The sequence below is a fragment of the Drosophila kikkawai genome, chromosome 3L (genome assembly GCF_030179895.1).
Source record: "Drosophila kikkawai strain 14028-0561.14 chromosome 3L, DkikHiC1v2, whole genome shotgun sequence".
NCBI lineage: Eukaryota > Metazoa > Arthropoda > Insecta > Diptera > Drosophilidae > Drosophila > Drosophila kikkawai.
The window spans coordinates 24,759,069-25,210,054 of NC_091730.1; the positions used below are offsets into that span (position 1 = coordinate 24,759,069).

Here is a 450,986-nt window from a genome sequence, read left to right on the forward strand (position 1 = left end):
TACCACCCTCAAGACCTCCCCGACAGGATCTTGACATAAAATATCAGACAAAACATGAAAATCATTTCAAATTATGTAAACATAACTTAACTTAATACTCCTCCATAACAAAGCATTGTAAACATAGAATTAACTTCCAATTAGGTTTAGTTGCCAAATATCTAGGTAACAGTGCACTAGTCAAATAAAATTTCATTATTTTTTTTCCAAAAAAAAAAAAAAAAAAAAAAAAAAATAAGAGTATCTATTGATTTCAAGACTACTTTGTTTTTGTGGGTACAGAGTACTTTCTTGTTCTCATTCAAAATGTAATAAATCTTCTTGCTGTGTCTCAAACACTTATTGTGTCGTCATCAAGATAATCCCAAATATTGTGACAGTAATATTGACATCAACTGTATTGTAAATTGCATTCCTTTTTGTGCGCCCTAATCCGTCACCCCTTTACGTTTAAATTTAAATTACCTATTTGCCAAACAAGGCGCACTGGAGGATAACAAAACACTTTTAAATGTAGCCCAGGAATTGTCAGATCAAAAAGCAGAATCGGAAAAGAGCCATCTGTCAAAATTCTCGTCAAACCACGCAATCTGTCACTCTTCGCATCGCTCTCGCGTTCGTTTAAAAATATGCGTCGACAAAAAATTGTGAACATGCCTGATACACATAATTATATGTGTCCTAATAAGTGCTATGTGCATATCCCGGTGCACTTGTCAAGTGTTGGCATACCAACTCAGCCAAGCCGGTCATTAAAATATACATTTTTCGATGTTTAAATTAGCCACCCCCGCGGCGGAGAGAGAGGGTTGCGGACTGGCCTGGCCTGCCACTCACAATTACTTAAATTGTTCATGTTAATGTGTTACCTTTGGCCCACATTAAACACAAAACGACCGCACCAAGGGGTGTTGTCATTCGAGGCGGTTAATAGCTCTATTACACCCCCAATTAGTTTAAACAGATACATCTATAAATTATACTTCTGACTTGGGGTGGGTTGAGTTTAAGCCAGGAAGGTAAGAGTATTTGAAAACTTAAATATTTTATTTTTCTAAGATTATCTGTTTGCCCCAAGAAACTGAAACAATATTTTTTATCAATAATTAAGAGGATGCTTTGAAAACTTTGCGTACGTAGCTGGTTTAAAAGCTTTTTACAAGTTTTGAGATGATTAGTTTTTAAATACACTTTCAATGACTTCGAGTGAATTAAAGAGGGAGTACGAGAAATCTTTAAAATACTTTTTTTATTTCTCTTAATAGAGTTTCCAACATTTATAAGGATTTTGATTAATATTAGGTAAGTAGTCACGCTTTGGTTCTTGTAGATATTTTTTTCCATTTTGATTTTGACTTTGCGACAAAAATATTGTAAGATTTTTTTTGTCACACCTAATTAGCATACCAACAATTGTTTGTGTCCCATGTGTCCCATTGGAAGACCCAAATTTTCTTATCATACCTACGAACCCCTTCTGCTAAAGCACTCTATTTTCGATTTGACGGTCGAATCTCTGATGCCGGGATTTGAAATTCCAAAACTAAGAGTAGAAGATAAAGACAATAACCACATACAAAGGTCATCAATGGGAACGGAAACGCATCTTACATAAGCATACATACAGGCATTACATACTCACCTATAATCCTGAAAGAATCGGACCTAAGGAAACCAACTCTCATGGAGTGAGATGACATACCAACAAGGATTCGAGGAGTGCAGTTTGTATGAAAAAACAAATACATGATAATACGGCCGTAAATAAACACGCGGAGTACTTGAGCAAACACAAGTATGCCCACGCAGATGCACTCATGGGCATTAAATTCGCAGCAAGTTAGCAGCTGGCGCCAATTCACAGGCGTCGTGTCGAGTGATTAAGCAATCGCATTGATACTCGGCCCATCCATACTGATTCCAATTCACACAATCCCAATTGTGTTTCGGATTGACAGGTTCATAAACGGCATTGTTCGCGCTGTTTGTATTTGAATTTCATGCCCGAGTACAATTGCTCTTTTCCTGCCCACACATCCAGGAGCTCACAAAAGGCCGGCAAGAGGCTTATTTTCGGGTATATTCGGATGGTTTGCTTTGGTCATGGGAAAGCCAATTGCCGACTAATTTCGGGTGCAGGGTGTGCGGTTCATTATCATCGAGATAATCCCATTAGAAAACGCTGCGGCAAGTGTAAGTTTAATAATAAATGGAATCCTCCGGGGAGGGATATGCATAAATATTATACATGTGTGCTGTGTGCACATGATAAAATGTTCGTGAATAAGAAACTTGACAGGTTTTTATTAGCAATGTTTGCGTTTATTAAAGTACAGTTCTGAATGAAATGAGAAAGACATTTCCGGCTTTGACCATTGATCAACTTTATTTAATTTTCCCATGATGGCACATAGGGAATAATACTACTACTTTAGCAATTGCAATACCAATCCGAAGATCCGTTAAACACAGATAAATTAATTATTTTCAACAAGCAACTTTAAAGGAATTCTTTGTGTATTCTTGTTGTTATATTAAGTCAATCCGATTCTAGAGTAAATCTAATTTCTTTGTATAAACTCGAATACATTTGGGATTCGAATCGAATTTCAAAGCCACTTGACGCAGTGAAAATATTGATTGAATACATAATAAATTCAAAGTTCAAAGCCTAACCTTGCGGGGCAAAGGATCAAAACATTTTGAAGCAAAACTCGTCCTGTGATTCTCGACAGTATAATTTAAAGGTTATTTTCGTTGAGCATAAATATATTTATTTATTAGGATACACAAGTGAGTGCGATTATGCTAACGTCCTTTTTAATGTGCAGATGTTTCTGAAAATACTTACTCGCAATAAATATAAATATGCCGAAAAATAATAATTTCTTAAGTGCAAGGGCATAAATCTGTAAAATTTCCAATACCCATACAGAGTATTCCAAATCACTTTAACTGCTGGTAATCGGGCATAATCTTCAAAAATTTGCATGCACTCTCCACGAAAGAAGGCATTTGAGATCCTTATCGTGCACATTATTCACGTCACGTCTGGAGTATTCGAAGCATAGTAGAAACTGCCCATCAATTTCCTTCCCCGGTGCCGCCCCCTTCCCCCCCTCTTGGCATCGCTGAATATTAGAATGCACGGGGTCCTGCTACTAAATTACCTCGACGATTTGGCCGGCGATGACGGCATGTTGTGGGTGTTGCGTTGTGACCGACTTGCCGGCTGGCTTGTCCCCCGATTGTCCTGGCTCTGGCCCATCAGATCGTTGGGGCAATTATGGTTGGTTGGGAGCCCCGATATGTCGCAGCACGGACATGACTGCCGCCCAGCCAAAGCTCCTTCGTTCATCGTTGCCCATTCCACGGCTCTGGCTCATTTGGGGCGGCTGCAAGCCCCGGTCTCTGGCCTCCGTCTCCGTCTCCGGCCTCCTGTCTCTCCAGGTCGTACATGATCGCCCCGGGGCAGGCTGGGTCTTTGGCTTTAGTGCAGAAGATGGTACGCTGAACAGGCGTTGCGTCTGGCACGGGCTAGTGGCCATAATTCTCGGTACACGACTGCACAAAAGGGCTGCTGCAGCGGTATCAGCATCACCAGCGGCATCAGCAGCCGGGGCAGGCCCCGCCGATAGGATCGGCAAAAATCCCTGCCGCATACCAAGTTTGCTGCACTCTAATGTTGGTGAAATGGATTCACTTCTGGATTCGATCATTTTACAAAATAACTTAGAAATGTATGTTACAACACAAAGGAGTCAAATGAGTGTAAAACCATGGAACAACGAAAATATACCCTGTAAATTAATCAAATTCATATACATTTAAATTTGTAAACTAATGGCGTTGGCCTTGAGTGTTTATGTTATTCGTGAGAAGGAGGTCCTCTAAGCCCATAAAATAAATATATTCTGGATCAGCATAAGTACAAAATGTGACATCATTTGCAATAAAAAAGATTAATATTTTGATTTATGTATAATTAGTCATATGTATGTATTTATATACATAACAATAATACTACAATCTTTATTGTAACTGGAGTGTGAGTGCTCCCTAGATATGATTGCAATTTATAGAAAGTTATTTATGAACAAACAAACAATCATAACTACGAATTATAACAATTGAAACCTACGCTTTATATACTTCCTCAGTCTTAATGTACCTAATTACAGACACTTGTAAAAAATAAATAAAAATAAGTACCAAATTGGACAAAATACCGGTGGTTGTCGTTAGATTTCAGATAGCTTAAAAGATGAAAGACCATCGAAACCATCTCCTTTGCTATTCAAATCCCTGCCTTGTAGACTCTATAATATTACAAATCGCATTGAACAACCAGCGAACGATAATGAGCTGATCATCGACTGCTGTGATATGATAAGTACGACTTCTATCGCCGACTGCGGGATTATTCGTGGCAGAGCCGCTGCGGCCATAACGACACAGGTCGTCAAAAGCTGGGCGGGAATGTGGATGAGGGGCAGGGCAGTGCAAAATCGGAGGCGATGCCGGCTCAAAAGCTCAAGCACTGGAGCGATTGTAGATTTTGTTACGAAGGTTAATATAAAGCGGAGAACAAGGAGAGCAACCCGTGTTAAAACTGAAAGAATGAAAGACATCTGAAGCTCGGCGGTGATATACGAACACCCTTACTTGTCCAGTTCTTTACTTTTTAGAAAATTTCTGTACAACTAGTTTATTTATATGTTATTGAAAAACATTACAATCTAATTAAGTTCTATATTTTGCTGTCACTTTATGAGTCATGAGTTTAATATAAATATATTATTTTGGACTTGATAAATATACATTTTTACCAAACTGTTTATCTTAATCAATGTTGTAAAGTTTGTAAACTATTCACGAAAAAGAATATTTTTAAGGGCATATATAGATCAGTATACCCAGGCATTTGCAGGTTATACGAACTCAGTGCAAAAGTTATGAGCACAAAATGCAAAGTCAAGCAAGCAAAATCCTATAATTAAACAATTATAGCAACTCCCACTTTTGCTCGTGGTCATTCGCTGGCCCTGGACCTGGTCCCTTGCGCTATGTGCGCTACTCCTCCTCTTTGCGATCAGGATGGATTTCGTCCAGTGTAGCACGATGCAGGTAGTGGAGGATGAGGAGGAGTTCGCCACGTTGGAGGGTGGGCAAGGGAGCGGTAGCAAGTACTTCCTTCTGTGCGAGGAATGCTGCGCAAGCCTAGCGACTCTCGGTCTTGGATTCTGGCCTGCGCCCCAAGCTCCACCTCCGTCTGGAAGTCTGGAAGCTGTCGGAGCTTCGATCTTTGGCATTGACATTTGTTAACTGAAGCTAAGGATAGCGGTGCCATAATTATAATGCTCCCAAATAAAATTAAAATTCAAACGCTGAATAGAGTTTGAAAATGATTCATTGTAGTTATACATTAACTTTATTCAATGAACTTTTAATAATAATTCAGTATATAAAAGGGTGTCTATCCTATAGTCTTTCATATTGATTGGCATTTTAAACACACGTACATTATCCTTTCTTTAAGGTCCATATAATTTAAGTATATATAAACTAGGAAAATGTATTTTTTATCCTTTTAATGGAATTATTGATGGCCACAAAACTTAGTTACTGTCTTACCTGCCTGACTTTGGAAAGTCGGGCTGTAGTCATTAATGATATGTAGATGGCGGCAAATACACCCCAGCTTAAACCATGTATTTAGCCTCATATCTTAAGGTAAGGAGAATCTGGACGCGCACGATAAATTATTTGAGACGAGCCGATCTCACCCCCGAATCAGAATCCCAGAGTTCGTCTGGAAGTCTCGGAATCTGGGCAACTCTGGAGAACTCTGGGGACCTCGAGCTGCTCCTGCATGGCTTCACTCGTTTATCTTGCCGACCGTCAGCATAAGAAACCTCCAGTTCCAGTTCTCGACCAAGTCAAAGTCACAGTCCCAGTCTCGATAATTAACACACAAGCGCGGGGCGTGATGAGCAACGGACCTCAGAACCAAACAAATTATTAAAAATGAATTAGTGGAAATATAAATATATGATTTCGAAGTCCCATGGACCGCTGGAACGCACGTGCTCCTAGGCATCCACGTTGGGCCCTGATGATGCCCGTGGCCACGTTGCCCGGAGGTTTCCAATTCCGCTGCAATTGCATTTGGATGTTTTTCAAGCCATTGGTTTTTTTTTATAAATATATAAAAGCCATTAAATACTAATCTATTCTCGATTGCTCTTCTTCAGTCGGGCAACTAATGACGCGCGGCTAACATTTAGGCCACCGCCAGCCCCGTGCAAGGAGGCAGTGCCTCCTCTCTCTTAAGTATGATTAATTAATATTGCAGGTAAGCATGTACCTCCGCATGCATACGTCAGTGCGAGCGGCTCTTGCTAACCGTATTATTATGCACATTAGGTAACCATGTCATTATTTTATTATTATTGTTATTTCGATTTCATACTCATTTAAATATTCATTAATAAAACCAAGCAGCCAAGATTTTTATTAGATATCAAACAAGATGCAATATTTGTTGGAGATGCACACATCAGGCTTGGAGGGTTTAAATCTTGCCTAAAAATATATATATCGTCCTTCTTTTACCAGGGAATACACAAAACTTATAAGTATAAGTATATAAGTAAATATGAAAACTGAACGACGATTTAAGATGAAGAAAATAAAATCATTTATTGCTTTATTTAAAGTAATAAATTTAATACTTATTTATCATTTTATTTAAAGTAATAGAGTTTTTTTCCGATAAAATATGTTTTTAATTGTTTTTTAAATAATATATTCTATACCCAAATACATAATACGTCTTTAAAACCAAACGGTTATTGACAAATGCGACTGGCACATATGTAAACAATACTGTACAGATTGCCTAGGGTGTTTAATTGTTGAATTATGCATTTCAAGCCATATTTACTATAAATGCATACACATGTGTTTTGATAATAAATGCGGAAGTTTTAAACAAAATTAAAATATATAATAAATAAATTAAATCGAAAACATACTGAGATATATGTACATACAAATATTAATTATTTACCTGTAGGCAGTTCAATCTACTGCTGTTTCAAGAAGATTTCTATTTTTATTATTCCGGATATTTAGTTAAACCACAATATGTTTTTTGCACGATTTTAGTATACATATAAATGACTACCTTTTGATTTTAAAGCACGTTATTTTTACCAATTGCTAAGCTTAATATAAAATTTAAATTCATCAACTAAATTTATGTAATATCCATTAATACAAACAATAACGAATAACAAGAAAGGAAGCTAACTTCGGCACGCGGAAGTTTGTATACCCTTGCAGTTTGCAATTGGATCAAGCTATTCTGGATAAAGCTATTCTGTTCAAATTAATAAAAAAATATAGAAAAATATTAATCGTATAAAAAAAATATATATATTATATATTTGAAATATCTAATATAACAAATATTATAAATTTAAATGCAGAAAAACACACACCAAACAAAGTTTCTTTACATTTTACCTATACTATTAGTATAATATTCCGTCCGTTTTTCATAAAATTAAAACCAAAGTTCTAAAATAATAAAAAAGCTCATATCTCAAAGTAGATGAAAATACGATGAAAAACAACTAAGTTTTAATTTTTTTCCATTAATTTCCCGATTGTTCCTATGGCAGCTATATGGTATGATATAGTCGTCCGATTTGCATAAAATTAAAACCGAAATTCTGAAATATTACAAAAATGGCCATATCTCAAAAATAATGAAAATATGTTGAAAAACAGCCAAGCTATAATTTTTTTTTTTAATTATCGAACATTTGTATGGCAGCTATATAATATGATGTTGATGCTGATCAGGAATAGGGTCGGAAAGGTCTCCTTCACTGCGTTGCAAACTTCTGATTGGAATTATATAACCTGCAAGGGAATAAAAATATAGTTTAAATTAAATTAAATGAAATGACAGTCAAGTCCCGATTTAAGTTGATTAAATCAATCCACTAGACCTCAGGCTGACAAAACGATTCTCAAAATTATTACTTCTAAAAAAAACGTAGTGTCCCGTCGGACTGGAAATCCTTTTAAATTTCCGACTTCTTATTTGACGGTTTCTACAATTCAAATAACTCTTGAAAAAGGTTATTCTAACAGTATTTTCCTGATTATTAGTATTAATTCTTAGTAACTTGTTCTCTTAACTTGTGACTTTGAGGCAAAAAGCTATGGACGTAGCCATATTTTAGACCAGCAACTTAGGTCTAAAGCATGTATAGCCTTAGAAAGCTGAATTAAAACTTTAAAAACGTTCATCTATAAATGTCAATGTTAATATTAAATAATTGTTATACGACTTATACATACATCTCAATGCATCTCTTTGCAAAATATAGAACTAGATATAACGAATTTTAGGCGATATCCCTTTAATAAATAGATTTATTTCTGGGCAAAGTTAAAGGTGATATCTTTATATAAACTGAAGGTCTTTGGGAAATAATAGTTCCAAGGAATTATCAACCAAAAAAGTTCAATATTTACCAACTTTAAGAAAATCGCGGTCTAGCATTTTTAGTGGGAGTTTGTTATTTGCGGTGCCTTTGCGACGTCATTCTGTTTTGAAAGCCGAGGAGCACGAAGAGAGCAGATAACTGATAAAGCGTTACACGGCACTATGGGGTTTTTGACCACTTTTTGTGGCATTTAATCATTTTTTAAAAGTTCTTAAATTTAAAAAAAAATAGTGGGATTGTATTAACAAAACATCGAACTGTTATGCCTCATACTCAAAATGTTAATACTTAACAGCATATGTTAGCAACAGAGCTGTAAAGTCAGCTGTTGCATCCGAAAGCGCGTCTGCTAAGTTTGTAATTTTTACGAAGTGATCTTTGAAATTAAACTATTCGTGTAAGACACAATTTGCAAAGGAAAAAACTAATGGACACTGATTTCACAGGTTTTAACTACATGTTAAAGGTATTAATTGTTTAAATTGTGCGTGTTTATACTGACATTATGTCATTTTATAAATGCACCTTAAGCTGAATTTTGAGAAACAAATTTAAACTTTGGGAAGAGTTTTGAAATAGAAGTTCGCATTAGTTTTCAATGCGTCCAAGTGTATGTTGTAGCGTTGTCAATTCTGAGCAAAAAGCAGTTAGTCTTATCGTGCACTTTTCCGCACTTTTGTTGCAATTTGAATTTTTCTCAGATAACCTCACTGTTTTCAGAGCCAATTTGGTAGCTGTTTGTATGGAAAAACACTGATTTCCGGTATTTTGGTTATTTTGGTTCCTAGAGAAAGCGTTGTCCGATTTTGTTCAAAATTGCTATATCGTGTTAAAATAGCAACAAATATAAGCTCCTTAAATTTCATTAATTTATCTTTACTTTTACCCGATCGTTCCTATGGGAGCTATAGGATATAGTTTCCTGATCCGAACGATTTTCATACTATATGTGCCTAGGGACAAATAATGATGATTGGTAAAGTTTCATGTCGATATCTCCAAAACTGACCGAGTTATTAATTAATGCCACAAAAACTGGTCAAAAACCCCATAGTGCACGGCAGAGATGCAAGCACACCTATCCGTCGCTTGAGTGTATCTGTGAGGCACGAGTTAAGAGCGCAACGGTAGCCTAAGAGAGCAGAGAGTGTGGCCTGAGAGAGAGACGGCGCGAGGGCGGAGCAGGACGGAGGGCGAGATAAATAAAAAGCAGCACAGGGGGTGAGTGAAAGATACATACCGCCTCGAACGCGCTGCCTGGGAACTCTGCCAGCATCCCCAACAGCGATATGTACTCGGGCAGCGGCAGCAGCAACAACAAAGAAGGCAGCAGGAGCAGCAGCTGAGTGTGTATTGGGGCTGTTGCCGGTGACACAGGGGACTGTAACTCCCCCTTTTCGGGCCAACTCCCAAGCAAGGTTCTGCACTCTGAAAAAATAGTGAAGGATCTCGGCTTAAGCAATAATCGAATGTAGGCTTTACATCTTAGCGAAATAAGTTCAGAGGAAAATCGGAAAATCACATTACATCGTTGTCTTAATTGTAAAATTTAAAAATGTTGTAAAACAGTAGAGAGAACTAAATAAATTAAGAAAATATTCCCTCATATTCATACTCAATATGTGAATTTGAAGCTATAAACAAAAACATTGCTTAAAGTTTTAGTAAATTTAAAAATTACTTAAAACAATTACCATGGAATGATTTTGTATTTAATATCTACGAGCTTAATATTTACGTTTCCGAGTCTTCTAGCTAACAAATATAAATACATATGTATATTAAAACTTGTGAATAAATAATCCTAGAAGGTGTTAGGAGTTCGTAATGATCCTAAAAGTTAAAGATGACTGCAAATATTGATTTGAAAAATGTAGTATTTGTTAATAATAATTGTATAATTTGTACTAAATCTGAAGTCTTTCAGTTTATTGACAATGTCAAACGGTGTCTTATACTTTTAAAATGGCTCCGTAGTAAGAGTTGCTATTCATAAACATAGTACATTTCTTACTCTTGTAAAAAATGACAATGAAGTATCTACGAATGTAACATACTATATATCGTATCGCTTTGAATCAAAACTGTTATTCCCTGTTTAAGCTCATGTCCTTTTTCCGAGTGCAGTACATAGGCATACACATACACACACAAAATGCCTGCCGGCAATGGACAACGAAATTCGGAGAGTGGGTGGGACAAATATTAAATCTAGCAGCGCATTATGTACTCCCCGTACGCCACATAAATATTTATGTATCTGCATGCCACCCGAGTGTAGACACACATCCCTATGTACGGGCTATGTGTAATTATGCACTTATCACTCTACATGAGCCGTGTCCGTTGCCGACTTTGCAAAGTTCCATTTCCTCGGGAGATATTGTCCGCATATAGAAGAAGTCCGCCCGAATCTCAGATGTACGGTACGCATGTATACGCGTCCAGGGAGTCGCAGTGCGTATGTACAGGTACCTACTCGGTACATATGTCCATGTACAGAAGCCCGGGTGTATGTGGGGTGTGGAGGTGGGAGGTTGGAGATTGAAGTGGAGGCAAAAGGACCCCATATAGTGTGTGTGCGTTGCGAAAGCTGCGCGCTATCTTGGGCGGACTTCGGGGGGTTCGATGGGGCCGGGTCTGGATGGGCTTGGACGGGTGGCACATGACCAACAGAAGCTGCATGCATACACCCCCGGGTAGAACAGTACATAGCCAACGGCTGGGTCTTCGGTCGCACGGAACTGAACTCAGCTGAACGGAACGGAATGTAAGCTGGGCAGGGAAAATCCTTTGGCCGAAAACCACAAAGGAGATACGGAAGTTGGCTCAGACAACGACGACGCAGCTCCTCCAGTGCCGATCCACTGCTGGAACCTCTGGCACAAGTGCGAGTGCAGGAAACCGGAGCGGAAATTCACTGGGCGGATGTCAAGTCCAAGTTCAGGCCGTGTTGCTTAACCGAGTTACCCTATAACTAAATAGCCGTGTTTTGCCATCCAGTTCCGGCGGCATCCGCACGTGATTCCCAAGTACAAGTCCGAGTTGAAGTGGCTTCATCCCCCGCGCGCTGACGACGATTAACATAAATTTGCACTCATTGGCCAACTGCGAAAGCTGTCATCATTCTGGATTTTACAAACAACTTCCGACGGAAGGTCGGTCGGCCAACAGACACTGAGGCCACTGGTGCCAAATTGGAAAATTACTTTAACCAACTTTTCGTCTATTTCCGTAGGAGTTGGATATGTCATTTCTGGCTACCTTGGACGCCAGTGCCTGGCAGGTATTTGTACTTGAATTTCCCAGTGCTCCTTCCCGTATTTACATAATAATGTGATAAAAAGTGAATTTGGCGGGGCAACCAGTGTTAAGACACCTTAGTAACAAATAATATTAAAAGTTCAGTTCCTGCATTCATGATCAATGAACTAAACTAACTGGTGATATTATCAAAGTGTCTAAAAGGAAGTGGTAGCCAAGGTGGTTATAATTCTAAATAAATTTTGATATAACAAAATTAAATGTTTCGCTCTAAAAAGTATTTGCAAGTTCTAGTTTCGCTGCATCGGTGTATCTTAAAAATCAAAAGATATTTATATTTATTGAACTATGTATAGAATGTCACATTTGTTGGCTTATTGTTGCTAGCTTTATATATCAGTTGACATATATATTTACTTTATTCAAACCCTTTAGTCGTCTGATTGAATTTACATCAATCAAGCTTCTACAATAATTATATTGTGATTATAAAAACGTATATCGGAAAGTACAGATATCTGAAGTGGTCAGAAGGTGTAAAATAAGGGTATTTTCTTCAAACTGCAAAGCCCGTCTTGCTTATAAAAAAGGGGATGAATTTGTTAATTTCACTGCCTGGCAAGCCGAAATAATGTTATTACTTGAAATGTAACTTCATGGATCAGGCGGCAGACAATTTAATCATACATGGTAAATTTGACCATAAATACTATGTAAAAGCTTAAACTTTGATGATTTTCTTCTTTGGAGCGTGTAGGCAAAGGCCACGTAAAGCCACCATCCGTCGGTAAATGCATTATTTGTTTAGCCGCAAAGTTGTAAAGCGTAGAGACCTTAAACTGCTTTAAATGAATTTTTATATTGAAAGGAAAGAATTGTGAAAGTTGTATGTTAATGAAGCATACGTTCCATATGTAGTTCTCATCTGACGTGTAGCTTGACATAGCTGCTGAGCTACCACAAGTAGAACCGCGGGCTCAAATTCGCCGGACAGCGGTCGGTCGCTTGTGATCTGATCCTGTTTGTTGTAGTCCTATTTACACTGCGACTTAGTCCCTGTCACCGGCAGTCCGTTCTTGTTTTCGGTGTTTTTCTTGCCATTGCCAGCGGTGGCGGCTGCTCAACTGGCAGCGTTCTGTTTGCGCAGACCTGTCGGCCAAATGAACCGAATAATACATCAAACGCTCTTTAATGGGGGTGACAAATCCCCGGCAGTTGGCGGACCTGATTACTTTATGAGTGCGGTGTGTCGGTCTTGAATAAGCCGCTCGTCCTGGCTGCAAAAATTAATCAAGACCCGGACTCTAACCGCCAAGCATGCAAATATGCAAAGGCAATTGTACTTCCCGATAACAATGTCGGCAATGTCCGTGATAAACATGACACAGATTACTTCAAAATGAAAAGTTTTGATTTAAATATATTGAGATTTTTAAATAAGGCTGTTAATTCCCCAACCCGATGTAATGTCTTTAATGAGAGAAGAAGTAAACGTGACATATATACTTTCATATCCCGTGGTTACCTCACTTTTTTAAAGAAAGGATATAAAAAGGTATAGGTATGCAATGTTAAGGGTTATTGTTTAAGTGAATTAAAAGTCTCAAAATGAGTAAAGATGATTTTGTTGAAAAAAAAAAAATAAAAATAAAAATAGATGTAATAACAGTATAAAACAGTTATTTAGAATTAAACAGCGGGAGAATCTTGATTCCCCCTTACCTGTTTATCTCTGTTTCTCTGATATTTAATGATCAAATCTTAAAACAGATCATTCTAGACTAACATGATTTTTGTGACAGAATTGTATATTGTATAATATGAGCAAGTTTTAGGTTTTTAGTTTAAGGAATCTCAAGCTCCCTTTATGTTGTAAAGGGTTTTTTATTATTAAAAAATGTTGTACAATATTTTTTTAAAATATCCTTAGACCTAACATTAGAATGTACAATATTTGGCCGTGTTGGCCATCATCATTCAATATCTATTTCTGCCCTTTTCCCGTGACCAATGGGATTAACTTGATTCGGTGTTCTTTTTGAAAAGAGCGTATGCTTATCTTTAATTGTCGACCCTTTGGTTTGCATCTCGTGTAAAAATAAGGTCGGCATTCTCATGCTCAGCACCTCATGGCTCAACATCAGAATTTGTATAATCTAGCGGAAGTAATGGTATTACCAGCGCAGACTTGGCCCACAGAGACTCTATTGTAGTTAAATGCCAATTATATGCATAAAGGGATTTTCGAGATAATTACGAAAAAGCGGCCGCGACGTCCTTATCCACGTTATCCAATGTTCTGGGTAGGCTAATAATTCGATATGTTAATACTCCGCTGGCTTGTGGGTTTGCAATCGGCTTCAAGTTGCACGCTGCTTGCGAAAAAGGATCTTTGACGAGCACCGAGCAAGTTCAAAATAAGGGCACGTGTCCATATTTATGCCATTTAATACATGAGGCACCATACAACACTTCGAGGCATATCATCCCATTTGCCCACAAAAATGCACCCCGCCTGCCACTCAGATGCTAATGCACTTGGAAAAAAAGTACGAACGAAAAGCAAATTGGAACTGTTTGATTAGCTAGTAGGTGCAAGTTCAGATGGAAAGATAGAAAGAAGACACATAGATATATAGATAGATGGAAATATAGCATGTAGAAACGACTCATCTTTGTATCTAAAAGATGAGTCGTCTCTACATGCTATGACCCATATCAACTAGAAACACTTCGATCTGAACTTTATGAATATAACGCCTTGATAAATACATTTATATATTTTTGTATTAACCAGTAACTTAATATTTAGTTACTAGTTTAAGCAATCTATTAGTTAAAGCTGGAGCAAGGTAACGCCAAGATTTTAGATATTGTGAATATTTTTCGTATAATTTTCTTGCAGAAATTATTGGCCTAACACATTTTTTTTTTTTAGTGATTCCGGGGATAATCTCCTCTCGATTCAGTACAGGGGTCTGTTTAAGTGAGAAAATGGGACGGAGAGCTACGGAGTACTTCAAGCTAAAAAGTGAAAAGCCAAGTAGTGCGAGTGGCAACGAGCGGCGCTGCGGCGACACGCATATGTTTTTTCTGGGGCCGTGCGGCCGTGTTTGTTGCTTCGCAGGATGCGCACACCTGAGTGCTCCGTAATGAAAATCCACAACCCCGGTATTTCGGATCGAGAGCTGGGAGGCTCAAGTACCGGCGAGAGCTTGTCGGAAAATTATACAGCAAACACACTACAAACAAGGCGGATATACATTACGATGCCTGGCCACGTGACCTGAAAGCCGTCATTTTAATTAAGTTCATAAAAAAACAGAGCCACGGTCCGTGAGCGTCTTTTGTCAGCGAAATTTCAATGTTGCTGCCTCTTTACTCGGTGTTCATAGATGCGAAATTGATAGTCCTAATAGGAGGTATCCAATGTGTACTGTGCAATGCCGAACTTTCAATTTGTAGCCACCATTAGTTAACTTAGAGAGTCGATTTCAGGGATCTAAGGCAGGGTTTCGATTCCAAGTTGGTAAGAAGAGACTGAGGATTTCCACAAAAAAAAAACCCGTAAAGTTATGGTATATTAACAATCTTTTGGTATTTGCTCAGTAGCAAAGTTAGTTTTAGGTTTGAAAGCTTGTTAGATGAGAATCTCTGGCCTCTGGTTCAATTAAGCAAAATTACACTCGCATTCTAAACGTATTTATATAAACATATTTCAATGCAATGTGTGTCGTTCCGAAGGCATTCGTACATACTATACCATACGTGACAGCGTCCTCGCAGCACTGTACTTATCACATGATTTATATTAATGGCGGCATATCATGTTTCACGCGTGCTCGGCGCTGGTTTTGACTGCAGAACAAATTTGTCAGTGGGGGTCGGCACGCGCTTCATTTTCGAATAAAGTCATCGGCAACGACAGGTCGGGCATTGGAGCAATGGAGCAATGGCAATGGCACAACGTTAAAATATTCGAACTGGCTGGGACAGGCTTGGCACCTATTGAGAGCCCGGCCTTTCGCCATAAAACAAAGAAATATGGGCAAGAAGAGCCAGTTGTTTATGATGGAGATGAACAAAACGGCTATAAATCTTAATCCGCAAATGTCAGATTGGCTTACTGAAGTCTAGGGATAAGGAGGTGGCTATTTTTAAAGGATCTACGAGAGCAACCCATTAGGAAGCCAATTTATTTTCGAAACAAAACAATACACAATAAACATATACTTCTTATTAAAAAGGTTAAAGGTTAAATAAACAGATTTAGTAGAATGTATTCTTTAAAAAAGTTCTATACATTGGTATATAGTGAGATAAAAAATGAAAAACATCTGTATACTTTTTTAAACCATACAAAACATTGAGTTTTACGCTATGAAATTTGTTATATCTTCTTAAAAATTCAACAAAAAAAACCAATCTAATGAAATATTTAAACAGATTCTTTGTAATCGTAAATGTGGCATTCCCCTTAAAATATGTTTTTTTTTTCACAAACATAAAGCATTGTTTAGTTTTTCCTTAAAACTCTGCCTCTATAACTTATTGATGAATTTCAATTTACAAGTTGAACATTCGAAAAAAATAGTTTTCGTTTTGTTGTGGTTTATATTCTTTTGCACCCAGGCAAAACACCGAAAGGCAAATTATGTTAATTGTATGAGATTCCGCTACTGTTGCTGAACATCGCGGACGCGTCATTAGCAAACATGCTTAATTATTGTTTCGGTATTGGTTTTAAAACATGTTGAAATATTTCATATCAACACGTCTTTGGGAACCAGTGTACATACGACCAGATTTCGGGGTTTTATTTCCTTTTCGGCCAGCACATTGCTTTAAATTATAAGATAAATTGCCGTCTTAACTGTCTCCTGTCATGAAGGCGCTGGTTAAAAGTGTTTCTTTTTTAATGCAATCTTCGTCGTCTCTCAAAAAGACTACTTTACACTTGGGGAATCACTTAAGAGTGTGCGGAAAAATGAGGCAAATGCGAATCCCTAATTATAGCTCAGGGCGAGCGTCCAACTAGTTATTCTCACACGGGCCAAGAGACTCGGCTCACATGTGCCAGCGACACCTACAACCAGCCAACTGCCAACTGCCAACTACCAAACAGCCGCGGAGAAACGGATACCGTTCCGCGCCATCTCAGCTTCTACGCACTTTTCAGTTTTTCAGCCCATCTTGATTCAGAAACGCATCCGCGGGCACTGCAGATCGCAGTTTAGGTGCGTATAAGTATGTACCGGTGGTACATCGCCACACATATTTGCGGTACGTATGCAAATGATGCATATTTTGAAGGCTTTTCCACGGGGTTTCCTTGGGAAACTTTCCTTTTTTGAAGGACTGAAACATCTCTAAGCGCAAAATATTTATCATAAGCAAGAAATTAGACTAACTTAAGAAATCCAAGGCTTAAACGTATGAGTGGTCTTCCAGTTACTATGATTATTATTATTGTTCCTATAAAGGTTCTCAAGTTTTCTAACTGCCTTGTAACCTTGTAAGCACCTGATCTGATTCTGAAGAAGTAAACAAATTGTTGATGTATGTATACTAGATGTATACTCATCCTAAAAGTACAGATTCGAAAAGTAAAGATTTAATTCCACGTGCTATGTTTTCCAAATACCCAAAAACCTTTTCGTTTTGTTATAGCATAATTATAACGTTTTCGGTGCGTAAAAATAAGCGAAGAATCAACCCCAACTAATCATTATTAAGCGCTTTAATGATTTTATAGTCCAATTTATATTCCTTAACAACCACTCGCATTCGGCCAAATGCTTACATCTCTTATTTGGATGTTTGCTTTTAATTTTCGAGGTCTCGCAACCAGAATCCGAATCCGTCCGCAGTTATTTATCGTAAATTGGATGTGTGCATGTGGCTGGCTGGGACCCAGAAGTTCTTCAGCGCTGATGGAACTTGGGTTCTGCGATTCGCTTGATTTAATAGTGGCAATTTCGCTCGACTCCAACGCACTGATAATTTTCTCACATAGAAATCCGTTTTTATAAGCTAAAAAAAAGGCGCCGCACGCAATTCGGCATTCATGTTTTATTGCCTAATTAACCGGCGCTGACCATTTCACGACCTCTTGTGCGTGACGCGTGAACGGAGTTACGGCCAAGGAATCACTTATGCCGAGGAGCAGGAGCTCCGAGCCTTGGGACTGCTGGCCGCGTTTGTTAGCCACATACCATATGTACGAGGATGGCATTATCACTAGATTACCAGAGCAGGCAGTGCGAAATAGTATTTTAATTATTTCTAGAGAGGGGTTATTAAAATGTTTATGCATGATACAAATATTTATCTTACATATCTCAGCAGCCGAGTCAATCTAGCCATGTCCGTCGCTCTGTCCGTCGCTCTGTCCTTTCTTACGCAAACTAGTCTCTCAGTTTAAAGCTATTTGAATGAAACTTTTGTGGATAGTTTTCTTACAATTTTTACTGCTAAATAAGTTGAAACAGGCTGGATCGGTCGACTATATATCATGATGATATAGTGCTCAGATTTATATAAAATTAGAACTGAAAATCTGAAACAATACAAAATAACAATGTCTCAAAGATGACGAAAATTTGTTGAAGAACAAGAAGATATATTGTTTATTTAAAACATTTTCCGGTCCTTTCTATGGCAGCTATATGATAGCTATATGATAATACATAAACCTTTTCACTCTTCTGGAAATTAGAAACTCTTCTATATTTGGGAACTCCTATATTGATTAATGTAATGCGTTTTTGTTTAATAAATAAATAAAGCAATGGCTTTTTTCGGTAAGATGCAGTCTGCTATCTTCAAGTTATACTTTTCCGCGAGTGTTTGCCAAAGTATGAGATGTTCGCATTTATATGTACGTAATCGCAATCTACGGTGGGTAAACACAGCTGCAAATATATTTCCTTTTGACCTCGAATTTAAATGGTCCGCCCTGGTCGTCCGCTGGCTCTATCGGGTTGCTCGTTCGCCGAATTGCGAAAAAACAGAGCGGATTAAAGGTGCACATGAGCACTGCCGTAGGAAATATGCTGCAAACATCCGCCTGCTGCAACTGCATCTGAAAACACATACTCACTCACGGCACACAGAAAACCTCTGCCGAAGCTGTGGCACACTAAAAACAAAACATTTCTCCTTGTACTTCAATTAAAAAGGGTACAATTTTACAGTTTACACAAGAAGAATTAATGAAATAATTTTTAAAGTGTAAATGTCTTTACATAATTGTAAACTCATTCTAAAATGGATATAATAATTTATCAACATAATTTTTTGTTGCATATAAATATTCTCAATTGATTGGATGTTTTGAATTCTGAAGGGTTTTTAAATGTGTTTGTCTCAGTGCAGGCGAACAAGGGGCAGCGGAACAGCAGCGGGACAGGAGCAGGAGCAGGAACAGGGTTGAGGCAGAGGCGGATCAGGGAGCAGAGAGCTGAGCTGCGACGAGCGCGGCGCACTCGCTCATCTTCCCCGCGGCTATTGGCGTCGTGCAACATTGCAGGAGCCTTTTTCCTGTGCCCTGTGTCTGTGGAAGACCTGGCGAATAAGCGAGCAGGCCTGGCCATGAGCCATGAGCCATGGCCATGTCGCTGATGATTCGTGTATCGCAGCCGCCGCCGTTGCCGCCGCCGCAGCGTTTGGCTTCTCCCGAAATTTGAATCTGCCTGCATCTGAGGACTTAACGAATATGAACGAAAGGGCCCGCGGCCTTTTCAAAATATTACCACACTCGGGCATGGGCTACGTACTACGTACATGCGTTCGGGTTCGAGTTCGAGTTCGGGTGAATGCGGAAAATTATGGCGGAGTAGTTGCAGATACAAACACTCAATCACAAGGGCTCCATTTGCATACGCCGGCCCCTCCGCGTGTGCCTTTAAAAAAAGCCATGAGGCCTAAGCAGTCCTATTAACTATAACCCCTAGGATCCGAGCCTGCGTCTGCTGGCCCCAGACTCAAAGTAGGCATTCGTTTCGCTCAGAGCGATTATTCCATTTAAATAGTTTTGCGCTCGTACCACTGTTAATTAGAACCCTTTCTGGGCAACTAACTCTCAGGGAATTAACTAGGTACCCTATTTTATGCCCAATATAATAAAGCTTTAAGTTTTTAGTTTGAAAGAAATCGATATCGTTAGGAACCTAACTGATGCCTTGGTGTTATCATTTCTTTGAAACTCTTCTAAAATGCTACCAAAATGTGCAGTCTTTTTGAATAAAGTTCATAAATACGAATTTATTAAGTAGTTTATATAAAGGGAAATCAGTTATTTAGTTAGTTATTTTAATTACGAATGAAAAAATAATTATTACACCGCATAATATCCTTTCTAAGGTGCATTCTTTGGCTTTTATGTTTTTGGCCTGCCCTTTTAAACGAAACAGCGCTGGTTTTGTACTAAAACTATCATTGTTTTTTCCCTCTGTGCTGTTGTAATTTAAGCCGCATTATTTTTGGTCCGCTGATCGGTTGCCCAAGTTTTTGGAAAATCACTACTCCGGCGCTGATTGTGATTTGCATGTGGAATGCACTTGTCTGAGGCCGCAAACGCGGACTGAAGAGACCGAAGAGCAGCGGCCCGATAAAGGAGTCGCCACAGATTGGCAGGCCTGGGCCAGACACTGCCATGAAGACAACAGTCGGGCCAACAGTCGGGGCAGTAGTCATGCAAGTCCTGCGGCATTCACGAGTTCTCCCGAGGCGATCGCATTTAAGACGCATCTTAAATGAGGTGCTCGGGCCCGGTACCGGGTACCGGGTACCAAGCTCCAGCTCCAACTCTGGCTTGCAGCTTGCCTGCTCTTAAAGTACTCGGCCCCAGTCTTTAGAGCCAGCTTATGACTGGCTCAAAGAAAGCTGCCATTTTCGGGAGTGCACGTGTATGGGTGGGGATCTGGATGTGGTGCAGTGTAGGTGTGGTGTCGGTAGTTGCAAGTTGGTAGTTGGTAGTTGCACAGAGGTGTACTTGGGCGCTTTTACCATGAGCACACGGACCACTGTGCATCACGATTTATGGCAATGCTGCGGGGAGGATTGGAAATTAATTGGTAATGCGAGCAGTGCATCAGTATCAGTATCGGCTCCGAATCGCAGCAAAAAATGGCGGACCGATCATCGGTCGATCGATCTCTTGTCGTGGCCGCAATCAAAAATCGTGCCGCCGCAATGAAATCGCTGAAATGGAGGTGGGTCATCGAATTCCGCCGCCGCAATTGGATAATGCACCTGATCACCGCTTCCACCACACGAAATTTACGGTTCCTACGAGGTAGCTTCGTGAGCTGCCGTTTTTATATAATGTGTATGTGCAGTCGGCGAGATCACGGATTCATATCTTTATTTTGCCCTCGTACAAATTCGTACCAAATAGCTGAGTTGTTGTTTCAGGGGAACCCCTACCGAAATTCGTTACCCTTTCCAGGGCCGGACTTATCCCCTGGCAACAAAGGGTAGGAGCCCAAGTCCATTTGAGGCACTTAGAAAGCTAATGGCGTAATTCAATTGGGGGATGCAAACATTCAAAGCTCGGGCTCAGCGCAAAAGCAAGTGATTCAATTTTCCACAGCTGCAAAACGAGTTTATTCCCTAGATTAATTGTGTAACCTGACGAAACAAAGCTAGAGACAACTGGAATTGTACTAATTAACTAAAACGTTTAGAAGACTCCGCAAGTACTGCGATTAAAGCATAATATTTTATTAGAAAGTGATATTAAGAGCTAGTTAAGGCTTAACTAAGATAGCTACAAAATTTAGAAAGATTTTGTGATTTCAGATTCATGGGGGAAAATGCAAGTTGGTTTTTCGGCTGGGAATAATATTTTCCAGACATGTGATCTTATATTTGTCTAAAATATGGGTAAGCAGTTGTTCTTATAACTCTATACATTATCTGATTAAAGGATTTTTCTATAATACATCTTTTTGGAGATTTTATATATGTATAGTTTTTATTCTTTTGCGTTTTTCTCTCGCAATCTTTTCATATGAACTGTCAACATAAAGTCTTTAAAATGATTTTACTGATTGCTCAGAAATGTATAGGCTATTTTCGCACTTTATAAGTAACTAAATAACTGGTTAAAATTTTAAGTTTGAAGTCGCTCTTAAAAAATTCCCAAAAAAATACATTGGACATCATAGGGGTCAAACACATTCAGTTTTGGGATGAATAGTAATCAAAGTAATCCATTTTTTAAGTCAGATATAATCCTGAACATGACGCACTTTCATAAGTACTTTCATGTGTTTTAAGTATAACTTTTAAAACGATAATTATGTGAGGAACCGAGTGCAACTTAATAAGTTCTATTAGGGATCGCAAAAAAGAGTTATGAATAATATAACAACTTGTAACAAGTGACATATGTATAACTTTTATGTTGAAATTTGGAAATAAAAGTGGGCGAATAACTGTTATTTTACGATTTAAACTAAAGTTAAATTGCAATAACTTTTAAACTGGCCGGTTTATTAATATAATGACATAATTAATCAACGTTTCAACACCTTTAGTTTTTTTTAAAACTCTTATTTCCGAACCCTGGTCCTAATGGATGATTCTCGAATAATTTTATTCGAAATAATGGAATGGCTTTCAAATACCAAGCTAGGAAAGACTCGACCAGGATGAGTAGAAAAGATTGCAAAGCATTTCTTATGTTTTTTAAAATAGAATTACAATTACTTGGTTTCTACTCATTTTAAATACGGTTTTTAAGAACTACAAGGTACATGAACATTGAGATTTATCAACAACTATCTTTAAAGACAACGAATATATACGAATTAACAACTATTGCCTTAGGCGAGGAATAGAATTGAGTCGTCCTATTTGGTCCAAGCCTCCGATGTACTATTATGATTAAAGGCTGTAGCCATAGTCTCTCAAAACCACTTAATAATCATAATTCGCCTGTATTAATTTAAAGTAATTAGAAAAAACGATGGCTTTAAATTTTTCAGACAATTGTTGTTCATAGAGCTTTTCTATCATACTTACTGCAAATGTTTTCGTTATATTATGTAACATCCCCCGCAAAGGTTTGATGGCTAAGCAAAAGGAAAATCTGTTATTTTCAGTTTGTTTTGATTATGGCGTGCATTGAGAAACACGTTCATGTGTATATATAGGGGAGCGGGAACTGTTTGAGAAATATGTAAATTTCACAAAACCCCTAACTTTGACATGTACTGGGTGGGCTTAGGGGAGGGAGGAGGCCGTACCATACATAGCCAGCTATATCCCCCAGCACATGGGAAGTGCTGCAGAGCAGAAAGAACCCGGAGCACGTACCACTGGCAATCTGGCAATGGATTTAGATGTGGCTGTGGCTGCGAATGCCCAATGCCCGGGTTTTCCCAGTAGCAACGCAGCCACCCTCGGGGCACGTCGCCAACCCCCGTTTGCAACCCCTATCTGCGAGTATCTGTATCTGTATCTGAGCGTGTGCCTGTGCATGTATTCGAGCCCGTATCTTTGGCCGCAGCCGTATCTTTCGTTGTATCTGTATCTTTGGCTGTATGTGCAGAAGCTGCGCTGCCGCTGCCTGGGGTTCGGCCCATTGTCTAGTAGTCCGCTGGCGGGGCGTGGCTTCCGAAATATAAATGGCTGTGCGCCGCGGCTCTCTTTGCGCGCGGGCCTCGCTCTTCGGCATCCTCTCTTCGATGCCCGAGAGCCAAAAACCTGCTTGCACCGAGTATCTGTGTGCGGGCCTCACCCATACAGCGGGCCGGCGAACGGGCATAGGCTTTGGGCACTTTTCCTATGTATTTCGCAGCTGTGTGCGTGAAAACAGCAGCAGCGGCAGCAACAGCAGCAGCAGCGGAGTCGGCAGCAGCAGCATCAGCATCAGCAGCAGCAGCACCATCGCACATCCCCTGAAGGTTTTTGCGTCCAACCAGAAAATCCAACTTCAGTCGAGAACTACGTCTGGTGGCTGCGCAAAGGCGGAATTTCGATTGCGGGTCCCTCACTTAATTAACCGAACCGAAATCGAACCGAGACCGCACCGAAACCGTACCGAAAGCCGTTCCGAACCGATCCGCACCATCGATTACCATCGGGAATTTTAATTTGCATTCCAATTTGAATAACAATAACAATAACAATCTCAATTAATTCGCATCTCTTAAGCGTAGTGTTTAGTGTACATAGCGACGGATACGTAACTCTAACTCAAACACCCATAGTTGCCTTAACCAGTGCCAAAAATAAATCGATTTTCAATAAGAAAACTTAGTGATCGTACCTGTTCTGCATCTCAAAAGCAAACCTATGCTTTCTACCTAATAGATATTGTCACAGCTAATCTGAATCAAAATGCACATTCTACACCGCACCAACGACCACCAGTTCGAGGATCAGAAGTTCATGATGGTAAGAATCGTATCTTTAATCGCTGCGCTGATCCCTGATCCCTGATCCGATCCGATCCGATCCGATCCGTATCTGGTGTGAGCGGTTTTATCGACGGGCCTACAAAGCGCTCTATGGAAATTATCTGTCAGCCGAAATCTGCAAATTAACTGTGGGCAAAGCTGCAGCCACTCAAAATCAGATATTGAACCATCGAGCGCCCATGGGGCAACGCCGCTTGATTGACACTGAAATTTCTTTGGGCACTTTCGGGCACGCAAGCACTTTTGGCCAATTACCCGGCAATCTGGCCCGTGATTCACACACAACTGATTACCATTCTTGGGCATTCTAGCAGCAGAATCAATGACCAATTTATAGTAATGGCTTTTCCTGCGAGTCCGTGTGGCACACTCTTGCTCTGGGAATGACATGTACATAAACTTCAAGCTGATTTATGTACTATATGTTGACTTTCGATATCTATAAAGACAAAACTAGACGTCAACAATGGTTTTGGCTATTCCCATTATCAAAACAAAACAGATAATATAATGTTTTAAAACAATTCATAATTGGGGTATATAACTAAATCTTTTATCAAATCATATAAAAATGAAAATCCTTTACGCAATGATTTGGTTAAATTTACAAGAATCCATTATTACATTAAAAATGTTTTTCGAGTTCCTTTTTTCTACTTCGTAAACTTACTTATTTAAATGAATATAATATTTGTAAAACAAGAGAATGCAGTTTTATTTAATACACAGCGCTTTGATTTCTTGTTAAAACTTAGCTGAAGTGGCCACAGTTTTTAAAAATGTTTAGTTTACTTTAAAAGGTTTTTTTTTGTAGATTGAGAAAACGTAACTTTAAAAAAGGTTTTGTAATATAAACGTTCACTTATTATATCCTTCCATAGAAAAACCAAGTTTGAATTATAATAATACAACCCAAAAATGTATTTTCATATATAATAAAGACGGACTTATTAAAACAAAAGTGCTTTAGTTTTTCGCTTACGAAACACGATTTTTTGACAGTAAACGTTCAATACAAATAACACTTTTAACAATGTCGGTATACATATTCTATAGGCTTACGATTGAAGATAATTCAAATTGAAGATCTCTTATTATCAAAAAACAAAATCGAGAACAATATCATTTTGATTTGAGGAACGTCTCTTCGAGAAAAAGTGAGATCAAATAATTATAGATACAGATACAATATCATTTCGATTTGAAGAACGTCTCTTCGATTCAAAGTGAGATAAAATAATCTCAGGCAAAAAACTGATCTTCTTTTCTGGGTGTACTTACTTGAATTACTTTACAAATAATTCACAATTTTTTAGAGCAATGATTTTAAATTCTCTTTTTATTTAACACTGATTTCATAATTCGGATGGCGCTGTGGGAAAATACATTTGAAAACAAAAAACGATTTGGCTGGACAAAGGGCAGACATGGTTTTTAACTTGAGAAAAAAACAGAAAGGATTGCGGTGGGAGTGATCAAACATCAGGAGAAAAAATTCAAATGCGTTTGTTGAGCAATACCTCTGCGAAAATTCCCGAAATGCGTGGGTACACGCTCCCCCATTTAATTAGCGAAATTATATGGTGTTTCTTTCTTCCAAGAACTTGCCCGGTGCCTGATAAAAAAAATAGGGCAATTTGCGGGGCAAGGGCCAAAGATCAAAACAAAAACAGAGCGAAGAGGTAGACCAAAAGTCATCGCCCACAAAAATCGCAGAGTCCGCTCGGAGTGGACATGCCGGGCATGTTGGCATTAGCTTTGGTTTGGTGGGCCCTGCGAATGCTGCCTAAATCAGGTAAAATCCCACTGGGACACTCGCGTGATGCGTTGCCAAAATAATTTATGAGATTGAAGCGCAACGCATCGTCAATTTGCGTGTGATGCCCAACCGAAAAAAGAATGCTATACGGTCCGATCGGCTGTCCCGAAAATTCCCATAGCACACACGCTGCACAGACCCCGAAATATCAAAAAATATTTAAGCATTGAGATTATTTATTAGCCAAACGACGTTTCATCCGATGTCTGTAAGGGTTCGAGCAAAAATTCTGATTGATGGGCCCCTTATGATTTATTGAAAAATTTGCTTATAATTTAGAATAATTGTTCCAATTTTCCATGTGCCTTTAAAGCGACCTTAAGGTGGGTAACATTGCAGGACGATGGTGCTTAGCATATTGTACGAAAGGGTTGTTCAACTTTCCTAAGCTAAATTATCCTGAATACAGTCTAAATTAAATAAGAAACTCCGTGTGCAGCAAGTTCCCATTTAGAAAGTTCGGACGAGATAATAACAAGTCCTTCGCATCCACTCGAGGGCATTTCCGCTTGGACCGCGCGGATATGTTCTCGGAAGAAACGCGAATTGCATATGCACGCATCAAAATTGATTTCATTTGCAGAGAGGAAATTAAAAAGTCCAAACAAAACTAAATTGATTGGCAAGATAAATGTAAATGTTCATAACGTAGCCAAGATCCGCCAGCAGAATCAAGTGTCGGAACGACGTCGACGCGAACGGCGTGTGTTAGGCTCGTGGCAAACTAAGCCGTGGTAAGGGCCGAATCCCAAGCCAAGGGCCTAAGCCCAGACCCGAAAGCCAAAGCCAAAGCCAAAGCCCAAGCCAAGGCCAGAGCAAAACCGTTTTGGCCGGCATGCGTTGCCTCCCTGAGTGGAATGGAGGATGGAGGCGTCCGGCATCGAGAAGAACTGCAGTTGGGCTGTTTCACCGAGGCTGCTGCATTAAAAGACTGCCTTTTGAAGCCAGATTGCAAGTTGTTTTTGGCCGTGCCGAGCTCAGTTACACAGATAGAAAATGTGGTGGGCTTTTCAGGTTTAAAATCAAGTCTTAACTTATAAAACGGCTAAGCTGCTGCTAGTACCATAGACTTATTTATAATATTGTTGATATTTCTTATGCCTTTTATTTAAACCTTCATCCTAAGTCACTGTATAGTAAATAAGGCTCTTGTTTTTTCTTCTAATTGTACTTTTTTCAGTTTAAGATAATACATATTTAGCAAGGAGGATTTGCCATTTAAACATCCGTGTATCGGATATACTAGAATTGCAGGGAATATTAAAACAATTTTGTAAATTAATAATAATAATTATACAACTTGTAGCTTTAACAAGTTTTAAAAAACGCTAGCACTTGCTTGTTTCATGCCATATTTTTTGTAGTACCTCTGATTGTGTGCAGTGTATCCTGCATGGCTGCCATGAGGTGACTTCACGGGTTCTTCTATTCGTCATTTGTACGCTAGAACAGCGGACGCAGGCTCTCGATTTTGGCCGAGCGGGCTCCGCAAATACCCAGCAGGTTTAATACATTTATGAATGAGTTTTACTACTTCATTAAGGGTCCGCTCCTCGGCGCTTTGTGGGCCAAGGAGCGAGCGAGAAGACGTGAGCGGCAGCTCGAACTCGCATTTAGACTCGGACTCGGACTCGTACTCCTCGGATCGGAGCGCGTGCGCAGCCAGGAGGCGAGGACCAAGGGCCGAGGAGTACCTGGATCGTAATAAGCAAAAATCGATTATCGTCCGCTGAACATTTCCATTGTTGTTATGAATATTATATGCAGAGTTCGCAGCGAAGCTTCCTCTTAAATTCGTTTAATTTATAGCTCTTCCGACAGTTCCAACTTGCAGCTCCAGTAAATGACAGCACCGGACGTCGAACGAATGTGTAATCTAATTGGAAACGAACCAATTTTAGAGCGGCCACTGCCGACCGGGCGGACAGTATGTAAATTTCGCAGCCGGCAAATGGAATCTTTATTTACTGACAATATTATGACAATGGCCCGCATGAACTCGCCTTGTTCTATGGCTGCCGCAGCGTCCTTATGGCATTCGGTGTCTCCATGCCCCCCTCCTCCTCTGCCGGCCCCAAAACACAACCCCTCGCATCCCACCATCATTCAACTTGACAGCGTAATTAAAAACCCGCTTCCACCCGATGAAAGTGAGGAGTTTTATAAAATGTTAGGGCCTACTTGTTTTATATGTCGTATTATAATTGGTGGCACTCAACTCCGGCCAGGTAGTGGCCAAAAAAAAAAAAGAACAACAAAAAACAAAAATGCGAAAATCGGCCAGGCATGTTCCTTTCCTGGGCGGGCACTTCTTCGGTTAGGAGGAATGATTTGGAGCGGCAATTTCAGTAATAGTGGCTGCCGAGAGATCGGGGCAATTCCGGGCCCTGCTACCGTATAAGTATTCAAAATCATTACGTCACCGCCAAGGAATTCGGACGTGATTGCCTTTATGGAAGCCACGTGCTAATTTAATTATTATTTGCAATACCTCTCCATTGAGCGGTTACATTTACTCATTTTTTATATTTCGGAATTCTTTTCAATGTTTTACTCCCATTATTTTCAAGTTAAGTTGTTGTTCACCAAGAACAATAAAGAGTATTTATGTTTATAGCTGTAATAATTGTAAAATCTAAACTACTATTCATGGGGTATTTTTTACCATTTTATATGACTCTCAATTAAAAGACAAAAATATCGAAAGCACTATTTTAACAAGAACGGAACATAAATGCTTTTATACTCTTCAAATTTTAAATAGGATCATTAGGAATTTATCCATTTTTTAACTATCGGGAAATAACTAGAGCATTTTTCCATATGCTTTGATTTTTATCAAATTTTAAAAGATTATTTTATAATAAATAACAAAGATGTTAGTCATCCGACTTGCTTCATATTAAAACCGAAAATCTAAAACAATAAAAAATGGCCATATATCAGAGTAGATGAAAATGTGTTAAAAAACTGCGCGCATGGCTAGATCGACTACGCTGTTGATGCTGATCAAGATTGCATACGCTGCGTTGCGAACTTCTGACTAAAATATCATACCTTTCAAGGGTATAAAAATACACTAATTCTGGGAGAATTGTATTGTTCTTGTATGAGGTAAAATGGTTTCTTTAGATAAAAGCGACCTTTTTAAATAATTATTACAGTGGTTCCCTCGCTGCATGCTTTATTTGTTTCATATTTTTGTGGATGTTAGCTAAATAATTCCCGTGTGGACTTTCATTTGTATATATTTAATCCAATCCCTGTATGTTTTGCAGAACTGGATTTCTTGCTTATGCTTTTGGTTTTGATTGTTCTCAATACTTTTCGGTCACTTCGATAGTACATCCCGAGTCGATATGCAGGAGATAGGCCGTATCGGTGTCCACAATCAGGAGACCTCGAGTACGGAAGTACAGATTATCGCGATCGAGACCGAAATAATCGGCGTAGTCTTGCATTAGTTTTCCAAGCGGCATCTTGTCAAAAATGGTAAACTCAACGCTTTCCCTCTCCGGAGACTCCAACATAATCTTGATTCGATGGCGCATTCTGATCAGGTTGATTCGATTTTAATTATTAATAAAATTCGTTGTCGAAAAGATTGACTGACTCTTCTGCCGAAAAAATTAAGGATGACAGATAGAGAAGAGGCTACTGGCAGAAATATTAACGAGAAAGGAAGCTAATGTCATTTCGCCGATATTTTTTACCCTCGGAGTTTGGAATTGTTAACAATCGATTAATTTTTGCCAGATTTAAGGGAAAACCAAACCAACCATGATATATTTATTAAATTTTTATTAAATTGAAAACATTATTTTAAAATCGTATGAAATTTATATTTCAACTTTCCTTACATTTACCTTTATGTGTTATATTTTAAGTTTTATATTTACAGTTTTACAAGTACAGCTATAAGCTTACAGTTTTTCATTTTACTCAGCATTTTCCGATCACTCCCGTGTCAGTAGTAATATAGTCATCCGATTTGCATAGAACTCTAAAATAATAATAAGTGTCCATATCTCAGAGTAGATTAAGATAGAAGAGAGAAGTTATGTTATGTTTACCCGATTTTTTCTATGGATATATAGAATATGGTAATCTGGTCTGGTCCAATGTGAATTGTATATCTATGAAAATAAAAAAAAAACAACCAAAATAGTTTCATTCAGCCTTAAAACTAACGGAAAAACGGTCATGGCTAGATCGACTCGCCTGCTAATGAGTAGTAATATTTAAACTTTACTTTGATTCCATTATGTGGCTTTGATTTTTGCTTGATCTTGGAACTACTGCAATGTTCTTTTAACATTTTCTGAATTCGCAGTATTTAAAGTCCAAACAGAAATTGAACATATATTTATTACTCTGAAATTTTTAAATATATTTTATAAAACCTCAGAAGTGCTGAAGGTTACAACGTTTTTAAACATTTAAAACTAATTTTCAACAGTGTCATATTATTAGAGACTAACAATAAGTTTCTCTTTTCGCATAAATTAACGTTAAGTCAGTACATCCGACATATCTTGAATAATAATTATTAGTAAATTAGTTATATTAAAAAATATATTAACAGTTTTAATTAAGTATTTCTAAATTTCCCAATTAACTTTAATAATGCCCATATGATACTGTAATGCAGTTTTCATTAATTAGCTACTTCATTAGAACCTTGAAAGAGTCAACTATATGTGTAATTTTGTGTAATTTTGCTTGAATTTTGCTTGGATTATTTTGGTAATACGACTACGGTCACACCGACCGTAAAAGGTAAACAAAAAAACGGCCGCCATTCGCGGCGTATTATTATGAATTTCTGAATTCCTCGTCGAAGTAATATTGCATAAATAAATGCAGAATCCTTTAAATTTATGTTTTTAACCTATAATGCTTAAATTTTTTTAAATTATTACAAAAAAAATAATTTTAATTAATTTTACAGCGCAAGAACCTTGCTACCGCAAAACATATTATTTTTGCTAATTTTCTAATATATTTTCAGTTCAAAAAACGAGCGAAATGATATAAAAATAAAATTCTCATTGTGAGACCATACTGTCAATGAGCTGGCTAATACATTTTTCAATTACAATTTTCTTCATTAAACCCGTATTTTGTTATCGAGTATCTAGTATATAATATGTAGATCTATCGATTATCGCGGCAATGAAGTAGCTAATGCATTATTCTAATGCATTAGAGCGCCATATAGTCGTCTTGCTCGCACTTGTGTAAAACTCTATAGCGCTGTCAAATCTTTAATGAAGTCTCTAATTAATGCGGCAGTGTCATGCCAGTATTACTATTATACCCTTGCAGGGTATTATAATTTCAGTCAGAAGTTTGCAACGCAGTGAAGGAGACGTTTCCGACCCTATAAAGTATATATATTCTTGATCAGCATCAACAGCCGAGTCGATCTAGCCATGTCCGTCTGTCCGTCCGTCTGTCCGTCTGTCCGTTTCTACGCAAACTAGTCCCTCAGTTTTTAAGCTATCTGAATGAAACTTTGCATATAGTCTTCTATATACTCTCACTGCTATATATGTCGGAATGGGCCGGATCGGACGACTATATCATATAGCTGCCATACAAATGTTCGATATATTTGTAGAAAAAAAATTAGAACTTTGCTGTTTTTCAACGTATTTTAATCTACTTTGGTACATGAGCTTTTGGTATTATTTCAGAATTTTGAAAACAATATTATGAAAATCGGACAACTATATCATATAGCTGCCATAGAAGCGATCCGTAGATGTAGAGCAAATGTAAGGCTGGGAATGTAAAACTGTAACTGTCAAACTTCAAACATAATAAGTATAGGTAAAATGTTATAAAACTCTGTTTAGTGTCTGTTTTCGGCATTATAATTTATAATATAAATATGAAATCCAATCTGCAAGGGTATACAAACTTCGGCGTGCCGAAGTTAGCTTCCTTTCTTGTTTTTAAATTACTGGGTTACATCGGGGCAGTGCCGCCATCTATGGGTTATGGTATCTGAAAAACGAAATCTAGATGCCGCTGTTTGACTGTGGTGTGTAAGATGTATGTAAAATAATGCCGACTTATGTAATGAGGATATACCTACATACATACATACATATATAATTATATATATAAATATAATTATCTGTATATATCGCATCAGTTGAAAATACTGACATATTTTACGCTCAGGCCGCGCGCACACTACGAGCTGAAAGCGGAGCTGACGGCTGAGAGCTTATCCGCGGAAAGCTTATCAGCGAGCGGAGCTTTTTGCAGCCGCGCACACTGCGAGCTGAAGCTGATGTTGATTTGTAATTGTTTTTCAAGCAATACATATTTTAATTCTTTAATATTTTTAAAATATCCTTGTTAATGCGATGACATATTTATTTAGATCATCATGGCATTTAAATTTTCGAAATCGGACCACCAAGTTCTCCAGAATATGGTTGACAAAGTACGTTTTTTTAGTGTACTTTGGCACCCTGTATCTCGGAAAGTTGACAATATTTTTATTTCAATAAATATTAAAAAAATTCTTCATACTTTTCTATATAACTGGACAGAAATTTAAATTTCTCTTACTTAAGCGCTAATTAGGGCAATTTTTTAAAGAATAGTCTAAAAAATCAGCTCGCGTCAGCTGCTGAAAAAATCAAACATGTTTGGTTGATCAAACAGAGCGGAGCGGAGCTGACCTTATCAGCTTTCAGCTCCGCTCTCAGTGTGCGCGCTCTCATACAAGTAGTGTGTTTGTTTCAGAGAGCGGATAAGCTGACGGTCAGCTCCGCTTTCAGCTCGTAGTGTGCGCGCGGCCTTATAGCTACTGCTATATTTTATATTAACGACTTATTCAAGTACCGTGTTTATAACTACAATTTAAAGGTATGTTAAATATTGCTAGCTACACACAGGGAAGAAAGTTTGATCCTGCAGAAGCCACACTGCACTATGGGGTTTTTGACCAGTTTTTGTGGCATTAATTAATAACTCGGTCAGGTTTGGAGATATCGACATGAAACTTTACCAATCATCAATTTTTGATCCTAAGCACATATAGTATGAAAATCGTTCGGATCAGGAAACTATATCCTATAGCTCCCATAGGAACGATCGGGTAAAAGTAAAGATAAATAAATGAAATTTAAGGAGCTGATATTTGTTGCTATTTTAATACGATATACCAATTTTGAACAAAATCGGACCACGCATTCTCTAGGAACAAAAATAACCAAAAGACCGGAATTCAGTGTTTTCCCATACAAACAGCCACCAAATTGGCGTTAAAAACAGTGAGGTTATCTAAGAAAAATTCAAATTGCACCAAAAGTGCGGAAAAGTGCATAACAAGACTAACTGATTTTTGCTCAGAATTGACAACGCTACAACATACACTTGGACGCATTAAAAACTAATGCGAACTTCTATTTCAAAACTCTTCCCAAAGTTGAAATTTGTTTCTCAAAATTCAGCTTAAGGTGCATTTATAAAATGACAAAATTTCAGTATAAACACGCACAATTTAAACAATTAATATATTTAACATGTAGTTAAAACCTGTGAAATTAATGTCCATTAGTTTTTTCTTTCACAAATGGTGTCTTACACGAATAGTTTAATTTCAAAGATCACTTCGTTAAATTGGCAAACTTTGCAGACGTGCTTTCGGATGCAACAGCTGACTTTACAGCTCTGTTGCTAACATATGCTGTTAAGTATTAACATTTTGAGTATGAGGCATAACAGTTCGATGTTTTGTTAATACAATCCCACTATTTTTTTTTTAATTTAGAGCACTTTTATAAAATGATTAAATGCCACATAAAGTGGTCAAAAACCCCATAGTGCACTGGATAAAATAACGAGTTCACCGTACTTGTATCGGAAATAGTTTTATAAACATAAGGGTTGGATTTATTTATCTCAGTTTATCTCACTTTGAAAACAGTTAACTTCCCAAATAGGACTATATAGAAAATGATATATTAGGAAACTATAAGTTATATTGGGCCAAATCAAATAAAGTTGCTCCAAATTAAGACCACTTAGCAACTAATAGTAAAACGCTACAACTACACCGTTAAGAACGCTTACAACGCAAAATAAGAATTTTCATAAAAAACAGAGTTTGTTCTGAAATTGAACCCCGTTCGATTTGGTAAAAATTGTTCTTTTCGTTTCACATTTCGTAAAAAATGTATAATTTCTTACAATACAATGTTGTTGATTCGAAGCAAAACTTTTATACAAATTGATATGGAATCTCGAAACAACCCCAAGCTTTATAGGATTTAAAAACTTCAGATGTAATACAGTACTGTACAACCGATGTTGCATGAATAGAAATATATGTACATACATAGCTAACAAATATATACATGAAAAAGCGACTAACTTAGATATTTAAAATATGTTTACACAAAATACTTAAAATATATTTGTGCAACTGTTTCTTTTATACAACATAAAAGTAAATAAAAGGTAGATTCGGTTTCAGCCATGAGTAGTTTGCATCGTCTAATTATTATGAATAAAAATCGTAAATTAATATGGCGATCAGGAATTTCATTTAAGGGTTTTAGGGTTTCATTTAAGGTGGGACTGTCTTTATAAATGTATTCCCTGTGACGAGGTTGTCTTTATATTATGCCATTATTCACATAATGACTATGAATGTCTATGAACATTGTTGGGTTTCCATCTAAATAGTGCATTATATGCTTAAGCATAGCATACATTTAATATATCAGTATTAGAATAATGTTTAGAATAAAATCGTATCCACGTTGTAAAAGTCGAGGGGCTTTGAGGGTAAACGCAATGATAAAAATAACATTTGAGCCCAAACTGTAATAGGCCAGCTTAAAAAGTGAACTCTGATTTCGGAGTCAAAACTCTTTTAATGGCAATTGATTATTTGCAAGTGGATAACATTTCATTAGAATACCAAGTGAAGTGCGCATTTATATGTATTGGCGCGTATGTATGTAAGCTGCGAGCTTGGATTTTATGTATGACCGACGGAACACACTTGAGGTGAAACTATTTCGACCTGCTCAACAGCTTCCAACTGTCTACCTGTGCCTACAAAACCAGATAGTCTCTGCCCGTCAAGACACCATTCGAACCTTTATAATTTATTTATCTTTATCTTGAATTACGCCATGGGAGTATTGACCACCAGAGTAAGTCCGAAAATTTCAGCATATTCATGTCTGGCAATGGCAAACAATGGAGTAAAATTCTGAATTTCATGTGATTGAAAACCAAGAGTTTCCAATCGCACAATTAATAATAGAGAAAAAACCCAAAACAAAATAAATAAATAAATAAAAATAACAGCGGAATAAAGAACGGACCCGGCAACCGCCAACTGGCAAAGGGTCAAAAGCATTACTCAAAAGCCACGCATACCAACAAGGCCTCAGAACCTGAGCGGGCCAAGAGTATTGACGGTATTGAGTGACGGCAAGAGCCGAGAATAAGCGGCATACGAATAACCCACAGCATATGCGCGTTTTAGCGGCTTCCAAAAAACTAAATAACATCCATCCGAGCATAAGTAAACAACCGAAGATGGCACATTCAATTTTTGAAATTCGCAATTGCGGTTAAATAGTATTCTTCAGACTCGCACAGGACTAGGCTAGTTGGGAGCAAGGCTCGAGTGCTCCACTATCACTACCAGAAATACCGTTTTAATTGAACGGCGACGTAATACCAAGATTTGGCTGTGATTAGAGCCAAGCACGAATTCTTAAGCGAGAAATGCGCGAAATCTCCGCGGATGGGAGAAGAAAACCACCGAGAACCCAACCGTCGATAGCCGAATATTCACGCAAAACAAAGGAGAACCGGTTTACCTGTATTCTTAAATATTCTATTTGATGTTGGCAAATGACAAGATAATCCAAAGTAATCAATCAAAATTATTTTAATTTATTAAGCCACAATAAAGTCGTGCCCGATCCGCAATTGCCACGTTCTTGCCCGAGCCGAAGACTCGCCAGAGCGCTCCCTACCAAAACCATGGGCCCTTGTGAACCTGAAAATCAAGATTGGTTTAGGTACATTCCACATACATATGGTTTCAATGTATATTAACTGTAATTGATCCATAACTTGATAGTCAGACCGTCACAGATTCCGGGGAAAGTGTGTTCCACCAGCTTTTTCTTATAGGAATTATGGCTTTCTTAAAAAATAATACAACGATGCAGAAAGGAAGCTTATCCTACATAATTCTGTGGATCGCTATAAACCTATAAACAAGCTGCAATGGGAATTATGTCTGTATTACTGTAAATTGCTCAGAAAAAGGTAGATGATTAATTCTATATTACAATTGTATTTTATACAAGATATTGTAATCAGTTAAACCAACAACATCATAAGACATTTAAGTGGATTAAAAAACATTTTCGAACTTGTTATTGCTTAATTAATAACTACAAAATAGATATAATGCAATATGAATTAAAGCGATGCAAAGGTGAAGAAGCGAGCCAATGAGCTTGGGCATTCATTGACCGCCTTTTTTGGTCAACTCGGAGAGATTCCTTATTTGGACCACAATGAATGCCCGGGCCTTCGCTTCCTCGCTGCTCTTACACAATCGAATAAACATGTTCGATTTGTGAAAACCTCAACGTTTTGTGTCAAATTACTGTCATTCTTTTCCGCAGACACCGGACGCAGTGCGGAATTAAGGAGCAGGTATATGAAATTCAACGCTCTGCCTCCAGTCCTAATGCAGCGCTCTCATCCTAATCGAATGGTTCCGCAGTTAGTGCAAATTTAAGGAATCAATAACCAGTTATGGATACCTAATGTACCCGGCTGGCGCCCCTCCTGGATCGCTCTTATCCCATGCATCTTTCATTGACACTGCATCCTGTGAGTCCTGGGAATTCAAAGGCCGCGCGACTGGGCAGGATGTCAAATGGCTTGTGCGATATCATTCACTAAGCCGAGCTTCCGACCTCATTATGTGTCCTTTATGGCGCCCAGATTTAAATGCGCTTCCCCACAAAAAAGATTTGAAGCCCGGTATCACAATGAGAGCTTCAGATTATAGGTAGCCACATAGTTCCTTAACCAGCCGACCTCTAACGGTAGCGACTGCGGAGCGAAGCCAGCGTCGCTGGCTGAAAAACCTTTTCGCCTTTTTGGCACACTGACGAGAATCTAGTTCTCATTTCGCGTTCGTCTCTCGTCGACTGCTGATGCTGCCGTCGGTCCGGAAAAAGCGCTGTGCGGTTCGGTTCTGTGAACTCCGGTCGACTTACATCACGTGCGAGTGAGCCTTCAGGGGGTTCAAATTCGGAATTTTGGAATACCATATATCCTTACATCGGCCGAGTTTAAAACCCCAATAAATATGTGCGCATAACGTGTTAGTGGAATCGATATGATATCATGACTTTAGCGTATGTGGATATGCCAGCTGTAATTCAGGTTCAGGTATATCTTCACAATAACATAAGTGTAATATTGAATCGCGGTAACCCGCCGAATTTCCAAGCTGCAAGGCCTTGAGAGTCAAATAAGTTATATGTTCTTGATTTAAAATAATAAAGACTCTAATAGAAATCCAAAAATTTTAATAATTTTAAAGGGATAATAAGTTTGGAAATTTTCAATATCCTAATAAAAAGGTTTGGTTTCTATCGGCCCTTTCGTGTTTTGAAACCAAGTCATCTTAAGACACAGCGACGAAGCATCTTTAGCAAGTCTAAGCAATATAGGTACAAGTTTTAAAATTTTCCCTCTTTCAAGTTTGTCATTCATCATCGCGCTCAATACCATTTCAAACAAGTTAAACACTGTGATATTTAAAATTTCTTAGTATACAAAACAACACATTTAACTGTTAAAAGTTGATAAAACTTTTAATTAGATATATATAACAACATATAACATATAACAATACAGTATCATGATATCGGCAATTTCTTCCTTTACGAGGATATTTTGATATTTATAAATTATAATTGCTTCCGACTGAATTCAAGGCTATAGTTTTAGGGGGCTATCAGGCGTGGCTAATTTTTTTAAAATTCGTTGCTTGCAACGTTGTCACCGAATATTGTAAATCCATCTCTTTAGTTTCTTAGATCGAGAGTTTATATAATATTTTTTTGATAATTCTTTTTACGTACAAGCTTTACGTTTTTTGAGACTTTGGTAAGCCAAAAGTTAAGATGATAATAACTGAAATTCATATATTATGAATATAACTAAGGGTTCTTGCCAAGTGAGATAGTTTACTTGTTGTATTGTATTGTAATATTTTAAATGATATTATAAAAATAAATATTACATTGATCCTAGTCGCTTTTTCCATCAGATTGAGATGTAGGGAACTCCAAGAAAAGACACCTTTTAAAGTATATGGGAATAGTTTACCTTTAACTTAAATAGATACCTAATAGAATTGGTAAAATGAAATAAAAACCCCCACCCCATGTCCCATGTCGTAAACTACCTAATTATTTTGATATTGAACTCTTGTAACATACAATTAAACGAAAAAATCCAGAGTGGAATCTCAAGTAAACATTTAAACAAAAATGCTTCTGCTGATTGCCGACGGGCAAGCCAATCTTTTAAATATAAAATCTGAATTTTATGGAAAAACAGATTGTGTTCTAAACAAATTGTGTGTTCTCCGCCAGGAACGCCTAAGTGGACATGGCAGCCTAGGCCTCTCCAGCAGCAGTGCGGCGTACACCACGCACTCCGGCGGACACACGGGACGCAGCGGCCCGGCCACCGGACACAGTGGGCACAGTAGCACCCATGGATCGGCGGCCACCATGCACCACCAATCGCTGCAGTCCGACTTTCAGCCGCCCTACTTTCCGCCGCCCTTCCACCACTCCACGCAAAGTCCGCCCCAGCAACAGGTAAGACTACATCCCGCGAGCCGTTTCGATTATTCGCAAGCGTTATCTAGATATCCGGCTACTTGCAGAACCACGGTGCCCTCGAGTACTTGGGTACGGATCCGTACGGCCAGCCCCTTTCCTCGCTGCACCATGCCCCACTGCACCACTACAATCAGCTGGCGGGGTTGCGGTCCACGCAGGATCAACTGGGGATTCACAGGACCCACAGAGAGGCTGAATTGCAGGGACACGTCGTAAGTAGAGCACAGAAAAAAACTTTTTGCTTGAGGGGATTTAAGCCCTTTAACCAGTAAATACCTTTGTGCAATTCCTCAATGAATGTGTTAGCAGGAAAAAATAACAAGTTAAATTTGTTAAATCAATTCAAGTTGTTGAAGATTATTTAGTGAATTTGAAGTGTTTCTAAATTTGACCAATTTCCTTTTCTTTCCAAGTATTTTTTAGAGTGCAAAATTAAAAACGAAAACGGCCTAATTTTTGTATGTGCAGAACAATTGAAAGCCAAATTACTTTTAATACTAACAAGCAGGCAGTTAGCCCCGGACCCAATCTTTTCATCCGTTTCAGAATTTGCGTCTTCTTCCACATTATTCTTGCATATTTCGCTACATTCTTGGCTTCGGAGGCCATGGAAATTTAGCAGGGGTGGATTGCCCCATTCTGTAAAAGTTGTCGAAGTTATTTTGGAACGAATTCCATTCGAGTGCATTAAAAAACATCCTCCGGAAAATGCTAAAAATGTTCTTGAGATTTTGCCGGAGCGTCTTGCCAAGAACGATGAAATTCTTAGCCCGCCGAAGGGAATCTGGTTCCACATTTATTTTGCTCCGCAAGAAGCAGTGCAGCAAAACGCAACGTTAATGTTATGAAAAGGCGTATTCCCGCAGCCTCGTATCCTTGCAGGCTCTCTGGTGCGCATCTGTCCGCCGAAGGGTCTTTCTCACAGACACGCCACACACAAGCTCCCGCCTATATGTGTGTGTTCCAGCCGGTCTGCATACATTATGCCAAGAAGCTGCGATTGGCCAAGCCATGGTTTCAACCCCTTGGCGAAACCGAAGCGCCGATGTATTAATAATCTCGCAATTATTGGCATCATTTTTACAATACACACAGAAATATTGCTGGGCTACAAAAATTACGTTTTCCGCTCGACTTAAGGCGAATGGACGTGTAGCGTTAAAAATGAAATTGTTTTATTTTTTAATTTTATATTTAGCCTAAAGAGCTTAAACTTAAGATCTGTGTAAGCCATAAGCCATTAAATAATAAACTTACAGTAGCTCTTTTGTCAACTCATAAATTATTGCAACATTTATGCCCTTACAGACCCAACTGTCCCACGGATTTCCGTACACGGATAGAAGAAGTGATTACGGTAGTGCAATATCGGCAGGAGCTGCCCATGGAACCAGACTGGGACATGAGCACGAGTCCTTAGCTTTGCATCAAGCCCTTCAAAACGCTGTCGATGATGTTCAAGCCCCTGCCCTCGACGATAATGTGGCTTTTATGTCCGACTTGCCGCTTATAAAGAGTAAGTTGAACCAAAATTCTTTATTGCATTTATAACATTTTTTATAAGTCCTCAGATTAAGATTAGATACGCATTTTAATGTAAGATGTGTGTTTAAAAAATTTATACAATAATTATTAAATAATCCTCATTAATCCCAAACAAATTATTGGTTTTAGTTTATGAATTTATCATAATCGCTCGTACTTAACTTCTTTTACGTAAAATGAGAGGCGTTTGGTTCCAAAATATAAAAACTACAGTGAGATTTAAATAAAAAGGATCAGGTGTAAACCAATAAATTAAAACACATTTAGGAGTTCAAAACGGAGTTTGATTTTCACGTTTCTAGACATATTAATTGAGAATAATTTAAGGTATTCCGAAATACATATAAAAAGGTCAATTGAAATAGTTTTTTATATTAATATTGCCATACAAATTACACACAATCTGAATGAACTTGCAAGTTGCACTCCACTTCACGTTGTGTTCAAGGCGGAACTATGAACACGCCTAAATAACAATGCAAGGACCAACCCTGCAAAATGCGGCGTTTGTAGGCATTGTGAAATAGAATCTGGTACTTCTAATTGGCAGGATTCGGGTAAAATGATCTCCACGTCCTGCGTTCACACTTTGCTCTGGCTGAACAACAATGGCAATAATAACATATCTTTCTTGGCGTGAACAATATGGGGTACACACTCATGGAGTTTATTTGCGATTATTTACAGGCATGAAAAGCGGGAAGGAGTCCGGGAACCTGGGCTCGGGTTCGCCCAGCGAGGTATTCTGTGCAGTTCCTGGTCGCCTTAGTCTCCTATCGAGCACGTCGAAATACAAGGTCACCATTGCCGAAGTGCAGCGCCGGCTGTCACCACCCGAGTGCTTAAACGCCTCCCTCCTGGGCGGAGTGCTCCGAAGGTGGGTTTGGCTTACTCGCCATCCTTGTCATCGACTTTAGTTGTAAATTCCTGCTTTCAGAGCCAAGAGCAAGAATGGAGGTCGACTGCTGAGGGAGAAGCTGGAGAAGATCGGTTTGAACTTACCGGCTGGAAGGCGAAAAGCGGCTAATGTGACGCTACTTACATCCTTGGTGGAGGGCGAAGCAACGCACTTGGCTAAGGACTTCCATTTCGTGTGTGAGACGGAATTCCCGGCAAGGCAGCTGGCAGAGTACATTGTGCGGCACCAAACGGAGCCACAGGACTCCTACCGACGAAAAGAGCTCATCCTTCACTCCCAGCAGGTAAGGTCTTAAGAAAATAACACACTGCAACTGAGCCGCTACTTGTAAATGTAATGTGACTATACTAATTTTTGTTTCATTGTGATTATCTTGTTAAGGTTTTATTTAAAATTTTTATAGCAAAAATTAAAATTAAATGTATCTGAAATAGAGGGGAAAATTTCACTAGTTTGACTCATTTAAAAGTGGAACAACTTATATATTTTTTTCTGCATAAAATATGACATTTTTCGAAAACAAAACATACAAATTGCTAGGAAGAACACCACTCAAAAAGTATATACCTTTTTTTGCTTTTCTTCACACATTCGGTGAAAATCAATCAATAAATCCATTTATTAAAGTCATAGTCACATTTTTCAAAGAATATTCTTAATTTACAAATTACTACATACTTTTGCAGGGTAAAATGAAAGAAAATTAACTAACAAAATACAAAACTTTTTTCGCAGATTACAAAAGAATTAATGCAGATCTTAAGTCAAGATCGAACGACCCATTTTGGCACAAGATCACAGCACTTGTTGGAGCCTTCGATGCAGCGCCACTTGACACACTTTTCCTTGATTACGCACGGCTTTGGATCACCCGCAATAATGGCCGTTCTCCATGCTTTCCAGGTATTTCACTTGGATTACAGCACACCAAGCTTTGGTAAATAACAATTTCTTATTTCTTTTACTGCAGACATTCTTGAATGAGTCATTGAACTATTTGGAAAAGCTATATCCTTCAAATGGCGGCGGAATGGTGTCGTCATCGTTGGATAAAAGTAAAATCGACAACGAAAAAAAATGATAGGCTATGTTGTATATTGCCACTGAAAAAAGCAAGCCGTAGGTTAAGAGTAAATTTCAATACGACATCAATAACAAATAATACAACTCCTGTAAATTAATTTATTTAGTTAAGTGTAAATTATTGGACATTTTGTATATCTATAACTGTACTTTGAATGTAAAAAATTCAAATATATTAAATACGTATAATTTATTTAACTTAGAAAAATACATCGACTTTTTGTCAAAAGCACGAAGCTTTTTACAACTAATTCAAACAAAGCTCTTTACAAATACAATTATTTGTATGTAGAAACGATTGAAATGCTCTCATTTTTAATTTTTTAAGTAACTTACAATTTAAAGATTTTAAAATTATACAAATGAATAAAATGTGTTTTTAAAACTAACGTCATTGATCTAACTTATTTTTGATTCCACAAGAAGGTAGGTTCCCTCAAACAAAGGTCACGGTTCCGATGTTTTTAAAAATAATTTATTTACAAAATACATATATACGCTTTACAAATAATACGAATAATATTATAACCATTAAGCTTAAACTAATCAAAAATATAATTGAAGCTCTCAAGCACTCGGAGTCCTGGCATTCAGAAAGGTATTCATTGTTCGGAGACAACTTCGTGATCTCCATATCCAAAATCTTTTGGATGACGTCGTTTTCATATTCTGAAAAAAAAAGTTTAAGCAAAAAGTTTGGACTTTATGGATTTTACAATACCTTCATTTTTGCCTGTTACAATGTCGTGAATAGAAGGTTCATTGTCTTCCACTTCCCTCTCCTCTGATGGGACTAACCAGGCAATATCATCACAAATTTTCCTCTGCTGAACTGGGGCTATACTATCATTAGATATTCTTAAAGGTAAAGTTGCTCTGTGTACTTTACTGAACTCCCCTATTCGATTCAGATTTTGCAACAAGCTGGATTTATGCGAGTTTATGGCAAAATCTAAAAACACATTTAGTAACCAGTAGCAAGCCTTTTCGAGGTGCGTCGAATCCAGGCAGTTCGAGTCTCCATACACCGCTATACGTCCTTCGCTATTAGGTGGAGTATTATGTATCATCTTGTCAAAGCTAATGCTTCTGTTACTTTTTCGGAATAACAGACCCCTGTTGATGTATTTTGAATACTCTGTGCTAATTGGTTCGACCCGGTTGACCGTTGTTTGGAACATGCCTAAGATAGGTAGGTATTCCTTTCCCACTTTAGCTGGAGTTTTTGAATTTATAATCTAGAATGAAACATTATTTTTATCGAATGCGGAATAATGAATTAAATTAATATGTACCGAAAGCCCTTGGTCGTTTAGTTTGGTTCCCACCAATATATCCCCGGGGTTATTTGGAAATTGTACAATCGTCGCACCACTGGCATAGTACATCGAGTGGTCTCCCAGTTTGAAGTGTCCCTCGCCGACAAAATCGCCAAAACCAATTCCAAATGGTTTCAGCAAATCGTTCAGGGCCGGGATATTGGCGCCGCCGGTATCAGGCGTCCACCATTGTCTTGTGTTTTCGTCAAAGAATTTAATTTTTTGCATAACCGTTGTATTATACCAATCTCCGAAAATGACGACACTTAGGCCGTTCCTATAAACGTTTTCGTGTATGGCAAGTATTTCGTCGTCTGTGAACTTTTTCTCCGGATCTACAATCAATAAAGCTCCGTAATCAGAGGCATTAAAGCAGGTGAAGGGTTCCCGCAAAACGTCAATATAGTAGCCAACATTTCGTAGATGCGTATACATGTCCTTAAAGTTTGTGTGTATGTGGTCCGCCCTCCAGTCCAAAGGATCCGATTTCACCTTTAGATCATCTCTTGGTATATATCGCGGAGGATACCTCAAGCTATGGTACTGGTCCCACAGAATCCTTTTGCTTCTGGGAGGTGTTTGCGTTACTTTTATGGTCAGCGGCAACTTGACTTCGCTTATGTGAGTTTCGTTTGTCGTATCCTTCCAACTTTCAACAACTAAGGTAATAGCTCCTTTGCAAACACCCTCAAAGTTCTCGCCATCCTTATTAACAGCTTTAAAGGTAAATCAAAAGCGACAACAAATAAGTAAATAGGGTAACAAACAGACAAAGACCTTATAATAACAAGATGAGTAACGGCATTTCATTTTTTTTCACTCAAATTTTTAGTGCTGTAGAGCCGGCTCCAGACTGGCTTGAAATCTTGTTCAAAAGCCAAAAAGAGCGCTTTAGAGCCTCCTCTTGAACACATAGTCTAGATCTGTACGCACGCAGAGCATCATATTTTAAGATTTGCATACCCTTGCAGGGTTTTATAATTCAAATCAGAAGTTTGACGGTTCTGCCCTATGAAGTATATATGTATATTCTTGATCAGCATCAAAAGCCGAGTCGATCTAGCCATGTCTGTCTGTCCGTCTGTCTGTTTCTACGCAAACTAGTCCCTCAGTTTTAAAGCTATCTGAATGAAACTTTGCATATAGTCTTCTATATACTCTCACTGCTATATATGTCGGAACGGGCCGGATCGGATGACTATATCATATAGCTGCCATACAAATGTTCGATAAATTTTGGGAAAAAAAATTATAACTTGGCTGTTTTTTAATATTATTCCAGAATTTTGTCAACAATTTTATGAAAATCGAACTATATCTTTTAGCTGCCATATGAACGATCGGGAAATTAATCGAAATAAATTATTACTTCGTTGTTTTTCAACGTATTTGCATCTACTCTGAGATATGAGCTTTACTTATTATTATAGAATTTTGGTATAATTTTTATGAAAATCGGACAACTATACTATATAGCTCCCATAGAAGCGATCCGTAGATGTAGAGAAAATGTAAAGCTGGGAATGTATAACTGTAACTGTCAAACTGTAAACATAATAAGTATAGGTAAAATGTTATGAAACTCTGTTTAGTGTATGTTTTCGGCATTATAATTTATAATATAAATATGAAAACCAATCTGCAAGGGTATACAAACTTCGGCGTGCCGAAGTTAGCTTCCTTTCTCGTTTCCGAGTTTCGGTTTTTAATGACAACTTTGTTGTTTTTCAACATATTTTCTTCTTTTTTGGGATATTTAAGAATTTCGGTTTTAATGTAATGGAAATCGGACGACTATATCATGTAGCTAGAATAGAAACGATTGGCAGATGTAGAGAAAAATCTAAAGCTATGAATGTAAAACTGTAACTGTAAACCTGTAAAATAAAAATATATAAATATGATAAAATTGAAAACTGCAAGGGTATAGAAACTTCGGCTTTCCGAAGTTAACTTCCTTTCTTGTTATGCTATCAACTTCGTGCTATTGAGATTGAGGAAAGTTTGTTTTTTTCTAAAAATGTTCTTGAATATGGCAATTCAAATGTATGTGCATTACGTATCTTTTTAGTATAAGGTTTTAGGCATTACTCACCAATAAAAACTGCCATCCATCCGGTCCACGGCCAAAGGAATGGAGAAACTTCTGTTGATATCTGAAGAAACTGGCCGTGATGCACTAGGTCTGGAATCCATTTCGGGGTTCCCAAAATCTGACTGGTGACTGAAATTCCATTGAGTATCGTTACGTTTGCAATGGCCATGGAGCTTCCATAATACAACGGCTGAGAACTGTATGGCCACATATAGTTCAAAGTGAAATCAAGGAAGGGAGGCACAAGACTTATCTTTGGCTTATAACTCAGCAAAAGCCGCATGCTTTTCAACAAGTTCAGTTTTCCAGCGCCCTGCTCAAACATGTTGTAGTGTGGAAGCTTTTCGGCGCCTTCAATCAGGACTTGTTTGAGGGATGCTGGGTTAATCAAGTCGATTTTATGGAAAGCACCGCTGATCAACAGGGCTGCTACTCCTGCAACAACTGGAGATGAAACCGAGGTTCCTGAGAGGCGTCTGCAGCCTTTGCGCACATCACTTCCTTCCACCTGACTTCCGTAAGTAACTATATCCAGCCCTAATCGGCCATATCCCCGCGGAAGTTCCCAAGTGGTCATGCCTCTCGAACTGAACTTGGCGATTTTGTCATCAAACTGAATGCCGCCCACGCCAATAACGTCACTTTGGTCCCCTGGATTGTTCAGAGTTCCGTAGAGGGGGCCATCGTTGCCTGCAGCAGATATCATTATGACATTATTGGCCGACAGCTCCAGAACTTTCTCCACAAACGGTGCATCCATAAAGTCCGGTCCGCCTATGCTAAGGTTGAGTATGTTAATTTTTTTGAAAATTGCATAGTTAAAGGCATCCAGAAACCAGGAAGTGTAGGAAACCTAAAGCGTGCGGTTTAAAGTATTCAATTAGTCATGCATATTCGGAAAGAATACCAAAACTACCCACCTGGGAGTTTGTAAACACTTTGAAAATGTAGAGGTCAGCATCAGGGGCAAAGCCAAGGCATTCCCTGGATGAGGCTATGACCCCTGCGACGAAAGTCCCATGACTAACCTTATCATCCAAGGACTTTTCATTAGTCCAATTAGTCCGTTCTTTTACATTTCTAAAATGTGGATGGTTCTTGGTTAAGCCGGTATCAAAAATAGCAACTTTGACTCCTTTGCCTGTGATGCCTAGTTTCCAAAGAACGTTGGCTTTCAGTACTGAGCAAGCTTGGCGAGATCGATCATTATCCGAGTTTCTGTTCCGCAAAACACCCTGAGGCTGGCGGTTTACATTTGTAAAGTTACCATACAGGCCATGAGCCAGAATGCGGCGTACACTTCGCTGGGGAAATACCTTCTTCACTAACGGATGCGATTCAATCCTTTCTATAACTAATTTAATTGATGCTGGATCTTCGTCTAAGGTCCTTAAGATGTCGAAATCACTTGGATACTCCCAAGCCAAATTATGACGTGGTATAATGGTCCAGCCGGTTACCTAAATGACGGAGCGCATTACATTTTTATCAGGATCTCACAAACATAAACCATTTGTACACGTTTGCCAATTATTAATGCTACAATATACTCAGAATAAAAATTCAATTTTCTGAAACGTTGCATTGTAGCAGATATTTAGATATTATTAGAAGGGTATCTTTTAATAACTTCAGCTTGTTCACGCAGGTATAACAATAATAAACATTAGTCAGTCGCTTTTAGGGACATTGCACAGTGGTTCCGTCAGAGGCCAAAAATCAAAAAAACCAATTTGAAAATATTACAATTAAATTTACACAGTTTGTCTCTAAAATGTCCAATCTACCAAGTTGCAAACCGCTTTTCGCTGGAAACCCAACGGTACATTCTAAAAATAGAATCAAAAGCATGAACACGTGTTCATTTCAACAGCGCATCGGAGCTGTGGTGAAATATTTCGAAGCAAAAGCGCACTTTAAATCTGTCTGGTAACTGTTCAAGTCGATAAATTAATATTATTTAAAATGGATTTTGAAGCTCAAGGTATTTATTTTACTTTATGAAATTAATTTATACTAACTTGATATGAAATTAACAAAATCTAACTTGATATGTGAAACCTATTTGTTTGTACCTGTTTTGTGTGTCTTAAATTTGTTTACCTAAAGTTTTAGTTGTGATCCCCCACGATTCCCAGAAAGGATTTTATTTTTTTTAATTTATTAGAGTTTTAAGATGTTAAATTCGTTAAAGTTAGGTGCGGAAAGTTGCGGATGTAGTTGTAATCGTTAATATTCTAACACGACTTCTTATTTTTTTCAAGGTCAAATTATGCCAGCGCCAATAATCCGGGTTGATAAAAAATCGGGAAAAAATGTTAAAAATAAAAACGTCATCTGAGTACCTCGGGGCACGTATCCTTTAGTGAATACAATATATTTTTTTGATATCGGATGTTTTTGTGGACAGTTAGGATAGGATGTACACCGAAAATAAAATTTTTTTGTGGGGGCTCAGGAGATTCGCTATTACTCGTAAGCATGAAAATATTTTTTAATACAAAAATTAAAAAAAAAATTGTTCAAATGTTGTGTTATTATATGGTATTTAATTCATTAAGCTAATTTTAGCCGTTTCGTCACAACATTTTTTTTAAAAGTAGTGAGTGTTGCACCCAATTAACCTTACCCCCCCTTAAGCTGCGTACGATTGTTGCTGAACAAATTAAACACACAATATATAAGTGAATATTTTTTTTTTACTTTTGGGCACTTATATTTCACTAACGTTCTCATTAAGAGAACAAAAACTTAAAAATTAAAGTTAGGTCTTGGAAAAAAAATAATTTAATAAAAATTTTGTATGGGAGCTATACGATATAGAGATCTGATTTTAACCAAAGTTGGTAGGAATATATAAACCTGTACCAAACATATAATCTGTAAAATTGGTTAAGATATTTTGAAAAACAAAAAAGTTTTTCATACTAAATGTTGATTTTTAACAGATTGTTTCTATGGCAGCTATATGATATAGTTGAGCAATATGGCCAATTTTTTGTGGATATACTTAAAACATTTTTCTTGATTTTTGGTGAAAGTTTCATAGCGATAGCACATCTAGAAGTAATTATGGCCGCAGCTCCATACAAGCCGAACCACTGTGCATTGTGAGAAAAGTTATTATTTTTTTTTTAATTTTTTGAATATTTTAAAACTTGCAAAAATAATAAAAACAAGAAAGGAAGCTAACTTCGGCACGCCGAAGTTTGTATACCCTTGCAGATTGGTTTTCATATTTATATCATAAATTATAATGCCGAAAACAGACACTACACAGAGTTTCATAACATTTTACCTATACTTATTATGTTTACAGTTTGACAGTTACAGTTTTACATTCCCAGTTTTACATTTTCTCTACATCTACCGATCGGTTTATATGGCAGCTATATGATATAGTTGTCCGATTTTTATGAAATTTATACCAAAATTCTATAACAATAAAAAAAGCCTATATCTCAGAGTAGATACAAATACGTTGAAAAACAACGAAGCTATAATTTTTTTCCTATTAATTTCCCGATCGTTCCTATGGCAGCTATATCATATAGTCGTCCGATTTTCATAAAATTTTTACCAAAATTCAGAAATAATATAAAATGGCCATATCTAAAAAATGGTGCAAAAATATTGAAAAACAGCAAAGTTATATTTTTTTTCTAAAAATTTATCGGACATTTGTATGGCAGCTATATGATATAGTCGTCCGATCCGGCCCGTTCCGACATATATAGCAGTGAGAGTATATAGAAGACTATATGCAAAGTTTCATTCAGATAGCTTTTAAACTGAGGGACTAGTTTGCGTAGAAACGGACAGGTGGACAGACGGACAGACGGACAGACGGACAGACGGACAGACGGACAGACGGACATGGCTAGATCGACTCGGCTGTTGATGCTGATCAAGAATATATATACTTTATAGGGTCGGAAACGTCTCCTTCACTGCGTTGCAAACTTCTGACTGAAATTATAATACCCTGCAAGGGTATAATAATGAAAAGTTTTATTCAGATAGCTCTGAAACTGCTTAGAATCGGACAGACGGGCGGACCGCTGAAGACGGACGAATAGCGAACGAGTATCGCGAATTCTCAGGAGTATACCCCCTAATGATGTCGTAAAAGGTCCGTAATCGATATATTCCAAAAATGATAGGATTTGCTGCCACGACACCCAGGACAGGTGATTAGCTTTATTATCGTTAATGACTCTGAATCGAAAGTTCCGCGAAACTATCGTTTGCAATGTAATAAACAAACTTTTTGTCTGCTGGGTTCCTCTGATCAAGAATACGTCTGTATGTATGTATGTATTTATACTTTATAGAGTTGTAACTTTTGACTGAAATCATTTGGCAATAATAACTGATTTTGTCCATTTTACTTACATTTAAGCTACTTAGCTTTACTGCGATGTAGGACTCCCTGATCGGTGCAAAGTATTTTGAATGGAAACTAACTATGAACTCATTGGGAACGAGGGCTGTTTCGAAAGCGTAAAGTCCGCAAATTGTACTTATAGTAAATATAATAGTATACACATTCATTTAACTTCTTAAAAGCGGACTAAATGTAGTAAAAATTAGTTTTTGAGGCCACATAAATAAACAAAAAATAAACAGCTGTTTAATGTGAACATGTGCTGCACAAGACGATATACCAAATACATTATATACCAAATCTTAAAATTATACTGAATTCTGAATAAAAAGTCCTTGTTTTTAGCTTTACTTACGTTTGTAGATAATTAAATATAAATAAATAATAAACAAATACTTTTTAGAGACTAATGTCCAGGTGCATTACCTAAAAGCGGAGTTTTCTTTTAAAATTATTTAGTATTTTCTGATAGATCTGCTTGGTTTTTTGCCTTCGTTGATATTCTACCACACTGGAGTTTTGGTCGCCGGCAAAGTTTTTAAGTAAATAGCTAAAGTAAAAGATTAAAATAAGGAAACGAGGGGTAGGTCCACAAGTCCTGGTAGGCTGAATAGATTTTAAGACAACAAAAGGTTTCAGTCCTATTAAGAAACATGATTTGTATGGCCACGAAGGACGAATGGAGGCACCTTTTATACCCTTTGCGAAAGCATCATAAGTTAAGATGTTTGTTATTCTTGGTGTTTTTGCCGGAGCAAAGAGTATGTGTATTGGTTTCATTAGTTACCAGGAGATAATTAACTTCAAATCGGAATACGTTTTGGTTCACTAATTGGTTGGGCAAACTTAGCTAAATTGTAAAGCCAACCTTTAATTACAATAATTTCATCTTATGGACATGAATTTAAAAAAGTATTTTCTTTTCAGAAAGAAGATCCAAGTCCTTAAAATGGAAGAGCTGTGCAACAATTCAGGTCATTCGGCGACCTCCAGTAGTGGAAGTAACTCGTCAATATCGGCCAAAACGGCGTTAAGCGAGTGCTCTGCCGCTTGGATCAACTATTTAAGTGCTTTGAATAATTTATGCACCGCCGGCTCGAAATTGGCCCATTCAATAGCTGTTTTGGAGCAGTGGTCCTTGAGCGAAAAGCCCATGTTCAACAATTATACAACATCTTATTTGACAAATTCCTGGAACGATTTGGCAAGGTAAGAATTCCAGTAATTGCTTCAATATCGACATACAGAAATAAAGTCCCATTGCAGAGCAACAACGGTGGCCACAGGAACAGTAAAGACTCATATGTTGGCTTTGCTGCAGGACTTCGTTACTATATCGACAGTAGATCCATCTGCCAATACGGAGATGGAGCAAAAGCGGTTTAAGGAGCACAACGAGTTGATTGTTTTGGAAAATGCTCAGGCTGTTATCAATATTCAACATCAATTTTGCGCTGCCAGCTATGACGCATTCTCTTCCCTAACATGTTGCTTTGTCTGCCAATCACCAGTGGGGTTCCCCCACGAACAGGACTGCAGTGTAATGAAGCAACGGTAACTATAACTATATTGGTTTTCGTTTAAAAATAGTTTTAATATCGTATTTTTATAGCAATCAGTTCGATCAAAGATCACAAACCCCATCGCCAAATTTATGTGGCGCTAAGGTGGATTCATCCAGGGGAAATTCCCTAACCGATCAACGTCCAATTGCCACTGGAATCTCTGAACCAGGTATAAGGATATATTACGTATTTCCAATATTTATTCGTATTTTCTTTGGCTTGTAGTTGATCAACAACGCGGTCCTTCGCCGCAATTAAACTTTTGCGATGCAAATCCAATGCAAGCCATTTTCGAGCACACTCGCGGCCCCTTGCCCAACCCCGGACAGTTGCTGTCCATGAAGATACCATTTCACCGGAATGTAAAGTCTTCATTAAGCTTTCCACTGTTTCCATTAAACGGCCAGCGCCGTTGGTCAGAAGCAGCTGCCGGGGAGGTCATAGATGGTATTTCTACCGATCCAGAAAGTCAGATGCGAAGGTGGTCAATGCCGTGGGAGGCATCAAAAACCGACAGAAATACTGTAACATGGAACCAAACTAGGATAATGCCAATGAATACTCTAAAGGCTTCGGGCTACAAAATGTCTAGTTCAGAACGATATACTTCGCACAATTCAGGTAATTTCTTAAAGGACCCTTCAGTTGCAATTTTAAAATTCCGTATCAAATTCATTGCAGATGGAAACTGGCCGTTGGCATCAACTAGTCAAGATGGGCTGCTAGAAGCTATTCAATTACTTTCCATCAGACCGACAACCATCACCCAAATAAGTCCTCAGCCCTCGATTCTATCCACTTCTCCGGAAGGAGCCCCACACGATTAAATGCCACCTAATATTAAATTTCTAAATAAATAAAATACATGTGTTGCAGTAACCGAAAGTAAATATATGAAACTTTAGCAGCGTCTTCTTTGGTGTAATAAAACCATTCTGGGTAATCTCTGTTACTTACTTGTGTTTGCCATAAAAGGGGCCAAGGAATCGTAAAAATAGTAAGTTAATCTACTAGTAAAATGATTTATTCGTGCTTTGTAAGTTTGTTATGTATAATGCCATTCATTACAAGTAGGTAGATCTTACACGTTTACTGTAAAGTAAATCTTTCTTTTATGGAAATTATAACACTAATGGGATATTTTCTATGCTTAAGTTTAAGAACACTTATCATTAAAATAAAAGAGTTGTATTTTTATTCTCACGCCCATTATACGATCCAAGTTTTCAGGATGCTTGCGCACTCATAATTACACATATGCATATATTGGGATATACAGACGTATAAACTTACAAAAGAATTATTAATTATTACTACTCCCGGGTTAAGAGATTTATTTTGTATCATACAGTTGTGTCGTTAGTATATTTTCTTCGTTTTCTATGCGTTAATAATGTTATCGTTTGATTATGTTTCTAATGGTATTCTATGAATAATATATCATTTGTAGTATTCTTTATATGATAAATTTTGTATTTTTCATAAAATAAATCCTTTTTACATGAATTTTACGGAGGTTTTCACAAATAAAAGAAAAATAAATATATAACTGACTCTAAAAAAACGATTAAATCTGCTCTTAAAGAAGATAATATGCTTGTATGTGCGTATATACATGAATTTAAATAAAGTTTTTGTAAATATACATTATTTAAATGGTTAATACATTTTGGTTAGGAAAGTTACCCTAATTCTACGAATTTGTAATGGCTATAGTTATATTTTTATTCTCATCGGTATGCCTATAACGTATCTACAATCGTTGAACGATTTGCAATATGTATTTATGTAATTTTATGATTACAGGAGGGTATATACTACGCAATGTATACGTTTAAATTGCTAAGCTTTTATCAGCTGTAAATTGCCATGTCCCTAGCATCGTTTCAAATAGTGTAACTACAAGTGTCCACAATGCAAGATAAAAATCAGTTTACCTACAACAGAAGATGCTTGTGCTTCGGATGAAATAAATAAATTTAATTAACAATTTTACATTTTCGGTGAACTACTGTATGCACGGACTATCTCTTTTGTCTTATAGTATTATGAGAAAAAGGTTCACAAATCGGACAATAAAATAACAGTACCTACGGTGCAACTGTAGAGAATCCGATTACCATATTTTCTATATTCTAGATATCCATTAAAGCGAATGTGTTATTTTATCAACAGTTACTACGCTTATACGATTGAGGATATAAGTATTTTTGTATACCTCGCGATATGTTAAACAATATCCCACAATTATTATTCAAATAAAAATAATACAAAGAAAAATTAAATGTGATTTTTAGTCTCACAACTAAATAAGTAGTCATTATGTTAAATAAAATTTATAAATACGAGGGATATGCATCGTATAAACGTGGTAAAAGTGCCTTACATAATTCAGATATTGATCCGAATAAATTGAAAACTTTAAGAATTCTTGCGGATATATTGTATATGTACATATATGTTTTGTGCAACTTTAAGAACTTACTTTTCCTTAGATTATTTCGAATTCTTTACCACCGGTAATCCTCATGGGATTTTCCTATATTTTATCTACTTTCTGAACCTTAATTAGGAGTATGATTTCTTATCAATATTTAATTTCATTTAGACTGATTTATCTTATCCGTTTTGAAAGTAATTATAATATAATGCGGTACTCAGTTCTTGGATCGGTCTAACTTGGGACTAAGCCTAAGACATTCTGCTCAGAATCTTTACAACAACTTAGAACATTATGAACTATTAATCAATAATTTTAAATTAATTTAATTGGCAAAACCGAATGTCTTTAGTTAAAAATGTAGTTTTGTTAGTATAACGATATAAATAAGAAGTTAAACGAAATAATGTAGAATTATAAAAAAATCAATTAGGAAGAACTAATTTACAAATATTCAAAATCAAATATCAATTATACGTATAAGTATTCTAATGAGATAAGTTTTCTATTGAGATTTCAATACATTAAATACGAATTCTTAACGTACATACATTTAAATTTAATTATTTGCTAAAGTTTTAGTAAGGCACCATTTAAATTATATATGCAAATAGAACCTAGGCGTTATTTTTAAACATTAACGAAAGGATAGAATACTAACATAAATGCGGGTAAAAGTATTCCACAGAGAGTTGGATATATTCTAATATTACTGGAAATTCCCATTTTATATTCCATATCGATGTCGAGGAGTAGATCATGGTTCCGCGTATAAAACTGGTGAATATCGCTGATCTGAAGAGCAAGCAAATACGTTTTACAAAAAAATGCATATATACTAAGCTGTAAGAGTATACCTCGTTCCATCCATATTTGTTTTTGGCCTGAACAATTGCTTCATAGACGGCATTGTGCTCCAAGTTTTTAACGAGATATGACATTAAAAAGTGTGAACCATCTGTCCTTATTGGAGTTGGCTTAATGTGATACTCATGCCATTTTCCAGGATGTTGGTAGGTTTCATTCATCTGAAAAGCGTTATTAAATTATAAATTCGTTAAAAAACACAAATAAATTTTCTTTAATTACCAAAAGACGTCTGTATAAAAGCTTTATCTCCTCCAGCGGAGGTATGGACTCTATTGTCCACGTCAAGTTGTAATGATCTAGAAATCCGCTTAAGGCTGGAGAAATAAAATCAGCTGGACCCGGTCGGCCAGATACCTCAATATACTTTTTTGTTCTCCCCAAAGCATTATCAGCCACGCAGCTATAATTGCCAAAATCTGTTGGCTGGAAGTTTCGAATAATTAGGCTGTACCTATCATCACGCGGATACATTGATCGTCGATCGGTTGGATCCAGGAGAAATGAGTTTTGATACCACAGCATCTAAAAATGAATAAAAATGTGTAGTAAAAAACATAGCAAATACTTTATACACTTAAAGCTAGAGCATTCTATAATTTTGCTAACTTACCTCCGAGTTTACATCGCCATGAACAATGCAAACCAGTTCCACATCGTATCCTTCGGCTGCGTGAACCCACGACTTCTCCACTGTGATTTCAGGTGGAGCTGGAATATATTTTACATTTCATTAGGATTGCAATGGAGGGGCCGACGCTAACTATATATCTTACAAAGAATGGTCAGCTGTATGTCCATGGATACCCGATCTTTAACTCCATTATCAGCTGAACACTGATATGTTCCGGCGTGATGTCGGTCTACATTTTCCAGTATTAGTGTTGAGCTGTCCGACAAGTGAGTTGGTCCGGAAAATACATCCTTCTTGAACCAAAATATTGTGGGCACCGGATTGCCGGAGGCCTTGCACTCCAAGGTAACAGTACTTCCCTTTCGGGCAGTCACTTGACCATTATGTGGAAGAGCCCTCAGCGTAGGCGGAACTAAAGCACACAATAAATCATATTATAAGGTCAAGGGCAGAAACACAATAATCAAATGAATTACCCAAAATTTCTACTGTATGAACTTGGTCGCGATTTTCCTGATCGCCTAGCTGGCATATATAATCCCCAGCATCTTGGGTCTTTACTCCATTTATCTGCAAGTTATAGTCACCAACTATTTTGAAGCGTTGATCCCTTGTTATTTTCAAATGTCCGGCTGTGAGTACGGATGAACCTTTCCGCCACAATAACACAAAGGAGCCGAGGTTCTGTACCTTGCAGGGCAACTCGATGGTCTCCCCGACGATGACCTTGTAGAGGTGACCCCTCGATAAGAATTTTGGCGCTGTAGTGGGGGGGTCATTCTCTGGCAATATGAATGAGCCATCTGGAAAGGGTTAAGAAAGTTCTCTTTTATTAATTGGCCCTTTCATATCTTTTGTCATATCATGAGTCGCTTATTGTATTCATTTCTATATTTTGTGTAGAACGGAAGAAAATAAAGTGAGTTCCTACTGATTATAAATCTATTTTGAATGGAATATAACTTATTTGTGATAATAACGTTCGTTGCTTAAAAAATTAACTAAACTATGAGATAATTCTTCATGTAAGTTGGATTCAAAAACAGGTAATTAAAGTACCTAAAGATTATGGGATTTGCTTTGTTAGGGTTTATGTTTACTTACCTATATAGGTTATTGCAAATGAAAATAAATATAGAACTAATGGCCAATATCCCTTTGTGTAGTTAATCTGAAATGTATAAAGTCATAAATGTTTATATTATATTTATTTAAAAACCTTATTTTTCCCCAACAAGTTTTAAACAAAACTCAAATATTCTGATAACCCCCATGTGATATATTACGCTCTGTGGATGGCAAATAGTTTTAAAATATATTTAACATGTTTACAATAAAATTCCGAATTCTAAGGACTCTGTATCAGTTATTTCAACTTCAGTTATACTAACTGAAGGCTAACAGGTGGGGTGAGGACTTTACCATAGCTCCAAAGGCATTTATGTTAGCTCAAAAAACATGTAGTACACTTAAGGTTAAACAATATAGGAACCAGTAGCATCGGTGATACTAGCAGCAAATAACACAAATGTTATCTATAATATAAACAAAATTATAATATTGGCAATTTCATAAAAGTACATAGTATTAAATTGTAAATTGTAAATTGAGTATTAACTGGTTTTTTGAAACCTTAAAAACCAGCAGCTATAAGACTTTTACAATAAGATGATTATGGGTAGTTTTAACATTAAACCCTTAATCGTTAAATCGTTTTATTATATAGAGTGAGAAATGAAAAACAGTCCGACACACTCAACATATATGTACATTTTATACGATTTATCTTGTAATGTTTGCATCCTTCGCTGAAGTCATATTACCCTTTGCAAGGGTATACACATCCCATGCCTTTAAAGCTTCTACAGTAAATTAAGTTTAGCCTCCCCAATAGGCCATATTAGTCCTTTTTTTCAAACATTTTCTTATCGACGACAATATTTAATGTGCATTATTAATATCATTGACTATACATACAAATACAAATATACCAGGGGATTATTTTTATGTTAGACGCATATACAATATATGTGATATTTAACGAATCAAAAGCCCTTCTAAACAGTCAATAAAAATATTTATTTTACAGATAACTCGCTAGTTAAAAATTACATGAATCGAAATCTTTTCTAAGTGTACAGGAATATATAAGTATGTCTGCATTTAAACGAATACTTATATATATATATCCCCATATATGTACATATGTACAAATATATGTATCTGAACTTTTGCTTATATGGCTCAAATTCAATAATTAACAACATTTTTAATGAGGTAAGTGGACCCCAAGAGGGGTTTCTTATCAGAAAGGACTTCCATTTCACTTTTCACATGTCTTAATACATTTAAAATTGCAGGCACCCATTTTTATTCTTACCATTTTAATGTAATGGTGTATGTACGTATGTATGGCTTGTTCGAATTTCGGGATTCTGTCTATTGAATAAACCAGTTTTTTGTCATTCGTCGACTGTTTAACAAGATCCGATCAACCTTGGCACTGCACTTTATTGTTTGTCACATAAATATCCTTTTTCAAACTTCATTTTCCTTTATAAAATAGTCGCGAATTTAAGACTGCCGAGTATAATTGTATTTATCCTTAAAAGTTATACTAAGGGAGAACCTATCCTAGCGCATGCTCAGACCAGAAATAATTTTGGCCAACAGCTTTAAAGCTTTTCATATAGGATGGGAAAGCTGCGCATAACTTTGCTTTGTTCCGACCAGAAAAGGATATAGGACTTTTTATCAGTTTAAATTTCAGTTATATTAGCTTGAGTAGGTATTTTGATTATGTAATTTTCGTACATTTTTTACTTGCTTACGTTGTTGCTGACTTCCATGGATTGATTTCTGAAACACTATTTGTCTTATTATCCGATTTTATTAAGGAACGGAGAAGATCTAAAACTTACTTAGTGCATAAAGTTAAAAATATATGGGAATTTAGGAGTATATCTCAACGATTGATAAACCGGCAGACCGAATTTGACTAGAAAACCTTGCTCTAAATTTTTAATTAGGCAAACTTTTATATTTATGTATATTTCATATACCACTAAAATGTTTATAGTGCAGATTATTGTTGAATTTTATAGTTTTCGATGACATTAAAGAGAATATGGCAAAAGCCATATTAAAAAATAAAAATATATAGGAATCCTAAGACTGAAGAGACGATTTTCGAAAATTTACTCGTTGTTCCAAATCATCGTAAATTACAGCTTCCTTTGTTAAAAATTATTGTCTTTTTCTCATTTAAAAAAAAAAAAAAAAACAAATTTCAAATTTGTCAAATATATTTTTGCTTCCCGTTGCAAAAAGAAATTATTTAATAACACGCAAGCGTCTAGTTTGTGATATAATTTCCTTTATTAATTTTATTAACTAAAGCTTATAAGAGAAATGAGTCCAAGAAGTCGTACCTATGAGTTTTATTTCTTTTTATTTATGTATTTATTTATTTATGACAAGTTTGAAACATATGTATATATTTATTGCACTTGTCAAAGTAGATTAGAAGTATTTTTCTTAATCTAACATTTTTATAATTTTTTTATTACTTTAATACATTTAATACATTTAAACCATACACTTACCTGCGACCGATTAAGGAAGGATATGCTCCGACACACATCAGGTGGTCAGAGGCAATATCAGGTGCTTGAATATACAGTGGCGAGCAAAACTGAGTGCATGTTTACGAGTCTGACTTTAGGCCATTAATAAAAACCCAACCAACCACACAAGCAAAACAAACAAAAAATTATTATTAATTCATTAATTCATTTTTACTCATTTTAGGAAAGAAACCACAACTTTTCAGATAAATTCAAATACTTAGAATTAATAAACGAAATACTTGATTGCTTGATTGTTGACTCAAGGAATGAAATAAAGACCTTTGCAACAGTGAAATTTTAATTTTTATTTATGTTTTTCTGTTATATAAATTTAACAATGGAAAAATTGTTTCTTTGCATTTAAAAATAAATAATGTTATGGCAAATATATGAAACAAAATCAATAAAAAATTTGTTGTTGGCAAGTGTTGCGATAGTTTGAAGATATTTTCAGCAGTTTGTATGGGAACAGGTGTTTTCGGTTGGAAATATAGGCCACCTATCGCGATATATCGCCGATATTTTCAATAATTCCGTCGTCAAGTTGAAGTCATCCATTTGCTTTCTATTTAGTAGTGCAGGGAATACCCTATATATTTTTATTTGTAGTTGGCCAGCGATACATCGATTCTCCGAAAAACAAAACCGATTTTCCAAAGCAAACGGTTGTATCGATATTGAAATCGATTTTCTCCACATCCCTAGAATGCAATATTTTTATTTACGTGTAATAATTATGAGTGGATGAAAACAAACCCGAAATGATCGTCATAATGTAACAAATCTTACCTTTTACCATTCATAGTTACTCATTTATTTGTATTGCAGTCTGTGGGTCTTGTTATCGCTCGTTCTGGCGGCTGTTATTTCGTTTATCTCGCTGAGACAATTGCTGCTAAGCCGGAAAAAGAAGTTGCACAAATCCTCGGACAATAACATAAATGTTGGCATTTTCCATCCGTACTGCAACGCCGGTGGAGGCGGGGAACGTGTGCTATGGTGCGCTGTGAAAGCTTTGCAGGTGATTTTTAAAATTAAACATAGAACTTGCATCCACATATGTACATAAGGACATACATATGTATGTACATGACATAAAAATATAAGGTGGTTTCATCATATCAATGGTGTCCTTTGGGGTGATATTGGTCTCTCCTCATAGCGCTTGATTAGCTGGGAGCGAGATCAGCAAACTTTGATTGTCGACACCACCTTATAAAATTGCATCATGCCTATGTACGTGTCTTTTAGGGTTCTAATTATATCATAACTGCCATTACTCGATTTTGATTTTAAACTTTAAGCTAAAAATTAAGAATCCTTTTGCATGACAATTGAGGGCATAGAACCTTAATCACCATTTAAATCTGTCTTATTTCTAGGAAAAGTACCCCAACTCCAAAGTAATCATTTACACAGGCGATATAGATGCCTCGCCCAGTTCCATATTACAGAAGGCCAAGAATGTGTTCAATATTTCCGTCGACAGTGACAACGTGAAATTCGTGTTTCTCAAACAACGCCACTGGATAGAGGCCAAGAACTATCCTCACTTTACTTTGCTGGGTCAGAGTATTGGGTCCATGGTGCTGGGCCTGGAAGCACTCTGCAAGTTTCCGCCCGATATTTTCATTGACACCATGGGATACGCCTTCACATTTCCGCTTTTTCGATATCTGGCCCAGGCCAGAGTGGGCTGCTATGTTCATTATCCGGTCATCAGTATGGATATGCTAAAGAGGGTTCAGCAGCGGCAAATGTCGCACAACAATAAAAAGTATGTGGCCAGAAATCCGTTCTTGACATGGACCAAGCTAGCCTACTACCGATTGTTCTCTAAGGTGAGTTGTTATACATTGTGTTCCTCTTTATATCGGTAACGACATTTCGTTTAGATGTATAAATGGGTTGGCTGTTGCGCCGAGACAATCATGGTGAACTCCTCTTGGACCGAAAATCACATACTACAGCTGTGGGATGTGCCATTCAAGACTCATCGGGTGTACCCCCCGTGCGAGGTGGGCCATCTAAAAAAGCTCCAGCACACGGGCAAAAGCGACGAATTCATTATTCTATCTGTCGGACAATTTCGACCGGAAAAAGATCATCCCCTCCAGCTGCAAGCCATATATGAGCTGAGAACTCTTCTTGCCAACGACGAGGCTCTGTGGAGCAGAATAAAATTGGTGATTGCGGGGTCATGCCGAAACGACGAGGACTACGAGCGACTGAAAAATATGCAAGATTTGTCCAAACATCTGTCCCTGGAGAACAACGTTCAATTCAAAGTGAATGTGCCCTACGAAGACCTGCTCAAGTTGTATCAAACCGCGAATATTGGGATACACACGATGTGGAACGAGCACTTCGGTATCGGAATCGTCGAGTGCATGGCAGCTGGGCTTATAATGGTGGCCCACAGGTCGGGCGGTCCCTTGCTGGACATTGTGGAAACCTCTGAGGGGAGTCAGAATGGATTCCTCGCCACTGACGCTGTTGAGTATGCTGATAACATATTAAATATTATTGTTAATAATGCTGAAATGAATGGAATTCGGAGCGCAGCCAGGTACGTACCATAAGCCATTTTGTGTGTTTTTATTAATTGGTTTTTTTTTCAGGGCTTCGGTGGAAAGGTTCTCTGAGCGAGAATTTGAAAAGAACTTCCTGCGAGCTATTTCCGAATTATTTACAAACGCTTAAACCAAACATTTTTATGATAACTAGCATCTGTTGATAGTTTAATAATAAACTTTAAAACCATTGCTAATTAAATTCAATTGTCCTGTTACTTTTCTATTAAGCAGAATTCGCACACGAAATTCTTATCAATGGCACTTTGAAGAAGGGAAAGGTTAATATGTCGAAAAACTGCCCACTTTTCAAAAATATTATGGTGAAACGCCTAAAGTTAGCTTATTGAATTGAATACCATATAATGACATCATTTGAACAATTTTGGTATTAAAAACAGGTCTAGGAGTAATAGGGAATCCCCTTAAAAAGGTGGGTTTTCGGTGTACATCCTAAGTGTCCACCAAAAACATCCGATATCTAAACCCCGATTTTTGACTAAAAACTTACGATAATTTGTTAAATAAAAAATATAAAAATTAAAATGAAAAAATTCCGGACAGATACTCTTGTCTTTGTTTCTTTAGAAATAATTAAAGAATTTATGTTCCAAATTTCAAACTGATTGGTTCAGTAGATTTTAAGTTATCGTGCAAACCTACTCGCAAAATGGCATTTTTGAGGAGAGTGCTTTAAACTTTGTGATGCTCACATTGAACACCAAACAACTTCCGTTCAACTATGCACAACTTCGTCAATTTTGCTATGATCGATGTAAAACTTGGACACAATATTCTTAAGATATTGAGCTTAAAAAAAATTAAATACCTTTACCCCACTTAAAAAAAAAGATGAATCTGGTTATTCACTTAGTCTTAGTTGGTTGCAAACGAAGAGAATAAGTCTTTTGCGTTTTTATGTGATCTAGTGAAGGATTGCTAGGCTTGACTAATACAATCGAACACTTCCGTAGCTTCGTAAATTTTACTATGATCGTTCAGAAACTTTAGCCAAATATTCGTAAGAAACACCTATAACAAGAAATTAAGAAATAAATTCATAAATGAATACCTTAGCCCCCCCCCCAAAGTGTTTAAGGGGGGGGGTAAGGTATTTAATTTTTTTTTTCGTAAATTTTTTTTCATTTTTTATTTTTAAAGTTTAACATCTTAAGAATATTGTGTCCAAGTTTTACATCGATCAGAGTGAAATTGACGAAGTTATGCGGAGTTGAACGAAGGTCGGTTGGTGTTCAATGCATGAGAATCACAAAGTTTAAAGCGCTCTCCTGAAAAATTCAATTTTTCAAATCGGTGTACACGACGATTACAGAAAAACTACTGGACCGATCGATTTGAAATTTGGCACACACATTCTTTAACTAATTCCTCAGGTATTCACGTCGGCCTTTTTGTAATTTTTAATTTTTATATATTTTTAAATTAAGAAATAACGTTTTTTTTTAGTCAAAATCGGGTTTTTGACTTTCAAATTTTCTAAAAAATCACAAAAAAACTAAAAAAAAAAACGCTTCGTGAATACCTCGGGATACTTATCCTTTAACGAATGAGGTATAATTTTTTTAGATCGGATGATCCTGTGGACTGTTAGGATGTACACCGCAAAACTTTTTTTGGAGGCGACTCTGGAGATTCCCTATAACTTCTCTACCTCTAAATATTTTTCAATACAAAATTGATCAAAAATTATTCAAATGTTGTGTTATTATATGGTATTTAATTCATTGTGCTAACTTTAGCCGTTCCGCCACAATAATTTTTTGAAAAGTGGCCTTTTTTGCACCGAATTAACCTTACCCCCCCCCCCCCTTAAGCCAGCAGGAAATGTTCAGATGAGAGCCAAAACAAAGTGAAACGAATTTTCCTGCTCCTCCCTTTGATCCCCGCTAATGTTTGTTAGTAGATAGCAAGGAGGAAAATCGTCAATTCAGTGCGTAAAAACAAAACATATATACATCAGCCTTTGTTGAATATCTTTATATTTTATATAATATTTAGAGCGACGCGTTTCGCATTTGATATCGCTATGCTTTATTAAATATATCGTTAAATAGAGGTTTAACAGATCTTTTTTTTATTTTGCGACTCAACAGAATCCATTGTAATCTCTGAGATTTTGTACCAAATTGTATGTAATTTTTTTAATTTAAACAAATATTTATATTGGCCATAAGAGTTAAGAACAATAAGTTAAAATAAAAGGTAAATTGAAGAGATTAAGTATAACTTTTAGTTTAACAGTGATCCAAGTTGGGTTCTATCTTAATCTTAATTTCAAAACTCGCCTAACCAATGCGAATCGCATAGAGCAACAGGAATATCTCTTGGACGTGCACCTTCCGTCATTCGCCGGCCAGGCTGGCCAGAAGCTCCTCATCAATGCCATCCCCAGACGGCATTCCGGCCGTGCTGCTTAGGTTGAGGAGGCCCTCATTGGCACCGGGCGAAGGATGTGGCACCGGCGGCTTGGCCTCTGGGTCTGGCAGTCCGCTTGAAGCGACAGTTGCACTAGATGTGGAAGCTGTGGCCGTGCTCAGCTGGTCCGAACTGGGCGTACTGCGTCCACTGGGGGGATTTGTCCCGCTTCCTCGTTGTGAAAGTTTCGGTATCTGGAACTTATTGTGCAGACCTTTGATGAACCCCTCCATACTGGCGGCCATCGTGGGGGAAGCGTACTGCAGGATGGTCATCATGTCGGTGTGATGATCAAATCGCGGCGGAGGCTGTGAGGTGGAGCCACCGTGCGCAGCTGGCGAAACTGCTCCTGAAGATCCGCCTATGCCCACCACAGTGCTACTAGATTTGCGCTGGGAATTGCCGCCACCACCACTAACGGTGGCGAGTCCGCCCATGCTGGGACGTCGCCTAGGGGCGTTGTGTTCTTGGAAGGAGTTTGTGCTGTTGCTCTTTGTAAGCGGCACTCCTCCGCCTGCGCTCGAGCCACTCAATTTGGTGCTCAAATTGCCAGAGGAATTCGCCTTCTGGAAGAGATGCTTACTGGAAGAAGAGCTAGATGCGGCTGTAGCTGCTGCTGTGGCCTTTTTCGAGGCGGGTCCACTGTTCACGCCCGGCTTGAGGCCCGTGTGCTGCTTCTTGGTGGATCCAGATGACCCCGATGAGCCCGCCACAGCTCCACTGCTGCTTTTCGATTTTCCCTGCCCGCCGGCTGAAGAACTGGAGATGGAACTAGAACCAGAGCTGGAGCTGGAGCTCTTGCTGCTACCCGTCTTGTTGATGGTTAGCTTAAGGCCCTCTTGGCTGCTGGGCTTCACCATGTACTCCGTGGAAACTCCGGCCAGAGTGTTGCCTCCGGCGGAGTCCAAACTGCAGCCGCTAGTTGTCAAGCAGCTACTAGGAGGCACCGCTCCCGGCTGCTGTTGTGGCATTGCTGCCGTTGCCGCTGCTGCTGTTGTTGCTTGTGTTGTTGCTAGTGTTGCTGTTGCTGCCGCTGTTGGCGCTGCTGCCGCCGCTGCTGGTGCCCCCGGACCCTGACGCGATCCCAGCAGCGATGTTGGAGGAGCCAATTGCCCCGCTGATGCTGCTGCTACTGGCGCTGCTGTTGTTGTTACTGCTGCTGCCTGGGTTGTTGTTGCTAAAGCTGCCGTCGACGTCATCAAACTAACCTGACAAAGTAAGCATGTGGTTGTGTGCGTGTGAGGAATCAAACGAACCAAAACGAAATACAAATTGAAACAATCAAAATGAATCGATCGTACAAACGTAAAATAATACATGAGTTTAAAAAAGTGCCAGGTTTTCAAAACCATTCGAAAGTTGAGCACGTAAAGGGAGTTGCGAGGAAGGAAAAGAAGAAAGAGAAAAGGGAAAAAACAGAGCAAACCCCGTTAGTAGATACTTGTGTATGTTTAAAAAATGTATTGAGATACTGTTCAGAAGACAATAAATTCAGAATATAAAAGATACTACTCTCTAGTAAGTCTAATAATTGACCAAAACAGAAAAAGTTAACAATAATTTTACCAAAGATCTTATAATAACAGTATTTAATTGTCAAATGAAAACAATTTGTATGCCCCGAGTTTAGAGCGTATAAATCTTAAAACCGAATACGTCTTTATGTACAGATCTAGAATCCTGGAGAATACGGGTATCTAAAGGAGAGTAGCTAGTTCTAGAGTTCTGAGGCTTCTGAACTAAACTATAAAAGAGCCAAAAAAAATGTAGGTAGCAAAACAAATTGTATGGCGTTACCCATCTTGTTATATCAGTTGTCTTTTACTTTATTACAATTTAAACTAAAGGTTTCTGATAAGTGGTAACCCCTTATTTCTACAAAAAGCTCTTGGTATCTCACAAATGCATTATAAGATTCCCCCTTAAAAACTGCAACGCTAATACATGCTCAGATTTAGTCTAGACATCTCTAATATATATATGGATGGCTTTGTTTACATTTACTTTCAACAAAATTCGTAATTCATTTGACAAACTTGAGTTATTGCAATGTTTAGAGATTCTTTATAACTTAAAAGTGCCTAGTTTATAGATTTTGTTTAACCTTAAAAGAGCATGAGGGTGACTGAGATTGCCCGAAGCGTACAAAATTTTAGCCTACATTTTAGTAGTATAGAAGATATTGAAATATTTGTTTGAAATTCAAAGGTAAAAAATGTATTTCAATGCAGTTAATTTGAGAGTTCCCGACCAAAATCAACTGGTAACATTCTAGCAAAGATCAAAGCAAAGTTTACCACGGGGGAATAGTTTTCATCTTCATTACGTTTTGGCAAAGATTTTGTTTACAGTTTCGCATTGAATTTGAAATAGTACATTTCGAGCATCATTCTGAGTTCAATGTCTACGTAATATTAGATTTTGAGAAATATATATTATGTTAGGGCTTTTAAATAAACATGCCAAACGGAAAGGAATAAATACATACATACATACGTGCTCAATGCAGGGATAGTAGTGGTAAGCTTGCTTTTTAAGGATGCTAAAGAGAAGCCCCTTTACCATAAACAAAATTTGGATTTAGTCGAAAATAAAACGGATGCGGCTGGATATAATTAAAAATAGGATACAATATATATTTACAAAAATATATAGGAAAATGAGACACAAACAACAAAATAATAATAACAGAGTAACAATTATCGTCTTTAACTACAGCAGAAGTAGTAGGAAATTACAAAATATATAATTATACAACTAAGGTAAATACAGTATTTGCATTAGTTTAAAGTTAGGGTTCTGTTTGATTCTGCTGCATTAGGTTAGAGGGGAAGTTGGCAGAGAATCACTACGTGTTAGGCTTCCAGTGAGATATGCTGGGGGTGGGTTGGTTGGTGTCGTGTGGAGTGGAGTGGAGCACTTATAATGAAAACGGACTTACCGCACCTCCCGCCATACTCTTCCGCAGGGCACTCAGCTCCATCCCGGAAGCTCCTGCTCCAACTCCTGCTCCCACCACCACTGATGCTGATGCTGCCGGTGGTCCACCCGCTCCCGAGGTGGCCGCGTAGCTGCTTAATCCTCCTCCGGCCGCTAAATGAGAAAGACTGGCCACCGAAGTCTTCAGCTGCTGCTGCTGCTGCGAGGATTTCAAGGCGGCCACTGCAGCCGCTACACTGGCTGGGGAAATTCCTCCAGCGGCGACGGAGGAACCACTTGCAGCCATTGTAGATGAAGAGGAATTGGAACCGGATCCAGAAGACGATTTCTCCTTTTTAACGCTTTGTCCGCTGCTTCCGCTCACTACTGATCCAGTCGTGCTGGTTAGTGGAGGAACTGGAGGTGGTGGTGGCGGTGCGCCCACGCTTGCAAAGGATCGCACAAGACCAGGAGCCACACCAGGACCCGAAGAGGAGGGGACTACTCCAGATGGTACGGCTCCCGCAGAGGATGAGGACTTGTCCCCCTTGGGACTCAGGCTTGTTGCCGCAGTGGCCGCACTTTTCAGCGTGGACATGCTCGGCTTGCCGGAGGATCCGTGCTTTGGAGAGTGGGTGCCAAACGGAGACTTTGGACTATTGGAGGCGGTATTGTGCTTTGGACTGCTATAGACGGGCGAGTGCTTCGGGCTTGGACGCCCCGGAGGCACTCCAGCCATTAGACCCTGACCAGCGCCACCTGCCTTTGGGGACGACGAGGGTGACGAAAACTTTCGCACTACTCCACCCGACGTGGAGCAATCACCACCAGCAGCTGGCGAGTTTTGGCGCGAGTAGATCTTCTCCGGAGGTCCCATCGGTGAATCGTCGCGCTTCTTTTTGCGTTTCTTTTCTTTTTGGGTATCGGAGGAGCTGCTGCTTGTAGAGGACGAGGTCGATCCACTTGATCCGCCCCCACTAGACGAGGAGCCACTGGCAATGCTCTCATGTGGTCGCTTAGTTGCCCCACCTGATCCGACCGTAGTGGTGTTACTCTTCTTCGACGACTCCTTAATGGATTCCTTACCTCCCGTGATGGGAGTGATGGTTATGGTCGTGGCTGCCGCACTGGACGAGGAAGCTGCCCCACCGCCAGCGACAGAAGTCTGGGCGTTAAGTGGGATTATCTCAATGCCACCAGTTCGTTGAACCTCGACGCCTGCGACGACTCCACCAGTGCTTGTCGATCCGACAGAACTTGACTTGCCGTCTCCTGAAATGGGAGTAATGCTGACGCAATGCTTCAGATTCGGGGTCTTGTCCTTCCAAATATTCTTGTACTTGTCAGCAATTTCCTGATCGGTTGTTTTTACGGCGGCCGAGGAGCTGGAGGTGCAGCTAACGGAGGCTCCACCAGGTGAAATGCCAGCCTGGGGATCCGTTTCGCGCTTAAGGTTTATCAAACCGGCGATGGCCGCAGCAGCCGAGGTTGAGGCAGCAAAGGAATCGGCCAGGGATCGCGTTTTCGAGTCCATCTTGAGGTTGTTGATGTTGGCGAAACCACCGCCAGGCAGACTACCATCTGGAGGCGGTGCCGTGTCCATGGTGAACTGATTGAAATTACTGGTGCATCCGCCTCCGCCTCCGCCTCCTACTGATCCTCCGCCGCCGCCTCCTCCTCCGATTGCTCCCGCAGCGCCCGCTCCGGGACCAATAACGCCATGCAGTTTGAACTCGTGCTCCTCGTCCCAGCACTTGAGCAGCTTGTAGATAACCATCGGAATGGAAACCACCTTACGGACAGTGCGGGTTAGTTTTTGCGAGAGCTGCTCGTACTCATTACTCAGGCAGTAGACGCTGCATGTGGGCTGACCGTCTTCCAGAAGGAAGTCCACCGTAGCCAACGACTCTTCGTACGGGTGCTGCAGCTCAACGGTGATCTGATTAAAGGAGACGGCAGTCACCTCAAGTATCACAGTGCTGTCCATGTCTACAAGAAAACCCAAACCAAATTAGAAAAGATGGTTTCAAGACAAAGAACCCTGTGTGTACATACCATTATATTGTTTTTGCTGCTCGCGAACACAGCTCGCTAGAAGCGTATAAAACAGTGCCTGCTTCTTCAGGAACGCCACGATCCGCGGCACTTGGGCGGGCTCCGTGAAGGGCAGCGAAGACACAAGCGTGCCCTGAAGTTTACGGTTGTCGGTAAAGAAGTAGCAGTGCGTTTCCTTCGGCAAATTCACATACAGCCCGCGCTGTGTGTTCCTAATCGCCTGCTTGGACGCAGTCTGTACAATTAGATTGAGCACTGTTGTGGGCGCCGTGGGGGGTGTAGCCATCGCATCCAGCCCGGGTAATCCCAATCCCTTCAACGACTCCAGGCACACGGGCATTGGCTTGTTAAGACGTAGCACATATGTAGCCGGCATTAGCAGGGAGTTGTTCTGGTTGAGCTGAGCGTATGTGGGGACCTCTAGGCCCGTTTGTGCATCGCGTACGAACGACACCGTGGGCATAGTCTGCAGTTTGTTTGCAGAAGAACCTTCCAGGTTGACGGTGGCACTCAAGCCGTGACTGCTACGCATCACTTTATCAATGCTGAAGTCCCCACTTGCCAACTTCGGGTCACCCTCCGGCAGGTGAAGGGGCGGGCAAAAGTATGTTAGCTTCATCGGATGCCCTCCCCGTCTAGGCAGCACCAGTCCGACGGAGGAGCTGGTCATCAGGGCATAGCTGTCGCTGGAGTGATTTTGTAACTGCATCTGGTAGAGGCTCTGAATGTCCGTTTCCAAAGCCTGCAACGCAACAAACGCTTTCTTCTTAACCTTCGGCTCGGCGTTCAGCTGGTATATAGAGGAGAGACCCTCTAACTGGACCGTAAAGTCTGCGAAGTCGCCGGACTTCAGGCAAGCCACCAGTTCGCTGGACTGTTGCTCTATCTTGCACTCGTGGTGCACTTTGACGTCTGTCAGACTTCCTGCGGCGTCCAGTAGGATCTCGACGTAAAACATGTCGGTGGAGATGAACAGTAGCTGCTGGTCCTCCATGAATTTTAGGCCCAGCTGCCTTGAGAGGCTCTCCAGCCGTTCGACGAGGCCATGGCGCGATGTCACCTTAATGTAGTGCTGCAGCTTGTCTAGCGCCGCCTGCAGCGTGGCCTTGCATAGCGGATCTAGCGGATAGTGTTTCTCGATGAAGTACATTCGCACAGACTTCTTGATCTCCTCGTACGTCTTGGGCTTGTTCCTATACTTTGCCCGCAACTTCTCCATCATCGTCTCCTGCTGGATTTGTTTGTTTTTCTCCTCGATGCTGGGAATGAGCACGAGGTTCCCAAAGCCTATTAAAAATAATATTAATAATGAAATTCGCACACCTATCATGGTTGTGCTCACCAGTCCCCGAGGATTTGGCATTAGAACCGCTCATCTTGATGGCTTAAAGTGAATTTTCCTTGACTAAGCCAAGCTTTGGGCTTGAAGGCGGCGAGGCCTTCGTAATATATTAATGTATACGTTTTCTTTTCCGTTTAATTCTAATCGAAAAAGAGCCGAAAATTTTTTCAACGCTTAAACAACAAAATGGCTGATATTTTCCGCGAAGTGTGACCGTTTCTTTAATATGCCATAACGTCTCATCGAAAGTTTATAAGTGGTGCGAAAATATCGATTACCGCGGACATCGATTTTTCCGATGTTAAAAGAAATGCATTAATAAATTAAATTAATAAAACAATCAACTATTCAGTGAGTTTAAATTTTAAAATAAAAAAATTATCCAAAATGTATGATAATAAATAGATAGCAATAGAAGATCGAACAGAGCTTTTTAAATTAAAGCCTAGTACTCTGACGAGAAAAAACCGCTGTATAAATTTAGACAGCGGCCAAACTCCATATAAAAAAAACGGTGTCGAAAAAAAAGAAGAAGAACTTTTAGACACGTCGTTTTTTTCGGTACTCTGACGACGAAAATGAAGCCTGCGAAAATTGAATGGCGTTGCCAGATCAAGATAGTAAACAGCTGATATCGCGCTGTCTAAATAATTCATTTGATTTATTTAGACACCCCTAATGGAGGGAAATTTGAAGGAAAAAGGTGGAATTGATAGGGGCTGTCAAGGGGAAGCCCATAATATGGAATTTAAAGCCTAGTACTCTGACGAGAAAAACCCGCTGTCTAAATTAGACAGCGGAATCGCTGTTTATTTCGCTACCGAGCTAGTGTGACCAAAAAAATTAAGGAAATTCCATGAAAATGTACTTTTTATGGCGTTTAAGGATTTTCCTTGGTCACACTGGACAGCTGTTTGTAAACAAATATTCAAAAAAAATATTAAAAATATTAATAAATATGGCATTAAAATGTCCTTTGTGGGTTAAATTCCATATTATGGGCTTCCCCTTGACAGCCCCTATCAATGCCACCTTTTTCCTTCAACTTTCCCTCCATTAGGGGTGTCTAAATAAATCAAATGAATTATTTAGACAGCGCGATATCAGCTGTTTACTATCTTGATCTGGCAACGCCATTCAATTTTCGCAGGCTTCATTTTCGTCGTCAGAGTACCGAAAAAAACGACGTGTCTAAAAGTTCTTCTTCTTTTTTTTTTCGATACCGTTTTTTTTATATGGAGTTTGGCCGCTGTCTAAATTTATACAGCGGTTTTTTCTCGTCAGAGTACTAGGCTTAACCCACAAAGGACATTTTAATGCAATATTTATTAATATTTTTAATATTTTTTTGAATATTTGTTTACAAACAGCTGTCCAGTGTGACCAAAGAAAATCCTTAAACAGGATTTTCCTTAATTTTTTTGGTCACACTAGCTCGGTAGCGAAATAAACAGCGATTCCGCTGTCTAATTTAGACAGCGGGTTTTTCTCGTCAGAGTACTAGGCTTAAAGATCAATAACGGTTGTGATTTAGTGCTGTCGCTAAATCATCGATAGTCTCCGATGCTTCCATCGACGGCTCTCCACCTCTATTGTTTATGCTATTGTTGTTAAGTTAAATAAAATGACGTCCATTGCCGGAGGCCACGGCGAGCCGAACCCGAACAGCTCCTGGCTGAGTGCCCGCGGGTTCTGGCTGGCCTACCTGCTAGGCCTGCTGTTGGTGCACCTGCTCTTCTTATCAGTGCCATTTGTCAGCATTCCATGGGCATGGACGGCCACCAACCTGCTCCACAATGCGACTCATCTGTACTTCCTACACGTCATCAAAGGGGCTCCTTGGCTGAGCACGGAGAACGATCCTAGCCGACGGTGGACGCACTGGGAACAGATTGACGACGGCGTGCAAATGACAACCACCCGCAAGTTCCTCACAGCCGTTCCCATTATTCTGTAAGTGTAAAATATCTATTGTTTTTAAAGTTTATTCCAAACTGCGGATCCGAAGCCCGGAAGCTATTCTTTAGTGTCGAGGAATAATTGTAACTCTTTTGATTTTTTTCAGTTTTCTACTCACGTGCTTGTACACTCGGAACAACACAGAACACTTTATAGCCAACTTCATATCACTGGTGGTGGTTACGCTTCCTAAATTGCCGCAGTTCCATGGAGTGCGATTGTTCAACATCAATAAATACTAGGACCCGTGCCATATATTCGGAATTAGTTTGTTGAATTCCTGCCTTTTCGTGATCAAGGCACTTTTGTACTTGATATATAAACCGTGTAAATATTCCCAAATAAATATATGTACATAAACAATGGTTACATTGAACTACAGTATGAAAGATTTTGAATGGCTTGTACAAAATAATAAACGAAAACACTTTTTAAAAAGGAATAATAAAGGGAATAATAACATTGACGATTGCGCTTTCAACTCACATGTCTTATAAAATACAATGTTATGGCAAATATTAGTAATTTATTTGGTTTTAGGCCAATTTGACGAAAGACGACAGACGATATCTTAGAAACCAATGACAAATTTTTTGTTTAATATTAATATTTTTAAGGGAAAGCGATAGGAATTTATTTACCAATAAATTAAAAAAAAAGAATTGAATGTATTATTGCGCTTTCGAGTTTATCACATCAAAAACTTTCAAAAATTTCTTAATAAACGTCAAAGATTAGTCGTGCCTCGAATATATCCAAAATTATTTGTTTTGTATATTTTGACTTTTGTTTCTACGTTATTTTTATACCCTTGCAGGGTATTATAATTTCAGTCAGAAGTTTGCAACGCAGTGAAGGAGACGTTTCCGACCCTATAAAGTATATATATTCTTGATCAGCATCAACAGCCGAGTCGATCTAGCCATGTCCGTCTGTCCGTCCGTCTGTCCGGGTGTTTTTCAATATTTTTGCATCATGTTTGAGATATAGCCATTTTATATTATTACAGCATTTTGGTACAATTTTTATGAAAATCGGACCACTATATCTTATAGCTGCCATAGGAACGATCAGGAAATTAATAGAAAAAAATTAGAACTTCGTTGTTTTTCAACGTATTTTAATCTACTTTGGTACATGAGCTTTTGGTATTATTTCAGAATTTTGAAAACAATATTATGAAAATCGGACAACTATATCATATAGCTGCCATAGAAGCGATCCGTAGATGTAGAGCAAATGTAAGGCTGGGAATGTAAAACTGTAACTGTCAAACTTCAAACATAATAAGTATAGGTAAAATGTTATAAAACTCTGTTTAGTGTCTGTTTTCGGCATTATTATTTATAATATAAATATCAAAACCAATCTGCAAGGGTATACAAACTTCGGCGTGCCGAAGTTAGCTTCCTTTCTTGTTATAACTTTAACTTTAAAAGTATATCGGAGTAATCTTTTTAAAAAAGGATCTTCAAAGGATTGAGCTGGACGGACCACTGAAAATCACGTTTGCATTTCAAATTCATGTCCAACGTTTTTAGTAAAAACTGAAAAAACAAGAAAGTTAAATTCGGAACGCCGAAGTTTGTATACCCTTGCAGTTTGCAATTGGATCTTTAAGAATCGATCCATTCTGGTCAATTTAATAGAATTAATTAAAGGAAATCTATAAAAGTTGTATATACATAGCATGTAATTTGGGTTTGATAAAATTAAAAAAAAAAAATTAAAATGATATATAAATAAAATCGAAATTCTGAAATAATAAAAAAAGCTCATATCTCAGAGTTGATTAACAACGAAGTAATAATTTTTTCTATTAATTTCCCTATCGATTTCCATAAAATTAAAATCAAAATTCTGAAATAATACAAAATGGACATATCTCAAAAATTATGAAAATATGTTGAAAAACAGCCAAGTAATAATTTTTTTTTCTAAACATTTGTCGATCATTGGTATGGCAGCTATAGTCGTCCGATCCGGCATATATAGCAATGAGAGTATTCAGAAGACTATATGCAAAGTTTCATTCAGATAGCTTTAAAACTGAGGGAACAATTTAAGTAGAAACAGACAGACGGACATGTCTAGATCGAGTGGGCTTTTGATGCTGATCAAGAATATATATACTTTATAGGGTCGGAAACGTCTCCTTCACTGCGTTGCAAACTTCTGACTGAAATTATAATATCCTTCAAGGGTAGAAAAAACGCAGTGCAACAACGAGATCTTTTCTTGTAAAGCCTTGCCAAAAATCCATTCTTACTTATGCGGTCTAGAATTTAGTCATAACCGCCTGTCTTTTTATTTATTTATTCATTTATTTTGCCAAAGGTTTTTTTTTTAAGGCCAAACGTATTGGGTACCAGGTATCTACCAGTTCTAGCAGTCAAGCTGTAATAGGAGTGGTTGAGTGGCACTTCCACCTCTTAGGGAAGATTTGATTCTCTCTTTAAATACATTTGTGTTCCTTTATCATAACAAAGGCAATGCACAGCCATGACCCATTTTCTGACAAAAGATAAATAATTTGGCAAAAATATTTTTCAGACCGATATAAAATACAAGAGCGTTGATAAGAAAACTTACTCAACCTTGAAAATTGACATAAAAGAGCTCTGCTGACTTCATTCGCACCAAAAAACAGAAAATATAGCGTTTTACCATGCCATTTGAGTCGAGCCTCGTTATATATCTGCTACTACTCGCCGGAGGCTTCACTTTCATCCAAGGCGTCGACTTTCCGCAGTGCGAAAATGTGGAGTCCAACACCTTCGTCATGGCCATCGATGATTGTGCCTCTTACATCTATTGCAACGGAGAGGACTCGTTCAGGGACAGTTGTCCGGAGCAGACATATTTTGACGACAGAACCCAGGAGTGTGCCTTCGACGATGCTGGGGTGTGCCTAAGAGGACCAGAGGCGATCGTGACAGAACAAGAGGTAGAGGAGAAGGACCCGACACCTAGTGCGGTTTCACCTGCCCCTTCCGGGGATACCACTATTGGCCCTTTTACGGATTCTCCGGCTGCCGCGCCATCCTCTCCGACCGTTAGTCGTCCGCATTGCGAGTCGGTGGGCGATGCTGTTCATCCGCATCCCCAGCGCTGCGAATACTACTATCGGTGCATCAGCGGTTACCTGACCATAGTGCGGTGTCCTTACAACTACGGATGGGACTTTGCATTGGAGCAGTGCAGACCGAGCACCGAGGCCCGGTGCTTCAGCTCATAGATCTAGATTTAGGACTGGGATATAGGGTTTGGGCTAATCTGGGATATGGGTGGCTTCCAAACTAGGGCGAAGCTAACCCGAATCGAGGCGCGCACAGATGACAATAATAAATAAATATTTGTGGCATTTTAATGAATTGAAATGCGGATTATGAAGGGGCAGGGTGTGCTCTTGCAGCTGGTTCCGTCTCCATCTGGCGATTCCATTTGTATTTGTCAGGCATAATTCAAATCCAACGAGCAGGTACGAATTTATTTTCGGCCAACACTGTCGACCGGCAGCGGCTGCTGTCGCCTCTTCCACATTTTATTGCAAATTAATAATGCACACGAAGCAGCGCAGGTCTCATTGCTCCTTGGTCGTGTCAATTGTGTCTAGAGGCGGCGTGGACGGACGCAGTTCCCGATGATGCCCTGATGATGATTTGCCGCTGGCAAATGTTCTGATTAACTAGCTGCGGAGCAGCCAATTAATTTGGGTAAGAGGCGAGATCGCGAGTGCAAAACCGCCAAGATTTCTCTTCTCTTCAGCGGTTGTTGCCTGCTCATTAATTAAAGAACATGGAAGCGAGAAGCTGAGAGCCGAATTCGAATCCGCTAAACAAATGGCAGCACACCGCAGCAGTAACACCAGCAACGGCAATAGCAACAAGAACAATATTTGGGCCAGCGGCAGAGCAATAGCAACACCAACAGCAGCAACAACAGCAACGACAACCGCAGCATGAGATAGAGGAAAATTGTCAAGAGATGGACATTCGAAAAATAGAAAATCTCCAACTAAAACGAAAGAATTGAAACATTTTCGGATTTTTTCATTTCAGATGCGAGCAGCTAACGGTTAACAAAGGTACGCGCTCGTTCCGTCGCGAAAATCTCAAAAGGGAAAATTCGAAATTTCGACAGGGGAAAATGGCATTAGGAAAACAAATGTGAAAAAAGAATGTGAAGGATGCTTTAAGATAAAATAGATACCGAGTGAATAACGAATTCAATAAAGTTGTGTAATGTCAATCGTAGTTGAAAAGCAATACGCTTTTTAATATGGATAATAACGGCCAGAGTGGGACTGAAATGAACGTGTCGCGAAATAAGTTGGAAATACATAAATATGATTTGATGGTCGGCACGAGTATTCCATTGGCACATAAGAACATAAGAAGGAGATAAACGTCCTCGGTCGTAAGGGTTGGCCGCAGCTCTATTATTAGACTCCCCCAGGGGTGGTGATGTTGGGCCACTGGATTATGCGTGAATCACAGCCACATATAGACCGCTGATCGTGCGAATTCTATAATGATATCCAAATACCTAGATCTCAGGCACCGTTGACACGAAATTTATGTGCGCCACATTTCATGGAACAAATAAAAGTTAAACAACAACACACGCTGGGGCGAAGGCTTAAGAGTGATTTCTTTTCCTCCAAATTATGCTGATCTTCTGAGGAAGCGGGTGACGGAAAGACAAGGCGTATGAGTGATTATGTGTGTAAATATTACGCATCAGCATCAGCAGAGTACGATCTAAATCGAAATGAAACGATTGCGAAGTGCTTTGGAAAAAATAGTCACGGATGACAAAGGCAGGCACTTGGACAACAAATCAAAATAGACAGCCTGGCGAGAGCGTTTAGCATAGATCTTTATTTTTTGGATGGCTATTTAAAACGCCGAAACAACAACAGCAACCAGCGGAGGAGCAAGACGGAGGAGGACGGCGGAGCTGAAAGGCTGAAAAACTAATTTCGGAAAATCAAGTAAAAACTGAGCGAAATACCAAAGAGTTACGGAAAAGAAGGCTGCCTGACTGTCACGACACGTTCTTGTGTGAACGAGCGCCAAAAAGGCCGAGCCGCCACCTCAGCACCTCAGCACCACCCATCCTCCATTCGCCATCCATCTATCCCATCCCATCCCATCCCAGCCCCAGGCATCCATTGTACCCCATCAGGCAACCTACACCATCCATCGTCTCTCAATAGAGAAATGCTTAGATGCGATCTCAGTCCTATGTGCACACATAATGGAATGAAGAAAATTCCGTCCGTCTAAAGCGGCAATAGCAACAATTGCACGCTGGGCTAGCTGAGATGCCTCCGATGCGGACACCAACACGGACACAGACTCGGACTTGTCACTTTGCTGCGATTTGCATCGAGTTGCTTTGCTTTGGTTTGGGTTGGGTTGTTTTTGGGGGGCCTCCAATGGACGGCGGTGCAGCATAGACAGAGAAATCTTTAGCCAGCTTCGTGGTCTGGCATCTTAAAAATAGCCCTCGGACAAAAGTGTGATGATTGTGGCCACTGTCCCCTGCCCGTGCACTATAAAGATCCGAACAATGGAAATTGCCAAATTTATAGTGCACCCAGAAACCCACAGCAATATCGTCAACAGCAACAACTACAATCCCAGGCCAGGCCAGCCAAGGAAAACTTATTTTATTTAAATAAATTTAATTTAATTGCCAGCAAAGAACACAAATAACGCTGGGCGTGTGCGTGTGTTGGTGTGTTTTTATTGTAATTTCGATCCGTCAACTGGGCACAACCGGGCCCCGGTGCCAGCCGAGATGCCCGAACGCGTTGCCTAACTACTGGGCGCTTGTTAACTTGGTCAACGCAGCTCTGATTCTGATAGTAGGCAGCCCAGAGGATTGAGTGCCGGAGCAGCGATAAAAATCTGGGCAATATTCCCATGTGCCTTGGAGGAGCGCGCAGCCTCCCGGTCCCCTCCGCCACCAGAAGAATCAAAATGCCTGGCTGTATGAGTAATAGTCGAGATGCTACGACACAATACGTATACGCGCTGTGGTGCGAGGAAACAGCAGTCAGATAGACAAACCGTCAACGCTCTTCGAGGCACTCTGCTCTGGTCCGTTGAAGAACCGCAAAATAAAACGAATAAGTCGAAAAGAAACGACAAGGAAAGTGTGTGCGACAAAACGCTCAATAAATAAACAAACGAAATGGCAAACAAACAAATTATGAAAAACGAAAACAACGCCGAGTGGCGAGAACAAGGCGACGCGGACAGATTTTGTTTACCTCCCTGACATCCCACCTGACATGAATGAAAATAATATTTGTGGTCTACTAATTAGATTCCCCCTCTGTTGCAGCAGATCCATGTGATCCACCCCAGATGAATTATGGAACATGTAAATAGCACTAATACCAGACAACCGCACCATCAGCACCAGCACGAGCAGTTGCAGCAGCACCAATTCGAGCAGCAGCTGCAGCACAGCGAGAACCAGCAGCAGTTCTGCCTTCGATGGCACAATCACCAGGTGAGATACTCCAACCAAATCCCACATTTATCCCCAATATGCTGCCTTCAATGGGGTGGTGCTCAAAGCAAAAAACGGAATTCTTCTCTTCGTTCACTGCGCTGATCTTTTGCCAGAGAATCATCTAGGGGCTTGGCCTCAGCCATAAAACTGGACTGGACATCGTTCACTGAAGCGAGCGCACCGAGCGAAATGTCGCCCCTTCTATATATATCCCGAGATACGTACAGATTCACACATAGTTTTCCGCATTTTCATATAGTGACAATTTTTGCTTTCGACGTTTACTAAGGCGGCTCAAAGAGTGCACAGAGGCGTAGGGGAGGCGATGGCCGTCCAAAATAGCGGAATAAACCATAGGGAGGGGGGTTCGAGCCTGGGGAGAGTCAAATAAATGGAAAGATTCGTGCAATTGCCAAAATCCAAAGAATTTCCACTGAGAGTAGATCACTAAGTTTGCGAGCAGCTGCATCCAACCACATCCCATCTTCACCAGAGCATCACCCTTCCCAGGGAAAGTGTATTTTTATGATCGGATGACCCACTTACAAGTATTTCTGTCTTCCCTTCTGCTCCCCTGGCTCATCCCTTCCAGACCAGTTTGCTGAGCACTTTGCCGGTGCTGCTGGACCAGTCGCATCTGACGGATGTGACCATCTCGGCAGAGGGCCGCCAGTTGAGAGCACACCGCGTTGTTTTGAGCGCCTGCAGCAGCTTCTTCATGGAGATCTTCCGTGCGCTGGAGGCCAGTAGCCACCCCGTCATCATCATACCGGGCGCCAGTTTTGCAGCCATTGTGGCGCTGCTCACCTTCATGTACTCTGGCGAGGTGAACGTTTACGAGGAGCAGATACCCATGCTGCTGAATCTGGCCGAGACGCTGGGCATCAAGGGACTGGCCGATGTCCAGAACAACAACGTAAGTACTGCCAGAAAGCACAACCGAAAATATAAAGAAAAGCTAGGGAATTATTGTCATTATTTCATTATAAACACAACGACTCGATGCAATTTTGTTTGCTGCAAATGGTATACAACTTTAATTATATTACAATAATTTAAAGCATGGCGTTTCGACTTCCCTTAAATAAGATGCTCATCTGTTTAATATTTACGACAATATCTAAATGTACTTAAAAGGCAAGGTATTATAATATAAGTCCGAAATTTAAATTCCTACCGCATACCTTTATAAAGTAAATATATTTGTAGAATTTAACTGTATTTAACGATATCAGAACTTCAATTTTATTTTGATAAAATAATGGCTAAGGGAACCAAGACGCCCAGCCCACTGTATGGAACGCATATCCACAGAGTGACAGAGCCTACTGCATGGCCTTGTTTTATGCCTTTCAATATCGTTTTTCATTGACGAGTTGCACATAAAAGAGCCCAATAAACATTTCTCCAGAACATTTTCGTCTTGTCCGACATTTTAATCTTATCTGCCTTTGAAATATGTATGTATCTTAAAGTCCTAGTCTTTTACGGGTCGATGGACTATTTTGCTATTTTGCGCTCACTTATTGGATCGTTAGCAGCGGATTTAGGCTTGAGAAAATTTTCTTTAATTCCCGTAGAAATATTGTGTTTTCATTAAGCGTTGTTTTGCGCCTATTTTCAAGATATTCACGTTATTATGTTTCTTCAGCTTGGCAATTTTATATTAAACAGTTTGACACAACACATTGAACTCATTTGCAATTTCATGTACTTTAATTCCTTCGGTGAACTTTGCTACTATTAAAGACGTGACCTATAAATTTAGTTACATCGGCCTTTTTACCGATAATTTAGATACATTTTAATTCTTATTTTTTTATTAATATTAATATTATTTTGTCAAAATAACTTTGCCGAAAAAATTAGATGTCTGCATGCATTCCTACTAGCATAAAGTGAATGCTAACGGTAAGGCTTCATATAATTTGATATACATTGAGCGCATTATTTTATCACCAGTTTTTAAAGATTTTGAGCAGAGCTATGCTAAATAGTCATACCAAGGTTTTTTCAAAATAATGGTGCCGACTAGTGTACTTGTGGTAAATGTATTGGAAAATAGAATGAAAAGTGAAAAACTTTTTACATTTTTAAACGAATACGCATATTATATAAAATAGCTGTTGTGTTACAATTTAAAAAGGGTTTAGATTACATTAAATAGCTGCCAAAGAAGCGATCGATAGATTGTTTGTGTTTCATTTGAACAAACTAGATCGATTTAGAATTCAATCAAATCAATTCAATTGATAACTGCTAACTATACAAACGTTGACTTCCCGAAGCTAGCTTCTCTATATATCCATGGCACTGAGCATTACATTACGATTACATCGTCTCATTCACCAACACTCTTTATAAATGCAAACCTATTAGACTTTATATTATATTATATCAAAGTTTCTAAAATAAAAATACCTCCGACACATATATAGAGTATGTAGCACTTTGTTACTGTGATAAATTGCAAGGTCAATCATAAATAATGTATCGGAATTGATTTTCACACGGACAACTGTCCTTTGTCAGTTCGTTTTTTTGTAAATAACCAACAAATGTCCATAAATTACATTTACATTTCGTTTATAAGAGCGAGTTTAAGAGTGCTCTAGTAAAGTACGAATTTCCTCTATGTATTAAAATACTAATCTTTGATTGGGAATCTCTTTTGCAGCTACCAAAGACAGCGCGAAGTGAATCAGCCTCCTACATGAATCCGTCCAACGAGAAGTCGTCAGAGTTCGAGCGTCCTACTACGCCTTCGCCCACGCCCACACCCACACCATCTCACACGCCCACACCTGCCCTGCCCCTACCCCTGTCCCAGATGCCCAGTCCTGCTCTGACCACCCCTCTGTTGGCCAACAAGCTGGGGTCAGTGGGGTCTGCAGCCATGGGCACGACGCCCCTGGAAAACCTTTTTAAGTCGCTCCAGTTCTACCCCAGCCTTTTGCCTCAGCCACTCAACTTCTCTCAAACGGCACTAAATAAGACCTCGGAGCTACTGGCCAAATACCAGCAGCAGTGCCAGCTTTATCAAAGCGGGGTGCAGGAGGATCTCCAGGAGGCAGACTGCTTCGCAGCCAAGCGACTCAAAGGCGAAAGTCCTCCCAAGGAGTTCAGGCGGCTGGATAAGAGCCTGGCCAAGGCCCCGAAAAGTGCTTCAGCCAACAGCAGTAGCAAGTCCCCACCGGTGTCCGCCATAATGGCCGCCTCGCCAGTTACTCTCGCTCCCTCGGCAATGGCTCACTTCTCCCCCCAGCTGCCGGTGGCCAAATGCTCCTCGGTCAGTTACCCCAGCCCCGTGAGCCAAGGTCAACTGTATAGCAACAAACCGCCGCTGTACAGTGTCGCTGCTACGCCCACGACAGCCCAGCAGGCGGCCCAGATGCACCACCACCAGGTGCCGGCGGTCACGCCCTACATTTCGCCTGAGGACCATGCCAAACTGCAACTACACATTGAGCAATACCAGAGAGAGGCCGCTGCTGCAGTAGCCGCCGCCGGGGGAATGGCCTTAGTCAGTGCGAAGTCGGAACCCAACCTGCTTTCGCTTGGCGCCGATCGCGACAAGCCGCTGCCCCCCGCCGCCATAAAGCCACCGTCCAACTCCAAACTCTACGCCACTTGCTTCATCTGTCACAAGCAACTTAGCAACCAATACAACCTACGCGTGCATCTGGAGACCCATCAGAATGTGAGGTAAGTCGGAACATAAGCAGCTACTTGCTAAAAGTGCTACGCCGAAAAGTATGTTAGGATTCAGGTTATACAAATTAGTCATCTTTAAGGATTATCTACAAATCCATTCAGCATACAATTAGCATTTTCTATGAAGACTTTAAAATCAGATATCACTTAATTGGCTGTTCTCCCTTTAGATACGCGTGTAATGTCTGCTCCCACGTGTCCCGCAGTAAGGATGCCCTGAGGAAACACGTCAGCTACCGGCATCCGGGAGCCCCGTCACCCTGTGAGAACGAGGCTAGGCGAAAGCGAGTCTCCAAGTTGACGGCAACTTCTGCGCAGGCAGCCACCACCATGCCTGTGCCCGTCAGTCATACAGTGACCAGCGGGGAAGTGGGTACAGCGACAACGACAGCGATTGGGTGCCCTGGCCATGAGGGACGAAATCCATACCTCTTCCTGCCCAATCAGTTTCAGATGGCGGCCGCCGCAGCCGCCGTGGCAGTTGCCGACTCCTCGCCACCCACTGGCCAGTCATCATTGGACTTGGTACCCGAGCCGCCGCCAGTCGTTAAGAACGAACGGGAATTGTCGTCCGCCAGTAATGGAGAAGCGACAGGCGTCGAGACCACAGCGGTGGCCACCTGAAGAAAATATTTGCTTCAATATCAACATCAATTTTTCAGTTCACCTCACTTACGCACCTACAAGGAACATCCCCGCCCATGCAGTAGTGTTGTCAAGCTCACAATTGAGTGAAAGAGTTGGACCAACGACCTTATAATGGCAAGAAGCATGAGGCCCATACACAGCGATAGCACAAAGTTGAAAGCACGAGCGTCGAAACGAAAATTTCGACTGCAAAAATATCGTACGGCGTTACTCATCTTGTTATTATAAGGTCCTTGGTCATGCTGTGCCCAACACTGAATCTATTAGCCCCACCGAAACCAACGTCTTAGACCCGGCTGTGATAATTAGCGCAATTCGTTTTCGTTTTCTACACTTACACATGCGAGCGCCTTTCTATCTTAATTTATAATTATACTTTTAGCACAAATTTACGTTTGATTTTGCCGAGCTCCAGCCTGCTTGAACCGACAAACGTCGAGAAGCCGGCGGTCGCATTGTGCTCCTTAAACTGTAGCAACCTCCGAGGCTATCGAACTGCAAGTTACAATTACCTTTCGCTTTCACACGCCCACACATTCTAGTATACTAAGCAAAGTTTTATATAAATATTGTAATTATATACACACCAGAACACGTACACACTTTTGCACACAAAAAGACAGGGTGAAAGCCTACGACACTAAAGTCCCAAGTTAAAAGGAAATAAATGTTTAAGACAGACGTCCTCAGTGTTTAGATGATCGGCGATCGAGAATAAGCAGAGCTATGCAAAACTAGTATATTTCATTTCATAATACAATAATTTATGTACGCTGGCGTACTCTACATATCTTTGTTTCACTTTCGCAGTTCAGATAGTATAAAAAAAGTTGCTCGGGCAGCACACAGACAAAAGGTTGAATATCCATGATATGATTAGCAAACACTTTGGGCTTAAACTTAGAGACATGACAAGAGGTGAGCGAAGGGACAAAATAGACATAAATAGCTAATGTAAACTGTTGCACTTAAATGAAATGAAGCCAGGGGGCGGCCAACTTCTCTCCCTGGATAAGTAAAGCTGCGGCATTTAGATGGTCTCCACGTGCCACACCTTGGTGTTGCAATCTTGGCCAGTTGAGATCACAGTGTTGTTATCCAGCCAGACCAAGCGAGTGATTTGAGACTGCGGATGGGCATCTGAAACGAAGGGAGGGAAGGTGACAGGTCACAGAAGGGCCAACTCTTACGTCCACGGAAACCTACTCTTAATAATGGTGTGCTTAGCAGGGTTGGTCACCGACCAGATGATGATGGTGGTGTCCAACGAACCACTGGCCACCAGCAGGGAGTTCGGCGACCAGGCCACCGTGTTGACGCGAGCACTGTGGAAGCCCCACTCCTTGTTGTGGGCAGGCTAAAAGAGCAGAGACACAGATTTATAGATGCACAATATGAGAAACATCTCTAACAGTACTCACCTTGTACTCATCCACCGAGTAAAGCACCACCTTGCGATGGGCGTCGCAAGCCACCAGATACTTAAGGTCCGGCGAGTAGGACACGTCGGTTACCGCGCCCTGATGGTCCATCTCAGTTTTGGGCTCCAGGACTCCGTTCTTGAGACTGTAGATGTGCAGTTTCTGGTCATCACCGCCCACAGCAATTTCCGAGGTGTCCGCGTTAACGGCAATCGAACTGGCCTCGAACTTGATGGGCAGCGAGAAGATTTTCTTCTGGTCCTGCACGAGGGTCAGCTCCTTGATGCAGGCCAGCGCGATGATGTTCTCGCTGCGCAGAATGGCGAGTCCGCGAGGCTGGCAATTGAGCTTGACGACGTAATCGGTGTATGCGTTACCCTCAACGCTGAACTGACGCAGGCTGTCGTCGATGCCACAGGTATAGACAAAGTCGCCCCAGGCGGCGATGCCGTTGATCTGATTGCCGTGACCAGTTCCTGTGATACGGTCGTTGGTGCCATTGCCAGAGTTCCAATTGGTCACTACGCCGTCATGGCTGCCGGTGTAAATGGTGCTGCGGTCATCGCTCAGGCCCAGTACGGTTATGGGCTTGTTGTGGCCCTTGACTACGCGCAGCGGCTTGCTGGGATCCTCGACGTTTAGGTAAGTGATTACGCCCGAAAGGGAAACAGTGATCAAGTGCTCGCCCTGCCACAGGCACGACACTTGCTGGTCGTCCACGGTGGCTCCCATAACGAACTCACTAATCAGCTCACGCGACTCCACTTGCCACAGCCGGCAGGTCTTGTCGCCAGAGCAGGTCAGTAGCTGGCTGCCGTCCGGCTTCCAAGCCAGGGCGTACACACCACCCTTGTGAGCAGGCGAGCCGAACTCGCCCACCAGCTCGGAACTGGTACCGTCGTACAGGAAGACTTTGCCGTCAAAGCCGGCCGAAGCAAAGAACTTGCCGTCTGGAGAGTAGCGAACCGCTTGGACGAAACGGGAGTGATCCTGCTTAGTCATCTTGAACTTGAACGGCGGTCCCTCGAACACGGCGATCGTGTTGTCTTCGCTGCCTGTTGTTTATCAGCAGGTTAGTAACTCCACAACATCGTTTGGCTATTCAGTGTGCTTACCTGTCACGATGCGGAAGGGCCTAGCTGGCCGGAAGTCCGCCGAGTTGATGGACTTTGATTGGCCACTGATTTCGCCCACTGATGTGCCTGTCTCTGACATGAAGACATGTCCAAATCGCTCGCGACCCTCTCCTACAGCGACAATGCGCTGGTTATCCGGCGACCAGCTGATGTCCTTGATGGGCCCTGCGATTGGCTGGAACTCATTCTTCAGGAGGTGCTCCTTGTTGACCGTGTCCCAGATCCGAATCTTTCCCGAGGCGTCTAGAAAAACGTAAAAGCGAATAATAGTAGTTCCAATTTCCATTCGCAAACATCAGATAAGATAAGAAACCGTTCGATGCTCGTCGGTCTCCCCAAATGGTAATTCTATGCATGGGCTGTGGCGTGACTCACGGTGACCACCGATTCAACACTGTTGTGGCTTCGCATGCTCCGCTGCCTGCACCTTGTGCCGTGCGCCTCCAAGAGTGAAATTGCTGTGCGTAACTTACCGCCAGATGCAATGTAGAAGCCGCTGGGCGAGTATTTGGCCACGTTCACTGCACACGAGTGCTCCGTGTAGACATCGGCGATGGCTGGATTCTGTGGGACGGTCGAGAGACAGAAAAGACAGTGCGAGAGTGCTTTTTAGAATCACTTTTACAATCCGACATACATATGTACATAGGCAGCTGGGACAGAGCAACTTAATGCTCAATCGGCCAGCAATCCGAACATCATAATGAAGTTACGTGGGCGGCAAACAAGAAATATTCCGTGCGCCTGTATGAGTGGTTGATTTTGCCGGTCGGCCGTGGAATGGGTGCTGTATAAAAATAAATATAGAACAGCTGCCGCTAGCTAACAAAAAGAAAACAAAACCGACTCATACTGGCAGACAGGAACGGAAAAGTAGCAGAAAACTGCAGCTGTCCAAAAATAAAACACCATTTGGAAGAGCCTACAGTTTATGGCAGGAGTATTCTGCTGCAATATCAGCTTACCTCGATGTTCCGGATAATCACAGAGTTCCCGTTCGTGTAGAGGAAATTCTTGCCCTTAGGATCGGCGCCCAGCACAATCGGCTGGCCGCGTTGGGTGCGCGGCAGTGTCGCATAAATGTTTTCTGCAATTTAAACCGCGACGAAATGCGATTAGACAACAGATTAAAGAAAAAAAACCTAGATAACACCGGCGAGTTGGCATGGAGTGGGACGGACTGGGCGCGGCCGTTCCCGACTTCTTAAACGGAAACAAAAGAGTGCAAGGGTGGAGCCACCTCCCCGCAGCCCCTTTATCTTGCTGCGGCGTCTGTCCATTTATGGGCATAATCACGACGCTTCCGGCGATGGCTTTCTGCTTTTACCGTTTTCGCTTGTTGACTCATCCCCCTTCTCGTCACGTCAATGCCGGCAACTCTTGAACACCACCAAATTGGGCTATCATTCTCTTGCATGCCAACTCACTGTTTTCGTAGGCTGGTGGTTGGGGCTGAGCCATTGTTGTGTTCCTCTGTGCTGGGCTAGTGGAGTACGAACGATACTATATTGCGAATTTCCGTTTGATTTATAAAACCGACAAGCTATGGCGCAGTGTGACCGAATTGAACAATTGCAATAAGGCCGACCTTCTCGATAACATATACCATCCGGCTCAGAAGTATATACTATAAAAATCATTTTATAATAATTAAATACCTGGGGTATTTTACAAAACTAATGTCTTATAAATAACTAGAGAGATTTTCGCAGCTAGGTTTTATATGCATACGTAATTTAATTTAGTCAAAAATGAGTAGTAGTATTATGGGTATTGCACGCAAATGTATTGTGAATTAGTATATTCATTAGAGATACCGCATAAATTTATCGTTATCGACGCAGCACCCTGTTTATTTCCCTATTGTTTACGTTTTTATCTGCCGGGCGAAATGATGAGTACATCCGCAAAAGTAGAGAATCCCCGCTATGGTCAGCTGATCATTGGCCCACCGGGATCCGGCAAAACAACCTATTGCGCTGAAGCTCTCAAGTTCTACCGTGAGCTTGGGCGACAAGTGGGCGTTGTGAACCTGGACCCGGCCAACGACAACATGGGCTACGAGCCAGTGCTCAGTGTGGTAGAGCTAATTACTGTAGACGAATGCATGGAGCACCTGCAGCTGGGACCCAATGGAGCGCTGATGCACTGCGCCGAGTACCTGGCGGAGCACCTAGAGGACTGGCTGCTACCAGCTCTCCGCAGGCTAGGTGCCACCCACAACTATTTTCTGTTTGATTGCCCGGGCCAGATAGAGCTCTATACGCATCACAGTGCCATGGCTCGGGTGTTCGAAAGACTGGAGCGGGAGCGGTACAGCTTGGTTACCGTTAACCTAATCGACTCTCACTACTGTTCGGAACCGGCAAAGTTCATTGCCACGCTCCTGATGGCACTCAACACGATGCTGCGCATGAGCCTGCCTCACGTTAATGTGCTATCAAAGGCCGATCTGCTGCGGAAGCACGAGACCAAGCTGCACTTCAACGTAGACTTCTACGCGGACGTCCTGGACCTGAAATATCTGCTGGACAAATTGGACGACGACCCTGCCATGCGCAAATACCATAAGCTGAATGAAGCCATTTGCTCTACTGTCGAGGACTATGCGCTGGTCTCCTTCCAGCTGCTGGACGCGTTCAGCACAGACAGCATGCTGCGCCTGCGAAACCACATCGACAAGGCCAACGGCTATGTCTATAAGGCGGGCGAGGAGCAAACGGTCAACTCACTGTTGGCATGCGCAGTGGGAGCGGAGGCAGAGGCGGCACGTCAGCAACAAGATGTTCAGCCTTATGTGGAATAGAAATGCTGGGATACTCGTACATCAAGAATACCTTTGTAAATCTATCCATACAAACCCAGCTGTGATAAAGATTGGAGAATGCCAAGACAAAACAATAAAATGCATACTGTAAATGAGTAAATTATTACTATTTTTTTGCATTATTGTATTTCACGAGGAAGGTCAACTTTCCCATTCATTTACCCTCTACATAAGCTTTGGAACGGCCTGGATCAGTCAACTATATAATACACGCCTGCAGATACTGATTTATCTGCATCCGACACCCGGTTCCAGCTTATCTACAGTGGCTCAGCTTATTTCAACCAGACCTAAAAATTTAAACGCACAATGTCTTAGGTTTAAAGATTATATTTATACACATTCCTTATTTGTATTTTTTATTTTTGTTAAAATTAAAAACGAATAAACAACGACAAAAAATGCCACTGTTTATTTTAACCAGGAACATACATACTTTAAACTTAACGCTTATTGACTTCAAATAATATAGTTAGTATTTGGTATGACCACCTTTATTGTCCACAATCATTTTAAGTCCTTTTGGCTTCGAATCCACCAACTTTAATTGGTTTCTGGGGCTATTTTTATCAACTCTTCGGCCAACGACTCTATCAGGTCCTTTTTGTTGGATATTTTCCGTTTTCGGATGTTTTTATATAAAACTCCCCACAAATTGTCAATGACATTAATTTCGGGTGACTGTACTAGGGACTGTGTAACGTGCGGGCATTTCCAATAAAGCCAAGCTTGACTTATGTTTTGTAATTGTCCTTCTCAAATACCCAGATCTTTCACGCTTTCAAACAAATTATTGCTTCAAAATCTCGAGGTATTGAGTGTTTTCTTTGGTTCAAAAAACTCCAGTTCCCAACACCTGCTGCCGACATACATGTCCAACCATAACGCTTCCCCGCCGTGCCTAATTGTAGCTTTCAAATTCTTAGAGTGCATATTAAAAAAACGTTGGAGGGGATTTTTAGTGTTGGAACATATTCTCGAACGAGTCAATGTTAAATATATTTGGAGAAAGCAAAATACAGAGCTCCACACAGTCGTTCCATGTGTTTTTGTGAAATGTTATGGAGCTTGTCGCCAAATTTTGGGCATTTTGAGGTCGCGTTCGATGTCCTGGTTTTCAAGTACCAAGAGCTCCAGAATTTTTTTCTCCCGTAGTATCCTTATCTCTTTGATATTACTTTTTGCAGCAATGCCATATACTTATGTATATGAAGACCATAGAATAGGCTGGGGGACCTTGCAGCCAAGCGACAGTTTATTGCGAAATGGAATGAGCCGCGACATCCTTAGTTCTGAATGGTAAGCATTTCAAATATTTAAATAAATTAAATATTTTTACTGCTAGAATCAGTGAGTTTAAATCAGGGATCGCATATAAGATTTATGACTTGAAAAATAATATAAAATTTATGTAACAACTTCTTTATTAAAATTTAAAAAAAAGAGTTAAAACGTAATTAAAAAACAAAAATTGGTTATTAAAGTTTATTTTTTTTTTTTAACTCCTACAAAAAAGTTAAGTTTTTCAAAATTTTTTGGTATACAGAAAAAATGGTAGAACGAAAAAATCAAGAATATTTTTCTTGATTTTTTCGATGTGGTGGATTAAAATTTTTAAGTACGATTCGGGGTTAGACGGTCGAGTTAATCCCGTTTCGGGATTAAATGACAAATTAAGCCTAAAAATTCTTGAATCAATCCCATTTCGGGATTAAAATTACCAATTAAGCCTAAAAATTCTTGAATCAATCGCGTTTCGGGATTAAAATGACAAAATGAGCGTAAGAATTCTTGAATTAATCTCATTTTGGGATTATAGAGGCATAATAAGCCAAAACATTCTTGAATTAAGCCTAAATATTCTTAAAAATTTGGTGAGAGCAGCAAATCTATTTTTAGCTCAGAGAGAGATAAAGGGATACACATATTTTTGCTCTTTCCTTGAAACTGTATGTATTCGCGTTCCCGACATTAGCTTTTGATTTGATTCAGTGGCCCAGTTGGTAAGCGGACGGTCTGTGATTTCTGAGACATGGGTTCGAATCCCGACCGAGAACTAGGAAAAGTAAGTTTAAGTCGCTTTTAATAAGATTTATACATTAATATAATTAATTTAATAACCATTTGTAGCTTTATAATTACAGATTTAAATAAAAACTTCTTTCACTTCTCACTAAGAACTTTAGAGGGATTAAATCAAGGATTTTTGGGATTAAAATAGTTAAGAATTTCGGGGACTAAATCGAGAAAACAAATTTTTTTTTTTTTAAATTAAATTTAAATTTAAATTTTTAAATTAAAATTTTTAAATTAAAATTTAAGAATGTTTGAGATTAAATTAAGAAAAATTGGGATTGAAATTTTTAAGGTTAGCGGGATTGAATCAAGAATTTTCGAGATTGAAAAAATTAAGTATGTTCGTTCTTATATTAAGAAAATCCGACCTTAGCTCGAAATCATGCCCACTTGGGATTGATTTTGGCGACTTTATCCCGGATTTTTTTTTCTGTGTACGCAAAATTAAAAAGAGAATAGTAGGCGAATCAGAAACTTCAACTAGAAGAAATGGAAAAAATCACGTTGAGAAGTTTATTTGATCAGAGTATTTTGTAAGGCCACTCAGAAAGCGTGAATAATATTTATCTATTTCGTTAACAAGTTGTCAGTCAAAAGATGTCGGGCAAAGCCAAGGCCGTGGATCAGAGTTTGCCATGGTATTCCTTCATCTCCAACGCCATCAAGGACACGCCGTTAGATGTGACACTCCTGGTCGTCTCGGCTTTCGTCTTCTATAAGGTGGTAAGCCTAACCCGTCGGCGTCGTCAGCGCCGCCATCGTGAACAGCAGCTTATGGGGCCGGGCCCGATCTCCTTGGAGCCAGGTGGCGGTGGGCAGAAGGAGGAGCTCTCTCCACTACGCAGCGACTTTACGGTGGCCGAGCTGCGCGAATACAATGGAACTCGGGAGGATGGTCGTATTCTGGTGGCCATAAACTTTAGTATTTACGATGTGTCCCGATCCAAACACTATTACGGACGCAATGGCGTTTATCCAAACTATGCCGGACGCGATATTTCGCGAAACTTGATCAATTTCTCAGTGGAGACGAATGAGAGCGAAGAGTTTGACGACTTTAGCGACCTTTCAATTAGTCAAATGAGCACTTTGAGGGAATGGGATCAGCAGTTCAGGGAGAAATACCCATTGGTTGGAAAGCTTCTGCGCGAAGGCGAGCTACATACCAACTATGAGGACGAGGATGAGGAGGCGGAGCAAGAAATGCATCGGAATCAATAAATATTATTTCGCTAATAAAATTATTTTTGGTCAAATGTAGTAAATAAACAATATCCATTATCCATATTCTAATTTATGAATAACTAGAAGAACTAGAAGCGAAGGTAAAGTTTATGCCAGTTCACTGGAAAGGACCTATTTCGGTCAAGTGCAAGAAAGAAAGAAAGCTAACTTCGGCACGCCAAAGTTTGTATACCTTTGCAGATTGTACTTAGATCATTAAGAATCGTTCCGTTTTGACATATATACATAGCAGTTGGGATATATAGAAGACTATATGCAAAATTTCATTCATTTTGCGTAAAAACAGACAGACAGACATGGCTAGATCGACTCGGCTGTTGATGCTGATCAAGAATATATATGGGCATTTCCACAGAAAGGTCCAACGCGGCCAAAAAACTAAAACTTCTCTAAAATTTTTTTTTTCCAACATAGTAACATTAGGAAAAGGCCAATTGATTAAATTTGAAGGGGTTTATCATATTCTAAAACAAATTTCGAAATATTCGAATGCATATTCGCGCAGACACGATTTTTCATTATTTTGATGATAAAAATGGGCCTGTTTTCTTTTGATAATTACATCCAAACCGAGGCATTATGCTTTGACTGTTGTTTACTAACATCACTAGAAGAATGCAAAGAGTCGAAATAAAATGGATATATGCTCTTCCAATTTACTTATAATACTAAAAATTACATGCAAAGTATGATGATAAAAAATGTCGCGTGCGACATGTCGCGTTCCAATCTGATTAAAATTAAATAAAAAATGAACTACGCTATATTTCTGCTTGTAAATTAAAGCATATGAAAGTGACATTATTGCATTACCTTTAGAAATTTGTTTCATTAAAATAGTCTCTGCCGTTTCGCTGAAATCAGTGTTTAAACAGCTCGCCGCGAAAGTGACTTCTGTTTTTGTCGCGTGCGAATCCTTCAGTTTTTTTAAATTTTCTTAAAATTGAGCAAACACTCAAAATCAACATTTGCACCAATTATAGTCCTAGGTAAGAGCTATAAGTTAACATTTATAAAAAAAAAAAAGAAATGTACCATACTTTTTTTGATTGAATGCGTACGAATGTCGCGTGCGACATTTTGGAAATGCCCATATGTATAGTATGTTATAGGGTCGGAAAGGTCTCCTTCACTGCGTTGCAAACTTCTGACTGAAATTATAATACCCTGCAAGGGTATACAAATCGTACGAAAAATATAACAAAAATATATGTATACAAATTCATTACATAATAATGGACATCGTGAAAATGTGATACCCAGTAAACTAAAAATGAAAGTGAAAAAATTTAAATGTAAAAACACGGAACTTTTATGATACAGTACTCCGATTTTATAGATTATGTATTTAAAAACTTACCGTAATTTTAGACTCTTACAAAACAGTTATATCTCAAAGACCCAGAGGGCTTTACGACACTATATTTTTATATTATATGAGTACTCTTAGCGAGTCCAGAAAATGTTTGTTGTTTGCAATCTAAAAATCGAAGTAGTCTTTACTAAAAACTTCTCAGGTCGCTGATGACTTTGGAATTTTTAAATTGGTTCGTAGCAACAGCATAAATTTTAGCCCTTTAAAATTAATGGATTTGGTTTTGTAACTTGTATATAAAGTGGAAAATATGCTAAAGATACCAAACCGACGCAAGATGCCCCTGCCATCACAACTACCTCGGATAACCAACATAGAGCGGCCAACTCCAGGAAAGAAACTCAATCCCTTAAAGTTGTCTTCCGTTCAACCGCAGCCCTTAGTAGCAGGACCCAGTCCACACCTACCCGAAATATCTGAATTGAATGAACGCTTATTAGATATTCAGAAGCGAGTCGCTGAGTGGAAGGGCAAACATGTAAAATAGGAATTTAATCCAAATTATGTTCTCCGAAAAGTTTATAGTTCGCGAGATTACTTACCTATGTACATAACTCTACTTAGCTAAGTTACTAACAAATAAAGTTACATTCATGGTAATATAAAAGTTAAGTTCCCATTTTCAGCTAAGAAACTTTATAACATGCTTCCCCTGGATTGAAATCTAGCAGCGGCTTTAAGAAGCATCATTTTCCTAACTAGCTCGCTTAAGGGTCCATTCTGGTTAGTTGGGCCAAAAAAATAGACAATTTTCAGGAATTTTTTGTGGACCAAGGAAAAAACATAGAAAGTTCAAACTTGTCATATATATTTATCATAGTTTAAAGATGATTTAGCATAAATTTCAAAAATTTTATAGCATGTCCTGAAGCAGGACACAGGGCGACGTAAGCCCATGCCCAAAAAAGGAACCCCTCTGGCGACCATTCTGCAGGACGTAAAAATCGATTGAAACAAAAAATTCAAAAATGTTCTTGTTAAGTATGAATGTGGTAATGGAATAGGCTACTTTTATCAAAATTTAATAAAAAATAAGAAAATGGCGGCGCCTCAAAAAATTTTTTTCGTTTTTTTGAAAAATATCTTCACTTTTTTGTTGAAAAAAAATCCAATGTTTAAGCTATCAATATAATTGTAGACTATTCCATGGACACGTTAATTACGCGTATTTAAAAAAAAAAAACATTAAGATTCGGCAAAAACTGACTGAGATATTATGGTCGCCAGCCCGAAAAATGTAGTTTTCCAGAAAACGCGTTTAAAGTTTTATGTTTGCTCTGTAACTGCTTTGAGTCGGCCGGTTCGGAGGCTCATAACATTTAAACTATTACGTATTTCGATTTGCCCTTTTAGTATGATATTCAAGACACTTAAAGCTATCGAAAAGTGCAAAAAAAAAACCAGAATGGAGAACTTTCGAATCACAGGCGAGTTATCCTTTGTAACGGCAAAAATGTCGCTAAAATGACAATGTATAAGAAATTTCGCTTTCTGGATTTGAACTGAAATTCAAGTTCATTGCCAGCCAACGAATGCTTATTATGATTATTTCATTCAAGGGCTTTTCGCTGACCAGATAAATTGAATGGCGACTTATCCAGTGACTGGGGCCATTCAACAAAGTTATGCCCCTCTCGGACTGCTGTAAAGTTATGACATAAGCTACGGGAAGTGGCATTATCACGCAGGAATTACCCTCAGCCTTAACTTGGCACAGTTTTGATATATTCGCGATGCTAATTTAAGCTCGGCAAAGTCGATTCGCGGATTCCAGATAGGCCGTGGATTCGCCTCTAACGTTTGATAAGGTTTTCGGACGGCGTCGACTGAGGGCCTATAAAAGCTGCTCACCCTAGTTGGCAATTTCAGTCGCAGTCATACTTTTAATTTGTGAACATTAAAAAACACTTCGGATTTAAAACTGTTTTTGTGTATATTCGGTCACCAGCTTAGGAATATAAATGTCCTGGAAGTGATGTGTTACCACAAGTGATCCTAGCAGGATACATCAGTATCCTCCTTTGGAAATATAATTTGACAGGAGGACAATATTATTTGCCAAAATGAGGCAGAAAGTGATTTATTTGTGTGTGTGGATAGTGCTGATCTCTCAAGTGTGGTCTGAGGATGGCGACTTTATAATGAACGATGAGGATGACGAGGATCTTAAGTAAGGAAGAAGTTTATCGGTGCAGACATTGCAGTGAAAATAAGTTTAAAATATAATAAAAAGGACACACAAACATTTTACAATTATTTTTAAAAGCTTCCGGAATATTTAATAGCCTTTTTAAATGTCCTGAAATCGGCTCCTCTGATAAATCGTGGCTTTTTATTGATTTTTTTTTTTAAATAATTACTAAATTGAATTTAAATATACGATTCATTTACAATATAGTCGTTTTGAATAAATATTTTGAAGCTACTTTTTGCATCTAAATACTGAAAATAAAACATACATTAAAGATTCTGTGTCGACCGTTTTCGATGCGTTTTAGGAGTTACTTAGGATTTCCCCCTTTTAATTCGAGTAAATGTTTGAAGACTCCAAAGAGTGTAATTATTATTCCGATTATTATAAAAGTTTTATCTAACTGATTACATTGTGCATTAAAAATGCTAATAGTTTTTGAGTGATTAAATTAAGCAATAATAATTCGCAGATATGGCTTGAAATGGAGCATGACCAAGATAGGATGTATTTTTATTCAAATAAATAGTAAACATTTATCTTAAAAGGAAGGTAGAGTCCTTTGACTAAATAAGATTTGTAGCCTAGGTTGTTTCCTTATAATCCTTTTACAAGGATATAAAATAAGGATATATAGGATAAGAATATATATAATAACAGCAAAATCGTACATTTAAATTGAGTTAAGAAATTTTTAGATACTAAATGAAAATCGTTAATAATTTTTGTTTAAGTTTTATTTCCACTAAAATTAAACTTATTTGTTTTTATTTCCTGTGCTTTTATTTTCTCTGAAATTATTTAATATATATGGATTAAATTCATGTTCTATTTTTATTCGGACAGAAAGAAAATTTGTGTCAAACACTCTTTTAGCTAGGGTTACTTTATACAACGATATAAAACAATATCGCCGAAAATTGTACTACATTGTACATAAGAATTGAATTTTAATTTTTTGCGATACAAATTAAAATCGTTTTTATATTATATATGTAACAGTGTTTTTCTTTGAAAATAATAATAGCGGTCCCAGCCTTAATAAATTTGTTAAGAATATGTAAGGTCCTTGTTGAATTAAACCAGCAAAAATTTTCTACGTTTTGGCAAGGAAAGTTAGTAAAAATTTAAAAGGTATTTTTAGTATACATTTGAATTTTTGTCCGTTATACGCTGAATAGAATTTCCGCTTTGGAGTACTTTTTGTGACTAGACTAGAAATTTGTATGTGACTCAGTTAAGAAATATTTGTACTGCAAGCCTGATAATAATACCATCACATTTCCCCATATTTTTGCTCAAATTATTCGCAAAATTAGCCCGCTAGTCCAAGCTGTACCCGACTCCTTCGATAAGGAAAGTGAACGCAAAGAACGCCATATCAGCTTCAACATACAACGTGCCCCCGCAGTTAGGTAATGATCATTCAGAAAAATTCGCGATAATTCGTCAAGCTCAAAACGGATATATAGCTTAAAGAACTTTTTTTTTAAGTGCCCGATATAGTTATGCTGGATCAGTAGGAGGCGCCGGAGGATATGGCGGTGGCATAAAGACATCTTCCGTGGGTGGAGGCTTTGGGTGAGTAAGCATTATAAGAGTTTTCCTTAAATGTAGCTTATAACATTCTTTCGCTGCAGGAGAGGTCTTTTAACGAAAACCCTTGGAGTCTTTGGCATTGGAAAGGGGTGGGTGATAACCATTATTTGAAGTCAGCTGCCAACAACTGAACTTCCATATTATTTAGGAATCAGGGAAACTTTTACGGAAGCGGCGCCAACTACCTGGAAGCCTTCGGCAAGTGCTCTGCCTTGCAGTTGCCGATAAACGTTCAGTCCGAGTGCCAGCATGGTGGAAGGTGTAAGGTCTTCTGTCCTTCTGGCTTCAGCTTCGCTAAGGACGTACTGGTCCTGGAGATGTTCTGCAGTAATGATGGATGGATTATAGGAAACTCGGTGTTCTCTGAAGTTCCGCCCTGCCAGGCCCAGTGCCAGCCGCCCTGTCAAAACAACGGCATTTGCCTCTCGCCCGGAAATTGTCAGTGTCCAGAGAATTACTCCGGAGCGGTGTGCCAGCAGAAGAAGTCGGTTTGTGCCTCCATTCCAAAGGCCCCGAAAAACTCAAAAGTCTCATGCAAGAACAAGTGAGTTCTCTGTCGGATGTGGAAGCAATGTGTAAACCGCACTTTCGTTGCAGTATTTGCCACGTCTCGTGCATGCGAGGGTTCCAGTTTCCAGATGGCAGTGGTATTACCAATATTGAGTGCCGCAACGGACAGTGGGTTCACACCAAGACGGGGCTCGAGAAGACTCCTGACTGTGCTCGTAAGTAGTGCCACCACAACATAAGAATTGTTCTGATTCCGACTTCGTTTTCAGCTACTTGCGAGCCAGCATGCCAGAACGGAGGCCAGTGCATAAGCTTCAATATGTGTCAATGCTCTAAGATGTTCCGCGGGGCCCACTGTCAATATAGTAAGCCAATCTTAAAATATCAGTATTCTACAACCCCCAAAACATTCTTAAAATATCTATCTAAAACATAAAATCTACAGATATTAATAGCTGCAATGTTACCAATACCAACTTTAATGGCAACTACAGATGTGCCTATGAACAGGAGGAGGCTCGCTGCACATTTACTTGTCCCCAAGTGCCGGGATTAAAGGTCCAAGGTCGGCTTGACATAGAGTACAAGTGTAGCTATCAACAGGGAAGGTATCTGCCTGAACCACTACCGAAGTGCATATTCCGTAAGTCTGTTACAGATAAGCGTACCAAATTGGGAAATTGCCTCGACAAATCACAATTGCAGCTCCTGGTTACACCATCCGCTCCAGCACGTCTACGCAGAAGGTGATACAGCAGGCGGGACATGTGTACCATGGCGGGTTGAGTGGCGAAATGGCCTACGAAATCCGAACCGAAAGGGAGAAACTCTTGGCCCTACTGGCGAAGTACAGAGACTTGGAAAGAAGAAGCGTAAGTTTTTGTTCATTTAGATTACTTTAGGTGGCCTCAATTTTAATTAAATAAATTAGGAATGGTGGTCATCGGAGGAAACTGTTGTCACACTGGGAAGTTATTCGCTGTATCAGACCAGCGAGGTAGACGTTGTCATTGACAAGACCCCCCGTCCAGCTCTTTGTACTACTTGGGGGGGTCTTAATATGAAAACATTCGATGGGCTGGTCTTTAAGTAAGTAGAAACTAATCGAAATTGAAGAAAGTATTTATGCATATATCTCCCCCAGAGCACCTTTGTCATGCTCACACACACTAATAACAGACAAAGTTTCGGGAACTTTCGACATTATCCTAAAGGCTTGTCCATATGGCTCCGGTTATGGGTGCGCTCACACCCTCAAGGTACTCTGGCAATCCGTCCTGTACACTTTCGAAAATCTGAGTAAGAGTCTACACTTCCTGTTATCTAAAAGATTAATACCCTAAATATGTAACTTTAAGATGGCACCATGCGACTATCCACTCCAGTAAAGAACCTTCCGATGCCAGTGCAGGTAATGGGTATGAAAGTGATGCCCGTAGCACAGCACGTCCAGATCGATCTGGAGTCCGTGGGACTCAAGGTAGACTGGGACCATCATCAGTACGTGTCGGTGCAGGCTGGTCCCCAGATGTGGGGCAAAGTTGGGGGTCTCTGCGGATCGCTCGACGGTGACACAAGCACTGATTTCGTCTCTAGAACGGGGAAGAAGCTGCAGACAGTCAAGGCCTTTGCCGATGCCTGGCGCGTCGAAGATAAGAGTGACATGTGTCAGGTCGAAAACAGTGCCGAGCTGGAGTTCGGCGTGGACTCGTGCGAACAGAGCAAACTGCAGAAGGCTGTAGTGGTCTGCGAGCGCCTACTGGCCAACGAGAAGTTGGGAGACTGTATCAAGCCCTTTAACTACGACGCCTTGATACGCACCTGCATGTCGGACTACTGCAACTGCGCCAACCGTGAGCATCCTGAAAGCTGCAACTGTGACGCCATCGCCATGTTGGCCAAGGAGTGTGCCTTCAAAGGCATAAAGCTGGAGCATGGATGGCGAAATCTGGAGATTTGTCGTACGTAAAATACCCAATAAATAATTAAGATCCGAGTTACAGCTTAACATTACAGCCATCAGCTGCGGATTTGGACGGGTTTACCATGCCTGCGGGCCAAATGTGGAGCCAACCTGCGAATCGAATGTTTCGGTATCACCCTCCAGGGGCACCTGTAATGAGGGCTGCTTCTGTCCAGAAGGAACGGTACAATATAAGGAGGCGTGCATAACGCGGGAGCTATGTCCGTGCTCTCTTCGCGGGAAGGAGTTTAAGCCAGAGTCCGCGATCAAGAAAAACTGCAACACATGCACCTGCAAAAATGGGCAATGGCGGTGCACAGACGACAAGTGTGGCGCTCGCTGTGGGGCAATCGGAGATCCGCATTATCAGACGTTCGATGGAAAGCGTTTTGATTTCATGGGCAAATGCTCCTACTATCTGCTGAAGACCCAAAACTTGTCGGTCGAAGCGGAGAATGTTGCTTGTTCGGGGGCTGTCTCTGAGGCAATGAACTTTGCCGCCCCTGACGACCCATCTTGCACCAAGTCGGTGACGATTCGATTTATACTGCGCGACGGAACTCCCTCTGTAATCAAGCTGGACCAGGGCCTTTCCACCATTGTCAATGACAAGCCAATTACGATGCTACCAAAGATGTTAGGCTTAGGCGAAGTGCTGATCCGTCGGGCCAGTTCGACCTTTTTAACTGTGGAATTTGCTGATGGGATTCGCGTGTGGTGGGACGGAGTATCGCGTGTATACATCGACGCTCCGCCGAGTTGGCGAGGAGAGACAAAAGGTCTCTGCGGTACATTTAACTCGAATACCCAAGATGACTTTCTAACGCCTGAGGGCGATGTGGAGACAGCAGTGGAGCCTTTTGCCGACAAGTGGCGCACGAAAGACACGTGCCAGTTTAAGGCAGAGACCCATCAAGGACCTCATCCTTGTACCCTCAATCCGGAGAGAAAAGCCCAGGCTGAGAAGCACTGTGACTGGATTCTGCAGGACATCTTCCAAGACTGCCACTTCATGGTCGAACCGGAGCAGTTCTACGAAGATTGCCTGTATGACACCTGTGCCTGTAAGGACGACCTGTCCAAGTGCTTCTGTCCCATTCTCTCGGCCTACGGAACTGAATGCATGCGTCAGGGTGTGAAAACGGGCTGGCGGATGACGGTTAAGGAGTGCTGTAAGTGCTACAAAGAATTCCCCTCCGACGAAATTTACAAAATTGGTCTTTATCTCTAGCTGTAAAATGTCCATTGGGTCAGGTGTTCGATGAGTGCGGCGATGGCTGCGCCCTCACTTGCGATGATCTGCCCAGCAAGGGCACCTGCAATCGGGAGTGCGTCGAGGGCTGTCGCTGCCCCCATGGAGAGTACATCAATGAGGAGGGCGAGTGTGTGCCGAAGCAAAGGTGCCATTGCACCTTCGACGGCATGACATTCCGGCCGGGCTACAAAGAGGTGCGTCCGGGAGAGAAGTTCCTGGACCTTTGCACCTGCTCAGATGGTGTGTGGGATTGCCAGGACGCCGAGCCGGGCGACAAAGATAAGTTTCCACCTTCGTCGGAGTTGCGTTCCAAGTGTGCCAATCAGCCTTTTGCCGAGTTCACCAAATGTGCCCCCAAGGAGCCGAAGACCTGCAAAAACATGGACAAGTACACGGCTGATTCGTCGGACTGCCTTCCGGGATGTGTTTGCATGGAGGGATACGTCTATGACACTTCCCGATCGGCCTGCGTGCTGCCCAGCAATTGCTCGTGCCACCATGCCGGGAAGAGCTACGATGATGGAGAGAAGATCAAGGAGGACTGTAACCTGTGCACGTGCCAGGCTGGCAACTGGAAGTGTTCGGATAATGGCTGCGAGTCCACATGCAGTGTCTGGGGGGATTCCCACTTCACCACCTTCGATAACCACGACTTTGACTTCCAGGGAGCCTGTGATTATGTTTTATCCAAAGGAACTTTCGACAATGGAGATGGCTTCACCATCACTATACAGAATGTACTGTGCGGCACATTAGGCGTAACTTGCTCCAAGTCTTTGGAAATCTCCTTGACTGGCCATGCAGAAGAGTCGCTGCTTCTTAGCGCGGATTCATCATATTACACTGACCCTAACAAGTCAGCCATTAAAAGTGAGTAATCAAAGTTTTAATAGGTTCCAGTCAATGACAACTTCTATTTTCTGTAGAACTCCGTGATAGTGTCAACTCGAAAGGCTTCAACTCTTTTCATATCTACAAGGCCGGCGTCTTCGTGGTTGTGGAAGTGATACCCTTGAAGTTGCAAGTAAAGTGGGACGAGGGAACACGAGTTTACGTCAAACTGGGCAACGAATGGCGCAAGAAGGTCAGTGGCTTGTGCGGCAACTATAACGGCAATGGGCAGGATGACATGCAGACTCCCTCTTTTGGCCTGGAAACGAGCCCCATGCTCTTCGGCCACGCATGGAAACTGCAACCGCATTGCTCAGCTCCAGTGGTGCCTATCGATGCCTGCAAGCAGCATCCGGAGCGCGAGACCTGGGCCCAACTGAAATGCGGAGCCCTGAAGTCGGAGCTGTTTCAGGAGTGCCACACAGAGGTACCACTGGAACGTTACTGGAAGCGGTGCATCTTTGATACGTGTGCTTGTGACCAAGGCGGCGACTGCGAGTGTTTGTGCACCGCCGTGGCCGCTTATGCCGATGCCTGTGCCAAGAAAGGCATCCACATACGCTGGAGATCGCAACATTTCTGTCGTAAGTACAGCGAGAATGCGGATAGGTATATACTTAATGGGATCTCTGAAGCTTTTAAATAACTTTTTGTGCTATGGGAATTGTGAGTTTGCACTGCAGATGCAATTCAATAATATCAAAAGTATTTCCGTATAAACACTCAAATCTCTTAAGTCAGGTTTTACATTTACAAATTGAATTATCTCACCTTAACTTTTTGCAATTCTATTTTAAGAAAAATTTGTATTATTTCATACACAGCCATGCAATGTGATCCGCATTGTTCGGACTATAAGGCCTGTACTCCGGCCTGTGCTGTGGAAACGTGTGAGAACTTCCTTGATCAGGGAATAGCCGAGCGCATGTGCAACCGAGAGAACTGTTTAGAGGGATGTCACATTAAGCCTTGCGAGGACGGATTCATTTACCTCAATGACACGTATCGGGATTGTGTGCCTAAGGCCGACTGCAAGCCAGTCTGTATGGTCAAGGAGGGAAAGACATTCTATGAAGGCGACATCACTTATTCGGATGCGTGTGCCACTTGCCGATGCTCCAAGCGCAAGGAAATCTGCAGCGGCGTCAAATGTGACGTTCCCACGACTCCGGCACATTCGGCTCCCATTATCGAGGGCTCCACGGCGTCCCCTCCCATGGCAACGCAGAATCAAACCAAGTGCGTCAAGGGATGGACTCGCTGGTGCGATAAGGACAAGGACTCCACGCACAAGAGCGTGCGGCTGAACGATGAGGAGAAGGTGCCGCGCTACGATCGTTTGGAGAACGTTTATGGCACTTGCCTGAAGCAGTACATGACCAAGGTTGAGTGCCGAGTTAAAGATACCCACGAGGCTCCAGAACAAATGGACGAGAACGTGATCTGTAATCTGGAGGAGGGCCTTAGGTGCATAGGCAAGTGCCACGACTACGAGCTGCGTGCCTTTTGCCAGTGCGATGAGGAGCCACTGGCAGAACTACCTAAGCCCACCGAGAAGCCACAGCTCGGCCTGACCTGCGATGCCGCCATTGCAGAGTATAAGGATTTCCCCGGGGACTGCCACAAGTTTCTGCATTGTCATCCCAAGGCGGATGGTGGGTGGATCTATGTGGAGAAGACCTGCGGTCCAGATCTGATGTTCAACCCCACCATGTTTATTTGCGATAACATAGCCACCGTCAAGGAGATCAAGCCCAGCTGTGAGACGAAGACAAGACTAGATCCTGAGCCGGAGCCCATTAAACAGTGTCCGGACGGCAAGGTCTGGGCATCCTGTGCAAACCAATGCGAGCACACTTGCCACTACTACGGAAGCATTCTGAAGAAGCGCGGCCTATGCCAGCCCGGCGAGCACTGCAAGCCGGGATGTGTGGATAAGCTGCGACCGGACTGTCACAAGCAGGGCAAGTTTTGGAGAGACGAGGATACTTGTGTGCATGCCGACGAATGCCCTTGCATGGATAAGGCAGAGCACTATGTGCAGCCCCACATGCCCGTTCTCGGAGAGTTTGAGGTTTGCCAGTGCATCGATAATGCTTTTACATGCGTTCCCAACAAGCAAGAATTCGTTCCTGTGGTTCCAAAAGGTTAGTTATTATCGGATTTAAATCAGGATAAGTGTAAGCTAACATTATGAACAACCAAATTATTTTTGTGTAGTGGACTTGAAAGTCATTTGATTCATTATTGGAATATTTCAGAGGGAGAGGAAATATTGCCCGTGGTCCCTATCATCCCTGTTACCCTTACTCCGCCTCTGCACTGCTCCCCGGCACGGTAAAAAATTAAATAATTCATTTAAATGCAGCTACATTAAAACTTATGTGTTTGCAGCCTTATTCCTAAGATCGACTACAATCAGCATTCCGAGCCTGATAGCATATTCAATGCAAGTTCCCAATTGGCTCCCGAGCACGGCCCCAGCATGGCTCGCCTAACTAAAAAGCATGGCAAGGGTAGCTGGTCGCCCAGCATTAATGATCAGATGCAGTATCTGGAACTGAACTTTGGCAAGCCGGAACCCTTCTATGGTATTGTCATGGCTGGAAACCCAGACTTTGACAACTATGTGACCCTTTTCAAGGTAGATTTCGCTGCGGTCGTTGGTTTGAACCTTTTTAGCAAAGTAACTTTTTTTTTCAGATCCTCCACAGTCATGATGGAACTGCCTATCATTATCTGGTGGATGACACAGATAAGCCACAAATGTTCAATGGTCCCTTAGATTCAAGGGCTCCAGTCCAGACACTTTTTAAGATACCAATCGAAGCAAGCTCGATTCGAATTTATCCACTTAAATGGCACGGCTCTATTGCCATGCGCGTGGAGCTGCTGATATGCGGAGACAAGGTGGAGTCCGAGCCAAAATCCATGTTCTCAACTCCCTCACCCATTACTGAGAGGCCAGCTCAGCTTCAAGATCAGGATTGCATCGATCTAATGGGCGTGGCAGAGGGTAAGATGTACGAGGAGCAGGTTCAGTCTAGCAGCTTGTGGCAGCAGGGTCAGCCAGCCAGGAAATCACAGCTGCTGGACCTGTTGAATATATCGACACCGCTGGCTTGGCGTCCCCTGGCTAACAGTCAAAATGAGTTCATCGAATTCGATTTCCTGGAACTGCGAAATATATCTGGCTTTATAACCAAAGGTGGTCCAGATGGTTGGGTTACAGGCTACAAAGTTATGTTCTCTAAGAAGAAGCCCACGTGGAACACAGTGCTCTCATCGAATGGACAACCGCGAATCTTTGAGGCCAACGTAGATGCTGAAACTGAGCGCAGACATCATTTCAAGAAGCCCATTTTGACGCAGTACCTTAAGATTATGCCAGCAAAATGGGAAAGAAACATTAATATGCGCATCGAACCCCTTGGATGCTTTTTGCCATACCGTAAGTCGTTATTTTTTATGATCACTAAGCTATAAATGTATGGCAATCCTTGCGATCTGCTATTAAGATTTGGGGACTTACGATATTTTACAACCTAATAGTATTATAAGTAAGGAGCTTTGGATTGTCAAAAATTGTATATCCTTGAACATTGGAATTCGTTCATAGTAGTCCTTTTAAGAATAATACTTATAAGAAAGTCTGTAAGAAAGGCAGATTGGCCTATACTGTGCAAAGCATTATTTTCTTTTAACCATCCGTATTTTTGCATCTCTAGCTGAAATCCAGCGCGTCGTTCCTGTGGACAAAGCCACGCCTACAAAATGCAATATCTGCGAAGGTGTATCCACCTCCAGTTCGAACTCCGAGTGTCAGTGTGAAGAACCTCTGTTTTGGGATGGCACTAGCTGTGTGCGGCATAATCTCTGCCCCTGTGTAGAGAACTATGTTAGTTACCCTATTGGCACTAAGTTTGAGAACTCAGCCTGCGAGGAGTGCGTCTGCGTGCTCGGCGGGCACAAGAACTGCAGGCCTAAGAATTGCGTGCCCTGTCTGGAGGCCAATCTGCGTCCGGTGATAACCAGTGACTGCAATTGTAAATGCGAGCCGTGTCCCAAGCACCAAAGACTATGCCCTTCCAGTGGGGATTGCATTCCCGAAGTTCTCTGGTGCAATGGCGTTCAGGACTGTGCAGACGATGAGGATTCCAGCTGCAGGGACTCATTCACTGTGGAGCCCGACATCCAACGGGAAAAGAATGAGAGTAAGTATAAAAGTGGAGAAATATATCATATATAGTATTTTTTAATACATCTTTACAACACGTCTTCTTGCTTCAGCTGAAGTCATTACCTGTCCCGTACCCGTCTGCCCGCCTCAGATGAAGATTAAAATTACTGAGAAAAAGCTGAGAAAAATGTCGAAGATGTTTACCTTCTCCAAACAAGTGTCGATTGTGGATGACGGAACTACCATTACGAAGACCAAGTTCATTTCGTCAAAGGAACAAATTCTGGCTATGCCAAGCCAGGAACTGGACTATCACCAGGAGGAGCTGTGTGACGAGTTCACTTGTGTACCCATTCCCAGCAAGCAGGTGGACAAGAATGAAACCATCAGCTGTGCGGAGCCAAAGTGTCCAGAGAAATACGACGTAGAACTGGATATGAGCACTTCCAAGGCAGGAGACTGCCTCAAGTATGCCTGTGTTCTTAGACCCAACAAGGACGATGTCTGCGAGATCAGCGGAAAAAGCTTCACCACCTTTGACGGCACTGTGTTTAAGTACGGACCATGCAGCCACATCCTGGCCAGAGATATTCACAACGGTAGTTGGTCTATATCCGGTAAGCATGCGTAAAGCACTATTTTTTTAGGCCATATCATTTGCATGCTTGTCTTATTTTGGCAGTCCATCAGCAATGCAACGACGAGACTCGCAGGGTCTGTCACAAAGTGATCACCATACAGGATATACAGGCTGGAAATGAGTTGATTCTCCTTCCGCATCTGAAGCTCAAGTTCAATGGATTCGAGTTCACAGTACAGCAGCTAATTAACTCGCCCATCTGCAAGGCCTCCTTCGTGGTTTCTCAGCCGGGCAAAACCCTCCTGGCCGTGTCTACAAAATACGGCTTCTGGGTGCAACTCGATGACATTGGAATCGTTAAAGTGGGCATATCCTCAAAGTTCATAAGAACTGTGGACGGTCTGTGCGGATACTACAATGGGAACCCCAAGGACGACAAGAGATCCCCGGATGGTCAGATAATTGCAAATACCGAGAGGTTCGGGGACAGTTGGTACGACAAGCGAGTGCCCAAGGATCAGTGTGGGGACCTCAAATGTTCCAGAGAGATGCAGGCTAAGGCTTTACAGCTATGTAATATCATACAGTAAGTATAGTTTTCAAATGCATTTACAGTTTACATTAATGTATAAACTGTATAATTTTAAACATACAAGAAAGGAAGCTAACTTCGGCACACCGAAGTTTGTATACCCTTGCAGATTGGTTTTGATGTTTATATTATAGATTTAAATGCTGAAAATACTCACAAAACAGAGTTTCATTAAATTTTACCTATAGTTATTATGTTTACAGTTTGACAGTTACAGTTTTACATTCCCAGCTTTACATTTTCTCCACATTTACAGATCGTTTATATGACAGCTATATGATATAGTTGTCCGATTTTCATAAAATTTTTTCCAAAATTCTGAAATAATAAAAGAAGCTTATATCTAAAAGTAGATAAGAATATGTTGAAAAACAACGAAGTTATAATTTTTTTTCTATTCATTTTCCGATCGTTCCTATGGCAGCTATAAGATATAGTCGTCTGATTTTCATAAAATTTTTACCAAAATTCTGTAATAATATAAAATGGCTATATCTCAAACATGATGCAAAAATATTGAAAAACAGCCAAGTTATAATTTTTTTTCTAAAAATTTATCGAACATTTGTATGGCAGCTATATGATATAGTCGTCCGATCCGGCCCGTTCCGACATATATAGCAGTGAGAGCATATAGAAGACTATATGCAAAGTTTCATTCAGATAGCTTTAAAACTGAGGGACTAGTTTGCGTAGAAACAGACAGACGGACAGACGGACAGACGGACAGACGGACAGACGGACAGACGGACATGGCTAGATCGACTCGGCTGCTGATGCTGATCAAGAATATATATACTTTATAGGGTCGGAAACGTCTCCTTCACTGCGTTGCAAACTTCTGACTGAAATTATAATACCCTGCAAGGGTATAAATATTGATTTGATTTGATCTGTCCCATCCCAGAGCTTTATATTAATTGACTCTATTGCTTCGTTTCTTTCAGCCATCCAACCTTTGCTCGCTGCCACAAGTCAGTCAATTATAAACAGTTCCTTAACAATTACTGTCTCGAAGCTGCTTGCGATTGCATGATGGCCAACAACGGGGATACCGGCGCGTGCAAGTGCAACATTCTAGAGAGTTTTGTAAAGAAGTGCTTGAGCGTTAATCCGTTGCTCCAATTAACTACCTGGAGAGCCGTGGCTCAGTGTGAGATCAATTGTCCAGCTCCCTTAGTGCACACGGACTGCTATAAGCGGCGTTGTGAGCCTTCCTGTGACAACGTCCATGGCGACGACTGTCCCGTGCTTCCAGATGCATGCTTTCCAGGCTGCTACTGTCCAGAAGGAACCGTGAGAAAGGAATCCAAGTGTGTGCCCATATCAGAGTGCAAGGATTGTGTGTGTAATGCCCTGGGTGCTTCCAAGTACATGACCTACGACCGTAAGCCGTTTGGCTTCAATGGAAACTGCACCTACCTGATGTCTCGAGATGTGGTGCTCCCTGGTGTGCATACATTCCAGGTGTATGCTAGCATGGATGACTGCAAGAGGCTGGGCCTGGCAACCCCGGTAAATAATGGTAGCTGTGTTAAGTCCATCCATATTATCAATGGAGACCACGTGATCCACATACAGCGTTCGCCGCAGGACCCTAAGTCCCTGCAAATCCTGGTAGATGGATTTGAAATTAAGAAAATACCGTATAAGGACAGTTGGATAAGCCTTCGTCAGGTGGTTGGCAAGGAGCTGGTACTCTCCCTTGTAGAGTCTCATGTAGAGCTGACTGTCTCTTTCGAGGGTATGATCTTTTCCTTGGGCGTGCCGAGCATCAGATACGGAAGCAAGATGGAGGGACTCTGTGGCGACTGCAATGGAAACGCCTCAAACGACCTGCAGCCCAATCCGGCAAAGAGGAAGGCTGGAGTGGACTTAATTCAGAGCTGGCAAGCGGATGAGCCCAAGCTCGGACTTGTGGAAGGATGCCTTAGCGAGGATGTGCCCAAGGAACAGTGTAAACTTTTGCCCCCGGAGAAGGATCCGTGCCTGCAATTTTACAATCCCGAGCTCTTTGGAAAGTGTCCGCTTGTCGTCGACCCTATTGCCTATGTGTCCTCCTGCCAGCAGGACATCTGCAAGCCCGGCAATACCCAGCAGGCAGTCTGCGTAGCCCTGGCAGCTTATGCCAAGGAATGCAATCAACACGGGATCTGTACTAACTGGAGAAGGCCACAGCTGTGTCCATATGAGTGCCCAATCGATATGGTCTACGAGCCGTGCGGATGCGCCAAAAACTGTGATACAATCAAAGCCATGTCGGATTATGATGCAGTGAGCCTGAAGAACCAGGCTATAATCCATACTGTGAAGAGTGATGATATGTGCCTGAGCTCGGAGCGCTTTGAGGGCTGCTTCTGTCCCGCAGGTCAAGTCATGGATAGCGGCAAGTGTGTGCCCGAAATAGCCTGTACAAAGTGTGACGATGGTTTGCATCTTCCTGGAGATAAATGGCAAAAGGATAAATGTAACGAATGCCAGTGCGACCAGAGCGGAAAGACTTCTTGTGTGGAAAAGAAATGTCAGGTCGAGGAGAACATCTGCGCCGAAAACTATAAGCCTCAAATAATCGTTAGTGAAGAGGAGTGCTGCCCCAGGTATCGATGTGTCCCAGAGCCCAAAGATCCGGCCAAAATATGCCTGGCTCCTCTGATGCCAATCTGTGGCCCCGGACAGTTCAAAAAGCAGAAAAACGATGTTAATGGCTGTCCCCAGTACATATGCGGTGAGGCTGCCTATAAAATTTAATTACTTTTCAGTTAAACCAATTTTAATATATTTTTTAGAGTGTAAACCCAAGGAAGAGTGTGAAACTTTGAAAGCACCGCGGGAGTTGCTCCCGGGCGAGAAGCTTGTAAAGATTGAGGAAGGTTGCTGCCCTAGTCAGAAGATCGTCTGTCAACCGGAGCTGTGTCCTAAGGCACCCATATCCTGTAAAGAACGATTTTATGAGGTCAAGACTACCAAGGACCCAGGGAGTTGCTGCCCCACCCATGCCTGCGGTAAGCGAAAGACACGTATTATGTATTTAAATGAAACTTAAACTGTGTGTGCTTTTAGTGCCTCCAAAGGACCTCTGTATTATTCAGTATGAACTCGACGAGTCCTCAAAATTCACTAAGCAGGTCGGTGAGAGGTGGACCCATGCCAAGGACGTTTGCAAACACGAGTCTTGTACCTACGGTCCAGATGGCAAGTCCCAGGTGGTGAGCACTCTGGAACAGTGTGTAACCGACTGCGCCCAAGGCTTCAGTTATCAGAACACAGACAAAACTAAATGCTGTGGCAAATGTGCCCAAACTGCTTGTGTTTTTGATCATAAACAGTACGAAATTAATTCGCATTGGAAATCAGCCGACAATTGCACATCATACAGCTGCCTGAAAAAGGATGATCTGGTTTTGGTTACAACCTCGCAGGAAATATGCCCGGATGTCAGTGGCTGCCTCTCTCATCTCTTGTACCAAGATGGCTGCTGTCAGCGCTGCAAGCTGGAGCCGATTGTGGCAGATAAATGTGGGTAGACTGCAAACATGGGACTTTTTCTTACTTCCCCTTTTTAATTTGCAGCGACCTGTTTGCCTGTATCCTTGGCGGAATCGCAAACCAAGGAGTTGCTTAAGTTTTCCAAGCCCGGCCACGGAAGTTGTGTCAACGCCGAACCCATTCAGGGCTTCACCGATTGCCAGGGTGCCTGTTCCTCAGGATCCAAGTACAACGCACTTACTGACATTCACGAGAAATTCTGCACGTGCTGCAACATAAAGTCATTCCAGCCGATCTCAGTGAAAATGATTTGTGAGGATGGCCATACGTTTACCCAAAAGGTATGCTGACGGCAGAACTGAATTCCTTCAAAACATAAACGATATTTCCATTGCAGCATGATATGCCCTCCAGCTGCGGATGCTCGCTGTGCTCGGAGTTTTCTGACTCCTTGATAGATGTGAGAATGCAAGCGGAAGGTCAGTCGCCGTTACTCAAGTTACTCGGCAACCACCACCAATACTAGTTCGTCCTTTTTAAGAATGGTCTTTTCATTAGGTTTAAGAATGTGAAGCATTAAAAAAAAATTATTCAAATTATTTTTCTTTCATTCATTGGATATTTCCGGAGCGGATTTTTTATTGTCATTAATAACATATTAGATTTATTAAAAATTATTTTGTGGACAGTTGGATTATAACAATTGGATGGTAATATTTCACATTATTACCAAAAGAGAAAGACATGTTCTTGGGATTCATTTGTGTACTTCTTGGTTCTGCAATTTTCTCAAAATTTGTCGGCCGTACTACTTACGAAGGGTCCTGCCTTCTGATAACCGAATATAGTTATTTTAATAAAGAAAATATTCTTATTGAGCAACATTGGACTTTATTTACAAATAAAACGTAATATTCGTCGTTTTGTATTTGGGAAAAGAGTTTAAATTAAACTATTTCCTATAGAAATAGGTTTACGTGCCATAATTTGATGTTGTTTATACAAGTCCTTGGGATTAATACTTAATTCTTTAAAGTCCTCACTTCTCATGCGTCGTCTATCTGTTTCGAGATATATTTCGCCGATGCAGTGATTGGAATTCGCATTAAGCTCCACATCCGGTTCGTATATGTTTCCGATCAGAGTCTCCCGCGATTTTACAGCAATCCCCCGCCGCTTTTGAGTTCTCATTTTCTGAGTTAAGTTTTTGAGCTTGGCCCGCTGTGTGGCGATTCCGGTGCAGCTCATAATAATACCAAGCAGAACACAAAACTCAACCACAGCCAAAATCAGGCTGGCACCAAGAAAGATACTGTACTGCTTCCGATACCAATCGTTTAGAGGTGGTAGGCATGAGCCACTGTGACGCTCCCTTTCGTATGACTGCCGCTCTATGGATTGACACTGCGATTCATTTGCAGGCTTAGGATCAAGATAAGCCATTGGATTCAGAGTATTTTCCAGTATGCAGCAACTAAGCGGCACCGACCAACTCCTCTGCCCATAACTCTGGAGACGCCACAGCGATGTGTCATAGTCCAAAGAACTCCTCATTCCGCAGCAGCCAAAGTGCACCTGAGCCAAGTCCATGGCATTCGTAAACAGATCCTGCCCTGGTACTCCGTAGTTGCTCTGCAGGGATCTCACCATTTGGCTCTCATCTAGGTTGATACCCAAGCAGTGGGGCCACAGGGTTATGGCTAAGCACATGACCGACTCAGTTATAAGAAGGACCACCACGCAAAAAAAGTACACGCTAAGGATGCAATAAGTGTGGAGACAGCTGGCCCAGAAGCCCACAACAGCTGCCAGCACTGCCACAAATCCCGCGATGGCCACGCCTAGTGCTACATAATGAAGCAGTGGATGGGAGAGCGAGCTAAGCCGATCGCTAGAAGCAGCCAGCATCCTGGATAGCAGAACACGCTTGGTGTCGGAGTAGAGGTAGCAACCTGATAGGACCAACAGTAACCCACATATCTGAAACAAAGATATCAAATTTATAGTTATTCAATTGTAGGTATTAATTTAAGTAACTAATTTACGACCCTATAAGGTATTCTTATTCAGTTTTCATGAATATCTTCACTGTCAATTAATGTAAAATCCGTTAAAAGTTGTTGAAAATTGTAACGCTCGAAATAGAATAATTTTCACAGAACAGTTCCTCTGGCAACAAAAGCCAAATGTACTGTAGTTTAGGTTCAGGGAAACGAAATTTTTCAATATAATAGAGAACAACGCCATAAACGTATTTCTAATTAGCCAACAACTTTAGTTACTCTCATTTTAAAGGTATTGACTTACCAAAAACAATAAATTACATATATTGAGCACGAACTTATAGTTGAAGCACCGTCCCATGCTTATAGTAATGCAGGCGTGGTAATTAAATAAAGCTTCACAAGGTAAGACAAAACGCAGTAATTACACATTTATTCACTAAAAGTTTATAGATTTTAAAGAGCAATAACTTAATAAAAAGGAAATAGTTTAAGCTCGTCTCCATAAGCTGTGTAGCACTACTGAGTACAATATTAACTGAATTATGTGTCGAATCAACGTCCGTTGCAAGTTCAAAGCAGCGAAAGTAAAAGACCACATAGAGTAAACTCTGTACATACGCAAACCTTTCATGCGTCTCGCTTGGCAAAACAAAACAGAAAATGCCCTCTCTTTAAAATTAACTGCGTTTATGCGATACTCAATTCATGGATTCGCGTTATATGTATTTCTGGCAAGTTACACCCTAGAATCCCCCGTTGAGTCTGCATAATTCACAAACCTCTGTCTTAACTAAATAGGGGATGTTTTCAAGTTCTTGTTTGTGAGAGTTTTTGACTCAAATCGTATAAACTTAGTAGCAATGCTCGTTTAGGCAGTGGTCAAAGAGAAAAAGAGTAGCTAAATATATGGGTGTACAAATGAGTGCATGGGTCTCTACATTCGGGGCTCTCATTTGATCTCTGCCTACATCTTCACTCACATGGAACCTTTTTTCAGACAAAAGCAAACACTTGAAAAAATAATTCCCTAGATCAAAGGGTTCTCTATATGAACTTCGTCTCAGGTGAAAGCCAACGCCTAAAAGTTTGCTGGGGAATACAATTTAATAAAATGTTGTTTGCTAACTAACGCTGAACTAACTTCAGGACACCAAAGATTTCAATTGGATCATTAAAATCCGATATATTCCTATTTAATTAAAAAAAAAAAAAATTTAGAAAACAATTATTTATGTATAATAAGAAAGGAAGGTAACTTTGGCTCGACGAAGTTGCAGTTTGCAACTGGATCATCAAAAATCGATTCCTTTTTGGTCAAATGAAAAGAAATCCTAAAAGGAGATATGTATATAGAAAAAATAAAATATACATAGTTAGCATATACAAATTTATTTTTTATTAAATTTCAAAATCATATGTTTTAAATCGTATAAAATAATAATATTTTGGGTCTTATCTTATGAAATAGAAAATATAAATATATTTACATTTACCTATACATGATTTACTAACAGTTTTACAGTAACAGTAACAATTTATCCCTACATCTGCCGATCGTTCCTATGGCGTTCCTGGCAAAACATAATGATTTAATTCAGGACGTCGAATACACCATTTCAAGCCCTTGAGGCGCGTCTTCAGAGCTATATATTATCGAATACAATTTCGTTTGGAAAACATCCCACTTCTTCTGAACCTTTTCTGCAAAGTCCAGGTTTTATCAACTTTTTCCAAATAAAGAACTTTTGGATTAGTACATCGCTCTTAATCGTAAGCTGCTCTTCAAATCGGGCTAATGGTAGATTCTTGTAAAAGTAACTACCGGAGCAGGCCTGTATTTTTTCGCAAAAGCAACTGCATAATTTCGGAATTTAAGTGAACATCTTTCTAAAATGAAAATAAGCAAAGAGTATGACAGAGTTCATTGGACGTTCAAGCTGGTGGCCCCCGTTTTTTTCATTGGTTACCTGGTCGGATTTGTCTTGGTTCTTTGCTGGTATTGGTGGGATTGGAGCTTCAGTCAACGGGATCTTCGCATTCAGCTTAAATTTGTGTGTCCGGTGGTGCTTGTTCTGGCGCTTCTAAACTGGCGGCCCACAAGGTGGGCTGTTAAATGCATACTCAGAATCTATCAAGGTAGCTTACACTTCCCCAACAGATGCATCCTGGCCTTGGCTATACCGTCTCTGTGTAGCTCCCGCGGAAGGGCCTTCCTCGTCAGCCTGGCCTTCATTTTGGTGGCGATCGGACCCGCGGCAAACATTTTGGCCAATCTAAAGGTGCTGCTGCGGAGCCTAGCCTGCGGCCAGCAGCTGCTGCGCCAGGCCCTTGGTCAAATGCTTGACGTGATCATGGAGCCGGTGAACGCCATTCGGCTGGCCGTGGACCTGATGCTTACAGAAGTGAATAAAGTGCTCAATCAAATAATGTCCGTTCTCCTGCGTATGCAGGAGCACCTTATGGTCGTCAGTGAGTAATAATCGAGGAGATTCGTTTCGACCGGCAGGCTTATACAAGGAATTTCATATGCTGAGCTTATTTCAGTTGACACTCTTAAGAACTGCGGTGCCTGGCTAAAGTCCGTCGTGGACCTGTGCAACACTGAGATGGGAACTCCGTGGGAGCGCTGTAAGGCAACAGCACACCAAGCTATGGTCACATGCCAGGATAAAATGGGTGTCTTCAAGGCGCTCTGCCATGCCACGAAGTTGTTTCTTGCCCTGTGCTACCCTGCAAAGCTCATCGATGTCTTTTGCACCGGGTACTGGGATCTTAGCTGGGACCTACTGGACAAAATATTGCAGCGTACTTAATCGACATAATTAAAGCCCATCATCTTTGTCTAATTATTTTTCTTCCATTAGGTTACCGTGAGTTTGTGCGGCACATAGAGCAAATGTTTGACGCCAATATAACCTTCGAGCACAAGTTTTTCTTCGATACTAATTCCTCGAAAAGTCTATCAGACATAGAAGAGGAGATAATGCAGGATATAAACGGGCGACTATCGCCGTTTATCTTCGTTCAAAGCTTTATGGATATTCTCAGTGTTGTAATGTTTTTTACAGTTTTTATTAAGTACGTTGTAACATCCAATTAATTCAGTAGAATTATGTTATCCTTTCTTTATACCAGAGCTATGGTCTTTTACATTCGCTACATGAACAGCCGGCACTTTCACAATGTTTTCATTACCAAAAAATTGCATCTGCTCGACTTGCGCTACCAGAGGCACGGATACAATTCTATGCTGCCCCTTAACCGACTCGAGAAATCCAAATACACGAAGGTTGCGTATGCAAAGTTAAGATGTTACTTTTCGGAAAAAAAAAAGTGTTAGATACCATTAACTATAGTTAACATGAAATCTAAACCTACCCTTGGATAGTATTCTTATTTTAGTAGGAAATTTGCAACGCAGTGAAGTCATATTCTGGTGACCAGTATCGCCAGTAATCAACCTTACTATGTCAGTCTGTCCGCCTAAAAATTATTAGGAAACTTTTCCTCCTTGCTTCTTATTATTTATTTATCTACTCTGGGATATAGACTTCTTTAATGCAATGGGAGCAGTTTGAATGTAATAGAAACTATGCAAAGTAACATAGCTTGTTATTTTTATTTAATTACAGATAAATATCCCAGAAAATTCTACGAAGGAGATATATGTAAACCTACACAAAATATATATATTCTTGATCAAAATCAACAGCCTGTTCGATTTAGTCATGTCCGCTTGTCTGTTTTTTTGAAAACTAGTCTCTCAGTTTTGGAGTTATTGTTAAAACTGCAAGGATATTTAACCATATATTTCCCAAAGTTCGTTTTTTTTTTTCTTTTCTTAGCTTAATATTTTTAAATTAATCAAAATTGATCAGTCGATCAATAGATATGTACGTAGGTCAATTTGTATACTAACCTAGTAGAATTACCAAAGGTTCAGGGTTCTTTTCAATTTTATTGAATTAGATTACTTGCGGTGTTTTTATATGCTGATGATAGTCTCTTTAAATATGTCTCAATTGCTATCTGACAAAAATTATAACAAACATGTGCTCGGTTATAAAAAAATTGCATTATTGAAACATACTTGTAAAATAAGTAGTTTAAGATAAAAGTTAATAGTAATATTTATTTAATTAATGTTTGAATGGAATAACGCAACGATGAGGTCGTTATCATATCAGCATCGTAGCTTTAGCCTGAAAAGAAATTATCGGGTATATAAAACACAGATATTTTTAATGCCGTGGTCTATTTGCAGCTTACTAGTGTGCGCCTGACGATGATGGAGTGGCTTTCAATTATAGAGAACTCTTTCTTCATGATAACCACATGTCTGCAAATTTTTGCCATCTGCTTACTGGACTACAGCCTTTTCTGGTTGCTGGCCATGATGTCCTACTATGGCCACCAAGAGGACGGCCTGGAGGTGCCCGCGTACATTGACCTGGAGATCAGGGGCGGGGGATTCGTGGCCGACGTCATGAGGGGAATAGCAGGTGCTTTCCGACCCCTGACGCAGAAGAACAAGATCGACAGCAACCCATGCCTTCCCCTGCCTATTAAGCCCGACTACTCCCGGTACGTTAAGATATTAATGCTCTGTCTGTTGGCGTGGGTCATCGTACTGGTCGAACCGTATGTCCTGCGCTCCCGCCATTGCATCATGGCACACTTTTACCCAAAAAGAGCAAACGAGAGACTCATGTTTCTATACAGAAAGATTAGCGAGTCAAGAAGTAAGGAAATTAAGTTAAGTGCACTGAACTTGGTTCTAATCTATTCTGTTCAGTTGGCATTTTTAAGTTCGCCCGTCGCAGGGTGCGAAATGAATTTATACACCAGGGTCAAGGTTCGCACTTCAAAGCGGTCACCTGGTTGAGGGAAAAACTTTCTTGGTGAGGTTTAATTTGTATACCAATCAGACCAATATCCTCTCTTACCAATCCCTATTCATTTTCCCAGGTGCTCCAGCTGCTGCTCGAACGCAGACCACTGCACCATATGCGGCGCAACCCTGGCCTCGTAAGTAACTCCCACAGATCGGCGGTCTTAACCAGTACATCCACTTTCAGATCAAATTCCCATTTCTGCGACACACCGGAATGCAAGGGGGTCTATTGTGATGACTGCTTTGAAGAGTCGAAGCATAAATGCTGCCTATGCAAGCCACCTTTGGAATACGGTGATTTCTCCGACTGCTCCGTAGTCGAGTGAGTTAATCTATATATAATATTTATAAGCCCGCGATGATCCCTGATTTTTTTGTAGGGACTCTTCAGAATTTTCAGAAACAGAAACGTACAAAGAGCAAGAATTCAGAAAGATCTGCAAAGTCAACGCAGCCAAAAGTACCGAGCGTACTAAACATAAATAATATTTGAATGTTAACAGATTTATGTTAATTAAATAAACTTAAACTTTTAGAAAAATCTGTTAGAAATTCTATAATTCGATCTATATTTGTGTTGGTAACACCAATGTGTGTTGCCCAACATGTTTCGGGCAATTGTCAAAATTTGTAAACATTTTCTTCTGCTTTACTCCCAATTTAATTTAATTTTTATACTCTTGCAGGGTATTATAATTTCAGTCAGAAGTGTCTTTTTTTATGACAACAAACATAAGTGGAGTAATTTTTTACGAGTATTGAAATAAATCAACTAGTTCCTAATTAATTTCTATAAAAATAATAATTAACATCATTGGGAACTTAAGGAATATTAAATTGGTTTACATTGTCTTTATTTAATAGCCATAAAAAACCATTTTTAAAATATGTTGGATTCTCTAAAATATATATTTATATCCTTTTCATATGCAAAATCAGTGTTAATCAATAACCTTTAAAATTTCTCTCCTTGCGGCTTTATAGTTATGTTATGCACCTGTGAATGAAAAGAAAAATATAATATATTATTTTCGTTAGCTCTTTTTTCAGTAAAATTATTTTGAAAATAGATGTGCATTTGCCAATTAAAGCTACTTTGAACAAACATTATGAAATGCTTTAGAAATATAACATTAAAATGGTATACAATATTCTTCATATATCATTTAGATTTAAGAAACAATAAAACCCACTGAAATTATAATTATCTGATTTGTATATGAAATTCATATCCGATAAGTGATTATAATAAACATTTCAAACATTTTAATAGCACTATTTCCAATCTTGGATCTGTTTTATGTAGTCAATGTAATTTTAACTTCACTTGAGAAACAAACATATTTTGTTTGTTTGTTAATTTAATTAGTTATGCTTATAGACCAATATCCCACCTGAACGTTGCTCGGAGTGCCGATGGTCCACAGAACCGCATCTGCGACGTCGGTACTACTTAGCATGGGCATGTGCGGTTTAACAACACCCTGGATCTCTTGCGGCAATATGTCGGTATCAACCATGCCGGGGCTGATGGTCTGCAATGACAACTGGTTCTGATCCGCGGAGCTATGGAATTTGGGCAATGGACGTTAAACTCACCGACACCCTTACAAGAGTCTTGTGGCGCTGGAACTCTTGGCGATAGATCTCGTTCATGGCGCGGAGAGCGAACTTACTGGCCGGGTAGATGTTAAGAGAAGGCAGCATCGGGCCCAGGTTCGGCACCTGTTGTCCTGCCACGCTGTTTATGATGACCACGTGGCCCTCAGTGCCGCGCTCCCTCATAGAGTTAAATGCCTCTCGAACACAGTACACGGTGCCCATGATGTTTGTCTCAACAGTGGACCGCATAGCTGCACTGTCGGCCTGGCCGCTCAGTTCACCAGTGGCTATAATTCCGGCGTTACTGACCAACGCGTCTACCCCACCCAGGTGACGCCTGATCCAGTCAAAGGCCTCCAACACCTGTTCTTCGTCCTTCACGTCGCATTTAATGGAGTGCAGACGCTTCTTTTCTTGGGCTCTCAGTCCGTCTCGAAGCTGCTCGACGCGTTCCTGTCGCCTCGCCAAGCCGATGACCACCATGCCGGCGGTGAGCAAGGCCCGAGTGCACGCTGCTCCAATCCCTGCACTAGCTCCGCTGACCACAGCGACTTTGTTCTGCCAACGCTCCATTGTACCTGCCGACTGGTGACCAACTGACTGGCCACTTATTTTACAATCGCGGATGGCGGCGCACCGGGAAGGGAAGCCCTAGCAGTCTAATCAGTATTGATTAATTAGAAGTCGGCCACGAACAATGGAAAACTTTAAAAAATTGGAAGCTTTAATACATACTTACATATGTATACATCACTATAACTATACCATTGCTGCACAACACCACCTTATTGGCTTATGATTGCCCTTTTAAAATTATATTCATCTTGATCTTTGGTGCGATAAGTAAAGTTTATAAAGATCAGGGTCTGACCTTTTATTATACCTTGTAGTTGTATCTAAAACAAAACCTTAAGGCTTTTATATTTATACAATTCACATTCGTCCTTTTAAAAAACTTATATATTTAGTCTTTTTTCACACACAACTACTTATGGCTAAAAAATTTTATTAGAACGATGATCAAAAAACCTGAAACAGATTGCTAAATAAAGAATAGGGCAAATTTATTACTGTCTTTTCTGTCCGAGTCCTTACATTTTTTGCAATTGCCTTTTCAGCCCAACGACCAGACAAATGCTAAGTTTGTTCTTTTCCAGTTTAGGCTTTCAGACTTTAAACAAAAGTTACCCTCCAACCCTGTCCCCACAGCCATATTCACAGTTGGCTTGAGTAAACAATAGTGGAAATTTTAAATTGTAAATATTTGCACTCCGTTTTCGGAAGCAGGTACTGGGGGTTGAACGAGGCTGTGATACTTGGAGTGCTACAAGGTAAAAGGGTGCTCTGGGAGACGTAGATGCCACAGCCGGAAGCTAATCTTTTTGTTTCTATGTAAAGTTTCGTTCGCTTGTGCAAATAGCGCTGGATTTGCTGTCGTCCTTGGCCTTCAATCATAAGCGAAAATAACCGAAATGAAATCGGCGGACTTTTTTTTTTATTAATTTTTGAAATTCCTTATTCCTTGCCGTTTAAAATTAGGATACACTAAGTATACCCAGATCGAAATTTATCTTCGTCCGAAAATTAACAAATCCTCTTTTCCTTATGAGCCTATAATCTCCTAACGCGAGGAAATAATTTGTCATTCCATCCCACATAAAATGTAGTAAAGTGTGGAGATAGATGCCTACTATTTAGGAAGCTCTAGGGGTCAGCTTTTTTACTTTTTCTTAGCAGTATCTCTTTTAAAACAAAGATCTTTTTACTAAATTTTTAGTAGTTTATCTTAAACGGTTTCCAAAAATTGATTAGGTACATCAAGATTTTTCTCGTTTAAGGTTTCGCAGAACTTAAACTCGAGTTAAAGGAGACAGAATGGCACTCTTTTAGTTCTTCCTATCTTAGAGTAAGATCCTTCGGTTTGAGTTCCCAGTGGGATGTCTGCAATAAACATATTGAACCAATTTAAAATAACATTTTTATCTTCTTGATCTACATGACTTTTGTGATGCAAACCTAAGGTAAATTTGTATATGCATAATCGTTGGCATTTATTATACACAAAAAATTAATTCATAAAATATATACAAAATATGTAATACTTGATACTTGATTAAAATAAGAAATCTACTTACATTTGCTTTCTATCTCTTTTGCATTTTGTAAGGTGACAGCTGTTGCTTTAAATCATTTTCTCTACAATTTCGGGCCTTGCAAAGGTCTAAAAAAGAAAAAGGTCGAGTGTGTTATATAAATTCTCAAGGATTCGATGAAATTTTAAAGATACATTGAAGAATCTGAACCAGACGAGGACTCCACCCCATGGCGCTGGCGGACGAGAACCACTTGGAGTACGTTAAGCAAGTGGTCCAAGACTGGCGCGAGTCGGTGCGGGAGAGGCGCAATATGGATTTGTATTCAGCCACGTCCAGCCTGGTGGTCTCAGAGAAAAACATGCATTTTACCGATTCTAAACCACGGGGCCGGGGAAATCCAATGGGCACCTCGGAGCGCCGCGAGTCCAGCTTCTACCACCAAACGTTTTCGAAAGGAAACAATCCAGTGGAGATCGAGCGGAGCGAGGGGAACACAGAGTCGGACCGGATTCGGGTCGGCAACGATGTGAATCTCTACCTGCACCAGCCAGTACCTATCAACAACGCTATAAGGGCCTCCTTGCAGCATGACGCCCATGCGACCAGTGACACCAAAGTGACAAGAAAGTAGGCATGGTATAGGAGGCGGAAACGGTGAAATCAGCATATATTCTTGGGATCCTTCTGGATCTTGCCCTTACCCAGTACAATACTAGTAATTCTCTATTCTACCAATGATTTGATCTAATAATAAAACACACTCGACCAAAATTCATTCGATAATGTAGGCAACAGGAAGAAGAAGGCATCTCCAGCCGAATCGATTTATCCATGTGCTCCTTTCCATAAAAAAGATCTCAAAGACTTTGACAGCTAGAGCAACCAATTTGGAGACAAAATTCATATCTGGTGCATTCAAGTCAAGTTCTAAGATTTGGTCCTGCCCATTTATGCAAGCCATAATAATAAATTTGTTATAGAAAAATTTTGTCTATTTAGGTGATGCATTTTCTTCAGCTCCATGTTCCTTTTAGTTTCACCCATATTGGTTAACAAGAGTCTTACAGTCACGGTTTTGCTTTCCTACTGTTATTATACCCTTGCAGGGTATTATAATTTCAGTCAGAAGTTTGCAACGCAGTGAAGGAGACCTTTGCGACCCTATAAAGTATATATATTCTTGATCAGCATCAAGAGCCGAGTCGATCTAGCCATGTCCGTCCGTTCGTCTGTCCGTTTCTACGCAAACTAGTCTCTCAGTTTTAAAGCTATCTGAATGAAACTTTGCATATAGTCTTCTATATACTCTCACTGCTATATATGTCGGAACGGGCCGGATCGGACGACTATATCATATAGCTGCCATACAAATGTTCGATATATTTTAAGAAAAAAAAAAAAAAAAACTTTGCTGTTTTTCAACAATTTTGCACCATTGTTTAGGTATAGCCATTTTATATTATTCTAGAATTTCGGTTAAAATTTTATGACGACTATATGATATAGTTTCATAGGAACGATCGAGAAATAAATAGGAAACAAATTATAGCTTCGTTGTTTTTCAACGTATTTTCATCCACTCTGAGATATACGCTTTTTTTATTATTCTAGAATTTTGGTATAAATTTTATAAAAATCGGACAACTATATCTTATAGCTGACATAAAAGCGATCGGTAAATGTATAGAATATGTAAAGCTGGGAATGTAAAACTGTAACTGTCAAACTGTAAACATAATAAGTATAGGTAAAATGTAATGAAACTCTGTTTTGTGTGTGTTTTCAAAATTTAAATGTATAATATAAATATCAAAACCAATCTGCAAGGGTATAAAAATTTCGGTGTGCCGAAGTTAGCTTCCTTTCTTGATTTTTATTAAAGTGTAATTATATTTTATTATTATACCTGCAAATTAATTTCATATAGGACTATGGTTTTTTGGGATAAAAAGTGCATGCTGTTGAATAAAATATAAGTTGTTGCATATTATATTTTCAGTTTTACATTCACAGCTTTACTTTTTTTGCTACATATTTTAAATATCCTTTCAATGGCAGCTATTTTACGAATTTCTAAAATAATACATAATGGACTGCGACAAAGAAGTTAAAACAAGGAAGGAAGCTATGCAGTATGCAATTGGATCATTAAGAATCGATCCATTTTGGTCAAATGAATACAAATAAATACACTAAGAAGAGATTGATATTCATATAGAATATTTTTAAATCTTATACAAACCCATATTTTAGGTTTGAAATATCTAATATGTATAATGTAAATTATAAATATGCTGAAAAAAACAACTTTCATTACATTTACCTTTATATGTTATATATACAGTTTTACATTCGCCGCTTATAAAAAATATATGTCTTTGTATTGCTGTACGTCCAATATATGTTGTAACAGCATTAATTCTAAATAAAAGGCAATTTGTCTCAATGTGCACAAATCCGCACAATCTGCGTAATTTAATTTTTTTGCAGGTAAATATCTTAGAGTTTTCAAACGCTGAGCTCTACGAAGTATGGCGGACAAATCTAACCAAGAAAAAACAATTAATTATATTTTTTCAAGTAAATTACATAAAAATATAAATGTGTCAAATCATTATACATATATGATTTATAAGGCAAAAACGAATTTTTTTTACATTAATATAAGTCCTAAATGTAACTTATTAGCCTCTTAGCATGCGAATTTGAAGACATTTCTTGTGGGGTTCATAACTATTATATAATAAAAGAAAGCGTTTCAAAATTTATTACTTAGTTTTAAAGTTATTAATTAAAACCATAAAAATGGCAAAATTCCCCATAGTGCAAGGGAAGGGTACAACTTGATAAAACAAGTACTTTAAGTATATTTTTGGGGATAATTGTCAATTAGTAAATTAATTTAAAATCCGTTAAAAATTATAATTAAAAAAAAAACAGCTCAAATTTTAAAATTTTATTTTTTACACTTTTACTACTATTTTGTTTTACGTCTCAGATCTACATACATACATACATATGTGCAAAGTTGATCACTATCGGTGCTCGTTCTCATTATAATACCCTAATGGGAATACAAATAAGAACTTCAATTGTTTTTTAATACCATTTTTATGCTGATAGAATTTCTGTTAAACTCAATAAAAAAACGAACAACTATAGAACCGTAATTATTATATTAAACAGCCCGTCTTATTTGATAGCTTTTTGAACATACCACTTTTTGGATTTCCGTTATGTTTAAAACGATTTAAGAAACGGATATAAATAATATAATAAATTATTTGTAATTTATTTTGGGTAATTCGTCGCAGAATGTTATATCCGAAATCAGAGTTGAAGTTGCAATAGTAATTTTTATCTTAGCTAGTTAAGAGGTGTTTTTGTTTGATATTATATGTAGTTAAGATTAATTAAAATATATACATACATATATGTACAAGACCATTTAATCCATGGCTATAACCAGTCGCGCTCTAGCATGTCCAGTATTTCCGCTTTTCTAGCTTCTGGTTTTGACGGGTATGCATACCCATAACTTTTGTCAACTGCAGCCGTAACTTTCCTCCCCCCCACTTTCCGCTTATAGACCCAGCCATTACCCCAAAGCAACCACAAAATATGCTCTGCGCAGGGAAAATTTCATTTTTCTTCTGGTTCAGTTTACTGCAACTCGACGTCTGAGTTCTTGCGTGGGCAGGGTAAGGAATGAGGAGATAAGTTTTTGCGGCAGAGACTGGTGGCAATTTAACGTGTTGCAGACTCCACAGGCAGCAGCAATGTTAGAAGCGATGCCAGAGCAACGAAATTAAGAATTAGTATTCATGCCCCACAGTGTCATTTCCGCGAATACATGCAGGCTCAGAGACTGAAAAAAAAGTTTTCTTGACTTTCCCCCGGGGATGGGTTGAGTGAGAAGAGCGCCAGCGATTGATATGCACACTATACAAAGAGGTGAGGGCGAAATGGACTGCGTGGAAGCAAGTTTAAACTGTGCGACAAGAATACGTGTTGATGTGTGAGAGGCAAGAGTTTATGGCACAACTTTTCATATAAATCCTTAATTATGACATTATTTTGCATATTATAAAGTTGGCAGTCCCCTTTAAGCCTCCCTTGAAGATGAGGACCAATGCATTGGCTGCGGACTGGCATGCCCTCCACAGAATGTTTGCAACAGAGTCCGGTGCCACAACGAATTTTACATACTACAAATTTGGCTACTCGTGCTGCGAGTGTCAAGCGGACAGAATTAAGCCTCAAATGCTGGATCTGTGAGAGCAGAAGGATGTGGGATGCAGGCGGCGGGAACGCAACTGCCGAGGGGTAACAGGTCGCCAATAGTCAGGCAGTTTGAAATATTTCGTATTTTATGCCTGCTGAATTCCGTTGGCGAAGTGCCAAGTTTGCCGCCAATGCTGCAAAAGCCGTCTGTTCATCAGCACCACCAGCCAGCCAGGCATTATCGTCAGCTGGTGGGCCGAGAGAGCGTCGACCACAGGCGGCCTGGGCAGGGATTTTCGATTTTAGGCTTAACACGGCCCACAGTGGAAAGATGAGCGCAAAATCGCCTATATTTTTATTTATCGGTTAAGAACTTGTGTTTTTATATTAACCTTATCATATTAATATATATTACTTTCGGCCTTTAAGTAGATGTGTTTGAAAATTCAGCTACTTGGTATAATTTCTGATTTTTATCCCGATAGAGTGTTATGATCGATTATACATATGAACATGTACGTGTGATATTTAAAATGTTAAAAGATATATATGTAATAAGAAAATCAGAGCGAAATGTTTTGTTCTTTATTTTTTCAACTAATCAATCAATTTTATAAGCGATCTGTCGGATCACCATAATTATATATGACTTGTTCAGCATATGGCTCTATCTTTGTAATGCATAAATTCATGTATGAATTAACGCAGCTATTAAAAAAAAATATTCCAAATGACGATCTAGATCCATTGTTATCAGACCACGAACACGCATTGAAACACTTATAAATGTCATAAAACCTAATTACCAAAAATCGTAAAAAATGTAAAAAAAAAGCTAAGGATTTAAATTATAGTGCAATCGAATAAGAACCGTGGGAGAAATATAGGTAAAACTATACTATAAACTGGTGGAACCGTGGATGTAATCAAAAATTGTTGTTCATTTTTTTTCGACATATATGTAAATATTTGGTCACTTATTTGATCTAGACACCACAATGTGCCATCGTGCGAAAACTTTGAATCGTTGAACAGCAGGCCTAAGCATTGTCCTTGTCCTGGCTGACATTAAAACTGATGCAAATATGTGCCCTAGGACATCGTCGAGAGTGGCTGCTTTTGTTTAGTTTGCCTCCTCGGGTTCAGCACTTTTTGATCCGCAGCCTAGGCATAAACATTTTTTTGGCTCGACGTCCTAAATCGCCCCCAGACATTTAAATTCCTATGTATGTACATACATCAATATAAAAATATTGACCCAATAAATAATCAGTTAGCAAATAAAATTGCCCTTTTATAAGTTTAAAGTAGCTAAGAACAAAACACAGTTGTTTTTCAAAAAGAAGCGATTTGGGACATTATGAGACATAAAGACACTTGACAAGTTTTTTTTTATAAATGTACATAGCTTTGGCGCCTTCCATATTTCAATTGTTCCTTGCCAAATTTGATTAAGTTTTTGTAGCGAATACTCGAATTTGTACATTTTTAATGAACTAGGAGATACACCAAAAAATCATCGGCTAAAAAAGAGCAATAAATTAGAATGGAGAAAAAACAGGAAATTTATACTAAGTCTTTAATCACATTGCGACGACCCATGTCGCAAAATCAAATACAATTTCTAGTTAGAACTAAGATGACTATTAAGAATAGAAATATAAATGGTAAGGTGGATCTTCATAGTCTGTGGTTCTTAATCCTAGTTCATATAATTAATAACCAACATTTAATACTTCATAGTCGTTTTAAAGCGACATAACTCCGCGCGGAGATATGTCGTTTGTAGTTCGGCGGATATATGTCGCGCGGACTTATGTCGCTATGCCATACCGAAGTATTATACTATTTTAGTCAGAATAAAAACAAACTTTTAATTCAAGTAAATTTATTTATTTGTGCAAGCTAATGTGCAGGTATCATTTATGTCAGTTAACAATCCAGTTATTTATAAAGTAAGAAAAGAATTTTGATTAATTTGCGAATTCCATGTGGCTTTGGGGTGCGTTGATTGCTCCTTTTCAGAGAAAAAAAATAGTCAAACTATTGAATGTGAGTTCGGATATGAACATTAAGAGTATTTTTATGGGAAAATGACTTTAAGCAGTGGGAACACTTGTATGGTCGCTCTCCAGTGTGAGTTCGGATGTGTGTTTTAAGATGACCTTTTTGGGAAAATGATTTTGAGCAGTGGGAACACTTGTACAGTCGCTCTGCAGTGTGAGTTCGTATGTGTGCTTTAAGAGTATTTTTATGGGTAAACGACTTCGAGCAGTGGGATCACTTGTATGCTCGCTCTTCAGTATGACTACGGATATGTACATTAAGAGTACCTCTCTGGGAAAATGACTTTGAGCAGTGGGAACACTTGAATGGTCGCTCTCCAGTGTGATTTCGGTTATGTGCAGTAAAACTACTTTTCTGGGAAAATGACTTTGAGCAGTGGGAACACTTGTATGGTCGCTCTCCAGTGTGATTTCGGTTATGTGCAGTCAAAGTACTTCTCTGGGAAAATGACTTTGAGCAGTGGGAACACTTATGCGGCCCCTCACCCGTGTGAGTTCGGATGTGTCTCTGCAGATTAAGTTGCCCGGGAAACGACTTTGAGCAGTGAGAACACTTGTATGTTTTTTCTACAATACAATTCCTGATGTGTGTATTGAGATTACTTCTCTGGGAAAACGTCTTTGAGCAGTGGGAACACTTGTACAGTCGCTCTGCAGTGTGAGTTCGCATATGTACATTAAAATAGCTTTTATGGGAAAACGACTTTGAACAGTGAGAACACTTGTATGGTCGCTCTTTAGTGTGACTACGGATATGTACATTAAGAGTACCTCTCTGGGAAAATGACTTTGAGCAGTGGGAACACTTGAATGGTCGCTCTCCAGTGTGATTTCGGTTATGTGCAGTCAAAGTACTTCTCTGGGAAAATGACTTTGAGCAGTGGGAACACTTGTATGGTCGCTCTCCAGTGTGAGTTCGGATGTGTTCGTTGAGAGTACTTTTATGGGTAAACGACTTTGAGCAGTGGGAACACTTAAATGGTCGCTCATCAGTGTGACTTCGGTTATGTGCAGTCAAATTACCTTTCTGGGAAAATGACTTTGAGCAATGGGAACACTTGTATGGTCGCTCTCCAGTGTGAATTCGGATGTGCCTTTGCAGATAAATTGGCGCGGAAAATGACTTTGAGCAGTGGGAACACTTATGCGGTTTCTCTCCAACGTGTGCATTAAGAATACTTTTATGGGAAGACGGCTTAAGGAATTTATGCCTTTTCTTTCTCTCGCTGAAGCCAACACCGTGATTTACGTTGACTGGTAGATTTTTAGTATTTTTCATCTGGAGGTAGATCTGGTGGCTCGTCTCTATGGTTTGGCGTATCTCGAAAGCGGCTCGAGCACAGTGCAGGCAAGAGTCGCAGATGTTTTCGGGATAGCAATCTTCTTCAGAAATCTCGTAGGGAGTGCATTGAGTGATCATATCGGCGATGGAGATCCCTAGTCCTGGAGCGTTGTCGAATATGTTGATCATAGCAGGTGATGCTCTCAGGCAAGCGCGACAGATTTCACTAAAATTGAATGCAAAAGTGTGTGTTTTACAAGAATATAGACACTGGTATATTTTGATTAACTTACACTTCCATGATTTGAATAGTGAGATTTTTTTTACTTGTATTGAAAAATTATACGTGGATATTGTCGAGAGAGGCTGTAAATAAAACGAGCGTCTGACGTTGTTGAGTTGATATTTCAAACTAAATTTACTTCTTAAAATCCTAGCTTAGGTATGTAACATGAAAATGGAAATTCCTTATTTCTAGACCCACGGATCGGTATATCTTCAAGCGTTCTAGGTACCTAGCTGAGTTAGGTATGCACACATTTGCTAGAGTGCAGGACATCTGCAACCCAAACGCAATAATTTGGTGTTGTTTTATTGCTTCATATTTGTGTGACCACTCGCAGAAGCTGATATAATCCACCAAGCGTTCTAGGTACCTAGTTGAGTTAGGTATGCGCACATTTGCTAGAGTGCAGGACATCTGCATCCCAAACGCAACAATTTGGTGTTGTTTTATTGCTTCATATTTGTGTGCAAGCTAGAGTCGCAGATGTTTTCGGGATAGCAATCTCCTTTAGAAAGTAATCCCTTCGTAGGGAGTGCATTGAGTGATCATATCGGCGATGGAGATCCCTAGTCATGGAGCGTTGTCGAATATGTTGATCATTACAGGTGACGTTCCCAGGCAAGCGCGACAGATTTGGCTAAAATTGAATGCAAAAAGTAGGTTTTCACAAAGAATTTGGACACTGCACATAGGGCCAGCGAACCGATATATCGACGAAAATTCAAATTTTTCATAGAAAGTAAACCTATTTTAATAATAAAATTTGAAAAGTATATACTTTGACTAAAATGAATCAAAAGATTTTAATTGTTTTGATGCATCCCGGAAATTTTGGCAGCCCTTCAAAGTCAACTCTTTGATTGCGTGCGTACGAAACTCAAAAACGCGAGAAAGATTTTGTTTACTTGCGAGCGCGACAAAATTGTTGTGCTTTATAGGGTCTTCCCACACACCGTCAAAGCGCATCTGGCATCCGTTGAACAAACGGTCCATAAGGTTTTGCCGTTCCGAATTTTCTCAATTGGCCCTGCATCAAAGCGCATCTAAATGTAACGACCGTTTGTTTGGCGATAGTTAGGCGATAGTTTTTCGGTGCAACTCTTAAAATTTGACCAACACTACGAAAGTGTATACACACTTGGCGAGAAACAAATGAGATTTGGAATTTAAAATGTGGCGCCAAAGCTACAAGCATGCCCAAAATAGTTGTTGGCGTTTTTTCTGTATATTCTTGCCCCAATATGTCCCCAATCGTTACTATTTAATATAAACCGCCTACTTCTACCTTATTTTAAAGATTTTGAATGCCTATACCACCTATAGACACTCTTCGGGGAATTTGCTCTTTGTTAGAGAAAAATCATTAGAAAAACTAAAATTCCTTGTCATTTAATTCATTTAAATTTATTGCGGATAAATTCTGACGCAATCTGTGCATTTTGCTGTTGTACAACAGCCAATATAGTTGGTAAATGCTCCATTTCAAATTTGCAACTGCCAATTCGACAGCCTTTGTTTACGTTTTCATGAGCCACAGCTGATCGATCAGCTGTTCGGATGCTAAATGCGCTTTAATGTTATGTGGGAACACGAGTTTCACATTTGTGAAAAATCCCAAACGTTCCTCACAAATGCGCTGTGTGGGAAGACAGTATAAATTTAAATGAATTAAATGACAAGGAATTTTAGTTTTTCTAATGCTTTTTCTCTAACAAAGAGCAAATTCCCCGAAGAGTGTCTCTAGGTGGTATAGGCATCCAAAATATTTAAAATAAGGTAGAGGTAGGCGGTTTATATTAAATAGTAACAATTGGGGACATATTGGGGCAAGAATATACAGAAAAAACGCCAAGAACTATTTTGGGCATGCATGTAGCTTTGGCGCCACGTTTTAAATTCCATATCTCATTTGTTCCTCGCCAATTTGTTTACATTTTCGTGGTGAATGGTCAAATCAAGAAGAAGAATCAGAGTTGCACCGAAAAACTATCGCCTAACTATCGCCAAACAAACCGTGGTTAGATTTTAATGCTGAACTAACGCCGGGCCATTTGGGAAAATTCGGAACGGCAAAACCTTATGGAGCATTTGTTCAACGGATGCTAAAGGCGCTTTAATGCTGTGTGGGAAGACCTTATTAATGTTGTGTGGGAAGACCCTATTAGGGTGGTAAATGGAGTAAACATTTTCTGATCATTTAAAAATTAGCAGATATGCAAATTCGAAGAAGCTCATCATTTTTACATCAAACGAAAGGTATTTCGTTTATTTTTATTTTTTATTTTACTCATGACTCTTTATTTTCGATTCCTGGAATTGACCAAATTGCGGTGTAGTCATTGCAAATGCAGCATAACTGCTCAGGAAAAAATGACATCACTGCAGTGCACTGTGCACTGGTAGCACGACAGCAAAAATGACAGTGGGATAACGCTTTAACATTTCGTTTCATTCCTTTCTGTTTCTAAAAAACGAGATTACTATTTTCTTAGAATGTATTAACCAACACTGTAGATTTGTTAACTTTTTTTTTAACAGAATTTCGCGAATGAAATGGTTACTAATGGTGTATTGGTTTATTATGGTGAAATAGTGTATTATATAGTTGACCGATCCAAACCGATGTAGAGGTTAGAGAAATAGAAAAATGTCCTTCGTTTTATCACAGCGTTGGGCTTGTATGGATACATTTACAAAGGTATTTTCTTATTGTGTTCTGCATTCATGTATTATATTCGTCGTACATATGTGCATACATATGTAAATATGTACATATCCATAAAGAGGAAAGGGAGAAGAGTTACTCTATGCTGCATTGCAGCCTCTGAAATATTTGTCCAAAGCTGAAGGCTAGAAACTTCAGCTCCCAAGTGCAGAAGCCTCTGCGACTTATAACTATCTGCGCGAGTGCTAACGTGCACAGGTGCAGCTCTGGTTGGAATTTCATTATCTTGAAAAGATTCATCGCATCAGGAGAGCAGTTTGATCGATTCGCAAAGACGGCCGGTAGCTAAAGATCGTTACCCTGCTCAGTGATATGATTTCCCCAGGCCCGCTACATGTTATACTACGGTATCTCACAGTTAAAGAGAGGACGCTACCACATACTGCAACTTGAATGATGTACGGCTGGTGCAGATGCGCATCGGACGGTAGAATCTACCCTCCTACGAGTACAAGGTGACCACAAGGTGAGGAACATTTTTATATTTCTTATTGCCGACAACAACAAAGATAGGTATTTTTGTATACATAAACATACATACATTTATCCTACGCTAGGAAATATATTTTATTTTGGCTTAAATATTTAGATATAAATATTAAGATATAAAACCGGAAGTAATTTAATACATGCAACAGCAGATTCGCCAAGAGATGTGCAATTTTCCTAAATTTCATGTCCATAGATAGCTGCTGTATCCTGCATAAAAATCGAAAATGCAAAAATAGCTTATTTGCCCAAGAGCCGTTAAAATGTACAAATGGTTTCGTCTTTGGCTGGATAAGAGTGGGCAATGAAATGAGGTGGGGACAAGTAGGTCTCGGCCAAGTCAAACATGGCCATTTGTTGCAGGTTCAATTTCAGTAGATTGCATACGAAAAGCTGCACAAGGATGAAGAAGTTGTTGTTCATATTTGGACGTGCAGTCGAGCGAAAAAGGAACACAGACCTTCCTTCCCAACCATTCTAGATGGTCGCTCTTTCTTTAGACAAACTTATGTAGAGCTCACATACAAAAATTATAAGGATATGTGCTACGTGTAGTCAATAAATAAAACAGTTGTGCATTTCTCCCTCCAAAATAGGAGAAAGCTCCGGACAGGGGCGGATTCGGCAACGAGACTTATACCAGGATATTATAATTTTCGTAAGAAGTTTCCAACGCAGAGAAGGAGACGGTTCAGACCCTATAAAGTACATTTTTAATTAGCATCAACCGTCGAGTCGATCTAGCCATGTCCGTCTGTCAGTCTTTCCGTTTCTACGCTATCGGCCGACTTCATATATCATATATGTATGTAGGTGCCATTGGAAAATTTATTTTAAAAAATTAGAACTATCCTGTTTTTCAACATATTTTCATCTTTGAAATATGGTAACTTTCTATTATTTCAGAATTTCGACTTTATCATAGAGATTTCATAAGAACTATCAGCAGATGTATAGAAAAATAAAATGCTGTGAATGTAAAACCGTAACTGTAAACTTGAAAACGTATATAATTATGATCTATTTTATTTCTTTTGGGACCCTAATTTATACTAACTCATAAAACTAATGGTTTTGGTACATATGTACATCACCAACCAAGTCCGGCCCTGTTAAAGGCACTCGTTATGGCACAGGAACAGTCCGGGAGCAAACACGTTCGATTTAATACAAATGCGCATGAGTGTGGGAAGGGATCAACGGTGCTGGGGTACACCGGCACTGGGTGGGATTTATGTCGAGCGACGTTTTAAGTCTTCGTCGCCAGCAACAGCTGCTTCACAGACTTAGTCCTATCTGCTGCCTGTTTTTTAATACGGGCACTTCTGCTTATGCAGCTGCAACATATGCGCTTACAAATGCGCTGCAATAAAGTCATTGCGTTAGCTTGACCAGCATTTTTTCAATGACTTTACTTATCAAGTTAAACTTACGTAACGAAAGTTATGGATCGAAGCAGTCATGCATTTGATATCAGAATCTTAATCAATGTGAAATTAATTTAAAGAAAAGGAGCAGGTAATTTGGTAAATATGAGTTAAGAGTTAAGAAACGAACAACTGCTTTTCGACAGATATTCGAGTTTGGTTGACTGTGGCGTTTATACAGTTCTCTATGTTTGGTCCGTTAAATGAAAAAAAAAAGAATAAACTAATCTCAATATGTAAAACAATATAAATATAACAAAACCAATTGGCCATAAAATGGTCAGAATATTAGCAAAATAAAAGCAAGGTCTACATAAAAAAAACGTGTTACACTTTTTCGAATTTTTTTATATAAATCTCTTGTCTCCGTCTATAGTTGTTTTCTCGAATTCAAGCAATTCAAAACAAACCAAGGAATTTGCACGGGACAAATACAGAAGTCACTTTCGCGACTGATTTCAACGAAATGCCAGGAATAATTACACAAATTTTAAATTGTCATACGATAATGTTTTTTGTGCTTTTAATCTCAATCAGTGTTGGTCAATTGGAACACTTCTTAATGTGACTATATTGGAAACAAAGATTTTAGAGAATTTTTTCTGTTTTGGCTGCGGTTGAAATTTTTATAGAAATGACCATATGTTTGTCAAGTCGAGCATAAAAATTCTACATACATATGTACATATATATTATATATTTTATATGTCTGAAATATATATTATATATTTTATATGTCTGAATATATATTATATATTTTATATGTCTAAATCATGGTTCGCCCCAGACTTAAATAATTCATTAATTGATTATGTTGCTTACTAGGTGCAGGAAGTGCTGCTCAGCACAAGTTAAAATGCAAATTTTTTCTTACACATCAAGTTGACAGTTCGATGGAATATATTTTCCTTGAGCTGACAAACATGAGGGACAATAATAACTCCTTGTTGGTTGAATCTATAGACCACATAAAAATACTTACTACTCAAACTTGACCTCTCGTTAAGGTTATGAATATAAAAATACCCGAGGACTTGAATTGCAATATTTTGATAGAACGCCAAAAGAAATGTCATTGATCTATTTACATCTTGTAACTTCTGGCACACCCACACATTTTACAACAACCTGAATACACTTCGGAAAACTTCTATATCTCAAAGTTTAAAGGTGCAATATCCCCTATAGAAAAATGGAGTGCATTCAGGAGCCTGGGAATAGGCAAAGCAGTACCTGAAAAATGTAGGGTATATTGACGGATTTGACCATAACCGACAGTTTTCCGTCATAAACGTACCTGCAGTTGACTTCAATGAGAATTTTGACTAAAAATATTGTTAAGTGTTTGATTTTGTAACATATGTGTAAATCAGTGTGATGTCCTAAGGCTATTTGACAAAATTAAATAAAATGCCATTGGTTTGAATGATAAGAGCCCAAAACTTGTTAAAATATTATTGTCCCAAAATCATGGGACATATTGACTAACTAATGGACAACATTTAAGTTGCACAACCACTTTAATCAAAGTTGCTAAAGATGTGTAAACATTCTGACTGGTTTTCTCGGGTACTAATATAAGATACATGTTCAGTGCGAGTAAAAAATATTGTGAACGAACTAAATGTCACGAGCAACATAAACAGCTATGATTTTGCTTTCTTAATAATAAATTAAAATAATTCAATCCAATTCCTTTTGGATCAGAGGATAATATAAATAAATATATACATATTTATACATAGCATATATCAATTTGTTTTTAATAAAATTAAAAAAAAAACACATTTTTTAAATCGTACCTATAGAAAAACGTATTTTGGATTTAAAATACTAGTCCTTAAAACACCAGATCGCTACTTTTGTATGTCCGAAAGGAGAAGTAGGTACTGTTGACCAAACTAAATAGATTTTCAGCAAAGTTATGCTCTTGAGCTGATTAGCTAAAAAAATACTAATTGCGATCATAGTAAGACAGGCTATGCGGCTAGCAGCCGAGCTATCCATCCATCTTTTTTTTTAAGCAAACTAAATTTTTAGATTTTGCTCTAAATGAAAGAAATAACTTTACCGCTATCAAGATGATTGTGAGAAGCTAAAAAATTAGTAAAAATTTAATGCCTTGGCTTAGAAATGTTTTATACAATTCAGCAGGGGATTTGGAGCCTTGAAGAAGGCGACTGTGGTCTCGCCCCAAGGCGACGGCAAGGGTTGCCCGGCCCTGGGAAGGCCCCGTACTAACACAGCTGGATTTACCTTTACCCCTCAGTTGCGAACCTGAAAGTCAGCGGTCACAAGTCGCGTAACACTCCTGACTTGAGAGACGCCTGTTTAAGACTTGATCTGGGGTCCGTCGACTACCATTTGTCTGCATCCCCGAACTCGATCGGGGACCTGTTTTCAGCCGCCCTCGCTTGGAGAGTATATTTGTACTACTGACGCACAGTAGCGCATTTTTTCACGTTGCGTTGCATCAATCATAACTTTTGAACTAAATAAAAATAATCGAATTATTTAAGCGGCATTTGATATGTAATTATTGTAAAATATATACGTTTCACAATGTGCAACGCTCACCAATTAGGGTATCAATTTGAAAATATCATTTTTTTCCTCTGAAAGCGAATTCTTTAAAACAAAAGTTGCGTCATGTTTTAGCTTTATTTTTGTTGATTTTATTAAATTATTTAAAAATATGTTGAGCACTGAAAAAAATTTTAGTTATAAATTATCTTTTTTTTTGTGGGCTATTTTGACTACATATTACTAAAAATGCATATATTTAGGGAATTTCTAAAAGGTTAAGTATTTCGGGACTATAATCATTTGATTCTATATCTTTCCGTGAAAAAACCAAAACCATGATCTTTGGATATATAGTTCTTGTGTAATGTTACCTGAAAGCCAACCATTTTACCATTTTTTTGTATTTGTAAAGTTTAACTTCGTCCAGTTTTTTTTTTTTTGACTAAAATTAAGGGGGTCTTCTCATTCAAACCCCGTTTTTTGGACCCTTTTTAAAAAAATTCTTATTTGAAAACGCAAACAATAATTGAAAACTTTTTTTATTTATTGTATTAAAAAATGTTCAAAGTAAATAAAAAAATTGTTTTTGCCTCGATACGAGGGTTGTTCTAAGAGTAATGAGACTTCAAACTTGGTTGTGGAAAAAAAGGTGCCGTCCTGGCGGCCACGATTCAGGGTCTCCAGAGCGTCCGAAATGAAAAAAAGGGGTATAATCAGACTAGATGTCATTTTCGGGTGACGGAACAGATTTAAAAAAAAAATTTTGGCGGCCATTCAAAAAAAAAATTTCGATTTCGGGCTTTTTTTGTAGTTTAGTGTAAAAAAAGTAGAAAAAAAAAAAATTAAAAAAAAATCTGTTCCGTCACCCGAGAATGGTGACAATTCTGCGTCGATTCCACTTTGTTTCATGAAAATCGGTTCAGTTGAACTGGAGATATCATGGCCGCCAGTTCGAAAAACGTGGTTTCGAGATAAACGCGTTTGAAGTTTGAAAAAAGCTCATTTTGCGAAGACCTTGCTTCACAAAAAAGGCTGTATCTTCTAAAGTATTTTGAATTTCTAAAAATCCTTTTGGGGACATATACACAACAACCCAAGTTATAAATAAATGCAAAAAAAATTAAAAAAAAGTTGCCCAATAAGAAGACCCCCTTAATGGATTGTTAATGTCCCACTTGCAAACTTCTAGGGTATGCTACACTCGACACGCCAAAGTAAGCGCCAATCTTGTTATAAAATCGTGTTACACTTTGCGGCAGAAGAATAAGAAAACTTCAGATTAAATACTTAATAAGAAAAAAATGCATAGTAGGAATTTGATTTATGATATAATTTATCCATTTAGCATGTTAAACACCGGGAATATTAAATTGTCTTTTTATTTGGCATAAAAGCAAAAAGAAACACTGACAACTCCCACAGCTTGCCAACTGTAAGCCGTTAAAAGCATTTCTTGGAGTACTTGCCAAGTTTTTCATTATTTATTTTAATATCTTTCTTTGCCCATTGGCCTTATTCTTAAAATGTGACATTTTATACTTAGTATGTGTATTTATGAATTTTGGAGCTAACATTATCGTTTAGAAAAGACGAACTTTTGAAAAAATATTTTAAATTAGCATCTGGCTGAAAGGAACCGATAACGGATAAGAAAACTACAAAATTTAGTGACAAGAAAATTTGGTGTAAAGTAGGGAGCTAATTATTATTAATTACATCAATAAAATTGAAGTTCCTGTGTATAATGAACTTTTGCAACATGTAAATTTGTCTTGGCTGTACTAATGGATGTTGCTCAACTTGTTCCCAGAAATATTTGTATTAATTTATCCTTCTGTCATCCGCCCTGATTAATTTCAGGTTTTATACGAGGTATCTCACAGTCGGTCACACACGATTGTACTCTGTTCATATATGGTAATATGGAGCACCAGGGTATTATAACATTCAACAATAGTGAAAAGAAGTAACCATGGTAAATGATGTCGACAGGAACATCAGACGAGCTGAAAATTTGAGCGTATTTTCTCAGCGTTTGTACTCTTTTAAGTAATAGTCAGTCAATAAAGTCAATAAATTTTATTATTATTATTATATAATTATATCTAATTAAAATAGCCAAAATTCGGTCAATTTTTAAATTATGTTCTTTAATAGCGGCTTTCTGTTTCCCTCTCTGTATATATGACACTCGGTCGAAATGTTGCCCAGAAAAGGGACTTCCTTTTGATGACCAAAGGGCCAACTCGCTTCTAAGTGCTGAATTACGATGCATGTTGTGATAAAAGAGCGGTCTGTATAGCATTCCATAATACTGCCTGCTCTGTTGAGCCCATTTCTCTTGTAAGATCGGACGAAGTTTGTACTTAAATCGAAAAACTTCGCTCCGGTGAAGCTCCAGAACTTGAATGCATCGATACAAGAGTAGCCAAGGTACATTGTGCTCCTGTTCAACTCCATGTTGCGTATTCACCACTTCCCCACGCAATGGAAGTGCGCCGTGACATTGATGATACTAGAGCCAGGCAAATCGAAATACCTTGTTGCGTCTTATCGAGGAACGCAGCATATTCTAGACGCTTTTGAAAACCGTAAATACAGCTCTGCTGTCTTCCTAGAAATGAAGAAGCCTTCGATCGAGTGTGGCATGATGGATTGCTTTTAAAGCTAAAAACCCTTCTACCAACTGCCCAGTATCTGCTCTTAATACTGTCTTCCCACACAGCGCATTTGTGAGGAACGTTTGGGATTTTTCACAAATGTGAAACTCGTGTTCCCACACAACATTAAAGCGCATTTAGCATCCGAACAGCTGATCGATCAGCTGTGGCTCATGAAAACGTAAACAAAGGCTGTCGAATTGGCAGTTGCAAATTTGAAATGGAGCATTTACCAACTATTTTGGCTGTTGTACAACAGCAAATAGCACAGATTGCGTCAGAATTTATCCGCAATAAATTTAAATGAATTAAATGACAAGGAATTTTAGTTTTTCTAATGATTTTTCTCTAACAAAGAGCAAATTCTCCGAAGAGTGTCTATAGGTGGTATAGGCATCCAAAATCTTTAAAATAAGGTAGAGGTAGGCGGTTTATATTAAATAGTAACAATTGGGGACATATTGGGTTAGATTTTAATGCTGAACTAACGCCGGCCCATTTGGGAAAATTCGGAACGGCAAAACCTTATGGAGCATTTGTTCAACGGATGCTAAATGCGCTTTAATGCTGTGTGGGAAGACCCTATTAAGTCGCATTTGCCGGGGCAAAAATTCATAATCGAACTAAGAGGGGAAAAGCCAACCATCAGAATAAGTCAAACTGACTCACCTCAAGGTAAAGTTTTGGGTTCCCAGACAAACGGGAACACTCCTGGCAACGTATGCTAATGACACAGCGTTTATTGCAATCCTTCCGTGTCGAAATTAAGCGTCTACACAAAACTTATTGAATCTATATACTGAGTGGACGAACAGGTGGAACATATCTATAAATGCAAATAAGTCTCAACTCTGCAATTTTCCCTGAGGCAATAGGGCCATTATGCCACCACATTTTAAGCGAGCATATTTGTAGTGCTAAAATCAGGCACCGGTGCCGATCTCTGCTCTGTAAAATATTGGTTTCGAAGTCACTGTCATGGCATAGTCTTTGTGGCTAACTAAGAAAAAAGATAAACCATTAACAGCAAGGATTACGGCGCATTTTTAGAGCGATATTTAGAGCTCCGATTACTTCCTCATAAACCACCTTCACCCGACTTGGCTCCTTTGGTATATTATGTCTTTCTAAAATTATAAGACGGTTCATCAATTAAATTTAGATCGTGGTGTTTTTTACAAATTCCAGAAAGGTTTTTTTTTTGGCAAGAAAAAGCGAAAAAGCGATATAATTTAAAATATGAACGGTCCGATGGTCCATCTCAACTTAATTCGTTTCGGTTAATCAAACGTGACGTCATGATCACTGGAGTAGTCTCAACCAACATCGGTTATGTTTCCACCGTTCTTAATTTTATGAGAAACATCACACATTTCCAAAAACATAGTTGCAAAACTAGACTCATAAATGCAATGTTCTCCTTTAGTAAAATTATAAACAGTACCTGTTAAATGGTTTAATTTGGTGATTCAGTTCTCTTCAAGAGTTTCTGGAGGCGACTTTTCTAGTTAATATCAGATCCGACAAATATTAGAAAAAATGCAGACATTACTTACGCACCTTCCAATTTCCCTCTGTGGGGTTTAAGCTATATTTAGTCAAATCGTTTCAGCTGTATATTGAGTTTGTGCAACTAACACTTTTGTTTTTCTATGTATGTACGGTTATACCCGTCCTTAATTTGCTTTGCTTCTTGTTTTTCCTCCTCTGTGAAGTGCACAAAAATTTTGCCTCCGTTGCATCAGCGTTTCGGCCGCGACCGCAAACCCCACACCGCCTATAACCCATCAGCCACTTTCCACTTCTTAGTGGGACTGCTTCATGTCTTTTTTTGTAGCTGCTCAGACGGAGGGTGTGGGTGGCACTCCTGCTTAATGTTGATTCGCTTAGGCCTATGCCCTAGTCTAGGTCTGAGGTCCTAGGGCCACTATACTATATGTGTGAGGTCCGGCGCAGGCGCCAGCAGCACGAGTGACGCTTGACTGTTTCTGTGCGAGTTTGAATAATTCATTTGGCTATTTTCTTATCTTTATATGAGAACGTTCTCAAGTCAGTTTTTGTGGTAGGTTAGTTAGCCGTCGGGGCGAATTCCCCACGACCAACCCCAATCCTAGCCCCACCGCCCTTCCCGGCGAATTCACTTTCCCAATCCAAAGTCCCACCCCATCTGCCCACCTTGACTCTCGTCGCGTGGCCCACTCCGCAGCCGCTGCCCCCGCATTCCTCCCGCGCCCGAGTGGCTTTCGGACCCGAAGTCGTGTTTTGACTGCTCCATTTCCATTCGTTCCGCAGCCTGGCATTGCCAGAGCCTGCATCCTGTCGCTTCAGTTGTGTGGCAGTAGCCGCTTTGTAAACAGTCTCGCCGTTCACCCACCGCGTTCTTCTGGCCGCCTCTTCAGTGCCGAGTTGCCGAGTTTTCGTCATCGTCGCCAGTCGGTTTAAACCCTGCATCACTTGTTTGGCCATACCGAAGCCTGGTGATACATTTATTCCCGAAACTTTGGGAAGAGTCAAAGAAAATTAAAGTCCCCTTTGTGCTTGTGATTTCAGTGAAAGTTGTGCTTCTAAACCCGCCAACGTCTTGTTGATGAAAAGTAAAAGTAATTCCGAAAATGAATTTAATTAGCCCGACCAATGTATAATACGGATTTCAGAAGGCCTTTCATAACATTTTAAGTTATATAGTTTAAAGTTGTTTTTGTTTTACACTAGCTTGATTTTAAAATTTTCAAATTTAGACTAATGAAACACTTTTTTCTATCAATGCCCTTGCCCCGTCCCTTCTCATGCAACCAGTTTCCCCACCTGTTAAGCTGACATTCATCATACGCACTGTGTTCAACAACTTTATATATGTGGTACATAGAAGCTATATATTCTTCGAGTGCTCCCACAGAAATTTTTAAAGTTCTGCCTCCACGGACTGTGCTTTATGTGTGTTGTGTGGCAACTACTAGTTCTCTCGGCAGCTGCAGCCATTCCACTTCTGCGACTTCCGTGCCCAACATCTTAGTTTGTGTGTGACCATCTGTGCAATTGTTGACACCCACAGGACATACACCCATGCACTCACGTGCACAACCGCCTGTGTTCGATACAGCTGGCGTTGTCGGCTTGAAGCGCTCCATTTGTGCAGCCGAATGCTCAAGGCGGCCAGATATTTATGCCCTAACCTGATGGAATACGGATTATTACAGTTTGCACGAAGAAGAAAAAGTTAACACTTGTTGTAGTCCTGGAAAATGTATCAGTGCGTAGACGATGGCCACCGCAAATACTTTTATAACTGGCTTTCCTTTTCCCTTTCTCTTCGTGTGCGGCTATATACCGCGCACCGAGTTCATTGCCCTTTTGCGATTAGAACAGAGTGGGGGCTTATAGGAAGTATAATATATTATTAAGGCTGCGGAAGTACCCGCTAGAATTTGCTTTAAGCTCGACTGCATCTGTTGCTTATTCTCCACCTTAGAGTCCGCCCGGAAAGTAGAGAGAAGCCAAAGCACTTGTTGCAAAAATGCAGTGAAAAAATTAAACCCACTTGGCGAATTACTCTACCCTTTACTCGGAGGCTATACAAGTACTCAACGGATATATTATTTATGAATTATTAACCTACAAATGACCAGGACCTCTAGCCAAGTTCTCTATCGGTTTAAGAAGTCTGTACTAGTCTGATCTAAGCTAGTTCTGGTTTTAACGGCAAAGCTTATGTTGACAAATCCATAATACGAAATAAACACCCACAAACACAGACACTTGGGGGCAGACTTAAAAATCCACGGGCATCGCCTTCTTATTCTCCCCTTTCCTGATGTCCTTTTATTTATCTCGCTTGCTCATTTTTTTGTTTTTGTTTTGCATTTTCAACGAGGCCAAACCGCACACACGCACGCAGCCATGCAAATAACCCCCACACACACACACACGTACTTACATGTATGTACATAGGGAAGAAGACAAGGCGTGACAAGTGCAGGCTTCATCCGAACGTGCCATCTTGCCCTTCCCCCGCATCACGTCCTCCCCCCAGCATGACCAAAGAGAGGAAAAACTTTAACTAGATGCATATATAAATTGCGTTCTATATATTTATGCCTTGACATATACTCAAATGCATCACGACTGCGGAGCATCAGAGGGCGGGAAGTTGGCAAGGCTTTTATTAAGTATGCCTATAATGGTAGGCATGAGCATACATTTGTACTTAATATTTATAGCGAATTGGCGCGACGAAGATGTTAATAAGCAGAAAACGCATAATTGATAAGTTTTGTTAATTCAAATTTAAAACGAAAAGCATAGCCTTTTGTCGGGAGTCTCGACCTTACAATACTCAGCCACAAACTTTTACGTTATTTCAAGGTTTATTTCAACCTGCTGCTGGCACGTTTTATCTGAAAGAAAAATAAGTGTTTACTGGCCGTCGAAAAAAAGAATTGCTCTGTATACAGTACATATGTACATATATACATATCTATATGTTCGTTTTGTCAATGCTAAAATGCTTTAAATTTTAAGGGAAAACATAAAACAAGCACACCCACAGTATCGCGTATTGGGCTCTACTTTATTGCAGTTTCAGCTGGGAATTACACATTCAAATGCCACTAGGTTAGAATACAAATTCCATCCTTAAATTAGGGTTTAGCAGATCGCACAGAGTATCCTATATATATATATATATATATATATATATATATATACATATATATATAAATATATAAACGTTTCGTCTCAAGATTCGACAATTGCCATATCACAGATTGTAATAAAAAAAAAACGTAAATAAGTATTCAAGATACAAAGTACAAAATAATTACAAAATGAATATATCTAATATATATTTATAAGTTTGTTCCAATACTAGAAAACAAATACAAACAGATGATGTAAACTGAAAAAAAAAAATATAATAATTGGTCTTTAAAAGATAACTTATCAAGTAATAATTTTTTTCATTTATTTCGACATTTTTGTATAATACAATTTTTGTAAATACATTTTTTAAGACGGCATTTGAGGACGGCATGAGAGGATGTAGATATACTCATTTTTCTAATAAATAAAAATATAAAATATTTTACCAATACTTATTTCAACTTAAATTGAAACTTTGGCCTACCGCGATAAAGTTTTTGCCCGCAAGTCAAGTCCTGCCATAGGTATATTTCCTTGTCAAATACGCACTCTGTTTTTAATATGTCCCTTTCGGGCTCATCTGAGTGTTTTGATATTTTCTCCCTGGGGCTTTTGCGCCATCTTAACTTGCACTGAGCCCAAAGCATTCTTTTTTAGTTTTACTGCCTCAATTCGTTTTCCTCTCCATAAATAAAAAAAAAAAAATGTAGGTGAAAATATACATAAATAATGGGCACAAGCGCGTCTTTTTTATGAAGTGTTTGAATGTGCGAGTGTCAACCCAGGGCACTGTGATGAGGGAATTGCGAGGGCGCCGTCTGCGAAAATTATAAAACAGACGACGCAGCCATTCTGGTCGAGGAGTGGAGCTCCTGGCAAGACGGGAGACGCTGGCCTCTGAAGGCGGATATTCGCCCCCCGCTCTGTAGGCGTGTGTAAATAGCAAAAACCTAGTCCTTACACAAGCAAAGTCATCATGGAATCTATACGAAGCAGAACTCAGCTAAACAGAATGAAAAGCTGGGAGTGAGAATAGACCTTGAGGGGGGAGGACGAATGATAAAAAATAATAGAATAGAAGCCATGACAAATACGTTTTCTTTGCCGTTTTTGTATTACATGCCCTGAGGTGGTGGGACGTATAAAGTTTGACCTCCAATCAATAAATCACATTAAAAATGAATTTCCGAAAAATGTCAGGGAGAGCGTGACGAATAACTAGCCTAAAAATGATCGTTGGGGCATAGCTTCTTAGGGGATAAGACCTTTAAAGATAAATAAAGATTGCAATATTTTCGGGAATCTTTGACAACCATATTAAAAAAAGAGTTACGAATTAGTTGTTATATTTGTTAATTTTGTTTTTAGTTTATAAAATACATACATAAATCTCTGTTAGAGGGTATAAATACCTACTTAAATTGCTTTCCACTTTAAGCTGCTCACGTTAATTTTTTAACCAAAGTCGTTCTTTGCTTATACTAGTTCAGATGATTAGTCGATAGTTTGAAAGTGCACTTTTCCACATGTTGAATGCTGTAGCATTTATAATATACATATACATACATATGTATGTACAGGGTTGGCCACATTTTACGTTGGTATGTTAACATTGAATATCTTTAAAAATAAACAACCGATTTTCAAATATGAGATATATTTATTTAGTTTGGTTCAGTACAATTTCATCAGACAAATTTTTGAATTTTTGCTGCATTGCCATCACTTTTTCTAGCATCTTAGGTGGTATAGCAATAATTTTTGCACAAATATTTGCCTTATGCTCGTCAATGATTTTAGGCTTGCTCAAAAAGAAGCCCAGAGGCGTCAAATCTGGAGATCTGGGGGCCCATCGATATCGCCTTTTTTGAGTTTTTTGAGTCAACACAACTGAACGACTATTTTCAATGTAAAGCGTCACTATTTAAGCGCGTTCTTATATATATAAATATATATTTCTGGACAAAGTCGCATGGTAGTAGACCACTGACTATTTGGCATATATGGCACATATGTATGTAATACGAATTATGTATGTAAGTGTCTCTCAATGGACACTGTACTCTACTACTCTACTACCATGCGGTTTTGGCTAGGACTCTGATCCTAGTAATGCTCTTAAATTTATACAAAATCTTCAAATCTTAGAATTTTTAAATACGATTATGCACATTTTTCATAATTAAAACTAAGTTAAGTGTAATGTTAAATGGGAAGGTACCAAAATCATGTACTGGGGCATGTCTTGTGACTCCGGAATACTTTGCTTTCAGGGAGGGTAGAAAATTCGGGTATTTTTTGTGTAACCTACACTGCGTGCCTAAAAGTCATAATTATCACACGTTCACATACCATATTCTTGTTTTTGTTGTTCTTCTTTAAACTCTTAACAATAATTTATGTTTCTGCTGCTGCTAATTGTACATTTTGTTGCTCTTGCTGTTTATAATGTAAAATTTATTGTGTTTGTGCATGTTTGTTATCGCCTCGCCGTTTCGCGTCCTCGCGTGGATTTTAACGAAAAATGTGTGGCCACCAAACCTGGATTCTCACTCCCACCTTATCCTCTTTACACATCCCTGTGTATTTATGTTTTACAGCGTCTGCAAAAAATATTATGAAATGTAATAAATGAATAACAAAATACAAAACAAACGCCATCAATTATTCATTAATAAAAGCACAAACAGAAATAACCAAAAATAAAAGCTTGCGGCGCGTCGTTCTTTAAATATTTTATAAATTAATTCATCAAACAGCATAAGCAAAATTGAAAATACAATAAAAAGGCAGGAGTTAATGTAGTGCCTAATTTAATGTGAAATTACAGTGTGCAGACAAAAGATCATTAAATACCAACAACCATAAAAAGCTAATTATTTTTAATAGTGATAGCAGAGTGAATGCTATTGCTGCTACCGTGAAAACAGTTTGCAAAGCAAAGTTATAAAAAAAAACCTTGTCGTTGTTTTGAGTTTTTGGACAGAAATAGCGATAAACGTTATTAGCGTTGTAAATCGGTAAGTTTATCTCTAACAATATTTCGAATTACTTACAAAAATGATTAAAAAATCAGGAAAATAACCTGGGAATACCATGACAGATATAGCAGAAATAGATTTCATCTAAATTTGTGATTTTTGGGACAACATTTATGTTTTCATATACATATGTACGTGTATTTTTATATACATCTTCTAATATCAGTCGAATGTACTTTCAGGGAAGTGAGAAAAGACTGACTGGGTGACTGTGTGAACTTTTTAGGTGCTGTAACACGATTTATATTTTCAAAGCTATCGTTATGTTATCATAAAGTATTTGGGGAAACAACAAATTGAAACCTTCACATGGGTCAACTAGCACAATCAAAAACTACCAATAACTCAATTAACAAATGGATCTTAAGGGAAAACTGTCTACGAGTATCTATGGGCAAAAACGCAACAGCAGTTGTTACATGTAAATGCGGTTCGCCTTGTGACGAGCTTGGAAAAAGTACCGAAAACTCTTGAACATAACTTTTTTCCCTCGGTCTTGGGGTCAAAAACTTTGCAGAACCAAAGAGAGGCGTAGGTGAGGTGAATCAGTATACTGTTTTGCATTTGCACCACATTACTTCAATTGTATTCCTTTTTTTTAGACGTTTCCTGGGGGCAGAACACCCTCTTATTTTTTTCTCTGCTGTTGAATCGACTCTATTTGTTGTTTCTCTACTTTCTATATTACTTTGGCTACATTTATAATTACCAGTTTATGTCAAACTTAAATTTTTCGAAAGCGCAAGCTACTGAAGCAATGCTTGAGGAATTTATTTATTTTACAAGGCTACAAGGCTGACCTTATAGTTATTGCACTAGTCAAAATAAACAAATAAACTTTTCCTTTTAGCCACACATTAGCCAAACATCAAAATAAAGCTCAATTAATTTATTATTAATTTCTCTAAGAACAAATAATTTTATATGTATATTTTGTAAAGCATTATTATTATATCTTTGATTCATAAGGAGACTACTTTTTAGAGCCCTAGAATGGAAAACTTGTAACAATTGTTCGATTAGAACCATTTTATGTAAGATACGATATTGTAAAGCTCTTGTAAATAATTTACATACTACGATTTGTCAAAAGACTAGATTACTTTAGGGACTGAAAGTGAGAATATGTACATTTTTTGGGAATGGTGAACTCCGATTAAAAATCAAGATCAAGTTTAGTAACAAGAGCATTAGTTTAAGATACAGTGACGTTAAAGACCTAAATATAACCAACAATATATTACACCTTTAGATTGAAATATCACAAAAACCGGAACGTTTCATTGAAGGCGGATTTCATACATTATGGGAGTTGTTAGTATTGTAAACCCCTAATTTTTAAGGTTGCGCGCCTTAGTGTGACCAGCTATTGTAGAGCTATCGATAAGAGACCAATCGTAGATTTAAGTTGGATTTTGTAAACTGAAGAGACGGTCACTTTGGATCGTAACAAGATGGAAGAACAACGTGTTTTAGATCGCAGAAAAAGAAATCTTGTTTAATAAAAGCAATCCGTGTGAAATATTATTTGAAAAGAACCTAGGAGTTTACAAATCAGGTGTGGGGTTCGCCCAAAACATTATTTCGTGATGAAATACGCCGACATACTCAACCTGACGATGGAGGAGCTATCTAAATGGTTTTCGGAGAAGCACGTGCCGTTGACCGGGAAGGAGACCATTCACCAGTTGCGGGGAATGGTGAAAACCATAGTTGTAGACCAGGATGATGCCGCCTTGATGGAATCCGGAGAGCTGAACGACGACATTGGCGTGGCGGAGAGCGTTGCGAATAGCGTGGTAGAGCAGAACGGAGAGCGTCGTGGGAAGGGAGTGCGAGCAGGAGGATCGAGGGCCAAATGAGATGGCCGAAATCATGAGGCAGATGGCGCTGTATGCAGCACGAAAGGATCTTGCGGAGCTAAAGGCGAAGGTTGCCGCCTTGGAAGGCAACTCGCTGGACGGCAGGCCCGTTGTTGATGCCAGGGACCTTGAGGCTAGTTTGCGAAATTTTTCTGGAGACGATAACATGTCTGTGCACGTTTGGAATTTCTGATCCGTGTCCGATTCTGTCAAGAGATGCTGTACCTATTGGACCTCGCGAACCTATTGGACCTTGCGAACTTATTGGACCTCGTGAACCTATTGGACCTTGTGAACCGTGTGAAACTTTTATACCTTGTCGATCTATTGAGTCTTGTAAACCATAGGAATGTGTGTATGATCGAGGTCGATCAAATGTCAGGTTGCCCGAATGTAAACCCCTAATTTTTAAGGTTGCGCGCCTTAGTGTGACCAGCTATTGTAGAGCTATCGATAAGAGACCAATCGTAGATTTAAGTTGGATTTTGTAAACTGAAGAGACGGTCACTTTGGATCGTAACAAGATGGAAGAACAACGTGTTTTAGATCGCAGAAAAAGAAATCTTATTTAATAAAAGCAATCCGTGTGAAATATTATTTGAAAAGAACCTAGGAGTTTACAGTATAAAAATAATATAATTTTATTTTCGTTAATATTTTGTTCACGTTACAATATAATTTTTTATGTTTATTATTTATTATTGATTCACACAGACTTAAAAGTGTTCCGTTGTGTAACAGAGTGTCTTTAAATTATTTTTAGCTTGCTAGAAGAAGAATAGGTTTATTTAGGGCCTTAATTATTTTATTTTAAAACTTTAACTTATACAACGCTAATACATTTGCGATAAAAAATTGTTGCTTATTATTTAAAAATGAAAATATTGCTGCAACAACGAGTGTGCTGGAAGATTTAAATGACATATTTGCTTTCTGAGCTATGAGTTGTGATTTAATTTCCATATTCCGTGCATTTATAGAATTTATCACTGGCACATGAAATTGTATTTCTTCCTCCTAAGAAACATGGCGTCTAAAGTTAACTTTCTCTTGCAGGTTAATAGAGTGATATACATACATACATTCTTTTTTTAACTTTGTCTTGTTACTTTATTTTTATGGCAACAATTGTTTTCAACCTCACAATATAATATGAAGTTGCATTTGTGTCCGCTCCCAAAATTTTTGTTAAAAAAAACTAACATCTACATAATTTCTGTGGTTATAACATATGTATGTTGAATTAAAATATATTTTTAGTGTTAACTAATGTTACAATATTTAAGTCAGAAATCATTTATTTAATAATCATTTTCACAACGATTTTAGTAAATTTTAATTCTTGAGTGAATTGAACTATAATTCCCTAAAAAAACTGTAATCGTATAGTTAAATTTTATGATGATAGACATGTATGACTACAACTTTTATTAATCTTGTAGATGTTCTTTATTTAAATTATTTACAGAAGGTAGAAAAACAAAAATTACAGACAATAATCGAAATTACTGACGTACAACAATAAATATATTATAGTTAATTAGTTCCTCCAATTTTACCAAGCATTGTACAAATGACTCTTTATACCTATTAGCCATATGGTACAAGGGTATTACAGCTTGGTGCCATCCGAGTATGTATACATAACAGAAGGAGGCATCTCCAACTTCTCGATCAGCATTACCAGCCGAATAGACTTAGCCATGTCCGTATGTCAATCTGCCTGTCATTGTAAAACAGCATATCTCAGACATTATAAAATCTTGTGCTAAAATTTATTCACGCCCATTTCAAACCTTAAAAATCTTGAAACCAGTAACTAAGCGATTAATTAGACCGGTGAACATTTAAATAAAATGTGATAAAAGCGAATTATTAGACTATAAGTTTATGTGTATTGTATAATAAACTTTTGCAACACCTTTTTATTAATTGAACTCATCAATGGGCATTGCTTAACATGTTTCTAGCAATATGTTCCCGGCAATTGTCAACATTTGTCTTAATTTGTCAACATCTTTATTCAGATCTCTTTAATTAATTTTTTTTTGCCAACAATGCTTTGGATAAGGGGTATTTCATAGTCGGTCTTACTCGACTGTTGCTTTCCTACTTGTTTTTGAAAATAAGTTCGACTCGCTATAAACTACTGATTTTCTTGTTGGTATTGCCATTTTAAGCGAAAATTTAATTGGAATTTGCAATGAATATTTAAACAAACGTGCAACGGCCAGAGTGTGGTAAGAGAACAGTGGTAAGGGAAGCGAAGGCAGAGGGAGGGATGGGCTGCACAAAATGAACAGAAGTGTTGAGCAAAGTGAATGCGTAATGTGGTTTTGCACCCAGAACAGGAAAAAACAACAAAAAAGAAGTAAGGGGCTGTCAGCTGTTTTTCCGAGTATAACTAGTATAACTAAATTTTTTTTTAATATAGTTACTTTATCATAAGGTAAAGGCAAGCACAAATTAGGTACAATTGTTTTTTTTTTAACTTATTTTTCATATTTTTTATTAGAATTGTGAATCGATAATTTACGTTCTCTTACCCAAAAACCGGAATATTATCTTTCGATGGTCTTTTATTCGTTAAACTCAGAAAAAACGATGTGTTGTCGAAATATTACAAGTGCAAAAAATACGTTTGTTTAGGGTATTCTTGAGGTGGTGTAACTTCAATACGATTATATTTTCTAGACGATAGTTACGGCGGGTCTTAAAGTATTATCTTGCCCTTTAAAATCGGTTTTAAATTCTGAATATTTCAAAAACCTGACGTAGGAAATTTTTTGAAACTTTGACGTTTGCATTGAATAATTAAAAATCGTTCCTTTTAGTAAAATAAAGCCTAACAGAATACCAAACTTTTGAAGATCTTCCTGGGCTCTCAATTTAATTGTAAATATCTTTTTAAATTTAATTTTCCTATATGATGTAGTGATAGTGGTCCAACTCATGGTCTACAGAAATTATTCCATGAACATCGCGCTGCTATCAGGCCGTTGAATTTCGTTGTTTAAAATTATTTGGCCAAACATTAATTTGGAAAATAAAATTTAAACTAGCCTAAGTGCTCTCTTCGCCATTGATCGACCTCTCCGAATAAAATGCCATTTTCAGTCGGTTTGCTTTTCCGACTTGCTTATGAGCGTGACAACCACGTACAGCCTGACGTTTCCACCGATTCCGCCGTCTGTCACTTGTGAAATTGGGCGGCTGACATGTTTGCCACTGTTTTTCCTTTTTCATTGCTCATGTTAGAGTAGGTAATTTTTTAATGCATTTAAACGGCTGTCAAGTGGCCCACACACGCCACTTCACCTCTGAATCCGCACTTCAAAGCCGCTCTGCCCCCGCCTTGGTTTTCAGTTTTACAAAGTGACGCGACGCGAGCAGTTGCCCAAAAATATGCAAAACCCGGCGAGCACTTACGACAGGCCCCGGCGTTAGGAAGGTAACATCAGGTCGTGCCATGTATGCAGCCCGAATTTAGACATTCAACGTATAGTTTGTAGCTCAGGTTCCATACACCGAAGTGTGAGGCCAAATGCCAATAAAGAAATAATTTCTACGTCCTGTTGATGGAAAAGGCCGCCGTGACTCTCGAAGCTTTAATTTCTTTAGTTATCGGCACAAAAGTATACTTACTGTGTGTACCCTTCATGGGGAAGATTCACCGGCTAACAAATTTGAGAGAGGATATTAAGCACTCTTGAACTGTTCGAGCCTAGGGTCTACGCTTTGCAGAACATCTAGGCTTCGTTATTATAGAACGTGATTTTTATTGCCCTTTGTTTTCGCCACTCACAACGTCGGCTCGCTTGTCGGAGCAGAGTCAAGTAGAGGACATACGAAATTGAAATAAAGTACAAACATGTTGCCAACTTTTTGCACAGCAGCAGCAACAACAACAACTGTCTGTCATTCAGTCTGTCGGCCTGTGGAATGGTTTAGGCCCATAACAACAGCGGCGGTGACTTGCGGGCGTGGGCTGGGAAGGGGTGAAGAGGCAGGAAAAAGTTTTAACTGATTACGTTTGCTGTTGATAATGTTGAGTGACATTTGGTTTGCGTATTAACTTAAGTGAGCGTCGGCAGCCGCCCCTTGCCCCTCCGGCCACCAGCATGCACATACGTACCTACATATGGACGCCACCCGAAGCACCCCTTCAGGGATCTTTCCGAGCCGACTCGGATTGCCAGGAGGTTTGTGTTTCAATTAAAAAATTAATTTTTTAATGGAGCCCTGCGGCGTGGGTTGCACTGCCCTGAACTGAAGCCGTCCTTAGAAATTAATGTTTACAAATAAAAGCAAACATTAACCAGAAATGGAATAATATTGCAAGTCGCGTATGTGTGACTCCCAGAGCTGTGCGGAGTTTCTTGAACGTTCAACACCCCGATTACTGCTTTCATCTCTGCTACCCTACGCCGTCGTAGTCCTCTTCATTCAAATCTGGTTGCTGATCAGGTAACAAGCAGTTAACTCAGCCATCCCGACATGTTCCAACACACGTAAATGAAAAACGAAAGCACAACTTGGGCGCACCGAAAACTTGCCCTTAACATTAGTCGTGTAATTGTATGCTTGGGCTCTAGAATCGCTCAGGGTGTATTTTTGTCGCGTTGCCAAATTCAAATATCTTTTAAGTCCTTTTGCCAAGCCAATAAACCAGCACTTAACCGCAATTACCCCCCGTTTTCGGCAAACAAGAGCGAGCAAAGAGCAGCGTTTTTTATGCCACTCTCGTGCTAGTAACTTCCTCCCTACCCTCCCTCGGCATGTGCCCTGCAATCAGTCTTCATTTACACTTTGCACCTGGGGCGCTTGGCTGGCTGTTAGTCTCTCAACTCTCGGCTCCCAGTTCAGCCCGGCAACACGAACGGAGTGCCCTGCAGGAGCGGGCAGGTGGGTTGGGTGTAAACCTAAACCGAGGTCCAACAACTTTAAGCTCACATGCAAGCTGTGTGGGCTCTCGAGGAGGAGGGCAGTTTGAGTTGCACAGAAAGAGTTAAAGTCCAACAAAAACAAAATTCTGTGTTGGTCCTAAAATCTGCTACAATCGGTTACTACAAGTTCATGGAGAGTATAAGTTTCACAGGCAGGATCATGCCATTAGGGATTCAAGGAAGATTTCAGCAACTTTTCGCTCTAGATGTTCTGCAATGATGGGTAGCTAGGTGTCTATCAACTGATTTCTGCCTCTGGTTTTTATTATAAAACTGTGTACAGGATTTGTTGTAACAAAGTTGCCCTTTCATGTAACGTGAACGAGAACGAACAGCAACCAGCCCGGGCCAGAGGCCTGGCGGTAATGTGAGGGAGCCAGGAGGCAGGGACCATTCTGATAATAGGTGTAGTCGTATTTCCGTTTCCCCATTCTCCATTCCCAACTACCGCTCTGGCCCCACTCTGAGTGAGTGAGTTTCATGTTTGGTTTGCCGCTTTTGCATTGGCTGTTGTTGTTTTCGAAGCTATTGTATTCACTTGACTTTTATTTCATCATTACAATTGTTGCTGCGGCATTGTTATTGTTAACATTCTGCCCAGACTTTACCCAAGCCCCTTCTCTAACCACCATTCTTGTCCTTAAAAGCAATGTTACATATGTATATAAGTGTGTGTATGTGTGCAAAAGGGGTTTCGGAAAAGGTTGAGACATTTAAAGTTCCACGAGGACGCAGCCGTTAAAGCGGAAATTAAATTGTTAATTGCAGATACGTTTTGGTTTAATGTCGAAAACAGATGTGTATGTTGATCTTCTGATTACCCTTGCAGTATACACGAAATTTCGACCAGAAGTTTGTAACATCTTTTTTTAATTTGATTAAAGAACAGTTTTAAACATATCTCGCAAATAACTGTTGACCGTTTTTTTTTCTTACGCTCTGCTCGCGAGAACAACCGAAAAAAACATATATCCTCGTTCTCTCTCTGAGCATTAAGAGATACGACTGACACTCGCACAGAGAGACTTATTAAAAGACCGATTGACTGAAACAGTCAACTCAAACGGTATTTTCAAAAATTTGTTTTCGTTTTGGAGTATTTAAATAAATTGTAGCACGGTCACTTGCTAAATTCTTTATTTACTTCATATACCACCATACATGAGCAAAAGACTTTTTTAATCGTCAGTTAAGAGCAAACCGTCCGTGAATGATCAAGAACCGAAAAATTTGATCGTCGGTAAAGCGCGATCAAAATTCAATTGGTTGCTCTCGGACTCTTTTCTCAAAATCTAAGAGAGAAACACCTATTTTTCGACCGCACGAATCGGTCAACACTTATTTGTGAGCTATGGTTTTAAGTACTGAGTGGACTACCGTTTCTCCCTAAAAAGCTATTAGACATATTAATAAACAGGACTAAACTTCTTAGCTGTCAGTACATAATACTGACCCACATCACCATTTATCGTGGTTATTATTCTGCTGATCCTGTAACCAGTTTGGATTTTTAGACCCAACAAATGTCTTCTTCGAACGATTACGATTACAGGATCGTTTTTTTTTTCTAAAGTTATTCATTAATTAGTTAAGAAATAATTTATTACAAAAATTTGTGGCTTTCTTCTCTGACTTGTAACGAATTCGGGTTGTATGTTATATTATTTTAGGAATTGGGTATTATTATCGACATAGAACAAGACGATAGTAACGACAAGCCCCGAAAGTGTGCCCACAGAAACTGTGAAGTCGAGCCGCAAAAGTTATAGTATCTTTCGACAGTCTGATTATTCATTAATCGAAAAATACTCTACATTTTGTTTAAAATGAAAATTGAAAGCTTCTAAAATAGGATCTGTTAGAGTCGAGCTCGGGGTTGATAAGTTTTCATAAGGCTAAAAGACTTTTATGTACTGTAACTATTTCTTGGCATTCAAATGTCGGGAGTCCTTCTGACTATTGCTCAATTTTATGACTTAGTTGCATTATGAGATGGTATTAGCAGTGGGTGTGATAAAGGTCGCTCTCTGATCTATTGATCTATTAGAGAATTAAATAATTGACAATATAAGACTGAATGGTTTAACACAACATATGTAGGTTTGGCGCCCCATTTTAAATTCCATATCTCATTTGTTCCTCGCCAAGTGTGTATACACTTTCGTAGTGATGGTCAAATTTTCAGAGTTGCACCGAAAAACTATCGCCTAACTATCGCCAAACAAACCTTGGTTAGATTTTAATGTGTTCTAACGGCGGTCCATTTGGGAAAATTCGGAACGGCAAAACCCTTTGGACAGTTTGTTCAACGGACGGTGAATGTGCTTTGACGGTGTGTGGGAAGACCCTATTAGTGACTGCGAAGTCGCTGAAAATATAGACTGTATGACTGAAAAGCCAGTTAGCTAAAGAGTTCGTTTGAAATAAAGATTTTTATGACAAAATTAAAACCATTAGTCTAAAATAATTAAAGATTATATCAAAGAATTCATAAGGTAAGGTCCATGTCATGCGATTGAGATTATATATAAAAATTAAGTGGCAGACTTTTCAGGTTTTACGGTTGAAAATATCGGAGATACATAGCCTATATTTTCAGTAATTCGGTCATTTAGTCGTAAAGAGAATACCCAGTATATTGGAAAACAACATCGATGTTGTTATCGATAGTCGCGAAATCATCGGTTTTTCCCCACCTCTAATCCACAGGCTGAAAAATTGTGATCATATGTTTTACCCACTCTGAGTGTTGCGGGATTTTAAAACTGTACCAAAGTATATCCAAGTATAATACTAATACAAGTAAAAAAAGCGTCAGTAGTTAAAGTCATGGAAATGTAAGTCAATCTAAATACTGAAGGTCTTAAATCTCTTTGTCAAAACCCACTTTCTGCATTCAATTTTAGTCAAATCTGTCGCGTTTGCCTGGGAACGTCACCTGTAATGATCAACATATTCGACAACGCTCCAGGACTAGGGATCTCCATTGCCGATATGATCACTCAATGCACTCCCTACGAGATTTCTGAAGAAGATTGCTATCCCGAAAACATCTGCGACTCTTGCCTGCACTGTGCTCGAACCGCCTTCGAGATACGCCAAACCATAGAGACGAGCCACCAGATCTACCTCCAGATGAAAAATACTAAAAATCTACCAGTCAACGTAAATCACGGTGTTGGCTTCAGCGAGAGAAAGAAAAAGCATAAATGCCTTAAGTCGTCTTCCCATAAAAGTATTCTTAATGCACACGCTGGAGAGAAACCGTATAAGTGTTATCACTGTTCAAAGTCATTTTCCGCGCCAATTTATCTGCAAAGGCACATCCGAACTCACACTGGAGAGCGACCATACAAGTGTTCCCATTGCTCAAAGTCATTTTCCCAGAAAGGTAATTTGACTGCACATAACCGAAGTCACACTGGAGAGCGACCATTCAAGTGTTCCCACTGCTCAAAGTCGTTTACCCATAAAAGTACTCTCAACGAACACATCCGAACTCACACTGGAGAGCGACCATACAAGTGTTCCCACTGCTCAAAGTCATTTTCCCAGAGAAGTACTTTGACTGCACATAACCGAAATCACACTGGAGAGCGACCATTCAAGTGTTCCCACTGCTCAAAGTCATTTTCCCATAGAGGTACTCTTAATGTGCATATCCGTAGTCACACTAAAGAGCGACCATACAAGTGTTCCCACTGCTCAAAGTCGTTTACCCATAAAAATACTCTTAAAGCACACATACGAACTCACACTGCAGAGCGACTGTAGAAGTGTTCCCACTGCTCAAAGACGTTTCCCAGGCAATCTCATCTGCAGAGACACATCCGAACCCACACGGGTGAGAGGCCGCATAAGTGTTCCCACTGCTCAAAGTCGTTTTCCCAAAAAGGTCATCTTAAAATACACATTCGAACTCACACTGGAGAGGGACCATACAAGTGTTCCCACTGCTCAAAATCATTTTCCCAACAAGGTCATCTTAAATCACACATTCGAACTCACACTGGAGAGCGACCATACAAGTGTTCCCACTGCTCAAAGTCATTTTCCCATAAAAGTTCTCTTAATTTTCATATCCGAACTCACATTCAATAGTTTGATTATTTGTCTTCTCTGAAAAGGACCAATCAACGCACCCCAAGCCACACGGAATACGCAAATCATTCAAAATTCTTTTCTTATTTTATAAATAACTGGATTGTTTCATAAATAACTGGATTTAACATTAATGATACCTGCGCATTAGCTTGCACAAATAAATAAATTTACTTGAATTAAAAGTTTGTTTTTATTCTGACGAAAATAGTATAATACTTTGGTATGCTTTGCTTGCCCCACTCCATTGAGCCCCTTCAAGCGCGACACGAAACACTCTATAATATTTTTTGAATACACGTAGAAACTGGAGAAAACACAAAGGCTGAATACTGGTTATGCTGATATGATACAGGCGCATTAATTATGGCCATATGATACACTAATGCAGTTTTCATTAATTAGCTACTTCATTAGAACCTTGAAAGGGTCCACTATATGTGTCATTTTGCTTGGAATATTTTGGTAATACGACTACGGCCACACCGACCGTAAAAGGTAAACAAAAGAAACGGCCGCCATTCGCGGCGTATTACTATGAATTTCTGAATTCGTCGTCGAAATATTCTTGCATAAATAAATGCAGAATCCTTTAAATTTATGTTTTTAACCTATAATGCTTAAAATTTTTTTAATTATTACCAACATAAAATTTAATTAATTTTACAGCGCAAGAACCTTGCCACCGCAGAACATATTATTTTTCCTTATTTTCCAATATTTTTTTCAGTTCAAAAACCAGCGAAATGATATTAAAATAAAATTCTCATTGTGAGACCATACTGTCAATGAGCTGGCTAATACATTTTCAATTACAATTTTCTTCATTAAACCCGTATTTTGTTATCGAGTATCTAGTATATATTATGTAGATCAATCGATTATCGCGGCAATGAAGTAGCTAATGCATTATTCTAATGCATTAGAGCGCCATATAGTCGTCTTGCTCGCACTTGTGTAAAACGCTATAGCGCTGTCAAATCTTTAATGAAGTCTCTAATTAATGCGGCCTGTGTCATATCAGCATTAGCAGTGGGTGTGATAAAGGTCGCTCTCGTTTGCTGCTCTAAATTGATCTATTAAAGAATTAAAGAAGGCTTGACAATACAATGTCATAGCCGTATAAGCATGTGCGTCATAATGCTTAGTGTGATCAAAGGCTAATGCGAACTTTATACACGGGGGTCTATCATTATTGCTTTATCTCCATATTTAATGTGTACGAGACGATTTTTACCCTGTAACCTTACACTTTCATATCCGTAGGTGTAACATCATTCTCCTTTTCTCTTAGTGCCACTTTTGACCTTTTCTGATTTGTTGTTGGTTATTGTTATAATATGTATGTGACCATGGGATTTGTACAGAATTTTGTTTTTAAATTATTGTAAATGCAATACTAATTTTGAGCTCATTGTAATGGGAGTGATGGACGCCTTGAGCATTTAATCGGGTTATAAGGTTGGTTAAACTATGTAAAAAGCGTAAATTTTATCTTATGTTGGGTAACATGTATATAAATTACTCCATGTAATTTATGATCTTATTTATATATGTATATGGGAGTTGGTATTCAATATATTCCGATTTTAGACATTTTTATCCCGAAACCTTGGAAACTAAAACTTATTTGCGTAAGAACGGCAGACAGTCATAGATACTTTGAGTTTGCGGTTGACGGTGATTAATATACATATATATTGCCTAAGAACATCTGTCTAATACTATAATATCATAAGATAAATAATAAAATGACGCTTGGTTTGTAACGAACGGCCAAACTAGCTAATCACTAATTGAGATTTGCTTAGAGAAAGAAAACCGAATACTGTGATGGGCAGAGTGCAGTTGGGCAAAGGGTTGTCTTGTTGTTACAATAAGTATGTAAGATAAAGTTATTGTAATTGACTTTCCTTTGCTGTCTTACCTCGTAGCTCATAACATGATTGCGGTCCATTGTTGGCCAGAAGGGGAAACCACAACTGTATAGTTAGTTACATCTCCTTAAAGCTCAAACAGTATTTGTGTATAGAAGCGGTTTAATTATTTATGCTTTGTACCATCGCGCCCCAGGAGTCGTCCGTCTGGGTATCGTCTGCTCCTGGATACCATAAAATGACCAAACGGTCGTCTGACCAAAAGCAGCATGAATGTTCTTGCCAAAAAAGGAAATTATTATTTTGTTAATTATTAATTTTGCAGTCTGTCTTGACCAGAATGAACAGTTTAATCGTTACACTTTGATCACCACTGGACTTTTGCGGTGTTGAGTTTAATACTAGTGAGGAAATCATAGTATGAAGGCAGTTTCGTTTTCGGAAAATGTGGGAAGACATAGAAGCTGCAACCCTTACTGCACACAGTTAGCATTGTAGATAGGATGCGAAGAAGAACTAACTCAATTTAAGGAAAAATACATAAATTTCATAACTTCTTCACTCAAAGGTAGTAGAAAATATTGTGGACGATTTTACATTTTCTCTACAAAAAAAGTTCTAAAATCTAGCATATTTACCGTGTTACATAATTTAATATCAATATTCTTGTGTTCAAACTATCCGTGATATTTTATTAATTATTATTTATTCGATTTAGTCAATGCAGATCAGCAACATTAACTGCCTTGGTGTAGCCAATTTTTGCAAGCAAATTTCTCAATTTCTTATATCTATTTTTATATTAAATACTTGTCATTCCTTCTTAATTTGAAGGGTATTAGCTAAACTCATGGTGTAGATCGGTTCGATTTTACATATTTTATTGTAACAAGAAAAGAAAGCTAACTTCGACACGTCGAAGTTTGTGTAGCCTTTAGCAGTTGCAATTGGATTATTGAAAATCGATTCATTTTAATTAAATTATAGAAAAGATATCAGAAGATCTATAAACGGTCTATATTTGTCCATAGAATATTATTATTTGATAATGATAAAATATCAAAAACAATAATAAAATATACAAATCATATAAAAACTGTATTTTAGTTTTTAAATATCTAATTTAATTTATACATTTTAAATTTATATGCTGAACAATCTTTTATTAGATGTACCTAAAGATATTATATGTACAGTTAAACATTCACAGCTTTACACGACATCTACCGATCTTTCCTATATGATAAAGACGTCCGATTTTTGTACAATTTAAACCGAAATTCTAAAATAATACTAACTTGCCATATCTCAAAAGAGATGAAAATTTGTTTTTTCGGTAAATTTAGGGAAAAATTCAAAAGTGTAAATGTAAAACAATAAATATAATATATATACACCCCTGTTCTAGTTTCCACTTCCGGCAAATCTACACGGATTGGGATTTCCAGACCTGTTCTAGTTTTTACTTTTGAAAAATCCTTAAGGACTCGTACTTCCCTCTATTAAACGAAAACGCACTGAAACTTTCCGCCTTTTTTTTAAAATACAATGTGATTTTTTATATTTTATTTCATTTCAAAGCAAACACCCATTTGTTAAGAGCGGCCATCTAAAATATTTGTGAATTTAAGGGAAATTAAAAAAATAAATCCTTGCTTTAACAATTCGCACACACTACTTTGTAGGTTCTTATCATATATGTGTATTTATAATTTATATTATATTATACATATGTGAGTAGATTATTAATGATCCAATTATGAAATACAAGGGTATGCAAACTTCGGCGTGTTGAAGTAAGCTGCCTTTCGTGTTTTTTTCTACAAATATAAATATACGTATGTGTACAATGTTTTACCTTTAATGTGACGTTTAATTCATAATTATGTTTATGATGGCGGCACCCTCCATCCTGCGTATTCTAACAAAACTAATTGCAGTTAGACTTGGCTTTTGTAGAGGAAAATGCTTTAGATTTTAATGCTTTTCCGCTTTTCTAATTAAAAGCTTGTCTACCCCACCCATATCACATTCACCGACTGAAATCATCAAGGTAGTGCTTGTATATTTTCAAGTAAATAGGAAACACCAACGAATTTAATTTATATTCATATACCTACCTGCACCTACAAGTTTCAGGGAACAACAGTTAATAAGCATACATATGCCAGAGACCTCGGCAGGGATACGAGCTAGATATAAACCCAGAACTGAGTAGCAGCGACACTACGAGATTTTTAATTACTCGTGCTCAACTTTCAAACACTGAACGCAGGACTCAAGCAGGACGAGAGCTCATTTTGGAAATTTTCATAATTACTCGCCTCCCGACGACTTGTTAAGTCAAACAGAGAAAGGGAAAATCGGGTGATTGAGAGAGGCAGAGGGACAGAGAAAGTCGGTTGAGTTTCGTGGGCGACTGCGGACAAGGACTCGGTGGGTGGCAACTGATTCACAGCACTCACATGAACGGCGGCCAGAACGGAATAAACTCGTGCACAGGTCCACTCACACAGCCTCACCCAGCAGGGATATTTTCAGGTGTGTGTGTGTGTGTGGCTCCTGTCGAGCACCTGCCTGATATGGTAAGTGACTGGGCTAGAGGGAGGAGTAGCGTAGATGGAGGCGAGCAGCACTGAGAGCAGAGTTCCAGAGTGGCCGTGCACTTGAAACTAAAGGCTAAGTAGGCGCTTTTATTCAAACAGTCCCGCACAGATGCACCCCAACAACTCGGCCTATTTGGGGACTGTATGGGGATGCGAGTGCAGAGGTTGTGCCGTACACATCCGGGAAATGTGAAATGTGAGTCTCAGGCTTGATGGGTCTCTTTATACCTGGCAATGCTCTGGTTAAGTAATTAAAATTATTTAATTTTGCTTATTTGCATGAATTCAACAAATAGAGAAGATGTTGTTTTTCCTTTATTTATAATATATAGGGTGCACCAATAACCACTGGGAAAATTGTTTCGGTAAACCTTATATTTTGACTTATGTATAAATTTATAATAATTTTTATAACGTTTCATTTGTGTATATAACCGTAACAGTTTCGTTACAGGTTTTTTTTTTAAGAAAATTGTAATTGGGACCTTTAATAAATGTTAAAAATTTGGTCACACAAATCAGTAGTTTTTTTTTAGCTGCTTGCATATATTTAAAAAAAAATAATAATAAAATATAATATTTTGAGTACAATTTAGTTTTGCTTATAAGATGCTTATTTGCGTCTCTTCAGCTGTAAGTTATGGCTACATTGTCCGACATTGCCGATCCTACAATTGTTCGATCCACTTTTTTAACTTTGTTACCATCAGTTTTAGCTAAATTTCCAGATAGGAACTCTATTGAAAATAGCAGTAACGTTTATTGGACTTAGATCGTTCTTTAATGGTCACCAATAACTTATAGCTATTTTACTCTAGCTTTTTTACAAATAGTATTTCAAATTACCATTCGATATTGTGTTCTAGTTATTTATTGGTTAAGATACTATTTCCAACCCAGAATATTATAAATATGATCGATGTCTTTTAAAATATAAGAGTGTTTCGCCCGCATCCAAATCAAATATAAACATCTATACAAAGATTAAGTAGAAAAAATTGCATTGTCCTTTAAAGACTTTACTTTTAAAGATTGCATTTTTGATTTTAAGGTTAATAGATTATTAAAATATATATTGAAGCAATCGCTTTTTCAAAGTGCATTTAAGTACATACATATAGCTGTATCTACTTAGCAATATCTCGTTACTTTTTATATAAGAAAGTCCTGCTTAAGCTCATAAGCTTGACAAATAAGTGCAAAAAGGCAAAATGGGGACTTACCGAAATTAATGGTGAAGGCCAAATAAAAAAGCAACCAACGGATCAGCCAAAAGTATGCATACAAATTAATAAAACTGGCCATGTTGAACGTTTTCTTTAAAAAAGACTCAACCCCATCTTGATGTGTTAATTGATTAAACAAGTTTGCCTGTTCTCCACACAGATTTTACGACTTTACTCTTTCGTTACCACCCCATGTAAATGGGGTAAAGCTAAAAGCATGCGAATTGTTTACACGAAATTTCCATTATGTTTACCTAGCCGTGAGATGAAGATATATGTGGGCTGAACAAAGAGCCAAAACAATGGAATTCATTTCTCTCCCTCAATAGGCTGCGTCTAATCAGTAGCGGGTAACGGCAGACTAAAGTACATTTCTCAATTTCCGGCGAACCTTAACCTATAAGAAACTATGTATTGTTTATCGAGGAGGAGTTATAAAAAGTTTAAAGAGTTTCTTAAATAGGTGCATAATCATCATAGTTTCTGCTTTAGCCTCTGACCATTTTAGCCTGACATTCAGCCAACGTTTAGCTCAACCAATTATTCGGGCTTGGGCATGAAGTCAGACTAGAAGGTGTGGTCTGGCAAATGCAAATCCGTCTCCTAGTACACCCAAAGTTTTCTGTTTTGCTCAAGTAACCAAACATGCCCAGCACGGTAATTTATTGTGACCGAACTCGGGGATACCCTACTTAGACATTTTCATCATGTGTCTCTTGCTTAGCCATATAACTTTTTTCAGTCCACGGACTTGGTTTATAAAAACAGCAAGCTGGGGCAGGAAACTCAGCAAGTCAGGAAGTCTGTCGACGTGAACGTCGTCATCGTCATCATCAACATCCTCCCTTCAGTCGCTGAGCCCCCTACGTTTTTGTTACAATGTCCTGGGCTATTTTGGTTGAATGGTCAGAAAAGTTGCAGACAACACAAACACAGCCAAGGCAACCAGAGTGAGCAGTGGAGACGGGAAAGAGAAGGATGGGGCTAGCTGAAAAGCTTTTTGTTTTTGGTTGATGGCAAAAAAGGAGCAGCTGAGCATTGGCCCACGTGTGTGATGTCCTGTTGCCTATTCTCTTGTTGGGGGCAGGAATAGCAATAACGAGCGGAAAATTAGCAAGAAAATAAATCGATATTTACTTGAAGTGCGTTAAGGTCCCTTATTAAAGATTTACTGTGCGAATTTAAGCGGCGTCAGGCACTAGCGCTGTTTTCTCGAATTATCTATCATGTTTGACATGTTGTTTAGTTCCAGTATGAAATCCACGGGAAACTTTTTAGAATATATATGTACATTCATATAACAATTTTTCAAAATTTAAAATGTTTTAATAAAATTATATTATAACTTATATAACTTAAACAAACCCCATTAAAATAATATTTTATTAGTTATGTAGTTTTCTTTTTGGGCCCAAAGAGTTGTATGCAGACAGCTCAAAAACTGGGAGGCTATTTTGAGTAGACTGGATTTTTCTAATAAGAGCCTGTCAAATGTTGGCCGGCTGTAGTCTCCAAAAGTAATGAAGTCCTATTTTAATGCATTCGTGGCCGCAAAATAAGGATTTTTAAATATTTTTAAGTGCTGTCAGCTGTTGTGGCAAAAGTGTTGTGAACACGTGTGGTGTAACAAATCTTTACCCTTCGGATAATATTTTGTGTAGTTGTAAATTAAATTAGAAACAAGAGCATTTTTAAGCTTTTCCTAATATCCGTTCTTATACTTTTAAAACATACTTAGAAACAATTAATGTTCCTAAAACATCAGAAAATGAAGGACAATTAACGTTTGCAATTTTATATAATCGCATTGAATTTTAAAATAAAAAGTTTATGGACTTAAAAGTAAAATCCAAAATGAAAAGTACGGTGGAAAAAATGCTGGAATTAAAATTCAATTAAAAAAAACTTCTTAATATTTTTAAGTCAAACCAAATACATTGTGAATATAAATCTATGCATAATACATTCAAATTGATTAAATTAAAATCTTTAATCCCGTTTTACCGAAATCGGGTGCGAATTCTTTACATTTTTGTAATTAACTTGAAAACGAACAATTGTCCAAATTCGATCTTAGCAGAAATTATAGTGCTAAGCAAGAGTTCAAAGTTTAAAATTTTGTAAAATTAAATTCAAGAAGTTATAATTAGATCCATTTGTATGCATTAGATTAATGGAAAGTTAATAATTAAGCTCCAAACTCAAGCAGGTTGAGTGTTTCTATTATTTTTTCAAGACTGTACTTAGTTTATCAGTATGTCATTACCTTATTTATTCGTTTATTTGGGGTTATGTATATTTTATATATAATATAACTCACTGAAAGCCAACAAATAATACAGATTTTTTTATATTTTTTTACAGATAGTATCGATTTACAAAGTGTTGTATTGCAGTCGTGAATAGCTTTTAAATACTAACTACTTGAGAGAAGAGATCATGTTGGCCTTTCACAACGAGCATATTGCCAGTAAGTATACAAGAAACAAAACCAAAAACAATGTAATGATTTAAAATGAAAATGAAAATTTGCATCTTAACCCAAATATAAAATATAAAATATAATTATGGCGATAAAATATAGTTATTTTATCAAAAAAGAAATTACGAAGTTAGTTGAACTAGCTGAAAAGAATTAGGACCTTAGTTCAGACTTTCAGGACTCTAAAAGGAGGATTTAATTCAGGCAGATACACAAACAACTAGAAACAGATTCTCATTTAAGAAAAGGCAATCTATATCTTGTTATAATTGAATACCCTTTGGATCTTAGGTGGTCAGGTAGTGAATCTTTAAGCTCCCGCTATTGTTTCCATTATTTTATTTAAAGGGAGGCGTTAGGAAATCGTCCAAGACGTCTTATATTTACTATTTTTTTTAATGATTTATACTAAGAAAGGATGAGTTCTTTTTTTATTTGTTAATCTGCCCGTGCGTCGTCTTTGTGACTGCGACCCGTCTCTCTAGGGGGTGGCTGTGGTGCAGAAGAAGTCTGGCGTGATGTCTCCTGGCGGTCTTATTAAGGGCATCTCCAAACATGGGGACTTGGAGTTCTCTGTATATGTCCAGGTACCTGATATACCACTCGGCACCGGTGATACGACGCAGTAATTTGACCTGAAACACCCTGAGACGGTTGGGCTGCGCCTTCGAGGTTATTCCGTATTTCAAGATCAGCGCAAGGATTGCCAGGTAGATTATTCTCTTGTTTAGGAGGCTCAGTTTGCAATATTTTTAACTTTCAGTTTCTTTACATTTGAACCAACTGATTTTTTGAAAACCGTAGTATGGAAAAATTAACAATTGAACAAGTTTAAATGTCAAGTTCAAGCCTATCTAGATAATATTTTTGACTTGTAAAAACGAATTAATTAGTGGCTTTTTGTGTACATAGTAAAATAAATGTGGTGGGAAAACTAACCAGGGAGCCTCAAATCAAATAAATTATTAAGCGAACTGCCGGTAACGTTTTAAGATTGCCCAGTTACCTAACCCTAAACATAAACTCCATCAAGGATAACAATTTCCTGTGTGATGGAAATGGTAGGCAGCGAAGAATAACAGCGGCTCAAAGCTGCACTTAAGATATTTAAACGAAACGAGCACGGCTCCTTTTGTGTATGCAGAGGGCGAGACAGTTTAATGGGCCCTGCTCTCAATAATAGCTAACGGCTGGCGCTCACCATCAGCAGCCCTCGGAGGCGTATTTAGGTTTAAACACATAATAACTTAATACCTGAAGAGGAAGTAAAAACCACACAGTTGACGGGGTTGCTGTTAAGCACGTGTTATTAATTATTTACCTGAAGGCCTTTGCCATTTTAGAAAGTTTAAGCTCTGTGCTGTTAATTCGGCTTTTGTTTCTCACAATTAAAGGTGTATAATTCAGTGAAGGCTAACAAGCCAGCAATTTGGTCAAGGTACTTGTATTATTTATGAGACTTTCGTAATAGGCAAAGGGGAAAAAGTAGCCGTTCTCTTTCAAGAAAGTGTATCTATGTATGTATGTATATCTCTAGTGAGCGCTCATAAGGATACGTGGAAAATCTATAAAGAAGGCCAGCAATAAAATAGTGACATCTATTGATTTTATAAATAATAAAATAAAAATTGTATAAAAAATAAAATAAAAAAAGGAAAACAATGCCTACATTCAAGTTATCGATAAGTTTTTTCTGTATATTCCCTGATTTTTTAGGTACGTTTTCCGTGAATATTTTTGTATGATTATAAAAAGAGCTTTATTTTTTCCATTAACTTTGGTTATTGTTACTGCAAACCGCAAGAAAAGCTAAAATTTGGCCCCGCCAAGGACCAGTTATGAATGGGGCCGGCCAACCACCTCCTGCGGTCAGTGGGTTGGTAAAAATGATTCATTAGCGTTCAACTTGAAAGTTGATATGTTGCAAATAAGACATGAAACCGCACTTTTTCTTTTGAATGTGAAAAGTTTTGAACGGCAACTTGTAATATTGCCTTTGCGGGGCATTACGACAGCCCCACGGGAAACATTTTCACCAGAAAAGTGGTTTATGTGGGTTAATAAATTTTAAAACCTTCAGGAGAAATTCAAGGCATGCATAGGGGTACAGGTATATTTGGAGGTTCCAGCAATGAGTTAGACATACCTACTACGTACATCAAAGGAAAAAGTTTTGTGTCGTAAAATTTAGAATTCAAAAATAATGTTTACTACAAAGTTCATTTCTTTAAACGTAATAATTTTATTTCATGCAAAAATGTGAATTATGTCAGCTGTTAGTGATAAAAGTCTTGTCTGTACTTTTAATCCGGTTTCCTAATGGGCTTATGACATTGTAATGCTGTTTTCATTAATGAGCTACTTCATTAGAACTTTGCAAGAGACAACTATATGTGTAATTTTGCTTCGAATATTTTGGTAACACGACTACGGTCACACCGATCAAAAAAAGTAAACAATAAAAACGACCGCCATTCGCGGCGAATTACTATAAATTTCTGAATTCTACTTCGAAGAATTCACGCATAAATGAATGCGGAAACCTTAAAATTTATGTTTTTACGTGTGTAAAACGATATAGCGCTGTCAAATCTTTAATGAGGTCTCTAATTAATGCGCTAATAGTATAAATAAAATCTATTGAAAGCAATTGTTATACAAAAAAAAATATACATTTTAAAAAATGATATCTCGGAGATAGAAATGTGTTGAAAAAAAAACATGGCTACCACGCCTTAATTACTGAAACTATCGGCAACTGAAAACAGCTGTTCCCATTTGAACTGCTTTTACGATATTTTCAGTCATTTAGTGACTCCGAAGTCGCTGAAAATATCGACTGTATGGCTGAAAAGCCAGTGGGCTAAGGAGTTCGTTTGAATTAAAGATGTTTATGGCAAAATTAAATGACCATTAGTTTAAAATAATTAAAGATTATCAGGCCTGCTCCGGTAATCGTAAAATTTTTTCGATTTCGTTTTGGGCGAAAACGAACCGTTTTCGTTTTTAGCTGCTCCGGTTTTCGGCAAATTTCTGCTATCGGATGTTTCGTTTTCTCATCGTTTTTCACTGCTCAAGCAGCTAACTTGTGTTGTTGGTAATAAGCAAACAACGTAAAGTACTGCCTATTATATTTACAATTGCCCTTTTTCTAAGCCAGAAAAAGGCAAAAAATGGTAGAATTAAGCAAATCCAGGCACCTAAGATGCTGCCACACTTTTCACAGTTTTAATTCCGGTGGTCTCAAATAATTATTTGGTTAATTTGGACTATTTAAGTAGTAAAATTAAATAGCATTAATTATAAACAACTATTTTGGCGGTCCTTTAAAGTTATTAATGTATTCATTTATATTTTATAAGTATTTTTAACTGGCTGTTTCGTTCCACCAACAATATGGCAACCTTGGCGATAACTTTTTGCGGTGAACTTATCGGCCTATCGCCAAAACGAGAAAACTGTTGAACACGGCAAAAATTTTGTTGTCAAATCTGAGGAGGGGTCAGAAATAAATTTTTTATAAAATAACTACCTGCCAGAATGATCTTGTGGTGGTGTGGAATAAACATCAATAGACCACTGAGTAAACTATTTTTTTCCCTTTGTAAATAAGATCTGATTTCATATAAAAAAAGCCATTTACTTTTCATTCCGGCCAGAAAAAGGTGCCCGTTTTTCAAATCGAAAAAATCTTTCGATTTCGACTACCGGAGCACCAAATTCTTGGCGTTTTCGATTACCGGAGCAGGCCTGTATATAAAAAAATTCAAAAGGTAATGTCCATGACATGCGAGTAAGATTTTATATAAAAATTAAGTGGCAGACTTTTCAGGTTTTACGGTTATGTATCGCCGATATTTTCATTAATTCGGTCATTTAGTCGTAAAGAGAATACCCTGTATATTGGAAAACAACATCGATGTTGTTATCGATAGTCGCGAAATCATCGATTTTTCCCCACCTTTAATCCACAGGATGAAAAATTGTGATCATATGTTTTACCCACTCTGAGTTCTGCGGGATTTTTAAACTGTACCACATATATATACAAGTATAATACAAATACAAGTAAAAAAAGCGTCAGTAGTTAAAGTCATGGAAGGGTAAGTCAATCTAAATACTGAAGGTCTTAAATCCTTTTGTCAAAACACACTTTCTGCATTAAATTTTAGTCAAATCTGTCGCGTTTGCCTGGGAACGTCACCTGTAATGATCAACATATTTGACAACGCTCCAGGACTAGGGATCTCCATCGCCGATATGATCACTCAATGCACTCCCTACGAGATTTCTAAAGGAGATTGCTATCCCGAAAATATCTGCGACTCTTGCCTGCACTGTGCTCGAGCCGCCTTCGAGATACGCCAAACCATAGAGACGAGCCACCAGATCTACCTCCAGATGAAAAATACTAAAAATCTACCAGTCAACGTAAATCACGGTGTTGGCTTCAGCGAGAGAAAGAAAAAGCATAAATGCCTTAAGTCGTCTTCCCATAAAAGTATTCTTAATGCACACGCTGGAGACAAACCGTATAAATGTTCTCACTGTTTAAAGTCGTTTTCCCATAAAGGCTATTTTAATGTACATATGCGAACTCACACTGCAGAGCGACTGTACAAGTGTTCCCACTGCTCAAAGACGTTTTCCCAGAGAAGTAATCTCAATACACACATCAGGAATTGTATTGTAGAAAAAACATACAAGTGTTCTCACTGCTCAAAGTCGTTTCCAAGGCAATCTCATCTGCAGAGACACATCCGAACCCACACGGGTGAGAAACCGCATAAGTGTTCCCACTGCTCAAAGTCATTTTCCGCGCCAATTCATCTGCAAAGGCACATCCGAATTCACACTGGAGAGCGACCATACAAGTGTTCCCATTGCTCAAAATCATTTTCCCAGAGAAGTAATTTGACTGCACATAACCGAATTCACACTGGAGAGCGACCATTCAAGTGTTCCCACTGCTCAAAGTCGTTTACCCATAAAAATACTCTGAACGCACACATCCGAATTCACACTGGAGAGCGACCATACAAGTGTTCCCACTGCTCAAAGTCATTTTCCCAGAGAAGTAGTTTGACTGCTCATAACCGAAATCACACTGGTGAGCGATTATTCAAGTGTTCTCACTGCTCAAAGTCGTTTACCGATCAAAAAATTCTTAATGCACACATCCGAACTCACTCTGGAAAGCGACCATACAAGTGTTCCCACTGCTCAAAGCCGTTTACCCATAAAACTACTCTTAACGCACACATCCGAACTCACACCGGAGAGCGACCATATCAGTGTTCCCACTGCTCAAAGTCATTTTCCCAGAGAGGTACTCTTAATGTACATATCCGTAGTCACACTGGAGAGCGACCATACAAGTGTTCCCACTGCTCAAAGTCGTTTTCCTATAAAGGGCCGTTGAATGCACACATCCGAACTCACACTGGAGAGCAACCATACAAATGTTCCCACTGCTCAAAGTCATTTTCCACGGGGTTTATTCTTAAAATACACATCCGATCTCACACCGGAGAGCGACCATTCAAGTGTTCCCACTGCTCAAAGTCATTTTTCCAAAATGGTCATCTTAAAATACACATTCGAACTCACACTGGAGAGCGCCCATACAAGTGTTCCCACTGCTCAAAGTCGTTTAACAATAAAACAGTTCTTAACGCACACATCCGAACTCACACTGGAGAGCGACCATACAAGTGTTCCCACTGCTCAAAGTCATTTTCCCAAAAAGGTCATCTTAAAATACACATTCGAACTCACACTGGAGAGGGTCCATACAAGTGTTCCCACTGCTCAAAATCATTTTCCCAACAAGGTCATCTTAAATCACACATTCGAACTCACACCGGAGAGCGACCATACAAGTGTTCCCAGTGCTCAAAGTCATTTTCCCATAAAAGTTCTCTTAATGTTCATATCCAAACTCACATTCAATAGTTTGATTATTTGTTTTCTCTGAAAAGGACCAATCAACGCACCCCAAGCCACACGGAATACGCAAATCATTCAAAATTCTTTTCTTATTTTATAAATAACTGGATTGTTTTATAAATAACTGGATTTAACATTAATGATACCTGCACATTAGCTTGCACAAATAAATAAATTTACTTGAATTAAAAGTTTGTTTTTAATCTGACGAAAATAGTATTATACTTTGGTATGCTTTGCTTGCCCCACTCCATTGAGCCCCTTCAAGCTCGTCACGAAACATTTGATATTAGATTATTATTATTTAGATATTTGCAAATTCACAGATTGTAAATATTCGATCAATACAGACGCAAATATTTATTGTTTTCCTTTTCTTATATATATGTATATATATATATTTTTTTTTTTTTGTTTTTTTTTTTTAAGTTTACAACTTTTGGTTCGAATACACGTAGAAAATGGAGAAAACACAAAGGCTGCATTCTGGTTATTATGCATGAATTTCCGTGGGTACTACTATTATGATACTAGCGCATTAATTATGGGCCTATGACATTTTAATGCAGTTTTCATTAATTAGCTACTTCACTGTCTCTTTCAAGGTTCTAACTTGAAAGAGACAACTATATGTGTAATTTTGCTTGGATTATTTTGGTAACACGACTACAGTCACACCGATCGAAAAAGGTAAACAATAAAATCGGACGCCATTCCATGTCGAAGTATTCACGCATAAATGAATTCGGAAACCTTTAAATTTATGTTTTTATTTTTCCTAATTTTCTAATATTTTTTCAGTTCAAAAACCAGTGCATTGATATAAAAATAAAATTCTCATTGCGAGGCCATTTGAGTTCCGCGCTCTAATGAGCTGGCTAATACATTTTCAATTACAATTTTCTTCATTAAACCCGTATTTTGTTATTGAGTATCTAGTATATTTTATGTAGATCTATCAATTTTCGCGGCAATGAAGTAGCTAATGCATTATTCTAATGCATAATCGCACTTGTGTAAGACGCTATAGCGTTGTCAAATCTTTAATGAAGTCTCTAATTAATGCGCTAATGTCATAGCCGCATAACTGTGCGGCATAGATCAGATAATATAATATTCTGGAAAGTTCAACCACGTCGGGTATAGGGAGTCTTAATGAATAAAAATTGTATTAATGCTGCGTTCTGGGACAAGAATTAGGAATTGGGAAAATATAGAAGCTTTCAGGCGTTACAAGACATTTCATGTCAGATACAAAAGTGGAAACATGTAAAAATAAAATCTCTTTCAAAATCTAACAACAAACTAGTGCTGGAAAAACATTGCACAGTGGTTGGGCTTGTATGGAGACGCGGCCAAAAATACTTCTAGTTGATTAATCGTTACGAAATTTACACCAAAAATCAAGAAAAATGTTTTAAGTATATCTACAAAAAATTGCCTATATAGCACGTCTACATCATATAGCTGCCATAGAAACAATATGTTAAAAATCAACATTTAGTATGAAAAACTTTTTTGTTTTTCAAAATATCTTAACCAATTTCACAGATTATATGTTTGGTACAAGTTTATGCATTCTTACTAAATTTGGTTAAAATCGGATATCTATATCTTATAGCTCCCATACAAAATTTTAATTAAAACTTTTTTTTCCAAGTCAAAAACTAAATTTTTTTATCTCTTAATGACAAAGTTGGTGAAATATAAGTGCCCAGAATTAAAAAAAAAAATTATAAATTTATATATTGTGTATTTTATTTGTCTAGCAACAAAAGTACACAGCTAAAGGGGTGTAAGGTTAATTCGGTGCAAAACTGCCCACTTTTCAAAAAAATCTTGTGACGAAACGGCTGAATTTAGCTTAATGAATTAAATACCATATAATAACACAACATATAAACCATTTTTTTTTAAATTTGTGTATTAAAAAATATTTACAGGCCTACGACTAATAGCGAATCACTTAAGTCCCACAAAAAAAAAAAGTTTGTTTTCGGTGTACATCCGAACTGTCGACAAAAACATCCGATATCAAAATAATTTATTGCATTCGTTAAAGAATAAGTGCCCCAAGGTACCCAGATGACGTTTTTATTTTTAAAATTCTTTCCCTATTTTTGATCAAAATTATAAATCAACACCCGAATTCTTGCCTAAAAAATTAAGTTAACTTGTTAAAAAAAATATATATTAAAATTAAAAATTTTAAAAAGCTTAACGTGAGTATCTGTGTAGTTAATTTAAAAAGTTATATTCAAAATTTCAAACCGATTGGTTAAGTTGTTTTTAAGTTATCGTGTACACCCATTTTCAAAATGGCATTTTTCAGGAGAGCGAGTTAAACTTTGGGATACTCATACAACGAACACCAAACGACCTCCGTTCAACTACCCATAACTTTGTCAATTTTTTAATAATCGATGTAAAACTTTCACACAATATTTATAAGATATTAAACCTTTATTTAAAAAAAAAAAAAAATACGAGAAAAAAATATTAAAAACCTTACCCTCACCTGTGTTAGTATTTTTAAGATTATAGGCACATAGGCAAATTTCGGCAAAATTTTTTTTCACATTTGTCACCTTAAAAGCTCGACAAACACATTGGCATACATATGAACTGTAGATTTTTGTGGGGTCACAACTATAAATTTACCTAAACATAAAAAATACGTTCAAAATATTGGCAAAAAACATGATTATTTCACATTAATATAATGAAAACAATAATTATTATTAATATATAAAATTGTGTCTCATTTTATAGAAAATACCTTGAACTTCAAAACCCATTACAAAAAATATTAATATAGACACGTAATAAATGACCGGACCACTTCAAAGTTCGGTTTCGTTGTGAAACATTCGCGATGCGCGTAGCTGCGCTTTGCAAATGAACACGTCTTCACATCTTTAATTCTATTTTTAGAAAGTCCTGTTCGATTTTCAAAAAAATCTGGTATGACACAAGGAAGTTTGGACATTTAAGAGACGATTTTTCTACTTTTCGTACATATTTGTTGAAATAATTTTTTTGATTTTTGGCCTATGGGCGCCACCACTGTGCATTGATGTTTGTGAGTACTTTCATAAAAAAACATCGAGTAATAATCGATGTTTGAAAAAGACAATTTTTTTCTACCTCATTTTATTTGATATTATTCAGGGAGTGCTCATCGCTGGAGTGTTTGGACCAATACTCATAAAGCTTGGACTCCAAAGCAATTGCTGCCTGATCGGCTTTCGGGCTCGACAAAAAACCCAGCTTTTTTAATCTTGGATCTTGTATGCCACCTTATTCTGCACCCAACACCACAAATTAGATCTAAAATGGAAAGAAATTCATATAAATACTTAATTAAAAATGTATTTATTTTTTATATAATATTTATATTATTATTATTATTATATTTATTATTATTATATTTATTAAAAATATAAAACACTTCAAAATAGAAACTTAGCAATTCTGGCTTTTTGCTCGGTTTTTAAGTGACAGTAGAAAATAATCGATGTTTGACAAGTCCAACATTGAGTATATCGAATAAACATCGATGTTTGTTCCAGTACTACAACAAACTACAGATAATAAAAATATTTTACACCTAAAGCTTTTTCAACACGAAAGGCAGCAGTAACCTGTAGCTGTTCTATACAACGCAACATATACGTGAGTGTAGGAGCACGGGGGTGATTTTTAATTAATAAACTCATTAGGTACAGGTCTGGTCAACTCTGTGAATTGCTCATTTTAATTACTGGCAGCTGGTATTCACCCCTTACGATCACCATCCCACCGCACTCTCGGCTACCGCCCTTCGTCCTCCGTCCCTTGGAGCTGCACATAATTTCCTGGCATTTCAACAATGTGCCGACAATTTTTATGTTGTTAGGCGACGCTGACGCCGACAGTTGGCAGGTTGTTCGGTTGGTGCTCTTGCACTGTTTCCTATTGTTGTTGCCGCTGGTCGCCTGTCGTTCAACTTTTGACGTGTTGCATGCTGTGGCCTTTTGAGCGGCCAGACAAAAGGCCACCGGAAAAGACAGGGAACAGGGTAGTCCGCCTAAACGTGCGCGCGTTTTGGCTAAAAGTTAAATATAATTGTTGTTGTTGCTGTGGTTAGCTGGGGCTCGGCAGGGACAGACAGTCGTTGAAACGTTATAGGCTGCAGGAGCTGGAGGAGCCGGAGTTGGGGCATGACCACATGTCATAGCTTGGCTTGCACACTCGTATGTGTTGCTAAATCGGGTTAGGCTGGCGAGAGCCCTTCGCCCTTCCGGGAAATAGGTGCTAGTTGAGCAGTTAATGAGGACCAGAGACAGGGTCCCTTGCCGACCTGACAACACCTCAGAGCCACCACTTCCAAACAATAGAAGGCAGGCAGCGGGGAAAATTACACGGATTTATGAAAACGGCCACAAAACTGTGCTAAACACGTTGACGCGTTCTACACGCAAGCCCACACGGTGCATATTTGTGTTTTCCATTCCTAACGCGGCAACCATTTAGTGTGTAATGGAACAAATTATTTTAAACTTAATTAGGTAATATTTTAATGATTTTGTTTTTTCCAGGCTGCGCTTTCCTGACATACTTCAGTCCGGAGAGCTCCGCTACACCTGCGACATCGCCCACGACGGCGGCCCAAACGTCGCTCTATAATGACAAGCAATCGATAACAGGGGTAAGTGCCAGATGCCCTTTACGTAATTCCGCCGTAACGTAGCTAGACTTCAATTTTTTAAAGACTGCACATTGCCTGTGTACAGATTGCATTATAATTTAATACGATACCCCACCAAGTAAATTGTAATGTAAAGATACACGCCACAATTTTATTTATAAACGTTAGTTTTATAAATTTTGTTTGGAAGTACTTTTGTTTTTCTGCCTTGTCAAATGATTTTTAATTCTGTCATTTGTAGTACATTTCAATTTGCATGCCCAGTAACAAATTGGCACAATCCCAATATATTGCCCCCCATTTTGTTGTTTGTAGAACTCGTCGCCACCTACACTGTGTATTGTGTTGGGATTTATCGAATTATTGCCATTAAATAAAACAATTATTTTATTTGCCCTTTGATTTATGTTTGTTACCGGTTTAGTTGTAAATGGAATGGGTAAACATATGTTTTGTCTTGTTTAATATTCTCTTGCCAGTGGGTATGATTGCAATACAGAATTTTTATTTAAAAGTGGAAATTTAGTTTAACATAGTCCATTAGAGCCTTTTATTATTGACGAAAAACTACATATTTTTATTTGTTGCCTTTTCCAAACTTCATAACTTAAATATAATTTTGCGTAAAAACGACAAAAAGAGACTCGACAGAGAATAAAACAAAACACAAATCGGCAAGAAGGAGTTTATTGAATATTCAAAATGTTGTGCTATGCTAGGGAAACGGATAGACCCCGGCACAACCCCTCCGAGATAGATGGATAAATGGCTGGTCCCTTCAATCCCATCCCATCTTCTTGCTCATCTTTTTGTTTTCATCCTTTCTTTGTTTTCCCTAACAAACACTCCGAGGGAAATTTGTGGCTGTTTTTGTGTAGAAATTTATTACATTTTCTTAGCTAGGCCCGACAGGGTTGCAGGAAAGAGTTTTTCTTTTCACTCGAGTTTCGTTCAGAACTTTTACCCTTGTCTAGTCTTTTTCTATCCAAGTGCACTGCCAATGACTTTCTATGTGGCAAAAAGTTGGCTGTTGCTGCATGTGTGCTACTTATTAAAACTTGAGGAAGAGACAGAGGAATTTTACCTTTGTTCTCGGGCTCTGCTCCATTGTTTAGCAGAGGGAGACGATGGAACGGATCCGATTTTCCTGTTGCATAATAAGGAGACGTTTTATTAAATCGGTGCGGGTCATTCCCAAACAAACACTTTGCTGCTCCTTTAATTAAATTATAGAGTGCCTCAATAAGAGAGGCATCCCTTGTATTCAACTTCCATAAGGACTACTTTTACGTAGAAAATTGTGAAATCATCCTGAGGTCTATATGACTTTAAGTTTTTTTTTTGTGAGCCTCTTTTTAAAAGCGAAATGTAAAAGGGAAACCGTATAAAATAAAAATAAAAATGCAAGCTGTGTTTGGTTCTGAAAATGGTTGAAACAGCGCTCTCCTTTCGTGGCACCTGGCAGTTACATTTTATCTGAATCTTATGCGCCGAGTTTTTGTACATATTCAAATTTCCCATGCGAGAAGGCGGCGGCGTGGTCGGGATTTTAGTGACAAAAGTAGTTACTTTTCTGTAGAGAAATATAAAATGTTCTTACCCTAATAGATACATCAAAATATTTATAAGAGCCTTTTTTGTCTTGAATATTTACATATGTTTATTTGTACCATGTAAAGGGAATGAAAAAATTAGGTGTACAGTTAGCAAAGCAGTAAAGAAGGCATACTCGTATATTCTTGATCAGTCGTTGATAGTTGATAGCCGCTTCGATCTAGTCATGTCGTCTTTTTGACGATCTAGTCCCTCCGTTTTATAGCAAACTAAATGAATCTTTTCAATTTGCAAGGGTATACAAACTTCGGCGTGCCGAAGTTAGCTTCCTTTCTTGTTTACATATACAGTTTTACATTTTTCCCAGCATCTACTGATCGTTTATATTACAGTTATATAACATAACGTCGTCCGAAATTCTTAAATAATACAAAATGACCACATCTCAAAGAAGATGAAAATAAGTTGATAAACACCTAAGTTACAATTTTGCCTAAAAATTTTGCGATCGTTGTGGCGGCTATATCATATAGTCCACACCGGCGGACAGGCGGACGGACAAACTGACATGGCTAGATCGTCTTGGCTGTTGTTAATGCTGATCAAGAATATGGGCTCGAAATTTAAACTGCAATGAACCAATAAAAAATGTAAATCGGTAAATTGTCTGTATTTTGAGGTCTCGTTCAGATAGACAAACACATGCTCATCGCTAGATCAAGTCTCCTGGAGATGCTGATAAGAAGATGCATTCTTCTGCCTATTAGATCAAAATGTCTGTTAGCTCTAATTCATATTGTTCGTCTTTGGTACCGGGTATATAAACCAAGAAAAAAATGAGGGAAATAAAGAAAAAAAGGATTTAACCGCAGCCTGCAATTAATCACGTTTGCCCCCTGATGTAGCACAATTCATGAATGAATGGATTTTGTGGCTAGTTGTAGAACTTTGAAAAATGAACGACTTGTAAATATTCTTACAGAGTTAAAAACTGAAAATATATTTGTTAACGGATATCAATTATTTTTTGCGTTCACTATTGAGTACTAATAACATTTTTCAATTCCTTTAGTTAGTCTGTCTGTCGCCGTGAGGAAAAAAATATTTCGAGCTGTTAATTTTTAAAAGGTTTTAAGGAAAGGGTATTGTAGATGCCAATGATATGACTGCCCACCTCTTGGTGTTCTCTCTCTTATTCACCTTAACTTAGTGTTGGCTGCATAAAGAAGCCAAAATTTGTGTTGTTATTCCAGACAAACGCTGACTTAACCGGACCGAACCGCAACTAACTGAGCCAGAAGCCGGGCTATTGCTATCGGCCCTGAAGCCGGTTGGGGCTATACGCTTCAGTTTGGCAATTTATCTGGCCCCATCTGCATTTGTTGACTTTGCGCCGGCGATTGGACCGCAGTGTACACTATTGTCCCGCTTTGCATAAGAGCTAACGAACTAGGTTTTTTCGGCATTCTTGGCCTCTCGGATCCGTCTGGACGTGGCTATGTTCTAGAGAGTGTTCGTGGAATAGGAGCTCTGAGCTCGGTGTTCGCTTCATTGGCATATCAATCAACGGCCAAAAGCGGGAAACGAATTCACTTACTCACACCAATGGATGCCATGGGTAGGTTTGCTGGGCGAGCGAAAGGAAAGCATGTTGGGGCCGCTCAGGATTTTTTCTGCCTCGGCCGGATGCCATTTTAATTAAGTGTTGGCGGATGCCAGTTTCCAAAAAAAAAAAAAAAAAAAGAAACGAGACTAGGACGACAGCCCAGCCCAGCCAAAGGAAGTGAGAGAGTGTGCATGCCTCGTGTTCCGGCCAAGAGGAATTTAAGATAACAAAAAAATATTGCCACATAATATGTTGAAGGGGACAGGAGATTTCTACTGGGTATTTCACGCCCTTCTGCGGCCGACAGTTTTATTATTATTTTGGGAAAATCAGTTAATTAATTAAGATATCCAGAAGTGCCTGATACACGGGACATGTACAAAAAACTATCATCGTTTAAATGAATCCTCATCCTAATTTAGAATCGATAGAATATCTTTCGTTAGTTACCTAAATCCTGTGCGTACCAATATCACAAAAAATGTATTCATTTAAACAAAAGAAACTAAGAATCCAAGGTGCAACAAGAAGGAAAGCACTTCGAAATTTGTGAAATTTGCTCCATATATAAGAATCGATCCATTTCAAATAAAAACAATATATACTTTAAATCTGCTCTTCAGCCGATAGGGTTGATGACAGAAGGGATCTGCCGAAAATATTTCGACTTTATTCTCCTATACTCTCTCCATGTCACATCAGAAAAGGCGAGTGAGGGTCAATAGAGCCCCCCTCATGCATGCAAGATAGCCAAGAATAAGGCTAAGGGCAAAGTTGACCTTAACGACGTCAAAGATAAGACTAGATACCCTACGGAGATCGCAGAATATGAGGGGAGATCGGTCGCAGGATGTAAGCAAGAGCGCACCGAAGAGGGCGAAGGTAGCAAGTTTAGAGCGACAACCTTCAACAGTAAGGCAAAGTCAGGCTATAGCTTTGGTCGACGAGCTCCACGACGACGGTCGCCTTCTGTCAGAGACCACACAGGTTGGCTATTATGCTGACAGGCCCGATCCCCACTAAGGATGAGAAAGAAATTAAGTCGAAACAGCCGAAGTCATTAACCAACGTTGCCTGCCGCAGCTAGAATCACAAGATTATAAGATCCGGTATGGGTTAAGGAAAGCCAAAATTAGGTCGACCCGGATGGGATACACCAACAAGCTGTTGAATGATATCATTGATATCACCGACGACAAGTCTCCCGACACAACCCCTCCAACGTCGGTGTCGAAAACCGTGTAAATTAACCTGAAACACATCGCGCCCGCTTTAAAAAATCTGACGAAACTTTTCAGGAAAAAGGATATCTACATTGGACTAATACAGAAGCATTGAACCAGAGACGAGCAGAGAGAGCACGCATAGAAGAATCATTATAACGCTTTTCTCTGTTATAATCTTAGCACTTCGGATCTAGCAGTGGCCAGATTCGTGGCAGAGGATAAGGACGGAGTAGTCATCGCCTCGGCTTACATGGCCCACAACGAATCGGCAACGCCTGATTCGGTGGTCAAGCAATACAAAAAAATCCTATATTTTAGATTTGAAATAACGTATATCTTAGAGTAGATGAAAATACGTTGAAACACAAGGAAGTAAAAATTTGTATACCCTGCCAGGGAATTATACTTTTAGTCACAAGCTTGCAAGGGAAGGTGACATTTCTGACCCTATAAAGTTAGCTCCCTTTCTGGTTTTTATTTAACAAATTCACTTAATTTTGTAGTCAAAAATCGGGGTTTAGACTTCCAATTTGTATAAAAAAAACGAGGAAAATTATAAAGAAAAAGAACGCTCCGTGAGTACCTTGAGACACTTATCCTTTAAATTATGCATTCTAATATTTTGATATCGGACATTTTTGTGGACAGTTAGGATAGATAGGATAGGATTTTTGTGGGACTCGGCAGATTCGCCATGACTCCTAGACCTCTACATATATTTTAATACAAAAATTAAATAAATATATATATATTTAATTCATTGAGAAGCACATAACAATAAAGTAAATCTAATTAATTATGATCTGCTCTTTTTAAAAGTTTCGCGTTTATAAAAATCATATCTGCGTTAGTTAGGCTTGGAATGATTGGACTTAAATTAAATTTTGTGTACTATCGATATAAAAAAATGGCTAATGGACCCTCTCTCTTTTTTTTAAACTTATTTCCTATTTTGCTCTTTATATATGATTGCTTTTTTCTGTATTGGCACTCCTGCATGATATTTTAAGTGTGAGTCATAATTGAAACACATACCATTAGTTTATTTTACTTAGAATGAATAAATATACGGCAAGGTAAGTGCGATATAAAAACTTGTAACGGAATGTTGAGTGTCTCACAGTCTATAATCAAGTCTTGAATTTTTCATGTGTTTCAGGGAATATAGAGAGATCCACAAGTCAAGCCAAATTGACTTAAACCAATTTCAAGGGCGATCCTAAGTTACTTTTAAGAATCAATGTTGTTATTGATTTCAATATATTGATGTTTTTCTATATTCGATGTTGTTGTTGTTGATGTTGTTTCTACTTCTCTATTGCTACTAATACATATTCATAAGCCTCCTTTATACCGCAAGAACACTTTCGTTAATCATGATTTTGATTTAAACCATATCTATAATCTATCGATGTTGTGCTCCCCTGCTCATTGATGTTGTTGGTTTGGCATTAATAAACATTCCTATTATTTATTGTCTGTGTGGTGGCCTTTGCTGCTCTGGGTCATATTTCATGTTGTGTTCTCTCTTGAAAATCTCATCAATTCTCTTGCAGGTTGCCCACCCTTGCGGCGCTTTAAGCGTGCGGCGCATGCGCTTGCAGCAACATCCGCCCCAGCAACAGCAACATGCGCTGCAGCGGCAATCCTTTGGTTTTCCATACCCACGACTGGGGTTGACCCAGCGCCTGCAGCTGCAACGCCATCAGCAGCAGCAATCACACCCAAATCAGCGTGAATTTGGCAAAACTCAGGCCATTTGCTAACAGCAATTTTATTCCGTTGCCAGCGAAGCAAATGCAATGTCGGCAACGACTTCAGCAACAACATCATCAACAACATCATTAAGAAACTCAACATCAACCAATCGAGGAACATTATCAAGTGCAACAGATCATCTGCTGCAGTCGCAGAAACTGCGAAGGCAACTGAAACAAAGGCCGAGCACAATTAGTCCGAGCAAATTGGTAGGTGACTCTCAGTCCAAACCAAACCTTGTAGCCCAAATCGCCGTAAAAACTCAATATACTTTTATAAGGACGATCTTTGTAAAGCAGAATCGATTAGAGTTAAAATATGTTTGAAAACAAACACTATCCTATTCCCTAGTTAGAAAATCATACCACTCTTTAGAGTGATAGCTTGGCTATCTAGTCAGGTGGATGTCAACCATTTAACTTTTTATATGTATACTATATTTTTTTACGTACAAGTATTCTTTTTGTAATGAATTTCTATTATTTCTACATACTTCATGTTCCCTAAAAGTTGATTTTCTTTTCAAAATATATTCAGGGGTACGGTTAATTCGGTGCAGTACGAGCCACTTCATCCAACACATCCTAATTGTCTACAACGCCATCCGAGTTAAAAAATATAATCTATTAGTAAAAGGATAAATACATATTTCGAGGTGGCGTTTTAATGAAAAAAATGCTTTTTCTGCATTTTATCCAAATTGGAAGTAAAAACTTCTATGATTGGGTATAAAACTTTACTTTGTTAAATAAAAAATATAAAAAAATATAAATTAAAAAAGTCCGACGTGGGTACCTGTAAAATCAGTTGAAAAAGTTATGTGGTGAATTTTGAACCATATTTTAAAGTACGTAAACTTTGTCAATTTTTTAATGATCGATGTGAAACTTGGACACAATATTATTACCCCCCTAACCATTCTTAAACATTTCCCATTTCATAAATCATAATCATAAAACAATATTAAGTGATCTTGAACCTGCCTACTCCTACAATGTTTGTTTTTCTGGAAACCACGTCTGTCAATGTCAGATCATCTATTGGGCTCTAACTTCTACCTCCACCTCATCTTACGGTTGATTAAGATTGATTTCCTTATCTGTAGGAATACCTATTACCGCCACAGAAGTAAAAAAAGGGTTATATTCGGTTTCTAACCTTAATGTTAACGTGCCAGACTGTTCGGAAAAGATAGTCGCCAAGCAAACTTATCGTATAGCATATCTATTTCCTACACTGCAAAATGTATGTGAACATGTAATAATAACATAGTGTGTTATTCATTGCTGTAAGGCGCAACGACATGCTTTGATTCACTAATCCATAAATTAAAAAAAATTACATCATAGTCGGAAATTACTTATTTATTTACAAGAAAGAGAGGGGGTTCGACCATGGATACCCTTGAGGACTGATGTTCTCTTTGCGGCCCTGATCGCAACCATATAAAATGGCTGTAAGTCTCGTCTTCTTCTGCACTTGGCTATCGAGGGCAAGCAGCTCCTTTTCCGACCCGAAATGGGGTCTGGGTTCCTATCACTGTTAGCTTTCACATCTCACAACAAAATGTTCCTAGCCGGACTTTATTTGACCGCGAAAATTGTGACCCAGTAGAACCTGTCATTAATCATCAGTGTCTCTTAATTATACGCACAATGCTGATTATATCACTCAACGCTTTTTAACTAGACCTTATTAAAAAATGTATACAGAATACATCCAACCGATGAGATATGTACATTTCCAGATACCTTGGCTTGTCTTAATAATAACCCAACGGTATCGGCAGGCATTTCCGCTCCCATTGCAGGATGGCAGATATTTCAAAAACATTTAATGCCTTAATACAACACACCCTGAGTGAGGCTCAAAGTGGGTGTTTAGGTGTGTGCTGGTCTCGTCATCATTTCCATCAGGCTGTATAGTTTTTAAAATTTCAAATTTATGCAAATTTATCCCGAGTCTCGACGGCAGACGAGCACACGGCATTTTGCTCATGAATATTTGTGCCGGCGCAAAACACAGGAATGCCCGTACGCTGTCAACCGCCCACTCAGACACGAGTGTACGTACATACATACATACATATATAGGCCCAAGTGAAATTGTGCTTTCCTCCCATTCTGTTTCGATACGGAGGCGCCCCTCTTTCTCTCTCTGCGTCCCTTGACTGGCATGTGTGAGAGGCATACGTCGTCCTTTTTGTATTGCCGTCAATCATCAATCAATTTTTTCAGCAGATGTGCGATTCCCTACCGTTACTTCATCATGCTTATGGACGCGTCGTATTCGAGCCAGAAATATCGAAGGGCGCACTCACCTAGGCGTTCCTTTTGCCTTTGGTAAGGCCATGCCAATTTAGCTGTTCGAAATCCCTCCACACACCTGTGACTCCCAGCGCTTCACCAGTTTTCGATTCGGTGGAGGCATAATTTAGGTTGCTCAGTCGCGTTTAAATGTACATCACGTAAATTCCGAGGAATATGCTTCTGTGCCCTTCTGTCCATCCCTTGGTTCCCAAACTTTTTTGTATGAAAGTGTGTGAGTTTAATACCCAAAACTGGCCGTTAGTAGTTTTGGACTGAGTAGCTTAATAATCTTTAAAGAACTAAATTTTCTTTTGATTCTTTTGGATAACCCTTCCGGATATTATTATCATTTATTATTTTTTTTTTAAAGAAAGCACTTCTTGAAAAACAATCGATTGGACAAATTCCCACATCATTACGAGTTGACAGCACTTGTGGTATAATTCTGACATTCGGAACGAAGATCCCGAGGCGCAAAAAATGCCAGATATGCATAACGCCCAAACCAAAAGGCATTTCTTACTCTTCCCTCCCCAGATTAGACGTAAACATAAACCGAACAACAAATAAATGGTGAAACCATATACACGTATGGAACTGGGAAGGTGGGATTTCTGGCACAAGGCCAACTTGAGGCGTCCGCACACTCTCATACAACGAAATAAACACATCACGAACAGGGCTGGGAATAAACAAGGACTGGAGAGCAAAAAAGTTCTTAAGTATTTTGTATTGTTTTCAATTGTTTGTCGGCAGCTGAGCAATAATATGATATTGATGAGAATGTACACGGAATCCCTAACGTTACATGTGATAAAAACGTCTGAACCCTTTGCACCCAGTCCTTGAAGAGTGAAAGAAAGGTTACGTTACATTTGATGCAAGCTAACAGCAAGACTCTCCGACCCTTTAGGGTCGTCTTAGGGTTCTTAATAAATTTTTGAAATCGTTTTTGTAATTACATACAATTTTAGTCAAGTTGGTTTACATATATTTCATACATATTTAATGCTTTGTCGTATCTTTTAAGTGATTGTTTTTGAAACATACCCCTTGGTCTTTTTTGTTTGTGCTTTAATCTCACGACAATAAAATTTTACAGCATTTCTCAGATACTTTATATTACTTTTATTTTAACGTAGGTTGAAGAAACCGCAAGACTCTCAAGTTTACTCGACTCTAACTTTCGTATCTACCCAAAGTTATTTTGTTTAGAATTTTTTTAATTGCATATTTTCTTTTCCAGTACGAATATTTACCTGTATACAGAATTAATTTAAAGAGCAATTCGCCCAAAGTGTACATAAAGTGGGGAGGGCTGTCGTAAGCTGAGTCATTTATTTATTTATGAGAAACTCACAAGCAAGCACGAGCACACAGACCGGAAGCGTTGTTGAGCCAATCCATTTACGTACCTCTTCTACATTTTCGCCCTCGACTCTAGGTAGTGGTTAATTAATTTTACACCGTTTATCGCTGCGTTTCACGGGCATTCACGTGGCTTAAGCCAAACAAATCAATCACTGTGGGATGTTCGGGTGAAAAGATGGCGCCAGTGGTTGGTGGCCAATTAGCAAAGCATACACAATACAGCCGATTTAGCATGGCGACAAGACGACGCCGTCGGACTCACAGGACATCCACGATAATGTCAGGGCGGTAAGCCGTTAAGACAGATGGATGAAGTGGCAAACATAGCAGACCAGTGCAATGGCGTCGACTGGCAACTGACATTTACAAATCAGCAGTCATTGATTATTGCTCTCGGACACACACACCTTATCGGACCAGAGATAGCCTTGTGGAAATATTTTTAAACAGCACTGGATAAGTCGATCTCTATTGGTCCCTCTTAAATAGTTCTCAATGTATTTACGAACTTGCTTAGGACCTATTTGGTCTTTAGATATTGAGTTAGAAAAAGTAGAAAAAGTAGAAAAAAGTATTTTAGCGTTGACCTTAAAATATATAACGTATATATATAATGTATATATATACACGTCCGATCCAGAGATGTTTGCCCTTTAGATATATACCAAAGAGTAAATATATGTCTACATTATAAATAGACAACATTTATCCGACGCAGGTGGAAAGTCAAATCTTAAATCTCAGTAATAAAGAAATAATCGATTAAATTTTGTTAGAACATTCTTATGTATTCAATTTGTATGTAAACACAAATATATACATATATTTTCGGTTATTTTTCAAAATTTTGAATAAGAGATTGCTCTCTGAAGTTCGAACCACTGTGATTTGGATATTGACAAATATTCAAAGCGGAGGCACAGCACAATTGCCCGAGTAAGATTGCCTGCAGTTTGTGTTAAATCAGCAACAATTGTTTGCATTGGAAGCCGGTCTCGTTCTGTTTCATGATGCCTTCCTTGAGGCTTTGGCGTCGTTGTGGCTCGGCTTCAGCTAAGGATTGGGCCTTGGCCAGCCGCCAGACGAAGAAGATTAAAATTTATATAGCAAACCTATCGGAGCAGATGCTGCAGACTGCAGCACATTGAAACCCTCACAGAATTTTTGGTATTTAGCATGGCCCTCCAGACCGCTTCCCTCAAAAGTAAAAAGAAAAAAAACTGGGTTAAGCATGAAATGTGTTGCGTGGCTGCCAATAAGCTTCCATTCAGCCATTTGTCAGCTTTGACCATCACGACAAAAAGAAAACGGCCATGGCAAAAATAGAGTATTTTCCTTCCTTCCTGTTTCCAAATGGTTGCCGCCAATGGCTTCCAATTGGGTTAAGTGTTTTGGCATTCAATCAATGTTCGTTATTCTAACTTCCCCCTCGGAGCAATCACCACATAATTATAGCGTTTTCCGACTGTTTGTTTTCTACATACATTCAATATATAGGGGCCCCGTCTGGGGCCTCGAATGCATGTGCCAAATCAACAGTTGGCAGGGCAATAGAAGAAGGAAGTGCAAGAGCAGAACGGGCCCGTAATGACTTTATTATCTGCGTCGATAGAAGCTCGCCCATCTACATCCTGCAAACATCCCGTCCCTGCAAAACATGGCCTTTGTGTCCTCCTCTGTGCGTGCGTAATTTAAATCAATGATGGGCTTGGGACCAAGCCATGTTAGCACTGCCAGAGGGCCAGAACAATGAACTCTACAAAAATAGCCAATAATGACAACAAATTAATGAGTCGGACAATTTATGGTTCTCTTCTTCCGTCCGATCGATTAATGCTGCCAGCTTAAATCGGATTCCAGCAGTGCGGATGTTGATGGGCTTTCTTCGTGGGCCTTATGAAAGGCGAATTTCGGAATACCAACTCAAAAAGCTTTCTTTGCACATATAAATAAGATTAGGAATACTAACTTTGTCTCGGAAAATGTCAAGTTAATATATTGCTTTCACATACAAACGAGAACAAAATTAAAAAGTGTGCAATTTTTGTTTCTTTAGATATCGATAAAAATCTATATAAACCTCAAATTATTAAAGGAAACTTTACTTTTTATTAAAATTACACTATTGTTTTCCAAGTTATGGGATTTCCCAATGTTTATTCGCTTTCTGGGAAAAATTATGATTGTTTTACTATTTGTAGTGCATATTAAGAAGTCCAGAAAAATTGGTGATTGAAACAAAGCATTTATTTGTAGTTAAATTACATAATAACTTCGTTTCCGAAAATTATGTAAGTAAGTAATAAAGAAAAATATAACTAAATAAGATCTTAACAACTATTGGAATGTTATTAGATGGGTTCATGAGAGTCACTGCAGTGCCAAGGAGAAAAGTCCCATTCAATGGCTATCAGATGACAAAAAAAACTCTTCAATCCATTTCCATGCTAGTGAAACGGTCTCATAAAGTTATACAAAATGAGTTTAGCCTGAAAAAACATTGGTGAAACAAGGGAAACTCCAACAAATTTTTACTTAAGGCCGTCGAACGTATGGATTGTTAGTCAAACTTAGCCAATCAAGAAGATTACCAAAGAAATTCGTTATATTTTTTGTCACCGAATCTTCCATGACGATTGGTAATAGCAAATCTATCAGTTACGATTTTTCGCAAGGTTCCCTTGCTAAGGTCGACAAATTTACAGATGAGAAAATTAGTTTTACTAGATCGTAAAACTTGGTAATATCCAGAAATAAAATATAAATTTATATGGTAATGATGCCAAAAAAAATGTTCGTTTTCCGAAAGGCTTAGACTTCATTTTTAGTTTGCAAAAATATGATTGGAGATAGTAAAGCTACCATATATGTACCAAGGATACTATGAAAGTTTTATTGAAGTTCCACCAAGATAATGACCCGAAACGCGTCCTTCGAGTAGTTGGGGGATGGCTCCTCAGAGAAAAATTTGGGGTTTCCTTAGGGACCAAGTCAATTCACGACCTAAACCAAGAAAAATTTCTGAGGTGAACTCAATACAGAGATGGAAGGACTTTTTGTCAAATTAAAAATTATTCAACTATTCAAAAATCATGGTACAATATTTCGTTAATATCCTCCTCCTTGCCAAGGACAATGATGAAAGTCCTGCAAAATAATTCTAAATTTTATACCCTTGCAGGGTAATATAATTTCAGTCAGAAGTTTGCAACGCAGTGAAGGAGACGTTTCCGACCCTATAAAGTATATATATTCTTGATCAGCATCAATAGCCGTCTGTCCGTCTGTCTGTCTGTCTGTCTGTCTGTCTGTCTGTTTCTACGCAAACTAGTCCCTCAGTTTTAAATCTATCTGAATGAAACTTTGCATATAGTCTTCTATATACTCTCACTGCTATATATGTCGGAACGGGCCGGATCGGACGACTATATCATATAGCTCCCATTTAAATGATCGATAAATTTTTAGAATAAAATTTTAACTTTGCTGTTTTTCAACATTTTTGCACCATTTTTAAGAAATGGCCATTATATATTATTTCAGAATTTTGATAAAAATTTCATGAAAATCGGACGACTATATCTTATAGCTGCCATAGGAACGATCGGTAAATGTATAAAATATATAAAGCTGGGAATGTAAAACTGTAACTGTCAAACTGTAAACATAATAAGTATAGGTAAAATGTAATGAAATAATATATGCAAGGGTATACAAACTTCGGCGTGCCGAAGTTAGCTTTCTTTCTTGTTTGAAAATGAACCTAATTTAATCGGAGCATAGGGTAAGATATCGCCTCAATTTAAATATTAAAATTCGAACACCTATTATTTTTTTGCAGCCAAATTTATCCATTTTAGGAAATCTTTGATTATTTTTTTTAAATTAAAGGATTTGAAACCGTTAATTTATTTATTTAAAAAACTTTTGTTTGTTGATATTAATGAAGAATTGAGTTAAAAATAAGAAAAATAAAAAAAGTTTATACTTCACCTAATATGACATAATTATTTATTGTTATAATTATCGGCAATTGGGAACTTGGGAAAATGCGCGCCTAAGGCCAATTGATATTTCATGTAGAAAGTCTTGGGTACCCGGTATCCCGCATTCGAGCACGCTAACCCCTAAGTTTTACTAGTTATTTGTAGAGTTTTCAAGTTTTTCTAAATTCAGCTTTTCATTTTAACAAAGCTGTCAGCGTGTTTGCATATTTAATCAAACATTTTTCCTCTTTGTTTTGCCTAACTTCCGACTCTACTCGGGAGGCGGGTCAACTGCAGCTTTCGTGCAGCCGCAGCCTGTACTCCGTTGGTATTTACTACACCAAGGTGGAAGAGTTAAAGGTCGCCTACGAGTGACTAGCATAAATCACTAACGGCAATATGCAACACTATTTATACTGGCGTACTCAAGATACTTGTTACTGCTTTATGACCCCGCAAACATGAAAGCTATTGCAAGTTTCCCAGTGCTTGTTGCAGCTTATCGCGTTAACTCGTACCTGCTCCAAAGTTTTAATAGTAGCTTGAGTTCTTGGAAGTTCAGTTGAGGCCTTTCTAGCCTTGCAAAACTTCCCTGCTTCGATTTTCTGACCCCTCTCATGTACTGTTTTGGGCCAGAGGTGGATACCTGAAATAGTTTTTAGTTGATGGTCTGAAGATGATCACATTTTCACTAAATAAACTTGTATTGAAATTCGATAAGCCTTTATGAAACAAGGAGGCATCGCAGGAAAAGAAGGACTTTCGTTAATCATGAAAGCTAATTAAATATTTATTCAATCCTGCCGGGAAAAAAGAAAACGTTGTCGTCCTGGGCAGCCGACTTCAAAACAAAAAGCTACAGCACACGCAGTCAAGGCAGCAGCAGATGCATCTCGGACTTGTAAATTGCATTTGCAGCCAATTTACACAAATTTAAATTGAATTTACGCTACGCTTGCCCAAAATATCAATGAATGTCGCACACAGAGAAAAAGCAAGGGGGCGGACGGCTTGTCCTTGGCAAGTCCGTAGAATCTAAAGACTACTAGAGATGGCCATTGGCTTGGCACCAAATGTCCGTGTTTTAGAGATGCATTTTATATGCCCGGTTTTTGTAGCAATTTACGTGTGTGCAAAGGAGAAAGAAGCGTTTCCTACTATAAATATAATATAGTTTTTCCAACGGATCAGGTCATGTCTGTCAAGTTTACCCAGGATGTAGCGATTTTTATACCCTTGCAGGGTATTTGGTTTTAATTTTATGAAAATCGGACGACTAATCCGCTGCCAAAGGAACGATTCGGATATTAATAAGAGATATAAGCATTTTCAATTATGAATTGAATTTTTATGAACAGAAAGGATCGGTTCCTAATGATCCTCTTGCTAACTACAAGAGTCTTCATTTCTTGTGTTTTTTTATAATTTTTTATTTCGTTTAAAAATAAAACTATTGAGAAGATTCTGGCATCTTAGTATACTTAGTATACAGAATTCTTGAATCCAATATTTAAATCCTTGTAAACTTATTCTTTAGACTTTAGACTATATAAGAAGAGCCCATCTCTAGTTTCGCAACTCTCAAACGAAAGTCAACTGCATTTTATCAAAATTCAAATTGTATTTTCGTTGCCTGTCGCTGGCTCCTCCATCTGCTTGTTTAGCATGCGTGATAAGCAGACAACAAAAAGTGGCAATGACTTCCGAGCCCACAAACTTGGCAACACACGCAGTCGCAAATGAAGTACTGGCAACTTGGTCGAACAGTTTGTTGCATGCTAGACATATGGTAGGAATAATAAAGGGGAATGGGGACCGTAAAATCGTGGGATAGAAAACTAATGCACTCACCCGTGGCTATCTTCCGCCTTCACTTTGTACGCCAGGTTGTGCCTTAAAATTAAATCCAAGCTGCATAGCAATGTGCTTAGCAGTACAAAAGCTACAAAATTATTTATACATTTTTAAGATATATATTTTTAATGTTTAAAGAACTGATTTATAATAATAATACAAGGACTTTAGCGTTAAGAATAATGTTATGCAAAGGCTATTTAGTAAAAGTCTGAATTATTCGATTTATTCTGTTGAGGGAAATGGATGAGAAGCATTTAAGGACTCCCAATAGAACTCTTAACTGTATCTGGTAGCAACATGATGAAATATCTAAATTAAAAAAGATTTTTTTTCATTGCGGCTCAAACTCAGGTACATTTGCCCTGGCCACTTCTTTTAATGTGGGCCGACGGCTCTCTAACAATGGAGTAGACGTGCAAGCCAAGGATAACTTTTATTTTAATAAAGGAAGCACTAGAGCACTTGCCACCATAAGTGCCTGGGAGCCGTTTAGTCAAGTGAAGAAGGTAACTAAAACCTGAAGCATTTGAGCGGGGAGTTGATGGCCTCTTGGGTCTCTTTAGGTCGGTAAACACACAAGTAAGAAAGTCACTGTTGGGTCCCTCGACATTGAGATACACGATGGGAAGTAACTGAAATGAAAGCTGAGTCATTGTGATGGAGCTTTATACATGTACATATATGATGTAACATATTAATAGACATAAGTCAGCTTCCATCATAAATCTTTCCTTAAAAATATTTAAGCTTTTGTACAGATTGTTGAAATATAAAAAAAAGCTTTTCCCTATAACATTTATAAATATTATTTTTGTATATCTAAAAGGAATCAAAATTGTTTTCAGTCTAATAGATTTATACATTTACTTATAGTACATAAAATTGTTAAAAATATTCTTTAATTGATTGGTACATTTTAAATCGAACTCGACAGGTTGTCAATCAATAAATGAATCTTATTTTAAACCGGATGCATGCTCCTAACGTCTCATGCAGAATGAGAAAAGGAAAAATTGGAGTTGGCTTTTGGATAGCAATTCTTGCTTGTTCCTTTTGCCCTGCGCTCACATTTTTTCACTTTAAAAAATCAGTGAGGCGTGTTCCTGACATTTAAGAAGCCATTCCTCCAGCAATGGAGTTGACATCAGCAAGAATTGCACCATCTGGCTCTTTCCTCCGTTCTTTCGATGTTGAGACAAGTCATGCCAAAATGCAGTTAATTAAAAAATAGTTTCATTCCAAATTTCCATATTTTCAACCGACTGCTTTCTGGCAGCCAATACCAGGCATGTGGCCCTTGCCATTAAGCTGCTGATGAGCCCACAGGATTGCAGGCGACGACATGTGACAACTCATCAGGACACACACGCAAAGGGATATGCGTTAGTCACCTGTGTGTCTGTCCCCCAATGGGGTGGTGTGGGTCGCTCGCTTTGTTTTCCGAATGCTAGAGGATGACGAGTTTCTTGCATTATAAAACTTCTTACGAAGACTGCAGCTCTTTGACTGATTCAATAATTTTTTGTTATCCAAAATGCATTTCCCTACAATTCGTATTATATTATATAAATTTCAAAACTATACATAAAATCTGAGGGTATTACCTTCATATTACTATAAATGTTTGTTTCTGAATGAATAGTATTTTTATATAGATGTCACAATACCTTGAAATAATGTTTTCAAGACATGAAATAAAACAATATAATACTCATTAAGGCAAAACTATTATTTCAAATCCCTGTGAAAACTCCAGTCTTAATCTCAGTGCGTATATATGTACATATGCCCGTGTTCAGGACGAGCACTGGGTGTAAAAAGCCAAAAGGGCAACAGAAAGCCAAGGGAAAACATATTTTTGAAGCTGAAGAATTTTTGGAAAAAAATTGCCTGAACTAAGGGGGAGGTAGATAAATGGAGAAGAGGGAAAAAATGGTCAACAAACGCAATTGCAGAGCCCCCGAAATCCCGTACTCCCCAACAGGCCAGGCCAGGCCGACTGCCGTCGTCTGGCAGTGACGTAAATCTATTTCAGTTGAGGGATTTGTGCATCAAACACACCGGACAGTTTTGCAATGCAGAGCTGCTGTGGGCGGCGCTCTTGCAGCTGCGGACTTGGCCAGTCACAGTTCGTATGTGCATTTCGGGGTCCTATTTTACCAATCCCCAGTGGTGAATTTTTAGTGGGTATAAGCGTATTTCTGTTTTTGATCACACTTTGCTATACCGGATTTTGTATACGGTACCCGTAGAGTCATATATTTCACGGGAAAACTATAAAGTATTTACATTCTCGGCCGGCATCAAGAGTCCTGTCTGCCTAGTCTACAAATAAATTGAGAAGCTAAAAAACCACAGCTTTGTTGCCGGGTATCACATGGTCGGCGCTCGTTTTCTTTATTTTGATTACAATCTCAGCTAAAATGAATTTTGATTTAATCTCTGAATGCACTTGTTAGTCCAATATGCAGATATGTTGGAATTTTAATTTGCTCCGATTGTACAGATGGCAGACGCTTTTGCAATAAAGGGTAACTCTGTTTAGTTTTATTCGAAGGTTGCAAGTTGAAAATCAACAGCTTTCTGTTGTCTATTTTTGAGTTAGTTGCAACAGCCGGGGATTTTCGTAAGTAATTGGTTTTTATTTAGCTGCCCGGGTCCATCCAGATGGTTGAAACCTATTTCAATGCAGATTGAAACAAATGAAAACTTTTAGGCATATCTGAGGGAAATGGCACATAGTTCTTTGGAATTGCTTGCAACCGATAGAATCTTTTGAGAATATGAACGATATTATTTGTTTAAATTATGATATTAATATAAGTAAAGTTATAGCTCTACTATCTATAGTAGAGTTAGGTGGACTGTGAGGGGAACACATGTTGCGTTAATTTAAGGATAAATTCCTTTAAGGCAGCAACTCCAAATGACTCAGATCGACTTTAAACATAGAGGTTCTTAAGACAGATATAAAACATCCTTAAATTATAAATTGCAGCTTAAATATGTTGGCTCGTACGACTTCAAATATACATATGTAAATATAATTCCATTTTATTTATTATCTCCGAAAGAATAAGCCATAGTTTAGGTCATACTAATTCTATTTATGGGTAATCGCCAACACAAACCAACTTTTTCTGAACGTGATTTTCCTAGACGTCTCTACACTATATATAGCCTGGTTTTAACCAAGGCCCTGACTGGCCATGTTATGCGCTCGATTTCAAATGCTTAGCGCGTTGGGGCTTTAATAGAATTGCCAACCAGCTAGTCGGTCCTTCTCATCGTCCTGCTGACCTCTGCTTCGTTAGTCGAGTCATGGGCCCCCTGGTGACTAAAATGGCAAATAGTTGGGCATTTTTTCCTTTGCCTCTTTACATTCACACAATCACACCGAGATAGACGAGGGCGTAAATTGCGTGTCTGACCATAAAATTGCCTGCACTCTTCCTTCCCTTGCCCGCCCTCTGCCCAAAGGACGTTCTATGTCCATTTCGAGACCTGTTTGTAGCATGGAAGTCCTATGGGCATTGCCAGTGATTTCTTCACATTTATTTCATGCATTGCTTTTGATTTTCTTTGTTTTGCTCTGCCAACGTTGCTGTTTTTGTGGTTTAGCAAAACTAATTTATTTTAAGTAAATTTGTAAAAAAAAAAGAAACACAAAATCGGAACGAGCAGGAGAATTTAACTACGTGACCCAAATTTCACCATGCACAACCTCTAAAAAACTAAGCTGCACTAGAGGTTCTGCTTTTCCAACTGGGGTCCTTTTTCATTTTTTCCTTTGTGGTTACCACAATCGCATACAATTTGCTCATTTCAACCGCACCAACAGAGAAGGCACAGGCACAGGGCCGGGAGCGGGACGGGACGGACCCTGTCGGGCACTCACATAAATAGCAATTTGTGTAGTGCGTTTTTGTGGGCGCAGGTAGGCGTGGGCTTACCGTTTTAGCCAAATTGCCGCCGTCCGGGGCAGTTTTCATCACACACAAGCACACCCGCACTTACAGGGAAAAGCCGCTTAAGTTGCAGCCCAAACAGACGCCGGTGAGGCAGGTTGGGGCCCAGGCGGCGAACAGGACGATGACGAACTATAATGGCGACGACGACTGCAAAGTGTACAAAATCGAATATGTAACGAAACCGCAGAACGCCTACGACGGGCTCTGCCAACCTGGGCCTATAGGCAATTTAAATGGATTGAAAAACTGATGTTGCACAGTGGTGTGTCACGGTTACCATGCGGTTTTCCACGAGCATTTACTAATTCATTGCTTAAAAGTTTAAGTTTGGGGTATCTAATTCCCAAATAGGTTGAGTTGAGTACGTCTTATTATCGCAATTAAACAAAAACTAAAAATTATTTTGTTGTTAGTTACATTTTAGATAGAATAAATATAATATTCGAAATAGTTCAGTTTACACCGAGATCGTTCAGCGGTGGTTTGTTTAGTTAGTTTCACTTTCATCATGAAAACTGTTTAGCAAAGCATTCCAGCATTTGCGTTGTTATATAGTAAATTTTAGTATGCTCATTATTTGAGGTCCAAAATCACATAAAATAAAAAGAAAGTGTAATAAACCTAGGCCCACTGTCCGCTAACCACAGTCAGGGTAGCCTGCGTTTTGACGGGTGGTCCTGCTAACAACACCCTCATCAACCAACTGGCGTAAAATAAACCATAGGCCACAATTGATCAAACTCGAGTACCGAAAATTTGCACAAATTAATGCCAGCCCCAAATTGATAGTAAAATATTAGCCCCTTTTTTATTTTTGGTAGCTGTGGCTTTTATTTTTCAGCTCTTCATTCTACTGTAGCCGTAATAAAGTCGGCCGCTCCAACCACAAATAGAATTTTTTGTGTTCTCAGTCGTTTGACGTTACGTGGGTATTAGTTGGTGCTTGTGCCAGTGTGTGCGCACTTGACTGTGCCAGTGTGTGTGCAAATTGCACTCCCTCCGTGGCATCATTACATATTCAAAAAGGCTGCGCACGTAGAGCATTTTTATGAAATTTTACTCGCTTCTAATGTAATCGTTATGCCTGACTCCTCCGTTCGCCGTGGCCGTAGCCGTCGCCGTCGCTACTGGTTATCCCGGTCCTCATCCTGGGACTGTCACTTAAGAACACATAAAGTAAATGTCCTGTGTTTAAGCTAAGGCTGCAGACGCACTAACGAGATATTGGCTGCTGGAGGGAGGAGAATAGGGGTTGCGGAATCCGAGGCTACGCACAATTGGGCGGAATGGCGAAAATGCTCGCTAATGTCAGTTGAAAGGTTGAATTGTAGGACACTGTTAAGTGCGTTGTGCCTTTGGGAACTGTTATACAGGCGAATGAGCTTTTAAACTTGTGCGAAAAGCTTTGGGTCCTTTGAGCTTTCAAGGACATGTTGGGGCTTCATAAAGCTACGGTTAAAAAGTTTTTAAAGTTCCCAATTGTTAACAGTGGCTGTATGTAAGAAAGCTTTCTAAGCTCTGTTCTAGTAGTAGTTGTCATAATATTTTCTATAAAAGTACAACAGCTGAATAAGCTTTTACCCGTTTTCCCAAAAAGCCAGCTTATTCATTAAGATACAACTTTTGAACGTATTTCTATAAGCTTTTGGCTTGTTTTCCACCTTGGATAACAGATGTCCTTTTAATTTAATGTCAGTTATTATGACAATGAATAATCAATAAAAATCTTAAAACCAAAAGCAATAATCATCAGAAATATAGACATTTGTTTATAGCATCCAACACCCTAAGACAGTTACTTGATATCAAATAATCAATTCGAATGTTGGCAATGAATCAAGTTAAGTGCATAAACATTCTAACCGGGCTTTCGGGCTTGACAATCTTAGCTGTTGCGATGGGAAGCAACAGCTACAATAAATAAATATTAAATCCCCACTAATTGAGTGCGATTTTCGAGCATCAATTTCATAAGGCACAACACACACAAAGCACTAACCAAATTGAAAAAAGTTTATTTTTATACTTCTTTCCCATGACAGCTGAGCTGGTGAGGGTGGAAACGAGGTAGGAAATATGAAATAAATACAACAAATAAAAGGGACTACCAGGCACTAAAAAGCTGTTTCTGCCAATCATATTCATAGATATACATTTTTTGCGCAGGCCGTTTTCGGACCCGAGTACAAAAACAGCTATAATAGCACCCTTAAGCGCAGGAACGCATACTCTCTCCGCACAAGAAAAAGGGAATAGCTAAATTCGGATTGAATTGAATTGATACAAAAACCCCAAAAAGCAAATGCTTGATATTTTTCAATATCTGTAGAGTATAACTTTCTATAATTTCATGTCCCTAAGAAAGTGTAACTGGTCTTCGCGTATGGCTTGAATCCTTTTTCTATTTTTGTTTACTTTTTCCCATATTTGCCACCACCCCCCAGCTCGGCTCAGCCCAGGTCTGGCTGCTCTCGTTTCTCGTTTTTTCCAGCATTTTTGCAGCTGCTCTGAACAGAACTCAATAACAAATTATAACGTATTATAGCCATGGCAAACTGTTGCGTTGCTTAGCAATCGTTGAAGAGGGCCCCACAGCCAGCTTCCCCTGCCAACTTATCCCCGGAGAACTTTTTTTGCCGCCAACTATGCTGCCAGCAACAAAGTTGCCATGGGTGATGTGGATGATGATGATGCTGGCCCGGCCCCCAGAACGCCCATTTCTCGTCCCTTTCCCTCTTCCACCCAATTGTGATATTTTTTCTCTTAAGCTGGAGTTGTTGACGAGGTCGTTTTTTGTTGATTGCTTGTACCCCGGGCCACTACTTTGGTTTGAGTTTTTGCTCTAGGAACGAGAAGGGAGACGAGCGGCTGAGATGGGAATATGAAGTACTTCATAATTTTTACCTTTTATTTAGCTTGTTTTTAGTTGTTTACTTCGGGTTTTTTCTTCTCCCTGCCCCCCTCTCCTGATGTCTCATTCCATATCTGCTGATAAAGTTGGGTTTTTAATTATGTGGCACACATTTATAGGTTTCGACCAACTATGGAATGCCGAAACTGCTCGCCAACAACCCATGCAAATTGTTTTAAAAAGCTAAAGTTGATTGCGAGCTACCTGCTAATTGAGTTGAGGTCCGGAACATATACACAGCTGTGAATAAATCGCTGGTTGTGACTAGCAACAGGGAATCTCGGCGGTCGAAGCACCTAATCCTAAGAAGCGCTCGATAAATCTGCTGTCCACTGAGCTGTGAAACGATGCTTGATGCCATCGATGACTGTTTCGCCCTTGCCAACTGCCTCCTTCGATTAAATGATGAATTTATGAGTACAACCTACAACATACATCCTGAATACTAAGGAAAGGGAGTAACCGTACTTTAACTATGCATTTTTTCGTTCGCATTGCCACAAAAAACCAAGTTTTGGGCATCGGCATTGCTTGCCAGGCTCCGCCTTCTGACCTGCACCTGCACCTGCCGCTGGCCTGCTCTACGGGGGCATGCAATACATTTTGCAGCTGCCTTGCAATCCTTCTTTGATGCAACTATGCGTGAAAATCGTAGAAATATGAGAAATATTTGATTTGTTTATGGCACAAGTGGCCTGTACTTTGGATTCCAACTCGGAATCCTGGTCTCCCTTCGATTTGTATTTACAGAGACCCAGGAGTCAGATTTTTACTTAAAATCAATAAGCCAAAGAGCTGGCTGGCTGTGCGCAATTTGGCGTGTAATTTAGCATGTAACGATGATGGCCATAAAGGACGATGACGCGGAGGACGAGGATGATTGTCCTGCCGCTGAGCACTGCCCCTTTCATTGTTGAACATTTATTAGTTTGACTTGCCTTTAGCATTATGCATTTATGCTTCATTGATGCGCGAGTTTAGTACAACTTTTTCGCTAGTTACTCCAGTTGCCTCCGCCCCACTTCCCCCTATTCGGATACCCGTCTGAGCCCGGACTTAAATTGTCAATTTATGGACGTCGTAGTCAGCGAAAGTATTTTCTCATAGTAATTCTATGCTTGGCTGGCTTCTAGACAACTTTTCTTGAGCCAAGGAAAAATTTTAATAAAGTTAACAACTTTATTGAAATCATAAAAAGTTTCCTCCTCTGTCCGCCTTATTTTTTCCTATTATTTTTGATTCATAACTTTCAGATTTCCTCAGTGAGTTTTTATTGCCAGCCTTTTCAACACTTTCGGGTCGCATTTTGAACCATTTTGCCCATTTGATGGGAACATTCTTTTGCTAATTATGTCTGGTGCGTTGTGCATAGACCCAGAAAGTGATCGATGGTGTAGGTCCTGCAAAGAGATGGCATGTTTAGTTGACTGTCTGACCTGACCCTCGATAAAATAGTAATTTATAAAATGCTTAACATTCTTGTGGCTTTGTTTGCCCTGCCAACTAAAATGAGTTTGCTCATGTGGCTTTAGGCAATTCGCTAGCTGACTGAAGTTTTTTAGTGTTGCTGCCTGTTTTACAAGAATTCTTTGTGTTCTATTGACAGCTTCCGTCCTGATCTTCGCTCGACCTACGGACTTTTGAATTCCGCTCCGTCAGACAAAAACTTTCGCCGATGGCATAATTAAAGGAAACCCATCAGCGTCCTTCCCCTCATAATGTGCCAGCTCTGAAATGTGCCACAAAAATGTAAATTCGATCAGACAGGGATAAAATTCCAAACAGAACGGGGAACGTCAAAGTCAGTGACGCTGGGAGAAAGATGGAACTCAGGCTAGCAAGTAACGTTTGAGGAAATTGATTTGATTTGATTTCAGATTTGCCACTCGCCGTATATAGCCAACAGAGAATGCTCGGCTATACATAAGTAATTCGCATTTTCAATCAAATGAACAGAAAGAGGTTTGGCAAGCGGGCAGATAAAATAAATTGCTGCATATTTCTGGGCGCCCTCGGCTCCCTTCTGTTCTGGTCCTAGAAATTTCAGATAAATTGATTCAATTCACAAATATATTCTGCATTCGTATGTTTATGTCAAAAGAAATTAAAGTAATGAATTTTTCGAATCTGTGTGTGCAAGTAAGAAGCAATAGGCTGGACACGACATTTGATGACATTATCTGTCAGCACGTTCATTATATTTCGAGACCTATTGCTGCTGCCACTTTTAATCTTGGTAAAAAAGATATGTATCATACTAAACTCTCAGCTAAGCAACAGAAACCAGAAACCAGATGAGCGAGCCCTTTATCCTTTACTTTTAATATTTACTGATTATGCCTAAAAATAAGTTACCTAGCTAAATTATTAAAAGCAAAAGACACCTGAAGATACCTTTTTTTGTTTCCGTAACGAGCTATACACCCTAGTGAGTTTGCCTGCTTTCTAAAGATTTATTAGCTTAGTCTACCCAAAATTTGCAATGACTTTTGATTTTTAATGCCTTAGTTTATAAGCAAGACTATCCTAAACTTTTCGAATCTGCAATATGGCTATTTATACAAATTGATAGAAATCAACTACCAAACGTGAATATTTAAGGAATATATATACCGTAGTAAAGCAATATGTAAAATATATTCTGTTTTTCCATTAACAGCCGAGTTGATCTAGCTATGTTTGCATCCCGATATCTTTTTTCTTTTATCTATTACATAAACAATAACACATTTTATAAAAGCTCACAAAAAGTATGCAAAATTCGATTTTTAAAGAGTGAGTCACATTTCATTTTGTAATTGATCCCTTCCTTTGAAAATGCCCCACGGGGCATAGCACTAAAGCCGGAACCATAAGTAATATTTCTGGCAAACAAATCTGCATGTCACTTTGGGGTCATGTCATCTCGGCAGGTTGCAGCTTCCTATGCTCAACTCATCTGGCAGTTGCTTTTAGTCATCTTCCTCCCTGCCACAATCTTCATTCCGCTGCCTGCCTTTTTTATTCAAACGCCTTGCAATTTCTTGCTTGCCACACAGTCCACAACCCACAGCCCACACCACCACCGCTCACCATTCCCATCTGCAGCTCCATCTTCATCTGCAGCTTGGCTGTTGCTTTATGCATGACATTTAATCAAGTTGACGACTGCATTTGATGCCACAAATATTTCAAAATGACGCAAGACAGCTAAAGGTAGGTGTGTCGCAGCTTGGGTGTGTGTGTGGAAAGTTGCATATTAAACGCAGACAGGCCACCCAAAGGCTGCCAGCGACTTTTGCCACAGTTAATGCAATTTCCCGTGGCCCGCCTCTTGCAACCCGCCGCCGCCTGCTGTGCGCGATAATTCAAGCGGAAACGGAAGTGCCAACGTCAAAAGCCGCAGGCAGCAGCAGAAATTTAACAAAATGGAAACTATTAAATGCACTGAACTCCAGACCCCGTCCGTCTTTGCCAGTGTCTTTCCTTTTGGCTTGCATACATCATCCGTAAGTGCGGCGAAGGAAGATGTCCGGCTGACCAGCAACTTATTTCGTTCCATCGACCGCATCCAGCGCTGCTTTAGCCAAAATCTCCTCTTCTCCTGGATATGGGAAGCTTATTCAAATGCTTGCTCCTGCATTTAATGACAGCTGTCCTGCGCTCCGCTCTGGCCCGGGCCGAAGGCATGCCACTCGGATAAATTATTTCATATAATAAACTCCCAAGTTGCTTGTGCTGGGAGCGGCGGAGTACCGGGAGATGGGAGGAGAAGAAAGATGACTTAATGAAAAACGCAAATTGTTTGAGTTTGTCTTTCCCCCAGCCCCCACGGCCTCGGCCCCCGGACACCCATACCGCACTCTACCTCAAGCCGCACAATGCAAATTAAAAAATACCTGCTAACAACAAACTGCAGACGAAGGACTATTGCAGGGCCGGAAAAGCAACTGTTAGCTGCGGCTTGTTATTAATATTTATCTTTAGTAATTTTAGGAATTTTTTAATAACAAAAGCCAAGTAAAATGTTCTGCCTTTTGTTTGATACCAGGTATTTTCCCCAGCCCGCTCCTAGGTGCACCTTGATGGACCTTAACGGACTGCAGGTGCTGTTTCCAAAGTCGAAGGGCAAATATTTGCTCAGTTTTGCATTGGGGAAACTTTTACTCCTGCTGAAAACTTATTTTCTTCGGTAAAAAAAAAATTAAATTGCTGCGGCTTCTTAGAGAGAACGAAATCGCCCTGAAAGTTGAAAGTGTGATGGGAGTGAGTTCACTCGCTAAAGCAACTCCTACTAATTGTTTTTATACTTTTTTACATCATTTTCCAATCGGCTGCCTAGCTCTAATTACCCAAGGCAACTGCAAAAACAGTTTATCAATAATTTAGGTTAGCTTGGCTCAGTGAGTTGGCAAGTAATGTGTGTCTGGCCTGGAAAATACACAAAAACCGCAAGAATTTAACGCTGCAATAAGCCCTGGCAGGCCAAATCATCTTCTCGCCACTGAACAAGGAGAAACAGGACCCGATCGCGGAATACCCCTCAAGGCATTGCGTATTCTTTACTATTTCGTTACGGATTTTCCAATTAATCAAAAGAAAAATAGTCCAGCGAAAAACTTATATCTGAGAAATGTCAAGAACAGCAACCGACACCAAAAACATTCAAAAGTTCTGTAAGTAGCATAAAGAAATGCTCAAATTGATCAAATTTGAAAGAATTTAGCATTTTTTTAAACAAACTTGGAAATATTCGAATGCGAATTCGAGCAAACTCAATTTTTCATTATTTTGGTGAAAAACATCATAAAAACTTCTAAAACATAGGCATTATGCTTTGACTTTATCTTTCTAAGATCACTTGAAAAATACAAGAGTAGAAATAAAATTAAATGTTTAGGATTATAAATTAATTAAAAAGAAAAAGCTTAATATCTTAAAGTTAAACTAAAATCATTACTAAGATCAATCTATGCAAAATACATTAAAATTTATCGCATTAATATATTTCATTACGTTTAGCCGAAATCAGTGCTCAAACTGGTTTTTTGAAAGGGAGATTTCCTACGGTTGCTTCCGAAGGCCTTATATTTTTCTAATTATCTTGAAAACGAACAATCGATCTTAGCACCAATTATAGTGCTAATAGCCGTATGACACTGGCGCATTAATTAGAGACTTCATTAAAGATTTGACCGCGCTATAGCGTTTTACGCAAGTGCGAGCAAGACGACTATATGGCTCTCTAATGCATTAGAATAATGCATTTGCCGCGATAATAGCCGTATGACACAGGCGCATTAATTAGAGACTTCATTAAAGATTTGGCAGCGCTATAGCGTTTTACACAAGTGCGAGCAAGACGACTATATGGCGCTCTAATGCATTAGAATAATGAATAAGCTACTTCATTGCCGCGATAATCAATTGATCTACATAAAATATACTAGATACTCGATAACAAAATACGGGTTTAATGAAGAAAATTGTAATTGAAAATGTATTAGCCAGCTCATTGACAGTATGGTCTCACAATGAGAATTTTATTTTTATATAATTTTGCTGGTTTTTTGAACTGAAAAAATATTAGAAAATTAGGAAAAATAATATGTTTTGCGGTGGCAAGGTTCTTGCGGTGTAAAATTGATTAAAAAATTTTTTTTGGTAATAATTAAAAAAATGTTAAGCATTATAGGTAAAAAAACATCAATTTAAAGGATTCTGCATTCATTTATGCGTGAATACTTCGACGTAGAATTAAAAAATTCATAGTAATACTCCGCGAATGGCGGCCGATTTTATTGTTTACCTTAGTCGTGTTACCAAAATAATCCAAGCAAAATTACACATATAGTTGACTTTTTCAAGGTTCTAAACATAGCTAATAAATGAAAACTGCACTACAATGTCATAGGCCCATAATTAATGCGCTAGTATCATAATCTACGTGTATTCGAAACGAAAGTAGTAAACTTTTTCAAAAAAAAAAAAAAAAAAAAAAAAAAAAAACAATATATATACATATATATATATATATATATATACATATATATATATATATATATACATATATATATATATATATATATATATATAAGAAAAGGAAAACAATAAATTTTTGCGTCTGTATTGATCGAATATTTACAATCTGTGAATTTGCAAATATCGCTGCATATCAAAAAATATTATAGCTGGGAGAGTGTTTCGTGTCGAGCTTAAAGGGGCTCAATGGAGTAGGGCAAGCAAAGCATACCAAAGTATTATACTATTTTCGTCAAAATAAAAACAACATTTTTAATTCAAGTAAATTTATTTATTGGTGCAAGCTTATGTGCAGGTATCATTAATGTTAGTTAACAATTCAGTTATTTATAAAATAAAAAAATGAATAAAATAAAAAAAGAATAAAATAAAATAAGAAATAGAATTTGAATAATTTGCGTATTCTGTGTGGCTTGGGGTGCGTTGATTGGTCCTTTTCAGAGAAAAAAAATAGTCAAACTATTGAATGTGAGTTTGGATATGAATATTAAGAGAATTTTTATGGGAAAATGACTTTGAGCAGTGGGAACACTTGTATGGTCGCTCTCCAGTGTGAGTTCGGATGTGTGTTTTAAGATGACCTTTTTGGGAAAATGATTTTGAGCAGTGGGAACACTTGAATGGTCTCTCTCCAATACAATATCTGGTGTGGTTACTGAGATGACCACTCTGTACAAACGACTTTAAGCAGTGGGAACACTGGTATGGTCGCTCTCCGGTGTGAATTCGGATGTGTATTTTAAGCTGATACGTCGTATAAAATGACTTTGAGCAGTGGGAACACTGGTATGGTCGCTCTCCGGTGTGAGTTCGGATGTGTTCTTTAAGAGTATTTTTATGGCTAAACGACTTTGAGCAGTGGGAACACTTGAATGGTCGCTCTCCAGTGTGATTTCGGTTATGTTCAATCAAACCACTTCTCTGGGAAAATGACTTTGAGCAGTGGGAACACTTGTATGGTCGCTCTCCGGTGTGAGTTCGGATGTGTGCTTTAAGAGTAGTTTCATGGGTAAACGACTTTGAGCAGTGGGTACACTTGTATGGTCGCTCTCCAGTGTGAGTTCGGAGGTGTATTTGCAGATGAATTCGCGTGGAAAACGACTTTGAACAGTGGGAACACTTATGCGGCCTCTCACCCGTGTGGGTTCGGATGTGTCTCTGCAGATGAGATTGCCTTGGAAACGACTTTGAGCAGTGAGAACACTTGTATGTTTTTTCTACAATACAATTCCTGATGTGTGTATTGAGATTACTTCTCTGGGAAAACGTCTTTGAGCAGTGGGAACACTTGTACAGTCGCTCTGCAGTGTGAGTTCGCATATGTACATTAAAATAGCCTTTATGGGAAAACGACTTTGAACAGTGAGAACATTTATACGGTTTGTCTCCAGCGTGTGCATTAAGAATACTTTTATGGGAAGACGACTTAAGGCATTTATGCTTTTTCTTTCTCTCGCTGAAGCCAACACCGTGATTTACGTTGACTGGTAGATTTTTAGTATTTTTCATCTGGAGGTAGATCTGGTGGCTCGTCTCTATGGTTTGGCGTATCTCGAAGGCGGCTCGAGCACAGTGCAGGCAAGAGTCGCAGATGTTTTCGGGATAGCAATCTCCTTTATAAATCTCGTAGGGAGTGCATTGAGTGATCATATCGGCGATGGAGATCCCTAGTCCTGGAGCGTTTTCGAATATGTTGATCATTACAGGTGACGTTCCCAGGCAAGCGCGACAGATTTGACTAAAATTGAATGCAGAAAATGTGTTTTGACAAAGGGATTTAAGACCTTCAGTATTTAGATTGACTTACACTTCCATGACTTTAACTACTGACGCTTTTTTTACTTGTATTAGTATTATACTTGGATATATATGTGGTACAGTTTTAAAATGCCGCAGAACTCAGAGTGGGTAAAACATATGATCACAATTTTTCATCCTGTAGATTAGAGGTGGGGAGAAATTGATGATTTCGTGACTATCGATAACAACATCGATGTTGTTTTCCAATATACTGAGTATTCTCTTTACGACTAAATAACCGAATTACTAAAAATATAGGCTATGTATCGCCGATATTTTCAGCCGTAATGCCAGAAATTCTGCCCCTTAATTTTTACATAAAATCTTAGTTGCATGACATGGACCTTACCTTTTGAATTCTTTTATATAATCTTTAATTATTTTAAACTAATGGTCTTTTAATTTTGCCATAAACATCTTTAATTCAAACGAACTCCTTAGCCCACTGGCTTTTCGGTCATACAGTCGATATTTTCAGCGACTTCGGAGTCACTAAATGACTGAAAATATCGTAAAAGCAGTTCAAATGGGAACAGCTGTTTTCAGTTGCCGATAGTTTGAGTAATTCAGGCGTGGTAGCCATGTTTTTTTTTCAACACATTTCTATCTACTCCGGATTTCATTTTTTAAAATGTATATTTTTTGTTGTAATGGAAAGACTATATAAGTATAGAAGAGTATAACAATTGCTTTCAATAGGTTTTATTAATAATATGATGACATTAGCGCATTAATTAGAGACTTCATTAAAGGTTTGACAGCGCTATAGCGTTGTACACAAGTGCGAGCAAGACGACTATATGGTACTCTAATGCATTAGAATAATGCATAGCTACTTCATTACCGGGAAAATCGATAGATCTACATAATATATACTAGACACTCGATAAAAAAAATACGGTTTTAATGAAGAAAATTGAAAAATGTATTAGCCAGTTTATTGGCAGTATGGTCTCACAATGAGAATTTTATTTTTATATCATTTCGCTGGTTTTTGAACTGAAAAAATATGAGAACATTAGGAAAAATAATATGTTTTGCGGTGTCAAGGTTCTTGCGCTGTAAAATTGATTAAAAAATTTTTTTTGGTAATAATTAAAAAAATTTAAGCATTATAGGTAAAAAACATAAATTTAAAGTATTCTGCCTTCATTTATGCGTGAATACTTCGACGTAAAAATTAAAAAAATTCATAGTAATACTCCGCGAATGGCGGCCGATTTTATTGTTTACCTTTTTCGACCGGTGTGACCGTAGTCGTGTTACCAAAATAATCCAAGCAAAATTACACATGTCTCTTTCAATGTTATAATAAAGTAGCTAATTAATGAAAACTGCATTAGAGTGTCATACGACTATAATGAAAGCTAAAAGTTTCAAATTTTGTAAAATAAAAATAGTCTTGGCACATGATTTTTTCAGTTTAAATGCGTTCAACATCAGAGAATTGCCCATATGTAATATATAATATTGATATTATATTTTATATTAATATTTATTCAAAGCAACTTTTTACTCCAATTTAATATATAGATCGATTAAATACACAAACTCAATATACTCTCTTATGAGAAGCGGGTAAAAACAGTTAATTTTAGGATCTTTTGGGTGGGCAGGATGCGGAAGGCACTCATAAACTCAAATATATCACCACTTGCCTGCTTAATGTGCCATGCAGTAAATATTCCGCACGCAGTCTGGAAAATGTGGGGAAAACCGCACGGCGAAAAAATGCATGACTCTACGCTCCTCTCTGGGCAGCGGGATATGCACACATGCATCCGTTAGTGGATGAGCCGGGAGTGGCACGAAAGACTTCACAAAGCGTTGCAATTAACGTGGCTGAGACTCATTCGAGCAGCAACCGCAGTCCAGTCATTGGTATTGGCTTAATTTCCATGGACTCCGACTCTCTGGCCTCGCCTGTTTATCTTGTGTGGTGGGTTTTCGTCTCTGCACAATCGTAAATACGCAACGCAACAGCACTGTGCAAGCCTTCACGTTGCGTATAAGAGATATATGTAGGCAATAATCCATAATAACAATGGTTTCAAGGGTTGCCAAATAGGCATCGTGCCGGGGAGGCGCAGACTGTCCGAGATCTGAGAACAATATGCGGCATTAATTGCGTACACCGAGGAGCTCTTTTACCTTTGTTTCATAAACAAACCACGTAGAAAAGGAGAGCGCTGTAGGACAATTTGCATTATGTTTTTTTTATAAATATGTGTTCTTTTTTAGGTTTTTGCGGTACTCAAATATTTAAATATTTTAAATTATTTAGGATTCTAGCATTATTACCAAACTGCTCAGACCATTTCTATTTTTTCGACAAATTAAGGGGGTCTTCTCATTGGGCAACTTTTTTTTTTCGATTTTTTTTTTGCATTTATTTATAGCTTGGGATGGTGTGTATATGTCCCCAAAAGGATTTTTAGAAATCGAAATACTTTAGAAGATACAGCCTTTTTTGTGAAGCAAGTTCTATGCAAAATGAGCTTTTTTTCAAACTTCAAACGCGTTTATCTCGAAACCACGTTTTTCGAACTGGCGGCCATGGTATCTCCAGTTTAACTAAACCGATTTTCATGAAACGAAGTGGAATCGACGCAGAATTGTCACCATTCTCGGGTGACGGAACAGATTTTTTTAAAATTTTTTAAAATATTTTTTTTTTACACTAAACTACAAAAAAAAGCCCGAAACAGAATTTTTTTTTTGAATAGCCGCCATTTTGTTTAAAAAAATTTTTAAAAAAATCTGTTCCGTCACCCGAAAATGACATCTATTCTGATTATAACCCCGTTTTTATTTTTCATTTCGGACGCTCTGGAGACCCTGAATCGTGGCCGCCAGGACGACACCTTTTTTTTCGACCATCAAGTTTGAAGTCTCATTACTCTTTGAACAACCCTCGTATCGAGGCAAGAACAACTTTTTTAGTTACTTTGAACATTTTTGAATACAATAAATAAAAAAAGTTTTCAATTATTCTTTGCGTTTTCAAATAAGAATTTTTTTAAAAAGGGTCAAAAAAACGGCTTTTGAATGAGAAGACCCCCTTAAGGGAGAGAACTATTTCCGAAAATTATTTGGATACTAAAATCTAACCGCACATCCACAAACTGAACTATGCGGGCAAAAATCTGCAAGTTTCTCTGGCCCAGATTGAAAGCGTTTCGTAAATTATTTGTAGAGAAAAATGTACATATGAGCTACTAATGCCTCCCACTATGAATTTCCAACTTAACTCAACTAGACTCAGTGAGCCAAGCAGGCATTAGTACCAAATGGGGAAAGGACCGACTACAGTAAGTGCAAGCATGCTAAAAAACCCTTAGAACAATACAACGTTTGTTGGAATATTAAACAGCAAGGTATCCACAATAATATGCAAACCCAAGCCAGAGGAAAAGATAGTCAAGTAGAATATTACGTTTATTCAGTTGGTTGCTGTTGTTAAGGAATTGCAGAAATTTTAGGAATACTACCACCGAGTTAAAAAAAAAGTTATATAAGAGAGGAACTATACAATGAATGAATGTATGAATTCCATACGATAGAGTTCTACAAATTTCTTAGTAAGGTTATTGTTAATTCATTAGTTTTTAATACTCTTTCGTAAAAGTAAACTACTCTGCTGGTAAGCAAATATTTTACATTCGTAACTCTTTTGTATAAAAACCAGTTTGGAAATATAAATAATATGTATATATATTTTTATAAACGTTATAAATAACAATTTTGAACTTTTCTTTCACTTATATGATGAAATCATCCGAATTTTTAAGATTAAAGATGCAAAATGCTATTGCGCATCTTGCAAATTAACAAAGGTTATATTTAATCGTATTTATTTACCAATCCTTTTTTATATACAAGTTTTTATAAAAATATAAACTTTAGCTTTTGTTTGCCAAAGTTTTTAAACATAATGACAGAACACCTATCTAAACACCTGAACATTCTTTTGCTTTCGTTACAGGTAAGTGCCGCGCTGTGCCTATTCATTAAGAAGCTGTAATTAGTCGCACAATGGCTGGTCTGCGGTTAAATGGATGTTATTGTTATGGCCCTTTCTTGGGCTAAGTATATGCAAATTAAAAGGCAATTGAAAATTTATGACCCAAAGCCCCGTTAAATTTATAGCCGCAGGAACCTATGGTCCTGTTAACGTTACCGTCCTTGGTTTTGCTCTTTTTAGCGGTGAGTTTAATTAAAATACAATTGAAAATGACTTGAGCACATGCGACTGAGGTGAACAATTAAAAGAAAAGTCGAGAAAGTGCTGGAAAATAAAAGGGAGCAGGAGCCAGCTAAAACATTTCAAAAGAGACTGAATCCTGGTAAGGTATAAATAAAATATTCAATATACAAAAGTATTTATGGACGTGCTCAGTGCCTGAACGTGTGTGTGTTTAGGAAATTAATTACTCGAGTTTCAAGCTAAGAGAAGCGGCTACACCGAAATGAGCGCGAGAGTGATCATTGAAATAGCTTAAAATATTCACGACTATTCCGACAAAACAATAAGAAATACCCAATCGGCGTTCAAGCTTGGCCTTACCAACCAAAATAAAGAAGATGTTAACTTTCATTGCTTGGCCGGCTTGCTGCAGGTAAAGTCAAGCCAAAGCCAAGTAAAGCTATTGCAATTAACTTGTTTTTCAATCTGGAGCCTGCTGTTGTTTCGTCCTCAAGAGCCTCCTCCCTGTCCATGGTTTTCCAGGTGGCTTGGGCTTGCTTCTTACTTCGTGTTTTTGCCATTGTTTACCTACATTGGGAAGGCGGAGAAAGAGCCCGGGAATGGGGAAAATCTACAAAAATAATTGCCACGGCAGGCAGCCATTTGCCATTTGGTGCGCTTTTAAGCTTCACTTAAATGAAATTGTAATGAAATAGAAATGAAAATGAAAATGTATTTCTATGGCTTGATGTTTTGCCCCCCCATTTACGACCCATCCCCTTGTCATCCACTTCCGTAATTGCTGGGGATAAAAGTTGCATTTAGTTTTAATTCAATTAGTTTTGTTGTGTTTTCCATTCTAAGTTTTTTGGTCTTCACCCCAAGCCATGTAATGTACTTTGTCTAAGCTGCGCTGAGGAAGGACTACAATACGAATGCAAACGCTGGTTAAAAAATGTGAAAACCTAATTATAGAAGAAGCCTAAATTATTATAATCAGGTTTTATGTACTACCATAGATGTAGTGAAAGTCAAAGGTTTGAAATTAATTTTAGTTATTTAATCGAAAGGAACCATTATCTAAATAGATATTCAGGCCTGTTCTAGTTTCCACTTCCGCAAGATCTTGTTATAGTTTTCACTTCCGAAAAATCCTTACGGATTCGTATTTCCCTCTGTTACGCATCTGTTAACTTCCCAGCGAAACCGTTTGGTAACTTTCCGTCTAGCCATATGGATTCAGATCCGCAAAACCAGAAATTAATTATTTTAACATACGATCATGTCAAATGTTAATTGTATTTTATTCTTTGAGGTTTTAGGAACATTATTGCATAACTGAATTACCTCAAGCAAAAATATTATTATTTTGTGGTTGCACCTTAAAATTGGTTGGATTCTAACCTTCAACATTATTGCAAATTCGCCGCCCCTGAATCGTATTTGAAAGGGACCATTTGAGGGTTGTCAGCGTTAAAAAAAAAGCGTTAAACGTAAAAGAAACGGGAAAAAATGTCCTTCCTATGACAGCTATGTAAATATAAAACGATTAAATAAATTAAAAACATTTAAGAAAGTAAATAAAATGTTTATATATTACACAGGCATATCTCATATACATATAATATATCATGAAATTAAGAAAGTAAAAATAAATTAAATTAAATTAAATTCATAAATATCGATATAAAATTTTACCCACTGTAATTATGTATATGCCTCGAGGCAGAATTTAAATAATCATTTCTGGATCAGACAACTATATCCTATAGCATACATACAAAAATTGGGAAAAGTTGTAGATACCTGCATACAACTTTAGAACTTAATACTGTCTTCCCACTCAGCGCATCTGTTAATTATCATAAACAGCCGTGTCCATGTCCGTCTTTCTGTCTGTTAATAAGCAAACAAGTGCCAGTTATTTAATTGTTTTTAATATGAACAAAACTTTGAAAATAGGTAGGTAGTACAGAAGTCTTAACGGGCTAGATCAGATGACTTTATCATACAGTTTAGGAACAATTACTCGTTGCAAACTTCTGACTAATGTTAGAATATCTTGAAAGGATATAAACATGAAAATATCCATTTATATATATTTTAATAAAATTATAATAATATATCTACTATATAGAAGTTTTATTTTTATTTTATCCAAATTAAAAGGCTACGAAAATGTAAATATAAAACTGTAAATATAAAATTTCAAATAATCCGATTGCAAATTGCAGGGGTATACAACTTTCAGCATCCCAAAAATAGGTTTCTTTATAGTTATTGGTCTTAATTTACAAATTCTTTTCAGATTTCTGCTTGTTCGCCCCACACACGCGTGGCAGTGCCTTACCAACACAGATGCACATCATTAGCGCGGCCATTGTTTTCGCACAACAATATGCTTATTATCTCCAATTTCCGGGCAAAATGCATAACAAATAAAAACAACAACATGGCCTGCCACGGCATCAGCGGGAACGAGATGGAGAGCGCAGAGGGACAGCAGAGAGCGGAGTGAGAAAAGGAGGCAGGCGGTGGTTTATGGATAGTGGCAGTCGAAACGTAAAGTTTGCATTTCATGGAAAGCGCCTAACTTTCGGTACTTAAGCCTAAGCCTCCCCCAGTGGAAACTATCCAGAACCGAGAACGGGAGTGGCGAGGGGTTTAAGAGCCGGTAGAGCCAACAATAAGCGCGCTAATTGAGGATAATATGTGCGCATGCAATCCTGGTGGATCCTCCTACGCTGACATCCAACCGAGTTGGAAAGGACTCGGATTTTCTATTCCATATCCTCTGCCGCAAGTATGCAGACACAGATTTACAGCGTGTGTATGTGGTAGATTTGGGGCCACCCTAATCCGCCTTAATTAACTGCTAAGCGAAGGAATTCGTTTGATGTCAATGGAGCCACAAAAAAATCTAATTAGTTGGATTTGCTATAAAAATAACAAAAAATAGGAAAATATTTGTTAAGAATGATGTACTCACATCTAAAGGGCTCGCGATAAAGCGTAGTAGAGAGAGAAAATTCTTCCTCTTTGGGGTTCCATTCCAATTTTCCATCATAAGTATGTCCTTTCCTGCAGTCCTTTCCTTACATATACATACATCCCCTTGTCATCATATCTTATATCCGCCGCTCATTGTCACCTCGAATGACAGGCTCAGGCTCAAACAGTTTTACAGCTCATGTGACATTTTAATTGAAGCCCATACGCAAATTGGCTTAAAAAATTTGTCCAGGGTAGGTCCGGTCCAAAAAGAAAAATGTCCTGGCCCGGCCCTGTCCATTAATAGATGCTGCTACGTTTTGTCTTATGTTGTCCCCAACTTTTGTTTTTTTGACGTTTTGGCAGAGTTATCATTGCGGTTAGGACATAAATCAATAATAACCGAGGCCCCCAAAACAAATGAACAGTAAGGTCTAGTACGCGGTAATGCCTTTTTGGCATTACAATTAAAAGCGTCTGTACCAGATTTGGTTTGTCCCATCCTGGAATTCTTCGGTTATATTTGTTATCTGGAGCTATCGGTTTCTTAGGCAAGAAACCGCCCCATAGAACCAAATTTTAGCTAACTAACAGATCAACTTTTTGCAAAGCAAATCACGATTCTCTGTAATATATCTGATAGAGAAGAAAAACAGAGTCCTGCTAAACCCCGAATTGTGCTTAAAATCGCAGGGACATACAGGACTCTCTACTAAACTTAGCTTCTTGTACAGTTGGCTTTCTGAAATCAACTGTCTGTCGAACCGAAAAAGCTAAGACGGAAGGACAGGGCCCTCTCATGTTAACTCTCATACTGATGAGACATTATATAAAATTTTTAAAGTTGTCTGAGAAGTCTTAAGAGTTTCGATCGAGATACCGTCACTTATGTGACGAGGTCCACCTCGTTTCCGTCATTGTATTGAGCAATGATTTTTGGTGGCATTGCTTTATTAACTCGAAAGTAAATCGAGAGCCTCAGCGACTTGTTGAAGTATCAACAAAGCATGCTCAATATTCCCACTTAAACTTCCCTCAAATTAAAGTCGATTAGGCTCCGGAGAGACATTAAGCGAAATATAACAGAGCCGCTGTCAGAGAACCCAACCACCGGCAAAGAAATAATTATTGATATGATTAAGGCAGGCAGTTGGCCAGGGGGAGGAAGAGTTCCGTAAAGTCGAGTCATGGCACTCCAGGCTGCACTTATCGTAAGGTAAATAAGCCACTTCTACCTCAAGTAGAGCCCAGGCCAGACTACTTCCGAAAACGAAGCCTCGGCCTGTGTGCATGGGCTGCTCATGTATTTTTAATATACCACCAACCCAAGTGTCTTGTTCAAGAGCCACTAGAGGAGGGCCAGAGACGGAGAAGCTCGAACATATCCTCTTTTCCCCTTTCAGCCAAATTTTATCGGCCTTAAAGTGTTCGCAGTTCCCCGCCAACGAATCGGAGATGAAACCTTCGGCGCATTGTTCTTCTTCACATTGGCTGCGCCCACGGGACCTATAACCATAAACGCCTCAACTTGTGGGGTCTGTTCGGGGCTCTGTCCTTTTCCGACTTTCAGCTGAGCGAAATTGGTGCATTTAAAGGCTTATTGAATCGGCCTTAAGATCTGGTGAAGGTATTTTGAAGACGTCCTGTGACTGGTTTAGGTAGCCTGGATGGCCGAAAACACTGCAGTCCCAGCCAAATGACATCTCCCACATTTTTATACCCTTGCAGGGTATTATAATTTCAGTCAGAAGTTTGCAACGCAGTGAAGGAGACCTTTCCGACCCTATAAAGTTTATATATTCTTGATCAGCATCAACAGCCGAGTCGATCTAGCCATGTCCGTCTGTCCGTCTGTCCGTCTGTCCGTCTGTCCATCTGTCCGTCTGTCTGTTTCTACGCAAACTAGTCCCTCAGTTTTAAAGCTATCTGAATAAAACTTTGCATATAGTCTTCTATATGCTCTCACTGCTATATATGTCGGAACGGGCCGGATCGGACGACTATATCATATAGCTGCCATACAAATGTTCGATATATTTTTAGAAAAAAAATTATAACTTTGCTGTTTTTCAACATTTTTGCACCATTTTTTAGATATGGCCACTCTATATTATTTAAGAATTTTGGTAAAAATTTTATGAAAATCGGACGACTATATCTTATAGCTGCCATAGGAACGATCGGGAAATTAATCGAAAAAAAATTACAACTTCGTTGTTTTTCAACGTATTTTCATCTACTTTAAGTTATAAGCTTTTTTTATTATTCTAGAATTTTGGTATAAATTTTATAAAAATCGGACAACTATATCATATAGCTGCCATAGAAGCGATCGGCAAATGTATAAAATATGTAAAGCTGGGAATGTAAAACTGTAACTGTCAAACTGTAAACATAATAAGTATAGGTAAAATGTAATGAAACTCTGTTTTGTGAGTGTTTTCAGCATTTAAATCTATAATATAAACATCGAAACCAATCTGCAAGGGTATACAAACTTCGGCGTGCCGAAGTTAGCTTCCTTTCTTGTTTTCTACGTATAATCGTTTTTTTTTTCAATTGCGGCAGGAATAGCAAAATGTTTCAGGGTTTGGCCCGACTCCAAGACCCAAACTTGCCGCGGTTTCAACCCACCTTGACATTTGGCTTTGGCTCCTCAACTCGGCTCGGTAACAATTGCAATAGCTGCAACGACTGCCAGCAACAGCCAACAAAAAATTAAAACCGACGATAATATGGCAGTTGATGAAGGCAATCATCGAGGTAATGATGATGGAGATAATGCAGTTCTCAGCAAAAGCAAGCAACGGCGACGCTGCCAATTGAAAAGTCTGCTCCTGTCTATTTTTCTTCCCTTCTTTCTTACTCTTTTTTATTCTATCCAGCTCTGCTTTGTTGGGGCAAAATCTCAATTATGAAAGAAACGTTTATGCGAAAATTGCTGGTTAATTGCGCTCCGAAAGCACAGCCATCCCCATCTCCCCTCATGGGCCATTAGGAAATTGAAGTGGCCCGAGGAGTTTAGCTCAATTAAATTACTTGTGATTTAAATTTTAATTGTAGACGATGCAAATTGTCCCACGGCTATCACTGTCAGTTTTCTTAATTTTTCTTTTTCGGGGAGCTCTGGCGAAATTTGCATAATAAGCATTGAAAATGTTGGAGCTGCCAATGTGCGAAGGATGCGGGAGGGTGAAATTGTTATCCGAAAATATTTCTTATAGCGACACATGCGGGGAGACAGGTTTCCGCAGCAGTCTGGCTCGGCTAAGGAAAGTCCTTCGATTATGGCAGACTGGCTGATTCCCCGTGTACGGGCTGCCTTCATTTTCCGGCGGACTGAGCAGCTGGGCGGAGCGGGAAGCGCAGCGGAAGGGGCCGTTGGGCGGTGGCAAGGCTGCGCCTGAGTGGAGTTGCCACTGACAACAAGTGGCTGCTGGAAGCAGGAGCAAATTCATTATAATTTATAATAAGCAACAACGATGACAAGGACGACAGCATCGACAAAAAATACACACGAATACGCCAACGCACACATGGGCACACACAGCAGCCGTAACAGGAACGGCAACTACAACAACAGGGATATAACCAATAATGAAGCTCATCATTATCCTGTGCACAAATCCAATTTGATTATGTTAATACACGTGGAAAAGGAAAATGCTTTTGCAATTGCAATTGCCATTGGCGCAGTTCCCCGTCCACCAGCCCCACTCTTTGTAAGCAGACGGAGTTCGCTCAACATGAGGTGCTCTTCAAATTGGCGACTTTGATTGAAGTTAGCCGAGCAACAGCCAATCGAAAAGTGCGTCACTCGATCCCAATGGAAAAATACAATGTTTAAATAAATTCATGAGCCGAAGCCCCTCTGAGAGCAGGACCGCGTTGAGCTGACTCCCAACCCAGCCTCGTGCATCGTAAGTGCCTTCATTTCTGGATTCGGCCTGCGTACCGTTCGGATGCACCGACCGCATTCTAATTAAACGCTCTGACTTTGGGGCCTAGACACATCGCAGGATGTGTGACCAATGTGACAGAGCCTTAAATGTCACGCCTACGCCAGACAGACAAAAGCTGCAGACTGCAGCTGAATGCACTCCCTGCCATTGTGTGCGTGATGGCAAGGCTTATATAACCACGAGGGTCTCCATCGGCCGGGTCCCGGCTACCCAGAGCCTTCTCCGGTCCCTTGCTATTGCGTAAATAAATTATATTTACGCAAATTCGCACTCCGAAAGCGTGGGACGTCGCAACTGGACATGGAAGGGCGGGGCAGCGAGGGGAGCGAGGGCAGAGTGGCACAATGACGACGACTGCGAGTGACATGATAACATTTTGGCCTAAAATTGGCAACTACAAAGAGCCCAGCTCAGACAATGGAATGGTGGGAGTTGCTGGGCCTCCAGGCCCGGCGGAAGTGGCCTTCATTGTTAGCGCCCGTAATTGGGTAGCAACAATTTATGCGACGGCGGGCCTAGAGGCTGGAAATGTGAGGCTCTAACATGAATTACAATTCTGTTTTTCACATGTGACTACAAGTGGGGAGCAGTTCTATCTCTTGCGTGTCATTTATCTCTTTTATTTCACGATTCCATTGCAAATTCATTTAGTTATTTTTAAAGTTTTTTCCCCATAAACTTTTACATAGGGTACACATATTCTTGATCAGCATCACCAGCCGAGTAAACAACAGATTTCAGAGATTGTAAGAACTAAAGCTATTTAAAATGTATATTATATCAAATAATGAAAAAAAGAGATAACAAAATCGGATAAGCATGGAAGTTCTTACACAGTAAAGTTATATTATCCCCGTCCGTCTTCCACTTATACCTTAACACGCCGCATAAAATCAATCGAGTCCCGAACAATGGTTTCTAAATACCTTGAATTTTGAATACATTTTTTAAAGTTAATTTTTATATTTTTTTCTAATTTCCTTAAATGTATGGCAAAGTTTTCTGATTTGCTTCGTTTAGTTTCTTTCGTAAATTAAGGGCGAATTGTATTGTTTTGCGGGACAACTTTTCGTAAAATCACGAATTTTTCCTAAAATGTGGGGCAGCAAGTTTCGCATGTGTGCGCATTTGATTCCCAACTGGTTCAAACATCTCTGGCGTGAGGTGACGGTGGCCGGCTGACGTAGTAAGATCAACTCTCTTTTGCAACACCAAAAGTGTTAGCATTTTGGCCGCTTTTGTTCATAAAATAATATTTGTTTTTTTTTTTAATTCAACGAAAAAAATAATAATTAGTTTTAACAATTATTTGTTCCAACAAAACTAATATTATTAGTGCCCATTAACAAAAGCTCTAGCAACAAAATAAAATTACAATTTCTCTCACTTACCTTCAATTCAAGAAAAATTACCCTAAATTAAAGAAAAATTCAACTTTAGTTTTAGAAGTTTTTCTCATATTTTTCTACATTCAAGAAACATCTTTCTAAATTTAAGAAAGAATTCTCCTTTAATTTTAAGAAAGGTTTTCCCATATTTATTACAAATCGTCCTTAAAACAGGAAAATTGTTCTACATTAAGAAAAATCGCTCTAGATGTGAGAAAGTAATTTCCTAATTTTAGGGAAAATTTTTCTCAACTTAAGGGCGACTTACCTTTGAAATCATTTTTATGGCGAATTTCTTAATCTACGGAAAAAAGTTGCTTTTTTAGGACAATTTTGGGTAACAAATTTTATGAGTGTATGGCAGCTATATTATATAGTCGTCCGATCCTGCTCACTTCGACTTATATACTAGTAAGGGTAGACAGAAGACTATCTGCTGAGGGGCTAGAAACCGACAGATGGACGGACGAACAGGGCTTGTTCGACTTGGCTGCTGATTAAGAATATATAAACTTTATAAGGCTGGGAATGATTCCTTCACTATGTTGAAACTTCTGACTAAAAATCGAATACCCTGCAATGGTACAACAAGAAATTAAAAAATAAACAAATTTCCCACCTTTTATTTTGTGTGACCAAATAAATCTTTAAAGATGTAATCATATTATATTTGTTCTGTTTAGTTACAATAATAGTAGAGATTCAAAAGAAAAAAAAAAACGCCGATGTCTATTGACAGATTCATTTTACAAACATTTCTCAAACTGAAAACCCTCGGATTTAGCAACTGTTTGCGTTGTTTTTGAGTGAATTTTGCTTGTGACACAATTTCATTTAATCGGTTCTTTGGCGCCAAGCTGCAGTTTATAACGGCAGAAGGGAAGCTGCAGGATGCAGGATGCAGGATAGTAAGAGGGCGAAATAGTGGGCAAAGACAGCAATAGGAATAATAATGAATGTCTTCATTATCATAGCCTTTGTTGCTTATTGCTCACGCTTGTGCTTTTGGCTTTGTTTACCGCCTTCGGTGGCCTCGCTGGCAGCTTCGTCCTGTTTGCACTGTCTTCGGAGAGAAGTGGGAGGTAGTGTGTGGTGCGAGGCCGCCGGAGTTCCGGTCAATGTGTGTCTGTTAGAGTCCGCCTCTGTGGCGCCTGCCAAAATGACTGCACTGGCAGAAATTTGTGTAATATCCAGCGCTTAATAATATAGCTGAGAAGCACTCACAACTATTTGAGATCTCCCAAAGCCTTTACCGCCGAATGTCCTGGGCTTGCCCATTTACTGGGAGGCCGCTTGAGCCCCCCGGAGAATGCAGCTAGCTAGAGAAGCTTCCCTCTTTAACCTCAGCTGCGGCCAATGCATTTAATTATAATTCTGCGTGCTCGTGTGCCAGGGCGTGTTGCTTTAGTGGCATTTAATATATGCATGCGATGCATCACAATAACACCAACATCAACTGCAACTGCAACTGAGGTCGGGCTTCCAAAACAACGCGAAAGGCGAAAGCGGATGCAGCGGAAACGGATGTTTGGGTGTTGCACATTGTTGTCCGTGGCAGCGGTGAGACCCGTGAGTGTGTATGTGCGGTGTGTGTGTGTGTGTGTGCGTGCGGGCGCTTAGTTTCCTTCAGCATTGTGGGGAGAATTGCTTACTAGGTGTTAAATTTATGCATTTCGGATGGATGACAATACAACAATGTAAATGGCGGATAGACGAATGCGCAGGGCCACCATATGAGTACGTATATACGTTAACATTGCCATTTAAAGAATTTAATAAGCAGGCAGAAATAGATAGACAGAGAGAGCGTTGGAGATTTCGGTACGTGTGCTTTCAATCATCAAAGAGATAAAAAGCAAAGGACGCCGGCGTCTGCCAAATTGCAAATAAATTGCAGAAATTGAATCAAATACGCATGCAATTGCAAACAAATAGAGCGGCTGCAAAGAAGGGCGGTAGACCGAGGGGAGTGGCACTGGAGGAGATGGGAGCGAGCTAGCTGCTAGACAAACATGCCGAGACTCTCGGCCGTCCTGCCTGCCAGGATATTTGTTGCAAAAAAGCAATTTTATGCTTGCAAAGGCATGAAAAGCCTTTGTTCGTGTCTATTTCACGTTGGTTTGGCGTCTGCGGCGGCGACTCGCATCCTCTGCCCACTCCGTCCTGTTCTGAGTGCTTCTGACTGTTGCATATGTTGCGCATACGCCACGTAGCCGCAGCGAAAAATGAGACAACTCTGGACTTGGAAATACCCAAATTGTTGATTTGGAAGAATTATACAGGATGGAATTTGCCTATTTGCAACGATTTTCGCAAGTCAATGATAATGATATTAAAACATCGCTTGTTCACGATTTTATTTGCCTTACTAAACCGTTCAACACTTTTAACTTTGGTGTTCTTGCAGAAAGAATCCTTTCTGTAAAACCTTTATTTTTGAGCACACCCCGTTTAATACAGGATACTCTCGTAAAAAGGCTGTTCAAGTTAAGTTAGCAGGCGGGAAATGAATTATTTATGAAGTGGTTGCTTGCTTTGGTTGCTCGCCTCCAACAGCCAGAGCTGGTGATACTCCCTGCTGTTGTTGTTCAGCATTCAACACTCAGCACTCGACTCAACTCGACTCGACTCGACTCGCCTCGACTCATTCCCTGGCACTATTGGGCCTTTGTTACAGGAGCGCCCATGCTTTGGGCTGGTGCAGTTTGAAGTGTTTTTTACTTTATCAATTGGTTGCTTTGCACTTATTTGCTATTTGTTCCTGCACACACTCAGACTCATTCTCACGCACACAAACACACGCTGCATTTCCGCTTCCGTTGTGTTAGACGAGCCTCATTCTCCCTCGTCCTCTGCGCTTTATTGGCAACTGTTGCGCTCTTGGGGAAGTTATTTATTTTATTTGCCCTGCCCACAGCCCGCCACTGCCGTCGTTTGCGAAAAATCAAAGAGGAAATTGAATTCGTTGTGAAAATGTATGTCTTCAAATGGAAATGTTGTTTGCCGTTGCTGCCGTCAATTTCCTGGACTTCAGTTGCTCATATTTTTCCTCGGCCCTCAACCTCACGCCCCTGATTAGTTGGATTAGTTCAGGCCTGTCCCCAGCGAAGTCTTGGTTCTGCCAGGACTCCAGGGGATCAAGATAGCAGAGAAGCCCAATGTACAAGTCGCCAACAATTTTTCATGCCAGCGAACAGAGGCATCTCCTCGGCGTCCCCTTTAAGTTGACAGCTTGATGTTGGTATCGTATTGCTGTAAAATGGATGCATGCAAAGCAGCAAGTGCAAGGCCGGGGCACATATCGGGGTCGCCAGACCACCAGGGGGAGTTTAATGGCTTGTGCCTTGTAGAATGTCATGCGATAGTATGTTATCGATAAGCGGCTTTAGGCAGCTGTGAAAGGCTTAAGACGCAAAAGAGTGGCATTCCTTGAAACAGTATAAAGAAGACAGAGCACTATGGGTAAATAGTAGCACATTTTGGCATACAAGTTTTATATTTTTATTCCTGAATTTAATTCTAGATAATTGGGTTTTTTTTAATGCATTATTAAGTTGCCTTCGCAAGAATGAAATTAGTGAATTAGTGAATGAACTAAAGCTTTTGACAAAGGTTTTGTAGATTAAGAGAGACAACTCTCTTCAAATGCTGGGAGGGAAATATAGTAAATTAATATATTATTATATGTAATGGACTATATGTACTTATACTCAGGACATACAAGTATTTGAACACTGGACAAACACTACTTCTGTTTAAAACTAGAGAAACCAAATGTTTCAAAATATCTGGCTGCATACTACTACTGCCTACATGATGCAAATAATATTTTTATAAAAAAGATTTCAATATAAAACATGTAAACACATACATACATATGTAGTTTTATTTTGTAAACATGGCTCCTTTTTTTGTGAAAGCTCTACCTTAGACCTTGATAAAATTACGCTTGTCAACAATTTGTCATGTCATTTCAGTTTTTTTGCAGCTGCCATTTTGTTGAACTTTTTTGAAAACTTAATTAAGCTAAATTAAATTTCATAGCGTTTACGCAACAAAATTACACAACAAAAAAAATTAATCGAGTCGACCAACTCTTGCCATATTAAATTAAATTAACGATGGGCGGAATGGCAGAGTGGGAATATATATTAAATTACTTATTTATCATTTTGCTGCAATTTGTAAAATTCACTCATTAATTTAATTAAAACCAATTAAATGAAATTGTCACTGTCATTTCGGGCATCGATTTTCATCGCTGGCTTTTGCCGAATGCGGTTTTTCGGTTGCCTTTCTGCGCGCCGCTCGCCTCCCTCCCAGTCGCCCCGCTGTTGGTTTGTGTGATTAAACATGAAGCCAAAGGGACGGACCAGCCGGCGGACACACCGTTAGACCGGGACAGACGCCTTGACAATTACATATTTCACATTGTACAAATTGCAGGCGACTGTTGGTCGGTTCGATGGTTGCGGTAATTTAATAACTTTACCGTTTAATGAAGCGACATCAGCGACAAACAAGAGTAAACAGCTGATGTCGAGAGACACTCGTCCCAGGACTGCCGCTGTCAAGGTATTTGGTTCATTATTTATGACGCTGCATTTGCAAAGTATTTAAATAAAATTGAATTAAACATACGAACGTACGACCGGCTGAGGCACAGGCGGCACCATGGCGCGCATTAAGTATACGCCGCGTGCCCCGTGCAGTTCACACTCGATTTAAGTTTATTACGAATGTAAGCGAGTACAAACAATGCCCCGAGTGCAGACTTCGTTTGCATTTTGATTGCAGCGGCAAGCGAGACGTGAAACTTGCTGCATAATTTCACATTTCACATGAAACGGCAAAAATGGGAAACATATCAAGAAGGGGAGCGAGCGAAAAAGGATTTTTTCTTATTATTTCTACAACTCATGCTCAGAAAATAATGCTAAATTAAACTTGGCAATCCACAGTGGTCGGGCCCATAGGCCAAAAATAAAAAAATTGATTTTGAGCTATCCAAGCGAAACCTGGTTTTTCTATCAGCTGATTGTCCAAAGTTTACCATGCAATACGGTCTGCTTGGAATTTCTAACGGGACTTTCTGAAAATAGATAGACAAAAGCGTTTTTGTATTCATGCACTTTTAATTTGTCAGCAGTTGAGTGCACAGACCAAATTTAAAAATTTAAAATATAATATAAAACGCTGTTAAACCAAAAACAATTGGACTGGATATGGTAGATAAAGGTATATACTTTATTTGTACAGAAAAATATATATATAATTTGTGTTGTGTTTCGTGTAAATCTTTGTTAAAAAAGTGCGTCTTTTTAGTTCGTATATGTTGTGTTTACGTAAAGTTTTAAGTATTTTCCCCCCGTTGCCCCCAAATGAAATTTATGTGCCGTCATTAACTGATATTTAAAGATTATAAAAATGTTTACTTCAGCTGCAGCTACCTGCGGCTGCAAATTTGCCATTACAAAACAAATTACCCTACTTTTTTAGCCAATAATCCGGGTTGTAATAGAAAATCGGGAAAAAATTTTAAAAATAAAAACGTCACCTGAGTATCTTGGAGCACTTATCCTTTAGTGAATACAATAAATTTTTTTGATATCTGATGTTTTTGTGGACAGTTAGGATAGGATGTACACCGAAAATAAACTTTTTTGTGGGGACTCGCTATTACTCGTAAGCATGTAAACATTTTTTAATACAAAAATTAAAAAAAAATTGTTCAAATGTTGTGTTATTATATGGTATAATTAATTTTAGCCGTTTCGTCACAACATTTTTTTGAAAAGTAGTGAGTTTTGCATCCAGTTAACCTTACCCCCCCTTAAGCTGTGTACTTTTGTTGCTGGACAAATTAAATACACAATATATAAGTGAATATTTTTTTTTTTACTTTTGGGCACTTATATTTCACATACGTTCTCATTAAGAGATCAAAAATTAAAAAATTAAAGTTAGGTCTTGGAAAAAAATAATTTTTTAATAATGTTGTATGGGAGCCATAAGATATAGAGATCCGATTTTAACCAAATTTAGTAAGAATGCATAAACCTGTACCAAACATATAATCTGTGAAATTGGTTAAGATATCTTGAAAAACAAAAAAGTTTTTCATATTAAGTATTACTTTTTAACAGATTGTTCCTATGGCAGCTATATGATATAGTCGAGCAATATGGACAATTTTTTGTGGATATACTTAAAACATTTTTTTAGATTTTTGGTGAAAGTTTCATAGCGATAGCACATCTAGAAGTATTTATGGCCGCGGCTCCATACAAGCTCGACCACTGTGCAATCGTCTGAAATACATACTATTTTTTGTAATGTTGTTGTAATGCTTGTAATCCAAAGAAGACAACATTTTTAGCCTCCAACAACGTTCTTTCAAAAAGTACTGTGAAATCAAATACTAAGTTATGCGATGCCGAATTCATCCCTTTAACAAATACATTTCATAAAAAGAGGTGTATATTACAACTAATTTATTCGTGCATTGGAAAACACAAGAATGTTTACTACTTTGTTTACTATTATTACCTGCAGCACCATATCCTCATTCAAATTCCTCTACGATTTCAAACCTGCCGACATTGATTTCTATCGAACAGAAAAAAATGGTTGTTGTCCGATGACAAAAAGGTTGAAGTTCATCGATCGAGATATACATACCTCTCTCTATCTCGTACTCTCCCAAAGCGGGGTGAGCGTTTTTCAGTTACGTTTTAACTATAAAAGAAATTAGGAGCAATTCGTCGTAGCTGCCAAAAGAAAAATAATATTTGGTATTTTACAAAATTCCAATTATCAAGAGAGTGTTTGTTTTAGAGCAGAACATGCATGTGAAAAACACTGGAACTAAAAGGAAAATACTGAAATTATAATAAAAGCAGTGCTAATAAATTGAAAACTGTGAAATTAAGTTGAAAATTAAAACTATATTTAACAGTTAGCACCGAATATTTTTAAGAATTACAAAAATTAAAGAAAGCTTAACAAACGAAAAACAATTTATTTTGGCTAAAATGTTGCTGAATCGTCCGCAATACACGTATTGTGTAGCTCCAACGATTGATCTTCTTAAATTATGTTGGTGCTAGCGCCGATTGCAAGTTTCAGCAAATCAAAGTAATTACAATAAAAACAGTTACACTAACTAAAAAAAGACTGGTGATGGTGCCCATGTGACGGAAAGGAAAGAAGTCATTGGACTCTTTTCATTTGCTAAGCAGGGTCTATTTCGATTTCACATATTTAAAAATGAATGTATTCCATAACATAAGCCTAGTGTAAGTCGAAACGTAGGAATGATCGACCGAAATTAATCAACCGCTTTTCCTAATTTTTATTTCCTTAGAACAGTATGCAATAGTGGATTCGCCAAAGTGAACTTTATACGTCCTTAGAAATAAGCTCAATCTACACTTAACATATTTAGAAAGAAGAAAGGATCAGGTCAGGATATGTTCAATATATATCCTCCTTGCACTCATTTTTTCTACTTCTGCTTACTGTAGTGTTTGTTTTTACAGACGAATTTTTAGCTTACGGTACTAGAAAGAACATAACTTAATGTATTAAGATGAATTTAAGTGACTATTTCGTTTCAACACTTTTGTAAGCAGATGAAGATTCTTTGAAAAATTCTTTACAAATAAGAAAAAAATGTATAAACAAGCAATATATGCTTTGCAACCCTTTTTGGACGGCGTTGAAAAGATGGCTTTCCGGCTGGGTCTGTCTCTAAATTATTTTTAATTTAAGCTTTGGGTACCGAGTATCTCACAGTAAAGCTCACACAAATCTAGCTTAAAACTTCAAACTTTCTATTTAAAAATATACATCATCTGAGAGAGCGAGTTTTTAATCTATTACTTTGAGTACTGTTAGAATATTTAACTTAAACAAGAAAGGAAGCTAACTTCGGCACGCCGAAGTTTGTATACCCTTGCAGATTGGTTTCGATGTTTATATTATAGATTTAAATGCTGAAAACACTCACAAAACAGAGATTCATTACATTTTACCTATACTTATTATGTTTACAGTTTGACAGTTACAGTTTTACATTCCCAGCTTTACATATTTTATACATTTACCGATCGCTTCTATGGCAGCTATATGATATAGTTGTCCGATTTTTATGAAATTTATACCAAAATTCTAGAATAATAAAAAAGGCTTATATCTCAGAGTAGATAAAAATTGGTTGAAAAACAACGAAGCTATCGATCGTTCCTATGGCAGCTATATCATATAGTCGTCCGATTTTCATAAAATTTTTACCAAAATTCAAAAATAATATAAAATGGCCATATCTAAAAAATAGTGTAAAAATGTTGAAAAACAGCAAAGTTATAATTTTTTTTCTAAAAATATATCGAACATTTGTATGGCAGCTATATGATATAGTCGTCCGATCCGGCCCGTTCCGACATATATAGCAGTGAGAGCATATAGAAGACTATATGCAAAGTTTCATTCAGATAGCTTTAAAACTGAGGGACTAGTTTGCGTAGAAACAGACAGACGGACAGATGGACAGACGGACAGACGGACAGACGGACAGACGGACAGACAGACAGACGGACATGGCTAGATCGACTCGGCTGTTGATGCTGATCAAGAATATATATACTTTATAGGGTCGGAAACGTCTCCTTCACTGCGTTGCAAACTTCTGACTGAAATTATAATACCCTGCAAGGGTATAAAAATGAGTCCTGATGTTCCTTTAAATATGCGCCACAACTCTTGAATGTCAGAATGTCAAAGCAGGGCGTTGGAGGAAGAGATCTTCAGACCAGTCCGGTTCGCAGAAGGATTATAGGGGAAGGATAGCTTTATTTGTTTGGTTACCCCCCAAGAATGGGTTATGCATGCATTTTTTATTACGCTGACAGAACATAAAAGGAAAATATACATAAAAGTCGGCAAAGGTGTTTAGTGATGCCTTCCGCCCGGCTGCTTGCTTGTGGAGTTCCCTGATCTAAGGAGCGGAGTTCAGTCTGCGCTGGGACAGGCTTCTGACTCCTCGTGGAGCACACTTCGTTTTTAGCATACACACACCCCCATGCTCGCTACGACACTGAAAATGGCCGCATCAGTTGCACACTTCCGCCATCGGAAGTTGTATATGTTATTAGCCGAGCGAGGAGCCAAGTTTGCCCAGTGACAGCTGGACAGACGGAAGCGTCAAGCTCAAATTATGGAATGAGGAGAGGATAACGCGAGTGTGTGTGCCTCGGAGATCAAAAGTACAAGTCCTTGGCTTGACGCTTTTGTCAAGCTTCTGGTGCTGCCTCCCGCCCTGCCTGCTATAAAATTAATATCCGGTGTAAATAAAAAATAAATTTTGGTCCTCCCCGAGCTTGGCTTCCCTTGCTTTTAAACAAGCATCAGCAAACTTCCGTTGGCGGAGATGCTCGGCTCGCACTTTCAGAGTACATTTGTTTGTCTTAAGCCGGAAATTGAAAAAAATGCACAAATTTTGTGTTGTTCTTCGCTGCTTTGCCCGAAAGTTTTCGGCTTCAACTTTGCATTTTTCTCTGGATGAAAACTCTCTGCATCCTTCTGCTGTATATTTATAAAACCACTTTATTGTATTTTTCAATTACCTTTAAAAATTGACAACAAAAGACCCTCGTGGGAGCCGGGGGCGGAGATAGGGCGCCGAGAGTAATAAAAATGAAAGGACGGCGAATGCAAATTACAAGGAATATTTAATTACGAAAAATTCGCATAATTATGTGGACTGGCCAATGTGTCGTGTCTACCTCTGCGAGCTATACGGGCGCATAAATAAAGCGACGTTGCGGCTACTGTCGTTCTTCCTCCTTCCTCCTTGCAGCCTTCTCTGCGCCTGACGTCATCGTCAATAAAAACGAGAAGCTGAACAAATGGCTAAAGGCTGGAGAATACATATGACCCGAAGCGGAAATCAGGAATCGCAGCTTTTTCAGCTCCAGAGTAATTACTGTGTTCCCTAAAATGAGGCCAGACTTAATAGAAACTTTGGCTTTGCACATTTTCCTAAAAATGCATTTTATAAAATAATAATTAATAAGAAGTAAATGAAAGTTAAATATAGCAGAAACGGGTTCCGATCGGAGTTATCCAAAGGGTCGTATGCGTAATATTTTATCAAGTTCGATTGCTGGGCTCGGACTGTTGCGGTCTGGTCTGAGAGCTGAAACTCATTATGATAATTTTGCGGTGCGGATGAAACACTTCGGACTGGCAATTAAAAATCTGCCATTATGCAGACATGTTACAATCTCATTCGCTTGCAGTTTCTTTTCGATTTTTATGCAATTTTAATTTGCGTACACATTGTCATATAGCCAGCACGAGAAGAAGAAGCCGAGAGGAGCAGGTTCAACGAAAAGAGGGAAAATTATTTAAAAATTTAATTAAAGCAGCTACAGGAACCACAACAACGACGAGGGGAACAACAATCACGCTGTTGACGAGACGTAAACAACGTTGATGTTGACGTCGACTCTATTAAAATTTTCGCCTGATCAACAAGACAACGCCGACTTCAGAAAGCCTTGCACCTCCGCGCCCTCCGTTGTTATTGTTACTTGTGGAGTCTGCCAGCGACGCCATTTCGTTGTTTGTTTGCCTCACCTTGTGAGTGTACTCCATTGTGTGCACAGGGCAGGGGACAGCGCGAAGACGGCAAGGGGAGACATTGCAAATAATTATGAAATTCCTGTTGCCTGTGGAGCACTGCAAAGGGATTTGGCCTGTTTACCTTCGCCGTGTGAAGGATAACACCAGACATGACTCAGTCTCTTTTGGTCACCGATAGCCTTGATAAGCTAAGCGTCTCGGCCGAGAGCAGCAGACGGACGGTAACCTTAAAACTGTCCAAATGGGAATAGGAAAACTTGTCAAAAGTGTTGAGCTTACCAAGGCGTTCAGACCCAGTGCCGCAAACCACTTGACAGCAAATTGTTTTCCTTCCTCAGGCTATCGGTGCGCGTAGTTTTCGGCAACATCACAAATGGTGCAACTGCAGGGCAAAGTCCCCTCCGCACTCTCTCATTACCAATCCCCCACCGAAAACAAATTCAAAAGGCGAAGCCCGACAAACAACTTCTGGCCAATAAGTAAGCGAAACTTTTTGCTTATGTTTTGCGCAAACAAATGTGCACGGGAAGTTCTGCTACTTCTTTGCCTAGCAGGTAACAAAAGTTTGCCAAAGGGCAAATTGATTTGCAGAATGGTGGGTCTCCCGAATAGAGGCGTGGGCGCGATTGCGTAAAGGGAAATATTTCCTATATATTTTCATTTTGGCTCTCTTTGACATGGTGGGTGGCCAATTAAAAGCCTGGCATAAGTCCGGCAATCAAAGACTAAGTTTAAATGATGTTGAGCTAGGGAACACACAGTGGAAGTCTTAGAAAAAGACTGAAAACTTCGAAAATTACCTGTAATTGCAAGGTCTAACGAAAGCAATTGGGTTGATAGGAATCCCGAGTCAAGCCTCTAGCACACAGGACACATTTATGTGGGAATTTTTCCGCTTAAGATCAGTGGTGCCCTAAGCTGATATTTTTATTTTACTAAACTCTTCCATGTAAATGTACTTATAACTCAAGGGTACTGTCAGTAGTGAAACGTTCACAGTTATTGAAATTGTCCAATTGTTTCACTTAACCAGGTTCTACTGTTGTTGGAGCCTGGACAGGATTCTTTCTATTTCAATCCATTTAATTAATTTTTAATGTCGCTTTTTTGCAATTTCAATTCAATTTTGAAAACACTGCCGCTCGTCGCGCAGTTTGGTTAGTTGGATTGTTGCGCACCTGGAAATCCATTAAATTGTCGCCTGGGCAAATTGAGAATTACGATGGCTGGGCCGCCCACTTCCCTTGACTTTGGCAAAAAGCTCAAGACAAAAGCCGAAGTGCCATAAAAGCTGCCAAGCTATATAAATGTGGCAACAATGTAAACTGTGTCAACTTGGAGGTGGCGTTGTGGTGCTCTCGAAAGGGTCGGGCAGGCCAAGCCGCAAAAAGGCCAGTGGGGGCAGGTTGAAAAAGGGCGTCGAGATGACTGCGTGAGCCTTGCTTGTATTGGACATTAATATTTGCATATAATTGATAATTTAACGAAGATTATGGAAATAGTTTTTGGAAATTATCTTAAAGTAAACTTGCTAAATAAGAAAATGGTTTAACTTTTAAAGTTGAGTTGATGTGAAATTCATAACAAAATATAACAAAATTTGTTTGACAGTATAATATAAATTTTGTTTGCTATATTATTCCATAGTTAAAGGGTGCAATACCCCACTGTGAGACAGAGTGTGGCCTTGCTATCGCCTCACGCGACCATCCCCCTCGGCGGACGCAAAGTAATTTCTTAACGCCGCCGGAGCAATGCGAGGACGACAATTTTGCAATCGCCATTTTGTTGACTAAGAAATATCGAAGCCATCTTGAAGTGCGAATATGCTGCCACGTCAGGGCACTCGCACACACACACACACACACACAGCCAGACAGGCACACCCACAGAGGATACTCGTCCCGCAAAACAGAAATGTTGGTCTTAGCCCGGTTCATTCCCCCCGTCCCGCCTCCCCGGCCTGCGGTGGCTGCCTGTAGAGTGGCAAGCGAGCGGTCTGCGCACTCCTGCGCCACCGCCCCCTTCCGGCACGTCCTGCCACTGGCATACATTTCCTTGGCTTCCGTCGACTTCCTCTTGGCCCTCGCGCGCCTGTCCTTTTGGTTACAAATTAAACTTCCGTATTTGTTTAGAAATCCATTTGTTAAATTACTTTGCCCAACAAACAAACATATTCAGAGAGCCAGGGCCGACCGGGAAGAGTGGGAGGGGGCGGTGACCAACAGAGAAATTGCCTTTTTGCAAATATGAAAAATGAATTGCATTTGACTGCAGCAGGAGCAGGCTAGGGCCTACACATAAGCCGATTCCTTCAACTGTTGGCTAAACAACAATAATTTATTGCCAGGCCATAATGCCTAAAATGCATTTGATAACTCCATAAAAGCTTTGTCGCTGCCTCTCTCTCTCTCTTCAATCGATGTGTGAAAATTGATTTTTTCCTTTATTATTTGCTGGATGAAAAAGTTATAAAGCATAACTGTAAATAACAAATAGAGAATGGATATAAAAACAAACACAAAATGTTTACACAAATGTTCACTGAACGCGTGTTTAGGCCCCGATAGCAACCCGGATGTAGGGCCACTGGGGAGTTAGCCATGTGGGAGAATGTGTTTCTATCTAGTTCAAAAAGCCATAGGTAGTGCAGTAAAAAAAGGACTTGCTTTATTGTCAAAGAGTTGTTGAAATTTTAAAATGAGCACGACGATATTAAGTCATTGACAAACGGTAAAAAGTAAATATTTAATCGCTATAAAAATAAGTTTAGGAATAACATTGATTCAAAGTGGACAGGGTAGGTTAGGTTTTAGGTATGAGTTTCAAAATCAAGCAAGAGCGTTTGTGGCCGAACAGATCTAGAATGCTTGAGAATATGCTGCTGCTGCAGGTTTAAAAGAGAGGTGCTGGCTTCAGAGACTTTTACACTCTCTCTTTTTAAATAAACTGTCAAGAGAGCTTGAAGCCATCACAAAATAATCGGTGTCCTACGATTTAGCAATATAATAATAGCTCTTTGTCATAACTGTACCATTATAAAGAAGCCATGTGACTTAATTACGTATATAAAAATATTTTTAATTAGCATCAGCATTAGCCTAATTGATTTAAGGTTGGGTTTTGTAAATAAATAAACATATTATGTTTGTCTGAAATGCATTGATTAATATGAAATGTTTGCCCTACGATTGGATCGCGAGCCGTGCATAACTGAAATGGGCTTAAACGGATTTGCACGGCAATCAACGAAAAAGGAAAAACATTTTAAGCTCTGGTTTGGTGGGATGTCTTCAAAGGATCTCTTGCAGTATTGATAGTTCGTCTGACTGGTTAGGAACCGCGTCGTTTGCTTAAGCATATAGTGCACCTGCTACTCCGCCCAGATCCTAGCCGCACCATAGCCCGAGAACCCTTTGATGGCCTTGCCAACGAGCTCAGCTGGCTCGACTCTTTTCTTTTCCATCGCTGTCGTTGTCGCCGCGTGAAAATGGTCCGCTTTGTTTGGTGTTTGTTTGTCGACACTACTCCAAGCACGAGAGGGCTGGCTTCTCCTTTCCCCCCCGTCCCTTTCGACTGCGATGGCATTTCACTTAGGGCAAACACCTTGGCTCAGTCCCCGCTTCTGCCGTTGGCTGTGCGCATTTTTATGCTTTGACATTTTTACGGTCCGCCTTTTTACGGCACTGGCAGCTGACTGACTTCAGACTAACTGCTGCGAAACTGTTCCCGGCCCCGTTGGCGAGGCGGCGGAAGAGGGAGAATCGGACCGATGACTCTGGAGTTGCTCCCCGTTTGCTAATAAAGTCCTTTCAGTGGCCTTTGGATGGGTTTCTTTACTCCTTTGGTCTGGTTTGCATTTCTTGTATTTGACTTTAATGCGCATTCAATAAAACTTAATGCGAATTTTGCCTGCATGCAAATTTTATAGTCGTACAGAGTTCACAATATCAAAAGAAAATAAATAAAAGCGCAATTCCTTCTTTTGGGAAAAGTTCGCTTCCACTAGTATTGGTTTTATATGTTATGTATTATTTGTGAAGACGTATCCAATAAACAATGAAAATAATTACAAACAATAGATAGAACGCTTACTGTCGGTTGAAAATAAATTACAATCAAGGTGACTAATTGGTGCAGTTTTGACTTAAAGACTGCAAGTTCATATTATATATACAATTGTTATAATTATAATACAATTAAAAAATTAAAATGTATTTAAGGCATCCTCCTAAGGTTACTACTAGCTCATTTTTAGAGTGATCACCTTCAAACGGCATCAATCATTCCTTACTTAAGAGTTTTTGTGGTGGAAGTGAAACAAACTGTATAAAGATGCTGCCACACTTGTTTTTTAACATTAATTTGTATTTAAGCAAGACGACCAGGCTTCTCGTTAAAAACAAATACAAATTGGCCAGATATTTAGTAATTAGTCTGCCGAATTGCCATAATCTTAGAATCAGAAGTTCTTTTCAGATGCATATATACAATCTAACCAAAGGTATTATATCCTCACCAAAAATTCATAAAACTAAGCAATGATTTCAAAAATTATATAGAAAATTTGTCTGAAATCAGTACAAATTAATTAATGTTGAAAATGGTAGCTTCCTTAGGGCACTCTTTTCAAATTGTCCAACTGTGAATTTTAAGTAAGAATATAAAACCTTTGGATAACTTCTTGCATATGTATCTAAAGATCACTCTTGATACTTAGATTATGGGAATTCGACTAGACATTTTATAAAACAAATAAATGATTTTAGAAACAGAAAATTAATTTATGTTTATATTTTGGTCTACTTCTCCTTGGAAATAATAGCCTCCTGAGGGTACTCCAAGGTTCGGTTCCCAAGATCCTTATTCATCGTTTTTATTTTATTTCGTTCTCTATCGCGAACAAATTCATTGCAGTTGTAAACTTTTTGTTATTGTCGCTTTTCTTCCCGCCGTTGTTGTTGCTTGACTGTAAATTGCGCTTGTTATCGATAAATCATGCAACCATTATTTATGGTGTTCTCGTATGTGTGAGTGTCTGGATTTGCATCTGTGTGCAGATGCCTGCATATGTGACTGCTGCCTGCTGGCCCTTCGCTCCATCTCCCCTCGGTGTTCCCCATGGTGCTCCTCCGTCCCCACACCGAGTCCAGGCTCTGTCTATGCTTGAAATTATTTTTCAGTTTTCGATTTTTCGCTTTGAAATACCCATTTCATGTATAGCCGTGTGTTTCGTTGCCTTGATTCCACCTCCTATGCCGCCCTCTTCCACTCGCACCCGTGTGTATTTGTTAGTTCTTTTCTTATTTTATGGTTTTTCCTAGCCCTTCCCTCGCCGGAATTTTCCGTATTTTCCGTGCATGCTTTTTAGCATATGCCATTGGCCGTCTGTTGAATATCCCCCATCCCGGCGGTCGCCAATCTCGCAGCTTTTCATTGTGTGTAAGGTTTTTCACTTTGGATTCGCCACCTCCCTGCCCACCGCTGTTGCTGTTTTTTAGCATTTAATACAGTTGAGTGTCTGGCACAAATGTTTGGTAGAAATCGATAAACTGACAAATTGCTTGTTGCCAGTGCCTTCGTGTGTGTGTGCGGGAGTGTGTGGTGAAGAGCCTTGGTCCTTTGGCCACATCGAGTGCAGCTGGAATGCCGAAAGGGGACAAATTGCACAACTGTAATTGTTGTCATATTTAAAATGGAAGGCATTTGTTACATTTCTGTTTCTGTGTGGCTGTGGCTGTGGCTGGACTGAGGGTGCCATCGATGAATGCCCTGCTTTAAACTGCGCAGAGTATTAAAGGCTTCGTCTAGTTTATCTGCTCGACACGCATAATCTTCGAAAAAGCCATCCAGGAATAGTTGAGTAGTTGATTGGCAAACAACAATCGCCTTTATTAAATTGCCGGCCCCTCGAATCCCATAAATTATATGCCATGAACGACTATGAACCATCATTAAAAGAAAATGTTCATTGAATATTGCGAGCTCGTTTTTGTATGCGCTTCGGCTCACAATATTTTCATTAGGCATTATATTGAAATTTATTTAGCAGAATCTGTCTGTCTATATGGGACTCGCATGCATTTTGCAAATTTGGCATTCATTGCAGCCAAAATCACAATGCATTCGACCAACATATTCTTGCTGAAAGCCAATAACGAACCAGTTTTAAGGGGCGGAAGGGTGCGGCGGCAGAATTGCCCGAAATTAATATTTCAATATTAAGCACGCTTCAAAAAAGGGGAAGGCATAAAACAAAATGTGTCCTGCACGTCTACACACCCTTTCAGCATGCATCTACATATGCTCGGCCCTGCGAGTTGTCAATGTTATTGACAGCATTCGATAGCCGCTGGTGCCGAGAACCGGAGACAAATATGATACGTTCGTGAAGGCAACTACTGTCTGCCCCCAGCACCCATCGCCTTTGCCTTTGCCTTTAGTACAGAATTTTAATAAAATGCATGGCTGTCTGCACAGACGAAGGCCGCAAAGGCTTTCACCTGCTGGAAATGCCAATGCCACAGCCAGTATTATTCCTTGACAAATATTTACGCACTTTCTCCCTCTGCAGGCTGCTGTCTAATTAAAGAAAGTCTAGCCTTTCAAACTTTAATCAAAACTTTAATCCAGGCTCCGTGCTCCGCGTGCCACTTTCGCTGGCGGCAGGTTCAATGCTTCTGCTGGGATTTATATGCCAAACATGCCCCAAGTAGATTAATCTATTATCGATAAGTGCAAGCATCGAAAATTTATAGCCGTAAAAAAGAACCAAGCAGCGGCTGCTGGATGCCTGCGGCCTGCGGGAGAAATCCCAAGTCAGGCCAGACTGCACTTAAGTGCTCGAAAATTGTTTTCGATATTATTTGGCAACACACCCCTCGCAGCCCTCCTTTCGGTACTCGAGTGTGTGTGTGTTTGGGCTGGCTTTCAACACATTTGGCCGTTGGCATTTGTCTCCTGTCTGGCCACTGGCCAAGCGCAAAAAACCATTTGTTGCTCGGCGGCTGCTCCTGCTGCTTCTGGTCCTGCCTCTGCTCCTGTCTCAGCTGCAGTGGATTTAATTTATTTGAACGGTCAGGGAGCTATCCTTGAGCAATCCAGGACCAGTCTCGTCCTCCGTCTTGGGCCGTGCCTTAACTGTTATTTATGTTTATATTTTTGACTTTGCACTGCATTAGCTGTGGGGACTCGCTCCGTCATTGTTGTTGCGGTAATTAGGCAGCTTTTCCCAGCTTGTCCTGCCGCTGACTGTAAATCTCGTTCAACAGTTATTGGACAGCCATCTGAGAGCGTGGTAAATGGACGACCGAATAAGGGGATCCCAGATTTTGATGCATTAGCAGCTACAGTGTTTTCGCTGAGAAGCTCGGCTTGAATTAAATAAAAACGCCATCGCCAGGGAGCAGACCCTACAGCTGGGCGGATTAAGATAACACTGCATTTACGGTTGGTACATTTTTATGGTGCGACCATGACTTTATTTAGCCATTTTACGATCTTTTCATTCGGCTCAGCTAGTCTGATATGAGGTGCTGATGGAATGAAACTGGCTGCCTGGATCGCCTTTAAAGCGGTTAAAACCATAAACTCCACTTCGCACCAAACTAGACTCCCTGATTTTGGCTGCTTTGCTTTCTTAGAGTGACTTTAATGCCACTAGCCAATGGTAATTTTACCTCTCCCGGTAGCTGAATTAATTAAGAAATATTTTTAGAGCTTTCAGCCCTCCGGCCACTGCACTCATTGATCTCCTAGCCAAATCAGTGCTTAGTCCTGGCTTAACTTTTTTCCACACTGTACTACTTAATTCGCATATTCCACACAGACAGGGAGCAGGATCCGTAGCGGAAACGGGCGGCAGCACCGAAAACCAGTTGTCGCTGGGTAACCACAAAACTAGACAAGAGTCAATGAAAAAGGCATTGCATAGATATCCGGGCTCTAGAGGGTCAGGCCAGAACTCCTCTCCAGGCTTCGTGGAACGGATTTGGCTGCACTTTCATTGAAGCTGTGAACTTCCCGTCGCCCGAGCCGTATTTTTTTTAGACCGGTATGTTGAAGTGTTAAAGAAAAATGCAGTCGAGTGTGGCGAAAGGACATTACTGGCTTTTAGCGACCGGTGCAGAATGGCGAAGGGAGCGCACATGGGATGGCTGCAAATAAAATGAATGTTGTATGGCAGTCAGCGAGCATATTGAAGTGTTGAGTCCTCCGCTTCCCCACAGCACGTCCCGAATGTAAAGTCCGAGCCGGGTTCACAGAGGACTCGAGGTTCATGGACACGGACAGCAGAACTGAAGGGGAACTGGGCCGATGTCGATGAGTCGATGGCGATGAGCACACGCCCCACTGAAGTAGTAAGTGCCGTTCGCCAGTGGATGACAATAAATTTCCATTTAATCGGATTTATTTGAAAATTTTATTCCTTTTCCCGCTCTCTGTAAGCTGTTCCTTCCACCTTCCATCATAAGGTCCAGTAGCTGCGTTTTTTACATCTCCGCTTGCAGTCGCTTCAAAAATGTTCCACTCATCTTTATTGTTTTTACAGATTTCCTTTCTCATTATCAGAGGCTGTAGAAAAGAGCTGACCAAATATATTGCCTAAGTGTAAGTAAGAGTACAGACCCTTCGGTTTTTTGTCTTCGCTATTATTTTTCACAGTCTGCATAAGTGATTAAAATCAAGGTAATTTTACTTGCAAATTCCAGTGGAAGTTACTTAGATGTTGGTAAAAAAATACCACAAGGTAAGCTAACTGTAAAAAATTGTATACATACGATAAAAAGTTGCTCAAAATCAAACCAGCAGTAACCAGTTAACTGCCCTAAAAATTGTAACCGCTTATCGATACACCGGCCCTGGGAAAGCCTTTTCTCAATTAGTTAATTATAAATCCATTATCTCAAGGATAACGCTGCTTAAGCAATTTGTCATGCATCAAATTTACATTTTAAGGACGGACAAGGGAGCCAAACAACAAAAGAAAATGGATCGGAATATTTTGCAACTTGGAAATTGAACGTCATCTTTCCCCTGCAAGACAAATGTCGAACTGGGCTGCAGCTAGTCCTTGGAGTGGTAGCTCTGTCAGAGCAAGTGTATCAGAGCTCGGTCCCTAAAATATGTCCTGGACTGCTTTCCACTGTGACATGATGGTGATCTAGGCCAACCGACAATGAATTAACACAGCCTTTCAATTTGATTCCTTTTAGTGGTCATCAGCCGCTGATGTGGCTGCATGCCGTGTACTCTTGCTTTTAGTTTAATTAAAATTGTTTGTACTTGGGCGATGTTTGCTGTTTGCATTAATTACCTCGTTGTCCATTCATTTGGCGAATTATGCACATGGCAAGTTTTTAATTAAAATATATAATGTAACATTTGATTGGTCGAGGAAAGTATACGTTCATCGAGCACCCACCCACGCGACCGATCACACAAAACTAAATGAAAACCCATCAAATTGATGGCCTGATGGGCAGACAGACGCACACTGTAATTAAGTCTAATCAGAAATTGCAACAGGCAAAAATCATGCGTATCCAGTGCAGCCAAGTCGAGTTGCTGCTGCGTTAAGCTGAGCTGAGCTCGCCCCAGGGCCAGATCTCTCAGATCTCACACATTTTCCATAACCCCTCACCCCCCGCCACTCCACTCCTCTCCAGGCAGGCCGGGTAACATGAGCTTCATTAGTGTATGCAATAATGGCAAACATTTTTTGCCTGCCAGGCCTGAATGGCTGTGACTCTGACGAGCAGACTATACAGTGTCTGTCAGTGGCCACACATGGCGTATGCGTAACGCGTATGTGCAACGATACACAGAACTGCTGGAAAAGAATAAAATTTCAAGAAAAACCTTAGCATAATAAGTTTACTAACATAATATTGTGTAAATCGTTGATCAAAACTAACTCTTTATTAAATTCTTCTCCAGTTGCACAATAAATACAATGATCAATTTTATTTTATCAGTTTCTAGTTTAATTTTTAACACTTGCCTTCTAATCTTTTTTCTTTTTTAATTAATATAAACACCCTTTATATAATAAATGTAAAATGTAAAGGAATGTATTCTATACTTTTCTCACTTAAAATATAAAAACACTTAAAAATATTATAAACAATATTATACTCCTGTAATTAATATTGAATTTATACGCAATAACAGTATTTTCTTGGCAAAATTTACCTTGAAAATTTCGCTTCGGTTATAGCAGTTACTGTGAAGCAGTCACTGTATGTGACTATGTTTGCCCATCACCAGCGCATGGATTGCATGAGCCTGGACGTGGTCCAGGTCCTGATATTTGATAGCCGAATATGGGAGCTGCGTTGAGTAAGGAGAAGGAACCGGAGAGGTGAGAGGAGGGTGGGCTGTTGCGTGTGCATTGAGTTGCATCCCACACAGCAGCAGATGCAGCGAGGACAGGGCCTTGTGATTTTGAATTTCGTACTTTTCGAAATTTGAATTTGGATATGATTCAGCCTGATGGACAGCAAGAGGGGCATCCGACGGACGATGGGGAGAGCCAAAACCAGTCATGGGATTTTAATTATTTTGTTTGGTTTTCCACGGGTGTGTGCGTTTGGCTGAGCCTGGACGGGTTTGTAATACGCAGTTAATTGATAGCCAGGCCAGAAGCAGGCAGCACGTGTCACAGCAGCAGCAGCAGCAGCAGCGACTTATTATCCGAGACAATAGCCAGATATCGGATGCCGATTTCCTTGCCCAGTCCCAGGATGTTATGCAGCATTCACTGCGTTGGGTGCGAGTCACTTGATATTCACTCTCCTATTTTTGGACTTTGGCTTTTGCCAGCCTTTTGTGCTCCTCTGTCCAGCGATTGGTTGTCTGCTTCCCCATGCAATTGGCACCCTTTTCCGCTCCACTCCGAGCTGCAGCTCAGATCGAACATGTTTTTAATTAAGTTCTGCTACTGACAAAATTACTTCACCTGCTCCCAGCGTGACCCCAGCCGAGCTCCGCGCCTTACCAGCTGACAGACGGCTCCTTTCGGAGACGGTCTTGGGGGCCAAAGCGATCAGTTTTCTGAGAGCTGCCAAAGTCTAATTGCACGGAACGAAACAAACGACTTGGATAAGGACTGCACAAGCAAAGGATGAAGCGGACACGAAACTATTTTACATGCCAAGTGCGTGTGGCTGTGAGCGCTGAAAAGAATGCTACGGCAAACTTGCCAAACCCACTTGGCATGTCCCTGCCAGCAGCAGCAGCAGCAGGGAATCCGCGGCAAAAGTGGAATTGGCAGTGGCTGTGGGAGGAAGAGTTTGGCAACATATCCCTGCTAAGACCCTCAGCCTTCGAGGTCCTCGTTTCGCTGGCGAATTGTTGCATAAAAGTCAAAAATCTTCAACTTGCTGCATCAACTATATAAACGACGAGACTGCGCTGCACAAGTCGTCAATGGCAACGTAGCACTTGAACGAGTGTGGGTGGCCAGCACATACATACGTACACATGCACGTATACTTACACAAAAGTACATACGCACACACGCACAGTGGGAATCATTGCCTTTCTCCATTTCTGCACTCCGCAGCCCTCAATCTTCTGTCGTCGTCTATCATGGCACAAAAAGCGCTCATATTTGCTCAGCCCTCGCATCGCTTGTCCTTTTTTTGTCCTTCGACTTACGTAGCGGTAGCTGCCCCCACTCCCTGCCCGGTTATGGATATGCCTTTGAGCGTTTTAAATTTCATATTGCAACTGCATCGTGTTCTTTGCCCATCGAGCTTTCGCCTTGTGTATTTGCACAGAGCCACTCAGCGAAAAGGAGCGAAGGCGTCTCGAGCTGAAGTTACCCTACAGTGCAGCAGTGCCAATACTCTGGGTGTATTGACGTTACGCATCTTAATGTTATATCGTCTTATTGTAGTTTTAGTAAGAGGGAGGAGGGAAGATCGTGATTCCCTCTCCAGTAACCCCAAAAAATGTTAATATTTGCATATATGCATATATTCTCTAAAAAAAAAAGTAATTTATATAGTTAACTTAAGGCGTGATGCCCTTTAAGACCACAAAGACCTCCGTTCTGGTAGCTACATAGTTAACCAATCTGCAAAATATTTGCAAACTGGCGATACTATCGATTCCATATATTGTCTCAGTACTAGCCTGCTGCAGAAGTACGGACTCCGGAGTTCATGACCATTGGTTCGGTTCCATGGGAAGGGCGTAATCGCTATCGCCTGAAAGGCCATACAGTGCTGGTTCGATCTCCTGTGCGGCCTGTTGTGGGTACATGCAATTATGCTGCCGAACCAAATGAAATCACACTGACCAGGCCCTAGAATCATTTTTCAAAAATCATTCACAGCCAAGTGTGCATTCAAACGTGCACCACTCTCCTCCTGCACGGCACCGCCCTGCCCCGCCCCTATTGCGCAGAGTGCCAATAAAGCGTGTGTGTGGCACTCCCTTGATGTGGACATGGAATATTCAATTTTTCAATATCTCATGCTCCCGATCCAACCAGCACCCTTAGGCAGGCTTTGGCAAAAATCAACTGTATCAGTCGAGCCGACTCACTGCAAGGACACCGAGACTCCGCTCCGGTCCGGATCGGGCGCTCCAGCTCGCTTCGGTTTCGGTTTGCTGCTGTCCTGTCTTGTCCTGTGCATCACAGTGATTAATGTCTGTGGCAAATGCATTAAATTCTGTTAAATGTATTACAATTTTGCCAGTGCTCCCAGCCCCCGTTGCAACTGATTTCGCCCACCCGGCCACCTCCTTTTGGCCCCCGTTTTCACACCAATATCTGCGTCTGGCTGATTGATGGTCGCTTCGTCTGCTCCAGTTGTTGTGTTTGTGGGCGGACCTCTTCCATGTAACTGTTCGTCTGTGGCTTCCCTCTCCTGGAGCTGTTCAGTTTACGCTCCTGCGCCTGGTTATGAATTTCAACATTTTCAATCTTCCTTTCTGAACTCCCAAAGAGGTAACAAAATTGATGTGGCTTGAAAAAGTTGTTTACTTGAAAATCGTTTTAATATCGTAAGTGTTACATGCACTATATTACTATATTATTATTTTATTTATTATTTTCTTTATCAATTTCTACATCAGCTTAATAAGATTATAAAGACAGGCTACGCTAATTTGAGAGGCTGACAAAATTGAAAAAAATTCATGACTCACTGGCATTTCGAGAAGTGGGGATGTCCATACGCAAAATTGCAGGGAAATGTGGCAGAAGTAAGCAGACAATTGAAACATGCTAAAAGACCCAGTAAATCATGGTAAGATACCCCGATTTGGGCGGCCACCCATAGTTGACGAACGGGACAATCACAGAATTAAGTTTTTAGCAATACTTCATAAGTGCATCCAAAATACCATCAAATTTGAGTCTGCCAGTCACCACTTGACGAGTTAAACACATTTTACGAAAATCTGAGAATGTTTCATAGGAAAAAGAACTGCTTAAATCTGAACTAATACAGAGACATAAAGAAGCCAGTTTGCAGTTTGCAAATAAATACGAATTTTGGAACGAATAGTGAAAAAAATGTTATATTTATCTATAAGAAAATGTTTCATTTAGATAATGGCTACAGGTACAATTATAGCCATACAAGGGTTCTCGAGAAATTTCCACGGAGGGTATCTCATGGAGTGGGCTGCCTTTGGGTATACCAGAAAATCACTTTTATGTTTATTAAACTTAAAATGAACATTAGATACATTTATTGTTCAATTTGGACAGTACATTTTGGTGAAGAAATGACATTTCAACAGGAAAATTCGAAATCATGTTCTTGGAATAGCCAGCTCGCAGCCCGGACTTGAATTCGATAGAAAACCATTGGGGTCATTCTTTCTCAAAAAGTTTATGCCAATGGAAAACAAGTTTGAGGTCTTAAAAAATTATAGCTGCAATTCTTATATTTTGTTTAATTTTATTTTTTAATTTAAGGTTATTTAGGTTTTTAAGTAAAGCTTAAGGTTTAGGCATCACGATGTCTTGTGAAATTATACGCATTTTGAATATTCAAATTGATTTTAAATGTTAAAATTAGCCGGATCAATCTTATCCAGAATTATCCGAATCCACTGTACATAAGTCCTCCGTCTTCTGGCTTTGGACTCGAAATGCGGAGGCTTTGCCTTCCGAGCTTTTCGACGAACCAAATCGCAGGCACGGAGTTCAAATGGCAAACAGCATGCAAAACATTCTTCATTTCTGACATCGCACAAGCACAATCTTATTCGGGGGTTAACTCTTTTAGTAGCATACTTACCAGCGCCGCCTTAAGCTTAATGCCAATTCAATTTAAAAATTCGAATCTCGGCGAGCACTCCCTTCCGCCTGGCCCCGCGCCGCACCACAGCTTTTCGGCAAACAAGTTTTGCACACTTGAAATTTTTGTGATTGATGTGCTTTGCTACATTTGCCGCTGTTTGACTTTGATGTCTTTCTCTTCTCCAGCGGCTCTGCCAATTCAACTGCAGCCGCCGTCACTCCGCTCGCAGGACGAGGAATTTATTGCATCGTCGGGCGTGTGGGTCTGTGTGTGTGCATCTTGGAGTTGCCGAAAGTTTTAATTGCTTTTTGCAATTAGAACTATTAGTGAGTGTGGCTGGGTTACAACTGCGTAGCTGCATCAGTTGACTGCACAGCCGCAGAAGAACCCAACTTTTGCCCCCTCCGAGCTCTCCTTCTGTTTTATCTAAGCAATTCATTTAATTGCTTCGCAATTTCCATGCGTGCGAGTGTGTGCTCGGGAGTGTTCAATTCGAATGATTTTTTTTTTTTTTTTTTTTTTTTTAGGCTTTGCTTTTATTTATTGAATCTTCTCATTTATGAGACTAACAATAAGTGTATCAAATCTTACAATACTACCTAACTAGCAGTCATGAGACTGGTACAGAGTAAATGGCCCTGAATAATTATGGCTGGGTTGGATGGTCGTTACGTAGTAGGCGGCTTCTTCTGGAAACTTTTATCAAGTCCCTTGCTAAAGGATTTGGATGGGTGGAGAGTTTTTCCTTGTAGGACGCTTTTTGTTTTTCTATTTCGTTCTTAACTGCAGGAATGCCGAGATCCCTGTGGATGTTTTCGTTGCGAATATACCATGGTGCCCCAGTGATAGTTCTCAGGATTTTTGATTGGGCGCGCTGTATGATGTCTAGATTTGTACTGCACGCGTTCCCCCAGAGCTGGGAGCCATACGTCCATATTGGCTTTAGTGTGGAGTTGTAGAGCAGGACCTTGTAGTCCAGACACAGGGGCGATCGGGAGTTTATGAGCCAGTGGAGGCTGCTGGCTTTTAGTTTTAGATGAAGTTTCTTGCATTCAATATGTCTTCGCCATGTTAGGCGTCTGTCCAGGTGGACGCCCAGGTACGTTACCACGTTGACTTCGGGGATCAGTGTGCTGTTCAGGAAGAGCGGGGGGCATGTTTGTCTGTTGAGGGTGAACGTTATGTGCTTACACTTTTGTTCATTTATTTTAATACGCCAATCAGATAGCCACTTCTCGACTACCTTGAGGTGGTTGGCGAGCTGGGCTGTTGCACGGACTGGGCATCTGGAACGGCTGAGGATCGCAGTGTCATCAGCAAAAGTGGATAATGTTAGCTGGTCGCTTGTGGGGATATCCGCTGTGTATAGAACAAATAGGGTAGGCCCAAGTGCACTTCCTTGTGGGACTCCAGCTTCGATTGAATAGGTGGCGGATGTTGTTGCGTTGCACCTCACTGCGAAGACTCTGTTGTAGAGATACGACTCAAGTAATTTGTGTGTGTATACCGGCAAGAGTGTTTTTATTTTGTGCATGAGGCCGTTGAGCCAGACGCGGTCGAATGCTTGAGAAACGTCGAGAAATATCGCGCTGCAATATTCTCGATGCTCGAAGGCTGTGCGAATTTCTGATGTTATTCTGTTAACTTGCTCGATAGTTCCATGTTTTTCTCTGAAGCCAAATTGATGAGCTGGGATAATGTTGTGAGCTCCCAGATAAGGGATTATGCGCTTTAGTAGGCATTTTTCAAATAATTTGGACAAGCATGAAAGTAGACTTATTGGTCGGTAAGATGACGGAATCGTGTGGTCTTTTCCGGGCTTCGGTATCATTATAATTATAGATTTTTTCCATTTTGTTGGGTAATGGCCGAGACTTATGATCCCATTGAAGATTTTACAGATGACCTCAATAGCACAATTCGGAAGTTCAATTATCATTTTTTGAGTTATTAGGTCAACGCCGGGAGCCTTTTTCGGCTTCAGTTCCCTGATGACCTTCGTTATCTCGTTCGGACGAAATGATGCTGGAGTAGATTCCGTTTCAGTGTGGATTTGCGGTAGATCAAATGGATTTGCAGCAGGGTTCGGCTGGAAAACGCCCTGGAGATGTGAGGCAAAAGTTTCGGCTCTGTCTTTGTCGCTGCGGGCCCAGCAACCAGATGACATTCTTATCGGGGTGATGGTTTCAGCCGGTGAGCTTAAATTTGGGTGAGCTCTCCATAAGGGATGCTTTGTGCTGGTTGGCGAGAGTTTTTCAATATATCTTAATTGTGCTTTTTCGGAATCTTGCTTCAGGGCCCGGCTTAGTTTGCGTGTGGCTTCATTTAGACGTTGCTTTGTGCATGGCGATCTATTGGTTTGCCACGCCCGTCGCAGACGCCTCTTTTCTTGGATAAGCTGTTCAATTTGCTGGTTCGTTTTGAATTTGATCTTTTGCACATCCGTCTGTTGTGGTGTTGAGATTCTGGCTGCAGTCACAAGTACCTCTTCCAGTGCGGAGGTGGAGGAGTCGATGTCGGTTTCAGTATTGAGCTGGGGGGCTAGCTCAATGTGGGAACTCACATACTTTTTGTATTTCATCCAATTGGTTCTGTGCGACGTCAGCCTATAGGGGCGATCCGTAGTTTCTGGGCTTTGAAGGAGGGTTATCAACAGCGGCGAGTGATCTGAAGAAAGGTCTGGAAGGGCCTTGGCGTTTATTAAATTTCGTGGGATGTTTTTTGTCACCGCGAAGTCAATTAGGTCGGGTATCTTTCTGGGGTCTGCTGGCCAATATGTGGGGCTACCAGGGGAAACGTAGTCCAGCTTATTTCTCACATTGATGAGAGCGTTGTACAGTTGTCTTCCCTTGGGGGTCACGAGGCGGGATCCCCAATGCGTATGCTTGGCGTTGTAATCTCCTGCAGCTATAAATCGATCTCCAAGTGAGTTGTAAAAATCCATGAATTGACCTTCAGAGATTGCAAAGCGAGGTGGGCAGTAGACAGCAGCAATGCAAAGGTTGCCGTTACCTGACTGCACTTTTATGGACGTAGCTTGCAGGTAATTTGTTGCAAACCTTTGGTGGAAGTGGTGTTTGATGCGTTCTCTGATAAGGATGCCGGTCCCGCCGTGGGCTTTACCATCTGGATGATCTGTGCGGTAGAAGGTATAACCTCTTATATGAAAGTTGTATCTGCTTGTGAGGTGCGTTTCAACCAGTAGCATGGCGTCGATGTGGTTTTCGTTTAGAAATTGTGTTAGTTCAAGAGTATGCCGTGAGACGCCATTGGCATTCCACGTGGATATACGTAGATTGGACATTGATTATTTTGACTGTTGTGCTACGAGCAGCTGTATCACCATATTCTGATTCTGGACGAGCGTTTGCATGGTCGTTTTCATAAATGACATGAGTTCCATCATGCTTTGTTGCATGGTCACCATCATGGATTCCATGTTGTTTCGTGGCTGCTCTGGGGCCTGCTGAGCATTTACTGAGTTTGAGGGGAGTGGGTTTTGCATACCTGTCCGTAGAGCTTCGGCGTAGGAGATGCCCGTGGGGGCATTTAGCGGACCAAAAGAAGATCTGGCTGCTTTGGCAAAAAATACATCTGGAGTAGTTTTTGAATTAAAATACACATTTTGTGTATTTTGTTGGCGTGTAGCTGTCGCCCTTCGCATGCGACTCTTCAGCTCCTTGTAGACCTCACAGCCTCTGTAGTTAGCTGTATGGTTTCCTCCGCAGTTTCCACATTTTTTCGTGTTGGGGTCTTCTTTGTTCGCAGGGCAGTGTGCGGAGTTGTGGAAGTCTCCACAGACTACGCAGACTGACCGAAGGGTGCAGTATGTCCTTGTATGACCATACTCCTGGCAATTTGTGCATTGCACAGGACCGTTGCGTTTGTGAGGTTCTTCCACGGTGATTCTTCGATGCAGTAGGAACTGCAACTTGTAGATCGGGTGAACTTCATTCTTCTTTAGGGCTTTACTGTCTGGCTCAAGTTCGACTTTGAAAAGAGGTTGCGGCTTTTTGTTTTTGTTGATAATGTTGCTAACATTCTTGGCAAAGAAACCCTTGCCTTTCAGGGCTTCTAGTATCTCGGAGGGGGCGACATCTGGTTCAATTCCTTTCAGCACTACTTGCAGTCCCTTGCTGCTTTTTAGTTGGTAGGTGTAAAAGCTCTTTTTTGCTTCCTGCAGGTAATTAGACACAGCTCGAAAGTGTTCTTCTGTTTTGGTTTGAACTTTGGTTTCGCAGATGTTCCCTTTAATAATTGGAACAACATGAAAGTTTCCGTCCCCGACCACCGCAACAATTTTGTTGACCAGGGCGTTTGAACTTTTCTCCCTTATATATATAGGTGGGGGTTTTGGCTGTTTTTGAGTCTCCTGCTCCAGCTCTGTTTCATTATTCTCACCAGCTGCTAGCGGAGAAAATTTGTTGGTGTTGTTTGGGTCGTAGCTTTTGGTGACACGGTTGATCTTAGGCTTGTTACCAACCGTGTTATGGGGGCTAAGCTTACGCTTAATTTGGATGTAGCGATCCATGCCAGTCTGTATGGCCGGAACCGCTTGTTGCTTATCGGAGCTCACGGTTTTTGTTACCATTGTATTTTGCGCTGCGGCCGTTGGCACCGATTTCGCAATATTGGTATTTGGTTTAGTTGTTGCTGTTGCTTTTGATGCGTTTGCAGAAATTGCAGCTCTGCTTGTTGTTGGTGCGTCTTCCATCGAAGCCGCTGGTGGTGGGGTTTGGCATTGGGAGCTCCAAGATGTAGGAGCTGGAATAAGTAGGGCGGGAGAGCAAGAGCGCGCTCTCGTGCCGTCGGCGGTCAGTAGAGCCGGGTTGGGCTTGGTAGACGTTTTTTCTGCTTCGATATCGCGAGTTGAGAAATAAGAGAAAACACCGTTTCTTTGGTTTACAGAGGTTCTACGCTCATTCTTTTGATCGCCGCTCATTATTTTGAGCTTGTTACGCGTGGCACCATATAAATGAACTTTGCAGCTCAAAAACACGTCTCACGCACTAGTGTCCGTATGTCATACGCACTGTAGGGCTTGGCCTAGCTGACAGTACGTAGTTTAGAGTTCCGAATTTACTTTTTCACCATGAAAAAACACTTCGAGAATAAGCCCCGCGTAGCGGTCGTCCGTAAGCACGTCTGCACTCGATGAAGGTCGAATGCGATATATGAATATACGAATGATTTGAGCAAATATTTTTGTTGGCATTGGCTAACAACATTTTGAAGAGCGCCCGCCCAGCCTTGGCAACTTCGATTCGCTGCCACTGACGCTTTCCCAATTACCAGGGCAGAGTGCGGGGCGGCTGCACGATGATTTAATATTATTTTATTTTCCATTTTTTACACATTTCCCTCGAACCTTTTTGTAATTTTCACACACAAATCATATTGTGCTTGGAGCTGCTGCATTGACATGGCCAAAGCGGGGACTTCCTTTTGTGGCGAATGGAACCCCAACCCCACTCGACTGAGTTCAGTTGTGTTGCGGGCACTTTGACTGCGCCAGTCCATTGCCACAGCAAACGATTTGTTGTTGACTCGTTCCGGGTCCTCTTTTCACGATACCATCCCGTTCTGCCATCTTTTTGCATGTAGCAAAACAAATCAACTTTCCTGTTTGCTGTTGGCCAAAGGAGAGCGCGTTACAGAATCGAACGCTGAGCTACATTGAATGGCAATCACAGCACCAGCCGGGGGGCTGCCATTGAGAGTTCAGAGGGGTGCAGAGACCAAGGCTCAGGGGAACAACATTTATGGGGGATCAGGGACACTTGGTAGTTGGTCTCCCACCTGTAACTATCAAACGTATTAAAAAAAAAAATAAATAACGATACCTTTTTCATAAGCCCCCCCGTTGGACAACGCCACTGCTTTCTTATTTTAGTTGTGCACCCCGCTGGTTCGGCTTCTCCTGCCCCGTTGACCAGAGCCCCTTTGACTGTTTGTATTAAAAAATTAAACTAGATTTCCCTTTAGCTTTGCATGCTTCCCAGCCGCCGCGGGCAGTCGCTTACTTTGTGCCTGACCAGAGCCAGAACCAGAACCCTTCCCATCCGCCTCCCTGGACCGATGTGCCTTGCTCCAGTGCGGCACGGCCATGTCGATTGCAATTCGAAGAAGCAATTTCAATACGCCTCAGAGCTGAAGGCGTTCAAAAGCGCCACAAACGCGGAACGATTTTTTAATTGCTGTGTGCCCAGTGCCCCACCAGCCCCAGCTCAGAGCTGGATCCTGGCCAAGCCAACGGCTCTAAACATGAATCATAACTCCGGCCAGGGGACACGGCCAATGCCAATGACTAATTATGAAATGTTTGATTTCCCCGGGGACGGAAAAGCGCGACGGATATTTCCACACCGCTTTCTACCTGACTGGCTGGCTGACTGGCTGGCTGGCAGGACGATGAATATTCTCAATATTGCGCTTTTTTCCATTTTGTTATGCTGTGATGAATTTTTGGCGCAGGGAGACAATCAACAAGGAAGCGCAGGTGGCACGTGCTTTTCGAAGGGAACCACGACAAGGCAGAGCGAACGGCGAACATAGAGTAGCGAACACAAATTCGTCACATATAGTAAATTTGTGATGAAATGAAATGAAAAATCAAAAACAAATTGCACAGAAATGTAATGAATTTTAAGCATCCCACATGCACATACTAACATGTATGGAAGACGCATCCTGGGCCGGTGTGTGGACGGAGGTGCTTTTGACAACTGTCTACTAAGGCCATGTCACACTATACGGTCATGTCTCTTTGCGGTTGGCCACAGGGTGTCTCTGACGGCGATGACGATGACGCCAGCTCAGGCGCCGCCGCACTGTGGGACGAGCTATGCAAATCCATCGGCGAAATTCGCCCACCTAGGCCGGCTTCTGTGAGAGAGCAATTGTGCACGGTTCGTTCGAGGGGCTGGGCACGGTCGACCACGGAGACTCCTTCGTGTGCTGTGCTCTGTGTCCGTGCCAGGCATGACAAATATTTTGCAAGTCCTCTGCAGCTCTCCCGCTCCTGTCCCTTCCGCCTTTGCAGCTCTCCGTGCCTGTGGTTTAAGTTTAAAATATTTGCGTTGAAATTGCACTTGATTTAATTGTTGTTGCTGATGTTTGTACAGTTGTCGCCTGTTGACTCTGCTCGTCTCGCATCGTATCGGTTACAGCAAACGTCTTGTGCTCCACTCGTGTCTGAATGCTGTGCGGTGGCTTAAACAAAAGTCACTGGCAGAATTCATTGGGAAGCCATTTTGGAAAAATCCAAACAAATCTGTAGTCTTAGAGCCGGATGTGATGCTTTAAGCACGCCAGATCTGGACACAAATCAAAGTGGCAAAGAACCGCAAACAAATGCTGCCTCGAGGCTAAGAGTCTAGTCCCCGAGTCTGGAGCAGAAGAGGACCGGGGTCTGGGGACTTGACCAGCAAATTAGAGCTCAGCATCTGCTGATTTGCTCCGGCTTTGATTGAATTGTTATAGCCACGACCCCTGAGCCGTCTTCCGTCTCTCCGACACGATGACATTTTCCAGTGACTGAATTTTATGTTGATTACAGATTAAGATTGCAACATTTTGCTCTCGATATGTATTTGTCAATAATGCCTTTGAGCACTGCCCCTTGGACCCCACAGCCGTAGAAGGGCTATCCAATTGCGACTCCCCTCCTAGTCGTCACCTTGAGTCCCCGAACCCTGCCCTCGGTGCTGGTATAAAGTGTTAATTTGGTTGAGTGGGTTTTGGTTGCTCGATTTGAATAGGAAGCATAGAACGGAGCAGCACCCTTCCCTTCCCTCGCCAAGCCCAGATACCCATTCTCTGGAGTGACGATAATAATGAGCTGACAGCTCGGCATTAGTTGTATCGGGGCGGGGTGCTCCCATCCTCTGTCTATATTTAAGTAAATGTCTCCGGCTTAGTTACAATGTTGTCAACATTTTACGTTCGTCTGAAAAGGAATCCTGATGTCGATGGCACTGCCTTTGTTGCTCTTGTAGCTCTGGTAATTAATTTTAAAAAGAGCCCCAGGCTAGTCAAACAAAGTGTAACAGGATATTACATTTGATGACTGGGAAAAACGGAAGTGTTAAAGTGTGTCTACAGACGATACAATTGATGGAACATCTTGATAAGAGCATCGGGGGAAATTGGGCGCTTGATGTGAGCTCAAGCAGGTCCGTCGTGCAGGACGCCTTTGTCTCTGTCTTATCCTTGTCGCCGGAGACAGATGCCCACTCATTGACTATTCCGTTCCGACCAAATTATTGAGGCATCGCCAGGTGTTCACAAAAATGAAGTGTCCACGCACAACTTTAAAATTCGATTATGTCAAACACATATCAACCGCTACAAAATAACCGAATGGAAAAACCAAGGGGAATTACAAAACTTTTACATCTCCCTGTATAATTTTTTTCCTTCAGTCGAAGCGGCGAAATTCAGTTTTCATGTACTCAACTGCTAATGACAGTTTTTTAATGATGTTTGGATCCCGCCCAGCTATGGCAAGGGAAAAAGCAACAGCAACAACAATATTCGGAATTAAATGGCTGAAAGTTCTGCCAGCACCAAAAACAACGACTCACATAACAAAACTCCAAATGGACATTTAATAGGATAGACGTCGACGTCGCTGCTGATGCCGCACTCGCGTAATTCTGTTTTATTTAATTTCCGTATTTTTTCTATAAATTATTTCAAACATAAATCTGGTTGAGTGTTTTGTGCCATGCATTTATTCCACGTGTGCCCTGCAAGGCATGAGCAAGGCTTTTCGAGTCCCTATAAACCTTGCTTTGAATATTAAACTGGAGAATATTTACAAGTTTTATGTTTTCCGTTTGGAAAACTATAAGTAATGAATTAGCTATATAAACATTATTAATTATTTAGGCATAAGAGAGGTTGTTGCAACAGAAAGTTACACTTCCGACCTGTGAAGTACGCAGATCTCCACCGCATCCCTATGGAACTGATTCAATTCAAACAGCCTTATCGCCCTGGCTTACGGGTTCTTTCGTCTTTCGCTCAACCATCGACGTTGCCTGGATTGCCCGCTTTTGCAGCGGGACGCAGTCAACCTCAGCGCAACTAAGCTGCGGTCCGCACAGCACTTACCCAAAGCAGACCTCAAAAAGTTTTCGCACCCACACACGGCACCGCTGCCGTGGCCGCTGCCGCGTTCCGACCGACGCTAAAAAGGTGCAAACTGCCAGGGAAGGACAAGCACAGGACCTCGGTGGCGCTGCCGTCGTCGACCGACACTAAGCCTGAGTGCATTTTCTTGTTGTTTGTGTACGCGCGCGTAGTTTTCTGTTTGCCGTGCGTAAAATCCGCAACGTTACGCCATTTTGTGTGTGCTTTCTTTTGTGTACCACCCTGGCAGTCACCCGCACCCCCAGCACACCCATTCCGCTTTCTTTTTATCACGCCTCCAACTACCGTCCTGTAAAATGCAAAAAAGGTGTGAAAAGTGTGGCGAGAGCCAAGCTGAGACACAGGGCCGAGTGAGCCGTAGAGCGGCAGTTTGTCGACTCTGACGGTACTGGGTCCACAAGGGGCGGACTGTGGAAATCAGTCATGGACGAGGGTACGAATCACGAATATCACCGAGCTAGGGATGACTCCGTGCGTGAGCGAGTGACCATACCTCTTGGGAGTCACCTGAAGACTGGACATATCCATCTTCTGCTAAAGACATCACATCACGAAAGAATAAGATGTGTAACGCCTTACAAATTAGAAGAGGTCTCTCTAGGCTCTCTGTAAAACTGGACAGGAGGTACATCTTCATCTCTTTACAGTTTTACGAGTTAAATTATTTCAATTTTTTTAAGCAAGTACTTTTAGATCATTCCTGTCATCGCCCTTACATGGTTTATTATGAAGAGGGGCTTTTCCTTTCCGGTTCTATATTTTCCTCCTGGCTCAAACTCCCAACCTCGGCCCGGCCCGACCTATCTTTCTGGCCGTTTCCCGGCTGGCGCCGTAAAAATAAAAGCCACGTTATTAAGTTGAAAGCACGTGCAACTTGTTGTTGCAAGCGTGGAGGTACTTTCTGCTGCCTGTGACCCGCCCACTGCCATAGCCTTCTGGCAGTTGCTTTTATTGTTATTACTACAATACATTTGCCACTTGCCACTATTTTTGCCTGTTCAACTATGAGCTGCTGTTGCCCGAGCTCTAGCAAGGCTTCGCTTATGTTTTCCTGCTTTGCCTTATTCTCAGTGAATGTATTTCTCACCTTTTTCATTCGCTGTAAGTGTGTGAGGTCGCCTTTTATACCCTTGTAGAGAGTATTGTAGAGTATTTGGTCAGTTCATCCTGTTGCATCTCATAGTCTTTGAGCTATCTGCACGAATCTTTAGAGCAACAAACTCTCGGTTGTGGAAAATTATTCTCAGTTTAATGAGTTTTTCAGGGCAATTCTTCTTTATTAAAGGGAAGTATTTATATGAATTTAGCTGTACCGGCAAGAGTGTACACAATTCGACTTCGCGAAGGGAGCTTTCTTTCCTGTTAATGTTCTTTTGTCTTTTCTTCGTCGCTGACTACTAGTCCCTGGCCAGGGAGTCGTAGTATTTCATGATTTCCATGGCCACGGTATCGCATTTGGCGATCTTAAATCAAAATGGTTGTTGTTCATTCGGTACTGTAAATGTTTATGCCTTAGCTGGAGCCATGCATCCAAGGAAGTGCGCGCACCGGGTGCTATTTGATTCCATACCCACGGTATTCCTGGGTCTATACCTAAAAGGACAACTCAACACTCGTCCAATAATCAAGGCAAATCCAAGGACAGAAGCTAAAAAAGCTGAAACTGGCGCTGAAATTGTTTCGGGCTTAATAGCATTTTAAATAAACTACACAAAGCACTAAAGGCACCCCCCATTTTCTGTGTGTGTTTGCGACCAATGGCGCACTTTTAGCCATTTTAATGGAGCTAAGTAGATTATGGCCCTGTGTAAATGTGCAAATTGAAGAGCCTGGATAGGCTAGACCTCGGAAAAGGACTGGACGCCAGGGGCAGAGCGGAATTCGTGGGCTAATACAAATCTCATAAAAAACTTTTTATGATCCCGAGTAAAATTTGGCGGATCTTACATACACACTATGCCCATAACATTGCTTTACAATCTTTAAACCAACCTATGTATGCATACATCAGAAAATTTCATAAGGGAAAAGTCAATCGATTGAGTTTGAGTTTAGGTAATGACAGGTAGGGAAAATATATCCATTTATCCTTAATAATAAAAACATATTTAAGTCATATTTGTATATAAATCCACCGAACAGAAGGAGCCTCTTATGAGACAACACTAATTCTCATTAGGATATAAAAGTGTTAGTCTACGAATAAGGCATTAAAATGTCTATCTTTCCGAAGTACATTGTGTCCCTTTAACTTAAGCCTCTAATCCTGATCCCGCAACATGTACGTAGTCAGTTATCATATTTATCAATGCCACTTCCGTACAGCTCAGACAGTATAACTGCATAAACAAATGCAAGATGCTGATTAAATTGACAATAGCAGCAGCAACGGGGACAATGATAATGAGCACAACGACAGCGGGGACTGGGCGCCCATTCAACCTCCTTTCGAATGTTGTTGCCATTTGCTGATAGCCATCACTGGCCGGCGACAAAACATGGCCTGGCCAGCCCGGGGGAGAGGCCGGGCCTAGAATGTGTTCTTCCTTAGCTGATGATGATGATGAAGTGATAATAATTAAATTTGCATAATGTTAAGTGATTAAGTTGTTGTCAACCCTGTTCGTCGAATGGTCTGGCGGGATTCGGGACTCGGAAGGCTGAGCTGCAAAGAAATTGCAAAATCGAAAATGCAAAATCGAAGCAGTCTGCTTGAAAGTCGCTGGCCAACAGTTTTCTCGTTCTTGACGCATGCAACCTAACCAGATCCTTGCCGGACGGACTCCCAGTGCGGTCGCTGTGCTGGGCACCGTGGGATTAATTTAATGATGTTTTCTAAACATTTGGGATGCGTTTCCTCGGTTGTTAAGCTAATTGAATGGCGACATTGTCATGCAACAGGCGGCACTCTTGCCACCTTATGGCCCGGTCCAGCTGGATGGGCGGCTGGCACATTATGACTCATCAAATTTTCCCTCGCACGCCCAGCCCGCTTGAGGTCTTCTAATTACAGAGCTTATGTTTAATTGATTTGTGGCAATTTAATTAATTTGAATTTAACTATTTAATGAGGATTACCAGGACCTGTTCCCAGGACACGGCTGCGGCGCACGCATTAGCGGCGCGATGAAAGCCGCATTTTAGTAGCCAGTCAACTAATTAGCTGTTGAATTTTAGATTAAGCCTGGTCAGCCTCTGCCTGAGTCTGTCTGCAAAAAAACGGGCCAGTTTATGGGTTAATTGTCGGCCCTTTGGCATTTCCTAGTCCGCTATTCGGGATTGGTTCGTGAGCAAGATTCGTGGGTTTGCTTTAGATACTATCCTGTATGCGCTGTCAGGTTCCGAAGTCTCACTCCATCTGGCATTAATTTTAATGCATTTTGGTTGTTTGCTCGGGAAAACATTTTTCACATCATCGATTACCAAATTAATTGTTATTTAATATGCAAGTTGCTTTTTATGCGCCATGGCAGTTTTTCTCTTTTTCTGTTGAGTTTTACTAAATGCATTTAAATGAAAAGTGCATTAGGCTGGGCATCGCGCTTTGCCGTGCGGTTAGGTAGTTAAATAGATTGATTAGGGCAAACAGTAATACGTTTAATTAAAATTGAATTACAGTAAGCCCCCTTTTCATCACCATTAAGTCTTTCTGATAATATAAATATTAGGTAAATATTAAAGTGTTCTCTATGTTTACTTAACAAGAGAGGCAGAACTTCTTCAAAACTTTGGTAAGCCTGACTAAATTTATAATTATTACAGTCTGTCCAGGTGTAAAAATATTAAGCTGGCCACAGACCAGGTCTGTTTACATGTCAGTACCTACGTCAGCTATATGTAAGAGCTCAGCCAAAACAAGAGAGCTTCCAGCATCCGCAACATAAGGGAAACATATACTATTCCCCGCCATGACAAAGACAGTCGGGGCCTGAATAAACTTAGATCCGTGCAGGCCCCCCAACACACCTCTACCCAATCAACCCCTTGCCATTTATTTGCTTAAGTATGAAATTTACATTCCATTAAACAAATTATTTTCTCAAACTGCAAGGATACGCAACAGCACACAGTGAGGGCCGAAACGAGTGAGCGGGGGTTGTGTGGGGGGGACATCTAATACTTTTTGCATGGCAATTATTTGTTTACTTCTACCGCTCCCTCCCCAGAGGAATGCTCCAGTGTCTCCCTATTTTTGCTATCCTTTCTCTTCTGTTTTAATAACTTAAGCCAACACGTCGCCAGGCGGCGTCCCCCTTGCCGCTTTTCCCGCCCTTCGCCACCGAGTTTGTTGTTGTCCTTTCTGCGCCATTGAAAACAGCTAGTGCGCTGAGTACGGCGCACCTGTAATGTCAACATGACCACGCCCACTGGGCGCCCACTGCCCCGTGCTGCCCACCTATGTCATGTCTTCGCACGCCTCAACGGTTCAATTGTCTTAATTTCTTGTCTGGCGTTTTGTTTGTTTCCACGTTGCCAGCGCCACATCCACATTCACATTCAAGTCCACATCGCCATCTATATCCCCCATCCCCAGCCACATTCCCATCCACGGACTCGTCCTTCTATGTCATCATCCTTGCGGTTAACGCTGGCATCTGCAGCTGCTTCCTGCACCTCAGCTCATCCTGCTCCAACGGCTAGAGCTCCTCCTTCACTCCGCCACTCCTTCACTCGGTTCGTACGTTTTGTGCTGCGGACAATGCGGCTCCAATTTTGACACATTCAAGCGGCGCCAGTCAGCGGCAGAATCTCCTCTGGCGTAGGACAGTGGCGAAGGATCCCAAAAAATGTGCTCCGAGGCGGCGAAGGGTTACCTCTGCGTACTGCTCGTCTAACTGGCTGACTGAAGTGATCTGTGGCCACTTTTTTGCCGGGGCTACCCACTGTGGGGCTCCTTCTTATGCCGGTGCTGCTGCTGCTGGCCTGGTGGCCATTCATTATTTGTCAATGTCAGTGGGAGTCAGTCCGTCAACTGTCCTCCTCGGTCGCTCAATGTCTCTCTGCGTTCGCTGTTTGCATTTTGTCAAAATGGAAATGAAGAAAATTTGCACGGTCGCTGCATTTGTGGCATTTTTCCTCCTTCGCGACGTTTTAGGTGTTTGCATGTCCTTTTTAATCATTTTTGTTTTCCCAGTCCCAGTCCCAGTCCAGTCCCAGTACCAGTACCAGTCGCAGTCCGTTCGTGTCCCTGCATTTTTTGTGCAGTTTAGCACATTCCTGTCTGTTTTCACTGTCCGCCTCTGCTGCTCCGCCCTCGTCTCCTTGGGTACCCACCATTTGTCTTCCATTTTTATGCGTATTTTAGAATGTCCTGCGAGTCCTGCGCTCGTTTGTTGCGTGCAACCATTTTTGAAATGCGACAACTTTTTGCCAATGTACAACAACCACCCGATGCTGGTGTCTCATCGCTTTGTTGTTGCTACGTGCAGTTCATTTATTATGTTGACACTTTGAAATTAACTAAGGAAATGAAATAAATTGATGTGACTTTATGAAGTGAGCGCGGAAACTGTATTACCTCGGCTGGAGAGAGGGGCTCCACTGCCCAAGACAGACTGCTTAAAGTTTCAACTAAATGCCTGCAGGAAGGAGAGGCAGAGTGTAATTAAGGATTCCGCGGCACAAGCTGGGGAAAGCACCACCAATTGGTCCAGTTTCAAGGGAAGCAACTTCGAGGGAAAATGTTCAGCAGGGATTCTTGGCGAGGCGGCCCCCAATCATATCAATAACTGGAAAAAGTGTCAAGTTCAAAGTCGAAGTTCAAAGAGAATTGATGGCAGAAACTCTCAGCAGGTGAGCCGGTGGGTGGTCGGTGGTGGGTGGTGGTTCGGGATGACAGAAGATCCCCACAGAGGTTCTGCAGAATGCCAAAGCAATTTCCCGTTGCGAGCGCTTCACACGTCTGCCGCTGGCTGGCAGAGCCGAAAAACAGGAAACCGACGGAAAGCACGCGTTACTAATTAAATTCGAACAGGGCGAAGCTCTTGCTGCTTGGGCAAATGTTTGAAATTTAAATTAAGCCAAAGATGTTGAAAGCCCAGCCCCAGGGCGCGAGGGAAGGGAAGGGTGAAAGTGTGAGAGATAGGATTGGTGGGGAGTCGGCAAACACGCACACACACACATGTGGACGACAGGAAAGCCCACGTATGCCTCTGAAGCCCTCCGCCCACGTCTGAGGTTAAGTTTTTGAGCTGACAAAGCAATTGCAATTGCAACGAAGACGGCGACGAGTACAACAACGTCGGATATCCTGGCAACGTACGCGGGTACTCTCCCCAACCACCCAGTAAGTGATTGTGCTGGAAAGGAAGACGGGCTGGGGGAGCAGCCATTAATTCACGACTTGTAATTTCCTCACTTCAGCCGCACCACGCCTGCGTGCTCGGGATGGGAGCGAGATGGAGGTGTCGAGGACAACAATTAAAGGCAGAAGCCAAAACGCAGATCCCCTCCATTCGTGACAGAAAATTTTGCATGTGTCTCCTAATTAAAATTTTGCTCAAGCGACCATTTCAAGTCTATTAATTACCTACACTTTCAGGACGAAGAAAAGGCTCCGTTGAAGGGAGCAAGACAAAAGTGCAGAAGCACCCTTTGACATGCATCGTGAGTCACGACGGTAGGGCGACGGAGCGGCAGGGGGCAAATGCAATCACTCGCCTTCAATTTTCACACCCATTGTCAACAAAAATCTGTGCAATGACTGAGCCGACGAATGCCAACTCCGAACTCTGCGACAGGGCCATCATTAAGCCCGGTGATGAATGTGTGAGTATGTGTGCGGGAGCCAGGAGCGAGGAGCGAGGAGCCAGGAGTTCGGGTGTGGGAAAAGTCAAAACGTCATTGTCCTCGACCCACACACGCATCGTTCTGGGGCTCTCCTCGTGCAATGCATGCAACATTTCAGTCGTCGTCATCGTCACTTGCAGAAGTTGGCAGTAATTTTGAGCTGCACACCCGAGAGGTGCGGCGGAAGTAGGGGCGTCGCTGGCGAGTCCCACACATAGGCCAATGCGTGCAGCCGCAACATTTACGCAGGAGGACAAGAAGCTCAGCCAGTGCACCAAGAGTTCTATCCTTGCACTGCCGGAAAAAGTGAAAAAAAATTCCAACTTTGATAGCCAAAATCAACTTTTTCTTTTCTAATACCCGTTAACCAAAAACTCTTTAATAGCAAGATCTATAAAAATTCTACATTTAGATTGAGGCAAGTTGAAAGCGCAAAACGCTGCAAGCATTTGGGTACTAGGACGTACAGATCTAGAATTTTGAAGATTATTTAAGTCCTCGAGCACATCTTCAGGGTAGTCATAATTTAGAAAGCATTATGTAACTGCTGATTTTCTTCAGTGATTTTCTATGAAGAGGCGGTCAGAGGCCATGCATGGGCCACGGTGTTTTGGTTGCCAGTGGAAAATGTGTCGGTGATTTACAACAATGTCGCCTACACAAATTTTCCAAATGTGTTTTCGCCACGAAAGCAAACCTAGGCCCGGCGCCCACTGGCAGGGCTCCTCGATGCAACCAGTCCTCTTCTTCCCTTCCCTCCCATTGACACGCATGTTGCAGTCTGCCCTGCATCTGTGTGCGGGTCCTGGCACGATCCTAGCTGCAAGCTGCTAGCTCTGAGCTGCCGTTGTTGTCACCCGCAGAGCCTCCGAGGGGAAGGACGAAGGCCTAGACGAAGTGAAAGGGATAGAGGCAGCTGCCGAGTGCGACTTTATTAGCGGAAGTGCTTTATTTAAGCTACAGAGAATTGGGCAGGCCAGGCGCTGCTGCAGGACTAGCAACAGGACTACGACACCTCTCCCCTTTCGCCCACTCCCCGCCAGGAGGATACACACTCGTTTGTAATACGGCCACGTAGCCGGGGAGTGGCAGAGCAGGGGAGTTGTATAGAGCTTCGGCTTGGGGTGGAGACAAAAGCGCATGGCAGGCATTTTACTTGAAGGAAATTGCATTTTCGACATTTTTCACACTTAGAGGAGAGCTGCAGGAGACAAGAGAGCGCCGGCATGGCAAAAAGCACAACAAACAGCTAAACAAGCAGGAGAAGGCTCTTCTAGATACTTTACATGCAGCTGGGGCTCCGGGACAGCGCCAGAGGTGGCAGTGTGACAGGTCTCACGGCTCGGGGAGCGGGCTTCTCAGTGCGGCTCAGCCGGTGGACGCTGACATCCTAACTCACGCGCTCATCTCTAGCTGCGATTCCTTGGCTGCCGCCCTCTTTGTCACACTTTGGCCGAAAGGTGTCAAAGGTGCATTCGTCCTTGTTGCTGTTGTTGTCCCGGGTGCGTGTGTGGCATTTCCGTTCATTTGTTTTACTTTTGCCACACAGTCAGTTCCAGTTCAGCTCTCCCTTTTCGGGCCGCCCTGCGGAAAAAGCGCAATCAAAGCGGAAATGAAATTTGCAGGAAGTCTAAAAAAAGCAACATTTCTCCTTCGCTTTTTGTTGTTTCCCTTTGAATTTTAAACGCGCACAAAAGTAGCGCGGGCTTAGGCAGGGGCTGAGGAAGATGCCTAGCGGGAACGTGAAGGTCCTTTCAAGACTTAACACAATTGCAAAATGGCTTTGTGCTAGGCCAATTTGCGTACAGCCAAGGCAATTGCTTGCTGCAGACTGTCAGCTGCAGTGCGGCGATAACGGACTCAAATGCCGTCGAACGGCAGGGTGCAGCCTGCGCGGTATGTATTGTTACTATGTCACTGCAGTTGCAGTTGCATTAGAATCTAGTGAAGCGTCTTTTGGCCATTTTCAGGCCCTTTGTTGCGGGCCTAATTGAAATTGTCACGTGGGCGATGGCCAGCAATATTTCTTCAAAAGCAGAACTCAACGCAAAAATTGTATGTTCGAAAAGCAACTTGATGTCCTGAGGTGTGCTGTCAGCAGCATGAAAATTGCATTTAGCTTTGTCGGGCCAAACAACAAACAATTTTATAAATCTAAGCAAGCTGACAATTTCGCCCTATTATTTTTCCTTTCCCCTCCCCTTTGTGGTGACTTCACACCAGGGGGAGAACGAGCACAATAAAAAGTTATAATGAAAATGTCACACGCATTAATGACACTCAAGGTGTCATCCCAATGTTTGTTGTAGCAACAATGCATTCTGTCAGAAAAGCGGAAAATACCAGTGGGCGGGGTGGATGTAACCCTGTCTCTGACAATATTGCTGCCAAAAGAAGCTTTCTGTGATGGCCCGCTCTCCCTTTGTCTCTCCTCGGACTGGCCTTCCTTTCTTTCCCCATGTGTTAGCATTAAGCCCAAAAGATAAAAGGATTTCATAAATGCAACATGATGTTGTTGCTGCTGTTGCTGACAACTAAGTTACAGGATGCGCACCTCTCCGCCCCGACTTTTCCCAAACAGATAAATAAACAAACGTTGGGGCTCTGAAAGAGAATGTCCGACCGACTTCAACACGCCTGTCGTCTACCTTCTTGTCTCTAGGTCCTTCTTGAACGCTCCTCTCTAGTGTCATTCAAGCTTCTCTATCTGTCAGTTTGTTTGTCATTTAACTGCATATGAATGCATATGAGGAGTGCAAGGCTCACGCAAATATTATAAGCCAGTCAATTAATTATTTTAATTGTTAATTTGAAAGAAACATATTTTGCTTTAATGAATTAAATAATGCACTTCCTTGAGTGATCAATTTGTTAGAATACGTCTGAACACATTTAGCTCTCGGCTATTACTGAATGCGTACAAGAGTGCGGCTGGCTCTAGAATTTATATTATCCTTTCGGTGTAATTTACTTTGTTCTGCTTTCAAATCTTAAATCTAATAAGAGAAATTTATATAAAATAATAGTTAATTGTGCCATTTTTTTTGTAAGTTGTTTAAGGGAAGGAGAACATTAACTTTAGATAGGTACAAAATACTCACGTGGTTCAGCCGCTCCCAAGCTAGGACTCCTCCTGGTTCCTTCGTCTCTCCTCGATCCTGAGTTTTGTCATTATCGCTGCAAAGAATCTTGAAACTGCATGCGAGTTTCTTTATTCGCCACCATTATCGGCACCAGGTTATCTGTCTCCCAATAGGGTCTTCACTCGCTCGTCAACCTCGTAGCTGTACCAACTGCATCCTCCTCTCTCTACGTGGCCGAATCTGCGCAGATAACTCCTGAAGCAACCGCGCCCGCTAAGGACTTGTGCCAGGAAAATTGACCTGACCGTGCTTCATCTTTGTCCAGACTTCCAGGTTCAGAATCAGGCGGTGTGTCATTTTCTCACGCAATCTTTCAGGTAGACCTTTATTTTAACTTGAGCTACATAAGTATTATTTTTTTTATTTTTGTTTACACATAAGTCAAATTTCTTAAAAGGATAGAGGTCCTATGTAGCTTGACATGTAACTTGTATTCATAAACTTTTATCTCAATTAGCTTAGGAATATTTAAACTATTTTGTACTCATTATAAATATGTTTTTTGGTATCTCAATTTCAGAATGCTTTTTGTCCTTGTACCTTTCATAATGAACTCTTTAAAAATTGATTAAAGAATTAAGATGTTTGTATACTTTAATAATAAATTTTATGTTATCTTAAGTAAAGACATGATCAATGTGGGAATTCATAAGTATGCAAGGGTGTTACCTTTGTCTGACTTTTACCTTATAATTGCTAAACCATTCATGATTTTAATTGCACCAAGTGTCCTTTAGCCATGTTTTTAGTCTTATTGCATCCGTATATACGCATAAAACTTAATTAGCTTTTTCAAAATGATGGATAATAAAGTGGAATACATAAATAACGTATAGTGGGAACATTCATCTGACCGACCAATTACTCTCCCAGCCCGGCCCGCACCATAAGCCCCAGTCAACTCCAGACCCAATTCGCATCCAGCCGGATTCATCCATCAATAGGTGAAAGACTTTTCAATAGCGTACAAAAGGCATTTAGCCGCTGTTTGGCATCGCCCATTGAACCTCGCATTGAATAGGCTTAGCGACGGCTTCACCACCACTGCCACTTCTCCGTTAAAGCCATCTGAATGGCCGTTGGTAGGGCAAAGTCCGAGGAGCCCTTCAGCATTCGATGCACTGCGAGGAAGCTAAGCAGCTCATTCTAAAACTGATTCCAGCTCGGGTAATCGAGGGACGAGGCCTTTCTCCAAGTGCAGGCCTTGCCCCACCCAGTCCCGGATCTGATGAATGGTTGTTATCGTTACCCGCTTTGCCTTATACTTTATGATTAAACTATTGACGCCAACAGTTTGGGTTCGGGTTCGGGTTCGAGCTGGAACTGTCGGTTTATGGATTAACTGGCTGGTTGGGTGACCATTATGTACGGGAGCATTAAAAAAGATGGCGCTCAGCTAATTAAAATGGATACTCCCCCTGCCGACTTGCCTCTGTGTCCAGCGGTTTCTGATTCTGTGAGTTTTTTCCAGTTTCCGCGCAGCGTTTTTTGCAACTGAAGCCCAGCCCAAGCCTTTGCCGTTGGCATTTGAAAAGCAGTTTCGAGCGGGAGATATGCATGCATGCCTTCTCCCCCAGTGTGTGTTATACATTTGTTAATTATTTCGCTTTGATGCGCACAAGAGTATGCAGCAAACGGACGCGAAAAAACTGTCGTTTGAAAGGACACAAAAAAGTTGTTGCTGCTAATCAGAGTTGAAGCTTAATTAGTTTCCTTATCACGTGCACCAGAGTGTGTGACGACGGAGTCGTGGAATTAATCTGCGATTTTCTGTCTTGCATTGCCAAGGAAGCAGCTGCCAGGACTGCAGGCCTGTCTCCTTTCAGACTCCCAAACCGTATATCGGGTCGAGGCCTTCTTGGGGGCAACCATAAAACAATGCGAGCCTTGATTTTGCAAAGCGGAAATTTAATTATGACTTGTTTTATGCGGCCCCCTTATTACCCGCACTTTCGCGCGTGTGTGTGTTTGGGAAATTTGTTTATTCAATAAAAGTGCATTCCTCGCAACGAGCGCTCGACTTTAAAATGTTGTCGCTGTTGGCTGTCAACCGCAGCAAAGAAGGGAAAACTTGACTAAAAGAAAAGTTTTTATGCTCGGACATCAGTGGAAAGCCAGAGAGGCGGAAAGAGAAGGAGGGATGGCATGTCATATGCCACGGGCTTGTCAGATTTTCATGCATTTGTCCTCTTACTCTTCCCACTCCATTTCCCTCGGATCCTCTGATGACGAGTCCTTTGTTTTTATTTTCTGCAGCAGCTGCTCCACTCGGGGGGCGTGGCTCACAAAAAATAAAAACAAAAATTAAAAAGAAGAATGGAGCGGGACGGACAGCATTTTCATAAAAATTGCGGCTGTTAAAATGCTGTGGTCACTCTTCCTTTAAGCTGCCCCCCTCTCGCCTGCCAGCTTACCCTGTCAAATTAATAATTTCGTTTTTATTGTCTTTTCGTGGCCACCCCGGTGCCCCTTCCAAGCCAAGTTGGAGTGAAGTAACGCGTAACTGTTGCTGACGCATATATGCTGGACATTTTTATTTCATTTTATTATCACGTATGTATGCAATATATATTGGCATACCCTTTAATCTGAGGGCTGTACATGTTCTGCAAGAGGTCTTGAATATTTATTGATTTATAAGAAATATTTATTAACTAATAAGACGACGTTATTGTAAAAATTATGTTTAAATGAAATGCTAAATGTTTACTGTTAAATTCATGGTTATATTTCATGTCATTTTATTTTTTATTCTTATCCACAAAAGTTGTAACACTTTTTTAAAATTTTAAACAATTTCCAAAGTCTGAGAATTTCGTAGTTCAATTGAAATAGCTGAATATATCGACAATCGATGCTTAGTGCTTAGTGCTGGAAAAACATCGATATTTGCTTACATCGATGTTTGCTTACATCGATGTTTGTAAGGACTTTCATAAAAAACATCGATTAATAATCGATATTTAAAAGAAATTGTTGATCTAGTATGCCAATTCTGCCTTCTTGCTCTGTTTTTAAGTGACAGTTGAAAATAATCGATGTTTGACAAGTGAACATCGATGTTGGCCGATTTTGTTGAAACATCAATTGTATCGAATAAACATCGATGTTTTTTTCAGCACTACTCGAGCCTCGATTTGTATAGATTTTATAAACTTGGGAGCCCAAATTTGTATAGATTTTATAAACTTGGGAGCCCAAAATTGTTCAAATACATTTTTGGAAATGGAAAATATAGCATTTTGTGCTTGAAATAAGGTTAAAAGGATTTTCAAGTCGGATATATATCCTTATTAATTTTAGTTAAAAGCACAGCAAAAATACAACAGCAAAATACAAGTATCGGGTATCTTAATGTCGAGGCACTTGACTGCAGAGTTCCTTCTTGTTTGGTTTGCCGTTGTTGTAGTTATATTTTTACTTTTGCCTTGGTCACTCATACGGCATGTTGTCAGTGGTGCCGTCGTTGTCATCGCGTTGTTGCTTTTGCTGCCTTGGGTTTTATTGAAAAATAATTACATGTTACAGTCATGTCGTGCGTGGGCCCCGCCGACCGTCCAGTTCTCCGAATGGCTCCACACTTGGCACTGTCTATGTGCACAGCAGATTTTGCTCCCCCGCCGCCGCATCCTTGCCTGTCAAGTGCAGCGAGTGTGCAAGTGCGTGTGTGCGGGAGTGTCCTGTGCTGACAAAGGGCTATCATAAAATAAAACACGTTCATATATAAATATATATATACAGCTGTGTTCACTGAAATAGCAGTGCGACAGAGGAACAACTTCAAAACGTTTTTTTGTACATATTCCTTTTTGCTAGCTGATCTATTGCACATTGTTTTTGTAAAATGGAACATAAAGATAAGAATCGAGAAAAAATTCCGTTAGATTTGCTGTATTTTTAAGTTTTATTGATATTTTTCACATATGCAGCTCGTTTTGGCCGATCACTGAAATAGCAGTTTTTAATTTTCTTTCGCAAAAAGTGCCGAAATTTCTTTCTTTCACATATGCAGCTCGTTTTGGCCGATCACTGAAATAGCAGTTTTTAATTTTCTTTCGCAAAAAGTGCCGAAATTTCTTTTAATTTTGTAAAAAATGAGTTTAATTACGGTCGTTATTATAGTTTATACTATAATACACCTTTACAACGCAAAAAAAATTATTTTAGTGGGCGCAGGACCTCACTGATCCATGAGAGAAAGGTATCAGATATCTTAGCCTAGAAAGAAGGGCAAAACATGTAAAGAGACTCCAAATCTTTCAAATTGTTATTTTGGAATAGTTTATAAATCATAAAATATTAACCGAACCCAAAAAAACCGAGGTACGATTCGCAAAACCACAATTGTACTGGCTCGACGCGTACTTCGCTTCAGCAAAGCTCGTCCTTTTTGCATCCTCTAGGGATATATGAGCGGGAATTGGCATGGGAATAAGACATGGGACCATTCGCCGGGGAATTATTGAATAAATTTTAGATTCGAAGTCCATGGAAAATGTCACTGCTTGGTTAAAGGCATATCAAGGCCAGATCCGAGTTCGCCAATAGCCACTTGAACTGCCACTATTCAAATGGCGTAATATCCTTTGGACAAATGACTCCAAACTGGTTTTATTTGGTGGAATAGGACAAGACAATATGTCCGTCGACCTCCAAATACATAGTACCCCCCAAACCATACGCTGAAGACAGTAAAACACGGTGGCCTAAAAGTCATGGTATGGGTATACTTTTCATACAACGTTATAGGTTCCGTATATATGATCTGCGGGATCAAAGACCATTATGTTTATGTCTAAATATTAAAAACTGTCTTGCAGCCGTATCCTGAGGAAAATATGCCATTAATTTGGACATTTCAGCAGTACAGTGACCCTAATCATACCAGCAAGGTAGCCAAGGAGTGGGTTCTTAATGAAAAAGTGGATGCAATGCCATGGCCTGCACAGTCCCCGGATATTATTCCGATCGAAAACTTATGGGAGACATCAAGGGCTACGTATTAAAGAAGTTTCCGACTCTAAGCCGCAGCTTTGGCAATTTGTGCAGGAGCAATGAGGCCATATTCCCCTCAAGCGTTGCTAAGACTTGGTGGACTCCTTGCCACCCAGGTATGAGGCTATGATAGCTTCTAAAGGCTATTTAACAAAATATTAGATCATAGTCAATCAGAATTTAGGAAGAAATAGGTTTCTTATACGATATTTTTAAATTTATGAAGAATTTTAGTTTTTCACTGCTATTTCAATGATCGGCATAATATAGACCTTTTTTATTGTTATTAGCTATATCTTCTATTAGGTTTATGTTACCTAAATTAAATGATTGTGGTATTGTTAATAATTAAATACACTAAGCCTTTATGAAAAAAAATTTTATGAAAATAGTGTTTGTAATAGTATTTTCCAATCTTAAACGTGCAGGTCGTGGGGCACTGCTATTTCCGTGAACACAGCTGTATATACGTTTCGCAGCAATTTTTCCATTGGCCCACCGCGTGGCACTCGGACCTCATCCTGATGTATTACCATTGTGTCGCTCCCCTTTCCACTTCCGCAGATGTTGAATAGTTTGTAGCAGTTTTTATTTAAGTTTAATTGCTTGTTGTATATTAAGTTATATTGTCAGCAAAAACGTTTCGCCTGTCAAGGTTTTTGGTTTCCAATTTTTTCTTTTCCTGAAAATGGTATTTCAGATTTGTATACCATACCCAGTACGCTTAGGTATACAAGGGTATTATGACTTTGCGACTTGTGTTCAAGTACTAGATAGATATCGATTCTATACTTTTAATTTATTGATTGACTTGTCAATGACTAGTTGTCCTTACAAAAGAGAAGATTAAAGAGTCTTAATGAAGCACAGTTACCAAATACATTCCAACAATTTATTACTTGATCGTAGCTGTCATTTCACTAAGAATTATCTATTTTAATGAATGAATTTAATTAAGATGAAAAAGGTTATTTATTATATTATATACTAAATGTAGAAAATGGTTTAATTCAAATTTTCTTAAATTTTTTATAAAACTATTTTTGATGTCTTTCGAATAATAGTCAAATAGTAGAAAATAAGAAGTGCAAGCATAAATACTTTTACAGTAGAAAGTTTGAAGTGATAATCTTATTATTACATTCACAAATTATTTAACACCTTAAAATCGGTGTGCTAACAATTGAGTTCGATCAAAGCGAACATGTTAAAAATTATAAAATATATTTCTATTACAACTACACTACTTTATTACGTACATATATCTACAAGTAAAAAAATAAAAACGTTCTCCTTTGTAAGTTTTTTAATTAACAACTTAAGGGGGACTTCTCATTGAGCAACTTTTTTTTCGATTTTTTTTTTCATTTATTTATAGCTTGGGATGGTGTGTATATGTCCCCAAAAGGATTTTTAGAAATTCGAATTACTTTAGAAGATACAGCCTTTTTTGTGAAGCAAGGTCTTCGCAAAATGAGCTATTTTCAAACTTCAAACGCGTTTATCTCGAAACCACGTTTTTCGAACGGGTGGCCATGATATCTCCAGTTCAACTGAACCGATTTTCATGAAACAAAGTGGAATCGACGCAGAATTGTCACCATTCTCGGTTGACGGAAGGGATTAATTTTAAAAAATTTTTTACTATTTTTTTATACCCTTGCAGGGTATTATAATTTAAGTCAGAAGTTTGCAACGCAGTGAAGGAGACGTTTCCGACCTTATAAAGTATATATATTCTTGATCAGCATCAACAGCCGAGTCGATCTAGTCCGTCTGTCCGTTTCTACGCAAACTAGTCTCTCAGTTTTAAAGCTATCTGAATGAAACTTTGCATATAGTCTTCTATATCGGACGACTATATCATATAGCTCCCATACAAATGATCGATAAATTTTTAGAAAAAAAATTATAACTTGGCTGTTTATCAACATTTATGCACCATTTTTTAGATATCGCCATTTTATATCTTATACTATATCTTATAGCTGTCATAGAAACGATCGGGAAATTAATATGAAAAAAACTATAACTTCGTTGTTTTTCAACGTTTTTCCATCTACTACTTCGGGATATAAGCTTTTTTTATTATTCTAGAATTTTGGTATAAATTTCATAAAAATCGGACAACTATATCATATAGCTGCCATAGGAGCATAGAGAAAATGGAAATCTGTGAATGTAAAACTTTTACTGTCAAACGGTAAACATAATAAGTATAGATAAAATGTAATGAACTAATATCTGTAAGGGTATACAAACTTCGGCATGCCGAAGTTAGCTTCCTTTCTTGTTTTCATATTCATGCTCCCTGTCGAATCTTCCAATACAAAGCAAAACAAAATAGAAGCAGATAAGTATTGTTACCACCCATTTCCAGAGACAAAAGAGGAGTTTGGGTGACGAGATGGCTAATTAATTTAAATGCGTGAAATTGTAAGGCAATGCCAAGGCTTGGCTAACATCGAGCAAAAGGGATTCACGGGAAAGGATGGAGAGAAAAAGTAGGGCAGGTCAAGTGGGAGGGCACACTTTGCTTGGATTGGCACTGGCACTAGTGGGCTAAGCTGCTTATCAAGTTGAGCATTGAAATTATGGCCGCGAGCTAGACACAAGAGCACAACCCACGGAGTCAGCTCCCAACCAGGATGCCAGAGACTGCAAAACAGAACAGAACACAGCACTTTGTTACGGTGGTGTTTTCGTTGTTGCCACTGTTGTTCTTGTTCTTGTTGTTCTTGTTGCTGCTGCTGGGGCAGCTTGGGACGAGCACAAAGGCATCCTTTTAAATTTCCTGTCATTTGCCGCACAATACGCCAGAGAGCGGCCACGAGGATGACGACAGCGATGAGCAGGACCAGCTCTTTCCACTCTTTCCACCAGCTGCAATTGCCGAGGCTCCAGCTGCTGCATCTTGGTTGGGAGCTGGGGATTTTGGATGGCCAAATCTTGCAGCCAAGCCAAGTCTATTTGTGTACACTTGGATAAGAGGCTGGGAAATATTATTCAAATAAAATATAAATTCTTTTTGAGTTATTTTAAAGACAAGACTAATTCACAAACTAGTACAAATAAAGCTTAGTCTTTGTAGGCTTTTATACAAGTAACAGGTTGTTCTTTCAGTGTGGCGCGAAAAAAAACGATCTGCTCTCGACGCGGCGCGTCGTTTTGCTTGCTTGTTTGCTAGAATTTAGCCGTTGGGAATTTGCATTTTTCATTACGCACAGACTGGGTTTGGGCAAGGGAACGAGAGCGGCAGCAGCTCTGGGATATGGCTGGGCGCCGTATTAACGCCTAGACTCGTTCATGGGGTTAAAAGCTAGTTTCCGCCGGAAGTGGCTGCCACAGCGCATTCCGGGAATCCCGTCCCCTCTCTTTCCCCGCCAGGCCTCGACTTTTGTTGGTGTGTAAATAAATTTCTGTACGAAGTGAAATGAATGTGATTGCCGGAGTGGCGATGCATGCCTCCTCCAACCGCTCCTCCGCCACAGCTGCCGCCTCTCATAGCTGTCGAAAGCAGTTATTATGGCAGCTTATTTGCCGGTTATATGAGCGCTTGGCCATTCCCTGTGTAAGAAAGTACTTCTAAATTAAATGCATTAATAAGTTCTAAAAAGAGTATGCTTTATTCGGGCTTTTATATCCCGCTGATCCTCATGATGCTGTGCGTTTGAAAGGGGCAGAGAGGTCCAATTCAATGTTAATTCTAATCGACTTAACACTTTTCAATTCGTCGCCTCTGCTCAGTCATAATGCATTCCTTTATTTCGGTTCTAGATTTCACCACAGGAAACATTTACTTACATTATAGAATGTTGGTCTGAACGGAACAAAATCTTGAATCTTTGCCTTATTACCCAACACACTTCCATCTGGCCTCGGAAACTAATAACTCGTACCTGGCCTAAAGCGCACATTATTAATCAAAGTCAATGCTGCAATGTAATCCAACCCTCACCGCGTTTTCGCCATAGCAGAGAAGTACTCCCCCCCACTATAAGTTCACCCTGTAACAACGATTTTTGCGCCTAATCAATTTCCCCAAAACGTCACAAGGAGACTGAACAGGAATCCGGGATGTACGGGAACGGAAGGAGGAAGCGCCTCGACGACTGCTCGAGGAAAATTTATTTCATTTGTGTTAGCATTTTGCATTTCATTAGGTTTTCATTAAATAAAATGTTGAATTACACGCATAATTTATTCCCGTACTGACGAACTCTGAGACTCGGAGTTCTCTGATTCTCGGAGCCACTGTTTCCGAAAAGGTACTGTGACTTGCCCATGGGCTTGGACTACTGAAACCGTAATCAGGAAAAATGCCTCTCCCTATGTTCTCTATGTTCATGCTTCGTTCCGAAGTATAACTCAATTTTAGTTAGGGCATTCCTCTGTGCGTTGGAGTTCCTCAGTTCGCAGTTCGCAGTTCCTGTCGTCATGCAGGAGGTCTGCACACGCACACTCCCAAATCGAAACAAATTACAATAAAAATGCCAAAGATGCGTGCTAAAAGATTAAAGCTTGACACGAAATGAAGCGTGGCCAAAATCCCCATAGGGGTGGGTGGATCACTGGGGGTTGACGAGGCTGGGACGGGTGGGTATTATTTCCATATGGCATGCCAACGGTTTCGTTCCCCCCAGTTCTTCTAAATATACTTTTCCTTTGCTGGTTTCTGTTACTTTGTCGTCACAAAAGCAAATATTTATACAGCTTCCTGCAAATCAAAGGTTGCCTCGGCTGCTTCCTTCTCTCCGTTGGCTTCGGCCTGACCCCAAATGATAAATTGCTTTAATTAATGCCGCCATATTGTCTCAGCGCCAAGGAGGAGAGCCGAAATTCGGTCGGCCTGGACTGGTAGCTATTATGCAAGTTCATTGGGCTTAATTTGTGCGTGGGCCACTTTTACTCGGTAGCTGATTTATTTAGTTCCTTCCTTGGCCTCTTGGCTCTGGCATTTTGTTACCTCTTCCTTACCTTTTTTTACGTGGTACTCGTAAAATGCAAGGGTATATAGAATTCGTGGCAATATACATACAGGAACGTTTTCCTAAGTGCTTAAAAATGTCCTTTCGATGAAACATAAATCTAAATTGGTCATATTTTCAGAGATGGAGATTTCAGATCTGAAATTGTTTTGTTTTGGCAGACTATAAAACCTGTTGAGGGTATTATAAAGTCGTTACACTTGACTTTACCGTTCCCTCTTATTTCTTTTTGATTTTGCGTCGCAAATGCAACAGGCGCAACGAGCTCAATTTGCTTGACATATTTGGTCGGCGAACCCGAAACGAAAGCCGGCCTAATTAATTGGCTTAGTTTGAACTTTGGGGCACAAGGAAATTGGAATCAGGGAAAACCTTTAAGTTGCTCTGTGTATTTGTGTCCTTGACTGGACCCGGACTCTTTGGACTCTCTGACCAACTATCAAATGACACTTCCACCACCAGTCATGAGCCAGGCCTAAGGAGTGTTTGTGGATGGACAGGACACGTGACCGAAATGTATAAAAAGGCTAACGTTGATTGCGGTTTTTAGACCATTGAATGGAGGTTAGGAAAACTTACGCAGAAAATGGCGATTGGGAGTGGATACGAAATACAGGTAAAGCCAGGAATTTCGATGTTCGCCAAATGTGATTTGATTGGCGTAGCAAAACACACACATTACGGATGAAACGTAGTATGGATCAGCCAACGAGAGAGCTATCATTGCCTTAAATACCGATGAGTTGAAGGGGAAAACTCTTAGACCATTCCCCAGACCTTACGTATTCCAGGACCCCTATACTAAACACTTTCCCTGACGACCCAAGGCAACATACATTTAATTCGAAATTATGTTCAGCTAATACAATTTAAAATTCCACTGGTGTCCACACAAGGTCCTGGCGCACCGCTGGCCCTCACTTAATGCGCTGAGGGCGAGAGGAAGTAATCTTGAAATGAGCACTCGAGTGGCAGATGGAGTTGCACAAGGGGGACGAGCGGACGAAGTTGCACAAGGAGAACCACAACAAAAACGCTCGCTTTCTTACTCCTCTCATATATATAAAAATAAAATTAATATTAAATTAATTCTGAACATGAAGTGTGTGAGGAAAATTGCAAAAGTCGCAACAACGGCAACGAGAACGGTCAGAAAATTTTCCGATTCCATAAGCGAACTTCAATTTCAATTCAAGTTACGACGTGCCCAGGACAACGAGCAGGGACCAAGCCCAGGACTAAGAAGCCAATTTCATACAAATGGCTGACTATGAAGGTCCTGAACCACGAGGCCAAGGCACGGCGAAGGACAGGTCCGACATTACGACTTAAAGAGATTTATGAACAACTTTTCGTTGCCATGACAAGACTCTGTTGCTGATGCACTTGATTATCTTTGGGTTCTGTCTTCATCAGTCCCTCCACTTCCAGTTGTTAAAAATTAGGCAGTAGGCAAGCACCTAATAGCTGGCAGCCAAATAAAACCGAACAAATGTCAGCTGCATACATATTGCAGGTACTGCTCTAAAGGCGGACGGAATTTAGCCTTCGAAGACCTTCCACGACCTTCCACAGAGAATAAATACCTATCGACCAGAAATTTTCAAAAACTAAAGCAACCGTGGGCCATCTAGGCATGGGTATTTCCATCGGTAAAGAGCACAAAGCCACGTTCTGCACTATGCCGACCACCCTGATGAATCCAAAAGGGAAAAACAACAACAAGCCAAAGTATTTGCAGCTGCTCGTGCTTCTGGTTGCCCAGGGCGATCCATAGCCATGTTCACAAAAAGCCCCACTTCGCCCGCCACCGCCCACTGCATTAAAATCACAAGACAAGTGGATAAGCGTTACCAAAAGAGTTCCCATTCCGCCGGCACCAGGTCCCCTCACAATCCGGCAACTGCTAGCAGCGTCAACAACAAACGTAAAAACCGCAGCGTGGAGGAAGCTTAAGAGCTACCTGATTCTGAATATTCTTCTCCTCCAACTTCAGCCTCTCCGCCTCCCGGCAACGGCGGGTGGGCTCAGATTCTCTACCACCTTTTGGTGGCCTGCTACTGAGTTGGTTACCATGGCAAATTATCTTTTGAGATGGCATAAGTTAACAACAACCACTCTTTGCTTATTTTCAGGGACGAGAGGAGAGGAATGGCAAAATAATGACAAATAAAAGCTAAAAACCTTCCAATATTCCGCATAATTCAGCCAGCCCCTTGACATTTCAAATTCGGACGAAAATTCGTGGATACCCTAACCAGGAAAGATGTTTAAATAGTTTCATTATTTGTCACAAATAAAACATATACTTTGTAACAATAATCAATTTGTGAAGATTATATTACCAAATTTTTTAAATTGAGCTTGAATAATCTTATTCCATTTAATAGGGACTTTCCGTCTCGACTAGTTGTCGTTCTCTTTGGCCCTGCACCATTCACAATTTATATAGTATTTTGCAAAAGTATTTGCATTCTGCAGTTGGAATGACAAAACGCCTTTGTAACATTTAATGCAAACAAATAACAGGAAAATGCTTGGCCCTACCTTCGAATTGCCTTTAAAGTTGTTGCAAAGAATTCCAGGATTTCATGGCATTTGGGCCCCTCAATATACCTTAATATTAAAATATACTAAATACACCTGTCTGCATTGACAGAAGTAAAAGAATCGAAACAAAAAGTATGAAAAAGTTATAGCTTGCTTCTTTTTCCTTATATAATTTATGTGCACGTTTTAAACTTGAATTAACGAAAGTGTATTAAAAAAGCAGAGCTTCAAATAAAGAAAAGTGTATGAAAACATTAGTTATTTATGTTCTTATGAACAAAAAGCAAAAATCATACACATGATATGTAGGCCGTGAGGTAAATGGAAGGAGGAAGAGCGGTAGGAACACGGAACACATAATAAAGAGGAAAGCGTTTCCCCCAGGGCGGCCAAAGATAGCGAATCGAAAGGAAAATACTGCCAAGACAGAAGGGAACAAGAAGTAAAAGCTGCCAAAGCTTTTCAATAATACGTAAAAGTCTTTAAAAATTGAAATTTATTATTCAAACAAGGGATGGGCGGCAATCAGCATAGGAAATGCATTGTTTAATGTTTCCCTGTCTGACAGCTACTGGGAAGGACTTCGTCGTTGGAAGGAAGTGCGTGCCAAAAAATTATTCCAAGGATAATAATAAGATATTAACAACATTTTTGCGTGGCACTTTTACCCTGGTGAATCCTGCTATCATGTTAGAAATTTATAATTTATGATGATGGCACTTAAATTTCCTTGGGGATAATTCCCACTTACATTATCAACTGAATAATAATGCTAGAGTCTGATGATATTTGTAAAGATGTTAGTTATTAAATAAAATATTGATTTTACCTTAATGATATTCCCGTCGACTTCAAAAATAAAAGCTTTACAAATTACTTGGGACTGGAAAATAATAGAGAAACGTTTAATTTTGTATTCCTGGAGTTCACACAGATCAAAAATAATCTTACCATTTAAGTTTGAGTACGAATACGAGTGGGAAATATTAATATTTAATGAGAGTGAAAAAGTTACCATTTTTACGGTCTTTTACTGTTATACAGTACATTTAATCAGATATATAGTTGAAATGAGCCAACAAACAACATTTGTGAAATATTCCAGTCCTCGATGTTTCTCCAGTTCCAAGAGTTGGCCCATAATCGACACTTTTTACCAGGGAATTTAAAACCAGTTGGGAATTGTATACAATGTTACATTCTTGCATTAAACAAGCACTAAGTGATTAATGATTACTCTAAAATAACTAGACCGATTCTTAAGCATTGCAAGCATTTTTACTTACAATTGACTAGAGGATGGGAAATTTGAAATTAAACAATTTTTTATTTATTTATTCTAATTCCGCTTAGAAGATCTGACAACAACCCCTTGGTTTTTCAAGCTCGAATGAGCTTTTGCAACGTTTCACTGCCTTAACTCCCCTGATATTCATTAGATTTTTGCTCAAATGTTGATATAGGATTTAGATAAAATTAAACATTATTTATAGAAGTTAAATTAAGTAAAGTTAAATTAAGATAAAGTATTTATATTTCAAAAACTGAGGAACAAGTTTTTTTTTAGAAACGGATGGACAGAGATTGCTAGGTCGACTCGACTGTTGGTGCTGTTCAAGAATATTTTTTGAATTTGGGGTCAAAAAAAGGACTCTGTCGTAATGGACTAGTACTAAAGATTTGTTATTATTTTTAGTCTAGTCTTTAAAATAGATGGTTAAGCATCATTCAGTAATTGACAATTTTTCAAAAACTCTAAACGAATTACCTGAAATATTTGTAATTTTCGCGTTCTTTTTGAAGATCTGCTGCATCTGAAATATTTATTTTTTAAGCTTCTGGCTGGCCATATATACATACATTTCGACAAAGGCACTTATATTTGTTGCTTTGACCTCGATGGCGTCCTTCTGAGTTGGTATTTTATTGTATTATCATTGTGCATTGTTTTATGTCTGCCTTTATGTGTGTGCCTCGGTATCGGTGAGTTCCTGGCAAGTTATTTCAAGCAAAAGGTAATAAATTTTAAGCAGCTTAACACTGTTGCTCGCTGGCTTGTAAATGCTCGTCGGCTCCGCTCGTCTAGTACAGTTCCATCCGCAAGTCTATGCCCAGCTGAAAGTGAGCACAGTTTGTCTGGAGTGTCTACATTTGAATGACTACGAGTGTGGACGGAAGTTGCACCTGTTTAAGACTCAACTAAAAGTATTTGATGCCATTTAATCCAGTTATTTGCGAGTTTACACAATAAAAACCTTGAAGGGGCAAGGAGGTGGGTGATGGCAATGGAATGTATGACCCAAAGTCTAGTTAATTAATTGTCTTTTATGGGAGTCCTTGGAATTATCCTAAGAGGAGAGTGACTTGGGGAATTTTAAGTGCCTGGGAGTCTAGCACTAATCCCGCCTCCAATATTTTCTGAAACTTGAAATTTTAATTTCCTCGAGCTGTAAATACCGGCAAACATTCGAATACACTTTGCCTTACAAATGTATACTCGCTTTTCGCTTTTTAATAATTTATCGTACATACGGGTGGGCGTGACTGGTCGGGGCGCTTACCCCTAGTTGGATGGCACTTCTGTGTATAAATAAGTAATAAATACGCTTAGTTGCATCAAAAAGTGCCACTAGCCGAAAAATAGTTGGCCAACGAAAAAAGTACACCAGTGCATGATATCAACTGGGTGACGAGTGCGAGGCAGGAGGCACTGAGCGGCATGACAGGTAGAGGGGTTCGGCGCAGCCAAGCGGTAGAAGTGTCGCCTGAACTCGCCGCACACACAAACAGGGCAAAGCATGGACAACTTTTTCAGTTGAGTTTTCATTGGTTACCGGCTTGTGGCTTGAAGGACACAAGAGGATTCCAAGAGAGTGGAGGACGGTCCCGGACGGAGGCCTCATATAATTTTAAAGTGCTTCCGTTTGTGGTGTAAGCCAAAGGGGCTCAGAGTGGACGGGGTGCGGCCAACTTGGAACCAAAACAACAAACAGTGGCCGAGCATTAAAATATGCTAACGAAAATTAAATTTAAGAGTAGCTGCGCAACAGACAGAAATCATTGTGCCATAGCCGAGGGAACATGGTGCACACTAATATGAACTTTTCGGAATGAAGCACATGTGCTGAGATAAGACTAAAAGGAAGTGTGAAGTCTATGCAATCTGAATATAACGGAGAATCCTTCCATATTCTATAGTCTACTCGTTATAACTTTTAGTTATTTAATTCCAAATGTAAGGGTACATATTTCATGTTAAGGGAAAATATCTGCCTGGCCATATCGAATTATCGTGCAACAGATATCGCCATGATGCGTGTCACTCTGTCAGTTGGACTGTCACTCATTCAAAATCGAATAATGTTGATCTAGTATCCCCAGCTCTTGAAGAACAACTTTCAGCCTGTCCTTGGTGCTCTCTGGCGTCCTTTTCGATGTCAATTTGCTTGTCCCTATCCAAGCCCTGACAATCATTTGCTCTCGACCCCACCAGCTGATTTCCATCTAAAGTGTGTGTGAATCCAGGGAATCTGTGCAAAAAATATGTACATTTATATACGTGCGCAAGAGAGACAACGCGACAAGGTGGCAGATGTCAATAAATGCCACAGAAGGGCTCACAGAAAGAGAGTGCAAAAAATAAAACGGAAACGCAGTAACAAATTTACGTTTGACACCCAATTACGGCGTGAAATCAAAAGAAAATTTCTTTGGGGAATATGGGACTGTAGATCATGGCTGACAAAGAGGCGGAGATGTTTCCGGAGGTGCGGTAAATAGGTATGAACAACGCGTTGGAAATCTTGTGTAGTCCAGTGTACTTTAAAATACATTTCCGGGAAGCTCACACATATTATACCGCGTACCCAAAGGATACCAATGAATATAGGACCTTTTATGCAAAAATAACTAGAAAGAGGGTAGGGGATGTTCAGTCTGAACGGAGTTGGCCTGAAAATCTAAAATTGACTTACAAGGTCGAACCTAAGTCGCTTAGTCTGACTCTATTATTTGTTTAATGTTTAATCGATAACAAAACTAAATGCAAAACCAAAGTAATATCAAATTTCACAACATTTACCTATACTTATTAAATTTACAGTTTGACAGTTACAGTTTTGCATTCTCAGCTTGACATTTTCTCTACCGATCGTTTCTATGGCAGCTATATGATATAGTTGTTCCATTTTCATAAAATGTATACCAAAATTCTGAAATAATGAAAATATATCATATCCCAGAGTAGATAAAAATACGTTGAAAAACAATGAAGTTATAATTTTTGTTCTATTAATTTCCCGATCGTTCGTATGGCAGCTATAAGATATAGTCGTTCGATTTTCATACAATTAAAAACGAAATTCTGAAATATTATAAAATGGCCATATCTAAAAATGATGCAAAAATGTGGAAAAACGGCAAAGTTATAATTTTTTTTTTCTAAAAATTTATCGATCATTTGTATGGGAGCTATATGATATAGTCGTTCAATCCGGCCCGTTCAGACATATGTATATAACATTGAGAGTAGTCAAAAGACTTATATTTATATATCTTCAAAGCTGAGGGACTAGTTTGCGTGGAAACAGACAGACGGACGGACAAACGGACATGGCTAGATCGACTCGGCTGTGGATGCTGATGAAGAATATATGTATATACTAAAATTATAATACGCTGCAAGGGTATAACAACAAGGAAGTTAAGGGGGGACATCTGAGTAACTGGCAAAAAAAAGCCCATTTTCTAGAATTTTTTTTTTGCCCAAATGAAAAAGCCAATCGAAAAATTTTAAAGTAGGTTTGATAATGTTAGATGTGAACTACAAAATAATTTTTTTTTTTAATAAATCAAATACAAAATGGCGGCTGTGCAGCATGTCTTCGTAGGCCCTATTTTTTTGAAAGGGGTCCATGACCGAAAACCTAACGTCCTTAATTTTTGATCTAGAACAAAAAATCAAATTTTGTTAGTTTCTGTATCTCAACCGCTATCGACACACGTAGGATTTTTTCGATATTTTGATTTTTAGCAAAATGGTGAGTGATTAAATAAAAAGTTCCATTTTCATAAAAAACAAGAAAGGAAGCTAGCTTCGGCACGCCGAAGTTTGTATACCCTTGCAGATATTATTTCATTACATTTTACCTATACTTATTATGTTTACAGTTTGACAGTTACCGTTTTGCATTCCCAGCTTTACATTTTGTATACATCTACCGACCGGTTTATATGGCAGCTATATGATATAGTAGTCCGATTTTTTTTTAAATTTATACAAAAATTCTAGAATAATAAAACAAGCTCATATCCCGGAGTAGATGAAAATACGTTGAAAAACAACGAATCTATAATTTTTTTTCTATTAATTTTCCGATCGTTCCTATGGCAGCTATATGATATAGTCGTCCGATTTTCATAAAATGTTTACCAAAATTCAGAAATAATATAAAATGGTCATATCTAAAAAATGGTGCAAAAATGTTGAAAAACAGCAAAGTTATAATTTTTTTTCTAAAAATATATCGAACATTTGTATGGCAGCTATATGATATAGTCGTCCGATCCGGCCCGTTCCGACATATATAGCAGTGAGAGTATATAGAAGACTATATGCAAAGTTTCATACAGATAGCTTTAAAACTGAGAGACTAGTTTGCGTAGAAACGGACAGACGGACAGACGGACATGGCTAGATCGACTCGGCTGTTGATGCTGATCAAGAATATATATACTTTATAGGGTCGGAAACGTCTCCTTCACTGCGTTGCAAACTTCTGACTGAAATTATAATACCCTGCAAGGGTATAAAAAACGTCACAAAATTGTTGATAAAAAAAAAGTAAGCAAAAAAAAAAAAAAATCCTACGTGTGTCGATAGCCATAGGTATTTCGGATATACTGTCAAAATTTCAGATCGATCGGTTAAGATTTGTTCGAGTTATGTTTTCGGCCAACTCAAAAAAAGTGGTTTTGAGAAAAACGCGTTTAAAGTTTTAAGATCGTATATATTTACATGAGAGGCATCGCCGCAGAATGGAAAATTTCGACACTTAGACACATTTATAAATAAGTGCAGAGTGTTCACCTTTTACTTATCAACCTTTCCAATGTCACCAAGTCCGTCCTCCTGCCTGTCTTTTTTTGTGGAACCAAGTCTCACAGTTTTAAAGCTTTCTAGATAAAACTTTTAAAGCAATCTTTATAGTTGTCACTGAATCGATTCGATTATGATTAGAAAGATACTACGGTTTAACAAATTTCAATAAAAGCAGAGGTAGGATAATTATTAATTTTAATGAAAATCTAACGCCAGTAATAAAGTTGTCATAGGAACCATCGAAACTTTAGGAAATCGGAAAGGCTCCTATTAGAAGGAATAACTAATTGTCTGCTCTACCTATCATCTGGTAATGAAGCCTTTTCATAGCTACGGTTGCCGTTGCCTGAGCGATATGTGACACATTAATTACTTGGACAAAGAAAAACACTGAGCTAAAGTAATGTCAGCGGAAAAACACTGAGCTAAAGTAATGTCAGCGGATAAAGAGCGAAACGATAATAACTGTGTGGACTAGCAACTAACTTTAATCAAATGTGCTGTGCGAGGTAGAGAACCTGCTTCAAAGGACTTGCAAACAAATTTTTACGCAAATTAAACTTGATTTAATTAGCTACAAAATAATTGCCACAAAGCAAGCCGAGTATGGGGGATGGTCATGGGCAGAGTGATTGCAGAAGGAGCAGACAGACGGGCAGAGAGAAAGGGAAGTGGCCATATTAACATACTCATAAATGGTTAGCTGACCAATGACTTTGCATCAGTATTTCCGCTTTGGTGCAAACGAAAAAGCCACTAACGATGCTAATCACTTCAACTAACTAAAGCGCTTCAGCTGACAGAACATTCAGGGCAGCCTCTGACCAGAAATCAGCCGCACACTGAGAGAAATGAGCACCGAGGAGGGGATTCGGGGCAGCCTTTTCCAGCTCTCTCTATCGGACACAGGTGCTTTCTGCCAGTGCTGCACTACGCAAGAATAACAGTGACAAACATTTTCAGGTGGCTGACAGTCAACAATCGTTCTATCTATCTATCTGTATCTGTATCCGTACATGTTACTGTGCATTCGACTTCGCCCTATCTCCCCGTACCCCGCTCTTCTGCTTGGTTACAATCGTGTGATTTTGATGAATTTGACAGTTTGTGGGCGTTTGCGCTGACAGCTGGCTACATACTGTTGCTATGGCAATTGTGGAAGCTGGTGAGGCCGCTGGGATGGGAATGGGAGGGCGAGGGGCCTGCATCGACAGCTCTGGAAAACCGCAACCGACGACTTCCGTACGCCAGGCTTGTTTGCCCATAGATCGCCATCTACGCAGCCATGTGTCCATGAGAGTGTAGAGATACGAACGCACCACACATATGTACGTGTGTGCTGGGGGAAATTGTTGCTGCATTTGCATTAATTTTGAATTGATTGCTTACATTTTAGGCCCTAATATAATTATAATATCCACACACAGACGCACGTAGAGGACTGCGGTTTTCGGTTGTCATCATTACCCAGCCATTGTTGCTCTGTTGCGATTGCTGTTGTCCTGCACGTTGTGGTCAGCACACAGTTGCACTTCGCCACCAAGGACATGGCAGCGCCAGCGATCCTGGCCCAAAATGAAAGCCGCAATATTCATAAAACAGCACAATAATGTCAGCGCCTCGCAATGGCATTCTGCAGCCGCCCTGATGGGCTCACCAATGAATCACTGACGAAATTAGGTAAAACTCGCTTGGAGTGGAGGGGAACGGGAACGGAAGTGAGGTGGACCGACAAACGGATATTCAATAAAATGGTTTTGTGCATTCAAACAAAGTTTTGTAAACAAGCCCCTAATCAAAAATATTGCAAATATTCTTTAAAAGCTGGTTCACATTTGCAGCATGACCGCATACACAGAAAATATGGAATGAATATGGGGGGCGAGAGATACATATGTGTGTTTGGATGCCCAGGGGAGTTAATAATAACGCGTAAGCAAATAATAAATAAAGCTCTCGTGGCGCAAAAAGTGCAACAAACCGCGAGGCGGGGAAGGAGGGGTCGAGCCCAGAGATACAAGTAAATATTGGCCGAACAAGAAATCAATTAAAAAATAAAAATTGCATTTTCATAAGCTGTCAACTTTGCTTCTTCTCTCCCGGCTATCTCCATGGCACGTGGATACGTGTTTTGGTTGAATATTTTAATTAAATTGTTATTATTTTTCCAGTATCGTTTTTACTGCTGTTCTGCCGTAGTTGTGCGTGCCATTGCAACTGATTTTGTTGTTATGGCTTGGCAAAGATTTATTTATTTATATTGATGGTCGGTCAGTCGCTCCCATTTCGCACATCAATTTGTTCGCACAGCCAAATGTGGAGGACGCGAGTGGGTTGGGCGGCAATGGCAATGCTCAAGGCAATTGAAGCGTACGGATGAAATTACATTTTGCAACCGCTTTTGGCATTCGTTTGGATTCTGATTTATGCCACTGCTGATTTATAAACAACCTGTGTATTATTACGAACCTAAAAACAGTGCAGGGCTTAATTAAGTGAACCGGAGATGAATGTTGCCTTTAATGCAGCTTAAAGATGCAATTTGCAGATAGAACAATGAATCAAGTAACGTCTCATCGAACAGCCAGAACAAGTCCTCTGTTGGGGGACAATTCCGGTATCAAACTTTCGATATCCTTCAAACTAAATCACCTGCATAAAGGACGCTCAATCGCAGACACCGCTCTTTCCTTGAATTCGTGCATTCGCCGCATTCTCAGCTTGGCTCGGTGATAAAGTTTTATGCCCTTTCGAGACTAGACTGCTAGAAATGGGTTCTACTCTGCTATATATGGCTCATATGGGAAGGAATTCTGATTTTCTGTCCGCGAACTTCGTATTCGTGTCTCCCATGGGTATTGAAAGTTTCTAATCCAAATCAATTTGCATCAAGAGCCTCATTTCATTCTATTATTTTGCAGCCAATTCAAGCTTTCCTTACTGTCCTGTAGGACACATCATTTTCAATTCCTTTTTTTTATTACAAGAAGGGAAGCTGACTTGAGTCAACCGAAGTTTTTATACTCTTGAAGATCATAGTTTGAGTCGAAACTGCGGCTAAGTACTTAGGTTCTTATATAAACTATAAGGACATAGTTGTACTAAAGAAAATATATATATAAAAGATGCGTAAACTTGAATTATATCCCAATAACGTAACCAAGACATATTTGAACTTGGAAACAATAAAAATTTTCTTTTTTAATAGACAGCCTTGGCTAAATCGGTTCGTCTGATGTTGGTGAACTATAATGTATATAAATTTCAATTTCAAACTACAATACCCTGTAGTGTTGTATAGTGATTCCTTAAAAAGTATATACCCTAAAATTTCAATTCCTGTGCACCCTTGTTGTTGCAATAAAAGTTTATAACGCGCTTGTTGACAATCCTAATACGACGTTGCCACGGTCCTCTCTAGTCCAGTCTGCCTGTCAGCAATTGTTTCCTGCAATTTTAGAGCTCTTCCCGCACTGCCTTAGTCTGCATTCGTCGAGTGCAGATTTGTTTGGTGTCAAGTTTTCAAAAACTATTTCAAAACTGTAAATGACAAAATGTTAAATGGACTTTCAATGCCAAAACGAAGTTGAACCCGCTCTGGCCCCGTCTCTTTCTTTATATTTCCAGCTCGGAATATCCGGTTACACTTCTACAATAAATCAGCGCCTAGTTGGAAATCCTTTTCACTGGCCCAGCCACCCTCCTTTCTCCCTCCACGCCCTCCCCTTGTTTGTTTGTCTTGTTTATGCCACTTTTCTTGCATTTCTTGCTGCGGCCAGCAGAAAGTTTTGTTAATTGAGTTTGTTGAAAGTTTTATTAAACAGAGCGACAGCCGCATTCAAGTTTTTCAGAATTTAAAGCCACAGAAGTCGACTTAAATTATTCGACCTTCTTCTCCCCACCGACCCACCTTCTAGTTGTGCATTGTTGCATCAGGTAGGCGTATTCTTGGTTGTTTAGAGGGTGTTTATTATTGCATTGGGTTTAAGTTGTTAAGCTGGCCTAGATCTCCGATAGGGAATATTCCATTTATACGAAAACCTGATTTTTAGAGCAAAACTATTTGCTTTTATATATACGTGATCACTTCTCCAGTAATGTAAGATCTGTTGCTAATCAAGAACTTACATATATATTTTACAATTTGTATACGTTTATAATCAAAATTATATAAAACCTGCTGTCGAGTTTCATAGATTGTGGAACAATTTTGTAATAATTCATGTTTATCATCCGATGTTTTCAGAGTGGCTCTGTACAAGGGTCAAAAGTCGATATCAATTTAACTTAATTCATTTTACTTTCAGTATACAAAAGTGTACCGTGAAATATGAATGTTTTAACGCAAGTTGGTAGCTCTAGCTTTAGCTCTAGCCCAATGGTATAGTACCCTTTTTCTCAAGCACAAGCGAATTTTTTATATATTTATAATCTCGATTTTAACGCCTATAAAACAAATATAGGTCTCTTTATACCGGAATGTAAATGCGATTAATGAATTAGTTGTATACCAATTTAGGAAAATCTGTTAGGTAGTCATAATTAAAATCTTTTCCCTCTGGCTCAGGCATATATAAGTACATATAAAACCTCCTGTCAGGCTGTTAATGCTCCAGCCTTTTTTTTTTGTTGTGATGTCCTTTCAACACGACTTGACAAAATTATTAATAAGCTTGCCCAGGACTCGCGGGCGAATAAATGGTCAAACAGAGGAGGAAACGCAATGGGGAAAAAACTTAAGGACGAAGCACCATGCACAATAATGAAGTACAGCTAAAAAAAATCAACTGCGGCTAGAAGATGAAACAGAAGTGGCTCCCACATGAGGCAGGACTTGGCAGGACACCCCGTTCTTCGCTTAGGGACAGCACCAGCAACAACAACAACAACAAACAAACAACATGTCACTAAAGGACACTTGAAAACTACTATTTAATAAATGAGCGCACAGAGGACGAGGACGAGGACGGACGACCATGTGAGACACAGGAGTGCCGGCATGACTGTGCGTGTGTGTGTGCGCCCCAGAGAGCGATGGCGGACGTGCGACAGAGAGGGGCGATTCGTCGACGTCGCTGGGTAAACAAACAGAGTCATTTTGCAATTCATGCATTTCCTGCGGCAACTAATTAAAAGAGTCATTCATCACAGGCACAGGCACAGGCAGCGATGTGATGCGGAGCCCCTCCGCCACGCCCAGCCTCGCCCTCTGCCTCTGTGGTTTGCACCCCTCCTGTGGTGGGCTGGCGGAGGAGGTGCAGGGGGTCAGTTCCTGTATGCTCTGCTGCATGCTTATTACTGTTTGCTACGTGTTTGTGTCCCTTGGCTCCACCTCTGCCTCCGCCTCCACCTTTGGCACCGGCCCCGCTCCCCACAACTTGTTTGGTTTAACGTTTTTATCTTTTGATACACTCAAATATGACACACACACACACAGGTCCGAGCTTACACACACGGATTGCACACTTTGTGAGGCACATAAACCTGGGGAGTGCTGGTGAATTGTTGTTGTACTTTGCCTCTATATTTCTGATGTTTGTTTATCTTTTCAACACATTTATACCATGAGTACATGACGAAGGAGCATGGAGTCTACAAAACATCTCTGAAAAAATTTTACTTTTGAGAGGTAAAATATTCCCCTTTTAAAATTCCGAAAAAATGTCCAATAGCTGAAAAAAGTCAAGATGTTTAACCCTTACCTTGGAATGGAATTATATTATTTATTAAAGAGTTAATAAAGTTTAAATATCATTTCTTTTTTAGGATTAAAATTTAACATATAATTAACAAATACGTTCAATTATTTCATAACTTAAAAACTTTGCTTCAATTTAATGCGAACCTCATTAAAATGTGTGTAGAGCTTCTGACCGAATTTGCACAGTAATACAATTAAGTATTCTAACTTTTTCTTACATTAGGATGTTAGCTTCGCTTTCCGAAATCTTGAATCTTCTCAAGTCTTATAACATCTACTGCAATATTCTCCACTGACAGCTGGCCAGCTTTGTAACCCAAATGCCATTAACATTGGCCTTATTATATTTATGCAAAAATCCGGCGGACATTTCTGGCTAGATGCTTTTTACAAAGTTCGACGCCATTAAATTGAGCCTCTAAACGCTGCCACCCTTCCACGCCTGCCATCCCAGCCCAATAGTTCATGAGCTCAGCTTATGAAAATCCTTTTGTTACACAATTTTACAGTTATTTTAAGACTGGACAGGGAGGGCGGAGAGGGAAGGCTAATTTTGTCGTCTCGGACGTGCCAAAGCAACCGGAGACAGAAAAGGAGAAATACTGACGAAAAGGCTGGGCATAGGGTAAAGCCCAGACAATGTTGGCCTTCCTGTCTTGGCAATTAAAAACAGTTGACATTCTGCAAACTGAAGCGGGACGAAGACGATGGCGAGCAGCAGGAGCAGGAGAAGGAGCAGCTGCCTATAAACTAAGCAACGTGAGTTTGCCTAAAATTATGCTAAGCCGTGCCAGCCATGGCTAAGAAAAGCGCAGCAGCTCCACACCAGTTCTGGGCCCGGACAAGGACAAAGTAGTCAACGATGGCGGCGAGGCGAATGCATCTTCGTCCTGGCTGACTTCCTTCCCGCTTCTGGCGCTGGCCCCGGCCCCGGACTCGACATAAGTACTTAAGGCAACAAAGTAGACTTTTGCATGCGAGCGCATGCCGCTAGCGGGCACTGACAACTTTGTATACTTTTAAGGGGTGGGTGGCGGAGACAGGCTATTGACAGCTTCAAACTGCACACAGCATAAATAATTTTCAATTTTTTCCAAGCAATTTTGCAGAAAAACTTACAAAGTTGTTCGCGCTCCTGTTTTCACTCTGCGCCACCGAAAAGTACGCTTTTTGAGTAAACTTCTGGGCTTTAAATGAGTTGCCTTAGAAGCTGCTTCACGGCACTCTCAAGCTGGCTTCCGTTACTGAAGTATGATATTGGGGCATGGCAGCCTTGTCGAGGGAGGGGAGAGCTCAACAAGTTTTCCCACTCAAGCAGGGATGCCAAACCCTACTCACAACCATTGGCATGCAGAGATGGTTTTGCTGGAGCGGAGCAGGTCTAGGCTCTCGGTGGCTTCAATTGCATTTGGATTTCCTCGGCGTGGACAGGATTCTGCGTGGCGCCGGCACGAAGCTGCTAATGTGTCTTGGGTAATTGACTCGGCACAAGATTCTGCATTGTTGTCACGCCCTCCCTGTCTGTGCTCCGGTTCCCGGGACTGTGCCTGCCATTGTGACTGCCCTGGGAGCTGCGCCTGAGGAGTATGCAAATCAAAGTTGTCGTCAATCCTCGTCCCCATGACGAGGCGACAAAACTAGCGCGCCAACTAGGCAAACACTTCCTGGCCGGAAGCATAAAACAACTCGACAGCGGAAGTTGGCAAAGGCTATGCTTTTCCCACCCCCCCAGTCAGCCTGCCAGCGCTGCTCATGGGCCTGGAGTTTATGATTGGAGGTGGTCTAGAAAGTGGCCCGCTTATTATAATTATTATTTTATGTGCCAGGGTGGGCAGTTGCGTGCAGCACTTGCACGTGAGCTGTTTAGCCAAAAAGTGTTAAAACGCCGTTAAATAATAAGAGCCTCGGCGAAACGGGGATACCCTGGTAGAAAATATGACATATTCTTAAGTGGTAATACGAGTCCAAGGCATCTAAAGAGTTTAACTTTCAATACTTCCAAGTTGCAGTGTATTCTGCGAGTTTTGATGAAATTGTTGCCGGTATAATGCGCAGAGGACATGCATGACGGGGAAGAGGACTCTTCGAGGTGTTTACGAGTCCGGGCAATTAATTTAACTGCAGTCTCAAGTCACGCCAGCTAGAAGCCATAACTAAATTTATGGGCAACAACGGTTTTGTCAATAACTTTTATACGCAAACCAGTTCTGCACCACCTAATCTAGCCCGGCACTTCATTAATCCAAAGCTCGCATTTAATGTCATGCATGTCAGACCCCCAGACAAATGCTCGTCCCACCTCCGTCGCCCACACCCGATGCTGCTCCAGATCCTGCTGCTGCTGTTGCTGCTGCTGCCTGGCTTCACTAATTTATGAGCCACAGCAAAATGCAACTGCCAAGGCAGCATATCAAATTATATGGGCGGCCACAAAAAATGTGTATGTATAGCGAGAAGGAGCTGCGACTGGCTGGGAACCTGGCTGGCCTGGCTGCATAAATTCTGATGAATCACTGCACCTTTTTGCTGCCAGGAGGAATCGGACCCGGTGTCTTGTGCAAAGAGCGGCATCCACCAAAAATGCTTTCACGTAATGCGGCATCTAATAATAAATTTAGCTTGTGCAGCCAACGGACGTGCAACCAAATTTCGCAAAATGCATAATTCAAAGTAATTCGAAACAGGAGGATAGGGACACGCTGCTTCGTCCTGATTTTTCGCCGTAGAACCGCTCGATCGGAGTGGGCGCATATTTTGTATTCGTTATTTTCGTCACATTGTGTTTTCCAAAATTAACATTCGATGTCAGAATCAATTTTAAAGCTCCAAATAATCGATTTTAAGGTTTTTCGATTTAAGGGGTTTCGACTTAGAAGGTCCAACAGTATAGTAATATTCAAATTTTATTATTATATAAAAAGAGTAAAGATCAATTTGGCATTTGATCAAAATCGGGAATACTTCAAACTCCAATTCAAAGTTAAGTACAAATGTGGCAAATTAAACTGTATATATAGTTGTATTATTTATTCAAGTATATGCCGAATCTTTTTCCCTGTATTTCCTGAGAGGTTTGACTGCACCACTCAAGCTACCTTCCCAATCACTGATTTAATTTCCATATGGCTAATTGTTTTACCGTTTGCTTTTTCCTTTCAGGTAAGTCTGGCAATTTATTCGGCATTCGGCAAATTGATTTTCTTAAACACTTTTGCCATTCCCGGGTGAGTTTTTCCCTGGTGTGCTCCATCTCGAGCCCCAATTACGAATATTTACAATGGGATCAGAGTAATGGTCGATGATTGAATGAGGGGAGGTGGTTTGCGGCTTGTGGCACGCTGGCCTTACTTTGATATACTTACTTAATAAAAATTTCCAACAATTCAATATCATTTTTATTTGCGGAGCCATAATATTGAATTTCGCCAATTTCAGTGATATTTTTTCCCGCCGGCCCCCCTCCCGTGCCCCCCCATGTAATCATACAAACATACATATAACTTTTCACTCAATTATACACAACAATAAATATTGAATACAAACATCCACGGCGCACAGTGGGCACTTTATTTAATAATAAACTCCTCTGGAAGCATCCTGGCCCGCTCTCTGTCGACCATTACTCTCGCACAGCCTCGTGCCGTGCCCTGGCATTCTTCGCATTCCCTTAATATGCATTAAAGTGCAATTCATATTTATTTGTGCAAATTTTTCACATGCTCTGGGAACCGCTTGCCAAGTCGCGTTTCGCTTCACTCCATTCCATTTCGTTTCATCTGACTCCTGCTGCTCTCTCCAACCTATCTTTTTCCTTCGCCCGGCGCAAAAGTATGCTACACTCCAGCGGCAGGATGAGCGAGGTTCTCCATAGCGAGTCTTAAATACCCTTTGCGGTATTACTCATTGGCAGTGGAGACTCTCTGTAGGAACGGCACTTGAGATCTATTAGTGAAATTAATATAATGGTGTATATCTTGGAAAGTAATCCCAAAGGTTTAATATAGTTATTGTTTTAAAGAACTGTAAGCTTGGAACTAATGGGTTAGCCTACAGTAAAGATGACATGGCTATATGGAAATTGGACTTTTTAGAGGCTTACAATTGTTTCATTTTATACCGTGTTCTCTCTCCTAAAATATTCTGGCTGATCTATTCATTCCTTACGTTAACCGAAAGTGAGTGGACAAAAATGACAAGTTCCCCGCTTGCTCCATTCGTGGTGGGCTCTGCCGAGCTATGTGCACGCATAAACAATAAATAAGGCTTCATAATTTTCCTTCATTGAACTTTCCGACCCACACCTACGCCCCCTTTCCGCCCGGAGTCATGCTTCTGCCATACGGCCCGCATTGTTGTCATTGGGAGCCCGGACCCGGAGAGCCTGGCAGGGAGGCCGCCGCAGTCCGTTGCCGATCCGTGGGCCGTGCCTTGCACCGAAGTCCATGGTGGCCGTTGAATCCTGTGAACGTGCTTTTGTCGTAATCCTTTGAATTTCGTTGCAATAATTCCACTTGAATGTTTATTTGTGTATACAGCACCACGCCCACACCCTGCCCCGGCGGCGAGGGTGGGGGTGGGTGAGCAGGGGAGGCTTATAAGGTTATTGTTTGCGTCATGGGCGCCAGTTTAAAGCGCACTCTGGCATCGCCTTGGATTCGTAGGCCAGGCCAGCACTTGCCGTGTAATCTTAGCCATTTGTTTGTTCTGGTGGGGCCGGGCCAATCGGGTGCCGAGTATCTGCAAATACGCCAAACGACAGGTGGCCTCCTCTCGGGGAGGAGCAAAGTGCGAGGAATAGAGAACGAAATCCATAAATTTTTTCCATTGCTCTTCGAAATTCGAATCCATAAGCCATTGATGCTTTTTCCATTAGTGACAGCTCGGAATCCCTACACCAGTTATGGTAGTTTGGGCTGATCCCCTGACACTCCTTCTTTGTCCAACTATATATCAGGCTGTGTTATCTCTTCTCCTTCGGCTTCGGCTTCGGCTGCAGCTTCAAAATGTGTAGGTGGGCCGGCTGCTCTTTCCATATTCAATTAGACGGGAATTAATTTTGTAGTGCCTGATAACACCCAAGGCTGTCAACCCGAACAACGCATTCGCCATGCATGTAATTAAAATTGGTTTAAGTACGCCCCGCTGTCCGAGAAGGCCCAAAGCGCCTCTGAGATTAGGCAACTGAAAATGGGAGATTGCAGGGTTCGTAGTATTCGAAAATCGGTGAATAAATAGCAGGCGCCCAGCCATTTAAGCCCCAGCTCCCTGAGCAGTGCTCGATTTTCGATAGCTCCAAAGTAGCTTAGTTATCGAAGGGCCCTGCGTAGGCTCTCTCAGCCTCTCAGTCTGCCAGTCAAATAATCCGAGTCAAGCCCAAGCAAAGCGCATTCCATGAAAGTTGCCTGGGCTGATGTTGGACCAAGCAAATTAACAAAACAAAAGCCGTAGCCCAACAATAGGCACGCAGAACAGGCTGCAGCTTTGCTGGGCTGCAACTCCAACTGCGGCTGTTTTGGCTGCTCTCAGGCCTGTTGGCAGTTGGCGAAACAAGCCAAATCCAAATACAAACAGACAGTCTTGACCAAATACCAAAGCGAAAACGAAGAGCTCACCAATGCTGTGGAGCGGGGCTCGATGCCTGAATTTATGCAGTGTTTGGTTTGTTATTACCGAGCGAAGGTTGCTTTGTCATGGCAGCGGAGCGCAGGGGAAGTGCAGCTGCAACTGCAACAGCCACGGCAACGGCAACGGCATCAGCTCCAGCAGCAGCTCATTTCCTCCTCCATTTCTGGCGACAGCATTCGTTGGGGAATGCAGGGGGACTTCGTCGGAAAAACCCGCATGCGAAAGTTGGCCCACGGCCGGTGTGAAGGCTATGCCAGCTACAGGCTAAACACTGAAAATCGAATTTTCCAATCTCCCAATGTCTATTGGCTTTGCCGCAGCTAATGAATTTCATAAAAGCCCAAGCCCACCCATAGATAAAACTGGAACTCCTAAGCTTATGTATTTATATAACTTAAACGCACACTTTGGACTATAACGGCATTAAGATTGCCCTTAATGATGCTGTTAATCGGTGGCTGAATCATAAGTAAATCTTCCCGAGGATGAGTACCATTTCCTAGGAAAGGACTTCCTCTGCTGGTCTTCGCTTCAAGGGTTCTACACAGAAGCCCTTATCCCCTCTCAAATCGCATCTATTCTTGGGATTTCTATTCTCTCAGTGTTGCAGCTGCAGATTGACTGCCTGTTTGCATCCAATCCCTGCCTGCAATCTCAGTTTGTGGTTAATATTATGCTGCATTTCTCATTTCTCGCAGTTTGTTGTTGGCATGCTTGCTGCTATCGTTGCTGTTGTTGCTGCTGGTTTATTATCGCTGGCATTGCCAGTGCAAACACCTTCGCTTCACCCCACATCCCCACTTCCCATTCCCCGGATCCCCCTGGCATCCCTTGAATTGCATTCAAGGGTTTATCTGTTCGTTGGTTTTTGGTTGCCTCTCCCTGCCCTGCCCTGCCCTGCCCTGCCCTGCCCTGCCCTGTCCTGTCTCTATACCCGATCCAGTTTGTCGGTTCTCTCTGCCCTGCACTGGGCCTTGTCCTCGTTGTTATTGCAATGTTTTTGACAAATAGTCAGGGAAATGCACACGGATGTCTGTTTATTGTGCCGTGCATGCGGTTTACGTTTATCTTCAACTTATGCAGACAGTTCGCCTCAGTTCGGTCCGACGACTGCTTGTACACAGAAATAAAATACAACTAAAACCGGACATCAATTCGGGAAAATTGTATGCTAAAATCGTATTCTGCCTATGAATTGATTTCAATTGGTTTTTTTTATTTATTTAGTAAATCTACAGAAACTCCATACGTTTCCCGAACTTATAGACTATGATAAGTTAGTTAGTTCAAGCCTTGTATTTAATATAAATATAGATGTTATCAAATCAACAATTTATTAAATTTATTTATTTATTTATTTATTATAAGATAAGTACATTAAAAAACATAATAATATAAAATTTGTATATTTTGTCTCTGTGTAGCTGGCTGCATCTCCCGGTGCAGCGTCGGAGGACAGGCTGTGGTCTAAGACATTTTGGGGGCGCATGGCGGTGTGGCAAAGTGGTGTTTGGTCCAGACATATTTTGTTGTGGTTGCCGTTCCTATTCTCTCGCCAGGCCACAAGATCAACTCACTGGTGGAGCTGGTTTGGCTTTCGGCTGCTCCTGCACCTGCCACTGGACTTCCAGCGAACCAAAGGTTTGTTTGATCCTGGCCCTGTGAATGTGCCTGCCCCTGTGCCTGCGCTTATGCAATGGCAATAATAATAATAATCTAATCAAGTCGGCACTTATTGGGAATGGCTAATGAAAGCCCAGCTGAGTGAACGGGTGCACTGGAGCAGGGAATCTTCAACGGTTTTTCTGCTGCCAGTGAAGTAATTAACAAATGTGTGGGAAGCCGTTCAAGCAATCAGCATCTGGCATTAGAACATTGGCAACGGTTCAAGGACTACCTCCAACAGCTCCAAAACGCAATCTCTAGTGGGCTTCTCCTATTTTCTGGGTAAGAATTATTCAAACGGCAGTGAAATCCGTCGGATGGCAGGGCCGAATACGCTTATTAATAAACTTTTAAGAGTTTTGAAAGCCGCTTAGACTGCAGATAAGTCCTAGGCTTTTAAGGCAGCTGGATTCTTCGGAAGGAAGAGCCTCGGCTCCTGCTCGGCTGCCTAAAAGTGTGCAATAAATCATTGATGCCGACTAATTGAGTCGGAAGTGTGCGCAGAGGCAGACTGCAACTAATTGGCAGGTCGAAAGTATGCAGGACGCATCAAAACTAATGCAATTAGCCGAGGAAACCAGAAAGGTGCACGTACTGGTTCTGGAAGTATGCAACAAAAGCCAATTACAGCGGGAACAATGGAGAATTATGCACAGAATTTGACATTAGATTAAACCTCATGACAGGGCCGTAAACAAAGGGATCGAAATTCTTGCCACACGAAAGTATGCTAAAGTAAACTTTCTCTGCCGCTCTGCGGGTGTGCCATTTATGTGTGTATCGGTGTCCGTGGCGGCTGCTGTGTCGTAGTAGTAGATGCCTAACTCAATTATGGCAGGGCAAATGTTTTGGCGCAAAAAGCTCAAAAGCCACAGGAACACGGCCCATAAACAGAACGAGCAACCTGGCCACCCGCCACCCCTCTCCGCTCCCTGTGTGCAGCAGCTGCGCCTAATTGCAGGCAACATCAACAACACAGACTTCCCTTCCATTCCCTTCCCGTTCTCACCCCCTTCCCCGCACACACAAACACGGGAAAACTCATTTATACATGCAATAATTTGGTTTATTATTGGGCTCCTCTCCTCCACCACCGCCCTTTCCCGTTGCGCAACATTTGCCATAACTTTTAATTAAATTAAAATGCACAGCTCAATGCCGTCGATAAAGGAGGCAACGGGGGCAGGAGTACTGTCCCGAACGTTAATAACCAATTCGCTTTGTAGCCACTCGAAATGCTGGCCTGCGTTAACTGCAAACATATTTCTGAATATTTGAGCAAAAGGCCGGCTGGAGTGTGCCTATTAATCAGGTTAGCGCTGCTAAATGGACTGCGGAATGAGCATTCTACCAGCTAGTGTGTCAACCGTAGGACAAATGTAAGGGAAGGGAAAAGATTTCGCTGGTGTCCCAATGCGCTCTGTTGTCACCCCAAGACGTGCCACCAAGGCCATCCGTACTATCTCCAAATCCTGCTTCAGTCCCCTCCGGCCAGCCATATGGTTAGCCAACTTCATAAAAATGCAAACTTATGCTTTTCACAACTTTTTGGTGTGTTTGGGCAACCCTCGCCGCCATGGACATTCACGGATTCCATGTCCGGACTCCGGACACACACGCACTGCCATACACCTGTAATCCAATTAAAGGGAGCGCAGTAGTTGGCTTTTAGCATGCGGGGCACCCCCTCACGGACACCCCACACCGACCTCGTTTATCTGGGCACCTTAAAAGCTTTTACCAATCGACAACTCGCCTTGATTTTCAGCGGCGGACCGGCAGATGGAGCTGGCGCCAGAGCAGGTCCTGGGGATGTCCTGTCGCTGCTCGCGTTTTACGTATACTTAATTTGATTTTTCACACAGGCCCCACGCCGCTCAGCCCCCACTCCTCCCACTCACATACAGTCAGTGGTCATGCTCTGATTTTCCTGTAAAAAGCGCGAGGCGGGCGAGTGAGCGAACGACCAAGAAAAATCTAATTTTTGTGCAATTTAACGAGACATTTACGTTTTTTCATTTGATTATCTCCACAGACAGTTTGGTAACTGGTCGCCCACTGTTGGTGTCACGCCCCTCCCCTTTCTGAAAGAGGGAAAGCGGGAAGTCCCAGGACCGCTTTGACCAAAGCGTTGATTGTAAAGATTTGCTCCAACTTGTACAACTTTCACTCATCGTCGTCCTTCTCTTTCTTTATCAGGAGACATTGGTCTTTGCTCGAAATGAGCTTACCTGGTCATTGTACCTGCACCCGCTTCCTCTTGGCTGCTGGCCCACAGGGCGATTCCGTAGAGCATCCTAAATTCGTTGTGGCCACATGAATGCCGGATTCGATAATGCAGCTGGCTCTTGCATTTTGTAGCATACTTTTGTGGGCTTTCGGAACTGAAACTTTCCGTGTAATTTGTTTTATGTGATTGTCCATTGGCTCCATTTTCGTATTCGCATTAGCCAGGCACTCGGCTCTCGGCCCTCGGCCTGTAAGCCACAAGCGTGTACACATGCCTCCCCTCTCCCAGCCCCAGTATTCCCGCCATTAAACTCACCTACGAGTTCCCAGAAGTATGCAACAAATAGCATATGGACAAGCGAAACAGGATCCAGAAGGGATGGGGATTGGGCTGGGCGAGGGGGAGGGGGAGGGGGAGACGAAAGGACACCGCACCGAAGGCACACACACCTTTTGTGTACGTGATGTCATTATGGCCAAAAGGTAAATTTCAACTGTCAGGGACTCTAAACGACTCTTTCGATCTGCTTGCTACCCCTCGGCGCAGCCGCCACCCTTTGTGGCTGGTTGTGCCACCAAATCGCAACTAACCCCAACGCAAATGCACGTTTAATGTATTTGACATTTTGAAAGTCAAACCGAAAAACAGAGAGCTCTGCATGCAGGCAGCATTTAAACATATTGTTCAAGGGGCGATGGAAACGCCAACGCAAAGACCCCTTTCCTTTCCCGGCCCCGGACATTTGTCATTTGAGCTGACCCGATTTTAGTGGTCCGCCGTCTGTTTTTGCGCCTGTTTAGAGTTTAAATTTTCAGGCCCCCAGTCCCCCTGCGTTGACTGCGGCTGGCGGTGACTCCTTCCTGCCGTATTCGTCCTTGTTGCCGCTGCGAAATTGTAATTTGAATAATGCGTAATTACAAACTGCCCAGTGGAAGTCATTAGAATGGCCAACGCGTGATCTGTGCAGCGAATCGTGTTTGTACACAGTCTTTTTAGTGGTCAGAGGAAGTTATTGAATGCAGTGGGCAACCTGGTTGGGGGCCACTACATACCTCAATTCGAGCCTTCTTATTTGTTTGCCAATGCGTTAATTTGCCCCAATGGCATTGCTCGTTAGTGGACTCCATAAAAAGGAAGAAATGAGAATGGGACAAAACATTTTGTCTTAATTAGAAGCGAGCCAAATGCAAAGAACAATTAATAGGCCTCACAAATTTGACATTCATTGTGACCACTTCAGCCGACCTTATCCTGCCTTTCCCCCTTGACAACCTCCCACCCAGCGATTCCTGACCAAGAAAACATTTGTTTTGTTTATGGCTGCCCCATATAGACCAAGGCTTGAGCTTCCATTTGGCTGCCTCCTCCTCCGCTGCTTTTTTACATGCTGTCATTTATTTGCTTTTATTTATGCATTATTTTTATGGGCCGCGCTTTTTATGGACCAAGTCATTATCCAGGGTTGTTGTTGTGTTTGCTTTGACTAAACAAATATTATGGCCATTAACCAAATTGGTTGAAATGGGTGGGAGGTGGTGTGGGCCGCAGTCTGCTGTCAACCATAAATGTCAGAGACAATTAAAAAGAAGGCAGAACTTCGATCCCGCACATGTCCGTAGTTGTCCGGTAAATGAACTCGTTCCCCGCCTAATTGAGCCCAGAACGGGGCGCAGCGCCTCGGCGGTCGAAAGCAATTAATCAACAATTTTGTCAATTAAAAGGGCGCTGAAAAACATCGAGCCAACGGCGAAGAAAAATCGGTGCAATTATGCAAATTGGTGACACTTTTCCTTCGTTTCTTTTCTAATCCTGAAAACCCTTGCCTCCAACCCAAGGTCTGATCTTGCTTTGTTGTCTCATTAGACGCGTAATTACGCCTCTCTCTCTCTTCTTGAAAAATGCCTGAGATGAGTTGAAATTAAAAATAAATTACAAGGAAATCCGTGGGGTGCCATAATCGAAGAAAAAGTCAAGGGACGCCAAACCAACTTCCAAGAACCTGTCAAAATTAGCGAAATTAATGCGGCAGCGAGGCGAAACTGTCAATCGCATTGTGCAATTAAAGAGGATGGATATGCTTCACTCAAAACGCAACTCAAAACTTAACATATTGCCAACTTTGATATTCTTGCAGGATACCGCAGGTTTACTGTGTACATACATATAATACCTCTTTCTTCAAACAAAATGGCGGCTGATATGTCGCGTCCTTACCAAAGGCAGGGAGACAAAAAGGTTCTTTTATCAAAATTGAAACATTTGCCGCGTCGCTGGAAAGTGTCCTTCGATCATTAAGCGCGACAACCCTAACCCAACCCTCTCTGTGCAGATTGAAATCCAATTAATGCCGCTCAGAGCTTTCAACTGATTTCTTTCGCCCCAGCCTCTTCGCCTTTGCGTAGTCGGTCGGCAGAGCAAACGACTTGGAAAAAGGGAGTCGTCAACACGTCCACCTTGTGCCTGAGAAATCCTTTTTCACCAGCTTTGTTTTTTTAAAATGCAAAACACGCTGCGGCGCGGCCTTAATGCGCAACATTTTTTTTCCGACTGAGGGAAAAGAAGGCTGCCCACGGCAATGTCGGAAGGGAAAACCCATCGCGGGTACGGAAACTGTCAACGCGGTGATTGCGACCGCACATGCAGGAGGCGATGCCAGCAACTTCGGGCTCGCGAAAAGTTCGGTAATGCGATAGTCGCGGCCAATCCAATTGGGGCTTAATTAGAAGGAGTGTCGGCAGGAGGAGAAGTCCAGGCAAATTGGATGGACAGAAGTTGCGGCTCGCGACTGTAAGCTCTCTGCCGTATTGAAAGTTATCGAACCGGAGAAAGTTTCGACGGACGGATGCACGATAGCTATCTGTCATTCGAGTCCAATTACAAAATCCCACCTGCAAATATTTGGCTCCGGCACAAATAACTTTGACCACGCCACTCTAATTACGTATGTATTCAGGGGAAACCACTCCAGGACGCGCGCCACCTTGAACCAAGCCCAACCCCCGTTTACCAAAAATGCTTTGTTGATTTAGTCAGCGCTTATAATACAAATTTATGTGTGTGCTTTATAAATAAACATTCTCTACGCTATATAAACTCAAATATGCTGCCATATTGTCTGCAGCAAAACCCTGGAAAAACCAGTAGGAAAATAATCCACTTGGCAACAAAAATATTGTGCTAAAATAATAAAAACAAAGGAAGCGACCGGCGAGTCAGGAGCAAATAATTAGTGGGTAGGAATGTTTACGTTGTATGCAACTTTACTTAATTATTGACAAATGCATTAGCATAGAACGGTGAAGGGGAAATCCAAATGATGTAATATAATTCCGGGTTGGGTGTATAGCAAGAAGAGCTTTCAATTATTGTAAAATTACCTAAAATGTTTAGCTAAATTAAGCTGCAAATTTAATATATGACTTAATTAGTATGTTTGCTGACTCGCGAGCTACTGCCTTTAGCGTTACACCCTTAAGAACTGAAAATACCATGCTAAATGACTTTAATTAAATTGATGTGCAATTTTTGGAACCCATTTTATTGATTTCAAATGGGGTAGCCAACTCTCATTTGCATACTCTACGATGTGCATTCATAAAAAACGGAATATTTGAATTCTTTTTCCGCTAGCCAAGCGTATTAATAAACAGAAATTAAATGCATTTAGTCCCGAAAAACACATTTCATATTTTGTTTGCAGTTTGTAGAGCATAACTTTTTTGGCTTTTGACTTGTTCAAGTGTGAAAAATGCTTAAAACAAAAATACAGAGCGGCTGCATGCGTGACTTTTTCCCCCACTCCGTTCCCGGGCACTCTGGGTGTATATATTTTCAATTAGATTTTATTGTTTTGGTGCGATTGCAGTTTGAATTGTTTACGATTTCACCGACCTCTTTCGCCCTCTTTTACGTTCTGCCTCTCATAATAGTAATGGCTGTTGTACCCAGTGAAGCTTAAACAAATGCCGCTTAATGAATGCAGTCCAAAGAGAGGCGAACCAAAATAGATTGTGACATACATACATATGTACATATGTAGGAACGACCTGCTTTGATTAAAACTCTTTGGCAACCTTGGCGAAATCCAGTTTGTTTGAGTGCCTGAACATGGCCCCGGGGAAAGCCACACAAAGACAGTGATAGCAGTGTCAATACCGATACTGACACATTTACAAATATGGAGTCCTTCCCCCGCCCAAGTTCAAGAATAATTAGTTTGAGATTTAATTTTAATTACTCCGAGCTGGGCTGAGCCGGGCATGCGGCGAGCACAGTCCTCTGTCGGCGCCCCGGGCCTCTTGACATGGATTGTAATTAATATAAGCGAAAGCCGTTCCGTTCCGCCAGTGTCCGACGTGCATGCGTGTGAGCTGTTTATTTACTTAAGGCCAAGGCTATCTGCTCTCCACTAAAGGTTTCTTGGTTTAGTTTCATTAAATTTCACCGCTCGGCTGGACAAACAAAAAAGTGCCCAAGGCTGGCTTCGATAACTCCTTCTGACCGGACATTTGGCTGTGAAGGGTGGCTAGTCCTGTCCTGGGTGTAACTGCTCCCACATGTCAAATATCTAATAATCGCCTACACCTCTCAGTATTTGCGCTCTGACGTTTCCCCCAACGGGTCCAACTACTCAAATCAACTTATCACAGAACCATTTATCCATCCATCTACGTCCAGAGCCCGGGCATTTCATTAGGAAAACTTTTTCCTGACATCTTCATTCCATTCTGGGACAGCTGTTGGCCGCCCTTTTAGTCCCACTTTTTCTATATGGCCGTAATGAGACCAGGTCCCGGCCTCGTTGATGATGATCAAACATATTTCACATTTCGGCACAAATTTGCTGCAATTTGCACAGACACAACCCGAACCCCCCGACTGTTTGGCCCCGTCTCCGGTTCTCTGATGAATTATTATGCGTTACATAATTTTCGCCAGCTCATGACAGTCTCATGGAGCGGCACGACCCCAATATTCCTCGATTCCTGCTTAAAAAAAGAAAGAAGGAAGCCAATCGAAAAAAGTTTCGCCTTCGCCGGCTTCGCCTTATTTATGCATGCCTAATTTATGAAAATTTGATGTACTTGTAAGCTATTTCGGCGGGATACTTTTATATTTGTTTGCTCATAACCGCAACACATGCTCTGGGGCTGAAGCTGTCGATGTGCCATCATCCCCTGGCTCCACCCAATACCGCCTTTTTTCACGGCCTGACCCAAGCGCGCAGAGAGTCTCAAAAACTTGCGCCTAAATAAATTACTTGTGAAACTTTTCAAATACTCGTAATTCTACATGATGTTGTTGAGGTCGTCAACGCAACAGCGTTCGATGCACAGACGGTCCGCCGCCCCCAAATCGTCCTTCGTCCTTCGTCCTTCGTCCTTCACACTCGCACTCGCACTCCTGCAGCCGGCTCTTGAACCATTCAGCGTTATCGTCAAAGTTTACTAAACCAACATAAATACCATTTACTGCAGAAAGTTGCCAACACCAACCAACCGAAAGCAACAACAGCCAGGGCGGAGGCAACTTTGGTAAAAACTGTGAAAAATGAGTGGCGTTTGTTGGACTATGCAGAAGCTGGGGTATGTCAAACGAGAGTTTATATACTCTCGCCGAAGAATAAAGCCTGTCCGGTTAATTTTCCTCTCCTGCCTTCTTCGTTGCTGCACGTCTCGAAAAACAGGTATCACTAATGGAAAGCACGGGGATGACCTTGTGTTTCACGCGCCACTCTGTTCGGTGTTCCCTTAAATACTCTAACCCCGTAATCGCATTCCTGCGAGGGAACGAAACTTGGATACGCATGCATAATGGGCTGCCTATATTTGGGATGCTTCTCGGGTCTCTCTCTCCACTTTCCTTTACTTTCTTGTCCCGCAAACATACAGCGTTTATTTTATTGACTCTGCACACACACACACACACACCCCCGCAGATATCCTGATTGTGCACGGGTGGTCGTGGGTGTGGGTGTGGGTGAACTTTCTAATAAGTTGCCGCCATTGCCTGCGACGGCAACAAACAACTGTTCATCAATACTTTTGGGCTTGGTAAACACAGGAGCAAACCCGAAAGGAGCGGGCGAGCAAGAACGGTGTGTGTGGGAGATGGAAAAATCGTACTCAAGCGAGTTTGTATTTGAGGATTCTCGAAAAAGTAGCAACAAACTTGTAAATTTTGTGTGTCAAAATGTCTACATAAGTGTCTTTCCCCCTCCGCCTGCCCTGCGCTTCTCTTTCATAGATTTTCATATTTGTTTGTTGGCTACCTTTCAGACCCCTGGCCCCTCGAGCGGGGAGCATTTTATATTTCAGTATCAATATTTCCCATTGTGCTCCGCCGTTCTTGTTGTAAGCCTTGTTTGAGATGCTGCAAACTTTTCCCCCCAAAAAACTTTTCCAGCACGCACCCAAAAATGTGAGTGGACAGATAAGGAAAGTGAGGCGAAAAAGAGCTCTCTGAAGCCGAGATGTGGGTAGAAGAAGCTGGGGATAAGAAAGGGACTTTGATGCTAAATTGAGTGCTCAGAGGGAGCTGAGGAGGTGTGAAAAAAATGTGTTCTTCTTGGAGAAAGTGTACGATTTCCCAACCTGTTTTTATTTTCATTTCACTGAACTAACAAGTAATGTAGGGTGCTGAAGATCAAGAATATTTAATTACTTTTAGTAGCTTAACCTTAATATTAGTGTTTATACTTTGATCTAGAACAATAAGTCATTTTATTTTTAAAATACAAAATACTTAGAGGTTTCAAAAAGCCTTAGGGTTTTTAAAGCCTAAAGAACCCTAAAGTCTAATAAAATGCAATTTGTGGACTAGAATACAATACAAAGTAAGATTTTGTAGCCTTATTTATGACACATTTGTAGGGGTTTCAAAAACCATATTGATTTCTGTAGCACCCCCAGATATATTTACTTATTTTATGATATATATGATCACCATTTTTACTGACCTCGTCTTAGCCCATTGTGCAACCCTTGAGCGCCTAAGATTCAATAAAAACTGAACTGTCACTAGCAGACAGACGTTCGGCAAGCACTTCTTTTGACATTCCTCCTTTAAGTCCTTGCCGCTGTGCCAATAATAACATTAAAACATTTCCTGCATCAATATTGCAGGACGTTCATCAATACATCATTGTTGGGTGCTGAATAAACTCCTATATAGCAACGGAGGAAGGCATGCCAGAGAGATTGATTTACATGGTTTGCCACGCGCGACTCCACCAAAGTCCTTTGACTTTGACATGCAGGAATTTGAGCCTGGATCAGGCAGAACTGGGGCGCATTCTGAGGCACGCTAAGGCGCATAATGAACCTTGGCCCGGGAAAGACCGCCGAAATCTTGGTCGGATTTTAGTTGAATTTGGAACGTCGCCCATTAAATATCAATTTTCGTTTATCGGTGAACGCGATGGCTCCCACTTAGTTTTATTAGACACACCGTGGCTGTAGAGCCACAAAAATTGCCCAGCAATTTCCTTTATTATCCTTCGGCCACCCTCCCTTTCCCGTATGTGCTTGGGTGTGTGCCATCTGCTTACGGCAATGTGTTGCCTAGCCATAGGCGCATTACAACGAATTTTTAAACCATTTCCCTGCCGTGGACTACAGGTGCAAAAAGGATCTTTAAAGAACGGCGTCCGGGGAGCAGGTTGGTTGGGTTTACTTTTATGGCTGCCCAAACAATATAATAATCTGTTTTGCTCCCATCCCTCCCCTGCCCTTATCCCACTTCCTGTCCTAAGAAATCACAATTTTATTGACAACTCAAGTTGTTGCTGATTACATGACTGCGTGTAAAAGTGGGCGTGCATGTGTGTATCTGACAGATTCAGACCTACATACATACATGCGCACCCTTTTAACTTTATTAAATTTGCCAATTTCTTAGACCCCCCAAAGTCTCGAGCTTAAGGTAAACTGCCCAAGAAGCCGACTTTGCCGGCGCAGCCTCCGCAACCGGCTTATTCTATTTTGACCAGTCCGCACAAGCCCGAAGGTCCCTCACTCCACGCAAATCCCTGGAGAATGCGTGCCTCGTGCTCTGATGTCCAATTTTTTTCAACTTTGATGCCCTAACCGAAATTTAGAGTACATGGACTTGCCTCAGACGGGAATAACTCATAGTATTCTTGATTTTATAACAGTTACAAAAAGTTTTGGTCAAACATACAAGCATTTTAACAAAATATTTGTTTGTAGCAGTATCGAATTTTTTAAAAATTAAAAACATAAATTTTAAAAAGTCTGTACTCTTTGATGAGATATTTTTGTATCAAGCAAAAAATTTGAAGAGTATGATACACTTACCCGATTTTCAGCCGTCTACTTTTGTTTTTCCCTTTTCTATATATACCTCAGACATCCGACAGAGAGGATGTGGGGTTGCTTTTGGGCCGAACATTATTAAAAAGGTTTCGCCTGCTGTCATATGTACGTATGTACATCTCAGTCAAACTTCACTCTGTGTTTGATTGATTACCACTTGTCGAATAGTTCACCAGGCGAATGCTGTCTTGAAGAAAGTGTTTTGGAATTTTTCTAACGTGATGACAAAGTCATTTTTCTCCAAAGGGCCGCATCAGTGCATTCAATATGGTAGATGTTGTTTCAAAAAATACCTCAAGGACTGTCAAGGAGCGCTAAGGTGAGCTGCTAATGTGGCAACACTAATCAAGGGCGTTGAACTGAATCCTCCATCAGTTTTTTTTTTCGGTTCTGTCTCTGTTGATACCTGTGTTCCGGATTTGACTTGCCCATTTCCTGGTTTATATTTAGTATTTGTGGGCATTTGGTTATATTGATATTTGGGTCCTTGGGACCGTTGCTAAGGTTTTAAACGGCTTCGGCTGCACAAGGTCCACGAATTACCGGTTATCGTTAACGGAATCGAAAGAATCTCATTTTAGCGCTCTTCACTTTAGAGAGCGGGTGTCCTATTGCTTTTTGGCAAGATCTTTTGCAAATCTTTTTCTCGTGCAACACTTGGAAGCGAACATGAGAGTGGTTCTAGCTGGATTTTCAGAGAGCTTCGCTTTGATCTTTCAATACAATTTTCGATGAAGCTTTCCAAAAAGTTAAATGAGCAACAAATGTCTCCTTTTTTTGGGCTCTCCCAACCAACAACCAAGATTCCTTTCCCCAACTCCTCCATTTGTGTATAATTTCCCGCTTGTCCTGCCAATACCTTTTGCAGTTTCCACACTTCTCTGAGAACCCTACGATTTGGCTGTTTTGTTCATATTTATTTGCGCGTGCTTAGCAGCTATGCAACGTGTTTTGGCTTAATAAAGTCAAAATAACCAAGGCTAAGTGGATAGAAGAAGCCAACATAAATACCCACGCACACACTCGCACGCGTTGCGGTACACAGTTATAAATTTTAGCAATGTTGTTGATGTGATTTAGTTGCACACCTCGCATCCTCGCATCCACATAGCCATAGCCACCTACCAAACACAGCCAGCCCGGCCCCGCCCATTACCCACTGCCCATCGCCTGTAAGATGGCAACAAATATTACAACAGTCGCAGTCTCTCCATCTGTCTGTGTGTGCGGGTAAGTGTTGGTGTGTGTAAATGACTTTATCTGTGTCTGTGTCTCAGTCTGGGCCCGAACAGCGGGCGGCGGGCGCCGGGAGGCGCTCTATGCGTGCAACATGTGCGCTGAATGTTGACGTTAATATTAAGAAAAATAAATAACCAAGCTGTTTGTTATCTAAGTTTATATAAACCGAACACACAGCAGGCGAGGGCGGAGGAGTGGGCGAGTGTGCTTTTGTTTTATTTATAGCAACTACAAGAATTGCGTTTGGGGTCTCCTCTTAAATTACAACAAAAACCATCGCAAACTGGCGCAAGGCGCTTATAAATTTTGGTGGCACGAAGGGCAGCCCCTCCCACCGTTACCACTTCATCCACCCGTCACCCGCACAGTCCCCTTGCGGTTGTCCAGGTGAAAAATATCCTTTGCCGCCCACTCCCTCCTTCCCATCGCCGAAAACAAATGTGATGAAGGAAACTATAATATGAAATGCTGTGGCTGCGTAGACCAAATGAAATGGAAACGGCAATAAATTCAAATGAATGTTAAAATGCTCGAGATGGATAAAGTCCGGCAGCAATGAAAAGGCCTATAAATCGAATTCAGGCGGTGGATAGAGTAGACAGCACACTAATTAAGCGCGGAATGCTAGAATTTAAGGTACCTAAGCTGGCAGCGTCATTAAAACAAAAATTATCTGGTAATAAAGCTACAGTCAAGTTAAAATGTTCTGAAAGAATTACTGCGATCGACTTTAAAAACAAGTTCGTCAACGTTAAAATAAAAACAAAGAATGTTTCGTTTTCGATGCTCGACTATCGTTCTAGGAATAATCAATTGTGTTTATGCGATACGAAATTCATAATTTACGCATACGGGAATGTTGTTGTTAAATTTGCAACTAAACTCTGGTTAAATTAGGTGGCAATGACAGGAGATGTCATAAAATAAAAAAAAAAAAAACTCTTTATGTATAATAGATTTTAAATATACGTACAAAAATTATTTTTATTTAAGTATTTTGTTTGCTAGCAGCGACCTATACCTGATACCTGATAAGGTCTTGTAATGTTCTTTAGGCTAAAAGGTCGGCTTTGATTTGTACAAATTAAGGGGGGTTTAAGGTTAATTCACTGCAAAACGGGCCACTTTTCAAAAAATTATTGTGGCGAAGCGGCTAAAGTTAGCTTAATGAATTAAATACAATATAACAACATTTGAACAGTTTTTGATCAATTTTGTATTGCAAAATATTTAGAGGTAGAGGAGTTATAGGGAATCTCCCGAGTCTCCTTCAAAAAGAGTTGGTTTGTGGTGTATATCCTAACTGTCCACAGAATCATCCGATCTAAAAAAAAATTATACCTCATTCGTTAAAGGATAAGTTTCCCAAGGTTATCACGTGGCGTTTTTATTTTTAAAAATTTTCCCCGATTTTTTATAAAAATTGGAAGTCAAAATCCCGATTTTGGACTAAAAAATTAAGTTAATTTGTTAAATTAAAAACATAATAATATTAAAAATTAAAAAAAGCTCGACGTGGAATTACCTAAAGAAGTTATGTTCCAAATTCCAAACCGATTGGTTCAGAAGATTTTGAGTTATCGTATTAAACTTTGTGATGCTCTGATGCACTGAACACCAACCGACCTTCGTCCAACTCTGCATAACTTCGTCAATTTTCCTATGATCGATGTAAAACTTGGACACAATATTGAGCCTTAAAAATAAAAAATAAAAAACAAGAAAGGAAGCTAACTTCGGCACGCCGAAGTTTGTATAACCTTGCAGATTGGTTTTTATGTTTATTATACCCTTGCAGGGTATTATAATTTCAGTCAGAAGTTTGCAACGCAGTGAAGGAGACGTTTCCGACCCTATAAAGTATATATATTCTTGATCAGCATCAACAGCCGAGTCGATCTAGCCATGTCCGTCTGTCCGTCTGTCCGTCTGTCCATCTGTCCGTCTGTCCGTCTGTCCGTCTGTCCGTCTGTCTGTTTCTACGCAAACTAGTCCCTCAGTTTTAAAGCTATCTGAATGAAACTTTGCATATAGTCTTCTATATGCTCTCACTGCTATATATGTCGGAACGGGCCGGATCGGACGACTATATCATATAGCTGCCATACAAATGTTCGATAAATTTTTAGAAAAAAAATTATAACTTAGCTGTTTTTCAACATATGTGCACTTTTTTTTACATATGACCATTTTATATTATTTCTGAATTTTGGTAAAAATTTTATGAAAATCGGACGACTATATCATATAGCTGCCATAGGAACGATCAGGAAATTAATAGAAAAAAAATTATAACTTCGTTGTTTTTATACCCTTGCAGGGTATTATAATTTCAGTCAGAAGTTTGCAACGCAGTGAAGGAGACGTTTCCGACCCTATAAAGTATATATATTCTTGATCAGCATCAACAGCCGAGTCGATCTAGCCATGTCCGTCTGTCCGTCTGTCCGTCCGTCTGTCCGTCCGTCTGTCCGTCCGTCTGTCCGTCCGTCTGTCCGTCCGTCTGTCCGTCCGTCCGTCTGTCTGTCCGTTTCTACGCAAACTAGTCCCTCAGTTTTAAAGCTATCTGAATGAAACTTTGCATATAGTCTTCTATATACTCTCACTGCTATATATGTCGGAACGGGCCGGATCGGACGACTATATCATATAGCTGCCATACAAATGTTCGATAAATTTTTAGAAAAAAAATGATAACTTGGCTGTTTTTCAACATTTTTGCACCATTAGATATGGCCATTATATATTATTTCTGAATTTTGGTAAAAATTTTATGAAAATCGGACGACTATATCTTACAGCTGCAATAGGAACGATAGGGAAAGTAATAGAAGAAATTATAACTTCGTTGTTTTTCAACGTATGTTTATCTACTCTGATATATAAGCTTTTTTATTATTCTAGAATTTTGGTATAAATTTCATAAAAATCGGGCAACTACATATATCATATAGCTGCCATAGAAGCGATCAGTAAATGTATAAAATATGTAAACCTGGGAATGTAAAACTGTTACTGTCAAACTGTAAACATAATAAGTATAGGTAAAATGTAATGAAACTCTTTTTTGTGAGTTTTCAGCATTTAAATCTATACTATGAACATCAAAACCAATCTGCAAGGGTATACAAACTTCGGCGTGCCGAAGTTAGCTTCATTTCTTGTTTAAACTATTTTTATCTACTCTGAGATATAAGCTTATTTTATTAGTTCCGAATTTTGGTATAAACTTTATGAAAATCGGACAACTATATCATATAGCTGCCATATAAACCGATCGGTAGGTGTAGGGCAAATGTAAAACTGGGAATGTAAAACTGTAACTCTCAAACTCTCAACATAATAAGTATAGGTAAAATGCAATGAAATAATATCTGCAAGGGTATACAAACTTCGGCGTGCCGAAGTTAGCTTCCTTTCTTGTTATATTATAGATTTAAATGCTGAAAACACTTACAAAACAGAGTTTCATTACATTTTACCTATACTTATCATGTTTACAGTTTGACAGATACAGTTTTACATTCCCAGCTTTACATTTTCTCTACATCTACGGATCGCTTCTATGGCAGCTATATGATATAGTTGTACGATTTTCATAATATTGTTAAAAAAATTCTGAAATAATACTAAAAGCTCATGTCTCAAAGTAAATGAAAATACGTTGTTTTTCAACGAAGTTATAATTTTTATACCCTTGCAGGGTATTATAATTTCAGTCAGAAGTTTGCAACGCAGTGAAGGAGACGTTTCCGACCCTATAAAGTATATATATTCTTGATCAGCATCAACAACCAAGTCGATCTAGCCATGTCCGTCTGTCCGTCTGTCCGTCTGTCTGTCTGTCCGTCTGTCTGTCTGTCCGTCTGTCTGTCTGTCTGTTTCTACGCAAACTAGTCCCTCAGTTTTAAAGCTAGCTGAATGAAACTTTGCATATAGTCTTCTATATGCTCTCACTGCTATATATGTCGGAACGGGCCGGATCGGACGACTATATCATATAGCTGCCATACAAATTTTCGATATATTTGTAGAAAAAAAATTAGAACTTTGATGTTTTTCAACATTTTTGCACCATTTTTTAAATATGGCCATTCTATATTATTTTAGAATTTTGGTATAAATTTTATCAAAATCGGACGACTATATGATATAGCTGCCATAGGAACGATCGAGAAATAAATAGGAAAAAAAATTGTAGTTTCGTTGTTTTTCAACGTATGTTTATCTACTCTGAGATATAAGCTTTTTTTATTATTCTAGAATTATGGTATAAATTTCATAAAAATCGGACAACTATATCATATAGCTGCCATATAAACCGATCGGTAGATGTAGAGAAAATGTAAAACTGGGAATGTAAAACTGTAACTGTCAAGTATATGTAAGTATAGGTAAAATGTAATGAAACTCTGTTTTGTGAGTGTTTTCAGCATTTAAATCTATAATATAAACATCGAAACCAATCTGCAAGGGTATACAAACTTCGGCGTGCTAACTTCGGGAAGCTAACTTCTTCCTTTCTTGTTTTCCTATTTATTTCTCGATCGTTCCTATGGCAGCTATATGATGTAGTCGGCCGATTTTCATAAATTTTTTACCAAAATTCAGAAATAATATAAAATGGCAATATCTAAAAAATGGAGCAAAAATTTTGAAAAACAGCAAAGTTATAATTATTTTTCTAAAAATGTATCGAACATTTGTATGGCAGCTATGTATATGATATAGTCGACCGATCCGGCCCGTTCCGACATATATAGCAGTGAGAGTATATAGAAGACTCTATGCAAAGTTTCATTCAGATAGCTTTAAAACTGAGGGACTAGTTTGCGTAGAAACGGACAGACGGACGGACGGACAGACGGACAGACGGACATGGCTAGATCGACTCGGCTGTTGATGCTGATCAAGAATATATATACTTTATAGGGTCGGAAACGTCTCCTTCACTGCGTTGCAAACTTCTGACTGAAATTATAATACCCTGCAAGGGTATAAAAATGTATGAAAAACAAAAAAATTAAATACCTTACCCTCCCCTTAGAGACTCCACTTTGGGCAAAAACAACGAAATGATCTTGCCAACAGACAAGTAGCAGCTGTGGTGACGATCATTTCCCTGGCGCTACCCGAATCGTCATCATCCTAACTATCACTAATTTTCTTGGTACCTTCCGTACAGTTGAAATAGAACCCGTTGGGAATTCTAATTGCGAGAGCAAAGGAAAACACCGAATATCGGGGTTCGTTTTGTTAATTTTGAACCACTTGTTCTGGCATTCAGTCTGTAGGACTGCCAGAGACCAAGCTTAAAAGTTAAATACATATGCTGGCGTATACTTTTTAAGGTAGTGCTTATTTATTTTATTTTATAAAAAACTATAAAAGGTCTGGCATCTCAGTTAATAATAAAACAAAAATTAAAACAAGAAAGGAAGCTATCTTCGGCACGCCAAAGTTTGTATACCCTTGCAGATTGGTTTTGATGTTTATATTATAAATTTAAATGCTGAAAACACTCACAAAACAGAGTTTCATTACATTTTACCTATACTTATTATATTTACAGTTTGACAGTTACAGTTTTACATTCCCAGCTTTACATTTTCTCCACATTTACCGATCGTTTATATGGCAGCTATATGATGTAGTTCTCCGATTTTCATAAAATTTTTACCAAAATTCTGAAATAATAAAAGAAGCTCATTTCTAAAAGTAGATAAGAATATGTTGAAAAACAACGAAGTTATAATTTTTTTCCTATTCATTTTCCGATCGTTCCTATGACAGCTATAAGATATAGTCGTCCGATTTTCATAAAATTTTTACCAAAATTCTGGAATAATTTAAAATGGCTATATCTCAAAAATGATGCAAAAATATTGAAAAACAGCCAAGTTATAATTTTTTTTCTAAAAATTTATCGAACATTTGTATGGGAGCTATATGATACAGTCGTCCGATCCGGCCCGTTCCGACATATATAGCAGTGAGAGTATATAGAAGACTCTATGCAAAGTTTCATTCAGATAGCTTTAAAACTGAGGGACTAGTTTGCGTAGAAACGGACAGACGGACGGACGGACGGACGGACAGACGGACGGACAGACGGACATGGCTAGATCGACTCGGCTGTTGATGCTGATCAAGAATATATATACTTTATAGGGTCGGAAGCGTCTCCTTCACTGCTTTGCAAACTTCTGACTGAAATTAAAATATGATAATGGGGTGTATAAATATGGGGTGTAGTAAATGTATGTTTTCAGGACTTATGTGTTCCATCGAATGAACCTAGTTTTAGTATATTATGTTATGTAATCACTTCCGATTTTACTCAAATCTTCCGAGAACGTTGACAGAAATGTGTTTATAACATATATTATTTATATATTTAAGCTATATAATATGTTTTGATAATTTGTGTGATTGGTTGTGGCTATGCACTCTTCGAGTATCGCGTAAAAATGTTATAATCCTTTTTAAGCAGCCCTTAGAATGGTAATTAAATTATTATCAAGAGTGCGAATTTTTCGCAACAACTGCACGTATAGTTGGGAAATTGAATTTATTTCTTTTTGAACTAATTTGAAATTTTAGGAAATATGAACAACTGTAATATTGGTTATGGATGTGCTTAATGTGCTTATCCGTAGTCAAGTAAAAAAGATATTCTTAGACATGAAATTTAGTCACTTATGACCCCCAATTTCAATAAAGATCGATTTCGATAATGTTACTCTGTACAGTCAATGGTGTGCACACACGCTTACATCCCGTAAAGAAGGTCTAGGATAGTACTTGGGCAGAGTCCTTTCTACGCCGTCTCAATTTCTAATTGGATTGCCCGTACCTGATCCCCGGCCCTTTTCCCCTGGCCAGTGGCACAGTCCCTTCATTAATCTTGCTCACTTCGCCTGGAGAATCGCCCGCCCTGGAGGCGCTAACTATTTGCGCACTCACGCATCCATCCGAGAAGCTATCAGCCATGCACAGGCAGGAGCTAATTTTTCATCATCATCAGACGCTGAGGACGCTGCAGGCCCGGCGATGGCTGATGTGATGCCTGCTGCATGATGCTGCTGCTGATGCTGTGAGCTGGATGCAGTTTCCCCGCAGCCGCCGCCCCTCGATACTTTCATTGCCATGTGCAATTCATCAATATCATTTTATCAATTTTCACCGCTGTCCAACAGCAGCAGCAGAGACCCAAGGACAACGTGCCCATCAACTCAACTGTATATCACATTGCAATTTGTTGTCTATTTGCTGAAGGATATGCAGATTTGAGCCCCAGCCGGCCGCCCCTCGAAAAAAGAGGAACCGCCTCCTGTCGTTCCTCATGTGCGTGGACTTTTTTCCCCCACAGTGCACTGTGTGTGTATTTGCTCTTTCAGCATTCAGCGTTTTGCAACTGTAATTCAATTTTAACAATTTTTCAACTTCGTTCGTTATTGACGTGACGCATCGTCGGACGATGATTTGTTGTCCCTGCAGGGAGACGATCCCAGCCCCACCACCCCCTGGCCATTTGTTGTTTGCACCGCCTTTTTGGTCTGTTCGTGACCTGGCAGGTGAATGGTATGTACGTATGGTATGATATGGCATGGTATATCTGGTATGCCGCTTTCCATAATCAAATATTGAGTTGCAAAATATTGAATTTCGTGTGACAGATTCGCTTAATTACTGCTCGCCAAAACGGATTTCGTGGCTAATTTGATTGGATATTATTTAGAGCGGAGTATTATATGGACTTGCATACGTATGATGTATTTTTGATGGATGAGCGCAGTGGCATTAATGTGTTTGTCCGTCGGTGCGTCTGCATTTAATACGAATCTGACAGCCAAAAAACGGCTGACCCACAACAATTGATCTATAAGTAATTACGCTGCATAACCCCTACATTATTCCCCTCCCCCACTCTAGATTTCTAGGCCATCTCACGGCTCACTTCCCGTTTGGTTCAGCGAACGAATTTCACGCTTCGCTCTTTCCGGGCTACCTTCCGCTGGCTTACAGAATACAACCCACAACAAGATAGAGTAAATAGATATGGCTAGGGAAAATGACAGGCACAACTTTGTTACACGAAGTACTGACCATTTTTGCCTGACGTAGTTGTGATATCCACGCTAAAAGTATCTGCCAGATGCAGCAACCATATGGTGTGTGCGCGCATACATATGTGTCCCGGTTTTCTCTTCTCCGTTTGCATCTGGGGTCAATAGCAGTTCAATTGCTCTGTCCACCCGGCTTCCCGCCCCTCGCTTATTAGAATAATTAGTTGCATGGCCCATTCCCCGCTCCTGCTCCACGTCTCAGCCGTTCTACCTCTTGCCCTGAATGCCAATCATCCGGCGGTGCTCTGGTGTAAACAAAAAACGATCTATTAATAGACCCGAAGCACTTCCAGCTCGTAACATGCCAGTGGCCTGCGCCAGTGCGTGCCATTGTTTGTGTCAGTGGCGTACGCCTTAGAGGTTGGGGGTCAAAAATCTATGGCCACTATTATAAAACACAAAATATAAATGAGTATATTTATTTTTTGGATATGCAAAGATTGGAAATGAACTATAATTCTAGAAAGATGTATCAAAATTTGGGTGTTTCGCAAAAAGATGCTAGCAATTATCCGAATTTTTTGCCCTATTTGATTAATGTATTTCATTAATTTTAGTTTAATTAGACATAGGGAATTAGTTATTTCTACTACTGGTTCTTTTCTACACATTTTCTACTTATTTCTCAATAAACAAATTAATTTTATCAGCGACCCTGAATTACCCTTTAGCTCTACGAACATTTCCTATAAACCCATAAAACTCTTCTTTAAAATACTATTTAAAGTTCCGCGAATAAGTATCACGATTTTCAGTGGTTCATTTTCATTTTTAAACCCCCCGAAAATAAGCTGGATGTGCGCCAGTGGCTCTTACACTTGTAAAATATGAATGTTTCAGTAGTGAGAAATCACTAGCTTTCCCACCAATATATATTTGCAACTTCTGATAAGAAACTCCGAGTAAAGCAACCAAGAGAGGGGAAATGAGGAAAATTTCAACAGGGGCAAATAATAGTCAATGTTGTGAGGGGAAATTTCCCTGAAACCATTAAATCGAAGAGGTCTGCTATTTTGGGGATTGAAGAGAGTATCTATTGTCACAAATCGAGTGCTGCTTTGATGAAGGTTATGCATCCAATTGGTTCTCGTGATCAGCTTGTGAAGCGAATCTACTACTTCTCCTTCAGGGACATTTTAATGTCAGTGAGTTCCCCTCCCGCACCCAATTCGCCGCAACCGAATCCATTCGGTTTGCGGCGAATTCAGTACCATGGCTACAACACATGCGCATTTTCCAAGGCTTTGAAGAGCGGTTTTGTCGGAAGAGAGCGGGCCGACAACAAACAAAAATGAAGGGGAGTCAAAAAGAAATAAAGGGAAACAAACTTTTATTTTTTGACGATTTTCTTTGATTTTTTTTTTTTTTTTTTTTTTTTTTTTTTTTTTTTTGCAAATTCAGCAAAAACATGAAACGACATAAGTATGTCAAAATGCATGAGGAGATAGCACAACGCCGAGGCACGTACTTATATAAGGGCCTAGGAGTACTTTTCGCACACACACACACGCAAGCTCCATATATTCCATATCTGTGGGAGCGTACACACACACGCTGGCTGTAAGGACGAAGGGCAAAGTGAAATGCGAATGTTTGGCTGAGGCTTTGGTTGCCGCCCAGATGATTTGGGGCTGCGGGATCTCGGTGGCCTGGTAGCTAAGGCAACGTCAATCACGGGCCGAGAGAAGCAACAGCAACAGCAACAGCAACAGCCACAGCAGCAGCAGCAACAAAAATCGGGTATGCTGCGATGTGTGTTATGGCCAAGAGCAAAGGCAGGAGCAAAACAAAACACACACTGAGACTGAGACTGAGACAGCGACAGAACGGGAGCACTCGGAGGAGCTGTGTGCGAGCGAGAGCGCAGGCGGGACAAATAATATAAAAATACGGAAATGTTGGGCTAGGGTGGGACTCAGGACTCAGGACTCAGGACACAGGACAGGACACAGGGCACAAACACACATGCTCGGATATATATTTTATTCGGGCAAAAATCCATATAATTCAATGGATTGGCTCCCACAGAGGCGGGGAAAGAGCGAGAGCGGGCGACAAACACAAAATGAACGCAACAAAAAGCAAACGGCAGATTATGCGGCGACGAGGGATGGGCAGGACCTCAGCCAGGACAGCAGCGACGACGACGACGACGGCGGCGCGTCGTGTGGCCAGTCAGACATATTAATGACAAAATGATTATGATGACACTAACTGAGGTCTGTCAATCCAGATAGAGCTGTAAGATGGCCGGGGGAGAGCAGCAGTGAGAGGAGCGCCCGACTCCGCGTGCTATATGTAAAACAAGATTGACAAACAAACCAAATACTTTAAATGATGCTTAAAGTTGACACAGCTGTCGAACAGAAGGACGAATCTGTTCAAGTGAGATTAATGGCAAAGAAATTATACTGGGAGGATTCTTAACGGTTCTGTTCATGATAAAGTAGAGTAGATGCAGAGGAGCAGATAAACATATGCCAAAAAACTATTATTCGGTATTAAAAATGTGTAAAATTCACTACAATTTGCCAACTAAAAATAGTTCATTTTAGTTGTGCTGAGATGTCGTAACGTTACAGAATTCATGAGCAAATCTAAGAATGTTGGATATTGGCTAAGACCTCATTAAAGTTTTTAATGTATCCTTCTGCCATTGATTTATTACTTTTTAACAAGTATGAATTTATAGAAGTGGTAACTTAAATGCAACGAGGACTTTGATAATAATTGCATTCCCTCATATAATTTTAAAAGATGTTACAACAAACAAAAAGGTTTGACTTTTGTGTGTTGGCCTTCTTAAACCATTGCTCAGGGGTTCAAGTGATAATTAGTAGAAGTTTCTGAGAGACAAAAGAAAGTCGAGAAGTTCCAGCATCGATAAAGTAGAAAGTATCTCTAAAAGTGGCTAGATTTAGTTACATTCTGTGCATAGTGAGCGTGTGATGGCAGAAGGCAGTCAGTCAAGGGGCACCACTGCTATGGAAGGATGAAAAGCTTCAGTTAACCGGCGACGTCGGTTATTTTTAAATGTTTCTCCCTTCTTAGGATTTTAACAGGAAAGTCAAAGTTGTGGCGTGGCCTAGGCTGTCACCTGCTTGAAAAACACTTTCCAATTTTTGGTTTGGATCTTAAACGCTCTCCAGTTCGGTTGCTTTTAGCAGAGAATTTGCCGAAGGCTTGGGTAAAAAGAAAACAGGGAAGAAAGGCCCGTAGCCAAGTGCCAGGAACAGCAAAAGAAAACACGCGCTAACCACGTCGCCTCACAGAACTACCTCCCCCCACAATTACCGCCCCCTTGGTGGCCCCAGCCCTCCCCCTTCCCCGACAATGGCAAGACCAAGACCAAGCGCCCCGTTAATTAGATTTTGCGGTTTTTGTGTTGTGCAAACTTCAAAAGCAACAGCAACACACAGATGATGAGGACGCCGCCCCCTACACCCAGCCCCCTTCATGCCCCGCACCACTTAGTCAGTGGCTGCCAAACGCCAAAATGTATGCTTTAACAATTTTTGATACAACATAAAATTGGAATTGAAACGACGCTGAGTGGGGTGGGGTGGGGTGGTGTGGAGTGGGCAGGGGTATTTGGTTGCTGCGGGTCGCAAAACAAAATCGATAAATAAAACTTTTTACAATGCGGCAACACTTTCACGCACTTTGGCCCTCACCCATCCCCCACCCCCCATCCCCATCCTTACCTAACCCATATCCGTCCCTTTCTCGCTCCCGCTTGCGGTGGCATTGAAAAACCGCCTGGAAGTATGCAGCTACAACAAGTTTTTTACGCAATTAGTGTACAATTTCTTAATTTATACCCTGTCGCCAATTTATCAACACAGGACCAGACCGAGGGGGCGGCAGGCGGCAAGCGGAAACCTCCTCTGTGGGACCAAAGTGAAATATTATTATGAGTACGTGTTTGGGTGGTCGTTGGGTCCACTGCTGCGACTGAGCTGGTGACGACGCCCTCAAGTTTCTGCTGTTTCCGTGTCCCCGGAAGGGCTGAAAGGGTTGCTTGCCGGCTCTATTCCGCCTAACCCCTTGACACCGACCACCGCTCAGCCCACCGCCCTCTGCTGGCTTAACATATGCTACTTTGACATAGTTCTTTGGGTCGAGTCGAGCGTTGGTAGTGAAATATGAAATACTATTTATAACTTGATCAGCCCGAGATGGGTCAGATGCAAAGCAGGGGATGACAGCAACTCGGGCAGAGTATCTATCACGCTCGCATCGCCAGTGCTCCGGGGGACGTGGGTCAGGGGTGGATTGGATTGGCATTGGGACTGGGATTGGGCTGGCTGGGATTGATATTGGCCTAGGGTTCGTTCGGGCTGTGCGGCTGTTAATTAAGTTATGATGGCAAGCCACAAACATTGCGATGGCTTCTGGTGCTGCGACAGATATATGTTACATAGGCCCCGTCAGTTTATGAAATTTTCATTAATTTTCGACCGCAGAGAGATTCTGCTGATGCTGCTCCCTCCCACTGTGCCCTCTGACCCCTCGGGCTGACAGCGGAACGAAAACTTGACGACGCAGCAGCACTAGAAGCCGAAACAGCAGCAGTCGTAATGAAATTTCGAGACATGTATGTATGACAGCACCACATTCAGTTTCGGCCAACTTTTGACAGGCATCTGGAAAAGTGCTCCCTCGAATGATGACAAACTGTAGTCCGGCGCACAAAAGCCCTCCTAATTATATGATAATCAGAATCTATCAGCATCGCCTCTTCCTTTTAATTAGGCCGTTCACAGGGTGCCTAATCATCATAACAATACGCCTTGCGTTCCAGTACATTTCGGGGCCACGGGCTTGAGGTGGAGGAGGTGGAGCCGGGATCAGGAGCCAAGGCTGCCCCGTCATGGCCTTCTTCTGACGCTGCTCCGGCCTTAACACTGGCATATAATTTAGATTTATCGCTTGATTTTCGCATAAATATCGACCATGTGGAGGGGCAGCCGGGCCCTCCTGCGCTTTTATGTGCTCGTTGATGCATAAAGGCAATAGCTTTGGAGCAGAGTGCCCGGCCCGGCCTAACGACTTGTTGTTCGTAATACGTATATAGAAGATGTAAAATCGAAATGACATTGAGTCAGTGTAGGAGGTGTGTGGTTGTGCTGGGCGTGGGCGAGGGCGAGCAAGTGTCAGATAATGTCGAACTGCATAAATGGCAGCAGAATCATTGGTGATTTTTCGTTTTATTGAATTTATGGCCGATCCAGGACTTTTAATAATGTCATTCAGCAAGTTCCTGCACATAACTGGCTCAATATATGTTAAAAGCAGTGTCTTCCGCCTTCCGCGAAAAGGCCAAGTCCCCAGATGTGCGGTAAAGAAATATTTTGTTAAGTAAAAATACAATTTCCTTTTTGAAAATGGTGAATACATTAATTTATATTTCTGGTTTTCATTAAATGATATGCTTTAGCATATTATTTGCTTAGCGATAAACTTTTCAAACTCTATATTCTCAAGCGAAGCTGTGGCTAGAGTTTAATAAAATTATATGTTTATAAATTATTATTAATTTCCAATCTTCCCAAAGAAATCCTCGAAGACTTTTGTATATCCTTTTGAGCCTATGTGTGCCTGGCAGGATTGTCACACACAAAGTTGCACATTTGAAATTGATGGATTCGCCGCATATCCCATTGTAACTACTCATAGCTCGCTGGGAAATCATCGAGTTTCGCTCTCGGGATTGCGCCTAGCATTCCATCAACTAGCTTCCTATGCGTGTAAAATTGATTTCATATCATCGTCGCCATCTTGACATTGATTATGTGCCTTAACACTTGACTGCCCCGAAGCGGATTCTTAGCCAGAGGCACAGGAGAGCGTGAAAAAAGAAAAATATCAACAGACCATTTAGCGCTAAATACACAACAAACTCGGTCGCACAAGAGCCTCCTGAGCGGGAAAGCGGAAAAGCGGTGGGACGGTGGGTCTGTGGGGCAGTGGAGCGGGAGGAGCGTCTGTTGCTGTCCGAAAATTAACGCAAAATCAAAGTAAAAATGCGATAAATTGGCGACGACAAGCGCAACGCAGAGAAACAATAACAGCAACGACGGCGGCTGGCGGCCTGCGATGCTGACAACGCTGTGCTGTGCCGCGTTTGAAATGAGCGAAAATCGGTCGAGCATATCAAATTGAAAAACTCCAAGTTTCAGGACAACGCGACGGTTGCGGGGATGCCGCTCCTGCTCTGCGCGGTGGTAGATTTCGGGGGACTGGGGGGACGCTACATGATGCTTTTGCGTATCCTAGTGACACACAAACACAGCGAGAGATGGAAACAGACACCCACGCACAAGGAAGCGAGAGGAAAGCGCGTAGCGAAAATATCAGGGTAAAAGGAAAAGCGCTAGCTACAATAATAACGCTTGAATGCTGAGGGGAAGCGGGCCCATGAGAGAGGGACAGAATGAGGGGGGTTGCGGGTGGCAGAGACAGGGCCAGATGGACAGGCAACTGAGTAGACGACATTCATTGCTGCTTTGGCAGGTTGTTAGGTTTCCGACTCTGTCAAGGGCGGAGATTGTTAGCAGCTTGATTCAATGACTGACTGAACTCAACCGAACTGAGCTCGTCCGAATTGAGCTTACAACTGATGGATTTCGGCATATTAGCTGGCGGATTAACTGTGTAGAGTCGAGAGTTCGGGCTGAGCCATCTATCGGTAGGTTACCAGATCATGGTACATTGATCCCGCCATGCGAAAACCTCCTAGATAATCGAATTCTTAACATCTAGTTCAGGACAAAGTTACCGAAGTAACCTCTTACTTGAGGCATGGATCACATTTTGGTTAATTGACCGAGAAATTTTAACGGTCCCTTAAAACAATGGTAAAGATAAAAGGGAAAGTTGACTTAGGTAGTCAACACAAACATGAACGTTTTTTTTTTTTATTCATAACCCTTATTTGTTCACATGTTAATCTAGGGTCAAATGTTAACTGACCTCTCGTTAAATCCAAACAAAATTTTAGCTAACTGACCGAGAAATGAAAATTGGACTGATCAGGTCCATTTTAACTTGAAAAGAGGTAAAGGGGAAACTCGTAATGAGTGCCTGTCAGAAGCTAACTCTTACATTAAACAGTTTTATCGTTCTGGAACACCTTATCGGTTATCTTTTCGAATCGCAGGTAATTCTACAGTTAGGAGAATATGTATGTATGTATGTTTGTGCATAGCGCAAAACTGTGTCTCGACCATTAAGGCAAAGCCCGGAAATAAAAGCACAACAAGCCGCACCCCAAACTTCGCTGGCATTATTCAATGCCTCGCAGATGTTTTCCCGGTTGCCGTTTTGTTGTTATTTTTGCCGGCTTTGGGGAAAGCGCAAAAAGTGTTCCTCCATCTGCCGCCCGTGCTGTTGTTGTTGCCATTGCTGTTGCCGCTGTAGTTGGCAAAAATTGTTGCGTTTCGCATATTAATTTCTTCCTGTCTTCGTGCGTCGTCATCAACATCAAGCTCATGATGATGAATTTCCCAGCAATTCGGTGAATGGCGTGCGAGTGTGGGTGAGCTACTGTGCGTGTGTGTCTGTACACTCGCTCTTCGGACCGACTCTCTTCGGTCAGTGCGAATCTCTTCGCTGCTCTTATTGGTGTAGCCTTCCAGCCACGTTCTGTGTTTGCCTTTTGGGACCAGCGGCATCGGCAGCAGCAACAACAAGGTGAGTGGGAAAGCCTTAATCACATTGTGAGTCATGTGTTTCATAAATATTCAACAGAAAATTATCATCGCAGTGATGAGCACTTCCAGTCAAAACAGAGCAGAGCGGAGCAGTGCAAAAACAAGAGCGAAACGCACATGTTAGCGGTGCTCAGCCCACCCACCGCAACCCCCTCGCTGCCCGGCCCCCACGCTCTCTCACGCCACCCCCCACACCACCCAGCTCCAGAAGGGCAGCAGCCCGAGCCAGTCAAGCCCGGCACACGCGCTCTCCCACTCAGATGCACTCTGCTCCACTACACAAGACACCTTACATAGCTAGGGCGGAAAACTAACCGCTAGCCGTCTCGCTCGCACCCCCACCCGGAAAACGCGAGTGAGAGGGCGCGAACGAGAGAAAGGCTGCGCGTGCTTCGGCAGCACGAGTCACGAGTTGGTTCGCTCGCTCGGCCGCTGGTCGGGGCTTTTCCCTTTAGGCCTGCTGGGGTTTCCATTTCCAGCCTGCCTGACAGAGCCGCCGCTCGGCGTGATTTGGCCTCCTCTTTCGCCTTCGTTGTTTTGTTGTGCTCCACGGACGAGTCGGGACTACTACGATTGGGTCCTGCGAAGGTGGGATGCTGGAGGGTGGATGGCGTAGATCTCCCATCTTAAATCTCCAATGTGCAATTTCCAAGCTGTTCTCATTGAAACTGCTGATGTTTCGAGGAGCAACAAGCTATTATCGGCAACCCATATGTTCAGTCCAGGATCTTGGCTTCATTAATGCTGCGTACGCATACGCACCGTCGGCTCCTGGCTGCTGGTTCTGGTTCTAGTTCGACGTCAGCTTCGAACACGCACGTTCGACGCGCTCGAGCCACTGCTCGTAACGGGATCCCGAAGGCAGCCGAAAGGCTCGGGCCAAGCACCAGTCCACCCACCCCCACCCCCTACCGACCGCTCGAACATGTGTGCGTGTGTGTTGTTGTTTACCATCACCCGTTCTGTGCCGGCGAGTTGGGCTGTTGCGTTCGTTGTACAGTGGGCATCGGCTACATGTTTCCACATCATAAGTTTCTATGAAGTTTACCATAGAAAGGTGTTCCATAGGTATTTTAAGTGTTTCAAATTGATATCTAACAAATATCTAGAATATAGCAATAAGTAGTTTCAGCGTAATATTCCCAAGTATTCTTTAATAATAAGGAATAAATCTGTAGAGGGAAAAGAAACCCCGGGGAATATTAAATAAAATATACTTGTGGTAATCATTTGTTAAGACATTTTCCATTGTATTATTGTTCGACCAAGTCGAGGTGTATATTTGCTGTTGGCCTCACTGTACGCTGGCTCGAATTGGTCGGATGGGTCCAGGTTCGGTCGTGTTCGTGTTCCTGCTGTTGCTCGGGTGAGCGGGTAAAGAGCGACTCGTAAGAGAGTAAGAGCATTGCGAGGGAGGATTTTCCTCCAGCGAGCCGAAGTACTTTCGGCTTTCCCGAGTCGCGAGCAAATTCTCGTTATTTACGAAATTTTTCGAAAATTTAAGCAGGCAACCCGACTATGCACGACAGCAGTATGATATTGAGTTCTGTGTAGTTAAGTCGGAATATTTCGTATAGTTCTCGTCGACTGTCGTGTGACATTTGTTCTCTAATTCAGAAACGCATATAAAAACACATCGATAATACAAATTACGAATATTCATGAAAACAAACAACAAAAACCAAAAACCATCTAAATATTAAAATTTCAATTCGCTTCAATAATATATTATAAATATAACAACAACTTAATCAAATTAATTCGCCACAAAATCGCAAACATATTTGAAAAATTCGTTGACTCGATTCCATAACACGAACAAGCCGCATATTCGAGTTTTTAACTGTTAAACCTGTAAGCAAGGGCAATTTCTACCAAAACATCCCGAACTTATGCAGCAAAATATTTCCAGTAGATTCCGCAATATCACGCATCCATGTTACCAGCACCTGACTTACCAGAACTCGCTTTCTGTTCAATCTCTTCATCGGCATCATTACCATTAGCTCCAGAAATAGCAGCCTCTACTGCCGCGATAAACAAACCCAAAAATAATTAGAAACAATTCGTAAACAAAAATTCCAAGTAGAAGCAGAACTACGCGTTGAGGGAAACCCAACTGGCGATCAGGTTCTTTTGCTCCCATTGTCTGGGCTTTACTTTTTGGATATATTTCCACGCTTCGCTTTATTCCTGTTGTATTTTTTTCAATTTGCCCAGATAAACAAACAAACGAAAATTGATTCACGCTCGCAGCACACGAAAACATTTTCAATTAAATTTTTGGACTGAAAAGCCAACCGAACGAAAGCAACCCAAAGCAGAGCGGAGCACGGAAAACTGTTTCGGTTTCTCGCACTGAATTTGAATATTTTGAGCATTCCATAATTTCATTTTCATCTCCATGGCATTCCGGCTCTCCAGCACTGGACCGAGCCGAGATCCCATTGAAACATTTTCACCAAAATCTGTTGTGTTTGCTGTATTTTGTATTTGGTTGTGCCAGTGTGAGCTGCCAATATATTTTGCCATGTTAATTGAATATGCATTGCTCCTAATGATTTTGGCCAGCAGAGCATGATTTTCCTTTCTTTGGCCTGGGATTTTATATTTGAGTATACCATATAGTGTGTAGTTGCTAAATTATTTTACGGGCGCTTTGATGTGGCTCGTGTTGAACGAAAATCATTTTCAGAACCATTTCGATTTGCAGTGTTAAATCAGTCGTAAAACATTTCACTAATTAGTTACTTTATTTTGCATTTAAGTTTTGTGATGCTAAACTGGCTATAGGAAAAAGTTATAATGATATTGCTAAGTTTATATGCAATATTGATTTACCAAAAGAGCTGATGCATTGTTTTTTCGAAATTTTATTTCAAGTGTCCAAAAGCAAAAATCGTTTGCGTGTGAAGTGTACACTGTGCTAATTTGTTTTAATATTTTGATGTATTCCCAGGAAGCCTTAAAGAAAAAATATAAAATTCCATTTGTCAGTCGTTCTTCTCGATTAATTCGAATTTTAAATTATTGGCATTCCTCAGAGCAAGTCGATGCTATGATAAATCATTTTCTCTGCCAAAAACAATAGATATGCGAATAAATGTTATCGCAAGAGAGTTTTTATTCATTTCCGCGCTCACCTAATATCCAAGCGATTAAATTCGCAGCGTATCGGCTAGTCTAAAATGTATTTCTGTCCAACTGTACCTGAAAAAGCACTCCCAATTACCAATTACCCATGCTTACAGACAACACGAATAATATTCACAAACACAAATTTTAATTCGATTTTAGAAACGAGCAGCAAGATCACATAGAGAGTGAAAAGAGAGATACATAGATATATAGAGAGTACATGCGTGTGTGCTTAAATACTGGAAAATACAGATAAGATAAATACTATAAGCACTAAACCAGCCGCCGAATATACATTTATAGCAGGCTAACCCCGAAAAGTAACGCAGAAAATCAAATACAGTCAAATCAATAAGTAACAGACAATTCAAGTGAAAATCAGAAACAAATCAGAAACTGTTGAAATAAAAAGTGCTAAAAAATAACGACAACAAAAACTCGAGCAAATAAGCAACAGCCATTTTGAGAGAAAAAGAAAACCAAAAGCGTCCAGGGAATCGGTGCAAATCGTTAACAATTTTTTCTCGCAAAGGCGCCACGTCCAAGAGCAAATCGTTCCATATGGTTCATATTATCGAATTGGTCGGCCAGCCGAAGGTTGAGTTTGCTCAACAAGTTACTGTGAGTATCAAATCGGGGCCCAAATGAATTTCTTCCTTTTGCGGTGGGTGGGTTGCAGTTGGGGAGCGGAATGATAATAAATCTTGTTGTCCGTAGTCACGTAATGACAACTTAATACAAATACATATGCATTCATCGCCGCACACATTGTCACACGCTCACTAACGCACTTTTTATTATGTTGTTGTGGCGCTTTTTTCCTCCAGCTCCTCTTTGTTTTTTCCTTTTTTTTTTTGTGCCCTTGGCTTTGTTCAACATATTTTGACAATTAATCATTCACTGCGTCTGGGTGTCCTTCCCTGTATGTGTATGCGTGTTTGCGGCCACATTTTTTGTGGGAATTTCGAAATCAGAGCGTCTGTGTGTAGGTCAATGTGACTCTCGGCTTCACTGTCTGCGTCGCTCGGCCATTAACGCACCGCCATCTTCACTTATCCGCTTCTGGCCAATGTCCTTGTTACGAGAGCATTGGCTTCGACTTAAAGTGCTCCTCTTCCTTTGGACGGAAAAACTTCTGAACGTCCAAAAAGTAGACTACTTTTCGATGAAAGATTAAACGAAGCAAAGAGAAAAATATATACATATGTGGTGAACTTCTAGAGATCTCGAGATAAACCATTTTAAAGCCACGAAATATTGTACAAAGTATTAGCAAGTGTTACTTAAGACCTTTTCCAATCAGTTTAAACTGGAACGGAGTCGCTTCTTAATTAATCTTAAGGCAAACAATTTCAAAGTCAACGTAAAGCTATCCCTTGTGGTTGTAATTTCGAACATTTTTAAGCGTCAAATTACTAAATATAGCTGTTTTGAAAAGCGAGTTAATAGTTGTAAATACTTTAAATTTTTTGAACTCTGCAACGTTTATTTCAGTTATCTATTTATTCACTTATCTGATTTCAGTAAATTTAGGATTATGAATCATTTTAAAAACTAGCAAAAAGTTTAATCAAAGCAAATAAGTGCTACGATACTAGTAACCATAAATATTCCGATCCAAAGATATTTCAAACGACATATTTAATGGAAAGAAAATTTAAATAATAATTGTTGATTCAAAAATAGTTCAGTATTTTGTGTGGTCCTTATTTCGTTAAAAAATGTATCAATCATAATCAATTGACTCAACTCAACTTCCTTTTTATTGCCTGTTTTACCAATTATCAACTATCAACTACCTGACAAGAATATTTTATACGATTTCTTAAATTTAGACTTTCTAATCTATTTCCAAAACCTTACCAATCTAGTTAAATTTGTTGTAGCCAAGTAATATTTAAAATTGACGCTAATTGGACAACTACTAAACATTAAATCCTTTTAAATTACCAATATAAAATACCTATTTAAGATAATAATGATTCACAAATCCTGTTTCACATGAAGATAATTTGATCGCATCGGTCTGAGACGATCCTGTTTTTTCTCTGGCTTTTTGGAGCGTTGCTTAAATGGTTTACTTTCCTGAAAATTAGCAAACACTGAGCCTTGGGCACCACTGTTCTACAGTCTTGAAAGTAAAGTTGTACGATTAACTCCTCGGACTTACTATTATTTTGTCTTCTCATTGATCTTTAAAATCCTCACAGGAGCTTCAATTTATTATAATTCAGGTTTATCATCATCCCTTGTTTTGGTTATCTCGCTTCCACCTGATATTTCTCAGTGCCATATGGTAGAATCTCGTCCTACATATTGATTTATCTACTTTTTCATTCACTTGCTCTTTAGTCTCTTGATTCTGCCAAATTGTCAACCAGCTTTGTGGAATTTTCGACAAAAAAACTTAAATTCTAATCGGACTTACATATATTTCTGTTGCGTTGAATAACAACGGCTGTCTCACTCCCGCTCCCCTATCTATCTGTTTCACTTTCAGCTGACTGCTTTATCAGTGTGTGTGTAAGTGTGTGTGCCCCACATGCTGTTGTTGATGTTGCTCCAGTTGCTGTTGTTGTCCTCCGCTTGTCACCCTCTTTTCTCTTATTCTCTATTTTTTGATTTTATTACAACGCCAACGCAGAAAAGTCTGTTACTTTGGGATATTGCGTAAATTTCATTGTGTATTTCACATTTATGGTGGTGGCTGTCTAGGATCGGGCATAGATGGGGGTTGCACAGGACGGGCTTTGAGGGGTGTCGTGCGGCAGGGGGCAGGGCGAGGGTGGTGCGTGCTGCGTTGGATGACGTCGCCGGCGTTCTTTGTTGTGCTTTGTGCGTGCGTCCGTCCTCCCGTTCTCTCCTCGTATCCCCCAATCCTTCCCCGCATCCACCCGTTTCCTACTTATATTCTTGTGTCTGCTTTTACATTCATCCTTGGCGCGGGGGATGTTCGCTCTCTCTTCTTATTCTAATGATGACACACGCGTTCTCTGTCGCCCTCCCTGCCGTTTGGCTATCTAGTCCTCTCCTCCGCTCGCCCTATTGTTGTTCAATATTTTGTGCTGTGCCACTTGTTTTGAATTTTTCCACATCCTTTTGTTGCTCTTCAGTTGTTGTTGGCATTACGTGTTAGCTAACTTGCTCGTTAAATGGTTAAGTGGAGCAAAGTCGTTGACACAGTTCTTCTGGGGTCCTTTTCTTTCCTTTCGCGCTTGCCGATTGCATTTCGGGCCATGACTAAGAGACACGAATTGTCTCTGCTAAAGGTTATACCCTTTCACAGGCAGTATCTTGGTTTTAAGACCCCTGATTTCTAGGTAGACCGATTGCAACTCGTAATTGGTTTTAGTGGACGAAAAATAAAAAAACCCCTTTTTTAATAAAGGACATTGACATAAGACTTGGTCGAATGTCTCTGAAATAAAATTAAATTTAAATATAATGAGATTTTGTTTTTAACAGGAAGGCACTTGGGTATTTCCTTATCATATATTTAAAGTCTTAATACGTTTTCCTTCGATTGTTTCCAATTTCATTCCTTTTCAATTGGTTCCAGCCCTTTCCGCTTAGAATTCTTTGTCGCCGTTCAATATTTGCCCTTTAAGCCCCTCTTCTAATCGTCTTCTCCTTTGGCGGAGCTTTCATCCGCACTTGCCACTTGGCACAATCGCACACTTCATTTTCCACTTCATTTCATAATTTCACCCTTGAAACCAATAATCTTGAATGTGGCCCGCAAGCCGCCCAGAGGACACCGAGAGCGTTCGAAGGAGTCCGCTTGTCATCCGCCGGCATAATTTACCTTTTGACGGCCACTCCCCCGCCCACTTACAGCACACCTTGCCCACCTGGGGGCGCATTCAACAGCCCGTCGAGGCGCACACACACGTATGCAACGCTATTAAATTACTTGCCACTGCAAATTACTTGGGAAAACAAAGCGGAAGGAACAAAAAAGCAAAGGGAAACAAGACAGACCGCAGGGCCAGGGCCAGGACGTCTTGACGTATGCAACAATAATAATAACGGGTTGTGGTCGCCGCGCCGCCTTTGTTATGCTTGGCCCGGTATTTTGTAAGCCGTCAAGCATTTACATACCATTAGAGGGCTTACGGGAGTGGGTGACAGGCGTATAAATATTGAAAAGCGCCAACGCACTTTGTTGGCTTGCTGGTAATTGCTTAAGTCGGCAAATTGTCCAGCCTAATAAACATAAATACTTCTCGAAAGGGGAAGGCGAACGGCACAGCGAAAATGTGTTTGCCAATGAAATTTTCTTAAGCCTAATTGATTAGTCATGTCCCAAAAGTACTCTTTGGCAACAGTTATGTATTCAATTTGTGGACAGGTAGATGTGCGAATAATCGAAGGTAGTGAAGTGTCAATTTATGTGTAACGTACAGCTAGGTAAAGTAACAGTTTAAGAACAAAATAGTTTACTTTTGTTTTATTTTGATTATATTGTTTTGATTTTTCCAATTTTTTGTTAAGGGGTTATATAAAGTTGTACCGCGCAAAACAATTAAATTTTGTCGATTTTTTTTTTGACAACATAAAAAATATTTATTAAAAATTTTTTGCCGACGTTGTTTAGTACATCTTTCTGGGTACCTATTAAAATTTTTTCATAAAAAAATATTAAATAATAAAAATGTTATGGCCGAATTCCAAGATCGTCTTTTTTCGATGGTGACTTGCGCTGGACATCATATCCCGAGAACGGTTCATCCGAAATCAAAAATAAAAAAAAATTTCGTTAGTATATTGTATTTTCTAGTCCTTGGACGAAGGATTTGTAAAAATTTTGATTAAAAAAAATGGCGACGATTTAACAAAAATGTCCTTTTTAAGGTATAAAATTTTTCGATTATTTATTATTATTATTATTTATTTTATGCTCTAAAAAAGAAAGTTTAAAAAAAAAATTAAAGTCCTTCGTCCAAGGACTAGCTTTTAATTTAATAAATAAGTGGTCAAAATTGGGTGTTGATCGGATTAATAGTTTTTTAGTCCACCGCAAAGGTTATTTAGAAAAAACAAGATTCTGAGATAATCGCGTTTAAAGTTTCAAGCTTGTTCCGGCCGATGTGCAGGTAGTGCGTATAAATAGCTACAACTTCGGTTCTTTTTAGTAGTACTTCTCGAGACATTTCCCCCAAGATTTTAAGCAGCTTTTTGCCCGTGGTCAGTCAGTGGACGGAAATGCAATTTAACCTTTCGAACAGGGTTTATTCACTTCACTCATTTACTTTCAGAACGTCTCTCTTGAACAACTTCTAATGCTTTCCGATTCCGTTATGCTTGGCTGGGGAATGATTTGCATTTTTTATTATGTATGTCGAAGGGCACGCGACTCGGGCTTGCTCCGGGCTTTAATTTGAGCTTCTCGATTATTATAGGTGACAGTTTTATAGCTTTGTTAACAGGGCGCACAGACTGCACCCCGGCTGTGACTCAGGTTCTGGCCAACAACGCTTTTCCCGCTTCTGTTGTGCTTGGCATGTTCAGCGCTGATTATGCTTTGTTCCTTTGGCGAAAAACTCACCCCCAAGCGCGGGAGCGAGAGTGGAAAACTTATCGCCGCGGGCCAGGGCCAGGGTGAGGGCGTCGGGGCGGGTTCGGGCATTAGAATTACTTGCGTGATTAACGCACACCCTCGAGCGTGTCCGTCCCCCGGCCATCGGGCCAGGTCTTATCTATGGCTGCCTGCCTTAATTGTGGGTCTTCCATTTGACTATCGATCGATTTTCGATTCCATTCAATTCGATCATCGTAATGAGGCAACTTCAAAAGCTGCACAGCTCATTAGGTTTCCTGCGGCGGGCATGGCACATGCACGCTTATGTATTGGCTATATGCCCTCCGACTTTGGACTTTTTCTCAGCTCCGATTTCCTCCTCTTGGTTTGCCTTTGCCGCGGCTTCTGCACGTTTCTCTTTGTTTTGTTTATGGCTTCTCAAAATAGCTGAATCTAAATGTAAACAAAAGCGCAAAAATACCGAAAAATGAAAATGGGCAAAGCGAAGGAAAATCTTACAGCTCGCAGTGGCAGCAGCTGTGTGCGTCATGTGAACAAATTTTCCAGATGCTTTTCCCGGGCCACCCCGCCCCCCTCTCTCTCTCTCTCATGTACTTTGCATACTTTTTAATGCCTTCGCCAAAGTGCAAAACCGCATGAAGAGGCCTTTAGCTTTCGACTTTTCGCTCTCTTTTCGCTGGGAGAACAATAAATTGTATTTCTGTTTATTATTTATGTTCCGCAGCAGAATGTTTATGGTCTCCCTCGTACATACAGACTCTTATATAGGCCATTTTGCTTTTGTTTTTCGTATTTGCCTGATGCGCTAATTATTTTCACTCTCAAAATCCTTAACCTTATCGATATTTCTCTCTGAGTGGCCAGTTCCTCTGGCAGTATGGGCTTGTTTTCCACACGGCAAATAAATCAACGGAAAACTCCAAGAGAGGAAGCAGAGTGTGTATATTATGCAAAGGGAAACCGGCAAACAAAACCGCTAATTGTCGATAAACAACCAATAAAATACAAATTTCCCAAAAACATCTATCAAAAATAATATAAATAATAACAATACCGCACAACCACACAGGCGCGCACACCAGCACTCAAGGACGATAAATAAAAATGGCAATAGGAAACTTGGAATGGGTCTCGAGTGGGTGAAAGGCAGCGGCGACTGAAGGAGAAGAAATGTATGGAAAATAGTGTTTGACAGCTCATAAAAAATAATGTCGTATTCATTAAGGGTGGCAGGCAACCTGTGCGCAAGGGGCCGTCGATGTGGCCGGGAGTTGCCAAAAGCGAGTTCCACTTTATTTACGACAGGAAGTGGGCCAGAACAGCAACAGCCACTTGGAACGCACGCATGCAATGTTCCATGGGAGTGCTGGTGGTGGTGGTGGTGGTGGGATCGGAGGAGTAGGAGCACGAGGGTGACAGTCCAAGACCCAAACGAAATATTTCGTTGGTATTTAAGGAGTTGCCTGAATTGAAGTATTCTTGTAATATTCATCCCGCAGATGTGATCATACCAATCGCTTTCTCATTTTCCTTATGTTTTAAGTTTATTAAAAGCTTTTTTATTGTAAAGCATCCATAAAGCTCAAACAAGATGTCATTTTATTTATCTTTAAAAAAGGATTAACTTTTATAGGTAATAGTTTCGACCTTTCCTTTTTAATTTATTTACTTTAATCGTTTTATCTCAGGAGGTTTAGAAAGGAAAGTGCCTTAATATTTAAGGGAGTAACGCCTTGTGACATTGACAATGTCAAGGATTGAAGTAATGAGTGAATGATTGAATGACACACTGGCAGAATGACAGTCCTCCTTTCCCAGCGACTGTGCAGGTGTAGTAATTTTGTTGTTGCCGCTCCTGTATTTTGTATTTGTATTCAGCGTTTGTTGTTGAAGGTTTGCGTGCCGAAAGTTTCGAAAGTTGTTCAAGTAAACACGGGACAGCGTGTTGCTGGAGGCAGGAGGAGGGGAGTTTGTTGGTTGAAACATGCAAATGTTACAAGGTGTTATGCTTTATGTACATTTAATTGAGACTTATTAGGTAGTGAAGTGTACAATAGTTAAATGCGGTTGCCGTCGTTGTCGGAGCTGCTTGTTTGGCTTGTTGATAGTGTCGTTAGTGGTGCGAATAGGGTGCTTTTCCCCCAATGCCGCTTCGGAATCGATCATTTTAACTGCGCCGTTGTATTAAAGGTGCTTTCTTTATTGAGTGAGGGTTTTGTTTGGGGAAATAACCATCCAGATAGAAAGGACAGGTATCATCGCAGTCTAGTCAACCATAACATACAGAAATCACTAATCGAAATATTCTCCCTCTTGCCGGAATATGAGGAAGTTGTTGGATGCCAGAGTGTATATCCCACAAGAGAACCCGAGGCGAAGCCTTAAAGAACAACTGAGAAATGTATTGGCAGTCCATCGTAACCAATGCCCCCCGACTTCCACTGCAACAACTTCGGCTACATTAGACACCGCCGCCGCCACTTCAGTGCGCATTTCAAGTTGTGTTTCCCCCGATTTTCTGCGCGCGGTGAATACGGTGGCGTTCGAGTTAGTTGCACTTTTCTATTTTTGGGTTCAAAAATACAAAAGCACGAACGGATTCCGCCCGCGAACCGACCCCTCGCGGACTGCCTTTCAGCATTCTGCCTTCTATTTTCAATAGACGTAGTTCGGCCGTTGTTGTTGCTGTTTTCTTGTAGCCGACAAACAATAAAAATGATGCGTTGTGTTGCAAAAGCGCTGCTGTCCACACCAGACCGGCCCCGCCCGCCGTATTCCCCCTCTCGATTCCCATTTCCAGCCCGGCATGCCCACTTGCAGCATAGCATATGTTGCAACTCTGTTGGCGAAATGAAAAGCGGAGATGCACGAGAAAAAGCAGGAGGTGGAGGTGGCTGAGGTGGAGGCGGAGATTTTCGCCCATTGATATTGATGAAAACGACGTCCAGTTACAGTTCGTTGGCTTTTGCTGCATTTTCCAGGGAACAACACGAAATGCGCCCCGGTTGAGATAAAGACGGGTTGGCAACGAGAGGGCCTGAAACAGCTGAGGATATGCAAATGGTATATATTTTGTCAAAGCATAAAGACTGTGTTTGGCAGGGATATAAAAAATACATGACACATGTAGCTCACAGATACTAATGCCGTTCGTGCTGGAGAGATGCACAGATGCAGGAGGAGATTGTGATGGCGATGGATGCAGAGACGGAGACGGAGATGGAAATGCATATGCATCATTTATCCGCTGACAGTGGAAGCGAGCAGACTGATTGAGAGATATTCCAGAAAGAGAGAGTAAAGTCCCCAATCTCCACTAATGTTTAATTCCCTTTGCTTCAGATACTTCAAGACTTGGACTCGGACTAGACGGAATCGGACATCAGAAGGTCCTAATCCACATGTATCCCAACAGTTTCTATTTTCTAACCTTTGGTTGTTCCTCCTATTGTCCTGCCTCTGGCTTAATTTAACGCTCGACGCACACGCATAACCCATTTTCCAGTCCCCGGACCCCGCTAAATTGTCACTAATTCGCCGCCTTTTGCTCAGCGTTGCATGTCCTTCCACATAATTCCGGGTGCGAGCAGCCAGGGACTAACAACTGCAATTGTTCGCAAGAAAAGGAAAACTTAATAATTGCCGCGGCGCAGAGCTTTAATGCCACATACCAGCACACCTCCATACCTTTCCCGGGGCAGAGTCACATGTGCTGCCCGAGTCCGAGAGTTTTATGCAAATCTTCGCCACTCGCTGGTGTGGGACTTGAAAAGTGACAATGCAGAACCCACACTCCGAAACAGGCAGGGAAGATACACGAAGGGCAGGACACTGCTCCTCCTTTGTTGGCAGTCCCTATTTCGCCTTGACTTTTTCCCACACATTTCATGCCTCGGTTTTTTATCTTTTTTCCTTTTTTTTGCTGTATGCAAGTTTGTGCAACTATTTTCCATGCGCATGGGCACAAAAAGGCAACCACCGCATGACTACTGCCAACTACGAGCCGGGGGAAGTCCCCAACCCCCAGTCCCCAGTCTCCGACGGCGCCCTCTGCCCCGAACTGCCCCGTCCACAACCCTTAGCCCAGCATGTGGCTAGTGGCAGGCAGCCAACCAGAGCGTAGTGCAAACTGGAGCATTGAAACTATTTATTTGTTGTTGCCAGTCGGGGGGAGGAGGCGGGGATTTTTTCTATTACGCGCTCGTTTATTACGGAAATTCCAGCTCACGCCTAAATGTATGCAGTTTTTCTGCTCCGCAAAGGGCCGAGGGCTCCAGATGCAAGAAATTCCATTCAATCAGTGGAGCGCTTCCATCGTCCTTTGTCGTCATCCGGCCTGCGGTCAGAGAAGTCTTGAACCCTAGTCCTTTGGCTCCTTCCAATTCCTGCGTCGCGCCCAAATTAAGCGATTCCCTGAGCTCACCGTCCCCGCTCTCGATTGATGGCCCACTGTCAATCGCTAAGCTCCTCAGTCAGAACCTGAATCACAATCAGAGTCGGAGTCAGTCTCTTGTAAGAAAGTTGAGGGCGAGGAACTGCGCGACCGGCGACAGAGACAGAGACAACGATAGAGAGAAAAAGGGAGAGAGAGACCGGAGAGAGCAAAGAAAAAAGCGGAGAAAGCGAAACTTTTTAATGATGTAAAGTACAAAGTTTTCTGTCTTGTCGCTGGCGCAAGTAACTTGAGTAAACTTTGAGTTATGCCCTCCCAGCCTTAACATAGATGCGATGCGAATCCGGGGCAGCGGCGACGGCGACAACCTCAAAGAGCAGTCGACAGCGACAAGTTGGGAGGACATCCTTTCGCCCACAGGGACCCGATCGATCGATGCCCGGTCTGCGGGGACTGTGGCTGGTGTTTTGTCGTTTGTTAAAAGTTTTCAACACTCATTTTTATTATGACATACGCGAGAAGTACGAACCGAATTAGTGGGGATGCTGGAAGGGCTGCAAATGGGTTCGCTAATAAAATGCCAATTTGCTGCCATTGAATGGCTGCTTTATTGGCCGCCATTACAACTCGTACGCATAAAGGGCGCTGCCCCATATCCTGAGCCCCAGCACACACGCACACGCATACGCGTACAGAGACTCATGCGTGCGCCAGGACCTTCTCTTGAAGGCATTTTATGACGGCAACATTTACACGCATAAAATATGCATGATAAAACTTTGTTGTTGCAATAAATCAGCCACGGCAGCAGGCCCCGGACCCCGAAAATTGTGCAACGCCTTGTGCTCCCCCGCCTGATGTGATTACAAAACCATTCGGAGCCAACATGGGATCCCTCGCTCCGAATAAGGGCTGCTTATTTATGTCCTGCGTGATCTGCGTTCATCGGGATGCGGTCGTAATGAGTTCCTGGCGCAAATCACTTGCTGCCGGGTGGCAACCGGTGCCCACCCCGGTCCCGCTGTCAAACTACTTAAACTGCCATTAAACTATCGAAAGAGTGCTGGATGAATGCAAGCGGAGGGTGCGAGGGAAAACTTTTGCGGGTTCCTCAATCAGAAATATTATAAAAAGGACGCCCAGCTTTGTTAGAGGTGCAAATGCTTCACAAACAGACAGACCAAGTCGCCCCCGCACACCATCCCTTGCCGCAAGCTGCAGCAACTTTTTGGCCATTGTGTTTTGACTGCCTTTGTTGCATGCATAAAATATTTATGCGCTGGAAAATATGCAGCAACGAAAAGCGGAGGCGAATGCGGTACTCCTTTGCTGCAACTCCGGCGCCGTCGTCTCCATGTGCGTGCAACTTTTCACACTCAAATGAAATTACGAGAAAAAAAAAGGAAAACTTTGCTACTTAAATGTAGCGCTCCCCATCGCTTTCTCTCCTTTCCTCACCAGCAGTTTATTGCTTTCTGCACTTTATCAACCATTTTTCCATGGCTCAGTGAACGCTCAATTGCTGACTGCCGGAGCGAGAGAGCGCGGAGCGCAGAGCGAGAGAGACAGTAAACTTTTCATTAATAACGATTTTCCATTAACTATCGATTGATTTCGAGTCCCGAGGACAGCAGCATCCCGGTGGCAACAACAACAACGACAAGTCGCAAGTAGCGAACGCACTTCAGACAATGCCTGCAACCGGCAGCTACAACAAAAGCAAAAGCAGCAGCAACAAAAACAAACACAACAAGAACAACCACAGCCACGCCAACAACACTTGAGTCTATTTAAAACGCAAACAACAATAAACCGCCAGAGGGTGCCGGTCGATGGTGGGACGGAAGGGTATGGTATGGTCGGGGCTCATAACCGAGGACAACGCCACCGCCGCCGACAGGAAAAACTCATTGAAAAGTTTTTCTTTTTTACACTTGGCGTGCTCTCCCATCCCCCATCCAACTCCCGCACCTAAGCGGTGTATCGAAGGAGGAAGTTTTTAATTTTGTATCGCGCCACTGCCAACTCTGGCTTATATGCGACGAACCTGGCTACGCTATTTCAGGCACTCCTGTTAGATAGGTCTCACTTTGCGATGGTCAGGATTGGATTTGATATCAGCCAGAGGAGTTAATTCTGCTTTATACCTGTGCTAGGATCACTTTAAGCATTGAAATCAGTGGTGAATGGCATTAGAGGAATGCCTTTTCGAGCTGTAAACCAATCACTTATTTATAGAAATTCGAAGCACACAAAACTGTCGCCAAAACTTCACAACTTCAGCCTATTTGCGAATTCTTTAGAGTATGGTCACCTCGACTTTTCACGACTTCTCTTCTAAGGACAGGGGTCCTTGTTGCTACACGCGTACCGTCCGTCTGCCCTCGCCGCTGCCCTTTGTTTGCTCCTGCGACTATTACGGGTATTTCCTTTGTGTAGGTCGCCGGCATTGCGTTTTCTGATATTTTTTCTATTTCTCCCGGTTTTGTTTTGCTTCCACCATTTTTATATAGCCAAAGCCCGCTCGCGCGCCCAATATATATAAATTATTGCATAAAGTTTGGCGCTAAGTTGCAAAAAGTTTCCTTTTCATTGCTGCTGCTGCTGCTACTGCTGCGGTGGTGGCGGCCGGGCGGAGCAGGCTGAGGCAGCGTGAACGACACACAATAGTCTATAAATCTTTATGGTCAACAGAGATTACATGGGCCCAGACGCGGCGAAGAAAGCCTTCATGTAGTTTACTGCCCCTGGCAGAGGCCCTCCCCTCCGTTCCCCTTTTGGCCTTAGAAGCTTTTTAGGCGCTGTGTGCGTTGTTTTGATTTGTGTGCGCTCCTATGCCAGCTGTAGTGGCAGTTGTTGTGGCTTTTCCGATTGTTACGGCGCGGATCGAGGGCAAAGCAGGCGGGACGGTCTGAACGGGGCGGGAACGAAGCATATGGCCATAAAAATGCGGTGCAGACGTGGTAGATACTAGATAAATCATGCCAAAGCCCGAAAAGTATGCAATTCTGGCGGCGAATGAATAGAAAATTCTTGTAAAAATCAGCACCGGGAATCCCCCAAAAGGAGCAACAAAAGCTTGCAGCAAATATATGTAGCAATAGTTCTCTCGGGCACACCTTTAATTGCTTAAATTGTTCTCGTTCCGTGCGACCTTCGACGAACGACTCGCAGTTCGATTTCTCGTGGCCCCATAAACAACTTTTCAAAAGTATAAAAAAGGAAGGAACGTGTATAGGTTTACCGTTAGGATCATTTTACATAAAAATGCAATAAATAGCTTCAACAAAATTTATGGCGCCTCCGGCGGTAGGACGGGGAGGAAGGATTTAAAGGACTGCCCCTTCTGCCGCGCCGGACTCACTCGTAAATGTCAAATGTCGTGTGCGCTGGGCTAAGGGCGCCTTAAAGTATGCTTATAAATTGCTCTAAATAGCAATTTTGGCTGCTCCCACCTCTGCTTCTGCCTCTGCTCCTGCTTTTGCTCTTGCTGCCACATTTCTCGTTTCAAGGAGTGCTACAGCGCCGAAGCCGAAGCCGGAGCACTCGCTCCCGGTGTCGTGTCATTTGTTCGTTTTCTTTATTAGTGTCATGTATTTTTATAGTTCAAAGGACATTTGAATGATTGAATGAACTGTTTGTGCCCCAACCAGCTGCCCCACATCCCATCCCATCGCTTCCCCGGGGTGGCTTGCTTGACCGAAAACGAGTTGCGCGCATGATTTCATCCCTTCCAGCGACGGGTCGCCCTTACGTGCGGTCAGCTCCTGCTCCTACTCGGGCTCCTGGTCGATGTCCTGGTCAGCGGCGGTCCCAGGCACGTTTCATCATGGCCAGCTTGTTGTTGGTGTGGCGACTACATCAAATAACGACTATTGACTACGCCTGTGTGGCGCTTCGTGCCGTCGTTTCCCTACCCACTCTCTGCATGCACGTGTAGGGTTACACGTCGCAGCTCGCTCCCTGCTCCTCGCCCTTGCTCCTTGTAGTCCCCTGACCCAGCACCATCCCTCGCGAGACTCGGTCGCTGCTGATGATGATGTTGTCGCCAGTGTCGCCATCGTCGCTAGAGCCATCATCGACATGGCCTGCCATCGCTGGCGATGACGAATGAAAATCAATATTTATTAGATTACTTTCGAAATTTTATACGAAAATAGAATTTTTATGACATTTTTTCTTCTGGTTTCGCCCTGGGCTAACTTTCCGTGCTCTTGGGCGTGTTAAAGTGTTTGCAATAATCAATTTTTGGGTAATCTGAGCGCCAGCTCTGCTCCAGGCTTTAAAGCGGCTGTCAGCCGGTACATGTGTGTGTGTGTGTGTGTTCCTTTAAGGATGAAATAATGTTGGGGCATTAATGCGACTCCCCGAACGTGCGCTCTTATCGGCCATCATATCTAGTTTTAGTTTATTATGCTTTCCACCCCAAAACTCATAATGACTTAATTATACTCGCAATTTAGCCAATTTTATATCCCACTCTCTGCCGTATCACTTAATATTAAACCCGTGTCCTCCCTTGTCTATCTTTGCAGGTAAGTTGCCATCATCCATTAATACCACCAGCCATCAAATTAGTAAGTACACAAAACGAGCTGCTAACACTTTTTATGTGCGTCTTTAACTGTATGCCCCTCTATCTTGCAACCGTTCGGTCTCCATCCCACCAATACATGTGTGTACGGGAATATAAAGCAAATGCATTTTAGTGCCCTCAGTTGACCTCGTTTGGGGCTTGTTTTTATGGCTCAGGCGAAGCCCAAGCGATGATGCTACTCACGTGGCTCGAAACTAAAAGCTCCCCCGAGTGCCTCCTGCCTCTTTACTCCTTCCTCCTTTCTCCTTCCTCCTCCTGGTGCTATGTAGTTTGGGCTGGGCTCGTCCCACCCCCGGGAGTCACTTAATTATGAAGCTGCACATGAAGTAAAACGTCATAAAGCGTCGAGTTGAGTTGCGCCGAGCGGAGTTCGGTCGGTTGACTTGGGTACGAGTGGCATCATCAGTCCCCGGTTGTCTGCCAGAGCCTCTTCCATATTCTTTTTACAAGGCCAGGACGGGGGCGGTGGCTTGGCGGCATTCTGCAGTTAATTTTCCGTTGCTAAATAAACTGTTTATGGCATTTATGCCGAAAATTTTTGGCCAAAGCAAGAGGCACAAGGAGAGAGGGAAATCCCCGAATGAAGGATGACGATGATCCATGTGTGTGTGTTGGGAAAATTTTTGTATAGCAGACACGGGAGCATTGCTCGGCTTCCTGTTTTCTGTATATAACGCCTCTGAGCTGTGATTTTCGGACATCTGAGAGAGCTTGAAAAAGATATTACTTGATGCTTGATTGAAACGCAAAAATTGCCCCAATGGGCTTGTTTTGGCTATCGAATACATATTTTTTGGGCAGGGAGGAGTCTCCTGATCTTCGCTAGAGCTCCGGAAAACGACGACTTTTGTGTGTTCACTGACCCTTCACTCATACACGACTGCACCACTCACACCGACATAATGAATATTTACATTTTATGCACACTGTGCACTGGGCACACCCACTCTTATACATACCACGAAACTCACACACGCGCCTTTATCCACTGACAATTTGGCAGTCACCGCAATCATAAAAATTTCCACTTCCAAGGAGAGAGCTGGTGGGAAATGAAGCCAGGACCCGTCAGTCAGTCGCCTCTGCGCCTCATTTAAATGCAAATTTTTGACGAGCGGTTTTAACGTTCTCCGCCACCCCCGCCGACGTTCCCTGGCGCTTCTCCGCTGGCGGTGAATGAAAACATTAAAATTAAAAATAAAAAATGTAGTCTGCTTTTAGGCAGAGCTCTCGGGGTATGTTTGTATATGGTTTGGATGGATGGATGTATGTGTGTCTGAGGGGTGCCAGCGCTCGTGAGAATAATTCAAGGTGATAGCTTAATTGAAATATGCTTTTAGGCGCTTTGCCACACCCCGCTCCCGCTGCTGCTTGCCTCATTCGTCCCATTCGCCTTCCATTTTGCATACTTCACTTTGTTGTGTGTGTCTGGGTGCATATTTTATGAGGCTGCGGTCCACCACTGAAACCCACAAAAAGCAAGGCATCGAGCAGCAAGAGCGGAAGAGAATCTGAATCGGAATAAAAAACTGAGCCGAAGCTGCTTAATGTTATGCAAAGTGTTTGAGCCTGCGGCATGCGTAAACCTACAGAAAAGAGGGCGATGGCGATGGCGGAGCGGGCGCCGGGACAGGTGGAGCGGTTGTGGTTCCTGGCGAGGTGGGACGGAGACACGCCTTTAATTGTTAGCCATTTCAGTTCTTATTACAGTTTCAATTGACTTGGGCCGGATGTTCAAGTCGGGGAAATTGCTAAAGGTAAATTCGGTTGAGAGAGGGTAGCACGGGGTATGCCTGCTGGAGGGTAAAGTACGCTTTGAAAGGGCACTGCCGATGGCTTATCAGACCGTAATCCCTCTCGGATCCGCCATAAACATTCATATGCATAAATTTGACATTTGGCTGCTCCATAAAAATACACCCGCCCAACAATACCGCTGGGCCTTTTGGCAGGCAGTCTCCCCGGAACCCTGAAGCACCGGAGCTGGGGAAATTTATGCACATAACATCCACTTGACTCCTGCGCCAGACAGCATGCTCCTGCAACTCTCTACTTGAGCCAAATGAAGAGCGACAGGAAGGAGTTCAGTTCGAGCAGCCGGGATCTGGTTTGCAATTTACAAATTGCGCAAAGTCGAAAGAAAAACAGAGCGGAACAATAGCAATGCTGTCCCGCTTATATTTTATGCAATATGCCACACCGCGTTTTATTAAGCAAATTACAATGAACGGGCCCCTTAAAGATTTGGGGCTCGGGGAATCTCGGCAAGTCCTACTTATGACCTTGGCAAACAGCCTAACGCCTGACGCCTCAGCCCGAGCCCGGAGCCACTTGGAAAACAAACCCAAGTCAGCTCGCATTTTGCTGCTCTTAACGCACATTTTCATATATAAATTATTAATTTCGCATGCCTGCCTGGCCCAGTTCAGCTCGGTTTCCCCGGGCCATCCCCAGATGGGGCACAGGACGAAACCGCACGCCCAAGCAGGCGAAGCCGAAGGATCAGCCAAGGCGGCAGGAAAGCAAATAAGCAGACGGGCGGGCGAGCGAAATGCATTTTGTGCTCCATTAAATAATAAAAGCAAACGTGGCAGAGATAGCGTCTGTCTCCGAGTTCTTTCCTTTGTGTGTACACAATAAAAATCTCACACGAAGCGCATAAAAATAAAGCAGGAGATACCCCAAGGAGGATACTCGCTCTCCACACATCTTATCTAATGGCGGAGTCAAAGCCCCCATTGTGATTTTTAAGTTGCTAACCTTTATGCGGACGGGAGTTCGAGTGTTCGGGTGTGCGAGTGTTCGAGTGTGTGGGCGGGGGGAAAGTGCATAAATAAGTAAACAAATGCCTGTCGCTTAAGATTACATGGCAAATAAGCTGGCGGAGATGCGAGCCAGAGCAGGACAACATTTGAATGCCGGCAGAGGAAACCTCGCCCGTTTACTTACTTATTCATAGCCAGACCTGAGCGGGAAGTGTGTGTCTTGAGGGGGCATAAAAATCAGCATAAACAGCAATTGTTATGGGCTGCGAATGAAGCCCAGATCATCCAAGCTCCGAGCGCACTTCTGTTTCGGTGTAAATTACGCAATTTTAGGCCGCAAAAGCACGCAAATCAAATCAGGGGAGAGCTCTAAGAGCTACAGGATAATGCATCATCGATCTGTAGACTGCAGCTTGCGAGAGGTCACAGCAGATAACAATATTTTATATTTTAATTTAGCTATAAATATGCCAAGTGCTCTGATACGATTCAACTCCGGCTGAAATCAGCTTAGAACAACAAGGGTTGGGACGAGGAATGCTTGATTAGGGGGAGATCTGCGCAGGCTGTTTGACACGCACGTGTCCTTGCCAATGACAAGGGAAATTTTACAACTTTCAAGTTTAATTTGCCAAAAGTAGCAATCAACCAAGAGCCAGGGCCAGAAGTACAGACGCTGAAGAGCGGCCGGAGAGAGGGTTGCTTGTTGAAGAGCCGGGAGGGTGGTTAGGTGAGGGCCAACCCTTTCGAGCTAATTGCTTGGAAGTTGTTAAATGTAAAAATTAAAATGTATAAAATGTGTATATTTTATATTAAACAGAGGAAGGACTCTGCCACTGTCAGTCTCACTCACTTTCCCTCTGCCCCGTTCGCTCACTCATTCAGTGATCCAGTCATCCAGTCATTCAGTCATTCATTTATTCAGCCAGAACGTAGCCTGTTTTATGAGGTGTTAAGTGGGCTTAAATTAAAAGTGGGCGTGGGCGGAATGTGACGAAATGTTTGCATATTTATTTAAGTTATGGCGAAGGCGAGAGGCAGCAGCTTTGGAGAACACTCGTGGGCTCTGCCCCGGTAGGAGTCAGGGGCGGACGAACTCGAGGGGTTGTTCTCTCATTTGAAGAGGGCGACACAGACTTGACTTTTGTTTGTTTTCCGTTTGACATGAAGGAGCCACATGTGCGTGTTATAAATTTATATTTAATAAACTTTCGGCTTTTCAAGACTCAAGTGGTATCAGAGGGATACAAGCCGGGGATCCGATGTGCGAGGGCAAAGGACAAAGGACAGAAGACAAGTACGAGTGCGGTCCGGAAGGTGAAAACGAGTCAGTGATTAACTGGGAACTGGGTGAAAGCTGCTAATAAACATAGAAGGTTCCTTATTAGATTAAAATGCGACAACAGGCATTGTTACCAACCCTTCGTACTCAGGGCTATGTCTATGGCCACATATCTCCTACAGATAATCTATTTATTCATGTTCCTAAAGGACATTTCTGTATAATTCTCGCACATTGCACTTTCCCACCGTCTGTAACTTACTTATGGCCAGCCCTTTAATTATATAGAATTATGTTCGGTTGGGCTGCCAGTATTAAAAAAGAAATAAATATAATTTGAAAAAAAAGAAACTTTCAGTAGATTGTACGTTTCTTATAATAATTTAATAATTTTCTTTCTGCACAGTACTTTTGTTCTTATTTTTCAGTGTAGTGTGTTTATATAAAGGTATCCATTAAATAGTGACCTGATAAATAATAAATAATTTCGACCCGGCCCTTTTGAATAGTTTTCCGGCTTTAATTTATGGATATTCCAACGTTTTATATTCCAATTTGAATCAGAAACAGCTTGGTATCCGCTGCTATTCTGGCAGCACTGTCATCTGTGATTATTTCCCTGTAACGTAATGGGAAATCCAGAGAAATCAGCCATGTCAGAGGACACGTGGCAGCATTCTGAGTAACAAAATCAAATTGCTTATTAAAATAATAACAAGGCCAGCGAGAAAAAGTGGACTTTAAACATGGGACGCAGCCAACCCTCGGAGCCAAACTAACCCCAACCATCTTTCGGGAATCCAGCCCGAGGGCAGAAGCAATTACAGATGCGAAAATCAACCCTGGAAAACAAGGCTCAAGGCCATGTATGCCCGCCGATGAAAACTAAATTAACGAGGCTTCTTTAAGCTTAAAGCCGCCCATAAAATACTGTCAGAATCTATGGGACTTTGATCATTAAATAAAGTTGTACCCTTGGAATTCCGCTCTGGAGCAGCCCCTGCCCCTCCATACTGTTGGGTTTTTGTTCTCTACTGCTGGACACGAGAAAGCAACTATTAGTGACCCGAGCGGGACAAGGGACCGGACTAAATGAAATCTAAATTAATACAATTTTCGGGTCGCTACTCCCAGTTCAAGGCCCGGCCTGTACAGTGGGCACACAACCTACCATATCGACAGCCCCCGAGATCAAAGATGTGTTAAGAACTTGTGCTTGCAAGGAATTTGCGATTGCTGGGAACGGGACAGAGGGGCAGGAGCAGACAGGAGGAGGTAAATTGAGACATGGACATGAACCAATTTCGTTCGCATGAAGCCGAGGCCCGGGCAGAATGGCACGGCAAATAGAATAAATGGCAATGAATGACTGAGCAAATGAATAAATGAGAGAAATTTTTGCTTTGAAATTCAAATTTCAAAAGTTGTCATGACATTGTGTTTATGACATTTAGTTGCTACGGCCAGAAAGAGATGACGAGCTGCACAGAGTGGAGTTCGGGGCACAGGGATGTGGAAGGAGAGCACTGCTGCCAATTCTCCTTTTTATTTTAATGTTTGGTCGGACGAGGGAGGGGCTCGGGGCTCGGACGGTTGCATATTTAAAATTGAATATTTGCACGCCTTGAGCATTTCAGATTACAAAGATATACTTCACTTATGCGCACACAAATACAGTCGAGCGCCAAGCATGTGTGTGGGCATATCCTGTTGTCATTTGCATGCGCTCTATGCGCTTGTGCTATTTGCACTGCTCAAAGCCATGTTAAGCGGTTTATTTTTGAGTTGTGTGCTGAGCACACAGAGCTTCCTGCACGAAAATTAAATTTAAAGAGCTTTGAACGGGGGGACTTTAAAGGAGGCATTCTCAAGTCCCTCTGTTATAAACAAAAAATTATGTTATTGTCAGTGCAAATGCTCTTGAGTTGTGTAGCTTCTTATGCCTTATGAAATCAGTATATTTGGAAGATTATAAAAGCTTTATTTAAGCGGTAGAATAGTACATAAAAACGGCATACCTTTTCCTTTAGAGAACCTGTTTAAAACTCAAATCAGATAGATCTCCAGAACGATTTAAACCAGTGATTCAGGGTATTATCATTATTGTTTTTTTCCATATGTATTTTCCGTATGCTAATGCTTTAAAGTTACTTTATCCTCCGCATTGGTTTGTTACTCTGCTTAAGCAGTATCTCCTTTGGTTTTCCACCTGTGCACATATATTTTCATCTCCCCCAAGGGCCGCACTTTTAAAATTTAATATGGAATATGGATTCCCATGATTTCATCAGCCAGCGCCGCTACATAGATATGAGCTACATATCCTGCGTATTTCACAGATACATTTTCAAGTGTAAACACGCCGCTCCCAGCTCGCCGCTTGCTGAGAAACGTACGCGATTGCTATTTACAAAAACACGCTGCCGTATGCCGCACACGATTTTCCAATTGAACTCACACGTGTACACACGGATGCGGAGATACACGGATACGGCTACAAATACAGTGCGCTGCTGGCAGGGCCACGGATGCCGGCACAGATATAGATACAGACACAGATACAGATACAGCTGCAGATACATGCAGGGCCTGGCATTGATGCAGTCGTGCATTCAATCGCTGCGTCGTCACCTCGTCGAGGAGAGTGCGGACCGCAGAACGAGCACTGACTGCCCGAAATCATTTCAAGTTAATAATAAATGGAGCATCATCATCAGACATCAAACCCGTAGAGCAAATATCGAGTATCCTTTTGGTCTGTTTGTGTTTGTGCTTGTGCCGGTGCTTGTGCCTTGTGCCTTGTGTTTGCCTGCCTCCCAGCCTGCTTGTTTGCATTGCCATTGATTTATTTTTTTGGCATGGGATTTTTCAATTTGCTGCAACCCGAGCCGAACCTTCTTCATGACATGTAATGAGCTGCCGCTGATTCCACTCCTGCGGCTCCTTGTGCGGCACGAATCAATTAAAATACGTGCCAGGCATTAGAAGAGAGTGGCGCGCGGAGTGCGGTATGTGGTGTGCGGCGTGCGGCGTGTTGCCCGGAGGAGGCCTGACTTGGCAATATTTCAATCAAGTTTTTTCCAAGCCAGCAGCGTGCATGTGAGGCTGTCCAAATGGATATTTATGCCTATCATGCTTATGAGGAATTCACATTAGGCTGAAAGTCAAGAGGTTGCCAACATGCCAACACAATTGACAGTTGGCCAAGGCGGGGCAGGCTTTGGCACATGGAAAATATGTACCGATGCCCCAGCATACATACATAGATGGGAATATAGGTATATATACTATATAAACTGTCATTCTGTTGACAGGCGGCTAGGTAGCCCACGCTCAGACACCGACACAGACACACACTCGCAAATACACATGAGTGCGTGTTTGTTGCCCTTAACAGACATTTTCACAGTTGAGTGAGTTGCTTGGGCCGAGGCCCCAGCATCCCTCTTCACCCGCTCTCGGGTCCGATCCCTGCTCCCTGGGCCTTATGTAATTTGGAAGCATTTCTAGCGCGCCTGCTGGTATGCAACAAAAACTCTCCACGCCGGGTGGGCGGAAGGGAATAGGAATGCCCAGGGAGCTTCTTCTTCTCGATTGCCTTAAATGTATGCTTTTAATACCGCTCCGTCTGAAGCCAGAGTAATCAATTGGGTCATCGCCCTAGAAGCACAGGCATTTACATGTCGCCAGTGACAAAGGGAAATGAACGCTGTAATGTCGAAAACAATTTTTCCAAAGTAACTTTATCACAACATTGGGCAAACGAAATCAATAATATTCACCTTGTGTGAGATGTCACGGCCCTCTGGCAGACAGTCAGCTGTCTGTTTTCGGGTTAATTGGTAATTTTTGGAAAAGGTTCTGCTGCCCACGTCGAGAGTCCTAAAAGTATTGATTAGCTTTCACTGGGCCCTTCGGCCTGGCCTGCCTGCCTGCTAATAAATTACCAAAACTAATGTTTGTCTGGCCTGACGTTGGCTCGAAGTTTGCCTAATTAATGGCAAACCTTTCAAAGGGCTACACCTTGTTCCATATTTTGTTTCTCCCGTTTTCGTATTCTCCGAAAGTAAACAAAGTATTTTTGTGGGGCAGGACCGGGCTTAGCTGGTCATTAGCATGCGTTAAAATGGCGTTAAATGTGTAACGGAAACCCGGGAAGCCAGCGCAAGGACATGCTCTGCATGGAGTTTCGCTCTCACTTCCTTTCCTTTTTTATAATTTTGTTATAATAAAAATGTCATAAATTTCTCGTATCGCTGCGTGTTTGGGTCCATAGCCTTCCCGCTCTCCGCTTTGTCGGTGTGTGTGTTAATTTTTTTCTAATTGTCCGAAATTTAGATAATTACACGCCATTAATTATTTACATAATAATAACGTTTCTTTTCCTTTGCCTTCTTCTGTGCGGAACGAATACGCGCTTTACAATTTTGTGGCTGACTTGGCTGTGGGCGTGGCCATACGTACATATGTACAAATACGTATATACATATATATTTATAGAGCGTGGGGGCGTAAAATTAAATTTACATAATTTATGACTTGCTCAGCAATGTTCATGGGCGTTGTGTTGCATAATTTTAGGCATTTTTGTTTATTGCGGCGTAAAATTTGAATTATGAATCAGGAACAGCGCCCGCTCCATTTTCCATTGCCCCTGCCCATCCCACTCCTGGCCCTGTCCCTTCCGTGCAAGGGTTACATTCTGAGGTTATTAGTAATTTATTTGCATATTTTGTGCCAGCCCAGGGGTGGGGTTACCGCCGACTGACGGACAGGAGCAGGAACTCAAGTGTCACACGACAGTCAAGTGTCGTGTCTTGAATGAAATACGCTTTGAGTTGGGTTGGGCCTGCCGCCCGCTGCCTGCTGCCTGCCAAGGTGGCCCGCAGGTGCGGGGAAGACGTTACAGCTGACAAAAAAAAAGTGAAATAATCTTAAATAATGGATAAATATCGACTCTCTTACTTGTACTCTTATTATAGCTAGAAAGCAGTTTGGAAACAGACCGAAACAGACCCTTGAAGCTATCAAAGTAATTGATTCACTTTATATATAGTTTTTTCTAAGGTAAATAATTCTTTCCTCTTTAACAAACTCAAGAAGAGTTTACGAAAAATAAGTCCAGAAATCTGTTTACTTAAAAGAAAACCAATAGCTTTTGACAACTCTTCAAGAGCTTTGAAGTCCCTTATGATTTCTGGAGACCCTTTCTACATCGAGCGAAATTTCCTGCCCTTCATGGATATCTTTATCGTGCTATCGATACTTATTAACAAGTATCTAACACTTTTTACTTCCTTTCCATTTTCCGTTCTCCTACCACCTGCCATGAGCGTTCCTTTGAGCCAACCCATTGCCTGGCCCAGCGGTTAATATATGAAGCAATAAATATTTTCCTACCACGCCTTGCTGGGTCCAGGTTCAATGCCAGGATCAAACCAACTTTAATTGCCACTTGCTAATTGCAAGCTCCCAACAGGACAGGGGTGGAACAAGCGCTATATACTGCTGCCATATTTCATGCATCACAGATACATAAAGAATATAGATATTTTCCATTGAACGTGGCCCGGCCAGACAGCATAAAAAGTGGAAGAAGCAGCCACTGATTAGTATCAAAGGGGACTGAGGCGGGGAGCTAAGAGCAAGGATCTCGGAGCCTAGAGCATGGAGCATGTATCACGGAGGAGATACAGTTGCGGTTGCTCGGATGCCTGGTTGCCCGCCAGCTGTAGCTGTAGCCGGAGCCGGAGCTGTGGCAGTGAAAAACTTTTGATTAAGCTGCAGTTATGGCAGGTTGTTAGAGCGGAGAGCTGCAGCATGCTTTTGTTTTGCTTGCTAGCTCGTTAGTTTGTTTTGATTTTACTTCCAGCGACCCTTACCCTTGCCAGCCCCACATGACAGATGCTTGAGGCAACATTGTCTACCATTAGGTGCTTGTCAGTGACAAATTTCTCCATCGAACTTCTTCCGCTGGCAGCAGCGGCAGCTCGAATAAACTTTTGCATACAACTTTAATGATTTTTGTTGAAAAAGAAGCGAACTAAGCGGCGGCGTTTTCAATAAGCAAACCCAAACCCCAGTACCGCAGATTGCCCTCCGGCTAACCCCATAAAATATTACTTTTCTATCAACAAAAGTTGCCGGGCCACTCAATTCGAAACCATTTTCCAAACTATCATCATCATCGAGTGGAGAAAGCATCATAAAAATCGCTCTTCATGTGCCCCGCAGAGGAAGGCCAGCAGGACGGGCTAGCAGCGAGGACGACTGCCATAACAAAGCCATAAAACGTAGTTTTAATTGCATTTTCGTTGTTCCGTTTTATGTAGTTCGACCGGCGAATGCATAAAAACAACAACTGACCAAAGCGGACCAGGACAGGGCTGAAAGCTCCGGCTCTGGCTTCGGCTTCAGCTCTGGCTCTGGCTCTAGCTCCGGCTGGTTCGATGCGCCGCATTCTAATTGCACGAGGATGGGTTGGAGAAGTGGTGGGGTGGGGATTTGGGGAAGGCACTTACGGCTTGACTGGATCTCTGGATCCCCTGTCCCTGTCCCTGTCGCTGGCTCTCTGCGAATTTCGCTTTGCTCACTTAGCGCTCGGGCATCATAAACTAACGCAGTTTATGGGTCCATGCACCCAGCCACACACCCACACCCACCCTCACATCCATTGACAAGGGGGAGGGTGTTAGGAGTGGTAGTGCTCAGAGAGCACTTGGCCAAGTTGGCACTTTCGGGCATTGCATATGCGTAGGCGACACTGCGGCTAGTCTCGACCCCGACTTGCCCCGCTCCTGGTCCGCCATGCACGACTTGCTGTGGCGCTAAAATTTGCGGTTTAACGTTGCCACTGGCGCCTGTCGACTCTCAACTGTCGCTGCAGTATCCTGCTGCTGCTGCCTCTCCCCCAACTCGGGCTCGTCCTCGGAGGACACTTTGTCATAAGCAATCGTGAAGGCTAATTGTGTCGAGGCAGGCATCTTTTGATTCCACACAGAGCCGAACGGGGCGGCCAAGGGAGAGAAAAAGAGAGCCAGATTTAATTAACATTTTGACTCTCAAAGGCTTCGGCTTTTGGCAACATTTAAATTTCAAATTATGTGCGCTAATTACGCGGCCAAAAGAGCCGTCTGGGCGGCGGGGAGGAGGCTGCGGGGAAACCTTTCTGGCGCTAATAATTAGCCAGACTTTTGTGCAGAGTCAGAGAGATGCCTTAGTTGGGATGCTGCGCAGGCAGCCATGTGGCTGCCGGAGAATGCTTTCGCGGAGCGAACGAAGTTAAATTTTCGTGAATTTCCCACATTTTTTCTACGCCCGGCGGTGCCTGCATGGCGCCTCATAAATGGCCAGAAGTTCATTAACCAACCGAAACCGGGCTTCATCACTGCATCGGATGCCTGATCAATATGTGTGCATGCAGCCTGCTGCACTGATTTCTGTTTGTTGTTTTTGCAGACAGAAGCCGCAGTCAAAGCCGCCCGATGGATGTGGCTGCCACATCTGCGGGCTTCCATTGATAAACCCTTCAGAAAAGAGAGGTCGAGAATGAACCGGGACGGAGTGCAGTGGAGTGGCGTGGCTTGGAGTGGAATGAAGTGGCCCAGGGAAAGGATAGCACAACCTGCATGATGCTTAGTCGGGCTCGGCTTTTGAGACGCTGCTCCGGAGCCCTGCTTGAGCTGAAAACATTTTCCAATTTATTAAGCCACGCCACATCAATCATTCATCAGGGGCGGAGGACGTGCGACTAAATGAACATTTTTCGGTTAAACATTGGTTTAAATTTTGCGGCGTCACAGCTCTGCCCCTCTCCCGGGCCCCGGCATCACTGTCAACAACATGGCGCTGACGTTGGCATCGCCTGTGTATAAAATCAACACGGCTTCAGTTCATCGACCACTTAATTTATCCAGCTGAGCTTTGAGCAAGGCAAAGCGCATTTGTGTGTTGTCTGGCCAAGAGCGATGAAGGGAGCGTAGCAGGGCGGGCGATTCAGCATGCCTTTGGTCAGACAGAGAAATGCACTTAATTGCCGCTGGTCCGCTGTGCGCCGACCTCCCTGCTTAGGGACCCAATTGCATTTAAAAAACCTGGCCAAAAGCGCGCTACGCCATTCGCCACTCGCCACTCGCCGGCATTTAGGGCTGACCCCTCCTCCAGCGGCAGCAGTCGTTCATTATGCATTAATGTAAATACGGTAAATGTTGTCCAATCATTAACATAATTGAATTACAAACAAGTCCAATCGCTGCCAGAGCCCCGAATTTCCAGCTCGGCTCTGCTCCATGCGCGTGCATAAATCGCAATTTTAATTACTCGCCCCTGACTAATGGATTGTTCCGAAAAAACACACGGAACGCGGCGGCGGGGAAGCCCGGTACTACGACATTAAATATTTCATATTGTGGGAGGGCCCGAAAGGCTCGGCTCGCCCAGTCACTCTCCCTCCTGGTTATATAAAGCAATTGAATTTTGCAGTTAAAAGCTTCAATCATTTTCAATTGCCGCAAACTAATGGCTGATTATAAAATATTCATGCGACAAGCGGCAGGCGATGAGACGACAGACTTCCGAGCGGCGCGGCGGCTAATGACAGGGCCAGGCCGGGCATTCAGGCCCGGCTGATGAGCCAATCTAAGGCCAGGAAGGCCAGTAGGGCCAGGAAGCCCAGGGGCGTGCTCGAAGCCGCCCCTTTCAAACTATGTCTGTGTGGTGCAAATAAATTACACCTGCGAGAGCGAGCGAAAGGGTCTCTCCTTCTGGCTGATTATTGATTTGCTCGGGTTTCTGCGGTCTTCGGGGGCCGGCCACTCGACTCGAGCATTCGGTATAAAGCCCTCAATTAAGTTTTATTTTAATGCATTTCATTTGAACGTCTTTTAATGGGATTTTTCGTGCCCTGGCACGGGCACAGGCATATTACTCATTTGCCATAAACCGAAAGGTGACCACAACACGTAGTCGTCCCAAACCCAGACCCCCAGCCACATTCACATCCACATTCACATCCATATCCACCTCGGCATCCCAACCCGCTCTCAATGCCGATACCACTGTGAGGAGTGGATGAACAGAGAGCGAGAGCGTGGCGAGAACGTTGGGTGAGGAGGGAGAACGTTAAGTGTTGGCTGGCCAGAATCGACATGGGTCGCTTGGGTGAGATTTAAGCTTTAATGATGCATGAAGCGGCACAGGATGTGGCTGCCCAGTCGTGGGTAAAAGGCAATGAGCCCAAATGGCCAGGGATGACGGAAGAGGAGGCCGAGAGGCAACCGGGAGGAGCGACAGGAGATGGGCTTGCATATTGAGTGGCATTTAAATGCTTGAAAATGCTACGCTGGCCAAATGTGTTTTGGGAGGTGTTTATGAAGAGGTCCTTGGCCACCAACGAAAGTTGATTGAATTTGAGGGGGGGTGGTGGCAGCAGCAACCACCGATTTAATGGACTTTCCTGCTAATACCATTAACGCAAAATCTGTTTCAGCCAAGCACTCGTCGTCTCAGCCAGATATTACTTTATTTAACACCCATCTTTCTCTCTTCTTCTCTCTTGCAGATGAACCGTGCTTTACAGCTGAAGCCAGCTGAAAATGAAAGTCGCAGCGGTAAGTAATCACCTGCCATATTCATTTATGACCCCAGATCCGTGGACTGCCTGCCATAAAATCAATTTGCGCACAACAAATCGGGAGGAGTCGCCATAGGTGACCCAAAACAAATAATTGCGAAAAACTTGACCCGTCTTCTGTGCAAAGTTTTTGTGCAAAAGCACTCAGCCGAAAAGTGCAGAGCCAGCTAAAGTTTTTCTCTATCCCCAGTCCCAGTCCCAGCCTAGCTATACCCAGTCATCCCCAAGCCCGCATCGCTATTTTCTCTGCTATTTTCAACACCTACAACACACGTCAGCAAAAATTACGGGCGCACTTCGATAAACTGTCAAAACTGTCTGCAAAAATTTGACATTTCAGAAAAAAAGCGTACCTCGAAAAAATACTTGGGCACACGGCAGAGAAATGGGGAAGCGTAGAGCAAAACAACGTTGAACTGTCAATGGCAGTCAGCCCTGGAAATGGGCCAGGAGAGCGGGCGACGCGACGGTCGGCGGACAGGCCTCGATGGCCAGGGCGCCATATTGTTTTTACTGGGCCCATCACACAGTTGTCGTGCTTCACGCTTGTTTGTGACAGCCCATCGACCCAAGACCCCCGCCCAACGGCCCCGCATGGCAGAAAAAGAATGATAAAGATTTGCATAATTTACACAGCACTTCAACTTTGTTTTTTGGGTCAGCGTGGCTCGGCTCGGCTGGGCTCGGGCTCGAGTAGTTGTTGCTTTGATAAACTTATTGACAGCCTCATTATGCAGCAGCTTCAAAGTAATTTCAATATTTCTCCCCTGCTGGCTGGGCTTATTCCCCACTCCTCGCGCAGGCGAGCTAGCAGCAGCTCCCCAGGACCCCTATTCCGACGCAGGGGTGCAGTGGCACAGAAGTATGCTACACATTTCGCAATCAACTCTGCACTGCCCCCGGGCCAGAGTCGGACTGGAAGTCAGTGCACTCCGCAATCTCCTAAGACATTTCGCAGCTGGCAGCGCTTATCACTGCGGAGCAGAGAATAGCAGAGCGCCCAAAACGTCCATTGCACAAATTGCTTGTGCACTCGCTTCCACCCTCGCCCAGGACTGGGAGGACGGACGACGGACACAGCCATTGCTCATAACAGTCGCTGTCGCTGGTGGCTGTGGCAAAAACCTTGACAAAGTTGATGTGTCAAATCAGCAGCCAGCCAGCCAGTCAGTCAGGACCCTCCTCCGGATGACCTTTAAACTTTGGCAAAGGACATGAAGGCACTAATCGTTACGTTGCTCCCTTCATTCATCCGTTCTCCGGCTCCGGCTCCGGCCCTGGCTCCGGCTTCGATTTCGCTTTGCTGCGCTCCTTTCAGCCCTCTTTCTGGTCTCTCGCAGTCACTCGCTGGCTCGGCGGCAACAATTTAAACTTTTCTAATCCGCTGGGGATTGAAAACTTGAAGCAACTCGACTTGACTCGACTCGACTCGACTCCACTCGACTCAACTCTGGCAGGGCAACTTGCCGGCAATCTGTCCGCACAATTGTGGACCTGGACCTAGTGCTAGCACTAGGGCTGGGATGGACCTAGAGCGGAGCAAAGGCCAAACCATCGGCGACGCAATCAAGTCGACATTTTTGTTAGTTGCTTTGTTTGCCCGGTCCTTGCCTCTCTCGAGTCGGAACAAATTTCTAAGAAATTAAAGCGCTAAACTTTTTCGGGCCGCTATCAGCACAGCACTTGGCAACTCAGCAGCGAGTCCTCGGCGCTTCGTCCTGCTGCGACTTTTGACTTGGACTGTTTGTGCCTTGTGTGTGTGTGTGTGGTGGAGGGGATCTTCGGCTTCGGCTTTGGCTTTGGCTTTGGCTTGGGCCAAAATGCAATTAGACAAGGACAAGTTTAATTGCCGGCCTCGGTCTCGGCCTCAACCAGAGCAGGGTCCTGCTCCTGCAGGCTGCTGCAAGTTCTTGCCCGCTGACATTTGCATTTTTCAGCCGCACAAAGAAATTTAATTTATTTAAACTCAAATCAAGCATGAAATTCGGGCGAAGTGCGAAGGTCGGGGGGTGATATGAATACATTTATTAGTGTTGACAAGTGCTGATTTGGAAGGGATTCAGGCCCGAGTCCTTCGCAGTAGAAGCCGTCCGCTCCTCAATCTCGGCCTGCTAACTTCATCAATTTTAACTTAGTAAGGGAAGAAGCATTGTTGACATGTCTACGCTTTGACCAGGCCCAGGACTGAAACCTACATGAACCCGAGTACGATTTGTTGCCTTTGTCTCTCGTCCTTTGTCCCCGGTCCCCCAGTCCTGGCTTGTGTATCCCTCCTCTGTCCCGACAATGTTCGTCGCATTTGCAATCTTCAGAGCCATATCTAAGTCTGATGACTTTCGTTTCATTGGCAGGACACACACACCCATACATACAGACAGACTGCCTTGCTTAGTTATTTATCTTGATATTCCACACACACACACACTGGCATACACCATGCTTCATCATTATCAAAACTCATATTGTCGTCTGCCTTTGCTCCGGCTTCTTCCCCCTCCCCGGCCCTCGCGTAATTTGTACTTGTCTAACACGTAATGATGTCACGTAAATTGCATACGTTCGCTTACGGTTACGTTGACGTGTTACGTTTGATATTCCAGTGCTGCAGGCGAGCAGCGACTTAAAGTCAAATTAATATCACTCATACCTGCCGGTGAGCGAAAAGAATCCGCCTCGGCCTGGCACACAAACATAAATTGCGAAATCCCGCCATTTCCGAGCACGCTGGCGAGCTGAGGGCAGAGCCACCCGGCACAGATTTATGCTCCTAACTACGCATTAATTTCCTTACCTTTATCCCGGCTCGTCTCCCCGCTTGACTCCTTGTCACACGTCAGTAAATCAGATGCCGCTCCGTAGCCACTTCCCGTCTCGCCTCATTCATCATACTTATAAATATTCATTTCCTCGGGCCCTCGGCCTGCGGAGGATGTGGGGGATGATTGCAAAAGATTAAAAATCAACTCCATAAAAATTTCCCTGCATCCTCCCCAATGATAAATGGCACACGAAAATTAACAAAACCCATACGCGCAGAAGGTACATTATCGGCAGCGAAAGGGAGAGCGTTCCCGAGGGAAAACTTTCGGGGACCTCATTATAGACAACGTCTCATCAAATTGAAAAGCAATGAGCTATGAAAGAGAACCCTCCTCATTCCCGGATAGTAGTGTGCGGCCCGAGGAAAGTTTCAGGCCAAAAACTAATAATAATAATACGCAGTGTTGGCCGCCCCGAAAAAACTTTTCGCATTTCGTTTGCTGCCACTCACTTCCCCCACTCACTCGCTGCCTTTTACGCCTGATTACGCATTTGAATTGTATTCGCCGCCAATTGGCGTTTCTCATTTCGGCTGCCGCAAAAGTTCTACCGCGTTTGACCATAAAAGACCTCAGTAGACGGAGGGCGGCACTTTCTCCACCTGCCACCACACCGGCGCCCTTATTAGTGTCAACATTTTTATGGCAGCCCTCGCAATTTGATTAGCGCGAATAAAGAGCGACAAATTCAATTGAATTTGTAATATAGATTGACTGCCGATGATGATTGGCTTCAGCTGCGGCTGCGACCGCGACTGCCCCGGATGCCACTTCCTTTATCAGTCCCACATGTGTTTTCTTCGGGGGTGCAAATTAAAAGGAATCGGGCGCGGGATGCGATTTCCGGGGCAGGGATATTCGCCACTAAGCCCCAAATAACAAAGCCTCCGAGCCCAGACAAAAGGCATAAATAAAGCCAGGCCAGCGAGGGCAGCATCTACGCCTAACAGCAGACATCAATTTCTGCCTCTCTGCGTTTTTCTTTTCCCGGCTCTTCGCTCTTCCTCCTCCATCTCCTCCAAACGGAGGAGCTCAATTCTTTAATCAGCTTAAATTCACACGTACCAAAAGCGACGCACAGCCATTGATTGGAGGCTTACCCCCGCCAGCCCCCAGTCCGTCCTTCCCTTCCCTGTCCCCACCCTCACCTTCCCGGCTTCTCTTTTCTCTTCTCGGAGACTTCGTTGCTTTTATCAAAGCCAGTTCAAAGGCTCGTATGTGTATTTAGGCTTTTATTGTTTTTGACCTTTTTTCTGCGAGACGAAATAAAAATCGATTTTTTTCGCACACACCCACAGCTGCACAGACAACTCACGCACAAAATTCAGACGGAAAAGCGAAAGGCGAGGACGAGGACGAGGGTGAAGGCGAAGGAAAAGCCAGCTCAAATAAAAGTAAATCACAAGCATCGCTGCTGGCAGCATTCACAAGTTCAAATAAGCGATAATAAGTATTTATGGGCGGGGCAGGCAGATTCCATTCCGTCCGTATGTAAGGCCCAAAACTGCCTGCTAAATGCGTTTTAATGTTTTTTAAACTTTTGCCCCTGTCCGCGCTGGCTCTTAAATATTTAAGTATACTCTTAGGCGATTCGGCGATTCCAGCGGCTGTATAGTTTCCTTTTCCGTTTTCCTTTCCTCCCCCTGCCTTGTCCTTGTCCCTGTCCCTGTCCCGTTCCCCTCCCCTATTGACAGTTCGTTTCGGCCTGCGCATCATTTTTCTTCGTTGCTTGATTTTGTTTTTACGAGCGACTGAAGCCTGTCAATTGGCTGAATGCCTCGTAAAAATGCCAGAGGCCTACAAGGAAACTTCGCTTCGAAAGGAAAACAAAACGGGGCCAGCAAGAAGAGAACGATTTGTTATGTTTTCTCAGCGCAGCGCCAACAGGAAACGGAAAGGCACACAAAGACTCCCCACCTATCTCGCTCTGCCAGTCTCTGTTTTGTTTTTAGTTTGTTATTCTGTTTTCCTTGTGCCGCTGCTTAGGCCTGCCAAATGTCATCATTAGCGTTTCAATTGCCATTTTAGTCCGTGACACTTGAAACATTTGCATAAAATACCAAAAGTCAAGTTTGTTGACGTAGATATTTTTGATGGGAAGAAGCCGGCTGGCTCCTGATGTTTGGCTTACCTGTGACGGGAGAGTGAGGGCCAGCCCCGAAGGAGTCGGTCTTACTCGATGCTGTCTTCATTGATTCTTTCCCTTTAAGCTTAGATCCTTCGGAAGAAACCATTAAAATACTCACTTCTGGCACACGATGTCCCTTCGTCCGATTTATGAGGCATTCAGCCCAGCCTTATTGAATAGCGTTGATGGGGCTTGGCCACGATTGGGCCCCATTCTCATTTCCGTCCCGTGCGCCCTTTCTTCCAGCCAGGTGCTTCCCGCTGGACATGGCACAAAAACATTTCTCTTTAGCCGATCTTATCGGGGCGGCAATTGTCTGACGCTTTTTGCCCTGGGTTCAGCTTTTCGGGTGTCTTCATTTTTGTTTTGGCCAAGGGCCAATGATAAGCGACACGCAAACGCGACACTTTCGTGTGATGAGGCCGGGAGCGGGGTCAGGAGGTGCCGTTGTGGCCGCAATCAATAGTCTTGGATGAGCGAAGGGCACAGGACACGGGGCACGGTGCACGGGGCGTATGTGTAATATAAAAAGTAATTATTTCTTATGCAATATGGGCGCCCGGTCTGGATAAGCATCTGTAACAGCATTTTATTGCCGCGGAGGGGAGCCGAGGGGGCAAGGGCGGATGGAGGCGCATTGTTTTTAATTGTTTGTCGTGGCAGAGTTGCCAGGCTTCTTTTTGCAACACAGCGAATGCAATATAGATCGTAATCTTAATTGCATTTAGAGTGCCCCGCATTGTAGGTTAATAATCATAAATGTTATGGTAATAGTTACGAGTGGTGGGTCAGCTGGGCGGCGTGACTGGGGCGTGGCAGGTGCAGGGCATTTCAGTTGTAGTCGAGCGTTTCAGTTACAGTTTGTTGTGGTCGCAACAAAGTCAGTGTGGGTAACTTATTAAAAGTCTGACGGGGAACGACAGGAGCGCCATATCAATTACATTAAAAAGAAATGGTCAAATAGGACTCTCACTGCCAAGCAATAAATATATCAAGAACGGAATGCCCTTACTTTGAGATATATATATTTTTGTTGTTGATAGATAAATTATGACGAATCAAATCTATACGCGTTACGCATCTTATTACTGTTTTCAGTTTGACTAGGCTTTAGTTTATAATTCTTATTCAAAATCTCTCGTCGATGGCAGATATATAAAAGTAAATCTTTAGGGCAGGAACTGATTTCCAAAAGATATAAAATATTCAACCAAGTTAAGGAGGGCAGGATCCTTCGGTTCGCTCCGACCAACCTAATTTTTCATGTCCTGCTTTATATCCTGCATCAGCTTCCCTTTGAGTGTTGCCAACCACATTGTCCCTCCTTGCTTTGGCGTGTTGTGGAGTGATTGACCTCGCTCTGGGCTATTTCTGCTTACGGACGAGGGAGGAAAAGCGAGCAAGCCAGGCAGCCAGCTAGCAAAACAAAGCAGGACATTGCAGTGGAAGGAATATAAGCTGCACATATTTTAAATGTAGTTAGCGGGAGGAGCGGATGGATCCCAAAATCCTTCGGAATCATGCACATGACTTTGAAGCGACTTTGAGCGCGCTGTGAACGCTGTGCGGAGCAAGGACAGGCGCAGAACAACACGTGAGGAACATTAATCTTGTCTGCACCACTGCCGCCGAGTCGGAGTCAGGACTGTCTCCGCGGCAGGACGAGAGTTCCTGCTTAATGAGCTGTGGGTCCGGCTGGGCATTAAAAATTATGAAAGGACTGGCAAAAAACTGCTTGGCAGAAAATGCATTTAAAATGCAATAATAAAAATGATAATGGCATTATAATACTAAACACAGACCAGCGTTCGTTGTTAGAAACAATGCCCCGAGGAGGCAGCAGAGCGCATTTGATGGCAGAAAGTATGCTACATTACTTGCAGCTCGTTAATTTTTATAGATTTTCCCGCTGCTACGATGCCGTGCTGCTGTAGTCGTCCCAATATGATGTGTCGCTGTTCCCACCTACACCGCCCCTCCCATCCCCATCATAATATTGATTTCCCCTAAATTAACACACGCAGAGAAAACTTGTCGCGGGAATAAAAACAAAAATGCGACCGAAAACTTGTTTCTCCTTCCCTGTAGCTGCTGCCGCCGCTGTTGTTTTCGCCCCCCGTTGTTATTTTTATGAGACCTCTCATATTATTTTACTTTTTGGCTCCGACTCTTGGCTTTAATGTGCCGAATTTCCACGCAAACACCCCAGCGCCAAACTGGCCAAAACATGTCTTTGCTTTCTGCCAGCCCCGCACTCCGCCCCTGCTCCTTTGCTGCTTCTATTAACTTATCAAGATTTGTAAAGTATATGAGCCGAGCAAGCGCCTCCTTTGTGCAGCTCTGCTCAAGTGAGTGGAGCAAGGAACGCATAAAACTGCTATCTGTCTCCTTTACACGTCCCCGTCCGGGAATGGGCCAGAGATATGGCCAAATGGCGTGTTGGCAGGCCACAAGGAGCTGTGGTCGATAGGAGCCATGCGGTCGCTTAATACATTAGAGGAGTCGCCCAGGATATGGAAATTATCGAGGGGCTGCCGGTCCGCTGCTGTGAGGCAGCTTGCAGTGAGGCAGTGAGGCAGTTACTCTTCACACCCTGGCGTCACGAACGTGTCACAAAAGCTGTGCATCGACTGTTTTAAGCCACGTCTCTGGGAACTGAAACTGCAGAAGCGCCTGGTCGATATATAGTAGGTTGAGACTTCTATAGTTAGACAATATTTCGTTCGGCTAGCATTCATTGGGTACACTCAGGGACAATGATATGTTACCAGTTTAATTTGTCTTTAATTTAGTCCAAGAGCAACTGGAAACTTAACTCGACATTGGAAAGCCCGACTTAATTAAAGGAAAATTTCTTCGAGTTTAACTCCTGATTTTCGAGACCATTTTCCCTTGATGCACCGTACCATATTCACTTTTGGCGACCCACTGCAAGGCTATTGTTTTCGTCTAACCCGGATTTTACTTTGGATGTGTGTGTGTGTGTGTGGGTGTGTTTGTTTTGTTTATATGTACGCGATGGAGGACTAGGGGTAGTGCTTAGTGGGCTGTGGGCAGGGAGCCCAGCAGGCGGTGCTCTCTGCTAACTGACTCGACAGCTGCCCGGGCGCCTAAGCCTTCAATAACAGGAGCCAGCAGCAGCAGCAACTAAACTTTTTAGCCTTTTTCTTATGACCAGGATCAGGGGAGCGTAGCCGAACCAGTAACAACAAAGCCAGAACAACAAGCAGCCAGAAGAATTTATATGATAAGCGTAGGACAGGCAAGCGTTTCGGGGTCCGTCAACGTGAACTCCAGGGCCACAGCTCAACGGGTCCGGGTCCGAGTATGGCCCGGCTCCGGTCATGTCCATTGAGTCTCAGTGGGAAACTCTTTTCGCTCCCTGCGAGAAGGAGCGAGAGGGTGAGGGGGAAACGAAATATGACAGCAGCAGGAGGCCTTTTGTTCTCCTCCTCAGTAGACAAACAACATCAAAAATAACAACAGGCAACAACAACTGTAAGTCCAATATGTACGCTTTAAGCATAGCATATTAGTTTGTTCAGGACGGGGATGGATCGGGCCCTGCTCGGCTCTGAAAAGTGAAAAGAGGATTCCCAAACAGCCAGCAGACAGAGATGGAGAGCGGCTCGGCCTGAGCCTGATGTAGTTTGTTGTGTGAATACAACAACAGCAACAACAAATATTGTTTGTAAAGCCAAATGCATGCAAGAGCTCGATGCTCGATGGGGGAGGAGGAGCAGGAGCAGGACCAGATGCGGAATGTGGGGACGAAGGAGGGCAGACAAAGGCTCCATCGTGCGGGTCAGCGAGCTCCGCTGCATGACTTGCTGCATTGCATAGATAGATGGATGGATGGATAGATGGATGACCGTCTGAATGGATGACTCGCCCGCGCCCACGCCCACTCTCCAAATATGTATATATAGATATAGATGGACGCTTGACTACGGCTGTGTTTTGTTGCAGGCCACATTTGCTCCAGGCAAATATCGCTGCACACAGACAAACATGGTCCCAAAACAACAAGCGATGTGCAGGAGCCGCCAGTGCATCGGAGTGGATTGCCGAGCTTTAAGTTAACTCCTGCACGGCGGCAGACTAAGCTGCCAGGCAGCCAGATGCCATGGGCTTCGATTAGCCACCTTATCAGCTCGTTTCGCCCGCAAATTGCAGCACAGTGGGAACAGGGCCACCTGGCCGGGCAAAAAGTTATTTGATGAATGCCCGTAGTTGGTCCTTGGACTGCAACTTCGGCTATAACTTGCAATTTGTGCCATGCAATTATGAGTTTTCTTCAAAACAGTTTTCATCTTCTCCGGGATATAATGTTGCCTGAACGAGTCTGCCTCCGTCCTCCATCCCTGTCTCTGTGACGGGCTCTCGGTCTGTGTGCATTGTTTTTAATGTTCTCTGGCAGAGCAAATGTAATGCAATATAAGACAAAAAAAAAAAAAAAAGACGAGGACTAAGAGGAAGAGGAAAAAATGAGCAAACGGCATTAAAAGGAAATGCTCACTTTCAAGTTGTTTGTCTCTCGGTCCCCCCTCAGCCTCCCTCTGGGCGCACAATTGTCGAGAAGGGTCCTGCTGCGCCCCTGCCCGTTCCCCTTCAGCTCTATCTTGTTTGCCTCAAGTTGCACATTTTCTTGTTGCACTGTTTGACGTAATTATAATTGAAGTGAAGTCATGAACGAGTTTCAGTTTCCTATCCTGTCTGGGTCTGCCGCTTGCTCTCTTTCTGCCTTCCGCCATAATGAGCATGTTAACAGGCAGACAATGGCACTCAAATGCGAGTGTGGTCTGAGCCATAAGCTCCATCATAATTTTATTACCCTTCTGTGCAGCGCGGACCGCCTGAATGTCGTTTCAAAGTCAAACGCGTCGCAGTCCTTAGCCAACTTTCAATTAAACTAGCTCACATATATTGTCAGCTGAGGACCCCATAAAATCTGATTTTTATATCGCGTTCTCAGCCCTCGCTAGCTTAATCATTTATTTATTAATTGCCAAAAGCATCTTCACTTTTATCGATTTCATTGTTCGGCAGCACACACTTTTCATTATCCAAGTACATTTTCAACAATCAAACAACATGATGTCTCCCTTGTCCGTGGGCATTATCCCGTTTTGTAATTAAACCAAGCGCGTTTCGCCTTCTTATTTGATGGACTCTCTATCCCTCCCTACACCTCTGTATCTATCTCTATCTCTACCTCACTACAAGGCTCCCCCTCTGAGTCACTCTGCGACTGACTAAATGGCGAATTTCATTACGCTGATGAGTTTATAGTGCCGGCTTGGCTCTGTCAGGGATGGCGGGACGAAGAGTATTGGTTGGAAACAGTTGTGTTTTATAACCACGAAGCTCTTGGCTAATTATTATTTGGTATTTAGTTTGTGCCGCCAGATTGGACACACGTTCTTATTTGATTGGCGTGGCAGCTGTTGCTGCTCCAAGATTGTCTCCATTATACGGCGAAACTGGCGCTGGCCCTGGGGCCCGAATCCGTTTTACCATCTCATCCCGCTCACGTTGCGCCGCCACACGAGGACGCATGTGGGTGGATGGCAAAGTGACATAAATATGCAAGTAAGCTCCTTAAAGCTCCCCTGCTCCTCCTCGGCCAGCCAGAAACGAACTGTGAAAACTTATTAAAATTACACAGGAAGAGGAAGACGACACGGATGGCCGGCAGGAGAACTCCTCCCTTAAGCCCTGCCTGCATAAGCAATGAGCCCCACTGGAACGGACGATAAATTTCTGGCCAAGAGTTACGTCTGCCGGCAATAATTGCAACTGAATTTTAAAAGAATTATGCACGTGCAATTAAATAAGGCAACAGCGCTTGAAAGTATGCAGCGGATAATGCAATAATAACAACAATAAATGCTGCTCTTAGGGAGCCCAACCGACCGGCCAGAGCGCCCTGACAGTTATTGTTGTGTATTTAACTGTGGCCGCCTTCCACCAAGCAGCATGCAAATTAACTTTCAATTTCCTAGCTCCTACATAGCTCTCAGACGGAGATGGAGGAGACAATCAAAACGAATTTGCATAAATGTTGCCAAGGCAAAAAACCCAAAAATAGCTGACTACTCCGCTCCAGTTGTTGTTGCCGCTAGTTTGGCCAACGACCCAGAGCGAACAGGGCCCAGGGGGAGCGGGATCGAGTGGAGACAGACGTGAATTTGCGAAACAAAAAGTCTAAATTAATAAGTTTCTGGCCAGGAGAGGGAACAATAAAGAACAGGGCGTCGGGCCAAGGAGTTGGCAGTTGGCCGGACTCCCTCTGAAATAAATTACTGCTAGAGATCCTGCCCCGTCATCTCTCACACTGACAGCAGACGCAGCAGGCAGGCGGGCAGGCAGTACGAACAGGACAGCCGTAGGGAAGTGAAGGAAATGCAGGCTGTGGACAGCTCCTCATCCCTAGACTACTCTCCATTTCTGGCCATTGTCCGAGACCACTTTGTCCTGTCCTGGCCTGGCCTGCGCTGCTGTCCTTGGCTGGGAGTGGTGCGGCGTCAGAAGACATCAATAAAATGGCGACCACTAGCAGCATTCGCAAAATGCAAAAATGCTTTAAGCACCACAGGATGCTCGGGAAATTTAAGAACGCTTGTTTTATTTTCGCATCCCCATGCCCATTCCCATTTCCAGGGGTCACAAATGTCCTTGGCAAAGGGCGAGTATCGACAGCTATCATCATAAATCCGCTCGCTCTTCCCCTACTCCCTGCTCTTCATTCATTTTCAATTTTTGCCGCCGTTGCCGGCTGGCCGTGGCGCAAAAATTTCACAACTAATTGAATATTTAAAACTGCCAAACCGCAATTTCAAATTTATTACCCAGTGCAGTGCGGCCAACGAGGGGCGAGCGGGTTGTGGAGGCTGCGGAGGCTGGGCTGGGCTGGCCACTGGGCCATTACCTCGCCTTCGGCTGGCCCTGAGCTCTGGTATAAAATGTCACTTAATTGCAATTTAGTAAATTGTTTTCCACGTTGTACAACAGCAGCGGCAACAAGCGACGCGTCGCTGTGGGCGTGGCACTGCACGCACACAGGCTCGCACGTATATTAAAAACCATAAATTTTGCGGTGATTTATCTTAATTTAAATGTTGCAACAATGCATCGGAGCTGCGGCGGTGCTGGTTGTAGTCCGCTTTTGTTTAAATATAACAAAGCAACTAAAAGTATGCAACGGTACACATTTTTTTCCACTCACACACACACACGGGTATTGGTGTAATGTAGCACATTTTGTGTCCTCCACAGTGCGCTGTAAAAGTATGTAGACGTAGCTGTAGATGCGGCCGAAGAATGCTGTAGCTTTTGTTATTTGCCGCCATGCTGTGTGCGAAAAATCAATTAAAAATTCATCAAATAATTAACAAAAGCAGAGCTCCGCTCTGAGTGCCGTCGCTGGGGTCTGGGTGGTGTGCCCTGGGACTGCGAGTGGGGAACGGTGCCACCAAGGGGTTAAACAATGGTCGTCTTTCTCTGGGGAGTGTTTAACTTGTCCTCGGCGCCGAGCGCTGCCTGGGATGTAATGTTCTCTGCCGCTGCCGCCGCTGCTGCTGCTGCTGCTCCATGTGTGCGACGCGCAAAACAAATTAAATTCAATTTAGTCAGCGGCAGCAGCAAGTTGGAGGAAAGGTGGCAGCTGGAGCTCCTGCAAGAAGGTGCAATTTTGATGGATTGCTTTTGCCTGCCTGCCTGCCGGCTCGGCTGCCTGCCTCCTGTCGAGTGCACAGGAGTCGGGCAGGACCTTGTTTGTTGCTTAGCTGCAAAACTTTGCCTGTGCGAGTGCGTGAGCGTGTGTGAGCGTCATTTGCATATGTGTACTGGTGCCTTTTGTATGTGCCCGTGTCTGTGTCTGCGTCCCAGGCCCAAGTTAACGCAGCTGCATTTAAACTTTGTTTGCCAGTGGGTAACTGCAAGAAATTAAGAACTTTACCCGGCCTAATGGCATTAAGCTTTAAAGCGTAGCACACTTTCGTGGGGGCAGAGATCATTAAAGTGCTGAAATTCTGACTGGGGTTACGCTACTCCTGGCCCACATATTCATAATTAATTGCCCGACTGAACAGACTTCTAAGTGAATTTCGTTCCCTTATTAATGGCAGGCCACCTCGGGCTGTCTGTTTTAGCCTGAGTGGCTAATTAAACACAAAATCAGATCTGGGCCCGGCGGCAAACAATTTTTCTTTTACCTCCGAGCCACGCGAAGCCAGAGCCAAAAATCACAAATTTCCGTTTTCTAATGAATGCTCCGGGCTTAAAGGGGTGGCAAGAACTCAACCCCTTCCCCAGCATTCGGGTGAAGGGCGTGGGCCGAAACGATAACACGTCGCTGTAACACAGCCTGTAACCGTAGCCAGTCGACCAGGAGGAGGTGAGGACGAAGTCACCGGCGGCAACGGCGTGACATGTCAGGTTTTCCAGGCATTCGTCCCAGTCCCCCCGCTCTCTGCTCTCCGTTCCTCCTGGCCTCCATCGGACAAGTATGCAACTTCATTTATAACAGAAATAAAAACCCTTTTCGGTCCTGCTCTCGCCTGACTTTTGGCTTTTTGTAATTTATACGCGCTTAAAGGCGTCATGTTGGCAACACCTACAAAATTCTTTCCGACCCGCTTTTCTGAGCTTTTTTGCATAACGTCAACGTCTGACAAATGTGCCATAAGCAGGGGCAGATGATACACCCGAAGAAAATGCTTCAAATTTTGAAGCAAATTATTATATTCTTTTTTGGAAACGTTTGAAAAATATGTGCATTCTATTCTATTCTATTAATAAATTTTCTTTACTGAAAAAAACTTGTAATTTTAATTTTTGTGAGTGTACAAATGCGGAATAGAGAAGAGTGGCTCCAACTTTTGCGTGCGGCTTTCGGCTGGGCAGCGGTTAAAAAAGATGTGGCCAAATAAATGGGCAAATGGCAAAAAATGACAAATGACCGTCAATCATGACAGGCCAGACTGAGAACAGAGAACAGAGAACGGAGAACGGAGGGATGAGCGGACCGTGGCGGCGGGTGATAACGGTAAGCTGTGTCTGAGCGGAAACACACCTGCTGGTCAATGACAGTCGAAAGCTCATCATTGGCTCGGCACGGCCAATTGCCGGACTTTTCCTCTTTGTTCCGGGCGCCATCTAAATGAGTGTTTTGAGTTAGATAACTTGACCACCTCGTATTTCGCTGGATTGTCTTTGGCCAAAAATAAAATATGGCAGCAATTAGGGCTCCCTGGCTCGGGCGTTATGATAAAAGTTCGTACACGTACGAAACTCAACTTAAAGCTGGCATCGCGGGGTCCGCCATCACACGGTGGTGTGTTCTCGCACTCGCACCAACCTCTGACATTACCACTCTCTGATATTTGCCAGCTTGTAAAGGCGACAAAATGAAAACCCCCAATAACGGGCGGGGAGCGGGAGGAAAAGGAAAAAAAAGCGCGGCAAATCACTTTTTAAATTTAATTTGACACTTTCCTTTCTTTTTGAGCTGCGTGAGCTTAAAAGACGAGCAACAAAGTGTAAACTTTGCGAAAAGAAATTTCATTTTCGTTGCCCAAGGGCCTCCAGCCCGAGTCCCGGGAAGCTCGGGAAGCCCGGGACGTGGCATTTAAATTCTGTCGCCTCCTTTTTGGCCGAAAGTTAAATGTTTTGTAGTTTTCATTTAAGTGCAAAGTTTTGGTGCGCTGCATAAACTTTGCGTTATTTCACACGCAGGTATTATATTGCCAAAGCAGCGCACAAAAGCAAATGCAATAAACGGACGGAGCTGGTCCCGGAGACGGAGACGGGCGCGCCGAAGAAAAGAAGGCAAAATGTTTGCAATCTCATATTAAATGGCATCAACAACTTTGTCTCCGTTTGGCAGAGCGCACAGAAAGTTTCCCCTGCTTATTATATTCAATAAAATATTTTACAGTGGCACTTTGGGGGATAACCACCCACCCGGCATCCAGCTTCCAGCACCAGCTTCCAGCGCCAGCTTCAGCTTCAGCTCCTCCGCGAAAACTTTGCCAGCCGGGCAAAAATTTGATAAGATTTTCTTTTGGCTGTCGGAATTGTCTATCTGCCTGCGAGCTGCTTCTTTTCCATATCTGGCTCTTGGCGAGATTGCAAAACTAAAATTGTAAATTTTAGCAAGCGAATGGTTTTGTTTACTCTCTGGCTCTCTGCCGCTCGATTTTGTGACTAAAGTTTCTGGGTTTTAGTGGGACATTACGCATACGCAACGTTGCCCGTCGAGCGAATACGAACTCATGAATGGAATTTCACTTGGCTCTCGGCTCCGCTCATCGCCGGGCCCAAAGTTTTTAAAATGGTTCCGAGTATCAGGAAAAAATGTCCCCTTTCCACGGCAACAACTGCAATCTTCGTCCTTCAGGTGCGTGTGAGTGTAAAGTCAACGTTTTTACGTTTGACATGATTTGAATGCGCTCCCCGCCTTCAGCTAGCTCTCCGCGTCTCATTCATCGATTCATTTATTTCGGTAGGCACTTGTGCACTTGTGCTCCGCTTTCAATAACACTTTTTTCCGATGTCGCCGTGGCAGTCGCGTAGCCCTCCAAACGGCGTTTGATTGAGTGCCTTTTCCATTGGCAGGCAACAAACTTAATCAATTTCAGCGCCTGTGTCCAAACAAAAGGCGTGCCCAAAGGCTGGAAAATTGCTCCGCTCTGGAGTGCCCTCGGCCGTGGGCCAGGGTCCGTTACGTAGTTTTTTGGGGGCTTTGTCTGAAGGACTGACTCACCATATACATGGCTCCTTTGGTTGGCTGGCAAAACCGGCGACCTGCATTAGTATCCCTGTGTTTGCCCAACGCAAACGCCATAAAATAATTTTGCTTCAACACAAACACACACCCACACACATAGACTCGAGCAGGGAGACATATTTGCCGAGCGCAAATACGAAACACAAATGTATATATTTAATTTGAGCAAATAACTATTTTTGGCAGCGACAGACAGACAACACCTTCCCTGGCTCCCGCCTTGTGTTTGCTTTCCCGGCAGTTGCTGCCGCCGTCGCCGCATGAAAATATTTGAAATAATTAGTGTAAAATATTTGCATAGGAATTATTTGTTGACTTGCGGCGGGAGAGGGTGGCCGAAAAATTCCAGCCTGCCTTAATTGAGCGCCGCCGCGGTGGGCGGGCCAAGTAAATGAGACGGCTTGTGACCGCGCAAGATTCGCCAATACCTCGCATCTGAAATCACTCCCGAACTCAGTCTGGGAATGAACTAATTCAACGACTTCGAGTGTAGACAGTCGGACGGTGACAGTCAGACCTTTTAATTAAAAACTATTTTGCTTTGCATTTTTAGAGCCTGTGGCGGAAAGAGGCATCGGCCGCTGCAAAGGACGAGAGGCGTGTGTGCCGACGCCCACAGCTTTAGCTGGGAAATTTTAGCATTTTAATTTTAACTCAACGTGGGCGTGGCATGGCGTGCAACAGTTTCAGCCGCTCTCCGTGTGTCCTGCCCTTTTCCCCTCCTCATTGCCTGACTGCATTAAGTCAAACGTAATCCGCACATGGCCAGCCACAACCGAGCAGAAAGAGACACGAACGGGTCACAGGACAAAGCAGAGCCGGCAAGTCCTGGATATCTCGTCCTGGCACTCGGGGTCCTCTTACTTTTTGACTTTGTCGGTCGGCGTTGGTGCTGGTGCTGCTTGTGCTGCTGGTTCTGTTGGTTTTCTGGTTAGGTCCCTTCTAGTCCTGTGGCTCTTGGTGCTGGGTTCGGTTTGGCTTGGCTTTGGCTTTCGGTCTGCTGCTGTCCAACTGCTTCTGCTGCTCAACCGACGTTTCATTAAGTTATACAATTTAACGCCCTTTCAGCAGTCGCAGTTCTATTTACATTTGCTTTGGGTCAAATTACACAAATTCTACGGGTGTTGCGGCGACACAGCCATCGACCATCGACAGTCGGCCGAACGGTGGCGTCTGAGTCTCGTCCTCGCCCTCGTCCTCGGTCTGAGTCCGTCTGGGTCTGGGTCTCTAAACAAGTTTCATGCGAAATGTTTGCCCAGCGTCTCTTGGTAATTTAAAACTTGGCTCCTTCCTTTGTTTTATCGCCGAGGCAAATATTATTGAACTCGGCGACTCGGCTTCTTTTGGCCATCTTGGATTTCCGCATTTCCGCATTTCCGCATGCTGGATGGTCTTTGTGTCCTGACCCAATTAGGGTGACACCAGGTAGGTGGCCCAGTCGCAGGCCAAAACTTTACCCGGATGGGAGAGCAGGATACACTGAATCTTTGGCCGCTTTTTCATGCTGCCATTATAAAATTGAATTTGGAATGCAAATTGTTTTCGGTCTCCTTGAAAGCTTTCAAGTTTTATGACACGGAAATTGGCTCTGGCAAGTTTCAGCTTTGGCATTCCCGGGAATGTCCTGGGAGGAGCACACCCACCCGTCTGCGGGCGGCAGTGCAGTGACTCACGTGTTCCGACCAGCCCAGACTCCGCACGTTTTTGCACTTTTTAACCTTTGGCCCGTGAGCATGGCACACTAATTTCGAGCGCCCAATGCTAATTATGATGTCTTTTACGTGCCAACAAACGCTCAAGTGACTTACCCCAGTCAGCCAGAGTCGCAGGCTCCACTTAAATATTTATTTTACTGTAAACTCAACCTAAAAACCCTAGACGGCGGCAGGGACAAGGAACGCCGACGACTGCCAAACCCATTCAAAATTCAAGTGGGCGTGTTCTGATGACATGCTGCCTGCTTACCTTCGGCACGTAATGCGCTGGGGATTCGCCAGTATTAGCCAAGTACTAGCCTGGAAAGGAGAAGGGAGAACGGAGAGCGCTGAATGGAGAGCCCAGAAGGGCTCTGGGGGAGGGTTGGGCGGAGACAGAGGGAAAAACAATATTAATAACAGAGAAGCCAGCCCACAGAGCCCAATCTAGAGGGCCATAATAATACATCAGCTGTGGCAATGCCCCCGCAAGGGGTTGTGCCGAAGAACGGCGAGGACATCGAGGACATCGAGGACATCATCCCAACCAGGCAGCTAATAGTCCTCCGTCCCCTTTCCGCCTGAAGCCCGGCCTTGCTGACGAACGGAGCCGGGAATGAACGATCCGGCGAACGAGCCGGCGAGCAACGAACGCTTCATTGAAAAGTTTCAGCGTAATGGCTTTTGTTTGGCGTCGAGTCGCTGGGGGAGAAGAGCTGTGGGGAGGGACTTTCTTCCATAGCATTAAGTAATTGATTACATCTCGAGGGACTTTTAAGCAAGCCGAACCAACACGAAATGGCACGCCACTATAAACCTCATAAATTTCTATAAAACTTGACTGCTCGGCGAAACACAGAGTAAATATATATATATTTTTTTCGCTAAACATCGCAGAGCAAGGGGTTGAAGGGCAGCCAGCGCTGCGAGCGGAAAGAGATGCACAGCCAATTTGACTAGCCGTCGACCTTTGCCGTGCTTAACCATAAACAATAACCATAATTTAACTTCCCTCGCCCCCGGAAGTGTGCGTTAATGTGGTTAGCGCCAGGAGAGTGCGCGAAGGGAAGCTTGGACTGACTGGGCTGTAAATGGAAGATTTCCAAAGGTTGCAAACTATAGGTAGTCAGAGTGCCATAAAGCTGTAATTGTTCCTGGTTTCATTCAGGTCATAAATAAATTGGCTAACTGCCTGATCCGTTAGCAAATGTATTGAGAGACACAAAAGCGAAACCTGGTCAGCACGATTTAGTATTCTTATAAGAAGACTTAACTATATGCCAGGCCACATAAGGCAAGTGTTGCAGGATGTTTTAACATTGGGCTCTTTGGCAATCGGACTTTCTAACAAACTCAAGTAAACTCAAGTAAAAATCCACTGGAAAAGGTGTCCCAAAAGTGTGTCCTACTTTAAGAAACCATTTAAATAGATTTGACGTGTGCTGTAGCACCCCGGATATTTCTTGTAGTATATCTTTCTTTCCTTCCGCCGCTCACGCTTCGTTGTGGATTTTAAATTAAAAATACTGCGAGTTCTGTGCGGGCTGCGGGCTTCCAACGAACGAAACAAATAAAAATAACGGAGAGAAGACAAACAACCACGCCCAGCTGGGGCGGTTAGCCATTTTTATGGCGCCTAATTGCACATCGCTCCCTAAGAGAGACGAGTGCGCGGACGAGGACGACTCGACCGGGCCTCGGCTGTTATAATCATAAAATTGCTTTTGTGGCAAACAAACCAGTTATATTGCTCCCGTGTGATAGTCGCCCCCGATGCTCCCGGTAGCAAGGGGCGGCTTCTTCATTTTCTATACAAATGAAAAATGTTGCGGTTTATTTTCATTTGGAGTTTTCCCCGAGTCCGCGCGCTCTAAACATAATTTGTTGCATTAATGTTGGCCACATGCAGGAAAATGAGGAACATCCACAGTCCCCAGTCCCCCTGACTCACACAGGCACATAGTTTTTGTTTAATTTCAATGTAAATTGCTTGAGAAGGATGCAGAGCGGGAGTGGGTGTGTGTGTGTGTGTGTGTGTGTGCTCTGCTAATTGCTTGGAGCCCTTGAGCTAGAAATTTTGCGCATAATTAGTGGCAAATGTGCATATGGAAAATGTGTTTGGAAATTGCCCCAAAACCCGAACTGGTCCCCCTACATGCACACAGATATTTTATGTATGTGTGAGTGTAGTGACAAGGGTTAAATGCTTCGCCGTACAAAGGCAGGAGGACTCCGCTTTAATCAATGGAAAATTTCAATGAGATATATGTATTTTCTTCCCTCTTCGAGGAAAGAGGGGAAGTTGTAATTTTAATTTTTTTTTTAAAGCCAACACAAAATTTGCCTGTCACTCCATAAACCCACATTTTGGGACTTGAAATGCTAAATGCCCCATAAAATATACAGGCCAAGGCGTGGCGGTGCCCCCACCACCACCAAGGTAAATGGACAAACATAAAAATGAGAAATAATAATGCCATTGACAAATACAAAGCCATAAATTATAAATGCGAAATGCTTACTTATACACGAAATCTACTTTTCCTACCGAGCACTGCTGCAGGAAAAAAGTCCACTGACAGCGACGGGGGCTGGGACAGGGACTGGGACTGGGACAGTCAAGAAAATGGAAAACTGAAAACGCAACAGAAATACAAGCCGCAACTTGTTATAAAATTAGTAAAATTTTCTCAGCAAACATTTACATTAACTACGAGGCACACACACACACCGAAGTATTCCCAGACCACCTTCTGCCTTCCCTCCTCCCACCCGCACAAGGACTTCAAAAGACCCATAGAGGCGTAACAAGGAATAAGGAGAAGAAACCAAAGCGGCAGCAAAAATAAATAAAAAGCAAACGAGACCTGGGCCTGGTCCCAAAAGTATTAAGAGAGCAAAGCAATTAAAATATGAAAATGTACAACTTTCATCTTTTTGAGCTCATTGCATAAATCATTTCGAATGCCTGACAGGGCGGGTGGGTCCTCGTCCTGCCGTCCTGCCCTCCTCCTGTCCTCCCGTCCTCCCCCTGACATTCAAATTTACTGTGTCGCTTTTGGTACTAATCAGCATAAGTCCTTGCCGAGCGCACAAATGCTGCCCAGCCAAAACCGAACAAAAAGTGATTTATTTCAAAAATTATTCTTCTTCCCCTGCACCGGGCTCGGGGTTACCTGTAGCTACTTTTGCAGACCCACCAGTCGATGGTGGGAAGGCCGGGCGGACCTTAACCACGCCCACTGGCAACCGACAATACAGAACATAATTATAATCATTGCGGCCGGGGTCTCAATTGTAATTATAAGTATGAAACTAAGCCAGCAGGGAGACCGCCTTGATGTCAGTGGATGTCAGTCCCAGTGCCACTTCCATCGCCACCCTACCTCCTACCTCCTGCCTACTCCCAGTGCCAGCCCCAATGCCCGCGAGGCTGTGAGCTCTAATTTTACATACAGCGAACGCTCGTCCTTAAGTACATAGATGCGTGCAGAGGGAATGTCTCTTCATGTCGTCTTCAATTAAAACTTTGTACAAATTGCTAGCAATTTGTGCGCGACTCGGTTAATTGCCCGGGCCAACTGCTCAACTGCTGGAATGGTATCATTAGATGGAGGTTGCCAAAGGTGTTGCTGACAAAGTTGTAAAAGTTCGCGGCAGGATGGCGATGCGATGGCTGGAGGGGCACCGAAGTTATATTTCAATTTTCATGTGAAGATCAACTTTTGTTGGCGTGAAAATTAATTGTTACGAAATCAAATTGAGAAAATTCAACAATTTGCTAAAAGCCAACCGGCTCAGACCGGCGAGAGCATTAAAAATTTGCATATTCCGCCCGATTTTGTTGTAAACTCCCAACCGACACGATGTAACAAACTAACAAACATGGGAATCAAAAATCAAATTTATAACCAAAATAATTGAGGTATAGGCAACATTTTCGCCGATATTCTCTCGCATGCACATACTATATGTACATATCGTGTTTATATATTTTTACAAATAAATACCATATATACACACACACGCAGAGGGAAAGATTAAGAGGGGGGAGTGGCGGGTTGATCCAGTCACACGAGATGTGCGTATATAAACACAAGTATAACCAATCAAAAATCCAATTAAAATTGAGGAAAATTCGATTTGCATGTAAAATATGGCAAAAAAGAGACGAGAAACGAAAAGCGAAGAGAACTCGCCTCACACCAGGGGTGAGGAGTTGGGAACATAAAAAATATTTGCTATATGTGAAATTGAAAAGCCTGAAAAAAGGGCAGCTCGACACCAAGAGAACTCTGTTAGCATTGGATTGATGTGAAGAGGGATGGCACTGGGACTGGCACCGGCACCAAATAAAAAGGCAACAAAACACATGCGAGAAAAAATGCAAATAATAATATAAAACAAATTTTGTTACCTATAAACGTGCGCCGTTTGCCCACGGTAAATATTATTCTGGTAAGCAGTGTGTAGTGCTGCAGATTCCGGGGGGAAAGAAGTAGAAATAAGTTGCAGCGAAATTGATTTGGCTGGCGCAGTTCAATCTCATATAATATATTCTCTAAGAACACAATATAGTTTTAACTCCTACTTACTATCCCTTCTGTTTTCTTCTATTTTTAGGTAAGTCCCAGTTTTCTCTACCCAGAGTTCTCTTCTAGGCTTAAGCTCGCAGTAAGTTTGTGATCCACTAACCAAACTATATAGTTCCATTTAATATGTGTTTCAACGAGTCACCTCCCACTTTCTTCTCCCCGAAATACTGAAATACTCTCTGCTCCTGCATCCGTGTTAGCGTTTGAGATGTCTTCAATAGGGGTTACTTCGACACAGAATCCGGCTTGAATTGGCTCATCTGTGCCTCCATTGCACACTCCATTGAATTGGCCAAAAAGCAATTTACAAATTATTAAGCACATTGTGTATTGAGGCCTGTGTCGATTTAATTAGTTTATTATTTGCATTACTCTGTTTATGCTATGTGTGTGTGTGTGTGTGTGTGTGTGGTTGCGCTGAGTTTCGAATTATTATGGTTTATTTGTTGTTAATAATTTTAGCGACGGCGATTTTTAGCGCGACTACAATTTTAATTGCATATTTTGTGTGCCCTTCCACACAATGACTGTGTGTTTAAGAGGGTTTGTTTGTTTGTGTGTGTGTGTGCGGCTGAGTGTTAATTAATTTTGTGCTTCAAACGATGTCAGTTGCATTTGCAATGGACTGCGAAGTGACCTCCGCCGAACCCTTTGCGCCGAGGATCGCTGCCATCGCCATTTAATTAGTTCTCAACTTTCAATTAAGTGTTGCTCTTGCACTAATTAAATTGCCATTTTTTGTACCTACCCTCCTTCGTTGCTCCCCTTCCAGCACGAAACCCATGTAATTGGTACGATATTAATTAGAAATGTCCCCGATTCACCTGTTTCATCCCGGATCGAGGGGAGGCGCCAAATCAAATCAGAAACTGTCGCTGAAAGCGTGGCTAAGAAAAATAACTCAAGGCGTATAAATAATTGAATTCATTAGGCAAATGACAAATCCCGACACGAAGAACTCCTCGAGATGGGCATAAATAGACTCGAAGGCGAAGGAGTAGACCGCCAGTCCTGTTGTCCTCCCATTGACCCAAATCCGGTGTCCAGCAAGGCGAGCAAGACGCCCTGTCAGAGCTGTTAAAAACGTAAACACAAATAAAATACATTGTTTACCCTACACATTCCCCCGGACACACATGAGCCACGCATCCTTGGCCACTGTCCACGTATACCTGTATTACCTGCGTCACGCCCTTCTCGAGTTCGCCGTCCGCTTTTACGGCTGCTCATTAGTGACGAAAATCGAACAACCGAGCAAAAAACTAACAACGAAAACAACGGACACAGGGAGGAGAGAGGTAGGGAGGTAGGGAGGACAGAGCTCCATCAAAGGCTATCCAGGCTGTGGACGATGTCGCAGGAGGAGGCGCTGACAAAAATACGAAAAATAACAATGGCAGCGACAAGGAAGCAAACAATACGACAAAAATAAAATAATGCTGACAGGGATGGGGAGCAGCAGATACACATACCTATATTCGTGTATATAGGAGGCTATGGAGGCTAGCAGGACGAATGGAGAATAAGAACAACCATAATAATAATGAAGCACACACACACACTCCCTCCCATATTGTGGCCACATTAAAGGTGTGTGTGCTGTGGTTAGAAGCCCCCCACCGCCCTGCTCGTCTGGATTTTGTTAGTTTCAGGTTAACAAAAGCAGAGCCAGAGGGTTGATAGCCCGGCAGAGGTGGTGGCTCGGGTATATATTATCGATTCTGTGTCGTAGACCGAGCGCAGAGCGCGTAATTATTGAGATGACATGTCACAGCAGCCATCCGAGGTCCGTCCGAGGTGGATGTACCTCGCCTGATGGATGCTGTCCAATTATCTAGCATAAATATAACCAGCCAGCCAACCTGTGCTTGCCAAACTAAGAATATTTCAGCCAGAAACTGCATTTTCCAGTGGCGCCCCAAATTAACCAGAAACAAAACAGGACCAAAGGAGCACAGCCAGACGACTACACGCTTCATTATGCAGCAAATTAGGCCCGAGTCGAGGCCAGGAATGCGGCAGGCAGGAAGGCAGGAGCCAGTAGCCCGAGATGATGAAACGAAATTATGCATTATGCATGGAAAATGTGCAATGCCAGCAGGCCAAATCCTGCCAGACCAGGCCCCATTACACGTCAGCCAAGACGCGACGACAAACTTACCCCATGCGCCCGTCTGGCCCCCAACTTTATTATTAAATCCGAAAACTTAAATGCAGAGGCAGAGGTGAGACGAGAGGGCTGAGCTGAGCTCTCCGGAGTGCACTCGGAGCACAGTGAGTTATTAACACGCTTTGCCACATTTGCTGCCAAGCTAATGTGGCTTGGTTTAGTGGCTGCCCCCAGCCACCCTGCCACCCAGCCACACTGCCGCTCGGCCACCCAGCAGCCCTGTCTCTATTTCGGGCCATGCTCCTGTGCCTGTCATTATGCTAAACTAAACGGCTGGCAGTGCTAGAATTTGCACCCGCAACCAGGATGCCTCGTGCCTCCTCCTGCCTGCCACCTGCCACCTGCCACCTGCTACTTGCCACGCCCCTCTCCGCCGCGCCGCACGTGCTTTTGCCAGGTATAACGGTAACATTTCCGTTGCAGCTTCCGCTGCTGCAAGCGCTTTATAATTATTTCGCCTGGCGGGCCTCCAGTTGATGGCATATGCTGCCTGTTGCCTGGATTGTCAGGACACGTACGTGTTGCACGTTGCAAGTGTGTTTGTGCAGGGGCTGTGGGTGTGCCTGGGTGTGGGTGTGGAAGGAAGACGGCGAGAGTTATAAGCTTCATTAAGCATATGTACAGCACGATGTAAGCTCCCCCTCTTTATGCATGTCCATGCGTCCTTGCTGCGCACGTGTATGTGTTGCAATTAAGCATATTTAGCATAAGGATTTGTCATTTACGCTAAAACTGAGAGCCTCAGTGCGCTAGTTATGGGGTAAAACGGGAAGAGATATATAATTAAATGGGGCCTCGACCCCCCACACAAGAGAGTTAATGAAATCTTTAATCATGCGCACTTGAAAGTGCCGCCCGGCCACAATCAGGACAGCTGTTTAAAGCCACTCTGGCTGACAATTCTATTAAAAGCCATCAGCCCATGGTCGCCTCAAATTGCTATGACCTTTGAACGCCAGATGCGACGCGCCGCCCCCGCTCATAACTCTCCGGGGCGGAGGGCTGAAAAAATTCTTACACACGCACATTAAGTCACGTTTTCGCACCATTAACCCATAAAGAACGGGAGCTTGCGAAGTCGGAAGGCGACAGCGGCAAGAACCAGGAGATTTACAAATATTGAACTTTTTTGTTGGCTGCCAGCTCCCCGTCCCAGTCCCACTGCAGGCTTTCAAGTCGTAAAGCAGTCACAAGCATATTTTATAGATTTTAATATGCGAGCTACATAGCAGGCCCCTGAACCGCTCCTTCATACAGCCGGGCTTTTAAATTCATGCCGAAAAGTAGGCGAGGGCAAGGCTTCTTCCCGGACGACAGGTTTTTCGGTTTCGGTTTTTCATTCGCTCCGGAGTCCTGAGTCCGCTCACCCTTGTCAGACTTCCGCGTTCCGTTTAGTGACTTTTTTCCCTCCGAATTGCGCCCTCTGACAGAGTGTCAACGTGCCGGGAGTGCGGGAGTGTGCCTAAAAAAGCCAGCTTGATAAGGGTTTATCAATGCGACACAGTAACTTAGTGATTTACTCGTGTGTGGGTTGAATTTTTTTTTAATTTTGAAAATTGAAAAAGTGACTTTTGCTTTTGTGACTCCATGCCCTGGGCTCTGCCTTTGGGCCTCACGAAAGACTCCTCCTGTAAGTGCAGGGAGGCGGGGTAAAATGTAATCGAAACGGGCTCAGCCAGAGATCCACCCTCAGCCCAACCGTAGAGTTTCGACAAAGACTTATCCAGCTGGCTTTAGATTTCTGTACCTTGCTTCTACTTTCCAGCAATTTGTTTTAATTTTCGTTGCCGAAGATGTCCTTCGCCTCCAGTTTCCAACGACGGTTAACATTTCAATCTGCCAATCCACAGAGTTGCCAAAAATTGCTGTGGCTCCGCCTTCTGTAGCTCGGACCTTCGGCAACCACAGCCGCACAAAACATGATGTGGAAAAAGCGCTTTTCATCTTATGAAATCATTTTTGGCTTTCAAGGATTTCCCTTCACATGCTGAAAGAACCTGCGGAGGAGAGATACACCTACGTTGTCGGCCAGGCTTGGCCTGTGCTATTTAAAATAAATAACAGCATGGCTCCCGCAAATAAATTGGTTTCGTAACCGCAAAAGCCAAATGGAGGAGCAGTCACTTTCTCACATCAATTCCATTCAATCAGACATCAAGCATATACAATTTTCACTCGCAACACAGGAATTATACAATCAATGGCTTGCCAGCTCACAGACTGCTCCTCCATTCGTCGGATCGGTCGTCCCCATCCCCATCCCTCCCACAAGTCCTTCCTATCTGGCTGGAGAGGAAATAAAATGCGGCAGGCACGTTGCAACACTATTACTTATTTCGCCGGGCTCACAGACAGGCAGGCGCAGACGACAAGGACGACGTCTGACTGAAATGAACTTCGTTTGTTTGTGATTGCGCGGCTATGCGCAGGTGGAGCAGGTTGAGCCCCGGATCCGGGACTCGGCGGGGCCTCCGAGGAGCGGAGCGCGGCGGTTGGCAGTCTAAAAATGCAATAATCTTTCAGCGCCGTCGTCGTCAGCGTTTAAACGTGACTTTTAAGCATGATGTTGTAATATTTTAACTCGACTAAGAAAGGAGCGAGGGCAGAGAAGGGGGCCTGGGCCTGGGACAGGATATATGTATGTATAGAGGGGGCCTTGCTCCTCCTCCATTGTGTACGGCTGCGAAATTGTTACAAATGCCCCCAGCGTGCATTTTATGGCCAGTGCGATAAATAAAATGTTGCAACAAACAGGGCGCACACACACACACACTCGCATAGGGCAAAAATATGTGCAAATAATATGGGAGAGCGATCCCGGACCAAGGTATGGAGCCGGCATACTCCTAGCTATAGCTGGCTGGCAGGCAGTCAGACAAACAATAACATAAATTTCGTTAGGTATTTTATTTTTTGCCCGAGGCACGGGGGTATGTGCGCTTGTGCCAAGTAATTGTGCAATATGTTTTAGAGGCTGGCAGCGCGATGCAGGACCTGTCCTTGACCAGGACTCCGAGTTGCTTACTGGCCGCTAAGTAGTTAAAGTCAACGGCCAAGGAGACGAGCTTACCCACCTTTAAGATTGCCAGCAGAGACTGGCTTCAGAGCTCCTCAAAGTGCGTGAAACTGCTAAATGCTTTACCTACTTTGTTGCCCATTACAATTACCGAGGGCCCTTCCTCTTGGACCCCTCGGACCACTGCGGCTCGGTCTTCCGTCTATGTGTAATTGTAATTGCAGGAGCTCTGCCCGCCCCGAAGGCTTTTCTCAGCCCTGCTCGTCTATCTGTCTTGGGCAAAGGCTTAGACGAGTTTGCTGCTAAGCCAACATAAGTCCCGAAAGCATTTCATATACCAAACGGAAAAGGCAACAAACTGCGAAACTCGTGTTAGTGAATTTGTCCGAGTGTCCGTGAGTGCACTGAGCAAAATATATGCTATATAAAGTCAGATAATTCTTCCTTCAAGTAAGTTTGGATCTTGATCACACTTTGTTTCGAATAAAATTTCAAGTATTCTCCATGAACCCTAGCTCTAGGACCTCTTCCTTGGATTTTCTTTCAGTGTACCTGCCTGCGTGTGGCTCTGTTCGTCTCCGTTGTTTTCGTTGTGGTGCTTGTCTTAGTTAAATTCCGAAAGGCGTAACGGGTAACGAGCGGGAGCTGGGCTGCATTGAGTGCGGCTTAAGTGTTCATCGACTCAACCGCAGCACAAGCCTTCCCTCGTCTTCGTCTTCGTCCTTCGTGCCCGGAGCCCTGTTCCTTTCCGCATTCGGCTCCCTCCCTCGCCCCGCTCGGCTGTCAATAGTCAGAGTCTGCTGCAAGTTCAATTAATTGCGCGCAGCGAACAAACAAACAAACGACAAGAACAACAACGGCCACACCACCAAGGAGAAGCAACCACAAAAATTAAATTAAAGTAGAGCGCACAGAGCTCCCCAGCCCATCCCTATCCCTGTTCCCTGTTCGTGTAAATGAGTGATGTGCATGAAGAGCGCTAAAACACTTTTGTTTGCCTGTGTCCGTGTGTATGCATGTGTGCTGTGTGTGTTTGGGGCTAGATGAAGACGTATGGTTATTGTGATGACTCTTAGAAAATTGATAAATATTGCAAGACGCACCAACACTCACACAGCCACCCACGCCCACTGAGAAAGTGGAAGAAATATAATTTAATTAAAATGTTTTATGTAAGACATGTTTATTGAACCATTTTCTCGCAAAACTTCCCAAAGCAATTTGATTGACGGACTTGACTCAGTGGTTGCTGTTGCTGTTCATCTCCTCGCCCGGTTATTGTTGCCATTACTGCCGTTTGTTGATTTTATTTGTTGATTTGTGGCATCAGCTGCTGTCAAGGTGTTGAAGAGTTTTGCATTGATTTTCTAGCAGGATCCAAAGAGCCAAGCTGTAGTGGGGGAATCGGATGATGGAACGCTTTGTTTTTCCGACCTGACCTGGGACTCCTTGCTGTCTTTAGGCTGCTTTCCGATTATTGTAATGCTTACGTATAGAGTACTTATATATATCGTTGTTTTATATACTTAGACATGCAATTATATTTATTTCCGTACATATCCGAGTGTTGTTGTCGTGTACAATATATAATATTTTTCTTAATTCATATCAAAATAATATTATTTATCATTACACGTCAAAACTAGTTCAAAATTCAGGCAATACGGCCATAACAATATCTCTGGAATTTATATCTCCTTCGTCTTATTACTTTCCGTATTTGTTTCTTCCTAATAAAGTTTTATACCTCTTTGTTGTTGTTCTTGATGTTGTGCGTACAGTTTATCACTGAAAATAATGGACACAGTTCAGGAAAGACTTAAACGATTATGCTAAATGTTGTGATTTACTGTAATTTACCTTTGTATCTCTTTAAGAGACTTTCAGCGTAAAAAACGTATTAGCAAATTTCTATTGTTGTGACGCGTAAACATTTGATGTGCCTTTTTTACGTGTTGCTCATTTCTGTAGTGAAAAACTATTTAACAATGGGAAAAATCGTTTCCAAACTAAATATTTTACAACATCCGCTCTATCAGAAAACAATTACAACAACAGAGAACATAAAATTTTATTTATTCTTACTTTTCTCTTTCTTTTTTCTGCTCTTCTCTTTTTTTGCAATAACTTTATAAACCGAAAAATGTACAAATCCAACAAACAAAACACAATCTTTAGCTATCGGCCTGAGAAGCAGACAAACCACGGCGTTCAACTAATGACGACAGTTCGCAATGGAAGCTTGGAGACTCCATCCGACCCAAACTAACCAATAACTCGGCGTTCGCATTAATCCCAGAGGAGCGCCCCAAATCCCCGTAGTTCTATAATCAACGATGTAAAGGCGTCAATGATTATTCCATTTAACAGTTGTATCAGTCCGTGATAATAAACCGTGATAAAAGTACGCAGACGTGCCTCAAATCGACGGTGCTGTAAACTTAACTTGAATAAAGTGCTGAATTATATACAACTCTGACACGACTACAGGAATAGTCCAAACTTGAACCTAAAACATTCCGAACCTCTCCCGTGGTTAACTTAGTTTCTAGAGAAAGCAGACCAAAAAGTAAGCATTCATGTCCTTATGTGTATTTCGTATTCCACTGCTAGAATATCTCTTAGTTTGATATAATCCTGGGGTAACAATCGAGGAAGCGTAGTCAAAACTCCCTAGAGGTCTGAAAAGGGAGAGTTGCAATAAAAAGACCGACCATATAATTAAGAAAGCGTATGCAGGACGACCGCCGTCTAGCGTACATAAACTTTAAATTCCTTTTTATCGTGAGTTGGCCATTATTTGATATACATGGGCACGGGTACATACTTCTGTGTATATCTGAAATAAAAAACAAATCTGCGCACACATAAACGACAGCCACAAAGGGGACACTCTTCGGTTGACATTTTCCTCCGCTTTCCCAGCCGCCTGGCATTTCGCTTTTCCGCTCTTTCCTTAAGCATTTCACGTGGATTGCGGACACTTTTATGCGTTTGAAATGAAAATGCCATGTGCCATTAACATTATCCCTGACGCGTCACTACTTAAAATAAAAATTTCTATATTTTTTATACATTTATATACATATAAAAGAAGGAACGACAGCACCTTTTGGTCGTCGCTCGCCTTTTATGGCCAATTTCTGGTTACCCACAGTGTGCAGCCAATTTCATGTCAAGCTGCAGCCGCAGCCACAGCAGAACCAGCGCAAAATGATAATCCCGGGGTCATAAAAAAATTTTTACTTTATATTGACTTTTAGTGTGATAGTCAAGTCAGCAGAAAAAACGGAGACAAGGTGCACATGAAATGTTAATGGCTTGTCAAGATTGCTTTTTCGGGTGGAGGGAGCGGGCGCTGCTTCAGGTGAAGAAACTCGAATTTATCACGGGCTGCAACAAGAAAATGCAAATGCTTTTTTCTAAAGATAACACACTCCCTGGGATGCTTGAGGTTTGCAATCAGGCCAATATTAAAGTGACCGATTGGCTTTTACAAATTCTTTAAGATATATTATGCTTTTTGAAGCCTCGTTTTGGGGGCTAACGGATTTAAATGGAATTCCATTCCTCACCACTTTTCCACAATTTACATTAGCCTTTTCTTTTGCTATTCAGAAAGTCCGACAAAAGTTTATTCCTTTCAATATTAATTAACACTTCAATACCACAGCAGCGAGGACAAAGTTTCTGCCTTCTTCCTGATGCCTGCCTCCTTCGGTCTGGCAGTGACTTTTGGCCCCAACAGAAAGTTTTGTGCCTAAAAATGTGACTATGGAAATGTCTGGTACTGGTACTGGCACTGGCAGTGCTACTGGAGCCCCTCACAAATTCATGCTGACGCTAATTAACAATTAGGCGCATTTTAGCGATACTCTGCCATCGCCTCTGAAACGGAGCTCCAGCAGGCTGTCAGCGGCTTAAGTGGCAACTTTTGAACTACTTACAAGGCTAATAACTAATTTACTTCTAACTTTGGCTTAGGGCTCGGTTCGCTCTCGCCACAATTCGTTCACTGTGCACAGTTTGTCCCCTGCCTATAGTCGAGTTTTACGCTTATTACTAAAGAATTTCAAACTGACAAATAAACTGCGAGCTCGCAGTCGGAAGGAGGCCCAAAGGATTCCCCGCCACAATGGCAACAAAGGCGAAAAGAGCACAAAGCCGGCTTTGCAGTTTTCAGGGAGTTTCAGGGAGATGCCGTCGCTGAGTTATATCTAGTCATATATAAACGTCAAGACGGGGAGACTTTTGACAATTGCCACACAATTGTCGGGCGACGACACCAACTGTTTGCCGGCGACGGCGCTGAGGGACTCATAAAGGGAACATTTAGCTTATTTGCTGTATAAATACTGACACCTCCGTCGGCTGTGCGGGATGACTTTCAGACCGCCAGCTAGTCTGGCTTCTGTCTGTCTGTGTCTGCTCCTACTCCTGCGTCTGTGGCTGTGCCTAAGTCTGGGGCAGAGTTGGAGGGCCATAAAAATGGGATGCTGCGCCTGCAGGCACGCTTGGCCGCCAACAATTGCCGGCAATATTGATGGGGCAGCATATCATTTGCAGCATCTGATCCCTGTGATTGGACCCGGCATATGGGAGCTATTGTGCGTCTGAATTGACTATACGGAAAGTCATTTACATTTTAATCAATGCGATTAAGGGGGTGAGGCGACTCGTTGCCGCTGCCTCTCCCTCTTATTGCTAAGACTTCTCCGGAATATTTTTACATTAGCCTCGTTACATGTCAAATGAGTGTCACTAATTACATATTAATTAGTTTCCTTTTACCAGTCCCATTCCCAGGCGAGAGCATCATCAATCAAAGGCGCAGGGACTAGAGCGGATGAGTTCACTAATAAAATATATAGAAAAATGCTAATGAAACTACTCTGGGCTTGGGCTGCCCTCTTTAATCAGTGTACATACATACATACATATTTATGATTAAATTTTCATTAGACGAAGTAAAGAAAATCGAGAATATTTACCAGAACAGACGATGAGAGCCAAACTCAGGGCGGCAGCAAGAATGCGATTGGAGCTCACTTATCCATTTCCTGCCTAAGTAATTACAATTTCAATAATTTATGGCAGAATAAACGTAGCCAAACGCAAGGGCCAGGAGAGATACAGATACATAAATACAGAATCACAATAAAGGGTTCTGGAGTGGGCAGACTTTGGCTTCAATCAGTTTTTGCCAAGCAAATATTATTTGAAGCCACCACTCGCCTCCCAGGGAGTTTTGTAATTATGCCGAAAGCTTGAAAATCCCCACAAAATAATTAATAGCTTAAACATATTTACATAGCATTTTGAGCTATCTGCAGTAATCAGATTAAAACATTTCAGATATGAATTGGTCGCATTATGGCAGGATCTTCATTTGTCGTTCAATTCTCTCTCTGGCTCCCAGAATGCTGGCTAAGCTGTGAAAATTAATGGAGTATTTATTTGTTTGGTTAATGATTTATTAGCTGCAGCAAGATGGCGAAGGGTTCTGCAGATTGAACCTAATCCCCTAGCAATGGCAGCACTTGAGCAGAGAAATGTCACCTGATTCAAATGTGATCTCTCCATCTCTACCCGCTTGCATTTGCTCTTGCACTGGCCTCTCTCTGGCTTATTCAAATCGCCGCCACATCGCCAGGAACAAATCCTCAGACGCTCATTAGCAGCCATTAAACGTCAATTTACATGTCAATTGGCAACGGGGCCCGGCTAGCCAGTCAAAGGAAGCCAGCCAGTACGGTTAAAAGGAAAATGAAGAACAGAGCGGGAAGAACGAGGTACTGGGACATGAGCTTTGAGCTTTGACTTTCGCCATGTCAGCGACTTTGTGTTTAGTTTTTTATCCTCCGGCACCGATGTCTCCACATTTTTTGTATTATTCATAGACGCGACTAGCTTTTTCACCTTCAGCCAGGACCCAGGACTTAAAATACAATTATTCGGCCCTGGAGGGGCAGGGCGCAGCGTTGGGGAAGCGGTGCAGCTCGATGCTAGAGAGGCAGAAACGGCTGCGACTCAAGGGGAGATAAGCAAAAACATAACGTGCAGCAATTAGTGTCCTGTCCTCGTCGTCTCCTGGCGCAGCACATGAACAAAACTTGCCATGTGGTTAACTAATTTAATTTGGCTTTCTTTTTCCCGCCCACTCCACTCCACTCTACTCCATCCCGTACCCCTTTGGCTGCGGCATCAAAGACAACGACACGTTAATGACTTCTTTTGCCGTGGCAACAGAGGACAGCCAGGATGAGGAACAGAACGTGGAGCAGGCATAAAAATAAAATCTAAAAATTGCCACACATGGCTAGCAAGGGAATCAGGAGCAGGACAAAGACAAGGACGACAACGAGGTTGGGGAGGCAGGACGACCCCGGACCAGGAGCCACTTAACTTGTCTATATGAGCCTAATGGCCTTTAATATTATTTTCACTGCTCTTTCCTTTAGCTGAGGACCGAAAAAGAACAAAAAACGAAAGTAAAAGCAAAAGGAGAGCAGCCAAAAGGGAATCACTGAAAGCCCTGTGTGCATTTTATCCTTGCCGGTCGGTGTCGTTGTGCCCCAGGTAATTGTAGAAAATTGCTGCAACGCCAGGCTAAACATTGTGCAAATCCTTTTGTCCTGACCCTAGCCTGTCTACTTTGTTCCCAGCCCGAATCCCACTTCTTCTTATCCCCCGTGCACTCCGCTCCCTGTTTTCCTTTTCCCTGTTTTTTTTTCTCTGTTTTTGGCCGCAACTGTTAACAGCCAGTTGAACTATGCCATTTCATATGTACAACAGCAGGCGCCGCAAAGTATGCTGCACTATTTTTACCTTGTCCTAACCCGGCCCTGCTCCTTCCGCCCCTCAGGCCCAACGTGCTTTACATTTTTATTAAGCCAACCCTTCCATAGCTTCCACTGCCACTTCCCAAGCCCTTCCACCTACCCGCCCCTGGGCCCTTCTTGTTGTTGTTTAGCATGCCGGGGGCGTTGCTTGGCTTATTGCACGTGCTTGGGACGGAGGGGTGCTCGAGAGAGTGCGGGTGGGGGTGGGTATGGGAACGGAGCCCAAATGCCATTAGGCTTAACCCGGACACAAGACAATTGCCTGCAGACCATGTGCATGGGTCCAACGTGTCGTATTAGTTATTTTCTCCTTCGATTGCTTTTGCCATTTTAACGCGACAGCAGCTGGGCGGTTTGGCCGTCTGCTGTGGGTCTGTGGCAAGTGTTTGGCCAATTATGTGACGCTCCATTTTCGATATGATACGAGTGCCGGAGTGCCAGACGGTGTCCTGGAGAAGAGGCGGCTTAAATGCTTTTTAAAACCGAAAATGGGAGACACTCGCACGAAGCTGGAAGCTGAACCAGAGTGGCTCTCTTCCGCACACCCATTCACCAGTATAATTTGATTTCATCTTAGCGAACCCATGTCTGATCACTCACCCAATACAGCTTTAAGGTAGACTCTAAGTATTTTTAAGCCTCACATTTCCCATGCTCGCCATAGTTTTACCAAATCTTTTTTAAAGTAGTGGCTAGCGTGTTCAATATCCTTTCGATGTCTATCCTTAACTCAGTAGCTCTATGAGTGGCCAGCTTGTAAATGTGCGTGAGATGGTATGCTTGAGTGTGCGTGTCTGTTCTATATCTAAATATACATACATCAAATTTATATTATACGTATATGAATAGCTACTTTCCATTCTCGTATATTGTAAGTTAAAACAAAAAAAAAAAAAAAAAAACAAATTGTACGACAATTTTAACTAAATATCACCCATTTTTATCTTCTTTTCTTTCCTTTTTATGTAACACTTGTTCGTGCTCTATATCAAATATATATGATTGAAACGAAAAAATAAATACATCAAAATTGGCAAAATTGGAAAACTGACAATTCTTCTCTTATTATTTCTTAAAACTGATTTGACTTTCTGTGATCTTAATCGTATTGTTTTGATTTGATTTGGTTGTTTACTTACCGAAATTTGTACCTTCTCGATGCAACAATTTCAAACAAAAAATTTGTTCCGCTTATAAAATCGAAATTTGTTCTCCTTCCTCCCACCCCAAACCTAACCACATTTATAAATGTTGTAATTGTAATTGCTCTATTGGTGATCAACTATCCACCCAAACACCAAAAATCTCTCGTTAAATAAATGTTGTTGCTTTTACTTTCTTTTGGGTATTTTGCGCCTGTTGAAATTTTGAAAAATTACAAACCAAATAAAACAATTACATAAATGTGCCTGCTGCGTTCGTTACTCGTTACAACAAATGTTGCGTAATGTGTAACCCTGTTGCATTTACATCTCTTTTGATATGACACACATGAACATTACGATCAAACAAACGTCCTTTGTTTCCGTATTCATTTTTCGGTTCTCAATCTTATTTGATGCGAAATTTCTCTGGCTATGGCTTCTTGATTGAATACTTTTCATTTCTACACAACGAACACTGCCACCCACGAAAATACATTGCCACTTGTCCATTTTGCCGTCTCCTTTGGTGCAACAATCGAAATCTAATTGAAATTAAAAAAAAAAAAACAAAAAAAAAAAAAAACAAAACAACAATAAATTATATTCGTAATCAATCAAAATCAATCGGATCGATCGAATCACTGACATGACATCAAACATGAATAAACCCGAAACCAAAACAGAGCATTTAGATCGCAAGCTGTTCGTTGGCATGCTCAGCAAACAACAATCCGAAGACGATGTTAGACAAATCTTCCATCCGTTCGGCACTATAGAGGAGTGCACCATACTGCGCGGGCCGGACGGTGCCAGCAAAGGTGAGTAGTCTGATCCCTATTCCTATACATACTATACTATCTACGGCTATATCTTCCCGTCTCCTATTTACGATCCCACCAGTATTACGTATACGTACCGTGCTCGGCTCGTTATCTGTTGTATTATCCCGTACTTGATTAAACCTAAGATTTTGTATATCGTTCCGTTTTCGGACTTAGCTTGGATGTGTAGTCGTGATAAGCGTACTTTTAGATTAACACCCAGCTGGAGTTTTGACCCAAAGCAAAGACAATATGATGAATAAGATGCGTAACGAAAGGCAGATCTCACTCGATGTATGGTTCTGTAGGTCAAGGGAATTCAAATATAGAGTTTCCTGATCTCGCAAGAGATTAACATTTTTGCGCGTTATGCATCTTAATCATTGTATTGTCTTCAACAACTCTTGCAGCTGGTAACAGGGACTCCTGCTTTCTAGATAAGCCACTCATCCCGACTGGCTCCGGGTGCAAGTCGCACCGATATGCCAAATGTGGGCAGCTGTGCAGCGAGCCAAATAATCATCGCAAACATAACCATAACAATTACACGGCTCAACAGGGCACAGAGCCAGAGGGGGGCTTCGGGGGGCATAAAATAAAAATCGGGTAAACAGTTCAATTAAAGTTGTTTGCTTTTGGCAGCGCTGCTCGTTTCACACGCCGGCCATTTGCATTTGTGTGCGACATTTGCAAGTAAAAACACTCCCACACACACGCACACGGGCAGAGCAAAATAAATGGCGCCGGCGGAGCGAGAGGGAAATAGCACAGAGGGCCGAGTAGGAAGGAAGGAACGCCTGAGCGAGATAGCGACAGCTAGTGGGAAAGTTTCGTTTGTTTTAATATGCAAGTAACTTTTTTAACAATAACATTCCATTTTATTATGTCAAAAGTTTTGGTTTTACAAATACACACACACACACACACACACACACACACACACACACACACACACACAGACAATCCACAATCACACTGGCAAACACTCATTCTGTGAGTGTAATTGTGTCTTTGTTATGTATTCTTATTTTTATTTTGCTTACATTTGCAACATTTTTGACTGCCGCCTTTGTTGGCCCCGTGTGCGTGTGTATTTCCATGTTAATGTTTGTTATTGTTGTTCTTTTGTTGGCGTTTATTGTTGCCATTTTGATATGCATGAAAAGGCAGCGGCAGCGGCTGTGGCGCCCGTCGGAAGGGGGCGTGGCATACGGCCATGTGACACTTTGCATAGAAAACCAATGTCGGGAGTATTTATTTTTGTTTGTCTTTCCCACCGTCTCACTCTGTCCTGGCTCTTTATTGTTTTTTCCCTCGTTTATTTGCGTTGTGCTTTAGGCTGCACTTGCCAGGAGGGGTTTGAGATTTCCGGCAGCCAGCACTTTCGAATCAAATTTAGTCCGAAAATGTCCCTGAATTTGAATAGGCAAAATATCAGCGAGTAGACGATCTCCCGTTCCAAAAATATCGAGCGAGTCCGAGACAACGCAGCTACATAATTCGTTAGAAGCTCGATTCGTTCCCTCCACCCCCAACCCTCTGTTGAGCGAGAAAACTTGTTGTCGATGTTGTCGGCGCCCTTCAACTTCGACAGTGGCTGCGTGCGAAGCCGCGAAAACTGTCAGTCGATGTGGTTAAGGGGTGCGCCCCAGTGGGGTGGATGATTGCGGCTGTTGCGGCCACGATGCCAACATATCATTCTTCATTAAATTGCGCTTCAAAGCCAGCTCAGCTCAGCTCAACTGGAGCAGAGTCTGCTGCCGCAGCTTTTTTTGGAGCCGGAGTCGTGGTCGGAGGTGACGGGCGCTAGCCTGTGTAAGTGCCAAAATCCATCAACGTCAATGCTTTCCTTTCCCCCCGCCCCGCGAATTATATTCAAAGAAAATCGACTCAGACCGGCGCAGTCCTCATTACTCCGAGCATGGACTGACTGGGCGAACTGCAAATGTATGCAAATGATGATGCATGTGCCAGCAAAATGCGGTGACGCTGAATTCGAGGGCGAACAATAATAACCCATCCTCGCGCCTGTCCGTCGCTGTCTGTGCGCCTGACAGGCTGCAGGAATAAGCGCAACCATCATGTTAAATTATGCAAATTCGATTTCAGTGAGTGAATGAAATGAAACGAGGTAAAGGAAAGGTTTTTCTGGGCCGAGGACTCTGGCTGACTTTGAAACTTTTGCTCAGTACAGAACACAAAGCATGTGGCAAGCACTGAGCGAAACAGGATGCAATACCACAGGAAAATAAACCTTTAAGGCTATGCTACTTTCTCAAATCGTTTACAACAGAAATGGTGATGGATCGTTCAACGAAAATCAGAACTAAAATCCCTTAGAGAAAGCTTGGTGTCTTTAGAAGTCTGCCATTGACTGACTCCACTTTCTCCGAGTGTACACATGTGGCGGAGGCGAAAAATTCTACCGCTCGACAATGGCTGGGCCGGAGGCCAGAGCCGGGATCCAAGAGCCAGGAGCGAGGAGCTAGGACAGGCTGGCGGCTCATTTGATTAGAATATTCATGCATGCACTTCATTGTCATCAAGGGTGGCAGGCAGCAAAGTTGTCATCTTGTCCTACGCCTTGTCATCTGTGCAATCAACACAATTGTGTGTCTCCGGACCGCTTCCCCGCCGCTCCGGCCGATCAAAGCGCCTGCTCCAGTGCGTGCAGATGAGCAGCAACGGGTGTCGTCTAGTGGCAGAGCCCAGCATTTTGCATAAGTAGCCGCATGAGTGTGGAGGCGACTCCTGTTGCTGACAGACGGCTGGCGTAAGTTGACGTTGAATGCGCATAGTCGGCATTGGCAGTGGCTGTGGCAGTGGCTAGGACAGTGGCAACGAGGCCTCTACGGCTCAAAGCGCTTTCAGCCTAATCACTGCAACTGGAAGCTGTCATTAAGTAATTGGAGTTGGAGTTGGAGTTGGATTGAAGTGAAGCAAAGTGAGGGCACAGATATAGACAAGCGATATGAGCTGGTTTTCAAATGTTTGCCCAGGGCAGAACGCCACTTAATTAATTTCGAGCATAAAATGCGGCTGAAGCGCACACTCAAGTCGCACACATTTGAGTGCGACCTCACCTGATCAGACCTTGAGTCAAGTCAATCGACCCACTCAATGGATGGCATTGTCAAGTTGTGCTGCCAGAAACATAAATTGAATTAAAACATCGTTTAGACTCGAAATTAATTCGAAATGTCTCGCTTTGTCAAATTAATTTTTAATTGCCGCAAAGCCCAACAAAGAGCCTAGCGGCAAAGCCAACGCCTCGACGCCGTCTTGCAGCTGACATACAAAAACAAATTCCAATTAATACAACCGCACACACAAACACACGAATACGTACTCGTAAATACTCCTGTCTGTGCGTCTGCCACACACAGAAGCACGCTCTCGAGGACACAACAATAGCGCGCCATAAAGTAGACTTCAAATTTTGGTCGGCATTGTCGTCTATCATATCAAAAGCGGCGCAAACCCCATAAATGCCAATAATTAATGTGACATTTTCGGCGTAATTGAGGCAAGTATGCAGCGGAGCAGCAGAGCAGCAGGCAGCCAGCCTGTCACAACCGCACGCCCATGCACACGGACGTGAAATGTATCTAGGCATGCGGAGAGTATCTGTATCCAAGTGTGCATGCGTGTATTTCAAAGCATTCCCCAAAACTGCATGGCATGCCAAGTGGCAAACTGCTGCTTCCTGCCCCTGCTGCCGCCCCTCGCTTGGCTAATTGAATTTCTGCACATAGCTCTGGCAAATTCTACGAGTGGGCGGACCCGAAAAAACCGAAAAAACCGACAGCCGAGAATCGAGTGTGCAACAAAATTGTGTCGCAGCTCAGGTGCGTGCTGCCGCTCCTGCTGCGAGTCTCCACTTAAAGAGCAAATTTATTGCCTGCAAAAAAGTTAAGTAGCCTTCACATAATTGCTCAGAGGAAAGTTTTTTAATACCTCCGCTCCCTGCCAGCAGCCGCTGGGCTTTGCCTCAGGCTTTGCCTCAAACTTTGCAATGACAGTTTAAGTTGTTTTTCAGGCTGTTGCTGCCGCTGCCGCTGCTTTGGCTGCTCCACTTGTTGTTTGGCCAACAAATTTTTACAGCCAGCCATTGTGCAGTGAGGGACGCAGCTCTCGCCGGCTGTCAACTCTCACTTGCACACATGGACACTCGCACACACACACACACACAGATAGTTCTGATACACACGCACACACACTCAGATATCACGTGGCAGCTCTGGCATCATCATTTCATTTCAATTTCAATTTATATGAGCAAAGTTTTATGAAGTGCATGTCATGCTGCCTGTCGCCCTGCTCTACTCCACTCCGGTTTCCACACACACACTACCATTACCTCTACCACTACCGCACTGCATTTATTAAATTTCATTTCATTTCAGCTTTATACTCATGTTTATTTTACAGCACACTAAAAAGTTCTAACAAGTGCTGATTGAGTGCGCTGCAAAAACTGTCAAACAGCCCGAACAAAGCCCGAGCAGCGGTGAAATGTTGTAAAACTCAAATTGAATTTACCGCTTATGACATGCGAGAGCTTTGCTTTATTTGATTCTTTATAATAATGGTCGAAAGTGTGATGAGATTTTGGATTTTCCAGCCAAAGCGCTGTCGATTGAATCCGCCAGGGTAAAGACCATTTCCGCCCGATCGAGCTCCCGTCCAGGCTCTCCCTCTATCCCGTCGTAAATTGCACTTAGCCAGAGTGCCGATAGTTAAAGTTCCGAGAGCATATGCCCCGGCTCCCATAAACCATGACGCTTGTGCGCTAATGCTTCTTAATTAATACAAAACTCCCTCCGCGCCCGCTTTAAGGACTCCCCGCAGTCTATAACTATTTATTGCGTGCCAAGAAGCAGCATTTATGTTATGCCAGCACACAAAAATCGGAGTAATAATAATAATGTAAGTTGCGGCATAAGCTCATAAGTGCCATTTAAGCCACAGACATCCTAGTGGCTTTTGCCGCTGGCAAGCCAAAAGTCCTGGACGCCCAACTGCAAAATGGCACACAGGCCAAGGAATTAAAATACATATCAAAAGAGAGAAAGAAACAAACGCGAACTTTTGCGTCTGTAGACCAGAAACCGAAACCAGAAAACCTAACAAACTTTGCCGTCGTCGTTGTAGTCGCTATGGCCACAAGTCTTTTGTGAACCCTGATCCTGATCCCGATCCTGTTTCTGCCTCGGCTCCGGCTCCTGCTTCCGAGCCTGTGTGTGCATGGGTCCTAGGCTTGAAGCAGCTTAAATTTAATTGCAGTATGGCCAAAGTTTCACATGCATGTGGAGGGAAGCCCCAGCCGCTGGCAATAAATTTTTATCACAGACCCGAACTTCGGCAAGAGGCTATGTTTAGACTCTCGTCGTTCCGCTTGCTCCCCTGCTTAATGCTAATTAACGTGCAACACGGCCAAAACTATGTACACACACTTGGTCAAAGGTCAAAGCAATTAAGCGTGCCCAAGGAGGCGGCCGAGCAGGAAGTGGCTGAAACTTGATGCCGTCAAGCCGGGCCAACGAGTCGTAAAAGAGCCACAAAGTGCCAGCAGCAACTTATGCCACTCGGAGGCCAAGGAGATTACGGTACATATGCATACCCTGGCCAGATCAATGGGATCCCTGATCGGGAGTGAGATCCCTCCCGGCCATATAGTGGTGGCAATTTTGTTGCCCCCGCAATTTCATTTCATTATGTGGCCATGTTGGTGGCAAGTGTGCTTTATTAACACATTTCGTGGCCCGCCCACCCACACTCGCCCGCACATGTATACGTAGGAACATAACTTTTTTAATACCCATCGCCGTAGCCATCGCCATAGCCATTGCCATCGCCATCGCCAGCAGCCTGGCAGGGCAGAATCGGGCTGGCTTTGGTTGTAATAGTTTAATAAAGTAGTAAAAGCTGCGGAAATTAGATTTGACCGCAGCACACGGGCACAGGAGGCCGCCCGAGCCCGGAGCTCTGAGTCCGGTGCCCAGAGCCCAGACCAAACTTTACCGCAGCCCAGGAGAGCAAAAAATGTTGTACAAGCCACATGGAGTAGAAGACCGTGGTTGCTGTTGCTTCTTTGGGGCTCCTGGATTCTTGTCAATAAAAATGTCAAAAAAGTTTGGGCTAAGCATTAAGCAGAAAGTTTGGGCCAAGTAAAAGAGGGATCCGGTGAAAAGGGTTCCCGGGCATACTTAGAGGCCGAGGACGCCGATTATGCTGTATCTGGGGCTGGGTGGCGGGATAAGGCCGGGATTGAGATGTGCCTATTAAAGGCACGGCAACTCCCAGAGCAGGTTGACGGAGGAAAACCTGGTCGGTCCTCGGCAGCAAATTTAATTAACTCAGTTGAGCGCGCTCCGTCTTCCGTTCCGTATCGCATCGGGCATCAATAAAAGATTAGTCCTATCAGCCGAGAGGTATGCCACTTTAGATATTTGTTTCGGCTTTGCGGGATTATTGAAAAATTAATGCAATAAACGCAAGCGATATGCCCGGCATTGATAGAGTGCGCACTGCGCATGGGGATCTGATACTACCCGGCTGCCTTAGGCCTTCATATTTTTAATATGCGCCCAACGAAGCAGCTCAGCCCATCGGTGAACTTATTAAATTTCAGACAAGGAGCCTGCCTAATGGCTCCTGCTGCTACTGCCACCTGTCAGCTGCACATATTTCGTTATTATGAGGAGGCTGTGCGGCGGCATGGGGGCGCCCCACCGTATGCCACATATATATTCTGCAGCTCATTTTCTAGCTCATTGCCGGGGCCACGACATGAGCTAAATTAATTTATTCCGCTTTTGTTCTTAGACAATATCCTTTTCAGCACCCGGCCCCGTAACGGGATACAGGCCAAGGCAGCCGGAGCCGAGCCGCGAAGGCATTTAATGAAAATGAAAACGTCTGAGGCCATAACTGGATACAGGGGCTGGCTAACGCAGGCGGCTGCTTCTGTGGCGACTATCCTTTTTCAAAGCTCCGACGGCGCAACACAGAATAAAATAATATAAAACTGACACTGGGCCTGGGCTTGTTTTCCTTGCGGGTTGCCTGGCTGCGTCAAGTGTCGACAGCCAAGGTTGCCTGGGGCTTGGGCAGGAAGGCAAGTGCCTCTTCTCAAGGCAAATAAAGGTTTATGCACTTGAGACCCGATGTAGGGATGGTAAACATGGTTGAGATGGGACGGAAGGGATTATAAGATGACGATTTAGAGTTGCATAACTTGAGTTTATTTCGAGCTCGATATTTTTCACGCCCTAACTGAGCTTTTCTTTAGCTTTTAGCTATCGACCAAAATACAGGCTAATGGGAACCAATGTTGGCACTGAAAATTCAAGAATAATTATAAAATTCTACAAAAAAGATACTATGTGTCGAGTAGTTTAGAAATTCTAATTTACATAAACTTTTTTGGCTATCCCAAGATCTAAGCAGCTTCGTCTAACACACATATTTCAAGACTCTCAAAAGAGAGTTACGAAAATGAATCGTTTGAGATTCAAAAACGACACAACAGTGGTCGCTCAGTTCGTGGTAAAAATTTTCAATTTTCGATAGCTTGATATCTCTGACGGATTTTTAATATAACTAACACAAAATTATCGAAAATGATTAAAAACTTGACATAAAGAATTCAGACTTGGGAATTTCTAGTGACACTTGCACAGGACCGTACAGAAGTTGCATGACGTTTTTTTTGCCTGTACTCTTATTCCACCCGCCTCAAGGCGTTTGGTTCCCCGTCGCTTGTACTGCTCTCCTTCTGGGTTTTTGCTACTGTTTGGTCGGCACTCAATCAAAAATCACATTTCCGTGTCGGCTGTTTGGCGCAAAAAGCAAAAACACATACGCCCGCACAGATGAAGCAAATGTAATTAAAATTCGATATACTTGTTTTCGCAAAACGGCCTCCAGAGAGATCGCATACGAAGTGCCTGCCGGCGGCAGAGGGTGGCAATGGGGGAGGGCGAGGGCGTTAGGCCTCGGTTGAGCCATATGGACATACTATATAGCCCGGGGTGGTGACACTGGGCAGTGGTAGTGGTACCAAGGGAGCTGAAAAAGAGTTGCATACATCATCATCCTCATGGTGCGTTGCCGGCAACAGCATTTGGCAAAAATTTTAGCTTCAATTTAAATTTTTGGTCAGATTTGCACGTACTCAGCCTCGGACCGTGTGTTTTTGTAATTACATACACACACACACACACACGCACAGCCGCACAACTCATGCAAATTGATGTTGCTTTTAGCATACACTCACACATCCTACATCCTACATACTACGTCCTACGTCCCACGTCCTGGGGAAAAGGCAGCATCGGAAATTTTCGGCTGTTGTCTGTGCTACTTTACAGAGCTGGCCCAACAATGAAGATTTATAATGCCCTTCTGGCCCCCGGCTCTGGCTTCACTCCCCACGCCCCCCATTGCCGTGGCAACGCTCGGGGCCTAAAGTACTGTTCGCCATAATAGCCATATATTAGGGTTCAGCGGCGATTTGGCAGCAGCCGACAACAATTGAAGAGGGCGGCAGCAGAGAAAAAAGTGGAAAAACAAGATCGCAGAGGGGGAGGGAGCGTTGATAGCTGGTAATTGGAATCAGCTTAGACTGTTGGGGGCCCACAGAACCAACAGATATCAGTTGGACCAGGGACATGTACATATGTTCCTATCTCACAGTTATCAATGCACGAAATATTATTCAAAATGATGTAAGCTTTAGCTGCGGTTTTAAGAAGAAAAAACTCAGCGATTACTTAAATTAAGAAACGTTAACGTAAAATCGGATGACTCAATATAGTTTTTATATATCTGTCTCGCTCACAGTCGAGCCTAGAACCGTAGTTTTCAACCGGGACGATAAAAAAGTAAACCTTTTTATTTTAATTTTGTTGTTGTTTTTCACTATATTTCTTGTTCACTATATTTCAAGTTAAAAGTCTAATGAAGATATACTCGACTATAACCTTATATATACAGCACAGACCCCAAATCGATAGTCGCGTCTTAAACCAGGGTTCAAATCTCGGCAGTTTTTTTTTATTTACCTGTTTAAAGTTTTGATCTAATTTTTAAAGCTGCAATTTGTTGCAATTTCTAACGAAAATCCAATTTAAAAAAGTCTGGACAATGCAACATTTGAATATTCGAATTTAGTAAAATATGTCAGTGATTATTATTATAGCAAACTTTTACCTTATTTGTTATATAATATTTTTGTTTTCTGTGTGCCGCGTTGTGTAAGTTATGCCAATCACATAACAGAATATATGTTTTTCGTCGACTCAAATTAAATAAGAGCCGCAGAGCGGCAACAGAACACCACCAGCAACAACAACTAACACACAAATCGCACACTCAAGCGCAGAGCGTAACAAAATTCAATATCGCTTTTAATTGCATGTTGCCCGGGCAACAGCAGCAGCAGCAGCAGCAACAGCAGAAACAACAACGAGCGACAGACATTGTAAGCCCCTTGCAAACTGAACTGTCGGGTGGATGGGGGGGCCAGGGGAATGGATGCGGGCCACTTATATAAGCTTGAATGCCTGGGACGATCCTGTAATTTAGCAAAATGTTATGTAAACTTTAAATCGAGTTATGCAATTTAATTGGTTGTTGTACAATTTGTAAGCGGCACGTTTTGTTTGCCACATCAGAGAGCACGGAGCCGAGCTGCCATTATGCATACATAGATCCTGAATACGAATATACTATATATGAGAGCGTCCTCCACAACAATTGAAAATGCAATGGTTCACAGATTTTTGCGTAATGCAATTGAAAACTCGTTCAATTTAAGCACATTGCCATATTATTTTAGGGAATTTCCTTACAAGTTCTTCATTCTGCAGGCCAAGCTGGAATTGATGATACGTCGAGTGGTATCTTCTTTTCTCGGAATCATTGTTTCCCATGGCATGGCATGGCAACTGAAAAGAAAATGCCCGGACAGACCCACTCTTCGGGGGAGTCTTTCAGATGCACTTCTGGTTTCGAAATTCCGGTTAATTAAATAAATTTCGAGCCACAAAAAGCGCCCGGCGCCAGTGCAACGAGCGCATCTGCCTCGTCAAAGGCAGTCGCAGCTTAAAGTTAATCTACTCCTTGGCTTAATTGCCACCGCTGCCACTGCAAATTGCGCCCAAAAGGCCAACAGCAATCTCTGTCTCAGTCGCAGTCTCCGTCTCCGTCTGTCCCACTCCCAGTGTCTCCCAGTCCCCGGCCAAGTCGCCACATCCTTCGACTACCTTCCTACGGCAGAGCTGTCTAGGACGCTAACTCATTTTAATGATGCTGCTACCTGGCCCGGCTCCGAGTGCAGTGCCTTGGCCCGGTGTCGTCTTCCGGCCTTTGGCTCCCGACTCCGAGGCAATTATGGCCAACTTGCCTGTGCTTACATGTGGCCAAATTGTTGTGGCCGTGGCTCGGCGCCGTCTATGTCCCGGGCGCATTAAAAATGAATAATGTGCGCGAGTTGGGCGCACGATTTATGCACTCACTGTCCGCCCGGTGTCCAGATGCTTCCAGTAGCACCGTTCGTCCTGGCCCTTTTCAATCATGTATAAATCCATGCAATCAAATTCCTTGCACAATACAATTAGCTTCTCCTTGTGTCCTGCGAGGAAAACAAAAATAAATTTGTCGGCTGCTTTTGGACGCGCAGTTTATTAGGCTTAACCTACCTGTCCGGACCGGGACCTGGTCCTGTACCTACCCCTGGACCTGGTCTCGTGCCTGGACTTGGACTTGGTCTCGGACCTGGACATGGCCTGCCTACGCTTTGATGTCGGGACTAAGCCCGGCAAAATTGATTTCCCCCACCTGCTGCTGCTGCTGGCTTTACTTTTATTCCCCTGTGCCAGCGCTGCGAGCAATAAAGTTCAAATGAAGCGAGCCGCTATTAAGTTATGCGGCCTTAGAGCGTCCTCTTTTCGAATTTGTTTCGTGCTCCTCAGCTAAATAAGTGGTCGCATAAATCGCCAAAGGATACGGAATGCAATGCTGCGGAATAAACAGAAACAATAGAGGTCGGGTCCACTTGAAGGGCATAAAGTTAGCTAAATGGAGCTATCATGGAAGCGGAGATCCTGCCAGGATTTAAGTTCGTTTCGTGCTCCTTTCCGTACCCAGCCAGTCCGCCAGTGGGGCTGGAAAAACCTCAGCGCCCCAAACTGTGCTGCGGTTTTAGTTGCATTTGACTTTGCGGTTTGACGTTGCTGCGTTTGCTTGTTGTTTTTATCCTTTTTTTTGCCCCGCTCCGCTCCTTTCAGCAGCACACGCAACAGCTTTTTGTTCACACTTTCGCCTGGCAAAACAATTTCCTCCCAAATCGGACTGGGAGCGGTGTGGGGAGCCGGGGCTCCTGGCTGCCGACTGCCGGCTGCCGGCGTCGCCTGCCCCGCATGCATTGCGGTTTCTGTTGCATAATTATTATGTTGCGGTTACAGCTGCACCCCGCTTCACCCGCAGTCCATCGGGCTGCAGTTTCCAGTTTCGTGTTGCTGTTGCTGCAGAAGCATTTACCTTGTTTGTGGTTCGCTGAGCGCTGGCAACAGTTTTTCAGGACCTGCCCGGCAAAAGCCTGAAATTACTTTGGTCGGGTGGGAGGATGGGCGCCTTTTAAATCTTTGACGGTGCAGTTTATTTAGGCGGTTAATGGTACGTTTTTCTGTGGCCAAAGGCCCCGACTTTAACTAGTTTTAAAGTGGAATTTGTGGCCGTTGCGATGCTAAATACAATGAATTCGGAGCCAGAAACAATAGTCGCCCAGTCAAAGTGTAGCAGTCCAAAGAACTTGCCAGCTTCTTGGATAAATTCCAATGGCGTTAGAGTTCGCCTTTGACATGGGTCCGGTCGGTATGCTAAGAATCCCGCTGCACCCCTTGAAAAGGACAGAAAATAGTAAATAACAGCAAACAACAGAAGGGCAACTGACAAGACAACACCACTACACAGCAGCAGGAAGTTCCACCAACAAGAGCAGCAACATTTTTCGGCTGCGCACAACAAATGTTACAAGGATTCGAAGGGATTTTGAAGGGAATAGGAAGGGGAAGGATATGGCGAAGGGCACGGAGAAGGGTGAACAGTAACTATTTGGCTTGTCCTGCTCGGCTTCTTCTTCATCTGTTGGTGTCATTTGTTAAAGAGGCTTGTCAACATGCCTTATAACAAGCTGGCTCGGACTTCAAGCCCAGACCCACGGGCAGGGACTCCGGACTCTAGGCTCTCGGCGCCCGGCTCCAGACTGCAGCCGGAAGATTCGGCTGCGAAGAAGTCTTGGGCGAACGAAAGCAATAATATTTTAGCTTTTGTTATAGGCTTGGCTCCTGCCTTCGGCTCGTTGCTGGGGCTGGGGCTGGCTGCTTGTTTGTTTGTTGTTCGTATTTTGTAGCATACTTCTGTGCATTATTTGCACAGCACTTGTACAAAACTGGAGACGAACGCTTTGGCGTTGGCTTTTCAATTTGCCAGAGACATTTGTTTGTGTGTGTACACAAAATATTATTTTCTTAATTGGTGTTTATTGTGTGTCAGGCGCACACACACGGAGCGTCAGAGCGAGCGAGCGAGCACATACTTTCTGGCCAACTCCCGAGAGTGCCATAAAAATGTCAGCAAACTGACCCTGGATCTGGATCTAGTTCTGGTTGTGGTTCTGCATCCATATCTGGACCTGCATCTATTAAATGGTCTGAGAGGGTTGCCCCGAAACTCGTGTAATTTTCAGTTGACCTTTTGGCTCTCCTTTCCCCATCTATGTGCCACCCTGGCCCCCTCGGAGAGACAAATAACAAAAAGATGCACGTTACCAGCCGTATCTTGTCCAGAAGCAAATTGCTTATGAAATTGCAATTTGAGCTCACTCCGGGCACTGATTTTTATTTAATTTGGCCTGCAGTTGGGCCGGTCCCATATCATGGCCATGGACAGCCAGTAAAAAATATATCACATTACACGTACGGGGACTGTTTTGCATGGCAGATCCTGACCAGGCCGTCCAGTCCAGTCCAGTCCTGTCCAGGGGTTAGTCAGTGAATTCGGGCTCAAATGTTATTTACTGAAGCTGCAAATCCTCAAAATGCCTCGGGCCTGGAGGCCGAAAGTTTGGTTGTTTATCAACTGGCAAAAGGTAGTACAGAGTTTCCTCCTCCCCCGCTCCCGTTGTCCGACCAAAATCAAGAATAATGGTCCCATCGGGCATTTCAACTACGTGTCGGTGCCTTGTATTAGAGTGGGCTCTGGGTGGGAAACTTTCCGCAGACTCGTATGATTTGTATGCAAAGTGCTGGGCTCATGCCTGGCAGAGTTCAATTTCAGCATCAGCCTCAGCCGCTCGGGCGGGTCAAGTTGTGTGTTTGTGTTTTGCAGCTCGCAGTTGGCCATATTGATAAGTTCTGCCGGCGACGGATTTGATTAGACATGCTGGTCAAACTTTTAAGCACACATGTATGCTCCCAGCTGCATTACCTGAGTTACCTGCACCTGCCCGACCGACCGGACATCATATGTTGCATCCACGTGAGTTTATTTGATTTCTTCTGCCTTCTGACGAGATGCGTTCAACTGCGAGTGTCGTGCCGCAAATGCAATTTACCGACATGGAGCTCTTCCCATGGCCTCAATGCCCCACAGGCTCCTAACTCCAGACGCTGCCCCCGTGAATTCGATAGCTTTGCCATCGCATAATAAGCGTAAACGTTGGCTAACAAGATTCATGCTACGCTCTTGCGCCCAAGAGGCAAACATGCAATGGCCATCAACGGCGTCCAGTCGACCGCAGACCTGTCCTCGTGCTTGTCCCGCTCCTCCCCGAGCTCCCCATCGCACCGGCTCATTGCCATCGTGCTCCTGCCAGAAAATGACTATGACGCGACCGGTGGCCAGCGAATGTCGCGCGCTTAATGCAACTTTGTTGCTGATGCTGATGCCTGTCCAGCGGCCCCTTCCCTGGTCAGCAGCGATTGAAAAATCCCACTAGGGCGTTTTTAATTGGATTTTAAAATACTTGTCCCATGCAGCGGCAGGCAACATCAGGCATCACAGGCGAGCGGAGGAAGGACCGGGAGGACCTGCCTCGTCTGGCCAGGCCATAACATGGGCCTGCCTCCCCTGCTCGCAGCCCTGCAAGCGGGCGACAAGGCCAACATATCGACCAGAACCCCATTCACAGTTTCGTGCCGTGGGTTTGAGGGGGCCTCAACACGCTCGTTATCCTTGTTTCCGGCTGTAGCTGCTGCTGCTGCTCCTGCTGTCCTGCTCCTGCTCCTCTGACATAGCTCCTGGCCCTGCAGCTGCCTCCACATGCTACTCCTTCTTCTGCCGCTGCTGTGCACAATTTGGTTACGTGTTTGACCGGCGGCGATTTTTCATGGTAAGGCTTTTTTGTGGGGAAGTGCAGCAGGGCTGCACTGGGGTTTCCCATACATTAATGGCATTGCAAATTTGTATTGCAAATGTGCGAGTTGTGGCAAGGCATGGATAACCCTGGACCTCCATATAATGACAAGTGCTCCTCAAAATCTCGTCATAGCAAGCCCCTTTTTGGGTCAAACCAAGATTGACCCATTAGTTGGAAGAGGGAGCGAAAAAAAATCAGCTGAGCTGATATCAAGGTATCGCGGTGAGCTGTCTCTGAAGTAGGTATTAAAATAATTGAATCGGGCTTCAGGAGGCATCCAGCCAGCCGACAACTATGGCTCACTCTTAATTTTAATGGCAGCTCAACTTTTGCATTAGCATTAGCATATTTGATTAAAAAGTGTCATTAGGCTGCTCTGCCATGCAGCCTCTCGCAGCTCCAACAGCTGGCTGAGCCATTTCACGCTTCACCGGAAGTTGCACAAGACGCTAAAAAGTTGCGCACTTGCTTACATTTTAATTTCAACTAATTGCCGGGAATGGGGGACTCACCTCTCGCCCCCCACTCCGCCTGCCACGCCCGTTAAGTAATTAAGGCGCTGCACTTTGTTAGCTTTATGAAGAACGAGAAGCTGTCCTGCAAACGGCTCCTTCACTGATTGTTGAAAGTGTTGTCCGCTGTCCTCGACTTGATCTGTATGCAAATTGAATCTTGCCGCTCTTACATCAAAGTAACATTCAGTAACTTGGGCTCAACTACCCCTCGGACTCACCTCTTTCGCGGGCTAATTTGCTTTTAATTAAAATAATGACTCCAAGTTCGACAATTATCCGGCGACATCCTTAAAAAGGTAAATAATCAAATGGTTCCTTAAAAAGTCGACTAGTTAGAGCTGAACTTTGGCCAAAGACACATAATTACCTGTAGTTAGGTGGAGAGCAATCCGCACCGTTTGTCCAGGATGCTAATGAATTTTGCTCTCCAACGGAACTTCTCAACAAATATCAAGTTAGATAAGGACTTACGCACTCGCAAACATTAAGCTGATGTAACAATAAGGACATTTATGTATCTCCTGCTGATATCAGGCACCTTGTTAGAGGTGTTTCAACATTTTTGGCCTGAACAAGATTCGAAAACTTCTCGTTTGCCCCACCCAAAGTTTGCTTTTCACAAAGTTATGCCAAGAAAATACATTTCGCATAAAGAGAAAAGGCCTGACTAAAATATACAAAAACAAAAAATAAACAAGCACAAAAGAAACATACAAAAAATAACACAAAAGACACAGAAAAATGGAAAACAAAATCAACTTTGATTTAAGTTTACAAAAATGCTTAGCAATGCCTTTTTTTTACTTTTTTGTGTGTTTCCCTGTCGTTGTTGTTCTCTTTTATTTTTTCAGCTCTGTGGATTAACTGGCAACAAAATATTTTATTTTTTATTGCTTAGCAGCGCTGATTTGCACTCTGGTGTCCCTTGGTCCCAGCACCCCTCCGCCTTCCGCCGGCGGCCTGTCCGCTGGCTGGGACAGAGAAATTCTGGATTTTGTTGTCACTTCAACACACAAAACATAAAATACACAAGAGTCGCGTCGAGTCAAGCCGAACAAAAATCCACTTGAATTTTTTACACTTTATTTTTTGTACATTTGCAGCAAGAAGAATAAAACGGAATTTTTCCACACAGCCGGCCCAGCCCCACTGTTGCTCTTCGCGCTGTTTGCACGCGAAATTTGTGCTTGTCTGCCTTTCGGCTTGTCAGCTCGCATGTTGCATGGTTTTAGGCGGGATTTGTTTTGTTGGGCCCCCTCCACTCCGCCCCGGCCACCTCCACAGCCGTGTCCCTTCTGGATATCGTCAACTACAAAGGCGGCAACAGCCATCGGAGAGCAACAGCCCAAGCCGCAATTTGGACACGCAGCCTGTCCGAACCCTCGGCGAGCGGATGGAGGGCTCGGGAATTATACATTTGAAAGGGTTTCCAGGGGACCCTTGCTGGAGGGTCTTAATTTGCAGCATTGTTGGGAGAGCAGAAGCAGCAGCAGATGAAGCTTCATGGAGCAAAGGTTAAGTTGGCCCTAATTAATTCCTCGGAGGCCAGACTTATTTTGTATTTATTCCTGGGCACACACTCATTTGGCCAGCGATTCCAAGCTCTGAAGCAGTGCAGCAGAGTCCGGGCCAGCATTACTTTATAGTGCGAACTACTTGCTGCTTTGGTCCTTTTGTTAAAGTAAAGATCCTCTTGTCTGCACCATTGGCTCTATCGATTTAATTTTTATTACTTTATTTTTGGTATAAAAGATCCTTCAACTAGAGTACCCGAAAAGAGACATTTCCGAATTTTTTTCAAGCTTATGCTGCTTTGCGACCTAATATAAAGGTTTAAGAAAAGGTTATACTCATTAGGTATGTACTGTACTTTTATATACTTTTCAATAATAGGTACCTTCCGAAAATCTAATTTTTAAAATTTTGTTTAAAATATTATCGATTACTGTTTCGGAAGCTTAAAACTATCCAACTTCACACACAGTCCGGCGCATAAACGGACTTACCATCTTAATTTGTTCTCCATTTACAAATGTTGAACAATGCTCGAGGCCATCGAGCATTACCGCATTTTTAAATCGTTTCGAGCACCAGCTTACAAACCGTATAAGCCCCGTTTATTCCTGCCGTACTACTCGTGCCCTCCTCCGAATGCGCCCCTTGAAAGTCCTTACTTTTTGTGGTTATTACTGTATATTAAATTAGCATAAATGATTTTTAATAATTATGCCATTGAAGCCTGGGCCCTTCTCGTACCGCTCCAGCTGCGCCATCTCTATTGTGGTGCCCGCCCCTCGCGCCCTTCCGCCCAGCAGCTGGCACACAAATTACAATATAATGAGCGAGCAAGTGCAGCGGAAATTTTTTGTATATTTTTCGGTTCAGTTTGAATTTTACATTCCATCCAGTCGCGGCCAGGGCGGGCCGAGTATTATTTTTATATAATGGGCGTTGATGGGCGCCGATTCCGAATCGCTGATGCCGCCCATGTCGATGTTGATTTTCATGCAAGAGTGCACGAAGCGATTCTTGCAAAAATGTTTTTTAATTGCACTTAAAATTTTATTTAAATGCTCCACACACATGCCGATGCCGCGCAGCTGTAGTCACATCTGGCCGGGGTCGTCGCCAGGGTCCGGCGCCTCGTTCGATTGCATTGGCATTTATGGAATGTTTACTGATTTTTAAATTCAATATTCAGTGTTGTGAGAATGCCCTCGAATTTCACGTAAAGCAGAGGGGTCTCGGAGACCCCTGGCAACAGGGAACCGAAAACTATCTTGTAACAAATAGTATGTTTATTTACCACAAAGGCTTCTTTGCTAATCAACCTGTGTTTTTCCTTTGCAGGCTGCGCTTTCGTCAAATTCGGTTCGCAGCAGGAGGCCCAGTCAGCAATAACCAATCTACACGGAAGTCAAACTATGCCGGTAAGTACGGGGATGTCCTTATACATACATATGTATCTTTCTCTGGCCATTCGAACATTTCGGGTTGGGATTGCTCCCCCAGCTGGCTTTTCCCACGCCGCTCTGTTAAATTAGAAAACTGTCCCCGGCGTCTGCTGTCCCTGGCCAAGGCAAGGCAGTGTTCCTTTCCACCGCTTTGCTTTTTCAAGCACACGATGGCACTTGTGTGCGAATAATACGAAAATAATGAAATTTCAAACCTGAAGTATGCGCACTCAAGTTGTTGTTGATGTTGCCGGGCCGATGTTGGTGTTGTGTTCTGCTCTCATCGTTGAAAAGTACTTAGCAAACTTCATTTAAGCTACAAGTGCCCGCTCGCCCCCACTTTGCACGATTTATAAATAAAATTAGAATTAAATTAAATGCCGACCGTAACGTATTATTATTATTTTTCCTTTTGCGCCGCACTTCAATGGCAAATCAAGAAGCTCGTTCTGCTCTCGTTCTAATTTTCTAAAAAAAAGGGAATGTTGTGGAAATAAGGAAAATAAATCAAAATAGCTTTTGGCACAAGGGAAACTCGAGAGGGAAGCCGAGGCTGAGGCTGAGGCCAACAAGAAGGTTTCCCGCCAAGTGACTTCATTATGCCCGAATTTTGTAAGGAATCACCATGTATACTCGCATAGCCGAGACGAGTCGAGGCTGCGGCAGAGCTATCCTGTTCCTGTTGCCAAACAGAAGAGCCGTTAGCTCTATGACAACGTAGCCCGGGAATTATTTCGCCTTTTTTCTTGCTTTGCAGCTTGCGAAAAATAAATGAAATTTGCATGACACTTGAGTTATTTTGCACGTAAATTGCTTCTTTTGACAAACAAACAAGCAAATACACAAACCAGCTGCTGGGGCGGGAGAGTGGCTGAGAGAAGCGCTGCCATTGTTGTATTTTTGGTGTTTACAGCCAGAAGCAGCAGCAGTGCAATCCCAGTCGATCTCACCAGTCCCAATCCCAGCCCCAGTCCCTGTCCCTGTCCCAGTTCCAGTCCCGGCTTCATTCGCCTTTGCTCTTCACTCCTTCAGCAAACGAATTTTACATTTCGGGTTTTTGTGTATTTGCGGGTGGTTGCCTCCGCCTCCCTCCTCCGCGTTCTTCGCAGCTCGTTGGCGCATTTAAATTCAAATTCAAATATTGTTGATGAAATTTGTTGCTTAATTTGCAATTTAGATGCGTTTTTAAACAAGCTCCGCTACGCTGCTAGAGAAATCATGTGTTTACTTAGGCGGAAGTTGATGACGATCCCAGAATGGGGCCGGAAGTGAGGTGGAAGGCCTGGAAGGCAGCCGGAATGGCAACTGTTGGCCCGTAATTACAGTTTTGGCTGTTTCTTTGGCGGGGAACGGGCCAAATCAATGACACTTGCCGCTGGGCAACACTTTTGGCAGCGAACCCATCCCATTTCGAGCCATTCCACGGAATAAATCTCAAACAAATACGCCCTGGCACTGGCTCAAACTTCAAAAATATAGCCGCAAGTGGGGCGCAGCCACAAACAAGCAAAAAACAAATGGCGACGGTAAAATCCCCAATTCCAGTTGACGGCAAGTGCAAACAGAGCGGCTCAAGTCAATTTCAATTCTGGGACCTTCAGAAACCGTCACATTTTATAGCTGATTGCAGTCGATACCCAGCAAATGAAAGCCCAGCCCCGGGCACTCGATTGAAAGGGGGCGGAAAAGAGCTGCTTCCCAGTCTGAGATGAAATCAGTATAAAATACAATCAGCTCGAGCTTTTCCATAAATTTGCCTCTATTTCGCCTTCGGCCTACGCCCAACTGCACTTGGCCACAATTCGAGAAATGTCTCCTCCCACTTGGCACCTTGTGAAATGTCTAAGCTGGCCCGGTAACAGGGCCATGAACATGAAGGACTAACAACCGACAGCTGCAATTTTTCACCTGGCCAATTTTTAAGATGAGCAGCAAAATTGCGGCCCCTAAAATACGGCTACCCGGAAAAAAACGGTAGAGTGGTGGAAATCGCGGAGGCTGCAAAGAAAGTTGTACATTTTTCTACCTGCTTTTTTAATTTTAAGAGCGCGTAATTTTTTTATACCTGCCTGCATTAAGCATTTTAATGTCAGTTGCCCCTGCCCCCACGCCCATTCTTCGTGGCTGTAATTGCAATTTGGCATTACGACTACTCTCAGGACTCGGGTCTCCGAGTTCCGTGCAGCTGGGAGGGGAACTGTGCGGCAGAGAAGGGGTAATTAGCGCAAAATGACGCCAGCTGTGTTGTATAAAAATTTTAGCTGCCACGCAAACGTATTCTACGCTTTTTCCTCCGCCTCCGCCTCTCCGCCCGGCATATACATTAATTATACGGCCAAGTGCAACGACCAGAGTGGGGTTGGTGTCAGATGAAAAACGGAGTGGGGGCCCCGAATTGATTGCCTACCTGCAGGCGTCAAAGTTGCGCCAGACAAAACCGCAAGTTAATTTTAAGCTTAACAGAGTCCACTCCCAACACCCAGGCCGTGCCGCTGGCTTCCAGGTTGATGTACCACAGAAAGCTTTTAAAAAACGAGATGCAGAGAAAGAACATTTTTTGATTACGCCAAACCTTAAGCAGCTTATGAACGCCCGGTCCAGGAATGGACCAGGCGCTCATTAAAAAGGAATTTGCAGGGCGAAAATAGACCGTCCGGTCCGGTCAGGGGCGAGACTACAGCCCCACAGCTCTACAGCCATCGCACGTTCCCTCCCTTGTTAATCTCTTGGCACTCAACATGTTATAAGTCGCTTTTAGTGCGGTCTGCAAACGTTTTCTAAATGCAAAAAATACACACGCTGTGGGGAGACAGAGCGCAAAAAGTTTACAGTTTACAGTTGTAAACAATAATTTCGTATTCACTCAACACTCACTCCCTCACCCACACACGCACACCGGCATTTGCATAAGCCGCTGATGCGATTTTTTGCTGTCCGTGCTGTGGGCGCGGCTTAGAAGTGGGCGTGCCCCGAACACTTGTTAATGAAAGCGCGCGCATGCATTAAAGCTGCCTTTGGATGTAAATGCTTTTGATTGCCCAAGCGCAAAAGCCTCGCCACATGCATGACAGCAGTGGGGAGAGACCTGGACGAAAATGGAGTTTAAAATAAAAATTGTCGCCGCTCTTGGCCAGGAGAAGGGCCAGCAAGGCAAGTGAATAAGTACTTTAAGTTAGACATCAAATTACTTTGAACGGGATCGTGGAACACAGAATAAATTAGTCAATTAACATTTCCATTTGTATTCGTTCAGGAAACGTGGAGGAAACATCCTGGGGAACCACAAATAGTGGCCAAAATGGTTGGGACAGCATTTGTCACACCTTGCCGGGGCGAAAAACACATGTCCCAGCCAGCGAGCGCAGTCACCATCATCATCAAAGACACTCTGCCCAGCTTGCTCCGTGCGCATTTAAATTTCAAATTAATTTCTCGCCATGTGAAGCATACTCGTCGCACAAAAAAGAAAGATTGAGGGAAATAAGAAATCTGCAAGCTGCCAGCACGCGCACACACAGAGGGGAGTGCCAGTGCCGTTCCGTGCCAGATAAATACGAGAAGAGTCCGCGCTGTCCCAAAAAATGATATGCGAAGCGCTGCCGCCAGCTCCCTTCCAACCCATCAAACCTGTTTTCACAGTCATTTCGCAGAACGGGCGCCGTAAAATATGCAAAAGAAGAAACATTTCTGCGCGCAGCTCGCTCAATTTTTTCTTCTCCTACTTTTGCCGGCGTCTTGGTCGTTTTGTTTGCGCTGCTCATGGCTGGATTGACGCAACATATGCCATATGCCAGCGAGCCATCGCCATTGCCAGAGTCGAATGTTCTGCGACTACTCCTGCCGCTGTTGTTGTTCCTCCTCGCTTTTTGTTTTTCTTCTCTCTGGGTGTACGCTCTGTGTGTGTCTCGCATCAATTATGCTTTTATTTATACAACAATTTTCGTTTTGCTGGCCTGGCCGTTCAATTTTCGTCAGCAGTCGGCGAGCAGAACGAACACGTCGAACGGGCACTGCCTTAATGCGACTTGACAAAAATGGCGCCCAACGTGGGGCAGAGGTAGCGGCAGGCGGCGGGAGTTTCTTCTTAACGCTTCAGCGCCGCCCACACACGCACACTCGGATCGCACCTTGCGCGTCAAGCTGACGACCACGAGAGCGTTGCTGCTCCGGTCTGGGCTGGCTTTCTATTTTAATTCACACGCCATTGTTGCTCAGCGCCTAAAGAAGACGAGGCGAAGTTGAATTTCTAATGTGCAGCAGCTGCTAACAATGGAACTGGGACCCGGGGAGATGGCCTGGGTGGGAGTACAGCAGAGAGGCAGGAGGCATTTGGCAGGTGGCCAAAGCAAGACCTGATTGTATTTTGGCAGCTTGTTCTTATTGTTAGTTGTTGGGCGGCTAGGTGCGTGTGTTGGTTGTACGAGGGTATTGTGTTCCTTCTCCTTAAGCGTACTTATGTGCGCATTTAAGCAATTTTTAAATCGCTGTCGTGTGTGTGTAGAAATGGTCGAATAACAAGCCCTGCCACCGTAAGGTGGCAATGAAGGTTGCGAGGGAATTTTCATGAGATGAAAAATGCTTGAAACCTTGTAAGGGAAAATTGAAGGAACCTCAATTGGCGTATTTATATGAAGAGGTATGAAATAAACGGAAAAAAAAGTTGCTGAGGATTATGATTTAAAAATCTAAATAACTTAACTTTCTAAATCTTTTGCATAGCAAAATATAGTAGAGTGGCAGAACCCTCTTTTGTTTTGTAGGAAAATAGCTGCTTAGCTTTGAATTCCTGTGTCCTACCGAGTTACATAAATCATTACTAGATCGCAAAAGCCTGTTAGCCTCATACACCACTAAATCCGGCTTGATGTTTAGCATATTAGACACATGCACAGGACAGCCACCCTCTGGCTCCCTTACCCGCACTGTCTTTATATTGATTTGCAGCCAATACGATATTCACTCGCTCAGTTGCTGAACTCTCCCTCACGGCTTTCAGGCTCCATCAATTTCAATTTCGATCCAGCGGCAAATCCAAACAACGCCTGCCACATACAATTTCTGCCACAGCCTGCAGACAGGCCCCCCCACCGCAGACCTTCTCGTCTCAGCCTTTTCCTCTGACGCCACTTCTGGGCATCGGCGTTTTTCGGTAAACTAATTTTCTTGCTCAATATCTTGACAGTGAAATTGGCACGCGGCAGTGTTGCCAATCAAAACCCACACGGCCAGAATGGAGCGCGGAGCTCCCAGAGGAGAAGGGAGTTCGTTCGGTTGTGTTGCCTTCTGGCTCCGGTGGCACCTGTTTTGCTATTGACATCACGTTCCACGGTCCAGGCGCCTTCCATCGGAAGCAACCCGTACTCTAAGCGAAATCGCAAAGTGAAGTGGACATAAATTTTTGGTTTTTAGTCGACGGAAATTGAAGCGATGTGTCTTGCCAGTGCAACTTCGTTAGGAGAAATCTTGCATTTCCTTACCACATAAAAGAATCAGTGGTAATGGCTTTCTTTCGGGACTTTCCGGCCATAAAACGAAGTCATGGCCGCTAAAAGCACAAAACTTCCGGCTTTTTTGTGTCCGAGTGCGCGTGCATCATTAAAACGACATCGGGCCGCGTTGCTATCCAAAAAGTGGGTGCAACATAAAACTGGCTGCAGCTGTGGCTCCGCTTCCCCGACGGGAAGCGTGTTATAAACAATTTTAATAGACTTGCTTAAGGGCAAACATTTGCAGGTGACTCCGTCACCGACGCCGCTCCTTATCTCCCGGTTCAAGTCTTGCCGCGAAACACTGTGAACTTGCAGCTGCTGCATCTCCATCATCACTGATGGACCCCCATTGTCTTTTGCATTTCTTCGTCTGCTCCGGCTACGTGCCGCTCTGCACTTCTGCTGCAGCTGGCCGTCCTTCGTCCTCCGTCCGATGCGGCGGCTACTTAATTTAATGCACGTCTGTTTGCATAAACCCAAACCTTATTGAATCGGTGGCAGCAGCCCGAGCGGAGCAGCTTGCAGCTTGCAGCAGGAAGCAGCCAGCGCAACATCATCAATGTATGGGCACGTTCGGGAGCCAGCGAATGATGAGCAAACTTCAATTCGCTTCCCCGCGCCCGCCCTCGGAGTCTGCAGCATAAACTTTAATGAGCCACACGAACTGGCCAAGAGAAATTGAATGCTGACGTGATTTTCGGCACTCGGAACCCCGGCATACTCTGGCACGGAAAAGTCGAAGGAAATGACTGAGGAAACACCGCCCCGCCCCGCCCCTGTCAGTCTCCTGGCTCGTTTGTGCCTGGCTTTGTTTGTTGCATACCTTGAGGCGCTGTCAACCATTTGGCCTTTGCATTTGCCTTCCATTTAGGCGGGGAAGGAAACCCTTTCCCGAAGGGAGATGCCTGCTTTAGATTTCTATCACACATTGGCGGGCGAGCGGAGGGCAAAAAGCGAAGGAAGAGGGAAAAACCAAACCAAACACTTCGGGCAAAGGGGAAGCCGGGCACAGCCTTCTTCCGCTTTACGTGCCAATGATGACAATTGGTTTTCTTTCTTTCCGTGGTCGCGGCTTCGATTTTTGCAATTTCTTCGTTTCGTTTCGATTCGTTTCGTTTCCTCCTCGGTGTTTTTGTTTTGCACGTCGTCGTCAGTTTTTCGCCGCTTGTCTACAATTTCAATAAAATTTTATTAACGAATTCCGGCGAATGGTCGACGGAATCGTCGATGACAAGGCAAGGCAAGGCGAGGCCGAAGAACCGGAGTATCGGAGAACCGGAGGGCAGCCCAGACCAGACTGTACCGACCGTGGACACTTTTATACCTCCGTACGAATCGATATTATTATTACAATAACAGCACTGGTAGTGGCAGTGGCAGCCGCACCAGAAGCCGGCAAGGATGGGGAGTACGAGTTCCTTGGAGGCGAGGACTGTAGCAATTGCCTGTCAGCATTGTACTTGTCGATTTTGCAGCTTACTTTGCTGCCATTGCATACTTTTAAGGCGCTTTGACAATTCTTTTTATCTGCGCCCAGGACGATGCCAAGGACTTGGCTTGTTTGTTTGTCATTTACGCCGCCTCAGCCACTTCCCCCAGCAGCCCGCAGTCCGCAGTTCCCTGGCGGTTTGGCCAAGTTGAAACCGGCAGTTCAATTCTCAATGGCGCAGCAGTTTTTCTTTCCTCCTAATGGCGACGTTTCCGCTCCATGCCCTTCGTCGCCGTCGCAGAGTTTGTTTTCCCCCGTCCCAGCTTTCCTTTTGCCACCCCAAAGTTGACATCAATTTTTGTTCAATTTTATTATTTTCATCTTCATTTTCACAGCGCGAAATCTATAATTGTATTTATGTCAAGTTTTTTTTTGAATAGATGATGTGCTTAGGATCTGCGCTCCCTCTGTCCCTGTGGGCGCGGCATTATAATAATGACTTTGCCTTTGTGATAACGACTTACGGAAATGTTTGGGCATGTCATTAGCGTTTGGTAAGAAATTTGTCTTCAAACGTTATTATTAATAGAGAAGAGGAAGCGGAAGGGATAGGTCGTGCTGACTGCCACGCAAATTTATGTGCAAAGTTATAAGTGCAATATAAATTAAAAAAATGTTCGAGACACAAGTAATGTAGCTGCCGAATTGGCTTCTCTAGTGCAATTTAAGAGCTTGGATTTCCCGAATAGAAGGATGCAATTTCGCAGGGAAAACTTCCAGCAAAAAGCCAAACAAGCCCAGGCCAAAACTATCAGCTGTAATCAAGTTGGCTAGCCTCGTGAATACCAGCAACAGCAAAGGAAAAGCTGCTAAAAGGCATTAGGGCGCTGCACCTCCGGGCAGCCAAAGGAGGGGACGGCAGAAGTACAGACGGAAGTCGGCAGACATTAGTGCCAAAAGTGCGTCACAAACAATATTTCCGTATCAGGCGGTAAAACTAAAACGGAGGCATAGCCTAGACACTTTTTAAGAGATTACATTTTTCGGTCCCCAGTTGTTATTCCCATCCCGGGCTGCTCTGTCTGCCCTGGAACGAGGCGAAACTGTAGCGAAACATTACATGCAAGCACATACACACACACACACATCGGCGGAAGTTTTGCCAAACAACAATGCCGGGACTAGATGGAGGCGAAGGGAACGAACGTGCAAGTAAAATAGCCAGCAGCATTTTTGCGTTTGCGTTGTTTAAACATGCGCAAAGTTCAGGACTCTGAACTTTTATCAAACATACGCCAAGCCAAGCCAAACCGGAGTTGGGTCGGAACAGCCCGAGAGCAAGTCGAGACATGCAGCACACTTCTGGGATGGCCGCAAATCTATACCGTCCTCCGCCCATCCTCCAGGATCAGAGGATGTAAAAAGCAACTATCAGCGCCCTGGGGCCGGCAGGGCGCTTGTTATTCCAGCTTGGCTAGCTTCCTTTTCGGGACCGAACAGCAGAGCAGCTGAAAGGACATTAAGGAAATTACCAAAATTAGTAAAATCATATAAATAACCCACCGTAAGGAGTTCTGCCATAGAAATTAAAATGTTGCTCTACGCATTCGCGGTGGTATAAATATTTCATGAGACTCGCGGCTGTTGCCGCAAAAAACTTGACAGCTGTCAAAACTTGCCGCGCTGCCAGCCGCTCTCGTCCCTGCGTGTCTGTTCGTGTTCGAAATTTACATTGCATACATTTCTGGCCACAACGGCCTGAGCTTTCATTTAGATAGGCAAAGGGCAGCAGCAGCAGCTCCTTCACGACTGTCAGGAGCTGCTCTCGGACCCTCCCGGGGTGCAACAAACAACGAATTTTACAACGGAATCTTTTAATCCCAATGAACTGCGAAGGTCCGTTTCCGCCCTGTCCCGAGGCCGAGTCTGAGTCGTCCTAGTCGTGTTCCCGTCTGCTGGCTGGAAAACAAACGTTACAGGCATTTACTTAATCGACAAGGGATTAGTTCTGGCCAAGAACCATTCACGTAGCCGTCCGTCCGCTGGCTTTGTATCCATTTGGTGCCGTGCCCACTTTAAATAGAGAATTATTGTCGCAAACAACAGTCCAACTGTCTGGGATCGGGGCGCCTCCGCTCCGGCAGATTCCAGATAAGGATATATTGTGTCTCACGCAGTTTGGACAGCTTTAATCTCGGACCAAGCTGCGGACTGGGTTCGTACGTGCTTAATTTTGTTTGCACTTTTAAGCCAGCCTCGGCTTTGGCTCGGACTAGCCACGCCTGCAGTTGGCAAAAATCACGCAGCAATCGTGCAGGAGGGGAGTATCCTGGGGCCCAGGATGAGGCCGCCGCATGCGCTTGGCCAGGGATTAGCGCTGATTGAAATTGCAAATGAAAATTTATTTTTACTGTGCCCGGGTCGAGACCGGCCAGACCCCAGGACGCTCAATGTTAGTTCAGCTTAGCTCTGGCAAGGATGGGGAGGGAGCTGGATGGACCGCCTGCGGGTCAGAGAGCTCTCTCGGTCGCCCGCCTCCTCCCCGCATTGTATTAAAATTTAATTGAGTTACTGACATTTTATTTTTGTATAATTAAATTAAGCCCCGGCTTAGCGTTTGATTTTAATTTGTGCGACATTTGTCCGCTCAGTCACCCGGCACGGACCAGCTCCTAACTGCGAGCTCTCTCTGCATTAATGTGTGACAACAGATGCACCGCCTCGCCCCCAATTATTTCACCATAAATTTGTTTTGTATAAATATTAATGCGACTGCCGCAGGATTAGTTGCAGAAATTATGTTCACCGCTTTTTTTTCGGCGCTGTTTAAAGCCTAAGCGTAGGCGATGTCGCATAATTTATTGGCCAGCCAGCCTCCAGCCAGCCGCCAAACTGGTCATCTGATTGGTGTTCGTTTGCACAGCTGCGTCCCCGGACAGGAGCTTAGCAAATTGATTGCCACGCCGGGCGGAACGGCGGACAGTGGAAATGAATATTCTCGCACTGGGGCGATTGGAATCTTCATCGATGGCCGGCTAACTTTAGCTAATTAAGAAATTTTGCAGCTCACTGCCCGCCAGAATAATGTGAGGAAATGCTGCTGCATTAGCTTGGCTGGCCTAAGCAAATATTAACCATCCGTCATGTAAGCCGCGCTTTCGCTCAGCCACTTTTTTAATAATAAAAATTTCATTATTTCCACCAGCAGACGGGGCCGTGGCAGTGGTCCTCTTTGCATGTACATACAACGTTTTTAATTAAAAAATCCTTTGGTCAAGCAATTACCGGGGCACATTAAAATAAACACAGGCTATGGACCCCCGAAAGAAAGCGGAGCAGGACCCTTGTTGGCACATTATTAAAGCGAAATGTATTACAAGCTAAGCTTTCATCTTGCGTCAAGGGCTGGGGGAGCGGGAAGCGGGGCGGCTGACCTAAGTAAATATTAATAATACATATTAATAACGGCAGGCGCTGCCCTTTCGGCTGTTTGCACGTAATTCCTGTAGTGCATAATTACGGCCCCAGATGCCAGTGGCACGGCAGGGCGGGGCAAGGCTTATTGAAGCATTAGGCAATTACAAATATTTGGCCGTTGCAAGTCTAATGCCATCTAAGCCCCCATAAGAAAAACGGACCTGCTTCCATCTCCATATCTCACGCGGAGCCCCTGCCCCTGCCCGCACCTGGAAATTTATGGCTCACTTTTAGGCGCACTGTCATTAAAATCGGAATTAAGCCTACGCAACGTCATTGCCTCCGTCGGTGTCGGTGTCGGCGTTGGTGTCGGCGTCTGCAGCCATTGCCTGGCTTACTTAAAAATTACATAAATTTTGCTTTATGTGCCTAGGGGCCGGGCCTAAGCTCGGGCAATCTCTTAAAAACCCATCCATAAAGTACGCAATTAAATTTTCACTTAAGCGATTATCACATAAATCCCCACATAGCAAACCGAGGCGAGCCGAGGCCAGCCCATAGTCAAACGTGTTTGCATTTAAATTAAAAGAGCCATTTTTCTTCGACACGGCTACGATTAGAGCGGAGTGTGTGCAGGGGACGGGTTGGAGGTGTAACGGCCACAAAGAGCCCGCCCACCTTATGATAAGGCCATTACAGCCCGGCCGTCTTCTGGAGAGGCCACGTATGGCCCGAACCGCAGAACGCCCCGCACGTACAGGCACACACTGAACACTGAACACTGAACACTGAGCACGGAACACTGGAGCGACCCGAACCGAACCCGTTGTATATATATTTGCTTATGTTAATTGCCGTTGAATCCATTTCCATTAAGATGCAAGTCCTGCCGCCGACGATAATTCCACACACACACATCCTGGGCCAGGACGAGAGAGGCAGGGCCCGGGCGAGTCGCATAATTGCTTACGGGGCGAGGACCGAGTGTACGCCTTGACCAGGGCGAGCGTTAAGCCCGCCTCGTCCTGTCTGCCTTCGTCGCTTTTCAATATGCACAGCAATATCCTTGGGTAAACACAGATCCTGGGCTCTGGTCCTGTGGCCCTGGCCTGGCCGGGCCGAAGCTGTAGTTGCGCCTGTGCCTTTTTATTATACACACAATAGCAAAAGGCTCCGGCATACCAAGTGGCGCACTAATGCCGACCCAAGACCGCCTTGGCTCTGCCGGAATCTGCGGAACGTGCTCTTACATATTAGTAAACTTCATAATTTTTAATTGATACATTAAATTCCGTGCAAATATTGATCGAGCTGAGTAGCGCCGGGTGCCACTTGCCGGCAGTGTTCGGCCTGGATCCAGGGAATCGTCTTAGTTGAGTGACAGCTTAACGATGTAAAGCTCGGTTTATTATGCATGGCAGGCTTTTGCTGGCTAGGATTACCCGGCCAGGGCCAGGGCTCAAAAGTAGGCAATGTTTGCCGTAGTCCTGGTGCTGGAATATGGAATGGATGTATTAATAAACTGACCCCTGAAGCCTTCGTAATCTTTCACGTCATACTCTCTGCCTCGCCCAAGACGTTTGCATGAAGTTGGGATATTGCCACAGCGGTATTCCCAGCGCTCGCTGTCTGGGGGCAAAACACTCAAAAGCAATTTGCCCGCATTGACTCTGGCAACCACGATTCTTTTCTCTTTTTTAAAAGCAATTTTTTCAACATTCCGCTCCTTTTACTACGCTTTTTCGGCAGTCTCCCTATCATCGCCAGGCAACGTTTGGCACTCAACCGCAAATGCATTTCAACGTAAAGTTTTTAAACAAATATTTGCTCAACTTGCAGCCGAGCCGTGTTTGCTTCGTTTTGGCCGTTTTTTTTTTTCTGGCCCTGCGACCCCTCCGAGTCCTGGCATTCAAACAATGTGCAGGCAGGCTGGCAGGAGTCCTTGCTAGACCAGACCGGAGCAGTCCAGTCCAGCCAGCCAGCCGGCCGGCCAGCCGGCCGGCCAGCCGGCCAGCCGTAAAATGAGCAACGGTGCGCCGTGCGGTGTGCAACAGTTTTTTGTGTGTGTATCTGTGTGCTCGCTCCTTTCATATTTGCAGCGGAGTGAGGCTGAGGCCAGGCAAACAAATGGCAAAAGAATTTATTTGCAACTGTGGCGGCAGGTCCTTCTGCCTGCCAGGCAGGCTGGCAACTCTATAAATGAATGTCCTTTTGATTTTGTTCAACGAGCCTAGCGAGTGACTCAATTCAGTGGCTCCCAGCTCGCAGCTCGCAACTCGCAGCTCCTGGGGCTCACTCGGCTCTTTTGTTTTGCCCTGGCCCGGCATTCTTTTAGACCGCCTACAACTTCCAGTTCCACTTCCCCAACTGGCACGGCGCTCGGTCTGTGCCTTTGCTTCCCAGCTGGAGAGTGTGTGTAGGAATGTTTTAATTTGTTTTCCTATCCGCCAGCTCAGTGTCGCTTCTTTTTATTGCCTAGCCGCAGGCTCTGTTTGATTGTTTGCCTCTGCCACTTGTTTATGTGTGGCTGCTTCCTGCCACCGCTGTGTTTGCATTCATGACACACGATACAAGGAAACGCGGCACGCTATGGATATTTCCCGCTTCGGCCTCGCATTGTGGCGCATAGTGCTGCCGTTGCCGTTGCCGTTAAATGTCTTCCCTATTTACACTCGCATATTTCATTTATTGTTTGCCGGGATGATTTATTGAAGTCATAGGGATCTGGCGGGAATTTCAATTTCGTACACAATATTTAATTAAAACATTGGCTCAACCCCACTCTTTCTCTCTCTTCTCTTTGCAGGTAAGTGACGTTGTCCGTGTCCTGGCAGAGCGTAAGTCCATTCGCCTAATGAACAACAATATAAGTATCCCCAGCAGATCTATTGACCGGGATTGTGGGCTGTGGGGTGCAGTCACCGCACGCTTTTGTATTTAATTACAGAAGCAACTATCTTTCAATTATTTACACCTGCAACAAAAACCGTGTCTGCTTCTGGCCTCAATGGGGCTGCACTTCTTAGCGAAACAAAATATATATCCGCTCTTTACATTGATTACCCCATGGACTCCAGGTCCCAGGTCCCAGGTCCCTGGTCCTTGGTCCTTGGTCCTTGGCCCTCACTTACTTACTTTCGCCCACTTGACGACCGCGCCCACTTTCGATAATTAATTGCAGACATCAGTTGCAGTTGCGGGTATTTTCGGTGGTGGGAGAGAGTGTGGGTGTGGGCCCAGGTTCAGGTTCAGGTTCAGCCTCGGTCTCAGTTTTTGTTGGCTATTTTCGGGCAGAAGCGAACGGAGGAAGAATGAAGCATGCCATCAATTTGTCTCTCCGCTTGCACCAATTGTTCTGCAGACGCGCGTCGCGAACTAAACCGAAGCGAACTGAACTGAACTGGAGTGAAGTGCAATTACAAATGCAACTCAAGTAGCAGCAGCAGCTCAAGACAATGGGACTATAGACCGGGCACCCAGGAAGAGGATGCCTTAGAAGCAAGTAGAGGAGGGCCAGGAGGAAAGCTTCCACGAAGCAATGACACAGGCAAATAAGAGGGAGCTTTGTGAAGAAGTTCCTGGTTCCTGGACTAACCAACCATAAAACTGGCCCTGGAAACGGACAAATAAAAAACAAATACAAGTTCACCGTCCTGTTCGTGCAGTGACCGCAAGAGCAATGTAAATAAATAACAATTAATAAATACTTTGTGCCGTGGCAGACTTGGCGCGGTTTTTAAAAGCTTAAACGTGTAGGGATCCCGATCCCCCGGCAAAGCAACCTCTGAAATTAAGTTGGAATTTCAAATTACCCTCACTGAATAAGCGGACGTGCTGGAACGTACTCCTCTACTTTGCGCTCGCGGAATTTAATTAAAAGAATTGCAAACGCTGCTCCTGGCAGTGCCCCGCTAGCTGGCTAGTTACGGTCTGTCTAGTAGCTCATAACCAGCCCGATCCGATGTATCCTATCCGCTAACTAATTTCATTTCATTTTATGAATATTGCACTGCACTCGCTCGCTGTGCACAGGACAAATGACCAGCACTGTCCGCATTTAGCGGCTAAACTAAACTTCAGGTGCGTCCCGGCCAGTGCATTAGATTAATGAAACGCCAAGGGGCGTGCGGGGCAGGCAGGGCAGAACTTCGGGGAACCCTTTTCCAATAAATGCCAAATTAATTAAAAAATACAGCGGCTAAGTAAAGAGAAAGCCAAACTCAAGCAACCCGAAAAGGAAAACTTGAGACACACAATGAGGTTTTGCTCCTTTCCGGTTCGCTCCTTTTTATCTTGGCTCTTTCTCCTCGTTATATATATGGTATCTGCGTGTATTTGCGCTGTATTTTCTTTCTTTCGCTGCCGCTGCTCAACTCGAAAGTGTTAATTAAAAATTGTTTCACAGTTTAGCTGCGAAAATGAAAATTGAAAAAGGCAAAAGGGAGTCAGTGAGTCAGTCAGTCCCCCCGGCCCAGTCCCAGACCAAGACCCAGACCCAGCCTTCATATTTCTCAGGGCTTCCGTTTGGCTCTGTCCTTGCCTCAATTTTTCATTAGCCGCCTCAATTTAAGGCAGAGCCGAGACCAAGTGTATTTATCTTGGGACCTCTTGGCCAACTTGTAGACGTAATTGCAAGTGAACTGCAACGGCTCACTTGGCCTTGTCCACTCGCTGTTGCGCCAAAAATCTTGAGAAATCGAGAAAGGGAAGGGTCCTTCTTCCTCTCCATATCTAGATTGGCTAGATCTGCCCTCTATCTGCATCCGTTGTAATTGCAGCAACTTAAGCCGCTTCGCTGCTCGCTTGAGATGGCGGTTCAGGCGATTGTCTAACAATTATGTTGGATCTGCTCCACTCGTGAGCGACTGAGGGATTCAATTGCTCTGCGCTCCAGCCACTAGTTGGGTCGGTAAATCACGAAAAAAATCTATGCTGCCGGGCTGAAAAAAAAACCTCGTCCGACTTTCTATTTGAGTTTTTCATTTGGTGGCGGGACTAGGGGTTGAGGAGGAACTGCTCCGGGATGGATACTCCGGCCCCGTTTCGGCTTGGTTGTTTGGCTTGCACTGCGTGTTTTTAATTTTGCGCGTTTCGCTTGTTCTAATTGAAAGCCGCGTTGTTTGTACTTGATGTCGGGATTGTGCGGGGGAGGATGTATGCCCTGCTTGTCTTCTGTTTGTCTTAACATTTATACGCAACATACACACACACAGAGCACTTGCTATTTCCTCCACTCGTAGATAAATAATATACTTTTGCGCACTAAGGCAGAAACAAACACTGAGGACAGGAAGAGCGTAGGACCAGGTCCTGGATCGGGCCAGGGGAAGAACTAAAAGCGACGACGTCGGCATATCTTTTCTTACGGCAAATATTTATATGTATTTATGTGCATGTATATGTACGTGTTTACTTATAATATAATATACATACAGAAGCAGCAACGAAAGAAGACGGGGGAGAAAAGCGAAATTTTTACCAACATTTTTGTATTTGTTGATTTTGGGCAAACAAAACTTTGCACTTCCTCCCGAAAAAGAAAAACCCTTTTCTTACCTCCCCCAAGGGCTCCGGGCGCCGATGGAGTGGGTTCGAAAGAACTTAACGCATTTTTCTTTGCTTTCACTCTTCATATTTTTGTTTTCCGCCTCGTCCTTTCGGGGCTGAAATTAAAAATTAAGTTTATTTAGCCCGGGTGGCTCAAGGGGAGGCGACGAGGGTGGCAGACACATCAATTTCCGTTCGGCTTTCCTGGCCGCCCTTTGCCCTTGAGCCGTGACCTTGTGGGCGTGGCCGGGCCCAGGATCTTTGGGCGCTTAAAGGATGTCAAGGCATGCAAATGTTGCACATGTATGCACGGCCAGAGAATGGGGGACAGGAAAAAATTTGCCAGCATAATTTATGGCCCCCGAGTTGGTTCGGGGCAAAAAACACAACAGACAATTTGCCCTGTATAAAAGCTTGTGATTTGTCTTGGTTTCGCGCTGAACTTTGCCATGCATCCAAGGCTCCGCAAAAAAGAGACACACCAAAATAGAGCGAAGCCTGCTCCTGTGTTTGGTTTGCCCGGGAAATGTCAACAGCAGACGACGCCCTGGACTCGCAGGCTCACTGGCTACCAGGCTGGCAGGCTTCTGGCAACTGAAACCCCAAACGCCTGTCGACCGTTTTGACGAAATAGACAAATTTGCGTTTTGTTGCAGCCAAATGCCCTGAAACTGGCAGGAATCTGCCACTGCCACTGCCACAGCCAGTGCCTCCTGTCGCCCGTCTCCGATCCTGTTGCCTGGGCACATGCATTTCCCCTTGCAATAAATCATATGCAGAGAGACAGCAACAATAAGAACGCAGGAGGCAGGAGCAGGAGGCAGGAGCAAGAGCTGGAGCAGGAGCCGGAGCAGGCTGGCAGGGCAAAAACAATGTTGCGGCAAAAAGCTGGCTGCCCCCACCAGCGTTTTTTATGTTGCTACAACAGCAATGTGACAAATACATAAATTTGCCAAAAATGTCGCCGCCTTTCAAAAAATTTGAGCTGGCAATTTGAAATTGTTGTGCTGTTGCTGGCAGCGCCCTGGCCCCTCGCCCTGTCCTGCCGTCGTCCTGCGGCATTTAAAGTAAAAAGCCTGACGACGACGACGATGACGACGGCGATGGCGATGACTCCTCTGGGCCATAAATCAAACGAAAACGGCAAGTGTGAAGGGTATCCGCCTGCGAAAGGCTGGGCTCGATTAATTTTTAAACATTTAATCTACACATGGCCCGAACGTCGAAGTTATTGGTCCCGGATACTACATATTGGTGTCGGCCAGTGGCCCCGTTTCCCAAATGGATGCGTGTTTATTAGCCAGATTTCGGGTTCGTAGCAGGAAACTCATATATCATCTCGCTCAACATTAAATTAAGCAAGAAGAATAATTTCCCGCCTGCATGTCGCTGGAAAGAAGCGGAATTCTGATACATAATTCACATGCCAAAACAGCACGAAATGCTTTGCATAGGGACGCAACATCGCCGGGGTGTCGCGTCGGCGACAACAACAAAGTGGGTGCCATTAAATTTCATGCATGCAACTGGTAAAAAAAAGAAGACGACGGTATCTGCCACGCCCACGTGCTTTTTCCACGGGCGGCCGAGAAATGAGCTTGCACTTTTATGCAAAGTGCGACGACGGAGCGACGGGGGATGATGCACCTGCAATGTTGCACCTTAAAAAATGCTGCTGAGACAGCAGACGCTGTCAGGACGACGCAGGACGAGGCGACGAGGGAAGTGTAGTGCGCCGGGAAGACGTTGCCCTGAAAGTTTTAGCATGTTTTTCATATTTATCCTGGCAAAAGGAGTCGGGCAGACATAAACAGGCAGACAGGCGGAGGAGGCGGAGCGACGTCGAGGCGGCCCAGCGGGTCGAAAGCACTGAAGGGTTAAGATGCGTGTGCGAAATTATTTAGCCAGAGTGTCAGAATGCCAGCTAGCCGTCTCCCTCTTGCTTAAGTACTGCCCCCGCCGCCCCTGGAATATCCGTCTGCCTTATTTATTGCAAACCCTCCGGCGCACACATACACGAGCCCTGTGCCTGTGCTTGTGTTTGTCTGTGTCAGGTGTCAGTGCCTGCAGTTATGAAAATACTTTGTAAACATTTCCTATTTCTATTAGCGATCCTCCTGGCCCCCTCTGGTCCCCAAAAAACTGCATTCCCCGCACCCGGCGGCCGGCAGGTGCCCGAAACTATGCAACAATGTTTTGTCAGACGCAGGCATGTGGGGAAAAAGTTCGCCCATAAGTGCTTGGGCTCCCCGGAAAAGAACAAATATCTTGCCACTTCAGCCACCTTATCGATGGTCGGGCTGAACCCGCGGCCATGGGGCCATAAATTATATTTTTGAAGTCGCAGCCAGAGACAACCACAGCAGCAGCAACAATAACAGCATCAACAACAACGGGGAAGGTGAAAACTTTTTGGCAGTTATTACCCAGTGTTTTCTCGTCTTTTTCGCACCGAGCCACTCCCCCTGAGTTGCATATCTGTAAACATTTTTTGCGAGTTTGAAGCGCACCTGAAAAAGTTATCCCGCTCTCGCTTACTTGGTCCCAAACTTTGACTGCACTTTGCAAGAAAGTTTTTGAAGGTTGCTAGACCTTTAATTATTTCGTGATAAATGATGACATTCGAGTGCTACAACGCGGTGGAAACAATTACAAAAATATAGCGAAAATCCGCCGAGTCAGGGGCGAACACTTCATTAGCACCTGTCAGGTGAGAGCAGATCTTGGCCCCAGCTCTGCAGCTCCTTTTTGACAAAACCAAACACGGAAATATTAGAGTAAACAGCAGCTGACACTGACGTGGCCCACGACTGAAAACAAAGGATCCCATCTACTTAGTTAAAAGCACTTTAAACTGGGCAACACAGCGTCCCAGTGTCGTCCACCTTGGATAGTCCAGTCGATGATTGATGACGGCATGTGACACTAATGGTGATTGTTGCTTTTTTGTCACACATCCTAGCAGGGGAGGAGGCGGGCCACCTGCAATTTGTTGCCACGCTTGAGCAACTTTTTCAACATTATCCCTTATCCCTTATCCAGTGGCAGTATCCTTTGGCAAGCGCTTGGTTTAATTTTACATTCTAATGGGGCTTTAGGCGAGGGCGCCTAAAACTATGCAACAGCCTCCATGATTTATGATTGGTCCTGACACGACCCCGAAAACAATTACTCAAATTTCATATTTACTCCCCAGCTAGGGACTCCCAGCAAGTGTTTTCTGGTAGATTAAATGTATACATTCTATGAGCCTCGTTTTTATTATTTTGGATTGATTAATGTTTGGTAAACTGTACAGGCTCATGGGCCAAAGGACAGATGGCCAGGACAGCGAAAGACAAGGTGCGGGAGTCGGAAGAAAGGAAAGGCGAGGGTTTTAAACATTGCATTTGCGACTTTATCCAGTGCCTGCCACTGGCCAATTGCTAATCCCTGACAAACAATCCATTAAAATACATTCCGAATGAACCACAACAATCGCTCTGTCCCTGCTCTCCGTCCTTGTGCAAAACAATTGTTAATTAACTTTAGTGGAAAACATTTCTCCGACCGGCTGAACATTGGTTAAATTCCAAAAATTGTTTCGCTCGCCACTGAACAATTCACACAGGCGGAAGTCATGGCTGAGCATTGAACAAATGCTATTAATGTAATTTGGCATTTATTTATGCATTCCCATTAAAACAAATAGACATGCGAGCGGCGAATTATAATAATAATATAATAATTATAATTGTCCTGACGGACAAATGATTCCGCGCCGCAAATAACAAAAACTATCCTCGATTGATGAGCTGCACATTTGATGAACACTGGGAATCCATTTTACAGGATCATTTGCATATATGTAGAGTGGATACGGGGCACGGTTTAATCTGCATATAAATATGTATGTTACATATATATTTTTTGCCACTGAATGTTTTTAGTGTTTTCCACGCACTTTTTCAACGGCTCCTTTGTGATCTCTCTCCGAGCTAATCTTGTAATTGGCAGCTTTTCCTTAATGGACCTTCTCCGCCTCGCCGATGGCCATTTTAATTTTAATTAAAAATCAAAAATAATTAGCTATTTGTATAATTACATGAAAATCATTTGCGCCTGGTCTCGCAGCCATTAATATTTATTTGAAATATACCCCTCCGCGCCCCTTGCCGGGTCCTTTGCTGGCTGTTTGTTTGCTGCATTATTTATTTACGATTCAAACATGTGTCAACATGGCCGCTGGCTAGAAATATATGCAAATATAAATGAGAGCACAGATAAATATATTGAAAATGGCATAAGCATGTATCGGATATACATTAACATATACGAGTACTCATGGATGTGGCAGATGAATTATGTTCGCGCCAGGCCATAAATGCATATTTAATTACAAAATTAATTAACATGAAAAATAACTAGGGGCAAAGGTACGGGTAGTGTACCATAGAAGCAAAAAAAAAACGTATATATTTACCGTATAGGTAGTATAAAAATATTAAAAATCGGCTATAATACCGAGTTTAATCAGACATGCACAAATTAAAGACAAATAACGCTTTTTTCTGTTGTGCTTTTCAAATTGTTTAATTAAATTAAACGCGTTCATAGACATTATTTCCCATCTATTCCCCAAATTCGCCATTGAATACAGCCAGTCGCCTGTCCACAATGTTCTCTAATCAATTTTAATTAAATTAATTCCTCAAACCGAACCCACATCCAGGCTCAAGCCAAAGGGGAAAGTTTTTCGGGGTCTCCTTAAGCCGAAATGAGTTAATATTTGGCCTCTGCCGCAATTCTCCGGCCTCCCTTCCCCTGGACAAATATCGCTTACTTATGTTTAGTCGATGGTAATAACTCCTGCCCAGGCCCCGTCTTGACGGCTTGGCCAAGGGCTGTGTATGTGGATGTGGCGCCTGCTGGTAATGACACAACCGCAAACAAAGTGCGAAGCATACACACACGCTCACATGGGGGGGGAGCTTGTTGTGTAATGGCAAAGCTCATTAGCTTTGCAGGCAAACAAGTTTTAAAGCATGCATTTAGGCGCGTTGCGGTTTGACAGCCGCCCGCCTGCACCCGCCCCGTTTCTCCGCCTGTGTGCTCCTGCTGCTGTGTGCATGTGTGTGTTGACACAACAATTAAAAGCATTTAAAATAAAGCAAGGCACACTCGTAGGCGGCTGCAGGCCAGACCGACATCAGCAACAGCCAGAACGCAAATGCATAAATTCTGCCTTACAGCGTGCGGCTGTGCGAGGGCGAGTGCGGGTGCCAGTGCGCTAGTGCGTTAGTGCGTCAGTGCGTGCGTGTGAGCCACTAATTACCATGTCTTTAGCTCTGACATGGCTTATGGCATTGGCATTGGAGCTATTAACTCTATTAGAGGGTCCCAAGACTCCGGCTACAGCATCACACTTGCCGCGAGGCGAGCAGAACCAGGCCAGGCCTGGGCAATTTGCCATGAAAGAGTATCCGGCGCTCGGCTTCTGGGTAAGCGAATGCCCGCCGCAATTGTTATGGCTGATGTCTAACCAAATATTGTTTGGCAGTCGTAATTATGTCCTGCCAGGAGCCATTTAAAATCGAACACTCAACTAATGCCCGGAGTTGCCGGAGCTGTGCCACCCGAACAGCCACAGCCACAGCCCACCACTTGCTGTTGCCGCCGGGCAGACACATTAAATTTTCAAGCCATGACAAACAGCAAATTTCACTTCAAACAAAAGACAAATTGCCACAGGGCCAGGACTTTTTCACCGCTTCCTATCAGGCGGCGGCAATCTGCCGTCCCACCTCAGCTCGGTGCAACTCAGCTCAGCTCAACTCAACTCAAGTCGGGCCAGTCAGCGTCAAGTGTTTGCCGAGGAGAATGAAGCGAACTTATCGAGTTTGCCCCGTTGTTTGCTAAATTGCAAACACATGCTGCTGCCAAGGAGTGGAGCTGCTCCTGGGCGGAGCAGGACAATGGCCAAAGTTAAATCAGGCGTGAAATCAAGCAGGTGTTTCAATTTTTATCAAATTGACTTGACTCTACCTGACTGCCTTTGTACTCTGTTCCTCCCACTCACTTCCCTGCTTCGGCCCCGGCGCTTTGACGGACGCTGATGAATCGGTCTTGGGCGGGGCTCTTGTCGCTGTCGGGTCGTCTCATTAAAGCGATTATTATGCATTGCACTTCTGATTATGAAACCAAATTAAAACTTATTTATGCAGTGGACTGGACTGGAGGCGAATGACAAAAAGCAATCATTAAAATTGTTTTAATGTTTTATTTCATATTATTTTGCTGTGCGGTATATAATTTTTCATATTTACTTTCTGACAATGGCCGAAGGCGAACGGTGGACCCGAACCGACAATAATGCTGTCAGTTCAATGTAAAAATCAAACCAGCAGGCGGCAAAAAAATTAATTATATAAAAAATACTCAATAATAATAATAAAAATAATCTGGTCATGCGTGTCTCGGCACACGCACTGATTTCGGATATCCCTCAATTGAAAAAGTGTAATTATTATATAATCATTTATACACATATATATATATATATATGTGTGTTTTCTGCCAAAAGAAGCCGACACAATGCCTGCCCACACAAATATGAACGCACAGTTGATTTATGAACGAGAAATGTGGAAACGAAAGCAAAAGTTGAATGGAATCATCCTCGATTTCACTCAACCGATCGGTTATTGCAATTGTCCACATTATTGTGCCTAGCACTGTGTGCCAGCTGCGTGCGGTATCTGTTTGCTGTTTGTTGATTCCTTTTTTCTCGGTATATTATGTCAAGCATAAATTGGCATTTTCAACTGGATTTGCATGTTAATTAAAATAGCGCACGCACGGACAGTTGAAAACAAATGCAGACAAGGCATTAAAGCTCCATGGTGGGCATCACACCATCCCACCGAGCTGGGTGGGACTCTCCCGCTTTCGCTGGCTTCAGCCTGACTCCTACCAGATCGATGACAGGCAGCCCCTACACTTCACTCGCGGCTGGTTGCATTTCATTTTGAACTCTATTTACTTAAGTCTTCGCCAAAACCCAGGGAAGACGAAGTGCAGCCCGGGACAACAGCCCCAAGTCCGTGCTCGCACAGCTGAACCCATTGGGGGAGCGCGACCCGACCAACGACCTACACTTGACTTAACCAGCATTGTCGATTGCAGGGCCACGCCCCCAGCTCCAAAGCTGCAACTACTCCTGTCGGAGGCGAGACTTTAATGATGATTTCTTTGGCGCTTAAGTCGTTTAAACTGCGCCCCTGCTTCCACTTCCTCTTCCACAACGCCTTGAAGTTGGCACTGGGACTGGGCTGCCCGATGTCGACGTCGACGTCGTCATGGACTTGACGAGTGCCTTTTTGTGTGTCTGACGGGAGACGCGGGCGGAGTTCTGCTTTCTCCGCCGCTCTCTTTTTATTGCTCAAGTCTCCTTTCATGTGCATTACGAAGCACTCGTTCTCGCGCTCCTGCTCGTCCTCGTCGCTCCTTGAGCTGCCTTAAGCACTTGACTTGGCCTAGAGGAGGCGGCAGCCCCCAGGAGCCGATGCCAAGGCTTCAGTTGGTTGACTTAAAGATTGCGCTCGTCCTGATGGAATTATGGCCAAGTGCATAGTCGTAAAATTCAATATTTTTATAGCTCAGTATCGGTCGCTGCCTAAAAGCCTCGACCCCACGATCCCTTTCTCTGTCTCTGGTTCCGCCGCGCCTGTCTCGCCACCAGTCCCATTTCTGGCCGTGCATTTATCAGCTCTTAAACAAATGTTCAGCTATATTTTATTTAATTCATGCAGCAGCAAACTGCATTGTTTATTATAAGCAGCCTCTGCCTGTCAGCGATTGTCGGCTATGCCAATTTCCCGCGTCCCTTTCCACTCTTCCGCCATTTAATTGACATATTTAAAATATTAAATGGCATCCGTGTGCAGAAATTTTTAGGTGGAATTATAGTGGCCGGTTTTTTTTTAATATATATATAGGATTGTGAGTTTGAGTTCTAAATAACTGGGCGATGGCAATGAATACATTAAGAGATAGTATTCTGTCAGATATAATATTTTACAAATTTAACACTTAGGTTATCCGAAAACGCCGAACAATTGGCGCGTATATTAACACATGGACTCTGCGAATAAAATACAGTAAGTAAGGCTGTGAAATTCTACTCATGTTTCTTGTATTCGGTTGTTTCGGGTATAGATTTCCCAGGATCTATAAAGCAGCTTGGAAGCTGTCAGGACATGACAACCATCGAGCATATTTGTTGAGCCTAATGTCAAGCAGCATCCAGGGGTTAGATATTTGATCAAAGAATATTAAGATGTCTATAGCCATTCTCTGGGAAGCGCAACGCATCTTATTAATATATTTTCTTTAACTTTTTTTGCTACAAAGATGCACCCATTTTTGGAACCCAATCGATGATACTTATTTCTGAACTCTTAAGATATATATTAATATATATTTTAAAGTTTTTTTGTAAATGTTTAAAGGAAATATTGAAAGAATCTGCATGGTTTGTTAGTCAATAGTAAAACGTTTATCACAAAAAAGATGCTGGGTTGAAAAATGAATAACCGAATTTGCAAAGCCAGCGACATGACAATAATAACCCCGATGACAGTGGCGGTGCTCCCGATGTCAGCCGCGGGCGGAGCAGAATTATTAATTAAATGACGCTTAAAGCTTCGCAAACAAAAACGCGCTTAGGGCGCTCGAAGAGGCAGTCAACTAAATGTTTATTTTTTCACGTTAGTTTTTGTTGTTTGACTAGTGCCGGGAATGTATTATCAGTGACAGGCAGACAAACAGCCTCGGCCTAAAAGCAAAAAGACCCATTGACAAAAAATTAATAAACTAAAAGCCGCAGGATATTTACACTTCACTCGATTGGCGGCCACTCTTCGTCTCTTGTGATTGTGTCTGTTTTGCAATTCGTTTCGAATTTCGCCTAATCATTGTAAAATTAGTTGGCCTGTACATTTTGGTGAATTTTATTTTTATTTTTCTATGCTCTGCCTGGAAATTAGTGAACTGTTTATAGCGTATTTAGTCATGCATGCAACTCACTGATATCTATTGCATAATTTTGGCCGCTCAAAATGTTTAATTATATGCTTTGGAAGTGCCGCCAGTGCCCCAGGCAGTGGCGGCTGTGATTTATTAAAGAGAACTCACGCCAGTCACTGGCACGTGAAAGTAAGCTTTAAAGATACATTTTTAATATAAAGTCTTAAGAGCGTTGCCCAAGATTATAGTACAACTATTACCTACATACATATATCCTTTCGATTTGGTTTAATGCTAGCTTGTTAATAGAATTTTCATTTATCTTAACCAGCTACTAAAGCATTCAATTTTATATTAATCATAGTAATCAAGGACAACAACCAGAGTTAGGTACCTCTTTTTAAGGACCATAAATAACCATTTATTCCATGTAAATTTCAACTTTTATTATTCAGGATTCACACCCCTTTCTGTTCCCCGTAAGAGCCGTTTAGATGTTTTGGCCTGCTTTAAAATTCAGAAACCTTTAGCTTAAAGTTGAAGGAGCAATTAGAACATGCTTCATTGGCTGCCAAAAGGTACATAAACTACGTGAGAGTGACTCTGGGCTTGTGTGGGTGTGTGTGTGACCAATGCCCCATACCCATACCCATCCCCGTGCCCATCCCCATCCTTAATACAGCACCAGCTCCAAACCTTGCTGCAGACCAACTCGGCTTTTCATGTAAACGCTTGCTTTGCCATTCGTTCCGAGTCATTTCATTTTCACTTTGTTGTTGCCGCACTCGCAGAGGCAGGAGGGTGAAGGGAAGCAGGAGATGGAGGGGCGATGGCAAGGAGGAAGGCCGAAGGATTCTACAGTGCCATTTGCGCCGGCTGCCTTTGGCCCATAGTTCCACCTCACTAGCTACCCATGGCACTGACTTAAAATGACAAACAACATTGGGAGTCGTCGTCGCTGGAGTCCTGGAAAGCGAAAAATGCTTTTCCACCACACACACAAACGCACAGAGGCGCGGGGGAAGAGACAGACGCGTACATGCCATTGCACAATCATTGGATTCCGAAACATTTCTAGAATATTTAATAAGAAAACTGAAAATCGTTGAAATGCCAGCAACACTCATAATATCTTCCCAGCCCGGGCTCCTCCGCCCAATCTGTGGGTGAGAATGTTGCGCCCGGCTGGGCGGGACTTGTCGATAGAAGGCTAAGGTCAAAGACAATATTGAAATGCCAATTGAACTTTTAGCTATTATTAAAATTTTCCGAGCGATTGGTGGAGTGGGAAAATGCCCAGTTAAACTGTCGCGACGATCTCTGCCTATTGACTTTAAATTATTCGCCAGGGGATACTTAAATACACGAGAAAAGCAACCATAAAATCAACTGAATTATAAAAAGGAAACGCTGTAAAGATAGGGATAACTCTATATACATACGAATGCCAATCAATTTAAACTTAATTTAATGTGCTTCCTTTCCTTTGTCTTTGCAGGTACGTACATACAACCCCTCGGATAATCAATCCTTAAAGCGTTTCGTAAGTTCAAGTGCCCTTGTCGTCCTGGCCATTCCGGACCAGTTCAGGACGAACCCTTCGAAGACACTGAAAAATTTGTATAGCTTATTATTAATAACATTGTAAGGAGGGAAAGCCCCATCAAGTAGCTAAATCTTGGGAAGCATTTAAGCAGCATGTCAGAAACAAAACGATGGGGAAAAACCGCCAGCGCTGTCCTGGCTGCCGTCGTCGACGACATTGACAGTGATTACAAGCTAAAAGTATGAAAAACAGCAGAAACTACTTAAGCACAAGAAATAACAAAAGCCCTGACCGAACCAGGCCAGGCCAGTCCAGTCCGGTTCAGCTTTGGCGGAGACGGAGGCGGCGGCGGTGGCGGAGACGCGAAGATCAGCGCAGAGCGTAGACAAATTTTTTGCATAAACACAGACGACAAAGCCAACTACTGGCTGCACTTAAAACAAGAGTCAGGCAGGCGACACGGGGAGGGTGGGATCGGAGGGGATGGAGACAGCGGAAGGACCAAGGGACCAAATCGATGGAAAAAGCCGAAAGCCATCGAAGCCAAGAGATAGCCATGAAGATGGAATTTCCTCAATTCCTGATGTGAGATGCGAATTTTTCAATAAGTGCAACCGATGAGAACGAAGAAAGGAGACGCCGGGCCACCAAGGGACCGAGAATCGAGGACCAAGGACCGGGCGTATTATAATTTCGGACGGGACAGGACAAGCATCGTTTAAAATATGCCTGGGCGGGGCAGGACTCGCCTCGGACTGAGTCCGGGACTAGGAGCAGGAAGCACATAAGTAGAAACGGCTCAAAATGCAAAGTAGACGACATCCGCTTTGAGATTGGATGACGTTCGTCCTCGCTTCGCCTTCGCCGGCGCCTTCGCTTTCGTTCTCTCGGAGCCACAGTCGCCGTGAAGTATTAAAAGCAAATAAGTAATAAAAATAATAATGGAGCATTTTTACCATTTTTTGCTCCTGCGAAAGGGAGCAGCGGCAAAAAGGATAAGCATCTTAGCGCAATTTCTTGCTGCCTTCTCAATATAACAAAAGGTCCTTGCGCTCAGGCAAATGTGCCGAAAATGGGGGCGAGGCAAGAGCAAAGGCAGCCAGCTGCTGGCCCTCGTCCGCCGCCGCCGCTGCGTTGTCCTTTATTTTCCCTTTTCGCCTTCCTCGCCCGCTCATATTTCTCCTCCCTCTCCAGCTGAAGTCCCCAAAAGGGACAACAACATAAATGCAGGAAATTTGAATGGACGAGCGCAGTGAATGAAATTTGCAAATATTTTTCAAAAATTGAACTTTTCTGGCAAATTTTTTCCCCATGATGATGCCAAAGGGAAGAATGTGGGGGCAGGAAATGGCGAACGGGGAAAGGGGCAGGCGCAAGGGGCAGCGATGGGTTTATGAAAATAAGTGAAGAAAATTGATTTGAAGTACTTTGAAGTGCAAAAACGCGTAGCCAAAATCACTGAAGAATGCTTTGGCATATTATTTATATACACTTTTTTCCGTCAGTTCCGAGCTGGCCTCTCTCCGGACAACTTTTGCTATGATAAGCAAGTCGAGCAGAAGCGGCATGTTTATAGGAAGATGTGTGCCATCGGGCGAAGGCAAATATGCAGCTGCATATCTCCTTATGTTTGAATAAAGTTGCAAAATGGAAAAATAACTGAGTCCCGTGCTGCAGGAAGCCCGCGCCTTAAAGTCAGTTTAGTGACAAGCTTTAAGCCCGCGTAAGCAGGTAAATTGCTTTCTAGGCTTAGACACATCCCTGCGCAGTGCTCAGACAACAAAGGAGCGCCGGCAAGTGTATAAATCGGCTAGAAAACAACCGACTACCGACTGCCGTCTATCATTTCCTTTGGCAATTCGGCGGCAGTGACAAAAAAACTTTACCTGCAACGCGGAGGAGCAATTGTCAAAATATAAACCGCCGCATGGAGAGGCAGTTGGGATTGCATGCGTCGCGTCGCTACGACGACAGTGCAATTCCGGGCACCCAGGACCACTCTCGTTTATCAGGCAAGGAGCAGCAGGAGCAGCCGTGCCGGGCTCTGTGCCTTTGCCTTCTTTTCCTGACAAAGTGAAGCGATTCACACCGCCAACGCCTAGCAGTGTGCAACATTTTTTGTTTCCCCGGATCCTTGGCTTCCTCCTGCCAAATATATTCATTGCAAGATTTGTTGGCCGTGGGTGGAGCGAGGCTCTCAGCCAGCGGTTTGCATACGAGGCAAGACTCCTTGCAGGATTCTGGATACATATTCACATGTGTGGGAGCCGGAGAGACTTACGCTTGAATTGCAAATAGTTAGAAAAGATTTGCAATGATTTGGACTGCCACTCCGTTCTAGGAATGCACTCCGTCCTGGCCCAGACCGCAATTCCAGGCTGTCTTTCGTCCTGCGGGGGACCGGCGCATGTGTCTGTCGGGGAGAGGCATGCCAGCGATTTGTGCTTACTCCATTTGGGCGGTTCTCCGGGCTCGCCAGGATGATTAAATCGAGGCAGTTGTCAGATGCCAGACATTGATGGCTTCATTTTTGTTTAAGCGGTAACGGATGGGGTCCTCGAAGGTTCCATTTGGCTGACGTCTCTGTTTCCAGCGGGGCGAATCGGGGCTCTTCCATTTTGGGGCATTAAATAAAATGTGAAACAATCAGAAATCAACGCATAACGCAAGGAAATAAAAATATAAAGCATTTGTGGGCACTGGCCAGTGGCCGTTAGCCATTTGGCCGGCACACACGCACACACAGCAACCGCTCACATCCGCACACACACACATATTAGTGTGCAATTTGGCCAAATGTCGCCAGCGTGGCAGCCTGTCCTTCGTTCGAAAACTTTCACAATATTTCCGCAAAACAAATTGCGCGTAAAAATGGCAATGCAATTTTTGGTCGTTTGTTGCGGCGGCCGTTGCCAACTGGACGCCACATTGCATCCACACTCTCGCATATGCTCTCCGCCCCTCTCCCTCCGCTGTGCCTCGCCCGCTCGCCACTGGCCAGAGTGCGTGTCCTGGTCCATGTTTCTGTAATGTTTGCCCAATTGAATTTAATAATATTTTCATTTGGATTTTGGTTTAGTTTTTAGTTGGGGGAAAATATTTTCAGAGCCATTTGCACTGCAGGCAGTGCTGCTGTGCGCAGTCCTGCCCCTGACATGTCCTTTCTGAAATGTTTTGTGCGTTTTGCGGCTGCCAATTGCCAGGGGAACTGGCAGCAGTGCCAGGCTTCCCCTTTCGAAGCTAATTGGGTTCGCGTGTAGCGCGGTTAATTGTGATTTCGATTCGGATTGTAATTCTGATTATTATGTTTTCTCCTCTGCTGGCCCCAACTGCTGCTCCGCTACCTTGCTCTCACCGAAGGACGACCTGTGCCGGCACAGGATAGTCTATCTCACAGTGCCCGGCTTATCCCCAATCCACGTCACGGACCAACTATCGCCTCAACAGCTCATAAAACCAAAGCAGCAAATTAAACTGCCGCCATAAAAGCACTGCCTGGCCCCGGCCAGAGCATTTCCCTGACCGTAAATACAATATTTGATAATTTTATTAACAATTTCGGCTGTAAATTGTTTACGACTGAGCAGTGGTCGTCCTTCAGACGGAGCCAAGGGCCCAGAGCTTTTTAGGCGTCTGCCGGCTTGGTGCACTCTTTTTGTGCTGCCACAGAGCAGATGAAATATTCATGTTCCCCGGCTGTTTCTCTCTTATTCCCAATTCCCCAACCCCTTCGTCGAACTCGTAAATTAAATTTAGCTTCCCCCAACATTCTGTTCAATCAAGCGCAAAAAACGCCGCAGACATGGACTGCCAAGGAGACGCAGGGGGCAGGATGCTGGGCTTTATCCTTACTATCTCGGCAGTGGTTTAGTTTTTGAGTGAGAGAGTGTGTGTGCGAGAAGACTGTGATTTTAACTGCATTAGAGGCCCAGTCCTTGGAGCCGGATTCAATTTGTAGCAATGCTATGCTAAAAAGCTGAAATCAGGCGGCCCAAGTCCGGGGCCTGTGCCAAGGAAGGATCTGGCAGCCAGAGAGGTCCTTTTTGTGCAGCTTTTCGCATTAAATTTATGAAATTGTGCGCTTCCTCTTTTTCGGTTATGTTCTCTCAAAACTCAATCAAGCTTGCATGCAATATCCTGCCGCCTTCTTCAGGGTCCTGCCAGCCAGCCCATTTGTTTGAGCAAGTCCAAGTCCTCTGTCCCCGCCCATCTCCGGTGGATCTCCTGGAGACATTTATACCCAGCAATAACAACAATGTTGACACAAAAACATTCACGAGCTTGCCTCCTGGCCCCTGGCCCTTGGCCCCGACAAGCTATACGGCCGCCAGGAGCTGGCACAAGTCCACAATTGTAGTCCTTAAAAGTAGAGAAGACAAATGCAGCAGTGTGCCGTGAGGCTAAAGGGGCATGGAAACAGCCTCAAACTATGCCGCACCCACTTCAACTTCTTCAGGGAAATTGCCCTTAAACTTTTCTTTCACATTCCGAGCATATCTTTGCCGGAGTTCGCCGGGCCAATTTCCAGCCTGTTGATTGCCCATTTAGCTGAGCGCACAAAGCGAAGCGGGATCGATCCCTTTGCCGAGCCCATAAGAGACTGCTCGCCGTCAAAAGGACTCTCCGGCGGGTGATCTGCTCGCGAAGCCTTTGACAAATTTCTACCCCGTTAATTGCTTTATTAGGCTCCATAGGAAAACGGCATAAATAGCCCTCGAAAAGAACTCTCGGCGGGTAATTGAATTAAATGGCCGGCGCTGTGGCAAAAAGCAAAGTAAATTAAATAAGTTTTTCATTTTGGCCGCGGCCAAGTTGCATTGTCAACGCCGTCGTCTGAGAACAGTCCTCCTGCCGCCGTCCTGCCTGCCCCCTCCTGCCCGGGTCGTGCTTTTTGCTTGCCCGCATTTTACGCTTCGCCGGCGGCCCTTTGTCGGAGCAGAGAGGCAGAGGGGCAGCGAGAGGGAACCAGAGGGACCAAGAGGGCCAGAATGCAATGAGCCAAAAGTTGTTTAATGTATGCATTGCCTTGCCGCCCCTTTACGCCCACTGCGGTTAACGGCGCGTCGCAACTTTTTGGGGCTTGGAGGGCACAAAGTAACTTTTAGCAGAGTACGTAAATTTCCGGATTTTTTGCGGGCTCCCTGTTAATGCTGAGCATACTTTTAGGTAGCTTCGCGGCATTTACACTAATTTCGACTGCAGTCCCGGCGACTCTACAGGCGATGGTGTGATTTATTCGCCGGAAAAGATTACTTACTCGGCTGCGGTTTCCAGTGCCCGCCAGTATTCCAGCGGAATATCGAGCCACGGGAGGGGGAGCCTTTTCAGTCACCGTTTTGACAGGACTCTGCGCAGCTTCAGGCTGCCGCTGACAGCGGAATTGAAATCTGAAAACGAATTCGTAATTAGTTTTACTGCCACTTTTACTGGCTCCTCAGCGGCTGCCGTTGTTGTGAGCTCCGCCGGGAGTTTTTTGGGCTCGGCCCAGGTTTGTCTTTTAAATGGAAATTAATTGGAAAACTCGTTGAGAACTGTCATTGTCATCGAACTGAGCTACGAATTTTCCATGCAAATGAAGGGTCCCGGTAAGTTTTTTCCTCCACTTTATGGGTTAATCTATTAAAGAGGCCCGCCGAACGGCCAGTTTCCCTGGCCGATTTTTAAAGAACGAGTTCGAGTACGTAAAAGAAGCAGCAACAAGAACCGGCGGGAACGAACGGTAATTGAAGTGCACTTCCTTTTAATTTTTGCCCAACAACACAGCGCCATAACAGAGGAGGCATCGCGTTCGTCCTGGCGTCGAGCACTTCTCCTGTTAACACTCCTGCTCCTGCCTCTGCCTCCGCTTCTGTTAATTTCATATTTCGAAACATGACACTTTCACACTTTGGCTAATTTAAAAGCATACAAAATTGTTGGCCGACACACGCACGGAGAGAGCTGGCTGCTGCTGCGGTGGCTCCTGCTTCCTCGATTCGTGACGAATGTGCTTTGTCCCTGCTGCTCCTGCTGCTGTTGCATGTGGCACACAGAGGCCCGACTCCTTTCCGCGCATACGTGTATGCAACGCTGTCGCTCGTTAAATTGTCGCCTGACACCTGGCTAATGTCATCATCGTGGCGGCCAGGGCGCTGCCAGGTCGGAGTCTCCGCCACATTATTACTGTAATTATGTTGGTCGTGTAAACGTCATTAGGCGTTTCGGCGGCAGTTGCCGGAACGTGCCGCAGCCCAAGCGCTGAGCCGAGGAGTAATGGCGTTGCGAAATCCCCCGAAACTGACACGGATGAAATTATGGGGTCGACGTCAGTTAGCAAATAGTAGCCGTGGAATAACAACATCACACGTCGCGCTTAACAGCCAGTCTCTAAATCAATTTTACACTTTCGAACGGCTTCAGTTTCCGCTCGGGCTTAACTGAACAACACAGATGGCACTGTGAAAAATAAAAGAGATGTCCATTACCATTAGGTCAGAATTTATGTGCTCCCATTTGGAATGCTTTTCGCTGTCGCCGGCTTTAATTGATAGATAAAAATTGCGCACCATTCATTAAGCCCTGTCCTGGCCGGCCAGGCCAATTCATTTTGCAATTAAAACAAGCTGCGGCCAAAACTAGCATCGGTCGAAGTAAACATGCAGAGAAAAAGCTGTGCTCCCGGTGAAATTGAAACAGTGAGACTATAAAATGCAAATCAGTTGCAAATAAAAATATATATAATTCATTTGTTAAATCCATTTGCCGGCCATTTGCTGGCAGCTTTTTTACGCCGCGGCGTCGAGAAGAAATATGTTGTCCTTTTAGGTGTTGACAAATCGCCGCTCACACTCATGCCTAAAAGTATGCAACAAGCAAAAAGCAGCGTCAGCGGCACAGATGCAAAGCCAGAGCCAGAGCCAGGGCCAAAGGCACTGCCGGAGTGTACGTGGCGAGGCGGGAATAATAATTTTTGGCACGACTGCCATGTTAACATGTCCCCAGACACGTAGTGGCAGCCCCCACCGACCTCAACGCCGATTGAATTCGGTAACCGTTGCATACTTCCCGGCGCGAGTTTATTATGTGGCAGAGAATGTGTGTGTGTGTGTGTGTGAGTCCTGGTTGCATTTCATCGCCCCTGTGCCTGTCCCCAAGCTCACCGGCTGCCCTTGCGGCTTGTAGAACCATTAGTGAACACGGGTTACTGTGATTACCCCGGGCCAGCCCCCGAGCCGATACGACAGGTTCACCCTGGGATAGTCTTGGCTGCATATACATTTCCATTTCCATTTGCATTTGCATTGAAATATACAAATACGTGCGCGGCTTTTGGGGCGGCAGACAAATTACTTTTTAAATGCACTGTAAGCCCTTCAATTGTAATTGGCCGCCGTGCGGTCTGAAACTTTGCCAAAAAAAAAGGAACAAAAATGGGAGTAAAAAACCCGAGACTGAAATCGAAGAGAGGCAGAGAACTCTGAACGAGTCGCATTAAAAAACAATAAAAAATATTCGGCCGAGGAACAGGCAGACGGGCAGAGGAAAGGCTAAGGACTCTGGCCCGTCTAATGGCGTCACGTTTGTGCCACCCCGAAAAGTGGCATGCAACATGCGATTGCTGCCAAAAGTGCCGCCTGGCACGAGTCCAGCACCAGGCAGCAGGCACCAGGAACCAAGCACCAAGCACCCAGGCCCAGGCCCAGGCCCAGGACCAGAAACAGAGCCTCTCCAGTTAGTTGGCTTGTTAGTTGGCAGTATGCTGCCTGCCGCCTGTTGCATTTCCCACTGAGGCAAGACGACGATTCGTTCTGGTTAGGCGTGCTGCCAACTGGATCGAGTCCTCGCAAGGATGTGTCAGTGTGCGGTGTTGAATTTTTCATTTCATTTGGCGGCAGCAATTCACTTGAATGGGAATTTCGTGTCGTCGTTGCAGCGTCGCCAACGTTGTCGTCTTCGTCAAGCGGAAGCGGAAGTGAGCAGGCCAAACAACTGCACATATAGAGCACATAATAAACGTTCAAACCGAGACTGAATGACTGCCTCCTGGCACTGAACTCTCAGCATGTTGCAGGCCCCATAACTCCTCCGGCCAGCCTCACGAAAATGTTGTTCTTTTTATCCGAAAAGCTTTTTGGCCATCAGCCATCAAGCATTGGCAATGGGCTGGGCTGACATGAGCCGGGGATTATTAGACAATTAAATTGACGTTAATGAATTTATTTATGAGCTTCCAACACAGTCACTGCCTTCGGTCGGGCCTGTTGCATAGTTCTCCGAGAGCAGGGACAATAAGGACCACAGATTAGACTCGGATAATGGAGGTTTATCGCTTTCAATGGAAGACAATTCAAGTTGAAATTGCACAGGGATGCCTCAGGAGCGTTCCTCAAACTTAACTCAGCCGTACATCGTCTTGGGTCCAACTGAAGCCCGTTCAAATTAATTTCTGTGTTATAGAAGCTTTAGGAACGCGGACTCCCACGCGGGAGCTCATTAAAACCCACAGAACATCGCTACTCTTTGGCAGCGTAAACAGGAATAGTTTCTCTCGAAACCTCTGCTTATGACCTTTTGCATAAACTCGAGTTTCATATTTCATTAATTAAAATTATGTTCAAGGTAGGGCAGATACCCGTTGTACATGCAGCACCTGTTCTGCCTTAGTCTCATTAACAGCATTCACACACACACACACATAGTCAAGGGGAATTATGCCACACAATATCTTTGTTACTTTGATTAATGATTTGCAAAATCATAAAAGCGCTTCTGCCTCCGCCTTCCTTTCTACTAGAGAAACTCCCCACCCCACACCGCCATCCGTCATCATCATCTTGAGCAGTGAAAAGGTTTCCAATTACAAAAACAGTCTTAATTAATACAAAAACACAATGTTACCGAATATTGGAAATGCCTATTCAATTCAAATTGTCATACGTAAGTCGATAGCTCTCGGGGCGGCGGAGTGGTGGAGCGGCGGCAGGACGGTTACGAAATGTGAAGCCTGCCATTATTATGCTAATTAATTGACATCGCAGGCAAAGAAAATGGAAGAGCCCAGGCCTAGGCCCGGGCCCCGGTCTTTGTTAAACGTATTTATTTCGAAATCAATGACAGACGACAATAGATAATGGCTGAGCAGGTAGAGAACGAGGGGGAAAGGGGAAGCCCATAAGCTGCTTTGAAAGGAAATGCAAATTGAAGTGTGCGTATGCCAATTATTTTGATATATCTTTTTTGTATATAATTGTAATAAGATAATAATGAGCTGCCGTCGAACAAAGGAAGCGAGGCAGTAACCGGGCAGGCGCAGGGCAGGCAGGTGCGCAGCGCTGTCTTCGCAAAATAATGGCCCCTAATAGGATTTCCTTTTCCCGAGAGACACAGACGGCAAAGCGGAAAAGCCGCCTATAAATATGCAATGCCAAGCCACTCGACACTCGCTCACAAACCTTTTCTTGACTCACCTCCGCTTCCGTACTTTGCAGGGTGCATCCTCCAGCCTGGTCGTCAAATACGCCGACACGGAGAAGGAGCGACAAATAAGGCGCATGCAGCAAATGGCCGGTCACATGAACCTCCTGAACCCGTTCGTCTTTAATCAGTTCAGTCCGTACGGCGCCTACGCTCAGGTAAGTGCTTGAACCCCCTTCGCCCCCGAGCAGCTTTTACCTATTTCCTCTGTCTTTCTTCTTCTCCTGCAGCAACAGCAGCAGGCCGCCCTGATGGCCGCCGCTGCCACAGCACCCGGCTCGGCCGCCGCCTACATGAACCCGATGGCGGCCCTGGCAACGCAGATACCTCACGGCCTCAACGGCACCGGCCAGCCGCCGTCGCTTCCCTCGCCGACCATGCCCAACTTCAACATGGGCGCCAACACGCCCAACGGCCAGCCCGGAGGAGCCGCCGCCGCTGCCGCTGCGGCTGCTGCTGCGGACGGTGTCTTCACGAACGGCATTCCTCAAACGGCATTCCCAGGACGTAAGTTTTGTCAAAGACCTTTAAATGACAAGATTAGTAATGCCATACGAATTTATAGTGATGATTTTAAAGCACAGTGATTTTATTATCTATATTAATTGGAGGCTCTATCTTGCGAGAGCGACTCAAATTAGTCGCTTGCCTCCATTAGGCAATTTCAAAATATTGGCGTTATTCATCTTGTTATAATAATATCTTTGCTTTCATTGATGCTATTACCTTTTACATGTTACCTTGAGCCCCTACTAACGTTCTTCTACTGATTACTGAACTGATCATTGCAGATCCGCTGCACTTGACTATACCGCCACAAGGTTTGCCAAACGGCGATGCTGCTACCCTGCAACATGCCTTCCCTGGTCTGCCACCATTTCCAGGAGTTGGTGAGTTCCCCCTTGCTAGATCAGATTAAGTGTTAGGCCTACGTATAAGTACTATAAGCGGTGAAGGTGCCGAGGCAGAGCAAACCTCAAATTTGAAAACTGCTTCCTGCAGTTCATCCAAAGCCCATAATCTGCATCGCCCGGCATTATGTGCCATTATGTACCATTTTTTATTAATAGCATCCCTCATGTTCCGAATAACGCCACCACAGACAGAAAAAACAGACCACTGATTCATAATTGTTTTACCGAATAATTTATAATTGTTGTGCCATGCCATAAATATTCATTGTTAGTAAAGTGTTACAAACCTCTAATTTCTAAAAATAAACCTTATTATTATTTTTTGTGCAAGTGGAGCACAGCGAACTTTGTTAAAAACCGTACTCCTTCGTTTCGCAAATAAACCAAGAACTGAGTGTCTATCTGAGCTTCTTAATTGATTTGCCATATGTGCTGCCTCCCGAGTGTTGGCTGTATTTTGACTCCTTTCATTTCGTTATAGTTCACAATATCTGTAAACTACACTAATTATAATTGTAGCTTGAACAGCCCCCACATTCATAGATATTTCCCTGATGAGTGCGCTGATACGAAACGTATCCGTTCTCAGCCATTCTTGATTCCAGTCCGTCTACTAAGACTGGCCGAAGGTGTTTAGTTTTGTTTTTAGAAATTTGTACCATGGATTGCCGATTACTTACTTACATATGATATCGATTTTGAATATTAATCAGTTATACACATATACGTATACATTATTGTTGTGTTGTCTTTATAAATGTTTCGGACTTTGTGTAAAAACCAAAACAAAAATTATTTATATATAACGCAGCCTTTCCCGCCGTCTATGGACAGTTTCCACAAGCTTTACCACCTCCCCTAGCGGCGGTTGCACCCACTCAGCGTGAAGGTAAGCTTTTCATTATTATTTCGTTGATCACTCCCTCTCCCCCGATATCCAACTCCTAATTCCCGACTCCGTAATCCCGATTACCTATTCCCGATTACCTATTCCCGATACGTTGGTTTCCGTTCTTGTAAAAGTATATTGCATTTGACTTTGCATTTGCAAATATCGAATAATTCCGGACAAACGCAAATGCTTACCCTACCTGTTTACATAATGTAAATGTTTCTTCTGATTCTCCATTTTGTTCGATTATTTGTCATTGTAAACATGTTACACACACCCCTACACACAGACAAAGAAGAGGGATATATCTTTCTATCGAGCCGGCCCTGAGCAGCAATTAATTTTCTTTTTTGTTACGGAAGAAATTAAATTTAAAACAAAAGCTCATAAAAATTAATTACTTTGCATACTGTATTCCGTTTGCCCTTATTGTATTTTGATAAACATTTTGTCCCAGCGCAACCCACTCACGAAAGTAGAATGGATGGTCGGTCGGTCGGGATGGGACGGGATGGGTTTGCAACCCTTTTGAACGGGGTTGGCGAGCAAGGCGTAAATCGTTTTTAATGGCTGCATTCAACGGCATTTTATGCGATCGTAAAAATTACATATAAACTGCTTAAAATCATATAAAGAGCGTCGGCGTATTTCCAAGACATTGGCTCATAAAATTTTATGTTTCTTTTCGGTTCGTTTTGCTCATCTTCTTGCCTTTTGCCAGGAACTGAGACATAGGCAATCCATTGTCTCCGTGTAATGCAGTGTGTGTGTGTGTGGGTGTGGTTGTACCTCTCTGTATGTGTGTGTGTATGCGTGTGCCACATTCATTTCTGTTCGTGTGTGTGAATACTACCTATATATATCCTAACTATAAACCTAACTTCAGTGTAAAGTTCGTTTGACTCCACCTCGATATCTGTTGCGCCGTAGTCTGTTGTTCTCTGTGTATCCTCTAGAACTTACCTGCATGCCCTAGTCACATACACAAAGAGTTTCTTTGGATGTGGATTTCATTTAAAATACCCTCATATACATAACTGTCAAATGGAAACTGAGGCGGGGTCAGGACCACTGCCTAGAGTCCTGAGATAGATACTTAAGAATAGAGCGGCAGATTCAGTAGGCACCTCTATAGTCTAGACCATACATATACATATACATATGAAATTACGTCGTTTATGGTTTTGGTTTTGGTTTCCTATTTTCCGCAGACTTATATTGCGCCCTAGCCTTAGTTGAGATCAGCCACACAGATCAGAAAACGACCCACCGATAATAAATCGATCCAATCAAACCCAAAGCAAACGAAATCAATGTAATACGAATCGAGACAGAAAAGCAAACATATCTCATAAAGCTTACGATTATTATTTCCCTCATTGTTAAATTTAATTTGTTCTCTACTTTGTTTCTCTCTTTGAAATGTCTTCCTTTAAGATTTTCTGATGTTCCCAGGATGTTCAATATCCGGACCCGAGGGCTGCAATCTCTTTATCTACCATTTGCCCCAAGAGTTTGGTGACGCCGAGTTAATGCAAATGTTCCTGCCGTTCGGCAATGTGATCAGCTCCAAGGTCTTCATTGATCGTGCTACAAACCAGAGCAAATGTTTCGGTAATCGCCAGTCAGTTTGCCCTCTTCGGTTGAAACTAAAATGCTTACTTTCCTCGCAGGTTTTGTTTCTTTCGATAATCCCGCCAGCGCTCAAGCGGCCATTCAGGCAATGAATGGCTTCCAGATTGGCATGAAAAGACTGAAAGTTCAATTGAAGCGGCCAAAGGATGCCAGTCGACCCTATTAACAATCGGAGTTCCTTAAACGCAATTCACACCAACAAACTGGAGCCCCAACATCAGCAGCCTGCTTCCCAGCAGCTTTGCCAACTACTACACCATTTTCCGCCGCACCTCCGACAGCAGCAGTCACCACAGCCCCCGCAACAGCAACAACATCAGCACATTACAACCATCTTGGCGGCGGCTTTGGGCCGACACTACCCTCTGAGAGCTCCACCCACAACCCCCATAACGCCCACAACGCCATGCCCTACACATTCGCCAGCTGGCGCAGCGGTACCTACTGCTACCGCTACAGCAACGAGAGCAGCAGCAGAAACTCCAACGACAACTGCGGCGACAACAGCATCATCAACAACCACACCCACAATAGCAACAGCAACATGACCGATCCAGAGTCGCAGTCCAACGATCCACCCAATACCAACTGCTCCAAGGTGGAGTTAGTCGAGAAACTATTCATGTGGCAGCAGCAAAAGCGAAAGGCCTAGGAGAACTAGGATCGATCGCCGCACTGCAGCTGCAACAGGGAAACGAGCAACTATTGATGGGGTGAGCAAGTGTTTTACTAAATCAGGGGTGCTCATGCAGTGATCCGAGGGTCAAGGACCCGATGCATGTTATAGCTCTCGGTTACTGTGTGAGGACCTCTGAACCAAAGGCAATATAAATGAATAAGATGCGTAACGCAGTACGATTACGTGCTCTCAAATTCAAATGTATGTTCAATACTCATCTTATTTATATTGCCTCTGACTGAAATTCGTGAAATCGAGGATCTAGTAGAACTTATCAATGCGAAGAGAAGAAGTGGCGCCTACTCATGCAACTGCATTCCTTCATTTCAGATGGTCTTCAGCCCGGCTAAGAAAAAACGATTAAAGAAATTGAATACATGCTAAGCGTATGTAAAAAAAAAGAAAATAAAAAATAGTAAACAAAAAAATGTAAATGAAAAAAAGAAAACACATTAGAGCTGAAAATTGAATATATTTATATATTTATCCGATTGTACATTCAACTGAATGCAGAGCAGCACACTAATAAGAGAAACCCAAACAAAAATGATGACAAACAAAATTATTGAAATGAGAAGAACAGAAAGGACAGATTTTTTGCCAAAATATCGATTTAATATAAAATATATATTTATATAAGCAAGGAACAAACATTGATATTGATAGTTTTGTTAACAGCAGTAACATTGCACACCAACACACAACACAACCCTACACAAAACACAAAACTTGAGACAAAAACTGACTGGCAAGAGACCAAAATTATCTGGGTTTTCAAATAAATAAACAAAAAAAGAAAAAACAAAAACAAAAAGCAAAACAATTAAGGACGATAGGTGCAGAAAGCATTTTATAAGAGTAACTTGAGAAAAAAAAATTTATAAAAATAACAAATCCGAGGAAAAAAAAATACTTAAAAACCAAACCTAAAAGAACAACTATTAAAATTGAATTTGTTAATCCGATGATGATGATGAACTGGAAGGGATTTTTGCAGTTAACCGAGTAATTAGAGGGCAGAGGTTCTTGGGAAGAGTTGAAATATAGAAAGAAAATAGAGGAAGCTAGGTGAGAAAGAAGACAAAGTAGGTCTGCAACTTTTTAGCATTTAGTGGTAAGCAACAAGGCAAACGATTTAACGGATGGGTAAGAGAACGCATATATCTATATATATATGTGCGGATGAAAAATTACACAAAAATTCGAATTTAATTAATTTTAAGTAAAACAAAACGGATATAGGAAGTTAGAACTAAACGGGACAGAGCAAGCCACCTAATATGCGCCATGCTTTTAAGGCTACGTTGGATGACAAGCGGATATATCATTTTTTATAAAATATAAATGAGTACTAATTTAAGAAATATTATAATATAAATTTGTTAGAACTATTAAAGAGAATCAAAGGGGAGAAAGTTTAAGGGGACAACTAGAAAAGATAAATGAATTACCATATAAAAAGCGATCCTTTATGTTGGCCTATAATTTCTGATTTCTGATGGAGGAACTTCTTCTACTTGTTTACAATTCTCAATTTGTTAGTTTCGATACCATTTGTTTTTAAAAATTGTATTAACGAAATCGTAAACGATTTTATAGAATAATAAAATACATTTTAAATAAAATCAAAAACTTTACACTTAAACTTAGCTGCTTGCAACAAAAACAACTACAGGTACTTACAGATATACATGCATATATATATATAGATATATAAAATAATAAAGCAAGAACAAAAACTAAACCTAAATAAAAACACAAAGAAAAGATAACAAATATTTAAATGAGCGAATAGGCTACAGAAAAAAAGGAAAAAGAAAAATATAACAAACATTTTGCTAAGAAAGTATTACTATAAAAATATATACAAGAGTATATACAAAATAGATATACAGACAGCAAGCAATTCAATTCTTAAACCCTTATTTTCACAACCAGCTTCGAGAAAGATACCGATACGTTGCAGATTCAGGTACTGATCAAGTTGACCATAACCAGATTAAGCAACTATTTATCCCAAAGCCCATATAAATAAATGATTAAGTATTATTTGAAAATTGAATTCCAATCAGAGAGCAGGACATATACTTCAATTCCTTTCTTTTTGGTTCATTCAAAATCCAACTAAATATAATGAGATCTTAATCCAGCATTATCTCAATTGTCTGTTAAATTAACTTAATCATTTAGCAGCAAAATCTGTACAAAAGAAGGAAAACAAAGGAGAAGGACCGAAAAGTCAAATCTACAGCTAAATATGCCAAAAATAAGGTAATGGATTAAGAAATAAAGAGTGCAGGGGAGAAGGAGAAAAATTAACAATTATTTAGAGTTTGTATAGTGAAAATTATAAGTTTAGAGTCGCCTAGTCTGTGGGTCTCGCAGACGAACTTCAATCTGCGGGACATATTTGATACTAAAGATATAACATTAAATTATTACAAATACACTTTAAAAGATAAACACAATATATAAATATGGGAGAAAATTGTTAGCAAAGTTAAAGTTAATTCTGTTACCAGTGAAACATATTCTTTGGAGCAGATCTTATGGGTTCCCCTCTCTCAAGCATTGCAAATATATCAATTTTTGTTACAGTCCACGCCGATGTTGTGGGAATCGCCACTCGGGTCACTGGGGCAGTATTAGAATTCCGGATAAATAGGATATGGGAGCAAGTCGGAAGGAGGGCGAATTATATTCAATGTCAAATCGATTTAATCTGATTCGTTTGGTCCTATTTTAAAAACACACAAAATGTTAAGTCTCAGCAGGAGTAATATTGTAAATATAGAGAATGAAACCTTAAGGCGGATGAAAGTCCCACACAGAGAGGAAGCGAACGAGAGTCCCAGTTATTTAACGACACTTGCATACATAA

The 450,986-nt window shown here is 41.8% G+C and overlaps 21 protein-coding genes and 1 long non-coding RNA gene across 48 annotated transcripts; 13 read left to right on the forward strand and 9 right to left on the reverse strand.

Moving 5' to 3' along the window:
- The first annotated feature begins 22,885 nt into the window (after positions 1-22,885).
- Positions 22,886-42,892, forward strand: TfAP-2 (transcription factor AP-2). Its single transcript, XM_041775355.2, has 8 exons — positions 22,886-24,197; positions 38,720-38,950; positions 39,019-39,186; positions 40,283-40,490; positions 41,207-41,396; positions 41,457-41,721; positions 42,174-42,341; positions 42,409-42,892. Exons 1-8 carry the CDS (start codon positions 24,141-24,143, stop codon positions 42,517-42,519), a joined length of 1,398 nt encoding a protein of 465 aa, XP_041631289.1. The 5' UTR covers positions 22,886-24,140; the 3' UTR covers positions 42,520-42,892.
- A 90-nt stretch (positions 42,893-42,982) lies between these two features.
- S1P (membrane-bound transcription factor site-1 protease) lies at positions 42,983-50,558 on the reverse strand. Its single transcript, XM_017181083.3, has 6 exons — positions 50,331-50,558; positions 46,856-47,395; positions 45,936-46,788; positions 43,817-44,556; positions 43,243-43,759; positions 42,983-43,190 (listed from the first exon to the last, which is right to left on the reverse strand). The coding sequence occupies exons 1-6, from the start codon at positions 50,487-50,489 to the stop codon at positions 42,997-42,999; spliced, it is 3,003 nt and encodes a 1,000-aa protein (XP_017036572.1). The 5' UTR covers positions 50,490-50,558; the 3' UTR covers positions 42,983-42,996.
- Positions 50,559-50,789: 231 nt separating this feature from the next.
- LOC108084773 (uncharacterized) lies at positions 50,790-52,799 on the forward strand. Of its 2 annotated transcripts, none has more exons than XM_017181093.3 (6): positions 50,790-50,864; positions 51,250-51,531; positions 51,589-51,876; positions 51,935-52,056; positions 52,113-52,508; positions 52,569-52,799. In XM_017181093.3, exons 2-6 carry the CDS (start codon positions 51,272-51,274, stop codon positions 52,712-52,714), a joined length of 1,212 nt encoding a protein of 403 aa, XP_017036582.1. In that variant the 5' UTR covers positions 50,790-50,864; positions 51,250-51,271; the 3' UTR covers positions 52,715-52,799. The 2 variants fall into 2 exon arrangements, with proteins under 2 accessions (XP_017036582.1, XP_017036581.1); XM_017181092.3 differs by having other exon boundaries at positions 50,824-50,905.
- A 90-nt stretch (positions 52,800-52,889) lies between these two features.
- On the reverse strand, positions 52,890-58,541 carry LOC108084772 (limbic system-associated membrane protein). The gene is made up of 8 exons (XM_017181091.2): positions 58,209-58,541; positions 56,933-56,999; positions 56,305-56,631; positions 55,971-56,240; positions 55,808-55,905; positions 55,417-55,719; positions 55,185-55,355; positions 52,890-55,122 (listed from the first exon to the last, which is right to left on the reverse strand). The coding sequence occupies exons 1-8, from the start codon at positions 58,209-58,211 to the stop codon at positions 54,958-54,960; spliced, it is 1,404 nt and encodes a 467-aa protein (XP_017036580.1). The 5' UTR covers positions 58,212-58,541; the 3' UTR covers positions 52,890-54,957.
- A 1,561-nt stretch (positions 58,542-60,102) lies between these two features.
- On the forward strand, positions 60,103-62,236 carry Alg11 (ALG11 alpha-1,2-mannosyltransferase). Its single transcript, XM_017181089.2, has 5 exons — positions 60,103-60,232; positions 60,286-60,478; positions 60,840-61,298; positions 61,353-62,026; positions 62,079-62,236. The coding sequence occupies exons 1-5, from the start codon at positions 60,219-60,221 to the stop codon at positions 62,158-62,160; spliced, it is 1,422 nt and encodes a 473-aa protein (XP_017036578.1). The 5' UTR covers positions 60,103-60,218; the 3' UTR covers positions 62,161-62,236.
- A 1,830-nt stretch (positions 62,237-64,066) lies between these two features.
- Positions 64,067-71,003, reverse strand: MED1 (Mediator complex subunit 1). Of its 4 annotated transcripts, XM_070284916.1 has the most exons (5): positions 70,783-71,003; positions 69,441-70,727; positions 67,408-69,374; positions 66,963-67,022; positions 64,067-65,674 (listed from the first exon to the last, which is right to left on the reverse strand). In XM_070284916.1, exons 1-5 carry the CDS (start codon positions 70,814-70,816, stop codon positions 64,394-64,396), a joined length of 4,629 nt encoding a protein of 1,542 aa, XP_070141017.1. In that variant the 5' UTR covers positions 70,817-71,003; the 3' UTR covers positions 64,067-64,393. The 4 variants fall into 4 exon arrangements, with proteins under 4 accessions (XP_070141017.1, XP_017036570.1, XP_017036571.1 ...); XM_017181081.3 differs by lacking the exon at positions 66,963-67,022 and having other exon boundaries at positions 64,068-65,674; XM_017181082.3 differs by lacking the exon at positions 66,963-67,022 and having other exon boundaries at positions 65,268-65,669; positions 70,783-71,002.
- Positions 71,004-72,308: 1,305 nt separating this feature from the next.
- On the forward strand, positions 72,309-73,207 carry ORMDL (Orosomucoid 1-like). The gene is made up of 2 exons (XM_017181097.3): positions 72,309-72,735; positions 72,848-73,207. Exons 1-2 carry the CDS (start codon positions 72,407-72,409, stop codon positions 72,981-72,983), a joined length of 465 nt encoding a protein of 154 aa, XP_017036586.1. The 5' UTR covers positions 72,309-72,406; the 3' UTR covers positions 72,984-73,207.
- Positions 73,208-75,409: 2,202 nt separating this feature from the next.
- On the forward strand, positions 75,410-75,979 carry LOC108084751 (chitin-binding domain protein cbd-1). The gene has a single exon (XM_017181063.1). It carries the CDS (start codon positions 75,410-75,412, stop codon positions 75,977-75,979), a length of 570 nt encoding a protein of 189 aa, XP_017036552.1.
- An 813-nt stretch (positions 75,980-76,792) lies between these two features.
- Positions 76,793-84,315, forward strand: LOC108084779 (protein abrupt). 3 transcript variants are annotated; one of them, XM_017181100.3, is made up of 5 exons: positions 76,793-76,828; positions 79,102-79,269; positions 79,865-80,188; positions 81,950-82,977; positions 83,157-84,315. In XM_017181100.3, exons 2-5 carry the CDS (start codon positions 79,129-79,131, stop codon positions 83,608-83,610), a joined length of 1,947 nt encoding a protein of 648 aa, XP_017036589.1. In that variant the 5' UTR covers positions 76,793-76,828; positions 79,102-79,128; the 3' UTR covers positions 83,611-84,315. The 3 variants fall into 3 exon arrangements, with proteins under 3 accessions (XP_017036589.1, XP_070141291.1, XP_070141290.1); XM_070285190.1 differs by having other exon boundaries at positions 76,814-76,828; positions 79,099-79,269; XM_070285189.1 differs by lacking the exon at positions 76,793-76,828 and having other exon boundaries at positions 78,899-79,269.
- Positions 84,316-84,359: 44 nt separating this feature from the next.
- Positions 84,360-87,771, reverse strand: flr (actin-interacting protein 1 flr). Its single transcript, XM_017181084.2, has 7 exons — positions 87,619-87,771; positions 87,157-87,278; positions 86,665-86,755; positions 86,171-86,434; positions 85,056-86,110; positions 84,841-84,991; positions 84,360-84,774 (listed from the first exon to the last, which is right to left on the reverse strand). The coding sequence occupies exons 1-7, from the start codon at positions 87,650-87,652 to the stop codon at positions 84,665-84,667; spliced, it is 1,827 nt and encodes a 608-aa protein (XP_017036573.1). The 5' UTR covers positions 87,653-87,771; the 3' UTR covers positions 84,360-84,664.
- Positions 87,772-87,998: 227 nt separating this feature from the next.
- On the forward strand, positions 87,999-89,121 carry LOC108084774 (GPN-loop GTPase 2). Its single transcript, XM_017181094.2, has one exon. It carries the CDS (start codon positions 88,083-88,085, stop codon positions 88,995-88,997), a length of 915 nt encoding a protein of 304 aa, XP_017036583.1. The 5' UTR covers positions 87,999-88,082; the 3' UTR covers positions 88,998-89,121.
- Positions 89,122-91,691: 2,570 nt separating this feature from the next.
- LOC108084776 (membrane-associated progesterone receptor component 1) lies at positions 91,692-92,315 on the forward strand. The gene has a single exon (XM_017181096.2). It carries the CDS (start codon positions 91,692-91,694, stop codon positions 92,313-92,315), a length of 624 nt encoding a protein of 207 aa, XP_017036585.1.
- Positions 92,316-95,600: 3,285 nt separating this feature from the next.
- Hml (hemolectin) lies at positions 95,601-111,557 on the forward strand. 2 transcript variants are annotated; one of them, XM_017181080.2, is made up of 27 exons: positions 95,601-95,884; positions 97,225-97,320; positions 97,400-97,486; positions 97,546-97,593; positions 97,653-98,048; positions 98,102-98,229; positions 98,284-98,379; positions 98,460-98,657; positions 98,720-98,886; positions 98,946-99,103; positions 99,159-99,313; positions 99,373-99,975; positions 100,031-101,149; positions 101,209-102,102; positions 102,159-102,707; positions 102,948-104,270; positions 104,385-104,460; positions 104,518-104,767; positions 104,827-105,574; positions 105,852-106,337; positions 106,414-106,920; positions 106,986-107,469; positions 108,423-110,200; positions 110,262-110,477; positions 110,536-110,991; positions 111,046-111,302; positions 111,359-111,557. In XM_017181080.2, exons 1-27 carry the CDS (start codon positions 95,778-95,780, stop codon positions 111,485-111,487), a joined length of 11,511 nt encoding a protein of 3,836 aa, XP_017036569.1. In that variant the 5' UTR covers positions 95,601-95,777; the 3' UTR covers positions 111,488-111,557. The 2 variants fall into 2 exon arrangements, with proteins under 2 accessions (XP_017036569.1, XP_070141127.1); XM_070285026.1 differs by lacking the exons at positions 104,518-104,767; positions 104,827-105,574; positions 105,852-106,337; ... (5 more) ...; positions 111,046-111,302; positions 111,359-111,557 and having other exon boundaries at positions 104,344-104,460.
- Positions 111,558-111,852: 295 nt separating this feature from the next.
- Tsp68C (Tetraspanin 68C) lies at positions 111,853-113,148 on the reverse strand. The gene is made up of 2 exons (XM_070285685.1): positions 113,010-113,148; positions 111,853-112,941 (listed from the first exon to the last, which is right to left on the reverse strand). The coding sequence occupies exon 2, from the start codon at positions 112,867-112,869 to the stop codon at positions 111,904-111,906; it is 966 nt and encodes a 321-aa protein (XP_070141786.1). The 5' UTR covers positions 112,870-112,941; positions 113,010-113,148; the 3' UTR covers positions 111,853-111,903.
- Positions 113,149-114,719: 1,571 nt separating this feature from the next.
- Positions 114,720-115,247, reverse strand: LOC138928618 (uncharacterized). The gene is made up of 3 exons (XR_011445023.1): positions 115,113-115,247; positions 114,935-115,053; positions 114,720-114,854 (listed from the first exon to the last, which is right to left on the reverse strand). It is a non-coding gene; the product is annotated as an uncharacterized lncRNA (long non-coding RNA).
- Positions 114,810-118,402, forward strand: LOC108084753 (DC-STAMP domain-containing protein 2). Of its 2 annotated transcripts, XM_041775465.2 has the most exons (10): positions 114,810-115,068; positions 115,126-115,436; positions 115,512-115,772; positions 115,832-116,045; positions 116,103-116,256; positions 117,232-117,709; positions 117,763-117,868; positions 117,936-117,995; positions 118,046-118,183; positions 118,242-118,402. In XM_041775465.2, exons 1-10 carry the CDS (start codon positions 114,860-114,862, stop codon positions 118,345-118,347), a joined length of 2,037 nt encoding a protein of 678 aa, XP_041631399.1. In that variant the 5' UTR covers positions 114,810-114,859; the 3' UTR covers positions 118,348-118,402. The 2 variants fall into 2 exon arrangements, with proteins under 2 accessions (XP_041631399.1, XP_070142057.1); XM_070285956.1 differs by lacking the exon at positions 116,103-116,256 and having other exon boundaries at positions 115,832-116,019.
- A 345-nt stretch (positions 118,403-118,747) lies between these two features.
- On the reverse strand, positions 118,748-121,671 carry LOC108084775 (farnesol dehydrogenase). Its single transcript, XM_017181095.3, has 4 exons — positions 121,599-121,671; positions 119,461-120,122; positions 119,256-119,396; positions 118,748-118,858 (listed from the first exon to the last, which is right to left on the reverse strand). The coding sequence occupies exons 2-4, from the start codon at positions 120,034-120,036 to the stop codon at positions 118,817-118,819; spliced, it is 759 nt and encodes a 252-aa protein (XP_017036584.1). The 5' UTR covers positions 120,037-120,122; positions 121,599-121,671; the 3' UTR covers positions 118,748-118,816.
- LOC108084778 (uncharacterized) lies at positions 121,638-122,330 on the forward strand. The gene has a single exon (XM_017181099.3). It carries the CDS (start codon positions 121,786-121,788, stop codon positions 122,188-122,190), a length of 405 nt encoding a protein of 134 aa, XP_017036588.1. The 5' UTR covers positions 121,638-121,785; the 3' UTR covers positions 122,191-122,330.
- A 5,564-nt stretch (positions 122,331-127,894) lies between these two features.
- Positions 127,895-129,925, reverse strand: LOC108084755 (zinc finger protein 568-like). The gene is made up of 2 exons (XM_017181066.3): positions 129,425-129,925; positions 127,895-129,357 (listed from the first exon to the last, which is right to left on the reverse strand). The coding sequence occupies exons 1-2, from the start codon at positions 129,430-129,432 to the stop codon at positions 128,064-128,066; spliced, it is 1,302 nt and encodes a 433-aa protein (XP_017036555.2). The 5' UTR covers positions 129,433-129,925; the 3' UTR covers positions 127,895-128,063.
- A 2,140-nt stretch (positions 129,926-132,065) lies between these two features.
- Positions 132,066-182,814, forward strand: LOC108084756 (uncharacterized). Its single transcript, XM_017181067.2, has 4 exons — positions 132,066-132,608; positions 165,906-166,011; positions 176,553-176,662; positions 182,605-182,814. The coding sequence occupies exons 2-4, from the start codon at positions 165,981-165,983 to the stop codon at positions 182,812-182,814; spliced, it is 351 nt and encodes a 116-aa protein (XP_017036556.1). The 5' UTR covers positions 132,066-132,608; positions 165,906-165,980.
- A 21-nt stretch (positions 182,815-182,835) lies between these two features.
- Positions 182,836-448,604, forward strand: bru3 (bruno 3). Of its 19 annotated transcripts, XM_017181101.3 has the most exons (13): positions 324,379-324,688; positions 326,132-326,593; positions 340,443-340,484; positions 354,111-354,159; positions 390,067-390,201; positions 407,995-408,074; positions 444,000-444,143; positions 444,216-444,492; positions 444,777-444,875; positions 445,711-445,788; positions 447,229-447,405; positions 447,465-448,139; positions 448,436-448,604. In XM_017181101.3, exons 2-12 carry the CDS (start codon positions 326,534-326,536, stop codon positions 447,590-447,592), a joined length of 1,269 nt encoding a protein of 422 aa, XP_017036590.1. In that variant the 5' UTR covers positions 324,379-324,688; positions 326,132-326,533; the 3' UTR covers positions 447,593-448,139; positions 448,436-448,604. The 19 variants fall into 19 exon arrangements, with proteins under 19 accessions (XP_070140981.1, XP_070140982.1, XP_070140983.1 ...); XM_017181103.3 differs by lacking the exon at positions 445,711-445,788; XM_070284885.1 differs by lacking the exon at positions 390,067-390,201.
- On the reverse strand, positions 205,669-206,288 carry LOC108084761 (zinc finger protein 211-like; the record flags this gene model as incomplete). The annotated part of the gene is made up of 1 exon (XM_070284950.1): positions 205,669-206,288. A coding segment is annotated over one exon (597 nt), but the record flags the coding sequence as incomplete, so codon positions are not given.
- Positions 448,605-450,986: the final 2,382 nt, after the last annotated feature.

Excerpts from the sequence above, each read along its gene's own strand:
- LOC108084776 (XM_017181096.2), top strand. The coding sequence starts at position 91,692 with ATGTCGGGCAAAGCCAAGGCCGTGGATCAGAGTTTGCCATGGTATTCC.
- LOC108084751 (XM_017181063.1), top strand. The coding sequence starts at position 75,410 with ATGCCATTTGAGTCGAGCCTCGTTATATATCTGCTACTACTCGCCGGA.
- LOC108084779 (XM_017181100.3), top strand. The coding sequence starts at position 79,129 with ATGGAACATGTAAATAGCACTAATACCAGACAACCGCACCATCAGCAC. Across the intron at positions 80,189-81,949 it reads CCGATGTCCAGAACAACAAC|CTACCAAAGACAGCGCGAAG; the intron begins GTAAGTACTGCC and ends TCTCTTTTGCAG. Across the intron at positions 82,978-83,156 it reads GAGACCCATCAGAATGTGAG|ATACGCGTGTAATGTCTGCT; the intron begins GTAAGTCGGAAC and ends TTCTCCCTTTAG.
- S1P (XM_017181083.3), bottom strand. The coding sequence starts at position 50,489 with ATGAATGTGTATACTATTATATTTACTATAAGTACAATTTGCGGACTT. Across the intron at positions 47,396-50,330 it reads TAAAGCTAAGTAGCTTAAAT|GTAACCGGCTGGACCATTAT; the intron begins GTAAGTAAAATG and ends TCCGTCATTTAG. Across the intron at positions 43,760-43,816 it reads TAAACGACCAAGGGCTTTCG|ATTATAAATTCAAAAACTCC; the intron begins GTACATATTAAT and ends GTTTCATTCTAG.
- LOC108084753 (XM_041775465.2), top strand. The coding sequence starts at position 114,860 with ATGAAAATAAGCAAAGAGTATGACAGAGTTCATTGGACGTTCAAGCTG. Across the intron at positions 115,069-115,125 it reads CTAAACTGGCGGCCCACAAG|ATGCATCCTGGCCTTGGCTA; the intron begins GTGGGCTGTTAA and ends CTTCCCCAACAG. Across the intron at positions 117,996-118,045 it reads TGCGGCGCAACCCTGGCCTC|ATCAAATTCCCATTTCTGCG; the intron begins GTAAGTAACTCC and ends ATCCACTTTCAG.
- LOC108084756 (XM_017181067.2), top strand. The coding sequence starts at position 165,981 with ATGTTGGCCTTTCACAACGAGCATATTGCCA. Across the intron at positions 166,012-176,552 it reads TCACAACGAGCATATTGCCA|GCTGCGCTTTCCTGACATAC; the intron begins GTAAGTATACAA and ends TGTTTTTTCCAG. Across the intron at positions 176,663-182,604 it reads ACAAGCAATCGATAACAGGG|GTTGCCCACCCTTGCGGCGC; the intron begins GTAAGTGCCAGA and ends ATTCTCTTGCAG.
- LOC108084774 (XM_017181094.2), top strand. The coding sequence starts at position 88,083 with ATGATGAGTACATCCGCAAAAGTAGAGAATCCCCGCTATGGTCAGCTG.
- flr (XM_017181084.2), bottom strand. The coding sequence starts at position 87,652 with ATGGCTCAGCCCCAACCACCAGCCTACGAAAACA. Across the intron at positions 87,279-87,618 it reads ACCACCAGCCTACGAAAACA|AAAACATTTATGCGACACTG; the intron begins GTGAGTTGGCAT and ends TTTAAATTGCAG. Across the intron at positions 86,111-86,170 it reads GCCCTTCCGCATCGTGACAG|GCAGCGAAGACAACACGATC; the intron begins GTAAGCACACTG and ends GATAAACAACAG.
- LOC108084773 (XM_017181093.3), top strand. The coding sequence starts at position 51,272 with ATGGAAGAGCTGTGCAACAATTCAGGTCATTCGGCGACCTCCAGTAGT. Across the intron at positions 51,877-51,934 it reads TGCAGTGTAATGAAGCAACG|CAATCAGTTCGATCAAAGAT; the intron begins GTAACTATAACT and ends GTATTTTTATAG. Across the intron at positions 52,509-52,568 it reads ATATACTTCGCACAATTCAG|ATGGAAACTGGCCGTTGGCA; the intron begins GTAATTTCTTAA and ends AATTCATTGCAG.
- TfAP-2 (XM_041775355.2), top strand. The coding sequence starts at position 24,141 with ATGCACATTCTACACCGCACCAACGACCACCAGTTCGAGGATCAGAAG. Across the intron at positions 39,187-40,282 it reads CTGAATTGCAGGGACACGTC|ACCCAACTGTCCCACGGATT; the intron begins GTAAGTAGAGCA and ends ATGCCCTTACAG. Across the intron at positions 42,342-42,408 it reads CCGTTCTCCATGCTTTCCAG|ACATTCTTGAATGAGTCATT; the intron begins GTATTTCACTTG and ends CTTTTACTGCAG.
- Alg11 (XM_017181089.2), top strand. Across the intron at positions 61,299-61,352 it reads ACTACCGATTGTTCTCTAAG|ATGTATAAATGGGTTGGCTG; the intron begins GTGAGTTGTTAT and ends CATTTCGTTTAG. Across the intron at positions 62,027-62,078 it reads GGAATTCGGAGCGCAGCCAG|GGCTTCGGTGGAAAGGTTCT; the intron begins GTACGTACCATA and ends TTTTTTTTTCAG.
- bru3 (XM_070284880.1), top strand. The coding sequence starts at position 182,851 with ATGTCGGCAACGACTTCAGCAACAACATCATCAACAACATCATTAAGA. Across the intron at positions 183,016-354,110 it reads CAATTAGTCCGAGCAAATTG|ATGAACCGTGCTTTACAGCT; the intron begins GTAGGTGACTCT and ends TCTCTCTTGCAG. Across the intron at positions 408,075-443,999 it reads ACGGAAGTCAAACTATGCCG|GGTGCATCCTCCAGCCTGGT; the intron begins GTAAGTACGGGG and ends CGTACTTTGCAG.
- ORMDL (XM_017181097.3), top strand. The coding sequence starts at position 72,407 with ATGACGTCCATTGCCGGAGGCCACGGCGAGCCGAACCCGAACAGCTCC. Across the intron at positions 72,736-72,847 it reads ACAGCCGTTCCCATTATTCT|TTTTCTACTCACGTGCTTGT; the intron begins GTAAGTGTAAAA and ends GATTTTTTTCAG.
- LOC108084778 (XM_017181099.3), top strand. The coding sequence starts at position 121,786 with ATGGCGCTGGCGGACGAGAACCACTTGGAGTACGTTAAGCAAGTGGTC.
- LOC108084775 (XM_017181095.3), bottom strand. The coding sequence starts at position 120,036 with ATGGAGCGTTGGCAGAACAAAGTCGCTGTGGTCAGCGGAGCTAGTGCA. Across the intron at positions 119,397-119,460 it reads AGACTCTTGTAAGGGTGTCG|ACCATCAGCCCCGGCATGGT; the intron begins GTGAGTTTAACG and ends TTGTCATTGCAG. Across the intron at positions 118,859-119,255 it reads GCACTCCGAGCAACGTTCAG|GTGCATAACATAACTATAAA; the intron begins GTGGGATATTGG and ends TTTCATTCACAG.
- LOC108084772 (XM_017181091.2), bottom strand. Across the intron at positions 56,632-56,932 it reads ATTTGCAATAACCTATATAG|ATGGCTCATTCATATTGCCA; the intron begins GTAAGTAAACAT and ends AACCCTTTCCAG. Across the intron at positions 55,720-55,807 it reads ATGGCGATGTAAACTCGGAG|ATGCTGTGGTATCAAAACTC; the intron begins GTAAGTTAGCAA and ends ATTCATTTTTAG.
- MED1 (XM_070284916.1), bottom strand. The coding sequence starts at position 70,816 with ATGAGCGGTTCTAATGCCAAATCCTCGGGGACTG. Across the intron at positions 69,375-69,440 it reads GCAGCAAAAACAATATAATG|ACATGGACAGCACTGTGATA; the intron begins GTATGTACACAC and ends GTTTTCTTGTAG. Across the intron at positions 65,675-66,962 it reads ACTATCCCTGCATTGAGCAC|GTTAGTTTGATGACGTCGAC; the intron begins GTATGTATGTAT and ends TTACTTTGTCAG.
- Tsp68C (XM_070285685.1), bottom strand. The coding sequence starts at position 112,869 with ATGCTGGCTGCTTCTAGCGATCGGCTTAGCTCGCTCTCCCATCCACTG.
- Hml (XM_017181080.2), top strand. The coding sequence starts at position 95,778 with ATGAGGCAGAAAGTGATTTATTTGTGTGTGTGGATAGTGCTGATCTCT. Across the intron at positions 97,594-97,652 it reads GTCTTTGGCATTGGAAAGGG|GAATCAGGGAAACTTTTACG; the intron begins GTGGGTGATAAC and ends CATATTATTTAG. Across the intron at positions 99,314-99,372 it reads GTACACTTTCGAAAATCTGA|ATGGCACCATGCGACTATCC; the intron begins GTAAGAGTCTAC and ends TGTAACTTTAAG.